This window comes from Necator americanus, chromosome II (assembly GCF_031761385.1).
Source record: "Necator americanus strain Aroian chromosome II, whole genome shotgun sequence".
In the NCBI taxonomy this organism is placed as follows: Eukaryota; Metazoa; Nematoda; class Chromadorea; order Rhabditida; family Ancylostomatidae; genus Necator; species Necator americanus.
Genome location: NC_087372.1, coordinates 21,351,147 through 21,849,193, shown reverse-complemented (window position 1 = coordinate 21,849,193; position 498,047 = coordinate 21,351,147). Strand labels below are relative to the sequence as shown.

The window sequence follows — 498,047 nt, the reverse complement described above, 5'->3', positions numbered from 1 at the left end:
AAGTCTTGTCACTTTTGTAATTTTCTTCCTCATTTTTTTCTCAGCATACAATTTTTCAATTAACATATGATCGCCTTTGTTAGTTACTACAGTGCACCACCTAATAAAGAGGTCATCGATTTCCTCGTCGCAGACGTGGATAGGATGGAAGTCGAAAATTATCAAATTGGATGAAAGCTTTCCTAGCCAAGTAAGCCAGTACGTAAGCGGGATAAGTAATGATCAGTTGAGGCTATGTCAGCAGAATAGAAGGAATGGGTACTGTGTGTGTCCCAGCCTAGCTCTTCGATATCTTGACGGTCTCCTTAGCTCGGGTTATTATGAAGGAGATGCAAAGAAGCCCGGCTGGGCCGCTTTTCTGAAATAGCTTTTGCGAATTTCTGCAACTGAGCAGCGTAAATAAAAGCGATGGCCTTGTTTCTTTGCAGAAGCAACTCGTAGTGCAGCATTCCCATGAAATCCCAGTAGGTGCAGAGTAGGACCTACCCCTTGGGGTGTATGTCCGATTTGGCTTGCGTGGACGGGTATTATCATCGTGGAAGCCACACCACAAGATGTGAATTGGAATCCTTGGATACCCAACTCCAATTTTCAGTAACCAGGTCTCCCACCTCCTTTCGATACTGGCGGAGAAGTAGAGACTAACAGACTAACTAACCGATAGACTAACTGCGGGGACGATTATTATCATCGTGGGAGCATGGAGGACTTCTGAGGATTGTTGGCAGGCTACACCTGACTCTCATCTCAGGACTGCTGGTGCAAATCCCTGCTAAACTCTTTTACAGCGTTGGAAATTGAGGAGTTTTCCAGTCTTCCACAGTGTGGGGACGTTCCGACCGCGGCTTGTCTTCGAACATCGTTTCTCTTATTGTGAAGTGAGCGAGCTAGCGATAGACAGTCCTGATGATAGTGATGTACTCTCCCAGTGCGCCGTTGCCGACTTCCGTCATCGCTGCACTGCCGTTACGCTATAGAAGATGATGGCCCGATCATGATCATGATATATCATGATTATAAACCAGTCTGAACGTCGGGCTAAAGAGGTACTTCAGACATTCTGTGGCGTTCGCTTCGGCCGCATTCACTGATCAATGAAAATTAATAGTAACGGCATTTGCTGTGAAATTAGATTGGTGTATTTCTAACAATACTTTCTTTTTCTGTATAAAGGGGCAAGATTTTATAGATTTCCTTCTAAATGTTCCACATTTGGAGATCATTCAAACGTCAGCTTTAAATACACCTATACCAACATAATACAGACACAAATTGAAAATATTACTCGAAGTATGGCTTTTCTTCCAATTTTCCCTAACCGTTATCACAGAATGATGTTTTAACATAAAACATAAACATCATCGTACTGATAAAGACAACGTTCCACGTCACATCAAGTAACCTGTTGTGCAGTATTTAAACAGCACATTTCTTTCATGTTTCCATTTTCTGAAGAAGGCGTGTTACCAAGTTGAGGCAAAGGTATAAGAAAATAGACACGCGGAGGAGCTATAGATGAGAAAAGCAATGAGCGCTGTGGTCAGGGCCATTAAACAGTTGCAACGTCTCATTCACCTTTTGCGACATGCAGAAGAAGTTATTGCGCACCAATCTTACGCCCCGGGATTCGACCACCCCATTTTATAGTTATCTCGTGCCGACGCACCAGACGGACACCGATGGACCCGTCGCACCCCATTTTATAGCTTAATGGTGTCGGCGCACCAAATCTACGCCATTAAACCCGTCGCACCCCATTTTTCAAACTCGAACACACATACATACATACATACACATATAACTTCAAGTAATATTTTCAGATTGTGTCTGTATCATGTTGGTATCCAAGGAGTGTTTGAAGGTGAAGTGAATGATCTCCAAATGTGGAACTGACGCATTTGAAAAGAAAACTATGAAATCTTGCACCTAATTTTATATAAAGAAGAAAGTTTTGTTAATATTGTTATAAAGGCACCAATCTAATTTCACAGCAAATACCTCTACAACTAATTTTCATTGAACAGTGAAGGCGGCCGAAGCGAAAGCCACAGAATGTCTGAAGTCCTTCTTTAACCCGACGTTCAGACTTACATATAATCATAATCATGATCATGATCATGATATATCATCATCATGATCTACTATATAATAACGGGCTTATTCTGTCACGTGTGTCTGTGTGTCTGTGTGTGTGTGTGTGTGTGTGTCAGTCACGAAATTCAAAATGAGGGGTGCGACGGGTCCACCGGCGTCGAGTTAATGCCTCGAAGCTAGGAAGCTATAAAATGAGGTGTGAAGGGGTCCATCGGCGTCGGATACCTATAGAAGGGGATGCGACGGGTCTATCGGCGGCAGATAGGGTTAGAAGGCGGTGCGACGGGTCCACGGCGTCGGATACCTATGGAAGGGGGTGCGACGGGTCCACCGGCGCCAGACACCTATGGAAGGGGGTGCGACGGGTCCACCGGCGCCAGACACCTATGGAAGGGGGTGCGACGGGTCCACCGGCGCCAAAAACCTATAGAAGGGGGTGCGACGGGTCCACCGGCGCCAGACACCTATGGAAGGGGGTGCGAGCCCCGCGAACTATAGAAGGGGGTGCGACGGGTCCACCGGCGCCAAATACCTATAGAAGGGGGTGCGACGGGTCCACCGGCGCCAGACACCTATGGAAGGGGGTGCGACGGGTCCACCGGCACCAGACACCTATAGAAGGGGGTGCGACGGGTCCACCGGCGCCAAATACCTATAGAAGGGGGTGCGACGGGTCCAGTCTACAGGGGTTACACTGGCGCGCCGGCGCCAGACACCTATGGAAGGAGGTGCGACGGGTCCACCGGCGTCGAAATAGTGCGCAATAACTTCGTGTGCATGACGCAAAAGATAGATGGTTGCAGCCGTTTCAAAGCCGTGGCCACGGGCGCTTTGCTTTACACCGTATATGACTCCTCCGTGTGTTCATTTCCTTTTTCGTTCGCCTCAAGTTGGTAGCATGCCGCTCTCAGAAAGTGGAAACACGCATGCAAACGGGTGCTTAAATAGTAGCAAGATGTTTATGTGGTCTGACGTGGAACGTTATCATTATTACTAGAATGATGTCTTTCACGTCATTTAATGTTAGAACATCATTCTGTGATAACTATTGGGGGAAATCAAGAGGAATACCCATACTTCGAGTAATGCTTTCAAATTGTATCTATATTATTCTGGCATCGAAAGAGTGTTTGCAGCTGATGGTCGAATATTCTCCAAATGTAGAATTGACGTGTTTAGAAGGAAAAGTCCGTAATCTTTCGCCTTAATTTATAATATAAAGAAGAGAAGGAAAGCGTTGTTAAAAAAAAACACAAATCTAATTTTACAGAAATCACCACTACTATTAACTTTCATTGATCAGTGAAAGGGAGTGAAGCTAAAACCACCGAAAGTCTGAAGTCCGGCTTTAGCCGGACATTCAGACTGGTATATAATAACGGGCTTATTCTGTCACGTGTGTGTGTGTGTCAGTCACGAAATCCAAAAAAGGGGTGCGACGGGTCCACCGGCGTCGAGTTGGTGCCTCGACGCTAGAAAGCTATAGAAGGGGGTGCGACGGGTACATCGGCACCAGATACCTATAGAAGGGGGTGCGACGGGTCCACCGGCGCCAGATACCTATGGAAGGGGTCCGACGGGTCCACCGGCGCCAGATACCAATAGATGGGGGTGCGACGGGTCCAGCGACGTCAGATTGGTGCGCCGGCGCCAGATTGCTATAATATGGGGTGCGACGGATCCAACGGCGTCGGTGAATCCGATTATTGTTGCGCAATAACTTAGTGTGCAAGACGCAAAAGATAGATGGTTACAACCGAATGAGCGCTTTGCTTTTCACCTTTATTACTCCTCCGCGTGTCTATTTCCTTCTTCTTTCGCCTCAAGTTGGTAGCATGCCGTTCTGAGAAAGTGGAAACACGCATGCAAACGGTTGCTTAAATACTAGCAAGATGTTTATGTGATCTGACGTGGAACGTTCTTTATCAGGAGGATGATGTCTTTCACGTAATTTTATGTTAAAACATCATTCTGTGATAAGCATGGGAGAAATTAGGAGGAAAACAAATATTTCGCGTAATACTTTTAAACTTTGTCTAGAATATATTGGTGTGGAGTGTTTGAAGCTGAAGTTCGAATGTTCTCCAAATGTAGAACTGACGCGTTGTGAAAGAAGACTATGAAATCTTTCGCTTTTAGTTATACTATAAAAAAGGAAGAAAGACAATTGGAGACACACAAGTCTAATTTCACAAAAAATGCCACTACTGTTAATTTTCATTGATTAGTGAAGGGGAGCGATGCGAACACCGAAAGTCTGAAGTCCGGCTTTAGCCGGACGTTCAGACTGGTCATGTATATAATAACAGGCTTATTCTGTCACGTGTGTGTGTCACGAAATTCAAAAAGGGGGGTGCGACGGGCCCACCGGCGCCAGATACCTATAGAAGGGGGTGTGACGGGTCCACGGGCGTCAGATAGCTATAGAAAGGAGTGCGACGGGTCCATCGGCACCAAATACCTATAGAAGGGGGTGCGACTGGTCCACCGGCGCCAGATAGCTATAGAAGGGGGTGCGACGGGTCCACCGGCGCCAGATACCTATGGAAGGGAGTGCGACGGGTCCACCGGCGCCAGATAGCTATAGAAGGGGGTGCGACGGGTCCACCGGCGCCAGATACCTATGGAAGGGAGTGCGACGGGTCCACCGGCGCCAGATACCTATGGAAGGGAGTGCGACGGGTCCACCGGCGCCAGATATCCATACCAGCGTCGGTGGACCCGTTCATTGGTGCGCAATAACTCAGGATGCATTACGTAAAAGATAAATGGTGCAGCCGTTTCAAAACCGTGACCACTGGGCGCTTTGCTCTTCACCTTCATGACTCCTCCGTGTGCATATTTCCTTCTTTGTTTGCGATTACGTGATCTGACGTGGAACGTTATCTTTATCAGTAGGATGATGTCTTTCACGTAATTTTATGTTAAAACATCATTCTATGATAACCATTGAGGGGAATCAGGAGGAATACTCATACTTCGAGTAATGCTTTCAAATAGTATCTACATTAATCTCGCATCGAAGGAGTGTTTGTAGCTGATGGTCGAATATTCTCCAAATGTAGAATTGACGCGTTTAGAAGGAAAGCTCCGTAATCTTTCGCCTCAATTTATAATATAAACAAGAGAAGGAAAGCGTGGTTTAAAAAAATCTAATTTTACAGAAAACACTACTACTATTAACTTTCTTTGATCAGTGAAGGGGAGCGAAGCTAAAACCACCGAAAGTCTGAAGTCCGGCTTTAGCCGGACATTCAGACTGGTATATAATAACGGGCTTATTCTGTCACGTGTGTGTGTGAGTCACGAAATTTGGAAAGGGGTATGCAAGGGGTCCACCGGCGTCGAGTTGCTTCCTCGACGCCAGAAAGCTATAGAAGGGGGTGCGACGGGTCCACCAGCATCGGATTAGTGCTCCGGCGCCGGAGTAGCCACAAAATGAGGTGAGATGGGTCCCATTGCATCGAAATGGTGCGCAATGACTTCGTGTGCATGTCACAAAATGTAAACGGAATGTTTCATAGCCGTCGGCACTGGACGCGTTGCTTTTCACCTTTATGACCCCTTCGCGTGTCTATTTCTTTCTCCGTTCGCCTCAGGTTGATAGCATGTCTTCCTCAGAAAGTGGAAATATGCATGCGAACGGCTGCTTAAATAGTAGTGAACAGTTTACATGATCTGACGTAGAGCGTTATCAGTAGGATAAAGTCCTTCACGTTATTTTGTGTTAAAACATCATTCATCGATAATTCTTGGAGGGAAACAGGAGGAAAGTCCAAATTTCGGGTAATATAATACTTTCAAATTGTGTATACATTATACTGGTATCGACAGAGTGTTTGAAGATGAAGTTTGAATATTCTCCATTTGTAGAACTGACACGGTTAGGAAGAAAACTATGAGATCTTTTCCTTTTTTATAATAAAAAAGATGAAGAAGTATTGCTAGGGATACACAATTCTAATTTCGCAGAAAAGAGTACTAATATTGATTTTCGTTGACCAATGAAGGGAAGTGAAACGAACACTACAGAAAGTCTGAAGTCCGGCTTTAGAAGGGCGTTCAGACTGGTGCTATATAATAACGCGCTCAGTCCGTCCGTGTGTTAGTCTGTGTGTAACGAAAATACTCTATAATGATCCCTCTCGCAGACCCTCCCAAAAACGACTCCCTCATCTCGTTCCTACTAGTATAGCTGACCACATAGCAATCAAAAACTGGGTATAATAAAAAGAAATTAAAAAACAAATAAACGCCTAATAAATGAATTAAAACAATATGATATAATCGTGCTATATAATAATGCGCTTAGTCCGTGTGTGTATGTGTGTATGTGTGTGTGTGTGTGTGTGTGTGTGTGTGTGTGTGTGTGTGTGTGTGTGTGTGTGTGTGTGTGTGTGTGTGTGTGTGTGTGTGTGTGTCACGAAAATACTCCATAATGATGCAAAACTCTGCACCGGTGGGATGCCGAACTATGGTCGTACACCTGATAGGGGAGAACTCTACCTTTCCACCATTGTCCAAAGGTGTAATTCTACAATGAGGAGGTGTGCAATGAGGTGAATATCATCATCATAGTGTTGAAGATGAAACTCTACGTCAGACCACGTGAACGTGTGTTGGCTTGTATTGTATTTAAGCAGCCGTTTGAAAGTGTGTTTCCACTTTGGGAAGAAAGGATGTCAGCATCAGGCAAATATGCTTGGAAATAGATACGCGAATGAGTCATAGAAGCCCATTCTGCCGTTGGGGCTCCGAGAAAGGCATACAGGTGAGCGTCTGTGGACACTGTTTTCGCGTTGTAAGCACGCAATCTGAGACAGTCTCCATGGCGAGTCGTACGTGTGCCGCCTTGGTCCAGAATCAGTGACGTCCTGAGCAACCTGAGATTTGATCCGCTCTCAGCGGTCGCCATGTGTTCCAACGTCCGAGACGGCAGGGCCCAGTGTGCAGGGTACTGAGGCAGTGAATATGCTGGAGTGGCAAAAAAACTTTTCCCCAAACTCGGCAGCCCTGCCACAGCAAGCTTAGCTTTCACCACACGTCGTCGCCCAACCTATGTGGATCAGGGAGCCACCTTGCGACATTTTGCCAAGACGGTGGTGAATCTTATCAGTGGTTTACGCTACGCTTCCGATTCCGAGAAGTCGGAATGATGTCGAACTCCTCAGCTTAGGAGACCCTGCCGGCGGACAAACTTGTGCATCGCAGTTCGACGCCCAGAGTCACCTCCACGCCACTATGAGGCGGTAAACCGTTGTAGGCCATTACCAGAATTATGAAGAATAAATTTTTCAAAAATCATTTTGTGGTTTGTGTACAATCTTTTTAGCTTAACTATTTATGCTACAATAGTCTTCTTCAACCGCAACCGCGAGTTTTCTTCATTCGTTTATTCAAATATTAAACAAATTTATTTTGATGCAGCATTGACGTTTTTTTGAATACGTTTCAGTTGTGAATGTCTTCTGATATGCGGTGAAATCATGCCATTCACTGCTGATCCTCCTTCAAGTTACTGCACCACGTTTGAAAAAAAGCAGTTTTCACTTCTATTTTTCTGCTGAATATTGCACCCTAAATTACGCTATTGTACGCCTTAATATGTGTTTATTTAAAGTCGACCACAACCTCTTCCTTTCCTCTTTGCTCCTTTCATTTTTTCCAATTTTCGGACCCCTACTTTAATTTTTTCTTAATTTGCCGACCCCTCTTACGACTCCTGTTGAGCATTCTCTACACACGCTTGACTCTGGCAGAATCATCGTCATGCACCTGATTGGCGAGCACTCAACCATTTCGCCATTGTCCAAGGCTATATCGCTATGTATGTTGGCTTTGATAAACAAGTTAGTTTCTCTCATATGTTAGTGACGGTAAATAAACTTCTATGTGAATGTATACTTCCAGATTTGCAAACTATCATGCTATATAATAACGAGGTTATTCTGTCACGTGTGAGTTTGTGTATGCGCGTGTATCAGTCAAGAAATTCCGAAAAGAGAGGGAGACGGACACCATGACGTCGGTTTGCTGCGCTGGAGCCTCAACGCTTTAAAATTATGTGAGACGGTCACTACGGCGTCGAATTTGTGCCTCGGAGCCTGATAGCTGTAAAACGCTGGGACGGGTCCCACAGGGTTGAAGTGGTGCGCCGGTGCCAAAAAGCTATAGAGTTGGGGGACGGGTTCCACTGCGTCGGATTGGTGCACGATCCCCAGCACAGTAGAATGGGTTTCTATGGTTCCTTCACATGTCTATTTCCCAGCATGTCTCTATGATGCTGCTAACATACTTTCTTCAAAAAGAGGAAATGCACGTGCGAACGTCTGCTTAAATACAATACATTGTAGCCAACAGTTTACGCGATTACGCGATATTCACGTCATTTCATGTTAGCACATCGTTTTTTGCTATTAGTTGAGATACTATAAACTCATACTTCGAATAATGTTTACAGATTGCGGAGGTTTGAGAGGAACATAGATATAAAATAAAGTTTGGTCGTTCTCCAAATATAGCACTGACGCGCTTAGGAAAAAACCATAAAATCTTACATCTATGCTTAAATCTTCGAGTAAAAAAGAATTGAAGAGAGCGTTGATAGAAAAAAGCAATTCTAATTTTACAATAAATGTCGTTACTGTTATTTTTATTGATCGGTGAAGGCGAGCGAAGCGAACACCAAAAAAAAAACCACAAGTCCGCCTTTAGCCAGACGATCAGGCTGGTAAATAAATAAATAAATATTTATATACCAGCCTGAACGTCCGGCTAAAGCCCCGTGGGACCCGTCCCACCCCATTTTACAGCTATCTGGCTCCGGAACACGAATTCGACCAGTAGTACCCGTCTCACCCAATTGTACCGCGTTGGGGCTCCAGCGCACCAAACCGACGCCATGGTATCCGTCTCCCTCTCTTTTCAGAATTTCTTGACTGATACACACGCATACACAAACTCACACGTGACGGAATAAGCTCGTTATTATATAGCATGACAGTTTGCAAATCTGGAAGTATACATTCACATAGAAGTTTATTTACCCTCACTAACATATGAGAGAAACTAACTTGTCTTATCAAAGACAACATAGATGGCTACATAACTTTGGACAGTGGATAAAAGGTAGAGTGCTCACCTATCAGGTGCATGGCGATGGAATAGCATCTCACCGGTGCAGTTTTGCATCATTATGATGTATTTTCGTGACACACAGACAAACACACATGAACTAAGCGCGTTATTATATAGCATGATAGCTGGTCGTGTTGGCCCTGTTTCAACTGAACATAATCAGGTGTTCGAGTGTATGCGTTGAAAACGTACGAGCCATATAAAGTACACTGTTGTATGGCAAAAGACTCCCATACATTACGAAAATGTGCTGTCATCCAGCACATCGCCAAAGACCATCACCTGAAAGGTCAACTTCCTGAAGGGAGCATGATATCTTTAGCAACAAGCAATCGTTTCTGCACGCTGAAATGCAGAATACTGTCGAGTGAACTTCAACAAACCGCCCTATCTTGGCTTCTCCGACATCTCTGTGTGTCCTTTGCTGCACTACAGGAAACACGCATGAGAGGTCGTCCCGTCATCAGCATCGATAATTACACCATATACTGCATCGACGCTGATGAGAACAAAGTAGGTGGCTGCGCGATCGCTGTGAGAAACGATTACAACATGGAGGAATTTGGCTAAACATCGTCTAGATGGGCCTTTGCACAACTGCAGAATCGCAGAGGACGAAAACTCCGGATCGTGAGTGCTCACGCACCTACAGAAACTGCTGAGGACAGCAGTATGGAAGCCTTCTATGATGAACTCAATGTGTTGATTCCTAAAATACCAAGAGAGCAGGTGGTCATTGTCGGAATAAAAAAAATGCGAACATGGGGCTTGAACTTCAATCCTATGTGCTAGGAAAATGGTATTATCCGGCAGAGCGCACATCGGACAACGGTGACAGTCTAGTCGACTTATGTGAACAGACGGACCCCATCATCGCCTCCACGTTTAAGAGGAATCATCGACGCCATCGGCTCACGTGGCAGGGGTAACCCTTCTAACGCCTTCAGAGCAGCGCAAGCGGAAGATGGGACTCTTAAACTTCAGCCCGACAACATTGTGAAGAAGAACTTTCCTCAGTCGGATACCCGAAAATTTAGAGCTGTTTGGAACGTTGCTTTCGACTCTGACCACCGTCCAGTTCTTCAAGATACGGTTCCACAAGAGCAATCGAGGAGTTCCTCCCCAACTGAAAACCAAGGTCGGAGGTCTGAAAGACGAAGAATGCAGAACGAATCACCGCCAACGTGTGTCTATTCATTTTGGAATACGAACCAGGAAGAAGCTTTGCGATGCAGATTCCTTCACAAAGTGCATTCAGGACGCTGCAAGGGAAACACTTTCGGTTCAAATGCCGCGGTAGAAGTTAGCCTTTGCATGGGGGAACGGTAAAGAGGGTCCCGGCCGATTCTTCGCGAATGCCTCCGAGACATTAAGTGTCCAGAGGATATGCCGGGAGATGCGCCAGCATGCCTCGACAAGGCCACGCCCTATGGAGACCGAGACGACCATCCTACTAGATGGTTTCTTTGCTATAGAAACACAGACAGCGACACAGTTGCAAGGAAAGAAGAAGATCTAATAAGAGACCCAGACAACTACGTAGTTGCAAGGAAATAGAACGAACAAAATTTGAAAATGAGGGTTATTGAAACTACTGAATCGAATAGAACATGACAGGATAGTAGAAAGTAGTTATGAAAAGCAGGGTTTTAGAAAGTGTAGAATGAAAAGGAGCATGAAAAACTAGGAATTATGCACCGTGTTTGTGCGAAAAATATGTTGTATTTGATTTAAGTATACTACATGCTTACACTACATAACTCGTTCATTATGCTCTGCTTGATTCAACGAACGAGAGTGAATGCAGCGAAGTATCATCAGCAGGAATGCATACATACATACATACATACATACATACATACATACATACATACATACATACATACATACATACATACATACATACATACATACATACATACATACATACATACATACATACATACATACATACATACATACATACATACATACATACATACATACATACATACATACATACATACATACATACATACATACATACATACATACATACATACATACATACATACATACATACATACATACATACATACATACATACATACATACATACATACATACATACATACATACATACATACATACATACATACATACATACATACATACATACATACATACATACATACATACATACATACATACATACATACATACATACATACATACATACATACATACATACATACATACATACATACATACATACATACATACATACATACATACATACATACATACATACATACATACATACATACATACATACATACATACATACATACATACATACATACATACATACATACATACATACATACATACATACATACATACATACATACATACATACATACATACATACATACATACATACATACATACATACATACATACATACATACATACATACATACATACATACATACATACAACATACATACATACATACATACATACATACATACATACATACATACATACATACATACATACATACATACATACATACATACATACATACATACATACATACATACATACATACATACATACATACATACATACATACATACATACATACATACATACATACATACATACATACATACATACATACATACACATACATACATACATACATACATACATACATACATACATACATACATACATACATACATACATACATACATACATACATACATACATACATACATACATACATACATACATACATACATACATACATACATACATACATACATACATACATACATACATACATACATACATACATACATACATACATACATACATACATACATACATACATACATACAACATACATACATACATACATACATGCCTTCTCCAAGTTAATGTCCTTGAATATCCGAGACTCTAATCGAAGAACTGCCTCCTAGTCATGAAAGAAAGTTTTGGGCGTAAGTGGTAAAATATCTGAGGACAATAGAGGTTGAAAGGACGTTCAATCGAGACGCAACTTTCCGTAGACAATGGAATGGGGAAGGATAGATAGAAGCAAGCTATGTGCAAGCTCTAGCTAAAGAACGAAGAAGATGGACATGGATCTGCTCATCGACGGCATACGATGGCGAAGAAGACGAAGGCGTGGAAATAACGAATCACGATGAAGTTTATCGACACGTTATTCTGGACGGGAAAGGAATAGAGGTGCCACCATAGTAGTATCCCATTAAAGAGTAGGAATTCCATGAAAGAGGCACAGTAAAACTTCTGAGAAAAAACTTCTTTTCTACTGCAACATCTAGTGAAACAGTTTATTGGCTTGATTTCGCGAGTGAGAAATTAGCTGAGCATTTTTTTAGAAGAGAACTTTATTAAAGTCATAGCGAATATTTGCGTAAACGCTTACCATTAAATTGGAGCTTTCAGGTGTTCATATCCACAAAGAATCGTCTAAGCCTCACCTCTCCTTAAAGGCATCACTCCACGAATCTGAGGTGGTATTCTTATAAGGGATAGTAGATTACGGGGAGGACGGTGATTCCGTCCATTTCTTCGTAATTGCCGTAAAAAAACGGCCCGGAAGATACGGCTTCAGGCGTTTTGGAGCCCTATTTTCTACAGGGAGTTCCACTGGAGCGCACCAGCCTTGTGCGGCGCCGCATCTTTCGGCCGTTTTTTACGGCATTTATGAAGAAATAGACGTAATCATACTCCTCTCCATAATTTACTATCCCTTATAAGAATACTCCAACTAGAATCTGCACCACCTCAGATTCGTGGGGTGATGCCTTTAACAAAAGCGAATTTTCTCGAGAAGCGTTGGCCTCGAAGTTTAAACATAAAGAGAGGATCTACGGTTTGAGACTGCTCCAGTGGAAGGACTGCATTTCGGTCAAAATATTACTTCCAGAAATAGGTTGCGAGCAGATGCAACTTTCGTGCAATTAAACACCGTTACTTTTCTCACCGAATCATCACGCTTGTGCAATAAGGTGGGCTTGCAGGACCACGCTTTGCAGGAAACACCATGTGCGTAAAACATGGCCTTCGATTTTATTTTATTTTATTTTATTTCGTTATTTATTCATTTTTTTACGTAGCCGAAATCCCACTTTAGAAATTCCCAGGAAGTATCTAGTCATTTTTGGTGCATATTCGTGTATGTGTGTATCGAATTAGGTTTTTTTTTTCGCCTGCAGTGAAAGATGAATTTGTTATGGTTAAAACACGGAATCGTAGAACTTCCGTCCAGTTTGAGTGGGACATCGTCGTAAATAATACAATCAGATGGCTTTCATACTTGCGGAAACACGTGGATACCGTTATACAGGATTATTGGATATAATCTTGTGGATATCTCACCTGCAGTTTTTCTACGACGCCTGCAGCGCAAACAACACTCGGTAACCGCCTTTCGTCCTATCCCGCCACACAGTCTGTATTTTAGAGATATTGCAAACCAGTATGAAGAGCCACTTTGGCGTTCACATTCAACTTGATATATGTCATTCTAGTTCACCACAAAATGTTTGTGATCTAATCTTCTCTAATTGTGAGTATTTTTCGTTTTTTCCGAAATGGGATCCTCATTTCTTCCAAACATGAGAGATTTTGAAGACTTGTCCGTGTGTCTGTTCTTTAAAAATAAATAAAACAGCAGCGCAAAATTTTCAGTTTATTGATAACTGAGCAATATTCACATCTTCACAGTATAAAAATTCAATTTACCGACTAGGGACTTTCCTTCTTTGGAAGCAACATGAAATCAAAATGGATCTTCAAACATTTGTTCTTGTTCCTTTGGTTCTTGCAGTCCTGTCGTATTCTCCATCTCGCTCTGTTTCTCCTAGGTAGCAATAGTGCATTGAAAGAACGAAGAGAGTGATAATTACAAATGGGACTGGAGTAGGTAGTTTGGAAAAATACCATTTCAAGAATCTTGATGAAGAGGCTGCAAATCTAGCAGGAAGAGACTTTGGGGACAACACGGCCTCGGCGTATCGGAAGAGAAATTTATTACACCCGTTAGATCGGACTTTTTTACCTACCTACAGTTCAGCGCTCTTATTTGAAGAGTCGCCTGGCCAGATAACCTGAATCTTTTGGATGCCCAAGACTTCTGATTCCTGCATGCTTGCGGTTTTTTTTTACTGCCATTCTTGAAAAGTACGCCTCCTACCGGTGCTCATTGTCGAGAACTTCCGCAACTACTACATGTTTGGACGGTTATGGCTAAGCATTTTCTTAAAACAGATAATACTGCTGCAGATTTTTTTGAGACTTCTATCGCTGTCGGAAAAATAACATCATAAATAATTTCCAGAAACATCGAAGACAGTTGCTTCGGAACGTCGTTCTTTGTTGTGTCCGACAATTTTTAATGGACTGAGCCTCGATCCGCTTAGCACGGTCATACAAAGAAAGAGTCAAATTACCATTACTGAGATGGGACAGAGGGATGAAAGGTTTCTAGAATAACGTAACTGTTATGCTTTAAACAGAAACAAGTCAAAACTATGAAACTCAACTTAAGATGAAGAAATTTATTGCTGACGAAAGTGTTGTTGTTCAAACTCGATACCTGTATCCGCTTTTTCATCCTCTCGCTTTGTTCGATGTGCTGATGAGGCGCGAGAGTTTTTTGACTCTGTGCGTTTCTTTGCTTAGTGCGCTCAAGCTCGAAGGAGTCCGTCATCTGAGCGGAGATTAAGTTGAAGAATCTGAAAACAACTCTATGTGTAAGTGAAGCGTTTTATTAATGACAGGGATTTTCATACACGTTCGGAGCAACTGCCCTGTCAAGGCTATAACTACCGAGTACGATTGGAATCAAAGAGAATCTTCAGATGTCCAACTTATTGATGCCAGCGTTACATAAATGATATATATTTTTTGAAAAAAAGGAGAGCTAGGAGTCGTCTTAGTGGTCCGGCCTCTTCAGGAGCCTATTCATTGACTTTACATGAATAGGAAGGAGACATTATCGACCCTCGACCGCTAGCACATGCGGCGCGATCCAACTCACATCGTAAGAATGAATGAGGTTTTTGGGGATATTTGGGAGAATTGGACGAAGCTAGTCTCGCATTTGTAATCTACACACCGATCTCTATATTTTCCATGTGATTTCCACACTGCGTCAATTTCGTGGTACGCTGCCTTTAAAGGCATCACCCCACGAATCTGAGGTGGTGCAGATTTCAGGTGGAGTACTCGTATACGGGATAGTAGATTATGGAAATGGGGGTGATTCCGTCCATTTCTTCCTAATTGCCGTAAAAAAACGTCTCGGAGATGCGGCGCGCACAAGGCTGGCGTGCTCCAGTCGAACTCCTTGTGGAAAATAGTGCGCCGCAACGCTTGAAGCCGTATCTTCCGGGCCGTTCTCTACGGCAATTAGGAAGAAATGAACGGAATCATCCTTCTCTCAATAAATCCGTACCACCCCAGATTCGTGGGGTGATGCCTTTAAAAAAACGTATTTTGACAACCATTGTGATGTTATCGAGTCTTTCGATGTTCACACACACATCACACGTGCAGGGGCGAGTGTGACGCAGTCGGTCAGAGTTTCTGCTGTCTGCACGATCGGGGGTTCGAATCCGCCCTAGTGCTAACCATCCCCTTCATCCCTCCGTTGTAAATTAGTACCAGACTTGCGGGAGGATGAAAACACTGACTTGATTACCGGCTGGGTCCTGCAAGCCATTTTATAGGACAACATGCGTTCCGGTATCTCAAACGATTCTGAACTGAAGTGTACGCGTTGACGCATCCCAAACGGATTGATACGCAGGTGACTTTACTTTTTTGCTATTATCACACATGCGCCAACCTCTCTATCATGGCTAAAACTGAAGCGCCGAGATCGCAACTATCCTTTTACCGTAGTTTAAATATGCTGACAGTCTTCCTGTGTGTCACGCCTAACGAGTCGGAGCATATTAAATCTGGCCGGAAAAGCTTAGAAGAAAACGGTTGCCTTTTTTCAGCGTACAACTGCCATCAGAAGAATACGAAACATCAAATCTACATACATATACAAATCGAAATGTCAGGAAGATCAGGATCACCAGATTAATCAGTTTGTTTGGCGGGCAACTCTTCACACCGATACAATGGCTGAAGTTTGGGTACCTCTATCTAATCATCAGTTCGGTTCTAAAAAGTTGCTTCGTCGGGAAAACCGACTATTAGAATGATCTGGTACGTGCAAACAACGTTTCGAATACTAGCTACCAATGCGTAGAACTCAGCTTCGCAATCTTTTGCAAAAACCACATTGAAATCCCAGAATTGTTGCGTCTGAGTTTAGTGACGTTAAATTAAAGTCATTTTAATTCCTTTCCTCATTCCATTATAGACATTGTTTCTCCGACTCAGTGTTTTGCTAGCCTCTTCTTAACTCCGCAGCTGTCTTAGCATGTCTCAATTTCAACGAAAGCCTGATTCCTTTCGCTAACGTTTCCTTATTTTCTTTCTCGTCTTAGTCTCCTTTCTCTATGACGTGCTGTGTTTGCCGAGAAAGGGAGTATAATATGGATGGGATTAATGAATATGCGAGCAAAATACAAGTGAAAAAATAGTCTTACCTTTTCCACACTTCTATGATTTGTGAAGGAGCATAACTTTGAGCAAATCGCACTTTCTTCTTCTCATTGGCATCGGGAGCCAATAACTCCTAAGAGATTGAAATCTGTGAAAGACATGTAGCAACTCTACCAGCAACGTTTTCTTCTCAGACTTGCAAAACTTCAAATTCTTAGTCCTGGTATTCGTTAGCAGCTTTTGGTTCAAAAATGATCCAACGGACCTGTTCTCCAGTAAGGAACGGAATGAAGCGATCGATAAATGTGTTCATGACAACCTCAAAATAGTTCTTCTCGAGCTGATTTTGGTTCTGCTCTAAGAATCTGGAACCATTCGTAACCATGCAGCCATAATCGAAACGCACTGAATCTTCATTCCTACCCTTGTTTAACGTGAATTCGTCCCGTTTTTCGGACCATTTGCCATGCGCCTAACAGATTCTCTGTGTACCCGAGCATGGACGTCGTCTAAAGCATTGCACTCATTGTCATATCTATTTGTAAAATCATTGTCACCATCGACGAATTGTGAATTGACGACTTCTTACAATGACGCATCAGACTGCCGCAAAACCCCTTCAATTTACTTTCTTGCGTCTCTAGAACACAGATTTTGGAAGAAATGCACATCAGTTCCTAGGTGGGTGGCTTATCGTAAGAATCAGGTCATCCACAATACCCTCACTTGATGAGAGATATGCAGTCTAGATAACCTCACCTGGTCTATGAGATCAGTGAAACGCGCTACGTGACCACCAAACTTCGGCATTTTTAACATTGCAGCTTTAGGTGCTCTTTCGACGCCAAAAACCTGCAACAAGAAAGGGAATCGAGAACTTCATATCTGTCGTTGCCGATCACTGGAAAATATTTTATTAATCGTTTTCGATTTTATGTGCATTTTTCACCTTGATAAAAACGCTTGCGACTTACATACTTCTGAACCCAATGAAAAGAGTATACGAAAAGAATCAAAGCGCTTCTCACCGCTACAATGGGTGGTCGCATATTATGCAACTAAGGGAATCAGAAATAAGAAGGGTTTCTCTTAAACGATTACTCTTAATCTCAGAAGTTCCAGCAGACTATCATTCAAAACGCTCTTCAAACCAGCAAACCGGCGACATCTACTAATGTCTAGTTGTGGATGAAAATTTTGTGTCTTGGTGACTATTGTCAATACATACGTACATAAAGTTAAAAAGGACGAAGTTTCTGGCGTTAATCATTCCGCTTGGTATGCGCCCCCACATTCACTTCAATTCAGAATCGTTTGAGGTTTACGAACGTGTAACTGGCCTATACAATGACTTGCGGTGGCTAGCCGATGTGTCAAGTCAGTGTTTCTATCCTCCCAGACAAGTCTGGTACCAATTTATCGATCCCGGAGGGATGAAAGGCTTGGTGAGCACTAGGGCAGATTCGAACGTCCGATCGATCGTGCAGGAAGCGGAACCTCTAGCCGCTACATTACACCCGCCCGATCACATACGTACATACCATACCTATTGGAACGCTTACGCAGATGGAATACAACTTTTGAACGTTTCAGTAAATGGGAAAGAATCTCAGTGATATTTCATTCATGTTAGAGATGCTTTATTATGCTCCATTTAGTTTAGATGGGATTGTTTAAATATGGGGATAAGTATTCGCCAACCTAATGAATGAATATGCAGCTGACCGTTAGACTCGACGGCGCGAATCGTACATTCAGACTGCCGGGATATTCACATCTGTTTTCTGCCCGGGACCTTATTTCTTCCTCGGTAATGATGTCGTACGTCTCACATATTTTTCCATGCTTTTATGCATGGTGAAGATTAGCTCATGGCTAATAGATTTGTAAGAATTATGTTGTTTTATGGCATCCTTGATAATTCATTGTAATCTTTGATACATACTGCTGGTGCTGTAATGCTGCAATTACTTGCGGACAGTTCGTCATTATTATTCGCTGGTAGTATAGACTTAGGTTCCTTCTTGTGCGAAATTTAAGTTATATTCTTATGATATTCTTGATATCATAAGAATAATATTCTATGATATTATTCTTATGATATTCTTATTATTTTTATTTTCTACATTATACTACACCAGTTTGAATGTCCGGCTAAAACCGGACATCAGACTTTTTTGTGGTGTTCTCTTCGCTCGCATTCACTAATCAATTAGTCGAAATTAATCAAAAATTAATGGTAGTGACATTTTCTGTAAAATCCGTATTCTGTTTCCCTAACAACATTTTCTTCCTAAATAAAAGCAAAAGATTTCATAGTTTTCTTTCTAAACGCGGCAGTTCTACACTTGGGGAATATTCAAACTTCAGCTCCAAACACTCCTTCGATTCCAATATAATATAGACACAAATCTAAACCATTACTCGAAATATGCGTTTTCTTCCTGTTTTTTTCCAGCAGCTATGAATGAATGATGTTTAACATAAAGTGACGTGAACGACACCATAGCACTGATAAACATAGCGTTCCTCGTCAGATCATGTAAACTGCTGGCTACTATTTAAGCCGGTTTCATTCGTGTTTCCACTTTCTGAGGAAGCACTTTCTGAGAATAATACCAACCTAAGGCAAACATGTAAAGAAAAAGGCGCGCAGAGGAGTAATAGGGATGAAAAGCAGCTCGTGTTGCGTAGCGGCTAGGAATAAGAAGATAAGATAATAATAGCATGGTCATGATATTATTATCTTATCTTCTTATTCCTATGATTTTATGACATTCTTATGATATTCTATGATATTCCTTGATAAAACTTTGTAAAAAGTACTGAGTCAGATATCGAGTTTGCAATGGAAAATGTAGCAAGAGATTGTTTCGTATATAAAATGAGATAGAAAGGGACTTGTGAGACATAGGCGGGTCAAAACCACATGAAGCTCGATGTAGTTGCATAAGCGGCCGGGCTGTGAGCGGTGCGGTGGAGCGTTGCCGTTAAAGGCATCACTTCACGAATCTGGGGTGGTGCGGGTTTCAGGTGGGTTATGCCTATACGGAGTCGTAGATTATGGAGAAAAGGGTGTTACCGTCTATTTCTTCCTAATTGCCATAAAAATGGCCCTGAAGATACGACTTCGAGCGTTCCGGCACGCTATTTTCTACAAGGAGTTCGATCGGAGCGCGCCAGCCTTGTGCACGCGCCGCATCTTCCGGGCCGTTTATTACAGCAATTTGGAAGAAATGGATGGGATCACCCTCCTCTCCATAATATACGACCCCGTATAGGAACTCTCCACCTGAAATCTGCACCACCCCAGATTTGTGGGGTGATGCCTTTAAGGTCGAGAGAGGACTTTTGCTAGTACCACTCACCGCTGCAAATTGCGATGGTCCTATCTCGATCCCAACTGCTAGCTTAACCGAGCCGCTTCGAGCACAGCCACTTATGCAACTGCACCAATCTTAATGTCGTTTTGATCAAACTACAAAGAGAAAAGATATCTTGCGGCCGAAGTGCTGCACTCACTGAATTAGCGCATTCGACACAAAGTACAGTTCTTTTTCATCTTTAGAGATAGGTGTCAAGCTATACTTCTAGCAGCATGGGATTGAAACGGCACTTAGTCTTCACAAGAAAAAAAGTATGATCAATAAAAATCACTTGAGTTATTCAAAATGTTGGAGTGGTGGTGAAGCGTTGTTGAGAAGTAGTTACCTTCTTAAGATCTGGTTCAACTTCGTTAACGATGTCGACAAATATAACTCCTACAATCTCCTTAGGATCATCCAAACGCTGAAAATAAACAAATGTCACAAACAAACAGATGTCAAGAGAGACAAAACAAAAATTGCTGTTAAGACTGAACAAAAATTATCGTTAAAGTTTGGAATTACGTTTTATTCAAATAAAGCATACTGTACGTCTACAACAAAACTCTATATGTAGACTTCGCCTTAATCATCTTTAGATTGCTTCGATAAGGGATTTTTGGCTTCTCACCTTTTTCTAACATCTCAAAGTATTAGGAGTTAGCCCTTTATGTTCTCCTTTCCTACCCTAAAATATTTAATACACAGGGAGGCAAACGAATTAGTAAGCTTGTCTTATGACGTTTTTCGCCTGTTGCTTTGCTCTCTGAGTCTTCCAAATCAAGAATTATTAATGTGCTTTAGAAACTGCTGCTGTTTAAGTTGCAACACTCAACACAAATAGTTCTTGCAGTCCTTTTTGAGTTTGTTGCTCATTAAGTATAAAAACTTAGAATTATTAAGCCTACGTAAAGGCTCATGGAATAGTTTTTGAAAACAAGGAGCTCTCGGTGAGCTGCTGGACGTTCGTTCGGTCTTTCTGATTTTTATCAGCAAGAAGTCATCGCAATACCTGGAAGGTTTCTCTCAGCAGAATTCGTTCTTTCTTAGTGAAGGCTGTTTCGAACGGGTTTTCCGAATCGTTGCCTACCCACGACGCACCAACTTGCTACAATAGCCATTAAAACAAGAGTAAAGGATGAATCTGGATCTTAACTTACCACTTTTTTTCGCTTAGGTCCGCAAAGTGCAGAACCCATCACACGAAAACCATCGTGATTACGTAGACTTCAATACCTATCTGGCAAACCTCAGGAGTTTTCGTATTAATGATAGTTTCGGTTGCGAATGGTTGGTGGTGTACAATTATGATTTAAGGAAATTTGCGATGGTAAAGTTGCTTTATATGTAAGTCGAATCTGTGTTCTAGATAGATGGATGGATATATGTGATAGATAGATATGATTGATAGATAGATCATTAATTTTTTCTCAAAGCTACCCATGTTTTTTAATTACAAAATTATGAAATAATCACTCTTCACAGCGTATTTTCCTTGTCTCGCCGTTGTCTGTGTGTTAGTGTGTGAGTCTGTCTGACTCTATAATTTGCTTCTTTTGGAGCTAGAGAGCCAATGTTTTCTGTTCTTCATGGATGGACGCAAGGACCATGACATCTACTTTTTTAGGCCCAAAAGAGAGGCTCACCAGGTCCGAACAAGGTGTCTTTTTCTTTCTTCATATCTTAACGAATTGTACTAAAGTTTCGCAGGGATCGAAGAATGGGTATACGGCTTATATAATGATTTGCTAGTGTTCTTTTCCTTCCAGACAGGCCGACTTTATCGACCACGGGTGGACGAGAGGCTTTGTTGACCTAGAACACTGCCGAGCGACCGATCGCACATACATGGAATCTCCATCCACTGCTAGCCACCAGCTTCGCTATTCACGAATAAATCTCTGGAATCTATTCCTGGTCGTTAAACATTCCAGAAAATTTATTAGCTGGCACTTCTTTTTATTCCTCACAAGACAGATATTTCGCAACATCTGAAATAACGCCACGCCAATTTATACTCCGTACTTAGCGAAGGATCTTAAAAAGTTGGGAAAAGCACAAAAATTTCCACCAGATTCGTTTATGATAGATGCTTTCTCAGTCTGCTTTACCCTGAAACACTTCCCTCTTATAAAACTCGACTTATAACTCTGAATGTGAAGTGTTTGAAGTGTAAAAGAACAGCCAATAATCTAATTTTGTGCTTTCGTGTCTTGCGAATGAGCTAAAGACAAGCAACTGTTGGATTTCTGGACCAGCGAGTGTGAGTACAAGTGGCTTTGATTTGCATAATTCTATTTGTGTTATTTTTGGTTATTGTTTGTTTTATTGTTTTTATTTAATGTTTAGGATCATAATTTATTTTGTTTATAATATGTATGTCGTTCATGATTTATGTCAAATCCTCTCTTCACCAAATTTGCGTGTTGGCTCAGCTCATTTCCTGTTGAAGTTATGACTAGTCCAAAACCAAAAATATTCCAAAACAAGATTTCCAATTTGAATGTCCTTACTATACTAAGTATGAGCGAGGAGTGAAATTTCATTGTGTCAGAGACCACGAGCAAGTTATTTCTTCAGTGTCGACCACACTAAACAACGAGTTGATCCGTATTTTTGGCGCAGATTTTTTTTCCTTCCGTTATTCTTCTATGACACCGGCTAATTGGAATTCCGCGTTTTAAGCTCTTTTTTTTACTTTTTTCTACAATTAGTCCTTACTCTCTCTCATTGATGGTTAGCCGTCTTGGGATAACAAAACTGGTAAACCCTTTCACTTAAGATCACTTCGCACGTTGTGCGTTAAGTCCGTCACCCAAACTGTGGTAACCGTTGTTCTACTACAATTTCTAGGGCTTGGAAAGGGATCTCTATGAGGATTTCCAACCTTCGGGAGAATGACATCTCGATCGGGTCACAATATGCTGAAAAGTGCCAAAGTCTGAAATTTAGGCGAAATTCTAGTGAACTTCGTTGTCTCCTGTTTCTGATTTTATTGAATTGATTTTCCTTGAAAACACCTATAGGTGTTTTCAAGGAAATAAATAGATTCCAGGAGGGTCGTTGTATGAAATCTTGGAAAAGTTGCATTAAAAAGTGAGTTGCTGTGGACACATCACGATTATCTGAGCAGAAACAAAAACAACTCACTCTGCAATGATCGCTACATCTTATGGTTGTTCCAGCAAGAAAGGTTGATTCCGATTCATTATTCACAATCGAATGGTCGCAGCAAACAAGGTTTTTATCGCTTAAAAAAAGCGGAAGACAAAAAAATGTTGTCAGGCAAACTCATCAACATGTCCACTGATCTATGATCTGATCCCGTTTACCCTCTTGCTATCTAGAGAAATCGGGACATTCGTTCGACCTGCATGTCCATACAAATTTTGAGCTTATCCCGTTAGTTAAAGCTGGGTCTTAAGGTGCCGTGTAGACAATTTTAGGTGTAGGACCAATCATTTTCAAGAATATAAGAAATCAATACTAATTAATTATTGACTTTTTATATTCCTGGTTGTGGCTTCTTATTTTGCTCTCTTAAATTCATAGCTGTGTTCTGGTCTTTCTTTGAATAATTCATGAATTTCCAAAGCTATGTCCACTAAGATATATAGCTATAACAAGTTTCTCAAAAGCATTCAAGATTTGGATACATCTACTATCCCATGTGTTTGCAGTAATTTTGAAATTATATAGACTCTCTCCATAACACATTATAACGGAAGATGTTAATATATCTGAAAACTATAAAGTCTACAACATACTTCCAGAAGCGCGAAACTTCGACCTTCCTTGAATCTTGACATAGAGATTGCAACTTGTCGATAGTTAAATTTAAGCAACAACCGAGATTGCTAACAAACTTTATTACGGCTAACGTTTCGGCGTTGTCGCCTTCGTCAGAGCCTGGAAAGTAAGAACATTTGCAATGTATCCTCTCAAATGCCTCATCCAGAACAAGTCATCATCCCCTAAGATCATCATCAGTCATTTATCCATTACACCCGGAAACAAAACCAAAACAGCCTAAATCATTGTGCCTACCTCAGCCGTGTTGCCGAGATGTTAGCGGATATCCGCGTGATGCAATCGCTCCGCTAATACTAATTAGGATACAATCCGCGTATGACCCCGTCACCCGCAAAGGTCTTGATACAGAGCCAGCTCGTTGGTCACGGTTAAGCACTCTTCCTTTCTATTCATTTTTTTGCATTTATCCAAAACACTTCTAAAGTTCTGCGAGCTATAATTTCGGGTTCGTGCGATAGGATCGTGGCAGCTATGCAGAAAGGAACATTTTCATGACATTGTCTGCAGTGAGCTCAGAGGGGAGTTGCTGCATTCGATTGTTTCATCCCATTTAGATGTTCTTTAATGCGAACACAAAGAAGTCGCTCTGTTTCGCCGATGTATTGGTCCCCACATGTTTTACACGATTTACGGGGTCATATGCGGATTGCATCCTAATTAGTATTAACGGGGCGATTGCACTACGCGGATATCCGCTAACATCTCGGCAATTCGACTACTGAGGTAGGCACAACGATTTAGGCTCTTCTGGTTTTGTTTCCGGCTGTAATATCCTGGGGGCTGATGATTTGTCCTGGATGAGGCATTTGAGACGATATACTGCAAATGTTCTTATTTTCCAGGCTCTGACGAAGGCGACAGCGTCGAAACGTTAGCCGTAACAAAGTTTGTTAACAATCTTGGCTGTTGCTTAAACTTGACTATCGGCGAGTTACAACATACTAAACCAAAGTACAAAATTCAGACTACCCATGAATGTCACTAATTTCCAGATATATCATCCAATGGAAAATGTCATAAAAACTGCAGCATCCAAAACTAAGAAAAAAGCTATAAATTGAATGATTACCATACTCATAACGTTTCCGACTTCTATAAGAACAATCTACATGCTACCTACCATACATTCTTTTCAAGACTATTTAAAAAGTATAAAGTTACTGATGTATCAATTAACTTAGGATGAGCAGACTCGTTTTACTGGAATTCGTAATCGTTGTTGTTTGGGAACGTGTGTTGGTCTATACAATGACTTGCGAGTGCCAGCCGAAAATCAAGCAGTGTTTTTGTCCTCCCTGACAAGTCAGGAACTAATTTATCGATCCAGGTAGGGCTTGGGTGACACCAAGGCGATTTCGAACAATCGACCGTGTGGCTACATCCCACTTCTAACCGACTGCGCTAAACCCGCCTTTTCAAGAGTATTAAGAAGGATTGGATTTCTTCGTACTATACAGAACTCAATCACATACAAAATATTTTATTTTATGCCCCTTAGATAAAGCTGGATCAATTACAGTATTACTTGCAAAGCATATTATCTTATTCCCAGTTTTAAAGAGATGGGTTTACTAAACAATGCCTCTAACATTTACTACAAAATAATAGATTTCCTTAATTATAATATCTACTAATAATATTAATATAATTTATGATATCCATAAAAAGTGGAGTCAAATTATTCTCTTATTATTAGGTATAAATTACTACTATCTACGTCGCTTACGTTCCAACATCAAGCTACAAAGAAGAAGAAGTCGAAGCTTTCTATACGGACCCGGAGAAGTTCTACTGAAAAGATCATGCCTTCTACAAAGTCACAATTGGCGATTTCAACGCCAAATTTGGCCCAAGAAGAACGCCTGAGCAGCTTCACATCGGGACCCACGGCCTACAGTGGAATGAACAGGGGGAGAAACCCTCCAAATTCATAATGAGGACTAAGACCATCCATGGGAACTCGCAATACCAGAAGCCCTCCTCTTAACTCTGGACGTGGGGGTCTCCCGATGGAGGGTATCATAATGAAATTGACCATATCATCGTCAGTAAAAGGTTTTGCCTGACGGATGTCGCTGTTGAGCCAAAGTTTTATACGGGATCGGACTATCGCCTTCTCCGGAAAAGATTTTTGTTTGCTCGGAGAGAAGAAAAAGCCGCGAAGTTCAGAGAACGAAGTCTCAGAACAGTCATTGACTGGGATCTACTCGCTACTCTACCCGGCTTTTAGGAAGATTCCGCAGTGGACAACATCGACGAGGAATATGCCCGCTCGTTGGACACCTTCACAACTGCACGAGGGAGCCCGAGAGCTTTAAAACCACGGAGAGACGTCTGATTCTTAAAACTCTTAAACTAATACGCCAGCGTGGGGCATCACTTGCCGCAGGTAACCAAGAACTCACGTACGAGCTCGCAAGGTTTTGCAGAGCGGCGATAAAAGAAGACCTTAAAGAGAGAAGAGCAGAAGTGCTGACTGAAGCTGCAGAGGCGGGAAAAAGCATCCGCTATGCCCGTCGAGACTTCGCCAGTCGCAAGACGAGGATGACTGCTCTCCGGAACCCAAAGGGAACAGCTATTGCATCGAGAAGGAGAAAATCATCTACCACTTCTACTCTGATCCTTTCAACAACCATGTCCACTTGCCTCCTCACCATCTGAGGGAAGACCGACATGTCATTGCAAAGGTTCTTCCGTCCGAAGTACGACATGCTATCATGTCGGTAGGAAATCGTACCGCACCCGATCCCGACAGAATAGGACCAGAACACCTGAATAGCCTTCCGCCAGTACTCATCAACACCCTGGCGAGGCTCTTTACATGTTACCTGTCGGAATGCAAGGTTTCTAAACAGTGGAAGACCAGCAAGACCGTGTTTTTGTATAAAAAGGGAGAGGCACATGACATCGGTAACTCGTCCAATCTGCTTACTGTCCGTCATCTACAAGCCCTTTACAAGAGTGACCCTTAATAGGATTGAAAAAGTCCTGGATGAAGGACAGCCATGAGAGCAAGCAGGCATTCGAAAAGCATTCAGTACGAGTTACTACATACGCACGGTTTCAAAACTCATAGAAGTATCTCGAGAGTACAATGTGCCGCTCTGTCTCACCTTCATCGACTTGAAGAAGGCCTTCGACTCAGTTGAGACGGAAGCGGTCGTGGAAGCCTTGGACAACCAAGGCGTCCCTACTCAGTACATAAAGGTACTTCGAGAATTGTACAGTAACTTCACGAGACGAATTTCACCAATCTACAAGAATATCATCATTGACGTGAACACAGGGGGCCCGAGAGGGTGATACAATCTCATCCAAATTTTCACAGCCACACTCGAGAAAGCAATGCGAAAGTTGGAATGGGACGACATGGGAGTGAAGGTTGATGGTCGGCAGCTACACCATTTGCGCTTTGCTGATGACATCGTACTGATAACAATTTGTATCAAACAAGCGGAACGAATGCTGACTGAATTCGACGAAGCATGCGGATGCATCGTTCTTCGGCTGAATCTGCAAAAGAACATGTTCATGCGGAACGGATGGGTCTCGGATGCCCCATTCACGCTCAACGGAACGAACATATGGGAGTGCACCAGCTACGTTTATCAGGGTCGGGGATTGAACATGATGAACGACCTGACCCCCGAGCTGGGCAGGAGGACACAAGCAGCTTGGAAAGCGTATAAGAGCATCGAGGATGTAGTGAAGAAGACCAGAAACATCCGACTCAGTGCTCACCTCTTCAACACCACCGTACTTCCTGCTTCGACCTATGCTTCGGAAGCCCCGGCAGAAAGAAATCGCGGTAAGCGTCATTGAACGCGCAGTTGAGAGAGTGATGCTAGGAGCATCCCGTTTCACGCAAGTGAGGGACGGGATTCGAAGTTCTTTCCTACATCAGCGATCGAAGATTAGAGAAGCCGCCGCGTTTGCCAAGGAAAGTAAAACAAGGTGGACCTTACACGTGATGGGCTTTAACGACAACTGTTGAACCAAAGCCGTGAGCGACTGGGTTCCCCGCGATATTAAGCGCACTACAGGAAGACCACTGGCCCGACGGTCAGATTTCTTCGAGAAGTCCTTCAAAGAAAATTATGAAGCTCTTTGTGTCCCACGCGAAAAGTGGAACCACTGGGTGACTTTGGCACGCGATCGGGACAAATGGAAAAATTATTGGCGCCCGCTCGACCAGTTCGAAGATCAGCAGGAGTCACGGTGATCAAGATGATCAAGATGATCTCTACTACAATTCATCCCAGACAATTGTTTTTGTAAATTAGGTGACAGATTATTTAATTAAATCGCAAACGCATGGAAATAATACCCGTACATTTTTTGCGGGCCTTTCTCTCTCATATTATGAGTACATTTATTTAACAATTAATATTAATAATATTAATCTAATATCTAATATAATATAATATAATGTAAGTCTATAATGACTTGTCTAATATTTATAAACCTAATTTTAATTTACATCCATTTAGATATGTGGATGAATTAGCTGTCATGCATATTACTAAAGAAGAAATTCTTACAAATATTCTAGACGAACCATTTGTACGCTAAACAATACAATAAAACAGACATTTAACTTTTCCGCTTCCAGGTTTTGTCACAGTAATTCCTTTATCTCTAGTGCTCTTGTTATATGTATTGAAACTCTTCGTATATCTAAGAACTGCAAATTTATTCTGACTTTGTGGACAGGTTAAACAATATACTCAAGGTTTTGACTTCATTAAACTACGACATTAGTGTCATCATTATTCAGGCTATTTTCTAATTCATAATTAGTAAAAAAACATTACTTATAAATCCTAAACCATATGAAATACGCAAATTTAAGAAATCCACTAATATACTAGTATCTAGTCTGTTGTTGTGATCTTCTTTACCTGTTTCTACAACACGTTCATGCACTGATCCCTTCTGGCACCCTAGATCGCTAAAAATAGCTGGCTTAAGATTGATTTCCTATTATATTCACTCCTGCTTACTGAAGAGTGCCGGGAACGGATAATTTTTTTACTATTATTATCATTTTCCATTTTTACTTATTCGTCCAGTCTGAATGTCCAGATAAAGCCGGACTTCAGACTTTCTGTGGTGTTCGCTCCCTTTCACTGATCGACGAAAATTAATATTAGTACCGTTTTCCATGAAATTAGAATTGTGTATCTATTACAATCTTCCTTCATCTTTTATATTATAAATAAAGCCAAAAGATTTCATGGTCCTCTTTTTAAACGCGTCAGCTCTACATTTGGAGAACATTCAAACTTTGGCTCCAAACACTCCTTGCCAATATATTATAGGCAAAATTTAAAAGCATCACTCGAAATATGGGGTTTCCTCCTGTTTCCATCCAACGGTTATCAAAGAACGATGTTTTGGCATAAAATAACGTGAAAGACATCGTCGTACTGATGAAGATAACGTTCTACGTCGGATCATGTAAACTGTTGGCTACTATTTAAGCATCGGCTTTCATTCGTGTTTCCACTTCCTGAGGAGGGCAAGTTACCAAGCTGAGGGAAGGGTGCAAGAAAATAGACACGCGGAGGAGTCATAGAGGTGATTCAATTCCATTCAATTTTATCGGCGTCGAATTGGTCCACCGCCGCACCAATTCGACGCCAGTGGACCCTTCGCACACACACACATACACACACACACAAACACACACACGTGACAGACTAAGCCCGTTGTTATATAGCATGATACTCCTACTTTGCCATCCGTCTAGGGGCAGAAGCGAAACAGAAGTCTATATTGTATCCAAGTCTAATGCTATTCAATTTTATCTGTTCTAATCTAATCTCTTCTATTATTTTATTCAAACTATGATTAATACAACCGCCAGAAGTGTCACATGTATGTATGTTATGATTTCTTATTATTCTCCGTAAGTGCAGTGGAAAAAAGTAGTCTATCATACAAGATGAAAAGATATTAGACTTGAGTGTACTGAAATGGAGTAAGCGGATAGAATAATAATACGAATAATACGAAATGTTGTGGAGTAGGATAATAAATGGAATAAAAGGACCCTTGGACTTTCGTAGCGAGTTATTTTCTCGTTTATTTTCTTGTTCTAAAAAGGACAGAATGCGTCCATTTTCTTCCTTTTTTTGTTGTCATCAGTACATGTGAATAGATAATACCGATGGGGCCTTTGTTCGGTGCTGAGTACCTCATGCCACCTGAAGCTGCCTCACGTAGCGCCGATCCGGGGACTGAACAAAAAATAAATAGATTAAAGATCGTGATTCAAAAAGCATAGAAAACATGTTATTTATATGTCCACTCTATTCTTATATATTTCTTCTTACAGTGGTAAATAATAATAATAATTCATAATTAGTAATAAATAATGTTGGAAATTTTGATGGTGTCAAAATTAGCCAACATTGCTTATAAGGTTTTTCTTTTTTCATTAGATGTCATACAACCTATATGAAAGCAAAACAAGCATTTCCATATGAATCGCCATTCTTCACCAGTATATTCGTTGTCTATATTTCTGTTTAGATCATCTACTTTGAATGAAGGCTATCACGCAGACGACTAAAAAAACGGGTTCATGAAAAAATTGTATTATGAACTGCCCTGAATAGGTATAACTTTCTCTCCCAATACGAATACGAGTAAGTACCGTGTCAAAAAATTCTTATTTATCATAATTTCAAATTCACAATGGTCAGCACTACAAGTAGTAAACCAAATAAAATTTTACGGTAAATTATTGGCTGCGTTGTGTTCTGTTTCTACACCCATTTTTTCCCTCCTAGAATGTGTCTGTAATTTCCTCACACATTGAGGCTGAAAACGAAAGTTTTTAATATTTTTGAACAATAAAACAGTGGTCTGGCAAGCTTTTTTTACCACCATTGTAGGACGGACGTGTAGTCGAAACGTTTACGAAATCTTGAGCTATTTAAATTCTATCTATTCTTTGGACCAGAGCAATGTTGTAGAGCAACTAGAAATTGTTTTCGACCCCATCTGCGACATCTGAGCAATCAAACAAACGAGGAAAGGATAAAACACAATGAATCTTTGTGTGAGCGTTGACTGTAACTTTAGACCCGAGTGTGGAGAAACAGTTACGTCTGTTGCAAGCGGATATGTGATACACACAGCACAAAATTAAAGAAAATCCATAAGCTGGTGCAGTTCACATTCAAGAGAAAATGGAGATGAACAGGTCAGATCTCCAATCCTCACTTTGCGTTGTTGAACAAGATAACATTGAGAGCACTAGTGATTTATGCGAATTTTGCTTCAAAAGATCGATATGTCCAACACTTCACAAATAGCACAGATGCGACTCCGTACACTACATTAATTGACACCACGTTCACAGCACTGTGACGAGGATGAAAAAAGAAAAAGAATAAATTGTTCAAGCTTTCGTGCTAATTTCGTGCTTGAGAAAATAAGAAAATCAATTGAGAAAAGGCACGTAGAGTCATGCATCGACATTAATTTCAACCTGTGCCGGAAATTTAATCTGCGAACAGCACAGGGCAGGCTTTCTACAGTCACTAAGCAGCACCAGGTAAATGCAATTAGGACAAATGTTTTGGTAAAAGAACTAGTGGAAAGAAACGAACAAGGATGATAATTTAAAAGCAAGTTTCGTCTTTGTCTGCCAGAACAACAACCAATGCAGAAAAAGTAAAAATTCCCGATTAACAGAACCAAGAACCTTGGCAAGAAAATTTGAGGTGTTATAACTGCTTGTCTTTTTGAAACAGGTAAACTATAGCACCTCGTCGTTACTGACATCTCTAGCGTAATAAACCTTGTTGAATGAAGGGATCAGCTGGGATTAATTAACGATCACACACCGCAGTGAGGAGAAATAATAGGATAGAATTTCACGCAGCGAATTCCTAAAGATAATAGCACATGATCATGCAGATGAGAAGAAAATGAAGTTGTATCAAACCTTAAATGCTGAAGTGTACAGAAGGTAATTTTTCGAACGATTTGAACAAGCTTTTGAATGACAACAGAAATTAATAAGAAATATTAAAACACTAATAGACTTTATTAAATGATGAATAGCATGCTAATTTTTGCTGTCAATGAGTGAAATGGTTACGACAGTGGTAGCGAAGAAAAGTTAAGTGGTGGGAGGTTGGCCGACATTCGTTTCGTGTGGTATATCTCTATGGAAACTTGGCAGCGCCGTAATTTCTAGCCATAAAACAATGCTTCTGCACAACCATTCAAAACAACAGGAAATAACAGGCGAGAATTAATTTCCGATTCTACATCAGAATGTCATAGTGCATTTTTCCACACTATATTTATTCATTGATTTATTTGCAATTTAGCAACAACAAGGGACTGTTGCATACATAGTTGAAGACAGTAGAAGCCTAACTCTACTCTACATTTGCTTGAGGTTTCCTTACCACGTTAATTTTGATATGCGCTGCCTCAAAGTCGGAGCTGCGAAGACCTGTTTGTTGTTGTTTGCGCCGGCTAAACTTCAGAAGACATCTCTCAAGGGCTCCGTAAGTAGCAAATAGCTTTCTTGACGCTGTGCTACGCAACGCACTCATGAGCGGCGGTGTCCACGTATCTCTGCGTTGCGTAACTGGGCGCTGGAAGACAGGTGGGCACGGAACTCTTGGCCCGCCAGTTGGTCCAGGAGCAAATGCTGCCCAGGCTGTTCTCATCCTTCTATTCACTTCTTCTTTTAAGTCGTTTTGCATAATCACAACACGTTCGAGGAACACGTATGACGAAGTTTCCACGATTTCAAGTTTTTCAGGTTGTATTCTTCCGTCCTCGCAGTGAAGATTTTAGCTGTAGCTCTATCTCTTCCGCAAAACAAAAGTTCGAGAGGAATATTCCGTCAACACGCATGTCACTTTCTTCCCAACCAAGTGTTTTCATTTTCCATTGTCGTGTAGACGTGGTCGTGATATAGTATCGACTTGTCGTACTCGTTTTCCAATCGATATGGATGGTGACGGGGCAGTGGAAAAGCTGTATCTTAGTAGTGCATCGATCGTAGTAATTGGCTAATGTCCTCACATACGACGCGTTCTCAGCTTGATCGGCCTGTGCTAACGTTGTTGGATTCGCTTCTACGCTTTCGAAGACTTTCTCATAGTCGACTAAGGTTAGAACAATGGGCAGCCGGTACTCCCGGGAAACCTTCGACACGATCTGGATGTGCTTCACGCTGCTCAACCCCATGACGAAATTCGGCTTGTTCTTCAAGCTGGGCTTCGTCCTGGATATGATCTTGGTGAACACTTTGAATAACACGCTCGGCAGGCACAGCGTGCGGTAGCTTCGAAGGTCCTCCCGGTCACCTTCATTAGGGATAAGAAGGGTTTGCGAGGCCATGCACTGGTCTGCGACTGGTGAGAATCGCTTTCTGAAGATATTACGTCATGTGCGCCGCAGGATTACATGAAGCGGGTAGCCACTGCCCCAAAGAAAGCCTGCTGCTATAAAATCAGGTCCGGAGGCTGTGCCAGGTTTCATGTTCTTGATAGCGACTCGTACTTTCGAAGGGAGAATTCGTGGTGGAGCTCCATCAGTGGAGATGATCGTACTCGACACAAAAGTTGAACGGGAAAGGCTCGAGTAGAACTTCTTCGTGATGATTTCCATTTCATGACGAAAAGAGGTGAGGATCCCGTCTTCGGTCAGCAAAGCTGTTATCGAAATATTATATTCGCGGTGATCATGTGGCACTTCTACAGACTTGTCCTTCTTTGTGGTGCTTCCAGAATTTTAATCTACAAGCATTTCAAAAGATCCTCCTCCAAAGTTTTTCTGCAGGCAGTGATTGCTACTAGCTGCTCATTGACCTTCTTCTTTGCAACAATTATTTGTTTATTTATTTGGTGATTTTCAAAGTTCGATCCAAGTTTGTCGTGGCCTCGAGGCTCGTTATCCTCTGAGGTGGTCGTATTCTACGTTTGGTTCCTCGTCGATGTGCCAGTCGCCTTGCGACAAGTAGTCAGGGTCAAGTGTGGTGTTGGGACAAGACACTCGGATAGGACCCCCCCCCCCCCCTCTTATTCTTCTAATTCAACGTTCCTTGCGGCAATTCTCGGTTTCTGCCAATTCAAAAAATTGGAAATTTCATACGTTTCGGAAAAGAAAAATCAAAAATTAACAAACAAGGAACAAGTGGGGAATGAGAAAATCGATAGCTGACGGAAACGAAGAAATTCCATTTAGTAGAAAAAGCAAATCTACTAAAAAATGTATTTAAATTTTGGAGTTGAAATATTTTCATTTTTATCCTAAAATCTATGAAATATCTTCAAATTCTGATTAAAGCTCATAACACGACCAAAAATTGAAGAATCAATTGTGCACATGTCGAATCACAGAAAAACGTTGAAAAAAGATCAACATTCTGTTCCTACAAGATGACAATGGGACACAGCAGGTTCGACACCCCGCTGAGTCATATTTTTTTTCAAAGAGATAGAAAAGACTTGAAACAACTTCTAAAATATGGAGAATTTAGCCTTATGTAGTATACAGCAGTTTAAAAGTGAACTTAATAAAATTTAATGAATAAAAAGGTTCGCATTCTGCGCAAATTGTTAGGTCTGGGAGGTCGCGAATAACTTCTTCATAAGGGGACCAAAAGAGAAAGTTCAGGATGTTTTTGAGAGAAGAAGATTTGCTTTAAGGAACAGTCACATCGCTTTTTTTCTGCTTGCTAGTTTTCTTTTTTTTGAAATTTTGATGGGACGAAATTTAAAATTTCCCGACTTTTTTTAGGATTTGTCCCATCTAAATTTTGAGAAAACAAAGCAGCAAAAGCCGGAAAGCAGAAATTTTTCACATGGAGGTTTTCTTAGACCTTATCTTCTCATCCTCACATCCTGTGCACATTGTTAGGTCTGGGAAATCGTGAATAACTTCGTGATAAGAGTATCCAAGGAGAAATTTCAGGCGGTTTTTCGGAGAAGAAGGTTTGCCACACAAAACCATCACATCGCTGCTTTTCTCTATCTTCTAGTCTTTTTAGAATTTTGATGGGACAAAAATGGAAAAAATGGCATTTTTCGTATCTTTGTCCCATCGAAATGTCAAACTCGCGCCATATCTCGAATGGTTCTTCCCTTCCGAATGTGAAATTTAAACCTTTCGCCTTCGTAATCGATCAGTCAGCGGTCCATGCTTGGCGTCTCCGATCTAAGGTGAGCATTCAGTGCAGTCGCTCGTCTCGTTCTGGCAGGTCGTACATATTTGGGTACCTGTAGGGGGGTTGTTCATCTTCTGACAGTGACAGAGGAAGCAGTGTTGGATGATGGTGCGTGCCATTTGGCGTAATTTTGGTATCCAGAATCGTTCCCTCACTTGGGACACTGTATAACTTATTCCACAATGTAGCGGAGAGTGCGTATATTCCACAAGTAGTCGGGCGAGGTCCGTTTTTGTAGCGAGTAGCCCTGGGTGGCGAGTGTTGTAGGAAGGTTGGAGCTTTCCAACAGTCCTTGACATCGAAGAATTCTTTGACTGTCTTCTTTGAGTTTTAGTTGCTTTAATTTTGAAGCTTCGTAGGAGGAAGATGAACTTTCATAACTTTAATAAGTCAGCTGTGGCGTCTCCAATCCTTAACGTCGCAGGGGGTTCTTTTGTCTCAATCTTCATGAGGTAGATCTGATCTTCGTTGATGTCCTTCGGAAGGTTAAATAGTCTGCACTCATTGGGCTAATTTTCTATAATAGTGACTCAGAAAGACAGGTCTTGTCCAACATAGATGAGAGTCGAACTCCGTTTTTGTCGGCCTTTTTGTTGCGCAGTCTGCAAGATTCAGGAGAGTGTTATTCTTTCTAGTATCCAAACGTACTGGTGGGTCGAATTGATCAACCACTTTCCGAATTTTGCGAACTCTGTTTTTCACCAAAACTCCAGCTGAAATCTGGGCAGACACTGCTGGTGTTTAGCTGAGAGCAATCTCAGAATCGAAAAAGATTGTCACTTCCTTCATGTTAGTGCGTTCTCTGGTGGCTTTGTAAATTGAGTGTGGTAGTCGTACTATCATTGTGAGCGCGTTGAGCTTCAGCCTGGGTATAGTTGAATTCTCCTTGATTGAGGGAAGTTTCAACTTTCCAGCGACCAGATTGGATCTAGAAGCTGAGGTGATATAGGCGCATGTTTCCATACCATCTGTGCTTGTATCTGAGAATATTACAAGATGAATTGGGTATCTATCTATCGATTTGATTTTCCTGTCAAGTTGCTGTTCGGAGCCGTCCACCTCACGAACGATGTTTTTCCATTGCTCTTGGTGTTCTTCTGACAGAACTGCATCCTAGTCGTAGTCTCCTTTCCAGAGCTGTTGGGGAAATGTCTTTCCATGTAACATTATGTGTGATAACCATCCCAATGGATCATGTACGGCTGAAATCTGTTCGCAGATACTTCTCTTGGTGATCTTGTTCTTTGGTGGATATCTACAGACCAGAAGAAGGGTGTCATCTGTCGAGTTCCACGGTATTCCCAACATTTTTTGGTTTGGACTCTCACTCAAGTATTTGTCAGCTAATTGTCGTCGCAAATGACCATCGTTTGATAGGAATTCTCTGAGATTCATCTTCATGTCTTTGAAAATATCTCCTTATAGAGCAGCACTGTGTCTTTCGTTGAATTCGACGTTAGAACGACATTGTTCACGTACCTGTTGTTTTCGACTTCTCGAGCGATGTGGTTGCTCTGTGCATGGTTCTCCAAGTGGTACTTGATTGTCGTTGCCAGGAGAAACGATGAGCATATAAGGTCAAACGTGGCGCGGCTGAATCGATATGTCACCCTGCTGCTTGGAATCACTGGTGAGTCCGGGCCTTCCAACCATAGCAATCGAGTAGCGTCCCTATCCTGCAAATGTAGCCGTACTTGCAGAAATGGCTTTTCCAACGTCGTTGGTGATCGCGATATTCCCGATTCTGAATCGTAGGAGAATGTCGCAAAGCTTAGGGAGCATTACAGGTCCTCAATGAACTTTGTTGAGCAGTCCTTCAGATGCGCGGCAGCGTCGAAAACGATTCGTAGTTTAGTTGGGCTTTTGTGTGGGGTTATGATAGCTCGATGAGCCAGGTACTGTACAACATCAGGTTCTTTGGATAGTGGTCCTTCGAATTCTTCTACTCCGTTTGCTTCAAGTGTGTAAAAATCTTCCCAAGGCTGTAGAGAGTCCTTGTTTGAAGTGTTGAGGGTGTTTACTATCGTTACGTTGATTTCGTTCGATTCCATGTCGATGTCACTTTCACCAACTGTGTGGCCTTGCTCGATCGACCCGCAACAAAGGAGCCCAGCTTCGAAGGGATGTGGCGTAGTCCCGAAGGAAGCATGTGTTGCGATGCGAATCCGTTGTTCATCAGCGAAAATAAATCTCTGCAACCGAGTAGAATTTGATCGATCGAGGCGAGATCGATTTAAGGTCGAATAACGTGTGAATGTGGACTGACGGAGAGCTGGATGTCGTTATCGCAAAGAAATCGTTTGTCCTCCAGGCAAAGGTTGTAACGTTGCAGCTTTTCCGTGATTTTTTCGATTTTGGTCACAGAAAAGGTATGAGAGCTCCGTTGCCGTCCCACATTTTCAGCACAGTGATTGCACACGTCTTCAGTATCGGCGTGTTCGGTCCGAAAGTGTTAATGGAGCGTTGCATTGAATCCACGCCTTCCAGCTGCAGTCGATCAGCCTGTTCGTTGCTGATGAACGATCTGTCAGCTCCTGTGTCAAGCATTACGTAGGCTGGTTCTAGGGCTGCGGTTGCCGGATTTAGGACCTGTGCTTGTCCTACTAGAACCAAGGATTCCACGTTGTCGTGGACGTGCAAGACTGTGTCCGACTTAGGATTCTCGACGTTCATTTGATCAAAAACTACGACAACAACAACAAGAATTTACTTTTGTATACGCTGTTGGATTGTGTGGTGCTGATTTCAATGGGGGCTCCTTTTTAACTGAACTGCTGGAGGTGTTGATGGTTTGGGAAGCTTTTTGCAGATGAAAGTGTGGTGTCACTTCGTTGCAAGCCTCCAGTGGATGACCTGGCTGTTGCAGTAGAAGCAAGGTGGAATTTTTATTGATCCGGACGTGCGTTTATTCGCCTCACTCTTCAATATCCGATCGGGTTCTTGTTTCTCCGTGTGTTGAATGATTTTTCTTTCGGGTCGAATACAGGTTCATGCTACTGACAAAATGTCCATTGTGCCCCACTCAATGTCTTGTGTAAGCTGTTGTTGACGCAAAATTTGACGTTGCACATCTATGGAGAATTTTCCAAGCAGCTGTCTTTGCAAAAAGACGTTGTTGATGTGCTGTCCTTTGAGCTCCAGTTGACTAACGAGTTGCTCTAGCAGTTTGTAATTTTCCTAGAAGTTGATCTAGCAGTGTCTGCTCATCTCCGTATTTCTCATTTAAGTAGGCGATGACCGAAGGATAGGTTGTCCTCGAAACTTCGTAGTGCTTAATGCTATTCTTTGCTTCTCCTTGCAGAGCGTATAAAAGGCAATTCATCTTGTGCAGATCATCCATGTTGCGTGAGTGCATCGAATGATTGAATGATCCCCAAAACGTCTCCCATTCCCAGATTTTTCCGTCTCATTTTGGGATGGGGGATGGATGTAATGATACGATCGCACTCTCGTCAACCTGTGAGTTACTCGGGCTCTCCTCTATGTTTTCGAGCTCGCACTCTTTTTCTAGTAACTGCATGAGCTTCACGCTGCTTCTCCATTGGTTTATTTAGAATGTCTGATAAAGATGGCAAGTCCGGACTAATATTGTCTGTGGATAATGATGTTGATGGATGTGATGTCTTCTCTTGCTCCTGTTTGCTTCCTAAAGCGTCCGCCAGAGATACTAGATTCTCTTGTTCTGACAGAGCTGCTGACAATCGGTTGCAGGCCTTCTTTAAAAGTCACTGGTGCATGGTTAGTGTCATTGCCATCTTCGTTTTTCTCGTTCCCCTTGCACTCCGACTCAGCTCACTCTCCGACTCACTCGGTAAACCAAATAGAAAAGTGAAGTGTAATCACTTACTGGGCTCCTTGGCGTCTGATTATTGCGGGTCTGTCTTTATCTTCTGGTTATCGTGGCTCAATCCTCTTCGTCTGATTGTCGTGGCTAGGTTCTTATCGATCGGCCAATGCACCATGTCACGGATTTGCTCTTTCAATATTCTGCCATCTGGGCCTTTACCAGGAATGCTGCGAGATACCGAGATAGGGTTTATTTAGACTTTATAGTTATTTACACAAACATATAGCATACAACGAAAACAAGGAACACGAAAACGAAACAAACACAATTAAGCGCGAAGGAAAAAAAAATGAACAATGAGGTAAATTGGCCTCGAATGCTTCATCGATTATAACAAGAAGCTATGAATGAATGTATCATTCATTCATTGCTTCTTGCTTCCTGCAATTGCTGCCTTTGTTTCCTCTCCGACAGTGATGGTGATAGAGATGTTTTCGCCATATGATCTTCTTATTACGTAGTTATTCGCAAACCTAACAATATGCAGAGAAGCTGAGGTCTTTGGTCATTAAACTCCATTTAATTCTTTTTTGAACTGCTGAAAATTACGTATGATTCAATTCTTTATTTTTCAGTGTTTGTTTCAAGTTTCTAACTCTTTTGGAAAAATTTGCCTCCGATGGGTGGCGAACCTGTGTCTTCCCATTGTTACATTGTGATTTTTTTTTTACATTTTCAAAACAAAAGGTTGGGACTTCCATATATGAATAAAATAGAATATATGCAACTACCTAATTCTACGTAATATTTTGTGCTGGTTATCATGCTATCCTTCATTCACTTCTGTATACCGCACACTTCTTTTACGACCCCTCGATGAGAAAATTCCGTCAGACAAGGAGCTCTCGGGTATACATTCATGGTATGACTTCTTTTCTCCTTCGTTACCGATAACAGATGTTTCTTTCCATTTTGTTGCTCAGTCGTATTTTCGGTCGAAGGAGACGGTAATGAGAACTACTGCAAAAGGATGGTAGTACCGAGAAGTCAAATAGACACCACTTTTGGCCGGTGAGTATGTAATCGATCTCCGCACGAGTCGTTCCATCTGGCGAATCTCCCCATGTTCACAGACGACGATCTTTGTAAGAAGAAAATTCCCATGAAGGAGGCGAGTGGCGAATAAGGGCCCGGCGAGACCATTGCCGTTTTCATTCCGGCCCCTTAGTCCTAATCTACCGATCCTGTATTCCTCTTATATTCCTTTTCTTACTTTTGCGTTGAAGTCCCCGACAACGAATTTGCAAAAGGACTTGTCCTTGCTTCTCGAGCTTCTTACAAAACGTGTCCAATTTGGATTCATCAGCTGTTAATCTTGATGGGTAGCAATTTATGATGCTTATGGATTTCTGAGCCAGAGAGCAGAAGCAAAGAATTGCAAGACAAGAGTCCATGAGAATCGGCAGGATGGACGACTAATGGGTAAAACCAACACGCGGCAACAATAACAAAACCAACGCCACCTGTATTTCTTGTAGGGACCTTTTCTCTAACAACGGCGAGTGTGCCATCATTCATCCGTCGTGCGTCGCTCCTTCTGTTCTTTCTCTTTTGTTGACCAATCACATGGAATTTGATACGTTCTGCACATCCGAGAATGGCATGTACGTCAGGGCCTGTGGATACTTTTATGAGAACAATGTCTAAGACAGCCTCCATGTGGAGTGAACGTTTCACCTTGATCCAGAGTCGGAAATATCCTGAGCAACACGAGATTTTATCGCCTCTCAGCGGCGGCCATACCATTCGACCCCTGAAAAGGCAGTTCCTAGTGTGCAGGGTGCTGCGACGGTGTGTATCCAGGAGTGTGAAGTACACTTTTCTCCATACTAGGCAGCCCTACCAACAAATCGTCGCCAACCTATATTTAACACGGAGTCAGCTGGTGACTTTTTTCTTAAAGATGGTAGTGAATGTCAGCGGGGAACGGTCAAGAGGTACCCGTATGATGTGCCGCCGCGTATCCCGGAGGCTAATAAGCGTCGTTAATTGCACCTCGCGTCTCCTGATACGTCATAATCGCTACAGTAGCCTGATTGCTCCTCCTGTGCTACGTCTTCAAGACGCCCCGCCCACTCCGCCCTCCCCTCCCATTTCGCTGCGTCTACCGCTATTACGGCGATTTTTTTTCCGCCGCGCTTACAGCTCTTATGATGCGCTTTTGAAATCGAACGGAAAGGAAAGTACCTGGTGTTAAATGTTGTTCGAAGGTCTACATAAAATGTGCTTGTTAGTTAATATAAAAGAAGGAAAGAATTTCATTCTTCATATAAAAGAAGGAAAGAATTTCATTTCAACGTTATGCTATCCTCTTTACTATTTTTCGCTTTCTATGGATTTCTTTTTGCTTATCTAGCTGGGTAAAACTGGCATCCAACGATTAAGGAGGCGCGAATAATGCCTCGCAGACATGCACTGTACCTAAAGGTATATCTCGAAGATACAAAGGTCTCTGTTCGCTACTAATACACCTAACCTTTCATATTGATGTAATGCAGAAAACAGATAGAAATGAAGTGATGAAACGCTGTTGAAAGAGGTTTGAAGAACCATACAAAGTTTTATTATATAAAACCGTATAAAACGTACAAGCAAGTATTGAAATATGTCAAATATTGGCATATTTCAATACTTGCTCTACATAAACATTATATCTATGTAAAATTTTGAAAAGGTAAAATGTAGAAAGGAATTAAAGAATGTATACAAAGTAATAAGCGCATAATGTTGCTGTTATTATAACTGCCGCAGTTGAAAGTTGAACACGAATTCATTGAATGGCATCGTGACAAACACATACTTATGCACTGCTAGTTTATATAGAAAACTTAGGACATGAAATGTGTTAAATTATGAGACGTTTGAAAATATATGCGTGTTATTCTTTTCCCTGGAGCATCTTTTTGAAATAATTTTTACTTATTCTTCTCCTTTATTCCCAATAATATGCGCTTAGTTTACTATATCCGTACATCAGAATTCGCCTCGGCAATTCGTTCTTCACACCCTCCTTCAAAATTCGCACTATCCACCGCTTCGTCGCGGCACGAAAGTCGCGCGCGGCGTTGATTAGAGAGCAATAGGTAGGCGGGGTGTAGGTGATCTCAGGCGGTCGTGGAGGATATCTAGCTGGTGGAGCGGCAGCCGTAATTACGCGGAGGCGCGCGGTGCCGAAGGGAGGACAGGAGCGGTCAGCCGGTTTTCACGGGTACCTCTTGTCCCGCACCCAATGTCAGCAGCTTCCGATTCCGAGAAGTTGGAATGTCACAGTCGTCGAACTTCATTTTAACTAGAAGTCCAACCTGCAAGAGGACGCACCTCAGCTGTGCAGCGTAGTTCGACGCCCAAAGTCATTTTCACGCCACTTTGAGGGTGTGAACCGTTGTGAAGATTCTGCGAAGTGAGGAATAAGAATCAATATTCTTAATAGCACTATAAAGAATGAATATGTAGGTGCTGTACAAATTGTAAATTTGTATAGATTGTATGGTCACTAATTAATTTGCACCTGTTCTTAATTTTATTATTTATGGATTTAATAACAGCATCCCATAATTGACGCACTTTGATCTTTGATCATTCTGATCATCTTTGTTCCCGTTGTTCGTCGATCTGCCCGAGCGAGCGCCGGCAATATATTTCCATTTGTCCCTGCCGCGTGCGAGGGTCTCCCAGTGGTTCCTTCTTCCGCGTAGCACCGGAGGAGCACAATGTTTCCTTTGAAAAATTTTGTAAAGAAGCCTGACTACCGTGTCGCTCGTCTTCTGCAGTTCGCTTAACATCGCTCGGAACCAAGTTGCTCTGGTTCAACGGTTCTCGTTGGAACGCATCATCTGTCCTGACAAACTTATTTTACTTTCCGCGACAAACGCGGTCCCTTCTCTAATCTTTGATCGCTGACGTAAGATAGAACTTCATATCTCATCTCTCACTTGTGTGAAGCAGGAAACTTCTAGATCACCCCTGCGATTGAGCGTTCAATGACGCTGACTGCATTGTCTTCCTGCTTCGGTTGTGTTCAGGTTTCTGAAGCATAAGTCAAGACAGAAAGTACGGTGGTGTAAAAGAGGAAGTGATCACGGAGGCGGAAGCCGTGAATATCTTATACATTAAAGCTCTAGACGGTGATATTTTTTAGAGTTGCAAAACTCCGGTCTCGAAGTTACTTTCTTTTGTACCGCTCTCGAAAAATCTTTATGTAAAGACGTCTTATTGTTTAAAGTTGTCTAAGGCTTCCATGACCGCTTCCCTCTTATCCACTGGTCTGTACGTCGGGCTAAAGCCAGAGTTCAGACTTGCTGTGGCGTTTTGCTCGCTTTCACTGATTAATAAAAACCAGTAGTAGTGGTATTTTAAGTTTCTAACAATGCTTTCTTAACATCAAACTAGGCGCAACATTTCATAGCTTTCTTTATAAACGCGTCAGTTCTTGGTTCTTGGAACGTTCGAACTTCAGCTTCAAACACTCCTTACCAATATATTATAGACAAAATTTAGAAGCATTACTCGAAATATGGGTTTTCCTCCTGTTTTCCCCCCGCAGTTACCAAAGAATTATGTTTTGGCAAAAAATGGCGTGAACGATATCATCGTACTGTTAAAGATAACTAATACATTAGATCATGTAAACTGTTGGCTACTATTTAAGCAGTCCTTTGCAAGCGTATTTCCCCCTTCTGAAGGAGGCATGGTACCAACTTGAAGCGAACGAAGAACGAATAACGAAGAAAGAAGAATAGACACGCGGAGCAGTCATAAAGGTGAAAGGCAGCGCGCGCAGTGGATCACGAAACGGCAGCAACATCTCATTTGCCTTTAGCATCAGTCACACGAAATTACTGCGCACCAATCCATCGCCGTGGGGCCCGTCGCAACCCCTTTTTCGAATTTCGTGATACAATACACACACACCGACTAAGGCTGCCCGCAGAGTTCACAGCCGCGCGTGCGGGTCTGCACTTGGTGGCTGGCACTTGACAGCCTAAGCTCGTTATTATAAACCAGTCTGAACGTCCGGCTAAAGCAGGACTTCGGGCTTTCTGTGGAGTTTCCTTCGCTCGCCATCACTGATCAATGAAAATTAATAATAGTGACATTTTTTTTGCAAAGTAGGAATTGTGCTTTTCTAACAATGCCTTTTTCTTTTTTTTTAAAAATTTAGAAGAAAGACTTCATAGTTTTCTTTCAATTCGCATCATTTCTACGTTTAAAGAACATTCAAACATTAGCTTCAAGCATTCCTTCGATACCAACGTAATTTAGACACAATTTGAAAGCATTACCCACAAAACTGTTCGAAAACATTACTCACACAAACTGTTCGCTGCTATATTTAAGCGGTTCATTCGTGTTTTCTTTTCTTCTTCTTTTCGTACTTTGTGATGAAGGGACTTTACCAACCTGTGGCAAACGTGCAAGGAAACAGAGACGTCAACAAGATCCGATCAAGAAGAAATAAAAGTAGTGACTTTTTTTTTGTAAAATTACAATTGTTTTTTCTCCTATGAACGATTTATTCAGTTTTTTTTCCTCAAAAATTTAACCATAGAAGGAAGATTTGATGGTTTTCTTCTTAAACGCGTCAGTTCCACATTTGGAGAACAATCAAACATGATTTTGCTTCTTTGATCATATGTTTCTCTGAAATCTCCACAATTTGGAAACATTATTCGAAGTATGAGCTTCCTCCGTTCTCAACAATTAGCACAGATTGATATGATGACATGAGATGACATGAATATTATCATCGTAGCTGTAAAGATAACGCTCTACGTAAACTGCTGGCTATATTGTATCTAGGGAGCCTTTTGTATGTGTGTTTCCACGTTTTGAAGGAAGGATTAACACCATCAGGGAAACATGCTAGGAAATAGATATCCGAAGGAGTCTTAGAAACCCATACAACCGCGTTGGGGCTTCCACGCTCCAGTCCGACGCAGCGGACCCATCTCACGCCATTATATATCTTTTCGACGCCGTGGGTCTCCCTCTCATTTTGGAATTTAGGTCGATTTCGATAAGCTGTACACGAGATTGTTAAATAAGTTTACTTGCTAACTTTCTAACTTTTCGGCAATATCGCCTTCTTCAGAGCCTGAAATGGGCGATTCAATCTACAATTTAAACGACCAACCTCTCCACAGAAAAACTGATAAACTCCACGCCTACTTTCAGTCACCAATTTAGTGATTACACTGAGTGCTCATCCTAGATCGTAGACGCCTAGCATGGACCGCTGTCTGATCGATCACGAGGGCGAATGGTTTGAATGTCACATTCAGATCGGAAGAACCATTCGAGATATGGCGCAAGTTCCCGCGTTATCGATACACATTCGCCTTTGCGGTTCATTTTAGGGTTTTTGGCTAGAATTCAAAAGGCCTCCAGTGATTCTCGAGCCAACGTTTTAGACTCGTGCGCCAAGATTTGGACCCTAACTTCAAAAACGGCTCCGTCGTGTTTTTGTGCTCTATGGGCACCTGAAGGTGTCCATTCTCGTAACTTATTCTTGCCGTTCATGTGCTCTTTGATGCGGACATACAGCGGTCGTGCCGTTTCACCGACATACTCGTCGCCACAGTTCGTGCAGCAGTTCGTCCATGACACAGTCTCTTGTTAGCTGTGTTGCGCGTTTATGGCCAAAATTGAACCTGTTCTGGAACTACGTCCTTTGTCCTACTCTCGGTACATTGATGATTGTTTTGTCATTTGCGCCACCCAAGCGGAGATGGACAAATGTTTTTACTTGTTGAACCGACATTTCGAACACATAAAACTTACTAGAGAGAAACCACAGGGCAATTGGCTTCCTTTTTTGAACATCCAGGTTGGCATCTCAAACGGTACGTACCAAACGAAATGGTATCGTAAGCTCAGTGACAAAAACGTCTTAGTTCATTCTCGTTCTGCTTATCTATCTCATATGAAGAAGGTTGTGTTTAACAACATGTTCCGAAGGCGAGAGCCGTTTGTAGTGGACCTGAGGAGAGAAGGGAATCGTTAACTTTGGCTCATGAAATTGCTGTTTCTAATGGTTATAAAACCCGAACGTCTGGAATGAGACGATACCGAAGTGAACGAGCGCTGCAATTGGAAAACTGCACCACATATAGGATACATCTCTGCTTTCCTTATATCTCATATCTTATCTTATATGAAATGAGCACTGCCATCAGGTGATGTCTGAGGAGTGCAGACTTGGATAGCTCCGTTTCGGTCGTTGAAATATCACCGAACAATTTGAAACGTCAGCTTTTTCGGAATCGTTCGTACGACACCATCTGTACAACACCGAACTGTATTATTTGTCCCACAGATAGACCAGACTGCTTGAGATCCGGGGTAATCTACCTAATTTCTTGCACGAACTGTTAGTACGACTATGTCGTTGAAATGACACGACCGCTGTATGTCCGCATGAAAGAGCACATGAACGGCAAGAATAGAAGAACACAAAAATACGAAGGAGCCGATTTTGAAATTAGGGTCCAAATCTTGGCGCACGAGTCTAAAACGTTGGCTCGAAAATCGCTGCAGGCTTTTTGAATTCTAGCCCCCAAAAACCCTAAAATGAACCACAAGGGCAAATGTGTGTCGATAACGCGGGAACTCGCGCCATTTCTCGAATGGTTCTTCCGATCTGAATGTGACATTCGAACCATTCGTCACCTTCGTGATCGATCAGTCAGCGGTCCACGCTAGGCGTCTCCAATCTAAGATGAGCACTCAGTGTAGTCGCTAAATTGGTGATTGAAAATAAGCGTGGAGTTTGTAAGTTTTGTTGTGGAAAGGTTGGTCGTTTAAATTGTAGATTGAATCGCCCATTTCAGGCCCTGAAGAAGGTGATATTGTCGAAACGTTAGCCAATAAATTTATTTAACAACCTCCAGCTTATCAAACTCGATACAACATCCAACTATGTCGAGGTTTATTGAAGGTCGGACTTTTCAACCATTTTGGAATTATGCGACTGACACATATACCCACACAGAGCACACATGTAGCAGAATAAGCCCGTTATTATATAGGATGATGGTTTGCAAATTTGGAAGAATACATTCACATAAAAGTTTTTTTCCTTACTATCATATGACAACTAAGTAGTCTTACGTAGTAGTAGATCAGAACAGCATCTCTATATTCTTTATATTTTAGGATTAGAACTGTTGTTGGATGGGAATTTCACCATATTGTATACGCCGCATACTTGTATGATCACCCTGTTGTTTTTAAGTGAACACATTCCGTTCTTCTCCCTTCTCTTCTCCGTGTTCGACTTCAGCAAAGCTTCTCTTCTTCGGTTGCGTCGACATCCACAACAACTGGGGATTAGCGGACTACAACGCGGAGAACGACCATTTTTGCTGAAGAACTCCAGCCCCGGCTCTAAGCCCGGTCGAACTGCTGGTCGAGTCGACTCCAGCCCCGGCTGCAAGGCCGGTCGAATTGCTAGTGAAGTCGATTTCTGGCACAAGGACTCTAGGTTTGCCTCCATGCGGGTGGAACCGAGGGTCAAGTTTCAAAATAGACCCGCCTTTTTTGCCTGGCCGAACTGCTGAGTGGACACTCACTCGCCCCAGGCTGCGAAACAGCTCGATTTGCTGTTACTGCGGTCGCGCCGCGCACTGAACATCAACTCCAGTATGGATGGTGAAATTCTGCGTACCATCTTGGAAGCCCAAACCAAGGCTCAGCAGCAAATGTTCACTAAGGTGATGAAGAGTATGGAAGAGATGACCTCCGCTTCACACCAAGCGATTCCAACAGCACCCGTCGCCACGGCCGAGTTCGTCACAAATTTTCTATCGACAGGCTTGCCTGAGTTCGCATACGATCCGGAAAATGGTTCTACATTTGAGGTCTGGTACAACCGCTGCGAGGATGTAATCTCAAAGGACGGTGCCACGTTAGACGATGTAGCAAAAGCTCGACTTATCGTCTCCAAACTCGACGCTGTCACATATGCCCGTTTCACGAACCATATTCTTCCTAAAAGAGCATGCGATGTTCCCTTAACGGACACCGTGGCTGTTGTGAAGGAATTGTTCGGACATAATACGTCAGTATTCGCGAGACGCTACGCTTACCTCAAAGCAAAGCGAAATGAGGAAAGTCGCCACGACTACACCGGATTGGTCAATCAGCGCCATGCCATGGCTGAGTTCAACGACGTCACACCTGAGCAGATGAAATGCCTATGGATATGTGGACTTTTCGTCCCGCAAGATGCCGATGTTCGTGCTCGTGTCCTTCGCAAGGTGGAGGGCAACCCTCAAACCACGCTAAAGGAGCTTGCTGCCGAAGTTCAGTACTTTCTCGACATTCGCCAGGATCCGCACTCCTCGAACGATCAAGTGTACCGCACGTCAACGTCGTGGATTCGCAAAAGAGTCGAAATCGTGAGCCGCCGTCATCTACTTTTCGGTGCGGAGCCAATCACTGGTCTAGAGACTGCACATTCGTAAACAAGAGATGCCACGACTGCAGACGATCTGGACATAAGCGAGGATTCTGCAAAAATTTTCCGGAGAGGAAGATGCGGAATCCGAAACAGAAACGGAAATCTTCCAACACCGTCACTATAGCTTCGACCCATACTGACATTACGCATGCGTCTTGATACTGGAGCAGACGTCACATTGCTGAGCACAGCAGACTGAACCGCCATGGGTCGACCGAAGTTGCAATCACCCCGTCTGACACTGAAGTCTGCCAACAACGAACCGATCAACGTTCGTGGATGCTACGAATGCATCTTCGTCATTGATGGTCATCGAGGACATGGTACTTGCCATGTAGCTGACACGCCGTCCCTGTTGGGGTTAGATTGGATCGCTCAACACGAGACACTGTTTCGTCGCTTGACAGCAGGCTCTATCTGCAACATCTCTTCAAGGACGCTCGGCACCTTGAATTCTTCTCTCGCAACGCACCTGAAGAAGAAGTTCCCAGCAGTCTTGGCTCCTGGACTGGGTTGTTGCACCAAGTCAAAGGCTAAACTCGCTCTGAAGCCTATGCATGTGCTGGAGCCCGTTGATCACTCAGAACGGGCAGCACCCATCGTCATCGTTCAGAAGAAAAATCCGCTTCTGTGCAGACTACTCAACCGGACTGAACGATGCACTGGAACAAAACCAGTATCCGCTTCCAACCCCAGAGGACACTTTCACGAAACTCAACGGAGGACGCTACTTTTCACAGCTCGATGTAGCCGAAGCATATCTCCAATTGGAAGTGGGCGACGTCTCAAAGCAGCTACTCACTATCAACACACACCGTGGACTGTATCGCTTCAACCGACTACCATTTGGAGTGAAACCAGCTCCTGGTATATTCCAACAATGTATGGATGCTCTTATCGCTGGATTAGATGGAACTGTTGCCTATCTCGACGACTTATTGGTTATTGTTAGAACCATCGGCGAACACAATACCCGACTAGAGGCCGTACTCAAGCGGATTCAAGACTACGGATTCCGCGTTCGACTCGGCTAATGTGCTTTCCTGCAGACGGCGATCACCTACCTTGGGTTCGTCATCAACGCAAAAGGACGAAGCCAGATCCTGAGAAGATCAGAGCTATCCAGAAGATGCCCGCTCCGAAGGACGTCAGTCAACTTCGCTCTTTTCTGGGACTCATCAATTTCTACGGAAACTTCATCAAGGATCTCCACAATCTACGCGCTCTTTTGGATACTCTTACGATAATGGATGTTGTCTACACATGGACACAGGAGTGCCAGTCTTCTTTGGACAAGATTAAAGTAATCCTAAGCTCGGATCTCCTGTTGACCCACTTTGACCTAAGTCTCCCGATCATCGTTGCCGTTGATGCTTCAAATTACGGAATGGGAGCAACCCTCTCACATCGCTTCGCAGTTGGATGCGAGAACATCATTTATTACGCAAGCTGTTGCCCGACACAACCACAGATGAACTACAGCTAGATAGAAAAGGAAGCACTCGCTCTTATTTTCGCCGTGCAGAAGTTCCATCGTTTCATCCATGGACGACATTTCACGCTGAGTACTGACCAAAAACCACTTTTGGCAATCTTCGGAAGCAAGAAAGGAATTCCGGTCTACAGTGCCAACCGTCTTCAATGATGGGCCACGATGCTGCTCAGCTACAGCTTCACTATCGAATACATCAATACAAAGGATTTCGGCCAAGTGGACGCTCTTTCACGCCTCGTCTCGTCACAATCATCGATACCGGAGGACTACGTGATCGCCTCAATTGATGCTGATGTCACTTCTGAGTTCTCAGAGGACTGCCGTCATTTCTCAGTATCCGCCGAATCCATTCGGACTGCTACGCAAGGCAACCGTCTTATCCAGCTTGTGATCAACTATACAAAATCCGGAAACTGGCCCGAGGTCAACTGCCATTCTCCTCTGTGGCACTACTACAACCGCGGAAATACCATGACGACAGTCAAAGGATATCTGGTCACTGCATCCCGCATAGTGATGCCGAAATCACTTCGACATCGTGTTCTTTCAGCACTACACAAAGCTCATCCAGGCCAAAGAAGGATGAAAATGCCTGCAGGAAGCTTTGTCTATTGGCCTACGATGGATTCGGACATCGAAACACTCGTCAAGACCTGCCCAAGATGTGCATCCGTGGCAAAGGATCCAATCAAAGCTGAACTACATTCATGGCCGGAACCACATTCGCCGTGGACTCGAGTTCATGCTGATTTCCCTGGACGGATGGAAGGACGATACTATCTGCTTATCATCAACGCCTATTCCAAGTGGCCGGAAATCGTCCAGATGTCCTCGATCTCCTCAGCGACTACCATCCAAGCAATGAAGAGCATCTTTGGAGTTTGGAAATCCAGAGACGCTCATTGCGGATAACGGAAAGCAGTTCACGTCGTCTCAGTTCACTTCATTCTTCCGTTCCCGAGAAACTTTGCACATTGCACGCCGCCGTTCCTTCCACAAAGCAACGGACAAGCAGAGCGTTTTGTGGACACCTTCAAAGGAGGACTTGCCAAGCTGAACGGGTAGGAACCAACAGTAGACGCACTACAAACGTTTCTGATGGCACATCCCTCCACTCCCTGACCGTCTGCACCTGACTAGCGTTCACCTGCCGAAGCCTTCCTGGGACGCCGACTGCGAACGGAACTCGATCTAATATTACCTTCTAGAGATCGCACAAACGGTACACGAGATCTCAAAATGGAATCTCAACTCAATCGTCGAGATGGAGCACGACGCCGCAACTTTGAGATCAACGACGCGATTTTTGCCAAGGAATATCGAGGCCAGAAACCTATTTCGACTCCCGGTTTCATCATACGCTGTGTTGGAAACACAACCTACACTGTTCGCTGTGGAAACGAAGTATGGACTCGGCACGTAAACCAGTTGCGATCCAGGGTGGGACTAACACTTTTTTGGATGTGTTCGATCTACCACTACTCGACTGCGCGAGCAAGGACGATGGTGCAACGCCGACTGCCGACTCATCTCAACGACTGCAACGCCCTCGACGACCCCGCCGCCGACTACAGGTGGACCCACGAAGAACTCGATACGAGATAACTTGAAAGGGGAGGTGTTGTAGGATGGGAATTTCACCATGTTATTCGCTTAGAGTAAACGCGTATTCCATAAGTCGCACACTTGTATGACCACACTGTTGTTTTTATGTGGACATGATCCGTTCTACTCTGTACTCTTCTCAGGGTTTGACTTTAATGAAGCTTCCCTTTTCGGCTGTGTCGGCGTCCACAACAAGGACTGTTAAGTGCATCCAGAATATCGAAACAGTGCTGGAAGTTACGGTGCTTGCAAGATCGAACTAGGATAAGTAATCAAAATATAGTGTGGTTACGGTACTGCGTAATAAAGAGGGAGACAACTAAACCCGCAAACTAACGGACCACCATCAGGATGTAACTGCATAATTAGTTCCCCGTTACCTTCTTTTTACCTTTCTAGCGCCTTCACCTCTTTTCTATTTCCTCTCTTGACAGGACTTCCTTTTTTTGGCAAGGCATCATCAACCAATAGTGTCTGGATAATGCAATAACGAACTGCAGAGGAATCATGAAGATTTAGATTCAATGCTGTGATTTCAAGAAAGGAAGTGAAAATTATATACACAAGTATCTATATGTGCAAGTAGAGAGATATCTGCATTATACTCATTAAAATACGTCATACGATGAAGACACGAAATAGGCAGACATCAAAACGGAGCCCTAAATGATTGGATGCATAAATCAAAAGAATAGAGGTAACGAGTGAGTACCTACAACCTGTACGATACCGAGGACTATTCTTGGAAGCCGAATCATCTGCAACATAACAAAATAACAAATACAGGGACGTGCGGTCTAAAAAGGTAGACCTTGACAGACAGCTTAACGTTCGTAGTGTTGTTGTTTAGGTAAGTTATTATCGGCTAGAATACAGAATTACATCACTAAAAAGACGAATTGGGGTACACATTCGAAAAACTCCACGAATTCAAATCAAGATATATAGATCAAATAACAGAGGAACATTCACGAACTTGGCGGTTGTTGATACTCTCATTGACCACATCCGTAGCAACATCATTGCGTGGTGACTGTATGCTTTTGTTAAAAATGAATTCATAGTTGGCGATATCTTCAAGATGAATAAAATACTGCTTTAAAGGTGGATCCTGATCGAATTCAGCCTTCCTCCAAAACTTCGATTCTCTTCCACGGCGCCAACCATGCTCACATAAGCAACATGGTACTAGTCTTTCATAATATAGAGCACTTATTACTGACAAGAAACCTTCACCTAACACTTAAACCTTCATAAACCACAATTACCAAGCTCTCCATCTGCTCCTCTTCCAGACTGTCATCGTTGCTCTCTGACACTAGGCTTGCCAATGGTGGCGACAACGTTTCCGGCGGACACAAAGTTTTCTCTATGTGTTCATCTATATAAGTAAACTACTCACCCTTCTCGCCATCTTTCGTACAAAACTCATGTAATAACGCGGTACAAGCGACGAGCTGCTTTGGGACACTACCAATAAATCGGAACGAAATGAATCACGACGCAGTTGCAAACGCGGTTGCGCCAAAACTGGCACTGCACCAAGTCACGTGATGCAGTTCCAAAGTTGTCTCTGTGACCGCACTTTTGCGACCGATTTATTGTGTCGTAAGATTCCCTAGAAAATCGACAAAAGTGCATCCAATATCCTACTTATCTATGTAGTTCAACTCAGTTTTTGATGCTGCCATCGCGGTGCGCGTGGACAAAGTACGCATCTATAGTACTTCGAATCACCCTACACTACAGTGCATATCATTTTTAAAGTGATGCAAAGCCTAACTTCTTGGAATCAGAGTCAGGCGTGTGATGAGATTCTCCCGTCGGGGGTCGAAAAGGGAGGATTGCAAGAGGAGGTTGTAAAGGAGTGTGCGGCGGCCAGTTGTGAATTGAGGATAGCATGATAAGCATGATAGATTTTATGATTCCAGCAAGTCACTATATTTCACGCAAGTAATTCTCTCGCAAGTAATTCTCTCGTTACGAAGAATTGTAGATCCATGACGTCTACAATTCTTCGCAACGAGCTGAGCATGGGTGACATTGCAATTAGACTGGAACTATACGATATTTCTGGCTATCGGTAGGTGTGCAAGATTACTTATTAAGAGCGTGTTTTGTTTTCTTTCAATTTTGCCACGCAGAATTTTTTTTTCTAGAGATTTTGCTATCTTTACTATTGATTTCACGAAACCTTCGCCCTTAACCGATCTTAGCGTTGGGTTTCAAAATCGCGACGTAAGAGTTTATATGAACACTCAGGTTTGAGTTCTTCTCCATTCCATCAAACAGTTCGTTAACAATATTATAATTATTCTTCAGTGTCTTCCAATCCAGTCGGAAAAATTCGTTCACTTATTTGCGCGGATAAAACCCGGCTGCGCAGAGATACTTTTGTCCAACTGATTATGACGTATTAGGTGTGCAGTGAGTTTCATGAACGTCTCATTATTTATGTGTTTCTATGTCCGGCGATCTTGTAGCTTGCACCTGTCAATTCATCACCTTTCATACATTTTTTAAAATAACTCTTTAAAATTTTTAAAATAACTATAAATAATAAAAATAATAAAATAAAATAGAATGATCAACGTGTATAACAACGCAGAGCAGCTGTGATATCTTATAGGAGTGAAGGAACATCAGTGAAACTGAACAGTGATGAAGAAATATTCGGAACAAGAACACAGGACATGGATAACATGTGTTTCCTCTTTCCGAGTTGGTTTCAATTCTTGCTTCACAGACAAAAACTCGTGGTATGCAACTTCACATTCAATATTCTTTTTTTTTGCATTTTTAGAATAGAACTTTGATAGATATTAGGGTATGGATATTGTGATTCAAAAGCTCTTGAATGTATGCGTTCAATTATAGTCGGATCGAAAAAATCTGAAGCCTTGTGCAACTGCAGAAGCAGCTGCTTTCGAAGCCGAGCGGTGCATCCAAAGGTTATAATCGAGGTGGTACCTTTGTTAGGTCTACTCGGACTGCCCGCAGAAATCTGTGAAGCTAGTGAGGGTACAAACTCGATCGCAACCGTTGGTTCCACCAAGCGACATCGAGTGCAATCGCATACGCAACTGCACAAGGTATCGGGTTGTTTTGACAAAACTATATATTGAATTAAATACGTTACGAGGTGGCAGTAGCGTGGTCATCAGATGAACACTGCTGGAGGTGGCCACAGAGGCATTATACGACTATAATACTGTTCTCTTCGGGTGGATCCTCGTTTCCTAAAGTTCCATTCTGTTTTTTTTTCATCCACCTAAATTTTCTTAAAGAAATAGTTAATCTCGCTAATCTGCAGGTGGAGGATCTTCACCAGCTACTGGTCTAGAAGGCAATGTTTTAATTTTAAAGGATATTAGAACCGGTGAATTCTTGGTGCTTTTGAAAGCCATTTACCTCCATTTCCAGCAATAGCGAATAAGCTTCCATTACTGCTCGCAGCTATGTTTGGATAAAATTTCCATTACAAGAGAAAATCTGCCACCTCTTCCTTCGATGTTTTTTTCATTTTGGTGTCGAGCACATACTATGGAAAGGTGAACGGTATCTGATGGCTGAAGAAGCGCAGCAATCGTTCGATGTATTTCAGAGTCTTCAATTCGCAACACTTTTCAATATGGCTGCTCTTCAGGTCTTATTCGGTTATTGATGCTTTATCGTTGTTAGATTTAGGAAATTCACGTCTTGTTTGCAGTCAGATTGTCTTTCCAAACTACTGACAGCTAATGATGTCCGCCAAATGTTAGATGATCCCAGAATAGAATGTGCCCCTAAACAAGTTCGATCAGTTTTATTAGAAGCATTGCTTCGGCGCTTCCGAACGGATTCAGCTACTCAACAGGGTCGTGGTATCCTGATTGTGACGACGCTTGGTATCAACAATTTTTAAATGAAATCAGGCAGCACGTTTAGGTAATGAGTCGGCAGTTGTCACCAAAGGTCAACGTTTGTAATTTGTTCAAATCGGATAGGGCCGCAAAAGAAACGATCGCTCCTCATTCTGCGGAAGTGAAGGTTTAGAGTTGAGCTGTTTCGAAAATTTTCTTGAGGATAAGGGGCTATCTTGGAAGCAGAAGTCGACTGACAATGTAGAGATTGCATCACTACGGGAAGAATTGAAGAAGTAGGAAGCGATGATAATGAACTTGCAGATGTCCTTAAAAGTTTGGTTGCACATTGTGCAATCAAACCTTTAAGGACATCTGCAAGACGCAATATCAAGATCAAAAACAAACATGTTATAAGTGATTTATTTCCTTTGGTTTGTTGTCAGCGTTATTAGTATGTATTACAACGCTATTATTTCCCTAGGATGGTAGATGATTTTTACTGATTTGATCGTAAACGTCCACATTTTTCCTTTTTTTTGAAATGAGACTGAATTATTTCTTTCCGAACTGAAGTACTTTATTACTCATCTATTGCTTTATTATTTTCACTGGAGAAATCAAAGAAATTGGAATCAACAGCTAAATAAAATGCTGAAATGAATCATCTGATGACCTCTTATTAATTAACAGGGAAAAGAACGGCGGATAATAAGACAACAATAAACAAATGCATTATTATTTCAGTGTGCGCATGACTTTATCAGAAGTACGGAAAGAAATGTGGCATCGAAAGCCACCACAAGTACGGAGCGTGAACTAGTACCTGGAGTGGATCTGCAGGAAAGCGTAGTTGGCACTCAACCTCTTATTTCTGGAAGTAAATAACTGGGTCGGTTGCACCTTAAAACCTAAGCATGATTCTTAGATGATCAATGACATGTAAGCTAAATTTAAGAGAAAAAAGGACGATAGAGCTGCCTGAAATACGAGCGGTGTTAAGTTCCTCCTTTTATACTATTCAGTGTAGGATCAGTGTGGCATGGTTTTAATGACAGAAGCAAGACCATAGGAAAGCTACACGATAATCATTATCTTCCTCAGGCTGAATCTTAACGCCTGGACACACCCATTGGAGATCAAGAACACCTATATCTCTCATGTACCATTCTTTTTTTCTCTTCTTATTTTTTGCCATGCTATGTAAGTTAGTCTTTCATTAAAGTCCTCCACTTTACATTGATTTCTCGCGTTTGGTGAGTCCTCTATCACGATAGTGGTGCCTAGGGATGAGAAAGACTGTTGTAGCATACCGAATAGATAAATATAGGGGTATGACCATAAGTGCTTATATCATGAACTGCTCCGTTGCCCCTATGTTGCGACCTACTTGTGTTGTGATCCCAACACCGTCTACTTCGTGACATGTTGTTTTTGTATTGGATCCCCAGGTCCTGGTTGAAGTTGACTGATATAAAGCGTTGTGCACTGGGACACAGATCTCGCTAGAGGACCTTTCGACCTGCTGTAAGAGGAGAACGACCTAATGTCCCACCACGAACTGCGATCATAACTGCTCGTTTCACTTCGAACAAAGGCGCCAAAACGGTTGCTTCAATTTTGAGCGTTCTTTATTTTTTTAGGCATCCTCGGTATATGCGGATGAAGGAATTATCCCACAACTCCGAAACACTCAGATCAGCATGGCGGTCTGAAACAAGATCTAATCAGACATGTAGGGTTACATGATAGCGGAAGTTTTCAAGTTTCCACCAAAACGTGGCATTGAGATCCCTAATCACTAATCACTAAATTATATTTTCACAGATGGCGTGTTATTAGCGCAATGCTGGATTTGCAAATTCTCACTGGCAAGTATTTGTTCGGCAATAGCCGCCAAACCTCTACCGTACTTCATTATCCTTGTAATGCATTGTTACAAATATATTGCCGTGACCCAATGTCGTAGTACGATTGTGTAAAAGGCAGTACATCAATTGTCCTCAGCGTATTCTTGTTGGCGCACTATATAAGAGGTAGCATACCAGCTGACCGAAGTAGTGTGCGTATTCGTGCTAGTGTCTGCTACTATTCCATTGTTATTCGGACCAAAGGTCCTATCACTGGTAAAGCATTCCACTGAACCACCTTCGACAAAAGGCACTGCAAAGTATTTTACACTTTTCCTCTCGGTAGCAACTCTTCTGCTCTCCATTTTTTTCAAATCTCAAAATCTCCAATGAGTTTATGATGAACGACAAAGTACGTATTGGAGGCAATTTTTTGCAACGTGCACTTTCCTTACCGAGATGTCATAGAGTGCGTCTGTCGTTTTCTCCTTGAAACCTCGAAACTGCTTAACAAGTCTATTGACTGCTTAGAAAGACTTTCTCTTGTGTTTTTGCAGCATATTCAAACCTTTGATATATTTGATATAAGAGATAGAACACTCAGGAATCATTTGAATAGTTTTTCTGCTTCGGGACTTTTTTAGCAGCATATCACACAAAACAGTAGGGTACTCAGTATTGTGTCGACATGTATGAGAAGAAGAATGAGAAGAACCTATTCAACACGCGGTGGCATCTGCACAATAGTTGCAAAAGATATAAAAAAAGAGATCTGTATGACCGTAGATCGCCGGTGAACTTCAGGCTGCATTCCTCCATTGTCGGCCTCTGGTTATTGTGGGTAGTAATCATGCGAACAAGGAATACCCTCGTTTAGCGAACGCGAAACCATATGGAGATGCTCTCTTAGCAAAGGCAAACTGACGGTATGGTGATCTAAAAGAAATTCGTAAGCTCATGACAACAGAAAATCCTAGTAGTTGCAATTGGCGACATTCATTTTCTCTTTCAAAAACTGTGAACATTTGAACGTTTTCAGGACTTCATTCTACGAATATACAGATAACATGGCTAGTTCCACTAAAGTGGGGCTGGTGACGGAAGTCCCACCGTGTCGCTTGTGGAACTACCCCAAAAGACAGGCTATTTTGACCTGATTGTGCGTATATATATATATATATATATATAAAAGTATGAAAAGCGCAGTGATATAAATAACAGCTGTTTCTGCCTCAAGGATCCAACGTAATTATGGGAACATAAGTGTTAGGGCACTCGACGAAAATTCGCCGTTGTTGGGTTCCTTCTCTTCAACACTTTAGCAGTCATATCATCCGAATATGACCTTTGCGTTTTTCGTTTCTTTAGAGATATATTTCCAAGCAGCATCAGGAATTGCATTGATATTTTCGACCATCCCGCTATGAAAAACGACGCAAGGTTTTTGACATTTTCCAAATATCAAACTCGTTGGAGGCGTCATCTGAGTCTTTTGGAGTCAAACTCGTTGGAGTCTTTTGCCATACTACATCATGAATCACGTTTTGTTAATGAAAAGGAAATGCAGTTGCCATGTTTGATGGGAGACCACAATTTCGATATTCTTTCGCTTAATTCGTCTCCTAAAATCACTTTTTTATTGTTTGATTGACCATTGGGTTTTCGCAACTCATAATTATCATAAGTAGGTCGTAAACTGAAAAGGGTATTTTTAGTGTAAAGCTGGATTTGAATTCATCACCCAACGAATCTGGGTTGGTGCAGGTTTCAGGAGGGTTATGCCTATACGGGGTCGTAGATTATGGGGAGGAGGGTGATTCCGTCCATTTATTCCTAATTGCCGTAAGAAATGGCCCGGAAGATGCGGCGCCGGCACAAGTCTGGCGCGCTCCAGCCGAATTCGTTGTAGAAAATAGCGCCTCGAAACGCTCGAAGCCGTATCTTCGTTTTTTACGGCAATTAGGAAGAAATGGACGGAGTCACCCTCCTCCGCATAATTTACGACTCCATATACGCAGAACCCACCTAAAACCTGCACCACCCCAGATTCGTGGGGTGATGCCTTTAAGGTGAATCTTGAGCAACAAACAATGTAATCTAGCTAATATTTCGTTGCTTTGAGGGGAACATTTATGATTCACTTATGCTGCAGTGGCTTTATTACCAGGCATAATTTACTCCCCATTTCGTTGAAAAACTGGGAAAACATTGGACGTTTTCTGGACTTCATTTGACGAATATGTGTGCAGATAACATTACATAATATACCATGCCTTATATTCACTCTGACGGCTATTTACTTAGCAGTAATTGTTACTGGATACTGCCTGCACAGGAGATCCTCAATCGGAAGCCAGAAAAGGAGGAGAGCGAACAAGAATTAGTGGTTAGACTCTTGACACTGAATTATTCAGCACTACTACCCACCTCTTAGCGAATGCGAATCGAGCTCGTTTCTCGACCTCTTCCTCATCATCGTCTTCGGACCTTTTGGCAAATGCGAATTGCCTATAGGGTGAGCGCTTAGCAAATGCAAACGATCTGACCCGCTTTTCCGCTGTCACATCGTCGACCACCTAGGAATACATGTTCTTGAGTGAAAGACATTTCTTGATGGGTCCTCACCTGCTGTGCAAGAAGCATCGTGGCTAGAGTGCAGACGAAGGCTAAGGTGAACATGGACTGCATTATGTATACCCACTGAAATTTATTTACCATACACATTCGTACTTTACGTTAAGGAATACCACGCCAAAGGACAGTGTTAAGACAGAGCATGGGGAAACACTCTGGACGTTTTCAGAGTGCGGAAGAAAAAAGAAAGCACACACTTAGATCAATGTTCTCGAATGAAACATGATCAATGGAAACCGTTAATTAGAGTTTAGCAGTAAGATTCAACAAAAATGCTACTATGAAATACTACGTTGATATAGTTGGAAACCAGTAACTCGAGGACACGTCACATAGATTTGATACTGGCTTTTCAACTGTGACAGTTTCAAAAAACCATCGTATACTTAAGAACTCCATGTAAGAATGTTTTTCAAATAATATTTCTTTCCAAATTAATACTCTCATGTCTCCGTGAGAATTCGAGAAGTTTTCAGCATCATGAGTGTTCCTTTGTTTAGTGTGGACAGGTCCAACGATGCTTGTATTGTGGTAGTGAAGAAAATGTGTTAACCTTCGAGGAGCAAGAGCGATGTTTTCTGGTTATATGCACTTTACTACTCTTTCAGGTCCTGGTTTTTCTGAAAAAAAAAACTTTTTCTGTGTATTTTTAAACGAAACAAATGGCTAAAAACCAGAAAGTAGTCAATCCACAGAGTTAGCGCTACTCGCTATTCATTTCATCTGAGAAAAACGAAATGTATAGATTCAGTGACAGATTACTGCTCGCCGTTTTCAGAGAAAGCTAATCAACAAATCTCCAGTTCTGAAGAAGAAGTTGAAAAACCGTGATTGAGGATGCAACACGGCTTCATAACTTCATCTTGAGTGCTCTCGAAATTCTTTCAGTCACTATGAAGGGACATGCCTACTGTCAACATCAGACGACCAAAGTAGCGAAAGTAATGTTTCTGTTTTCGTAATAGGGAATGGCGAGGCTGACTACTCATCCGTTTCATTAAATATGCCTTGAATGGCAGAAAAATAGAATTGCCGAAGATAGCTTAGAATTTCACTTTTATATTATGTTATTTACTAGGCACCCTTCAGATCGTTTGAAGTGAATCTGGAGCAGCTACGTGAAGCTGCGAAATTTTGAGTGTATACCGGCTATCATTGGTTTGTCGAGCGTTTTGTTTGCTCGCTTTTGCTTCACATGAAGAGTAAAAGTTCTATGTACCAGATTATCTCCCGTTTTTTTTTTCTGTCATAGAATTAGAGTCATTTGCGGGAAAATCATCAAAAGCAATTCTTGTCATTCTTTCCATAACTTGTTAACACAGAGCGGTCATCACCATCATTATGATGAAAAAACGTCCTACAGCAGATCGTGCAAAGAGCTTTTGACTAAGCAGTTGTGTGCATGTGCGCTACCATTTCTCAAAGCGGGATATGTAAACGTAGAGAGGATCGAGCATTTGAACGCGTACCTTAAAGTATGTTATCGCAACTTTTATAGCCATAAAGGATGAATGATAAAGTTTCTGGCGTTAATCAATCCGCTTAGGATGCGCTCCCACGTTCACTTCAATTCAGAATCGTTTGAGGTTTACGAACCTGTAACCGGTCTTTACAGTGACATGCGGTGGTTAGCCGATGTGTCAAGTCAGTGTTTTTTTTAAGTTGTCGACCACGGAGGGATGAAAGGCTTGGTGACTACTAAGGCTTCCGATCGATCGTACAAGAAGCGGAACCTCTAACCGCTACACTACACCCGCCCCGTTATAGCCATAAGGTTTCTAAAATGTTTCTGTTTCCAAAAGGTTCCATAAACTTCGTTTGCATTTCCTGTGATTCTATCGAAGCTACCGACATTTCAATCCCAATGATTTCCATCTGGTGCTGCCACCGGATGGCGCGGTTGCATCTGTCGTCGCATAATTCGACACAACGCCATAGCCCCTTCTTCACTTTTCTTCCGAGATCATTCTGACGCTGTTGGATCGGCCCTTCTCATCTCGTCTCTCTGCTCTGACGCTCGTATACTAGTTTAATTGCGTGGAAACTCGTGTGATTGTCCTCTGGTGTCGGAGCATCAATTCCGCCACGTAAACGACGTCTCATCTCTCTGCTTTCCAGGGTGGAATTGTCAATTTCACGTCAGGAAATGATCGTTTACCCACGAATCTAGTTCTATTTTTCTTCGATCTGAGGGTTTTTCATAATCTCACGAGTCCAAAGCCGAGGAAGAAATTCTGACTTTTCTCCTGCAACATCATCACCTCTTCCAGACTTCCTTCTTCTTCATCTTTTAATTACAAACCAGGGCCTCCGACTCTGATGTTGACTTCCCTTTGATCACATATATGAGCGGTTAGAACGCAGTAACAACCTCACTGCGAGTTTTAACGATAGTTGCAGCTGACGACTCAGCTTGCTTCTGAGGCACTTCTTTTCGAAACTTCTACTAATGTGGGCGATGCTTAAAAAACCACTCTTAAATTTTTTCCGCGCAAACGTAGAGCATTAGAAATAAATTTTTGATGCCAGCGAAATATTTCGCTGAGAGTTCGCCGTCATGAAGCATCTTCGCTACCTCCAACTTACCTCCAACTTTAGAGTTGTTTTTACTGAGGCACCGCTTGTATATCCCGTTGCCGACCTGGTCACACTTTAGTACATCTGCACATCCAAAAACCTTCAATTGTACCAGTCACGCACCGCAGTCAAACGAGTTTGAAAGCATCTACGTTTTTCTATGCTTCAAAAGCCCTATCATGCATTGTAATTGGAAAGCAGAAATTTGTTGGCCCCAATATTTGATGCCAGTTCAGCTCGACCGGGCCAGCTGAGGAAAACTCGCTCATCCCAATCACTTGCCGGATCTATCGTGGGCAGTGGGATCCAGCGCTAATGGCAAATATTCACCAATCTGGCGAACGGAAACCGCTCAGATTTCTAAAGTTTAATGTCGGTGAAGGCGTGCAGCATGTTCCACCCCATCTTTCTTTTCTTGGTCCTCGTGCAGCAAACTGACAGCGTCTGATTTCCAACGAGAATCAGGTCAGAGTTCTACCCGTTTCATTGCATAAAGTATTTTTATGACACCCTGGCGCAAAGATACAAATAAATGCATAATGGGCTAGTTCCTTTCTTATATAACGTTGTGATTGTATGATCTTATATCAAACATTAAAAAAATCAGCATCACTTCTGAGCAGCGAATTTCCCTACCGTGGTATGCGCAAAGGTTCCCAGCAACCTGAACACCATCTGAAACCACACTAGACCATTGCTGTCGTCGACCTCTGATTCCCAGCACTGTAATTCAAAACATGTTTTTCCGTAAAGATTTTCTGAAAAAGTACAGGTTTTCCAACTACTCCACGAAGCATTTTTGCCAGAAGCAAAGAGACATGATGCTATGGCTCATACAAGTTGGCAAACATAGTCACTTTGCTTGCGATCTTTCCCAATTACATGTTTCATCTCTTCGAACTCATATTAACATTTTTTAAATGTTTTTTCATGTTCTGTCAACTTTCTGCCTAACGTGGCCTGCTGTGCTGTGCAGGGGTTCCGATTAAATTTCGTAATGAATTAATATTGATATTGCAAAAAAGTGTTTCTACTTCTGAACTGCGAAGGGGTCTACAGCGTAGAATTTGCCGGCTGAACTAAAGAAGACGTTACCCCAACTGAGATCGCAGTGACCGAGATGAATGCGACAATGGTGACGACAGTGAGTACCCTTCCCATGCTTGTATACTAAACACATAGCTATAGTCAGCACCCACAATTTTAGGCAGCCTACGCAGCTCCCAGCCGCGCGGGCGTCCCGTGGCCTGCGCTTGATGGTTATTGAGCGTTCACAACCGTGCGCTCGATAACCACCAAACAGCAGACGGCGCGGACACAGCAGCCTTAGTGACACTATTAGTCACACTCTTTGTGCTACATCACCAGCAGAGTGGTTGCCGCCATAACGCGGCGGTCGTAAAAGCCTTGTACTGCAAAAATAGAAATGGAGAACCACAACGAGACCCTTGAGGTATCTCGCCTATCCGGTTGATTCACTTCACTCATCCCCAAAATCGCTGTTTTGTAAATGATGTTGGTGATTAAACGCTCCGTTCTTCATCCATGCTTGCGGACAATGCATGATCCAGGAGCAATGATCACAATGAATCACGAATGTGGGAATATGTTGAGTGGTCAAGCAAGGATTTCCTGCCATCCGCATCCGCATCACGTTTTGATACATTGGCTACAGTATACACTATTTCCATTGCTGGTCCCGCATTCACTGTTGCCTGCGTCGTTTATTGCATCGTTGGTCACGACTCCACTGTGTCGTAGCAGTCATACATAGTTGTGAGGGTTCCAGAGGAAGGACTTCGTCACGATATTACAGCACTGGACACGATATCCATTTTCCGTCTGTTTTACCTCTCCATTGTCAACACTGTAAACAAAAGGGTATTCTGAAGAATAGACAAACCGTGGAAGTCCCTTAGGCCTGCATCAGCTAGCTGCCATTCTTTATATATGGAAGATTTGCATCTGTGTTAACACGAAGATGGAATTTTAAGAAAATAAAAAGAAAGAAGAAAATAAACATGAACACAGTGCATGTTTATTGTGACGTCCGAAAGTTTAGCAACACTAAAAGAAAGTTAGACATCTCATTCCAAAGCGTTCGCGTCCCCGTGAAATGTGAGCACAACTTCTTTTGGTTTGTTGAGCACTTAGTGACATGGTAGTGCTGAAATGTTTGTGCATCTTCGAAAATAAGCGGCTGTAAGCGGCTACATGTAACATGCAAAGAACGTGCAGAGCTTGCTGTTGTGTTGAGTTTTGAAATGCATATGACAAAATTCAAGCGATGAAATGCCCTACAACAGAGTACAGGATCTACAACAGGGTACAGTTCCTGTACTGTGTTGTAGGGATTTTCAACGCTGAACCGAGTAATGTTGATTGAAACGAACCGGTCAAACTAAAGGTACAGTCAGCAGCTATACCACATCAGTATTGCATTTTGTGATCCAGTTGGATTTTAAAATATATTGATATGCCCCTACTTGAAACAAACCAAGCAAACATCCAACAAACAAAAACCGTTCCGTAAACAGTAAGGTATTCTATGGGTTATGCTCCTACTTCCGTGCGCTGAAAACCTGCAAAATCGTGAACAACGGATCGTGTTCATCGACACAGAGCAGTGGCGAATAATGCGAGAATGTTGGAGAAGCAGAATTAATCATATCCTTGCCAGTGGTTGGCCCCTCAGAGGACGTTTTCTTTTGCTTCCATACTTGTATTTGTACTACTTTTACACTTTCCACCTTGTAATACATAGTACTTTTATACTTGAGCGTAGTGCGCGCTAACTTGCAGGTGTTGCAAATATACGGTAGTGACAGGACACTTGACCGGTTACTTGCGAATGCATCTGATTGGGATGGTTGTCTAAAGATTGCCGTTTTTTCGAAACAATTCACCCTATCTTGGAAAGTAATCAGTTATTCCATGAGAATTCCGGGAAACTCTCCCATTCAGCGAGTAAGCATTTTACAATTTCATGATGGTGCTTAGTTAGCTTTTTACGCATTTAATGAGATTTTCTAAAAGTTTACTTTGGTAGATTATTTCCTCCTTTCGAGTGGTTTCTTTGAATCAAGGGCTTAGGAAACAGCTGGTGCACTGTTTAGAGGCCAGTCAAAATTGGAACAACCGTGTTGCACCACTTCCTTCTCCTAATCTTTTACAGAGAGTCACATAACCTATTTTAACTGCCGATTTGCTAATGGATGAAAATGGGCATTGGAGAAAGAAGTCTTGGATAAGAACATGGAAACATGAGAGGAATACGTGAAATGAAGACAAGAAACACATGTGGAATATCTTAGTTAAGGTGACAACTTAGGTACATCATTACAGGTGTTGTTCATTATGTGCGTACCACTGGAAAAATACCCTAGCAATAAGCGAATGGCACAGAGAAATGAATGTTGACGTTTAAAAATACGCTCTTCGGATGGTTTTACAAGTGAGACAGATTTGCTGCCCATAAGAAGAATACGTTGCCGTTTGGGTCGCATCCAGTCGGTCCCAAAGGGTGAGATTAGCAGCTATTTAATACTAGAACTCTGTTTACAAACTTCATTTTCAGCTGAACTAATCCCGCTCCTGGACACATTCCCTATTCTCTTGCAAATCTTCTTCAAGAAGAACAAAAATGAAAGTGAGATGTTGGTTGTCGTTATTAAAAGGGAATTTGAATGCTACCAGTTTCAGTGGAAAAGAATTGAAGATTCTAACGCCTTTCAATAGGTTTCTAGAGAAAAAGCGATTGTTAGTTTCAGTAGCTCATTAGCCCTCACTTATTAACACATATAACGATAGCAACCTACAAACATATGCTGGATATTGCAGTTGAGCTGAAATTTCCGACAAAAGAATTGCGACCCATCTTTAAAAAAGAAGGTATATCGCGAAAAAAATGAAGTAATTGCTGAGAAGAAATAGGACAAAGTGGGTGTTGAGAGAAAAATCGAAATGTTCGCTACTCTTGCAATGGAAGGAGGAGTCTTTCAAATATCGGATAGCGGCAGTGAGTTGATTTGGTAGAGAGTGGCAACATCTCATTTGACCTACCCGTCAAAGGCAAGTGTGTTCGAAGCGTTGTTATCGCGATATGTCGTTGATTGCGGGCTATTGTCAAGCAAAAACGGATGCACTGCAAGTGATTTTCCACCAGCTGGTTCTGTCAGAGTGGTTAAGAACAGCATAGGTGCGTGCAAAGATAGAGTATCAGATCCCTGTTGAACAAAAGGCATCCTCTATTTTATTATGATGTGACAACAAACCTAACCCAGATGTGAACGCAGAAGCAAAGCAGGATGTTGGGAGTCGTGGCCACATATCTGTGCTTCTTCAACTGAACAACATCACCACGAAGAGGGGGCGTGGTCTCAGTACATGGGACTCCCAGCTAAACGAAACGAGGAGCAACCTCCAGCAGAATATTAATTACTGATTCCACCTCAAGGCTTTTCTCGTCCTTGGCTCGCCGAGCAAGAGCAGCTGCCAAGTCTACTGTGATCAGTTAAAATGAAACATGAGCGGCACTTAGGAATAAGAGGCACTGTTTTAGTGAACGTTGGTGGACAACTGGGCTTCTTCGGGATCTAAAGAAGGACGGATGCGAAAAGGGAGATAAGAGGGTTTCATCACTTGATCACATCATTCGAATGAGTTTTGCATAAATTAGGAGAAACTCATCAGATTTTGAATAGAATGTGGCGCTGAGTATTAGAGAGTAACAGACCGAGTACTGCCATTATCTCCACCCTCAAATGCACCTTGAAGAATGCATTGTAGAAGAATAATTGCTTTGGTATTTCAAAAACTCTCTATTCCTCCCTTTACCCCCTCTACCTTTACTTGGATGGCACAGCGTTCCAAGGTATTATTCATTTGTACAAATATGAAATAACTTGTGGTCGTTCAGTGTCAAGAAAACGTCACAGAACTGAGCTGCCAACAAGGTCGTGACGATAAAAATTGGTCATCATACTGTCCGGCTGCAGTTACAAGTTTCCACTCGTCACAACACTACGAAACACCATTACATTTGCAGCAAACACTGAGGGAAAGTGCTAGTTGTAAGTATAGAGGGACTGTTGACTGGTTGAAATTCAAGATTTGCGGACCTGGATTACGCCTGATGTCACTGATTAAAAAAGTCTATGTAGACTACACTTTGCTTGAGTGAATTAAGAGGAGGAGAAGACCTTCATCTTCTATGTTAAACAAGCAAGTGTCAGGGCTCGTGTGTTTCCCGTACATCCAATAAAGTCCTACATGTTTTACGTTATTGCAGATAGATGCACTTGAAAATGCAGACATTTTCAGTTTAAGATCAGAGAAGAAATGCTCAAGTTCATGAAGCAGTTCTTTGGAAATTCATTGACTTTGGGGAAATATAACAGGAAAAATTATAGTTCGTTAAAGAATTTAACGAAGACATGCTTTTCAGTTGACTAGATAACCTTCCATTACCTCGTATTCCTCGGTGAACAGAAGAGACAAATTAGACAGAGCGATCTCCAAATGAATTGCGCACTATGCATTAGGAATTCTTCAGGAACACGACGTTCAAACCGTTTGCGACGCGGTTCACTCAATTATGTACAGAAAATGAGAAACTCCTTTTCCCAAAGCTGTGCGCTGATTTGGCGTCTTGCATGCGAAAGCGTCACAAAATCAAGTAAAAACCATGTACCTTAATGACTTGACCGAAAAAGAAAAAAATGGTTTGCGTTAGGAAACGTAGCGTGTAGCTCATTCATATCTGATTATGCATCTTTTGTGATGTGTAGAATGAAACTCATTCGACGCCACAAGGTTTCTGATTTTCTGTGACGTGACGAGAAAATTAGAAATATACCCAGGGCACTCAATAATTTTATACGAAATTTTGCAATATAACAAAAAAGTCGACCAATGGGAACACTTTACTCCTCCACTTCTAAATTAAAAAATTAAGAAGATAAACAAACTAATGACTGGTTACTGTAAAAAGCTGTCCGGAGTATTATATTTGGATGGCAAATTGATGCATTGTCGGACGAATAGCATCAACTAAATGAAGGTTGAAGAAGCCTTTTATATTCATTTTGGTGAGTGCACTATAAAATCAAACATTTTCTGAAGTGAAATAGGAGGAAGTGTTAGCATGTGCTTAGCTTTCTAGACTTGTTACTATTTTTACACATCAACATATGAACGTCAACAGATCGAATTGGTTTGCACACATAATGCGGGTACAAAGAAAAAAAGAAGCCAAAGAGACTCTCATATAAGCTAACGATTGTAATGTTAACACAGAAAGAGGAAATGAGAGAAAGAACTTCCGAACTTCCCAAGATTAAAAAACAACAAAACTGCGAAGGTAAGCCTTATATAGTGACGTAACTCAAATTTTTTTAAGCACTTGTCGCCTTAACCTTTTTTCTCCACTGCTGTCACATATGTTTTTTTCTCAATACGGGATATTTCGAATGACGCAACGAAATCTAATGGATGTTAAAGGCAGTGTTCCGTGAAATTTTCAATAATGTGGCCTCTCCAAGAGTGGATAGGGGTTTTTCACGAGTGCTAGCGTGATCGGGCGGAATCACCACAAATCCAGAAAAGACACCATACAAAAGTCCTGGTCTCTTTCATTTCTAACATATGCACCTTAATAAAGTACAAAGTAACATTCATTTCAACTGATCGTTAACACAGTTACGTTCAAAGCACGACAAAAAAGAAATAATAGAAGAAATAAGGAGAATCACAAGATAGAGGACCTATAAGTTCACGTATGAGCTGCCAAATTTTTCTACTAAAGAAAGAGTAATGTGATGTTTCGTGAAACTGGAGGATCTAAAGGGCAACACTTCAACAACGGCTGTTACATGATCGTAGAGTGTAACTTTTAATTCAGTGATGTTAAGAGTTTAAATAGCTCTAAGTGTATTCGAGACGTTCTTAAAAGAGTATCCAAAAGATAAAACTTTCCAAGTACTCGGTGTGGTTGTCTTACTTTGCGCTATTCTCAGCTTGATGAGGTGTCAGATATGTTAATAAGTTACCGCATCCCACTTGCGAACTCTTATTTGGCTGAGTTGTACTCCAGAATATCAAGACAAATGATGTTCGTGAATGAAGAGGAAATGAGGTGAATGTAAAAGAACATTTTAGGAGGTGCTAACAAAAACACAAAACTCTCTTTATCTAATCTGTTCACATATATTTTTTGTTTGGATGGATGCTGAACCGACGGCTTCGATCAGAAAAAAACAAAAAGAAACGACAGCAGCACTAATTAAAATGGAATTGCAACGACTGCATTTTATTGTGAGAGACATAATTACATGATCTCCCTCAAAAATAAATTTGAAAAACCGCAGTGAAGAAAAGGAAACAACGCAGTCCCCTCAGGAGAAAGTTGATCTAATCAACCTTTCATTATTCTACATGGAAATGGGGCCACAAAGAGAACATCAAGCAAAAATGGCGATGTTTGGGAACTACAACAACACAGAGAAAGAGGACTGCAACCGCGAAAACAGGACTCCCGGGTGAGCAAGAACAAGAAAGTGCAAGAACTCTCCACAATATGCAAGCAAAGGAGAGTACCAGGCGATATATGCATGTACAAGGAGAATTCGGCGACGTTAATGCATTTGTTTGATAAATTCTCAAGCAATAAGAACAAGTCATTTGAAGCACCAGGGATGCTTTTGGCGTTGCCACTTTTATGCTGCGGAGTATTCAGGCAATAGTCCGAGAGTGACGAGGGCCGCTTTTCCAATAAATGCCGCTGAGATCCAAAAGGTCGGGCATTACTACCATCTCTTCATTCAATTAAACTTCTATGTTTTTCCATACGCGAATAAAATTTCTCTCTTAGGATGAATGAGAGCCACGTAAATGTCGAACACTCGTTCCCACATAAAACAGAGTAGGAAGACAACATTGGCATCAAGGATTTATTTTGGGTTGGCACAAGTAAACTACAGGGAAGCCATAACGGCTAATCGAGCCAAAATCGGTAGCAATTCTATCACATAAGGCTGAGGGCACTCACAGGAGATGGCTGGATGACTGTAAGCTGGAGAATGGCGCCTTAAAATCTCTGTTGATGTGTTCAGAAACGTCTTTCTGAGAAATTCCAACTGAACCAGAGCTGCTGCTGCTGATCCGAACACTTGTGATAATCCTATTTGTTGCCATCGCTGCAAAACGCTGCTTTTGCGGGTGTTGCAGCTTGTCTGCTCTCCTTAGACAAGAGCAGCAAGAAGAGGGATACTCTGTCAAAACTTTCCTATTACCTGTTAATTGGACGGCTCTTCGAACACTTTGAGATGTTACAGAGGAAGAAAAGAACCACAGAAGAATTGGAACTGATGTGCTACATGTGACTTGATGCGAATTGTTTTCCAAGAGGTCTAGGTATAGCATAATGAGTCTAGAAACAGTATAACAGCTCTCAAAAGCAAGTACTGTCTGCAGGAAGCTATCGTGAAAAAGAAACCGAAGTCAAAACAAAATGAAATAACGACAATGGCATACGTAAACTCACCCGCAATTCCCCAGTTAACAAAACAACCACGTAGACAACAACTACTATGTGTCTGACAGCAGACCAGGCAAGATGACCTATACGCAAGTAAGTAAGGTTCACATCAGAAATCCTAACTCGTCACTCCCCTACGACGTAGTGGAAGCGTCGAAGTGGAATTTGTCTCGTAAAACTGTGTGTGCCCTATTTTTTCTATTCAGTAAAAAGTCATAATTTTGGGAAGCACGGTACGCGTTTTAGCGTCATGTTATCTTACTAAGAAATGTTTCGAATGAGAAATGTTTTGCGGCGCCCAAGCAGATTTCTCTTTATGTAGTCAACTTTTGTATATTCTTGGTCAAGAAAAAAAAATTAGCAAGCAGCGCAGAATTGTTGTTCAAACGAGTAGAAAATTATGCTATCAAGTGTAATCTCCTTTGAAGCCAAACTTATCGTAATGAAATTTTTCTAATTCACCGTTCTTGGAACGGTCGTTCCTTATGCTGTACGTAGATACAAAGAAGTAATCGAAGTGAATGTTAAAACAATGGTAACACAATTTAGACAATCACATCTAATGTTGAGTTTTCTGCAGCACACTTACCGAGAACAAAACCGAGATAGCGAAAAAAAACATCGAATTCCCAATTTTCCGACAATTATGAGTGTCCGAGTTCCTGTTCACGTCTGAAATCGATTTTCGGCTAAGATGGACTGTTAAGAAAAAAATAGCTAATAAAAGCCTCTAATGCAACATAGTCGTAAAAAAGAGCAGTAATTGCATATCCAGTCTTTTTGTAAGTTACGTAAATGTGAGGAGCCGAAAGTACATATGGATGCGAAAATGAAGATATAAAAGGCGAGGTTTGAACAAAAGTTAATCATCCATTCTTCTTTTTGAAATATGATAAAAGCATCTTTCTTGAAAAAAAGATTTCATTTAGATGGTACTATATACTACCTAAAAATGACAACAAGGAACTTACTACAACATCAAATTTGCGTAGAATATGGTGATAATATTGACAATGAATCAAATGTATTGGTGGGAAATTCCAAATTTTCAAAATGTGTAGTGTTTTCTGCATGGATCAGCATGAAGGGCTTCTTTTGCAAGAACTACTGGTCTAAGAACTTGAAAGAGTGAGTTCCAGATTTGAGAATGGACTGCATCATTTATGACTGAAACTGTAGGTAACCTTGCGAGATGTACATAATTATGTGCACACATATGTACCTCAGTTGTCAAGGCGAGCGAGCAGGTACATCTTGGCAAAGGGCCGGATGCTGTAAAGGCTCTACAAGAGCAAGTGTTTGGTAACGAGGAACAGTGGCAAGAAGAGTTCGTCTCAACTGAGGCTCCGTTTGTGCGGGATACGTCGCCTTTCGGCAGAGTTACCCACTTTCTCTCCCCAATAACTGTGCAAGATAATGCTAGAATGTGGAAGAAGTGGCGTGAATAATTCAGTAGCTGAGTGACATAAGTAAAAATCGCTTTTGAGCCTTCTTCGAAATGTAGCAGTGAAGGATCGACATCTCAACAGCGTCAAGCGATCTGTTCAACAATTCAGCCAGAAATTCTTGGAAAAATTTTGCATCACTCACACATCAACTGAAAGAGGAGAGCACCCCTCTCTGTTTGTCGCAGAACACTTGTGGCATATGTTGATATGGCAACTGGTAGGAGTGGTTCAACACTAAAATGTGATTCCTTCTTTATGTAGCGATAAGTGTGTTCGCGTGGGAACAGGGAAGGTGCATTACTTCTCCCACGATTAGACGAAACCGGCGCAAGGTAAAGTTAACGCTGGAATTTTTCACAACAGGGGGTCAAAAGAAGGGATGCGAGCAGAAGGGTCGTAAGGTATCACCTTGAGAGAGACTGGAGATCTAAGCAGCGAAAACAATTCAGCTGAGAGATATATGCGCCAAAATCATTTTAAAAAACTGAAAAAAAAAACTAAAAAAACTGTTGACTAGCTTTACTGAGACAAAAACTTGCCGTCTAGAGTTTTCTTCAATATATCTATCGAAAGATGACAGCGGATTTTTTTTTATCGCGCTACTATTTGGGCAATGAGAAATGTGCAGAAATTCGAATTTTTGGCTATGCCTCAAAATGTGTGGATGTCCAATTGCTCATCTTGTACCTTACAGAAACGTGCTCTATTTGAAACATGTTATGAAGGAGAATTTTTCCAACAATAGTCTTGTTCTACTCTTCACATTTTCTTTCGCTCTCTCGAAAGGTTGTTGAGAAAAACTTGAAATTTCTCATACTTCCAACTTTGTCTTAACTAACCTTCAAAATAAAACCGCTGCAAATTTAGCTTGTGCACTTCCCTTACAAACTGCACACTTAACTACATCTCTATGCTTCTCTTGTGCCAAATTATGTTTATTTCAACCCACCAAACTCCTCGCTGCTTCCTCACTGATACCCAATCAGTGTTCTTCACTAAAGTCACCCCCAAATCGCGCGTGAATGCCGCAGGTTTATGTCTATCTGTATCTTTCATCAATCTATTTATTCTTCATCTGTATTTATTTAAGCTACTGTTGAGTTATTTTGCTTTTATTTTTTATTTGTCGAGTTTTTAAAGTAACCTTTCACTGTTCTGTTTATTACATTTATTTTCTAATAGCTATATGAGCGGTTATACTGAAGGAAATGAGCGAAGTGAGGAGCAGGGGGAGGAGGAGGGTTGTCCCTGGGACTATTGTTTCAGTGTTACACGTTTGGTCCTGGACGGCAGGGAAACAGTTGGAATGTTTCTCTAATGATGATCATTACATAAACTCGCATATTTGCTTGAGTACATTCTTGTCGATGTTCAAGAATGTCACGCTAAAAACCTTCTCTCTATCCCTCGCAGCTGTCGTACCCGCCGGATCTGTTTCCTGCTGACTTTTTTTCTGTTTTGCAGAAAAAAAGATGGCAACGATGGTACTAATAGAGACTTTTTAGAGAGGCGACTACTGTTAAGATGGAGATTCTGCTAAAAATGTGACTAGGAGGAACATACAAACAGAAATAAGCAGAATAAACGATTTGGAAAACTCTTCAAGCGGAGTGGAGCCTGGGGCAAAATTCGACCGCAATATTTAAATCTGCGCAATTTATTTTGTAGTGAGATTTTGTGCCCTGTTCTGGACATTTACTGTTTGCATTCTGCACAAATTCAAGATGAAAAACGACCACGATTTATTTCTGTGTCTACAATTTGCACTTTTTCGGAAAAAAATTGTTTTCGTACTTATAACTAATTTTTTTCCGAAGAAATATAATATGCATCCAAACAAAGCGATGAAAAACTATTTCTCCTTTTATCTCAAATGGATCTGCCAGAATCAGTAAACTCTCGACTCGCACATGTACTGGTGCTGGATTGCGACTTCATAGAATCACAGGGCTATTTCAAAAAACTTGGCATATAAAAGGTAATCACTAAATCTCTCCTTCAAAATTTACTCCGGCAATTACTTCATTCACAAGAGTTTTTGCAAGTAATCCAGAAACTGTGGAGGTAATTGTTCGTAGTTCTGTACCATCAGAAAGACAATTTATAGCTTCGCAACTGCACCAAGGCTTCTTTTGAGCAATTCTTAACTAATTCCTTCTGTAGGGGAGCTCGCTGTTATAAGAGCAGTTATGCTACTGTATGCTATACTAACGGAGTGTGTAGCGCAGTTGGTAAGAGGTTACTCTGGGACTGCACGATCGACGTGGTGGTTCGAAACCGCACTGGTGCCAATAGAACCTTCCATATCCTTCCGAGATCTACAAACTGATACCAGACCTGTCTGGGAGGATAAAAAAACTGACTTGATACATAGGCTAGCCCTCGCCAGTCATTTTATGAGCTAGCCATGTGTTCGTAAACATTCTGAATTGAATTGAACGCGTGGGCGCATCCCAAGCGGATTGATTAACACCAAAAGCCTTGTCCTTTTTATCCTTAATGGTACCGTATATGTTAGTTCGAAAGCGGGCAGGCGTGCTGTTGCTCAACTGATGCAGGATGGATTGAATTATTGCTTATTAGCGCCGTACGCGATGTATTTTATCCCGAGGCAAAACACGCTCTCCGCTGCCTTGCTTGGACACACTAAGTGAGCAATACTTGCAAAACGAATTATCTTTTGAAAGCAGCATCTACAGGCCTACGAACAAGCTTTCCAATGTTAGCATTGGACTTGTACGAGGACGCTACTTCGATGAAAGCTTTTGTGTGCTGAAAATGCTCATTTCTGGAACTCTGAGGGCAGGTGCAGGTGAACAGCATGGAACGACAAATGCAAAACAAAAGAGACAGTGTGAAAAACTACGAATCATCTCAGTTAAAAAATATTTCAAAGGCATCACCCTACGAATCTGGTATGGTATGGGTTTTCGTTGGAGTCCACCTATATTGGGTCGTAGATTATAAATACAGAGGTGGTTCCGCCCATCTCTCCCTGCATCACTGTAAGACGACATCCTCTATTGCAACGTGCCACCATTGCGCCCCGCCCACGCCTGCGATTCGTCGGGTGGAATGAATGGGCTATAGGGGCATCCGAATGGATTTTCGAGGAATCGCAGGCAGGGGGGGGGGGGCGCAAGGGTGAGCGTTGCAATAGAGGACGTCGTAACGAACCGCATTCCAAAGCCGTCTGTTTACAGTGATGCAGGGAGAGATGAGCGGAACCATCCCTACATTCATAATCTACGATCCGATATAGGTGTACTCCAACGAAAATCCATACCACCCCAAATTCGTGGAGTGATGCCAGTAATTTACTTAAGCTTTTTTGTGAAACAGTTGCTATAGCAAGGTCCCTCTTCAACTAAGAATAATTTAAGAAATAGAACCTTCGTAAATGTTTGTTGAAAATTTCTATGTTCCATCATAAATTTCTTTCTAGAAGGACTGTCGAAATCCGAGAACCACAACTTAGGGTGAGAAAGCTCAAAAGATTTTTATAAGCTCGTGAGGGTTTTTGAGTGGTTAGCGCAGGCGTTCCGGAGCAACTGAAAAGGAGAACAGCATGTTTCGCAGTGGCCATATTCCAAATGAAACGTGAACTTAGCATAAAAAATTATTCGGAAAATCCTAGCACCGGTGAAGTTTTCAATAGTCGTACTATTATCGTCGCACTCACCACTTCATCACTTGAGTGTATGATAGGATTAGAATTTTTCCCATTTAACGGTCCATAAAATCTTGCACGAACTTGCATGTGAGATATGTAGAGCAGAATGGTGGTCTCTGCTATGTCATTTTAGTAACATCTAACATACAGCTGACCCTTGAGATGACGACAACTTATGACAACATTAAGTGTAAATGAAAAAAGACAGAGGTAAGAGGAATCCTTTTTGTAGAACACTGCTTGGAAAATGAAACTTACAAAAGCAGTAACATTTCAACATGTCTTTCCTCTAAAGGGCTCACGTTTCTTTTTCAGAAAGTAAAAACTGAAGAAAACGTAGCCAAAGAAAAAGTTCCCAAGCACGCAAAAAAAGTGTGGTTTTGTAGTCTTGTATACTTCGATAAACGTATTAGGAAAAATCTTTGCCCTTGCTTGCATTTAAAACTAAGCCATGTATGTTACATACTAACTTTTGTAGTTTGCAAGTTAGAAGATTACTTTTTTCAGCGCATTTTTTCCATCTCCTGTACACTCACAGTAAGGTGAAGTGAGAACATGTGTGTATGCAATAAATGAGGTTCAGACACCTTCCTTGACACGGGGCTTTGTACTCTACCAGAAAATGTTGCAGTGTTTCGAAAAAAACTACTAAAATCACGCTAACCTTCCCTTTTTCAGCGTTCAGTATGTATATTCAGTTAACGTAATAATTCCTTTTGTCTTGTGCTAAAAGTCACCGCGAGCTTTTTTCTTCGAACTTAATAATTTACATACACATAGAAAGTATTGGTTCTCTTTAGATAGAGAGCTAGATATATTTAGATACATCTTTAGATAGAGAACTTCTTACCCTGCTCAAAGCAACTGCAACTTTTTTCTTCGTTTTTCTGTTGCTTTTTTTGACTGTCTGACTGACTGACTTTTTCTGAGTGTTTTTTTTTTTCGACTATGATAGAATCCAGTTTGTGGAGTGTTAGGGAGGTTACATCAGATGTCTATTGCTTTGAATTCTCTGGAGTAGGCGATTATGCCGAAACGTTGGCCGGGAAGAAATGTTATATGTGCCATAATTCTGCGTTCCACTAAAAGCTAAATGAAAAGGATTTTGTTTTTTTTTTCAAATCGTTAAAATGAAGTGCCAATCGAAAAGCGAGCTACTTCCCACACCTGCTTTTTGCATTTAATCGAAGCCGTAAAACCATTGAAGCCGCCTATGAGATTTGTACGGTGTATAAGGAGCATCGAATGGGGCATGATGAACTTTAAAAGGAACAAAAAACTATTAAAGACATTAAGAAGCGTAAAAAGAAAATAAGACATACAAAACGAATGAGAGATATCGAAAAATATCGTAAACGATAGGAAGAAGTCGTTGTGAAGCACTTGGTTGGTTTCGCTTATTTTTTACTCTTTGATAGAATTGACGTTTAAAAGCTAGGACACGCTGTTTTTCCTGGGGGCTCACGTAACAGCAAAGTGATTCTAGAAGCTCCTGACCAAAGGTACATAACAGGGTCGCGTCTCTGTTGGGCCACCATTGTAATGCAAATGGACCGAGGACTGATCTTATTCTACGAGTGGAAGCAGCACAAAACTGCACGTTACATTGCCGCTAGCATCAAATAGGAACGGACATTACCCACGCTGCCGTCACTAACTGGTTCCGCTGCTTCGACGAAGGAAACATCCCTTTCGACAACTTGCACCACACGGGATATACGCCGGAATCGCGAAGAATGTTGTTGTGGGAGCTGCTGCCCGACAACCAGAGGGTCGATGTCAAAGTCTACAAATGGCAGCTCAGCGAGTTGCCCGTCCACAATCCAACTTCGTCGCTCCGACCATTTGCAGCCAAATTAAGGCAATAGGTTTGGAAACGGTCCTGAACCCACTCTATACCACAGTCCTCGATCCATCAGACTCCCAATTGTTCTAAGGTCTTAGAGGCATCACCCTACTAATCTGGGGTGGTGCGGGTTTCAGGTGGGTTGTGCCTATAGCGGGTCGTAGATTATGATGAGAAGGGTGATTCCATTCATTTCTTCCTAATTGCCGTAATAAACGACCCGGAAGATGCGGCGCGTGCACAAGGTTGGCGCGCTTCAATCGGACTCCTTGTAGAAAATAGCGCCCCGGAACGCTCGGAGCTCCATCTTTCGAGCCGTTTTTTACGGCAGTTAAGAAAAAATGGACGGAATCACCGTCCTCCCCGTAATCTACAACCTCGTATAGGCATAACCCACTTGAAACCCGCACCACCCCAGATTAGTAAGATGATGCCTTTAAGCATTTAATGAGGCAAAAACTGTTGAATTCTTTAACAGACCCCAAATCCGCTGTTGAGTGGTTCTTTGAGTTTCTGTTTCCCACTTTCTAGTCCATGGGAGTTCCAACCCTGAAGAAAGGAGGAGCACTGCGACAGACACTCATGATGAATAGTACATCGACGAATGATCATCAATGTGTGAACGAGAAACTACGACATTGTAAACTGTATGCGCGTGTATAAAATAAGTAGCCAACCTAATGCATGAATGAGAAGCAACAAGGGAAAGCGTGTTATGAACCAAGTTGTTCTTTTTTGTTTAAAAAAAAGTGAAGAAAAATATGAATTTCTTCACAGGTTAAGCCGGTTGGTGGACTCAAAAATCTTGTGGTTCAGTAGAGCGTAACAGCAATTGCCCCTTCGAGAACATTTCTGACGTTAAGTAGTTCTCTAGATAATTCGTAAAAGTCCGCAATTCGAATTGGTATGGAGTTGAAAATTATGCATTTAATGCTTAAATTCCCCTATCTTTTGACGTTATCTGCTCTAAAACTCACTAACTGCTGCAATGGTGCGTGCGGTCTAATTGCTCACCAAGACTGTTAACAGCCAAAACTTCTTTTAAACTCGAAACGTTGCAATACACTTCATTATCAGCTCGGTAGCTTCCCTACAGCTGAGATAAGGAGATTAGGTCCGCACAACATAGTTTTTGCTGATATTTTATGTCTACTGTCATCGTTTGTTCCTTGCGTTAAAGACATCACCTCACGAATGCCAGGTGGTACGGATTTCAGGTGGAGTATTCGTATACGGGATCGTAAATTATGGAGAGGTGGGTGATTTCGTCCGTTCCTTCCTAAAAAAAAATGTAGAAATTGCCGTAAAAAACGGCCCGGAAGATGCGGCGTGTGCACACGGCTGGCGTGCTCCAATCGAACTCATTGTAGAAAATAGCGCGCTGGAACGCTTGAAGCCGTACCTTCCGGACTGTTTTTTACGGCAATTAGGAAGAAATGGACGGAATTGCCTCCCTCTCCTTAATCTACGATCCCATATACGAATACTCCCCCTGAAATCCGATCCACCTCAGATTCGTAGGGTGATGCCTTTAAAGATGCGTTTCACTTAACTAAGGAAGGTCAGTGTTATGTATATTACAGGTACATGAGTACAGACTTCCAGACCTCATGTAGTGTTCGACTTCAATGATCAATAAAAGTTTTACTTGCTTATGCACTTAGATGGCCGGTCATCACTGGACGTGCTGGCCCCAGCATCTTTTCCACCCGCTTCGTTCCCTCACCATTGTCATCCAAAATGTTCCCAAGTTTCGTAAGTGACATGGACGAGATAATTGAGCCGTATCCAGCTGAGCTCTCAGCTGGTTCATCTGTGTAGCGAACGCATCGCTCCATCTCGCTGGCGGTCTCCGTCGTGGGCGTTAAGCATCTCTTAGGATCCACTCTAGCGTTCTTTTACTTCATCCGTCCTCAATTCTCTTCGTAATGTGACTGAACCATGCATCATTTGCTGTCAGTATATATTCCATTGGATCAGAAAGGTGTAACTTTTCTCCAGATTCAGAGGTACGAAGAGACGCAACGAGAAGTATTTCCTTAAATTCGTTACCGGAGACTTTAATGCAAAACTAGGAAAACCACAGAAGAGGAATACAGGATCGGAAGATTTGAGTTGGAGGGCCGAGATGCAAACGGCAATCGTCTCGCGAGGCTGTTGTCTGCCGCTCGCCTCTTCCATAAGAGTTTTCTTCTGGTGGAGAAAAATCATCGTCGATGAACATGGGAACCGCCCACTAAATGATTCGCGCGAAAATCGATCACATACTTACCAGAGGTGGTGGCTACTTGATGTCTCGGTAGTACCATTCTTGTGTAGTGGTTCGCATTACCGTTTCCTTTGACCGAAGGTACGACTCAGTAACAAAAAAAAAGAACTGTTATCTGTTATCGGTAATGAAGGAGGAAGGGGTTCGTATACGACGAATGGATACTGAAAAACTCCATGTCCCAAGATTATTCGCACATCGACGAGGAGCCAAACGTAGGTCCACGAGCTGCTCCTCAGACTATAACGAGCCTCGAAGCCGCGCATGACAAACTCAGATCGATATTCGGAAACCACCAAAGAATTGCTGGAAAGAAGAAGGACTCTGAGGAATGATCCGAATGCATCGCACAATGAACAGCAGGCAGCAAACAATAATTGCAGAAAAGCTTTGTAAGATCACGTTTCGAAATGTACATTAGAATTCTGGAACCAGCTCAAAGAAGGACAAGTCTGTATAAGTGCCGCAAGTTTTCCGCGAGTATAATATTTCGATAACAGCTTTGCTGACCGAAGACGGGATCTGCAACTCTTCTTGTTGTGAGATGGAAATCGTCAGAAAGAGTTCCTACTTGAAGTTTCTTCGTTGTGTGTGCTGTATCAAGGCCGATCATCTCCACTGGTGAAGTTCCACCATAGATTCTCTCTTCGGAAGTACGAGTCGCTATCAAGAGCATGAAACCTGGTCCAGAAGTTTTTTTGCTACTCCAGCATATTCACTGCCTCAGTACCCTGCACACTGGGCCCTGCTGTCTCAGACGTCGGAACGTATGGCGACCGGTGAGAGGCGATCAAATCTCAGGTTGTCCAGGACGTCTTTGATTCTGGACCAAGGCGACACATGCCCGATTCGCCCTGGAGGCTGTCTCAGACTGAGTACTTTACAACGTGAGAGCAGTGTCCACAGACACTGACCTGCATGCTCTTCTCGGAGCTGCAGAGCGTATCAAATTTCACGTGATTGCTCTGCAGGAAACCAAGTGCAGATGGAGTGACGTACGACAGATGAATGACGATACACTCGTCACTCGTGGATAGAAGGTTCCGTCGCGAAATGTAGGCGGTTTTGGTTTCCTATCGATAGCATGAAACCTAGCCCAGCCCGCGTACCTGATTTTATATCAGCAGACCTTCTTCGGGCTGGTGGCCATCCGCTTCATGTAATCTTCGCAGCGCACATAACATCCTACCTTCAGGAAAAAAGGATCCCAGACCAGCGGAAGACCTCGCAGACCCTTCTTATCCATAAGAAAAGTGACCGAGGGGACCTTAGAAACTACCGTCCGATATGCTCGCTGAGCGTGTTATACAAAGTATTCACTAAGATCATTCTCACACGCATATTTGAAGTCCAGCTTCAAGAAGAAGCTGAATTCTGTCAGCGGTTCAGTTACTTGCTTTACAACATCCAGACCGTGCCGAGGGTCATAGAAGTTTGCCGGGAATACCGCTTGCCTCTTGTCCTAACCTTCGTCGACTATGAGAAAGCATTCGACAGCGTAGAAACGAATGTAATACTGTCAGCGCTGGTCGATCAATGTGTGGAGGCGTCGTATGTGAGGACATTAGCCAATTGCTACGATCGATGCACCACTAAGATACAGCTTTTCCACAGCCCATAAAGGATAAAGGATAATGTTTCTGGCGTTAATCAATCCGCTTGGGATTCACGCGCCCCCACGTTCACTTCAATTCAGAATCGTTTAGGATTTTACTAACGTGTAACTGATCTATAAAATGACTTGCGGGGACTTACCTATGTGTCAAGTCAGTGTTTTTATCCTCCCAGAGACATCTGATGACGACCCCGGAGGGATGAAAGGCTTGGTGAGCACTAGGAGGGATTCGAACCTCCGATCGATCGTGCAGGAAGCCCTCTACTCCTACACTACGTCCGCCGCTCGACAGCCCATATGCACAGGAATTTGGGTACGACAGCGCGATACTTTATCGCCGAAGCTGTTCACGGTTGCATTGCAATGGATAATGAAATCACTCTCCTGGGAAGAAAGGGGCATATGTTTTGATGGAAGATTTCTCTCCAACCTTGTTGTGAACTCGTTTGTGGACGGCGTCGTTCTCTTTTCGAGAAGAACCAAAAAAGCAAGAACGATGTCCAAGGAATTGAACGAAGCAAGGAAGAGAATAGGACTGCGAATAAACAGAAGGAAGACACAATTCATCAAGAACGCCTGCTGCGAGGACGGAAAAGAATAACTTGCCCCACTGTTCATACTCCTGAAGTGTTACATAGCACCTACGGCGCAATACAGCTTTCCACTTTTTTTTTCAATTGTTTCGCTTTCTTTGTGTGTATCTTAGCTAGGCGCGCATTTGCTTTGGCAGTCACGCCTAGTCTCTGCCTTCTATCCTTACGGATGTGATCTCGGAGAGTGGTATTGTCTATCGCTGCACTTTCATTCTCATTACTTCGAGACAACGTTCCACTTCTTTAGGGTCGAATGACGTTATGATATGAACGATGACTATGAAGAGCAGCGTAGAGAGAGCCCTGATGCAGATCAAGGAAGATGAGGAGTTTTGCCGACGTTCCCGCAGCCGCCTGCACTCGATCGCATGAGTCAGCTTTGACAATTTTGACCGATCTGACTAACTGCTGTGGAACGGCATGTCTCCACAGAGCATTCCAAATAGTTTCATGCGAAGCACCTTCGAATGCTGCAAATCGATGAAGGAAGGATGCACCAGTTTTTACTTCTCTCGATGCTTGTCAATCAAGAGCCGTGTGGCGTGGATGACATCGGTGGTGCTGCAGTTGTTGACTACAATGTTTCGAATCTTGCGGTCGATGATGCCTTCAAAGATCTTCATACTGTAGGACACCAATGAAATCGTTACCCGCCGCCTATATAGCAAAAATAAAGTCACTTCCTACGACATATATTCGCAATTAAATATTCGCGCAGTTTTCATCGCAGTCCGCATATCCTAAGTATATCACATCCTGAGTTTGAAGCAATGTTTCGAATCAATCCATGCAACAACAAAAAAATTAATAATCAATTATTGGAAGATATCGTTTATGTTCCTCGCATATCTGTGGGCAGCATTGTTGGCTAACCCTAGCACCTAACATCTCTCCGATTCTGTAGAATACAAAAGAAAGAACCCAATCATTGCCCAAGACAATGTTCACGCTTTGTCTCGTTCCTCACCACCACTCACTGCAGCACAACTGAACATGCTGCTCTGTCCCTTCCTTCAAACTTTGTCTCGCATATTTTATCCCATACTCTAACTCAAAATCACGTTTGGTCAATCATGTTTGGTGGAAGGCTGATGCCGTCAGTGTCACCCATATCTCCCACATTTGACTCTTAACTCTTTTATTGAACAAAGATGAAGCTTCGCCAGAAACAACTCTAATCTACTTTATTTGTATTGTTTAACTACATGAATATGCTTCCTGTCGTTGTGACGATCCGTTGCAGTGGTAACATGTGTTGAGGTGAGGTGATTGTCTAGTGCATCTTCTTAGTAGCTGCAGAAACTTCTTCAAAGCATGAAGGGATTTTACTTATTGGTTTGCTTGCAGGAACGAATATTCCCCTGTAGCAGCAGTTATAGAGAAAAACTACCGAGAGTAGTCGCTACAGAGGAATTCAAAACGACCGGTCCCTCTAGACCGATGCTGACAAACTGCTAAGAGTTGCCCGCTATCGCATTGATTTGGTTTTTCTTTTTTCGCGGAGCCCAATTGAAAGAAATCAAGTCGACAGACAAAACAAATTTCTATAGAATAAAAAAATTAACGCCAAATTAATGTGCACCTCGCAAATGAATTGAGAAGACTTTTTTATTTAATGAAAATGGGAACTTTGGCTTAATGAAGCTGAAAAATAGTGGATTATGAAGTGATCTTTAACTACTGTGTGTTACGTCGTTTTACTGGCCTAACACAACCTGAGTTTCGTTTGAGAAGGTCACCACCAGATGCTCCTCATCGTTGTTCCCATCATAATGCGTTACGAGAATTAGGGCTTCAATTCATTTTCATCAGAATAGAAAATGCCACCATCTTCAGCGGTGTCTTCGACAGAAAAATCTTACAAACATGACCTTTAGCCAATTGAAAGGGTCATTCCACGACAGATCAAGAACTCACAGAATTTATGTAAGATTGCATTTTCAATGTACTAATCATATAAGTTCCTTCCATAAAGGAAGAGGAAGTCTCGCTAAAAAAAATTCCTACAAGAGGGACTACGTTATTTCCCGTTATTCTCTCATAGCTTTTTGACCCAAAACTTAGATTATTGGTTGATTTGATATCATCAAAGCTTCTAAGACTGTTCTGCTGTTCATTTTTATTGTCATCAGAGAATTAAAAACATTGAACTATTATTGGTCTGGATTTGAGGTAAACAAAAGGATTATGAGGATAAAGGATAAAAGTCGACTAAATATTGGACGTCAATCAATCCGCTTGGGATGGGCCAATGCGTTCATTTCAGCTAAGAAGCTAAGAAAAAGTTTAAATACAAAAGGACGACTAGACCATACGATGACAGCGGCAGTTAGCTGATGTACCAAGTCAGTAATTTTATCCTCCCAGACAAGTCTAGTGCCAATTTATCGACCCCGCAAGGCTTGGTTGGCACTAGGTCGGTTACGAATCATCTGTCGATCACAGCTGATTGCGCCATGCCAGCCCATTGATTTTAGAAGCAGGATGTTGAATTTCGAGTTCTTTTAGTATGGTGGCCGCATTATTGGTTACAAATAGCTTCTCAACGTGATTAATGACCATTTTGTTCATTCCATTCGGTCCATAGGCAGACTTCAGCCGTGAAGCCAATTCCACTCAAGGGCCAACGTTTTGTAGTGCCGCATCGTCAGTTCCTTGGAAGTGTCGTGCCCCTATCTTAATGAAGCCATCATAGCATTATTTCAAATTGTTCATCGTCATCTTTCTTCTTTACCTAAAATTTCAAGTTCGTAAAAGCCCAAACTTGGGTTATTAAACCTACTTTATGAGGATGTTGCCTGAAAACATTGCACTGTAACGCATCTTTGGCCAAAGACCACAGTTCATTCAACTTAAAACAAGAGTGGTGATCTGCAAATGTTAATGAGAAATTTTTCAGGAACGAAGTCAACTTAGAGTTTTTCTTTAATTTTGGTTCTGAAATCAATACTTCAGACAACAATTAATTACTTAGACCCTTTCATTGCTCTATGTTTTAATGAAGAAATTACAATCATCAGACGAGGAGACTGTCTTTCTCTACATTAAACGACTGCTTCAAAAGGGTCACATTGTTTGTTGTAGTTGAGATGTTTTCTCTGCCACAGCTTCGTCCTAGTTTCTAGCAATCGTAGAGAGCTTCGTTGCGTTCAGCCGCCATTTCAGTGGCGTGTATAGAGTTGTTTGTTTCATTTCATTCCACAGCATTTCATTGAGAATTTTGATTCGATTCCTTGCAATTGGACGTTAGGGAGAAAAACCAATCGTCTGATAGCGGGCAACGTTGAGCCATTCGTCAGCATTGTCCCGGAGGGATTGGACATCGTGACTTCCTCCACTTGTTCCAATATTCTCAGTTGTCCCTTTGCGTTCCTCTCCTTCGTAATACCAATGCAGAGAAATGTTTCTACCACCAAACAAATTGTTTCGGTGCTTTTTATGCTAGAAATGTTTCTTAAGCTTTCTTTTCTTAAGTTACCTTTCCTTAAAGCGTCTGCTACACCCTGTGGACATCGGTTTTTTGGAGAGCACTCAACATTTATGTAAAACCAAATCGATTTTCAATTTTTGTAGACTTGAAGTATGTCCCGGAAGAAGAATCGTGATTTGCGAGATTATTTGCTCCATTTCATTCCCCACCAGCTACATAACTAGCGATATCTACATCTATGCGGTACCATATTAAACTTGGACACATTATCTCCGAAATTTTTCGTATACATATCTCGAAAAGAAATCTGTTTCCTCCCGGTTCCCCAACGCCAGATCATTACAGAAGTTGCCTGTAACGTATCTATTCTACATAAAGTAACAGAGAAAGCACTTCCCTTTATGCCTTCGCTGGCCTCTTGAGCGGATAACACTACTTTTTTAAACACAAACTCCGATTGGGATGTCGCACGCTTTAAGAACTAGATACCAAATGACAAAGGAACTTGGTAGATTATCATAGAAAAGTTTCTTGACATGTGCAAAAATTGCAAATTGTGACCAGTGTGCGTAACAAGAAACTTCAGCTCCAAATACGTCCCAAACGAATTGATACGCCACACACTTATTCTTTAGCCTTCAATCCAGAAAATTCACAGAGAAGAAACTTCTAGAGAGTAACTGTAAAGCTAACCATTCCGAGTATTTACTTCTTAGCAATGTACTGACTTTTTCCATTAAGTTTAAAAGGCTACCGCAAAGCAAAACTGCACAAACAGATTTTGTTTAAAATTCTATCAAGAGATTCTAAAATTGGATTTTATGCCAACATCATCAAAGATTCGGAGTCAATAGCCAGTGTTTAGCGCTTATGCACAAAGAGAAATGAATTTTGCACTTAACTGTGTGTTAGATTTTTGATTTTTTCACACAATTATCCGTTGTTTCCCATCTAACATCTGAGCTGCGAACGTCTTCAGTTTCGTTTATTAGAAAAGTTTATTAGAAATTCATCTGTTTTTCGACACTAATTGGACAAATTGGATTTTATGCCAACATCATCAAAGATTCGGAGTCAATAGCCAGAGTTCAAAAGTAGACAAATACGCTTCGCAACAATGCCAAGAATGTCACAACAACCGGTAGGTTCAGTTGCAACCATGGAGTACGTAGTTATCGTTGTCGCGAGTTCATTAAGGGCTGCGTATCCCGAAATTGGCAATGTTGGGCTGTCTCATTGATAGTATAGGTTTGGTGGTGTAGCTTACGAGAATGAGCATGTGCATGTTTGATCCCCTAGTCGTTCTGAACTACGACCTGGAAAACCACTATGATACCTTATAATTAGCCATCCTCGTACATGTGCCCTGTCTGCGAGCTGTTTCCCACACCGTTTTTCAGCAATCTACACCTAGAACCGTATATTGTCGATGGGAGATCCCTACATCGTCAGTTTCGTGGTGAGGGAAAACCTAGAGATGGTGTTGTAGATCGCGGGTTGGTTCCGCTTACCTCTCCTCTCTTCTCCCTAGTTCTCTTCTATTCTTCCTAATTGTCGTCCAAAACCGCGTGTAAGACGCTGCTTTCTACAACGATTTCAGTTGCACGCACTACCTGCTCGCGCCGCCTGCGAAGTACTATTATAAGTATAAGTATTATTCAACTAGGCTGCTGAGAGGACAGGGTAATGTTCGCAGAGGACCGTTCTACCGTGCCTAGTATGAACTAAAACGATTCCCACGCCGTTTTTTTTTACGAAGATTAGGAACAGATGAGCGCAACCACCCCGGATCCAGCAATCTGCAATTCCAACTCTGGCTTATGCCGCGGATTCCCCTACCACCTCAGATTCGTAGTAGGCTGCCTTTGAAGATGTTTTCATATGATGCACCACGCACATATTTATGACTATTCAAGCTGTTAATGAGGTCTTTTGTGAATTATAATATAGTTTCCGCTTCTCTTTACCAAATGTGTTTCCAGAGAAAAAAGACAATGACAAGAAGACCACCAGAGGCGGCAAGAATATTTCGGACTCGCCAATACCAATGTGTGGATGTTGACCACAAATGCCACTCTTCCTCTTGCTTTTCCTTGATCTTTGGTCTAATCCTCAAACAGTAACAGAAATAGTTCTGCTCTGTTCTTGTCAAGAAATATTAGGAAGCAAGAATTGCTGAATGATTTCTCGTTGATGGAGAAACTGAAGACGCATCGTATCTTTCCGAAGAGCCCTACGAATGAATCTGATCAACGGGTTCTCCTTTTGTGCGTTTTCTATCGCCTGTAGCTCAATCGCTAACTGGTTTTGTCCAGCAGTTGTCGCCAGGACGCGTCACATATCCAGCAACCCCTATTTTACTTGCCAGCGTATTGATGGCCGGTGGTTGACGTAGCTCTCATAAAGGCAGTGTTTCACGAAATTCCCTTGAAACTTGATGGAAAATGTAGAGTTCATAGTGAAGTTTACGAATATGATCGTTCTCACTCTAAATTCCCTCTTAACGCCGCAAAAAATCGGGAAATGGCATTTGTTCCTACGAGGTACGCTAGAACGCGCCCCCCTGTTCACGCTCCGGCGCCCTCAGCAACGTAGTTATTGGTTTTACTTGAAAAGGCTGCTGAGGAGACTTCATTGATCTTCGACCGCTCGCTTATGAACGTGCGTGGAAAAGAGTGGACCATGTTCATGTACATTGTAGGAACAGACCACACACCGTTTTTCAGGAAGATTAGAGGAAGCGGAGCCCATATTCGTAATCCGCACCACAAAATCTATGTTTTCGATCAGGTTTACACATTACGCCAATTTCGTGATGCGCTGCTTCTAACCCATTCTTTTTCTTGCATGGAATGACACTTTTCTAGCAACATTCTAACGGCAGAATGTTCGAAGATGGGCAAGGAGTCCGGTGTTTTAGTCTTCTTCACTTCTGTGTGCTGCCCAAATCACTCGCTTTTCTCTTCTACTCGGAAGTCAAGTTTTTTCTTCATTTTCCTCCGAGGGACACAGAGTTCGACCAGTTCGATATGCTTCATTCTGCTGAGCATCAGTGGGAAACCAGAAACCCACCTTTCTTCAGGACCTTCATTGTTCTGTTCAACTCTGCGGCTATACTTCCAACGTTTCGTTTTATTCGGACAGCATTCGTCAGGCGTTGCTGGTGCTCAGCAATATGAGAACTACGACGTTAGTAAAACACACATAGTGTGAGCTATGGCGTCTTCCACGTTAACTGCGGTTTCCAATGTGACCTTGACCATCTAATTAACTTGATCTGTATCATGATATCCTGCCATTTATCAATTTGTGAACGCGAATTCTATCAACTGAAATCGACTGCAGCTCTCAAAATCTTCCTCTGAAAAACCCCTTGAAAAACGTATTTCTCGCTACACATTAACAGGACTGACTCGCATGTAACTGCACCCTAAGAACGTATGACCGCTGAGTGGATTTTTTTGTGAAGTAATATAGTGGGTACGTATTGTAATGTGCAGGTTACTGCAAACCGCCAGTACGATATTACTATTGTTAGATTATTAATTAGAATTGTCTTTTCTAATAAATTAGAATTGTCTTTTCTTTTCTAGAACTTCTGATGTGAAGTTGTTATACAACGCAGGATGAAAATTATTATATGAAAATTAGTCGCATTCTATTATAATGTACAGAAAGGAAACGCTTTGGTTTGAGGATTTCCCTGATCACATCCGTCTCAACCTAGTCAAACGTTTTCCATAGGTCGGCAAAAGTGAGAAACAGCAGCACTTGTACTAGGTAGTCCCTACACTCCCATAAGTTGATCATGTGCATTCGCTGTATCATCCTCCTTGAATTGAATCAGTGCCTGGGAGCATTTTCAGGATCACTCCAAAACTTCGTATTTCATTATGTGCGGACGTGCAGCTTCACCGACATGATGGCATTTCTGACCTGGAGGAGGATCTTTGGGGTGACATGTACTTTCTGACAAGTAGTGGGAAGGCAAGTAGACCTGGCTGCTGAAGAGATCATAGTAGAGATGACATACAAATTCCCCATTTTTCAAATTTGCTCTTCTTTTCAAATTCCAAATGCCGCCATGCCCGTCTTGTAAGTGCAGAAGCCCCGATGGACGTTCAAAATGTCCTTTCCTGCCTCTGCAGCTTCAAACGGAACTGCTGCTCGCTCCCTTTTTTTTTTTTGATCGCTTCACTCGGACAAAGTCTCGCATTGCTTACAAATAGTGCGGTAAAAGAGCACAAGAATTTCTGAGACGTTTTTGACGACGTATCCGCACAAAGTTCAGCTAAGAAAGAGGGCCTTTTGAGAAGAAGTGGTCCGAACCTATGTACGAGTCCTGAAAAGGTAAGAAAACATCTTTAAAACACAGTGACGTCCGGTATCAGTGTTCCTGACAGCCAAACAATGTCCTCAGTTTTGCTGTATTGGCATCATGCACAGTTCATTCCAACTTCAAATTCCTTAGTTTTCTTCAAACTAATCTTGCCATTGAGAAAACACTGGTCTGATAGAAGGCATAATCAAATTTATAGAACTTCTCTAGTCCATACAGAAAACTTCGACTTCTCCGTGGTTTGATACTTGAGCGTGAGTAGCAAGGATTGACGAATGCTATGTACATTGATACTCACATTTTTTCAGTGTTTGATATTCGCTTCAAGTTGTGAGCTGTTAGAAAGATTTGGTATTAATTTTTACTCATTCAGTCAGTCAGACGTATCAAATGTTCCTGATTTGCACCAACACACCTTCAGGAGTCATTTTCGACGCTGGCATACTCTTCTTGTATGCGCCGATCACCAACACAAGCTTCCTTCGTTTCTGCCTGGATAATGCGTGTATACCTCCCTAACTTACTGACAATGCGAGATCGGATGTATTTTTGGAGAGAGAAACTATTTTTACTCCAGAAAACCTACACACACCTTGTCAAGTCCTCCATAGAGTTGGAGCTGGGCAAGAGCAAAGCTCATTCGTCAGGAGCTGCTCAAAAAAGCTCCTTTATGCCTCCCATTATTTCCAGCTTTTAGATGATAATCTGTGTACACAAAAAACTTACACAAGGTAGTGCCCAGATTGGCATAGAAAATATTAGTCCATATGGCATGACAGAAACAAGAAGTATGTAGATCCTCTGAAAATGGTCTTCCGTGTCGTATGGCACAGCTCCGCAACCTTCTGAAATCCTCTTAATGAAAAGATCCGTAGAGCTGAACATTTTATAAAGATTGTCCGTATTTCGCCCCATATTTGTTAATATTTCTCTGAATCTCATGAGCTGCTCATGGATTTCTGTTCAACTAGCCAATTTGTCATTCTCCCTGTTTATCTGATCCCTCTATTGGCTTCATTGTCCTCATCGAATTTGCACATTTTCAATACCTTCTGCAATTCCATTATATTTTGCTTTCATGTATATTGTTCTTCAAAAACCATGTATAAATTCACGTTTCATGGGTGCCTGACCACTTCTGAAACGACACCACAGCACTATTCGGAAGGGAAGGGTCAAAATGATGGTGAGCAACATTTTTCACATTAAATTGCACCTTTTTTGTACAAGAGACCTTAATGCCGTTGCAGGGCAGCGGACGACTAACCACATTCGTCTCTACACTGCAGGGCCTCTACTTCTTCTCTGCGCTCTTTGTTCTCTCGGTTTCCGCTGTCATTCTCTGTGTGTGTGTTGTATGTTGCTCTCATTTCATGGACTGTATATCAGAAAAAAAGAAAAGGGAGGAATTTACAGAGATTCTTTGATAGAGAACTTTTTATCAACTAGCGATACATTGTAAACGTACAAGGCAAGGAGACTTCTACTCTATTGAGTTTGCTCAAACATAGAACTTAGGTCGTCTACCTCTCCGATATCTACCAATCTTATGACAGCAAATAGGACAAACATGTACGAAGTCAGCAAACGCTTCCATGAAACACGGCAGAGGGGAACATGGCCACAGAAATAGGAGCACGAATAGTACACACCATACGTAGGCAAAAAGTCCACATTCACGGTGTACGTCCGTTTCCACGAGGTTCTGGAAAAATGGTGCGAAAATTGGTTTTTTTTGCTCCATGTACATTATGTTCGATGAGAAGAGCCTAGCGCGAAAATCTCCTATAATAAGGAATAATGGCGGATACTTTGCTGAGAGAACACGGTAGAATCCATAGGAGGGTCGAAAGGTGGGTAGAGTGCACAAATGCTTTGGGGTGGCCCCATACATTCGGCTCAAGGACGTTGGAGACTTACGAACGCGTCTGCAGCATATACAAAATGACTCGAGTTGATTAACCGATATATGAAGTCAGTGTTTTTATCCTCCCAGACAAGGACATTTCAAACCATCGGTCTCGCAGTAGAAGAGTTCTTACCGTTCCACTACACTCGCCCCATAAGAAGTCCAACAATATGGGTTACCGAAGTTCATAAAAACAGTAAACCAACTAAATGAAACTGTTATCTGAAGCAGGTACTCACTCTACAGCGACTGCAAAACAGCGCAACGGAGTGTCGCCCAAAGTTGAGATCCGGCACAAACGGCGATGGATGAAGAAAAGATCTGTCTCCTATCTTCTGTTTCGATCGAGCCAACTCTCGTTTTCTTATATCCTAAATTATTGAATTATTTATTGACACTGTAGAATATGTACTGAAATCAACATTCTTTTAAAGGCACCCCACGAATCTGGCACCCTTGAGGCGCAAAGATGGCGAGTTCCAATAGAGGGCGTCATAAGGAACCGCATTCGGAAGCCGTCTGCTTACAGTAATACAGGGAAAAATGAGCGGAACTACCCCTGTATTCATAATCTATGACCCGATATAGGTATACTCCAACGAAACTCCATACCACGCCAGACTCGTGGGGTGATGCCTCTGGGGAGTACCTTCCTGTTAGCTGTCTACTTGTTTCTGAAGGAAGATATAACTTATTGGCGCTAAACTGCACCTACCAAAAAAATTGTGTAAAAGATAAAAAGTCTTTTCTCTCTAAAATTTCAAAACATTTTTGAGAATTGACCTCGTCTTTCTTAGCACTTTATACAAAAACTTTATATATTTGCACTCTTGTACAGAAAGTTTTATAATTAAACGAACGCTGGAAAATACCACCCTTCTGCGATCCAGACTCTACTGCGCCGTTTCAGGAGCGCGGCTCCACAACTCTGCACAAAACAGATTCAGAATGGTTATTTCGTCCATAAGACTATGCGAGAATCTCTTTACAGCACCGCTACTAACATCTGTCCAAAAATCCGTCGCCAACGGATTAATCCGTCCCAAACCGTCGGAATTCGTGGGAGGTGTTCATAGGATTTGCTCTGATTTCTCAAAATTAGACAAAATGCTTATTAGAAATCAGGTTATCAAGAGGTTTTGATGTCCCACATCATACATGGGTTCGAAATTTCGATTCTCTTTGAGAAAATGCTCCATTGGAAGTTAATGAAAGGGCTAACATTCCTAACTGTGGAAAACCTGCTCCGAAATTTTACAAGCAAACAATTTGTTCTTGACAATTGCTCAAATTCTAAGCATCTAGCTCTGAAAGTATCTAGTTTTTTCAATGCCAACCTTAGAACTTTGCTCTATTTCCTCATTTGTTCCGGTATTTGAACAACTTTCAATTTCTTAGAATGAGCGCTTAAGTCTCGCCAGGAGGTCGAGGCTTTTGAGTGACAAAATCGGAGAAAATTTCGGTTGTTCTCACAGAAACGAGATTTTTGCAGCCTCTGTGAATTATTTCTGTACCTAAAGAGGCAGCTCTCGCAAGGAGACGCTCTTTCGAATGATGTTAAATTCACTTCGATTTACAAACTTTTAATTTTCAACACGGACTTCGCTCATTTATATATTCCATAGCTGGAAAGGTGATCGCGGCCCAGGCATGGTCCGCCAGGCTACCTACACCTCCGCTATGCGATTCTGGCGATTACGCGACACAGAGACACCATCATATTTAAATATAAATGAATGGTGACGATAATTACGCACAACTCTCACTCATAAAAACATCAGTGATAATTTGATACCTATAGGAAGGAAAATGGACAACAAACGAAATTAAACCAAGAAATTAAAAATCAGAGAGGAGAAAAAGAAGAAGTAAATGTCAGCCGAATAAAACTGCAAAGCATGAAAAGTTCTATAATTTGAGAAGTTCCACTAATTTCGTCAATAAAACTCCTTCGTTGCCTTTTTGAATTTTTTCAGTATGATAAACTTGTTCTATTTATTTATATTTCTTTCCGAAAACTTGTGCAATTGGAGAGGCTGTATAGTTCTGATAAATAAGAACTGTGCGTAATTATCGTCACCATTCATTTATAGTTAAATATGGTGGTGTTTCTGTGTCGCCTAATCGCCAGAGTCGCATAGCGGAGGTGTGGGAAGCCTGGCGGACCATGCCTGGGCCGCGATCACCTTTCCAGCTATGGAATAAATAAGTGGGCGAAGTCCGTGATGAATATTAGAAGTTCGTAAATCGAAGTGAATTTAACATCATTCGAAAGAGCGTCTCCTTGCGGGAGCTGCCTCTTTAGGTACAGAAATAATTCACAGAGGCTGCAAAAATCTCGTTTCTGTGAGAACAACCGACATTTTCTCCGATTTTGTCACTCAAAAGCCTCGACCTCCTGGCGAGACTTAAGCGCTCATTCTGAGAAATTGAAAGTTGTTCAAATACCGGAACAAATGAGGAAATAGAGCAAAGTTCTAAGGTTGGCATTGAAAAAACTAAATACTTTCAGAGCTAGATGCTTAGAATTTGAGCAATTGTCAAGAACAAATTGTTCGCTTGTAAAATTTCCGAGCAGATTTTCCACAGTTAGGAATGTTAGCGCTTTCATTGACTTCCAATTCCAACGGAGCATTTTCTCGAAAAGAATCGAAATTTCGAACCCAAATATGATGTGGGACATCAAAACCTCTTGATAACCTGACTACCAGTATAATAAACATTTCGTCTGATTTTGAGAAATTAGCGCAAATTCTATGAACACCTCTTCCTTCCACGAAGATTTATCTGCAGGATTTGCCAGCGGCGGAGGTGTGAAAGTAATTAACGAAGGTTGGGAAAACTTTGCTTCTCAAGCAACACATTTGTCAAAAGTAAATTCTTGAAGTATATTTGAAATATTTTCAGAATTTGATTTTGCTTACTCCAAAGGTTCCGATGGTTTGTGACGGCTTAATCCGTCGGCGACTTTGGCGATTTTGGGACAGAAGTTACTAGCGGTATTGTGTCATGAACTTGCTGTATTTGTTTGTATTCGTCCTTGCCAAATCGTTTTTGGCACGCCATCGAGTGGAATAAATAAATAAACACTTAAACTTGATTAAATTTCCCTTACTAAAATAGCACTACTGAAACTTGTTCTAAAAGTGTTGTACAAAACTCTTCCCATTCTTTCCAAATAATGTGAATATAGAGTGGTACGGCAATCACCATCGGGGAACAAGGGTCTTTCATGAGATCTCGTCAATCGCTGCTATCATTCCCTACGACTCTATTTCATGCCATCGATAAATTAACCCCGACGACTGTACCATCTGGTGCCGCCACTGCTCTGGCGTTATCATTATTACATGTCATTACATTGCTGTTATAGATTTAGTTCCCTTTGAACATTGTTATAGTTTCTAGCCACAACATTTAGGCAAATAACAGCAAATGGCAACACCCATAATTTTTCTGTTCCTTCTCAAGCAAATATAAAGAAGAGGTGACATCTAATAAAATAAATCGCATTAACCTTCGTCAAAATTGAGGTAAAAAAGGCCCTCTGCTTTAAGGCAGCGTCAGGGAAAATTTTCAGAGTTTTATCTCTTCACCAGTACGTAGAGAGCAGAACGTAGTTCAGAAATGTTCAGGGTGAGATTCCGCAACTTCCCCAACTTCTACCAATTTCGATGCTTCAGAACACCAGAAATGCTCTTCGAAATCGGTCCGCATGAGGTCTGCAAAAACATGTCCGAGCAAATAACGTGCGACCCTCTCAGAATAAGGATGCGCATCGTATTAGCTGAATAGGATCTTTTGTTGGTAACTTTCTTGAAGGCACTTGTGAGAGTTTTCTTCATTTTGTGAGGGCGTAAAAGTCAAGCTGTCAAACCTGTTTTAAAAGATTTCAAGCAGACTTCATGCGGTTCTGAAAGCTCCTCTTGTCATGTCTCAGATTTCAAATTTACGAGTCACACGTTGTCACTGTTATACCTTACTCAATGTTCAGGCCACTATTTATCAGCAGATCTGAGCTCAAAAATTTGCACCCAAAATTTTTTCAGTACTAGTTAATACACATTCTCATCCTGTTTGTAAGTGAAAAAAGAACCTCAGTTCAAATCGGTGCACTTTATTTGTCTTTTGCTCGTAATCGTCATATGACTATTTGCCACTGAATATTATTAATAACAGAATTGCCTCCTCATCCATTTAACTTCATTCTTTTTCTTCATTCTTGCTAGAGAACAAGTATATGGAATGTTACCGTATTCATTCGTTTAAGAAATCCGAAGATTTTTACTAATTTTCATACTTACTGCTAGTGCTTCATTTTAGAGTGTTATTCTTTCATCCAGGATTTAAAAAAGGATAGACTCTTCGAAGATACAATCGAATTTTGCAATAATAGTCTATGTAGTTAAATACATCGTACAAGAGCACATCCACCTATAGGTCTGTGAATGTTTGACATATTTCTGCAACTTACAAAGAAAATAATGCTTTGTAAACTTGGTCGGGAAAAATTCATTATTCACCAAGGTAAGTTAGGAATTATTTGACCTGTAGCTGGAGTTTTAATGAAATAGTGGTAATTACCGTTGTGATTGCGCATGAAGAGTTTTTACTGATGAGAATTTACAGATCACATCCGGACTTTGACGATAAAAAAACGTTATGCGGAGAATTCACTTTTGCCAAAACCTTAAAGGCAGCGTATCACAAAATTTCCGTAGTTGGGAAAATACCGAGTTCGTGGTGCAAAATAAGGTCATGGTCGTGAGCTCGCTCAATTCTCCTAATAGTCCTGAGAAACTGCTAGGAAAACGGCGTTTGTTAATACGATTTACGTGGAAAAGCACCCTTGTGCACGCGCCGCGCCCCCGAGCATTGACAGCTCTAATTTAAGATCTTCTCCTTAGCATAGAATAGAATAGAGAGCATGAATAGGCTACTGTGGAAGTCTGAGCGTATAAATGGGACGGGGCACTTTCTGCTTTTCAGGACGGTTAGGGGGAAATGAGAGTGGGGCCATACCCGTGATCTGCACCCCAAGCTCCATATTTTCTCACAGGCTTCCCAGTTACGTTCGTTGCGATCTCTCGCTGATTTGAAGTCAACTATTGAGACAAAGGAGAAACTTAGAATTCTCGTTACAAAATGCTTTGTACAAATAAAAAAAAAGAGTCTGCAGAGACATGTTACGATTGTCAGCAGTAGTCACTGCCACGAGCAATCATACCAACAAAAACGCTCACCGTCGCTACTATTATGAACGAACGACTACTATCTAGAAACACTCACAGCGAGTGTACAGGGCTCCAGTCCTGCGAAACCTCTTCGAATAACGGGGCGAGACAGATCATACTGAGACCGTAGACGTCCCTGAGACATTATGGTGCGCCATTTCTGTAGATATCGAGCAGCAAGTGCTCTCTCACGCCTGAAGTTTCCCTTTGCGGATTGTCAAGAAAACCTTCGTGATAAATATGCATAGTGCTGTACACACCCTTTCCTGGCCTTCCTTCTTCCGTAGATCACTTCGATGGAGCTACACAACGCTCCAACGGCAACTCCACCAGTCACGAGGATGAACACGTCCTGGAACAAAATGAAAGAACATAAAAAAGACGAAGTGAAGGAATACGATATTTTGGGTACTTTATGAATTGTTTTGCCAGGAACCAACCCTCATGTTCCAAAGACTAAGCCTCGCTGGCGATTTGTGAGTTTCTGTTGTACATTTCGACTCTTTGTTGTCCACCCACTTCGCGTCCAGCTTCTCCATGGTCCCACCTTTAAAGGAAAATGCAGCTGTTTACTAATTTATGAAGGAAAAGGTATAAAACGGCAGAGTACTTTCGGCCATCCGCAATATAGCCGAAGTGATGTGTGGTGTCCAGGGACTGTTTTTCTGCAAACCGATTCCGTAAGCACTTCGACCAAATAAAGCACCTCTGAAATCGCCAATTCTTTGTTTCGTATTATTTTACTCTTCAGTGATCCACCTGGTGCGAAGGTCACAATGTCGAGCTGCTTCGAAATCTAGACGCATTGAATCCCAAATGAACGCATCGAGCGATCTGAAAGCTCCAGCAAACTTATCATTTCCAGTTCTAAATGGCGTGAGGCAGTACACACACAAAAATTCTGGAGATCACAACTCTTCAGGAAAATGCTAGACGCAGCAAAAGACCCAGAGTAATTGTTAGGAGCTACATTCTGTTGAAATCCTGTCACCTGTTTGAGGTTGACATTCTCCTCATTTTCTAGTTTCTCAGTGGTCAGTTCTGTTCTTTTTACAACAAAGGCATAGAGGTTTTGACAAGGAAATGACTGAGGGCTTTTAGCATTGACAGCGATGGTATAGTAGAGTCAAAGCCACATGAAGCACGGTGCAGTTGCGTAAGCTATTGTGCTCGAAGCGGTGCGGTGGAGCGTAGCGGTTAGACGAGGAGGGACCCTTGCTCCTACTGTTCACTGTTGCAATTGGCGATGGTCCCATATCAATTTCAACTGCGCCGCTTCAAGCGGAACCGCTTACGCCACTGCAGAGTGTTTCATGTCGTTTTGACAAGACTGTATAGTCGGGTCAAAGCGACATGAAGCGCGCTGTATTTGCGTACGCGCTCGAAACGACGCGATGGAGGCAGCAGTTGAACCGAGTTTGCGATGGCGGGACCATCGCAAAGTGCAGCGATGGGTGGTGCCAGGAAGGGTTCCAGCACGCTCCTAACTGCTACGCATCGAGAGAAGCACCGCAACACGCAATTGCACCGTGCTTCATTTCGTCATGAGCCTACTTTATGTAGACAAACCACATGTTCTAATTTAAAAAAAACTCACCCTCTTGAATACGACCCCCCTCCCGACCACCCCCTCTTCTTCTTCTCCTCCTCCAACAATATATTAGAAATTTCATGTGTTTCGGAAAGTCGAAAATTAGCCGGGGAATAAATGGGAAATGTGAAAATGGTAGCTGACAGAAGCGAAGAAATACCGTTTACTAGAAGACGCAAATTTGCTGAAATGCTGTTGAAATATTGGCATTGAAATATCTATTGAAATATCTTCATTTTTATTCTATTCTATTTCTACTCTAAAATCTATCAATTAGCTTTAAATCCTCATTAAAGCACATAACACGACCAAAAATAGGATACGCAGGTGCATAGGTCGAACCACAGAGGAATGAAGAAGAAAAAAGCGAAAAAAAAATCAACATTTTGTCCCTGCAATATGACAATGTGACCTCCCAGATTCGATTCCCAACTAAAACAAATTTTTGCAAAAAAAAAAAAGATAGAAACTTGAAACAACTTCTTAAAAAATGGAAAATTTAGTCTTCTGAAGTATATAACAGTTTAAAAGTGAATTTAATAAAACATAATAATCAAAAAGGCTCGGAATCTGCGCAAATTGTTAGGTCTGGGAGCTAGCGAATAACTTCTTCATAAGGGGACCAAAACGGAAAGTTCAGGAAGTTTTTGAGAGAAGAAGATTTGCTTTAAAAAACAGTCACATCGCTTTTTTTCCGCTCCCTAGTTTTTTTGGAAATTTTGATGGGACGGGATTTAAAATTTTCCGACTTTTATTGGATTTGTCCCATCTAAATTTTGAGAAAACAAGACGATTCGAAAAGCAGAAATTTTGCACATAGAGATTTTCTTAGACCCTCCATTTAAATGTACGGGTGCCATCATATTTTATATGAATATATATATATATATATATATATATATATATATATATATATATATGGAAAAAATCGCCAAAATCTCAATTTTCGCTCCTGCGCCGAAAAGTGTGTCTAAATAAACTTCAATAAGTCGGAGTAACTTAGAGCAAACCAACTCATCTTCAAGTATGTTATAGCCGAGAATGTTCTCTATCACATGCTGCATCAACCGATCTCCAGGGCCTCGCCTTTTTTGCAAATTTTCGATAGGACAAAGATGGTAAGACTGCCATTTTTCCATTTCTGTCCCATCAAATTACAAAGAGACAAGGAGGTGGAAAAAAAGCGATGTGACCTTTTTTAGGGCAAACCTTTCTTTCTTAAAAACTACCTGAACTTTTCTTTCAGTTCTCTTATGACGATGTTATTCGCCACCTCCCAGAACTAACAATGTGCACAGAATTTGAACTTTTTTGATCATTACATTTTGTTAAATTCAAATTTATACTGCCATAAACTATGCGAAGTTAAATTCTTCATTTTTTGGAAGTCGTTTCAAGTTTCCATCTTTTTTGCGAAAGTTTGCCTCAGTGGGGTGTCGAACCTGCGTGATCTCACTATTACATTTTCAGTACATTGGGCATTGTCAAAACGAAGTGTTGATGCTTCCATTTTATTGTCCTACGATTGAAACTAAATACAATATTTGTAATTTATGTAATCATTGCTATTATTTATTGTGATATTTTGTAATGTATGTAATTATTTTATTATTAGTCTGATTACTTTTGTGCTGGTTATCGTGCTATCCTCAATTCACAACTGACCACCGCACACTCCCTTACGACCCCCTTCCCCCTTCCCCGATGGGAAAATCCCATCACGCGCTTGACTCTGCGTATCATGTTTAACTCCTTAAAGGGACTTCTGGAGGACAAAGAAAGTGGCGAGCATCTAAAAAAAGGATGTTCTTACCCGTTTAAAAGAGCAGCTACAGCATCAGACACCTGCAAACAGAAGATTTTATCTTTATTTTTCTCTTCTTCTTCTCTTCTATCAAGCCACATAAATAATACGGTACCACGTTTCGTTAGGCATGTACCTTTTCCATATTGTGAGCTTCCATTTTGCGAAACATTGTTGATAGTTCCACATGCCTCTTGAAGTACTGGTAGACGTTCGAATTAAGCACCGTAGCGAAGGAAAAGTTAGCTGATGGATTGCGTAGCTGAAATGAGATAAGATGCATCGTTCCTTTGTGCCTTTGTATCAAACAGCCGAACCCGAGGATCAGTGATTCCAGTGAGTCCTTTCTCCGGTTGGTCCAACACGAGGAAGGCTGCTAAATTGGCGGTGTATGAGGCAACCATAATCATACAGAAGCCGCACCAAACAATGCCAAGTACACGAGCTGCACAGCTTCGAGGTGTTTCTAAACAAACTCTATTGTGAACGACGACTAATAAATAAATTAGTAGTAGATGATAAACAAATCAATAATGGGTGAATCTGATCAGTGTTGGTATTGATGGGGAAATTAAACCGAATCTGTACCTGCTGAAGAGGCTGTCGGTAAGAATGAGCAGAGACATCCTCAATCTGCGATATTATGCTGCGCTTATCCAAGTAAAGTCGTAAGTGGTGTTTCTAATTAAATAAAATGCTTATAGGAGAGTAAGGAAAACATAAAGCTGGGAAGGTAGCAAATGCTGAAAACTGGAATTTCGTGAAAAGTGAAGAAGAGATACCGTAGTCTTACTTGAAGTGTTATAGTATTAGAAAGTAGTTCGAAGATTACTCAGAAGATGAAAGAGTGCGTCGTTATCTTTTCACCTCATTATAAGTGTGAATCGCCATCTAAAGTGAGGGTTTCGCCGTATCCATTTTGCATTTTGAGGAAGTTTTGCTCAGTTTCCAAACGGGTAGTGAGGTGCGCCGTCCTTGAACATAACTCTGCCCAACCTTCTTGATCTTCTGCGACAGCTTGCACAGAATCAATCCATTCTGCGGAATCTTGCGTCTCGCCTGAACTGTCCATCCACACCGAGTGTCCTCAGGTCCTTTTTCATCACCTAAGTTCAGAGCTTCAGTTTTCGGCCAGATGACTTCTTCCATCTCGAACCCGACAAACTATTCAGAACTCGTTGAACAAGACGATCTGCTGGTCTCCTCAAAATATGACCAAAGATTTCTGACTATTTCTGTAGCAACTTTCGATGGCGGTGCAATATGTTGGTATCCACGTGTCATCCACCGATATACCGCATCAATTTCTACGTAAACGTCTTCTTTGCGCATACCTCAGACCGAAAAATAGCCAAGTGGCTGTCTGAGCAGCTTTCGTTCTGTGCATTCATACCTCTCCATCCTCGCAGATGGTACTGCCTAGGTCACCGATTCATCATCAGGATGGGGCGAATTGCGGATAGGTAGACTCGCAGCTTGACTTCATTAGCGATGAGGGTCGACCATAGCCATTTTGTTAGGGAGTTAAACGCAGAATTGGCCTTTTTTCTAAATATCCTTCTCGACTGCCGTTGTTCTTCAGCGTACAGCCCAGGTAACAGAACTCATCGACGAGTTCTATCGGTTGTCCGTCCAACCCTGATTCCCTTTCGAGGTCACGAAGGTTCGACACAAAGTTTTGTACTGCTTTCTGCGAATATAACAACATCGTCAGCGTACTCGAGATTGGTCAAAGGGCGTCTTGATGGTGCTAGAATGATATCGGCAGGAGAGTGATCTACTGTTCTTCGCATAATGTCGTCGACGAAATTGACGAGACGTCAACGAAATTGACGTTGACAAGTTTGAAGAGACTTGCCACTGCCCTTTGTCTTACTCCCGTTACCACCTCAAACGATGTTGTACATCCGGCAGGTGTTCGAACCGCAGTGGTTGCTCTTTGATACATGTCATCAAGCAACCGAACGAACTTTCCTGATACTCCATCGGCGCGGAGCGCGTTGAGAAGACGGCCTCGATGAGGAGAATCGAAAGCCGCTTCAAAGTCTAGAAACGCTAGTTGCGTTGGCATTGAATACCGCTGCCAGATTTCGATCACTCTCTTGACGATGAACACCTGGTCAATCGTAGATCGGCCAGGACGAAAGCCAGCTTGCTCGTCGCGCGTTGTTTCTTCGTTTAATGAGTCGGTCCAGGATAATGAGCTCCAGCACCTTCTACGTAACACGCAGCAAAGAGATTCCTCGATAATTCCTAGGGTCTGTGACGGATAACTTCTTGCGGAGGAAAATTATGATAGCTTGTCTCCACGAGTGAGGTATCCTTTCGTCTATAGATATTGAACGGATGATCTTTTTCATCTCTATCTCGATCCCAGACGGAGGAAGATGTTTCAGCATTTCTGCGCTAATTCCATCGTCTCCACCAGATTTTCCATTTTTCATACTACAGACCAGAATCTCTGAAACGGTCGGTGGCTCCTCGTTAATCGCACACACAACGTGCCCAAGTTCAGGAACAGACGACGCTTGCCGGTCCAGCAAGGTCTTGAAGTGGTCCCTCCAAACTGGAAGGGTTACTTCAACGACAGTCACTCCATTGGCAGTGTTAAAGACAGGAGAACATCTTTTCATTTTGCCGCTATACTGCACCCCTTTTCAAACTACGTCGCTCTTGACGTCCACTCGTTATCGCTGTCTTGTTGCAGTTGACGACGCAACTTTCTTCTAAGACGCTTTTCCTGGTTGAAGTCACCAGCGCTGTGCGCGATACATACAGAATTGCACGTGGATCTTGTCTCCGCAGTTGCAAAGGCAAACTTTTTCCGCGGCATTTGAACCAGACGAACCTTTTTTTGAACTTTTTTCTTTTGAACCTAACTTACAGAGTCCTGGATGCAGTTTGTGAAGGAATCCGCATCGCAAAGCTTCTTCCTGGTCCGCACTCCAACATGAATAGACACACGTTGGCGGAGTTTTGTTCTGCATTCTTCGTCTTTCAGATCTGCCATGTCAATTTTCGGATCAAGAGGAATTCCTCGGTTTCTCTTATGGAACCGTATCTTGAAGCTGAGAAGAACTGGACGGTGGTCAGAGTCGAACACGACGTCCCAAACAGCTCTAGATTTTCGGATATCTGACTGAGCAATGTTCCTCGCCAAAACGTAGTCGAGCTGAACTTTACGAGTCTTCATCTTGCGCTTACGCTGCTCTTCAGACGTTAGAAGGGTTGACACTTGCCACGTAAGTCGATGATTCCTCTTAACCGTGGAGGCGATGATGGGGTCCGTCTGTTCACATAAGTCGAGTAGACGGTCGCCATTGTCCGATGTGCGCTCTGCTGCATAATACCATTCTCCTTGTACATTGTTGTTCAAGTCTCATCTTCGCATTTGCGTCGATTCCGACAATGACCACCTGCTGGCTTGGTTTTTCAGACATCAACGCATTGAGTTCATCATAGAAGGCATCCTTAGTGTTGGTCTCAGGGGTTTCCGTTGGTGCACAGGCACTTACTATAAAGAGTTTTCGTCCTCTCCGATCACGCAGTTGTACAAAGGCCCATCTAGACGATGTTGAGAAAAATTCCTCCACCAGATTGTTGTAATCGTTTCTCACAGCTATCGCGGGGCCGTCTACTTCCTTCTCATCAGCATCGCCGCAGTATATGGTGTAGTTTTCGATGCTGATGACGGGACGATCTCTCATGCGTGTTTCCTGCAGTGCAGCAAAGGACACACAGAGATATCGTAGAAGCCTAAGCAGGGCGGTTTGTTGGAGTTCACTCGACAATGTTCTGCAGTTCAGCGTAACGAAACGATTGTTTATTGCCAAAGATTCCATGCTCCCTTCAGGAAGTTAACCTTTCAGGTTATGGGCTTTGGCGGTGTGCTGGACGACAGCACCTTTTTGCAATGTATGGGAAGCTTTCGCCATATAACAGTGCAGGTTATATAGCTCGTACGTTCCCAATGCGTACACTCGAACGCTTGATTGCGTTTAGTTAAAGCAGGGCCACCACGTGCAGGTAGCAATCAGACTCGTATACGCGGCCCCTGTAGCATTGCTAAAAAAAAATATAATAGTTAAAAATCATGGAATTCTTATGAATATCTGCAGGGCTAACAATAAAAGTTGTTGAATACCAAGCACTGATCAGTGACGAATAATATATATCTGTGAAAAGTGTGTAATTTGTTCCTGCAAAAAAGGTGAACGCTCTCAAACGGAGTGAAAACCGAACTTCATTTCGTTATAAGTGTTTGAAGCTGAAGTTTGAATATTCTCCAAGTGTAGAACTGACGCGTTTAGACAGAAAACTATGAAATTTTTCGCTTTTATTTATAATAGAAAAAAAGAGGAAGAAAGCGTTGTTAGATCAACACAAATCTAATTTCAGAGAATAATATGTACACTACTATGTTTCTACGTTCGGACTAGCGCGTTCGGACGCAATAACTTCGTGTGCATGCCGCGAAAGGTGGATGGTGTTACAACCGTTTCGTAGCGGTGGCCACTGCCCTTGCACATTCGCCTCAGTTTGGTGACATGCCTTCTTCAAAAAGTGGAAACACCTATGCAAACGGCTACTTAAATAGTAGCTAGCAGTTTACGTGATCTGAAGTGGAACGTTGTCTCTATCAGTACGATAATGTTGTTCACATGTCATTTTACGTTAAAACTTCATTCTGTGATAGCTGTTGGTGGAAATCAGGAGGAAAACCCATACTTGGAGAAATGCTCTCAATTCGTGTCTATATTATATTGGTATCGAAGGAGTGTTTGGAATTAAAGTTCAAATATTTTGCAAATGAATGGAAATGACACCTCTGAAAAGAAACCTACGAAATCTTTCGCCTTTATTTGTTATAAAAAGAGGGAGAAAGCGTTTTTGAATAACACAAACCTAATTTCACAGAAAATGCCACTACTATTAATTTTCATTTGTCAGTGAAAGGGAGCGAAGCGAATACCATTGAAAATCTGAAGTCCGACTTGTTCTGTTACAAAAGATGTAACCTACTCTCCGAAACTCCGCTGTTCAGTAGAACTCCCCAGACAAACCACATCGCCTCCCCAAAGTTGACGCGATCGTTAGCAACTTCCATGAGGAAAGGATCGTCCTCCGCCATTCGATTTTGCTCAGTCTGAAGTTTTATTGTCTTCTTTAGCTAGTACTGATTCAAAAAAGTGGAATTGATAAGATGAACTGGACCACCACATCTACAACAAGATTAGACTTTTTTTTCTAGATTACGCTTACTTCTACATACCTTATAGAAACGATCAAAGGGAGACTTGAGATCCAAGCAGAAAATCACGAGCCCAACCATGATCACCGAAATAAGCAACGATGTCCACAGAGCAGATTTCAACGGTTGTAAGAACGATTGCATAGGTGAGTCGCGAGGAATCTAAGTATGTAGTTAGTTCCGAGCTGGTGTTATTGGTTGAAAAACGTTGATCTAACCGATTTTTCGAGGATCCTTATTCCATGGTACAACCATGGCTCAGAAAAATCAATGAATCTGAAGAAAATCTGCGTTCACATGATGTATTAGGAAACCTTTCCAAGAAAATCGCTACTGCAGAACTAGTGGAAAGTAACATTACTTCTAAAATGAGGCATTACAGAAGGTCTTAGCAGTTATTGATTATCTGTGGTACACGTCACACCTTCTCTAGTAATTTATTTTCTAATGTGAACATGCGGTCTTCGCAGAAGAAAAAGAAGTAGTAATTCAGCAGCGGAAGTAACTAAGAACCACTAAGCATGAGAGTAAACTTGATTAAATTTTGTAACTTACTTTTCTCTTTCTGGATTGATGGTCATCCCTCCTATAGCGATGTCGGCTTGGTCGCTATCCAGCTCTCCCAAAGCTCCACTGAGGATGTAGCCCTACAATCAGAATCAATCCTGTTAAATAGGAATGTGAATAATATTCCATCCATATCCAATTAAACAAGTATCCTCACCATTTCCCCCAAAGTTACAGCTCCATAACTGTCGTTCAAATGCAAGGAGAATGTGAAACTTGTGTCGATTGTTGTACTAGGCTAAAATGTTCGGCATAGCTAATCTTTAACAACAAACGAGCGAACTAACCTCGGGCAGAGATAAATTGGAAAGTAGATCAATCGCATAACCAGCACAGCAGTAATGATGTGTGTAATTGAATCCATACCGTGGACAAGGATACCAAGGGCCTTTCTGCAATCAGAGAAAAAAACTAATTCCGACAGGCCAAGAAGTTGAAGCACTAACCACTTTAATAATATCTATAGGACTAAGCTCAACCGAAACTGTTCCCAAATTTCCGCACTCAGCAAGGGAAATAATAGGAGTAGTGTAGATAAAAGGAGGGTCGTTCACAGTAACGACACGAAGATGCTTTGGAAGGGTGATCTCCAGTGGTTTTTTGCCGCCAGCAATCCAGTGAATAGATTCTTCAGCCAAGCGCAGTTCGGAACCGTGCTGAAAACCAAACATAACCGTTTTCATGGAGACGAACACACAGTTGTATACAAAAAAAAACTGCTTGTTCGACTTAGACTTAAAGTGTTGCATATGCTCTGTGTACTTACTGGACACTGTATTTCCCTGGTGAGCATGTCCATGAGGAGTATACTGCTATACATACAAAGTGGCACGCGGGAACGGGAAATTTCGAATGTTGTAGTGGCAGCCCGTAGGTGTCGGTAGTCACGTGAGAGTGACATGCTTCAGAATGGAACTACTTGCACTTTAGTGATTATGGACCAGTGGATCGACTGTGCAGCGAAATCATTTTAGAGAATGGTGACTGCTGTTCAACGGAAATCCGTGTGATTTTTTTCTTATGGGACCACCTCATAAGCAGAGTGTACACTACACGCTCAACAGCAATCTTTGAGTTGACAACGAGGGTTCGGGAAGAAATCGCCGCATCTGACGAACACTTCTTTTAGAAGTTGGGTTTTTCTTGGTAGGACACTTAAAGGCATGCATGTTACGTTTTTTCAACAATAAAGGTTATAACTTCTCTTCTCTTGGTTTTGTGAGAGTGATTTGCCTGTGCCATCTTTTATTATGTTGGCGAACTCTGCTATGTAGTGTAGTGTTTATCTGAATACAAAGTAGAGGAGGGTAGGAGCCGTGTAACTATTTATATGGCGCCAGTTCCTGGTGATGAAGCGAACGCTGCAAAAGGTAGTGCAGCCCTTCACACTGACAAGGCAAAACCCATAAAACTGCAATTCAAATGCCCATAGGACCGTTGAATTCGTTTAAAAAACCACGTGTTTACTAACGCTACAGCCGGAAACGACAACCAGAACATTGTTTTGAAGGAATCTGGCCTTGTCTGCTTCCTAGTGTTTGCGTCAGTGTGTGACTTGTTCGTCGTGAAGGACTCAAACTCTAAATCACATTTGCCTATGCACCTGTAGAGTGCGTCGAAGATCACAACGAGGATACCTTTAGGAATGAACTGAACACTTTTATTCCCAAGATAAGCAGCCTTTCGTAGTGAGAGTCAACCCTCTCTAAGCCTGAACAGCTTCGTGAACTCAAAATGACTCTTTAAGTTGACTCTCTTCACTTGAAACTGCTTGTTCTGTCCTCACAAAAAAGATCCTTTTAACGAATCTTTGAAAACCTGAAGCTGTTACGAACTCCGCTTCGTTTCGATTACGACAACAGTGCTTAGTTCTTCTCAATTTAATGCAACTGTCCCAGCAAAAATGGCAAGGAATTCCACTTTAACTGAAATTCGGCCTGACAGGTCCCAAAAAAAGAAGACAGGAAGAAATTTTGCTCATTGCCTCCGCGGAGACTGGAATTCGAAGGAATTCGAAAAGGCACGTTTTCCGATCTTTGAATTAAAAGCACAGAGCAAGACAAGGCACTGTGGTGAAACCTTTTTCGTTGTACTTGGTTAAATAAGGCTACCACGACGTGCATTTGTCTCAAGCTGCATGATTCGTAAAAAGCAACGCGAAGCTCGTGTTGCGAAAGGACAACCAATAGAACTCATGACGGAGTTCTGTTATCTGAGCTACATGCTGAACGATAGCGGCACCTGCCTAAGAGAAGTTTATCATAGACGTATTATACAAAGATCAGTTTTCCATTCAGCTTCCTAGCAAGAGTGACTGCGATCGAGTTCTATCATCAACGAAGTCATGCTGCGCGAATATTTGTCCGCTGTTCATCCTACCATCGTGAATTGATCAAAAAGGGAAAGCTATTTTCGGCAAATGTGCTTATAACAAAGAAATCTACGCACAAAAAGTTTAGTGTGTCAGTACATGACGTACAGAAAACACTAACGTTCTGCCCTGCCGCAACAGTCGAGCCGTACGAAGGAAAAGATTTGTCGGAGTAGAATTTGTTTTCGTAAATTATTACTTTGTGCTGTTGTCGCTCGCGGCAGTATCATCGACCCCGATGATGTATAAGGGGCGTACCGTTCGCTGTTATGGTTATTCTAGCGCAGATACTACTTGTACCGTCAGACAGACAGACAACGCTCTGCCCACTCTTTCATCCAATCCTATTGCTGGCAACTGTTGCTCACCTATATTCATATAATAAACACATTCCACTGAACCACCGTTTTTGGTCTGTTCAATTAGGGTGATAAAATTCCCTAAGTCTCTAGTCACCCAGTCACACATAACCGATGTGTTGAGAAGGGTGCGGCAGGGTGATGTACTCTCACCTAAACTACTTAGTGCCACTTTCCAAATGCAATAGTGCGAACGTCGAAAATGGATATTATGGTAGTGGTGGTTTATAACCGGCATCTACTTCATCTCCGTGTGACTGAAGATCGTTTACATAACATCCTGCACCAGTCCAGCTGAACAAATGCGTTCTTTTCGTGACCACTTTCAAACAAGTAGTTTTACACATTCATAATATATTAGAGCAAGCTTTTTGAAACCGCATTCTTGGTGACAACTGAATAGCTCTAGTAGAGATCTGGAGGCGTTAACACAAAATATCCTGTTGACAATGGTACTGACGAGAAATGAAACTGGTGGGAAAAATACAGTTCATTCACTAATTAGATAGTGTTCGAATCCGCCTCAAAGCTCACCAAGCCTTTCATCCCTCCGAGGTCGATAAATTGGTGCCACCCTTGTATGAGAGGATAAAAGCACTGACGTGACGCATCGGTCAGTCCCCACAAATAATTGTATAGGACAGTTACACGTTCGTGAACCTCGAACGATTCTGAAATGAGGTGAACGTGGTGGCGGATCCCAAGCGGATTGACTAACGCCAAACACTTTACCCTTTTATCCTTTTATCCTTTATGAAGAACGAATAGGTGTCAGATGCCCCATTCACCCTCATCGAAGCAAACATAGCCAACCTAGCACCTCTTGCTTTCATCTTTGCTTCAGAAATCTGAGTGGTTCGGAAGCAGTGCGAGAATGCGGTTAGCGTCATTTAACACTCACTCAGAAAAATGTTGCTAGGAGTGTCCTCTTTGCACAAGTGAAAGATGGAATTCGAAATTCGGTTCTACGCCAGAGATCGAAAATGAGAGACGCCTTCGCATTTGACAAAGAAAATAAAATAGAGAGGACCGTACACATGATCTGTTTCAACTACAGCCGCTAAAGCAGTCGCAAGCGACTAAGTTCCACGAGATATAAAAGACATCGCAGTAAGAACACCGACCCGGTGGTCAGTTCTCCTGACATAATGATTCAAAGAAAGATATAATGATTTTCGTGTCTCTTGCATAATGAGAAGCACTTGGATAACTCTCGAACGTGATCGGAACAGCTGACGAAATTACTGCTGCCCATTCGATCAACTCGAAGAGCAACGGAAGTGAAGGTGATCACGGTAAGGCAGCGCAGAACGTTAGTGTTTTCTGTACGTCATGTACTGACACACTAAACTTTTTGTGCGTAGATTTCTTTGTTATAAGCACATTTGCCGAAAATAGCTTTCCCTTTTTGATCAATTCACGATGGTAGGATGAACAGCGGACAAATATTCGCGCAGCATGACTTCGTTGATGATAGAACTCGATCGCAGTCACTCTTGCTAGGAAGCTGAATGGAAAACTGATCTTTGTATAATACGTCTATGATAAACTTCTCTTAGGCAGGTGCCGCTATCGTTCAGCATGTAGCTCAGATAACAGAACTCCGTCATGAGTTCTATTGGTTGTCCTTTCGCAACACGAGCTTCGCGTTGCTTTTTACGAATCATGCAGCTTGAGACAAATGCACGTCGTGGTAGCCTTATTTAACCAAGTACAACGAAAAAGGTTTCACCACAGTGCCTTGTCTTGCTCTGTGCTTTTAATTCAAAGATCGGAAAACGTGCCTTTTCGAATTCCTTCGAATTCCAGTCTCCGCGGAGGCAATGAGCAAAATTTCTTCCTGTCTTCTTTTTTTGGGACCTGTCAGGCCGAATTTCAGTTAAAGTGGAATTCCTTGCCATTTTTGCTGGGACAGTTGCATTAAATTGAGAAGAACTAAGCACTGTTGTCGTAATCGAAACGAAGCGGAGTTCGTAACAGCTTCAGGTTTTCAAAGATTCGTTAAAAGGATCTTTTTTGTGAGGACAGAACAAGCAGTTTCAAGTGAAGAGAGTCAACTTAAAGAGTCATTTTGAGTTCACGAAGCTGTTCAGGCTTAGAGAGGGTTGACTCTCACTACGAAAGGCTGCTTATCTTGGGAATAAAAGTGTTCAGTTCATTCCTAAAGGTATCCTCGTTGTGATCTTCGACGCACTCTACAGGTGCATAGGCAAATGTGATTTAGAGTTTGAGTCCTTCACGACGAACAAGTCACACACTGACGCAAACACTAGGAAGCAGACAAGGCCAGATTCCTTCAAAACAATGTTCTGGTTGTCGTTTCCGGCTGTAGCGTTAGTAAACACGTGGTTTTTTAAACGAATTCAACGGTCCTATGGGCATTTGAATTGCAGTTTTATGGGTTTTGCCTTGTCAGTGTGAAGGGCTGCACTACCTTTTGCAGCGTTCGCTTCATCACCAGGAACTGGCGCCATATAAATAGTTACACGGCTCCTACCCTCCTCTACTTTGTATTCAGATAAACACTACACTACATAGCAGAGTTCGCCAACATAATAAAAGATGGCACAGACAAAGTCTGCATAACCATACAGACCAAACCAGTCATAACAAACGGATTTCCTTTAGTGCAATTGAACGCAGAAGATATTGAGTTCTTGAAAACAAACACTATCTGTCTAGCAAATTCAAAGCTTCGTGGTGAGCATCAAAATCCACACATTCTCGTTGGACTGGACTACTACTACGACGATTTAGTTACGGATCCAGCAAACGGAATCCGAACACCATCTGGCTTTCATGTAGCAAAAACGGTTTTTGGACCCACAATTTATGGTCGAGAATCAGCAAAGTAAGTGAAACTACTAACACAGTATGTCATAGCCTGACAGGAATTTTCGAAAACACGGAACAAGAACTCTTACAGAAAAGAGTTTGCTTGAATTGGACGACCTCGGTATCATGCCAGAAGAAACTCAGGGAGACGAAAAAGTTCAAAGATATTTCGAGGAATACTCGAAATTATTCTCATTTGAAAACAACATCATCACAGCTCCCTTTCCACTGAAAAAGAATGTAATCAGATTGGAGAATGTAATTGGAAAATAGCTACTCAGTAGCTATAAGAAGGCTAGAATCCTCACAAAACGTACTCTTATCTAATTCTGAACAAAAGCAGTGATACTGCGATCTTGTGAAGAAATATGTCAGTGAAGGGATCGTAGAGACCTTCGACATAGCAGACCGCTATGCGGCTGGAATCTATTACATATTACATATCTATTACATAGAGGTATGGAAACCACAGGAAAAGGTCCCTTTAAGGATAGCCTTTGACGCTTCGTCTAAACGAAGAGCCCACCTCAGCCTGAACGACGTCATTCGAAAAGGGGAATCCTTCGTTAACAGAATACACGACTTTCTTACCTCCTCAAGGTTCAAGAAGATCGTCTCAATGTGTGATATTGAATCTGCCTCCACACAAATTCGATTGATAGACGCACACGAGGATCTATGCAGATTCTTGTGGCTTCGGAATGTCAATCACCCACCAACAAAAGACAACGTCGTCGAATATAGATCTAGAGGGTTGCCTTTTGGCGTTACAGCTTGTCCGAGTATACTAAACATGACGATTCTGTCCTATTTGGAATAAAAAAACTCGGAACTATCCACAGAAATTGCCAAAAATTTGTACGCAGATAATATAGTTTTGCAAGCAGAATCGGTTTCTGAAGCTGTAAGAAAGTATAAGGAATCAAAGTATCTCTTAAGCAAGATAGGAATGAATCTACGCGAGTATATCTCAAATTCTGAAGAATTAATTTCGGAATTCCATATTCCGACAAGCTCCAATCTGGATCAATGAAAATACTAGGAGTTGATTACAATCTATAACAGAAAACTTAACTGTGAGAACAAAGTTTGTTCACAATAAAAAGTTGACTAAGAGAGATGTCGTGAGCCTAATTAATTCGATTTATGACTCAATAGGTCTCATAGGACCGCTCATGGTTAAACTGCAGTCCATGATGCGAGAAATCTTCGATTCAAAAGTGGACTGGAAAACTTCACTCGATCAAAAGATATGCGACGAATGGTACAAATTGTGCAAAGAAGTAGATCTGGCAACATTATCAATTCCTAGATACGTGCTATCACCAAAAGTAGGTGACCAGAAACGGCTGTTCGCTTTTATAGATGTTTTTGTTTTATAGATGCAAGCAGGATTGCAATTACAGCTTGTTCATGCTTATAATGTGTTCCCTCTGGCATAATTTCTGGCTTGATTTGTGGAAGGACGCGGTTGACCCCCCAAATTGCTCGGAATCCTTATAGCAGCTAGATTAGGATGCAGCATAATATCAGCTGTCCAAGCAAAAATCGAAGAAGTGAACAGTGAAATTGCCTTGTACTGGATCTTCGAAATAAGTTCTATTTTTGTAGCAGCGAGATCTCTACGTTCTGATCAGATCCCAATGGTTTTCGGACTGGATCATACCTGATGTAACTCCTATGATCAACGCCTTAGCCAAACATTGGAAAGTAACGGTTGCAGCATTAGCATCAACCATGATTCTTACAGCCCTAACCTACGTGGCGGGTCGGGTCCAGTGCACTACTATATCTAGCAAGATGTGCAGTTTACCCCTTCAAAATGTTGCTCGCAGTTAACCGACCCCTTTGCTGCGCTGCAAAGGAGCCAATCAATTGTCAACCGATCCCTCGATCAGCTGACAATCAGCCACGGTCAAAATTGAGTTGGTTCACCGGTCTAACAGCTGCCACTATAGCGCATCCTTTGGTCCTCTCGAGTCCCGCTTGTGGGCTACCAACCGGAGAAAATACCAGAGCGGGTTCAGATCGCGCAGAATTGATAGAAATTATCAAAAGTGCTGCAAATATATAGTGCAAACTTTCTATTTCACAGTGGCGTACACGCTACTGGCTTGATCTCGTGTTTCAATACGAGAAAATGTACAAAGTTAATATCAGCTCATTATCTGTTGTATACACATGTTATCAGTTATGATGTTCATACACGTATGCACAAAATCATAACATCTCGGTCGGCTCTCTCAAAGATATCATCGTCTTGGACAAAGTACTCCAATTAGAACGATGTACCTTCTCGGGTGCCCGTAGTCAATTACAACTTTTTTATTACGCACTCAGAAGCACTTTGGCGCACCATCAAGAGCAGTGAAACTTACATCTAGGTTATTCGTTGAAGGGGGGTTCAAGATCAAGATACAGACTATCTGAACACGTATAAATATTGGTGAAAAGCAAAAAAGCACCAAAGAAACAAAAAATCATGTCTTCTTCCGCTGATGCTAAGCTCTCCGCCCTGGACGATCTGGACAGATGCGCCACACTACTGCATCATCTGCTCCTCGACAGTCTTGAAAAGGCCTGCCAAACGCTTCTGGAAAGGACTGCTCCGAAGTCCAGCTGCCTATTTTGCAGTGTGGACGAGAATAGTGAAAATCACCATTCCTGGAGATGTCCACGGTTCACGGATCCAATCTCCAAAACAGCACAGGCCGCAAAGCTGAACCTGTGCTTCCTCTGCCTAAAAACGGCACACGAGAACGTATGTGGAGTGAATTGTGGAAGTTGTGGTCTTGGCCACAATTTCCTGCTTTGCTAGTCCAAAAGACCGCAGCCGCCCACGAAGCGGCCATACAAGAAGTACTATCTCAACGCCATCACCGTCCACAAGCCGTCATCAGTGCACCTGCACCAAGCCGAATTCTCAAGTCACCATCAGATTTTGTGCATACGTGTATGAACATCATAACTGATAACATGTGTATACAACAGATAATGAGCTGATATTAACTTTGTACATTTTCTCGTATTGAAACACGAGATCAAGCCAGTAGCGTGTACGCCACTGTGAAATAGAAAGTTTGCACTATATATTTGCAGCACTTTTGATAATTTCTATCAATTCTGCGCGATCTGAACCCGCTCTGGTATTTTCTCCGGTTGGTAGCGCACAAGCGGGACTCGAGAGGACCAAAGGATGCGCTATAGTGGCAGCTGTTAGACCGGTGAACCAACTCAATTTTGACCGTGGCTGATTGTCAGCTGATCGAGGGATCGGTTGACAATTGATTGGCTCCTTTGCAGCGCAGCAAAGGGGTCGGTTAACTGCGAGCAACATTTTGAAGGGGTAAACTGCACATCTTGCTAGATATAGTAGTGCACTGGACCCGACCCGCCACGTAGGTTAGGGCTGTAAGAATCATGGTTGATGCTAATGCTGCAACCGTTACTTTCCAATGTTTGGCTAAGGCGTTGATCATAGGAGTTACATCAGGTATGATCCAGTCCGAAAACCATTGGGATCTGATCAGAACGTAGAGATCTCGCTGCTACAAAAATAGAACTTATTTCGAAGATCCAGTACAAGGCAATTTCACTGTTCACTTCTTCGATTTTTGCTTGGACAGCTGATATTATGCTGCATCCTAATCTAGCTGCTATAAGGATTCCGAGCAATTTGTGGGGGTCAACCGCGTCCTTCCACAAATCAAGCCAGAAATTATGCCAGAGGGAACACATTATAAGCATGAACAAGCTGTAATTGCAATCCTGCTTGCATCTATAAAACAAAAACATCTATAAAAGCGAACAGCCGTTTCTGGTCACCTACTTTTGGTGATAGCACGTATCTAGGAATTGATAATGTTGCCAGATCTACTTCTTTGCACAATTTGTACCATTCGTCGCATATCTTTTGATCGAGTGAAGTTTTCCAGTCCACTTTTGAATCGAAGATTTCTCGCATCATGGACTGCAGTTTAACCATGAGCGGTCCTATGAGACCTATTGAGTCATAAATCGAATTAATTAGGCTCACGACATCTCTCTTAGTCAACTTTTTATTGTGAACAAACTTTGTTCTCACAGTTAAGTTTTCTGTTATAGATTGTAATCAACTCCTAGTATTTTCATTGATCCAGATTGGAGCTTGTCGGAATATGGAATTCCGAAATTAATTCTTCAGAATTTGAGATATACTCGCGTAGATTCATTCCTATCTTGCTTAAGAGATACTTTGATTCCTTATACTTTCTTACAGCTTCAGAAACCGATTCTGCTTGCAAAACTATATTATCTGCGTACAAATTTTTGGCAATTTCTGTGGATAGTTCCGAGTTTTTTTATTCCAAATAGGACAGAATCGTCATGTTTAGTATACTCGGACAAGCTGTAACGCCAAAAGGCAACCCTCTAGATCTATATTCGACGACGTTGTCTTTTGTTGGTGGGTGATTGACATTCCGAAGCCACAAGAATCTGCATAGATCCTCGTGTGCGTCTATCAATCGAATTTGTGTGGAGGCAGATTCAATATCACACATTGAGACGATCTTCTTGAACCTTGAGGAGGTAAGAAAGTCGTGTATTCTGTTAACGAAGGATTCCCCTTTTCGAATGACGTCGTTCAGGCTGAGGTGGGCTCTTCGTTTAGACGAAGCGTCAAAGGCTATCCTTAAAGGGACCTTTTCCTGTGGTTTCCATACCTCTATGTAATAGATATGTAATATGTAATAGATTCCAGCCGCATAGCGGTCTGCTATGTCGAAGGTCTCTACGATCCCTTCACTGACATATTTCTTCACAAGATCGCAGTATCACTGCTTTTGTTCAGAATTAGATAAGAGTACGTTTTGTGAGGATTCTAGCCTTCTTATAGCTACTGAGTAGCTATTTTCCAATTACATTCTCCAATCTGATTACATTCTTTTTCAGTGGAAAGGGAGCTGTGATGATGTTGTTTTCAAATGAGAATAATTTCGAGTATTCCTCGAAATATCTTTGAACTTTTTCGTCTCCCTGAGTTTCTTCTGGCATGATACCGAGGTCGTCCAATTCAAGCAAACTCTTTTCTGTAAGAGTTCTTGTTCCGTGTTTTCGAAAATTCCTGTCAGGCTATGACATACTGTGTTAGTAGTTTCACTTACTTTGCTGATTCTCGACCATAAATTGTGGGTCCAAAAACCGTTTTTGCTACATGAAAGCCAGATGGTGTTCGGATTCCGTTTGCTGGATCCGTAACTAAATCGTCGTAGTAGTAGTCCAGTCCAACGAGAATGTGTGGATTTTGATGCTCACCACGAAGCTTTGAATTTGCTAGACAGATAGTGTTTGTTTTCAAGAACTCAATATCTTCTGCGTTCAATTGCACTAAAGGAAATCCGTTTGTTATGACTGGTTTGGTCTGTATGGTTATGCAGACTTCTTCTCCGAAAGCAGTTCCTAGTTTTACCGGAACCTGATGACTTTCGAAGCACTCGATATGCCGCCAATTCAGGACATGGTGCAGATTTCGGTCGTGTTCTTTTGTAGACCAAGTTGTTCTGCAAGATTTTCCTCGATTACTGTTTTTTGTGCGCCAGAATCGAAGAAAAATAGCGCTTTTTCATAGGCCTGTTTTCTGGCGTTCCAAATATTGCCTTCAGCAATCATCAATATCACTTGTTTGCTAGTTTGACTGTGCTGAATGGAGTTTTCCTTGATCTGTGGGGATTCCACAGACACCTGAGTGTTTATTGGTTTGAACCTTTGTGGAATATTTTGATTGTTTTCTCCTCTACTTTGCCAGCTGTGTTGCTTTTGCTGGTTTTGGCCAGCACGAACAAATTTGGGTTTCGAGTTGTTGTTTTGGCTGAGTTGCTCTATCTTAAAGCAGAGGCTCATATGGTGTTTTGGCCCGCACTTCCGACAGTCTGACCTTTGGCAATCAAAACTGCCATAATTGGGGACTTCCAACAGCGATTTTGCTCCTTCAGTATCTTGCGGCGAATGCTTTGATTCGTGACCGTTCGGCACTGCATTGATACATGATTGTCCTTATGACAGAACAAGCAGTTACGATTAGTCCGCAAGTTGTCATGATTGGCCTTTGATGGGATGACCTTGTTGATATTTTTATGGCCAAGTCTGTTTTCGACATAGGCTCTTGCAGTGATCTCTGTTTTTAAGAGATTCATGAGGTCATCAACTGTTTGCCTTGTGATTGACTGGCCACTAATACAGATTTTATGATGTCTTCAGGGAATTTAGATAAGATTGTTTCACACCACATTGGGTCGCAGGTTTTCCCTACATGATATCCTGCAGAAATCATTTGGTTGGTCAGCATTCTTATTTGATCAAATGTTGCAGAGCAGATGTCTGCGGAATTGTTTGCCACACTCATACTGACCAATTTTTTTGACTATTTGTGATCTGTTAGTCTGGCGATTGGAGTAATTCTCCTGTAAAGTCTTGATCAACCAATTGTAGTTTTCAGGAATGAGTTTTATCCCTTTGATGACTGTTTGCGCTCTTCCCTTTAAACTTTCTTTGAGTAGGAGTATCTTTTCCATAGTGTCCAGTTCTTCACTGTTATGGACAAGGGCTTCAAAAATGGCCCAGTATTCTAGGAAAGTCGTCAGAGTTCCCGTAAAATTTTGGTAGTGTGGCTTGTGGAAGTTTTATTGACCTCAGCGTCCTTTTGACTGTGCCACTATTGCGTGTCGATGCTGAATTTGATGTGTCTTGCGAGCAAGATGGCATTGTGGTGTCTCGCACACAATTTTCGTTTGTGTTATCAATTTCGCCATCCCTTTCTTCGTTTTCTTCATTGCTGACGTTATCGTCTCTTTGGGGCTTTAGAGACATGTATCCCAGTTTGATTTCCATATTTTCGCGCATATTTTTTGTTTCATCAAGGTGCGCTGTTAGCATGAAACTTAGGTCGTTTGCTTCAGCTATCACAGATTGTAGCTGCGATTCTTCCTCTATTTGTTCCATTTCAATCATCAAATCCTTCCTTTCGGACTTGTTTTTGCAGTTTTTATATGCATCTCTAACCTCGTTATATAATTCTTGGAGGTTTTCTCTTGCCTCTTTTATTTGCCTCATGCTACTTTGTAGTAGTGCTGTGGCTGATCCGCATTTCTGATAAGTTTCCTCATCTATTGCTGAGTACTCAACCTGTTTAGTGTATTCCCTGTAATGGGATACTAAAGTTTTCAGTGTCGTTGCGCTAAAAACTATTGGTATTCTGTGGAAATGCAGTGCCATTTCTTTCTTTATGCACCTGCAAATGCGATAAACTTCGCTTGACCTACTGTAGCTTTTGACGGAGGTCCGATCCACTGTTTCTTGACAGTGATTTGCGTTCCAGTTACGTTTGTAAGGGAACGACTTTTTGCCCAATTACTGGGATGAATCTGATGCGATTCACGGTCTTTGGTTTGACCGTATAAGTTGCTCAATGAGCTAGTTTCTTTCTCCTGGTCTCAAAGATGTTACTCTTTGACGCGGAAGAGTAATGGCTTGTTTTAGCCGATGTACCAAACTGTGTGAGTAAGTGACTAGAGACTTAGGGAATTTCATCACCTTAATTAAACAGACCAAAAACGGTGGTTCAGTGGGATGTGTTTATTATATGAATATAGGTGAGCAACAGTTGCCAGCAATAGGATTGGATGAAAGAGTGGGCAGAGCGTTGTCTGCCGCACTCTTGGACGGTACAAGTAGTATCTGCGCTAGAATAACCATAACAGCGAACGGTACTTCATACCACGTCCTTTATACGTCATCGGGGTCGATGATAGGTTATGACATTCTTGTAGAAGATTGTCGTCGAACAATTCCATGACTTCTTCAGTCTCAAGTGAATCGAAGGCTTTCTTCAAATCGATAAAAGTGAGAAACAGTGGCGTTTTGTAGTTTTGCGACACCTCGATGAGTTTCGAAACAGTGTGAATGCGATCAAATGCGTGCTGAATCTTTCAAAAATCTTGTCTGCACGCATGGGTTTCCTTTCATGTTTTGTTTCTTGTTAAGGAGGAGGTTATAGATGTTGGACGGTAACCAGATATGTAACGTGGATCTGCTTTCTTACACAACAGCATGGTCTTGTTGATTTATCACTGCCTAGAGTCCTTCACTATGAACGTTAACTACTAAAGATCTTGACTGTTCAGATTTCATCCTGTAGGGACTGGACGTCATGTAATTCATTATCAACATGAAAACATTCCGTACTTTGCAAGGAGAAAATTTCTGGAATGATATATATATATATCCTCTTCTCGATGCAGTGGTTCTTCCGCCTAATTTAAGGAGTGCAGTCATATTTACCTTGTACTTGAGCGGCGAGACCTCGACGGACATTGCGAATGATAGTTGCGCGCCTCCGCTGCTTCAGGCAACAGCGCTGCTCTTCTCTTTTTGATGTCTTCTTGATCGTCTTCCTGCAGAGCCTCGTGAGCTCGAAAGTGAGTTCATGGTTGCCTACAAATCGTGAACCTCCACGCTGACGTATTAGCTCAGGATTTTTTGAAAGCAGGTGTCTCAAGGTGATCTTGGAATTGTTCGCTTTTCTCGTGCAGTCGTGAAGATGTTCTATGATCCAATCATATCTCTAATCGAACCCTCCATTGTGGTACCTTTCCAGGAGAAGGCTAACGAAGCGAAAGGATCACCCTTAATAATAGTTCTAAAATTTCGCTCTTTGAGCTTTGCGGCTTTATCTTCTCTCTACTTTCTCAGGAAAGATCTTTCAATTTTCACATCACATTATTAAGCATACGATTCGGGCTGTGAGTTCTTCGATAGTTACTTGATCGATGTTTATTGCCACACTCGTGCAGACTAGGACGTCCACAGACACCCTTATTGTTGCATGCTCTTAGGAACAGCTTCTCTCCAGAGACAGATACACATTTCAGTGGATGGCGTCATCTCATCACGGTTGGTTCAGTGACGTCGTCCTTGATCTTCTTGCACCACCAAGTTTTCGATAGCCACTTTCGATGCAAGCATATGTGCGCTGTTTGTACAGATTCCAGTCCTTTTCTGTTCTGACTCCTAGAACACCCTTATTGGCACTGCATAGCAGGCGTTCTTCTGGAATCAGAGAACTTCTTCCTGTTACTCTATCAGAGGTATAATTTGAGATTATGGGCGGGTTGCTGACTTATAGTACCATAAGCGTTCAAGATGACACCAATCCCTCTCGGAATTGAGAGATACAGCTTACTTGTTGGAACAACTTCTTTTCACCTTTCTTACACCACTCATTTAATCGATTATAGGCTTTGAGCCGAATCTACGTGTAGGATACATAGATGTTATGTGTAAATACTGGCATAATAGAAACAGGAAATCCATCTCACACACGCGCACAAAAATCACAGGCAAAAACACACAGCATACTCAAAAATCGCGCTTGGTCAACAGTTAGCCCTTAATTCACCAAATGCCGAGTAGCCCGCAATGATGCCTTTAGGGAGGAAGATTCATGGGCTCACAAAGTATTCAAGAAAATGCGTCACATTTTAGGGCATATTATGAGGAGGCTGTGAGATAGCCTTGTCTATTTTTCTTTGAGAATACAATGAGGTGACAGAGGTTGAAAGTGGGAGTCGGAAGTTGAGGTCTTGAGTGAAAAACATCTGAGGATACTTGGCTCACGCCAAGACAGTTCCTGTGGAAGATAGTACAGAAGCGGCTCACTGAAGTATCTAAGAAGACCGCACACTAAATCGAAGATGTAGATTGATTCGTAACACCTGCTCGCCGATTAAGTGCAAGTAGGTCACTACGGAGCTCTGCAGCTGATTCAGTCATGGAAATAAGTCATATAGTACTCTGTAATGCACTCCAGATACAAATCCATATCTATTGGCTATCCATTCAAGTATCCACGCCTCTTTCTGTGGACGAATATGCTAACATCAGTCATCGCAACTTGAGTGATGTCTTTCGCTGCTGAACAATAAAACACTTCAATGAAAATCAACTCACCAGAGTTCCGACTTCTTTGTATCCTTCGTTATAATTAAGGATGTCATAATCTACGTTAATCCGCTCGCATCGTTCATTGAAAACAATCTTGCTAGTTGACGTCGAACAGATAGATCTTAACAAGAAAATTCTGTCCAGATGAAGGAGCACTTCATTCGAAAACTTGCATTCACCCTTGATGAGGAGTGACTGCTATTATTTTGTCTTTTTTCGACAATGTACGATCTTTGACTTTTCATTAGTCCCCTGTGGACCCAGGCTATTCCAGAGCTGCATAGAACTATATCTTTACTGATAAAGTACTGCACAACTTGCACAATTGAGCACTAAGCAGCTTATTTTCCCCTTGAATTTTTCCAAACATTGCCACTCCTTTGTCTTTCTCGAAGTATTTCTCACAAGTGACAATACATTACTGTGTTTTGTCAACACAAACTGAATCAGTAATGAAAGGAAAGAGAAAAATGGACGGAAAAAGGCCATTGGTTAATTGTAACTTCAAACAATACGCTCGAACAAAAGCTTCTAAATATTGTATTTCCCGTCACGGTCAAGCGTAGTGATGAGACACGACCCTCTCGAATACGACTCCCTCCCCTTCCCTTCATCTTCTTCTTCTCCTCCAACGTTCCTGCGACAGTTCTCGATTGCTGCAAATTCAATATATTGGAAATTTCATGTAAATTTCATGTGCTTCGAAAAGTCGAAAATTGGCCGGGGAACAAATGGCAAATGTGAAAATTTGTAGCTGACAGAAGCGAAGAAATATCGTTTACTAGAAGACGCAAATATGCAGAAATGCTGTTGAAATACTAGTAAAAATATTTTCATTTTTATTCTTTTCTATTTTCACTCTAAAATCTATGAATTAGCTTCAAATCCTGATTAAAGCACATAACACGACCAAAAATAGGATACGCAGATGCATAGGTCGAACCACAGAGGAATGAAGAAGAAAAAAGCGAAAAAAAATCAACATTTTGTCCCTGCAATATGACAAGGTGACCTCCCAGATTCGATTCCCAACTAAAACAAATTTTTGCAAAAAAAAAAAGATAGAAACTTGAAACAACTTCTTAAAAAATGGAAAATTTAGTCTTCTGAAGTATATAGCAGTTTAAAAGTGAATTTAATAAAACATAATGATCAAAAAGGCTCGGAATCTGCGCAAATTGTTAGGTCTGGGAGCTAGCGAACTTCTTCATAAGGGGACCAAAACGGAAAGTTCAGGAAGTTTTTGAGAGAAGAAGATTTGCTTTAAAAAACAGTCGCATCGCTTTTTTTTCTGCTCCCTAGTTTTTTTGGAAATTTTGATGGGACGGGATTTAAAATTTTCCGACTTTTATTGGATTTGTCCCATCTAAATTTTGAGAAAACAAGACGATTCGAAAAGCAGAAATTTTGCACATAGAGGTTTTCTTAGACCCTCCGTTTAAATGTACGGGTGCCATCATATTTTTCGCAATGGAAAAAATCGCCAAAATCTCAATTTTCGCTCCTGCGCCGAAAAGTGTGTCTGAATAAACTTCAATAAGTCGGAGTAACTTAGAGCAAACCAACTCATCTTCAAGTATGTTATAGCCGAGAATGTTCTCTATCACATGCCGCATCAACCGATCTCCAGGGCCTCGCCTTTTTTGCAAATTTTCGATAGGACAAAGATGGTAAGACTGCCATTTTTCCATTTCTGTCCCATCAAATTACAAAGAGACAAGGAGGTGGAAAAAAAGCGATGTGACCTTTTTTAGGGCAAACCTTTCTTTCTTAAAAACTACCTGAACTTTTCTTTCAGTTCTCTTATGACGATGTTATTCGCCACCTCCCAGAACTAACAATGTGCACAGAATTTGAACTTTTTTGATCATTACATTTTGTTAAATTCAAATTTATACTGCCATAAACTATGCGAAGTTAAATTCTTCATTTTTTGGAAGTCGTTTCAAGTTTCCATCTTTTTTGCGAAAGTTTGCCTCAGTGGGGTGTCGAACCTGCGTGATCTCACTATTAAATTTTCAATACATTGGGCATTGTCAAAACGAAGTGTTGATGCTTCTATTTCATTCTCCAACTCTTGAAATTACATATAACATTTGTAATTTATGTAACCATATATACTATTTATTGTGATATTTTGTAATGTATATAATTATTTAATCACTAGTTTAATTACTTACTACTATTTTCAACTATTATATTTTTTAGCAATGCTACAGGGGCCGTGTATACGAGTCTGGCACCTGCAAGTAGTGACCCTGCTTTAACCAAACGCAATCAGGCGTTCGAGTGTACGCATTGGGAACGTACGAGCTATATAACCTGCACTGTTATATGGCGAAAGCTTCCCATACATTGCAAAAAGGTGCTGTCGTCCAGCACACCGCCAAAGCCCATAACCTGAAAGGTTAACTTCCTGAAGGGAGCATGGAATCTTTGGCAATAAACAATCATCTCGTCACGCTGAACTGCAAAGCACTGTCAAGTGAACTCCAACAAACCGCCCTGTTTTGGTTTCTGCGATATCTCTGTGTGCCTTTTGCTGCACTGCAGGGAACACGCATGAGAGATCGTCCCGTCATCAGCATCAAAATTTACACTATATACTGCAGCGATGCTGATGAGAACAAAGTAGGTGGCTGCGCGATAGCTGCGAGGAACGATTACAACAACCTGGTGCAGGAATTTGGCTCAACGTCGTCCAGATGCGCCTTTCTACGGCTGCAGATTCACAGAGGACGTAAACATTGGGTCGTAAGTGCTCACGCACCTATGGAAACCGCTGAGGACAACAGTAAGGACGCCTTCTATGAAGAACTCAGTGCTTTGATGTCTAAAAAACCAAGCCCGCAAGTGGTCATTGTCGGAATCGAAAATGCGAAGATAGGACTCGACCAGCAATACGATGTGCTAGGAAAATGGTGTTATACAGCGGAGCGCACATCGGACAACGGTGACCGTCTGATTGACTTATGCGAATAGACGGGCCTCATCATAGCTTCCACTCCTAGGCTTCTCTTGTGGAATCGTTTTTTAAAGCTGAGAAGAACTGGACGGTGGTCAGAGTCGAAAGCGACGTCCCAAACAGCTCTAGATTTTCGGATATCTGACTGAGGAATGTTCTTCGAAAAAACGTAGTCGAGCTGAAGTTTAAGAGTCGCAAAGTGCGTTTTAAGTGCGCAAGATATGGACTCTTAAACTTCAGCTCGACTACATTTTGGCGAGGAACATTGCTCAGTCAGATATCCGAAAATCTAGAGCTGTTTGGGACGTCGCGTTCAACTCTGACCACAAGAGAAACCGAGGAATTCCTCTTCATCCGAAAATTGACATGGCAAGTCTGAAAGACGAAGAATGCAGAACAAAAGTCTGCCAACGTGTGTCTATTCATGTTGGAGTGCGTACCGGGAAGAAGCTTTGCGATGCGAATTCCTTCACAAACTGCATCCAGGACTCTGTAAGTTAGACACTTCTGGTTCAAATGCCGCGGAAAAAGTTTGCCTTTGCAACTGCGGAGACAAGATCCACGTGCAATTCTGTATGTGTCGGGCGCAGCGCTGGTGAATTCAACCAGGAAAAGCGTCTTAGAAGAAAGTTGCGTCGTCAACTGCAACAAGACAGCGATAACGAGTGGACGTCAAGAGCGAAGTAGTTTGAAAAGGGGTGCAGTATAGCGGCAAAATGAAAAGATGTTCTCCTGTCCTTAACACTGCCAATGGAGTGACTGTCGTTGAAGTAATCCTTCCAGTTTGGAGGGACCACTTCAAGACCTTGCTGGACCGGCAACCGTCGTCTGTTCCTGAACTTGGGCACGTTGCGTGTGCGATTAACGAGTAGCCACCGACCGTATCAGAGATTCTGGTTTGTAGTATGAAAAGTGGAAAATCTGGTGGAGAAAATGGGATTAGCGCAGAAATGCTAAAACATCTTCCTCCGTCTGGGATCGAGATCACCTTGATCACCTTGACTCCCGTTGGTCTTCGAACCGGTCGAGCGGGCGCCAGTAATTCTTCCATTTGTCCCGGTCGCGTGCCAGAGTAGCCCAGTGGTTCCTCCTTTCGCGTGGGACACGAAGAGCATCGTAATTTTCTTTGAAGGACTTCGTGAAGAAATCTGACCATCGGGTCGGCGGTCTTCCTGTATTGCGCTTAATATCGCGGGGAATCCAGTCGCTCACGGCTCTGGTCCAACGGTTGTCGTTAAAGCGCATCACGTGTCCGGCCCACCTTATTTTACTTTCCTTGGCAAACGCGGCGGCGTCTCTGATCTTCGATCGCTGACGTAGGAGAGAACTTCGAATCCCGTCTCTCACTTGCTTGAAACGGGATACTCCTAGCATCACTCTCTCAATTGCGCGTTCAATGACGCTCACCGCGTTTTCTTCCTGCTTGCGAAGTGCCCAGGTTTCTGAGGCATAGGTCAAAGCAGGAAGTACGGTGGTGTTGAAGAGGTGAGCACGGAGCCGGGTGTTCTTGGTCTTCTTCACTACGTCCTCGATGCTCTTGTACGCTCCCCAAGCCGCTCTTCTCCTCCTGCCCAGCTCGGGGGCCAGGTCGTTCATCATGTTCAATTCCCGACCCAGATAGACGTAGCTGGTGCATTCGGATATGTTCGTTCCGTTGAGCGTGAATGGGGCATCCGAGATCCATCCGTTCCGCATGAACATCGTCTTTTGAAGATTCAGCTCAAGACCGATGCATCCACATGTTTCGGCGAATTCGGTCAGCATTCGTTCCGCTTGGCTGATGCTAGGTGTTATCAGTACGATGTCATCAGCAAAGCGCAAATGGTGTAGCTGCCGACCATCGATCTTCACTCCCATGTCGTCCCATTCCAACTTTCGCATTGCGTTCTCGAGGGTGGCTGTGAATATTTTGGGTGAGATTGTATCACCCTGTCGAACCCCCCTCTTCACGTCAATGATGATATTCTTGTAGAATGGCGAGATTCCGGTCGTGAAGTTACTGTACAACTCTCGAAGCACCTTTATGTACTGAGTGGGAACGCCTTGGTTGTCCAAGGCTTCCACGACCGCTTCCGTCTCAACTGAGTCAAAGGCCTTCTTCAAGTCGATGAAAGTGAGACAGAGCGGCATCTTGTACTCTCGTGATACCTCGATGAGTCTCGAAACAGTGTGAATATGGTCGATCGTGCTGAATCCTTTTCGAAACCCTGCTTGCTCGCATGGTTGTCCTTCATCCAAGACCTTTTCAATCCTATTAAGGATCACTCTTGTGAAGAGCTTGTAGATGACGGACAGTAAGCAGATTGGGCGATAGTTGCCGATGTCATGTGGATCTCCTTTTTATACAGCAACACGGTCTTGCTGGTCTTCCACTGTTTAGGGACCTTGCATTCCGACAGGTAACGTGTGAAGATCCTCGCCAGGGTGTTGATGAGTACTGGCGGAAGGTTCTTCAGGTGTTCTGGTTTTATTCTGTCGGGACCGGCTGCTGTACGATTTCTCACCGACATGATAGCATGTCGTATTTCGGACGGGAGAACCGCTGGAATGACATGTCCATCTTCCCTCAGATGGTGAGGAGGCAAGTGGGCACGGCTGTCGAAGAGATCAGAGTAGAAGTCGTAGATGATTTTCTCCATTCCCCTTCTCGATGCAATGGTTGTTCCCTTCGGGTTCCGGAGAGCTGTCATCCTTGTCTTGCGACTGGCGAAGTCTCGGCGGGCATAGCGGATGCTTTTTCCCGCCTCTGCTGCTTCAGCCAGCACTTCTGCTCTTCTCTCTTTAAGGTCTTTCTTTATCGCCTCTCTGCAAAGCCTTGCGAGCTCGGACGTAAGCTCTTGGTTCCCTGCGGCTCGTGCTGCTCCACGCTGGCGTATCAGCTCAAGAGTTTCAAGAGACAGGCGTCTCTTGGTTGTTTTAATACTCTCAGCCTTCTTCGCGCAGTCATGAAGGTGTTTGACAAGCCGGTCGTATTCCTCGTCGATGTTGTCCATTGCGGAATCTTCCCAAAAGCCGGCTAACGTAGCGAAGAGATCCCAGTTGATGGTAGTTCTGGGATTTCTCTTGCTGAACTTGGCGGCTTTCTCTGCTCTCCGCGTGAAAGAAAATCTTCCTCGGAGGAGGCGATGGTCCGATCCCGTATAGAACTTTGGTACAACAGCGACATCCGTCAGGCAGAACCTTTTATTGACGATGATGTGATCTATCTCATTACGGTACCCTCCACCGGGTGACTCCCACGTCCAGCGTAGAGAGGAGGGCTTCTGGAATTGCGAGTTCCCATGGATGGTCTTAGTCGTCATGATGAACTCGGAAAGCCTCTCCCCCTGGTCATTCCATTGTAGGCCGTGGGTGCCGATGTAAAGTTCCTCCGGCGTTCTTCTTGGGCCAACTTTGGCGTTGAAGTCGCCAATTATGACCTTGTAAAAGGCATGATCTTCTCGGTAGAACTTCTCCAGGTCCATATAGAAAGCTTCGACTTCTTCTTCTTCGTAGCTTGATGTTGGAGCGTAAGCGACGAAGATAGTCAAAGCCGGTGTGGGACCACATCTTCTCGTCCGCAGACGTCCGATTCGGGTCGTGAGTTGTTCGAAAGAGTCGATGTTCTGTGCCATACTCGTGTTGACGAGGACGCCAACTCCACCAACACCTCTACTGTCGCATGTTCCTAAGAACAGTTCTTCTCCAGTTTCAAATACAGCGTTGAGAGAGTGACGTCGTCTCGTCTCGGTCAGTCCGATGACGTCGTACTTGATCTTCTTGGCTTGCACCATCAGATCTTCGATGGCCGCTTCCGATGCAAGCGTGCGTGCGTTATAAGTACAGATCGTCATCCTAGTCCTTTTCCGTTTCGGTAGCCTACATGACTCCTGCAACCCCGTCCTACCTGGCGCTACCGTACCAGGCTTTCTACCGGAGTCAGGAGACTCTTTTCTATTACTGTTTTTTGCATGAAATTTAAAACCCACGGGCAGGTTGCAAGCCTCTAGTCCCATGGGTTTTGGGAGAACTTCCGTTCTCCCAGAGTGGACATGTGGAGCTTATTTGTTGGAGGCGACTCCAAACCGCCTCCCTTGCACCTCCCAGTCAATTGATTGCAGGCTTTTGGCCGGACCGACGTGCGGGATACAATGATTTTACGAGTCAGTCCTGGCACAGCAGAAGCAGGGAGTCCATCCCCTGAATCCACCTGCGTCTCTGGGCAAGCACAAGGTCGCTTTTGGTCCGCGGTTAGCCCCCTATCCGCCACCTGGGGACGCGCCACGTAGCCTCGCGACTAACCGGCTGTGATCCCTCTAGTGAGGGAGATCCGTCGGGGATCGAGATAGAGATGAAAAAGATCATCCGTTCAATATCTATGGACGAAAGGATACCTGATTCGTGGAGACACGCTATCATAATTCCCCTCCACAAGAAGTTATCCGTTATCGAAGGAATTATCGAGGAATCTCTTTGCTGCGTGTTATGTACAAGGTGCTGGAGCGCATTATCCTGGACCGATTCATTAAACGAAGAAACAACGCGCGACGAGCAAGCTGGCTTTCGTCCTGGCCGATCTACGATTGACCAGGTGTTCATCGTCAGGAGAGTGATCGAAATCTGGCAGCGTTATTCAAAGCCAACGCAACTAACGTTTCTGGACTTTGAAGCAGCTTTCGATTCTCCTCATCGAGGACGTCTTCTCAACGCGCTCCGCGTCGATGAGTACCAGGAAAGTTCGTTAGGTTGCTTGATGACATGTATCAACGAACAATTGCTGCAGTTCGAACACCTGCGGGATGTACAACACCGTTTGAGGTGGTAATGGGAGTAAGACAAGGGGCAGTGGCAGGACTCTTCCTGTTCAATTTCGTTGACGACTCGTCAATTTCATCGACGACATTGTGCGAAGAACAGTAGATCACTGTCCTGCCGATATCAATCTAGCACCATCAGGACGCCCTTTGATCGATCTCGAGTACGCTCACGATGTTGTTATATACGCGGAAAACAGTACGAAACTTCAACATGTTGTCAACCTTGTGTCGGATCTGGCTGCAGCCTATGCACAATGAAGACCTTTACGCGAAAATCGATGTGGTGTACCGACGGATGACACGTGGATACCAGCATATTGCACTGCCATCGAAGGTTGCTACAGAAAATTGTCTTCACTTCTTTTTTCATATATTGAGGAGACCAGCAGATCGCCTTGTTCAACGAGTTCTGAGGAATTTGTCGAGTTTGAGCTGGAAGAAGCCACCTGGCCGAAAACGGAAGTTTTGGACTGAGTTGCTAAAAGAGGACCTAAGGACACTCGGCGTGAATAGACAGTTCAGGCGAGACGTAAGGTTTCACAGGATATGGAATAGCGACGAATGGATTGATTCTCTGCAAGCTCTTGCAGAAGATCGAGAAAGTTGGGCAGAGCTATGTTCAAGGACAGCACGCCTTGGCGAAGATGCGGGTAATCGCGTCAGGCGATGACATCAGCCCGCCGATTAAGTCAAGATTAAGTCAATTCATCACTTGTGTGAAAATTGCTTAGTTGACAACGAATCTGTTCTTAAGGAAGCGTATGCATTTATTTCGTGAATAAGTGCTGCTTATCTTTGTAGGTCATTGCTAAAGTCGAGAGTCGAGAATATTTAAAATCAGCGAGAGAATTCTGCGAAATTCATGAAAAACTGAAAAATGAAAACTCACTCATGAAAAATGTAATCATTTAATTACTAGTTTTATTACTTTTGTGCTGGTTATCATGCCATCCTCAATTCACAACTGGCCAGCGCAAACTCCTTTACGACCCCCTTCCCTTGCAACCCCCTCCCTCCACGACCCTCCTATGGGAAAATCCCATCACACACTTGACCCTGCGTCCCATCATGATACAGAAACCTTAGTAATTCTGAAGGAGAAAACTGAAACCATCTTTTTTTTTTTTTTTTTTTTTTTTTTATTTTTTTTTTTTTTTTTTTTTAATATTAAATTTTATTTTTTTTTTTATTTTAATTTTTTTATTTTTTATATTTAAATTATTTAATATTTTATTTTTTTTTTTTTTTTTTTTTTTTTTTTTTTTTTTTTTTTTTTTTTTTTTTTTTTTTTTTTTTTTTTTTTTTTTTTTTTTTTTTTTTTTTTTTTTTTTTTTTTTAAATAAAAAAAAAAAAAAAAAAAAAAAAAAAATTTTTTTTTTTTTTTTTTTTTTTTTTTTTTTTTTTTTTAATTTTAAAATTTTAAAAAAAAAATTAAAAATAAAAAAAAAATTTTTTTTTTTTTTTTTTTTTTTTTTTTTTTTTTTTTTTTGTGGGTTTATTTTTTTTTTTTTTTTTTTGTTGTGTTGTATTTTTTTTTTTTTTTTTTTTTTTTTTTTTTTTTTTTTTTTTTTTTTTTTTTTTTTTTTTTTTTTATTTTTTATATATATATATTTTTTTTTTTTTTTTTATTTTTTTTTTTTTTTTTTTTTTTTTTTTTTTTTTTTTTTTATTTTTTTTTAAAATAAATTTTTTTTTTTTTTTTATTATATCTTTTTCTTTTATATAATAAAAATTAAATAAATTTATTTTTTTTTTTTTTTTTTTTTTTTTTTCTTTTTTTTTTTTTTTTTTTTTTTTTTTGTTTTGGGGGGGGTTTTTTTTTTAATTTTTTTTTTTTTTTTTTTTTTTTTTTTTTTTTTTTTTTTTTTTTATATTTAAAAAAGGGTTGTTGGGGTGTTTGTTTTTTTTTTTTTTTTTGTTCCCCCTTCCCCTGGGTCAGTGTTTCGATAATCGTTCAGGGTAGTGAAAACAGAAACCCATCTACATTGAAAATGGTCTTACGTTTTGCTCCACCGGATGTGGTGCGGCTAGTTGCACGCATTTGTCACTCAGTGTACCAGCGAATGATTATTACTGCGTGTAGATCACCAGCGACGATATAGATGATTTGATCTACACACAGAATATCAAGCAGTTATAGGTCACAGAGCGGTACAAGTGGTAAGAACTCATTCGTTATCGACAAGCATTCAATCCTGTTATTCATTGAAGGGTTTCTTTTAAGAATCCAAAACGCCTCCAACGGCTTCCTTGCCGATATTTCTGATTGGTGAACCATAACGCTCACGAAACAGAAATATCGGCAATATAACGCATTTCACATCGTAATCGTTTCCGTTGTGGGCCTCATGTTTGTGCTTTCCTAATGGTGTTATCAAACTTTTTTGTCGTTTTTCTGCCATGTGCTCATTAATTCTCACTCAAACATTCCTGCCGGTCTCCCCAACGTAAGTTGCATTGCATATCAAGCACTCAATCTCATATATTACCCCAATTTTTGCACATTCGCCTGTTTTTCCGAAAGGACAAATAACACATCTATCACAGATGCAATATCTATCATATAGTCTGTTTCTAACAGGCTGGCTTTTGATGTTTGCATTTGGGATATTTACCAAGATCACGTCATTTTGTAATTGTGCTTGGATAATGCTGCGCTGAACAGCGGCACTGACACTGTCAAAGATAAAAGGAAGACAAAGAGAAATTTTGTTTTCGCGTCGAACACTGTTATTTACAGTGCGGGTTCTTCGGTAATGCGGACGTACTGTATGGCCATTAGCACATGCAATTTTCAAGGCTAGTCTTCGTGATTCGTGTCGTTCTTGGTTGCCAGTGCATACTTCACTAGCGATTTTGAACATATTACGAATCACTGCGCGTTTTACTGCAGTCGGATGTGCAGATTTGGCGTGCATTATGATGTTCTTGCAACTTTCTTTGCGATACCACTTTGCTCTAATAATGCCGTTTGAAGTACTTATTTGTGTGTTGAGGTAAGGAAGCAATGCTTCTTTTGGGGTTTCTTGTGTGAGTCTTATTTATTGCGATTGTTGATTGAGAATTCGAAAACACTCATCCATTTTGGACTGTGTTGATGTTATGATGTAACAGTCGTCAATATATCTGCAATACATTATCGGTCTACGCGAAAGCACTGGTTCTTCGATTCCGCTCATGAAGCAGATCGCCAGTCTGGTGCTAATCGTTGACCCATTGCTAGCCCTCTCAGTTGCGCAAAATAGTTTCCCGACCACCTGAAGATTTTACAATTCAGGCATTCCTTGATAAGTGTTATTATGCGAAATTTACTTGGTCCATATGTTTCCAGGTTGTTACCATATAAATCTATCATCTCAGAGAGAGCTTGCAGGGCCTCACTGTTTTTTACATTCGTGTAGAGTGAGGTTACATCAAAGGACTCTATTACGCAGTTACCCTCAACTCCCGCGTTGCGTAATCGCTCAAGGAAATGGTGCGTGTTCGACAAATGAGATGGTATTTTAGGCAAAATTTGACCCACGATTTTATTAAGGAACCACGAAATTCGATCCGTTGGTCCTCCCACACAACTTATTATTGGTCGGATTTTGAATGTTGCCACTGATGTTGAGTTGATCTCATCGGGTTTCAGCTTATGCGTTTTGATGAGGCTATAGAACACAGGGCAGGTCGGTTTGTCAAGCTTTAGGTGGCTTACAAATCGTTCGTCAAGACCAGCAGATTTTCCCATAGACATCCATACATGATTTAAGCGTTTGCACTGCACAAGGAATTCTTTATCTGTTACGCGGCGATAGATCGTTTCATCTTGCAAGTGAAGATTTGTTATTTCCCGATCAAGAGCCTGTGACATGACTTCGAATTCCCCACCCTTATCGCTTACTGAAAGGCGTATGTTCCCTCTTGTAGTCATTTCGCGGTTTCCGTGAAACCTTGCCATTGCTCGCGCGTGAGATTGTTAAGGGTGAGTCGTCTATCATGATATATAATAACGAGTTCAGTCCGTGTGTGTGTGTGTGTGTGTGTGTGTGTGTGTGTGTGTGTGTGTGTGTGTGTGTGTGTGTGTGTGTGTGTGTGTGTGTGTGTGTGTGTGTATGTATGTGTGTGTGTATATCACAAAATTCGAAAAAGGAGGTGTGACCGGTCCACCCGGCGTCGGATTGGTGCGCCGGCGCCAGGTACCTATAGAAGGGGGTGCGACGGGTCCACCGGCGCCAGATAGCTATAATATGGGTGCGACGGGTCCACCGGCCGCAGATTGGTGCCTCAGCGCGAGGTACCTATAGAAGGGGGCGCGAAGGGTCCACTGGCGTCGGGTTGGTGCCTCAGCGCCAGATTCCTGTAGAAGGGGGTGCGAGGGGTCCACTGGCGTTGGGTTGGTGCCTCAGCGCCTGATACCTACAGAAGGGGGCTCGACAGGTCCACCGGCGTCGAAATAGCGCGCAATAACTTCGTGTGCATGACGCAAAAGATAGTTGGTTGCAACCGTTTCATAGCCGTGGCCACTGGGCGCTTTGCTCTACACCCTACATGACTCCTCCGCGTGTCCATTTCCTTCTTCGTTTGCCTCAAGTTGGTAGCATGCCGCTCTCAGATAGTGGAAACACGCATGCAAACTGGTGCTTAAATAGTAGAAAGATGTTTATGTGATCTGACGTGGAACGTTATCTTTATCAGTAGGATGATGTCTTTCACGTCATTTTATGCCGAAACATCATTCTTTGATAACTGTTTATAGAAAACAGGAGGAAAACCCATATTTCGCGTGATACTTTTATATTTTGTCTATAATATATTGATAAGGAGTGTTTGAAGCTGAAGTTCGAATGTTCTCGAAATGTAGAACTGACGCGTTTAGGAAGATGTCTATGAAATTTTTCGCCCTTAGTTATAATAGAAAAAAGGAAGAAAGATTGTTGGAGATGCACAATTCCAATTACGTAGAAAACGGCACTAATATTAACTTTCGTTAAGCAGTGAAGGCGAGCGAAGCAAACTCCACAGAAAGTCTGAAGTAAGGCTTTAGCCGGACGTTCAGACTGGCGATGGTTATAAGCGAACAACACCCCAGATAGTAGAATCCTAAATTTTGTATCTGTTTCGCGAGCTGGTTCGGGTTCTTTATAGAAGTTGCGCGGAAATAATGTTGGGGGTAACGCTCCTCTGCTCATAGGTGCAGCGTGCTGATGGTTACTTTCATTCCTTGCTCTGACTCGAAGCTGGTCCCGAAGCTTGTGGGGGAAAATGATGGTCCAAGGCTGAGAAAGTCAACAGCATTATCGGACAAATGAATGTTGCCGAGTACCGTTACTATTGCCCCTTGATTATTAACAGCATTTTGAGCTGTTGTGTTAGTTGCTCAGTGGAGTCTACGTGGACTACTTCCATTGTTCGGATGGTTTCCACTCTCCATACCCAAAAGTCTATCGTACTTTACGCGCAACGTCGAGCTGACGCTAAACCGAATAGAATCGCAGATCACTCTGGATCCACTCTCAATCCTCCTCCATACTTGTTCTGGTAGAAGACGACGACGGGCCTGTTCTTTTGAAATACATTTCAACAATGACGAGTACAATACATGCTGTTTTCCCTTAATTACAATTCCTAAGATGGATCGATAAATACTACAGATCTTATGATGATTCTCAGGAAGATTGCACATGGTACCTATTTTCTTATTTGAAATGAACTTAGGAATCAACCCATTCGTCTTGCATCGCTGGAGAAAAATAGTCATACAGTACGTCCGCATTACCGAAGAACCCTCACTGTAAATAGCAATGTTCCGCACAAAAACAAAATTTCTCTTTGTCTTCCTTTTATCTCTGACAGTGTCAGTGCCGCTGTTCAGCGCAGCATTATCCAAGCACTATTACAAAATGACGTGATCTTGGTAAATATCCCAAATGCAAACATCAAAAGCCAGCTTGTTAGAAACAGACTATATGATAGATACTGCATCTGTGAAAAATGTGTTATTTGTGCTTACGGAAAAACAGGCGACTGCGCCAAAATGGGGGTAATATATGAGACTGAGTGCTTGATATGCTTACATTGGGGAGACTGATAGGAATGGTTGGAGTGAGGATTAATGAACACATGGCAGGAAAACGACGAAAAAGTTTGATAACACCACTAGGAAGGCACAGACATTAGGCCCACAACGGAAAAGTTTACGATGTGAAATGCGTTGTACTGGCTCACCAATCAGAAATATCGGCAAGGAAGCCGTTGGAGGCGTTTTGGATTCTTAAAAGAAACCCTTCAATGAATAATAGGAATGAATGCTTGTCGATAACGAATGAGTTCTTGCCACTTGTACAGCTTTGTGATCTATAACTGCCTGATATTCTGTGTGTAGATCAAATCATCTATATCGTCGCTGGTGATCTACACGCAGTAATAATCATTCGCTGGTACACTGAGTGACAAGTGCGCTCAACCAGCCGCGCCACATCCGGTGGAGCAAAACGTAAGACCATTTTCAATGTAGATGGGTTTCTGTTTTCACTACCCTGAACGATTATCGAAACACTGACCCAGGCTAGTGTTGCACTTGACGGAATAAACGTAGCATTGCTCCAGTCATTGTCTATTTAGGCCTCTGAAGACGCGAAAATGCCGAAACGTCAGGCGAGTAAAGGTTCCATCTAAAAACCTCGCAGGCACACTACAACAAAACAACTGAACACTTACCGAATTAAGTAACGCAAGAACCCAACAATTCAAAAATGAAAAAGGGGAAAAATTTATGCATGAGGAAACGATTGCCAAAGATTAGTCACTTTGCAACAGCAACCCTGGTGATGTTTCACCATTTCGTTACATATATAAGTGTCCTAAATCTTAAAAACTTTTGTTACAAAAAAGCTCTGCTTTATGTAATGAGGTTAGTATGCTATAGGAGTAGTAAAGAATACCGGTCTTAATTACATCGCACTTCTCGAAGGATTTCTAGTTCAAAAAAAAAACGTAAAATTTGCAAACGTTTAAGCCTTCACGCATCCTTTTCTTTTCGTTTCGCTTTCTTTTGATACTTTCTTCTTCTGATTATTATTAGAAGGAAAGAGGTAACTGGAATACCAAAGAGTTGACCTAAAGAAGGGCTAATCGTCAACAAGGATAACTGTTTTTCGCTGCCTTACGCTATGCTGTCTCTAGGATAGGTCTGAAATTCGTGCTTCGGAGAAGTTTTGAGAACACTTCGACTACATCTCTAGTGTAATACAATTATAGAAGATTATTATTAGAAAGAAAGAGAAAATAATAAGAATGATGAAATAATAATGAGAAGAATATTTTGCGAAGGAAAGCTTTTGTACGGAAGAGCCAGGGAGGACGTGAGCGTCATATAGGCTGTCGAAACGGGAAAGAACCAGGATGACGACCTGCACTAACAACACGTACACTTGCATCGGAAGTACCTGTATAACCTATGCTCCCGTTGTTCATCGATTTGCTCGAGCGGGCACCACCAATACTTCCATTTGTCCCGATCGCGCTCAAGTGTTCCCCAGTGGCATCTCTTCTCGCGAGGGACCCGAAGAGAAGAAGCATTTTCCTTTGAAGGACTTCTTAAAGAGGTTTGACTATCGGAAGAAGAAGCATTTTCCTTTGAATCGGGTCGGCGGTCTTCCTGCGGTGCGTTTGATGTCGCGTCGTATCCAGTCGCTTACGGCTCTGGTCCAACCATTGTCGTTGAGAAGCACCACGTGTCCAGCACACTTAATTTTGCTTTCTTTGACATATGCGACAGCATTTTTGATCTTAGGAGTGAGCTTCGAATCCCTTCTTTCATTTGCCTAAGGCGGGTTACGCCTAGCATTACAATTCAAGTCCGCATTCAATGACGCTGATCGCATTTTCCTCCTGATTGCAAAACGCCCACGTTTCTGAAGCGTAGGTCAAAGCAGGAAGAACTATGGTGTTGAATAGGTGAGCACGGAGCCGGGTGTTCTTAGTCCTTCTCACTACATCTTAGATGCTCTTGAATGCTCCCAAAACTGTTCGTTTCCTTCTGCCCAGCTCAGAGGTCAGGTCGTCTATCATGTTGATTTACTGACCTAAATATAAATAGCCGGAGCATTCGGATATATTCGTTTTGCTGAATGGGGTATCAGAAACCCATTCGTTCCTCAGAGACATCGCTTTGTCTAGGTTCAGCTGGAGATAGATCTTTTCAAACGTTCCGACAACTTCGGCCAGCGTCCGTTCCGCGTGATTGATGTTTGATATTATAAGAAAAAAAAGAAAGAAAGAAAAAAAGATAACCAAAAACGAAGAACCAAAAACGAAAATGGTGCAAATACCAAATACCGTCAATTTTCACTTACGTGTTAACCCATTCTAATCCTCCCGACGCGTCTCGAGAATGGCACTGAATATTTTGGGTGAAATTGTGTCATCCTGACGAACCCTCTCTTCAAGTCGATTATCGTGAAGTTGCTATACAACTCACGAAATATCTCTATTTATGATTGGGGACGCCTTAGTTGTACAACGCCTCCATGACATCTTCGGTCTCAACTGTATCAAAGGCTTTCTTCGAATCGATTAAGGTGAGACACAGCGGCATCGTACTCTCGCGATACTACTATGATTTTTGAAATTGTGTGTATGCGGTCAATCGTGCTGAACCCTTTTCAGATGGCTTGCTCGCATGGCTGTCTTTCATCTAATGTTTTTTCCATCCTGTTTAGGATTACTCTTGTGAAGACCTTGTAGATGACAGAGAGTAAGCAGATTGGGCGATAGTTCTGATATTATGTGGCTCTCCCTTTTTATACAACAACACGGTCCTGCTGGTTTTCCATTGCTTAGGAACCTTGCATTCCGACAGATAACGAGTGAAGAGCCTCGTCAGTGAGTCGATGAGGACTGGCGGTAGGTACTTCAGATGTTCAAGCTTAATTCTGTAGGGACCCGGTGAAGTGCGATTCATCACCGACATGATGGCATGTCGGACTTCGACCTTTGGAATGACATTTCCATCTTCACTCAGATGCTGAGGAAGCAAGGGGACATGGCTGTCAAAGAAATCTGAATAGAAGTTGTGAATGACCTTTTCCATCCTCCTTCTTGATGCTCTAGTTGTTCCATTTGGGGTCCGAAGAGCAGTCATTATTGTTTTACGAGTGGCGAAGTCCCGACAGGCGTAGCGAATGCTCTGTCCCGCCTCTGCAGATTCCGCCAACATTTCTGCTCTTCTCTCTTTGAGATCTTGTTTTATCGCCTCTCTGCAAAGCCTTGAGAGCTCGGACGTAGGTTCTTAGTTGCCTGCAGCTTGTGCAGCTCCACGATGACGTATCAGCTTTAGAGTTTCTGCAGTCACGCGTCTCTTAATGGTTTTGAAACTATTCGCTTCCCTCGTACAGTCATGAAGGTGTTCTGCAAGCCGTTCATATTCTTAGTCGATATTGTCCATGACGGTATCCTCCCAAAAGTTGACTAAAGGGCTTTGTGAACTTCGCGGCTTTTTCAACTCCGTGTGAAAGAAAATCTTCCTGCAGAAGGGGATGTATCATGTATAGAACTTTGGTGCAACAGCGACATCACTCAAGCAAAGCCTTTTACTGGCGATGATGTGGTCAATTTCACTAAAATACCCTCCATCGGGAGACTCTCATGTCCAGCGTATAGAGGAGGGCGGGCTTCTGGAATTGTGACTTCTCATGAATAGTTTTAGTCGTCATGATGAGTTCTCCTCTCTCCCTGTTCATTACATTGAAGTCCGTTGATTCCGATGTGAAGTTCTTCAGACGTTCTTCTGGTGCCAATATTTGGCGTTGAAATTACCAATTATGACCTTGTGAAAGATATGATCTTCTCTGTAGAACTTCTCCAGGTCCATATAGGAAGCTTCGACTTCTTCCTCGTAGGTTGATGTTGGAGCATAAGCGACAAAGACTATCAAAATCTAGCGTTGGACCACATTTTCTCATCCGTAAAGGTCTGATTCGGATTGTAAGTTATTCGAAAGAGCCCATATTTATTGCCATATTCGTGTTGACGAGGACAAAAAACTCCACAAACTCCTTTACTGTTGCATGTTTCTAAGAACAGTTCTTCTCCAGTGTCATACACGGCGGTCAGTGGGTGCATTTATCACGTCTCGGTCAGTTCGATGACGTCGTACTTAAACTTCCTGGTTTGTATCATCAGATCTTCAATGGCCGCTTCAGTAGCAAGCGTACGTGTGTTATAAGTTAAGATCGTCATCCTAGTCCTTTTCCGTTTCGGTAGCCTACACGACTCCAAACGACCTCCTTTGCACCTCCCAGTCATTGATTGCAAGCTTTAGGCCGGATGTGCGGGATACAGTAGAACTATGAGCCGATCTTGGCACAGCAGAAACAGGGAGTCCGTCCCTCGAATCCAATAGAGCCTCAGGACAGGTGCAAGGTCGCTTTTGGTACACTATTAACCCTCTATCTACCACCTGAGGACGCGCCACGTAGTCTTACGACTAATGCTGTGATCCCTCTAATGAGGGAGATCCGGGGCATCGGAAGTGGCCACTGAAATCTAATGATGGATATCAGGATCATTAAGTTCGACATCAGCTGAACGACCGAGACGAGAACACACTACCCACTAAATGCCGTATATGAAACTGAGAAAGAACTGTTGTTGGGAAAGTGCGACACTAGAGCAGTTGGTGGAGTTGGTGTCCCCTTCAGCACAAGTGTGGCAGTGAACATCGACTCATTTGAACAACTAACGGTGGAAATCGGACATTTACCAATGAGAAGATGTGGGTCCAGCAACAAGCTGCGAAAAAGAGGAGGTCGAAGCACTCTATATAGACCTGGAAAGATCCTATAGAGAAGAGCATACCTTCTGCATGGTCATTGCTGGCGAATTCAACGCAAAATTTGGCCCAGAAGAACGCTTGAAGAACTTCACATCGGAATCAACGGACTTCAACGGAACAACAAAGGGAGAGGTTCCCCAAGTTCATTATGACGACTGAAGTCACTCATGGGAACTCGGACTGCCAGAAGTCCTCCTCTCTACGCTGGACGTGGAAGCCACACGGTGAAAGGTACCTTAATGAAATTGACCACATCATCGTCAGTAGCAAGTTTTACCTGACACATGTCGTTGTTGTGTTTATACAGGATCGAAAGCTGCGAAGTTCACAAAGCGAAATCCCAGAATCATGCTCGACTGAGACCTCTCCAAATGGCTAGTTGGCTTCTGGGAAGATACGCTTAGAACGTATAAAATCGACTATGAATGTGCTTTGTTTTTAGAACATTTTTACGGCTGTGAGAAAAGGGGAGAGCTTTAAAATCTCTTTCTGGAAGGTCTAACATGACCTCTCTCCGGAATCCAGCTGGAACCAGTACACCATCGAGAAAGTGGTTGGAGAAGGTCATTCATAGCCTGCTACTCAGACCACTACAGCCACGCCCACTTACCTCCTCACTATCTGAGGGAAGATGAGCATGTTGTTCCAGAGGTCTTCTTAACCTTCTGAACCTCTTTTTAACTACGACACGTCATCATGTCGGAGAAGAATCATACTTCACCCTCCCCCGATGGAATCAAGCCTGAACGTGGCGGAACTTATTGCCGGTCCTTATCAACAAACAGGCTATTCACTCGTTACCTGCCGAAATGCGAGGTTATTAAGCAGTGGAAAACCAGCACGTTCATGCTGTGCCATTCGGAAAGGGTTCAGCGCGATTGACCACGTACACACGGTTTCAAAACTCATAGACGTATCGCGAGAGTACAAGATGCCGTTATGTCTCACTTTTATCGACTGAAGAAAGTCTTCGATTTTTAAGACTGAAGACTTTTTAACACTGAGACTACTTCCACCTACGCCTCAGACATCTAGGCGTTTTGCAAGCAGGAAAAAAAATGCGATCAGCGTCATAGAATACTCAACTGAAATGGTGAAAGTGGTGATGCTAAGAGTATCACCCTTCACGTAAGTGAACAAAGAGATTGGAAATTCGGCCTTACGTCATCTATAAACCATCAAACCATCAAACTGAACTCTTTACAGAGTCCTACAAAGAAAGATATGATGCTCTTCCAATTTCTTGCAAGAAGACAAGACAGTGGGCAATCCTCGTGCGTGATCGGAACAGATGGAAGTACTACTGATTTCCGCTCGAGCAAATTTACCAATAGCGGGAGCACAATTGATACAATTTGCGAAGACGCATCTGAACTTTTCAAAAAAAAAAAAAGTTGAAAATGTTTGTTTTCCAGCCGTACCGTGTGGGTAAATCTATCGACATTACCAAATAAGAAAGGATATGAAAGGAAGACACTCGGTCTTAAAACGGATAATGAATAAAGTGTCTGGCGTTAATCAATCCGCTTGGGATGTGCCCCCACGTTCACCTCAATTCAGGATCGTTTGGGGTTTACAAACGTATAACTGGCCTGCACAATGATTTGCAGGGACTAACCGATGCGTCAAGTCAGTGCTTCTATCCTCCCAGACGAGTGTGGTACAAATTTATCGACCTAGGAGGGATGAGAGCTTGGTGAGCTTCGAGGCGGATTCGAACACTCTATCTTATGAGGGACTAATTAGTGAATGAAATGTATTTTTCCCACCACTTTTATTTCTCGTCAGTACCATTGTTAACAAGATATTTTGTGTTAACGTCGCCAGCTCTGAACTAGAGCTATTCAATTGTCACCTGGAATGCGGTTTCAAAAAGCTTGCTCTAATATACTATGAATGTGTAAAACTACTTGTTTGAAAGTGGTTACGAAAAGAACGTTTGCGAAAAGTTGTTGATCGTCTAAATCCCACGACTACACAATCGCTTCCTATAATATAATTATACTACACACAAGCTTCCTATAATATAATTATAGGAAGCGAGTGTGTAGTCAAAATGCTCTCGAAACTTTTCCTAAGCACGAAAACCAGCCCATTTCTTCCCTACTTAACCACATAAGGTTGGAGTTGGGGCGGCCTGCGGCAGTTAGCACTGGGCAAATGACCCATCTGTACATCTGTAGAATAGCTTTGATTTACTGATTTTTTAAGCAAAGAGGAAACATCCTATGTAAGAAGTCGTAAACACTTCATTCTAATTCGAAGCGAAGCAGAATCTTTCACCTGAGAAATTGCAGTCCGTGAACAGTGGACCATTTGGAGTGGACTGCGTCCTTCCCACATCCCAATGGTGGATTCACTGTTCCATCAAAAGAGCCCAAGAATTCAAGGCTGCTTTTGATAGAAGCAAAAGAACTCCGTAGAGCAGACAGTGGGGTTTGACTAAGACGGGTAGCGATCGCACCTCAAGAAGAAATATTACGAAATAAACTGGTTGAAAAGTTGCTGTCACATTCAAGTACCGTCCGGCACATTGCTCGCTTTGCTGGCATCTTCATTCACCACCCATACTTTACGCTTTTCCGCCAGATCTGCAGCAGCGAAGATCATGCTTGCATGTTGTTTACCGAAACAAATCAAGGATTAACTCTTGCCTCGCATTCATACATCCGAACAACATCTTCCATGAAATAGTGACTATTACTTTTCACTAGAATGAATCACCATGCAGCTTATCTTTTTCATGAAAACTGTATTAACAACTTGACTGCGACTATCCAAATGCACAGCACTACAAGAAACAAGTTGCTACTGAAGTCAGAGGATCAAGTTCAAATTAAATCTTAAATAACAGTATGAGCTTCGCAGAACATATATAACATAACATCAGATAATTCTTCTTGTGCAAAATCTACTACAGACGTTTTTACCTGAACAAGTACTAGTTTTTTTTTTAATGTTGAAGACGCTAGGTTGCAGAGGTGCTTCACCAATGTTACCTTCCTACGTCGGTTCTCGACTAGGCTGACCAAACATTGGATCCTCTCAGAATTCGCTATCCGCAGGTAAACTGGGGAGTACTCGCAAACCAAGTACAGAGTGCTCGACCTACTTGGTGTGAAGCGTGAAGGGTACAAAGGTGGTCATCTTAAAGTGGAGTAGTTGCGCAGCGTCAACATTGGTGAAGGGGAGGACCCACAGATTAATTTAAATATGAAAGCACCGATAAAAACAAGCAGTGATTAGTAAGTAGTAACGGTAGGCAGTAAGCAGTGTTTCCCGTTAATACGCCCGCTGAAAATCGCTCCACTCGCGAATTAAGAAAGAAACCGAAGCTGCCCAGAAACAAGCCAAATTCCAACAGGCAATAAATGGATAATCCGTAGGCAGAGTGGTGCATGACACAATGTTGGACTCTTTATCACTGGTTCTTTCAATTCCCAAGTCATCTCAAGAGATGAGGAACCTGTACACGCGATGCTCCTATCCAGAATGTAGCTCAGTTGCAAGCCCAGCTCCAGAGAAGAGGCTCATTTTGATTGCTGCCTCGCAGTCCATAAAGTTCTTTGAATACAATGAACCGTCAACAGCACGATCCACACCGCTAATCATGCGAACATGCTGAATTAGTTGCGCGTTTTGTCGTTGATGCTTCTTCAGCAACTGTTTAATCACTGAAGCCAAATCTTCTTCAGAGGCAGGGGCCGCACATCGACAAAACCCCTTATGTTTTTCGGCACAAATTCTCGTTATGTTATGAGTACTACTGAATCCTTCCAAGATGCTCGATTTCTGATTGAGAAGTACCGCAAGGTGGTCGTAAAATCCCTTTCTCACCTTGGAAAAAAGTAACAGAGTAATCTCTTATGGGCAACAATGGCTGCTGCTAGAATGAAGCAGGTTTTCAGCAGAAATACAGCAGGGTTGTTTAGTTGATAAATTGCACGAAACATCCCTTCAGAGGTGTTTCTACTACAAAAAGAGCGAGCACTGTTTTTAAAAACGGCCTCGGTCCCTTGAAACCGAGCGAACAAGGAGACAGCAGAAACGGCGCAGTCTCCACCAGTTGACCGACGTCACGGACTTCGGCATCCACTCCGACCAAGCGTGCAGTGGATGTACAAATCCAACCTGTAATGCTACCTCCGCCACCAAAAAGGAAGCATAATGAAGGAAAACAAAATTCGCCTCCAAGAAAATATGAAGCAAGTAAAAAATCCTGCAGATTTCAAGAGGCGAAAGAGAAATGATTGGAAAGAAAGCTTACGTTGCGTATAGCGCGACTATGTTTGAAGTGAACTCTTCAAAACTAGCTGCGAGTGAGCTGTTCAAAAAGCCATTGATTTCCAGTTCGATGTAACTTTGAACCTGAACGGAAAAGAACCTATAAAAGTGAAGCTCTGACAATTGGTTCTTAAGTTTTGTTTGTTTTGTTGAATTCTCACATGGATCTTGTACTTTTTCCGCTTCTTCTCGAAGAGCTCCACAAATTGTTCGCCATTTCTGTCCCCCTTCACATTAACGACGACGACCTCAACAAAAAACCGACGATGGTATAACAGAAGTAGTACTGCAGCAGAGAGAGTCTGTCATCACCTGTCGATAGTCCAAACGCCTCAATAGGTTAAGAAACACAAACGACTCATCAGCATAAGATGGCGTAGGTCGCACAAATGTCGGATATATTTTCTAGAAAGCTTTCGAACCACGCAGATGTGCGCACGTATGTACTCATTATATACCTTCTTACTGAATTCTGCTTCTCTGACCATAACTCCGATGGTGGGAATACTGTAGAATCCAACAGCGTACGCAGTGGAAGATACCCTTGACAAGTACTCAGATTGAGTTTCTCGATTCAGAGAAGGCGCATAGATAACCACAGCAATCGATCGATTGATCACTTGCTCACATACCACCTTGTCGGTCAGCTGGAAGCGATTCGCGCTCCTGAAACTGGGAACTAAGAGCCTCATTGGTCCTCTCGGCTCGAAATAGTTAAAAATTACGAAAGCGTTTGACTTACGGTTTATTTCTGAGATTTCCGCCATCAATATACTCTGCTACTACTGTGTAGTTTCCAATATAAGTAGATGTGGTCTCAAAAATTTCCAAATAAGCGGTCTAGAAGAGAGGAATTTTGATGTGACAAAATGATGCGTTCTAGGAGAGCACCTACCAACAACTAACGGCTATCAATTCAAAGGTTAATTAAGCACCAGCTGTCGACGTGTTCTTTAGTTTCTTTTTTTCTCACGGTGTGCAAATACTGACCTATCATTTTGACCTACTGTATTATGTGCATTATCAGAAGATTAGTGAGAATTTAATGACATCGAGCTTCATCGATTGTTATCTGATGTTAACTTGACCTTGAGAGCTAGAAGATGACATACAAGCGCATATGAATCTTTCTTACGTTTTTTTTTCAATATCGATCAATTTGCCCAACTCATCCCAACTAAATCGTTTGTAGATCCAAATTTGATCGCTATCACAGAATGTCTCATCATCTTTCTTGTGAAATTTCATTAGAAGTCAATCTTAATGTTTGCTCATTCTCTCGTTTTTCTAAACTTTCGCCTGCTCACTCATTTTCTTCTGAGATATGGAAATCCTCGCTTAAACACTTGATCTTTAATTACCTCGATCTTGTAAAAGTAGGGGAGAACCATGCAACGATCTTCACGTATAAAAGCACAGAAAAAAAGAATCTGAGACTTCTAGCTGCATCGCAGAACAAAAATGTTACATTTTCAAGATTACCACTGTGTATGTATGAAAGGGCAATTGAGAAGAAATGGGCAGCGGTGTAAATGTAAATGCATTTGCTAGATTAAGTCATGTTTGAGGAAATCTAGGACTCAAGAACTTTCGAAGACCTTCAAGGACCCACTAAATCTTACATTACAGACTCTGGCAGAAGCACAGAGCGAAGGCAAAACTGAATATTAATTCCGTTATTTCCATCCTCATACGGCAATGTAGTTTGCAGTCTTTTACTCAGTTCTTGTGGAAAGCAATCCATCCCGTATTCATCTTATGATCATAAAATCACCATAAATGCTTGTTATAGTCAGTAACTATAACAAGCAACTCAGAAACTTTTTTTCATGGATGGCCAAAGGGGAACGGCAGAAATCAGAAATTAGCTGACTTAATTCGACTGCAGATGCATGGAACAATAAGTCCGGAACGAAGATGGAGAAGATATCTTGAATTCTATCCGTTCGTCATTAGGACACTATATTTGCAGTTATTGATCAGCGGTGACTCTAGAAAGCTACACTATTAGGCGAGAAAATCATGTCGCAAATAAAATTGTCGTTTTTGTTCTCCTCAAAGCACATACAAGGCAGCATTATGATTTGAGTTGCTGTGAAGTTTTGAGCACTGAGCAGAAGATATTTTTGCAATTCGTTGAGGTTTGCTCGACTCTTGTCATCGTCTGTGCTCCTATATCCAAAAACACCCTCGGCTTGCAATTAAAGGAAACAAACGAAATTGATCAAGCTTTGTGAAAGAACTAGATGGCACATAAAACGACTCTTATCAAACTTCCAGAAAACAATCGTCGAAATAAATAGAGGCTGCTGGTTCACTTACCTTCACGGAATGAACGTGATCTTCAAAGCTATGTTCACCAAAAATGAGCACGGCTATTTTCAAAATTGAGTTAGAAGTGGTAGAGTGATCGAGTAAGAGTGCTGCTGTCAATAAGGTTCGAATGATCATAAATTTTGAAGGGAAGGAGGAAGCTCCGACTATGGAAGCAGATGATGATTGTTGGGAGTGAGCAGATGCAAAGGGACTACACGGAGAGAAGAAACCTAGAGCAGCTCGCCGCTAAACGAAATGACTAGTCTGCCTAGGTAATGGGGCTGAGACGAGCTAGCACTCATGCCAAGTGGACTGCTTCTCAGCTGACGATATTCAGGGTTAGCACACTCTATCGTTGATTTGCCACATTGTTGCAAGGAACGTTGCTTCTACAAATGCAGCATCACCGATTAGTATGGAATTTAAAGGATCTGTTTGCGTTAGCGCGAAATGAGAAGCAGTATTTCTGCTTTCTATTAAACTGAACGACAAATCCAACAGGAAAAGAGAATTATGTGGATAAGCTGCATGAACAGATAAAATTAGCACTTCTTCTGTCTCTCCTTACACGTAAACTAAATCTTTTGTTCCACGGAATAATGAGGAAACAACCAATGGTCAAGGCGAAAAATCAGGAAAACTCCTTTAGAAATATTTCACAAAATCTTATTCTTGAATGTCCCATTTGCCCTGTAATTCTCCTTGACATTTGTTCCCATCCAAATGAGCGTGGATCTTTAGACCTACCAAAAGTGTTTATACACGTAGCAGTTGATACATACATTTCTACTTTAAGGCAAAGGGCACGACGGAAACGAACATAGAAAAACAAAACCTGGGGATTGAAAACGTCTTGCTGAAGTTAAACATCCTATCATCTGGGCGCCACGACGACATGCGAAGATTTGTTTTGATAACTCGGAAGAGAACAGGAACATCGGTAAGTGACAAGGTCGGTATAAGAAGTGCAGAGTTATTGTTCATTGTTCCTTTTCATTAACAGTGACAACTTTTTCCAAACACTTCCGGTTCCGTCCACAATTCGCCGAAATGGCGAAACTCTTGCCAAAACTGTGCAGATGAATCAGTAGTTTTTGGATAGGTGTTTCAAAGTTCAATAAAGGCCAATGAGAAGGGGGAACACTGTTATGTGGTGTTCTTGCGACTCCTTAAGGGCAGTGAATTTTCGGAAGTTCGCAAGCTTAAGAACGACGGAATTTCTGATCATGTAAGGTGTAGTATATGCACTAGTATGAGTGTGTCCAATCTATCGAATGTGATGTTCTGGAATTCACCAATGAAGACATGTTTGAGTTTATTTAGCTAAAGCTCTTTTTCGAATGAGCGGAATATGAAGAAAATTTCTGTCCGCATAGTACTCTATTCGTATTTTGTTTAACTTATCTATACCGACTAACGCCGGACTTCAGACTTTTTGTGGTTCTCGCTTCATTCGCCTTCACTAATCAATGAAAATAAAAGTATTGGCCCTTTCTGTAAATTTCTGCTACAGAACTAATTCTTCTTTTCCTAACAGTTCCGTTCATTTTTTAACAAATTCAACCATTGATTAAAAATTCTTCAATGAAAAATTCAAAGTCAACCTTATGTATGTATATATTCCTTCGGTACCGCTATAGCTTGGAAACAATTTTTGAAGTTATATATTTTCTCGTCATTTTTTTCCAACAGTAGGATGATGTGCGAAAGTGAAGCGACGTGAACATCATCATCGCTGAAAACCCTGTCTCACTAATCTTTGTATTGCACTTTCCACCGCAGGCGCACAATGTCACGTTGTGGAATTCCTGCCACCGTGTCCTTGTGCCTTCTGGCGCTGGTGCATGACTTCAGCATCGTGAAACATCCCTCACTGCATTTTGACATCAACACGCTCATTTGACGTCGTGGGACCCATACTACGTCGGCCTCACTGTTTCGAGGCAAAAGCATTTTCTGGATCTCACCTTAAACACAACAAAAAAAAAGAAGTAGAAACGAAAGTTTGTTATAGCTTTAGATTAAAAAATTTCCTTTCACTACAACATGAAAAAACAGCTCGGGAAACTTTGCAATTCCTTACAAAACAAGGAATTCAAAGACACGAGGACCGATATAGCGAATATAATTCACATAGAAAAAACCACCAATAATAGAAAACAAGTCGTCATAAAAAAATACTCGCTAGAGAAGAATCATCAATCACAATTCTTTAGTTTTTCAGTTTCGCAAGAAAAAAAACATACTACACCTTCAAGAAACTTCAGAAGAAATATTTTGAAAGAGAATGCGACAAGTGTGTGATTTGTTAATGCACTAAACAGAAACTTTCAATCCATCTGTGTAATCAAAGAACTAGTCGCTTCTACTGCTTTTAACTAATTCTACAATCAAAGGGCTAACCACTTTTACTTATTTGCAAAATTTGAGGTTAACCTGCTCATGAAGCTCCCTCGATCATATAATTAAAATAACCTGTGCTATCACCTTTCCATATTACTTCGTACAACTTTAGACATGAGCTCAGTAGTTGAATGTTCCCCTGCCAGCCGAGTGGTCTGGTCCGATCCCTGTCAATGTAACATTTTTCACCTTTCTGGAGTATCTTCGTAACACACAGACAAACACATACACAAAACGACTAAGCACATTATTATCATTTAAAATTACTCAAAATGAGTGTTGTAAAGTATTTATATGTGTAGAGTACCAAGTGCCACTGAGTGACATCATTCTTTTCTCCCTATCCAGTTTAAGTCCCACAACCCTCGGTCGTCTTGGTATCTTGATTTCTAAAAACTTTGAACAACAACAACAACACAACTTTGCCCTGATTTACAATATATACTTTGAAATTATTTAGGCAAATCCGTGCAGGAAGTCTCCACCAGAGACAAAACTATGTTAGCGCAGAGCTGGGGATTACGTAAATTTGTATGACACCGGGATTAACGAGAGTGAGTACAACAATTTGAAACGTCCGACAAAATTTCTTTCATATTTTGCCGCTTGGAACAACGGGTACCATTTCTGCGCGATAACACATTTTTTTCATGCATGGATCCTTTTCCGCCTTTCTTCTTTGGTGTGGAGAGATTGTAATAGCAAGACTTGTCAGCATTTAATGAAAGTTGCACACTGTACCTCTTTGATCTCTTCTTAGAAAATACCTGTATGAGACTACAATTTGAGTCACATTTTCCACATTAATAGGACCAGACAAACTGTGTGGGTTTGTTAAGATTTGAAGTTAATACAACTTGGAATGAGGTTGGCTTTTGTTATTGGCGACAGTCGCTGAAGCTCTGCACAATGTGTCCTCGACTTTATAACTTTGACCTTAGCTGCTATTCGACTAATATGAATCAAGCGCAATTGTGTCGTTACAACTAGTTTACATCGCTTTTGAACTGCTGGAGAAACACTAACGTTAACAGATCAGGACTTGCGAAAAGAAATACTCGATACTTTTGAAACCTTTTGAAAAGCAGCCATTTTCATGACTGTTCCCATCCTTGAGAAGTTTACTTTGAACTGGTCCTTTTTGGATTTACATCTTGCCTCTTCTCGTGGGGAAAACAGCGGGAACAGCATCGTTGTTGCGCCGTAAATTGGCGACAAAAAACCGACTGATTTCTTACCCTGCTCACTGAGCGTGTTTTCTTTTCGTTCCTTCCATTTCTGTTTGCACAACTTCTCCCAAGTGACTTTTTTCATACAGTGTCAATGAAGAAAGCAAACAAAAAATCCTTTCATGCCCCATCCAAGGAATCTATCAACCTCCTGTTCACTAGGAGGTGCTATTTCTTGTGTGGAAGTGCAGCCATACACCTGACAACCGATCGATGGTGTCGACCCAATACGAACAAACACTTCACGAGAACATCGGCCGCACACATCGAATACTTGTTTTCGTTGCCAGAACAACTGCTCCAAATCTGTTTCGAGAATTTTCTTTATATTCATTCGTGTGTGTTGGTGGATGCTGACGGCCGATTGCTTTATTCATTTGTGAGTTTTCGGTTAGTAGACCCCTTTTCGCTAATTTTATCCAACCGATCGAGCATATTTCTTTGGGTTGGCGTCTGTTCCTCTCAGTTTGTTACACAATCACAATGTTACACAAAATTTTACGTTTTCTGCTCGCACTTTTTTCTTTCCATTTCCTTCAATGTAGGCATGATTTTAGTGTCACCAATTGATGGCTTCTACCCACTTCCCAATGTTTAATAGATGTGCAAACTCGTTCAGATGATGGAACTTTGATAATTGGAAGTGTTAGGCTTTACATCATTATGGCCGTCTCACTATCATTTGTACCCATCATGTTCTGTTTCATTTCTTCAAAATGTGAACTTCCTATTATGTTCCTTTAGGACCAGTGTGCCGATCACTAGTGCATCTCCATCAGTCTCTTTTCTCCTTGATTCATCCTAACTAAAAAGGATGGGACTGTTGTTAAGAACACTTGGGATCTCCTCTTTAATCCTATTTCGGTTTGTTGAAAGTCGAGATGACTTTTCCCTCAACAAATAATAATACAACAGAAAGTTCGGACTTTGCGATGTCGACAATGGAATTGAGAAGTGGTTAGTCTCTTAGTAGCATTACTGCAAATTGGCTTTAGTGAAATTTAGTTTTGAGAGTAGAGAACCCTCCAGTTTGAGTCCCATGGACAATTTATCTCTTCGTAGATATTCACCGTTATTCATATCATTTCTATTTTTTTAATCAATGTGGACATTTTGGGTAAAATGTTGTTGGGGGAAGGGGGAAGGGCACTTTGACGCAACAGAATCGAACTGATTTCCTATTGTATCTGTATCTAGTGTTATCATTCGTGCACTTCGAGATTGTGCCAGTATTGCAATACCTGCACTCAGAGCGTGAAAAAGGCCATGGAGAGCAAGTGAGTAGCTGAGTTAGTCGTGGCCCTAAAACATACGCATCATTCTTAGAGGATCTACGACGTGGAGGTTGAAACTACTAAGAAAAAAGGAAAACAGAGCTGGAACTTAACTTTACCAAATGTTCCAAACAAGGTGGAAAATGTAGTTGTTGGGCGCTCAATCGCACCCTTACTTCTGTACGATCTGTCTTAATTTTTTCTCTTAGTAACTCTAGCTTACATGTCATGGATCCTCTAAGACTAATGCTTAGGTTTTAGGGCCCCACTGATTTAGTTATCACTTTCAGAAATAAAGGCGTCAGTCAGTGGCCACCCCCAACTACGTTTTACCCCAAACAAGTTTACCAAAAATGAATAACAAAGTCATATCATGTATTATTTCTTTGAAAAAAAAGAACCGAAAATGGATTCTATAGCAATCCACGATTACTAAGCATGCATGCAACAAGTTTTATTCACACATATTCGATTTGTATTTGCAAGTATACGTATACGAGTCTGATTGCTACCTGCACGTGGTGGCCCTGCTTTAACTAAACGCAATCAGGCGTTCGAGTGTACGCATTGGGAACGTAGCTATATAACCTGCACTGTTATATGGCGAAAGCTTCCCATACATTGCAAAAAGGTGCCGTCGTCCAGCACACCACCAAAGCCCATAACCTGAAAGGTCAACTGCCTGAAGGGAGCATGGAATCTTTGGCAATAAACAATCGTTTCGTCACGCTGAACTGCCGAACACTATCGAGTGAACTCCAACAAGCCGCTCTATCCACACTTCTGCGATATCTCTGTGTGCCTTTTGCTGCACTGCAGGAAACACGCATGAGGGATCGGCCCGTCATCAGCATCGAAAATTACACCATATACTGCGGCGATGCTGATGAGAACAAAGTAGGTGGCTGCACCTGGTGGAGAAATTTGGCTCAACGTCGTCTAGATGCGCCTTTCTACAACTGCGGGATCGCAGAGGACGTAAACTCTGGATCGTAAGTGCTCACGCACCTACGGAAACCGCTGAGGACAACAGTAAGGACGCCTTCTATGAAGAACTCAGTGCGTTGATGTCTAAAAAACCAAGCCCGCAAGTGGTCATTGTCGGAATCGAAAATGCGAAGATAGGACTCGACCAGCAATCCGATGTGCTAGGAAAATGGTACTATGCAGCGGAGCGCACGTCGGACAACAGTGACCGTCTGGTAGACTTGTGCGAACAGGCGGGCCTCATCATCGCTTCCACGTTTAAGAGGAATCATCGACGGCATCAGCTCACGTGGCAGGGGTCAACCCTTTTATCGCCTGAAGAGCAGCGCAAGCGGAAGATGAGGGCTCTTAAACTTCAGCTCGACTACGTTCTGGCGAGGAACATTCCTCAGTCAGATATCCGAAAATCTAGAGCTGTTTGGGACGTCGCGTTCGACTCTGACCACCGTCCAGTTCTCCTCAGTTTCAAGATACGGTTCCACAAGAGAAACCGAGGAGTTTCTCTTCAACCGAAAATCGACATGACAGGTCTGAAAGATGATGAATGCAGAAGAAAATTCCGCCAACGTGTGTCTATTCATGTTGGAGTGCGGACCAGGAAGAAGCTTTGCGATGCGGATTCCTTCACAAACTGCATCCAGGACGCTGCAAGGGAAACGCTCCCGGTTCCATTGCCGTGGAAGAAGTTTGCCTTTGCATCTGCGGAAACAAAATCCACATACAATTCTGTATGTGTCGCGCGCTGCGCTGGTGACTTCAACCAGGAAAAGCGTCTTAGAAGTAAGCTGCGTCGTCAACTGCAACAAGATCGCCATAACGAGTGGACGTCAAAAGTGACGGAGTTTGAGAAGGCGTGGGAGGACAGGAACCCGCGGAAAGCCTACGCTCTACCAAAACAATATTGCGGCAAAATGAAAAAAATGTTCTCCTGTCCTCAACACTGCTAATGGGGTGGCTGTCGGTGAAGTAACTCTTCCAATTTGGAAGGAACACTTCAAGATCTTGCTGAACCGGCTAGCACCGTCAACTCCTGAACCCAAACACGTTCATAGACCGTCATACGCGGTTAACGAGGAGCCACCGACCGAGTCGGAGGTCCTGGTCTGTATTCAGAAAATGAAGAATGAAAATCTGGTGGAGACGATGGGATTAGCGCAGAAATGCTAAAATATCTTCCTCCGTCTGGGATCCGTGAGATGACAAAGATCATCCGTTCAATATGGATAAACGAAAGGATACCTGATTCGTGGAGACACGTTATCATAATTCCCCTCCACAAGAAGTTATCCGTCACGGACCCAAGGAATTATCGAGGAATCTCTTTGCTGCGTGTTATGTACAAGGTACTGGAGCGCATTATCCTGGACCGACTCATTAAACATTGCGAAGAAACAACGCGCGACGAGCAAGCTGGCTTTCGTCCTGGCCGATCTACGATTGACCAGGTGTTCATCGTCAGGAGAGTGATCGAAATCTGGCAGCGGTATTCGAAGCCAATGCAACTAGCGTTTCTGGACTTTTAAGCCGCGTTCGACTCTTCTCACCGAGGCCGTCTTTTCAACGCGCTTCGCGCCGATGGAGTACCAGGAAAGTTCGTTCGCTTGCTTGATGACATGAATCAACGAACAATTGCTGCACTTCGAACACCAGCCGGATGTACAACACCGTTTGAAGTGGTAAGTAGAGTAAGACAAGGGGAATTGGCAGGACCGTTCCTCTTCAATTTCGCCATCGACGACATTATGCGAAGAACAGTCGACAAGTGTCCTGCCGACATTGTCTTAGCACCATCAGGGTGCCCCTTGACTGACCTCGAGTACGCCGACGATGTTGTTATATTCGCGGAAAGCAGTACGAAACTTCAACATGTTGTCAACCTCGTATCGAAGCTGGCTGCAGCCTACGGACTACGCCTATGCCCTGATAAATGCAAGCAGATGTGGATCTCTTTTCGAGACCTGAAACGGAAATGAGGGTGGACGGACAACCGCTAGAACTCGTCGATGAGTTCTGTTACCTGGGCTGTATGCTGAAGAACAACGGCAGCTACGAGAGAGATGTTCGGCAAAGATGCGCTAAGGCCACTTCTGCATTTAACTCCTTAACGAAATGTCTGTGGTCGACCCCATCACCAACGAAGTCAAGCTGCGAGTCTACCTATCCGCAATTCGCCCCATCATGATGTACGGATCGGAGACTTAGGCAGTACCATCAACCAGTTATGGCTTGACTGCACGGAACGAAAGCTGCTTAGACGGCTACTTGGCTACTTTTGGCCTAGGGTATGCCACAATGAAGATCTTTACGCAGAAATTGATGTGGTTTACGGGCGGATGACACGTGGAAGATATCAATATCTTGCACCGCCTTCGAAAGCGGCTAAAGTAAATCGTCTTCGCTTCTTTGGTCATGGTTCGAGCTTGAAGAAGCCACCTGGCCGAAAACGGAAGTTCTGGACTGAGGTGGTAAAAGAGGACCTGAGGACACTCGGCGTGAATAGGCAGTTCAGGCGAGACGTAAGATTTCGCAGAACATGGAATAGCGACGAATGGATTGATTCTGTGCAAGCTCTCGCAGAAGATCGAGAAGGTTGGGCAGAGCTGTGTTCAAGGACGGCACACCTCGGCGAAAATGCGGGTAATCGCGTCAGACGATGACATCAGCCCGCCGATTAAGTCAGTGAGTCATTTGCAAGTTGGTGGCCCTAAAAAAGGCGTTGGGTTAGCATTTATGAAGGCTGTTCGCTATCACCTGCTTCGCGACTTTAACGGGACTTCCACAGCTGAATAGCTGGGATAGTCGCTTCTTCCACAGCAATCCACGATCAGCGACCCATTCGTCAAGTTCCTCCTTGGACTTCGATGCAAGCTCCGGCCAAGTTGTAATCAGAGTGAAGTCGCGAAGAGTCAGCAAGTTAGAGGCAGCCATTATATGTGATCACTAATCCGGTTAAAACCTCGATTATTTGCATGATTATCCTTCATCTAATGTTATTTCAGTCCTGTTCGGGATAGCTCTTGTAAAGACTTTCTAAACCAAGAGTGTTAAGAAGGCTACTGGGACGATAGCAACCGACATAATGGAGATCCCACTTCTCACACAACACGGTGGTCTACCATTTACAAGGAACATTACACTGTGATATGAAACGCATGAAGAGTCTTGACACAGTGATAATAAAGACTGGGAGTGGACTCTTCAGATGTTCAGACTACTCCTGCTGGAATTGAGTGTTTTGCGATTCTTCTCCGACATGATTGCGTGTTGGACTTCCAAACAACACCTGGAATGTTCATCCTTTCTCGGGTGGTGGGTAAGCGAACGCAGTTGTCTAGGATCAGAGTAAAAATCGTGGACAATTAATCCCATCTTTTCGATGAGATGGTTCGCCTTTTTTGTTTCCGAAAGCGTTCATCTTCGATTTACGATTACTAAAGTCCTGAATGGCTTAACGGATATCCTTGCCGATGTCTACAATTGTATTTCGTTTGTTTCTCGCTTGGAACTTATCCCAGCCCTCCCAACCTTACTCCTCTTTAATTTATTTTCTCTACTGGCGTTGAAGTCCTAAGAATGATGTTGTTTATTATATGACTTCTCCTGCAGAATTTCTGCATATCTACATACATCATGTTTTGCTTACTTATTTTCCAAGTGAAACATAAGGACTACATAAAAACATAAGGATCTTTCTCATGTCCGATTCGTTTTCGCTCAATTGTTCGAAAGAATCGATGTTCACGGCCACCCTAGTGCTGATGATGACACCACTTCATCTTTTGTTTTGACTAACAGCTCTTCTACGTCGTAGACGGTATGCACTACACCACTTCGTTTCGCCTGGGTCTGTCTGATGACGTTTTACTTAATTCATGAGTTTGCATAGATGTTAGTAAGAGCTGAGCTCGCTGCTGGTACGTCATCTTAGTCCTCACCTCACTTGATTGCATGTCTTTGGCCGGATCGACGTGCAGGATACAGATTTGTATACCCACAAGTGCATACACACATGAGTGCATTTTTATGTTATTTCTATGTTCACAGTGGAAGTATGAAGCAATCCTACTGAAAAGAAACAGAAAAGCCATGGACGTGGTCGCTTTCAGTCCGTATTTGGTCTGCCCTAATCTGCCATATTCACAATCTTAACATCATGATCGCCATTTTTAGTTATTAACTATCGCTTTGCTAAACATCATGTTTTGCTTACTTATTTTCCAAGTGAAACTTGTTTAAATTATCAAGTATCAAACATACTAGTACAAATTAGTTACTCAGCAGTTTTATGAGTATTAAATATTGGTTACGAAGTATTATGAATCACTTCTTGATGATGTATTATATATTTATTTCCGTGCTACCTTTAATCAGTCATAAGTCATATAGTGTTTCAACTACCAGCTTGAATCAAAACGCTCTGTAGCGAAAATGCGAAGGCAGTTGAGATCGCTGTGGGATCCTCGCTAGTTTCAGGGCAGCTGCAGAGCTGAGTAAGTTCCACATCATACTCGTGCAACAGCTTATTGCAGCAGATTCAGGTCGTTTTGACTTGACTGAAATGACCAGTAACACAAATATGCTCTGATATTGCATGAGTCACGTCACTTTCTTATCTCGTAGTTCGCTGAGATTAAATGTCTGTCTAGTCTTCTTATGATTCAGTGTCGTCTGGTCAACATCCATCGAATAAGTCTTTCTTCACGATTAGCTGCTCCTTTCTATTCGTAATTCACAATCCAGTCGTCATGGTCTTTTCGTGATTTATATGTCCGTAATTTTATTCCAGGGATGGCAGACGGTGTACGTGTGGCAGCTGTAGTGAAACTAATGGAGTCAATAGTCGTACTGCCAGACAAAAACTGCACCGAAAGGATGGACACTCCGTCGGCCAGAGAATTTCTCACAAGTTTGTCACAATATTTATATTCAGGCGTTCCACCACTCTTTTTATTCCAGTTTTTTTCAGGAAGAAAGGTTGAACTCTCACTGTTTACTTTTACTTTTCTTGTCTTGTATAATTCCTTAGTCTTCACTGACCATTCTTTCCACATAACCAGATACGATGTTTATTTAAAGGCAGCGTACCAAGAATCTGAGGTGGTGCTGATTTCAGGTGGAGTATCCGTCTACGGAGTCACGGGGTTGTAGATTATGGAGACCGGGGTGGTTCCGTTCATCTCTCCCTGAATCACTGCAAGCAGCCGGCCCCTGAAAGCTGTTTTGTACGACGCCTTCTATTGCAGCGCGCCACGCTTGCAAGCGTAGCGTACATTACACCCTATCGGGGCAATTCGAATTGATTTTCGACGAATCGCATGGAGGAGGCGGCGCAAGGGGTGGAGCGTTGCAATAGATGGCGTCGTACAAAACAGCATTCTGGAAGCGGCTGTTTGCAGTGATGCAGGGAGAGATGAGCGCACCTACCCCCGTCTCCATAATCTACGACCCCGTATACGGATACTCCACCTGAAATCGGCACCACCTCAGATTCGCGGTATGCTGCCTTTAAGCAGTGGCAGCAATGTATGGAAACCGTAAATGTTGCACCAGATTATAGTCGGGTCCAAACAACACGGTACAGTTGCGTAAGCGGTTGCGCTATAGTGGTGCGGTGGAGATACCAGTTGGAATCGAGGTTGGACCACCGCGAACTGCAACGATGAGCGGCGGTATTAAAGGCATCACCCCACGAATCTGAAGTGGTACGGATTTCAGGTGGAGTATTCGTATACGGGATCGTAGATTGCGGAGAGGGAGGTGATTCCGTCCATTTCTCTCTGTATCTGTGGAAACGGAGGACCCCGGAACGCTTTCTGTTTCTGTTTCTGGCGGCTTCTATTGCTATGCGCAACGTTTGCGCTCCGCCCAACCCCGCCACGCCTGCAATTTGCGAAAACCCATGCGGACGAATCGCAAGCGGGGGGCGGCGCAAGGATGGCGCACTGCAATTGAGGACGTCTTAAGAAACAGCGTTCCGGGGTTGTTCATTTCCACTGATACAGGGAAAAATGGTCGGAATCACCCGCTTCTCCATAATCAACGTCCCCGTATACGAATACTCCACTTGAAATCCATACCACCTCAGAGTCCTTTTGTGATGCCTTTAAGGGTCTTCACTCGGTCCTAACCGCTGCGCTCCTCCGTACCGCTTCTGCGCAACTGCGTAAGCAGTTGTGCTCGAAACGTTGTGGCGGAGTGTGCTTCTGTCGTTTTGACTATAATACATATCCTTCATTGCGATCCATTCTTTAACTTCTTTAACGAAAACAGTCCTTGATCTCTTGTATAACATCGCAAGGGTAAATATTCCAAAATGATTTGTAACCTTACTAGTTTTTCCCTGAAAATTCAAAAGCCTTTCAAATATCTCATCCCCGTTGTTTCAGATCTTGAGCCATTCCAAGTGGTCCTCTTAACGATTGCATCATCCTTCACACTTATTGTCTACATTCTCGCTCTCGTTCACTGGTATTATGTTTACTCGTTCGTTTCAATAGAGACAAGAAGAAATAAGCTCTACTGGCTTGTCACACTTTTCCCGGTGAGAATCACAATGGTACCCATTCACTAAAATGTCATATCAGATGTTCTATTACCTTCCGAACGTACTAGGAATTAGAATGACAGCGAAAACCGCCGAAAAGCATTCTTCGGTAATGTAAAAGATCGGATTTGTAGGAATTTAGTCTCGGTTTCGACGTGGACGGAGGCGGCATGGCGTTGCTCACCCCCATTGGCCATAAACAGAGTACGAGCCAAGTGCTTATGAAAAATGACATGAAGCGCGGTGCAGTAGCGTCAGCGGCTGTTCCTGAAGCGGTGCGGAAGGGTGTAGCGGTTAGGAACAAGTGAGAGTCCATGCTAGCAGCATTCTTCGCTGCATTTTGCCATGAGCCCACCTCGATTCCAACGCACCCATTCGTGTTCAGCTGCTTATGCAATTGCACCATGCTTCTTGACGTTTTGACCCCCATTGTAAATAGTGTAAATGCGATTTGCTGTAAATAGCGTAAACAATTGCACAAATGGGGTTTTCTGAGCACGTCTCAGTCACATTTACTGCCATTTATTGCTTGGTTAACATCCTTTCCTTCCAGGGCTCTAGGGACAATCCTTTTTTACGCTTGTCCCTGGTGGTATACATGATAATCATAGGTGCGATAGGGAGGAGCCGGACTCTCCTCAGGTGAAGGGGACCTGGCTCGTGGGGTGCAGCTCAAGTGATGAGGATCCCTTCGCCAACCTTCCAAAATTGAAATGGGTCCTTTCTCCAACCGTCCAAAAGTGAAGGCGGAGCACCGGTTTCGACTATTGTGTGTATGGTGATAATTCGTAAGATTTCCGTAAAGCATATTGCCGTTCCTATTTGCATATGAGTTTGTTTTAAAACTTTTGGTCTCAACTTTTAGATATTTCATTACAACTCTTTCAATAAAACAAGCTCTCAAGGGAGCACACTTCTTAACGTCTTTTGCATGAATAAATATGAGTTCCAGAGCTACCCTTTTTCCACTAATTTCTCGGCAAACGAGGCTTTCTTCGTTTTGGTGACTTTAGAGGAAAACTGCAGTTCTCATCACCTAGAGATTTCATCCATTCAAGAGCTTCCTAAGATTCTAGCAGATTTTGGGAATTGTTTCTGAGATTCCTGTTGATGTTTATTCTTCCAAAGATAGCGAGGCGCCAGTGTATTCGAAGTCCCTCGAAAATGTCTAGAATCCAATCGTTTGAAGATGATAAATCGCATTCGAAGTGAGCTTGCTAACTCTCTGCTCTTTTGTCACTAGTTAAGCTGAGCAACATAGCACGGGCCGCTGATGGTGAGTGTTCTTTGAGCGGAATATTGCATACTATTTGACTTACTTTTACTTAATCGGCGGGCAGGTGTTACTGCCTATCGCGGCCTATCCGCGTCTTCACCGGGGTATGTCGTCCTTAAAGATATCGGAGCCCATCCTGTTCGATTTTCGGCTAGAGTTCGCATAGAATCTACCCATCCGTCGTTACTGGACTAGCTGCGGCCTGTCAACGCCAAATGTCCTCAGATCTTCCTTCACCACCTCCATCCAGAACTTTCACTTACGACCGAGGGGCCTTTTCCAATTAGTATTTGGAAGCATCTTCAAGACAACTTGGACAAGACGATCAGACGGTCTCCTCATAACGTGACCAAAGAAGCGATGACGGTTCTCCGTGACTACATCAGAAGCACGGGCAAAAATATTGGCGTTTTTCACGTGTCATCGGCCGGTACGCCAAGTCCACTCCCGAGTAAAACTCTTCGTTATGGCACACCATCGATCAAAAATGGTTAACAGTCGTCTAAATAGGTTTCTCCTCATGCAGTCAGGCTTTTCATCACCGTCAACGGCGCTGCTCAAGTCTCCTATCCGTACATCATGATAGGGCAAATTGCGGATGGGTAGCAGCATGACTTCGTTGGCGAAGGGGGTAGACCACAGGCACCTCGTCAATGAGTGTAATGCCTAATTAGCTTTAGCGAATGCTGAATATCTCTCTCATAGCTGCTACCGTTTTTCAGCATGCAACCCAAATAACAGAACTCATCCACAAATTCGATAGGTTGCCCGTCCACCTTGACTCCCGTTGGGGGTCTCGAGGAAACCCACATCTGCTTGCACGCGTCAGAGCGGAGTCGCAGTCCGTAAGCTGCAGCTAATTTTGATACAAGGATAACAACATGTAACTTCGCGCTTTACTATTACTTTATTATTGCAATTACTACATTGTCGGCGTACTCGAGATCAACCAAGGGACGTGCAAAAGGTGTTAAAATGACATCGGCGGAACACTGCTCAGCTATCCTTCGCATTATGTCATCGACGACAAATTTGAACAGGAAGAGTCCCGCCACTGCCTCTCGTCTTACTCCGGTTTCCAATTCGAATGGTGTAGTACATTCAGCTGGCGTTCACACCGCAGCAGTTGTTCTTCTGTCCTTTCCTGGAACTCTATCGGTGCGAAGCGCATTGAAAAGACGGCCTCGGTGAGGAGAGTCGAAAGCGGCTTCGAAATTTAAAAAGCTAACTGTAGAAGTGCTAGCTTTGAAGTGCAGAAAGCTAAGGCTACCCGCAGAGTTCACAGCCGCGCTGGCAGCCTAACTGTAGAAGCTTCGAATACCGCTGCCAGACTTCAGTCACTCTCTTCATAATAAGCACCTGATCAATCGTCGGTCGACCACGGCGAAAGCCGGCTTGCCCGTCTGGTTTCTTTGCGATCTTGGATTAGTCGATCCAGAATGATCCGCTCCAAATCTTGTACATTTCACGCACCAATGATATTCTTCGGTAATTTCTTGGTTCCATAACGGACAGCTTCTTGTAAAGAGGAATTATAAAGGCGTGTCTGCAAGGGGCCAGGAATCCTTTCGTCAATTCATATTGAACGGATGATCTTCGTCACCTCACGGATCCTAGGAGGAGGAAGAGATTTCAACATTTTTGCATCTTCACTCCATTTCCATTCACCAAATCCATCGTCTCCTCCTAATTTTCCATTCTTCATTTTTTGGATACAGACCAGAACCTCCGACTCTGTCGGTGGCTCTTCGCTTCGGTGTATGTCTGTCTTTTAGCGTGCATGAGTTCAGGGAGTTACGGCGCTTGTCGATTCAGTGATGTGTTAAAATGCTCCGCCCAGATGGGCAGGGTTGGCTCCCCAACAGCGACTCCGTTGGCAGTGTTCAGGACAGGCGAACACCTCCTCATCTTGCCGCTACACTGTCTTAGTAGAGTATAGGATTTTCTCGGGTTCTTGTGCTTCCGCTCCTTCTCGAACTCCTTCGCTTGACGTCCATTCGTTCTCACGATCACGTTTCAGCTGACGCAACCTTCTCAGACGCCTCTCCTGGCTGAAATCACCAGTAGTGCGGGCAACACATACAGAATTGTACGTGCATATTGTCTCCGCAGATGGAAATGCGAACTTCTTTGTCGGTGCTAAAACCGGGAGCGTTCTCTTTGCAGGGTCTTGAATGCCGTTAGTGAAAGAGTCAGCGTCATCCACTTTTTTCCTGATCCGCAGTCCAACAGTGATTGACACTCGTTGGCGGGACTTCTTTCTACATTGCTCGTTTTTCAGACCTGCCTAGCCGAGCTTCGGTTGATGTTGAATTCCCCGATTCCTTTTCTGGAATCGTATCATAAGGCTGAAAAGAACTAGACAGTGGCCGTAATCGAATGCGACGTCCCAGACAGCTCTAGGTTTTTTGATATCTGACAAAGGAATGTTCTTCGTCAGAATGTAATCGAGCTAGAGCTTAAGAATTGGCATCTTCCTCTTTCGCTGCTCTTCTGGGGTTATTGGATTGTCCCTTGTCACGTAAGCTGATGGCGTCGATGATTCCTCTTAAACGTGGATGCAATGATGAGATTCGTCTGTTATCAAAGGTCTATCAAACGATTTCCGTTGTCCGATGTTTGCACCATTTTCCAAGCACATCGGATTGTTGTTCAAGTCCCACCTATGCATTCGCATTAATTCCGACAATTACCGTCTGCTGGCTTAGTATCTTGTATATCAACGCTTGGGTTCATCATAAAAAAACGTCCTTGTTGTGGTCCTCTGCGGTCTCCGTAGGTGCGCGAGCACTTACGATTCAAAGTTTGAGTCCTCTGCGATCCCGCATTCGTACAAAGATGCATCTTGACGTCGTTGATCCAAACTCCTCCACCAGGTTGTTATAATCGTTCCTCACAGCTATTGCGCAGCCTCCTACTTTCCTTTCATCAGCATCGCCGCAGTAGATGGTGTAATTGTCGATTCTGATGAGAGGACGATCCCTGATACGTGTTTCCTGCAATGCAGAAAACCATGCATGCAGATATCGCAGAAGTATGTATAGAGTGGCTTGTTGGAGTTCACTTGACAGCGGCCAGCAGTTCAATGTTACGAGACGGATGTTTGTTGCCAAAGATTCCCTCAGGCATTCGACCTTTCAGGGTATGAGATCTAACCTAGCGCTGGACGACATCACCTTTTTGCAATGTACGGGAACCTTTTGCCATGTAACAGAGCGGGTTATATTATTCGTACTTTCCTATTGTGTATACTGAAGTGCCAGGGGCACCACTTGCAGATAACAATCTGATTTGTATACGCCTTGGATACTATTAAATCATGTTATATGTGTATATGTCTCTTTGACAAAAACGGGCTAGAGGTTTAGTAGCTCCCAAAACTCTAAATACAAAAGTTGACCACGGCTCTACTTTGATCCAGTTTCCTTAAGGTATCAACGGGTTGCTGTTTGGTTGGAATGCTCGCTCCGAGGACTTCCTTGATCATGACTGCTGTTGGTATTCTTTACTATCTCATGTGTTTGTTCGTGATCGTATCTTTGTGCAGGTGAGCAGTTTTGTACAAAAAAAGTACAAGTTACGTTAATAGTGTAGGAATCCACTTCGTGACAATGTTGAGTTTTCTTGCGGGCACGACTTTCTGTGCAAAATAATTTTGCCGACTGAGCACCGGTCGAGTTAATAATTCTGTTGGATTTTGACTATCGATCTTCTTCTAATGCGAGATCCTTCGCATATCGCGGTCTTATTGTGTATACATTTTTGGGAATGAGCCATTAAGTATCCTGTGAATAACCCTGAGAAGTCGTCAACCTGTCTCGACAATGCCACGCTCAAATCGTTCATAGAGACCAAGACAACCACTCTAGATGGTGCTGAAACGGCTGGGTTTGAAGCAGCGCGGTGAACCCAGCAGGCTTCTCTCAAGGCGGGACCATCTTTAACTTCACGTTTTATCGAGCTGCAGAGCGAACGATGTTCCCACCTCGAAAAAAGCCGCTGGTTTCACCGCACCGCTTCCGACGCGTTCGCACTTCGCACATCTGAGCAAATGAGTCGGACTTTAGGTCATTTTAAGCCGACTATACACGGCTACAAAGAAATATGAAAAAGAACTTACCGCTAAGCAACTGGGGTAAAGTGTAGTTAGGGGGGAGAGAGAGGGGAGAGGCATTCAACCGCGCGCTTATTTTTGGAAGTAAATAAATAAATTAGTCGGAGCCCTAAAACATAAGCATTAGTTACACATGTTGGCTAAAGAGAAGAAAAAGGACCTCCAGAAATAAGAGCCTGGTTATTCGCCCTCTCACCCCCAACTACATTCTCCCCGCAACTGCATCAGGCTCCAAGACGTTTTGAGCAGACTATATCTGCCAGTTTAGGCACTTATTTGGCGGACGCTCCTCCTTTTCAAACAGCCTGCAGTTTGAATCTAGACCGATAGACTTCAGAAGCCCTCCACTCTGTTGCCTGATTCCTTTTCTTCCAACCGCGGAGTCTTCGGAGTATGTTTCTCGTTAGATTGTTTCAATCAATTTTTGTTTATCTCAGGTTAGTTCAATCAATCAAAGCAAGGTGCATCCCACGTAGCCGAAAAGAGTCACGTGCGTCCAATCCGACGTTTCTATTAGCAGCAGTAGCAATCACCAATCTCTGAAAGGGCCTACATAATTCCTCCAGGAAGCACGTGTGAATGGATGCATATATAACTCGTATTAAAGAATTTTTGCTCAGATCAGTAAACCCATTTTTTTCCAAAATTTCTCTATTATCTTAACTATTTCTGAGCGTCTGCGATTTTTTGTGGATATCGTTGCCTTCGGCATCACGTTTGGTTTGACTGCTTGCATTTCTCCCCATTTATTGATACTAACTTACAACATCAAGCAGTATTGATTTCATTCATGTTAGGAGAAACATTCGACGGTTGGAGTGGTTAGTTCTCCAGGCGCCTGTTGTCCGAGCAGTTATTATTGTGAGCGATATAATTGCTGTCGCTGAGATGAGGGAAGAAGCAAAAGCGTAAGTGAAGAGAGCTGTTCTTTCCAATCTTCAGCACCATCGATCTATATACTACGCACACGCTACTACTTATGTGTTCTTATCAATAGCTTTCTACCGATGCGATTAATTTGTTAATGCTATTAGCTTTCTATCGACAAAGAGAGATGTTGTCGTTGAGATGTTGTCGAGGCCCCATTCCTCAAATATACTCTTTCTTGATATTGAGCGCAAACTATGATATAGCTAACTTCTGGCATTTTTTGCAGTGGTTAGAATGCCTGTCTCGTTACATCTTCAGAATGATGGCAAAAAAAATATTCCTTTGAGTTTTTTTAAGTGACAATTTTGTGCTGCAATTATTTAGTTAGCGCCTGTAGAAATACTGCGTACACCTCCCTTATTCGTAATTTATCTGTTTCGGAAAGTTCTAATTGTTTGACCGAGTGGATTGGATGGTACTAGGAATGCTCAAACATTTCGGAGTTAGACGAATAGCAAAATTGGTGTAAGGCAAAATTCCTGTCGTTCTTGTTTTTCAGCTAATGTTTAGCCATTTCCTTTGTTACAGCTTAGAAGCCAGTTTCACAGTTGATTTATCCTCTCAAACATGCCAACACTAGAGTGGCTATTCGAGCAAATAGCCACTCTAAGGAAAAATATAACATTTTTTTTAAATGAGGGCCCTACCTAACTGCCTTCCCAAAATCTGCGAAGGTCCTGAAATAGTGTACGCTCGTTTGTGATTGCGGTATACTCGCTCATTTTGCTTACTTTTAGATTTCTGGCATATCTATCTAGAACTCTTCTCGGATTGTGCATTTCTGATTGAAAACAGTTTTCTACCGACTCGTTCAGATTCCTTCGATACTCAGACATATTCTCAGTTGGTTCCCTCATGCTGGCTATATTTGGTGTGCATACGTTGGCACGGGTTACGTCGGTGCGTCTACAGATTAGTTTTTTTTTTTGCTGCTTTTGGTATCGTATGTCCTTCTTATCTATTCTTATGTTTGTCTTTGTTTACATGAACCGTGAACTTCTCACTTATACCTACTAGAACCATTCACGCGCAACTACTAGCACGTCTTTCACTTTATCACTCAAAGTTTTGGTAACCTTAATCCATCTAGTTAAACCTAACTAGCTTTTTCCCCTACAAGAACTGCAGGATCTGAAGAGGGATATTAGAACTGTACGCTATGATGAAAAAAGTTCCATCTTTCTTAGTAAAGAGGAAACATTCAAGAGGTACCCGTACGATGTGCCGGCGCGTATCCAGGAAACTAATGAGCCTCCACAATTGCACCGCGCAACTACTTGCCCCCCATTTCGGCGGGTCTGCCGCTATTTCGATGCACTTTTTGAAAAAAGGAAAGTGCCTGGTGATGTAACATGTTTGAAACTACAGATAAAGTTAAAGTTGTTTAACAAAATCATAGAAGTGGTTTAGGAATGCGAGTGGCTGTACCGGCGTGCCGGGCACAAGGGATGTCTCTCCAGTTGTTGTAGCATGAGACGAAGATCATCCCGTTCCTGTTGGGCGCTTCGTAGTTCCGCACTGAGTCGTTGGCGCCGGCGCTCCCGTTCTCTGGCTGGATCCTCTTCCGGATGTGCGCGACCCTCTGCTTCTGCCCCGGGTTAGCGCCTCCTCTCGCTGGTTCCACCTGCGCTCGAGCCTGTTGTACTACCCGTTCCACCTGCTCTGCGGCCATGTCTTCTTCACTCTGTTCGTCCTGTTCATACTCGACTCCACTCTCGTCCTCGCCGACTTCATCCATAACTTCTAGGACATTCTCGTCATTCCTCTCTCCTTCCTCTTGTTCCTTTCTCTTTTTTGCCTCAATGTGGGGGGCTGGTTCTTGCTCAAGTGACGCTTGCCATTTTTGCTTTTCAGTGGTTCGTCTTGTTGGGTCTCGCTGTCTGTATCCTCTCCGGGTTCTTCGAAGGCCTTGGTGGGTTGCGTCTGCATCGTCGGTTCGATCTGTGTTGATTGGTCGCATCGCTCGGTTGGGAGAGTTTGGCATTTCGCGTCCCCGGCGGGGGTTTCTGTCTGAGTTTCCATGTCGATGCTCGGCATGGTCTGCCCCCTGCTCCTGTTCTGGATCGCTGTCCCGAGTGTTAAGATCAGTTGTTGTTTTGCTACTTCGATGTGGTCATGAAGGAGATGACTGTTGTCAATAATGATCTTCTTCGTATCATCGGCGTCTGAGTGGGACTGTATTATTACCTTCAAGGTTTGCGCTATCTGTTCTTCTAGGGATTCCTGTTCGAGCTTACCCATCATGGTCGTTTCGTGGATATAGTTCGCCACTCTATCGCGGTTCCGATCAAGCACTTGCAGTTCGTCTGCGATGCGCCTCTCCAGGAAGTCTTCATCCAGTTGCATGGTGTGTCCATTGGCGTTGTAAGCTGGCATTCGGATTAACTCGTTCCACCAATCCTGAGTCGTAGATCTGAAGGCTACAAGTATTGGTGGTATAGTAAGTAGTGTTCTCAGCTGCGTCCTGCTGAACTGTAGTTCCATCTTTATCTTATCGCCCCACAGGCCGGTAGTACCTCTTGCTCACGCGCTGGAACCTAGACAGGGTGTTCCTGTGGGTCAGAGATTGTACTTGCTCTACAAAGTTAGTCAAGGATGATGAGGCGACATCCAATTGTAATACAACCGTAATGATCTGATCACGTAGTTTGTCGGCGTTCGGTAGGAAGTGGAGAGCAGTCCGGAGTTGCTGCAGTTGATTCCACACATCCTCTTCGAACTCGGGATCATCCCGATACGAATCTGGCGACTCGATGCTGCGTTGGTCACTGTTATTATGGCTCGTCCTGTTGGGGGACTCGTCTTGGTGAGGTTCTTCCCTGAGGTGAGACATCGTTCTGAAACATGAAATTTTCAGCGTTACGAGTTTCTGCGACATGTGTGGGGCATTTTCTTTTCTGATGTCTAAGTGTACAAGTTCTACATGCTGTTAGCGTTTTGAGAGGAAATTTCACGTTCAAATTGTCAGTGTCGTGTGCAGAGTATTCACCGTGCGCCTTTTTCGTTAGAACTTTGGGTATGAGTTGGAGGGTATAATGACGTTGGCTCTGCGTTTGGCTCCGATATTCTATTCCTACATCGTGTTCCGCTCTCTGCGTCCAGTGCGTACCGCTAGATGTCTCGCATCGCGGTTGTCTCAGTTTCTTGCTTTTGTGCCCTTTTTGTGTCGCCGCATGGTCGTGTAACGTGATTTGTGGTGGTAATTTCAGCAGTAGTTGGTTCGACCGTGTCTCATACAGTTTGTATGATCTGTCCGTGCGCATTTCAAATATCTGTTTCATCGAGGTCTGAATGAGAATGCCGTTTTATATACACGTCATCTGACTCTGAGGCGTTTTTTGGCTGGTAATTTGGTGCGATCAAGGCCAGAAACATGAGGTGGAAAAGAAACCATCTTGTTAGAAGGGGTTTCGCGTTTCTTGTGGAGGTCGTCGCCACCGTTTTTTCTGTGTAGTTTAGTGGTCGGTGTGGACGGAGATTATATCTTGCCGTAGTTTCCTTCGCGGTTGTTTGATCGTCTTGTTCGTTCCCATCCTCGTTTCCCTCCCGCTCACTGGATCCGGGATCCGAGGAGTGGGCGGAGATTTCGAGTGGTGTTATTAAGTTTAATGGACGTCGGATCTTCCGATGTGTGGATGTCATAAGTTCCACTTCTCGTATGGCCTTATCTGAACCTCTCTGGGTGCCCGTTATTCTAGCCATTCTCCACTCATTTCTCGGCGTTGGGGCCTTTCGCATATCTTGGACAGATGGTGATGGTGTGATGGTGTTTCTGTCCATTGCAATTCCTGCATCCCTTGCTTATACATTCTGCGAGGAAGTGTCCTTCTCTCCCGCAATTCAAGCATCTGTTGTCGTTAAGCAGGAATGTTCGACGATCTGATGGACTTGACTTTTGATTACAATCAACTGATTTGTGTATGTTGGAGTTGCAAAACATGCAACACTGCTGTGATGTTGATGATGGAATCTTCTGACGACTTCTTTTATATTTGTCTGATTGATAAATGGGTGTTGCATCCTCTCGCTCATTTCTATCTACCATTTCGTTGATTTTTTCTTCGGTGGAAATAAGGTTGTCAAGGATTGACAATGTACGACTCATATTCCAATCGCTTTCTTGTGTATTCTGCGCGACGTACTCTTGTAATACTTGACGCTGCAGAGTGGTTGAGAACTTGGCAAGAATTTTCTGCGAGAGGTAGGATCCGTCGAGATTGACCCTTAGTTCTTGTAGCTGTATGATGATCGGAATGATCGTTTCTAGAAGGCGTCTCTGTGCTTTGATGTTCTTTGATTCAGCATTTGCCGTTTCTAGACGCGTTTGTAGATTCCCGATGAGAGCTGTCTCATTGCCGTATTTAGAGTGTAAAAGGTCAACTGCATGATCATAATTTGACTCAGTGATGGGATAACGGCGTATAAGCTCTCGGGCTTCTCCTCTCAGAGTGTTGACAAGATAGTTGAATTTCTGAAGCTTCGTCAAAGGTTGTTGATGTACATTGGCTTCGAACAGTGTCTAGAAATTTGAAAATTCCCAGATTTTTCCCGTAAACGTTGGTATAGGGATCGCTGGGAGTTTTGGAATTTGTGCTGCAGTTCTCATTTGTACTATTGTTGTTTCTTCCTGACTGGGTCCTAGTAGTCATCCCCTCTATAGTAATATCCCCTCTATGCTGATTATTCGTTCTTGTGCTCGCTCCAACACTGCGTGAGCTTTGTCTAAATACTGCGTCACTTGCTTATCGTTTTCTTCCGTGTGTGGTTCTTGAAGATCATCTAGTGCGGACGTGAAGTTATTTAAGGCATCTGTGACGAGCTGCATCGTTGCTGACAGTTCAAAGGAGGATCTGCGAAGTTTTTGTATTGATGTTTGGTCTATGCGAACTTCATCTGGCTGCGTTGGGGATTGCTCGTCAAGAAGCAGCGTTAAGCAATTGCAGTATCGAGTTAAAAGCCCTCTGTGTGAGCGTAGTGTAGCCGGGCCTGACATCTTTTCCCCTATGTCTACGATTAGTTGTGGGACGTGTTAGTATTCGTTAAGTTGTCTGAGTCTGTGTACCTCGTAGTATCGTATTGAAGGGGCAGAATAATCAGCGTTTGCAAACAAATAATCCGGTAGAGTTGCGTAAAATAAAAACGCAATCGGAAATCCGTGATACAAAAGGTCCAATGTACTCAAGATTATCAGTACACTGCGAAATTATCAAAAATCTTGAGCACTAATTGATCCAATTCCGAGCCTGCGGGTTCGGGCGTCGGGAACGTAGTGGGCCGATGCACCATGTTCGGAAAGGCTTTGCAGAGAAGCGATGAGAGAAAACTTCAGAGAGAGAGAGAGAGAGAGAGAGAGAGAGAGAGAGAGAGAGAGAGAGAGAGAGAGAGAGAGAGAGAAGCAGCATCGACAAGAGAGAGAATGCGCTGTGATCGTCGACTTCGCCTTTCTTTTACCTGTCATTATGTGAGCTGACATAACCCAGGTTAAACTACGGTTTATCAGAAATAAAGGAAAGATCCATGTTCGTTGTCATCTCAGTGAGCAATCAATCACAAAACTGGAGGCGCTGAGGAGCATCTTTTGGTTTTGATGCACAAACAACAGACACTCTGTAGGGATACATTTTTAGCTCCAGGTGAAGTATTCGTCCGCATGTTCGACGTGCCGGTTTGTTACGACAGGCGCCGGTTTGATTTCCTATGGGTCTGAAGTTTTTTCTGGTTAATTGCATCCACATTTTCTAGTTTGCGGACACGTTTTGGAATGTTTTGTGCCTTGTTCAAAACAGATCCTGTTTGACGCAATTTTGTGACTAATCATTGCATGGCACTCTTTTCTGGCACCTTAAGCACTTGTAAAACTTCTTTGGAATTCCCTCAGTGTGTATCTTCAAAAAAAAAAAAAATGAATTGCTGAGAATATACTCACGTTTCTCCAGCCTGACTCTTTGCTGTCTTTTATTCTTATGCTGTTTGTGTTGTTTTTGTCTATAAATTAGATGTAGTTGATCATATGATATAGTTGAACAGTTGATCACTCTTACAGTCATCTTTCATCGCAGCTTAGCTAAAATTTGGGTTCGATTCGATTCAGAGACAGATACACATTTAAAACATAATATTCTCAGAACAAGTTGTCGGAGTACTGCTTTCTCACGGTGTTCCGCTTCGTGGATGTGTCATTACTGTTCTTTTCTGCTCAACAACCCATGATCTTTCAAAACATACTTCTCCGTTTTGATCTCATTAAATGCGGTCCATTACTCACGGCTCAGGAAAATGCCACTTGTGAGTCTTTCCTATTATCTTTTGCGATCACAGCATGTTTTAGCTTACATTCCAGTTGTTTGCAATTTTGTGACCATTTGTGAGATGTTCGTCATGTGCTTGCTGGCTACGGTACTGCTTGCCCCGCGTCGCAACGCTATGTTCGATAGCCATCGCTTGCTCAAAACGCCTTCGTCCTTTCATGGCACTGAGGTGTCTGAGATTGGAGAACAGTGTTTAGGTGTCGAGTTTAGTTCGAATGAGCTAGACTGAGTTCAGTTTTTAATTGAGTCAAAAATACGTAGTCATTACCGTGCACTTTTTTTCGGGTCATTGCGTTCATTTTTGTTTGGAAAATTGCATTGTGAAATGTCCTTACATCTGAGTTATAGTGCTTTCTGATGTTAAATAAGTCGTCTGTGTTTTACTTTCTACGTGTAGCAGTTTTCATTGAAAATCTTTTTTTCAACTTCGATGACAATGTGGCTTTATTTGAAACTCTTTGCGTGCATTGAATGTTAACGCTTTGTCTTCATTCTTCTTTAAATGAGTATACAATGAATATACAGCAACTACTGTAGTCATAGGTGCCTGTTGAACTGGTCTACTGTGTTTGCCAGAAAACAGCACTTGGTGTGAGAAATAATTTGTTTAGCTGCAGGATTTGGCGAGCGCACCGATGGCATTTCAAAGTCGTCATAAAAAAGTGTATAACAGCTTATGAGTAGGATTAACTAGCCTCGGCCAAAACTTTTTCCATTAGTGTTATCATTCGTTTTGTTGTTAGGACACTCATAGGAACTTAGTTTGTGGGAATTGAATTTCTTGATTTCTTCGTGTAATTGTGTGTGGTTAATGTTTCTTGTAGTCGTAGTTGTATTAGAAGTCCCAAAAGCTGTCTTGGAACCCAACTAGGGAACCATAACGTAAAAATTGAAGCAGAAATCCTACAAATTCAAGTTTTCGGGGAGATGCGCTGGCATCAGAAGCAACTGTTACACAAGTGGAAAGGAGAATTCTTAGTATCACGAGATGAAGGGTGCTGATCATACGTAATTACACAAAGAATGGAACAAGGATCAGATTGCTACAAACGCCCTAGAGGCATTATAAGAGCGAAATTAACGGAAAGGAATTTTTTCAAGACTATTTAATCCTATTCACAAATTGTTGTAAGAAAAGGAAGCAGAAGTTATGTAAAACAAGAAGAAAAGAGGAGATTGTGGCGCTCGGTGGGGAGCGGTTCAATGTTCGCCTCCATGTAGGATGCGATGCGTCATTTCGATATAACACGTTTACGCTGTCTGTGCATTCGTTCACAATTCTCAATCACGACTGCTGGATGTTGCGTCCGTTACCTGAATCATCATCACGGGATGATACGTTCTTTTGTGCCTATCATCCATTGATGACAGAATGATAGGTGTCCAGACAGACGAACAGATGTCTAGGAAATGAAGAATGGAAAGTCTGGCGAATATGATTAAATTATCGCGGAAATGCTGGTCTTTCCTCACGTCTGGGATTCGTGAGGTTACGAAGGTCATCCGTTCAATATGGATTGGCGAAAGACTACTTGAGTCGTGGAGATACGCTATCATAATTGCTTTCCACAAGAAGGTATCCGTAGCGGATCTTAAGAATCACTCTGCGCTGCTTGTAATGCTAAAGGTACTGTAGCGGATCAACCTAGACCGGGTTAACAAACATCGCGGAGAACCGCCCGTGACGTGGAAGCCGGCTTTCCTAGTCGTTTTGCGATCGACCAGGTGTTAATTATCAGAAGAACGGTCGAAATGTGGCAGCGGTATTCCAAACCCCTGTAGTTAGCTTTTCTGGACTTCGAGGCAGTTTTTGACTCTCCTTAACAAGTCCGTCTTAACGCTTTTCGTGCTAATGTAGTTCCAAAAATTTTGTTTGCTTGATTAATGGCACGAATGAAACAAGAACAATTGCTGCAATTGGAACACCAGCCGGATGTAGTTCACCGTTCAAAATGGAAACAGGATTGAGATATAGTTGGATTCTCCTATAGTCATCGTATAATCATGGGAAGAACCGATGAGCAGTGTCCTTGATGTCGTTTCAGCAATACCAGCAGGTCAATTTGTCGATATCGAGTACGCCGACGATGTAGTGATGTTCGCATCTAGCAGCGCGAAATTGAAAAAGGTTGCTAACCTTGCATCGAAATTACCTGCTGCCTATAGGCTGCGACTTGCTTTGACAAAGTTAAGCTCCGAGTCTACTTTTTACGCAGTTCGCCCCATTATGTTTTGCAGATCCCGGCCTTGAACTAGTCACAGAAAACTGCCTTCGCTCCATCTTCATGTTATAGGAACACCGTCTGATCGCCTTGTCTAAGTTCTTTGAGGATGCTGCTAGACTCAAAATGGAGAAAGTCTCCGGGTTGTTAGAAGAGGTTTGAGAAACGAAGATCTGAAGATGTCACTAGGTGTCGATAGGCAGTTCAGGCGGGGCGTAACATTTTGCAGATTATGCGATAGCGAATGATAGATTTCGCGCGAGCTCTAGCTGAAGATGGAATAAAATGGGCTCGGATGTGTGTCAAGAACGAAAACCCCGACGAAGGTGCGTTAGATCGCAACATCCGCCTGTTCAAGTCAAGTAGGTCAAATTAAGTGTCATGTAGAGAAATTCGATTAAAAAGCCCGTTTTCCACATCTTTTTCAGGAAGTTCGGGAAAAATTGGGTGTCATTTCGCTCAAATTCGTGATCTGCGCCTATAACCCTATCTTTCCGCGATAGTTCACAGCATGTTCGCTTTTGTAGTATGCGGCCGGTATGTTCGACCTTCTTCCTTGTCATGTAGAAAAGCGGTCTTTTTTTTCTGTGTGCAGCCTGGGTGATCAATTGTTGATTGGACTGGTTGCTAAGTTACACATATCGTTCGCAGGTAATCTTAGATTTTCCTCAAGCACCGAAAGTGATATGGCTGCACGGGGACATTTGAAAAGAGAATTGGGGACACGACATGTGCCGAACATGTTCGGCCAACTGAGCTGCCGATCTATTAACTATTCGAAGTCTATAAATGATTCTAGAAAGTTTGGAAGTGTCTTGGTGATCAGTGCATGTGATTAAGAGACCTTGCCTGTCACATTTCCAAAAACCATACTCCAGCAACCATACTTAGGTCAAAAATTTCTGTAGTATCGGTAATTGCAGGGCGGGTGTAGTGTTGCGTTTAGATGTTCCGCTCCCTGCACAATCGATCGGAGGTTCGAATCCGCCCTAGTGCTCACCAAGCCTTTCATTTCTTCGGTGTCGATAAATTGGGACCAAACTTGTCTGGGAGGATAAAAACACTGACTTGACACATCGGCTAGCCACCGCAAGTCATTGTATAGGCCAGTTACACGTTCGTAAACTTCAAACGACTCTGATTTGAAGTGATCGTGGGGCGCATCCCAAGCGGATTGATTGACGCCACACACTTCATCCTTTTCTTGGTAATTGCCTGGACGCACTTTTTACGGCATAGTGATATTGTTGTAGTGTAGTTGTAGTTACAGCGGAAGACGAGTACCTTTATTGAAGGTGAATAAACAGAGAGAATGTCAACATAAAAACAAAAGGGTGGCAACACAAGAATACAACCTGTCCAGCGTGAGTTTGCACTGCGCGAATAATACGGTAGAAATCCCACCCTACAACTCTTCCCTTTTAGGCTAACTCGTATCGGGTTCTTGGTGGGTCCACCTGTAGTCGGCGGTGCGGTCGTCGAATGCGTTGCAGTCGTTGAGACGAGTCGGCACCATCGTCCTTGCTCGCACAGTCGAGTAGTGGTAGGTCGAACACATCGCAGAAAATATTAGTGTCGGTCCTGGATCGCAGCTGGTTTACGTATCGAGTCCTTACTTCGTTTCCACAGCGAGCAGTGTGGGCTGTGTTTCCATCGGCGTGTGATGAAATTGGGAGTCGAAGTAGAATTCTGTCCTCGATAGTTTTTGACGAAAATGCGTCGTATAAATGCTGCCCATGCTGGTCTCACCCTTCTATCCAGTTCTTTCTTCGAGTCGTTCCCCACATCCACAGAACGTACGAGGTGTACGTATGACAAAGCTTCTATGATTTGAGAGCTTTCAAGTTGTTCTCCTCCGTCCAGCAGGCGTTCTTGATGAATTGTGTCTTCCTTCTGTTTAGTCGCAGTCCTATTCTCTTCCCTGCTTCGTTCAGTTCCTTGGGAGCATCGTTCTTTCTTTATTAGTACTTCTCGAAAGGAGAACGATGTCGTCCACAAACGAAGGTTTTAGAGAAATCTTCCATCAACACGCATGCCCCTTTCTTCCCACGAGAGTGATTTCATTATCTACTGCAATTCAGCCGTGAAGAGCTTCGACAATATGGTATCGCCTTTTCGTACCCCCTTTCCAATGGGTAGGATGAGGGGGGAGAGGGAGAGGGAGGAGGAGGAGGAGGGGGGAGGGGTGGTGAGAAAGCTGCATCATGGTGGTGCATCGATCGTAGCAATTGGCTAATGTCCTCACATACGAGGCGTCCACACCTTGATCGACCAGCGCTGACAGTATTGACGCTGTCGAAGATTTTCTCGTAGTCGACGAAGGTTAGAACAAGGCGCAGGCGATATTCCCGGTAAACCTCATTGACCCTCGACACGATCTGGATGTGGTCCAAGCAGCTGAACCCTTGGCGGAATTCAGCTTGTTCCTAGATATGGGCGTGAGGATGATCTTAGTGAACACTTTGTACAACACGCTCAGCAAGCATGAAGAGACGGAACCAAGCTTGTTGATGCCTGGAGTGAAAAAGAGTGCAGGCATCAGTAAAAAAAATAATCAAAAGTTAGGTTTTTCAAAGGTGAGGACATGCGACCAAGGACGGAAACATAAACAATTTTAAGCATTTCGAAATAACGCATTTGTCTAATTATATGTTTTTTTTTTTGCTTCGGTTGAGAACCCCATAGCCTCATCGTATTTGTTTGAACAAAAACAGTAATGCTATCTCATTTTAAAGCGAAATTGTTCTCATACTATGCGACTTATGAACATCAACCCTTTCGAACTCATGCTACAAAAGAAATCATTGCTCATTACATAGATAATTGTCTTGACTAGCTAGACTTGACCTATCTGTGACTCACATCTCCATAGCATATAGCTCTAACCGCTTTTTAGCGCCAGAAATAGAATAAAATGTCTCATTTGTCGACACACTCGACATTCTTACTTCCCGGAATCGGAAACCTAGCTAAGAGTAAACCAGTGCTAAGATTCACCACTAGGTAAGGTGGCTCCCTGATCCAAATAGATTGGGTGAGGACCTTTGGTGAAAGCTAAGCTCGCTGTGGCAGGGCTGCCCAGTTTGGGAGAAGTTTTTTTTCGATCAAATCTCAAGTTGTTCAGGGCGTCTTTGATTCTGGACCAAAGCGACACCCGCTCGACTCGCCATGGAGGCCGGCACAGACTGTGTACCTACAACGCGAGAACAGTGTCCACAGACAGTGACCTGCATGCCCTTCTTGGAGCTGCAGAGCGTATCAAATTTCACGTGATTGCTCTACAGGAAACCAAGTGCAGAAGGAGCGACGTACGACAGATGAATGACGATACACTCGTCACTCGTGGATAGAAGGATCCGTCACGAAATGTAGGCGGTTTTGGTTTCCTATCAAGAGCATGAAACCTGGCCCAGCCCGCGTACCTGATTTTATATCAGCAGACTTTCTTCGGGCTGGTGGCCATCCACTTCATGTAATCTTAGCAGCGCACATAACATCCTACCTTCAGGAAGAAAGGATCCGATATGCTTGCTGAGCGTGTTATACAAAGTATTCACCAAGATCATCCTCACGCGCATATCTAGGACGCTGGAAGCCCAGCCTCAAGAAGAAGCTGAATTCCGCCAAGGGTTCAGCTGCTTGGACCACATCCAGATCGTGTCGAGGGTCAATGAGGTTTACCGGGAATATCGCCTGCGCCTTGTTCTAACCTTCGTCGACTACGAGAAAATCTTCGACAGCGTCAATACTGTCAGCGCTGGTCGATCAAGGTGTGGACGCCTCGTATGTGAGGACATTAGCCAATTGCTACGATCGATGCACCACCATGATGCAGCTTTCTCACCACCCCCTCCCCCCTCCTCCTCCTCCTCCTCCTCTCCCTCTCCCCCCTCATCCTACCCATTGGAAAGGGGGTACGAAAAGGCGATACCATATTGTCGAAGCTCTTCACGGCTGAATTGCAGTAGATAATGAAATCACTCTCGTGGGAAGAAAGGGGCATGCGTGTTGATGGAAGATTTCTCTAAAACCTTCGTTTGTGGACGACATCGTTCTCCTTTCGAGAAGTACTAATAAAGAAAGAACGATGCTCCCAAGGAACTGAACGAAGCAGGGAAGAGAATAGGACTGCGACTAAACAGAAGGAAGACACAATTCATCAAGAACGCCTGCTGGACGGAGGAGAACAACTTGAAAGCTCTCAAATCATAGAAGCTTTGTCATACGTACACCTCGTACGTTCTGTGGATGTGGGGAACGACTCGAAGAAAGAACTGAATAGAAGGATGAGACCAGCATGGGCAGCATTCGCACCCGTCAGGAAAGCTAAGGACCAACTGATGGACCAAGATCTCACCTATTCGACTCGACAGACCTTCCAGCGCTCTATTACGCAGCGACACATATGTAGACACCGCTGTCATGTCTAGGAAGCTACTTACTACCCATAGAGACCTTGAAGGATCTGAAGCAAGTCATTGACATCCTTCAAGGTCTCTGTGAGTCAGTCAGTTAGTGTGGGCCTCTTCAGTTCTCGGCAATAATGTTCCGTAGATAGTTCTCACACTTCTTCCAATGATTCCCACTCTATATCGCGGAAGAACGCGATTCAAATGTTTTGCCCACGTTCCCAAAACATCCTGCCGTTACTGAGGAGATAAAGCATATCAGAGAAATATCAACGCAGATGTTTTGGGAACCTCGCCCAGCACAGTATAAAAGAGAACGACAAATGCGCAAATGCGAATTACGACGCTGCGAAGATTTTATTTCTTTTTTCTTTTGCGATCGTTTTCTTATTGTATTCATTTTGTGAACAATCATTTAATATTTATTCTTATCGCTATAATTTCATTTATTATGTTTCACCTTATAATGTTATTTTGCCATGAAATTTTGCGATCGTTTTATTTTTCACTATTGTCATTTTTAGTTGCGAATGAAATTCATACTTTTGCGATTGATAAAAATATGTTATTTACTGCGAATGTTTGTTATTTTGGATGTTGCTCCCATTGTTGATTCCTAAAGTTTTAAATAAAAGTTTAATTACCCAAGTTTGAGATTACAAGCCCGCGTGGCACAAGTTCGGTTTCAGTTGCCAGTTGCAGTGCAGGGATAGCAAGCCCCTGCCATTTTATGGTGCATCGGCCGGGAAACGAACCCCGGCCGCCATTCTACCACTGAACCACCGATGCTCGGCCTAGGCCGGGAACGCACGACTCGGACTAGAGGTACGATTTTCGTCCTTTTTCTCTTGATTTGCGATATTTTCTTGCGGTATCGTCTCTCATCAGTTGGTTTTGGGACTGTTATCATGACGGGACCCATACAACTTAAGTCTCAGAAAGGCCCCTTAACAAGGTATCACAATATTTTAAATCAGTCAATTACGAAATATTCAGAAGTTTTTGATACCGAACTATCCCCTAGATTACTCGCGGAAATGTCGTATGAATTAAATGCGATATCAAAATTGGTAATTGAGGCACTGGATAATTTTACTAAGACGGTAGATCAAGTGGAAGAATTCCAGTCGGGGGATCAAGAAACTCAAATTCAAGATTACATTGATAAGACGCATACTGTATTAGAGAATGCCCAAACCTTGACTATCCAAATTGAGCGGAAAAAAGTGGGACTGCAACAACCTATGGCTGCTCAAGAACCTGCTATTACAGAACTTTCTTCTGCTAAGGTCGAGTTGCCAGCAATCCCCATTCCCATATTCAGTGGCAAAATTAGCGAATTTGAGAATTTTTGGGCACTTTTCAGTGCGAATGTTCATAACCAAAAACTTTCAAATTTGCAAAAATTCAACTATCTTTTGCGCGCTTTGAGGGGCGACGCAAGAGAGGTAATTAAGCGATACCAGGTAACAGAAGAAAACTATAATGCCGCGGTAGATGCCCTACATTCAAAATTCGGGGATAGATCAAAAGTCATCTATGAGCTTCAAGTGCGATTAGAAAGAGTTACTGCAAGAAGCCCATTAATTAGCGACCAACGAAAATTGTTGGAAAATTTACTTGCAACAACTACACAACTAGAACAAAAAAGAGTATACCTAAACGGTTCCTATATTGTCCAAAGAGTCCTATCTAAATTCCGTCAGGATCTCCAAAGGAGGGTCCTGAAAGATCAAATAGAGAGTGACTACTCGGAACAGGAATGGTCTATGAGTAAGCTTCTATTTGATCGAGACAGAATAATAAGTGCAGAAGAGAAAATAAATGAGATGTTACATGCTAATAAGGTTTTTCGAGGTAGGGAAAAACCTAACATAGGGCAAAAAGGCTTCGAAAATACTCCCACTCGCTTCACAGCATGCATCTACTGTGATTCACCCAATCATAATTCGCTAAAGTGCCTTAAAATTAGCTCTATTCAAGCGCGTACCGACTTTCTGATAAGAAACAGAAGATTTCTCAATTGTACAAAGTCTAATCATTTTTTGAAACAATGCCTCAGTAAAGGATGTAGCATGTGCGAAGACAAGAAGCATCACTTTTCTATTTGTTCAAAACGGATAAGCAAGGACAACGCTACCGCACAACAAAAACGAGATGGCCCAGTTGGAATCCCACCCACCATTAAACGTGGGAAGCAAGACAAAGGTAAAACTCCACAGCGGCAAAATTGCGCTGTGACTTCAGATACCCAAATTTTGCCTGAAACGGATGACCGCGAGATACCATTGTTGTGTGTATCAAATACAGAGCTCACTTCAAGGCAAAATAAAGGCCTCTTATTGACAGGACTTGCGAAAGTGCGAAATAAGAAGTCAGGAAACCTTCAAGATATTGGAATTCTTTTGGATACAGGAGTTGATAGGTCGTTTATTCAGGGGCAACTGGCGGATGATTTAGAGTTGCTAATAACGAACAAAGTGGATTTATCAGTCTACACATTCGGAGATAAATCTCCAAAAAGGCAAAAATATGACGTTACCCCTCTCCAAATTTGGGATGCCTTAGGAGATAGTCATACTTTCCACTTATGTAAAACCGATGTCATTACGGAAAAGGCTAAACAAGTTCAATTTACATCAGAAGACGTAGAGTACTTGCAGAAGAAAAACATTAAGTTGTCCAAAAAGGAACATACGTCTGTAAACCCTCAAGTATTACTAGGTTGCGATCAACTCTGGCCTCTATTGTCCACAACTAACCCTCAGCATATATTACCATCAGGTTTAATGGTGATCCCTTCTAAATTGGGGCATCTGCTGAGCGGACGACAAGAACGAAGCAGCGAAAAAAAGTACTCACTGTGAAAAAGCGGGAACTTTCATAGTGCGAGAATAAGTGCCCTCGATGCAGAAGAAGTAGAAGAGTGGGACCGGTGTTGGTCACTCGAATCTTCTGGCATTGAGGAGTATGCAGGAACAAAGTGTGAAGAAAAAGCGCAGGTCAACGCCGAGATCATGCAGTATTTTAACAACACGATAGAGAAGCGCCATGACGGATACCATGTCCGCCTCCCTTTCAAGAAAAATTGCGACACATTGCCTACAAACAAGACGTTAGCATATCGCCGCCTTATCAGTGTTTGGAATATGCTTAAATCAAATGAAGACCTCCATCTTTTTTCCAGGAGCAACTCGAAAAAGGTATCATTGAAGAGGTCCCTAATACAGGGGAAAACCCTTCTCGTCTGGTTCATTATTTACCCCATCAACCTGTGGTGACACCACAAAAGCAAACAACAAAGTTACGTGTTGTTTTTGATGCGACATCCCACCTTAAGGGTTCTCCTTCGCTGAATGATGCGTTGCATCAGGGTACCCTTATTCTGCCAGAACTATATGGAATACTATTGCGGTTTCATATGAAACCTTACGTAGTTATATCTGATGTTGAAAAGGCTTTTCTGCAGGTCCGGCTGCATGGACAGGACAGAGACGTAACAAGATGTTTTTGGATAAAAGATACGGCTCTCCCACCTGAAAAAGACAATATTATGACTTATCGGTTCACAAGAATTACATTAGGTTTAAACGTTTCTCCTTTTCTACTAGCGGTAACTATTCGATACCACCTAAATCATGAGATTAAGGACCAAAAACTAGCATGCGAAATCGGCGAAAACTTAGATGTGGATAACCTTATATTAACAGGCGACAGCGAAGAGGAAATTTTGGAGAAACCCCTAACAACCCGTAAGGTATTTTTTCAAATGAACATGAACTTGCGTGAGTTTCTTGCAAATGACAGCAGGGTGCAGGAAAAATTCCCACACGAAATCTGCGCAAGCAAAGCAACTCAGAAAGTTCTGGGAATCCCTTGCGATGCCAATAACGACACAATATCAATAGAGTGCAAGTTTATGGATACACCAAACATCACGAAAAGATCCATTGCTCGTCAAATTGCCTCCATATACGATCCTTTGGGGTGGTTAGTTCCATTGCTTATCCCGCATAAATGTTTCCAACAAAAGTTATGGCTAGAAGGCCATACGTGGGATCAAGAATTATCACCTCAGCTTTGCGAACAATGGAAAACGATGAGACAAAATGCCAATGACTTTCAAAAGACTTTGAAACGTGAGATATTAGTGCAGGCCCCTAGCGACATGGCGGTCTTTGCTGATGCAAGCGACCATGCCATGGCTACATGAGCTTACATTATCTCTGACCAACAATCCTCATTACTAATGGCTAAATCAAAATTGCCTTCGATTAACTCGAAAATGACAATACCCAAACTAGAAATGAACGCACTGACTATGGCAGTGCGGCTGGCTCGTTCACTCTGCGAAGCTCTGTGAAATTCCATGAAATCGCTCAAGAACATATTCATTTTTTCTGATTCTCAAATTGTTCTCAGTTGGATTGATAAATCTCCAGTCAAGGACGATGTAGGGGTTCTAATCCGCAATAGGATAAAAGAAATCCAAAAAATCATCCGATCGATAAACGAAGTCAGTATCAATGTTTTCTTTGGATACGTTCACACCAAAAACAACCCCGCAGATGCAGGAACTAGAGGTCTCTCAAAAGGTGAAATAGATAATCATGATTGGTGGACAGGGCCCAGTTTTCTTCGACAACCTACCTCTTCCTGGGAATCACCGTTATTCCGCATACTTGACCCCCTTGAACCCGTTCAGGAAACTGAAGAATCTTTCGCTTTCTCCACATTACACATGGAGGTTGAAAAAGATAATCAATTTCCATTATCCCGATACGCAACGCTCATTAAATCACAGCGGATAATTGCATGGGTTCTGCGTTTCATTAGTCGATGCATGAATGGCCTACCTTCAATGAGGATCGAAGCCGTAGCAAAGCGCGTCCCTGAACTGCGTCAAACAACGGATTATGGCCCTTTAACAGGACCAGAGATGCAATCTGCAAAACAAGCACTGATACGAAACCATCAATTATCAGTGCTCTCCGGCGACTATATTAAATCTATGAGCAAGACTCTGAAATTATTCCAAGACAACGATGGAATTTGGCGTGCCAGAGGACGGCTCGGCAAGTCATCATTAAGCGACAGTGCGAAATTTCCCATTTTTATTGGCCTAAAAAGCGAACTTGCCTCAAAAATTATCAACCATGCTCACGGAAAATACCATCGCGGAGTCGCACACATCATGTCCACAGTGCGGGAGACATTTTGGATCCCCAAGTTACGCCAGCAGGTTAGAACAGTTGTTATGTGCTGTATAAGATGCAGGCGTTTTAATGGGTTTCCATATACCTACCCTGAAATGTCAGACGTGCCGGCTCAAAGAATACAAAAAACACGCCCATTCGAAAACATCGGCCTTGACTTTTTTGACCTTCCACAAACAAGAGAAGGAGACTCCTTCAGAAAAGCTTATGGCTGTATCTTTACTTGCGCCGTTACACGAATGATTCATCTAGAAGTTTTGCGAAGTATGAGTGCAGAAGATTTCTTGAATGCGCTTAGGCGATTTTTTGCGCGTCGAGGCATTCCTAGCCTAATTATCTGCGACAATGCGCCTACATTTTCTCAAAGCGCCGAAATCTTGGGTAGTGTGATTAAAGATAGCTCACTAAACGACGTTCTAAGTAACAATACCATCGAGTGGAAGAACATAACTCCATACGCGCCGTGGCAAGGGGGTCTTTATGAACGGCTCATAAAGTCTATAAAACGCGCCTTGTACAAATGTATTGGAAGAGCGAAGCTGTCTTTATATAACCTCGCAACCATCATAACGGAGATCGAAGCCACACTCAATACAAGGCCGCTAACCTATCAGGAATCTGACTGTGACGTATTCACCTCCATAAGGCCGATAGACTTCATCCAAAAGAACATAGAGGTTACCTGCCCCTTTAAAAACATCGACAGCGACAATGTTGATCCGGAATACCATCCCTCCGCCGAGCTTGCAAGCTTAGAAACACGAAGGCAAACGGTGAAAGCGCTACAATCTTCCATCAAAATTAAGGAACGCTTCTGGAATATTTGGCGAGATCACTATCTGAATAGCCTTAGGGAACACCATCGAACGCGATTATCTCAGCATCGCACAAGTACTACAGTGCTGAGAAAAGGCGCGGTGGTTCTAATAAGCGACCCAGTTCTACCTCGTAATGACTGGAAAATGGCACGTATCACTGACACAAAACAAAGCTCAGATGGGGTCATAAGGGAAGTTGAATTAATCACTTCTACTAGAAGGAAGATCAGGCGACCAGTAAATCTCGTCATTCCACTTGAATTGGGTGACACATATAATGGTACCTACGAAGAGGGCAAAAATTTCGAAGTTTGCGAAGAGAATGCGAACCAAGATACCCGCTATGATTTTTGCCCACGAAAAAACATAAACTATAGCGAGAATTCGTTAGCCAATACAGCGTCTGCGACATCTCCTGGGTTCTTATTCTCACCCAAATTTTCTCTTCTGATATTGACTTTGCTTATGCTTTGTTTCCCATCACTATCTCACCCAATCCTCGAATCACTTAGTATGGAGTGTCATAAAAACGGCATACTGGTAAAAAATACTAACGCAGCAGATTTTGAAATTTGCATAGAAGATGAATGCAAGCTCTACACCAAACCATCTTTGTGAGAGTTAGTTCGGTTCTCTCCAGAACGAACTTTACATGAACACAGCGTTCTTCTCAAATGGGAAACGAATGAACATTATCTTCCATGGAAATGACCTGTCAACCAATAGATTTCTGCGAAAACATCCAATGCATTTTTTGCCTTTCACTCTTGCTGCATCCCGAATGTGGGCCACTGGGAGCACTACTAGGCTCTATCCTTTTGATTTACGTTGTTGCGGCATTGATATACATTTTGCTTTACGCACCAATCAAAATTGGGAAGCCCATACGAATAATGTTGCAAGCAAGTTGTTATATTTTCAGATCCTTCTTTCGTTTCATGCGATATTTGTTGCGATTTTCAAGTTGGACGCCCACTCAAAGGCAGCGATTAAGACGATTGGCAGAAGTTCTTGCGATAGTGGCGATATCAGTACAGGTAATTGCGAAGGGTCACACTTGCCAAGACGTGAATATTTTTGCTCTGAATTCGAACATCTGCAGCTCCTACTCATCATCCGCCGAAACATGCGAAGTCTCATTCTCCAATATTTTGAAATTAAACACATTCAAGCAAGACGCTTGCCTACGTTTTTCTGCGAACAAATCTCTTGTCTCCCATTTGAAAATTCGCTGGAAGGGACTAGCATTATATTGCACTCACGAAACTCTCAGTTACACGCGCGACATTCAGATTCATGTCCTTGATAGTAAACGTTGTCCTCATATGGGCTCATGTAACTGCGAAAAATGTGCGGCTATCAATCCCACTGATCTTGTTCCAGAACTACAAAAGGCTAATAGTTATCCAGGACGGACGGGGTGCCTAGAATCCTGTGGGGGGTTAGGCTGTGATTGCCTATACCCGAGCTCCGGATGTCTTTTTTATCGGGTCTATGCCGTTCCCCTAAGCGGAGACATTTTTGAGATATCTCGATGCATCCGATGGAAGCAGGAAGTAAAACTAGAAGTTACTATAGAAACCAATGGGAAAACACACCGTTATGTTTTAGCGGTTATCCCCAATGTGCCAATATTCATGCACAATTTCACGCTAACAATGACCTCTTTAGCAGTTCCTCCTCATCCCACTTTGAATCAGAAATTTATCATCAACGATAAGGAATATGCCGTATGGCAACTTGACACAAATCCACTTCTTTCCTGCAAATCACGTAGCGATGCAAAACACCTAAAGTGCGATTTCAGCGATGACTGCAGGTGTGGTCCTGCCGAATCTAAAGTGCGATGCGATTGTACTTACCCACAAGTGAGCAAAATTTTCAAGGCCCTCTCTCAAAAACTTCCACGACAACTAGGAAGTACATCGTTCTTCAAAAATAACGACTCCCAAATTGTGGCTCGGATACGAGATACTGCTTCCACAGAGTTTGTGATCACCTTCCAAGGAAAAGTCAATAGGACGCCACAGCAAGTAAATAAAGCAAGTGCTCAGTTGAGAATACAGTTTTGAAAGGTTGTTACCGCTGCAATAGAGGAGCAGAAGCGATTATCTCATGCTCATCTCCTCAACCGACTCTTGGAGAAATCACATGCGATCGTGACACATTCGTAGTGCCATGTACACCAGATGGTGCTCGAACACAATTACGACTTATGCGAAATTACGCTCGAAATCATCTCAATTGTTCGTTACACTGCGAAAACACGTCCTATTTTGTAATCTCTGGCCTTCTAAAATTCGTTGCACCTACAAAACTTCAGAGTAGCGATAGTATCAGCGAGAGCTCTGTTTTTTCTTTCCAATGGCCAGAGTTGCCAGATTTTTTTTTCATATAAGCGACATATTACTCTCTTAGCGAAAAAGTTTACTCATCTTAATTATAGTTTTGATAGTCGCAGTGGCGATCACATACTTTTATTTGCCAACGTTGGTAGCAATCCTCCTTCGCGCAGGAATGCGAGCTGCGATTTGCATTTTTATTTCTCTCCCAATGCGACTGCTACGTCTGTTGATCTTCTCATTTTGCAAACGACTCTGCGAGCTTGCAAGGAATTCACGAGAGCGAACTACCCGCGAAAAATACCTCTGAAGCTGTTACAAAATTTAATGTCCCATTTTTTAGAAATGGATGAGCTGCGACGTGTCAAGAGAGAGCTAAAACGCCTCAGGACCGCAATTCCACCGCTGCCCACACCGGATACGCTTTACGATGACATGGTCGACAACTGTCGCAATATCATGAGAACGATAGAATCGCTTGATGGACTCCGTAGTGATATCGAGTATTTCTATAATAGTAATTTGCGATATGGCGAATTGAAACGCGAGGCGCAAATACTGGAGCGCAAGGCAGAAATCTGCAAGCTTAAGTTCCAGTCTTTGCGCCAGCACTTACGTTTGTTGTTCTCGGTAGTTCCTATCCTAAAAGCGATGTCAGCACTAGCATGGAGAGCGAAAATGCAGGAGCCCCAAAGTTACGTAAGGCGAGATGGACAAGAAAAAGAACTGCTGACGAGCCAGAAAGAGATTGAGATTATTGTGAACGATCAGCTGCAAGGGATGAACGAATTTTTCACTGCGATTCGCGGAATCCGTTCCAGCTGTCTCAATATGGAGCGTGGCCAGAAGGAAAGCCTCAATGTTCGTATTCTGGAAACGGTGCAGTTCATCAGCGCCACCGTAACGGACATAAAGGAACAAATGGAGCGGGTCGGAGCAAACCAAGTCCACGATGAAGCGCAGCCGACAACTTCCAGTTCGACACTAGGGGACAACTTTTCGCAGACGGTGGAAAGTTGCCAGATGGCAACCAACGAGAAGGATCGTGGGGAAAGTTCAGAACAGGCGAAAATTGCGAGTAATGCCGAGTATATGGAAGCGGTGGAGATGGAATACGAAAAGGCGAGAGACGACCCGAAGGAAGCCGCAATTCGAGCAGAGATCAAATCGCTGGAAACAGAACTCACCAATGTCCAGAAGCGCCTTCGAGAACTTGCGAGGAAGCGAACCTGTAGGCAGCGAGAGTATGAGGCAGGAGTTTACCGCACTGAAGAAAGAAAGATGAGATGTGTTTTCTGCGGTGAGCAAGGATTGCACTACTCTGACTCCTGCAGTAAGATGCGAACCGGCGCGGAAAGAAGCTTCCTGAGAAAAGGTGGCAGATGTTTTAATTGTTTAGAGCTGCACTGCGTAGGTGGCTTTCAGTGCGTGAAGTACCGGTTACCCTGTTTCCATTGCAAAGAAAGAGGGCATCACTCGGCCACATGCGAACTACTGGAAACCTCAGTGCAGACGGGAGTGGAGAAGCTGCAGTGCGAGTTGGCGATTGACAACATTTTCAGAAGGCTCCGTCAGCTCCGCAAAAGGGATAGTGAGAAAAGTTAGAGGAATCGTACGAAAGGTGGCGAAGATACAAGAAGAACCCTGTGGGGTGTATCGCGGAAGAGCGCGATTCAAATGTTTTGCCCACGTTCCCAAAACATCCTGCCATTACTGAGGAGATAAAGCATATCAGAGAAATATCAACGCAGATGTTTTGGGAACCTCGCCCAGCACAGTGTAAAAGAGAACGACAAATGCGCAAATGCGAATTACGACGCTGCGAAGATTTTATTTCTTTTTTCTTTTGCGATCGTTTTCTTATTGTATTCATTTTGTGAACAATCATTTAATATTTATTCTTATCGCTATAATTTCATTTATTATGTTTCACCTTATAATGTTATTTTGCCATGAAATTTTGCGATCGTTTTATTTTTCACTATTATCATTTTTAGTTGCGAATGAAATTCATACTTGTGCGATTGATAAAAATATGTCATTTACTGCGAATGTTTGTGATTTTGGATGTTGCTCCCATTGTTGATTCCTAAAGTTTTAAATAAAGGTTTAATTACCCAAGTTTGAGATTACAAGCCGCGTGGCACAAGTTCGGTTTCGGTTGCCAGTTGCAGTGCAGGGGTGCAGGGGTAAGCCCCTGCCATTTTACTCTAATTGCTCCACTAGTGTTCAGAGTAGTGGTAGATAACACCTTCTGCACGCAACCTCCCCTTTCTGACTTTATTAGTCATTTGATCCACATTTTTCACATTAGTGTTGTTACTCTCCTACCTCACCTAAACATACTATTTGAGAGCAAGGAACACCAGACCAGTAATAGAGAATGGTCGAGAGCTTATTGTTAAATTGAACAGCCCCACAAAAATGATCCCCAACATCATAAAAGAAATCTTCACCTCAAATCTGAAACCTGTTCTTTAAGAATGCTTTCTCATGTACTCAGAAACGTTCTTCGTGTCTTAAGTACATGTCCTGACAGCAGATCTATCTATCATCGCATCGCTTCAGGAACGCAGGAGATGAGCTGCAGTAGTTGTCATCGCTGAAAGCATTGCCCCATTGTCCGTACTCCTGAAGTACTACATAGCAACAGCGCAACACAGCTTCCCATTTTTCTCAATTGTTTCGTTTTCTTTGTGTGTATCTTAGCTAGGTGCGCATTTCGCAGCTGTGGCAATCACGCCCAGTCTCTGCCTTCTATCCTTACGGATGTGATCTCGGAGAGTGCTTTTAATTGTCCATTGCTGCACTTTCATTCTCATTACTTCGAGACAACGTTCTACTTTAGTTGCAGGGTATCACTAGGTGCCGTAGACTACTGCAGGTCGAACGGTATGATATGAATGATGACTATAAAGAGCAGCGTAGAGAGAGCCCTGATGCAGATCGAGGAAGATGAGGAGTTTTGCCGACGTTCCCACAGCCGCCTGCACTCGATCTTATGAGTCAGCTTTGACAATTTTGATCGGTCTGACTAACTGCTGTGGAAAGGCATGTTTTCACAGAGCATTCCAGATAGTTTCATGCGGAACACCATCGAATGCTGCAAATCGATGAAAGAAGGATGCACTAGTTTTTACCTTTCACGATGCTTGTTAATCTGGAGCCGTGTGGCGTGGATGACATCGGTGGTGCTGCGAATCGAATATCGAATCTTGCGCTCGATGATACCTTCGAAGCTCGCGTCTAGGAAATTACTTACTACCCGCAGAGCTCTTGAGAGATGTCTTCTGAAGTTTAATCGCGCACACAACACCTAGTCCGTCTTCGCTGCTCCGACTTAAGAATAGTGTCTCGTCTTCGGAATATATATCGGAAACAATTCTCTTTATTTGTTTTCTTTATTATAGAATAGGAGCAAAGACGAGAATCCTATTAAGATAAGTACAGCAGCCGAACTACATGTAGATCACATTATGAGAATAATCGACGATAGATGGACTAAAGGAACGCTAGAGTGGATTCCAAGAGATGCTAAATGACTAAAAGAACGCGAGAGTGGATTCCAAGAGATGCTAAACGACTAAAAGAACGCTAGAGTGGATTCCAAGAGATGCTAAACGACTAAAAGAACGCTAGAGTGGATTCCAAGAGATGCTAAACGCCCTCGAGGAAGACCGCCAACGAGATGGGGTGACGTGTTCGCTACACTGAAGGACCAGCTGAGAGCTCAGCTGGATACGGCTCAAGGACCTCGTCAACGTCACTCACGAAACTTGAGAACACCTTGGATGACAATGGCTAGGGAAACGAGTGGAAGAGATGCCCGCACGTCTAGTGAAGACGGGCCATCTAAGTATCAAAGTATTTGTCGCCGAATCCACACTATGCTCTGTACAGATGTTTAGAGCATGAAAGAATTGTCTAACGTCCTTACAGGAATGAGAGTTTCGAAAACATATAACTTTTGCCCAATTCAATTTTAACTAAGACAAAAGAGGACGTCTCCTTAAACCACTTTTCTCTTTTATAAGCTGTGTTTGAAAGTTGACTCATATTCCATAGAAATCTTTAACACTGTGAGTGGATGCTTCCACTTCATCTCGCCAAAGTATAATGTATCAATGTACCTCTGATTTCTACTCCGGGTAGTTTGCGATGACTCTATTAGACGGATGCTCACACCACTTTTTTTATCATTTTCATTCATTTTCGTCTTTCCTCTGATTTCTAGAGCTTGGTCCTGCCAGCAACAGATGATGTAATAAGGCAGTGTCCGTGGTTCCAGGCACATATCACAAACGCCGTCCAGAAGTTTGATTTTTTTGCATATGTAATACGTTTTGTTTAGTTATACGAGTCTCTGCGCGAGCTCCTCGTAGAAGCTTAAAAGATTCATTTTACGCATACTCAAGCACCAACCTGTAAAACATTGTATATTATGGTTTTCTTAAAACGGCATGTATTTCTGCTTGCGGCTGAGATCAAACGAATGAACACCGTTCTCGCGCTTACAGTCACGTCGTTGCAATAGTTCTTCGTCACGGTACTGCTAGAGAAACAATGACACAGGTGTTTTAATTGCAGTCGAGGTCTCTTATGTTGCATTCGCTTCTTCTTAAAATGAACGCAGCCTTTGTTTGCTCTCATTAAACGCAGGAACTTAGAAAACAATGTCTAACAATACGATCGATTTGCTTCCAGAAAATTCCTATTTTCTGGAAGCAAATCGGTCGTATTGTTCTGACGTTTCACGTCAAATCGGTTTTCACAGTGGCTTCATCGAGAAGTTACTACGCCAAGATCACAGCGAACATGTGGAACAAGTCTTTGTACCTACGAAAATAAAGAAAGAAAGGAAATGTTTTCGCTTTCAATTGTTGTAATCGACGCCACAACACCCCTGCAGTTCATTTGGAGGTCAATCGAGACATTCCAACACTTCTCAATGAGCTTCTCACTGGCCGTCGTTTTGATTTTTCTACAAACTAGGATTATACTCGGACGTAAGTTGAAAATACTTAAACATTTTCCATTTAAAAATAACACTACCGATTTCCGTTGCATTTGTTCAAGAGTTGCAATACTCCAGAGTTTTACGGATCTCTCGGCGGTTACGCATGTTCACAGCAATCAATCTACGTCAGCTGCCAATGTCCAACATTTTGTTCGTAAGTTTTATTCATGCATTGTCGAGATATGCGTCCTTTTTGTCCGACAATCCTTAAGAAATGTAAAACTCGCTAAAATACTGTGAAACCACAACTGAATTTGATTCTATGGATTTAGAGTAGTTTTCCTTAATGATCTTGCAAAGCGCTCATCAATTCAGAAACTGCTGATGGTTTGTATATATTCTCAGTCCGAGCCATGTAGCTATAAGGTGTACCATGCCACTGCATATTGATAAGATCACTTTTGATTGTGCGGAAGTACCTTCGTTTGACGCTTTGATGAAATGAACCTCAGCTCTTACGAGGTGATGTCCTCGAACGGTGATATTCCAAAACCATCGATGCCTGAATTTTTGAAATGAAGCACGATTTGACATTCACAGATATTTCCATCATTACCTGAATTATTTGAACAGGATTCGATGTGAAGTAGTATAGGAAGTGGTCCTGCTGCACAGTGCTTCTTGTATAGTCCGATCAAAACGAGCTGGTTTTCAGTAGAACTGCCCCAGTGGCCGCGTTAGAACGGGAGCAATGGGACTAGCGGTTGAAAACCTTGCGAGGTCCTCGTTAGTTCCACCCTTCGCAGCAGTTCGAGTGAAGCTAGCGACGGTCTCCACTTCGATCCCAACTGCTAGTTCAACTATGTCGCTTCGAGCGGAGTTGCTGCAGCTCGAGCTTCAGGTCGTTTTGACCCGACAGTATCTTTGTAAAGTAATTGCGCCAAATCTTTGGACTTAAATAACACAGTGAACATTAAGTTACGAAATATTCAAGTTTAACAGTTAGCAAGTTGTAAATCAGTTCCTGCTGATGTAGTATAGTGATATAGATATAGTTTTCTCACTTTAGAGAACAAGAAATTACGAACTATGGTGTTAGGTTGAGTCATAAATAACTTCCGCTTCGTTTTCATACGCCTACTGCGATGATCATTTGTGATTGTGACGTAGTGAGTTCCTCTGCTAACTCTCGTTGTTTGATTTTGTTCCAATATTGACTTCAAAGTGTCGTCGAAATTTGAAGGGCGATCCCCCCTCGGTTCGTCTTTGTAGGTCACATCTTCAAAACGGGATTCGACAAACGGATTTCTAACTCTTCGATCGGTTATCACTTCATCATCATATACACTGTTTTCTTTTAGCAATGACCGCAGCAGTGCTACTTTGCTTAAATTTCCAAAGTATCACATAGTGCAAATGTATTCTTTGATTCTCTATTTTCAAAGTGAACAAAAAAATTAAACGTAACGTCCACAGCACTGGACTGCTGTCTAAAGACTAACCAAATTTGATATTAACACGTATGCGTATTGATAACAAAAAAAAACCTTTGTTTGAATAACACATTCTCTGCGTAACCAATAAGAATAAGCACTATGTACAAGGGTGGAAGTTGTTTATGACTCAGCCTAATAATTCAGTAGCAGTCCTTCTTAACCTGCCGTAATGTTCCAACGTCACACTTTCAGTGCTTATGATAATGCTCACGCTGGCTACAGGAGTTTCCCAGACTACAAAACTTGGTCCCGACGCCATCACCACAAAAGAAGACATCACAAAAAGAAGTTCCAAGTTTCGGAGCCGGATTCGGGTAAGATGGCACTAGGATTGTTGTGCTTCTTTATCTGTGCTCTAGCTGAGGCTCACTTTTTCTCATTGATGATTTCGTTTTTAATGAAAGTCTTAATTCCTAGTTCGGTCATCTGCCGTTGGTAGAGAATTATGCTAAAAACACTTCTGAACAATTCCGAAGAAAATCCACATAATTTCTTCGAGTCCTGACTTTGCTCACCAGTTTTCTCTCGTAGATTATTTCTTCTTTGACTGCTAGATACCTCAATCATTTTCATTGGTAACTAATTCAAACTTAAAATCTTAGCAAAAGAGAAGTTGCTCAGGGATGGGTATTGCCTTAATGTGGTTGTCCTCACATAATACGCAGTGCTGCAATAAAATTGTACTGGAACCAGTGTGAATGTCTGCTAACGGCGGACATGTGCACTGGTCACTTCCAAACGTAAAATCGCCGTGAAAAATGGCGTCTTTGTCTCCGCTCCGCGTTCCGCAATCTACTACCCGAGCTCTACGCATTTGATTTGGGTTCTACACCGCATCAAAATTATGAAAGACTGCCTTTAAGACAAGATAAACAATGCGACCTGATTGATGTCTCATAATATTACGATATCAAAGTAGTCCCATTGAGTGCTTGAGAAAACAGGAAGAAGTTGATTTCCACTGTTAGGCAGTTTCCACTGTCTTCTATTGGGACCCCATAACCATTTCTGCTTTCGAAGCTCGAAATCTAGGAGCAGGGTTTAGTCTATATTTGCTCCCTTCTCGATGTGCCAATCGCCCCGGGACAAAAAGCACTTGCATGTGCAATTATCGTATACGATTTCTTTCCTCAATCTTGTCGATAACAGATGTTCTTTTTCATCTTGTAGCGGAGTCATATTTTCGTCCGGAAGAGACGATAATTAGAACCACTGCAAAAGAATCCGATATGCAAAGTTGGCACCACCCCCGGTTGGTGAGTAGGTGACCAATCTCCACACGAGTTAGGCTAGCTCCCATTTAAATATACTCGAAGATTTTGATTTTTACTCATGGAAAGATAACTTTTATGAAAGAGGAATGTGGCGGACAGCAGCCCTGCTAGACGGCTGCCGTTCCATTTTGTCCCCTAATGTAAATGTTCCGATAGTGTAACCTTCTCTAACATCAATTTCAGTACCAAAGGGAGCTGAGGCATGACCACAAATATATTTGCACAATGTAACAATTATTAAGCGCTATTCATATAGAGCATTTGTAATAAATGAGAAATTTTGTTATAGAAGAGCTCCCTTTACAAGAGTCCTCAACGTCTGCTCCCAGAAGTTCGACGCATTCGTGGGAGAACGAGGTAAGCGGAATCAGCCAACTGAGTGTAGATGGCCGAGTACATTCTCAAACTTCTGAAAGGAATTCAATCTGTTTATAGAAACTAAAAGTGTGTATGGTTAGAAGTCGAGTTCTGTGCGCATCTTTCGTTTTACCGTAAACAGCATCTTAGGTCTAACTCCTTAAATGTGTACTTGTTAGCAAATGTTCCCAAGTGCTGGCCTACCACACAATTGATTTAGGATTTGTGGGAAAAGAAGTTCGTGAATTCGAACTCAAAGACCAAGACATCCGAAAGCGGCACAGAGGAGCTTCCGGAAATTGACAGTGCAGAGGTGAAACGTAGTTTATCGCAGTACCATATAACATTTACTTAACCGATGTTTATTTATTCGTAGTACCTGTAAACGATATGAAAGGCAGCTTCCACTGAGAATTTTGGCTTCACGGTCTTAAGCATCATATAAACGGTGAATTTCGTCAAATTAATAAAGATGGTGAAAATTAGGGGTAGCTGAGGTCGTCCCCAACTTCACTGTCAACAACAAGCGGCTGATCATAACCATTCGTTTGCTCGAACAATCTGATAATTCCGCATTAATCTTTACGAAATCCATCAAATTTTTGAGAGTCACTCAAACAATCAATCCGAGTGGAGTACTCGAAATACTATACACAAGATTAGATCTGTTCATCCCCATGTGGAAGTTGCATGGTAGAACTAACTCATATTCACGAAAAAAGTAACTGGGTAAGTTGACTGCACCACTGCCTTTTCTTAAAAAGAAGAGGAGGACCTTCTTTGGTTCTTTGCGCCCTCAATCTATTCTCATCTTGGTAAATGGCACACCCCGATGAAACAACAAATATTTCCTTTTTAGTATTTCTCGCGCACTGGAAGTTCTCCACGAATATGCACACTCCACCATCCAGTGATTACACGAAAAATCTCCATTCATATTTGTTACTTTCTCTCTTCATGTTTATGTATCTCTTTCACTTCCTTCTCGGAAATGCTCCATTTTTTTTTCATTTCTTGTTTGTATAGTGGGGCGAGAGTAGTGCAGTCAGTTAGAGATCCTCTGTAGCCACACAGTCTATAGTTCGTAAACGCCCTAGTGCAAACCAAGCCTTTTAGTCATCCGGGGGCGATAAATTGGTATCAAACTTGTCTGGAGGATAAAAACACTGACTTGATCATCAGTTGGCCACCGCAAGTCATTATATAGACCAAAACGCATTCCAAAACCTCAACGATTCCGATTTGCAGTGAAAACGGCACGACGCATCCCAAGCGGATTGACACGAATTATGTTATCCTTTTTTTAATGAATACAAAATGCATGACCTGAGTTATTACTTCTTTTGCTTCTGTAAACGTTCTTATTTACCCAGCCTTCATTATCACATTGTCCTCAGGTGTATCTTGATAGGGTTCAACAAAAACACAAGTCAAGTCACGTCCAGAGAGAACGAAGCTAAGATTGAATTGCTAGGATCATTGCAGACATCCTCTTCTGTAATGCTGAAGATTTGATCCTTCGGGCCAGTTTTTTTTTCGTGAAGATGTAGGAAAGGAGGGTCGTCGCTACCAGAAATGCTGCTGTAGGTCGCTTTAGGTTAAAGGCGTCACCCCACGAATCTGCAATGGTACGGTGGAGTATTCGTATACGGGGTTGTAGATTATGGGGAGGAAGATGATTCCGTCCATTTCTTCCTAATTGCCGTAAAAAACGGCCCGGAAGATACGGCTTCGAGCGTTTCGGCGCACTATTTTCTACAAGGAGTTCGATTGGAGCGCGTCAGCTCTGTGCCGCACCGCATCTTCCGGGCCACCTCAGATTCGTGGGGTGATGCCTTTAGACCTTCACGATTTGCAGCATCCTAAGCGTATTGGTCCTCCAGTGACTTTATCCTTTCCTTGTAAAGCTGCAGTTTTTTTTTAATTGCTTTTTAATTTTAATCACCACTTGGGGTCATTTTTATTTCCGAAAGTGAGTAGAGAGCTCCAAATCCGAAATATGCCACTGAGTGCACTGTGAGATCACACCATTGATATTACTTACAAATGGCAATCTTGGTCTGCGCTTTCAATATCTTGAGAAACCTGAATTGGTTCAGAATTTCTCTCTGCAAGAGGCGCTTCCTAACGAGAGTTCTCTTATCATGTTGTTTGAGGTCATTAATAGCAGTATTGCTGCGCTTTCTGCTCCGCAACACATCGTAGGACAGAAGAGTATTTAGTGACTTCTTTCTTTATATATCCACTAACCCCTACTATTCACCATTACTGTAGTAGTAAATCCTCTCATGAAAAGGACTTGCAAAAAGGGGTCTTCAAATCCGATTTCAGATTGCTGCTGCTCGAGCTCGCATGAGAGGTCATGTTGAAAAGGCGGAATCTTTACAAGCACCTGCTACCTTGCCAAATACAGGTGCTCGTCCTCCAATAGGTATGTATATAACAAAACTAAGACGCTCAGTACATGGAACATTTTCTTCGTTCCTTAATGTTTTGTGCTAGGAGGTGGAGGTGTTGGTATTGGCAGTGGTCTCGGAGTCGGCCCCATTGGTGTGAGCTCTGGTCTTGGCATAGGAGCCCCCGGAATAGGAGGATTGGGAGGTTGGTCTTCTTTGGTCTATTAATCATCATATGGTAAATTTGTTACCCTGCACTTGCAAGAGCATAACATCTTGTTTGAGAAAAGGAACTTATGTGGAAGAGTGTACAGTACATCGTTTCAGGCCAGGGCGGCATTTTTGGGATCTCGTCAGGCGTAGGCGTGGGAGTTCCTGGAGTCGGACCAATCGGTATCTCTTCGGGTCTCGGAATAGGACGATAGCTGTTATTTTTCCTGCTGCTGTCTTTATACTCATAATACCTCAAAGTCCAGTGAATTGTATGTATAGTTAGTTTGGAATGATTCGTCCAAATTATTTGTTAAGATGCAGACCTCTTGGAACCTCTGATTCTTAATGAACACTCAAATGTACTTATCAAAGCTACGTGAAACACTGACAACTAAGCTCGACATCACGTTTCAGTTGCGAGCAACCGAACTGTTACTTTTCTGTCAGTTGTTTTTCCGAACCTAACAACCTGTGTATGCTTTTGAAAATTTCTGAGAATTTGTGACATCCGAAGTGAAATAATGTCATTTACTCTGGCAATACATCGATAAAATATATTTAAAATGAAAAGTAGAAGGGTGTTCTATGAAGAATGAATTCTGCTCCAGAATTCGTATATAATATTATCATGTGACTTTCACTGTTAACTCCTTCAAGAGATAGCATAAAGCAGATTCTGAAATTGTGACCTAGGCATGGGCGGGAAAGTGGCATGTCATTTGGGTACTCTTCTCAAATCAGCGTGAAAAAAGTGCCTGAAAAACACAGTGCTGTTACGTCAATTTAGGCTCTTATGAGCTTACCTCTGACAGAGCGGTCCAAAATTCACGCACTTCATGTATTGTTTTTCCTACATGAAATCGTCGTTTCCAAATTCAATCTGCTCCTCGAAGGTAGGAATTGACGGAAAATAATAATCCTTTTCATGCCCGTTTCGTTTCAAGAGAGTTAATCAGTAAACGTTCTTCGCTCTAGAAAAGGATGCTTCGGACGAAAGCAAAACGACAATGTATCACCTCTACCGATGCAGCTGTCAACGCATTTTTGTTTTCCACTGAAACTCCGGGTCATTGTCTCAATCAGCGCAGGATTCTTCAGAGGGAGGCGGCTTCGCTTTCAGCCTACTCGCTACTTTCGCTTTGCTCCATTTGGTGTCCTAGCTAATGTAGTGGGCTTTTACAGTACCCCTGTTTTCAAATTTCAGGACTGTGATATTGATGGCACTGTTATTAGCAGCATTTTCTATACTCACTATAATTCAAAGAACTAGCAACTGTATCCCAACACGAACGACAACTACAGTAGGTGGGATGTGATCTTATAGATTGGCAAATACTAGTTCCTGCTAGATCACCTGCTCACTTTTTTCTCCCCAAATATCCAACTTTGGGTTCATGTCCGGAAAGGCTACATGTTTTTCATTAACTCATTAGTAAGTTTCTTTACACTCGTATTGTAAGTCGGTGCTCCACTCTTGAAATTAAGATATTGCAATATACTATCATATTTTAACAAGAGCGTTTCAGCTTAGTGTCTGCAACCCTTCATCTTCAGAAGTATTCCAGAATTAGATAGCACAATTTCATTAAGGAATAGATAAATTCATTTCATCATGGATAGTTGTTTTATTTCGGCAATTATTTCCAAACTAAACTTTTCCTTATGATGCGAAAGAAAGCTCAGATAATAATCTGAGAATTCCAGCAGATATCTCTACATATGGAATCAATATTGACTTGGATCTCACGTTAGATAATAGTGCAGTCGAGAAATGGAACCTCTTTTCTAGGCTAGTGATCTTGTGAAAATCTGATAGTGACTACATTTATTCGTTGCATCTTAATTATCTTCACAGATCGTAGTTTATCCACTGCTTTACAAGCACCTATAAAGTAGAATTTATTGTACAAAAAAATCCAAATTACAGAGACCAGTAGATTTGTGGGTAAACAATTTGACATGCAATTTATTCTGAAAACAGCACGCAATCTGCGTCACATTTTCAATTCTCAGTTCCAGCGTGCTGCCCTATGCTCTCACAAACTGCTTTGCCTCGTCGAGCACCATCCACCACCACTTTCCAGCAATGTTCGATTTTACGCAGAGTCAGCTCCAATTGTCCCTCAGATGGCTTCGTGTTTTGTGATGCTGCTCCCGAAACAAACGTCAGTTAGGTGCCGAAGCGAAAGATAGGTCTTTTAAGCATAACAAACTATGTTCTTTAAGCCAACCACGATGCAAATAGAGTTCTTCAATTCAACTGGAAACGTCGTGCGCACAGTACAAAAATCTGGAACAACACTAACTGTTCGAGTGAGTATCACTTATGGTTCAACATGCAGAAATTAGACGTTCTTTTTAGGTCTTCTGTAAAAACGGAATATGGTGGACAACGACAGCAACGAACACCACCACAAATGCTCCTATCAATTCGGTAAGCGTTGAGGTGTTACAAACATTGCAGTGATATCGCACTAGAAGGTCAATAGCATTACAAACAGCGTCGAACCCGTTATGTTAACGTGGCATCCTCGATGGATGGAGCGGAGGCGCATTTTGGTTTGTAATGATACCGCAATAATCTGTAAGGTTGGATCTCTCTACTTTTTTGTTGTTACAATCACTACTACTCATGCACATTTGTTTCGAAAAAAAATTGACAGAAACGTGGTCCCTACTAACTAATTTCTTCGAACTTTCTTAGCAGCAAAATTAACGATAGAGCTGTCGAAAAAAAAAGGTTTTTGCGGAGCTTCGTTCGTTCTACTCATGCAATATTACACGAGGATGGGCAAGAAACTATGGAAGAACAGGAAAAAAAGTGCGCCAAGCATCTTACTGATGTCATCGTCCTATCGATCAAGTGTCCAGTTGACCAAAGGAGATGGGTCAGTGTCCGTCTCGAACGAGTACGTTACGAGTCACGCCGGCGCAATGAGTTCGACACCAACTGTATGATTATTGCGGGTTTCTTCAGCGCACATTACTAGTTCATTGGTCTTTGACACGTTATTGGGGGCCTAGATTGAGTGCGCACTTGTCAAAACTGTCAATTAAGTTCATACAAATATCGCTAAGTTGGTTCAAATGTACGACCAAGTAAGCAAATTTTATTTGTTTGAATTTCCTTTGCGAAAAATTCAATCACTATTGACTTAATCGTCGAGCAACCCCACAAATTGTCACATTTGTCACATCATAGGCTGGATTTTTCCGGAATGTGAAGTGTTTTCAAATGAACGAACAACAAGCAAATCTCCGGGCATGCTGAGAGTATAGACAATATACGTAGTCATGCCATTTATAACTTGAGCTAAGACTGACGCGCTTACAGAAATTATACCATTTAATGCATTTATGGTAAAGGAAGTGACTTAAGAATCATCTGACATGCTATAACTACAGTGAGTGAAATGAAATCGCCAAACGTTTGTCGAATTGTCCGCAGAGTGGAATCGGATCGTTCTCTCACTGCTCAACCAGGTTTTGAGTTAAAGCCTAGAGACTCTATCACAAGTAGTTAATCACTGGTATGAAAAAGAAAAGATTTCATGCTTCAAGTGAATCAGTCCATTATGGGTGGATAATGATTCAGCATTATCACCGTGTAATTCAAATCAAAGTCGATCAGTAATGCTCACGAATACGATACATGCTCTCACAAAATAAGAGCATATATCGTCTTACAGGTCCTTGGAAAAAGTGCTGTGTCAGTACGCTTCACAGCGAGGTCCTGACATGTTGTAGAGCTTATGCTCGCTGTGGAACTTTCTCCAACTCCAGTCAGGTTGCGTGGTTAAATGAGGGATTCTTGGAAAAAGAGTTCATTTGACAAGATCTCTAGACTTTTTGGAGGTGATATCTAGATAAACTTCCTCCGCTTCACTTAGTAGAACACCACACAAAATGAGATTTATTTTTAACTTCTTTACATATTTCCTTATAACTGTGTAGTTTTTTGCGTCTCCATGGCTAGAAGAGCACCTAAGAGGTTTGTCTGCGTCTCCATGAACAACTGACACATGACTTCCTCGAGGAATGCTGGCGCATCCCCGGCGCATCCCCAGTACAGGGTTTCTGGTCCCCTCAGCAACCGATTGGTTTTATGTGAATAGGCTGGTGAGGGGACCTCATTAATACTCGACCGCTCGCACTCAGTTGCGGCGCGTGCAAAAGAGTGGCGCATTGCAACTGCCGTCTTTCACGTCGTTTTAACGACGATTAGGGAAATATGAGTGGAACCACATGTGCAGCCCAAACTCTACTTTGTCGCTGTGGGTTGCTCACCACGTCAAAGTCGTGATACGCCACCTTTAACCTCAACTATTACAGTCAAATATTGGGAAGAATAATTTGCGCAGATTTCGCAGTAGCACCATTTTTAAAAGTGAACATATGACTAAACATGAATAGTAGGATAAAGTTGAATACTAGTATGCGATTATACAAATAGACAAAGTCAACATAAAGCCTGGAAAGCATTAAGGACTTTACTTTTATTTACTGAAGAAAAAATGAGCAAAGTAGTGATGGACGTTCTTCTAATAGTTGGAAAGAATACGTTAATGAGAGATAAAAGAATCTCTTTTTCTAAATTTCGAGTGTAATTTTTAAACATTGTAAAAATTTTTAGAAGATGAGCAGAATAAATAAAGGAAACATCAACGAAAAAATACGCACTTTAACTCACACAGTTGTGAGTGATTTCAAAATACGAAACAAAGTGATTTGTTAGTAAACATTAGGAGATAAAATAAATATTTATCAATCGCAATTCGAAAATAAAAAAAAAATGGAAACTATGCAATACTCATACGAGACCATATTCATATTAAAAGGCCTATGAAGAAGACTTTGCAGAACACAAATGACCATTCTTTTATAATATAGCCATTGAATATACATAGTACATACTGCTTTAATATTATTTATGAACAGTTTTCCTATAATGCGGTTAATAACAGCAGCACTTATTTAATCCTTTACAAATGAAGTATTCATTTCAAGAAGGCAGTCAGGTTAGGTTCGAAAGTACTTTCATTATATCTGCAACTGTTAAAATTCGGGCAGTTTTAAGAAAAATCAAAACCATATTGATAGTGATTGCCAAAGTAACCGTTCAAAAATTATATAACTAGAAAAACTACCAGATGTCAACATGTATAAATTTAATTCATTGATTAATGCAACATAACGCGGCTAAATACATAAACCAGGAGAGAGAATCTGTCCATTAATCAGACGATAATATGAAACGAGATAAACGTATGCTTGTGATGCGATGCATATGTGTACATATGTATGCATATGTATATGATTGTATACATCTTAGAACGCCTCATAATTGTACATTTTAACACTTAGGCTAGTTGCCTAGAAGTTCAATGCATTTACAGCTTTTGAATTTTGATGTATTCAGTCGAAATTATTCGTACTTCTAGTTCATCCACTCGAAATATTCATCAAGCTACTGATTGTCACTGTTAGATGCCAATGTTAGCACCACCTTCTCTTCCCAATTTTCCGAAAAGCATATTGTAAATAATTTGCTGTGATTTCATATCTGGGCGTAAATCACATCGTCACAATCAGTGAAACGAACGGCGTTGCAACAGTAGGTTACGATGGTGTAATTATTTTCATAACATGCTTAAAAGCAGGATTCTTCATTAATCTTTTTCGCACTTTTATATCAATCTTATGTTACGTCGACAACACCCTGAAATTCACTTTTTTAGGTTTCCTGCTCACAGTCAGGATCGGCAGGTACGGACTACGGTTATGTGATTGGTACAGCAGTGGAGTAGTCACCTGAAATCGCCACAATTAGAACTTCAAGCGAATTTTTATGTCAAAATTACATTTATTTATTGAGGGAAATACAATTAACTTGAGAAAAGATAGTGAAAGAAATGAGTAGGAGTGGTCCGAAAGATGGTAGGAAGTCCATCGGAAATTCGTACCAAATAAAAAAGCGATAGTGCAAAAATGTTGACAAAGGATCTGGTAAATAGACCTGGAAGTCTCGGAATATTACGGCTTGACAGATTTAAAAGAAGAAATTAAGGAAAGTGAGGAAATAAAAACAGGGGAGCGACAAATGAATAATAATTCGCAACATTTTTGATTTATTGTATTTTTGCACGAATTTCCGATGGATTTCTTGACACGAATTCAACGGCATGCTCTGAATCTCCATGTTAAGACGTCAAAACGCTGTCAGATTTGTCTAACTTCCTCAAATGAATTTTTCTATTATTCGGTTTTTAGCAGTCTTTGGAAGCACATATGGCCTTCACACATCAGGACCTGTAGAAAATCCACTACAAGCGCGAAAGGCCGCTAATATATTTGTAAACTCAAGAATTGAAACAAACATGCTATATAAAAACGCGCTTTGTCCGTGTGTGTACATGTAGAGGGAGTATGTATGGGGACAGTCGGGTTCCACTGCGTCGGATTGGTGTGCGAGAGCTCCAAGGCGGTAGAATGGGTTTCTATGCTCTCTTCGCATATCTATTTCCCAGCATGTCTCCTGATGCTGCTAACATCCTTTCTTCAAAAAGAGGAAACAGGCGTGGGAACGCCTGATCACATGCGAATACAACACATAGTAGCCAACAGTATAAGCGATCTGACGTAGAACGTTATTTTTATCACCACGATAGTGATATTCACGTCTTGATGTTAGCACATCATTCTTTGCTTATAGCTGAGAAAAAAGAAAACTCATACTTCGAATAATGTTTCCAAATTGTGGAGGTTTGAGAGAAAAATAGATGTAAAATTAAGTTTGATTGTCCTGCAAATATAGAACTGCGTTGATAGAAAGAAAACAACTCTATTTTCACAAAAAAATGTTGCTACTATTATTTCTTATTTATCGGTGAAGGCGAGCGAAGCGAACACCCAAAAAAGCCTGAAGTCCGGCTTTAGCTGGACGTTCATGCTGGTATACATATGTACTTACTTAGATGGCCCGTCTTCACTGGACGTGCGGGTCCCAGCATCTTTTCCACTCGTTTCGTTCCCTCGCCATTGTCATCTAAGATGTTCTCAAGTTTCGTGAGTGATGTTGACGTGGTCCTTGAGCCGTATCCAGCTGAGCTCTCAGCTGGTCCATCCGTGTAGCGCACACGTCACCCCATCTCGTTGGGGGTCTCCCTCGAGGGCGTTTAGCATCTCTTGGGATCCACTCTAGCGTTTTTTTAGTCCATCTATCGTCGATTCTTCTCATGATTTGACCGGCCCATTTATGTTTTGTTTTCGGTAGATATTCCGCTGGGTCGCGAAGACGGGACATTCCTCTTAAGTCGGAGCTGCGAAGACCGGCAAGGTGTTGTGTGCGCCGGTTAAACTTCAGAAGACATCTCTCAAGGGTTCTGTAGGTAGTATGTAGCTTCCTAGACGTGGCAGCGGTGTCTGCGCACGTCCGCGCTGCGTAACAGAGCGCTGGAAGAACTGTTGAGTCAAACAGATGGGCACGAAGATCTTGGTCCGTCAGTTGGTCCGAGCTTCCCTAACGACTGCGAATGCTGCCCATGCTGCTCTCATTCTTCTATTCAGTTCTTCCTTCAAGTCGTTTTCCATGTTCATAGAACGCGTGAGGTATACGTATGACGAAGTTTCCACGATTTGGGAGCCTTCAAGTTGTACTCCTCCTTCCTCGCAGCAGGCGTTGTTCATGAACTGTGTCTTCTCTCTGTTTATTCGCAGTCCTGTTCTCTACCCTGCTTCGTTCAATTCGTTGAGCATCGTTTCTGCTTCGTTGGTACTGCTCGAAAAGAGAACGATGTCGAAACGAAGGTTCGAGAGAAATCTTCCATCAACACGTATGCCCCTTTCTTCCCAAGGAAGTAATTTCATTATCCATTGCAATGCAGCCACGAACAGTTTCGGCGATATAGTATCGCTTTGTCGTACCCCCTTTCCAATGGGTATGGTGAGAGGGCGGTGGAAAAGCTGTATCCTAGTCGTGCAACGATCGTAGCAATTGGCTAATGTCCTCACATACGACGCGACCACACCTTGATCGACCAGCGCTGACAGTATTGCATTCGTTTCTACGCTGTCTAAGGCTTTCTCATAGTCGACGAAGGTTAGAACAAGGGGCAGGCGGTATTCCCGGCAAACCTCTATGACCCTCGACACGGTCTGGATGTGGTCCAAGCAGCTGAACCCTTGGCGGAATTCAGCTTGTTCTTGAGGCTGGGCTTCCAGCGTCCTAGATATGCGCGTGAGGATGATCTTGGTGAATACTTTGTATAACACGCTCAGCAAGCATATCGGATCCTTTCTTCCTGAAGGTAGGATGTTATGTGCGCTGCTAAGATTACATGAAGTGGATGGCCACCAGCCCGAAGAAAGTCTGCTGATATAAAGTCGTGTCCGGGGACTGTGCCAGGTTTCATGCTCTTGATAACGACTCGTACTTCCGAAGGGAGAATCCGTGGTGGAGCTTCACCAGTAGGGATGATCGAGCTTGACACAGGAGCTGATGAACGGAAAAGGTTCGAGTAGAACCTCTCCGTAATGATTTCCATTTTACGACGAGAAGAAGTGCGAGTCCCGTCTTCGCTCAGCAGGGCTGCTAACGGAATATTATACTCGCGGAGATCCCTGCGGCACTTCTTAAGACTCGTTCTTCTTTGTGCTGCTTCCAGAATCTTCTTCTGCCTGTATTTCAAAAGATCCTCCTGCAACGCTTTTCTGCAGCTAGTGTTTGCTACTAACCACTCAACGTGCGATGCATTCGGATCAAGCCTCAAAGCCCTTCTTCTTTCCAACAATTCCTTGGTGGTCTTCGAAATTCGATCCATGTTTGTCGTGCGCGACTTCAATGCACGCTCAGCACAGGCTCGTAATCCTCTGAGAAGCATCTCGTAGTTCACGTTTGGGTCCTCCTCGATGTGCCAGTCACCGTTGGACAAGGAATCCTCGAGTACGCAATCGTCGTAGACGACTTCTTTTCTCCTTCGCTGCCGATAGCAGATGTTCTTTTCCATCGTGTGGCTAAATCGTATTTTCGCACGAAGGAGACGGTGATCAGAACCGCTACAAAAAGGAACAACTTGTTGATAGTCGAATTTAAGCAACAGCCAAGATTGTTAACAAAATTTATTACGGCGTTGTCGCCTTCGTCAGAGCCTGGAAAGCAAGAACATTTGCAATATATCCTCTCAAATGCCTCATCCAGAACAAGTCATCATCCCCTAGGATATTACACTCGGAAACAAAAACCAAAAAAGCCCAAAAATTTTGTTAACAATCCTGGCTGTTGCTTAAATTCGACTAGTTGTTTCAACAAGTTGCAATCTCCATGCCAAGATTCAAAGAAAGTCGAACTTTCGCACTTCTACAAAAAGGATGGTACTACTGAGACTTCAAGTAGACACCACCTCCGGTTGGTGAGTATGTGGTCGATCTCCGCACGAGTCGCGCCATTGGGCGATTCCCATATCCACCGACGATGATCTTTTTTTTTTATGAAAAGAGGCGAGCGGCGGACAACAGCCCGGCGAGACGATTGCCATTTTCATTCCGGTGCCCTAGCCCAAATCTTCCAATCCTGTATTCCTCTTCTGTGGCCTTTCCTAGTTTTGCGTTGAAGTCTCCGACAACGAATTTGTAGAAGGTCTTCTCATTGCGGATTACTTCCTCCAGCTCCTCGTAAAACGCGTCCAACTCGGGTTCATCGGCTGCTGATATTGATGAGTAGCATTTGATGATACTGATGGGTTTTTGGCGCAGAGGGCGGAGGAGAAGAATGGCCAGTCGAGGTGACAGGATCTCGTGAGAATCGACAAGATGGACGACAGATGGGTACACAACAAAACCAGCACATACAAAACATACAAAACACTTACACAACCTACACATACAAAACCTATACATATATGGTATATGATATATATATATATATATATATATATATATACGTATATATATTGATACAGTTTGAAAACAAGCATCGTAAATCTAGTGAAACACTTTACGTGTGAGATAATTTGCATGGTTTTACGAGAGATCAACTACACGTAGAGATGCAATTGGGACAAAACCTGGTCATATTCTCTTGGATGCGCTTGAGATGTAACGTTTACACAGCATTGGCCATGAAGTATCCACGAAAGAAAAACTTAGTTTGAAAGAGCCACTTGAATTCCTCAAGGAGTGCTTTGTCAGAGAAGTATAACTATCATGTTGGTTTGTTCATGAAGTGAGAACTACCTGTTTTCTAAAGGGGTGTTATATGTACTTACATTTTACTCACTAACATTTCCACAACACATGAATTTTACACTAACATTATAATTTTCCATGTGTTCAAATTATGGAGTGAAGGATCAGCGTGATCTCTAGGAAGCTCGATGAAATCTTTGCCATTTCTGAGAAACTGGACACGAAGTACCGCAGAGATCATCAGCCATGTAGTTCAAACCGTTAGACCACCCTAAACCATTGCTTATCATAAATGTCCAGATAAAATCCTTGAGTAAAGTGAAGTAGATGTTTGCGAAACAAAGCGAGGGCTGAGTTTTCGATAGCTCATGACGACAGACGACAGTTTGGAGCAAGGAAAGAGTCCAAGTGTATAGCAGCATAACGACGGTTTTGATATGGAGAGAAGAGGTGAAACGAGTGTTCGATGATCACCAATAGTTTTTTGCTTTCGTATCGTCATGACAACTGCACAACACAACTAACTATACAGCTATCATCTAGGGTGCGGTTAACACCCTAGATGATAGCTACTTCACTTGCTTGCATTGAGTGCCAAGCGTCGATCTATGACTGTCAAATACTCGCAAGAAAGCGAAACTTGAGAATGCCTCTGCGTGTTTCATTTGTGAATTATCGCCTGCTGATCTGTCGGTGAACTGCAAAAGCAATGGGTCAAAAACGCATGGTTAGAACAACCCTTCTATTTCTCCAGAGAGAACGCAAATGTCGAAAGCTAATTCTAAAAAGTACAAATTTTCAACTGCAACAACTTGTAGAAAAATCTAACTTATTCTTAGTGCTGAGCTGCCCTTCGGCAACTCTTTTCAAAATTAAATGCGTGAATCGGGAAATGTCTAGAGGGCACGAAGGTTTTCCGGTTTATTTTCTTCACCTGATTCGGGAGCATGAATTTAGCTAACATTTTGAAAAGTGATCTTAGTCCAGCAGAAAAAATCGTTCAGCAAAGCAAATCTTTTTTCATTTTTCATTCACTTATCCAAGTTCTTACACAAGTTAGTATTATTTCTAGCCATCAGCAAAAACAACTCTCCAAATTGTTGATTTCAACTATGATTATCCGCTGAAGTCATTATATTCGCATGTACATTACTTGAGTCTGTAAAGGACAATCTCTCTCGCTGTACATAGAGCAACGAAGTTAACACTCCAGAAAGCAGGAGATGGTTTGGCGGTCCTTAAATTGAATTTACACAAAGGAATATGAATGTAAAATCAAGTTCGAATATTCCTCAAATTTAGTACTGACACCTTCAGTAAGAAGTCCACTAGGAAAAACACTGGTGAAATGTTTTATCAATTCTTCTTTTTAAAAATTTTTAATGCAATTATTTCTTCTCCAGCACACTTTCTTCCGCTCTTTTCAAAAAAAGCGCAGGAAGCTGTGTTGAGAAAGAAATAATTATATATGTTAAGCAGGTATTCACGGGAAAACTGCCCAAAACTTCTATTTATCAGTAAAACGGGCGAAGCATCTGATGAAGTCTGAAGTCCGGCAGTAGCCGGACATTCAGGATAGTATAAAGGATAAATGATTGACACAGCATTGACCAATCCCCTTAGGGATGCGCCTACGCGTTCGACTTCAATTCAGACCTCGTTTGGGGTTAATATCGCGCGTACGGCCTTACAATGACTTGTGAGTGTTAACCGATGTGCCAAGTCAGTGTTTTTATCCCCTCAAACAAGTCTGTTGCCAATTTATCGACCCCGGACGGATGAAAAGTTTGGTTTGCACTAGGTCGGGTTCAGAATTCAAATTTGATGTAGGATGGTGTATATATAAATTAAGAATAAATGCAGTTGAGAACTTTGATCTGTAAGAGTTGAAATAAAGATGACCAAAAATGAGTAGAAGAAAGCATTTATTCTGCAAATTACGACCATTTTAATTAATTATTATGTAACTGTTTAGCTGAGTTGTTCTCGCATTGTCTTCGTTTGTTGTGCAATAAACTCCAGTTATACATATGTTGCCACAAAGCGACTTCCATTTAAAGCAATGGTTCGGAACGATTTCCTTCTATTAACATAGCCTTTTTGATTTATATTAACTTATTTATCACGAAATCATGTAAATTTCTCATGTAGAATTATTCACTGATCCTATAGGGAGATAGCAACCGATGTTGACATTTACACTCATTACTCGCATTTACTCGCAATGCTCCGCCATCACGATATATACCAAATCGCTGTGCCCATAGGGGGCTTCATCCCAACTACGAGAGAGAGACATCGACCAACTTAGTACTCTGGCTCCATCAGTCCTCATAAGCGCCTTGATCAAATAAATCGTTAGTATATCTGTCATCTATTTGTAAGTTGCAATAAATCTATTATTCTTCTATCCACGTAGCAGTTGCAGAGCAATTGAAGGGCGAGCAAAATTAATCCGCTCAACCTCCCACAACTTGGTGCACCAGCTTCAATTCTCAATGATCCAGGTCGATTTGCCGGGATTTTTTTCGTATACATTTTCGTATTTCACATGTGTGTTTTCAAGAGAACATTTCTCGATTGTTCCTGAATCGTGAGTACTTAGACTTACCTATATTTCATGAAGAGACGTACCTATGCAACCGACTTAGCACATTCTTTAACGCTAAGACAATGGAATATCCGTACTTACCTAAATCGCAGACAAAGAAACGATCCTCGAATCGGGCAAGAAGAGACTAGTGCAGATAGACATTTTAGTAGATTCAGGAACAGAAATATGCTTTATTGAAAATGCTCTGGCCGAGTGCTTCACCTACCAGTCATTGAAGAAAGGCAAATTCAGCTACACCTTTTCGGGTCAAAAAAATACATTCAAATAGCGTCGCTTCTTCAAAATCCATATCTTGTTTAGTGATGGCAAGCAGCACGTGCTGAAATTGCTCAATTACGAAGTACTAACTCAAGCTTTCAGACCGCAAAAGGTGTCCAGTGACGTCGAATTCCTACGATCTCTCAAGATGTAAACTTTAAAGCGTTCGGAGAATGATCTTGTCAAGCCGTCAATACACCTGGGATGTGACCAGCTATGGAATTTCACGGGAAAAGATACCCCCCTTATCCAGCTACTATCAGGACTGCATTTGATGCCAACCGGTCTCAGATATATCATCTCCCCCAAGCAGACTGAAAGAGAAAGCAACGTTCGGCAAAGATCTCAGTTCCACCTGAAGAAATTTCGCAATGGGACAACCTTTGCTCAATTACTCCGAGATTGCTCTTAGTTGGGTTCGATACAAGCCACACAAAGAATCGAGTATATGTGTTCAATCACTCATCTGAAATATCTCGTATCATAGAATGTCTCTCCTCCAAAAAATGTGTGATGTATTTCGGGCACTCTTCGTCCGAGGACAATCCAGACTGTGGCACAAGGGGTTCAACCGAAAGCGACCTGCAGCAGCATTTCTGGTGGCGACGACCCTCCTTCTTACTTACTTACTTACTTAGTTACTTAGATGGCCCGTCTTCACTCGACGTGCGGGCCCCAGCATCTCTTCCACTCGTTTCGTTCCCTCGCCATTGTCATCCAAGATGTTCTCAAGCTTCGTGAGTGACGTTGACGAGGTCCTTGAGCCGTATCCAGCTGAGCTCTCAGCTGGTCCATCCGTGCAGCGAACACGTCACTCCATCTCGTTGGCGGTCTCCCTCGGGGGCGTTTAGCGTCCCTTGGGATCCACTCTAGCGTTCTTTTAGTCCATCTATCGTCGATTCTTCTCATGATGTGACCGGCCCATCTATGTTTTGCTTTCGATACATATTCCGCTGGGTCGCGAAGACGGGACATTCCTCTTAAGTCGGAGCTACGAAGACCGGCAAGGTGTTGTGTGCGCCGGTTAAACTTCAGGAGACATCTCTCAAGGGCTCTGTGGGTAATAAGTAGCTTCCTAGACGTGGCCGCGGTGTCTGCCCACGTCTCCGCTGCGTAACAGAGCGCTGGAAGGACTGTCGAGTCGAACAGATGGGCACGAAGATCATGGTCCGTCAGTTGGTCCGTAGCTTCCCTGACGGCTGCGAATGCTGCCCATGCTGCTCTCATTCTTCTATTCAGTTCTTCCTTCAAGTCGTTTTCCATGTTCATAGAACGTCCGAGGTATACGTATGACGGAGTTTCCACGATTTGGGAGCCTTCAAGTTGTACTCCTCCGTCCTCGCAGTGCGCGTTCTTCATGAACTGTGTCTTCTTTCTGTTTATTCGTAGTCCTATTCTCTTCCCTGCTTCGTTCAATTCGTTGAGCATCGTTTCTGCTTCATTGGTGCTGCTCGAAAAGAGAACGATGTCGTCCGCGAAACGAAGGTTCGAAAGAAATCTTCCATCAACACGTATGCCCCTTTCTTCCCAGGATAGTGATTTCATTATCCATTGCAATGCAGCCGTGAACAGCTTCGGCGATATAGTATCGCCTTGTCGTACCCCCTTTCCAATGGGTATGGTGAGAGGGCGGTGGAAAAGCTGTATCCTAGTCGTGCATCGTTCATAGCAATTGGCTAATGTCCTCACATACGACGCGTCCACACCTTGATCGACCAGCGCTGACAGTATTGCATTCGTTTCTACGCTGTCAAAGGCTTTCTCATAGTCGACGAAGGTTAGAACAAGGGGCAGGCGGTATTCCCGGCAAACCTCTATGACCCTCGACACGGTCTGGATGTGGTCCAAGCAGCTGAACCCTTGGCGGAATCCAGCTTGTTCTTGAGGCTGGGCTTCATCCAGCGTCCTAGATATGCGTGTGAGGATGATCTTGGTGAATACTTTGTATAACACGCTCAGCAAGCATATCGGACGGTAGTTCCGAAGGTCCTCTCGGTCACCTTTCTTATGGATAAGAACGGTTCGCGAGGTCTTCCACTGGTCTGGGATCCTTTCTTTCTGAAGATAGGATGTCATGTGCGCTGCTAAGATTACATGAAGCGGATGGCCACCAGCCCGAAGAAAGTCTGCTGATATAAAATCAGGTCCGGGGGCTGTGCCAGGTTTCATGCTCTTGATAGCGACTCGTACTTCCGAAGGGAGAATCCGTGGTGGAGCATCGCCAGTGGGGATGATTGGGCTTGACACAGGAGTTGATGAACGGAAAAGGTTCGAGTAGAACCTCTCCGTAATGATTTCCATCTCACGACGAGAAGACGTGCGAGTCCCGTCTTCGCTCAGCAAGGTTGCTAGCGGAATATTATATTCGCGGAGGTCCCTGCGGCACTTCTTTAGACTCGTTCTTCTTTGTGCTGCTTCTAGAATCTTCTTCTGCCTGTACTTCGAAAGATCCTCCTGCAACGCTTTTCTGCAGCTAGTGTTTGCTACTAACCGCTCAATGTGCGATGCATTCGGATCAAGCCTCAAAGCCCTTCTTCTTCCTAACAATTCCTTGGTGGTCTTCGAAATTCGATCCAAGTTTGTCGTGCGCGACTTCGAGGCACGTTCAGCACAGGCTCGTAATCCTCTGAGCAGCATCTCGTAGTCCACGTTTGGGTCCTCCTCGATGTGCCAGTCACCTTGGGACAGGGAGTCCTCGAGTACGCAATCGTCGTAGACGACTTCTTTTCTCCTTCGTTGCCGATAGCAGATGTTCTTTTCCATCGTGTGGCTAAGTCGTATTTTCGCACGAAGGAGACGGTGATCAGAACCACTACAAAAGGATGGTACTACTGAGACGTCAAGTAGACACCACCTCCGGTTGGTGAGTATGTGGTCGATCTCCGCACGAGTCGCGCCATTGGGCGATTCCCATGTCCACCGACGATGATCTTTTTTCATGAAAAGAGAGTTCCCATGAAAGAGGCGAGCGGCGGACAACAGCCCGGCGAGACGATTGCCATTTTCATTCCGGTCCCCTAGTCCAAATCTTCCAATCCTGTATTCCTCTTCTGTGGCCTTTCCTAGTTTTGCGTTGAAGTCTCCGACAACGAATTTGTAAAAGGACTTCTCGTTGTGGACTACTTCCTCCAGCTCCTCGTAAAACGCGTCCAATTCGGAATCATCAGCTGCTGATGTTGGTGAATAGCAGTTGATGATACTGATGGATTTTTGGCGCAGAGGGCGGAGGCGAAGAATGGCCAGTCGAGGTGACAGGATCTCGTGAGAATCGACAAGATGGACGACAGATGGGTACACAACAAAACCAACACCGCCTACATTTCGCGACGGAACCTTCTCTCCACGAATGACGAGTGTACCGTCATTCATCTGTCGTACGTCGCTCCTTCTGCACTTGGTCTCCTGCAGAGCAATCACGTGAAATTTGATACGCTCTGCAGCTCCGAGAAGGGCATGCAGGTCGGCGTCTGTGGAAACTGTTCTCGCGTTGTAAGTACACAGTCTGAGACAGTCTCCATGGCGAGTCGTGCGTGTGTCGCCTTGGTCCAGAATCAATGACGTCCTGAGCAACCTGAGATTTGATCGCCTCTCACCGGTCGCCATACCGTCCGACGTCTGAGACGGCAGGGCCCAGTGTGCAGGGTACTGAGGCAGTGAATATGCTGGAGTGGCAAAGAGACTTTTCCCCAAACTAAGCAGCCATGCCACGGCGAGCTTAGCTTTCACCACAGGTCGTCGCCCAACCTATATGGATCAGGGAACCACCTTGCGACATTTCGCCAAGACGGTGGTGAATCTTAGCAGTGGTTTACTCTTAGCTAGGCTTCCGATTCCGAGAAGTCGGAATGTCGGATGTGTCGAACTCCTTCTCAGCTTGGGAGACCCTGCCGGAGGACGAACCTCCGCTGTGCACCACACCCGCCGCCTTGTACCGATTACAGTGGAGGAAACAAATCGACGATGTACAAGCAGAATTGAGCTCTCGCCATTAACATCAGTGAGATCAGCTCTTATATCCTATCTTTTGAGCTCTGCAGAGATTAACAATGCAGGAGAGATTCCTATACAAAATCACCAAGAAATCTACGTGAAAGCTCAAGTTCTGAAGTCCTTAGACCTCAATGTTCATAACGATACAGAAGGGATACTGAGATGCTGCGGCCGTCTCGACAATGTGGAGATACCTGAAGAGGCAAAGTATCCTATATTCATTTTGCAAAAGACAACTTTTGCAGTAATCACCATCCAGGATTTCCACCAGAAGCGTCATCCAGGGATAAGCCATACAGTGGCACTGGTTCATCAGCACATCTGCATACCACAGCTTCTCTCTAGTGACGCGAATTCTTCGTCAATGCTTCCTTTGCCAAAAATTCAACAACATCCCATATCAATATCCAATATCCCTTAAAAGTATTCTATGCAGAAGGATCTCCCGAAGACCAGAATCGTACGATCTCTCCGTTTGAACATGTCGGTTCGCACTACTTCGGACCATTAACAGTTAAACTGTCATCAGGAGATCACGAGAAATACTATGCATCATCACATGCATGTTACTTGACTCATCCTACCTGGAAAATTAGTAACGAGTGACAGTGCGCCTGGTTTCTCGTCAGCAGAAGCTATCCTCAAAGATCTTCACCAGGCAGCTGAAAAGGATGCAGCTACAGCTGAAGAGTTGAGCAAAAGAGAAGAGGAATGGAAGCGAATCACGCCATACATTACCTGGCAAGGAGGACTTTACAAGACGCTGATCAGACCCGTCAAACACTCTGTTGTGGATGCCGACACAGACGAAGGAGAGGAGATGTCGAAGTGATTTCGGCATCACTATGCGGGATGCAGTGAGCAGACATCCTTTGACTGTCGTCATGGTATTTCTGTGGTTGTAGTAGTGCCACAGAGGAGAATGGCAGTTGACTTCGGGCCAGTTTCCGGACTTCGTATAGTTGATCACAAGCTGGATAAGACGGTCGGCTTGCGTAGCAGTCCGAATGGATTCGGCGGATACTGGAAGATGACGGCAGTTCTCTGAGAACTCAGAAGTGACATCAGCATCAATTGAGGCGATCACGTAGTCTTCCGGTATCGATGATTGTGACGAGACGAGGCGTAAAAGAGCGTCCACTTGGCCAAAATCCTTTGTATATTGATGTATTCGATAGTGAAGCTGTAGTTGAGCAGCATCGTGGCCCATCATTGAAGACGGTTGGCACTGTAGACCGGAATTCCTTTCTTCCTTCCGAAGATTGCCAAAAGTGGTTTTTGGTCAGTGCTCAGTGTGAAATGTCGTCCATGGATGAAACGATGGAACTTCTGCGAAACGGCGAAAATAAGAGCGAGTGCTTCCTTTTCTATCTGGCTGTAGTTCTTCTGTGGTTGTGTCAGGCAACAGCTTGCGTAATTAATGATGTTCTCGCATCCATCTGCGAAGCGATGTGAAAGGGTTGCTCCCATTCTGTAATTTGAAGCATCAGCGGCAACGATGATCGGGAGACTTAGGTCAAAGTGGGTCAACAGGAGATCCGAGCTTAGGATTGCTTTAATCTTGTCGAAAGAAGACTGGCACTCCTGTATCCATGTGTAGACAACATCCATTATCGTAAGAGTATCCAAAAGAGCGCGTAGATTGTGGAGATCCTTGACGAAGTTTCCGTAGAAATTGATGAGTCCCAGAAAAGAGCGAAGTTGACTGACGTCCTTCGGAGCGGGCATCTTCTGGATAGCTTTGATCTTCTCAGGACCTGGCTTCGTCCTTGTGCGTTGATGACGAACCCAAGGTAGGTGATCGCCGTCTGCATGAAAGCACATTTGAATCCGCTTGAGTACGGCCTCTAGTCGGGCATTGTGTTCGCCGATGGTTCTACCAATAACCAATATGTCGTCGAGATAGGCAGCAGTTCCATCTAATCCAGCGATAAGAGCATCCATACATTGTTGGAATATACCAGGAGCTGGTTTCACTCCAAATGGTAGTCGGTTGAAGCGATACAGTCCACGGTGTGTGTGGATAGTGAGCAGCTGTTTTGAGACGTCGCCCACTTCCAATTGGAGATATGCTTCGGCTACGTCGAGCTGTGAAAAGTAGCGTCCTCCGTTGAGTTTCGTGAAAGTGTCCTCTGGGGTTGGAAGCGGATACTGGTTTTGTTCCAGTGCATCGCTCCGGTGGAGTAGTCTGCGCAGAGGCGGATCGATCCATTTTTCTTCTGAAAATGGGTGCTGCCCATTCTGAGTGATCAACGGGCTCCAGCATATGTACAGACACAAGTCCATCGATTTCTGTTGAAATCCTTGGCATAGCAGCATAGGGCACCGGGCGAGCCTTCAGAAAGAAAGACTTTGAGTCAGGCCTCAGAGCGAGTTTAGCCTTTGACTTTGTACAACATCCCAGTCCAGCAGCGAAGACTGCTGGGAACTTCTTCCTCATGTGCGTAGCGAGAAAAAAAAATCCAAGGTGCTGAGAAGAATTCTGCACAAAACTCTGGGTAAATTAATCTTATCTCTTGAGAAACTGTCAACAGTCATAATCGAGATCGAAGCATTGCTCAATACTCGAAGCTTGACCTACATCACCAAGAAGCTCGGAAACGATGCCATTCTTTGACCTACTGGTTTCTTGCAGAAGGATCTCCAAATTTCGTGCCCTTGAATGTGTAATACTGAAAACAGCCTTGACCCAGATTTTGTGGCACCACAAGAACGGGCAGCAATCCAAACGAAGTGTCAGGCAATGGATGCTTTTCAGTCTTCCTGTGCAACGGCAGAAAAGTTCTGGTAGATATGGCACAGCCAATATCTGACGTCACTTCGCGAGAAACACACCCACATAGTACTCATACAAGACGAGCTGCAACCACGGCGTCAATCTCTTCTCTCTCGAACTGGCAGGTCCGAAATCTCTCTCGAACTGGAAGGTCCGAAGAACGGAGAAACTGAAGAAGAAAATAACCAAGAAAACAGCATTAACCTACCAGAGGAGCAGGCAGTAAATACAGCAAAAGAAGAACCTCTAAGCGCTCTACCTACTTCCCGAATTCACCGGTACAACCTGCACCAGCAAAGGAGAATCAGCTACAAAGAAGATGACCTCCTAGAAGGAGAAAAGTCACCTCATCGCATGTAAATCACAAGCGTCAATACCTTGGCACTGATATCACTCTTAGTCGAAATCTTCTCGGCTGGTGATGCACATCCTACGGCAGACAAGAACTCGTCTACCTTGCTTTCAGTCCGCTGCATACAAGAAGGAGTTTTGTGCTACCATTTCGATCGCATTCGAGGCAATCACACCCTTCGATTCCTACCACAAGTGATCTTGCACATCCATCCGTGATAATTTGGCGATTGAGTAGCGGTATTTGAGGTACTGTGAGTGATGACAAAGTAAATGTGAAAATTCTCCATTTAAATGGTGCATTGGGGATTAATTGGATGGTGGTTGTGACTCTCTCCATCGATTACAATGAAAGATCTCATATACCTGATCATTGGTGAAACCACTGTGCGGAAATCTCTTACTGTTGATGATTTTGTAATTATCGTCACGAGTGAACAGTCGGTTTCTGACTCGCAAGTCAGTTGCTTTGGCCTCCATCGCAGACGTATTTCACGGATTGGCGTGTTATTCTGTGAAAGTCGAAGGCAAGCTTCGCGTTTGAAGAGATTGATATTGAACACTCCTGAAGTCGCACGTGACATGGTTGGGAAGCTTTGTCAAGGGTGAGTGGACAAATTGATTCGTTGGCAGGCGTACCCTTCTAGCATGCTGGATGATATGATGGCTGATATTGCCAGGACTTCCGCGAGTGTCCTCTTTTGTTGCCTTGATGTTATTGGGTGCTGGAACAATCGTCGCAGAAATAGTAATACGGATTGAAGGGCTGAGTACAGTAACGACGTTATTACTCGAAGTGGTCGTATTATGACAAGGGAACATATAAAAAGACGTAGCAACCAGCGACAACGAAAAAGATCAAACGCTGTGGCTATTGCTTCCTTTATCGGCCAACATTCCGAATTGAGAATTGTTTCCGAGCGAAACGTGCAATCGATGTGTTGACAAAACGGCGCGGATGGACAATTGATGTTTACGGTATTGATAGTTGATCCTTCTGCTATCTTTCATTGAATGGCAATCCTTGGCGGATTTCATAAGTTTTTCGTAAAGTCCTCCTTGCCAGGGAATATTCGGCGCGATTCGTTTCCATTCCACTTCGCTTTTGCTCAACTCTTTAGCTGTAGTTGTGTTCGTTTGAGCTGCCTAGTGAAGATCATTGAGGATAGTTTCTGCTGACGCGAAACCAGGCGCATTATAACTCGTTACTGATTTTTGAATTCCTTCACGTCCAAAGAATGGTCGAATCATCATTGAAAAGGCGTGCGTAGGTAGATCCGATGCTACATCCAAGTGGGATGAGTGGAGTAACTATGCATGTGATGATGCATTGTATTTCCCGTGATCTCCTGATGACGGTTTAACTGTTAACGGTCCGAAGTAGTCCAACCCGACATGTTCAAACGGAGAGATCGCACCATTCTGATCTTCGGGAGATCCTTCTGTATAGGATACTTTTAAGGGATATTGTCGAATTTTGTTGAAGGACACTTACTCGGAATTGGATTGGAACGGTGTTGTGAATAAAACAGATTTTCATGGTTTCTTTCACGATTCTATACTTCAAACACTGCATTCTGTTCCTCAGATGCACGCGGCTTGTATTATCTTCAGGCGCGTTTGCTCGCATCTTTGTCGAGGCGTACTGTCCCCTAACAGCTCTGGACCAATGTCCTCCTCCTGCTCACTCTTAAGCTTACCCTTTCGACCAGCTCGCCTTTTACGACCTTGATCCTACTGACTTCACAGAACATGCTGAACAAGGCAATATGCTGGTCTTCTTGTAATATAGACCAAGAAACAAAGACGGCGACTACCTTGCACAGGCATAATTTTGAGGCTTTCCGCGTGTTATCCACTGATACACTACATGTACTTTCGCATGATTTCGCACCACAGGCTAAGGTAGCCAAAAATTCGCTTAAACAGGCTCACATCGGTGCAGTTGAGTTCCAGTGGCATCAATCTGTATATCATAATAAGCAAAAAAAGAGGAAACGTCTAGGTTTCACTGTTTCTTGTTGAAGTCCTAGTTGCACGGTTCATTAGGAAGGCTATTTCGTTGTGTATCAGTGGGTCTCTCCTAGTACCTTCCGTCCAATTCAAAACTCATTCTCGCAACTTGTTTCCATGCTCTGCGTGTAATCTTAACATAAGCTTTAGCATGGATATAGTTTGATCTGTGGATCAGATACTAACCTATCAAAGTTCCCTGGTAAGACACTAAGTTGATGCGAATATAACTTCTATTTGATACCCAATCGCAAAATATTATATAAATGGAAGTTTCGCGCTTTGGCTGCCGCCTCCAGTGCCCTTGCTCCCTTCGTTAAGTAATTCTCCCAACCGAGAACGGATGAAAGCATAATTGGAACTCGTTAGAGAAAATCGAAGATTAGTGGGAGAACAGGTGATGCAGGTGCTCACCATTCTTGGACATTAAAGAACAAAAAGAACTATCTCGTTGGGAAGTCAGCACCTCCACAATCTCACAACTTTAGACACACCTTTGCAGATCAAGTTTCCCAGTGTCTTGGAGCTAGTACCCATCTCCCAATCATGGCTAAATTCTCCTTTAATGCTTTTTTGTGCAATGTCTGTGTAGATGGGTCCTTCCGAATTATCCGGACTCGGGTGGCGTAAAGAAAAGCACTTTCTTGCGCTCCTTTCCACTTGTAGCAGTTGTCCGAAGCCGACAAATCGTTTTGTTGAACGCAGCGTTATGCTTCATGTTCTCAGTGGGGAGGATTTTCTCGTGATTTACATTTTTCTGTTCTTATGTGTTTAGTCCCTCTTCTTAAGGTTTCGAATTCTTATTTGCTTTCCTTCAGTCCTCCCTATTCTTCAGTTTCTCTTGCGATATTCTAGATGCACGACGAATGGCGCACGCATCAGTCGTAGACGATCCGGAAAAACATTTTTTGGGAAATCTTCTCGAAGAGGACACCTCGCAGAATCCTTTACCATTAACAGCAGGTTGTTATTCCTAAATTATGCGAACTTTATTGTTTCTACACCTCGTAGGCATCACTTGTTACTGTCGGATAACTTGCTGTTTATTTCTTTCCAACCATCTCATTTCTGCGCGCTCAGGTTCTTCGCCATCTTTGGGAACTATTCCTCCTGTATCTGTTATAAGTGGCGTTGGACCTATCAGCAGTACAAACAGCCTTCTCCGCTCATACTGGCCGGAACCTCCGCCACCTTATTCCCCTCCCACTCAGGTAAAACCTTCAATTAAGTTCTTTTTTTAGTTATCTTGTAGTTCATGTAGAGTTGAATTTTCTATTGATGCTGTATGCACTTGCCTAAATTGTGGTTCAGAATCCGTTCCGAGTCCCTTGGTGCAGTAGTGAATCTAAGCCATTTTTGAGTACGACTTCATCGGACTTTTTGTTCCCTGGTGTGAGTTCTACCTCTTATTCTTTCTCAGTTGGTGTACCTATTTTTTTCTTACTACAATGCAGTTTTCCTCTTTAATTCCAGTTCATAAAAGGCAAATATCCTGTTGCAGCGGGATACAACTTTAAATTATATAAGCTGCAAAGATAAATGTTTCAGGGACAACCGACTTTCATAACTCAGCAGCAAATCCATCACCATCACCACAATCTTCACCATCACACACATACGCACAGTCTGGCACGTGATTATTCACATCTAGTACTTGACCAATAGTTTTTGACTTTTCCTTTTGATCTTTTCAACAACAATAACAATCTTTCTTCTCATCAAGTGGACTAGTTCCTTCAGGTCGAAAGTCACCATCACTATCCTATTACAACTATCACAGTACCTTCCCATAGCTACTGTCCCAACTTCTTGACAGAAGACCCACTGAACATTGGCAATGTTATACTAAATGACGAATGTCGTCGTTTCTCGTCCGATTCTTCTATGAAATATGCTACTCAAAAAATGGGAGAGGATGAACTTCCGCTACCCAGCACCACTTTGCTACCTAACAAACTGCCATTAAGGTTGGTTCACTTTTGCTAGGTAACACATTAGCTTCAGTTTTTTACTTCGTGCGCCGAGCACAGCCAGCACCTTTTCAAGTTATCGTGATGTAGCTGCAAGAAACGATCAAATTACCGGCAGTGATGGCAGTCCTCTTCCACAGGTGCACAACCTACCTTTTATAATAGTCGCTTCTGTTTTATAATTCATTATTTTATTGCGAATGGGATGGATTTTAATTTTTTGTAGGTCAAAAAGTTGCAGTCACATCCAGGTAGCGAAAACAGTTCAAACTTCCTGAAAGTTCAAGAAAATGTCGATGGTGAGAGCGCTACGATTGTAAAAACAAAAGGTACCTAACGTCAAGCCCAGGTGATGTCAAAATTAGAGGTAGTATTTTCAGGAAGTCGTAAGAGTAAGAGTGATCAACCAGTTGAGTTCCAGAAGATCACAAGGAAGAAAGTTGCTACGAAGAAAGATAAGGTTGTTTTTCTTTTATGTTCAATATGAGCCCAGTAGATGTGGAGACGATGTTTAAAGTGCTATAGTCGGATTGAAACGACCTGAAACTTGGTGCATTTCCGTGTGGATGCGCTGGAAGTGGGACTGCAGAAATGAATAACCGCTTACGCAATTGCGGCGATGTTCAGCTAATTTTGATACCACTATGTCTGCTGGACCTTATAGTACAACCTTCTTTTTTCTAAAACAAGGAAAGTTTTTGTGTCTCAATAAAAGGAGTTGTTGATTTAAGGACAACCTTCGGGTAAAATGTAGTTGGGAGGGGTAGAAGGGGTGGGACTCAGTGGTGCCTTTATTTCTAAAACTAAATAACTAGATCAGTCGGGGCCCTAAGAGCTAATCATTAGTCTTAGAGAATATATGACATGTAAACTAAAGTTACGAAGAGTAAGAGTAAGTTGGAGCGTCGATAAATAAGGGCGCCATTGAGTGCTCGCTCTAACTACTTTTTCCCACGACCTTCTTCTGGTCGATCACTCGCTACTGTACGTATTTCTCTACTATTTTAGAAATTAAAACATTATGGAATGTGCATCCGTCGTCAGAGACTACTTTTGTCCGCTGTAATAAAAAATGTTCAGTAGCACATGTATTCACCGTTTTCTTAGGCCTCCTTGCGTGCCTTCTCTTCTCTCCATGTTGTGGGTCAAACCGCCACTGTGGACGTTCCAACGAAATATGAGGTGCATTTCCTTCTCATCTCTTGAATCTTTTTGAACAAATGACGTCTTCTAGTGAGAAAAAAGGCTATTCGTTCAAAAAGTGGTTCTTGCTTCAGAATCAATCGAATATGAAAGATATATTCAGTAAATGTTCAAGACTCCTGTAGCACATTTATGTTTTTCGATCGATTTCTCGATTAAGTTTTCGCGTAATTGATGGTAGCTACCCAACAACAAATTAAATCTTTTGCGTGAACTTAAGAATTGTTTGTGGTTTTTGCCCGAATATTCAATTTCACAAACTCCCGAAAAAAAGTTGAACGGTGACAAATCGTGAACTTCGCTGGTCACTTCTCGGCGCCAAATCGGCTGAGAAAAACTCCCTTGATATGCCAAAAATCCAGTTTGATACCTTTTTGCTGGAAGTACATGTTTTCATTGGTCGTGTTGTGCTATTGAAGCGCCAAAAATTCCGTCATCGCGTGATGAACTAGGGAGTGGAGTAACGGGAGAAAAACGTTACACAAGGTTATGTTTTTTAATAAAACAAGTACTCTGTTTCCATCATGTTCTATGTGAACAAAGCCAAAACGGACAGGCAAAGAACAATCAGACTCTTACAGGTGGCTTGTACGTTCCATCATTACCGGTCGTAGCAGTTATAAATGAAATTGCTGCGTACAATTTAATTTGACAGCAATTGACATGATTTAGATTCGGCGTTCTTAATGAAATATTTTATATGTTTCTGCTTGTGAGATGAATATATTCCTTTAATGGGTTCTAAAATACGCTACGCGCTATTTCTGTTTCTGCAGTAAGGTCGACTGTTGCACTTCTGTTAATTTCAGATCCTTCAGAAACTTATTTTGAAGTCGAGCAAAGGGACTTTAAGTACTGGAGATGTGTTGATGTCCAGGCGTGAACAAGGTTAACTAACCTTGTCCTTCTTTTATGCTGTACTAAATCTAAGCTATTTAGAAAACATGCGACCAACTATGATGAATGGAAGACCGCGATCTAGCTCATTGTTCCCTGGTACTCCCGTCACGTCACTTAAAGGCATCGCCCCACGAATCTGAGGTGGTGCAGATTTCAGGTGGAGTATTCGTATATGGGATGGGAGACTACGGAGAGGGGGTGATTCCGTCCATTTCTTCCTAATTGCCGTAAAAAACGGCCCGGAAGATACGGCTTCATTCGTTTTGGCGCACCATTTTGTACAAGAGGTTCGATTGGAGCGCGCCAGTCTTATGCGGCGCCGCATCTTCCTGGCCGTTTTTTACGGCAATTAGCAAGAAATGAACGGAATCACCTCCCTCTCCGTAGTCTCCCATCCCGTATTCGAATACTCCACCTGAAATCTGCAGCACCTCAGATTCGTGGGGTGATGCCTTTAATGATAGCGTTCAGAGGAATTTTCGTGGTCCTGATCTCTCCACAAGTACGTAGACCGGAGAGTAGTTTACTCGAAGTAATATGATAAAAATGCTGGATATCCTCCACAAGTCCGAGAGCTTGAGATGTAAAGAGCATATAGAGGCCTCACTCCTGACGCTTACCCCATGCGCCTTTGAATACTTGTTGGATAGATTGATTTACTGCTCTCATAAAACCAACACATGTACCATGCTAGGATCATTCGAATCTTTTGCTAACTTTCTGGCAATTTACCTAATGGCATCTGCGCATGCAAAGAGAGGTTCACCGTGATACTTGTGGACTACATCCTTACCCTGGTCCTTACCGCTGGTGGAGAGACCACCACCTTGAAAATTCCTTCAAACGATTCTTTTAATGCTTTTTAAATGATGTACCCGGTTATAAACGGTTTATTGTTCGTCTTTTTGAAGATAACAATGGGGGGACTCTTGTTGACGTCCCCGTCCGGCTCAAACGTACTGTCGATATGACCGAGAAGAAGAAGCAAATATTGAACACATCGAACAATATGACTCAATCACAGCAAAGAGGCCGCAAACGCAGTGAGCGTGGTTGGATGGATAAGACAGGTATGGTCGGTCTAAACGACCTGAAACTCGGTGCAGTTGCGTAAGCAGCTGCGTTCGAAGCGGTGCGGTGGAGTGCAGCGTCTAGGATCATGCTCTTGCTAGCACCACTAATCGCTACGGTTCGTGATGGACTCACTTCTATTCCAACCAGTAGCTGCACCGCGCCACTTCGAGCGTAGCCACTTACGCAACTACAACGAGCTTCATGTCGTTTTGATCCCACTATAAATGGCTAACCAAATTGGTGACTACACTAACGCAATCATAGTTTCTTGGCTTTTCTAACGGTGTCGAATGGTAAGTAAAATTGGTTATGTCAACACTTTAATAGTTGTTGTTGTTGTGATGTTGTTCAATAGAACAGTATGCAAGTTTGCTTTTTTCATAGGTACGATAGGGAGGAGCTAGACCTTCAGGTAAAGGGGTGTAGCTCATGAGGTGCAGTGCAAGTGCAAGAGCAATTTTTTTTCTTTGAGAAGTTTTAGTCATCGTCATCGTTTTCCTTTTTGGATGGATTGAACTTGGATTTAAATGGATTCTCAATCTGGTTGTTGATGTGTGTCTTCAAATTTACGCTGTCACGTTCTTCAGGTTCCTTTTATTCCACTTCTTTATACTTGCAAGCAACAATTTAACATTATTTTTTTGGTAAGTTGCAGCATAATATATCTTTGGGGATCTGTACACTCTCATATTAGACGGTTCTTCATCATGACATCTAGTGCAGCTCTGTATGTTCTGCTTTTTTGAAGGTTATGGTTATGATAAGAGTGCTGTTTATTTGTCATATTAAAAGTGTTGTCTAGTTATTCCATCGCCTCGATTCGCCAAATAGACCTGCGACGCCTTCTACGCTTCCGTGAGCCTGAACCGCTGGTTTGGGGGTTAGAAGAGAATATTGTTCTGCCGACAACTGGTAAGAACTAGGATATGGAATTTCTGTCTACGGATTGTCACCCCACAGATTCGTGGAATATTCAAGGTGAAGAAGCATTGGAGCGATTTCTTTACTCTCCAAAGTGTCAAGACGCTTATGGGGTTCTTGGGCTTCAGGCATCGTGTACTGAAGAAGATGTTCGCCGTCATTACAAGAAACTCAGTACGCTATTGAATCCCGAAAGAGTGTGTCGCCCTCTTTAAAACTTGATCTTCTTCTGTCCTGTTTATTTCGTTTTCGCATTGTTACTGATGAACCTTTTCGTAGAACCCATTGGAAGGAGCTGAAGAGGCATACGAAATGGTCACAAAAGCGTACCAAGTTCTATCGACACCAGAGTCCCGTAAAGCGTACAACTTCTATCGCATTCGTCCATGCAAAAGCGATCTTGTCAGACTTAATTTTCTAGAAATATGTAGTGTAGAAATTTAGTTTTATTCTGTTATAGCACCATGAAATTGGAGAAATGTGGGACCGTGTTCGTGAAAGAATTAAGGACTCTCGTAGTTCTATGTACTGCGACTGTGGTCATAGGCATGCTAGAATTGCTCTCGACATCCCCCAGTGTGAAGCTCGGTATTGCCGTCGTTGCAAAACTCGTCATCCTGCTAGAGCCGTGAGTTGACATTTTATCATTTATTAGATTGATTGTAGAATTTCCATTTTTTTGAATGACCATCTATTACAAACATTTCAAAGACTAACAGATCTGGTCATCAGAGATATACGCCTTCCATATTCACCACTCCACGACGTTCAGACAACTTTTCAAAATTCCATCCTCCCAGGGCTATTGCTAGGACTTGAAGAAATCGCTGAGTACCTTCCTCACTTCATTCCCAGTTTTGAACCTTTTTTAAAACCCAAACTCGCTGTCCAGCCCAACGTAGGTGAAGTTTACAGATAAAGTCTTCTAGCTGTCCGCTTTCGATGAGTATCTTCAGCCTTTGCAGTCAAGGTAGATGTGTACATTATTATTTTGTTCTCTCTCAATACTCCGTCCTGGACTACCTAAAGAAGAGAGACACTTTTCTGGAGTTTGGATTGGGCTTTGGGCTCGGTTCGGGTGCCTCATTCTGATCCACCCACGATGGTGTGATCGAAGCGATGCTTATGTGCCGTATTAGCATATAAGCTCCAAACTGATGCATGGCAGTGATGTTAGTGAAAATAGAGTGTGTCCACTCCACGCTCCCTCTTATACTATCACTCTTGTGAGTGTATGCGGGAAATGAGCGGGGTTATCACAAACATTTGAAGAGTTTTATGCGACAACTCAAAAGTACGCCTGAGTCAGTGTTGGTAGAACTAGCCATCTTGTTATTTGAAATTAATAACTGATTTCTAAATGTGTTCACTGCACAGAAGACACATAAGAGCACTTGGAAAACGGCCGCCAATTCATTTGTAGGCTATTATTCGGCACCGTGTGAAGAGGTTCTTGTACATTTTCGAGCATGCCTCCGATTATACTTTGGCAGGCAATTAGCGACAGAACGTATATCAAGAAGGTTTATTGCCGGCACCGCCCAGGTAACTGGATCTCCTCACTCGCCCATCACTGATCATACACGGTATCACAAGCACTTTGAGAGAGATCCTGATGTTTATCAATAATAAAGGTATAAAGTATGCGACGACCCAGTTTACGAGTTAAGAGATGAAGATGAAGTTTATTATTATTCTATAGGTTATACATGTCTTTGCATGTCCTCACGTCATTTTCACCAACGATGTTGGAGGTTTTGAAATGAGTGGATAAACATGCGATGGAAAAAAAAATGGGAAACTGATAATATGGGTTGTAAAACTGCTTCAGAGAGATACCTTGTTTCCCTGATCCCTTCATTGAAATAGATTTCGAAACATTCTGGAGATGTTATCCATAAATTCGCTCTTCCTATTTTAGTGGATCGCCACATGTTTCACCGTGTAGAATATAGGGCGTTGCTAGAAACAACAAAAGGTATATCATGGCAAACAACTTTATCATGCATAAAAATGGTCATTCCCAAAAAAAAGTAAAGAAAAAAGGACCATGTGACCCATGAGTAGTTGGTCACGCTTGCTTCTGACTGAAAAATGGTTTTGGTCCTACACGCTGTTCACGTGAAGTTCGTGCAATCACCAATGAGTTAGGTATAGTGCTGTTCAAATGTCATGTGCAGGCTTATGTTATACCCGTATGCTGTACATGACTTGTAATTATCGTGGATTGTTCGTGCTCTTTAGATTAGATTCAGTAATTTGTGCCATCGTCATTTGTAATGCTTCATTTGATTAAGTAATTTCGATAAACCCCGCTATGTGTTTTCCTTTTTTATTTTTTTTTCTCCTTTTTTATTACTATATTCAAGTTCACTGCGTCCCTATAACCGGAGGAACATCTAGGACTGGGCGTTGTTTAAGTATGCGTTAAAAGAGAGTAGAATGAAGTGTGTGCTTGAGGCATATCGTGTCTTGTCGAGCATGTCCACTGAATTTTCCATCAGACGATAATATCAGCCCGCCGATGAGATCAAGTGAGTGAGCCCACTGAATATGTAATGTTTCAAAGATCCTTTGAGGAAAATCAACTGAAATTTAAATAATTTCCATCATTCCTCTCATTTTTCGATGTCCTTCTCACCTCCGACTATTCCCAGCCGGCGTTGATGCATTTACTTGAATGCGTAATTCATGAATACCTAGAATGACATATGGGTTGAAACTCGCTTGTGTGGTTTTCTGTGGGTGTATTTCACGTGTTGTGACGGCGTTATCTACGACATCACTGACTGGGCAACCTGCGAGGTATGTTGCTTCGAGCACCGCTTCATTTTGAAACTCCAGAAGGTAGAGTTACAGGCAAACTATCTCAAACATGTACGGCCGAACTCTCACGCCGTGCAGTACCGCTTGGTTTCACCATCTAGAAGACCTACCTGTGATGACCCATCTTCCCATTACCATCACAACGACAAAGTGCGCGAACTTGCTGACGTCGCTAATGAAATCCGCCCGGATTGGGGTATATATTATTTCTTTTTCTGCTGGATGCATAAAAATACAATTCTTTTATTCTTTTCTTAGTTCTCCTGTTATTTGCAAGATTGGTAGGACCTTGTTATACTCAAACAAAACAATTTTGATGGAGAGTCCGTAATGATGAGTAAAGAGCGTGCAATGTTCTTAGTAGAGAGGATATCCACTGCTGTGACTTTTCAATAGGGAGGAGCCTGAAAGTCAATAATCAGCTGGCCCATTGGAATGAAGAATGATCCGACGACTTATATAAAATTTTGGGAATTACCATTTATAGGTGTACAAAGGCGATATAACTCCTCAGTTAATCAAAATTCGCGAACAAAATCCTCGTCAAACTTTTCTACACATAGTGTAGCAAAACTATGAATACCTGAAATTCTATTCATAGTTTACTTTGTTTTCTGAATATGAATAAGCTATCTGATGGGGTCGATATTATTTCTTTCGTTTGTTAGTGCAGTTGCCGTATAACGTAGAAAAAACTTTATCTTTCGGATTCTCTCTATACAAAAATCTCTCTAATGATTTTAATTACATTGGTAGTTAGTATCCCAGTTCCGTCTGGTTCAAGTCAAGCTTAAGTTACTGTGCAACTTTACTTCGTTGTCCCAGAAGTCTCATTTGTTTAGGTCACTTGGCAACTAAATGTTAGTGCTGCATTGATCTTGTAGACTTGCTGCATCTTTAAAAGTTGCTGTACCAATTACTGTACTTGCTGTGTTTTAACTTGTTTTGAATTGATGTTGCAGAACAAGCTTGGTTTAAAATTTCAAATTCGATGTTGATTTGCCTGATAAAAAACCACTCTAGGCGAAATTTGAATTATTTTCTGCCGTAGTTTTTTGAGGATGCCTCGGGTCGTTGATGATCGACATCGACAAATGAATAAAAAAAAACTTTGTTCTCAATGACTAAAATTTGATTTTGATGAAGAAATAGGTAGAGGTAGGTAGAGGGAACGTTAGAGATGGTTTTGTGGACTCTAAGACTGCCTATATAACTTTTGTACAAAATAACGTATCTTTGTAACTACTTAATCCTTTTTTGCAACACTACTGTTTTCTGGTCCTCTTTCTTCGCATAAGCTTAAAATCTTTCGTTGTCCACTCCAATTACTTTGAAAGTTTTGAATTGGCCTTTTTCGTCGTCAGTAAGACCTCGGTTTCGCTCCATTTTTTACTTTTATTGTAGGGCGGTAAAATTAAGGAATAGTTCAGGAAGGGACATAAAAGCGAGGAAATTTGAAGATCCGTCATTGATTAAGGTATGGAATTTCAGTTGAGCTTATCTTCTTGTTATGCTTGGAAAAGATTTTTAAACTTTTGCTGTAAAATTGATGGTGGGGACAAACAGAAGTGGTAATCCTTTGTTTTTCTGAGGTGCTGAATTTGCTACTACAAGAACTGTCACCATTTGTGTAACAAAATCTTGCGCAATTGAGTTTCTAGAAATTTTCTTGGGAAGAAAATGTGTAGAAATGAGTAAGTCGGTAAAGACGATATTATTGCTGAAAAGTGAGAACAACACTCGAAATCAGCTTATTTTAAAGCTTCGATTGGTTTCTTTTTTTATATTGCGTGCAACAAAAAGAAAAGTGTTTATTGCAAATAAAATCAGTGTGATCGAGAACGAATTAATACCATGAGAAAATCTGCATGTAATTTGTGCCTTTTTCCGAAATTTCTGTAGACAAACTTTGTTCTAGATCGGCCCAACTGAGAACCTGCTAGAAACGAACAGCTGCACTAAAGAAAAGGAACGACTTCCTATCTTTAGCAAAATCCCCTTAAACAAAGCAGTAATTTGTCTTACCGTCTGATGCGACACCTCAAACCTCATTAAACCAATGTGGTCGATAAGATCGTCTCTGCGAGTACATGGAGACAGAAATATCGAGTTAGCATAGTGGAAATAGATCAATGAGCTGCAGAAAACAGAACCATCTATCTGGTACAATTAAGCTGAGGCAGGAAAAACGGAAGTAATGGCTGTTAGTGTTTTCCTTTACGACTCTCATGCAGAAACTGAGTCCACTCAAATGAGTACACTCTACACCTCCACTTAAATAGGTGTGTGTTCTTGAAGGGAGGGTGGGAGTCTCCCGGCAAGCACCGAGCACGCCAGTCTTTGTCCTCTCACAGCAAATCGAAACGAGGTGAAAGGAGTTACATGTGAAAGTGCACAAAATACACTCCTATTTTCTTATTTGCGAGAAGCAGTGTATGCATGTCTTTTTGGAGTGGACTTCATCACTCAAGAAAATGTATGAAGTAAATGATTTCAAAATATGTTGAGTTTTTAGCATATCTGAGTCGTCGACTCAGTCGAGTTTTTAAAGGTACCGAAATCCTCATACTGACGGATTTCGAAAACTCACTAGATTTGCAGAGTGACAATATTCATCGTTGTTTTCGCATTTCATTTGATAAATTGAGCACTGACCGTAAGAACTTTCTACATATGTGCCCTTAGTTAAGGACGTCCAGGACATGCCCAAATTTCATATCTCCCTCTTGAGCCGCGGGATGAAGATCGCTCCCGTCGTGCAGCTAACCGTCGCCAAAAGAAGTGGCGTTAATTCTTCGAAAACGCCAACTTCAAGGAGGTATCTGTTGTCTTTGAAAATGAAATTTAGGTAGATAAGTGTTTGCCTACTTATAGATTTGGCTTTACTTTCTACTTATACAATGAGATTGGTGCTTTAGTTCTCCGATGGTTGTACTTGAGGGTTTTTGTGTATTCCATTTTGTTTTTCATATTGGTTGGCTTTACCCTAGTGGTTCCTCATGCCTGTTTCCGTTTGTTGCTGTTTTCGTTCTTCCTTTACATTTAACAGGTTTGGTTCCTTTTGCAGCTTCGTCCTCTTCTTCATTTTCTCTAGGGGTTTTTTTTCACGTGCTTTGTGTGCGTTTACCTTTGGACAATTTAATTAGCTCAATCAACATCACTTCTTTTTATAGGTACTGCCTTAGGCCGTCGCTCTATTAAATTTGTATTATTGTTTATCTAGGGATAAGTCGATGGCACTTCTCAGAAGAGTGTCGAGTAGTGGCTGTCACTAGATGTGGAAGATGTGAACCGCTTAAAGTCCGGTTTCCTCAGCATAATCTTCAAGTATTAATGAGTTATCGAATTGCATTGTATTCTGCATTTCTAACTAGCTATTCTTGGAACGTTTTGCTTCAATGAATTGTGAAACAATCATTTCTACTGTTCAGGCTTGTAAGCGATTGTTTCGCAAAACGAAGGATTTTCATTACTTCAGTAGGATTGCTGTCGTATCCTAATAGGCTCAATATTTAGCGTGAACAAGTGAAGCACTCGAAAATTATTTAGTGTCCCTTGAAGTTGTATTGAACTTTTCTGACATTTCTTGTGGAAGGTTGTCTTGTTTTCATAAATATAGTGTGGCAGCTCAGTTCTTATTTGAAGGGGTCGTGAAAGCGACGATGTAGGGATCTTTTCACGAGGGGTATGAGTGTGGTTTGTCTTATTTCGGGATCGAACGCGGGTAATTTCTGTCGTCGACGAAATACGCATTTTCATGGTTTGTGTAACTCATTGCCAACAGGCTTCAACTTACGACGACGGAGAAAGCGCTGAGGACGCTTCACATTTTGTGATTGATGCGACAGCGCAAAATTTGGATTCGACGTAGACTGCCTAAAAAGTAGTTTACAGTTCACGTGATCCGACTTAGAACCTTATCTTTAGCAGAATGTGTAATGACAACGTTCACGACATTTCTTGTTTACTCATCATTCTGTGCTAATTGTTGTGGAAAAGAGAGAAACTCGTACTTTGAGTGCATTCAAATTGTGGCGGCATTGGAGGAATATAGGTGTAAAATCAAGTATTAACCTTCACCAAATATAGTACTAACTCCTTTAGGAAAAAAAAATAAGAGATCTTTCATCTGATGATGATGATTAAAACTTCATAGAAAATCGAAGAAAGCAGAGTGTGAGAAGATACATTTAAATTTACAGAAAGTACCACTACTTTTAAATTTTATCTATTAGTGAGGGTGAGCGAAGCCAGCATCAAAAGAAGTCTGAAGGGTTTACCAGGACGTTAAGACTGGTAAGTCAAATAAGCAGCAGAAGTTGGCTTAGCAACAGAACCGAGCAAAGTAATAGGTCAAAACGCGGCTCAAGCCCCGGTTAGAAAAATATTTTTACTTCTCTGAAGAGGATGTAAATATCGAGAGCTAATGCAAAAAAGAAAATCTCCGTTATCACAACTTGTAAAATACTTGATATTCTCAAGTTCTAAAATCGTTAATCAATACAAACACTTCTGGAGAAGGAGGTAAAGCATTGCGGCAGTAACAATCGTTCCTGAGTTTCCTCTACTTCAAATTTTGGGTAAAGTGTAGTTGGAGGGGTGGTAGCACTTAACGGTGCCCTTATTTGTCGATGTAAATAACTGAATCAATCGGGGCCCTAAGACATAAGCATTAGTTTTAAAGGATCCATAACATGTAAGCTAAAGTTACGAAGAGAAAAAGGTAAGTTGGAGCGTCGAGAAATAGAGGCGCCGGTGCCCCCGCCCATCCCAACTACATTTCCCCCAAATTTTTACTAATCTTAATCCATGTAGCTTGTGTTGCACGCCAACCACTCGGTCCAGTGTGTTATTGATAAACCAGCCTGAACGTCCGGCTAAAGCCGGACTTCGGCTTTTTTTTGGTGTTCGTTTTGCTCGCCTTTACCAATCAATAAAAAATAACAGCCACATTTTTGTAAAACTAGAGAAATTGTAAATTGTTTTCTTTCTATTAACGCTTTCTTCAATTTTTCAATTGCCCGAAAATTTAAGCATAGATGAAGGATTTTACGGTTTTTCTCTAATTAAAATTTCTCAGTTCTATATTTTGAGAGCAATCCAGCTTAATTTTACATCTATATTTCTCTCAAACCTCCACAACCTGGTAACATTATTCGAAATATGAGTCTCCTCCGTTCCCAACTTGCAAAGCCTATTTATCTTTGTTTTAGTACACTTATGTATGAGTGTTTTATTTTTGTAAACATCGTTAGAATGTGTCCGACCAATATATCCATCCCTCATCACTAGAGGGATGGCAAAGCCTACGTGGCTCGGGGGCTGAGACTGAACAAAAAAAAACAAAAGCGGATTTGAAATCAGTGAAAAAGTTGGACAGTTTTTGTTTCAGGAAAACGTTTCCTCTTTTAACGTGGTACGTTTGAAGGTGCCCCATTTTTGTATAAAACTCAGCTCCCTGTTTCTGCTGAGCCAGGACTGACTCATGATATCCTTGTATCCCGCACGTCGGTCCGGCCGAAAGCCTGCAATCAAGTGATTGGGAGATTCAAGGGAGGCGGTTTGGAGTCGCCTCCAACAAATAAGCTCCACATGTCCACTCCGGAAGAACGGGAGTTCTCCCAGAAACTCATGGGACTAGAGGCTTGCAACCTGCCCATGGGTTTTAAATTTTGTGCAAAATACAGTAATAGAGAAGAGTCTCCTGATTCCGGAGAGAAAGCCTGGTACTGTAGTGCCAGGTAGGACGGGGTTGCAGGAGTCATGTAGGCTACCGAAACGGAAAAGGACTAGGATGGCGATCTGTACTTATAACACACGTACGCTTGCATCGGAAGCGGCCATCGAAGATCTGATGATGCAAGCCAAGAAGATCAAGTACGACGTCATCGGACCGACCGAGACGAGACCACGTCACCCTCTCAACGCCGTATATGAAACTGGAGAAGAACTGTTCTTAGGAACATGCGACAGCAGAGGTGTTGGCGGAGTTGGCGTCCCCATCCATAATTTTGTTGATTCCTGTGATCTCAGTTTTCATACCAAAAGGTTAAATTTATTACCTACTCGTTGGAAAAGATGAGTAGATTCTGATGGTTTTTATTTCAATTAATAAAGTTCTGTTTAAGCTGAGTTATAGCAATTTGAAGCATGTGTTCCGTTTCCAAAATTAATTAAGCACCAACCCAATATATATATATATATATATATATACCAGTTCTCAACAAACACTCTATCAATATATTATGACAAATTTAAATTAAATATGGGTTTTCCTCTCTTTCTATAAACAGTTTAATACTTTATATTAGTATTTTTTTTTTTTTTGCGGTTGGGTTTGTGGCGCGTAATAATTTTTTTTTCTTTTTTTTTTTCCTTTTTCGTGGTGGTTTGTCTTTTTGTACCTTTTGGTGTTTTCTTTCGGGGTGCCCGTGGGGGATGTTTTTCCCTGGGGGGGGGGGTAGGGGGGGGAGGGCGGGGGGGTTTTCTTTTGGTTTTTTTTTGAGGGGGTTTGGGGGCGGGGGGGGGGGGGGGGGGGCCTGTTTACTTTTTTTTTTTGGGTAGCCGGGGGCCCGGTGGGCCCTCTTTTATGTGGTTTTGACGCTTTTGGCCCCCGGCCCCCTGCCCCGGTCCCTGTGGCCGCTGGCCGGGGCCCACCCCCCTTCTTTTCCTGTGGGGCCGGCGGGGCCCGCTATCTGCCTCCTGTGGCCCTGTGGCGTCGCGGCCCCCGGGTGTCCCCTTCTCTGTGGCCGGTGGCCCCGCCTCCCCCGCCTTCCTTTCCTCGTTGTCTGGGGCCGCCCCCCCCTGCCGCTTTCCCGCCCCTTTCCCCCCGTGGGTCGCTTTCTGGGGGGCCCCGTCCCCCCCTATTTTTTGTTGTCCCTTGTGGAGGTGTCCCTCGCCCCCTTTCTTTTGTGGCCCCCCCCTCGGGGGGCCCCCTCGCCCCCTTTGGCCCGCCGCCCCCCCTCCCCCGTTCCATTGGGCCCTGGGCCCCCTCCCCCCTCGTTCCCCTGGCCTCTGGCCCCCCGCCCCCCCTCCCCCCGGTCTACCCCCCCCCACCCCCCCTTTTGGGCCCCTCGCCCCCCTACCCCCCTTTTTGCCCTTCTACGCCTCTCTCCCCCTTATATATCTTTCCCGGTGGTCCCGCTCCTCCCTTTTATAAAATCTTCCCTCCCCCCAAACCCCCCCCCCCCCCCCCAACCCCATCCCCCCCCCACACCCCCCCCCCCCCCCCCCCCAAAACCACCCCCCCCCCCCCACAACCCCCCCCCCCCCCCCCACCCCCCCCCCCCCCCCCCAACACCCCCCCCCCCCCCCCCAAACCCCCCCCCCCCCCCCCCCCCCCACCCACCCCCCCACACACACCCCCCCCCCCCCCCCCCCCCACACCCCCCCACACCCACCCACCCCCACCCCCCCACCCCCCCCCCCCCCCCCACACCCACCCACACCCCCCCACAAAAAAACACACACACAAACAAACCCACACAAACCCACACAAACACCCACACACAAACACACACCCCCAAACACCCCCACACACACCCACCCACCAAAAACCCACACACCCACCCCCCCACAAAAACCCCCACAAAAAAAAACACACACACACCCACCCAAAAACCCCCCAAAAAACAACCCCCCCCACCCCCACACAACCCCCCACCCCCACACCCCCACCCCCACCCCCAAAAAAAAACACACACACACACACACACACACACACACACACACACACGTGACAGAATAAGCCCGTTATTATATAGTAGATATATATATATATATATATATATAATTAGAAAGAGTTACGATTGGACTAATATCACCACCTTCTCAGCTTCGTTTTTTCTCACTATTTTTCTTTTGGCATTTACTGCGGTGTTTCTGTATAGCCAATCACAATTTAGTTACAACGATGTTCTTCGGAATAGCGACGCAAATAGCAGAACGCTACGTAGTCCGAGCATCGGCAGCGAGTGAAGTTTTCATTCTAGGATTTGTTGAAGAGCATGGATCTTGAAGAAAGAGCTAAATGAACTACCTACGCTCATCTACTGCATAATTGGAAAAAGCAGGAGTAAGTTGTCTTGAAAGTGGGCATGATTTTTGCGACGTCTCTTTTTTTGCCTTTTTAAAAGAAAATGAAGGAAGCCGAGAAAATTGTAACATAACTCAAAAATAATAAATAGAAACAAAATACTTACCCATTTCAAAAAATCGTAGTCTCATTATTGGTATTAAATTATTATTTGTGGTGAATACGAAAGTTTGGCCATTAATGCATATCCACAAATCTGCGAAATCTATAGCTGAATCTATAACATCGTTTTACCATTTCGATACAGCTGTTGACTTTCTTGAATTTACTTGAAGGCATCACCACACGAATTTGACGTGGCATGGATTTCTGACGGCCAAAGACTATAATAAAAATGATTTTACGGCCAAAGACTATACGGGGGCTTAGATTGCAAAAACGGGTGGGATCTCGCTCACCTCTCCCTGCAACACCATACACAGACGGTTTCGGAATGTGGTTCCTCACGACATCCTCTATTGCAACGCGCCATACTTGCGCCCTGCCCCGTCTGTGATTCGTCGAAAATCCATTCGGACGCACCGAGAGGCAATTCATTTCATTCGAGCATACCACGAATCTGACGAGGTGAGGGAGTCCGCGGGAGAATTTAGAGTAAGTTTTGTAGCTCGCGGGATCAGAGGTGATTCCGCTCGTCTCTCCTGGTCGTCTCTGGTCATAAGACCCGACCTTGTACATGCGCCGCATCCAATTGCGATCGGTCGAAGAACGAAGGTGGTTCCCATGCCGTTTCTTATAATTGTCAAGGGGAGATGAGTAGAATCACTTTTCATCAATCTACAACCCCATCTCTAGTTTTCCCCGCCGCTGCCCTCACCACGTCAGATTCGTGGTATGCTGTTCTAAATGAGTACACGGAAAGAATGTTGCGAAAACTGCGGACAAAAAGTTTAAAATAGCAGATTCTGTTTCTAGGCAACCATAAGCAGAGTGTTTTTTTTTTTTAAGATAGAAAAGATAGAGTGGAAGAGACCACTTTACAATAGCTTTCGAAAGGTGTAAGCGAGAAGCAGCGAACTTTAATGCCGACTACGTAAGAATCGTGACTGACCGTAAAAGCTAGCGCTTCTTTGTCTCTTTGTAAGCTTGTTAACACTCTTTGATTTCAATTCTGCTAGCCAAAGCTGAGCTCGCTGTTTTGCTTCCCTGGAAACAAGAAACACAAGTCAGTGTATGCGTGTACATCAATTCCATAAGATATAAAAAAAGAAAAAGTTAAGCGAATGTCAAGCACAAACTTCATTTTCTTCTTGTTTCTGATTTTATCTTCATGATCGACCCGCATCTGCATTGAGGATAGCAGTGTGGTGACCTTAACGTCTAGGAACATGCTACTTCTTCACAAAAGATCTAAGTTACTATGAAATAAAAAATACTAAGCGCTAGTGCACTATATGACAACTTCTTGATGAAAGAAACCCTCCACCTTTATGAGTCGTCGTTGTTTTAAAACATCGAAAATGGAAGCGAAGAAAATAGCGGATGTTTTTCGATTTCCTCAATTTCCACGTCATTGCAGGAATCGAAGAATCCCTCCGCTTGAAAGTTGCGGAATTGGCAATACCCAATTTTCTACCATCAGTGCTCTCTATCTACCTTCATAAAACCTCCTCTTGAAAAGACACCAGCAACGTAAGTGAATGATAAATTCTGCGCTATTTTTGTGTGCTTGGGCGGGTGTAGCGCAATCGGTAAGAGACACCAGCAACGTGAGTTCCGCTCTGGCTACAATTGACCGGAGGTTCGAATCCACTTTAGTGCAAAGCAAGCCTCTTATCCATCCGGGGTCGATAAATTGGTAACAGACTTGTCTGGGAGGATAAAAACACTGATTTGACACACCGGTTAGCCCCTGCAAGTCATTGTGTAGGTCAGTTACACGTTCGTTAACCTCAAGCGATTCTCAATTGAAGTGAATGTGGTGGCGCATCCCAAGCGGATTGTTCAACGCCAGACACTTTATCCTTTATCTCTTATTTTTATGTGGTTACGAGGCCAAACACACCTGATCATCCAAAGACTCATTCCATTCAATTGAACGAAACATCAAAAGGATTATGATAGAAGCGAACAGTCCAAGGATCACAATCGTGTAGAGATCAGCGCCTGAGACGTGTGCCTAAATGATTTGGAGATATGATACAATGCATTTGTTTTGTTGGTATTAAAATTAATGGTACTTGAGACTATCAGCGGTTTTCTTCCAAACTAACTAACCAAATGAGGCGTGACGGATCCCACAGCGTCAGATTGGCACGCATGCGGTGGAGTGAGTTGGACTGGTCCAACGGGGACACAAAGTGATGAGACGAATGCAGTAGCGTCACATTAGTGGACCGCCTACGGAAAGCAGCGGATTGAGGTGAGAAGAGTCTATACAGATTGATGCACCTGCTCTAAAAGGTGTAGGGATGGGTCCAGTGTCTGGTGTCCTGTCCTGCCGGTAAGTCGGAGCCAGAAAGCACTGAGATCAGGTGAAGCGGATCCAGTGGTACCAGAAAAGCGGGGCAGGTTCGGTGGCATCAGGTTTGTGCGCTGACACCACATTTCAGGCATGATTAGTTTATTTCATTAGTTTATTTCCTATTTCATGAGATTGATGTGCCAGCGCAAGAACGGTAGCCAGTCAGGCAGGTTAATGGTACACCAATACTAAGCAATTCCAAATTAACTGAACTTTAACTCTTCGAAAAAGAGATGTTCTGAGAGATTCTGAACAATTTATTTATTTGTTTTAAAGATGAACGATGCTAAACTTATAGGAATTCAGACACATGAGATTGCATTTTTGGTATTTAGTTTAGCCCTATCTGAACAATTCAACAAGATCTAGGTCAATTTTTATAGAATTTTAGCAACCAACAGCGACTATTAACTATCAGCAGCAAAAACAAATGATAGCATACCTCAGATTTTCTGTACTCGGACCATAATTTATTGTTTATAGTTCGAGCAATTGTGAAAAAGAGATGGCAGCATATGACCGCAGAAGTATCTGTGCAGTTGTAAGCGTCCTTGAACGTGCTTGACTCATTCGAAGTAAGTTCTGCAGGTTCTGCCATGCTAGCGAAATTACTGAGTGGTTGGGCGTCACGCGTAAGCACTGAAAAAGTTGGAATGCAAGAACTGCGAAAAAAAAAACTTCATTAGGTCAGAACTTTGAGAGACTGCATCTATTCAACTGTAGTTTAACCCCTCTAGTTAGAAACAACTTTGAAAAGGTGCAATCCAGAACAGAAAGGTGATTCCTGCGTACGAAAGCGGATAAGTAAATGCTGGAGTAGCTATAACAATTCATCAGTAAATAATACCTGCAAACCACCCTAGAATAAGATTGGCGCGTTGTCAAGGTTTCGCGGTAACTACATCAATAGCTTGTTATGCATCCCTTCAGTGAAAAGTCTTAAAAGAAACAATACTCAATTACACTTTAGGTCTGGCTATTGTATATGTGCTCTACTTGTCAAAGCCAAACAAGGTGATTTCGGAAGCATATATATATATATATACATATATATATACGTATATATATATATATATCCGTGGATATATATATATATATATATCCACGGATCTCCCTCACTAGAGGGATCACAGCCGGTCAGTCGCGAGGCTACGTGGCGCGTCCCCGGGTGGCGGATGGGGGGCTAATCGCGGACCAAAAGCGACCTTGTGCTTGCCCAGAGACGCAAGTGGATTCAGGGGATGGACTCCCTGTTTCTGCTGAGCCAGGACTGACTCATGACCTCCTTGTATCCCGCACGTCGGTCCGGCCAAAAGCCTGCAATCAAGTGACTGGGAGGTGCAAGGGAGGCGGTTTGGAGTCGTCTCCAACAAATAAGCTCCACATGTCCACTTTGGGAGAAGTTTCTGGGAAATTCTCCCAGAAACTCCTCCCGGAGGTCTAGAGGCTTGCAACCTGCCCATGGGTTTTAAAATTTTACGCAAAACACAGTAATAGAAAAGAGTCTCCTGATTCCGGAGGAAAGCCTGGTACGGTAGCGCCAGGTGGGACGGGGTTGCAGGAGTCATGTAGGCTACCGAAACGGAAAAGGACTGGGATGGTGATCTGTACTTATAACACACGTACGCTTGCATCGGAAGCAGCCATCGAAGGTCTGATGATGCAAGCCAAAAAGATGAGACGAGAACGGCAAAGAACATCGACTCTTTCGAACAACTTACGACCCGAATCGGCGGACGTCTGCGGATGAGAAGATGTGGTCCAACACCAGCTTTGACTATCTTCGTCGCTTACGCTCCAACATCAAGCTACGAAGAAGAAGAAGTCGAAGCTTTCTATATGGACCTAGAGAAGTTCTACAGAGAAGATCATGCCTTTTACAAGGTCATAATTGGCGATTTCAGCGCCAAAGTTGGCCCAAGAAGAACGCCGGAGGAACTTTACATCGGCACCCACGGCCTACAATGGAATGACCAGGGGAGAGGCTCTCCGAGTTCATCATGACGACTAAGACCATCCATGGGAACTCGCACTTCCAGAAGCCTCCCTCTCTACGCTGGACGCGAGAGTCACCCGGTGGAGGGTACTGTAATGAAATAGAACGGATCATCGTCAATAAAAGGTTCTGCCTGACGGATGTCGCCGTTGTACCAAAGTTCTATACGGGATCGGACCATCGCCTCCTCCGAGGAAAATTTTCCTTCACAAGGAGAGCAGAGAAAGCCGCCAAGTTCAGAGAGAGAAATCCCAGGACTACCATCAACTGGGATCTCTTCGCTACGCTAGCCAGCTTTTGGGAAGATTCCGCAATGGACAACATCGACGAGGAATATGATCGGCTTCTTGAACACCTTCACGACTGCGCGAAGAAGGCTGAGAGTTTTAAAACCACCAAGAGACGCCTGTCTCTTGAAACTCTTGAGCTGATACGCCAGCGTGGAGCAGCATGAGCCGCAGGGAACCGAGAACTCACGTCCGATCTCGCAAGGCTTTGCAGAGAGGCGATAAAGGAAGACCTTAAAGAGAGAAGAGCAGAAGTGCTGGCTGAAGCTGCAGAGGCGGGGAAAAGCATCCGCTATGCCCGTCGAGACTTCGCCAGTCGCAAGACGAGGATGACTGCTCTCCGGAACCCAAAGGGAACAGCCATTGCATCGAGAAGGGAGATGGAGAAAAGCATCCACGACTTCTACTCTGATCTCTTCGACAGCCATGTCCACTTGCCTCCTCACCACCTGAGGGAAGATGGACAAGTCATTCCAGAGGTTCTCCCGTCCGAAATACGACATGCTATCATGTCGGTAAGAAATCGTGCGGCATCCGGTCCCGACAGAATAAGACCAGAACACCTGAAGAGCCTTCCGCCAGTACTCATCAACACCCTGGCGAGGCTCTTTACACGTTATCTGTCCGAATGCGAGGTTCCTAAACAGTGGAAGACTAGCAAGACCGTGTTGTTGTATAAAAAGGGAGATCCACATGAAATCGGCAACTATCGTCCAATCTGCCTATTTTCCGTCATCTACAAGCTCTTTACAAGAGTGATCCTTAATAGGATTGAAAAAGTCCTGGATGAAGGACAGCCATGCGAGCAAGCAGGGTCTCGAAAAGAATTAAGCACGATTGACCACATTCACACTGTTTCGAAACTCATCGAGGTATCACGAGAGTACAAGATGCCGCTCTGTCTCACCTTCATCGACTTGAAGAAGGCCTTCGACTCAGTTGAGACGGAAGCGGTCGTGGAAGCCGTGGACAACCAAGGCGTCCCTACTCAGTACATAAAGGTACTTCGAGAGTTGTACAGTAACTTCACGACCGGAATTTCGCCATTCTACAAGAACATCATCATTGACGTGAAGAGGGAGCTCCGACAGGGTGATACAATTTCACCCAAAATATTCACAGCCACCCTCGAGAACGCAGTGCGAAAGTTGGAATGGGACGACATGGGAGTGAAGGATGATGGTCGGCAGCTACACCATTTGCGCTTTGCTGATGACATCGTACTGATAACACCTAGCATCAGCCAAGCGGAACGAATGTTGACCGAATTCGACGAAACATGTGGATGCATCGGTCTTCAGCTGAATCTGCAAAAGAACATGTTCATGCGGAACGGATGGGTCTCGGATGCCCCATTCACGCTCAACGGAACGAACATATCCGAATGCACCAGTTACGTTTTTTTCTGGGTTGGGAACTGAACATGATGAACGACCTGACCCCCGAGCGGGGCAGGAGGAGACGAGCGGCTAGGGGAGCGTATAAGAGCACCGAAAATGTAGTGAAGAAGACCAGGAACACCCGGCTCCGTGCTCACCTCTTCAACACCACCGTACTTCCTGCTTTGACCTATGCTTCGGAAACCTGGGCATTGCGCAAGCAGGAAGAAAACGCGGTGAGCGTCATTGAACGCGCAACTGAGAGAGTATCCCGTTTCACGCAAGTGAGGGACAGGATTCGAAGTTCTCTCCTACGTCAGCGATCGAAGATTAGAGACGCCGCCGCGTTTGCCAAGGAAAGTAAATTAAGGTGAGCCGGACACGTAATGCGCTTTAATGACAACCGTTGGACCAGAGCCTTGAGCGACTGGGTTCCCCGCGATATTAAGCGCACTACAGGAAGACCGCCGACCCGATGGTCAGATTTCTTCACGAAGTCCTTCAAAGAAAAATATGATGCTCTTCGTGTCCCACTCGAAAGGAGGAACCACTGGGCTGCTCTGGCACGCGATCGGGACAAATGGAAGAATTACTGGCGCCCGCTCGACCATTTCGAAGATCAACGGGAGTCAAGGTGGTCAAGGTGACTTATTTATTGAAACACCTGCAGGTGTGCCATAAAACAGAAAAAAGAACAAGATGGAACAGAGTTCGCTAGAATTTCGCCTGAATTTTATACAACAAGGCTGGCCCTTTAAATCATGAGGAATAGTGGGTTGGCAGGTCATTCTCCTGCTACAGAAGGTGAGAAATCCTCACGCGAGATCCTTTTCCCAGACCCAGAACGCTACGGTAGATAACTGATACCAGGGTTTGGGTGACCAACTTAACCTCGAACGGAGGAATCCGTCAGGGACCCTGGGCGAATGGGTGAGAGGACCTCAATCGCAAGGGCTCACCAACTTTGCTATCCTTGAACGGCTTTCCACCACCAGGAGAGAATAAGGACCAACTGTGGGGACGAATTGAAAAGGAGCATATCAAGGCAGAATTCCAGTTAGCTAGTGTCATAACAAGAACAACAAGAAAAGAGGAGCCAAAACTGTGAGCTTAAAACAGATATCAATCCAGTGCTTATTGTGGTCGCTTGTTAGATGAAGGACTTGCTCCACGTCTCTGAAACAATGAGATTTTAGGCCTCCCTCATACCTAGAATAGGTAGAATATTTTATTTAGATAGTCTGTTTTTGAATATCTTCGAATTTGGACTAGACATAATTTCAACTGGAAGTAGATTAATCCAACGCGCAATTCTGCAGAAAAAAGGAGTTAAACATAGTTGAGAAGAGTTTTCGTCTGAGTTTAGAGTAGTGCAAATTGAAGCTTCCGGTTCTCCCGCTTGTTGGTCGGAAAATCCAATACTTGCTTGCCTTTAGGTTAACTTCCATTCGTAAGATCCGAAAACCTAAAACTAAATCGTTCACTACTCGCCTGTACTTCAAGCTCTTCAATTTCAGCGCGTTAAGTCGAATTTCATAGGAGGGAAGTGTGTCAGGGTAACCCGGATCTGGAAATAACCTATAATAAACCAGCCTAGTGGAAATTTGTTGTACTTTCTCCATCTTTTTGATGTTCTTTTTCAAGAATGGACTCCATACTGGCGTAGCCTATTCTAGATGTGGCAAAACGTATGTCTTGTAAAGAAATACTAGTAAATTAGGGTGCTTAACGTGCACTCTCCTCATTATTATAAAAATAGACGACAGCGCTTTTTTGGTGACAAGGTCAAAATGAGTGGAGAAGTCGAACGATTTATCAATTATTACCCCAAAGTCTCGAACTTGCTCTCGATATTGAATAGTTGTTGAATTGCAAAAGTAGGGAATCTGAGGAGCCTCTCCGAAATGCAAAGCTACTGTTTTGGTTTAAAGGTAGATCCCATTTTTTTTAACTTTATACCTTTTTTTTTATTTTTAAGGAAACCGTGTTGTGGGCGAAAGTTTGCTCATTAGGTCGATACGAAAAATATATTTTGATGTCGTCCGCGAACATTCGAACTTTCATGTCAGGATGGGTTTTCAAATAGCTGGGAAGGTCAGCAATGTACGCAAGGAAAAGGAGCGACCAGAGTGCACTGCCTTAAGGAACGCCGGTTTGCAATGTATAACGCTTGGAGTAACTGTGTATCGGCAGATACTTTGTAAAAAAAATTTTTTTTTTTTTTTTTTTTTTTTTATTTTTTTTTTTTTTATTATTATTTTTTTTTTTTTTTTTAAAATTTGTTTTTTTTTTTTTTTTTTTTTTTTTTTTTTCAACCCACCCCCAATATTTTTTTTTTTTTTTTTTTTTGGGGGGAAAAAATTTTACCGGGCGTAGATTGCAAAAACGAGTGGGATCTCGCTCATCTCTTCCTGCATCACTGGAAACAGACGGCTTCGGAATGCGGTTCCTTACGACGTCCTCTACTCACGCCCCCCTTCCCTCTTTTCTATATTTTTTATGATTTTCACTCATCCAGGGGGAGCGCAAAGATGGTGCGTTGCAATAGAGGAGAAGAGAGAAACAACGTTCCGGAGCCATCTGTTTACAGGGATACAGGGAGAAATAGGCGGATTTACCTCTTTATTCATTATCTACAACCCGATATAGGTATACTCCAACGAAAATTCATACCATCACAGATTTGTTTGGCGTTGCCTTTAATTAGAATAGGCTGTCGAGAAGACCTAATTGATTTGCAACCTCATGTTCGTGGATGTAGTGTGTGCACAAGGATGTTGCGGAAGTGCGAAAGTTCGACTTTCCTTGAATCTTGGCATAGAGATTGCAACTTGTTGATAATAATATAAAAAAATAATTTTTTATTTTTTTTTTTTTTTTTTTTTTATAATTCAAAAAAAAAAAAATTTTTTTAAATTTTTTTTTTTAATTTTTTAAATAAAAAATAATTCTTATTCCTTAAAAAATTAAAAAAAAAAAAAAAAAAAAAAAAATAATTTTTTTTTTTTTTTTTTTTTTTTGGTTTTTTTGTTTGTTTTTTGGGTTTTTTTGTGTGGTTTTATTTGTTTTTTTTTTTTAGGTGGGGTGTAAACTATATAAGAATAAAAAAAAAAAGGGAAGTTTTTGAAAAAAAAGTTGTTTGTTTTTTTTTATAAAAAATTTTTTTTTTTTTTTTTTTTTTTTTTTTTTTTTTTTTTTTAAAAATTTTTTTATTTTTTGGGTGGTATTTTTTTGGGTTTGTAAGAAAGATTTGGGAGGGGTTTGCAGAAAGGAACGTTTTAGCCCATTGTCTCGGGAAGTCGAAGGGGACTGCATTCGATGTCTCTTCTTTTTTTTTTTTTTTTTTTTTTTTTTATTATCACCCCAATAACCTAAACATCTTGTAGGTTGATCGCAGTCTATCTAATTTCGTGCAAAACATGTGGGGACCAATACATTGGCGAAACAGGGCGCCCCCTTTGTATTCGCATTAAAGAACATCTAAGGGGGATGAAACAATCGAATGCAGCAACTCCCCTCGGAGTTCACCGCAGACAATGTCATGAAAACGTTCCTTTCTGCATAGCTGTCACAATTCTATCGTACGAACCCGAAATTATAGCTCGCAGAACTTTAGAAGCGTTTTGGATAAATGCAAAAGGTCCAAAAATGAATAGAAAGGAAGAGTGCTTAGCCGTGACCAACGAGCTGGCTCTGTATCAAGACCTTTGCGGGTTTGATCTACGGGGTCATATGCGGGTCGCATCCTAATTAGTATCAGCTGAGCGATAGCACCACGCGAATATCCGCTAACATCACGGCAACGCGGCTACTAAGGTAGGCAAAACGATTTGGGCTTTTTTGGTTTTTGTTTCCGGGTGTAATATCCTAGGGGATGATGACTTGTTCTGGATGAGGCATTTGAGAGGATATATTGCAAATGTTCTTACTTTCCAGGCTCTGACGAAGGCGACAACGCCGAAACGTTAGCCGTAATAAATTTTGTTAACAATCTTGGCTGTTGCTTAAATTCGACTATCAACAAGGATGTTGCTTTTTCACTAACCTCGTAGGAAAAATACCACTTCCTACACCGTTTTCCAGAAGGGTGGAAGGGGCGGGTATGAGCGCACTACGCTCATACTCGTAATCTACATCACCAACTCTATATTTGCTCACAGGGACCCCAACATTGTCAGTTTCATGACGCACTGCTTTTAAGCATCCCAAACAAGCGCTCGCATGTCGCTCCGGCCACTCGTCGCCAACTTGGGGCCCTGCGCTGATTCTCCATCCACTCTATTCCATAAATCTCCCCCAATCAGACCACCACTTGTTAGGAACTGTTAAGCACTCTCTGAAACAAGTGCTGCTCAACTCTTTCACCCACTTCAAATCCGTTGTTGAGTTGCTCTTCGAGTCTCAGTCACCCAGCATCTGGTTTCAGATAGTTGTAATACTGGCAGTAAGATGGAGCATTGTTATGGACAGTCATGGTGGATACATTGATAGGTGATCATGAATGTGTAAATAAGAAGCTATGAAATCGCTAAGGATATGCGTGTTTAAAAAAACAAGCAATCAACCTAACATTATACTTTCCAACCAGTTCGTCTGGGATTGCTGTCTCGACGCTGGTGTAACCCTCTGGCGCTGACAGAACTGAAACGTGGTTTCTCATCAATGAAACCTTTGAGTCTTCTTCTATCGTCCTCCGCTCTGTTTGCACCATCGATCGGAGGTTCAAATCCTGCCTAGTATCAGCCAAGCCTTTTATCCCTCCGGGGTCGAAATTGGTGGAAGAATAAAACATTTACTTGAAGAGAAAGACCTGTTACAAAAGGTAAACCCGCCGCGAAGAAAATGATTCAAATTCTCCTGTCAAGAAGTTATGTGTGCGGAGGTTTTCTTTTGACTAGGAAATAATTAGTTTCCCTTTTCATGGTGGTGTATTGGCTTATGTAAATAAATCAATAAATCTGACGCCGGTGGATCTGTCTCATATCTCTTCCATCGTACTGTTTGGTGGCTGATTTTCGGCAGCTTTGCACCATTCTTACCGGCTTCTAGCAACGGCATACCATTTGTGTTGTATGTGTGCAAAACTCTTGGAATCTTGGCTATATGGTTCCCAGGAATAGCAGGTGGTTCAGTTGAATGTTTATTGCCACAGAGGTACCACACGTGAGCAAAGTAGCGAAGTTATATGCTGTTCATACCAAGCAAGAGCAACGACTACACGGACCCGCCCGTAAACAAAGTGAGTTGCAATGAGCTCACTATAAGCGACCTTCATCGCTAAGATGATGCTGCGACCCGAGGAGAGACAGGAAACAAATATACAAGTCAGCCTTGCACATACAAACAATTTAATTATCAATCATGTTTCATTGCTCTGGTTTGGGCTTTCGTCTTTTCTTTGGCTGGAGGGTTTGGTGGAGGTTCCCTTTGTAGTTGTTGATGACGTCGTTGACCGCGGCGCTGACTGGCGGCGGCATTGATTAGCGATGACGTTAATTGGTGATGACGTTGCCTGGCGGCGGGGTTGGTGGCTGGTTGTCGGCAGCTTTGAAGGGTGACGTTACTGTTGGTGCTGATTTCTGTGGGGACGCTTCGCAGGCTCCTGGACGCTCCTATTGGGGCGAAATAGGACATTGCGGCCGAGGCCACAATTCTCACCCTTTACCTCGCAGTCATCTCCGTGGACGAGGACCCAGTTTGGTGGCCTACGCCGCCCACGGGCCTGGATCGCGATATTTTCAGCATCAGTTTTTCGTACCATTTTTGCCGCTCGAAGCTGCTGTGTAGAGCTCGTTGTAAACATTCCAGCCGAGTAGTTTTTGTCCAACTCTGTCGTGTTTTCTTTGAGGGGGAATGGAGCTGTAGCTATATCAATGTCGAACAATATTCTTTGAGAATAATCTTCGAAATATTTGTGATTTTTTTCGGATTACCAGTTCTTCGAGTTCAAATATTTTTTCATAGGAGTTCCTTCTCTCTGTTATTGGAAATTGCTGTCGGTACTTTGTTAGCGGTCTCACTTGCTGTGCTGATTTCTCGACCATATATAGTAGAGCCAAAAACTGTTTCTGCTAAAGGTAAACCAGACACTGTTTGAATTGCGTTTGCTCGGCGATATTTTCTTCGATTACTGTTCTTTGTGCACCAGAATAAAAAAAGAAGAATGAAGAAAAATAGTGCTTTTTCAAATGCTTGTTTTCTCGGGTTCCAAATATTGCCTGCATTCATCAATATCAGTCGTTGATTAGTTGTAGTGTGCTGAACGTTGTTTTCTTTGATTTGTGAGGGTTCCACAGATACCTGAGAGCTTACTGGATTTTTTTTCCTGAATATTTCAACCGTTTTGTTCTCTATTTTGGTGGCCGTGCTGCTTCCGCTGATTTTGTCCAACACGAACGAATTTCGGTTTCGACTTGTTGTTTTGGCTGAGTTCCTCTGTAGTAAAATTTGGACTTATATGGTGTTTTTTGTCCGCCCTTTACACAGTCTGTTTTTAGGCAATCACAACAAGTATGATTGGAAGAGCAACGCTTCCAACAGCGATCTTGTCAAACAGTTACGAACGTTAGATTAGGTTGTAAACTGTCGTGTCTGCACTTCGATGGGATGACCCTGTTGATATGTTTGTAGCCAATTCTGCTTTCGACGTAGCCTTTTGCATCGATCTCTGCTTTTAAGATATTCATGAGGTCATTGTTTACCGGTCTTACGATTGACTAGCTACCAGATCTTATGATGTCTTCGGCGCATTTTTACACGATTGTTTCGTACGAGGGTTACATGACTTGGCTATATCATATCCTGTGAAGATCACTTGGTTGGTCAGCATCCTTACTTGATCAAATGTTGCAGAGCACTTGTCTGCAAAGTTGTTTGCCGGTCTCGCGCTGACCAATCTTTTGACTATTTGTGATCTATTAGACTACTGATTGGAGCAATTGTCCTGTAATGTCTTGATCAACCATTAATAATTTCCGAAGCGAGTTTTATGCCTTTGATGGGATTTGCGCCCTTTCTTTTTTGGTTTTTCTTGAGTAGGAGTAACTTATCCATAACGTCTAATTTTTCACTGTTATGGAAGAGGGCCTCGAAAGCAGAAGAGTACTTTAGAATGTTGTCAAAATTTCCATCAAATTTTGCTGGTGTGGCTTCTGGAGGTTTTATTGACTTGAGCTTTGTTATCACAGTGCAACTACGGAACGTGAATGTTGAATTTGATGGGTGTTATGAGTAGGATTGTATTCCAGTGTCTCGCACACAATTTCCGTTTGTGCAATCAATTTCGCCGTCACCTTCTTAATATTTCCCGTTGTTGACGTTATAGTCTTTTTGGAGCTTTAGTGATGTGTATCCTAGATTGGTTACCGTGTTCTCACGGATATTCTTTGTTTCATCAAGGAGGTATGTTAACATGAATGTCAAATCGTTGGCCCCAGCTATTGCTGATTGTAACAGTGACTCTTCCTTGATCTGCTCAATTTTAATCATCAGACCCTTCCTATCGGGTATTCTATTGGATAAATTGGACTGGCATTGTCTGCTTCAAACTAGAGTGAGTTGCAGGAGACTGACTTTGTGTTACTCTTCTTTTCCACATGAACAAAAAGAGATCGCAACTTTTTGATAGTCGAATTTATACAACAGCCAAGATTGGCTGTTGCTTAAATTTGACTATCAACAAGTTGCAATCTCTATGCCAAGATTCAAGGAAAGTCGAACTTTTGCACTTCTGAAAATACTTCGTGTCATGTATAGATAGGATTGCGAGGTTAGCTAATGCTTCACGGAATATCATTGGACGTAAGATCGCCGCCTAACGTTTGGTGACGATTGATCCCGTCCCAACCGTTTGGCAAAACAATCGATAGGACGATTTTCATAGTACAGGAGTTTGCTACGATTATGACTACCAAAGAGATGCGAGTGTTGCTTCTTTGAATAAAACAGTATTGTAAATACCGATCATATAAGCATTTGCGGTATGCTTTGTATGACACGATTCCGTGAATATAAAATGACAACAGGGGAGTTCTGTATTTGAATTCAAGTTGGGCTTTGGAGCAAGAGCAGCTTTATAAAAGATTTATTCGTGCTTCGATATAACAACATGGTACCCGTAATAACAGTCGGATCGCATTTCAACTTGAAGATGTGTTTTAACTCCAAACACTAAAATGTTTTGTATCCTTGACTACCTGGGTGAGATGTTGGTATTATACCGAAATCAAAAAGAGGTTGTTACCTTTCAACTACAAATTGATATGTAGGGAAGTAAAAAAAAGAAAGGTCACCAGCTACTAGAGTGCTTAATAAATGTGCCTCTGAATTTCACTTCACCTTAGTACTCCTCCCACTCAGCTATATCGCGTGGACGGAAAGGACAAGAAGGTTTCTATTTATGCAAATGATGTGTGAAACGACAAACCACCAGCTCACTACGTTCCTCCAGCCACCTTCTTGCAGTTTCCTGCGTGATTTACTTCTGCATACTCAAAATTATAGAATTGGAAGAGATCATGGTGATAAATGACGAAGACATTGGCAAAAGACTCCAACCTATCAAACGTTTTACATAGAATTATGCAGACATTTAGAAAATTGTTGATAGAGGAGAGCGAGCATGGCAAATGGAGGGAAGTTACTAGTCGAAAGAACTTACTAGAAAACTAACAAATTTGACACAAAATCGCGATATGGGGTTGACTGGATGTGCGGTTTTACGTATGGTTGCGACAAGATCTAATAAGTGCAGTATTTTCGCCAGTGAAGATGCTCGCGTCGTGAAGATCCTTCGCTGCTGTGTTTCACAGTTACGCGTTGCTGGAGGGTAATGAAGTTTTCAACCATCATCTCATATGAGTCGTCGGCGCACTTTCTGCGGGCAGCTGCTGGGCCATTCGATACGGTTGTGGAAGGCATGTGGCGGAGGGGCGTCCTTCTCAAAGTAAGGCACTATATATGACCACCATGACCTGAAAACGTCCTTTTTAGATGTTTCCAGATGACACACAATTCGAAGACTTTAGTCTTCTCACCAAGAGAGAATGTTCCTCTCCAGCGAGTGCTCGTGGTATGATAGCATGAGTGCATGGTACTCCATGAATACGCGAGTTGAAACTGTGTAGCTGTAATGTCTTCCCTGTACTCTGAGGAATGGTCCGTAAAACTATTTAGGTTTTTTTTAAATCAATTTAAACACTATGTGGAACACGAGGTTTTCATTGTTTCAGAGGATTGGATCTAATATTGTAAAGGAATCTACTTTACATGGTGGGAAGAAAGGGTGCGTGTAAAGAGGGTCCCGGGAAGAAAGGGTGCGTGTAAAGAGGGTCGGAATTTCGAGCATGCCCCGATCAGAGCAGTTAACGATGGTGCATGTCCTAAAGAGACGCACTTTCGTTGGCACCTAAGTAGCTGGCTCTGCGAACCTACCGCTAATCATACGCTGCTAGGATATAATTCACTATCTACTTAATTGTTCTGAAAAACTAGACACATTCACTGCAATTTTGTGACGTGAGATGATCTCAATTTTGTAATCGTACCAGAAGCAAGAGGAATCCTTACGTGAAATATGAGATAAGGATGTATCTAATAGCTTCAAATTACGTGCATAAAAATCTTCATTAAAACGGAACATTCCAGCTCTCAAAAGTAACGGTAATGAGAATTATCGTTATCTTGTAATTCCCAAGCTTTTTTGTAGCCTAATTTATTTCTGGACAGAGAGACCTTCTGTATCTCTTACTTCTTGGAACTCACTGAAGAAAAAGAGTTCAAATTTCGTAAGATTTTTAGACTTTCTAAAGGTGATATAAAGACAAACTCACTCCCTTTCTTTATTAGAACACCATACAAATTCCATGTACTTCTATCTAACACTATTATTCTTTGAGAACATTTCGACAGCTAATATCACTCTTCTTTGAATATTTCCTTGTAAATGCGCAGTTTTCTGCGTCTTTGTGGCCAGAAGAACATCTATGATGGTTGTCTGCGTCTTCATGAGCGACGGGAGCGTGACCTCGTCGAGGTGAGTTCGCGTATCTGCCGGCATATCCACTGGACACGTTATGTCTCGGAGGCATTCGCGGAAAATCCGCCGGGACCCTCTTCACTGTTCCTGTGGAAGAAACGGGGGAGTCGAAGCAAACCGGGGAACGGTAAAGAGGGTCCCGGCGGATTCTCCTCGAATGCCCCCGACATAACGTGCTCAGTAGATATGCCGGCGGACACGCGAACATACCTCGACGAGGTCACGCTCCAGTCGTTCATGAAGACGCAGACAACCGTCATAGATGTTCTTCTAGCCACAGAGACCGCAGAAAACTGTGCAGTTACAAGGAAATATTCAAAGAAGAGTGGTGTTAGCTGTCGAAATGTTCTCAAAGAATAATAGTGTTAGATAGAAGTACATGGGATTTGTATGGTGTTCTAATAAAGAAAGGGAGTGAGTTTGTCTTTATATCACCTCCAGAAAGTCTAAAAATCTTACGAAATTTGAACTCTTTTTTTTCCTGTAAGTTCCAAGAAGTCAGAGATACAGAAGGTTCCTCTGTCCAGAAATAAATTAGACAAAAAAGCTTGGGAGTTACAGGATAAGGATAATTCTCATTACTTTTGAGTTGCTCTTGAGAGCTGGAATGTTCCATTTTAACGAAAATTTTAATGCACGTAATTTGAAGCTATTAGATACATCCTTATCTCATATTTCACGTGAGGATTCCTCTTGCTTCTGGTACGATTACAAAATTGAGATCACCTCACGTCACAAAATTGCAGTGAATGTATCTGATTCTCCAAAACAATTTGGTGGATAGTGAATTATATCCTGGCCGGTGATGCAGTGTATGATTGTGGTGGTGGTGAGCAGAGTCAGCTATTTAGGTGCTAACGAAAGTGAATCTCTTTAGGACACGCACCATCGCTAATTGCTCTGGCGAGGCATGACCGCCATTCTGCCGGGACCCCCTTTACACGCACCTAAGCAAACCGCACTTCAAACTTATCTTGAAAAAGTCGTAATCTCCTGGATTCTGGAAGTGATACTCCAAGCGATGGTGCAAGTCTATCTTATAAACAATGGATATATACTTATGTAAACAGAAAATGCCTCGATCTCACTAAAATAAAACACCAGACCCTTACCCGAAATTTTGAGAGCCATAGCACTACACGAAGAACGTGGTGCTAATCCTCATCCAAAAAACGTAGAAAAGAACCACTTGCAGGAAAAACGAATTTATGAAAATGCTAGGTTCCTCTGTAATTCGTTACGGGCACAGAAGAAAGTTTTCTACACAATCTCGATGAGATACGCAAGCATTGATGTTCAAACTATTATTTCAATAAACGAATTCAACAAGATGGTAGGCGTGGCACAACTTTTTCCTGCTTGAGTTAGTTCCTTCGAGTACTTCTGTGAAAGGAATTTTGTAAATTAGTAAAGAAGGAGTTGTTTAACGCTTTTGAGGAAGACCGAAACAGAAAGTCGAATAGCGACATAATCTCATCTCATCGAAATCGACATCACATCTTTGTCTCTCTAGATACTGCATTCCCAGTCAAAAAATTTCCGTCACATAAATTGAGGGCGCCACTGTTGACAGGGAAATCTTCGATCTTTCTAAATAGTAGTTTATTTAGACCGTTCATGCCTAAAAAAGATACTATGATGTTTAAAAAAAATGGACTTTTTTGAAATCAAGTAAGTGGCGTAAATAACTATACTTTTGAACTTTGAAGCACTTTGAAGAACGTAGGCTCGACATTTATAGCGAGGATAAGAATAAAAAACACGGCTTTGATCAATCGATATGAGGATCCATTCCATTGATCAAAGCCGTCACATCAATTTAGAGTTGTTTAAGGTTTTATGAACATTGACAGCCTTACGTTGACTTGCGGCGCGAGACAATGTACCAAGTTTTTTGTCAGTGTTTTAGTTCCTCCAAGATAAATGTGATACCAATTTACTTGATGCTAGAGGTATGAAAGGCCTACCTGGTCCCGGAATGGTATCGAACCATAAATAGTGCAGTCACAGCTGAACCTCTTACCTACTGCGCTAATCAAACATGATGAATTAGAAAACTTCTCCATAAAAGTTGTGGCCATATTAGGTTGGGCTGTATTTTTTGAGTTTTTGAGTCTCAATGTCGTCTACTTCTTGATACCCTGCTTTTCACTGTAAAATCATTCATTACGCTCCTCTCTATTCCTTTGTTTATCCTTTTATTGATCACCGGTATTTAGTAGTGAGTTTCTTAAAGTACCTTTTAAATGGAATGGAACAACGGCTACTGCATTTTACAAAGGTTACATAGAGTTTCCGATTCTCGTCTGTGACCATCTGCCAGCGATTCGGAAGCAGCCGGACACCAACGTGTAAGCCACGCTGCATCCCATTTTCGAGTGCACTCTTGAGGTTGCTTTTGAACTCAGACTGGTCAGCGTGGAGACGTGATGACCCAGAAAGATTAAGGGTGTGTTCTTCCAAAAAGTTGCCATCCAGTGTCAAAATGCTCAGTACGTTTCGTTTTATAATAGATCTTTCCGCTCTTAATTACCACTGGTGCAGCCTAATATATTTATGTTTGATATTGGTCGCTCAGGCTACTTTCTTACATTACGTTGTACATTTTCTGCCGCTTCACTCGTATATGCTGCACCAGACCAAAAAAAAGTATTCCTAAAAGTGAACGAATTATGTATTAAAGACCCCTGTCACATATATGAGATTCACACAACCATCACATTGCCGGTTTCCAATATGATTATAAGGCAAACCGTATATCCTCGCTCCTTGATGACTGCTAGTCAAAATCATCCGAAGGATGAGAAAGTGCTTTGCTTACTAAACAGGTTGGCATTGCGTTGGCGGAAGTATTTTTTTGAAACAACAAACTATGGAAATGCATCGTTTAGAAACTGTGAACTCGTTTTTTATAATAGATTTGTTAGAAAAGGTCAGAAAATTGATTCGTTTTCATGGCAGTGCCTATCATTTTGAAAGTTCCCAGTGAATTACTACCAATACTTTCTAGAAATAGATAAAGTAGTATTGAGATCCTACAGAAGTGTTTTTTTTAAATTCTAATTGTTTTAGATAGAATGCTGCATGGTCATGTGGAGTCCTGTTCAAAATTTAGGCTGGTTCTCTCTACGTGACCTTTACTAAGAATTTTTCAGTTGTCTCAACATAAGAAACCAACCCTAGGACGACGTCTATGGTGTAGTGTTTTCTAGCAAAGAGGATTGCCACCACAGCCATGATAGCGAGCACGTTGAACATGTAGGATAAAGGCTGAAAAACGAGAAATTTAGTTTCTGCGGAACAGTTTTTGGCTCGTACATTCAGTGGGCACCGAAGAGGAGATGCTAACTTAGTAGCAATGTAATCAGTACAGAGTTACAAGCACACGTAAGCATACCTTCAACTTTTTGGGTGCATAGTGTTTGAACGCATAGAAAGAGGTGAAAATTGTGACGGTGTGGCCGGAAACTATCAGATCACCGCAGAGTTCTCGTGGACGCAGTTGCTGAGGAAAATGAATAGTAGGAAAAGTATTTTCTCTTTTCCAGAAATTACTGTTACAAACAACGTAAAGAAATTGAAGGCGATAATTGAGAAGTCAACATAACAACTAAGGCTGACATGTTCCCTGGAGTTCTGTGTAATTTAGCAATGATATTCATAAATTCGTTATATTTAGACATTTATTTGGTTTATTTATTGGATCATGAGTTTACTTGAAGGAAAAAACTTTGAGAATATGTGATATGTCAGTGGACAGAGAAACGAATTTGTTTACAACAGAAATTTATGCTACTGCTCTGAAGAGAAAGGTCTAGAACATTATTAGATTCATAGATTCGTCGGTGCCCGAAACACACTTCCATGCATCTTTAAACCTATCACACCGGTAAAGGTGCTTGGTGCTTTGCGAAAAAGTGTTCAATTGACGGTTTTATATTGATTACGCCTTTTAAGACTAGGGGGTTTCCACCCACAAGGGACCAGCACGGAGTCCTCTTTTCGTCTCATTTGATCCAAGAACAACCGCGTCTAAGATCCAATCGCAGGAACAGCAAAATCGTTTCATTCAGGTTTTTTTTAGATAAATTCAGGAACACTGCCCATTGAAAGCCTTACCTCGATTCCCGCGCTCCAAAACATTCTTGCGACTCGAGCTGAGACTATGTAGAAGGACCCATTGGTTTTTGGAGCACAGTAGGTGTGCACGGATGGCACAGGCACCTAAACAAGCCACTGTTATTGTATGTTTACTGAGCGAATGATCAAGGTAATCCCTCCGATGTTGCTATTTTTCCTTTCTTCTTTGTAACTCTTTGGTATGTGCGTCGCTAAGCGAGTAATTGGTGTTGTATTTCTCATCCAGTTCGCTTCTCTGCAACGTTGGTTTCTCTGCTTATCACATTTTAACCCGCGCTTGCTCGTAATGAAGCGAACTGCAACAGCACTTTGCTAAGCAGGCCACTAGTAATCAGGTGACGTTGTTCTTTGATGAACTAGCGTTTGCCGTGTCTATCGCACTTAGACCTCGTAGTCTGCTGAACTTTTGGAACGCTTGAGTTTCCTAAATTCGTCTACTGCAAAGTATTTGGGATCAGGATCAGGTGAATGGACCTGTCCCCCTACCCGCAAGAAATATTCGTCAAGAAACAGAAAAATAGAAACAAGAGTCAAGTTAGATCCAAAACAAGATTGGGACCTACTGATACAAGATTGGGGAATTTAAAAAAAAAAATCATAGAAATTTCAAAAGAAAGAAAGAAAAAGAAGTAATCGGAAGAATTGTATTTTTTTATAATCATTGCTTGTGAACTGTGGACTGTCAAATCATCTTCATCCGAGCACGAATGTAAATTTTATTGTTTTGGTTGTTTCGCTGATCTAATGGTAAGACTCGAATGCAACATTCTTTTTAGAATAATCTAGCAAATATTCTATTTGTGGTAATTTCGATGTAACTATGTTGTTTCAGTGTGACTTCTTGAATTACTACCTGTAAAATCTGAGCATAAAATTGCGCTATTCTCCTCATTCCAATGAGGTAGTGGAAATCGAATTTGAAAGAATGAAATAATGTCTACTGTAGGCGCAGTTTTCTTAACGAATCAGTCAAGGACTACGCAAGCGACGTGCATCCAGAATGTGTTTTTGACGATTGGAAAAACTTTAGACAATCAGAATAGCATCGGCTTAAATGGAATTCTTCTAATATGAAGTGTCAGGTCCAACTGGTAATTAATGATGTTCACATAATTTAAACTAGTTCGATAGTTCCCCTATCCATGTATTTACGTTCCGACTTCGACTTCGCTACACATTGCCACGTAAAGCTGTCGTCTCAGCGTTTCCATGGAAGTGGCTTTAAAAAATGCAGAGCAGTGGTGGAATATTTTGCTGTTCAAAGAACGCATACTCGACATGAAACGTGATACAAAAACAGAGGTCTCAGTACCAGAGATCAGTGTGAATTTACCTGGAATATGGTGATGCAAAGTGCACGGAAACAGTAGGACAAAGCGGCACAGAAAAACACTCGTCGAGATACGATCCATCTGAATTTGTTGTATCTTACAAACAGTTCAATTCTGGGTGAAGGCCCGGATTTTTCACGCTTCTGAGAGTTAAGGTACCTCTATACAGCAGCTGAACCCTGTAATGTGATCGAAATATTCTCGGAAACTCACCTGTGCTGATGGGTTACTATGATAACCAGGGTGTTCACGACAAGGATCAGCATGATGTACTCGGTAATCCGAATAGCACCTTTGACCTGAAATGGTCAAAAAAGCATGACTTCATGGAAGAATCAGTCATATTCTACGGAAGCCTCAACTTTCACATTTCCCTTTGCTAATGTTGCTTGCTTGAGTGTTGTTCAAGTGTTAATTACTGTGGGGCTTTTCTTACTAGAACTCTGGAACTGATCAGAAAACGAGCTCTGGATTGCGAACGCAACCTTTCTCCAAAATACAGGATATCTTAAACAACGTATTAAGTATTGGAGTGTAGCTTGCAAGAATGCATCGTCCCATAGGGGTTTTTTTTTATCCAATTTACATGCCGTTGAAATGTGGGTAGATAACTTGCAAATGTTTGTTATATGTGGATGTGTATTCCAAAATTTCGACTCATTTTTTTTTCGGATGACTTAGAGATTTTTTCGCCAGTTGTACTTGTAAGTGATACACTCATTGAAGAAAAAAGCGTAACCTTTCTGTCTCTTCTCTGGCTCGAGATGGATGGTTAGATGTGACACATAAGAAAAAGTGCCAGCATGATTCTAAGAAGTTGTATTACGCTGTTCAATTAGGGAACACACATAATCACAACGTCTATAGATATTCACAACAGTTTCGCTACGTTAAGAAGTTGCATCATTGCCAGAATTGTGTGCACCAGTCGTCCTTTGTAGTGAGTACTACTTTCTCGTTTGCAAATATTTTCTCACCACGTGACTGATACGGCTAAGATCCAAAACACGAGTTGATTCGAAATATTCTTTATTCTGTATACTCAGTGGTAGCATCATTGATTGCTCGGGAAACATTTGTGGTGCAGGATTCATCACAACACACAGAACTTTCGAGTAATATGAGGAGAGCAACAAGTAAGTGTGTTTAGGACGGAACACAAACCTCAGGGAACCACGAAAACCACAAATCAGGCAATGGAGTTGTATCCCGCGGAACCCTTTCGTGAATCCATGCCAGCGCAACTTCATTGAGCAACCAGCCAACTCCCTAAAACAGAGGACACATTTGCTCCCACAAATTACGTAGAACGCGATAAGCTCGCTTGCTGCTCGCACAAACCACCAATGCCAGAGAGACCAACGTGGGTAGTCGCCGTACGACGCAGAATTTCGTCACTGACGTGGGCAGAATTTCTCGTTTCTCTTTGTCCAACATTCTGCATTTGTAAACAGTGAACGAAAACACCTCGATTCAATTACGAACAGAAATGGTACGAAACCATCAAGTAATAATTTACAATTTACTTTACAATTTACAATTTAGTTTACAATACAATTTTTTTACAATTTACAATTTAATTTACAATACGTACCACGAATCTGACGCGGCGAGGGAGTCCGCGGGAAAAGCTAGAAGTAGGGTTGTAGACTGCCGGATCCTTGGTGGTTCCACTCATTTCTCCTTGATCGTCGTAAACGTAAACGGAGTGCGAATCACTGCCTATTACGAGGTACATTGGAATGCTCCTCTATGCACATACAAATTCCGGCCTCCTTAGCAGCCTATTCATTGGTTTTACTCAAACAGGCTGGTGAGAGGGCATCGCTGGTCTTCGACCGATCGCATTTGGATGCGGCGCGTGCGCGAGTGGGTGGAGAGTTGCAATTGAAATCGTCTTCCACGCCGTTTCCTACGAAGCGAGAGCTGAGAGGAATCACCCTTGATCTTCCTTCCTTCCTTATTCCTTCACCACGTCAGATTCGTGGTATCCTACCCTCCTATTAACTGTTTAATTTTAAGTCAAAGCTTCTCGGAGTGAGCATAAAAATCTTTTTTTATAAAGGTATGTCTCAAGGACCGGCTAAAAAAGTTGGTAAAAATATTCTTCATATCAATTTCTAGAAATAAGGCTGCGCTTCACACTTTGATGATCTTCGAAGTGTTAAAAATGCCAAAAATAACATAGCTGATACAAACTGGAGAAGAATGAAGGTAAAAAAAAAAAACTTTTTTCGGAATGTTTAATATCTTGAGAAGAGCGTATATGCTGATTCATTTCCTCGATACAACACAAATGATAATAATAACTTTATGTGGTAAGATACTATAATAATAATACTGATTGGCACATTGTAGTACCCTGACCTTCTCATTGATTTCCGATTCGATTAGGCCAGGGCCTCCTTATTTTGTTTCGATGCGAGAGTTGCTCTCTTTCCTCAACGTACAAGAAGAACATTATTTTTTCAAGAACGTCGCAAAAAAAACTGACGATTAATCGACAAACTTTCTGTATTGCACTTTCTAAAGTCACTCGCCTACGTTGTGTCATGATGTCAGGTTCACAGCAATTCAGGAAAAGCCCTGCGAAACAGCCTCGAGTGATCCTGTTCCCGAACGGTGCGATCTATTGCATCTGGGGTCGCACAACACTGTTCACATATCTCCCTTTGAATGACAAGGAGAATTGAAGGGCATCACGCACATATCCGTGAACTACCCACACTCGGTACCACTAGCAATTTGTGAAGAGCGTCGTCAACCTTGCGATACGCCGCTTTAAAACGCATCACGTGTTCGACGAGTTAATCTTATTTCCTTCCTTACATTTGCTGCCGTAGAATACAACTCTAGATGGACGTTTGATGACGTTGAGCGCATTCTCCTTCTGCTCACAAAGCGCTCATATTTCTGAGGCGGAACTAAAAATGGGAAGAAGAGCGGAGATAAAGAGATGAGCAGGAAGTTTGGTGTTCTTAGTTTCTTTCACAACATTTTCAATAAAAGCTGGGTATAAATAGTTCCTCCTTTCTTTGAGGGAATCACTACTATTAGGGAACGTGGAAAGGACTTCTTTTTCAAACATCTACTACGATGATAATTTGTGATTGTGACATAGGGAGTTCCTCTGCTCTGAGTTCATCACTCTTGTGTGCTGTTTGTTTCGTTTTTTGACACTGAAGTCAGGTCATTCATGACGTTGATTCCCCTTACCCCCCACTAGAGGTAGCTGAAGATCAGGTGTATTCTTTATTATTCTCTTTTGAGCGTAAGTGGAGAATCGCTTTTTTCGTGAATTATATCCTCCAAACCGAGGTGTTGGTTGCTCCACGTACATGCTCGGTCTAGAACGATCACTGCATCGAATATTAGTGCCTCCCAAGCGCTTTTTATTACAAGAACGAAGTCGTTAGCGAACGATGTCCATTCTACTTTTCCAGCGTTTTTTCCACATTCAGGAACGATTTGGCGCATACTATACGAAACAAAAAATTCCACAGCGATGGCAAACTTCGATGAAAACTTTAATAAAAGCTGGATATAAATAGTTTCTTCTTCCTTTGAGGTAGCCATTACGATTAGGGAACATCGTGGAAAGGAGTTTCTTTTTTCTTGCATCTACTGCTACGATAATTTGTGATTAAGGCGTAGTGAGTTCCTCCGTTAACTCTCGTTCTCTGACGTGGATTTTGTTCCAACATTGACTTCAAAATATCATCATCGAAATCTGAAGGGCGATTCCCTTGGTTTGTCATTCTAGGTCACATCTCGAAGACGGAATTTGGCGAATTAATTTTTAATAGTTCGAACGCTTATCACTTCCTCTCCATACACACTGCATATTTTTTGAGCCCTTACCGCAGCAGTGTTACCTTCACTGAATTCCCAAAGCATCATATGACGTAAGTGTACTTTTTGATTCTCCATTTTTAGGGCGAACAAAAAAAGTTCGACGTAACGTACAAAACACTAGATTATTATCGAAAGACTATCCGAAGTTTTGCCTTCGTAGCGATAACAAAAATCCCTTGTTTGGGTAACTCATTCTATTTTAAACAACAACAAGAAACACTATGTACATGGGCGGAAGTTAGTCATGACTCATCCTAATAATTGATTCTTTACTGATCAAGTATGATTCGCTGTACGAATGAAGCCGCAGAACTCTATCCGAAGAAATTTTTTTTCCAATTTTTTTTTCCAATTTTTTGCATGCGCATTTTCTAATGTAGGAATGGAAGTCCGGATATTCGGCGATTCATACATGATGCACAAAGAGAAAGGAGAAAGATAAAGCGCACGGCGCTGACTAACCCTTGATACTTGATCCTAACGGATGCGCCTTTGCAGTCGGGCTAAATTCAGAATAGGTTGGAGGTTAAAAAGACGCCTGCAGATCATACAATGATTGGAAGGGCTGGCCGATGTGTCATGTTACTGTTTCTACCCTTGATAAGACTAGACCAATCCATCGGGTCCTTAGGAATGAAATGATTGGTTGGCACTAGGGCGGTTTCAAACAATTGATCGTGCAGTCACAGCCGAACCTCTTGATAACTGCTTTACATCTGTCCGTGCTCCACAAAATTTGGAATTGAACAACCGCAGTCTGCGCCAGAGTTGATTTCCACCGACTGTTTTGTTTAGTTCGTCCTTATCAACCAGTGTAGATCGCCCTTCGCTTTTCTCACATAACAAGCCTTCAATCTCCCAACGACGATCAACGTTGCGACGGATGCCAGAGTTGATTTTGCTGATGACGCAGTCCCAAACTCATTGCCCGTGATGCGGTGAGATTCACTGCCAGTGTTCTCTCGTTGCAGTCGTAGAACAAGAAAATACTCACTAGAAAATTAAAACCATTTTTGAAACATTTTCTGCCATGAAATAATCCAAGTATTACAAGTAACATGTATGAGAACTCTTCCTAATGAGTGCACAGTCATATGAAGATCTACTAAAAAAGAATGTCAGTAGGCAAACAGAGCAGCAGTAACTAATAAAAACAATAGCAACTAAAGAATGAAAAAGATGTACTTTCAACTAAGCTCACTCACACTGTAAATGTCTTGAGTAAGATACAAATAATACAGAGAATTCATGCTATTGCTGGATTACAGACTGTGGCACAAGTATTTGTCGCTTGAAAAAGCATAGACACAGCAAGAAATAGAGATAAACAACATGAATTTCACCTGAGAAGATAGAAAACTGACACTTGAACCACATCTTATCGTTCAAATTCCACGCGACCGCCTCTGGCACGAGCACGCTGACGAAGACGACATGGAAAGACCTCCACAATGCGCCGGAGGTTTTTGTCGTCCAACTCACCCTAAGCTTTCAGAAAACAGAAGAAAACCTTCGCGACTCCATCATCGGCATAAATGGCCCTGCCGTCGTCGGCAGTGTGGTCGCGCTGAATTAGAATGATGAAATGTGATTCGGATACCTACGTTTTCTCGAGCGGTCAACACCGCACCATGTAGATCGAATTCCAAAAGGCACCGTTAAAACATCCAACTTGGTCTGTTTTCTTGTCTTTGCTGCGGTTTTGTATAGCAGCAGAGAGCAGTATTTTAAGGTAACTGTCATAATCGACAGACTGATCAGTTTCTCTTTTTCTCTTAATTTTCCGTACATCGAAAGTCAAAAGAGTGAGATCCAAAAGGAAGCATTTTCCACAACCGTGCTTTGTTTACCTTCAGTCTGAAGCGAGCGGGAGCGGCAACAGACGTGGCTGCTGCCATACTCCACTATCATTACTGACAGCGGAGTTCACGTTGTTAATATGTTAATATAATATATTAATTGTTAATATGTTAATTGTGGACGGGAAACTCGTAGAACTCAGCCCACAGACAATATCTATAATCACTTCTGGTCGTTCTCGCAAATGACGGAAGATTTGAGTAACAACCTATGGTGGGCAGCAAATATCATTTCAAAGGAAAAGGAACGGAAAAGTGGAAGTTTTTTTTGGTAGCGTACATGAAGAGACACGAATATGAAAAGCAACAGAAGGAAGTGTCAGACAACTGATCTTCGAAGGAAACTCATTGTAACATTTCTAAAGGATCGTCATGCCTTCTTAAAGTGACCCACTCCACAAAGTCGGCATAAAAAGGATGGATCTCCTAGGTTACGAGGGAAAACGACACTTTTCAGATTCGGAAAATGTAACGATTTGGTACTCTGCTAGCAGAGCTGTGGAACAGTGATTGACGTGAAACGCTGAAATGTGCAACTGATAAGAATGAAGAGTGCAGAGTAACCCTTCGGTTCCTCAGGAAGAGGAACAGCTTGAGATACGAGAACGGTAGGAGTGGAACTTACGAGTTCGCTATGATACAATACTATGCTGCTTCTCTCTTGAGAAATGACCAGACAGCAACCGTGCGAAACAAACACCAAACAACAATTTTCATAGTGATTCGCAAAGATTTGGCTGACCGCATGAAGGCAAATGGGATTTGATCAATATTGTTATTTTGTTCAAATTCACGCAATTCATCTTTAAGTTCCTTTAAAATTTGAAGCGCGGAACCCTGAAAATGTCTCATGAAATAAAGAGAAAAATAGTTCATAAAATCGCTTTCTTGCGGCTATAAAGAGACTCTGCTGCACTAATATGTTTGGCTATAATCGAATGAATCATGTGGATGATCAGGAAAGGAAAATGAAAAAGAAGCGATGAAAATAGTGAATATAATGAGAACAAAATAATGCGTGAAGGATGATTTCTTCTAGAAACTCAATCATTTCTGCAAAAGGTGGAAATCAGCACGCCTGATTTGGGAGAGATGCAATCACTACGACGGGTCGTTCGTTCGTGTTAAAAAGAATAGTTAGAAGTAAGAAGAGTTCCCAATTAATTATTCATCGCGGTAGAAATAGTTCATAGACAAAAGAACCTGATAGTTATTCGAGAAACCCAATTTCATCCTCAGAATCGGATGCAAGCGAAGTAAAGAACACTCAGAACTGTCAGGTGTCGAAGGGCCGATGGTGCTTTGTGCTCCGTCGATTAACATCACAAACAAAGGTGTTTGTAGGGGAAAAGTAACGTCGGCAAAAGCGCACAGAGACACCACCAAAGACCGTCCAAGAGCGTCCTCTGTCGTCCGAGTTCTCTTAGCAACTGCGAAAAAAACCGCAGCCTGCTATCAATTAATTCACGATCCGTACTGAACAAGCAGTGACCGAATGATGCTTACTTTCATATCGGAAGAAGGTCCTTATTTTATTCTTTTAACACGGCAAGCTTTCAGTTTTCCCTAGCTGTTGTCATGGGGAGAACAAACAATCCACGCCCAAATGTGTACGTACACTGAAGACTTTTCTGGACGGAAGACGCGGAAGACGTCCAGAAAAAAAGAGATGTCTTCGCCGCACTAACAAATCGGCGCGAGTGGTTGTAGCTGCCCAACAGGTTGTCGTTGAAGAAATACGTGGCTTTAGAATTTGCACACCCAATTAACTCTTTATGAGTAGGCGATTTTGACAAAGGAACCCACATGAACCTAATCTACCGTCCCCTTCGATGCTCTTCGCAACTCCTGTGCTGAAATCCACTTTCGAAACACATCAGAACATTTTTGAAATCAATTATCGTGTTTGGCATGTGTAAAATGTTAACATCTACTCCCACTGGGTTATGGAAAGCTTGCAAGCCATTCCACATAAAGTTTTTCGACACTTTTTCTTGTTTCTCCGTCTGTTTAGACAGTTGTGTATGTTGGTGAAAGGTTCACTAGTTCTTCGCGATTTGTATGCCATAATGAACCACGCTCACTTTTATTTTCTTTTCGTTCTGCTAAGAATTTGCTTCTCTTCATACTTTAAGTAAGGTCCTGATACTGCAGCTTTCCCGTGAACATAGCAGGAATACCGTCCGAGGCAATGAAATAGGAGACGTGTAAACAATTGCCAATATTAGTTTGTTGTAGCGATGTGGATGTGAAGATGCGGAAGTCCGAAGATGCAAAATCGCGCCCTTCGCTTGATTTAACCTTTGCGCGGGCAAGTACGAACTACATTAGTAGCGAGTAAACAGCGGCGTTCTTGCTTGCTCTTCTTTGCCAGAGTCCATGCTGCACGATGCTATCGATTATCTCCTGATCCCGTTGTGGCTCTCCACTGCCTCGACGACTTTTTCATCGGTTGTCGTTAGTGGAGAAGAGAGTACTTGATACTTTGTTGGTGTTAATGATGCATTTTTTTTAATAATAGTTTTCCGCTCCCTTCCTTCAAAGTTCCTTTTTCCGCAACGAAAAAATCAGTAGCCACTGGAAAAAAGCATTTACTACAACTCCCTTCAAATTTACGATGTTTAATTCATTCACGCGAATAGACCAGCGGACAGACAGCGACAAACTATCATTTCCACACATATCTCAATCCACAACTATCACTTCGTTTGCAATGCATCAAGTAAATACAATACAATGCAATACAACATCGATGCAATTCTATCCTATATCACAGCCTGCAGTTCCTCGAAAGTTTGCAGAAGAAAATAGAGGGGATAAAATTTTGGGTATTTTTACTGTTCACTATAAAGGGGGAAAATCGGCCAGAACTGCGAAAGTGCACATAAGAATTTCAAAAAAATATTCGCAAAATGTTACCAGTTGCATTCGAGGCCAGAGAAAAGCAAAAAAAGAGATAACATGAAAGATGGATGGAAACCTAAGAAGACGAGGTGAAAAATAGCACGATGTATTAAAAAACCTGAGAAAGTATGGGTTGAAGACATTGGGAACGAAAAAATGAACAATAGATATACTATCGACTAACTAGCAGTAGGCGTTGTTGTTTTATAAACCCAGCACCACCCCAGATCCGTGGAGTGATATCTTTAATAATCTGGAAAAGCAAGAGCAAATACAATTGAGAAGTACCAAAATTGTTTATATTTTTGTCAACATTTACTGCGACTACGAATTATTCCTTGACCCGTCATAGTTGCTCCTCTTAAATTGCCGTTGTCCTCTCAATATTCCGATGACGTTGAGAAATAAAATTAACGTGCTTAGTTAAAGCGAGGCGATAATTTGGCTACAGATCGAGCAGAGATTTTAGATTAATAGGTTGCTATGACAATGAGGACACTTTACTGATAACGTTAATATAATATTATTATCTTTAATACTGAGTATGCAAAAACTAAAAAGTTATCTCAATTCAAAATGTAATACATATTTTTGCCGACACAAAAACAGTTCTCTGACTGTGACATAGAAAATATAACTCGCATGCACAAAAAAACATTTTGCTGTTCTCAAAAGCCACCACCATCAGTCGAATGCACAACTCTTGTTCCGCGCTTTCATATAAACATAGAACTGAAATCTACGAGATCATAACACATGCTTTAACTTGCCGACAGAAACAAAGCGGATGAAAACTACTGACAAGTTCCCTCCACACCTCCATTTTGAAACCTTTGCATATCTGCATATCATTCCAGTGGTTGTCGTCCGTAATGGCATCACAGATCACGACTAATTGCAACAGATGCAAGCGTCATAGCCTTGAGCGCACCTTGTTGCAGGGTATTTTCTGCAGCAATGGTTACCTTGCCAATGTTATTCCGAAACCAATCTCGATTAAACCTTAGCTGTGGGAATTAGTGCGTCCGTACGTGCGCGCAGCAAATCAGAAAGTGCAGAAGAAAGACGTGGGAAACGACAGGGTCGGGTTGACAGAATGTACCTATTATTATCAATGAACTGCCGGCTTCGGGGCCCTCACGTTAGTAACAATGTTTTTCAAACACAGATAATAACGTGAAAAAGCAGTAACGATACCCGTAGTCAAATATCCGCGCTGGTTTCGTCGCGTTCGGCAAACCTTAAGTGGTAGGCTTGCAGTAAAAGCGCAAAAATTAATGAAATAGATCGTTGCTGAAAGATATGGTCCACGTAAAATCGATTTCCTATGGGGTTCGAAATCCTCCATGTATACGATAAAAGGGGAAACGCGATCATTGCCTAAGGCAATGTTCCACACCTTTCTTGCCTTCTCTAGCTCCTCATCACCACTCTCTACAGCACCCTTGAACGTGTTGCTCCGTCCTTCCTTGAAATGTTGTCTCGTAAGTTCTGCCACATTCTGGATGGAATTCACACTAACGTATTCACCAAACTGAAACAAAATTCGATCTGACCCTCAAAGAATTACAAGCCTGCGGTTTTAAGCCTAACATAATGTACATAGGTCGCATTTCAACAGTAATCTGGAGCTTACCGTTAAGGGACTTAGAAGCAAGTCCGAACACACCACTCTTCATGCTGCTAGTAGCAAATGCCAGTTTTAGAAAATACATGTGGAAAAATCTCTGGAAGTTCAACCCCATCCTATCGTATCGAGCGATTCTCCATCTTCCTATTTGTGATCTTCATTCACGAAAATAAAATCTCCGTAAAATAGTCAAACATTGGCGCGGTGAAACCGCTTTCTTCCTAGTTTTTCTAATCCAAATCTTTCTATCCTGTACTCCTTTTTGTATCAATTTCTGTTTGACATTAAAATCCCCGACAACGATCTTTTAGAAGAAATTCTCAAGAGAATGAATTCTTCAAAGTTCCCGTAAAAGTATTCTCTGCGCAATTGTTAGGAAGTTTCGGCATGAAATATGGAGGTTAACAATTATCCGATGAGATGTAGTGAGAGCAAGAAGGATTGCGTAGACGAAAGAACGACGCAAGCATCTTCTCAAGTATTAGAAAAGCATTTAAAAATATGTGTACATTATTGTTTGAATATGCAGTAAGTTCTGGCCATTGCAACAACTTAAGCAAAAAAAATGCATGTAAGCGATAAATGGTCTTTAGCTGGATCGGTCTTTTGAGCGCAGCTGCATAAATTGAACAGGAGTCCCTCCAATCAAAAACACACAACGCTCCTATGCCCAAACACAATTCCGCACAATTCTTCTCCCATAACATCAATGACACATATTTCACGCGTATTGGGTTATAGATTTTAGTAGTGATACGTACTTTAAATCTACCTACATACTTGTATAAATTCTACTTACCGTCGGTGTAAGTAGCATTGAAGTTGGAGGCACATCATATTTCTGCGGCTAATAATCACATTTCTGCCTACGTGTATCAATTTCACTACTTGCACGTAGCATTGCCTGCTTCAAAAACGACGAGTGAAAGGAAAGAAGGCTAAAAGGTCTCGTGCAAAAACGAACTTGAATAAAAACTCTTGAAACGTTTGTTTCAGAAAAGTAGAGAACAGTGTGTATAAGCACGGTGCACTCTTCTCCACGAAAGATGACGACGTACCACAAACCTGAAGAAAATTGATCCTCTTCGCATCCGTCATGGACGTTATGTGTAGTTTTATAATTTTCTTTTATATCCTAGTTCTTATGGTATTTCATTTTTATCCTCACAGTCGGGACAAATAAAGGATAAAATTAAGGATAAAGTTTCTGGCGTTAATCAATCCGCTTGGGATGCGCCCCCACGTTCACTTCGATTCAGAATCGTTTGAGGTTTACGAACGTGTATCTGGCCTATACAATGACTTGCGGTGGCTAGCCGATGTGTCAAGTCAGTGTTTTTATCCTCCCAGACAAGTCTGGTACCAATTTATCGACCCCGGAGGGATGAAAGGCTTGATGAGCACTATTAGCACCACAAATATTCTTAGATATTAGATCCCTTACAGGAAATAACGCTTGCGACGTAGTTTGTTAATATCATAATAAAAACCCGAAGCACTCACTCCAAATCCAGAAATCAGATGGATAGCTTGCAATAGGTTGATCAGTTTACTTGAACTCCACACCCGTGTACGAGCAGTGAAATTAAAGGCATCACCCCACGAATCTGGGTTGGTGCGGATTTCAGGTGGAGTACTCGTATACAGGATAGTATATTATGGAGAGAGGGGTGATTCCGCCCATTTCTTCCTAATTGCCGTAAAAAACGGCCCGGAAGATGCGGCGCGTGCACAAGGTTGGCGCGCTCCAATCGAACTCCTTGTAGAATGTAGCACGCCGGAATGTCCGAAGCCGTATCTTCGGGACCGTTTTTTGGCCGCGGCAGTTAGGAAGAACAGGACGGGATCACCTTTCCCTTCATATTCTACGATCCCGAATACGAATACTCTACCTGAAATCCGTACCACCTCAGATTCGTGGGGTGATGCCTTTAAAGCAGGTAGAGTCAATCAATACTGAAAGGCATTATCAGGCAACGCAACTTCACATCCGCGGAAGTAGTAAACATATTAGTCCTACTTCTAATACTTGCAAACAACGTCTTAAATCCCCAACATTTTAGCTAAGACTGTATCTAATTGGGCTATCTATTGGGCCTGCATTTAGTGGTGTTGATCTCTGCCTTGTCCTTTCCTTTCTCACCTTTTCATTACAGGGCTCTTTTGGTCAGTGGTTTATTCCCCAACCGATTAGTCACCATAACTGAGCGCAGTACAGGACATTAGTGCATCTATTATATATCGAATAATTATTTTCTGCAAGACCCTTCTATTACTGGTATGTACATGGTACATCAATTTGATAATGTCTCTGCATATTTCCGCATGACGGCTGGAACTGCTTTATTTGAGTTTTTTTTTTTTGGTTTTCAGCGCTCTTTTCAATACATTTCGGTCCCATTTTTGAAACTTTTTGCATCAGTTGAGGATAGGTGTATTTTTAAAGAACTAGCCTGAACGTCGCAAAAGCCGGACTTCAGGCTTTTTTGGTGTTCGCTTCGATCGCCTTCACCGATCATTAAGAAATAACAGTAGCGAGATTTTCTGTAAAGTTAGAATTGCTTTTTTCTATCAACGCTTTTTTCAATTTTTTTACCCAAAAATTCAACCATAGGTAAAAGATTTTATAGTTTTTCCCTAAACGCTCAGTCCTATATTTGGAGAACAATCAAACTTGATTTTACATCTATTTTTCTCTCAAACCTCCACAATCTGGAAACATTATTCGAAGTATGAGTTTTTTTCGTTCTCAACTAATAGCAAAGAATGATGTGCTAGCAGTGAAGACGTGAATATCACTATCGCGATCTGACGTAGAACGTTATCTTTATCTATTGATAAAGATAACGTTCTACGTCAGATCGCGTAAACTGTTGGCTATTATGTATTGTATTTAAACCGTTCGCATGTGTGTTTCCTCCTTTTGAAAAAAGATGTTAGCAGCGTTAGGGAGTGGGGCTCCTGCGCAACAATCCAACGCAGCGGAAACCGTCTCTTCACACTCTATAACTTTCTGGCACCGGCGCACCGTTCAGACCCCATGGGACCCGCGCACCCCATTTTACAGCTATCTGGCTCCGGGACACGAATTCGACGCCGTAGGACCCGTCTCATCGTATTTTACCGCGTTGGGGCTCTAGCGCGCCAAACCGACGCCACGGTATCCGTCTTCCTCTCTTTTTGGAGTTTCCTGACTGAGACACACACATACACAGACGCACATACGTAACAGAATACGCCCGTCATTATACAGCATGATAGTTTTCAAATTTGGGAGTATAAATTCACATAGAAGTTTATTTACCCTCACTAACATATAAGAGAAAGTAACCTGCCTTATCAAAGTCAACATACATGTATTCCTATCGTTGGACAATGGATAAAAGGTAGAGTGTTCGCCTATCAGGTGCATTGCGATGGTTCGGCACCTCACCAGCAAAGTATTTTGCATCATTGTGGAGTATTTTCGTGACACACAGACAAACACACACACTCGGACCAAGCGTCATTATATAGCTTGATGATGATAGCTCCTGTACTGGTTATTTAGCCGACCCTAGTTGTAGATCTAAAAGTACGCTCAATTGCAAGGTACCTTTTTCGATTGACATATATACTGCCTGCATCGAGAAATGGAGAAATGGATCATCTGAGCCAGTACGAAACCTTTCTATTGTCTCAAGCGATTAACTTAAGGAATTTAGAGTTCCCAAATAACTTTAAGAAGAAGTAAGTAAACTTTGCTATTACACCATCTTACAAACGAAATGACTTGAACGTAGAGTATCAATCAAACAAAAATCGAACTATATCTCTCTTTTACGTTTCCAGTTTGATTTTTCCGAGCGCAGTACAAATATACGGCGGCAGTGTTTGCCCCCCGAAATTCTTGCCTCACACGTTCTGCGCATGGCACAGATTAAGTGGAGGGAGAAAGACCAAGATACATATCTCTCATTCCACTGTGTACCTGCTGACAAAAAACATCACCTACGGAGGCGTAGAATTTATACTAAACACTACGTTTTCCAGCGGAAAGTTTTTATGAATGACACATACTTGAACCTGAGAGGTGCACAGGTTTCAAGTTCCGTTCGGCTTCATTGAAATAGACCAATTTCCATGGCAATCAATTAAGCACTTATTGAGAAATTGGGTAAGCCGTTCAAGTCGACGTTTGCTACTAGAAAATTATTCGGAGTCGAAAAGGAGACTTTCATTAACTTGGAGGGGATTACGAGAATAACATGAAGGACGGGCGAAAACAAGAAGAGCTTAACATATTTATACTCAATGGAGATACCTGTAAGCATGTTGGACAAGTTTTCCGATCCTACGAACTCTTCTTCTAATACTTAAGGAGGGGCTCTCAGTCCGTTTTTGTTGTGTTGAAAGAATTGGTCTCTACCTTCTCGACTCATATTTCTCAATGTGTAAATTTCTGATTTTTTTTTTAAATTCATTGCTAAGAGTGTACATACGTCTCATCATATTTGATTAGCCTATCGAGTTGTTTTCTTTTCATTGACGAATTTTAGCTTGTACAAGGAAATAAACATCCACTTTTAACGTGAGTATGTAAAATAGATTTACCATCTGTATTCTTTGGAAATAACTAGACTATTGGATGATGGAGAGATAGTTCTATTCACCTCAGGGAAATGAACTGGACTGAAAGACCAGCTGCGCGAAGCAAGAAAAAAACGACTGCACTTTTTTTTTAAATTCAGTACTTTTTTCTAGTGAGATTAAGTACAGGTGATGCTCGGATTTACTGGGAGAGAATCACACCTCACACGTCATGCTATTCTATACGTTAGCGCATTTATTCTTCACAAAATTCATCGTTTTCACCGCGATTCTGAGTTTTCGAAACCTATAATTTTGTCTAGGGATTCGCTGTGGAGTTAGGAAAAAGATAAAGTTATCAAATTAACAAGAAGCTGTTCGCATTGAACAAGTTCAAAATGTTCGTCTTTCTAAGTAGATGAAGAATTCATGGGAAGCGAAGTAGGAAAAAGAGGTTTTTTCTCTTGTAGCTGGCTGAAATAGTGCAAATGTAATATAACTATAGGAGACGCGATGTATGAAAACTCCTCCTAATAGGCTAATAAAAAAATGTAAGTGATTGAGAACAGAAACACAACAAATGACAAAATAAAGACTGGGCGTATTCCGAGACATATATATATATATATATAATATATATATATATATATATATATATATATATATGAACAAAATGTTCGTCTTTTCTTGCTTTTCGGCGAAGTCCAGCATGCGACGTCATTGGGGTATCAAATCACACTTACGAATAATAAAGGAAATCCGATTGGGATTGCGAATTCGTAAGCATTGCAGTCAACAAGTCATTGTTTAGAATAAGAAACTACTACCATCATTATACGAAATCGACAAAATGCTAGGGTCAGGACAAATTGCGAGAGAAAAACAGATGTCGGCAATGTGCGCTCAAGAAATGAGCTAACCACGAGACCGCTCAGTCGACTGTTTGACTTGTGGCAACAAACAGAGAGGAGGTGGTTCACGTTGTGACGAGGGGAATGGCATGAACCGTAAACCTGGACGATTAGGAATTTTTTTGAACGATTTGGTGGCAAATATTTGAGAAAGTTTGTGGAGCGGTCCAATCGAGGCACCGAACATAAACTTGCCTTTTAAAGGAATTAGAGCACTGGTTGACATCTGTAAAAGTATATTCTCGATTATGAACTTAACTGCGTGGCAGTGCTGCAGAAAATGAATACGGTAGAGGACATCAATTGTCTGACAAAACCTGCTCTAAGTCTAGCTAAAATTCTCGTCTAGAGATGCATATAGATATGAAATGATGGAATCCGAATTACGCAAGTCAAAATTATCGAATCTTATCGTCCTGCATGTCGAACAGTCATATGTTGGTAGTCTATTTATGAAAATCCATTAAATTTAAGAAGTAGATGTAGAAGCGATCAGACAAGATAAATTTTTTGTGCAGATAAGTTTAATTATTTGCACTGGAGATGGCTCTAGAAGAGAGGAAGATGATATCTTGAAACGAATATCCTCATAGAGTGCACTTAGTTATGTTTTAATTCGCCATTTTCACAAATTTTACAGGAATTTACAAGAAATAAGAATTCATCTAAGTAGGTAAACTGTCCATTAAAATTGAATGCCGAATTTTTAGAATTCTCAGTTTTTGGTCCCGTGTTCCTTTGGGAGACGTTTTGGCAACCGGCAATTGTCAGGCTATACTATAATTATAATGGGCATAGTGTATGTGTTTTTACGTCTAAGTTAATGAAATACTCTACGCAGTGAAACGACTTCAACTCCTGCCATCTTTGTCGAGAGATGCGTTCAACGTCGTCAGACAGATGTACACATTCCAAAAGAAAATGAAATGAATCCTATAGCAGCAGGTTACCGGAGAATAGACGCGTTTTCTGCGATTAGTGCGACAGCATCAGAAAGTTGCTTAAGAAGCTGCCTTATTTTCATGAGTATGACGATGACGTCCACGCCATTTTATTTTTCATCACCCTACGAATCTGGAGTGGTACGGATTTTCGGTGGAGTATTCGTATACGGGATCGTAGCTTATTGAGAGAAGGGTGATTCCGTTCATTTCTTCCTAATTGCTGTAGAAAACGACCCCGAAGATACTGCTTCGAGCGTTCCGGCGCAATATTTTCCACAAGGAGTTCGATTGGAGCGCGCCAGCCTTGTGCACGCGCGCACCTTGCGGCCGTTTTTTTACGGCAATTAGGAAGAAATGGTCACATCACACCCCTCTCCATAATTTACTATTCCGTGTACAAATACTCCACCTGAAATCCACACCACCCCAGATTCGTGGTATGCTGCCTTTAAGCTGACCATTCCGTGTTGAATGTCACAAAGAAAAGACGAGAAGAGCTTTGTCTAATACTTCGAATAAAATTTTTAACTTACCGAAAGAGTCCAGATTCATAATCACATCTGAATATTCTTTAGATATAGTACTGACTTTTAAAAAAGTCAACAAAACCTTTCATTAGTGATTTTCTAAATTTCTAAATTTCTAAAATTTTTACTTCTTAAATTTCTAAACAAAACAAGCGAACACAGTATTTTTACTACCAAAGGCAACTTTAGTTCTTAAGGTTAGGTTGGCAAAAATCTACAAAATCCCCCCATTTCAACTTTGCATTCATAACTGCACCGCGAAACGATAACGTCGGACTTGTGGCGAGCACCACAAGTCCGACGTTAACAGAACGCCCAAAACATGTGTGCATTTATGTTTATTCGAAGTTGTGATCCCCGAGCCACTGGGAGGGCTTTTCAAGTGCTACTGGTTGATGCGTAATTAACTTCGGAAACGGACCACATCGAATTGTAATAACTTAGATTAAACACATCTTTATTAAGTGAAATAGAAACCATCAGAATCTACACATCTTTCCCAACGAGTCGGTAATGAATCTAACCCATTAGTATGAAAACTGAGATCTCAGGAATCAACAAAATTCTGGAAAGCACTTCCAACATCGTCTGAATTAGTGGACTGCCGCTGGCGCAAATGTGAATCGAGAGCTCGAAAAAAGTGATAGTCTGCTGGGGAACGTTCTGGGGAATACGGTGGGTGAGAGAGAACTTCTGTACCCAAATGGGTCAATTTCTGCGGTTAAGTGGCTTTCCTCATGTTTATGTTAGGAAAAGCACGACCCCTGATGAGAGGAAGCATGAATTTGAGTTAAGAGAGCAAGCTCGTGAACTTAACCACGGTAAACAAGTCCGTGGATGGGTTGTTTACCGCGGCGAGCTTCGGCGTATTTCTGAACTTCCTTGTAGGTCGGAAGATCTGTAAGCCCGCATGGTATTTCTGGATTGTCCTGTTTTTTGTTTAATGCCCGTAGCCTCGCTAACAAACTTCATCATTTACAGTATTTTTAATTGTAAATAAACCTGATATTGTGTTTATCACCGAAAAAATCTTGGGGAGTCTACCTTATCATATCCTACGCTCTGACACACCTGTGCGTAAAGGTGGTGGTGTTTGCTGTATTATCAAAAGTACCTTTCTCGCCAATATTGTCCATCACAACATCCAAATAAGAGCTGAATTCCTATGTGTTGATATTCTGATTCCCTATAAAATCAACTATCTTCGCTTTATTGTAATTTATCGGCCTCCTAGTTCTTCTATTCCCGACGACGAAAAGTTTCTTGAGCTCGTGTCTGATTTTTGCTCAACTCAGAGCTCTACTGTAATTCTAGGTGATTCCAATTTACAAATTGACTGGCAACAATCCATTTCACTCAATAGCACTTCCGAAAAAATCTTCGAGTTTTTTGCAAATATTGGTCTAGTTCAATATGTCTTAGAACCTACCCTAGCTGACTCAGTTCCCGATCCCATACTCTCTTCTACACCCTCATGTTCTCATGTTCAGCCTCTTCCTCCTTTCTCCTCGTCCGACAACGAAATGGTTGGATTCAGGATTCTGGAGGAAGCCTTTAGCTTTATTGCATTACCACTGCCAGATTTTCACAAAGTCGATTATGTCGGTCTTAACAGTGATCTCGGCCGTGTCAATTGGTTCACTTTGTTTGATTAATACTACTCATCCACCCAACTATACCTCAGGTTCTGTCTTATGATGTATCAGGCTTTCTCTAAATTCGTTCCTTTGAAATTTCCTGTACTGTCTTGCTATCGTCGTCATCCTAAACATATACACTCCCTTATGGAACAAAAGAACCGATTATTTGTGAAATTTAGTGATCCCTTATCCAATGGTTATCACAAAAAGGTCTGCTCTGATCTCGACTACCACTTGAAGAAGCTCAGTGCAAACTATGAACGTCTACTGGCCAACAGAGCATCTTACGAACTCTTGTTTTCCTATGTAAATACCAAGTTCAAATCGAAAAATCAATGTTCCTGTATTATTGATCAATCTGACAAGAAACTTCTTCATGATTCTGACAAGGCTAATGCCCTTGGTGGGTATCTTGCAAGTGTCTTTTCTGCTGAATATGCCTCTGGTCTCGACGTTAATGTTTTGGATGATCCTCATGAGTCTCGTTTTCCTTGTGACAGCATTTATTTTCATCTAAATGATATTCTTGGCATACATAAATGCTTAAAAGCATCGACTACCTTACCCTGACTTACTTGACTTAATCGGCGGGCTGATGTCATCGCCTGACGCGATTACCCGCATCTTCGCTGAGGTGTGCCGTCCTTGAACACAGCTCTGCCCAACCTTCTCGATCTTCTGCGAGAGCTTGCACAGAATCAATCCATTCGTCGCTATTCCATGTTCTGCGAAACCTTACGTCTCGCCTGAACTGCCTATCCACGCCGAGCGTCTTCAGGTCCTCTTTTACCACCTCAGTCCAGAACTTCCGTTTTCGGCCAGATGGCTTCTTCAAGCTCGAACCCGACGAACTCTTCAGAACTCGTTGGACAAGGCGATCTGCCGATCTCCTTAATATATGACCAAAGAAGCGAAGACGATTTACTTTAGCCGCTTTCGAAAGCGGTGCAAGATGTTGATATCTTGCACGTGTCATCCGCTGGTAAACCACATCAATTTCTGCGTAAAGACCTTCATTGTGGCATACCCTAGGCCAAAATCAGCCGTCTAAGCAGCTTTCGTTCCGTGCAGTCAAGCCATAACCGTTGATGGTACTGCCCAAGTCTCCGATCCGTTCATCATGATGGGGCGAATTGCGGATAGGTAGACTCGCCGCTTGACTTCGTTGGTGATGGGGGTCGACCACATTCATTTCGTTAAGGAGTTAAATGCACAAGTGGCCTTAGCGCATCTTTGCTGAACATCTCTCTCGTAGCTGCCGTTGTTCTTCAGCATACAGCCCAGGTAACAGAACTCATCGACGAGTTCTATCGGTTGTCCGTCCACCCTGATTCCCGTTCGAGGTCTCGAAGAGATCCACATCTGCTTGCATTTATCAGGGCGTAGGCGTAGTCCGTAGGCTGTTGATTCATGTCATCAAGCAAGCGAACGAACTTTCCTGGTACTCCATCGGCGCGAAGCGCGTTGAGAAGACGGCCTCGGTGAGGAGAGTCGAACGCGCTTCAAAGTCCAGAAACGCTAGTTGCATTGGCTTCAAATACCGCTGCCAGATTTCGATCACTCTCCTGACGATGAACACCCGGTCAATCGTAGATCAGCCAGGACGAAAGCCAGCTTGCTCGTCGCGCGTTGTTTCTTCTTTTTAATGAGTCGGTTCAGGATAATGCGCTCCAGTACCTTGTACATAACACGCAACAAAGAGATTCCTCGATAATTCCTTGGGTCCGTGACGGATAACTTCTTGTGAAGGGGAATTGTGATAGCGTGTTTCCACGAATCAGGTATCCTTTCGTCTATCCATATTGAACGGATGATCTTTGTCATCTCACGAATCCCAGACGGAGGAAGAAATTTTAGCATTTCTGCGCTAATCCCATCGTTTCCACCAGATTTTCCATTCTTCATTTTCTGAATACAGACCAGGACCTCCGACTCGGTCGGTGGCTCCTCGTTAACCGCGTATGTCGGTCTATGAACGTGTTCGAGTCTAGGAGCTGACGGTGCCAGCCGGTTCAGCAAGATCTTGAAGTGTTCCTTCCAAATTAGAAGGTTTGCTTCACCGACAGCCACCCCATTAGCAGTGTTGAGGACATGGGAACATCTTTTCATTTTGCCGCTATACTGTTTTAGTAGAGCGTAGGCTTTCCGCGGGTTCCTATCCTCCCACGCCTTCTCAAACTCCATCGCTTTTGACGTCCACTCGTCATCGCGGTCTTGTTGCAGTTGACGACGCAGCTTCCTTCGAAGACGCTTTTCCTGGCTGAAGTCACCAGCGCTGCGCGCGACACATACAGAATTTTATGTGGATTTTGTTTCCGCAGATGCAAAGGCAAACTTTTTCCGCGGCAAAAGAACTGGGAGCGTTTTCCTTGCAGCGTCCTGGATGCACTTTGTGAAGGAATCCGCATCGCTAAGCTTCTTCCTGGTCCGTACTCCAACATGAATAGACACACGTTAATTTTCTTCTGCATTCATCGTCTTTCAGACCTACCATGTCGATTTTCGGTTGAAGATGAACTCCTCGGTTTCTCTTGTGGAACCGTATCTTGAAACTCAGAAGAACTGGACGGTGGTCAGAGTCGAACGCGACGTCCCAAACAGCTCTAGATTTTCGGATATCTGACTGAGGAATGTTTCTCGCCAGAACGTAGTCGAGCTGAAGTTTAAGAGTCCTCATCTTCCGCTTGCGCTGCTCTTCAGGCGTTAAAAGGGTTGACCCCTGCCACGTGAGCTGATGCCGTCGATGATTCCTCTTAAACGTGGACGTCACCAGACGGTCACCGTTGTCCGTCGTGCGCTCCGCTGCATAGTACCACTTTCCTAGCCCATTGGATTGCTGTTCGAGTCTCATCTTCGCATTTGCGTCGATTCCGACAATGACCACCTGCTGGCTTGGTATTTCAGATATCAACGCATTGAGTTCATCATAGAAGGCGTCCTTACTGTAGTCCTCAGCGGTTTCCGTAGGTGCGTGAGCACTTACGATCCAGAGTTCACATCCTCTGCGATCCCGCAGTCGTAGAAAGGCGCATCTAGACGACGTTGAGCCAAATTCCTCTACCAGGTTCTTGTAATCGTTCCTCACAGCTATCGCGCATCCATCTACTTTGTTCTCATCAGCATCGCCGCAGTATATGGTGTAATTTTCGATGCTGATGACAGGCCGATCCCTCATGCGTGTTTCCTGCAGTGCAGCAAAAGGCACACAGAGATATCGCAGAAGTCTGGATAGAGCGGCTTGTTGGAGTTCACTCGAAAGTGTTCGGCAGTTCAGCGTGACGAAACGAATGTTTGTTGCCAAAGATTCCATACTCCCTTCAGGCAGTTGACCTTTCAGGTTATGGGCTTTGGTGGTGTGCTGGACGACAGCACCTTTTTGCAATGTATGGGAAGCTTTCGCCATATAACAGTGCAGGTTATATAGCTCGTACGTTCCCAATGCGTACACCCGAACGCCTGATTGCCTTTAGTTAAGGCAGGGTCACCACGTGCAGGTAGCAATCAGACTCGTATACGCGGCCCCACCTTACCTGTGATGGTATACCACAAACAGTCTACAAAAAAATGCGCAAATACTTTATCTCAACTATTGGCTCACCTCTTCAATGTTCCCATGCTACTCGGTGAAGTTCCCGCACTCTGAAAGGAAGCTCTAGTTGCTGCCATTCCCAAAACGTCCTTCTCAGGTCTATTATCTGATTTTCGCCTAATTAGCATCTCTTTTACTCCTGTTAAAGTTATATTGAGGAAGAAATATTGAGGAACAAACTCTCATCTTGGGTCCTAAGAAATAATGTTATTCCTAACATGTGTTATTCCTAACCTAACATGGTTTTCTCCCCGGCGCCTCAACAACTTCTAACTTAATTGATTCCCTCCATGATTGGAGTACTGCTTTGTGCAATGGAAATTTTGTCGGTGTAATCTATATCGATTTATCGAAAGCCTTTGATAAAGTTTGTCACAACTTATTGTTAATGAAATTGGAAAGTATTGTTATCCGTAGCAATATGTTAGCCTGGATCAGGTCTTACCTAACTAATAGGATCATGACTGTTAAATTGGACATGCATATTCTGAAAAATTCCATTGTAAAAGCGGTGTACCTCAAGGTGGAGTACTTTCCCCCTTACTATTTCTTTTATACATATCTGATTTGCCAGCTTGTCTTAAAGCTCCTCTTAATATCACAGTACAATTGTATGCTGATGGTATTAAAATTTCTTTTATCTACAGCTCTGAAAACCGGTATGCAATATGCTCCCAGTTGCAATCTACCTTGGATAGTGTTGTTATCTGGGCTTCCAAATGGGGTCATTAAGCCTACCAAATGTTGCGTACTGCATCTTGGAAACGGCGACTCTGCAAACTATATGATAAACGAATACTGCTCTTAGATCTGGGGTACCTATGCCAAAAGATACATTGGTAAGATTAAGAAAGTCCAAAAAACCTTCACAAGGCTAGTTTTCACTAGAATTGGTTATGAGTACCAAAACATACCCAATTACGCTGATCGGCTGAATGCATTAGCATTAAAACCTTTGTTTTATAGAAGAATAGTCACAAAATTAGTATTTTCTCTTCGAATCCTCCGAAACGATACTAAACTGTCACCCAGTAAATACTGAGTGTTTAGACCTAGCAGTACCAGAATGAGGGGGTTTGGAATTTATAACAGAGAACTTGGCAGAAAATTTTCACACCTCTCTTACTCGTTCTTCGTTCGTACCGCCAAATGGCTCCGTCTTCTTCCCCTACACGTGCTTACGGCCGAAAGCACCAGGATTTTTAAACGAAGGTTGAGTCAAGTTGATTTAGTTCGACTTTTTAACCTCGAAATTTCCTAATTTCTCTCTTCTTTTTTCAGCTTCTTCTGATGGAGAGTTTATCTCCTCATCTTCCTCAGCCACAATGTCAGTTCGTATGGCATCCTATGCAAGACCGCCTGCTCCCTGCTTTCGATTTTCTAATCTTTCCTTCGATTTCGTCTTTATTTGACCTTTCGGTGCCTTTGTTTCGTCTTCGGTGCTGTATTTTGCTTTACTATTCATACAACTAGTAGCTTGATTGGTTCTTCTTTTCAACTTTACGTTGTTCTTCTATTTGCTTCTCCTTTCCTAGCAGGGATCAGTCTAATGCGTTCTAATGCCTAGTTCCTTTGATCTTTTGTTTGAACCTTCTCTGCATTGTTGTTATTCCCTTTTACTTCTTTATCTAGCCTAAAATATTAGTGCTTCCGTTTCCACTCACCGGTTGAGCGGGGTGAGCAAGTATACCCGCTTGCCGAACTGCCGGTGTTGTATCTATTAATTCTCTATGAGGGCATATTGCTGGATGATGTGATGGTAAACCACTAATTTTTATAGCCTACCTATACTTTCTTATTTTCCAAGAGTTTTAATTCCCACGCTGTCGAGTTTATGTCGTTTTTGAAATTACTAAATCGTCCCTTACTTTACTGTTCGCGTGACTTATCCCTGCTTATTCTCATTCTTCTCTTTTCTCTTTGTTGGATTTTCTATTGCTGATTTGTATTCATTCCTTGCCTCTTACTCTGGGCACGCCTTTGAGCGTAATAAATAAATAAATAAATAAATAAATTTCTGCCGGGTGATTTGTGTGGTACGTGGCCTTGCGTTGTCTTGCAATAGAATGGGCACTGCTCTATTCACCACTGCCAGCCACAACTTTTGCAACTTTTCATACATATGCTCTAAATCACAGCAGTAGGACTCTGATGTAACTGTCTGGCCTGGTTGCATGAAGGTGTAGTGCACTAAACCCTTACAGCACCACCAAACTGTAAGCATGACTTTTTTAGGGTGAAGATCGGGTTTAGGAAAAGTGTTTCGAGGGGCATCCTTATCTACCCACACAAATCCACGTTTCCTATCATCATAAAGAAGCCACTTTTCATCTACAGTTATACTATGACCAAAAAAGGAATTTTTAACCGAATCAAAAGGTTAGCACGCGTGCTGTAAGGTGCCAGACACTGCTATTCGGTCACTTTGACATCTTCTTCACCTTGCCAATTTCCGTCAAATGTGTAACTACTGCAGTGTACGCCCAGGTCTTCTGCAAACATCCGTGTCTTAGCTTCCGGATTTGCTTCCACGGCTCTCTCCAGATCTTCATATCAAGCGACGCGGTATTTCTTCGAGATCGAAATCGCTAGAAGCGAATTTTTTAAACCAGAGCTCCACTGTCCATTCGCAAGGACAGTCCGACCCAAAAGCCCTGCTAAGGTTACGAGATGCTTCTGCCGTGGAGGGTTCCCATTTAAATTCGTAAAGCATGATGACTCGATAGTCTCGTTGGTTCATGATTTTTCAGAAAAAGACCGACGAAACGATATGTGTCGTTTGCCTTGAGACGAAATAATAGGTTGATGCATAATTATGGAACGTTTTTTAAAAATATTTTTATTCAACAGAACAATAACAATATTTAATCAAAAAAGTTTTAATGATCATTCGAGAGCATAGTCACCATCCACTTCAAGAACTGCTCCCCATTTGCTTGGCAGTCGGTCGATTCCACGTGCGAAGAAGTCACGATTCTTGGAGGCAATCCACGCTTTGACATCAGCCACCGAGTCATCCAAGTCGTCGTAGACTTTGTTTGTTTGCCAGTTTTTCAAAGAGTGATTGACATGATAGTCCGTTGGTGCTTCTGTCGGTGAGTACGGCGGATGTGGGAGCAGATCCCATCCCTTATTGGCGATGGATTCGATTACACGGCGCTCAACATGTGGACGGGCGTTATCGTGATGGAACACGATGTCGAACGCGTTCAGCTTTGTTGTTGTCGGAGAGCTCATGGGGCACCCATCCAGCCAATTTTCATACCTTTCCAAGCTTCTTCAGGCGTCGAACGATCGTTGACTGATTGACATTAAAGTATTCAGCCAGCACTCGCGTTATCAGGCTTTCGTCCTCTTCCACGGCTGTCAGAAGTGCTTGATCATCAAAATCCGATGGCCGACCTCTTCCTTCTTTATCCTCCAAACTAGTGTCACCTGATTTAAAGCGAATAAACCACTTCCGTACTGCACTATCAGTAATTGTTCCTTTGCCAAAAAGTTCGTTGACATCGCGAAGTGACTGGGCTGCGGTCCATCCTTTCTCGTAGTGGTAGAGCATAATATGGCGAATATGAGTGTGATTTTCGAGACGCATTTTTTAAACTAAATATTGAGGATTATTTTCATGAAAATAAAATAAACAAAACGCCAATCTTTACTAAAGAAAAACGCGTTAATGAAAACGTTCCATAATTATGCATCAACCTAATAATATAGGGTAAAAAATTCTTTTACAATTTTTTACACATAACTCGAAACCGAAATTAATTTTGCACCAACCAACAGATAAATATCACAACGAAGACGCACAGCTTCTCCCACAAATCCAGAAAAAAGTTAAGCAGTGAAGTCTGCAGTAATATTTGAAGCAAAGTAAGACAAATCCACTCAAAACTGCGTGAAATTAGCGCGCGTTAGTTATTTTTCCTTCCTTTTTTGACAAGATTTCGATGATGTGATGGATCACCGTGAGGAACGATCACTCAGGAACTCACTCGTTAGTGATCTTTTTTTTTCTGGATTCGTGAAGTGAGTTTTATGTCTTCACAGTAATATTTGTGAATTTCCGTCCTTACTTGCTCGTAGAGAAATCCCTAACACAAGAATCTAGCCTCCTTTGACAATCAAATCGCAGAAAGCCAGTGGCCAAAGCCAAAACTTCTCGTCGCTTTGACGTGAAATTTCACTTCACCTAAAGCTCCTAAGATTGTCATCTAGAGCCTAGACCTTAACACTTTTATGAGTCGTAATGCTGAGCGTAACGTAATGCGCAATGGGGACGTATTGTATTACATCCAGTTACATATATTACATGGAATTGAGAGAGAAGATTAAAAAGCCGGTAAAGTCGACATTAAAAAAAGGCAAAGCTATTGGCGTATCAATCCACTTCGAATGCGCCAACGCGTTTTACTGCAATTCGTAATTTTGAGTTTTTTGGAACGCGTGTTGGCCTATATAATGACTTGCGAGGGCCAGTCGATGATCAACTCAGTGTTTTTGTTCTACCAGACAAATCTGGTTTATCGACCGCGGAGGGATAAAAGACTTGGTTTGTGCTAGGGCAGTTTCGAGCCCTCGACTGTGTGTCTACGACGGGCTTCTAACCCATTGCGCCACACCCCTAAATCCAGTATAAAACAAATCTGACGTGGTGAGAGAGTTGCAGATTGCAAGATTCCGCTCATCCCTTCCTAATTGTCACAAAAAAGCAGCGTGGGAACAGCTTTGTTTCCTACAAAGTATGCTAGAACGGCCCTCTATTTACACGTTCCGATCAACTCAGCAGTCATTGGTTTTACATGAATAGACAGACTAGTGAGAGGACATTACTGATCTTACGGATAACGGGTAGTGCCCGTTGCAAATGAAATTGTCGTGAAAAACGACGTCTTCCACGTCGTTTTCTTACGACGATTAAGAAGAAATGCGCGAAAGTTCGACCTTCCTTGAATGTTGGCAGAGAGATTGCAACTTGTCGATTGTCAAATTGAACCAAGGCCCAAGATTGTTAACAAACCTTATTACGGCTAACGTTTCGGCAGCGTCGCCGTCGTCCTGTAAAGTCGGATCATTTGTAATATAAGGATAAAGGATAAAGTTTCTGGCGTTAATCAATCCTTTTGGAATGCGCCCCCACGTTCACTTCAATTCAGAATCGTTTGAGATTTACGAACGTGTATCTGGCCGATACAATGACTTGCGGTGGCTGGCCGATGTGTCAAGTCAGTGTTTTTATCCTCCCAGACAAGTCTGGTACCAACTTATCGACCACGGAGGGATGAAAGGCTTGGTGAGCACTAGGGCGGATTCGAACCTCCGATCGATCGTGCAGGAAGCGGGACCTCTAACCGCTACACCACACACTTGGTCATCGAGACACACCTGAGCAGACTGCCACTTATCGCCTTACTGAGCACGTCGGTTGTGAAAGGTAAGCAAAAAATTGATCTTTTCCGAGTTATCCACTGTGGCATAATCTCGCTGCGCAGTAAAACCTGGCCTCCGCAGCACAGCAATGTAACGATTAGAAGCTGCGATCCGCTGCGCTAGGGGAACCGCATCGATCCGCTCATGTACATCAGATTTCTCCCTTACGGCTGTCCTAAACATGTTCAAAATGACTGATTTCTTGGTTTTCCAAGAATAAGCAGAAAGACAGTGGACTAATATGTTTCTACTACTAGGATTTCGAAGCCATCTCGTTTTCCACTCACCGTTGGACCACTGTATTTCCAAGCTAAAGAAGGACAGCCAATTTTCTTTGGGTTTTTGGATAGTGGGCAGTATGTACATGAGCGTCTGGGATTCACTGTGATCCCAGATGGGATGGGACATACGTTTGTCTCACTACGTACTTTTATTTGCAAATAACAATGAAATCGCTCACCGTGTCGCTAAGACTTTATTTTTGGAAAGCTTTTAAATTTTTGGAAATTCATCTTAGAGAGGAAAGTAGGTAAAGAAATCTTACCACTATGTCAAAGTTTATTGGAAATTCGATAGGCTAGGGTTACAGGTTTAGGGTTTTTCGTGTCGTGTGTTCGTGTGGTTTGATTCGTGTCATTTACAACTCACGGCTGGCAGAATCTTTGGTACTGAAGCATTATTTATGTACCTGAAAATTGCAATTGGCTTTATTTTGCACGCTGTTCTCATATGTCCACAGATTTCCCACATGTATATCTCTGCAGTTTAGAGGTTCTACTCCACCGTGCACTCGTTTTATTAAATTATTCTACTTTCCTTTGCTCTGAACTGCCAAGTGTTCCTTCAAATTTAATGTTTTTAATGATAGACTTATCGAAAGTGTGGTTTTTAAACGGCAACCTGTTTTACTGCAATAATGATTTGCAATCGTTTGAGGTGAGGATTTCCAGAAATTCATTGGAATTTAGTCTATTACAACGTTTCGTATACGTCCATCTACATCAACATTTTCCTTTCATTTCATCTTGCCTTAATTCTGCTTATATTTAATTTGGAGTTCATCAAAAGCTATCTATAACAAATCCTATGTAGTGCAATTGGTTTTTGTCATATTTAAAATTTTTCGAGTGAATTTTCCAATTTCGCTTTGAACACAGCTGTAGTTGTCAAACGTAGTAAGTAGATCCAGGGCACTTTATTCGCCTTTGTCACCGAGCTCTTATTCTGCCACTTTATCCAGCCGACTGTGTATGGCAAAGATCTCGCATTTCGCAAAGGCTGGTCCCGTGTGGAAAATGGATCACAAGTTGTCGTTATTTCACAATGCTGAAAAGGGTAACATTCGTATCTAGTTGTGTCTATATCACCATACGCTATGTCATCGTCCTCTCACGAACTATGGGACTGTCCTATCTGCGCCAAAATACTTCTAAGAAAAAATCTGTACTCTCATCTAAGAGTAACCCACAAATATTCTGAGCAGCACATAGCTCAGATTAAGCTGGAAGTGAAGAAGAAGGCTAGTTCATCAAAACCTATTCCCGAAGAACCCTGTATGTATTACCCCATTTGTGATGAGGGTTTTACCGACCACGAAAGTATGGCCTGTTACTGCGAAGACAATCATAGCGAAGACGGGGCTAACGGTAAACCCCAGGACTATACTGTTTTACTGCTTACATTTGATACGGTTGGAGAATTCGAGGTAGGTCATTGGAAGTATTCACTGAAATGCACTGAAAATAAATAGAGTGTACTTTCTTCAGTTCTAAGAAGTTTGCAATATTCCAGGAATGGTTGCATGAGCAGTGTGAAAGAAGTGGTACTAGTTTTTTCAAGCGATCAAGTTATGTCAAGGGCTCGTCGTACTCTTTAAGGTGCTTATAAAATGTAAATTTTGTATACAAAACATGACTTAATTCCTAAGATGCACATATGAGAAAGCAACCACTTCAAAGGCAACATCTAGTAAAAAGGATGTCATAAGCTGTTCATGTTTTATGAACGTTCACACTGCCGATGATGGTAAAGTCAACATAAAAGGATGTTTGGGGCATTTCGGTCACGATATAGAGCCTGCGCTGCTCCGTCTTCACAATACACAAGAACAACTTTTGAGAACTCTTCTCGAAGGTCTGAATTAAAATGATTGCTTGAAAAATGACAAATCTAGACCTATTTTCATGTACAGAACATTCAATGGACTATATTTTGCGACGGCTCAAAAGGGACTACTCAGCGAAAACTTCTAGGTTGTGGTTTGTCGATAGGTCAGATCTTTGGAATTTGACAACAAAATTTGAATTACGCCCTGGATATCGCCACAAGAATGACATGAATTCTTTGATGCACGAGAAGCAGAGGAGAACGCGGACGACGGAATCCGTATCCTAGAGGTTACTGATGACCCTAGTGGACGAGGATTTCGTTTAAGTGAGCTGCTTGACATAATACCTAGAATTTTGCAAACAAGCTCATTTCTTTAGTAATGATCACTCCGACACAGTTAGAATGGTTGAGAAAATTCTCGTCAGGTGGAATTGTAGTCGACGACACACATAACGTCACACGTTACAATCTAAAGCTAGCGACTGTTTCAGTAGCTGACAACAAGAACCGGGGTCTTCCGGCTGGTACAGTTTTACTCCTAATTGCTCACATTAATAGTTGATAACAATATTGATAAATGGTTTCGCATTAAAGCTTTTTTACTGAGCGGCACAATGACAATATTGGATGTGCAGAGGCTCTTTTTGGAGATCAAGAAGCTTCTGCCTGATTTCAACCCACAACAGATAGTTACTGATAAAGCTCCATGCTTTTACAACGGATTTCGAGCTGTTTTTCCGGAAGCGCGGACTACGCTGCACTACTGTAGATGGCACATCGACCAAACATTCAAAAGGAGCGCCACCAGATTAGTTGCGGTAAAAAAAATTCAGAAATCATTCCGCCTACTTTTGCGCTACCTACGGAGTAATTCTTCAGGCTCGCATTCGAGGACAAGTAAAGAAAGACCTCAGTGAACTTCTCCTCATTGCTGACCTCACTTTGTTTGAGTCACGCTTCGGACAAATTCTCGGTTTTCTCGAAACAGAAGGCCAAACTGGAATGGTTAATTATCTTAAGGATAATTATTTAAGCAAGTATAGAACCGTTTTGTCTTTACTTCCCTTTTCCCGAAAAGCTTTTTCAGGAAGGACTGCCAGTTGGGCATCACTTGCAAACAAAGGTGCCGTGATGGACACGACGATGATTAGTGAGAGGTGGCATCTGCGTCTAAAGAAGGACTTCCTCCACAGAAATGCCAACTCAAGAGCCGACTTTCTCGTAGAGCTGCTAATCAGAGCTGTGGAGGACCTGGCTGATTCAGCCGAAATTAGGGTAAAACGTTTTTGTAAACGTATGAAATATATTCTTAAGTGATGATTGTAGGATCGCCGTCGACTCGCAGCATCCTCTTTCCGTGTTCAGCAGTCCACTAAATGTCATAGATGGGCATTGAAACACTACGAGAACAGTCCTGAGAAGGTGAAGCGAGTGGCAGAAAAGAAATGGGAACTTCAAGGAAAAGGTGTGGCGGAAAAATACCAAGTGGTATACTTGGGTGGATGCGCATGCAGTGAATCCTTGAGTGAAAACGTTCACTGCCCACTCTGCGGTGTCTCTTGGCGCTGCAGCTGCTTGGATAATAGAGCTGGAATCAGTTGCCTTCACAGACATGCGGCAAAATTATATGGAGGAGGCGTTGTAGAGGAACATCCATCTACTTCACAAGTCCATGAAAGACCCCATACACAGCTAAGTGAGACGATGTATGAGGTCGACCAAGTACTTTCCACTCAAGATCTGGTCACGGCAGCTCAGGAGCGCAAACAACAACGAACTCAAATAAGGAGTAACATTGAAAGTGTAAGTGTTTCAACTGCCTCCAACCTTTCCAAATTATCAAATATCAGATGTTGATTATCAAATTTCAAACCAAACAAATATTTAGAAATATGCAGTCCTGCGCGCAAATGTAAACATTCTTGTAAACACTGACACAGAAGAAGCGGCGGAAACGCTCAAGAAGATTTATGATCTTGTTGATCAAGCATCAAAATTAAAAGTCAGTCAGCCCTCTACAGAAGGAGTGCATATCGCTGCTAGGCCAGAGCTGACTAAACCCGGAGCAAAACCTCAGCTCACTAAGGCAGAGCTTTACACAGTAAGTTACCCATGTTAATCAGAACTTACGTGAGTGCAATTTCTAACACAGCATTGCAGCGCTAACAATATCGAAGTAAAAAGAAGAAAGAAAAGAGCAAAGAGGGCAATTAATGCAGAGAAAGAATGGCATAAGAAACAGCTACATTTCATACATGTATATATGTATATACTAAGCACCGTGATATGTACAAGAAGTATTATGTATTACTTTTGCATATAAAATAAAGATTACAACTGCATAAACACAAAAACCTTTTTTTCTTGATTTATGATATGTACCATACTAAAAGAAATGAGTGAACAAAAGTTATACTAGATGAGCGATCACAGCATAGCAGAAACGAGAAGAAAAACTGAGATTTCTGTTAGACTGCGCCAGCTGTGGGTTGCTTGAGCAAGGAATCAAACTTAAGTTCTTCGCAAATACAACTCCTAGTTAGCACATGTCATTAAGCAAAGACCAGAAAAGCAATCACAGCATAGACTGCATATCTAGAAGTAACTTACCTCAGTTGATAGAATTTAGAAGGTAGACTAATGAATAAAGGTGTAACTTCACCTTTTACGGCGAGACGAGTGTAGAAACTAGCGCATGGAACCATTGGGGTCAGGTCAAATTAGCCGCAAGTGCCTGCTAACACCATAGGCCCTCACGTCTGCGAAGGGCCGCAGATATGGCAGAGCTGGCAGCGAGCCAGCGCGGCGCGACGCGACCTCCTGCGCAGCCGTTTGAGTAGATTTAGATAGCACCCCTTCTGCACAGTTCATCTTGTTCTTTTGTGTAATTATGCTAGATCTTCATCTTTTGTAGTCGGAAAACCCTTTTTCAAAACCCTTGGGAAAATGTAGGTGGGGGCACCTACTGGCGCCCTTCGTCCTGATGCTATAACTTACTTTTTCTCTTAGGAACTTTAGTTTACATGTCATAGATCCTCTGAGACTAATGCTTAAACTTTACTGCCCCGACTGATTTGATTATTTACTTAAGATATAAGGGCCCACTGAGTGCTCCCCTGACTACATTTTACCCCGACTCACTTGTTCCTTCTGATTCCAAGACATCTCTCCAGTCTCCATTTGTAGGAAATAGGTTTCTGTCCTTTTTTAAGCGAAACTGTGCATAGTTGGACTCCCTCTTGGATGGATTTTGGTTGGGATTTTATCTTCCGAACATAATGACTGCTAATTGGTTTACGTTTCACTTTTTTTTTCATCTTCTGCCCCCATCATCTAATGAGGTGCGAAACATGTTCCCGGTATTGCTTCTGTATTATGGAGTATCGATCAATTACGTATAGAGGTACATCGAACGATTGCACACGAAATACTACAAATAGAAATAAGGTTTTATTTGTGTGTGTATGTGTATGTATATGTGTATGTGTGTGTGTGTAAACTGCTGCATTTTCCTTTAAGGGTGGGATCATGGAGAAACTGGACCCGAAGTGGGTGGACAACAAAGAGTCGACGCATCGAATCCCAAATGAACGCATCGAGCGATCTGAAAGCTCCAGCAAACTTTTCATTTCCAGTTCTAAATGACGTGAGGCAATACACACACAAAACTTCTGGAGATCACAACTCTTTAGGAAAATGCTAGGCGCAGCAAAAGCCCCAGAGCAGTTGTTAGGAGCTACATTCTATTGAAATCCTGTCACCCGTTTGAGGTTGACATTTGCCTCAAAAGTGATCTTTCTAGTTTCTCAGTGGTCAGTTTTGTTCTTTTTACAATTAAGGCATGAAGGTTGACAAGGAAATGACTGAGGGCTGTTAGCAATGACAGCGATGGTATAGTAGAGTCAAAGCCACATGAAGCACGGTGCAGTTGCGTAAGCTATTGCGCTCGAAGCGGTGCGGTGGAGCGTAGCAGTTAGGTTCGAATGGGGACCTCTGTTATCACCGTTCAATGCTGCAGTTCGCGATGGTCCCATCTCGTTTCCATCCGCTACCGTCGTGCACGTGCACAAGGATGGCGCGATTGAAAGCAGAACGACTGGAATAGCCTTCCACGTCTTTTTTTTTTATAACGATTGGGGAAAGATGAGTGGAACCACGCTTCAATCCGCAATCTGCTATCCGATCTCTACTCTTTCGCTGCAGGTTCCATACCACATTAAAATCGTGATATGTTGGCTTTAAGGGAAGAAAACAATGTTATTCCAAGATTCAAGCTAAGGCTGCCCAGAGTTCGGAGCCGTGCGAGCGGCTCTGCTGTTTTGGTGGCAGTTGAGCGCACTGTTTTGAATAGTCGAACTCTGCGAGCAGCCTAACCTGAACCTTTGCACATCGGAAATCATTCTCTTCAACGAGAAATTCAACAGTATAGATCCCCACAGCGCTATACCTTCGTGCTGGGTTTATTTGTGATTTGCTTCTAAGAACTTCGAACAGTTCCCTTCAACAGCGTTACTTTCAGGCATGCCAAAACGACATGGTCAGAAATGCGTATCCTCTTAGTACACTTTGTTTCTTATGATCAAATCACACTATAATTTCTAAGTATTTATAAGTTATTTCTTCGAATAAGCGGCCATGCTATACACTCGTAGTGTATTGTACTCATCGAATATTTACCAAATAAGCACACATCTATATTAAAGTTCCGTGATATAACGTGAGTGTAAAATCAAAATACAAGCTATTGAGTTTCTCTCTAACATTTGGCTGATCAGTTCCGATGAGTTCGACTTGCGTGTTAGCGTTGAAGATGCAATTGAAGAACTGAATCGCTCTCAAGTATATCAATGAAACGGATATTCGAAATCACGTCTGCGCGATGTACGAGGGAGAAAATAGTGGTCGTGAGTGCCACCTGAGCAAGATAGACATTGGCTCGATTCAATTACGCAAGTTTCTGGGTACCCTTATGACTGCCCGAGTCATCAGAACAACACTAACTCGATAGCAGTACAACACAAAATGTTTTGGTCGTAATCAACATCAAGAAACGTTTTATTACAGATTCACCTGTACAAGGAAACTACATCAAACATACATTTTTAATGAGCAAATGGAAGCTACAGTTCTAACAAGGCTGACTAACAAAACTCTAAAAATAGCTAATTGGAAATTCGTTCGTCTGCCACCTTCGTGAAAGAACAAACGCACATAGTAGGCCATCTACGACTACATACGGAACAAGGGTTAGGATACTACAAGATACGACTGACGCGATTGACGCGCACAAGGATACCGATAGAATGCCTGCGTCTTTCACACATAAATAACTTGGCGAATCTAAAATGAAGGCCATGGTGAACCAATTAACGGGGTAGGATAATGGATAAAGTGAACACCCGAATCGCACAGCATGACGACGAAGCTGAACAACCGCAGAGCGGGGTGGGACCGCGGCACACTATCACAGCAGAGCGAAAGATATTGTTATATTCTACAATTAATCCCGTCCGCCAAAGCTCTCTAGCGACTTTCGAAGCAGAAAACGCATAGCAAAATACGCCAAGCGCGTTCATCACATAACCGTACCAGAAAAAAATGATATAAGATGAGTGAAACAAAATGTAATAAAAGAATATAGATAGTAGGAATAACTTCTATGAGAACATTAGAATACATAACGAAAACACAGTAGTTAGACCAGTTGACGTACAAGCAAGCGGACTTTTCTTTTTGAAAAGTTGCTCATGTGGTCACTGGGCGATCCATAGGTTCGATCTGAAAGAATATTACCGTCAGACAGCTTCAACCAAAACACAAACGTTCAATAAAAGCACAAATTCGCTCAACTCCCTGCGATAAAATTTTATGACTTAGATAAAGACTTTCTAAGAATCAAAAAATGGGCCACAGCTTACTATGAGGTGTACATAATTACTGTGAGAGCGTATACTTCCGCCCATCATGTCAACAGCACGGAATATCTGCTGTACTATCCACTATATATCAACTTTCAAAACAGAGAAAAGTCTGAAGAAGTTACTGCAAAAAAAAAATCACGTCTTTCACTGTAGCGGCGATAGCTACACATCAGCGTCTTAAAAAAACAAACGTATTAGAAAAAAACAAACCATTGAATTATGAACGTTATCTTCCGGATGAGCTAGTACCAAGCTAACATTCCTTTGATCTTGTATTGCATTGTTGTCGCTGAAAATAACATTCAGAACAGATGTGAGATGTGAGACGCACAAATTTTAAGAAAAAAAAAAAACCTTTAAAGGTGGCGTATCACGAAAACGACGTTGTTAAAGTGACTGTGGACAAACTTAGGGATGTAGATTACGAGTATGAGCGTGGTCCGTCTCATTTCTTCTTAACCGTCCAGAAAAACGGTGAGTGTTCCTACGAGGTACGGGTAGGACGTGCAAACTTTGAAAACTACTATTCATAATCTGTTGGGCTGCTGAGGAGACCCAGTTGATTCTCGACCGCTGACTCGTGGACGGGGCACAAAAGTGGGTCATTTTCACACAGCTCATACTAACAACAAATGCCGTTTTCCACACCATTTAAAGGACGATTAGGAGGAATTGAGCAGGGCCACGCTCATAATCGATATCCGGAACTCTATACTTGCCAACAGAGACCTCAACATCGTCAGTTTTATTATATTTACTGATATGCTTGTGATAAAAACTCACTTGAAAGGATCACGAAATGGATCATCCATATCAGGCTCAGTAGTGCGCCGATAAATCGGGTTGTCGAAATTCAGAGCAGTGAATGCACCGGGAGAGTGACGCTTGCGATAATACAGAACACCCTTGAAGGAAATACGAAAATAGAACTTTAGAAAATTACTATGAAGTCTAAAGCAGGAGTGAAAGGAAACCCACCATCACAGCAAATATCGACAACATTAAAAAGAATAACATTGTGCTAAGTGAAAACCCTCGTCCAGTGCCGCCAGACGCAATATCTACTGAAATATTTCAGAGGTAACTGAACTATCGCTTACAAGTATATTTATTTTTCTAGTATCGAAAGGAAGGCATAATACTTACTGGCACATTCTATAAGGTCAGTGGGAGTGTTACCCTCACACATACATGCGAATGGTCTGTCATGCCATACAGTTTCAAGAGCTCGTTCCTTCTTGCGGTACACAGCTCGAGGAAGACACATTTGATCACAACCCGAGTTTATGCACTATAACACAGCATACAACTATTAATCACAGAACTTGTACATGCATTGTACAGTTAGTGAAAATCCACATTTTGAAATAATAAACCTTGTTTGGCAGTGGTGGTTGTGCAAGTCTGTGGTAAATTCTAACGGTCATTGGTGTAGAAACTTTCTGCATAACAGTACGCATTTCACCTCCAGTGAACTTAAAAAAAAGAAACAATTAGATATAGTCGGGTCAAAACGACATGAAACATGGACATTTGCGCAAGCGGCTGCGCTCAAAGCGGAGCGGTGGAGCGTAGCGGTTGGGATCGTGTAAGGATCCACGCTACCGCCACACACCTCTGCTGTTCGCCATGGTCCCATCTCGATTCCAACCGCTGTCTCCACCGCACCGCTTCCGAGCGCGGCAGCTTGCGCAACGGTCCGTGTTTCATATCGTTTTGACCCAACTATAGATAAAGACGAGAAAAAAAGAACAGTAAGTAATCTTTCATTTCGCCGAAACAGTTCTAAAAAAATAACATAGGTATGATTCATAAGGAAAGTTGTATAATTGTGATTGACCTTATTAATAGTGATTACTCCATCATGCTCCCAGTCAGTGTAGTAAATCCTGTCCTCGAACACAGCAATAGAAAATGGATGTCGTAGGTATTGATGGGAATGGAGGATTATCTGGAAGTAAACTAAACTTTATTTCCATATAATGAACATATAACTACTTAATCAGTGAGCCAGTTCAAATAGTTACAAATGTATCTTGTTTGAACAAGTATGATCACTTGAATTTAACAAGTATATTATATTGATCAAAAACTGACCTTTATGTCACGTCCCCAGTAATCGCAGGAGAAAATAGACTTCACTTTTGCGTCTGCCCAGTACACTCGTTTGTCAATGTAGTCCAACGCAAGACCGTTGGGCCACTTGACTCGTTCACCTTTTACAATGACCTAGAACACATTCTGCTAACCACTGCTACAAACTCCAAGTAAATGTCAGCAGAAAGCAATTATCGTGCCTCACACATATTACTTACCGCGACAAGAAATAAAATAATAGCATACTTTCTTCAAAAACAAGCGAAAAATGCTGCTTTTAAGATTAACACATGCAAAAGATCTAAAATTACAAAGAAGACCTTCCTTTTTAACTATTCAAGAAAAAAATGAAGTGCTCATTATCCTACAAATTTTGAGAAAAACTGGTGAAGTACTCGCTACCCCTGAAATTTCTTTTTTTCATTCAGTTTGCAAGGAGATACTTCTTCAAATCGCATGGGAGTTCTGGTTTTGTATGTAATGTGATGTAATGTATCAAACATAGGATTTAGATGCTTCTTGTGATATAAGTAAGAAAAATACTACTGCGAACTTACGGTTCTGTGTTGTCCATCCATGCCAGCACGTTCAATGCGAGCCTCTTTTCCCCAGTCGGTCCAGAAAATTAGGCCCATTTCAGGATCCACAGCTATCGCACGTGGTTCTTCAAGACCGTCAGAAAACAAAGTACGTTTACGGCGTGTCGTCAAATCCATGACATTCACCTCAAACAGTGCGTCTGCAATAAGATCTAATGAAAATTTTCTAAAATTGATAAGCACCTGGTCAAGGCCGCCATCAGTCCAGAAAAGAAGATTATGAACCCAGTCTACAGCTAATCCATCTGGAGTATGCACGTCTGAATCAAGAAGAATGCTCTGCTCCCCATCAGCACACTAAAAAAGTGAATTTGGTTAATTTGTGTTTTTTTTTTCGAAAAGCGTTCCTGAGGAAACCTTTTCTCTGACTGCTAAATGGTGATGGACAGAGTCGTTGCCAATTTTACACATCAAAATTTTTTGCAGTGCAATATCAGACCAAACTAGTGTCTAAAACATACAAAGTTTAAATTTTGAGGACCGGCACTACATTAAAACAACAAACTCCGTTCTCTAGATGAAAATCCATAGCAACAGCAGATCCTGGACTCTGGATGAGAGGAATGTGCACATTTGTAACTAAATCGAACTGCCTTATGGTTGCCCTAAAAGTAATCAGAATAGTACTTCGATGTCCAACAATAACAACAGAACATCACACCTACCTATTGCTAAGAAGAAGAAGTGGATCGCCTCCAAGTGCTCTACATCTATTAGGAACGGTAGAGTTTTGACTTCTACTTAGTTTGTATCCGTGATGACATCTGCACACGTAACTGCCTGGAGTATTCTCGCAAATCTGATCGCATGTTCCCGGCTGCTCACACTCATTGATGTCTGCGAGGAAGGCTTTTAACGAAATTTTTAATTATGCAGTACAATACTGAGAGTGTAACAACTATAAGTTAAGTTAATAGGTAGCAGAACTTTGGACGGTTTTGAATACAGTTAAAGCTTGAATAAGTACTTCAATTGTATGAAATAATACAAGTGACGTCTCTTAATCAGATCGTTGAAAAAAATTAAGAGTGCGCCTATGCGACGATCAAGAAAAAATGCTTCGACAACAGGTAGTAGTTATCTCACTGGTAAATTGCGCTCACTGTGGAAGGGTTCTAGTAAGCAACAACTTCACCAGATTTAGCAGCTATTTGTTTGGATCACACTGATCAAATTGACTCCCATTGACCTTCGAACTGGCTGAGCGAGCGCCAGTAATCCAATCCAAATTTTCTTTGAAGGACTTCGTGAGAAGTCTGACCATTGTGCCGGCGATCCTTCTGTACTGTGCTTAATATCGCGTGGAAACCAGTCGCTCACGACTCTGGTTCAACGGTTGACGTTGAAGCGCATCACGTGTCCTGTCCATCTTATTTTATTTACGTTGGTAAACGCGGCGTCTCTAACCTTCGATCGCTGACGTAAGAGAAAACTTCGAATCTCATCTCTCACTTGGGCGAAGCAGAATACTCCTGGGTCATTCTTTCGATTGCGATTTCGATTTCTATTTCGATTCACTATATCCTCCAAACTTTTACAAGCTCCGCAAGTCGCTCGTTTCCTCCTGCCCCCAGCTCGGGGCTCACTTCGTTCCTTGTGCCCATATCCCGATAAACATAGTTGTAGCATTCAGATATGTTCCTTCCGTTAACTGAAGATAGGGCATCCATCCGAGACCCGTCCGTTTCTGATGAACATCATCTTTCTCAGATTCAGCTGAAGACCGATGCATTCACATGTTTCGTAGAGTTCAGTCAGCATTCAGACCGCCTTCCTGATGCTAGATGTTATCAGAACTACGTCATCAGCAAAGCGTAGATGGTGCAGCTGCCGACCGTCAAACTTCACTCACGTCGTCTCATTTCAGCTTTCGTCTTGCGTGCTGGAGTGTGGCTGTGAATATTTTAGATGAAAATGTGTCACCTTGTCAGACCCTTCTTCACTCGGGTTGATGATGATATTCTTGTAGAATAGAACTGTGCGCTTCATAGAACTAATATAAAGGAATGCTGAGGTGATGCACACAAAAGTCGGGAAGCTTCAGAAGCCTGGGCACTTCGGAATCGGGAGAAAAATGAGGTAAGAGTTATTGAACGCTCCATCAAAAAAAAGGTTGGAGCATCTCGCTCCACGGAAATGAGAGAAGTATCTGATGATCTCTTCTACGTCAACAACCAAGAACTAGAAGCGCTGTGGCATCTGTCAAAGAAACAAAAACAAGACGGTCCGAACACATGATTAAAAGACAAACGTTGCAGCAGAGCCGCCAGCGACTGGCTTCTGTGCGGTATTAAACGCACCACAGGAAACCACCGAGCCATTGGTCAGATTTCTTTACTGAGCCTTTTAAGAAAAATTTGATGCTCTTCGTGCTCCTCAAGACACTGTGCAACGTGATCAGAACGATAAAAGTATCACTGATGTTCTCACATGTTCATTTAGCTACAAGACTTTTGCTCCAAAAATGGGAACTATCATGTACTGGGAGTGCTTCACTCTCTTTCTAAAGCAACGACGACGTTGCCAACACAACCACCTAGAGCTATTTTGGGTAGAGACTCGTGCACCTACTCCTGAAACATTCTTGTCTAATCTGCAGGAAACAAAGTACCGTTGCAACGAAGGCGTTAAGCTCTTCTTTTCTGTTCCATAGTACGGATTTGGCTTTGAACTAGGAACCTATTAACCTCTTTTTACATCACTTTCACCTTGCTCGCGGACACTGTGACAAAGATCATCCCGCCAGAGTTTCATCAGACGTGGTGCACGTACTAAGCTGCATAGGAAGGGTGAATATGGTTATGAGAGATTCTCTGAATGTTTAGAATGAGGGTTAGTGTAGCTCGGTCAGCAAGAAGTACCGCTGTGACCGTACGACCAACGTTCGGTTCACGGTTCGAAGCCGCCCTAGTGCAGACCAAGCCTTTCACCTCTCCGAAATCGATGAATTATCAGCACCAGGTTTGCCTGGAAGTATAAAAACACTTACTTGACACATCGGCTAGCCCAAGTAAGCCATAGTAAAGCTGTATGCACGTTCATAAATCTCACAGTTCTGAATTAAAGTCGAAAGCAAAGCGCATCCCCATAGGGATTGATCAAAGCCATGCACTTTATCCTTAGCACTTTTCTGAATTATTCTGTTGGAATATTATGTACATTATTATTACATGCATGTACATTGTGTATGTTTGGTACCTAGTTATTTGTTGTTATGTTATCCCTTATTATCATAGTTACTTGTTAGGTCAGAGCGCCCAGGTCAGGGCGTATATAAGGAGGCGTCTGCGTATACTGAAGCTTTTGGTCTGAACATAACCAAGCGAAGAGAAGTGGTTCCTCTGAAATCTAGCGAAATCTCCAAAATAAGCCGGACAGCCTAAGATAGATGAGGAAAACCGAGTGCTCCTGAGCAGCGGAAATTGATTAGTCATCGACTAGCTGATGTTGCGGTGGAGGTCACGCGCAACATTTCGAAGGTAGCTAGCAGCTACCAGATTAGGATCTTCTAGTGGTGTCACAGGCAGGGAGGCCACATTTACCCCACGTCACCCATCGACAGGAGCCCTCACATTTATACTCGTGTTATCGTTGATCCTCATCTAATCTTAGTGCATTATACCATGGCCTCGTTAATCTCAGAAAGTTGCCATAAGATACTCAACGAGTTGTTGACCCTCACGAGTCATTATTTGTCACCGGTCATTTCGGATAAAGAATATATTATTTGACTGTGTTGTTTCTGAGAACAATGGTCTACACCGTGAACATTTTCCATCGTATACCTTATTCGTGTGATCGTGAAATACAACCGCCAACCATTTAGTTCTACTTTCAGGCTGCAGTAAGCACTCAGTTCTGTCGTGGAGTACTACATGTTGTATTTAAAGGCATCACCCCACGAATCTGGGGTAGTGCGGGATTCAGGTGGGTTATGCCTACACGAGGTCGTAAATTATGGGAAGGGGGCGATTCCGTTAATTTCTTCCAACTGCCGTAAAAACGGCCCCGAAGATGCGGCTTCGAGCGTTCCCAGGCGCTGTTGTCTACGATGAGTTCGATTGGAGCGCGCCAGCCTTGGCACGCGCCACATCTTGCGGGCCGTTTTTTACGGTAATTAGGAAGAAATGGACGGAATCACACCCCTCTCCATAATTTACGACCCGTATAGGAATAACCCACCCGAAACACTCCAGATTCGTGAGGTGATGTTTTTGAGGTGAGACTTGTTGGTCTGGAATTCCAGAGCATCGTGTATGCTAGAGGTATTTACAATTCGAAACTTCGACATGCACACTACATGGTTTTGTCGAGGCTTTTGTTCCCGCCTTAAGTTCTTCATTAGCTTTGAAACGTACGTCGTAGAAAATTTTGCAGCACTTCGAGCAAAAACCAAAGGCGTGCTTCGGATGCCTCAATTTCCAAGAACTTCAGTGCACTCTCCATTCTCCCCATTATCTGATGCTTCAACGAAGCAATGGTAATTTCCAAAATAGAGGACGTCGTCGTTCGAGGCAATTTTGTTGTTTGAAAAAAAACTTTGAAACAGATATGACCTGCGAATCGTTGGAGGTATTACGGGTCGCTGACATTGACATCGAGCAGCAAAACTCTTCTACTGTCTTTATTTTCTTCCTTTTGTGTTTTTGAAATCGTTTTCAACCCCACTGAATCTTAAGATATTCCTTTTTTTAAAGCACACACAATACTACAATACTTTCTTTTCGCAGAAGAAAACTTTCAATTACTGTTTTGAAAATCATGCACCACAAGATACATCCCATAGATGAAAGGCAACAAAATTAAGGGTGTTGGGATCTCTCCAGAAATTGATGGAGTTAAGGGCGTAGTTTACAAGTCTGAGCTGTCCAGCGGGATATGAGGGCGAAATCCAGTTGTGCAATACCATATGCAGACGTTTTCCGCATGGGATCCGTCCGTGACAATCGTAGTAGTCGCTTTGCGCAGTGCCTATTCTCGCTAGTTTCACCTCCTATGAGGTGTAATAACGCGTGTGCGACGGAGAGGAAAATCAATGTAATCCCTCTTCCTTGAACCTATTCGTTGAGAACAACCTTAGTCTCGCATTTTGCTGTTTTTTTTTAATAAAGAAGGAACACGTACCTTCACACTTCTCGTTAACAGCGCGAAAACCGGCTCTGCAATGGCATATGCGAACGTTCTTCGCATATGATTTGTGACAATCGCAATAGTCACTCTTCTCCGTACAAATTGCTGAAAGTAAGCATGGAAACTACTATTTTCCCAGTCAGCCGGAATGAATGAGCTTACACAGATTCTTAGCACATGTGATGTCATCACCACAATCATTATGGCCTCGCTCCAGACAAAGGTCCTTGTATTTAACACAGATGGGAGGGTCAGTAGGGCAAGAAAATTGTGTGTCTTTGTCGCAAGACTCAACTGAAATATATATTTTCAACCCCTAAAACAGCTGGAAACTTTTTTCTGAACAAAGTCGCAGATCCTTAATCAATGTTCAAAACTACAGAAGTTTTCATTGTAAATGATAAAATCGGCTCTACACAACTTAATCAAAGGCGAACCTGTGCCATTAGTAGGACAGTGCAACTCATCGGAACCGTCAGGACAATCTTCAACCCCATTGCACCTGAGGGTAGCTCACTTCTCAAAACTGCAGCTGAGAAATATCAAAACTGCAAGTAATGCCTACCACTGAGTCTCAGAAATGCAAAGGTTGCTAGAAGGACATCTTCGTTCTCCTTTGACACACTCTCTTGCTGAAGCACAATTTCGCTCATCGCTACCATCTGGGCAGTCTTCCTCTCCGTCACAGTACCACAATCTGTTAATGCAGTACCGCCCAGACGCACATGCGAATTCCTGAAATTGACAAAGATTTGGCTTTTGCGTAGGATATTTTGTATGAAGAGATTACGTGCCGTTTCTGGGTGAGCACATTCATGTGGTGTTTCCGTACAGTTTCGTTCGTCGGAGTGGTCGAAGCAATCAGCTTCACCGTCACAAACCCAATCTTTCGATATGCAACCATCACTCGTGAGGCACTGTAACAACCTTCACAACTCAAATATCACTTTTAACTTACTATAAGAAACAAAGAAACGCTTCTCGACCATTGTATGTATAACATGCTGCAGTAAACAGATGCCAACCATGTTGCGTAACAAGGAACGGCTCCTCAATCAAAACGCAACTCAAACTTCACGAGAAAAACTGCATAGCTAACTTTGAACATCCGTTTGGAATCACAGATCTGTTGCGGCGTTTGAGTGCAGTTCTTTTCATCAGACCTGTCCCCGCAATCATCTTCACCGTCACATTTCCAGTTCTTGAAGATACAAATCCCATTGGCGCACCTGAATAATAGGTACCTTTAAAACATAGCTCGCTACAGCAGAAACCACACCTGAATAATAATCAATAAATGAGCAAATAAATAAATAAATAAAGTAGACAGAAGAGGAAATGCTAGAAATAATGGTAAGAAAATCCTTTTCAGAGTATGCATGTGTTGTCAAAGAAACTACTCACTGTCATAACCTCTTTGCTATAGTAGCTGTAGCTTAGCTCAAATTGTAAGTTAATTTTGTTTGCTTCGTACCCTTTTGAAGATTGTGGCAATAAAACGAGAAACATACTGAAAATCAGTATCCTCGCATTTACGTTTTTCACAGTTCTCCTCATCAGCGCCTGACGCACAATCCTTCTAAACATAAGGACATCAGATTAATGCAGTGATGGTTATAGCAACAAAACAAATAATTAGCGATATTATATGTTCAAAAATAAACCAATCATCCTGCCGAAGGACTGGATGAATTTGATAATGGCTGCTTGATGTAGAATGTAAAAGACATTCCTAGGTAGAAATGGAAAATGATACAAAGGAAAACAAAGACGAACGATGTAATGAGTGATGGCATATCCGTTCCTATCGGCGAATCAAAAATTTTTGACCACACCCAATGTATTGATTAAATCCGTTGTTTAAAAAATAACAGTAGCTCTATTCAAACAAAAACTCTGACGAATAATGACAGTTCAACAAAAACGAACTTGTCCATCACACTGCCACGATTTTGGAATACAAAGCTTGAATTGTCCATCAAACTCAGAGCATGTGAACTGATTCTCGTTGCACTTCACGTCTACAAACAAATATTTCCTTGTTTAATGGCAAATCTATATTATTTGCAGCTGCAAAAAAGCCTGCAGTTTTTTTGGAAAAAAAAAACTTAGGCACGCAGCTGCGAAAGAAAAACTAGAATTTCGAAGGGAATTTTGAAAAGAAAAAAAATACCAGGGCAATCTCGCTCATCGCTCCTGTCTTCGCAGTCAAACTCGCCATCGCAAACCCACCGCGATGGTATACACATCTGGGCGGTTTTAAAGGCCGGGGCTGGTTGTTCCTTCGCGCAGTGAAATTCTTCTGGTCCGCATGTAGCTAGAAGTAAAAGTTAAGTGTAAAAAGTATAATACCTTTTTGTACTATTTGTCACAGTTCACTTTATTTCTTTCTTCCGAGATCTGAGATATCTGAAGTAACTATATCCTATCCACAGTCGTAAAACTTAGTCGTATCGGGGTGACCTGATGCGGCTTCGGTGGAGATGCGTAATATCGCTCCCCACTGAGCGCGGCTTCTTGTCTTATATTTCATGGTTTTCTCCTTTTTTCGTAGAACAGTGCAAAAATAGGACTACACAGTCTTAGGAAAGTCCATTTCCACTTATGATTTCCTGTGCTGTTAAGGCGCCTCAAAGATTGTAATTTCTAAGAACTGAATTCCTCCTACATATCTTTGTTCGACTGTATATGATCAGCGTTTTTTTTTAGTTGTATGCATAGTAAAATCCAAAAGCCCGTTATAGAAGAACACTAACTATGCACGTGGCAGAAATTGGATTCCCTCAAACGATAATCTTCGAGTATATGGCATCAGAAAAAAACTATCAAACTAACAAGAAAAAAAAAAAGAATTTCTTCAGTGTTACGATTACCTTCCATTCGTTTTATCATTTGTGTTGGTAAAATACAAATGGAAACCTAAAGTCTCCTTAGAAGCAAACCCCGCAACTAGTGGAAAACGTCTATTGCGTAATTCTACTCACTATTATCATCGCTGCTATTATGTGAAAGAAAAAAGTGAACAATTGAAATAAGAAAAAGCTCAGAGCAGCTTGTCATGCTTCGTAATGTGATGCCAAGGTACGCTTTCAGCGAGGACTCGACACTCCACTGCGATACAACATGTTTTCTATGAATGTATGGGTATCTTCCATCGAAATATCAAGTCACAAACTTACTTTTGTTTGCGGATGAGCCACATTACGTATGGGTAGTACTTAAACCATTCTAATTTCCTAATATCACTTCCGAACAAATTTGGAAATGCTTGTCTTAAAGCTCTTCGGCACAAAAGATGACCCAGATGAGGAAATGGTTATTCCCGTTAACTCATGGCAACCACATATGAACACAGTCAAATTTCTTCCTATCTAAAATTTAACAACTATTGCTACCATTTAAAGCGTATCTTCTAAATTTCAAACGCAATTGGTATTGAAGAATCTAGTATTGACTGTTGCAAGTGCAACCATGGCCCACTGTGTATTCACATGCGCTACGAAGCCAATTGGGCATAAAAGAACAAAGAAGTGTCAACAGTTATATCGTACTGATGTGGAACACAGGAAATTTGGCGTATTAACAAACAGTGCTACTTCATTTAAGATATGTGGATGTGGTCGTATCTCATAATATTCTCTCACAACTACTCATACCTCAGACACATGCGATTCAAAAGCGCTTTAATTCGATCCACAGGAACACTTTAACGTCTGGTCGTGATGTTTCTGTGAATACCGGTAACTAACAACTTTGTACAACAAAGATCGTCCTCTTGTTGCACACCAGTGTCAAAAACGACTAGTAATTGAAGTGATGTTGCTTAGATGTGTCCCCATCTGTTGTTCAGAAACACCAACCGCTTTTTTTGCACGAAAGCGGAAATCACCGTGCTTTTAATTATGAACCACCTGACTGTTGATAGGTGATTCGCCGCGTAGTAGATCACAGATCATTATTAAAGGCATCACTCTACGAATCTGAAGCGGTACGGATTTCAGGTGGAGTACTCGTATACGGGATAGTAGATTATGGAAAGTGGGTGATTCCGTCCATTTCTTCCTCATTGGGGTAAAAACGGCTCGGAAGATACGGTTTCGGGCGTTCTGGCGCACTATTTAATACAAGGAGTTCGACTGTAGCGCGCCAGCCTTGTGCACACGCCTCAGATTCGGGGGGTAATGCCTTTAAATTGTTAACGAAACTGCCAGTAATTTCTACTTGTTGTAACATATTGTTTGAGTAATGGACCGATAGAGTTGTCTTTCAAATTCAATCTTGGTGGTTAACTCCTTCGTAATCTCGGTTCGCACATGCATAAATGATTCTTGAAATGGTTCCCTTAGAAAACAGTGAAGAATGGCTAGCCTCAATAACTGGATTTGGCTCGACTACTGCTATTTCTGAAGACCAAACCCTAGACTAGTATTTGATCTTCAGTATTCTTTGAAGTATTCTTCGAAAAGAACTCGGATTTCTTTCCAGTTAGAATCTCTAGGCATTGGATAAGATTACAGATCACATCCTACGAAGAGATTTGTAGCTAGACATATCGTAACATATACAACCAGTTTCTGCCTGAGACGTAACGCATCAGGTCGAGACAATACGTTGGGCGGTGGACGAGGTGAAGTCTTACATCCATGGCCTTGTTTTCCACAACTGACAGTGGTTTATTTGCTACTGTCGAAAGCCCATTACTAACTCATGTTCTCGCTAGAAAAACGAACGACTCACTCGAGCAATTTTTCTCATCTTCTTCATTCTTGCAATCTACATCACCGTCACAACGCCACGACTTTGGAATGCACCGTCCGTCGTTACACGCAAAAGTTTCGTTCCCGACGCAAGCTGTAACAAAAGGATTTTAGGTCCATATTAGTAATGAGAAACATCCACCAATGATATGACAACTTTTCAACGTGTGTACAATGTGAAGGACGTTGTACTAGTTCCAACACAAAAATGCAAAGCACATGGCGGTTCACAATACAAATACGTGTTAGCAACACAAAAGTCAAGAACGAACGAAAATACTTGTGTAATCCATAAATCTTACTAACGAAGAATGATGAAGTGACCTCAAATTTAAAAACATTACAGCAGGTGCTTTCGGAAAAGGAGCAAGCATTTATTAACAATCGACCACAGATCTGCTTAGCTAGCAGCTTTTCAAGTGTAAGTGAAATTGAAAGCACCGTATCCCGAAGTAAACATAGTGTTGAAACCTGGTGGAAAGCATATACTTCGGGGTGTAGATTTGAATATGAGCGTGGCTCCTATCGATTCCGCTTAATCGCTCTAAACATCGCAGTAGGAACCGCCTCAGTCCCTACAAGGTATGTTGAAACGCACCACCCTTCCACACGCTCCGGTTCCCGCAGCAGCCTACTCATTGCTTTTACATGAATAGACTTCTGAGGAGACCCACTTCATTCTCAATCGCTTGTGAATGAGGCGAGTGCACGATTATGGCGCGTTCTATTTCATTCGTAGGGACGAACGCCGTTTCCCACGCCGTTCTTTAAGACCATTAGGGAAAGTTGAGCAGGGCCACGCCAATATCTACGCGCCGAAGTCTATATTTTCCGCAGGATTCCACTACGTCAATTTCGTGATACGTGAGCAACAAAAAGCCAATTATCAGGTCACACATGTAGAGAGTGGTATTCCTATAAATGAAGAGAAGAGATGCCCTCCAGAAGAGTTTTTAATCAAAGTCAATTAATTCTGCAGAAATCCGATCATTTGAAACGCTAAAGTTATGAAAGAAATGTCGGGATAAGAAATCACACCCAAATGCACGAAGTAATAAAGTCGAGCCAAAACGAGTTGACTTCTGATACAGTTACAGCAGGTGTGCTCGCAATGACACAATGAGACAGACTCTCGTTCAGTTTCGCAGGCAAATTCGAGCCAGTGGCCGCTTATGCAACTGCACCAGAAGCGAGACGAATTTCACTCGACCACATGAACAGTGAAATTAAGAGCAGCTTTAGGGAAAATTGAAGAGATGTTGATCCCCACTAATGGTAAGTAGGGTGTGTTTAGTAACGAAAGCACGAAAAATGAAGAACTTCCTCTGCAACTCTAGGAATCAGAAAACTCAAACGGACACAAAGTACTCAGACATGTGCGACAACCACGCCGACAGTGTTAACTACGTACAACATGTAGTTGTAGAACGCTGAGATTCTACACCCACACATAGTTGCGATAGGGAAGAGCCGACCCCCTCAGGTGAGGGGGTCTTTCTCATGGGGTGCAGCTCAACTGATGAACATCCCTTCGCCAACCGTCAAAAGTGAGAGGGGTCCCTTCGCCAACCGCCCAAAAATGAAGAAGGTAGAAGCACCGGGTCTGACTATCGCATGTATGAACCCACAGTTTTGGATATTGTTGGCGTCACTGAACGAATTGTCGAGTAAATGTCATCACGAGTCCCACAAGTTCCTAATATTTCATTGATCCTTGGATTTGCCTTCCTCTTCTGTTTTGCTTGTAACAAGGTGCATAACGACATCTACCTACCACTGGAAAGAACATCTACACAATTTTCCTAAACACTACTAAGAATTCGGGGGTTTCAAATCGTGTACATTCGATCTAATGTGACGATAATCACTTTATAATCCCTCAGCATCAACTGAAAACTATCTCAGCCCACACGATACTGAACTTTTTCCGAACTGACTCTAGAACAAAGGTAAATGAAAATGAAAACATAGTAACGAAATGCACAGAGCCTCTGCTATTGATCGAACTTTATTTAGAGAAGAGTGGAACAAAAAAAAAAAAAAAAAACAAATACCTAGGACGGACGGAATCACCCACCTCTCCATAATCTACGATCATCCATTTCTTCCTAATTGCCGTAAAAAACAGCCCGAAAGATGCGTTCGCGGACAAGGCTGGCGCGCTGCAATCGAACTCATTGTAGGAAATAGTGCGCCGGAACGCTCGAAGCCGTATCTTCGGGCCGTTTTGTACGGCATTTAGGAAGAAATGAACGCAATCACTCTTCTCTCAATAATCTACGATCCCGTATACGAATACTCCACCTGTAATTCGTACCACCTCAGATTCGTGGGGTGATGCCTTTAAGTTTAGACCTCGTACTTGAAATTTCTTGTTTCTGCAATACAAATAGTAGTTGGACCACACAGTCGTACGTAAAACATACATTATTATTTACGAAGAAATGTTTGCATGAAACACTTTTAGTTTGGCAAGTATAGGAATAACGAGAATTAGAAATGAAAAAAAAATGAAAATGGTGGCTGACAAAACTTTGTTTGCGAACCACTGAGAGCAAATAATGCGAAATATATCAATGTCGGTCAATACTCTGTTGATCACTCGAATTGTGCGCGGTGCATACAGGGAACAAAAACAAAACGAGAACTGCTTCCAATTTCGCTCAAGACCACCGCAACAACTTTTCGATCGCATCCATCTCCGACAGAGTATGAATGTGCCTGAGGAAAGCGTTAATGTGCTAGCCGATAAGTGGATTTTACATAAGAACAGTTCAGAACAAAGAAGTGCAAAATATGAAGTGGTGGTTATATCAACTGTCGCAGAGCAAAAAAAAAAAAAACCGAAGTCAGACAACATTCTCCTCAAAAACAAACCCAGGCTACGTCGGTGTGTACCAGACAACAAGCCGTTCACACCTCCATCGGCAGATCTCCAGTGACCAGCTAAAAGTTGAGCGTAATATGATTAAAAACAGAATTCACAAAACAAGCATTGTCGACACAGACACCCATCTTACGAGACATTTTGACTGACGCAAGACGTACTATTGGTATATGTCAGATAGCAAAAATACGTTTTGCGCCGTGCATTCGGAATGCACAAAGTTGGCAGTTAAAGGCATCACCCCACGAATCTGGAGTGGTACGGATTTCCGGTGGAGTATTCGTGTACAGGATCGTAGATTACCGAGAGAAGGGTGATTCCGCCCATTTCTTCCTGACTGCCGCAGAAAACAGCCTGGACGATACGGCTTCGAGCGTTCCGGCGCACTCTTTTCCACAAGGAGTTCGATTTGGGCGCACCAACCTTGTTCGCGCCGCATCTTCCGGGCCGTTTTTAACGGCAATTAGGAAGAGATTGACGGAATCACATCCCTCTCCATAATCTACTATACCGTATACAAATACTCCACCTGAAATCCGCACCACCTCAGAATCGTGGTATGCTGCCTTTAACTAGGGGCCTTAGAAACAGAATTCGAGGAATTTCGGATTCAGCTAGATGCAGTGGGTGCAGGAGAATTTAAATTCCTCAGTTTTTCCAGCTGGATGTCGCTGTGTCATCAAACAAGTTGTTGCAAGTAAATTAGTGTTGTGTTTTTGAGGATTTTCTAACTCTACAACTTGCTTTACACTTTTACTGCGGTTGGTACGAAGCAGATGCTGATTACTACTGACTACTGAGAAGAACTTGACCTACAGAACTCCAATGAACTCTACCTTAACTGAATTGTGAGGACACGCATTAAACTCAAGCATACACGTACTAGACGAGTGAAGATTGGAGCATTCTACACTGGCTTCGCTTCCACAAAAGAAGTCAAGACTGAATTCGAAAGAACGAACAGATCGACAGTCTCCTTCAGTATGCTGGCCTTCAACAGCGCTGCATACCATCATGTATTAGTCCATATTTGTATTACGCACCACCGGAAACAAAGACACGGGCTGTGCAGTTTGCAACGGAGCAACTGCATTCATAAGAGGGAAATATGTCAGAGCGTTTTAATGGTTTCTAAAGGCTAAGGATGTTCTAAAGACTTTTAACGAAGTTATACGAAAGCGTGAACTAAAACTAGAAGAACCAGAGCCAGATACATGATATTAAAAACTTATCCAGTCATTCAAAAGTCTACTGCAAAACGAATAAACCTCAACGATTGTCGTGCACCACAGCGCTTTTCTTCGGGAGCACCATAACGATTAGTTTACCTGATGAAGCAACTCTTTATAATCGCATGAGTGATATGATGAACCACGCATTTTCGTTCCTTTACCGTATTGAACTGTTCCCTGAACTTATGCCCTAGAGACCTTCGACGTTTCGCATATGTACTTGCAACCAGAATTTCTGCTAAAGCTGTCTTCAAGGCTGAAAGCCGACAGTGACTTCCATTAAGTAATCAAGTTGGCTTTCGTTTTCAATCTGTTAGCGCGCCATCTAGTGGTCACAGTCCAAACGTGTGTTTTTGCAAATGATATTAGACTTAGTGTGATCGGGAGACTCAGTAGATGATGCCCATCCGTGTAACCACTTATTCAAGAATATTCGAGCGTTCAAGAATAATCTTGAAATGACTCAAAAAAACTTACGGACATGCACAGTATCAAAGCGTTCGTCAACTTTCCTCAGTCTTTTTAAGCTTCCTTTTAATAAAGGAAAATGTTGGAGCTGTAAAATAGATGGCATAGAACAGACCACAAGTAGGAAAAGAACTTGATAGGATTCCTCTTCATTTCAAAAATATTCAGTTCTGGAACAAAACAATGAACAAAACGATCCAATTGGGTTGATTAAAAGCAGCATATTACAAAATTGACAGTGATGAGATCTCGCCATAGGTGTATAGGATTAGTGGGTGCAGTTTACGATACTAGTGTGATCACGTTCGATTCGTTCTGGCAATCCAGAAAAAGACGTGAGAAACAGCATTGGTTGCGCCGACCCCGATGTGACTAGCTACATGTAGTAAAATTGGTTCAGAGATGGTGATCCGCAACTCGTCGCGGAACGCCATCGTTTGCGACTGCGATTTTGCTGCTTCCGCTACTTATTTGAGTTACATTAGTCGGATTGTGCACGTCGGGCGAGGGAATTCCCCGCGTTCTCTCGCACATCGTAGGGTGGATAGGTGCCGCCACGACTACTTTTCCCGGACTTCTAGGTGGAACTGAGCATGGTTAGACTCAAATCCGTAAACTAGACCCTTACCCCGATCCAGTCGTGGAGAGGACCGACACCTTCAATTTTGTCTTTAACTGCCTTTAACAGCTATTTATTTTATTTATTTATCCACAAAAGCAAATTGAGATTCAAATGCAACAGCGTAGTAGTCAGTGATTTGGAGAATTACATAATCCAGGCTTTTTGCTCTCAATTGGTAACTGCCCGCTCATCGTACATATAAAGCAGAGCGGCTAGCGCAAAAATCATGTTTTCGCTGTTCGAGTACTTTCCTCTAAAACAACAACATTTCTACAAGTTCTCTCTCCACTATTTCTAGATAATTTCCTCTCTCTGTCACGTTCTTAGTTATTAGGACAACATTATCTCACCTTTTTACTGTCGTTTTTGTATCTCCTATATTCGTATACGCTCATTTGATATGCTAACGAAGAAATTTCTTCAATTATTATGTAGTTTTTACCCCCAGCACTAATCTACACTATGTACGGGAGGCAACAACACATAGAGGAAGTCATACTATTGATTCTAAGTCAATACGATTGAAGTGAAGTTCCGAATGCGATATCCTAAAGGTTGCCCGCAGGCGCTGGCTGTTTAGTGGTTATTGAGCGCACGATTGCGGACCAGTGCGGGTGGCGCCCTCCGCGCGGCTGTGAACTCTGCGGGCAGCCAAAGGATTTTTTGTCATTGTTACTAAACATTTCCAGCTTCCAAGGCCTTTCATAGGTTACACTCGAGCGCTATGAAATGGTAACGAAAGTGGGGGTAATGAAAATTATTGTGTCTAACTATTTTGGTTGTGGCTTCGAAAAAAGAAGGCAAGCTCGATCCATGAATGAGAATTCACAAGGCTTATGATAGCACAGCTGAATTAGCCTGCTAGACAGTAATTAATACGCATTCAGCCCAATAATGCACCTACATGAAACGTAAAACTACATCGATCGTGATTGACCTTCTTCACATTTCTTTTTTCTTCAGCCTTATAACTCCGAAAATTAATTTATACCTAGTATGCAACCAGTGAGCCTTCGTTCAAGCAGAACTTCAGGAAAAAAAATAGAGCACACTTCTCTCCAGGGATAACCAAGATAAGATTACAAAGGAAAAAACGACGCCTCATCTCTATCTGCACGATCACAGGGGGGACAAGCACAGCACAGCACTTATCTTCATTATCTAGAATTCTGTACTCCAAAAAAGGACAGTCGATACAAGAACAAATCAACACAAAGGAAACCACTTAGAGCAGAGAATAAAACAAACAGTTAATGAACAAAAAGGGAGGAACTCTGCATTACCGAACGAAAAGGGAGGAACTCTGCAATACCGAAAAAAAGGGAGAAACTCTGCAAACTTCACTATTATTTAATAAGAAAGTCTATATCAGGACGAAATGAATTGGACTCAAAGAAGGTAATCAACCTACATCGAAGAGCTGGTTTTGCATGAGACTTAAATTTACAGCGAAGACCGGAATTGAATCTGACTTTTTAATTTTTTCCATAGTATAACGGAACGGCAAGCAGTTCGAATGTTCTTTTGTCTTGAAACCTCGGCATATTCTGTCTGTGTTTTGCTATAGTGTGCCTACGAGGTTTTTAGATGGAACCTAAAAACCTCGTAGGCACACTATAGCAGAAATCAATCAGAGCTAGGAATGAAAGTAACCATCAGCACGCTGCACCTATAAGCAGAAGAGCGTTACCCCCAACACCATTTCCGCGCAACTTTTATAAAGAACCCGAACCAGCTCGCGAAACAGACACAAAATTTAGAATTCTATTATCTGGGGTGTTGTCCGCTTATAACCATCATAGACGACTCACCCTTAACAATCTTACGCGCGAGCAATGGCAGGGTTTGAAGGAAATCCGCGAAATGACTACAAGAAGGGACATACACCTTTCAGTAAGCGATAAGGGTGGGGAATTCGTAGTCATGTCACAGGCTCTTGATCGGGAAATAACAAATCTTCACTTGCAAGATGAAACGATCTATCGCCGCGTAACAGAGAAAGAATTCCTTGTGCAGTGCAAACGCTTGAATCATGTATGGATGACTATGGGAAAATCTGCTGGCCTTGACGAACGATTTGTTAGCCGCCTAAAGCTTGACAAACCGACCTGCCCTGTGTTCTACAGCCTCATCAAAACGCATAAGCTGAAACCCGATGAGGTCAACTCAACATCAGCGGCCACATTCAAAATCCGACCAATAATAAGTTGTGTGGGAGGACCAACGGATCGCATTTCGTGGTTTCTTAATAAAATCGTGAGTCAAATTTTGCCTAAAATACCATCTCACTTGTCGAACACGCACCATTTCCTTGAGCGATTACGCAGTGCGAGAGTTGAGGGCAACTGCGTAATAGAGTCTTTTGATTTAACCTCACTCTACACGAATGTAAAAAACAGTGAGGCGCTGCAAGCTCTCTCTGAGATGATAGATTTATATGGTAACAACTTGGAAACATATGGACTAAGTAAATCTCGCATAATAACGCTTATCAAGGAATGCCTGAATTGTAATATCTTCAGGTGGTCAGGAAATTATTTCGCGCAACTGAGAGGGCTAGCAATGGGTCAACGATTAGCACCAGTACTGACGATCTGCTTCATGAGCAGAATCGAAGAACCAGTACTTTCGCGTAGACCAATAATGTATTGCAGATATATTGACGACTGTTGCATCATAACATCAACACAGTCCGAAATGGACGAGTGTTTCCGAATACTCAACCAACAATCGCAATATATAAGACTCACACGAGAAACCCCAAAAGAAGGATGGCTTCCGTACCTCAGCACACAAATAAGTACTTCAAACGGCATTATTAGAGTAAAGTGGTATCGCAAAGAAAGTTGCAAGAACATCATATTGCACGCCAAATCTGCACATCCGACTGCAGTAAAACGCGCAGTGATTCGTAATATGTTCAAAACCGCTAGTGAAGTATGCACTGGCAACCAAGAACGACACGAATCACGAAGACTAGCCTTGAAAATCGCATGTGCCAATGGCCATACAGTACGTCTGCATTACCGAATAACCCGCACTGTAAATAGCAATATTCCGCGCGAAAACAAAATTTCTCTTTGTCTTCCTTTTATCTCTGACAGTGTCAGTGCCGCTGTTCAGCGCAGCATTATCCAAGCACAATTACGAAATGGGGGTAATATATGAGATTGAGTGCTTGATATGCAATGCAACTTACGTTGGGGAGACCGGTAGGAATCTTGGAGTGAGGATTAATGAACACATGGCCGGAAAACGACGAAAAAGTTTGATAACACCACTAGGAAGGCACAGACATGAGGCCCACAACGGGAACGATTACGATGTGAAATGCGTTATACTGGCTCACGAAACAAAAATATCGGCAAGGAAGACGTTGGAGGCGTTTTTTATTCTTAAAAGAAACCCTTCAATGAATAATAGGAATGAATGCTTGTCCATAACGAATGAGTTCTTGCCACTTGTACCGCTCTGTGACCTATAACCGCCTGATATTCTGTGTGTAGATCAAATAATCTATGTCGTCGCTGGTGATCTACACGCAGTAATACTCATTCGCTGGTACACTGAGTGACAAGTGCGTGCAACCAGCCGCGCCACATCCGGTGGAGCAAAACGTAAGACCATTTTCAATGTAGATAGGTTTTTGTTTTCACTACCCTGAACGATTATCGAAACACTGACCCAGGGTGGTGTGGCACTTGACGGGATAAACGTAGCATTGTTCCAGTCATCCTCTATTTAGGCCTCTGAAGACGGCGAAAAAGCCGAAACGTCAGGCAAATAAAGGTTCCATCTAAAAACCTCGTAGGCACACTATAGCAAAACACGGAACGGCTAGCAACCGCAGAATAACATAACTTGTAGAATTCTCTGTTATGACCACCATGTAAACCCTGATGTGTCTGAATTATGAATAAGACGTACAAAATGAGCGGCTCATAATGAAAAGAGATCAAATCTGGCTTTATATTCTGATTATATTTTGTACTGTAATCATTTTTACAACGTTCACCAAGGATTTTCTATGCTATAGGAAAGCCATTACATTTATTTGGTATGTTACCACAGCAAATAGCATCGCTGATGCAGGTCTTAAACAGAGGTCGGCATAAAGTATTATTACGACTATTACTTTAAGATTTCATCAGTATGCGCTGAATCTGCATTGAGAGCAGAACTATTCACAGTAGAATCAAATGTCCACTCGTCTATTAGAGTGACTTAATTCCTCCCAGAAAAAAGTCGTAGGTTGCTTTATACAACAAATACAAAGAGCATAGCCGTAAATTTTCTACAGCTGAAAACTGTAAAAATGGGTGTTTTTACTTTGAACTGTTTTGAAAGAGGGCATTGTTACTTGTCTTGAAAGTAGATCCTCGTTAAGCTTGAACTCACTTCTGACATTGGAATCTCTGAAGGAGAGTCGACGTCATATCAGAGTGGAAACTATTAAGGCAAGATAGATAGATAGATATAGATTCGATCAAAGGTTTCGCTTCCGAGATTTATTTCGCACTAGTTCGAACAACTCAGAAAAGTGCAAATAGATAACTAACGACCTTGTCTACTTCACTGTATCCCTGTCATGTCAGACCAGCCACTAACGATTAAAAAATAATTACAAAGAATATTAGTTTCAGCATGTTGAGCGTTCATATCATGAATTAATAGATGTGCAGGATCCTACACCCGAGACAATCCCATGGCGCAAACAACTCCATTTGATTACGTCTGCTGAGTATATATATATATATATATATATATATATATATATATATATATATATATATAGTGATGTGGATATGTATCGAATGCACTGATGTAGAGAGGTCAAAATGACCTCTCCATATCAGTACATTCGATAAAAAAAAGCTCGAGAACCTCTGAGAACCCCTTTTCACGGTATTTTCAATAATTTACAGTGTTCGAATATACCAGTGATGTCGTTGAGGTATAGTAATCCCAACTTTATAAAGCTTGTTCGTCTAAGTACGTCTATGTAACTCCATCAGGAACGAGTCGAACAGGTACGTGGGGAAGTTTTGTCTTCACTCTTCATAAAAGCTAGCACAACTTGATTTGAGGTTATAGTACCACAGCACACTTTTTCATGTCAATTTGTCAATATTCAAACTGTGCTCGCGCACCAACAAGCTCCAATCAATCACTTGTCGACTGACTCGTTTTTCAATTTATCGCTGCCTCAAGAAACAGGAAGATAGAAAACAACCTACTGAAATCGATTTTTCGCTAGTTAAAAGATTCAGATCTACAAACAACCCCAAAAGAGGTAACCCACCTCGCCGAGCCGAAGCAAATGCTAAAATAGCCATCAACGCCACCATCGTGTGTGTCAGAATTGGCGGAAGCCCCATCTCGTTGATCGACGACACAGTCCGCTATGTCGAAATGTTCTAAAATTACTTGAACAGTGAATGGACGTCCAAACCCTAGCCACACAAAGCACTACATATACCATTGCAATGAAAAGAAAATCAATATAACCACAAGTTTGCGAAATGAGTCATGATGAATATCGAAAGCACCAGAATACACCATAGAGAGAAGCCTATGCGGCTGAAACCTTCAGAACTGAATGTTTTCAAGCACCATGTGATGAAAATCAGCATTCAGGAAGGAACTAATAGTTCCTTCCACAAGTTTGGAATTTAAAAAATTGTAATGTGAGAGTTCCAAAAAACGAAGATTCCTTCAAAAAGTACAGCAATGAAAGCTATTCCGTATTAGAGAGCAATCTGCATTTACTCACCAATGCTCATTTGTTGCACAAAATTCGTCTAGAACATGAAACAGGACAGAAACTTTGAGGGAAGAATAGCCCAATGATTAAAGGTGAATGATTATAACGAGATCACCCCTGGAAATCACCATTCCTTGAATTTAAAAAAAAAAGAAATAAGCCCTGCAACCACGAAACCCCTCAATGGAGGCAAAGTTAGCTAATAAATGAATTTGCAAAGAATGATTTGCATTCTCTCACAGACAAAAAGCGTGAAATGCAAGACAAAGTGTGGGGAACTGTACACAAGGCCAGTATAAATACAAGTCTGTACACAGCCCCTGCTCTGGGAAAAGCATGCTGAGTCAGTCACCACAGCGGCCTGTGCTCGCAACCAACAACTCATCGCAACAATCGATAAAAAGCACTGTATCATCCACGGGACAGGTGAGTCACTAGATCACTCTTTAGCGTTTGGATTACTCGTTCCCGCTTTTTCAACGAAATGAGTGTAGCAACTCAACAGCACGGTCACTTTCTTAGCGTATTCAAATGAGATGAAAGAATGTGAGAAGTTATGCACGTAACGTGACCACAAGAACCAACCCTTCCTAAGAACATCCATCAAAGATCCATCAGGAAGTTGAGATCGAGTTATTGGCTTCGTACAGACTGGGTCGGTCACGCTGCGACCGCTAGAAGTCTAGAAGCTACGAATTGAGGATTCCAAAAGGACCGAATTAACGAAACTCATCAAGCACCACAAAAGACCAACAAGAATCCAGAGCTCACATAGAAACGCGCACTAAAGACCAATGGCACTTGAGTTCGTGCCATCCCTGAAAGTGATTCCACTCCAACACCTAGCTCAGGCACCTTCTATGCTACCCGACAGTGAGAGCAAACAACTCCGCACGCCCAGCATGATGAGCGAGTAGGCGGAGCAGCAAAGTCGTCGTAGGACAAAGCGTTTCTGCGCAAATGCGTCCTTGAACGTTCGCAGAATGGTGTGTCTTGATTCCGTTGCGCAATTCTGTTGGCAAGGAAGTATGGTATGTGAACAACCATCTGCGAAATCAGTGCTAAGGTAGTCGAATGGGCCAGGGGACCCGATTTTTGAGGTCGATGAGGCTCTTCTAGGATAACTTCAGATGCTGGACACGATTATAGCATTTAACATATTGGAAATTTTGAATGTGAACACAGTTTTTGCAAAACGGAACGGTCCTGTTCGTTTCTCATTTCGTCTTCGTAATTCGTTTCTTATTCTCTTGCGTTCATCAAAAGTGAGCTTTGGGTCAGCCAGCAAAAGTCTGTCTTTAGCGGCCGTGAGGAGTGCGGTTAGGTTAGGTACAACCTAAAAGAAAGTTGTCTGATTTGAATGTTCCCATCAACGGATATGATACATGCTGAAATCAACTGCTACAGTTCGTACAAAGATTCCGGATGTGATATTATCACTTCTACAAAACCTGGAGGAAGTACAATCCTAAGCATCCTCTTTGAAACCGTGTCATCGGCAAATCTTCTCTCTCGATTGAGACCCTCAAGTGAGTAAGAATTCGTCTGACTTTGATTGAAGAAATTGCGACGTGTTGCAGAGTGGCGGTGTCGCGGTTCTCGACTATTTCGACAATCATCAGTTTCGTTCCGTCCTGGATTTCACAATCTTTGCAATCGACTCGCACTCACTCGTACATATGACACACAATGTTGGTTCCGCTGGTCTTTATTGTTCGTTACGCCCAGCTGCACGACATCACATCATGAAAACATTTATTCAATAGCATCATCGTTTTTCCTGCACCTCGAGCAGCTGTTTCCAACACCGTTCCAAGGTCGTGAGCAGTGGGGTAACATGCCAATGTTTACGACGACTAGGGAGAGATTAGCGGAACTACTTCGGATCCCGCAATCTACCACTCTTTCTCTAGCTTTTCGCGCGGGTTTCCTCAGCACGTCAGATTCCTGGTATGGTGACTTTAATCGAACTTCTCGGCCCAAGAAGGCTATGTTCAAATTTCCACCTTCCATCTGAGCCGTTGGGACACATTTGGTCAGTTTCCCTCCTGTGACTTTCACACTTCGGAGATAGGCGATCCTACCACAGTAGTCTCCGTGCCTTTGAATCGCTATATCGCGACCAGAAGCCAGTGGTTTTCAGACTGGAGTACGCTTGATGTAATTTCTATGGTCAACGCTTTAGCAAAACATTGCAAACCTTTTTGGCAATAGCATCAACCGTGATGCTCACAGCGTTAACTTATGTCGTGAGTCCAGCCGCAATACTATACGTGGCGAAATAACCAATTTATCCTTTCAAAATATTGCTCGCTGCAAGTCGACTTTTTTGCTGCGCGGAGAAGCCAATCAACACGTCCGGTAGGCCAATTGTCGCCTCCTATTTCCTAGCCTACTAAGCCAATTGTGACCGTATCGAAATCAACGTGGAATCGTGCAGAGATAGCAGAATCACAGCGAAGCCGTACTTTTTGAAAGCTTTCGAGATCGAAATTTGTCCTCTTCTCCTCCCATATACGCTTATTTTCGCAACTATTAAAAACCGATCTTTGGAAACCATTTCCGAACAATTTCGGAAATGGTTTTCTTGTGACTCTTGGTTCCATTTTGAGCAATTTCGAAAATCATTGGAACCTTCTCAACGAAAACTGCATTCATAAACAAGCTTTACGACATACCGGTGTTCAGTAAACCGAATTCTTAAAGTTTTCATATTTGAGAAGGCATAGGTTAGCCACAAGAAGCAGTTTTAGTTTATTCAGATTTTGTTCCAAAAATCTTTCACCAATTTAATTCGTATGGTGTATGTATGCTGCATGTGTTCTTGGCGTATGAAATAACTATGGAAGTAGCCCCGGACTGCTTGAAAACTTGTAAAAAAAAAAGTCGAAAACGTCCACTACCTTTCTATCGCGAAATGACTACGGTCAGATTTTGATGAATTAGTTGCCCTCTGATAGTGGCACTGCAGTCACTGACATTTTGTTTATTCTTGATCGATCTCAGGGTTGTTAGTAAGTTTGGAGAGAACAGAAATGGATTTCACCTCTTTTTAAGAGGTTGATTACTGTGGTTGTGAAGGTTTGGACACACAATATCGCAGGAGGCAGGATGTCTTTAGTCGGTTTACTCTTCCTAGTTTCAGTCTAGAAGAAGGCGACAAGTTGAAAATCTCAGTTATTAGCTCTCACCCACTTCAGCAGTTGGTCTTTGCATATGTGAAGGAGGCGCCGCAGTTCTCAATGGTCAGGACCGGTGGCCACTTAAGTTTGCGTACAATCTTTCTAAGCATGGCACACAAATTTTGTTTCCTCTACCCACTCTTAATCGAACACGCATCCATACTAGTAACTGTGACTTGGACAGTATATTTCATAGTCGCCGTCGAACGTGTTGTGTCGACGCGTGATGACAGGCAATCCTCCTCATCACCGATCGACGGCGCATATGAATAGGTGAGTATGTTTATGTGTATGTGTGTGTGTGTCAATGTGTGCATGTGTGTCTCTATTTCTCACTCCTTTTACTCATCGGGCTTATATATTGTTGATATGGCTCGTTAGGATGTCGACAGAAGTTGGTACTTCGGAATCAGAAGACGGTAAAACAAGCCAATAGGGTGACGCACTGACGCAAAAAAGGGGAACCAAAGAAAAGAAGTTTGATGGCCAATGAAATCGTGAAGAAGAAGTATGACGTTAAAAAAAAACTACCTTAGTGAGGTTTTTTCCTATTATTAGTGTGAAGCAAGAGCCAAGATTGTTAACACTCCGTATCACGGCCAACGTTTCGTCGTCGTCGCCTCTGTTTAAGCCTGGAAAGGCTGGACATTTGTAACATATCTTCTCAGGGGGGCGGTCGTTAGGTACCCGCAGCCGCTGTGACAGCTGATCATTAGGGAAAACGACTGGCAACGGCGATTAATTGCGCTGCGCAGCGTCAGCAGAGGATGGGCGTGGCTTAGTGATCACAGGTAGCTCAACATATGCCCGCTCTGGCCTCCCGACAGCCTCTTCTGCAGGCACTTATCCGGCTTCAGATAATCGGCTGCGGGTACCTAACTATACGCACCCTATCTTCTCAAATGCCTCATCCATTGACAAGATATCGTCTTATAAGATATTACATCCGAAACGAAAAACCAAGGGACCGCATCAGAAGGGCTTTCCGCTCACTCCTTGAAAGTCAAGAAATCATTCATTGGAAATGTGTTTGGGGCAGCCGTAAGGATGACATCTGATGCCCAAGCGAATCAATGCAGTCAATGTAGCGCAACGATGGCAAATTCCAACGGTTACGTTGTTGATCTGGGACGTAGCTGTAGATTACTTGAAAAAGATCAGTTTCTGCTCGTCTTTCATAACGTATGACTTGAGTAGAGCGATACCGACTAGTTTGGTAAGGTGCAACCTCGAAGTGAAAGTTCTCCCACAAATCACAAGAAGCAATTAACTCGAGATAAAATGTGCGATCGCTTCTCCTCAAGTATTGACTGTGTAATATGCACATTTCGAAAGGAGGCCGGCAGCATGATCGATGGTCTATCGTGTCGTCTATCTAATTTCGGACAAAACAAGTGGCAAGCAAAGCATTGGCGAATACTTTGTGTTCGTGTTACAGAACATTGAAATAGGATGAAACCCTCGAACGCAAAGACCATTCTCGGAGCTCATCGGATACAATGTTATGGAGATGCAGGTTTCTCCTTTATGTGGGTCGCATCTTTATTAGTACCAGTGGAGCGATTCTACAACGCGGAGGCCCGCTAACATCACAGTGACGTGGTTACTTGGGTAGGCACAACATTGTGGGCTTTTTTGGTTTTTGTTTTTGTAACACCTTAGGAAACGATGACTTGTTCTGGATGAGGCATTTGAGAGGATATGTTACAAACGTTCTGACTTTCCTAAATACTTACTAAATATGGTTCTGACGAAGGTGACGACGCCGAAACTTCACTCATAATAGGGAATGTTAACAATCTTGGCTTTTGCTTCATATTTATAATCTACAAGTTGCACTTCATGCCGAGATTCAGAGAAGATCGAAATTTTATGCTCCTGAGAGTCTTTCCGTTCTGGTGTTAGTGATATGCTGTGAAACTCTTGCCATATTTAGTATGGAGGTGATACTAGCAAGTGAGTGTAGGTGCAAAATCAATTTTCTAAAAGCAGTGTGGTACTTCACCTTTAATGTACCCCACCACCGAGTCACAGACTGAAAAAGAACAAGAAGAAATCTAAGTTTGGAAAAACTGCAAATATCTGCGCCGTTCTTTGTTGACTTCAAGGATACTGATTAGCGGTACTTCACTGATAAATATTTGTTGCTTTCACTGTCTTCATCACCTCCAGAGCCGCTGAACTTCATGCAACCGAAATAAGTGAACTCGCTTCTCGTTGGCAAAAACATTTAGATTCTAATGTCTTTCATTTCGATTAATAACGTTTTCTCTGAGCCTTGATATACCGCTTTTAACTTACAGATCAAAATCGTGCATTATATTCCGAACCATCTAATATATTTCCAGAGCTTATTTTCCACTTTGCTTAAAGGCATCACCTCACGAATCTGAGGTGGTACGGATTTCAGGTGGAGTATTCGTAACGGGATAGCAGATTATGGAGAGGGGTGTGATTCCATCCATTTCTTTCTAGTTGCCGTAAAAAACAGCCCGGAAGATGCGGTGCGCGCACAAGGCTGCAGCCGAACTCGTTGTAGAAAATAGTGCGCCGGAATGCTTGAAGCTGTATCTTCCGGGCTGTTTTTACGGCAATTAAGAAGAAATGAACGCAATCACTCTTCTCTCAATAATCTACGATCCTGTATACGAATATTCCACCCGAAATCCCACGAATCTGGGGTGGTACAGATTTCTTTAAGTCCTCTCTAAAGAAACAGTGTTCTTTTAATGAATTTTTACCTGGATCGCCAATCTGAGGGGGGGGGGCAAACTAAGAGTAGACGGTATTTCAGCAATCGCTGAATAAAATCCCCCTTAAAATGCATAATCATCTTTTGTTAGCAGCTGTTAAAATAGTATACGCTCTCACTTCACTCGCATGCAATTTCTGAGGTGATATCCGCCTATAAAAAAAGATACAACACGTGAGAAATTCTGACCGTTGCTTTGGTAAGTTAACAAGTATTTACATTTCCGATATTAAACATATTTTTCCTGCCATAGAGACGCATCACTCAACATAGTTGGCGTTGGGCGTTATGTTAGTTTTTAGTTATCTATCTAATGAATGCCTTCAGTTCACACTGAGTCTCACAGAAGCACGGCTATGTATGTAACGTCTGACAGCAAAGACGACTGGAAATTTGTAACGAAACGGGACAGACTGATGCAGGAACAAAAGTAGTCTTAATTTTCCGATGAACCCAGGAGTCAGTCAGCAATTCTTGCTTCCTTTATTCTCATAATAGTTTTGATAGATTACGATCTCGAGCTTAATTTTACTCCTTTTTTTGCTCTTCTTTCCCGAGTTGTTATATTCTCGTGTTTTTTTTTCTTAAAATTTCTCGTATTTCGTCATCCCACGGCGGATATTTTTTTCAAATTTAGGCTCAAACCTATGCATGGGTCGAAGTGGATATTGCAGATGTTCTTCTTCCTGTATAATCTAAGAAAACATTGACGGAGGTCGTAGTGAGAAGACGCATAATTCATACATTATTTAAACTTCAATAACTCTAGCCCGAAAAATCTCCAACATCTCAAAATTTCAAACTTTTTCTCGCATTCTTTTTGGTGTACATTCGGCGTCTAACGGTTTCTCAAATTAAATAGTGCATGCTCACGTTTGAATTTTAGTGGATAGGAACTTCATAATCCAGTTCCCATCTTTTTTGGTTGCCTCGCAAGCCGTTTAGGTGGGAACAACTTTTTATGTGAACTGTTTTTTTTTATGTTGGTCCTTCCGACTCCTGAAGATCACTGGTTACGACTATTTAGGTAGTTTCTCACTTTTATACCTGGAAAATTTGATAGAACAATATGACCTATGATTTCTGGTTGTTTTTCGTGCCATCTTTTTTCAGTACCTAAAATGTGTATAGTTGGGTCAAACGACACGTAGCGCAGACACTCGCGTAAGCGGCAGCGTTCGAAGCGAGGCGGTGGAGCGTGGCGGTTGAGATCGTGCAAAGATCTTCTCTACCGCCACCCATTTTTGCAGTTTGCCATAGTCCCTCCTCAATTCCAACGGCTGTCTCTACCGCACCGCTCCGAGCGCAGATGCTTACGCAACTTTTCGTGCTTCAAGTCGTTTTACCCGGCTATACACATTCTTTTTTTAAAATCTGCATTGCATATAGTCGGGTCAAAACGACATGAATCTCGAGTGTGGTTGCGGTGCATTTGCGTACGCGCTCGAAACGGCGCGGTGGAGGCAGTAGTTGGAACCGAGGCGGGACCGCGAACTGCAGCGATGGGTGGTGCCAACAAGGGTTTCACCACGCTGCTAGCCACTACGCTCCACTGAAGCGTCTCGAAAGAAGCCGAGTACGTAATTTTGTGCGTGCATCATGTCGTTTTGACCTTACCATACACTTTGTCGATTTTCGCATTCTTAGTCAAGTTTACAGAGTAGTGTGCACTAAGAAAAGTTCCGAAGCGTTCGGAGTTGTAAAATCACTCTTAATAACCTTGTACATGTTTATTTAGTACAATCGTTCATTCTGCTGTCATCTCATGACATTACGTAAGTTTTTAATTTTCGATTTACCACCACATGCCCGTGTACTTCCATTTTTCGTTTTACATTCCGCCGTTCTGAAAGTGTTCATATAACTAAGCTCGAAAACTATCCTCACTGAGTATTAACCAGTTGATATCACGGACAGCAACTGTGGGAGCAGATCATACAACACTCTACATAAATTTTGGGCGGAAGACTAGGTCTTTAAAATAATACAGCAGAACAGCGATAATCTTTTCGATAATTTCTGGGATACCTCGCAGAAGAAATTAGACCTATGGTGTGCGTGTGAGATTGGCTCACGAAATATGGGATTTATACCCAAGAAAAATGCAGTGGTTCAGTGGTTGAATATTTATCAAAATACAGAAAGTCAAGAACACAGAAGAATGCCGGCCTGCTCCGGCTAGTACATGAACGAGATGCTCACAAACCCGCCGCCTCCTTGCCATATGGTCGGCAAGGAGGGGACAGTATCGCGTCGAACAATAAACTATCAAAGGTCGTGTTCCGAGGTCGGAACACTCCGGCGACACAGCAAAAAAGTATATATATATATATATATATATACATTGCATAATGAAATATATCGTAGTAGCATGTAGTTTTCCGAATCTTCTTTCCCGGAGAATGTCGAGTCCAATATTTTCTTGAGTTGACGAGTGGTGACCTTGCAGTTGGGTTGGACGGAGACGAGTAGAAAATGGTTGGAAGACCGCGGATGCTGATCAAAAGCATGATATGCGGTAAACCACAATGCACGCAGTTGATGCCGTAGTCTTTCGTATTACGAACTGTGTATTTGAAGTGCTGTGCAGCACCTACCTGCGCAGGCGCAAAGCAGTTTCAGTAGAAGAATTGTTATGGAAACAGCAGTTTTTAGCAGTGTAACGACAATTTTTATCAATAGTATAAGGTGGGCTGGTGGGCCCAGCACATAGGTGATCCCTATTGTTATTGCCATGGCACCTAGCGTTCCAAGGAACAAATTCCAGTGTTCTTTAAGAACTTTCAAGAGTGGCTGAAGATCAGGTAGATCAAATTTTCCAAAGTATTCGCTTGAGCTTTCTCTGCTATTTTCTTCGGAATAAACCTGGCTTCTCTTACTTCTGGGATGGTATACAAGTGTTCCATGTAGATCAAATGTGATTTCATGCCCATTGCAAGACGTATAACACTTTTGCTGTATCAGAGCGTTACTAAACTCCAGATATACTACATTAGTTTTGTTCGATGGTCCACATTCGATGGAGAACATTTGAGATTCGCACTGGACAGTTGCCCAGGCATTGATGCGAGTTATGCACGAGACTTTAACTTGTGCTCCTTCAAGGCAATTATAGCAGCCTTTTATTTCTTCAAATGTTACATCACAAGATTGTTCTATGATGTAATGCGCGCTGTTGAACATAAGGCTTGACTCAAGAACAATAGTGGTTTCGTGTTGATGAGTATAGGCGTTGATATTTCCTTCTTCTAACCTTATTTCTGTGAATGGGGTTTTAATGGGAAGTACATTTGTGATCTCTTCACGCAGGTTCCTAATAGAACCTAGTGGACACTTGCATCCTCTAGGAGCCTTTAGATTTTCACAAGTACAAACCATGTGATTTTCGTATTTTGAAAATTCTTCTTTCGCTTGGATATATAACTCGCATTCCACAGGGAGACTAAAATCGTTTGGCAACATTAGTGCCCCGTTTTCGGAAACCGAATCTTCTGTCCGTTAGAGGAAAATGTGGTTTTTGAATTGAAACTGCGGTAATCGATAGCTCAGTGTACTTGTGAGTGACATAGGATACGTCGTTATTTCAATGTCGACCTGCACTGTTGGCGTCCACTCCATGCAGCGCACTATTTCAAACACTGACTTACTTTTTGGTACTTGCGCCAGACGCAAGAATGAGCATGCTGGCATTTGGGAGAAGATATCCGCAGACAATACCGCCGCATGTTTCTTCACATGCAATGTATCCTGGATACTTTGAGGCCATATCTAAATCTGGTATAGTATTATTTGGATACATTCTATTACAAATATTTTGTGTGCAGGATCCCATCTGAGCGCATCTCGTGGTGCGAAAAAATTTGTGCATCGTGTCTCTTGTGAAGAAAAATGAAAGTTTGCTGCAATTGAGTTTTATGCCGTTATTTTCATTCTTATCATACCCACTGTAGTATTTAAGTGGTTGATTTGAATACAGATTTCTGAATGAATTCTGTTAAAGAGTATTTCTTGTCTCAATTCGAATAGACATTTGCCTCTTGACGTGCACACCATTTCTGCGGTGTGCCTTGTGTAACCATGTTGACAAGCGAATGTAGCACTTTTGAATGCTAAAGTGAACAAAGTGACTACTATTAAAGTGTTTGCAATTAGAGGAGATGGTTTGAACGTACTCAGTTCGCACTCAATTTGTACATTAGTACTTCTCCGCCTTTGTTTTCGGCATTTGCGTATGGACCACACCATACCAATCATTGCTACGGGAATAGAATACAAGATTATGGATACAGTAAGAATGGCGCCAAATGGCCAACAATGTGGATTTCCTAAGAGTGCTCTACTCAATATTGTTGAAGATGCTGCGCAAAATTCATGACGCTCACATTGTTATTACTTCGTTTCTCAAGTAGAAACGTAGTTTTACCGTTACAGGCTTGTCCAATGGTGAAACAGGAAGAGTATACCTAATTTCTTCCGTAACATTTTTGAATGACTTGCATTCATGATCAAATCACAATTCGAATTGTCCTCTAGGAGGTGTAATAAACGCGATACCTTCATTACAAGTAATACTGGTGTTTGGTTGCGCATTACCAGGGTTGATTAGAAACAAGGATAACATTGCCGTTATTAGGCAGGATACTGTTGATCGTGCAGATGTAGGTGTCATCGATCTGTCGAGGTCTGTTTCGAATTCTCGAATGACGTCTAAAGCGCGAGATTTGGAGGTTCTCGCTAGATGATTCCTAGATTGAGTTGTGGTTGGGATATGGATATCATTATCCATGATCTCAGAGTTTCGTTCAACAGATTGTTGGTTGTCAGGCACTGAACGAATTTCTAGAGGGTATATTTTATTAACTGGTCTCTGCAAAATTTTGCGGCTAGGCATTAGAATTTTTGCGGACCTTATCATGCCGTCTGCGCTTCGTACTAAATCTTCTATTTTACCGTATACCCATTGTGCTCTGGGCAGTAATTCCTGTTCAACCAAAACAATTTCGCCGACTTGTGGGATTTTACTCACATGACGTTTCTGATTCAATTGACATCTATGGCTGTCACGTAAAATAGTAAGATATTCAGTGTTCCATTTCTCCCAGAACTTTGTTGCAATGTTTTCTGAAGATACAAGCGCTTCGTAAGCTTGAGCAGCTGTCTGTATCAACTCTGGCTCAAATGTGAGATCGTTTCTGAGTTTTGACATTTCTGAGTTTGGAATTGAGAATTTGAAATTTCCTTGTAGAAAATCAATAGGTCTGAGTGAAATTTCAGAAAGATCAGTTGCTGAGAGTTTTGTGAGTGGACGTGTGTTTATAACTGCCTCTATACGAGTGACTACAGTAGTCATCTGTTCAAATGACAGTTTCTTTCTTCCAACTGACTCTTGGAAGCTTCTTTTCACAGATCCAACAAGCCTTTCCCATACACCACCCATCCATGGAGATGCTGGTGGGTTAAAAATCCATCTAATGCCTTCCGAGGCATAGTAATTCATTACTGAATTCCCTGTTGTTTCATCACTTTCGAACAACTTTTCAATTATTTTCTGACCAAGTTTGAAATTTGATCCACAGTCTGTTCTCATTAAAAGAGGTACACCTCTACGTGATACAAATCGAATAAAACTATTGAGAAACGCTCCTGTACTGAGGCTTTCTACCACTTCCAAATGGATTGCTCTGATTGCAAGACAGGCGTAGAGACATATATACATCCTTTCATTCCTGTTGGATAGAAATGGTCCCATAAAATCACATCCTACGTTTTGAAACGGTTTGCTTATTGTCACCCTATCTGATGGTAGTGGTGGCATCTCTGGAGCTCCAAAAGGCATACCTTGGCATCTCTTACAAATAGTACAATCTTTTATGTACTTCTTAATTGCTCTTGATGGCTGCGGAATCCAATATTTCTGTCTAGCCAGAGACAGTATGTGATCTTTGCCACAGTGAGCATTGTTGCAATGCAAGTCTATAATAATGAGTCTAACAAGGTCAGAGTCATTATCGATATAAATAGGCATTTTTGTATCTAAAGGTAGATTTGCATTTCGAATTCTTGATTTGTATCTTATGATTCCATTTTCATCTTTTACGATTATTTGGTTCGGAAACCGTTTTTGCAGTTTTCTCATGTTGACATTCTTATGAAATGATGCTATGATTAATTTCTCACTTAAGCGCATCTCTTCGCAGTCAATTAGCGATTCCGGGTCAAAGTGCGAGACTGTAGATATTGCAATTGATGTCAATCTAGTAGTATTACATCGATTGATCCATTTGTGCAGCACTTTCGCAACTTTAGATACAGTTCGTAACGCTGTCCTGAAGCGTGAAAATCTCGATAGATCTACGAACATTGAGTTCGCATTATCATTATTACTCTCAGACTCTTCAACATGGGGATTTTCAAATGTTTCCATTTCTTCCATAATTTCTTTTCCATTCAAAGTATCGATAGAGCGTAGTTTCCAGCTAGATGGCTCTAGAGCCAGCCATTGCGGTCCTCTCACCCAGTTGTGTGAGTCGAGTTGAGATGATGTAAGACCTCGCGTCCCTGCATCTGCTGGATTGGTGTGTGTTGGAACATGGAAAAAGTTCACGGAAATTCCTTTGCTCTCAACCTGAGATTTAATTTTTTCAATTCGGTCTTTCTGATTGATTATGAAAGTTGGAAGTTTTCGAGAGGAATTAATCCATTGTAGGGCAATTTCACTATCAGTGACAAGATTGAAGTGATCTATATTGTGATCAAGATTTTGTAAGATACTCTTTCCCAATCCCATTCCAGTAACTATTCCAAGCAATTCTAACCTTGGAGTTGTTTGCCGGCATTTTTTAGGAGTAAACTTTGACTTTCCGCAAATCAATTACGTGACCTCGTTAGTGTCATTATGCCGCAGGAAGGCGCAACTTGATATAGCAAGATTGCTTGCATCACAAAATATCCATAAATCTGTTTTTGAAGTGTGAAGGTTTCGCACTTCTGTGAGCTGATACTCGCACCATTAATCTCTTTGCAGATGGAGTTCCATCTACTAGTCACTGTTACTGTTACTTACTACTTAGTTACTGGATTAACATAGTCATTCCACTTAATTCCAGTGTCATAGATTTCTCGCATTAGCGACTTCAGCTTGATAAACAATGGCGCAGTTACACCTATAGCATCGTATACAGAATTTATTATACTAACCACATCTCGCTTAGTAAGTAATGTTTTCGACGGAATATTTACTTTCACGTTAAACAGATCAGTTTCTGTGTTATATTTAACACCTAGGAACTTGATATCACCAGAAGGTGATTTGGCTTTCTCATGGATTCCTTCATTTACTATCTGAGAATTTGACACATATTCTCGTAGGTTCATACCAATTTCCTTGAAAAGATTTTTTGATTCGACATACTTCTTCAAAGCTTCCTGCTCAGTTGCAGCTGTCAATAAAATATTATCAACATAAATGTTTCTTGCTATTTCATGTGAAAGTGGGGTATTCTCTGCATTTAAGTAAGCAAGAATTGCTATATTCAATATGCTCAGAGATGCAATAACGCCGAATGGCAAACGGTTAAATCTGTAAACAATTATGTTGTCCTTTGTCGGCATGCGACTGATGTCTTTGACCCACAGAAAGCGACAAAGGTCTTTGTGCTCGTTTACGATTCTGATCTGAGTGAATGCAGCTTCGATATCGCACGTTAATATAAACTTGCTAACTCGACTGCGAATAAGGATATCATGAATTTTATTAACGAAAGATTCACCGGTGTGAATTACATCATTTAATGATAGTTTACCTCTTTGTTCCGAGGATGCATCAAATACGATTCTGAGAGGTTTCGTTTTTGAAGGTTTCCACACTCCGGAGTGTGGCATATAATAGGTGCCAGCCGCGTTTTTGTCTGGTTCATGTACCTCTTCGATTATGGAATCTTTGAGGTAATCATTGAATATTTTGTTGTACCCCGACCTTCGCTCTTTGTTGGTGGCCAGCTGTCTCTGTAAGGACTCGAGCCTACGGTATGCCATCGCGTAATTATCGGATATATCGATTACGCTTTCCTTAAGGGGAAAGGGTGCAGTTACAACACTGTTCTTAAATGATATAGTTTTCGAGTACTTTTCAAAATACTCAAATGTTTTTTCATCATTTGAAAATTCATTGGTGGAAATTCCTATTCCATCCAATTCGAAAATCTTCTGAAGTATATCTGCTTCACTTGGCTTCTGAACGAGCGTAAGACTATGGGTAATCTCTTCGCTACTTACATTTACCGCACTTGTACTGCGACCATAAAGAGTTGGACCTACTAATGTTCTGGCAAGATATGGTCCCGACGGTAGTTTTGTTCTAGTGCTACTCATAACAAATTCGTAGTAGTAATCTAATCCAGTTAGAATTTGTGGATTTTGGTGTTCACCTCTCAATCTTGGATTGGACAAACAAATATCGTTATCCTGAATGAAGGAACTGCTTATCTTGTTCTAAAAGATATGCTGAACGAAAACCGTTAGTTATCACGGGTTTTGTTTGTACCGTTAGATGAATCTCTTTTCCAAAAACTGTAGAGATTTTCAATGGAACAAAGAACGTTTTAAATTTCTCAGTATGGCCACCAATGCCAGACATGGTGCATATTTCCGTTTTTTGCTTTGAGAGTCCAAATTCCTCTGCTGTACGTTCGTTTATTATAGTTCTCTGTGCACCAGTATCGAAAAACATAAGAACTCGCTCATATTGGCCTGTTTTGTTATTCCACATATTTGCTTCGGCAGTCATGAGCACTACTTGGTCTTTTGTGGTATTGTCGTTAGAATCGACTTTCACGAAAGAATCACTTTGAATTGGATTTTCAGTGTGTACATTCGAAGTTCGATCTCGTTGACGAACGTCATTTGAGGTGCGATTGCGCAATCCGGCATTATTCCCTCTTATTTCGCCAGTAGGGGGTCTTCTGTTGCTTGTTGCTGCATTGTTACCAAAACGCAATCGATTTTGCTGATTTGTAACATTCTCGGATGATCTTGTAAAACATAAGCTTTGACTATGCATCCTTCCACAGTGGGGACAGTTCGGTCTACTACACTGATTACTTTTGTGCTGGCCGCTGAAGCATTTCCAACAGCGATTGGAGTTAATCACAACGTTCCTCTTTTGTTGGATATCTGTTACGGTTCTGCAATTATGAGCAGAATGCTCAGAGCTGTCACAGAAAATACACTGCCTATCATTTTTTCTTGTCTCTGACCTATGCAGAGTTTGATTCCTTTTTATTTCTGTGTTTTCGGTCTTAAAACGACCTTTTAATCTTGATTCAACGAATTTTTTTTAGCGTTGATCTCTTTTTCGAGTTGCTCCATAACGTTTTCTACTTTTACGTCTTCCTTTTCTTGGATCGATATAAGGACATTTTTCACAATATTGTACGGAAACTTCTCCAGTATTCTTTCTGTCCACATGGCATCTTGTGTATTGGATATATCCTGGCCCGCCGATACCATTTGGTTAATCAACATTCTTATTTTGTCGAAAATATATGTGCAATTCTCGACATTATTCCTTTCACATGGAAGATCGATTAGTTTCTGCACGATCTTTGCTCTATTTATAGGTTTGTTACCATATTTTTTCTTTATAGTTTCAACCATCCATTTATAATTCTGCGGAATTAATTGTATCCCTTTGATGGTCATTTCCGCTCTTCCTCGAAGACTATCTTTGAGAAGAATCATTTTCTCAACTGTACTCAGTACTTTATTTTGGTGTACCAAAGTTTCATAAACTGCCCAGAAACCTGGAAATTCTTCTTCATCTCCCCAAAACCTAGGAAGTTTCATTTGACTTGGTTTGAGAGTTCTACATATGAACTCTTCTTCGATCGCAGCTCTGCTAGTATCAGAATGATCCTCTGACAGCCATAATGCGTCATCTGGATTGAAGGTTTCGTCATTACTTTGATCTCTTGCCGTTCTGGCACTTCCCGTTTGTGGCGATTGATTATTTGCATCTTCAAGGTGCGTTACTATTCGTTGGTTTCTATGCGATTTATTCCCAACTTCCTTGCAAATTTATCAGCTTGACTTGCTGCTTCTGTGGCTCTTGCTTCTAGCATGAATATCATTTCATTTGCTCTTGCCATGATATCAGTGAATTTTGTTTCACTTTCAATTTCCTCGATTTCTTTTTCGAGGTCCTTTTTGTTGCCTTTTGTTTTGGAATCATTGTATTCCATCTGCAGTTTGTCTATCAGTGACTAAAGACTGAGTTTCTACTCTGTTCGATAGTTTTTGTCGGCAAGGAGGGGACAGTATCGCGTCGAACAATAAACTATCAATGGTCGTGTTCCGAGGTCGGAACATATGGTTGCTTTATTTATTTGTGATTTCTGCATGCGCACAGAGCTCCTGGGATGGTCCCCGTGAAAAAAGCATTAGCAGGAGACACACTCGAGATGTCGCTTCCAGAACTTTAAAGTCGAACTGGTTTTACCTTCGTGTTGTCTTTATATGCCTCTAAGATGGAAATTCTTAAAGTACTCCAAAAAAAAAATTAAGAAGGAAAGTTCAAGGAGGTCGGAGATCTTATCAATAAACCTGATAAATAGAGATGGTGATAAAAATAGATAATAGTATTAAAATTTGTATAGGAGATAATTCAGCACATTTATCACAATTCTAGCTAATTCACACCGCAGGGGTGATAAAAGCCGAACTCTTAAGGAGTATTCACCCCTTCCAGTTACAGAAGTACAATGCAGAAATGGATGTGTGGGTACTCACTGGCTCGGTGGTAAGCTTAACCTTCTTTAATTCCAGCTTCCACGCAGACTTCGAGCTTCCTGCATTGGAATTTGATAATGGCTGTTTTCAGAGCAGTGAATCATCGCCGCACAGAAATTTTACAGACAGTTGTTTGACGTCATCCGACTCCTCCCTATCATTGTCCATATTTCTATTCATTTATGCTTGTGTTCCTTGACATGACTTGAAATCTTCCTCGAACTGACAAGGTCCATGGGTAGTTTTTGTAAGAGTGAATTTTAGCCGTGGCAAAACAATTAATTATGGATTATTTTTTTGTGGGGTAGTTTATTTGGAATAGATTTCAAATCTCTATGTCGCAATAGCAAGAAAGCCTGTTCTCTCTATTTTCGCGATTTTCTTTTTTATCGGCTACAACATTACAGTTTATGCGGATCAGAAAGGCATTTTATGCATATTTGAAAGAAACTAATAATATGCACTGGCGAATGAAACAGTTCAGCGAGTCATCTCAGTCTTTAAAGCATTTTGTTATTCGTATTGTCTACGTATATGAGCTCCCCATAATGTAGAGTCCGCATTTGATCAGAAATTAGTCGATGTCGTCTACTCAACTATCGAATTCAGCAGAAAGAACAACGAAGACTACTCTGTGTACATCCGAGAGCACAGAGTTATTTGGAGTTTCTGACTAAAGAGGCTTAGTTGGATTAGAACGTCCTGGAGCCCGGTGTCGTTTCGTAAGCAACTAAGGCGTACGTTTTGCGCGGTGTCTCAGCAGTTGCGACTGTTTGGTGGGACCAGGCTCATTCTGGCTGCATTGATGATTGAAACAACCTCACCTCGCAACCTGTGGCACCACCGCTGAGTTTCGAGCGCAGCCGCTTACGCAGGTACACCATAGTTCAGGTCGTTTTACTGTTCCGTAATAGAGCGACAGGGGAATAAGTGGAATAAAATTAAAGATGAGTGCTGTTTGAGTTTCAGGATAAGAAACGACTAGGAGAAATACAGGTTGGTTTGCATTGTTTCTTTAACTGCACATTTACTTCGATCTGACCACTCTTCGAAGTACAGAAGATGGCCTGGAGAGTGTTTTTTTCTCTGGAGAAAACATGTAATCCCTTACTCCAAAACATTCATGAGTTCACATCCCTAAACTTTATCTTGCTCTTCGAGAGGAAGTCGGAATACTTCCTGGTCGAATGAGCAATCACTTTGAAAGTCGCTGTATGTCGATGATTCCCTGAAATGGCAAATATGTGCATTCTTTAGGAATGGCGGTCACCATTTAAGATATTTTTCAAAACCTGGATGTTGGCCTACTGGTCATAGATAGTTCCTCTAGCGTCATCTCATCCTGCACGATTATTGCAGGAAGTGTTCCGTTGTAAGACGTTGCCCTCGTCGGCACTTTCAGAGAAAAAGAAGGGATCGACGTCGGTACGCTGCATACGGACGTCTCGCGCGGACGAACTGGAATACAGTGTCTTCTTTCCATGCACCGTTTCCGATTTCCTTTGATGGAGCTTCAATGTTCAACAACAAGAATAAACGTTGATAAATGATTACAAGTGATTTAATGATAACAATCACAAGTTTCTCAATCCAGCAGGAGAGATATTGGACTAAGCTCGGCCTTCGTTTTCTAGATACCACCCGGAAACACATTATAACGACGCATACATAATGAAACTCACCCACAATTTGATTTTTGCTTGGCGATAAAGTGAGAACCGGTTAGAAGATAGGACCGAAATTTTAGAGTCTTAGTGTAGGAGACTCAGTAGTTTCCGTGCTGTTTTTAACAACCTTCGAAAAATGACGTTGTTTCAAACTCAAGAATCGTTCCCTGCATTAATTATTTGTCATCTCACAATGGAGTGGATATCTGTCAATACTCCAGTGCATATTTCAATTAAGGCGATCCACGGATCTCTCTCATTACAGGGATCAGAGCCGGTTAGTACGTTAGGTTAGTACGTGGCGCGTACCCAGGTGGCGGATAGTGGCTAATCGCGGACCAAAAGCGACGTTGTACTTGCTTTAAGACGGAGGTGTATTCAGGGGTTGGACTCCCTCTTTCTGCCGTGCTAGGATCGGCTCATAATACAATTGTTTCTCGTACGTCGGTTCGCCTAAAACTCTGTAATCAAGTGACTGGGAGGTGCAAAGAAGACGGTTTGGAATCGTCTCCAGCAAATAATCTTCATTTGTCCACTATGGGAGGACGCAACGTGCTTCCAAAACTTATGGGACTAGCGTCCTGCAACCTGCCATGGGTTTTAAATTTATATGCAAGGCACTGTAATAGAAAAGAGTCCTGATTCCGGAGAAACCCTGGTACGGTAACGCCAGAAACGATGGGGTTGCAGAAGTTATGTGGGCTACCGAAACGGAAAAGGACAAGGGTGAGTATCTGTACTTGTAATCCCCGTTCGCTTGCATCGGGCGCAGCCATTGAAGGGCTGATGATGCAAGCTAGGAAGATTAAATACGACTAACGAGACGTGGTGACGCCACCCAATCAGCGCCGTGTATGGCGCTGGAGAAAAAGTGTTCTTAGGAGCATACGAAAGTAGAGGAGCTGGTGGAGTTGGTGTCCTCGTAAACACGAATATGGCAATGAACAGCGATTCTTTCGAACATCTTATAACCCGAATCAGATGTTTACGGATGAGAAAATGTGGTTCAACCGCAGCTTTGACAATCTTCGTCGCTTATGCTCCAACATCAAGCTACGAAGAAGAAGTGGAACATTTTTGTATGCACCTGGAAAAGTTCCGCATAGAAGATCATAATTAGTTATTTTAACGCCAAAATTGGCTCCAGAAGAGCGCCTGAAGAACTTCACAGCAGAACCCACGGCCTTCAATGGAATGAGCAGGGAGAGAGGCTTTCTGAGTTTATCATGACGACCAAGACCACACATGGGAACTAGCAATTCGAGAACACCTCCTCCCTACGCTGGACGTGGGAGTAACCCGATGGAGGGTGTCGTAATGTAACTTCATCATCGTCGGTAAAAGGCCTGACGGATATCTGTTGTACCAATTCTTTATTATTTTTTTTTCGCACGGAGAGGAGAAGAAGCTGCGAAGTTCTTAAAGCGAACAGGAACAACCATTGAATGGTGGCTCTTCGCTTCGTTTGTCGACTTTTGGGAAGATACCGTCGTGGACAACATCGACTAAGAATACGAACGGCTCGCAGAATATCTTCACGACTATACCGGGAAAGCGAAGAGTTTCAAAACCAGTAAGAGACGTTTGTCTCCGGAAACAGCAGAAGCTGACATATCAGCGCACGAGCTGCAGGCAACCAAGAAGTCACATCCGAGCTCGCAAGGCTTCGGGAGGCGATAAAAGTAGACGTCAAGGAGAGAAGAGCAAAAGTGTTGGCTAAAGGTGCAGAGGCGAGAAAGAGCATTTAATACGTCCTTCGGAATTTCGCCAATCGTAAAACAAAAATGACTGCTCTGCGGACATCAGATGGAACAACTACAGAGAAGGGGGATGGTGAAAGTCATCATTCCTCGGCAACCATGTCCACTTGGCGTCTCACCATCTGGGTGAAGGTGGACATGTCATTCCAAAGGTCCTCCCTTGCAAAGTGCGACATGCTATCATTTCGGTAAAAAATCGTACTTCACCCGGCATTGACGGAATCAACTCTGAACATCTGAAGTACAGAGGAATCTGCTGAGAAGTTACTAAAGCTGAGCCTTTTGTATTCTTGCAAATATGTCGTCTAGAACTGGATCACTATTGACAAATCTTTTGTTAGAGTCGGGTCAAAACGACTGAGGGTCGGTGCAAGTGCGCACAGTATGCGCGGTAATTTTTCGCTAGAAAACGGACGCGGACTCCCGTGTTGTTTCTCCTAACTTGATTAATATTGCTTTATATCATTAAACGCGAGCATTAATCGACTCGTCATGACATCATCTACCTATTTAGCCCATTTTGACCTTTGAAAAACGTCTATGGAAGCACTTATTTTCTAAATAACCAGCGGCTACAAATTACAGAACCAGACTCTGAAACAAATGCGCCTTGACGACATATTACATTTGGTGTAAATTAAATGCGAATTTATAAATTTATAGTTAAATATTCGTAAAATAGGCTTCAGAAATCTGAATATTTCGGTAAAAATCGTACTTTACCCGGCTCTGACGGAATCAGAACCCTGAACATCTGAAGTACCTACCGCCAGTCCTCAGCATCACACTGGCGTGGTTCTTCATTCGTTATCTGTCGGAACGCAAGGTTCCTAGGCAGTGAAAAACCAGCAAGACTGTGCTGTTGTATAAAAAGGGAGACCGACAAGACATCGGCAACTATCGGCCAATCTGCTTACTGTCTGTCATCTACAGACTCTTCGCAAGAGTGATCCTGAAGAAAATAGAAAGAACATTAGATAAAGGACAGCCAGGGTTTTGAAAGGAATTTAGGACGACTGACCACATACACGCCGTTTCAAAACTCATAGAAGTATAGCGAGTATAAGATGCCGCTGTGTCTCACTTTCATCGACCTGAAGAAAGCCTCCGATATGGTCGAGACCATTCATTGAGGCTTTGGAGCCCTGGGCAACTACTCTCTATTTCACTCATAAAAATATATTGTGAATTGTATCGCAACTTCACGACCAAAATTTCCTCATTCTGCAATGATGTCACGCGAAGAGAGATGTCCGTCATGGTGACACAATTTCACCCAAAATATTCAGTGCCACTCTCGAAGACGCGATGCGAGGATTGGAATGGGATAACATGGATAGGAAAGCTGACGACCGGCACTTGCACCATCTTCGTTTCGATGACATCGTTCTGATAACATCAAGCATCGATCACGAGAGACGGATGCTGGCCGAATTTGATGAAACGTGAAAAAAGATCAATCTTCAGCTGAACCTAGAAAAGACGACGAGGAACGGATGGGTTTCTGATGCCCTATTCACGTTCAGCGAAACGAATATACCCGAATGCTATGTCTATCGGGTGACGTGGTCTCGTTTCGGTCAGTCCGATGACGTCGTACTTGATCTTCTTGGCTTGCATCATCAGATCTTCGATGGCCGTTTCCGATGCAAGCGTACGTGCGTTATAAGTGCAGATCGCCATCCTAGTCCTTTTCCGTTTTGGTAACCTATATGACTCCTGCAACCCCGTCCTACCTGGCGCTACCGTACCAGGCTCTCCTGCGGAATCAGGAGACTCTTTTCTATTACTGTACTTTGCATAAAATTTAAAACCCGTGGGCAGGTTGCAGGACGCTAGTCCCATAAGATTTGGAAGAATGTTGCGTCCTCCCATAGTAGACATGTGGAGCTTATTTGTTGGAGGCGACTCCAAACCGCCTCCCTTGCACCTCCCAGTCACTTGATTGCAGGCTTTCGGCCGGACCGACGCGCAGGATACAAGCATGTCATGAGTCAGTCCTGGCTCAGCAGAGACAGAGAGTCCATCTCCTGAATCCATCTGCGTCTCTGGGCAAGCACAAGGTCGCTTTTGGTTTGCGATTAACCCCCTATCCGCCACCCGGGGACGCGTCACGTAGCCTCGCGACTTAAGGCATTTGTATGAAAAGTTGCAAAATTTGTGGCTGTCAGTGGTGAATTCACTAATTCAGACGATGTTGAAAGTACTTTCCACAATTTTGTTGATTCCTGTGATCTCAGTTTTCATAATAAAGGGTTAAATTTATTACCTACTCGTTGGAAAAAATGAGTAGATTCTGATGGTTTTTACTTCAATTAATAAAGTTCTGTTTAAGCTGAGTTATAGCAATTTGAAGCATGTGTTCCGTTTCCAAAATTAATTAAGCACCAACCCAATATATATATATATATATATATATATATATATATTAGAAAGAGTTACGATTGGACTAATATCACCACCTTCTCAGCTTCGTTTTTTCTCACTATTTTTCTTTTGGCATTTACTGCGGTGTTTCTGTATAGCCAATCACAATTTAGTTACAACGATGTTCTTCGGAATAGCGACGCAAATAGCAGAACGCTACGTAGTCCGAGCATCGGCAGCGAGTGAAGTTTTCATTCTAGGATTTGTTGAAGAGCATGGATCTTGAAGAAAGAGCTAAATGAACTACCTACGCTCATCTACTGCATAATTGGAAAAAGCAGGAGTAAGTTGTCTTGAAAGTGGGCATGATTTTTGCGACGTGTCTCTTTTTTTGCAAAAGAAAATGAAGGAAGTCCGAGAAAATTGTAACATAACTCAAAAATAATAAATAGAAACAAAATACTTACCCATTTCAAAAAATCGTAGTCTCATTATTGGTATTAAATTATTATTTGTGGTGAATACGAAAGTTTGGCCATTAATGCATATCCACAAATCTGCGAAATCTATAGCTGAATCTATAACATCGTTTTACCATTTCGATACAGCTGTTGACTTTCTTGAATTTACTTGAAGGCATCACCACACGAATTTGACGTGGCATGGATTTCTGACGGCCAAAGACTATACGGGGGCTTAGATTGCAAAAACGGGTGGGATCTCGCTCACCTCTCCCTGCATCACCATACACAGACGGTTTCGGAATGTGGTTCCTCACGACATCCTCTATTGCAACGCGCCATACTTGCGCCCTGCCCCGTCTGTGATTCGTCGAAAATCCATTCGGACGCACCGAGAGGCAATTCATTTCATTCGAGCATACCACGAATCTGACGAGGTGAGGGAGTCCGCGGGAGAATTTAGAGTAAGTTTTGTAGCTCGCGGGATCAGAGGTGATTCCGCTCGTCTCTCCTGGTCGTCTCTGGTCATAAGACCCGACCTTGTACATGCGCCGCATCCAATTGCGATCGGTCGAAGAACGAAGGTGGTTCCCATGCCGTTTCTTATAATTGTCAAGGGGAGATGAGTAGAATCACTTTTCATCAATCTACAACCCCATCTCTAGTTTTCCCCGCCGCTGCCCTCACCACGTCAGATTCGTGGTATGCTGTTCTAAATGAGTACACGGAAAGAATGTTGCGAAAACTGCGGACAAAAAGTTTAAAATAGCAGATTCTGTTTCTAGGCAACCATAAGCAGAGTGTTTTTTTTTAAGATAGAAAAGATAGAGTGGAAGAGACCACTTTACAATAGCTTTCGAAAGGTGTAAGCGAGAAGCAGCGAACTTTAATGCCGACTACGTAAGAATCGTGACTGACCGTAAAAGCTAGCGCTTCTTTGTCTCTTTGTAAGCTTGTTAACACTCTTTGATTTCAATTCTGCTAGCCAAAGCTGAGCTCGCTGTTTTGCTTCCCTGGAAACAAGAAACACAAGTCAGTGTATGCGTGTACATCAATTCCATAAGATATAAAAAAAGAAAAAGTTAAGCGAATGTCAAGCACAAACTTCATTTTCTTCTTGTTTCTGATTTTATCTTCATGATCGACCCGCATCTGCATTGAGGATAGCAGTGTGGTGACCTTAACGTCTAGGAACATGCTACTTCTTCACAAAAGATCTAAGTTACTATGAAATAAAAAATACTAAGCGCTAGTGCACTATATGACAACTTCTTGATGAAAGAAACCCTCCACCTTTATGAGTCGTCGTTGTTTTAAAACATCGAAAATGGAAGCGAAGAAAATAGCGGATGTTTTTCGATTTCCTCAATTTCCACGTCATTGCAGGAATCGAAGAATCCCTCCGCTTGAAAGTTGCGGAATTGGCAATACCCAATTTTCTACCATCAGTGCTCTCTATCTACCTTCATAAAACCTCCTCTTGAAAAGACACCAGCAACGTAAGTGAATGATAAATTCTGCGCTATTTTTGTGTGCTTGGGCGGGTGTAGCGCAATCGGTAAGAGACACCAGCAACGTGAGTTCCGCTCTGGCTACAATTGACCGGAGGTTCGAATCCACTTTAGTGCAAAGCAAGCCTCTTATCCATCCGGGGTCGATAAATTGGTAACAGACTTGTCTGGGAGGATAAAAACACTGATTTGACACACCGGTTAGCCCCTGCAAGTCATTGTGTAGGTCAGTTACACGTTCGTTAACCTCAAGCGATTCTCAATTGAAGTGAATGTGGTGGCGCATCCCAAGCGGATTGTTCAACGCCAGACACTTTATCCTTTATCTCTTATTTTTATGTGGTTACGAGGCCAAACACACCTGATCATCCAAAGACTCATTCCATTCAATTGAACGAAACATCAAAAGGATTATGATAGAAGCGAACAGTCCAAGGATCACAATCGTGTAGAGATCAGCGCCTGAGACGTGTGCCTAAATGATTTGGAGATATGATACAATGCATTTGTTTTGTTGGTATTAAAATTAATGGTACTTGAGACTATCAGCGGTTTTCTTCCAAACTAACTAACCAAATGAGGCGTGACGGATCCCACAGCGTCAGATTGGCACGCATGCGGTGGAGTGAGTTGGACTGGTCCAACGGGGACACAAAGTGATGAGACGAATGCAGTAGCGTCACATTAGTGGACCGCCTACGGAAAGCAGCGGATTGAGGTGAGAAGAGTCTATACAGATTGATGCACCTGCTCTAAAAGGTGTAGGGATGGGTCCAGTGTCTGGTGTCCTGTCCTGCCGGTAAGTCGGAGCCAGAAAGCACTGAGATCAGGTGAAGCGGATCCAGTGGTACCAGAAAAGCGGGGCAGGTTCGGTGGCATCAGGTTTGTGCGCTGACACCACATTTCAGGCATGATTAGTTTATTTCATTAGTTTATTTCCTATTTCATGAGATTGATGTGCCAGCGCAAGAACGGTAGCCAGTCAGGCAGGTTAATGGTACACCAATACTAAGCAATTCCAAATTAACTGAACTTTAACTCTTCGAAAAAGAGATGTTCTGAGAGATTCTGAACAATTTATTTATTTGTTTTAAAGATGAACGATGCTAAACTTATAGGAATTCAGACACATGAGATTGCATTTTTGGTATTTAGTTTAGCCCTATCTGAACAATTCAACAAGATCTAGGTCAATTTTTATAGAATTTTAGCAACCAACAGCGACTATTAACTATCAGCAGCAAAAACAAATGATAGCATACCTCAGATTTTCTGTACTCGGACCATAATTTATTGTTTATAGTTCGAGCAATTGTGAAAAAGAGATGGCAGCATATGACCGCAGAAGTATCTGTGCAGTTGTAAGCGTCCTTGAACGTGCTTGACTCATTCGAAGTAAGTTCTGCAGGTTCTGCCATGCTAGCGAAATTACTGAGTGGTTGGGCGTCACGCGTAAGCACTGAAAAAGTTGGAATGCAAGAACTGCGAAAAAAAAAACTTCATTAGGTCAAAACTTTGAGAGACTGCATCTATTCAACTGTAGTTTAACCCCTCTAATTAGAAACAACTTTGAAAAGGTGCAATCCAGAACAGAAAGGTAATTCCTACGTACGAAAGCGGATAAGTAAATGCTGGAGTAGCTATAATAATTCATCAGTAAATAATACCTGCAAACCACCCTAGAATAAGATTGGCGCGTTGTCAAGGTTTCGCGGTAACTACATCAATAGCTTGTTATGCATCCCTTCAGTGAAAAGTCTTAAAAGAAACAATACTCAATTACACTTTAGGTCTGGCTATTATATATGTGCTCTACTTGTCAAAGCCAAACAAGGTGATTTCGGAAGCATATATATATATGTATGTATGTATATATATATATATATATATATATATATATATATATATATATATCCACAGATCTCCCTCACTAGAGGGATCACAGCCGGTCAGTCGCGAGGCTACGTGGTGCGTCCCCGGGTGGCGGATGGGGGGCTAATCGCGGACCAAAAGCGACCTTGTGCTTGCCCAGAGACGCAAGTGGATTCAGGAGATGGACTCCCTGTTTCCGCTGAGCCAGGACTGACTCATGACCTCCTTGTATCCCGCACGTCGCTCCGACCAAAAGCCTGCAATCAAGTGACTGGGAGGTGCAAGGGAGACGGTTTGGAGTCGTCTCCAACAAATAAGCTCCACATGTCCACTTTGGGAGAAGTTTCAGGGAAATTCTCCCAGAAACTCCTCCCGAAGGTCTAGAGGCTTGCAACCTGCCCATGGGTTTTAAAATTTTGCGCAAAACACAGTAATAGAAAAGAGTCTCCTGATTCCGGAGGAAAGCCTGGTACGGTAGCGCCAGGTGGGACGGGGTTGCAGGAGTCATGTAGGCTACCGAAACGGAAAAGGACTGGGATGGTGATCTGTACTTATAACGCACGTACGCTTGCATCGGAAGCAGCCATCGAAGGTCTGATGATGCAAGCCAAGAAGATGAGACGAGAACGGCAAAGAACATCGACTCTTTCGAACATCTTATAACCCGAATCAGATGTTTACGGATGAGAAGATGTGGCCCTACACCAGCTTTGACTATCTTCGTCGCTTACGCTCCAACATCAAGCTACGAAGAAGAAGAAGTCGAAGCTTTCTATATGGACCTGGAGAAGTTCTACCGAGAAGATCATGCCTTCTACAAGGTCATAATTGGCGATTTCAACGCCAAAGTTGGCCCAAGAAGAACGCCGGAGGAACTTCACATCGGCACCCACGGCCTACAATGGAATGACCAGGGGAGAGGCTCTCCGAGTTCATCATGACGACTAGGACCATCCATGGGAACTCGCACTTCCAGAAGCCCTCCTCTCTACGCTGGACGTGAGAGTCACCTGGTGGAGGATACCGTAATGAAATAGACCAGATCATCGTCAATAAAAGGTTCTGCCTGACGGATGTCGCTGTTGTACCAAAGTTCTATACGGGATCGGACCATCGCCTCCTCCGAGGAAAATATTCCTTCACAAGGAGAGCAGAGATAGCCGCCAAGTTCAGAGAGAGAAATCCCAGGACTACCATCAACTGGGATCTCTTCGCTACGCTAGCCGGCTTTTGGGAAGATTCCGCAATAAACAACATCGACGAGGAATATGATCGGCTTCTTGAACACCTTCACGACTGCGCGAAGAAGGCTGAGAGTTTTAAAACCACCAAGAGACGCCTGTCTCTTGAAACTCTTGAGCTGATACGCCAGCGTGGAGCAGCATGAGCCGCAGGGAACCGAGAACTCACGTCCGATCTCGCAAGGCTTTGCAGAGAGGCGATAAAGGAAGACCTTAAAGAGAGAAGAGCAGAAGTGCTGGCTGAAGCTGCAGAGGCGGGGAAAAGCATCCGCTATGCCCGTCGAGACGTCGCCAGTCGCAAGACGAGGATGACTACTCTCCGGAACCCAAAGGGAACAGCAATTGCATCGAGAAGGGGGATGGGGAAAAGCATCTACGACTTCTACTCTGATCTCTACGACAGCCATGTCCACTTGCCTCCTCACCACCTGAGGGAAGATGGACAAGTCATTCCAGAGGTTCTCCCGTCCGAAATACGACATGCTATCATGTCGGTAAGAAATCGTACGGCATCCGGTCCCGACAGAATAAGACCAGAACACCTGAAGAGCCTTCCGCCAGTACTCATCAACACCCTGGCGAGGCTCTTTACACGTTATCTGTCGGAATGCAAGGTTCCTAAACAGTGGAAGACCAGCAAGACCGTGTTGTTGTATAAAAAGGGAGATCCACATGAAATCGGCAACTATCGTCCAATCTGCCTATTGTCCGTCATCTACAAGCTCTTTACAAGAGTGATCCTTAATAGGATTGAAAAAGTCCTGGATGAAGGACAGCCATGCGAGCAAGCAGGGTCTCGAAAAGAATTAAGCACGATTGACCACATTCACACTGTTTCGAAACTCATCGAGGTATCACGAGAGTACAAGATGCCGCTCTGTCTCACCTTCATCGACTTGAAGAAGGCCTTCGACTCAGTTGAGACGGAAGCGGTCGTGGAAGCCTTGGACAACCAAGGCGTCCCTACTCAGTGCATAAAGGTACTTCGAGAGTTGTACAGTAACTTCACGACCGGAATTTCGCCATTCTACAAGAACATCATCATTGACGTGAAGAGGGAGGTCCGACAGGGTGATACAATTTCACCCAAAATATTCACAGCCACCCTCGAGAACGCAGTGCGAAAGTTGGAATGGGACGACATGGGAGTGGAGGATGATGGTCGGCAGCTACACCATTTGCGCTTTGCTGATGACATCGTACTGATAACACCTAGCATCAGCCAAGCGGACCGAATTCGACGAAACATGTGGATGCATCAGTCTTCAGCTGAATCTGCAAAAGACCATGTTCATGCGGAACGGATGGGTCTCGGATGCCCCATTCACGCTCAACGGAACGAACATATCCGAATGCACCAGTTACGTTTTTTTTTCTGGGTCGGGAACTGAACATGATGAACGACCTGACCCCCGAGCGGGGCAGGAGGAGACGAGCGGCTAGGGGAGCGTATAAGAGCATCGAAAATGTAGTGAAGAAGACCAGGAACACCCGGCTCCGTGTTCACCTCTTCAACACCACCGTACTTCCTGCTTTGACCTACCCTGCTTCGGAAACCTGGGCACTTCGCAAGCAGGAAGAAAACGCGGTGAGCGTCATTGAATGCGTAACTGAGAGAGTATCCCGTTTCACGCAAGTGAGGGACGGGATTCAAAGCTCTCTCCTACGTCGGCGATCAAAGATTAGAGACGCCGCCGCGTTTGCCAAGGAAAGTAAAATAAGGTGGGCCGGACACGTGATGCGCTTTAATGACAACCGTTGGACCAGAGCCGTGAGCGACTGGGTTCCCCGCGATATTAAGCGCACTACAGGAAGACCGCCGACCCGATGGTCAGATTTCTTCACGAAGTCCTTCAAAGAAAAATATGATGCTCTTCGTGTCCCACGCGAAAGAAGGAACCACTGGGCTGCTCTGGCACGCGATCGGGACAAATGGAAGAATTACTGGCGCCCGCTCGACCAGTTCGAAGATCAACTGGAGTCAAGGTGATCAAGGTGATATATGTATATTCATATCATGCTGTATAATAACGCGCTTAGTCCGTGTGTGTATGCATGTGTGTTTGTAGGAACTTATAGGATATAGTTGTCTCGTGTAGGATATATGTGTCACGAAAATACCCCATAATGGTGCAAAACTCTCCGCCGGTGAGATGCCGAACCATTGCCATGACCTGATGGGTGAGCACTCTACCTTTTCACCATCTTATGTCTTATGTAGTAATGTAGTAACGTACTTCATTCACTGCGAACTATCATTAACTAAACATTTTTTAAAGTTATTAACTTTGCACCATTATGGGGTAAGTCCGCACAACACAAATGTCATCTGATTTAGATACCAGCTTTACAAATCTATGCTCAATAAATAAATAAAAATAAAACAATACAGTGTAGTAAATATTAACAAGTAATAATCTCAAACTGTATTTGACCGCACAATTTCTCTCTTGATAGTGATAACGGTCCAGAGTTCGATCCCGGACGGAATCATTGCTTTTGCCAGATGGAAAAGAAAGACTGAGAACGACAGGAACGCGTTTTAAAACCATTTTCACACTGTTTTCTGCTATTTACACACAATTTTACTTTTTGACACTGATAAGAAGACGGTCGAGAATTCGGTTCTCGTCCGAACATTTTCGTTCTCTATTTTTTCAAAATTGAAAAAACAGCTGAGAACGACAGAGACACATCTTAAAACCATTTCCTTACCACTTCTCAGTACACAATTTTACTCATTGACCATGAAAACGAGGGGTGTAGAGTTCAGTCCCCATCGGTGTCCTCCCAAATTTTGTTTTTCAAATTCCAAATCCAATTTTTGCAAAGTGGAAAAAACAATAAACCGAATTGGTTTTTGTAAACTAAGAGCTGAGTTACTGTAGTTTGTTCGAAGCCATACAGATTTTGACGCGGAGCCGAAAATCTGAAATTTCGCACATTAGATAGAGCATCAAAGAAAATCCTTGGCTAAGTTTTGATCTGTAGGTGTTCTGGTTCTCTCAAAAGCGAGTTGAGAAAAATTCAAAAATTTGAAGAAAAATTTAATATTTCTCTCAACCAGGTTTCAAGAAAAAATAGGGAAGTTAGAAACACCAACCTTTGCGTAAGTATAAAGAAAACAGTAAGCTAAAACAGTCTATTTCTATAACAATGTAAAATTCTACTGTGTGAAAATTACTTTGAGACCCGTTATTCAGACATTCGTGGAACCTGCTTTGCACTATTTTTCCCCTATTTCCAGCTGTAGATTTCTTTTTCCCGCTTGGTAACAGTACCTAGATTGTTTTTTTTTTTCGAGTGATAATAGGAAAATCCCTTATTGTTCGATAACTAATGTGCTCTTTAAACTCTCTAACGCTAAATGCAAAACGCAATGCAACGCTTTTTTGTGGTGCTTGCTTCGCTCGCCTTCACTGATCAATGAAAATAAATAGTGGTGACATTTTCTGTAGAACTAGAATTCTGTTTTTCTAACAGCGCTATCTTCTTTTTTAATTTAGGCAAATGATTTCATAGTTTTCTTTCTAAACGCGCCGGTTCAACACTTGAAGAGCATACACAATTCCGCTTCAAACACTCCTCTCATACCAATATAATATATATACAATTTAAAGGCATTACTCGAGGTATGGGTTTTCCTACTGTTTCCCCCAACAGTTATCAGAGAACGATGTTTAGCATAAAATGACGTAAACGACATTATCGTATTGATAGAAATAACGTTCCACGTCAGATTATATAAACTGTTGGCAACTATCTAAGCAGCCGTTTGCATGGGTGTTTCCACTTTTTGAAGGAGGCATGTTACCAAACTGAGGCAGACATGCAAGGAGATAGACACTTAGACTCATAGAGGTGTAACATGCAGCAGATGCACGACCACACGAAGGTATTGCGCGATTACTGCACTACTGTACACCAATTCCACGCCGTTGGACTCGTGTCACCCAATTTTATAGCCTTGTGGCGTCGGTGCATCAGTTCAACGCCGTGGAACCTCTCGCACTCCATTTTGAAGCTTTCTGGCGTCCGCGCACCAGTTCGACGCCGTGGGACCCGTCGTCTTTTTGGAGTTTCGTGACTGATACACACACACGTGATAGAATAGTAAATGGTCATGATCAATACAAAAATTTATAATGCTTAGAATTTTTATTTTGATGGCAGCTTAATTTTCTAGAATAGTTAAAATTTCTAATTATCCAAGTGCATTTGAAACAATCTGTTTTCGTTTCATAACATTCACAACTTTTACGTTATTTATTTACCAGTCTGAACGTCCGGCTAAAGCCGGACTTCAAAACCTTGTACATAACACGCGCCAAAGAGATTCCTCGATAATTCCTAGGGTCCGTGACGGATAACTTCTTGTGGAGGGGAATTATGTTAGTGTGTCTCCACGAGTAAGGCATCTTTCGTCTATTCATATTGTACCGAGGATTTCACGAATCTCTGACGGAGGAAGATATTTCAACATTTCTAATCCCGTTGTCTTTACCAGATTTCCCATCTTTAGGATGTGGTCCAGAACCTCCGACTTGGTCGGTGCTTTCATGTTAACCGCACATTTCGGTCTATCTACGTGCTCGAGTTCAGGAACTGACAGCACTTGCCGGTTCAGCAGGGTCTTGAAGTGGTAGTTCCAGATTGGAAGGGTTGGTTCACCGATAGTCACTCCGTTCAGTGTTGAGAACTCGAATAACATCTTTTCATTTTGCCGCTATACTGTTTTACAAAGCATAGGCTTTCCGCGGGTTTGTGTCCTTCCGCACCTTTTCAAACTCTTTCGCTCCTGACGTCCGTTCGTTTTCGCTGTCTTTTTGCAGCGACGCAACTTCGTTCTCAGACGCTTTTTCTGGCTGAAATCACTAGTGCCACGGGAGGCGCTTGAAGAGGCAATTATACGTGGGTTTTGTTTCCGCAAATCCAAAGGCAAAGTTCTTCCTCGGCAATAGACCCAGAAGCGTTTCCTTTGTAGCGTCCTGGATCTACCTTGTGAAGTAATCCCCATCGCTGAGTTTCAGTTTTTTCCCGGTCCGACCTCCAACATGAATAGACACACGTTGGCGGAACTTCGTTCTGCATCTTTTAGACCTGCCGTGTCAATTTTCGGTTGGAGAGGAACTCCTCGGTTTCTCTTGTGGAACCGTATCTTGAAGCTGAGAAGAACTGGGCAGTGGTTAGAGTCGTCCCAAGCAGCTCTAGATTTTCGTATGCCTGAGTGAGGAATGTTCCTTGTCAGAACGTAGTCGAGGTGAAGTTAAAGTGTCCTCATCTTCCGCTTGCGCTGCTCTTCAGGCGTTAAAAGGGCTGACCTCTGGATGAAACCATTTTCCTAGCACATCAGTTTGTTGTTCAAGCCCCATCTTCGCATTTGCGTCGATTCCGACAACGATGACCTGCTGGCTTGGTATTTTAGACATCAACACATCGATTTCATCATAGAAGACGTCCTTACTATTGTCCTCAGCGGTCTCAGCGGGTGCGTTTGCACCTACAATCCAGAGTTTACGTCCTCTGCGATCCCGCAGTCGCACGAAGGTGCATTTAGACGATCTTCAGCGACATTTCTCCACCAACTTGTGGTAAATGCTCCTTACCGCCATCGAGCAGCCACGTACTTTAATTTTATCAGCATCGCCGCAGTCTATGGTGTAGCAATCAGACTCGTATACGCGGCATTAGGCATACGCGGTTCAGGTACTCCATTTATGCTCAAAAGAGCCAGAGTTTGCGTTGCTCAAAAGAGCATAAATGGAGTATCAGAACCCATCCGTTCCTCATGACGAATATCGCTTTGTCCATGTTCACCTGAAGTCCGATCCTTCTAAGCATTTTGCCAAATTCGACCAGCATCTGTTTTTCTTCGTTGATGCTTTATCTTTTCAGAATGATGTTATTAGTGAAACGAAGACGTGTACTGCCGATCACCAATTCTCACTCCTATCTTTCATGTATTCAATGTAATTCCAATCTTAGCTTTATGTTCTTGAGAATGGCACTGAATATTTTATGAAGTTGGTTTCCAACTCACAAGAAATCTCTAAGTATAGTAGCAAGACCTTGGTTGTCCAAAGCTTCCATGATCTCAACTGAATGGACACATTATTTAACTGAAAAAAAAGTTAGACCCATAGGCATTTTGCAGTCTTGGGATATTTCTGTTAATTTTAAAACGGTATGCACGGGTCAATCGTGTTGAATCCACTTTGAAATCTTACTTACTCACATAGCTGTCATTCATGTAGTGCTTCTTCAATTCTTTTTAGAATTACTCTAATAAGGAGCTTGTAGATGACAGACAACAAATAGATTACGCAGTAGTTACCGACTTCGTGTGAATTCTTGATTTCTTAATGATTTTCTTAATGATTTCTTACGCAACAGGTCAGTGTTACTGGTCTCCCATTACATAAGAACATTGCTTGCTGACAGGTAAAGAGTGAAGAGCCTCGCCATGTGTGTTGATGAGAACTGGCGGTAGGTACTTCAGATGTTCAGGCTTCAGATGGCCTCATGCGGGGACAGGGTAAAGTGCGATTCTCGACCGAAATGGCTTATCGCTCTTCGTATTCGAAGAGAAGTTGGGACTCTCGAAGAGGCATGTTCCCTAAGTCTACCTTCCAAAGGGTTGCTGTGGGTGTAGCTCAGTCGGTAAGAGATACGTCTCAATCGGCGTGATCGACGGTTCGCGACCGCGCTAGCGCCAACCAAGCCTTTCCCCTCTCCGAGGTTCGATAAATTGGCAATAGACTTGTGTGGAAGGATAAAAATCTTGACGTGACACATTGACTCGCCCCGCTAGCCCAGACCTCGTACCTCATTGTATGGCTACCCATACGTTTGTAAACCCTGATTCTTAATTGAAGTCGAACGCGTTGGCGCATCCCCATGGGGACTGATTAACGCCAGACATATATCTCTTTCCATCATCCACAAGTTAGAGTGCAGCTCTGCGTTTCTTTTTTGCTGAGGCTTTCACTGAAGACTTGTGTGGAAGGATAAAATGAGACAAAAAGAATGGATGGGCGCCGTAGCTGATTATTCCATAGATGATCGTAAGCACGGACATATTACATCTGCGTACTAATCGACTACGGAATCGCTTAATTCAGAGTAGAGAAGGCCATCCAGGAATTAAATAAAAACAAATTAAAAAAAAATGAAATCATGCTATATAATAACGGCTTAGTTGCGCGCGCGCGCGCGTGTGTGTGTGTGTGTGTGTGTGTGTGTGTGTGTGTGTGTGTGTGTGTGTGTGTTGTGTGTTGTGTGTGTGTGTGTGTGTGTGTGTGTGTGTGTGTGTGTGTGTGTGTGTGTGTGTGTGTGTGTGTGTGTGTGTGTGTGTGTGTGTGTGTGTGTGTGTGTGTGTGTGTGTGTGTGTGTGTGTGTGTGTGTGTGTGTGTGTGTGTGTGTGTGTGTGTGTGTGTGTGTGTGTGTGTGTGTGTGTGTGTGTGTGTGTGTGTGTGTGTGTGTGTGTGTGTGTGTGTGTGTGTGTGTGTGTGTGTGTGTGTGTGTGTGTGTGTGTGTGTGTGTGTGTGTGTGTGTGTGTGTGTGTGTGTGTGTGTGTGTGTGTGTGTGTGTGTGTGTGTGTGTGTGTGTGTGTGTGTGTGTGTGTGTGTGTGTGTGTGTGTGTGTGTGTGTGTGTGTGTGTGTGTGTGTGTGTGTGTGTGTGTGTGTGTGTGTGTGTGTGTGTGTGTGTGTGTGTGTGTGTGTGTGTGTGTGTGTGTGTGTGTGTGTGTGTGTGTGTGTGTGTGTGTGTGTGTGTGTGTGTGTGTGTGTGTGTGTGTGTGTGTGTGTGTGTGTGTGTGTGTGTGTGTGTGTGTGTGTGTGTGTGTGTGTGTGTGTGTGTGTGTGTGTGTGTGTGTGTGTGTGTGTGTGTGTGTGTGTGTGTGTGTGTGTGTGTGTGTGTGTGTGTGTGTGTGTGTGTGTGTGTGTGTGTGTGTGTGTGTGTGTGTGTGTGTGTGTGTGTGTGTGTGTGTGTGTGTGTGTGTGTGTGTGTGTGTGTGTGTGTGTGTGTGTGTGTGTGTGTGTGTGTGTGTGTGTGTGTGTGTGTGTGTGTGTGTGTGTGTGTGTGTGTGTGTGTGTGTGTGTGTGTGTGTGTGTGTGTGTGTGTGTTAATACTGAAGTTTTACTTTTGTTGCACTATTCTAGATATTCAAAGCGGTGCGAATTTCAATAAATACAGCCATGTAATATACACTTCCCTAATCAACTGCCGAATATTTTCACTGTAACATATGGGCTCTTTATTTCAGAAATATGCGACAAAAAAATCAGGAAAACTCCGTTTATTTCTGGTAAAACTACTTATTAGTTAGTCACACAAAAATTGCGGATACAAAAGCCATTTTGAAAGAAGCTGTTCTTTGTTAAGCGTACATGTGTGGAACAGATTCTTAACAGTCGAATCAAGGTTCTTCTGGGCTAAGAAGCAGTCGAGTGGGTTCTGTTTCAGAACCTATAGAACATCTAGGAAGCGATGGCGAATGCTCGTTTTGTTCTTCCGTGAAATCGTACAAAAGTGACAAACACGGGGTCTTTGGCCTTTCACCCATTCCTTCTCCAACTGCTGTAACTACGACGCGTGGAATCTCCGAAATCGTCGAACTGAAAATTCAACATTTCATTTCTCACTACAGTGCAGTAATGCTATGAAGAAGCAATTTAACCCAAATAACTGCAGTTGTGTGCAACTATGAAAAAAGTGCGGAGAAGTTAAATGCTGAGGAAGTCGTCACACCTGACCGTCCCTCTCCGTTGTTGGATCAGGGCAGGACTGCTTCTCCATGCACGCATCTCACCTCCATTCGTTCGTAATAGCCATGCTGTCACCTGGAAGTTTCAATGCTATTGAGGACATCCGGAACTATTTTCACACTATGTACGCACAATTATGTACATCCGCTTATATAAGACTCAAGTCCGAGCGACTAAATTGACGTACCAGAATAAATCAGAATAAATGATTTGTTCAAGAAAAAGTCCTAGCTCATTCAAGTATGAGTATCTGAGCATTTGAAAGTAAGTTAGTTAGTAAAGCTGTCAATTAATTAGTTATTAGTAATTAATTAAACTATCGGATTTCATGAGAAAATATCATATCTTCTTCAGAAGATGGCTCGTGTTCGGATTTTGGAGAGTTGCTTTAAACTTCTTTATTTAAGCAAAAATAAGATACGAAGCAGAAGGAATCAAAAATGATCAATTAGAAATGAAATCAATTGTCATCATTTTGCTTATATTTTATATATTTTAGGAACCGTCGGCATCTAGGGCTAGTAAGATCATATTTTAGCACTGGCATTTTAAATAGTGTAGTAGGTAATGACTTAAGAGAGTAATGCATTAGAAAACATTCGACAATCAAATTACAGGAAAAACTCATCATTTGTTACAAAAAAGTAAAAATGTACATATAACATGTTCACATGTTATGTTGCTAACTTTACAGTTGAGGCGGTATAGCGCAGTCGGTAAGAGGTTCCGCTGTGACAGCCCTTTCATTCCTTCGGGGTCGATAAACTGGTACCAGGGACAGAGACACTGGGAGGACAGAAACACTGACTGGTACCATCGACAAACCCCCGCAGGTCGCTACGTTTGTAAACATCGAGCGATTTTGAATTGAAGTCGAACGCGTACACGCATCCGGTACTGATCAGCCCCTACACCTCTACCAACTTTAAATGCATCACTCCACGAATTTGAAGTGGTAATGGTTTCAGCCGGGTAATAGCTATACGGGGTCGTGAACTGTGGGAAGAGGGTGATTCCGTTCATTTCCCACTGTATCAGTACAAATGGACGACACCGAAACGCTGTTTCTTACGACGGCTTCTGTTGCATTGCGCAACCATTACGCCCTGCCTACGATTCGTCGAAAATTCTATTCGGACAAATCGCAGCCGGGGCGGGGAACAAACGCTGCCCATTGCAGCAGAAGCCATCGTAAGAAAACAGCGTTCGTTCTCTGGTCCGTTTACACAACGGTCGTCTGTTTACACTGATATAGGGTGAGATGAACAGAATCTCACTCTTTCCCACATGCGACCCCGTATAGGCATTACCCGCCTGGAACACCTACCACCTCTGATTCGTGGGGTGATGCCTTTAATTTTACCGTTTTAGAAAATATAAAACTCCGTAAGAATTGCACCGGAATCTGCAGTGTGTGCCCGGTATTGGTCAACCGAAAGGGACCAATCGTGCTCCACGATAACGCTCGGCCAAACATCTCACAATCGAGCCTGCAGAAGTTGAACGAATTGGGACGTGACTCCCCATTCACCATACTCTCGGACTTCTAGCCAATGGATTACCACTTTTTCAAGCATCTCACAAACCTTCTTCGCGAGGAACGCTTTAGGAACCGAGAGGATGCCGAAACGGCCTTTAACGACTTTGTTGCGTGTAGAACTCTAGAATTTTACTGTACTGGAATGAATACATTTGTTTCTCTTTGGCAAAAGCGTATTGATTATAATGGTTTTTATTTCGACTAACAATGTTCTGTTAAAGCAGAGATATGCTTCTTTTGGGACGGGTGTGGTGTAGCGGTTAGAAGTTCCGCTTCCTGCACGATCAATCGGAGGTTTGAATCCTAGTGCTCACCAAGCATTTCATCCGTCAGGGGTCGGTAAATTGGTACCAGACTTGTCTGGGAGGATAAAAACACTGACTTGGCACATCGGCTAGTCACCGCAAGAAACCTCAAACGATTCTGAATTGAAGAGAACGTGGGGCGCATCCCAAGCGGTATGCTTCTTTTAAATTGAAGATTAAAACTGCAAGAACTTTCTTGACAACCTTATAACTGCAACAATGATACGGTCTTCCATTTTTACTGGGGATTCTTACCAGAAGGCAGAAAACCAAACGTAGTACTTGTTGTCTTATATTACAGAACAATAATATGTAATAATAATTATTAATAATATGTTATAATAATATAATAGTTTTCGTGTTATTCAACTTAGCAATCTTTCAACCGCTACTTTAGTTTTCGCCTTCATGAGTCGTCGTCTTTGTCTTTCTTGCAGATCGAGCTCCTCACGAAAACGCATGGCATCAAGCAGAGCATCCATCTGGAAATATCCGTAGAAACAGCGCAAGGTATTCGTGACATGCAGAAATTTGTTTTTCAAAGGTCCTCGCTGATGCTTGTCAATTCCCTAAAATTCACTTGAATCGTAGATGAAGATCTTTTTATCGATCTTATCATCAGAAGAAGTATGAGTAGTGAGAACATGAGGAGAATAGAAATAGTGTACGCCACTCGTCCAAAGTCAGGATCATCGAGGATGTATCCTAACCGCGTTTGTGCTTCACGTCGAGATGTCGCCAACCTGTAATAAGACTAGAAGAGTGTAAACTGCATTACCCTATACATATACACTATGACTTGCTAACATAACATGTTAATTTTTTTTATATTGAATGGATTAGCTCATTGACAACGAATCAACAGGATGTTGTAGTAAATTTCAAACTAACGCCTTACTCAATTTCTGAGTTATGATGGAGAAACGATCAATGATTACTAAGAAGTCAAACTGCACATCCAGATTTCTAGCCTTCTCATGAGGTTGAAAATGAAATGGTCGTTCAAATGAAATTCTCTGATGCAATGAAATTTCCCCTACGGCTCGTCGCGATGTTACAAACAAGATTTGATTCCCATTTCGGAGAGGTTTCTGTTGGGCCATTTTGAACCTGTCGTTGATGATCCAAAGATGGTCTAACTTGTTATGATTAACGCAGAAAGTCTCTTCCTGTCTCGTTCACTTGCAGACCTCTTTCAAAGTTGGCTTTTGCAGCAAACCTCTAGTTCAGATCGTCATTTGTTTGAAATAATCGATCTTCACTTTTAAATTCGTGTTGACGACGATGTGCACTCAACCAACAGCCGCATATCTTTAGGAACAGATGTTCAATGGGGCGACTTCATCTTATTTCTATCAGTTTGACAACCCTGCATTTCATTGTTGATCTTGCATCATCAAATCTTCGATGGTCGCTCTTGATAAAAACGGATGTGCCTTTTATACAAGCATTTTGCAGCATTGTAGAACTTCCCTGTTTCGGATTCGCTTAGAAGGTTTCTTCAACTTCGTCTTCCCCGACGCTTATGTACAATGTCTTTCGGAGCAAGAAAGTCCTTCTCATTTTTCGAGTGAGATTAAACTCACAGATGGCCTTTTGTGCTCTACAGATAGTGTCAAGATGTGCGCACGCAAGGTTCGAAGTCGCATTTCGAAATTCATTCTCAGGTCAAACATAAGTCACTTTTGTTCAGTGCGTAGACCCGCTTGCAAAGTAGGCCTTGCTACGTGGGTTCGGATTACCTGCGGAGATCCTTCAAACGTCTGTAAAAGGTGAAATAGTGGTAAAACCAACGCCTTTTTTTCGGCCGGCACATTTTGCAGTAAAATTTTATCCGTTAACAGTTAAAAAACGTTTAGCTGGCCCATTTTCTGTTCATTTATTTCATTGTTTCTAAAAATGTGTACTTGGACGCTATTGTAACAGGGTGGCTACCACAAGAAATCTTTCCCTGAGGTGAATTAATGAGCATCAGCTACACTCACAAAGTATGTAATTAGTATCCAATTGGAATTGTTCTCGGAATACGCATCAAAACAAAAAAAAAATTGCGAGAAGCAAAATGGACTCACTGGAATCCGCAGTTGTCCTGAGCTTTCCGCATACAGTTGCACGCCTCTATGATGTCAAACGTCATGAACTGAAGCTTCACACCAGCGAGATTCTGGAGTCGGCCTCCTGCGTTTACTTTTCACTTCAACAAATACACCTGTTATTCTAAAGAGACCTCATGTATGGCTGTCTAGTGCGAGTAATTGATTTGAAAAGATCACGGGCATATGGAATATGCGATTCTCGTGAACCATAAAGATCTATTCAATTTTGAGATGTTTCCCGTCATTCCGATGACCAGAATTCTTCCAGCACCAAATTGATTTAATTGAATGGGATTATTTCGAAAAAGATGAAAATAGAGTCTTAAATCTTCTAAGAGCATTTCCGTTGTAACATCACACGGGTAAACGCCCAAGATAATGTTTGGTGTAATGTTAATGGTACAATGTTTCAACGTTAGCAGTAGAAGCTAAAGCAGGATGTATAGGAGTTTTAGCTCTTGCGTGTAAGCTTGAGTGCATATAAACAAATGCATGTGTACTTTTGGGCGTCTTGGATGTAGACATTCCTCGCGTCAGCGATGTGATCCAGTTCGTGTCACGGGATGCATCCGATCAACAATGTGAGGTAGTACTCATGTTTTGCCATGTCTAGCAAGATATAAAAAGTGCCGCCGGAAGCTGCTGTGACACAGCCAGCCGTAGTAGCAACAGCCAGCATAGCGGAAGAAAAGGGTAACGATGGAAAACTTTTTAAGACCATCATTTCGTTCGAGTAAAATGACTTTTAGCATATCTCCGAAAGGTTAATATGGAATTTTTCCAGGTATACGCCTTACACGCAACACTTTTCTATAAACAAATAGCGCTTAACTTACTTAGGAATGAAGCTGTGCATAGATAAGATGCGTTGAAGGCAGCGTATAACGAAATTGGCGTAATACGGTCCTTCAAGGAGAACGTAGAGTTCGGGAAAAGAATGCGGAAACGACGCGGCTTCTTTCATCCTCCGGTAATCGTCGTAAAGAAAACGGCGTAGTTCATTCGAAGAACGGACGCGCATCTCTGCACACGCTTCGGTTCCTTCAGCAGCCTACTTTTTGGTTCTACTTGAATTGGGGAGGCCTCTTTGGTTTTCACGCGCCATGTAGGCGCCGCGTTGCAACTGATTTCTTAGGAAAAGACGCAGTTTTCGCGTCCTTTTCTTACGGCAATTGATGAAGATGGGCTGGGCCGTGTTCATTTCCGTTCTCCCTGGGTTCTCGCGATACGTCAGTTTCGTGATGCGATACTTTTAGAACTCATTAATATCCTTATTAATACCAAGGAGATGAGCTGCACTGGACCATAAGAGGGTTGATAGACTGGAATTCCTAGCTCTCCAGCACGAATATACATACCGTTTAAAGTGGCAAAGAAAGCAGTATACGAAGGATATGAGGTAACGTGAGAAAAAAGACCATCTTTATGATAAACATTTCACATTTTTGTAACGAAGCAAATAAGCGGAGGATGTTTCTTTTCAGATTCTATATGTACTCTATATTCATGTCTATACACTATTTTGTTCAATACAATGCTGAAAGAAACAGCTGTACAGCAGTGGGATATCTCTACATGTACTCGTATTTAAAGAAAAGGAACGAAAGCAAGAAGTGAAGATAAAGAATTTCGCGGAAGAAAATACATTAGACCAAGTCTATCGAGATTTACTATGCTACTTATTCATTCACATATATTGACTCTATGCTTCATTCTTAGCTAAGAACACTGCTCCTTGTTTGTCATATACGCAACGAGACGAAGAGTATGAATAGGGCGACAGCGATCCACACTAAAGTCAATTTGTGTTGAAAATGATTTGTGCAAAGTGTTACTAGATTACCCTAACATATGCACGCAGCTCTGAAGCTCTAGTGGGAAAGTTAGAGGTATGTAGCTATGACCCATCGCTTCCATTTCGGTTTTTAGTCCAAAGTGATAAGATGACTAGAACGTGAAGGTGATACAGAAATATTTCTGGGTTTCCTACGAACAGTATTTTGGCACAGAAAGAGAATTGAGAGAAGTCCCTGCTCAAAACGAATAGTTTCTAAATGTAGCACCTAAGCAATAGTAAGATGTACGGCTGTTGCCTTGGTGATTTCAAGAATTGCTTAATCCTCCAGTGGGGATAGAAAGAAAAGCGACAGACGGAGAGCGTGAGCAAGCGCGGAGCAGTTTTCCCAATTCGAATAAAAGTAGAGAGGTCACAAATTTGCGCAATAGATCTGTCTGAAAATTCAGTATCATAAATCATGTCAATCATATCATATTGTAGCATAAAAATTGTAACAGTAGAAAATTGAAAATTGGGGTAAAATATGCAAGGAACAATTTAAACAGGAGTTTAGACTTTCTTAGATAGACTTTAGAGTGAATTCTTCTCAGATTTATTTATTGCTGGAGAACTAGAAAATCGCTTGTAACCGTAAACATAAAGATTAGGGCTTCGCTTGATGACGAACGAATTTTGCAGAGGTTCGAATGTGACCGTCAACGCTGAAGAGAGACTTGTCTCAAAGTAAAATTCTAAATTGTAGTTTGGACGAATTTCAATCAAATTGTGATATTGAGGTGTTAAACTTTCAGTGACATATGAATTCTCTTCGTTTGGTTCCCTCCTCGGAACTAATCACTGCAAAAAAGAAAATCAAAACTCCGCACTCACGGTATTTAGCTAGTCATGAAGTGAATTTTTTACTTGCGCTGGGACCTCCCTGCCGAAAAATCCTCTGCTTTTTATTGTTTTTATTTACTTTGTACCACTATGAACGTGCAGCTATTCCGGGCACCGGACTTCTTTTTGTGCACCCTTCGTCCCCCTTCACTAATTAATAGAAATCAAATGTAGTGGCATTTTCCGAAAAATTAAATTTGTATTTTTTCTAACGACGCTTCTTTCGTTTTAGAAACTTAATCATTCGCGAAATGATCATTAATTGAAGTGATGTTTTCATGGTCCTCTTTCTGAATGCGTCAGTACTACATTTGGAGACTATCAAAATTGATCTTACACGTACATATACACCTTCGATACCATAACAGTTTGGAAACATAGTTCGAAGCATGAGTTATCCTTCGTTTTCTCCTCATCAGTTAGAACATAGAAGAGTGTTAGAATAATGTGCTATCATGAAGTGACGTGACGTGTGAAATATAAAGAGCAAGAAGAGAGGACGTCCGTGGAGCTTCTGGCATGCTGTAGAGATGTCTCGGTCCCCGCGTTCAACCCGTTAATTATCTTGTTTTCATCATCAACAAGTATTCATCTGAAAGAAAAGTGCGTGGTTTCGGAGCAATTAACAGTCAACTATCAGAAGTTCAAAACGTTTGACAGCATTTAGTGTATTAGAGTGAACCGCCGTCGCATGCTGTGTGAAGTAGGGTCAAAAGGAGCTGAAGCTCAGTGCAGTTCGGCGCGGTTAAAGGCCTCACCCCACGAATCTGAGGTGGTACGGATTTCAGGTGGAGTATTCGTATACGGGACCGTAGATTATGGAGAGGAGGGTGTCCATTTGTCCATACCGTCCGTTTCTTCCTAACTGCCGTAAAAAACGGCCCGGAAGATACAGCGTCGGGCGTTCCGGCGCGCTACTTCCTACAAGGAGTTCGATTGGAGCGCGCCAGCCTTATGCACGTGCCGCAACTGCAGGGCCGTTTTTTACGGCAGTTAGGAAGAAACGGACGGTATGGACAAATGGACACCCTCCTCTCCATAATCTACGGTCTCGTATACGAATACTCCACCTGAAATCCGCAACCCCTCACATTCGTGATGTGATGCTTTTAAGCGGCTGAACTTGAAAGGGCGCCGTGGAACGAGCGTTGGCACCAATTTGGCTCTACCGCTTCATTCACTCAGAGAAGAACGAGGAGTAGAGCCATTGAGGATTTCATGTCGATTCCAATCGCCCGCTCAATCGCACGGATGTAGTTCCTTTTGAATCGAATAAATATAATCTTATATCTTGTGACCGTGGTCATAACTATTTTCCGATTTCATGGCGGGACAAAGGGTCTCTAGGTTGTTCTCGGTGAAATATGGACATGAACATGGTTTTATCGATTATTACACAAACTTATCCTTCATTGGTCATTCTCGCCGCCGAGGGAGAGCGCAAAATTTTCTTTTGGCGCGATAGCGGAGCGGAGCAGAGTTGATAGCAATGCTGCAACAAACAACTTGTTCACGAAAATTCAATTACTAAAGTTTGGAAAACACCCATTTCAAAGCAAAAGAGTTTGCTCAGACGAATAGGCGAATTACTGCTGTATGGTGTAGCACTTTTTTTGGGCTTTCAAAAAGTTTTTTAATCAAAAAGAATTTTTGGAAGGGTTGTTCTCATACTAGTTAATGGCGGAGATTATTTTTATGTGTGATATTGCTTTACAAAAATATCCAAAACAATGGGCTTGGTTCAACTTAGGTTTGTTCTATTGGTCCCAGATGAGCTCAACGGTGTCAGAGCGAGGGGCCTACACATGGAAGGAGAAAAAGGTTTTTCTGTTAGGCTTCCAGTAAAATTAAAAGCCAAGGGAGGTGGCATATTTTATAAAATACAAATTTAGCTATGGTAGCATAAATCTAGTCCTAGAACAGTCCTGATACAGCTTATGCTAGCCACCTATGCTTTCGACGGATGAACAGTACAGTACATAGACTTTTTCACGTTGGGATCCAGCTCAACACCACCCTCTTGCCGGAAACCAATTAGCAAGCACCAAGAATGAAATGAATTTTAGCAGCCTTTAGGGTTTACGACCTTTTGACACCTATCAGTTCTGAACTTTTAAAAATTGTCTACATGATGTTGTAACGAGAATCACGCATTTAAAGCGGAAACAGGTGGTTAGATAAGTAGATTTATTACAGTTGCAAGCCACCTGTTTAACATTTCTAGCATCCTCTCGAATTTTCGCGTCGTCTCTGTTCCAGTATAGATCCCCGGCTTTCATCGTCTAAGGGTTTCTTGAAGAGAATGACTTTATCGATTTTTAATCGGTTCGATTGTTTTAGAACTGCATTTCCCTTGTGGTTTATTTTCTTCTACAGTCCGGTTAAAGGCATCATCTCACGAATCTGAGGTGGTACGGATTTCAGGTGGAGAGTTCCTGTACGGGGTCGCAGATTATGGAGAGGAGGGTGATTCCGTCCATTTCTTCCTAATTGCTGTAAAAAACGGCCGTGAAGATGCGGCGCGTGCACAAGGCTGGCGCGTTCTAATCGAACTCGCTGTGGAAAATAGCGCGCCGGAACGCCCGAAGCCGTATCTTCCGGGCTTTTTTACGGAAATTAGGAAGAAGTGGACGGGATCACCCTTCTTTCTATAATCTACGACTCCGTATAGACATAACGCACTTGAAATCCGCACCATTCGTAAGGTAATGCCTTCAACAACGCGACATCCTCTATAGCAACACCCACAACATTACAGATCAGCTGTTGACTAGCTCTTTAATTGTTCCATTCAATCTAAGCCAGAGCGGCCATGCCGAACAAGCAGTGATTACATCCATTTTTTCTATCATTGATGTCAAACCTTTTCTCCAAACGGAACATTCGAAAGTAGCAAAATGTAGAAGATCCCACAGAAAATGCGATTGCCTTTTGGTGCAATTCCTTACATATAAAGCAAACCGGATGAGTTGAGTTCGCTTCACCTCGTCAGCGATTTATTGAGTTTAAGCCACTGCGGTTTTCGCTCAGCTAGTCGGAGACCTGGGAATGTAAACTACTGGAATTTGTCGTTGATGAATAGCAGTGCTCTTAGGCCTTTTTTCTTTGCTCTTATTTAAAGGCATCACCCCACGAATCTGAGGTGGTACGGATTTCAGGTGGAGTATTCATATATCGTTGATTGATTATTGTTGATTAAGCAGAGAGAGGTGATTCCGCTCATTTCTTCCTAATTGCCGTAAAAAACGGCCCGGAAGATAGGGCTTCGAGCGTTCCTGCGCGCTATTTTCTACAAGGAGTTCGATTGGAGCGCGCCAGCCTTGTGCACACGCCGCATCTTCCGGGCCGTTTTTTTTACGCCAATTAGCAAGAAATGGACGGAATCACCCACTCCATAATCTACGATCCCGTATACGAATATACCTGGAATCCGTACCACCTCAGATTCGTGGGGTCATGTCTTTAAGTCGAATAAGTCGCATCGTAAGGCTTGACACCACATATGAAAGAGCAAAAGTAAAAATGTGCTTTTCTTCGCTCGTCGATGTATTTATCTGGTGCGAAAAAAAGTGATTTTTCAAGAAACTTCATGCCACTATGGTGAGGGATAATACCAAACATGCCATCAAAAAGACCAGCTGCAAAACCACTTATTTCTGTTCAAATCTCTGGTAAACAAAGAATCAGCTACGAGTGTTTAATACTACAATTTGTATAATTACAAGTAGTTTTAGATTTTAAGTCGAAATGCAGCCTAATTTGTACTGTCTTTGGGTCTGAAGTTGCGAGACACAATTGCAAATAACAACGGATGTTTTTAACAACACATAATGGGAAATATTTGAGAAGCGCTTGAAAGTGTATGGATGAAGTGGTGAAGCGCGGGTGCTTAGCCCGACATATGTGTTCATATGAACACTAGGCAAACCTCTCAACTGTAAAGATGCTATCATTTGGTTGAGCGGCACTGAGTTCATAAAAAGGTGTTGATGATGAAAACGTAGGTGATTTGACGTTTCAAATGATTTCGAGTTCGATGACGCATGTTGAGTTATGTTTTTGTTGCCTCCCACCTGCAACAGCCGCTCGAATCCACTGTAAAGTAGCCGCTACCCCTGCTCTAGATGCAGACTAACGATTTCGAGGGCCAAGTTCATAGTAACCATTGCGGCTACTCACTTCATTATGTTCCCTCTTATTTTTGCATCTCCTCTCTTTGCACGTGCACGCCCTCGTTCATACTTTACCCAGAACGATTACTGCTGCGGTACCATTGCTTAGATTTTCACGTCTTCAAAAATGGACAGCGAACTTATGTTGTCAGAATGATCATCATTGCTACACTTGATACCCTTTTCACAATTTCGTGGGCTCAATTCTTTGCAAACACTGCTGTAACAAAGGCCTCTCCCCCGCAATATCGACTCCTTCCGTTATGCTTTGCCGAATTTATAGCACTTCTCCTGTGCGAATTACTGATCTTCCATTTGCTTCACGAGCTTCTCTACATCCGCTCCATTTGTAAATTAATGACGCCCTTTTTGAAACGATCAACGACACGAATCACATTCAAACGAGTTAGGCACGAATACTATTTACTACTTTCTAAATATTTGTTACTGCTGAATTATTTCTTACCTGTTGACGAGAATGACCCAAATGCAACATTTGTCAGTGCCATTTTTATCATTCCTCTGTGGTTTTAGATGGATTTGTCTATGAAAATAACCTGAATATTATTTTGATTCCAAATATTACTCCGCCTCTTCATTATTCTTCAGATGACTGATGGTTTTTGGTTATTCGAAGGCTTGGAGGAAGAGCCATATGGGCTTTTACCTCTCGTGAATCTATCAGGCAAAGGTGGACCCACAAGCACTAAATACGTAGACAGAATTGGAAGCTACCAATGGTATTTACCTGACGAAAGCCCAACAATTCTAGTGAGTTCTTAATAATCCAAAAAGATGTCAGCTACCTTCAAAGTACAGTCAACCTCGTAATTTATAGAGTACGTATATGATTCAGTACGTTCATTTTTAAATAATTACTTTCTCAAAACTGAAATATCCTGAAGCAGCAACCTGTTCCAATACCGTGAAAACCATGATTTATTAACAAGTAGGCAATAAGATTATCATTCTTGCGGCGAGAAGAACAAGACAGTTATCCAAACTCGAAAAGAAGGGTCCAAGTAGGGTATTGCATGGTCTAGACGTTTGAAGACACGGAAAAACTTGTGAAATTTGCTGACACCTAAATGCTTGATAAATGGCAATAAAATTTCCGCACAACTTTTTCCCGAGGAAAACCTCGCTATCAACCCTTGCTTTGCACATACGAATTATACGTCCATTTCGTCCTTAACCTTTTGATACACGCCGTGTTCGCCATTCACATATTATCTACTCTTCTTGTAGTTGAAAAACGAATATTTAGAACTGAAATTGACATATTGTGTATAGTTTACCCTTAGAACAAAATGAAGATAAGAAAACAAATAGAAATAATTAAATATACAGCTTAGAAGAGTATATAGGTTCGTTGAGCACTAGTGTGTTGTCCTTGCTTTGTTACTTTTCCGTGCTATAATCCATTTGTAAAACCATTTAAAATATTTCCATCGATATCCAACGATGTTCACATGTTCAATAATTATAGTCCAATTAGAACTATTTTAAAGATAATGATCTATGAATTAGATTCCATAGAAACTAATTTCCATAGCTGAAGGTAAATGGATTGTTATCAGTTGGATAAATGTAGGACTGATCAGTGCACTCTCGACCTTACGCGGCGTATATGTCAAAGCCTATGTCTGAATGAAAATCGCTTTTCAAATGAAAGATTTAAAGAAGCAATAGTTCTGCTTACACATGATAGTTTATGGGTTGAAAAATAACAGTAGAGTTCAATTCAAATAACTGTATCATTCATAGATGATCCAATATTATCTTTGCACGACGTTTTACTCAAGCTCGCTCATGCTGTCGCGTATGAGAATCTGTTTAGAAAATCCTTCTATCTCGCTTCCAATTAGAGTCCCAGACAGCGATGAGAGGAGCGACCGAAGCGGCCTGTGATAGTTGCCTTCACGATTATGGCTTCGTGAAGCCGAAAAATCACAACCTCCGATTTATGTGAACCTCGCACCCGCAAGCGCTTATCGCATGAGTTGCGCAGCAGAAACGTGACTCATCATTCGGGGTTATAATAGTACATCCGCGGCGGGTGTAGTGTAGCGGTTAGGGGTTCTGCTTCCTGCAGAATCGATTGGAGGTTCGAATCCGCCCTAGTGCTCACCAAGCCTTTCATCCCTCCGGGGTCGATAAATTGGTGCCAGACTTGTCTGGGAGGAGAAAGACACTGATTTGAAACATCAGCTACCGCAAGTCATTGCATAGGCCAGTTACACGTTCGTTAACCTCAAACGATTCTGGGTTGAAGTGAACTTGGGGGCGCATCCCAAGCGGATTGATTAGCGCCAGAAACTTTATCCTTTATCATTATCCTTTATCTTCTTCCTAGCGTTTGTCTCGCGTTGTTGCAGCGTCCGCCTTTCTGATTCTTGTCTTCCATTTGGTTCGATACATTGCATTAGTCATACACAAACGCGCATCTATCATAATCAGCTTCACATGTCCCAACCAGCGAATCCTTGGCCTGCCCGCGCAGCCTCACGCCTCAAACATAGACCTTCAGAGCGGTTTTGGCAACAGAATTTTCCTCTCGTCCGCCGAACGTGACCAAACCATCTCAGTCGCGCCTCCTACATCTTCTCAGTTATCAGAACGACACTGAAGATGGAGCGTACAGTGTCGTTGGACACTTTGTCTTCTAGCGTTACACCTATCATCCACCTCATCATCCGCATCTCCATAGCGTGCAACACTCTTTCCAAGGCCTTCATTGTCGGCCAGCACCGGCATCCGTAAAGAGCGACAGGATGCACAACCGTCCTGTAGACCTTCGACTTCAATCGAACAGGGACTTCCTTGTTGCACAGTACGCCTGTTGCCATTTTCCACTTCATCCGCATTAACATGACATAGACACGAATTGAACCATCCTCTATCCTTGATCCGCACTCCATGTACTCAGTTTTTGATAGATCGAGGCGCAATCCATGTTGCTGCAGCCGATCCTTCTAAGACTGAACTTGCTTTTGGAGATTATCTCGAGACTCCAACGCGAGCATGACATTGTCGGGAAAAAGTAGGGTCTACGGATGCTGCTTCTAGATTCCCTTCGTCATCGTGTTCATGCACAGTATGAACAGCAGTGGTGAGAGTGATGAACCCCGATGAACCCCTACTTGCCCAGAGAATGGCCTACTTGTTCCAGCACCACACCGTGCAACGCTGGTAGGCTTCGCATAAAGCAGCTTCGCCCACCACATTCTTCTGGTACTCTATACGACCTCATGGACACCCATAACTCGTGTAGGGCACGGTCCGAAAGGTTCCTCGAGATCGAGAAAAGCAAGATGCATGCTACGATTCTTCTCTCTATGTTTCTCCAGTAGGATACGGACAGAATGGACAGCATCTATAGTGCTGCAGTCCTTTATAAAGCCGCACTGGTTGACTGAAACGCTGACAATCTTCCTCAGACGAGCTTCCAGGACACGCTCGAAAACCTTTATCGTATGGCACAGCAGTCGTATAGGCCTGTACGAAGTGCAGTAAGCAATGTCCCCTTTCCCTTTCCGAATAGGCACGGTCACGGGAATTTGCCAAACGTCTGGAGTCCGTCCTTCTGCAACGATCTTGTTGAATAGAGCTGCGAGCCACACGGAACCTCGATCTCCTAGCAGCCTCCAGTCATCAGTAGGTATGTTATTAGGAACGGTTGCCTTGTTCGATTCCGTTTTGCAGCACTGACTTCGACTGCAATAGTTGGTAAAACAGGACCGCCGACGCTGGGAACAGTAGGGATGGGAAGATAGCAGAACTCTTCGTTACACAAGTGATTGTAGTACTCTCACCACCTCTCCAGGATCTGACCAGAGCAACTCAGAACGGTGCCATCAGCTCCCTTAACGATCTTGGTGTGCTCCATATCCAACGTTGAGCGGTGACGCGCTCTGACTACGATACACTGCCTGCTCGCCTTCTCTGGTATCTCTTCTCTGGTAGCATGTCGTACAAAACCTTGTAGCGGTCGGACTTCGCCTTGTAGACCGCCTTCTTAGCCTCCCTCCACGCCGCTAGGTATGCACCACAATCCACAGGCTGAGGTGTCCTCCACCAGAGGTTATATTTGGACTTCTTTTCACGAATTGCCGCCTGAACTTCCTCGTTCCAAAACCACGTAGCTCATTGCTTATGGGGCTTACCTAGAGTCGTTTTTTCCAGAGTGTTCTTCGCGATCAAGCGTATGCCGCTGGAAGTAGACGACCACATTTCCTCTACACTACGAGCAAAGTGAGAGAGTATAGACGGAGCCACGGACGTGGAGAATCCTTTCGATCTTTCAGATTCCACCATTCGATGCGCTGTGTTTCAGTCCTTAGATGTCTCTTCCTTGGTTTTCAAGTTCATGACGAGCAAATGGTGTTGGACGGCGACATGGTCTAAAGGGATGACTTTTGGATCCTGCAGAAGTCGGCGATCTCGTCGGCGTAGCATCCAGAAATCTATTTGTTCCACGACAACCCTTGATGTACGTGATCAAATGCGATTTTCTTTTCCGTACTGCATGTTAGTAATGATCAAGTCACTTGCAACAGCATGCTCCAGGATTCGCAACTCGTCGTCGTTACGAGCTCCACTGCTGTGACGCTGTTTCTAAACGTTTGTTCAACGCCAACGCACCAACGCCATTGCGATTTGATGTGCCGTGGTAGATAAACTTGTAGTCATAGCCTATTCCCCTTGACTTGGAGTCTTTCCGACGAATCTTCTGTACACAGCATATGTCATCACGGCATTTTCTGAGACTGTCTGTCAGTTCACGACTTCCAGTAAGTGATCCAACTTTAAGTGTTGCCGGGCGCACTGGATGTTGTTGGCGATGGCGGACTAACTTCTTTGGCCGGCTTCGTCCTCTATCCCGTAGCCCGTAGAAGACAATACGCGTCATTTCTGGGAGACACAATAGCTTCTGAAGAACACATAGTAGAGATTAGCCGTATGACCCGAAGGGGGTGTTGTCCTCGGCTTGTTGCACTAGCAAGCTAGCAGCGTGGCACTACAATCGTCGTACTACCTTTTCACTTAGATAGCTTGTAGCTTCAGCACCGGGACCGGACTACTAGCCGGACACCTTTGTGGCCTGCCGAGACGAAGTCTCGCCACCATAGCTGCCTGACGACCGAGGCCACCGCAACGCTGCTTTGAGAAGTGAGGTAGAATACGCAGCAGACTACTATAGCGTATCTGTGTGCGAAACACATTTCGCGCAGATAATTTTGTATCAGTCGAAGGCTTCACAACTTTGGACTCTACACCTCTGCAAAAAGCAGTTTCAGAACAACAGCCCCTCTTTCATCTCATTATATGAAATCTCAAGTCTTTTTGAACTCGCCAGAAGTCCAGAGAGTGAGACTGCAGCTCGTTAGGTGTCTATGATAGCAGTTTACGACCGATACACTGTAACATCGCTGCTAATTAAAGGTACAAGTTACACTTTTTTAGCTTGTGTCGAATAGTAAGCACACCATTCAGGGAATTCTCAAAGTTGCTTTCTTATCCTCTTATTTTTGCCAACTGATACTTCACTTATTTCAAGGAATAGAACAACTTAAAAGTATCGCTGCGAAGATTGCGTGTTAAAATGCTCAAACCTCCACTTTGGCTTGAACGCTTACTGACGAGATGAGACCCATATGGTAATTCAAAACTGTGCATGAGTCAGCACGCATGAAATTCTAATGGGCAGGTAACGATGAACAGGTTATTTTAAACAAGATAATAAGGTTGTCCCAATGACCTTCTCCAGAAGAGAAAGCGTAGCTGGCTAACCATTAGGATACGTGTTACGACTGTAGCTGTACACAAACTGAATGTGAACTAATACTAGGCATAAGAGGAAAGACGATTCAATACACGGATTTCCTGTTTTGAGTGAGTCAGCCATGATTCTCGATTTACTTTATGTGTAGATTGTTTGGATTGTTGTGATCGGCTCCACATTGAGTGCAAAGACGAAATGAACCAACCAAAACTACTTACATCGGAAGAACGTGGTGATATAAAGTAAGATGATCAACCAGGAATCTATTTTTGGGTGAAGGGCCTTCCAAAGATTTTCCTCAAGTCCCCTCTAAGAATGGCGTAAAAGGCATGTCATTGTAGAGCAGCTGGCATATCAGTATGGCTTAACAAAACTATGTGAAAAAATTAAAGAGTATTTATTCACAGGTATTTAAAAAATGTTGTCTAATGTCAGGATGTTCAATAGAGAGGTGGCAATGGATCGACCGTGAGCCTGCCCTGAGACTCAGAGGGGTCAGGAGGACGGACTTTCTAATTCTGTTGAGCCAGGATTGAGTTCTGTACGCTGAAGGAGGCTGTGTCTTCTAACAAAACTCATGAGAAGAGAGGCCTGCACCCTGCTAATGGGTGTTTGAAATCAAACGCATGACACAGTGATTTACTTGACTTAATCGGGGGCTGTTGTCATCACCTGATGCGATTACCCGATTACTTCGCCGATGTGTGCCTCCTTGAACACAGCTCAGCCCAACCTTCTCGATCTTCTGCAAGAGCTTGCACAGAATCAATCCATTTTTCGCTATGACACAGTAATAGGAAATAATCTTCAGACTCCAGAGATTTGCCTGGTACGGCATCATCAAGGACGGAAGTGGAAAAAAGGTCTGTGCAAACTTATTATTGCGGACAGTGGAGATCTGATTGTGCAGAGCAGGAGGATCAAGCATGTCGTAATTGGACTGACTAAGATGAGACCACTATATGACACTGAGGAAGAACTGTTCTTATCAGTAAACGACAGCAGAGAAGCTGGTGGATTTGTGTTCTCTCTAGCACTAGTGTGGCAATACACAGATTGTTTCACACAACTTTTGACCCGAATGGAACCTTTGCGGATTAGAGGATGTGGTTTAACACCGGTTCTGACTACGTTCACTCACTTTACGTCACTTACTCTCAATCATCAGATTATGATAAAGACGAAGTCGAACCCTTCTATATGGACCTCGAGAAAATTTATGCGGAATACCTTATCTTCTAAAAGGACATTATTGGTTATTTGAACGCCAACAATGATTTTGATTTTAACCCCTGAAAATGCTTGAAAGACTTCACATCGGGATCCACGACCCTGTAACACAAACTATAGGCAACCTAACATCCGAGTTCACGAGACTTTGCAGAGAAATTGCAGGAAGGGGGATGGAGATCATTCGCCACTTCCATTCATATCTCTTTCATCATCTAAAGAAAAATGGACGTGTCATCCAAAATGTCTTGCTTTTAGAAGGCCGACACGTCATCATGTCGGTGAAGAATAGTACTCTACCTGATTACGGCACAATCAAGTTTGAGCATCTGAAAATTATACTGTCGGTCCGTCCCATCTTTCCTCATCGCACTCTAGCGGGGCTCTTCACTCGTTATCTGTCGGAATGCAAAGCTTCCTATCAATGAAAAAGCACCAAGACTGTACTGTTGTATAAGAAGGGAGATACAAATGATATCGGCAATTATCATCAAATCTGCTTACCGTCGTTAATCTATAAGTTCTTCACAAGAGTAATCCTACACAAAATTGAAAGAACGATGGATGAAGGGCAGCCAAGCGAGAAGACAGAGTTTCAAAAAGGGTTTAGCGTGATTGAGCACATACACATCGTCTGAAATCTTGTAGAAGTACCGCAAAAGTACAAGAGACCGTTGTGTCTGCGAGGATTGGAATGTGACAAAATGGGGGTGAACGTTGATGAGCAACAGTGACGCCATCTCTGCTTCTCTGATGACATCGTCGCGATAATACCAAAAAACGGTGGATTTGATGAAACGTGTAAAAATATAGGCCTCCAGCTGAACCTAGACAAGACGGATGGGTTTTTGATGCTCTGTTCGCGCTCAATGGAACGAATTTATCTCCTGTCATGTATATTTAGGACAGGAAATCAACGTGATGAACGACCTGATTGTTCCTGTTTTGATTTAAGCTTCAGAAACCTGGAAGTTTAGCAAGCAGAAGGAAAATGTAGTCAATGTCGTTGAGCGCTCAATGGAAAGGGTGATGCTGGGTCTATCCCGCTCTTTGTAAGTGAAAGAGGGTATTCGGAGTATAGGGAAACACTCGGAATCAATTAATGGAGGTTGCAGTGCTTCAAGGATGGTCGCATTTGATGCACCTGGGTGCAGTTATTTGATCAGTAATGTTACAAAATCGTGAATCACACTATGAATTGTGGCCATATCTGCCACGTCTTCCTTCAAGAACTAACTATGAAAAACAGCTATCTACAAACTAATCCATCGCTTGACAGTTTAGATCCCTGGGATGCCTGTTGAGTCTTTCTTCTGGCCCGGAGGAAAATTGCCGCAAGATCATGGAATAGTGATTTATGACGTCAACCATCTCAAGGTAAAAGCAAAATGCTATTTCTTCTGAATATATTTTCTAGATTCACAGGAATTCAGGCAGTTCCACCAGGTTTTGCTCGTTACAAACCATGCTTACAAGTCATAAGTCGTTATGAACAACGAGCTATAATAGGGTCACAACGACATGAAGCACCTACGCAATTGCGTACGCCGCGTCTATCGAGGCGCTTCGGTGGAGCTTAGCGGCTAGGAGTGTGACAAACCCTTGTTGGCACCCTGCAGTTTGCGACGGTCCCAACTCAGTTCCAACTGCTGGCTCGAGAGCGTACGCAAACGCACCGCAACTACACTCGTGATTCATGTCGTTTTGACCCGACTATGGTTGCTTACTGCAGAGTTACACTTGGTTGTGCTGACATTTCAATTCTTAAGGTTCGAGACGGATCCTTGGATGCCGCAATAATCGCTGCTAAGCTTCTCTCGGAGAAAAAGAAGAAACCTATCAATTTTGGCCAGTTCGATTTTATTACAGATGCAGTCAATTTGCAAAAACTTTTCGCCTTCTGTCAGGTGAGGATGAGTCGCAGTTAGGTGGAAGAGCCACGACACAAGTCGCTCACTGATTGCTTATTATTATTATTACTATTATTATTATTATTACTATTATTATTATTATTATTATTATTATTATTATTATTACTATTATTATTAGTATTATTACTATTACTATTACTATTATTATTACTATTATTATTATTACTATTATTATTATTGCATATCACCTTACGAACATCTAGATCCCAACTTTATGAAATAGAAAACCAAAAGAGGCGTAAATATGAAGGAATCTCCCGAGATATCTGGGATAGAAGCAGTAGAAAGACACACAACTCTATCTTAACATTCAGTATGGATGGATGTGTTTCCGATGTGCGAAAAATTGAAGAGGGACCTCAGCTCAGGGGGCCATGGCTTTTTGTAGTGCTACATAAGGAGTAGAGTACAAGAAGAGTATTAATGAAGCTTTATGAGGATGCACTTGTGCGTTCAACTTCGAGACTTGTGAAGGCGTATGTAGCCTATACAGTGACTTGCGCGGCGCATATAATCTCTCAGGTCAGTGTTTTCATCTACTCATAGAAATCTCAGTACAAATCTTTTGCCCCGGAAGGATGGAAGCCTTGATTGGTCATCGAACCCTCGACCGTGCAGGTACTCTAATCGCGGCTTCTTATTTTGCATTGCCTTATCTATGATCAAGAATAATATCTCGACTCAGAAGAAGCATGGAAATTCTAGCTTTCGCTTCTCACACACTGTGAGGAATGGCCGTTCCTATATGGCAGTACTAGGTAATAACAAGCAATCGTGAGAGTAACGAAGAGCTGCATCCAAAACCATGCTCCTCATTGTCCTAACATCCGTTGCCACCACACACAAAGGTACGAGAAAGAGAACTGTTCAGCAAACAGTAGCGTGTGCAGCTGTTTAGAACTTCTCTCTGCCAAGTGCATTACGTCTTCGGCGAAAGCAGGCACTGGATCGCCTTCACAAAAAGATTCACGGACCTCTTCTGCTATGAAGAGATAAACCAATTCATTAGAAAAGATTCGGTAATAAAACTACAGAAACCATCCACCACTTGCTACGAAAATGTAGGAATGTTTGAAGGTCTTTTGACATTGTATATTATGTTGGTAATTTTACCGTTGGGATGTAGGGCAGCCGTTAAGAAGCCGCTGTGTCTGCACAATCGACCGGAGGTTCGAAAACCCCATAGTGCCAACCAACCCTTTCATCACTTCGGGGTCGAAAATAATCTCATCTTCGACTTCATCAACTTCTGCTTTCCGCCGCGAAAAGACCAAAACATGTAATAACTAGAAGGTTCGAGATCGAGATGCTCGAATTCCATCCAAAGACCGAAGGAAAAAGATTTGGAGGATGCGTTTTCACTCCTTTGGCGACTTCCCCTACATAAGAATGGCGCTTAATATCTTACTGCACCATTCGCTTTATTTTGAGACAAGCGATTTGAAGAGAAGCTCAAAATAGGCTTGTCAATCCTGCCTCACCCTCATGTTTTTACAATAACAATCGTTGTCTACGGGAAATGGGAGGCTGGAGAATCATGTCAATCAAGGCGGCAAGCAGCAGCAAAATTTATTTATTCACATACACCAATGGTGCACCAGAAAAGAAGATAAAGAAAACAAAAAAAAAAACAAATGGAACATCCTTTGTCTGAGTCAGAGATTCTTAGGAGTAAAAAGAAACTACAAACTCTACTGAAACCGGAACCCAATTTATTGCCAAAGAAGACTGGTGCTGTCTCTTCCTGCGGTAGATAACAAGTGCTAATGTCAACATGTCGTTCTCCTACTCCAGAAGGTGAAGAATCCTCTTGTGACATCTACTATCTCCTCCAGAGCGCTTATCATTGGTCACGTTGCCGAAACATCAACGTTCGGAAAGCCAAATTCGCCCAAGGCATAGGGAGCACGTTGAGCTAAAAGCGAGTCTGACAGGAGACCTTAAGCAGGAGGGTTCACCAACTTTTGTGATCCTCAAACGACTGACCACCACAATCTAGACAAGCGACAGCCAAGAGCAAACCTGCCAAAGGACGCGGTACTTAGCAAAGAAGGTTATTCCGAAGTAATTGAGAGAGGAGTTAGTATGACGCATGAAATTAAAGAGAGATATGACCAAAGGATATCAGTATCCTCGTTAGCGAAAGAGCTTCAGTGACCGGAAAAGACTTCATGTGTCGGAAGAAGGAAAAGAGTGGCCTCGCAGTAAGCTGAAAAAGGTAACTATAGGAGAGCCAGTACAAAAACAGAAGAAATGCAAAAGACAACTAAGAGGTATCATTGACGGGAATCCGTGGTCCAGTTCCATGCCCTGTGCAAAAGGCACCAGACATCAGAGAGTTGCTAGAATTAGAGGCATGCGGTTAGACATCAATATTCAGACACCGGCTTGTTTCAATTTTCTTCAAATTCGCCTTGAATATCCCACCATGTTCGGCTTTAACAATATCCCGCGGTAAGAGCTCCAACCATCTAGCTGTTCTATAGAAGAAGTTATTGAACATCAGGTCAAATTTTCTATGCTGTATTTTAGGGTAATGTAAATTGAAACCACCAGTTCTTTCACTAGTAGGTCTGAAGCACCAATACTTGCTTGGCGTTAATTTGGTTTCATTTCTGAGGATCCGAAAACACAAGATTAGATCGGCGTGTATACGTCTGTTCCTTAAACTGCTCATACCTAATTTTTTGAGACGATCCTTGTAGCTATTCACCGCTAAGTCTGTTGACATTCTTCTGCATAGCATACGCGTAAAAGTCTCTTGCACCTTTTCGAGCTTTGCTATATATTTTTTCTTTGAAGGGCTCCAAATTTGAGAGCCATATTCAAGATGAGGTAAGACGAACGATTTGTATAGACGAGTGAGAATAGTTGGATTAGAGGTGTGAACAATGCGGAATAGTCGAAAAAGGGCCGAGTATGCTTTCCTTACAATATGATCAATATGTTCTGTGAAGTTGAGGTTATAATCCACAAAAATCCCTAAGTCTCTTACAGATTTACAAATTTTAAGAGCTACTCCATTCATACTATACTCAGCCACATTCCCTTTACCTATATGCATAACCAGAGACTTGTCGTGGTTAATGCGCAGATCCCATTTGGAGGCCCAGTCGGACATTTTAGCTAGTGATATCTGAAGTGCATTGCGTACTTCGAGGTAGTTCTCGTCATCGTATATGCCGTAAATCTTAATGTCATCAGCGTACATTTGGACACTGACGTGAGAAGAGGTTCTGATAACATTAGGTAAGTCGATAGTGTAGATGAGAAACAAGAGAGGGGAGAGAACTCCTCCTTGTGGAACTCCACTTCTGCAAGGGAACTTGGCTGAGTATTTGTGGCCGACTTTGACTGTCATACTTCTCATATTAAGATACGAGATCATCCAATCTATAATATGGCTCGTTATTCCGAAGTACTTAAGCTTAGCAATTAATTTAGAGTGGCATACTTTATCGAAGGCTTTAGACAGGTCAACGTATATTATATCAATCGATTTACCTTGATTGCAAGCTAAGGACCAGTCAAAAATACTATCAGTTAGATTAGTAGATGTCGAAGCTCCACCGACAAACCCATGTTGTTGAGCGGGAATCAGATGAAACTTCTTTAGCCAAGACAACAGTTTATCCCTGATAATCTTTTCCATAATTTTGACTGGCGTTGGTAATAAGCTAATAGGACGATAGTTGCTCAGCAGATTAGTACCTGGGGACTTAGGAATTGCTGTAACTATGGCGCTTTTCCACACCTCCGGAACTTCACCTAATAGCATAGAGATGTTAAAGATATGGGCTAGAGGACAACATAAAGTAGCAGCACACTCCTTATATACAATTGGCGGGATTCCGTCATATGTTTCACTGACCGACGGTTTGAGAGACTTGAGATATTTGTAGATATCTGAAGGATGGAAAAATATGGCACGGCACTGCTGTTGGATAGGACCAATGCCAACAATTTCTGGAGTATTATTACTGGGAAAATGCAAGGCTAGGGCATTAGCTTTATCAGCATCTCTGATATAAGTAACTCCTGTTTGATCCGTAAGACCAGAAAGTTTTCCATTGCCTTTCATTTTATGCCTTAAGTACAAATAAAAGGGCTTCATGGATTTGCTGTGCACTAAGTGGCGCTCTCGATAACGAAGATATCTTTTCATGTGGAAGTCAATGTCAGAACATACTTTCTTGTACAGCGGGTTATGTAAAGGATGGTTTAGCTCCTCAAAAAGACGTTGTTTCTGAGAGATTAAGGCTTTCAGCTGAGGTGGAAGATTCGAACGAAAGGGGCGAGGAAATCGAAAAGGAACAAATTTTGCAAGACCCTCATAAACCTTCTTGCAGAATCTGCGATAAATGTCCGAACATGAAGAATATTGATTGAATAGAGTAAACCAGTCAACACCAGAAAAGTAATCGTTTAAGGAAAGGTAGTCAGCCGCGAAAAAGTTAGGAAACGGAATTCTTGGAGCTGACATAGATACAGGTGTTTCGAAATGGACAATTGCGTGGTCGGATGAGGCTAGCGGTGGAAGGAGCTCAACATCTAGAGTGTAGGCGCTAAGTGTAAGGAGGATGTCAAGAACCTTATCAGCGTGGGTAGGCAGATTCACATTTTGCACGAAATCAGCACTGGTGAAAAAATCTAAGAAAAGCGATGAAGATGATTTGAAAGCTACGGAGTTAATCCAATCTAATATGTAGATTGAAGTCCCCGAGAATAATAGTTTGATGATTCATAACCGCAAGATCGCTAAGTACGTCTACAAGTTTTTTATCATCAGCAGCAGAACTATTTGGAGGTCGGTATACGAGTATAAAACGAAGTTGCGTCAAATCATCAGCACACAAAATTTCAGCGGAGAGTAAGTCAGCTTTAAGATCGTTGTCACCAGTAACGATTTGAGCACTAATAAATGCCTTGACAAGAACGCACACCCCACCTCCTCTTCTCATGGATCGGTCCGAACGGTAGACATTATAGGGCAGGTTACCAACGAGCTCAGAGTCCAAAATTTTAGTGGTTAACCAAGTTTCAGTAATAAAAATTAGATCCGATTTGTACAAGCAGAGGAACATTTGTAAGTGATGAATTTTATTGACGAGACTGCGCGCATTAAATAAATATGATTTTAGTGTTGAAAAAGCGCCGTGCGGCTTTACGCGTTTCCCGATGTGTTTCGCTTAATGTCCGAGATGTGCCTTAGTTCGCCACGGTAAACCACCCACTCCTGCTGACTTTTTCCTCTGTTACGCTCGCGTGCTTCTTGTCTCAGTTCATACTCTCGTTTCCTTTCATCAGGTGTCATACTTCTGCGGATATAAACATTGGGAAAACCTGCACCGCGAAGAAGGCGCGCATTAGCAAGCGCTCGACGCCAGTAGAACTGAGAGGGAAAAACGACTTTTACTAGGCGTGGATGTGAAGCATTAGGTTTACCCATCCGGTATAGATCAACTGGACGACAGCTCACATTTAAAGCAAGCAAAATATCGTTGACTTTTTCCTCCAGGTTGTCCAGTCTGTCTGAAGACCCCGAGTCAGGGAGTCCACTGATTACTACGCTTCGCGAGCGCTTGTCCGCTTCAAACTGTTCGGCGAAATCCATCCTAACTTTTTCAGAAAGTGCTGCTAGCATCTTACTTATAACCGGGTCCTTGTTTCGTTCAGCGATAGCGCTGATCAATTCTGCTGCTGATAATTCGTTGTAGTTTGTTTCAATTGTTTGTGAACATTCTGCCGTGCTAGTCTCACCACGAGGATTAGACTGCGACGAAAGTGCAGCTTGTTTTTTTTGTGACGCGAGTGGATCTAACTGGCATGATTTAATCTATATTTGACCTACCAAGGAGTTATCGACAACCTAAACGCTCACAGCAGCAGGCAAAAAGAAAAGGATTAGTTAGATGGTTAAAATGCCAGAGAAAAATGATCAAAACGGCAAAGTATAGGGTTTAAGGTAACAGATGATAGAAATGTAGATTGAAGTGTTAAGGAAAAAGAAAAACGATGAAAAGATTAAAGGTAAATTAAATGATTAACACAGTTGTGTGAAAATAGTTAGAATGTTAAAAAAAAGAATGATGGTTATACAAAAAGAATCTAGGATTAAACCGAACGTGTTTAGGGGAGAAAAACAGGAGGAGAAACGTTAGAGAGATAAGTAGGAATAAATTAGAAATTGAAAATGCGAGAGCGTACAATTACGCAGCCACCTGACGCACGACGCATGCAATCAATGAAAAAATGAGAGCGGATTGTGGATCGTCTTCGTTGTTGCTAAGCAAATCGTGCTTTTTTTTATTCGGAAGGTACTTTCACCACTTCAGCAAAAGTGAACAGTAGATATTGTAAGGATTTATACTAAGAGACGCAAGTAGGGATTTAAAGGCATCACCCCACGAATCTGAGGTGGTGCAGATTCCAGGTGGAGTATTCTTATAAGGGATAGAAGATTATGGAGAGAAGGGTGATTCCGTCCATTTCTTCCTAATTGCCGTAAAAAACGGCGTGAAAGACGCGGCGCCGCACAAGGCTGGCGCGCTCCAGTCGAACTCCTTGTGGAAAAAAAGTGCGCCAGAACGCCTGAAGCCGTATCTTCTGGGCCGTTTTTTATGGCAGTTAGGAAGGAATGGACGGAATAACTCTCCTCCCCATAATCTGCTATGCCGTATACGAATACTCCACCTGAAATCCGTTCCACCTCAGATTCGTGCAGTGATGCCTTTAAACTAAGAGAACAGTCAAGAGATGCTCACGATAATTAGAGGCCGATAATTAGATAATTAGATTAATTAGAGGATAATTGGTCGTTGCCCTTTCTGCAGCATCGTACACTTCTGTAAACTACTTCTGCCACAAGATCAGCTTGGGACTGTCCACGCTTTGAAGCGCAGTAAAGATATAAAAAGGTTAGATATCCGTCAACTAAGAAGTCTTTTGAAAAAAAAACCAGAGAACGTCTACACACAGCAAAAGTGCTAATGTATTCCAAGAACGAGGTTTGCTTATTTGTCTCTCCTAAACGAATTTTCCGCACTATGAAATCTTGTCACAGCAGTAAAGTTCAATTAACATTGAAATATAACTTCGATATTTCCTCAAAAAAAAAGCTTAAATACTATCGCAATGTTCGAGTTTGAGAGAACTTCGTAATATTGAATTAAGCATTGAACACTGGATTATTGATGAGCTGTACAAGAGGTTTTTAATTGATTTGATTGGCTAACGACTCGGCAAACCTCCAGCTTCAGACCTTGAAACTCTAAGCTTCCTTTTTCATCTGCTAACGTAGCGACTACACTAATTGCTCGCTTCGGATTGGGAAGCCTAATAGTTATCACTGCTCAATCACGAGTGCGATTGATTGGAATGTCTCATTCAAATCAGGAGAGCCATCCGAGATATGGCGCGAGTTCTCGCTTCCCTTGCGATTTATCTTAGGGTCTCTGGCGTTGATCCAAAAACCTCCCAGCGATTTCCGCGCCAACGTCAGAGATTCGAGATTTCGAGATTTTTTCGCAATTGGCTCCGTCGTGCTTTTGTGTGCCATGGACAACGTGTCCATTCCCGTAACCTGATCCTTCCGTTTACGTGCTCTTCTGTGCGAATATATAGCGGTCGCGCTGCTTCGCCAACGTGTTCGTCCCCATATCTCGTACAACCCTCTTCTCCTGAAGAGATCCCAACATAGTCAACTTCGTGGTCTGCGGCCTTTAAATGTAGGATGCCGTGACAAAATCGAATTAATGCAACATTTTTACATCTCTTAGAAGCAGTGATGTACTTTTCAGACGCATCCTTAAAATGCATAACACTGAAGAATTAGGTGTAGAGAACCATCGAGAAAATAACTCCGTGTACGGATACAGCTCCACATACTCTTAGTTTTCTACTATATTCACGACGTTTCAGCGTTGATAGACTTACTATAACATGTATCAAGTGTGTTATTAAAAACAATGTAGAACAATAGTCGCTGCGTCGGTTTAAAGGGGCACAGTGCAAGGATGTCTTGGTGGAAGACACAACTCCGTGAGTAGTAAATGCGCTACCTGGAACTGCACAAGAATTCAAAGAACTGCTTCGAAGAACGTGAAATGTGAACATTGTACGAAGAACTCAATCGAACAATAATACGCTAGCTCCACTCCCGGAGGTGTCAGACTTAAATACTGACCTTTTTATCAGGTATATTTTTCTCGCAGCGGCACAGAAGAAACCAGGGGGCACTCCGCCTAGCTATAATATGAGATGCCAGGTGGACCAGCAGTCGAGTTCCATGTAGGAATTTTGAACTCAGCAAATTAACTTAAATTTGACGTTCGACACATCTTTTTCTCATAAGAAAAATCTACCTCAAAGCAAACAAAATTTACCTCAAACAGAATTGCTTTCTAGAAGCTGAAGAATGCTGAAATTTGCGAAATTTACTGCAATTTGTCCGCCTCGTTAGCCGCATTGTGAAAACTGAAATCAACCCTAAAGAAAGGAAGGGAGTTCTAGGCAAATAAGGTATCATGAAGAAAACACCTATTGTATTTGGTTGAAAACTGCTCTAACACAGATGTAATCAATGGGACAGAGAAGCAGTGTAAGTTTGAACTTGAATAAGCTAAGTCTTTCCCGATGTTGAAATACTGAACTGCTGTCGAGAGCCAACAGCTTCCTGACGAAATTTCAGAAAAGTCTTCTTGAGCTGCGCTGCTACCTATTAACATTTAGTGCGACCACTCCGTTAGGTTCTCAAAATAAAAGAACATGAGTAATCAAGCAAAATGATAGGGATCATTTCCAGACCCCGAATATCGGAAAGCTGTGTCCAATTCTGAGTGTGAAACCTTAGGTTTTTATGGTCCATTGTTGTCCTTTCGCAGCGAAACCGGGATATCCAAATGCAAGACAAAGAAGATGTGAAGCAAAATGATTACCGGCAGCGTTCTGAAATATCTCCGATGTTCAAGCTCCAAACATAAATTAATAACGTATTACCAAGTTTACTAATGTATAGTCGAGCTTCATTAACTAACGTTTTGATAATTAATGAACTCCTTCTGTGATTTAAGTGTTAAATGTTTAGATTACTTAGTACTTGCCTTAGTTTTTACTGCTACAATATAATGCTACCGATGCGACAGATCGGCTCTTTGCTTTGATTGCTATGAATGTTACGACTGAAACTAACGAATATTTCAATGAAAATAAAACATATCCTATTAAAAATGAAAATCTGACCTACGTTTGCAGATGTTTCTGGAAAATTGTATAAATTCTCTCCTGTGTTAAAGCAAGCATACCACGAATCTGAGGTGGTGCGGATTTCTGATGGAGTATACGTATACGGGGTCATAGATTATGCAGACGAGGGTAGTTCCGCTCATCTCTCCCTGCATCACCGCAAACAACCACCTCCAGAATGCTGTTTTGTACGACGCCATCTATTGCAACGATCCACCTTTTGCGCCGCCTCCGCCCTGCGATTCGAAGAAAATCAATTCGAACTGCCCCTACAGGCAGTAAGGGACGCTACGCGTGCAAGGGTGGCGCGCTGCAATAGAAGGGATCGTACAAAACAGCATTTAGGGGTCGGCTGTTTGCAGTGATTCAGAGAGAGATGAGCGGAATCAATCCGGTCTCCATAATCTACGACCCCGTATACGGATACTCCACCTGAAAACCGTACCATCCCAGATCCGTGGTATGCTGTCTTTAAGTGAGTGGGTGAGTGAAACTCTAGGAGCGTCTAGTGTTGCAATTTTCGTAAGTTCAAAAACTCAGAAGAACATAACTTCGAAGTTACATATTGATGAAGATTTGGAGATTTGATTTGTATTTTCAGGAAGCTGGAGAGGGTCTGTTCCGAATAGATTGTGAGCGAATTGGAAAGACTTGCATTCTTACAAGGTAGACAGCATATGAATTAGTGTAAATACCTTCTGCTCACTTTTAAAACAACACGGATTACGGACAAAAACGTCCGGTCTCTCACTGCAATCTTAGATAAGAAATAACTGGCGAAAAAATTTATTCCTCATTAATGTACAGATGACAGTTGTTATCCTATGTTTGAAATTGTCTGTTCTATCCTCTTAAGTTGGAATATTTGTTCGTAAGTGCCAGTAAAAATCAAACTCAAAAAATCGCACGAACATCTAAACTTTTTGGGTATCCAGAAGAATTGCATCCTGTTCGCTTCGATTTATCTACATGAGCTTACGTTTCGGTGGTCATTTCCAGAATGGAAGCATCAGATCTCATGGAAATTGGTCATGTTACATTTGACCAAAACTTGAAGCGGAAAATGACTCGCCCACGAGGAGCTCATTCCACGGGACCATTCTACCAGTTAACTGCTTACCAATTCGGATCGTTCAGAATCATGGTTCGGTAAGCGAGGTAGAGAACTGCTGGGTGCCGAAGTGCGTATTTTTACGGTCATTTTTTTAAGATTCGAAGTGGATTGCGCTGACTACGCAGCTGCGAAGTGTTCACCGTGAGTGTTTTAGCCTCGACATAAACAAGTAGGCTAACTTTTCCTCTATTGCTGCTGTTTTCTCCTTCTTCCAGTGTGGGTTTAAAATGTTATGAATCCCTATTTGAACTAAAAGAAATTTTGCGCTTGGTGCGTTTTCGATCTCTTGAATGCATCATCCCACGAATCTGGGGTGTATGCATTTCCGAAGTTGAAGGTGTATGCAAAAGGTTCTATTGGAGCGCACCACCCTGGTTCCAGCGCCGCATCTTCCGAGCCGTTTTTACGGCAGTTAGGAAGAGATGAGCGTTATCCCTCCCGTTTCTGCAATCTACGACCCCGTATAGTCATTACCCATCGGAAGTCCATTCCATCCTATACTCGTGGGTGATGCTTTTAAACTTGTTCGTACTTGCGACTACTTGTCTGCAGCACCGTAGGTATGGCAGTTCCAATTTAAATGTTTTATTAATATTCTTTTGATATTTGTAATGCTAGAATGTTTTCTTTCCCATGGCAGCTGATTTTGGTGACCACTTTCGTAATCCTTGCAACATCGGTGGGCTCGGTTTCAATAGTTTTTCCGTTATGACAACATTCTCCTTTGTTAGGCGTGGAATTTAATCATATCGTAAGTGGAATTGACACAAATGCATACTAGAAGTTCGGTGGAGTTGTATTTTGTGTTAACTAAAGGTATATAACATCCAATGGTGCAATATTTAGTGAACGTTTATTCTCACGTCATTTGCTCATCATCATTCGAACTATAATCACCTTAGTGGCTTGGATCACGACAGATTGCATCAGTATTTGACTAGTACATATATGGCCATTTCGTAACCTGACTACAGCTGTCCCCTCATCTTATTTTTGGTAGTGTGGAGACAGAATTTCTTCGTTATCTTTTCACACTTACGCAGGAAATAATTATGCAAAAGATTTTGGGCACGAAGTGTATGTTAAAAACCATAGATTAAGTTCAGCTAGAAAAAAACTATAAAATTTGGCTTCATTTTGGAATGAATTCGACAAGATAGCAGGTCGCTGCGGGCATTTTTAGCATATCTTGCTATTCGATTCTCAGAATGACAGCGAATAACATGGAACTATAGGTATCGTGGCTGCAATGGTAGAGGATTCAGACCAAAAGGTTCTAGCAGTTTACATTTCACACAAATTGTTCGAGTCAGCGCATTGTAAAGTTCCAGAATTTCCCAAAACCTCCCATGCGAAAGACACGTCTGTCTACAGCAATACGAGAAGATCCTCACCTCCATCCCCACTTTTGCAACGGAGAGTTGCACTAAGTACTTACTATCCTATCGTAGAGGTCAACTGCTCTTCCTTTACAAGATGAAAGGAACAGAGTCGCATTTTTAATCTTTGCAGATGCAGTACGATAGCGATTTCCTCCTGAGGTAGTTTTCAACCAATCTTTTCTTGAGAACCGGTGCAAAAAGCTCCTCGTAACTGTCGTAACCTCAATCCACAAATTAGAACACTCTGCTGCCGTTACCGATGATGACGACTAGTAATCGCCATTTCATATCGAATACATTTTTAAGGACCATCTGTGGGGATATTCACTACGACCATAGTTTTGCATTCGCCATATATACCTATCATAAGAGGTGCCAGAAAGTATTGCTGCCTTTCGTCAAATTAAAGCAAATCCAAATTGGCTGACTTGAAACTGGCAAACCACTTTAAAGGCACCACCTCACGAATCTGAGGTGGTGCAGATTTCAGGTGGAGTATTCTTATAAAGAATAGTAGATTATAGAGAGGAGGATGATTCCGTCCATTTCTTCCTAATTGCCGTAAAAAACGGCCCGGAAGATGTGGCGGCGCTCAATGCTGGCGCGCTCCAGTGGAACTCCTTGTAGAAAATAGTGCGCCAGAACGCCTGAAGCCGTATCTTCCGGGCCGTTTTTTACGGCAATTAGGAGGAAATGGACGGAATCACCCCCCTCTCCATAATCTACTATCCTGTATACAAATACTCCACCTGAAATCCGTACCACCTCAGATTCGTGGAATGATGCCTTTAAACAACATGGGCGTCTAATGCGTATGGATAAACATCACACATGTTTTTGTTTTTTACAGCCGCCTATCCAACACTGGATTAATTAAATACAGTTTCAGTTGGTATCAAGTAACAACAGCATAGTGTAGTGGAGCTTTTTCGATTTTGGACCTGATATTTCAAACCGGACTATAAAAGTGAGATCTGCAACAGTCATCAGTCAGTCTGCAACAAAAAAAAAGAAATTACGTTCGCATTCAAAAATATCTCGCACTACTTCGACGCACGAAAACACCTGAGTAGTATTCACAATTTGATAAACATAAATCCGCCATTACTCCCCAGTTCCCCTAATGAAAACCATCGCCAACTTTATCTGTCACCGTAAGGAACAGCGGAGAGTGGAAAAAGGCTTGGAGTTCTATAGTTTTCGTAAACAATAGTCAGTTTTGATTAATAAATTCAGAGTTGCTGTTGATGCATCTGAAGCCCTTCCAGAGAAGAAGAGTGCAGCTGAGAACGCAAATTTGCAGGTAAATTCTTCGTTCAGGGGATACAAATGCAAAGAACATTTCTTTTTATGCTCTCTTCGAAACAATGTTTTATTACTGTGAATGCGACTGGTAGTAACTTAATACTTCCAAAACCTAGAAGGAACCTCTCATGATAGAGCGTGTAATTAGAATCTTTCTTCACCGCATTCCTCATGAATAAGACCCATGAGCTTCTCGTATGTTTCTATCATGAGGTACCGCACTGCGTAGCGTTCCCGTGCTGTGTGTATCTGTGTACATAGAGATGACTGGCTGTTGCAAATGGCCATCGGTCTGTGTATTGCATTGGTAAGGTTGCGTGCGTATGTAATCAAGTGCTCCAAAAATGACCCATCAAGTATTTGGACTGACCTGCCGCCTCCATCTAAATCCGAATGAAGAGGAGGAATGATGATTTTGGGAAAATTTTTTGATGTTATGCATCCAAGCCCTGGAAACAAGTACCGCCAGCAAATCTAGAAGAACTGGGAAAGAATTGGTAAAAGTTCTATTCATGGGTAAAAAAAATCGCTGATCAGCGGTCGATGAGAAACAGCGGTGATAACAACAGGTACTACCCAGGATGCGCTGAATACTTCAAAAATTGATGTGTTACAGTTTCATGTAAGGTTCACTTCGTGTTTAAAGTTCCTTAGCGATCCAAGCTCTCTGCTTTACTCGACACTAAAGCCAAATTAAAGTGTCCAAGAATTACACCTCAGGTTGACATTTGCGTCACGCATCTCAACAGTGATAAATATTGTTTATTGTTATAGATACTTCTATAGTTAAATCAAAATTGTTAGCAGCAACAGAACTTTCCGCTGCACTGCAAAGAACCATCTAAGAAAAGGCAAACATATGTTCTTACTCATCTATGTAATATTCTGCTCCCGATGTAATTTAGGGTTCACACAATTTACCACGAAACGAAGTCAAATAGGTAATTGAACCAAGTTTTCACACAATTTGAACACATGATTAAAAAAGCTATTTCCTTCTTTATTTTGAAACGTTCCATGATATCAACTCCGAACAAACAAGATCAGACCTCTTTAGAAAACATTTTCAGATAGTAGAATATGGTCAGATGCCTCGAGATGTCCCGTTACAACTGATCACTACATATCCTCAAGGAGCAGGATTCCCCTTCTTCACGTGGGCGCAGCTTTTCTTCACTAATGCTGATCAGGCAGGGCATCAATATTCGTCCATATTCATTCTATATTCATACTTCTGTATTCATATGCAGTTTATTTGAAATTAATTGCCTGCTTTTCCTCTTAGGAAATCGTCGGGTGGTTCAAAGGAAACGGTGATTTCGGCAAACCGTCATTCTACTCGCAACAGGATATTTCAAAAATGATGAAGCCTCTACCTTACGTTACGCTTAGCAAAGGTTTGTATGCGGGTGAGACTGATCACTAGTGAAGTTGATAGTTCAATTCAGTTCACGATTGCCTTGACAAAATCCACAAATTCCTCACAAAGAACGACCCCGAATTCCGATGTGGTCTCATATGGAAAGGGAAAAATCACCTCGAAATCTTTGCTAAGGTTTGCTGACCATAGTCGCTCACTGTTGCTTCAAATTCATGAGAAGCGACATTCAATAGCACTAAAATTTCTGTGGGGAGCAATATTTCTGCAGAGGGCTTTTCGATGCGAATACCAGTTCACATTCTGCTCCAATTACATCTGCTCATCTAAAATTCTCATTTTAGGATCCTGCAGCCAACGGAGGCATTTCTAAAGGAGTTCGAGAATTTCTCTCCACTCAATGCAAGGATTCAGTAGAAGAAGGGAAAAAGGAGTGATCATTTCCCGAACCTTTCACACTCTAGTTATACTTCATGTCTCGCCTTCGTTCTTTGCACTGTTTTTTTTTCTCTGCACAAAATTCCGTTCCGTTGCATGAAGACGTGAACTAATGTTATACTATAAATGATTTCTTCTTTACGCTGTAAATTGAACTCTAGCCTTGTTGGTGGTGTTATGAAAAATTACGTGTTGATATCATAAATCATTCAGTAAATAAAGCTTTTCCTGTCCAGAAACACTTCAAGAAAGAAAGCAGCAGTGGAATATAACCAAACAACGACGGTCATTGCGTGTGACTCCATTGTTCTCCGCGCGAATGGAGAAGGAGTCGAACCCAGCGGCCTTTTCTGTAAACAAACTACTAATCATCTTTGCAGTATATAAGGAAGTGTAAGTCGTAGGTGACCTACTAACGTATTTTTTTACAACTACTGCTGTCATTGTTTTAAATGTTTTCTGGATCTAATATGAATATTGCGTTTGAGGAGTACTCCACCACAGTTTTTGCATCGCATCAACTTAGGTTCTCATTATTACTTTGCTGTTCTATCGTTATCGTCCTATCCATTACAAACGCGCATGTATTTCTTACAAATATTTTCATCGACGAACAGCATCAATACATCAGTCGCAACTAACTCTTATTCATACATACGATAATCACATACTTCTCCTAGGAGAAGCGTAGAGAGTGCGCAAAACGTCGCCACAAACGCAGCCGCACCTTGGTAGATATGCCAAATTGTCTGCTAATACTTAATCTACTTAAAGGATAAAGGATAAAGTCACTGGCGTATCAATCCACTTGGGATGCGCCAACGCGTTTTACTGGATTTCATGATCGTTAAGGTTTTAGAACGCGTGTTGGCCTATACAATGACCTGCGGGGGCCAGCCGATGATCAAGTCAGTGTTTTTATCCTCCCAGACAAGTCTGGTACCAATTTATCGACCCCGGAGGGATGAAAGGCTTGGTGAGCACTGGGGCGGATTCGAACCCTCGACCGTGTGGCTACAACGGACCTCTAACCGACTGCGCCACACCCGCCCCACTTAATCTACTTGTAGAATGCAAATGCACAAAAAATATATCAGTGGAACTTTGGGCTCTGACTCACATACGTAGTACATCGTTCTGATGTACCACGTGTGTACCATATTAAATAAGTCAGGGAAGAAATTGAATACGCTATTATAGACTACGTTCAGTCTTCACTGAAAACAAATATGAAGTGTGGGCCAAGGCTGCCCAAACACATTACTACATTTTGTCGTTGCCCAATGTGGATAAGAGTAGTGATCGCCGTTTTCGCTTTATTCTGCTCTACAGTACACGTTTGCGTGGTAAGAGATTATCGCTCGACTCCGTCCTCGGGCACGAGGTCAAACATTGACTGGGCAATAACGTTACGTTTGCAGCCAGATGCGAGGCGTGGCGTGATTGTACGTGGCCATTCTTGGTGTTGTAGTAGATAGTTCCCTACTTTCTGTGGGAAGACATCTCTAAAAAAAGTTGGAACCATTGGGTTTCATAGCCCAAGCCTTCAAATTTTAAGATGTCTGTGTGGGCACGATCACAAGAGATTATGGGAGACTACAGTCGTTGCACTGACAGCAAAAATGAGCTGGTCGTTTGAAATGTAGTCTACTTACTTAGAGGAGAGACGAAGGGAAAGTCTAGCGTACTTCTCAGGTTTATCGACGATTTCTGTCTATCTGAGAAAGACTTGTAGTAGGTCCCAGAACACACTGCTATGCATATCTTCTCTTTGCTCGTAAGTTGCAACACGAAAAGCGCTGTGTTATTGAGCGAGGTCTTCAAGATGCGTTTGTGTTTGTGCACAATGGCACAACACAACAACACGATCGTCGTTGCAACGCTCGATATAGTCATAATAACGATATATTCGCTGTGCATAAACAAAAACTGACTACGTTTTTCAGATTTTTTCGTAATATAAATCACAAATAGCAGGGCAAATCACGAAAAGTGTGGAAATCTCACACAATCACAAAGTTTTCAGGTGAAAAGTCATTTCAGTCAGTCAAAGTCTACACGACTGTTTTACGAAAAACAAACAATTAAAGAAGTCACCAAAGGCAGAGATGATCTGCTGGTTCAGTCTTCTCCTCCTGTATTTGAAGGTGATCAAATAAACATGGATACAGATCCACTCTACACCTATACTTCAGGGGGCGTTCACGATTCACGTCACTCATGTGAGTGAGTGTGGAAAAACACGTAGTTGTTGGTTATTGCCCAGTGGTTGTAAGGACTCCACGGATTGTACAGTAATGATCAACTGGAAGCACACGGGAAGGGCTCTGCTAGTCGAGATTGAGGTGTTTGTGGCTTTCAACTTCATGTAGCTATACTTCAAATCAGAAATACAGACATTTAGGCTGACTTGAAAGTCGAAGAAAATGGCTCTTGGTTAGCTCTTGGGATTTCAAAGGACGATATTATGGTGAGATGAGATCTGAGAACGTACTACACTCTTACTGACTAGTACAGTATTCCAGGGTAACGATACAGTCTTTGAATGTCACTTCTCAAAACGTGGTAAAAGTTCAGTGCACTTATCACATAATCTTAAAAACTCGAATCAACTACTACCTGAGGTACGCAGTGTACAAGTTCCTTAAAAAACCACACGTCATGTCATGGTAACTCATTTGCAGGCAACAGAGATGCTTTTGAAAGACTCCTACGCAGAGATTCATGATGGCAGAGCTTTGTGTGGAACGGAATGGATGCTTGACTTCACAGTTTTGGAACCGAACGAGAAGAAGCTGGTAAGAGGAATGCACATTGAAATTGGCTCTTAATGAAATGACACGAAAAAAGGGTTCTGTGGTTTGCTGTGGGTATTCTTTCGTAGAGATTTACGAGAAGGCAGTCATTATGTATAGTAGGGCCAAAACGACATGCAGCACGTACGCAGTTGCGTATTCGGCTTCTCTCGAGGCGCTCCTCCACCGGAGCGCAGTGAAACCCTTGCTGACACCACCCATCGCTATATTTTGAGACGATCCCAACTCGGTCCCCACTGCTGCCTCCACCGTGTCGTTTGGGGCGCGTACGCGAATGCACCGCAACTACACTCGTGATTCATGCCGTTTTCGCTCGACTATATCTTACGTAAACTACGAACAAGTTCTAAGCTAGCTTTATGACCATCTGAAACCCACACAACTCCCTCGAAACGGTCTGAGATCATTGGAAATTTAGATTCACCGGATCTCATCCGGCAAGTATCACCTTATGTTTGCTTTCGGCGGTCTCAGTGCAGGTATGTTGCTTTATTTTGACCTTCGCGAACTCATACTTTTTTAAACAAAAAGGTCTTCTTGAAAAGCCGAAGCAACGGAACGAATGTCCCCTTATTTTGATACGATTTCTTGCGCATGTTCAAAACACACTAAAAAAAGAGGTGGTAGATGAAGTGCTGAATTTTGCCATTTTGCCATTACAGAAAATGATTATCAGAGCTTACAACTGACAAAAAAGTATCTGCTTTGTCCTCTCGTTATTTGAGAGCGAAAAGAAATTGATGTTCAGCAATGCATCCTGTATTTTTGCGCGTTTTAGACTCGAAGAAGGAGGCTCACGAACTTGTTGGTGAAGGAGCACCTTGGAGATCAAACGATCAGACTCGGTTCTGCAGCCGCTGTCCAACCGAACTTCTCGACGTATAAGCAAAATACTTTCAATTACGGGTGCATAAACACTAGAAGTCTAACGTTCTTAATATATACCTTATATACCTGTCTGAACGTCCGGCTAAAGCCGGACTTTAGACTTTTTCTGATATTCGCTTCGCCTTCACTGAATAAAAATTAATAATAAAGGCATTTTCTGTAAAAATTAGAACTGTGTTTTCCTAATAGCGCTTTCTTTTCTTTTTTAAATAAGTTTAGGGGAAAGATTTCATAGTATACTGTCTAAAAGCGTCAGTTCTACACTTACGGATCATTCAACTTCAGTTTCAAACACTCCAATGTAATTTAGGCACAGTTTGAAAGTATTACTCGAAGTATGGAGTTTCTTCCTGATTTTCCTCAACAACAATCACAGAATGATATTTTAACATGAAGTAATGTGAAGGACATCATCGTACTGACAAAGATAAGGTCCCACGTCAGATCACGCAAACTGCTGGCTATTACTTAAGCAGCCAGTTTCATTCGTGTTTGCACTATCTGAGGAAGGCACGCTACCGACCTGAGCCAAACGTGCAAGGGAATGTATAGACAAAGGAGCCATAGAAGTGTAAAGGACGCGCGAAGTTGGTAATTATATGAATCAGTTCCAACGTCCCATTTATCTTTTGCGACATGCACACGAAGATATTTCTGCACCACGGCACATCAGTTCCATGCCGTTGGACCCGTCTCACCCAATTTTACACCTTCGTGGCGCCCGCGCACCAATCTGACGCAGGGGGACCCGCCACGCCCTCTTTTTGGAGTTTCGTGACATACAGACAAACTGACAATGATGACGTGACATACTAAGCGCTATTTTATATCATGATCATGATTGTGCTCGAAGGACGTGACATGGATGAGCACTTATTTATTGTGATATGCAATTATACAAGTTGAACACGGACACTTTCTGGGCAAACAAAGAATAGGAACAGAGTATTACATCAGTTGGATCTGAGATATGGAAAGACTTGTGCGGAATTGCGACACTATAAAGAACACCAACTGCCACATGTCAGCTATGATCAGAGCAAATTCACTGCAGCGTGACCATAGTATTGTCGAGCACTCCAGTCAAGTCGCTCTAACAGCTTTTGGACAAAAATTGTTCCATACCATTTTCAAAGAGACTGACATCAGTGACTTCCTAAAAAAGAATCCGAATTCGCTGAGGTCTATACTAGATCATAAGAGATAATGAATTCATCACAGAAGGATTAAAAATGGATGGAACTTGCGGTAATAACAAAGCTTGTGACCTCGGAAAAGCGCAACTATTGAAGCATCTTTTCAGAAAACGCTCTAAACGTTTGAACAAGTTATGTCTAGTTCACAAAATAAAATTTACATTTTCTCAGTGCGGTCTAGATGACACCGGGTTACAGCCGAATGTCTTGTGTCGGCGTGACTCGCTACGTCTTCAATGCTACGCCGGTCCAAATGACCGATAAATAAGAAGATGGTGCCAGCTTCTCGGAGCTCCTTTTTTTTTTGTTTTCTGAAATTTCTTCGCTCTTTTTTCGTGAATTATCAGACCCATGTAATCTGTTAAATCCTGTTAATCTTAGCATTTGTTTGCAGCTAAGAAATCTCTAAGATTTTAGCTTACGGGGATCGAACTTGTGCCTAGTTTTCCATGCAACTGCACATGATTACGTATTTTGCCACGACTATGACTATGAAACAACCCTAGCCAAACAAAAACGCAAATGGGACAAAAATTCAAACCCTACATACTAAAATCTCAAAGGAAACGCGTTGACAGCAGCCAAACAATAAAATCAATGAACTAGAATTCTGCAATTCGAGAACGATTGCAACGACAAAAAAAAACTGAGGGAAAACATAAAAAAAAGAGCTAAATGCTTATCGGTTTCATCGTCATATCGATCAATCACTCAGACTGGGCTAGCACACATCTTCGCCGAGGGCGTTTCTTTGGCGAGACACCTTAGCTACCGGAGCGTGGCAGTCGCCGGAAGAAATGCTCGTCCCTGCGATTTTTGTAATCATTTGCGCTCAAAATTAGGTTTGATACAATAGTGTTGATTATTATTGTCTGAAATTAGATAACATGATGAAATCTCATCCAAATACATCATCATTACTTCATACATAGTTAGCACGACCAGAAGCGATTATGCGAATATTTGATTATACTTTGAGAGTTTAACCTTCGTCCAACCTTTCTGATGCCAATAATACACCTTATAATAAATGGAACAAGGGTTAGAAGACATGCAACAACCAACAAGCATCCTCCTGAAACCAGATTATGTTGAATCGTTACGATCACAACCCATTATTCTCTGACTGCTCAACTGTCATATGGTAACTAAGCAAGAGTGAAAGGAGATCATGACATAAATAGACAAAGAAAGAACTCTCGTACAAGAGGTGAAGTACGATAAAACACTGCAATTAATAAAAATCCTTTGTACGTTGACCCCATATGCTTGTTATAGCTGGAGGAATAGTGGGCTTAGCGATGTAGTTGAAGACGGCTCCATTAACCTTAAAGATTAAAAAAAGTCAAACGATTTACTCAAATACATTATTTGTTAGTACCAGATCTATTAGTATTATTGTTAAAATTATTGCAAGTATTATTAGTAATACCAGGATGTAAAATTAACTGCTTTTTTTCTCTCAAATTTAGCAGTAGTAAAGTACGCAGAAGAGCTTGCAAAGCTTCTGAAACTCTCTCTACTATCTACAGCAAAGTCAGAAGAATTTTTAAATTCAAAACGGAAAAGCGGAAATTCAAAACATGAAAAGACGGTAGCGTTGAATTAAAAGCAGGTGATTCCAATAGCAGATAATCCCAAAGAAAAACAGGTGTCCATTGCGGCAAAGAGCATCTATCTCTCCAAATAAATCAAATATTTGTGCAAGAACACGGGGTCCTTAATGAAAACCCGACACCGTCACATGTACCATTTGTCTACCTGTTGACCTTCGATATTTTGAAAAAAAATGCTAGAAATACTTTCATCTCTCTGCGAATCACGAAAAGCTCCTGTCTCTGCTATGCGCTTTAAACTCGGTTACCTTGTACATTGTCTCTCTCTAACAGTTGTCATAAAATGCATCACCGCTACATCCAAAAATTCTTCCTCCTTTAGTAAATGTGTTAATGTTAATAGAACTTCCGATATAAGTATTGTGAGAGTCGAATGATCTTAGTCTTTTTCTCCGTAGTTCGATACTTTCAAGTGTTTCACAAGCCACTCGTTTACTCCTCCTCCAAACTAAGGAAATAGCCTTCAGCGTCCGCCAATACGACTGGCTCTGTTCCTCTTCTTCTGGTCACTTTTTGTCGCTTCCCTGGAAAGCACTGTGAACTCGGCCGTAGGTTCGAACTTGTCGTCACGCCAATATATCAGCTCGAAAGTTTCCGAAGAGAAATGTTACCCAGTGAATGAAAGGCTCCTCTCTTCCGAGACTTTGCTTTATGATTCTCTTAGTTTTCTCTGCTATATGCAAAAGGAAAAAACCTTTATGAACCGCATTGTCAGTTTTGCTATCCCGACCCTAAACCGTTACTGCGACTAACTGACTGACTCATGGCTGCGCACCGTGACACCGTAAATTTCGCTGACCGTAGCAAACTGTTAGACTCCAAAAGCATAGAATTATACGAAACTGAGGGCAACAAGCAACAGAGCAAGAATGCGCATCAAACATGTGGGTATGGCGTGGTGATAACTTACTTGATTTAGTCACCAGGACAGTGTTACGGCTTAACGCAGCTATCCGCATCTTCCCCAGTATGTGTCATCCTTAAGCATATCCGACCCATCCTATTCGATCCTCAGCCTGGGCTCGCACAGAATCTATTCCTCCGTCGCCATCCCATGAACGGCGAAATTTTGCGTTTCGACTGAACTCCCTGTCAACACCAAAGTGTCCACAGATCTCAATTAACCAAATCCAAAGTTTTCTTTTACGACCATGAGGCTGGTAGCACTATTACGACAACTTAGACAAGATGATCAGACGATCTTCTCATGACCCGAGAAAAGAAACGAAGTCGGCTTTCTGTGTTTGTTTCTGCTTTCTGTCTCTTCAGAAGGCCGTCCATGTTGTTGATGTTTTCCACTTGTCATCCTCTAACAGTCGTCGAAATAACTTTCTCTCCATGCAGTCAAGGTTCCCCATTACCGTCAGGTGCGCTACCCATTTCTCCGATCCGTATATTATAATAATGCGAATTTCGGATAGGTAGACTCGCAGTTTTATTTCTTTGACGATGGTGATCGACCAGAGGCATACGATCGATGAGTTGAATGCCGAATTGGCCTATCTTTGCTGAATATCTCTCATAGCTGCCATCGTCTTTCAGTACAGAGCCCTAATCCTGATTCTCATCGAGGGTTTCGAGGAGAACCATATCTGCTTACACCTATCAGAGCAGAGTCATAGTCCGTAGGCTACAGCTAATTTCATTACAAGATTAACAACATGTTGCAACTTCGTGCTGCTAGAAGCGAAAATTACGGGTGCGTGTAAAGAGGGTCCCGGCAGAATTTCGAGGATACCACGATCATGCCTCCTCAGAGCAATTAGCGATAGTGCGCGTCCTGAAGAGATTCACTTTCGTTGGCACCTAAATAGCTGACTCTACTTACTTACCGCTAATCATGCGCTGCATCACCGGCTAGGATATAATTCACTATCCACTAAATTGTTTTAGAGAACCAGACACATCCACTGAAATTTTGTGATGTGAGGTGAACTTGTAATCGCACCAGAAGCAATAGAAATTCTCACGTGAAATATGAGATAAGGAGGTATCTAATAGCTTCAAATTACGTGCATAAAAATTCCCGTTAAAACGGAACATTCCAGCTCTCAAAAGTAACGGTAATGAGGATTATCGCTATCCTGTAACTCCCAAGCTTTTTTGTAGCCTAATTTATTTCTGGACAGAGGAACATTCTGTATCTCTGACTTCTTAGAACTTACAGGAAAAAGAGTTCAAATTTGGCAAGCTTTCTAGACTTTCTAAAGGTGATATAAATACAAACTCACTCCCTTTCTTCATTAGAACACCATACAAAATCCCATGTACTTCTGTCTAACGCTATTATTGTTCGACTTATTCGTTAATTTCAACAGCTCATAGCACTCTTTTTTGCATATTCCCTTGTAAAAGCGCAGTTTTCTGCGTCTTTGTGGCTAGAAGGACATCTAAGACGGTTGTCTGCGTCTTTGTGAACGACTGGAGCGTGACCTCTTCGAGGTATGTTCGCGTATCCGCCCGCATATCCACTGGGCACGACATATCTCGGAGGCATTCGCAGAGAATCCACTGGGACCCTCTTTACCGTTCCCCGAAAATTACTACATCTGGCGTACTCGAGACTCACCAAAGGACGTGCAGACGTGCTAAAACGACATCAGCGGGACACTGTTCAACTGTTCTTCGGCAAAGTTGAGCAGAAAGGGTCCCGCCACTGCCCTTCCCTCACTCCAGTTTCCGCTTCGAACGGTGTAGTACATCCGGTTGGTGTTGGTACCGCAGCAGTTGTTCCTCAATACACGTCGTTAATTAGGCGTAAGAATTTTGAAGCTGGCTGGAGCTCTCTAGACGCAGAGCGCGTTGAGAAGGCGATCTCGATAAGGAGAGTCGAAAACGGCTTCGAAGTCCAGAAAAGCTAACCGCACTTCGATCATTACTGCTGCCACACTTCTATCACTCTCCTCACAATAAATACCCAGCCTATTGTTCATCGACCAGGGCGAAAGCCGGCTTTCCTGTCGCGGATAATTTCTTGTTTTATTATCCGATTCAAAATTATCCGCTCAAAAACCTTGTACATCACACGCAGTGATAATCTTTGGTAATTAATGGGTCTCATGAACGATAGCTTCCTGTGGAGAGGAACTATGCTATCTTGTCTTTACGAGTCAGGTATCTTCGTCATCTTACGAATCCCGAAAAGAGGACGAATTTTCTCAGCATTTTCTAACTCCATCCTAATTTCCATTTATTTTTTGGATATAGACCAGTACCTCCGACTCAGTCTTTGTTTCTTCGCCAACCGCGTTTTGTCGCGCGTGCGCGAGTTCAGGAACAGACTGCGGATGCCGGTTCAGAAAAGTGTTGAAATGTTCATTCCAGGTGGGTAGAGATGACTTACATCTTTTCATTTTGCCGCTATACTATTTTAGTAGAGCATAGATTTTCCGCGGGTTCTTGCCCTCCACCACCTTTTCAAACTCTTCCATCTTGACGTCCATTCGTTCTCGCAATCACGTTTCAGCTGAAAAACAACTTTCTCATTCGCTTCTTCCGGCTGAATTCACCGGACGTCAAGATGGAGAGTGCGAGCTACACACAGGCAGGATGTACGTGAATCTTGTCTCCGCGGATGCAAAGGCAAACTTCATCCCCGGTATCAAACCAGGAGCGTTTTCCCTGCAAAGCACTGGATGCATTTAGTAAAAGAGCCAGCGTCATCCACTTTCTTCTTGGTCCGTAATCACATATAGATAGAACCTCGTTGCCGGAACTCCTTTCTGCATTCCTCGTTTTTTCAGAAATGCTAAGCCGAGCTTCGGCTGATGTTGAACTCAACTACTCCTTTGGAAATGCACCATCAAGTTAAGAAGAACTAGGCAGTGGCTGGAATCGAATACGACGTTCCAGACAGCTCTAGCTTTTCGCATGTCTGACAAAAAAAATGTTCCTTCTCGTGACGTAATCGAGCTGAAGCATAAGAGTCGGCATCTTTCGCTATCGTTGCTCTTCTAGCGTTTAAAGGGCTGTCCTTGTTTCGCAAGCTAATGGCGCCGACGATTCCTCTTAAACGTGACTGACTCACTGACTGGACACACACTGACACACATACACGCACACATACACATACGCACACACACGTGACAGAATGAGTCCGTTATCATATTCCATGATTGTTTTATTTATTTTATGATTTCCAATTATAATTATAAATAAGCATTTTCTCTGCAATAATCTTTCCTACAATAATCTCTTTAAAACTTATTTGTCCGTCCAATCTTTAGAAATTAGCGTTTCTTTAGGCCATGAAAAAAGAAATGTTTGGTTTTTGAGCGCGTTCTTGAGCGTGAGCGATAATTAGCAAAAATTTTTGAATCCTCTGTTATTTTCACAAATATATTCGATTTTGTCACAATCATATTCTAAACCTGATGACAAACAGCATTGCAGATAAGAAGATGGTGTACGCAAGTTTGCCAACAAAGGTAATCCCGATGACAAAAGAAAATACGCAAAATTTTGTTTCGTAAGTACATAAAACGTTAAAACACAGTACATAAAACAGTACAAGAAGTGCCGGTGACAAAAAGAAAATAACGAAACCTCTGTTTCGCTCAGTCCATTCTTCAATGCTGCTAAACCAGAATCAGTAACGCACCCGAAGACGTTCAAAGCGTGCAGATGACCACACATCCTAAAAGCACATTCCTTTATTGTTTGTTAAACTAGAAAGTAAGGAAGAAAATAGGATAAGAATAAGGATAGATAAGAAAATAAGAAATAAGCTAAACACATGTATTGACGAAGTCATGTCCCAAATCTCATAGTGTAGTGTGTTCGAAATAGTACAGTATATCGCACAATCCTTTATAACATATAGCATAAATCTCGTGATATCAGTGTTTGTTACTCTACTACTACAAGTAGAGTGATATCTTGAACAACAGTGTCAAGCAGAAAGGTCACAAAGGCTACGTAGCAATTTGCGCGGTAGACGCATGGTAGAGGTCAAGTCTATTTGGCCCTACTACTACGTTTTCAGGCAAATCGGTTGGGCGAAAAAAGGTCCAGTCCGAGAAAAAGTACAGAGTGAGGTGAAGAGAATTTGTCACTGAAAAAACGGTGTGCAACCTCTGTTTTACTTGCGTGAAGCGGAATACACTCAGCATCACCCAGAAGTTGAACTGAGTTGACTGCATTCTCCTTGTACTTGCAAGACGCTAACGTTTCCGAACCGTTTCCGGTGGTGGTGAATAGGTGAGCACAGAGAATGTTCTTGGCATTCTTCACTATCTTCTATGCTCCACAAACGTTCGTTCCCTCCTGCCCAGCTCGGAAATCAGGTAGTTCATCAGGTTGATTTCCAAACCTAGATACATAGATGTGATAGGGAAGAGTCGGACCCCCCTCAAGTGAAGGGGGTCCAGCTCATTGGGTGCAGCTTAAATAATGAGGATTCCTTCGCCAATCAACCAAAAGTGTAGGGGGTTCCTTCGGCAACTATACAAAAGTGAAGGGGTCCTTCGCCAACCGTACAAAAATGAAAGGGGTCGAAGCACTGGGTCCGACTATCGCATGTATGCCTAGATATACTGGAACACTTGGATATATTCAATCCAGGGTCAAGCGAGGTGATGGGACACGACCTGTGGTGACCTCTCGAATACGAAAGAATGGCAAATGAGAAAATCGGTAGCTGACAAAAGCGAAGAATTAGTATTAGTATGATATCATGGATATTATCATGGATAATTAGTAATAATTAGTAATACATAGATGTGATACATAGTATGATATCCATTACTTATTATCCATGATGAAGAATTAGTAGAAACGAAATGCTGAAATGTTGTTGAAATAATGCTGCCGACAAAGGCCGCTTCCAAGCATAGATTTTCATCCATGCAAAAGAAGAAGCACCAGAAAATTCTAGTAAATATGTCTAATTTTCCAAAACAATTTATTAGCTCGTGTCCAGAAAAGTTCCGTGATAATATTGAAGATCAACATCTTCTTCAACATGCCGAAGGCCAAAGATACATCGTATGATGGGCAGAAGGTAGGCAGAGTCGGCTGTTTAGGCAACAACGGCGGTGAACCTCCTTAGGTCACCCTACATCACTAATTGTTCAGACAAGGTATAATTGAAGGCATGCTCAAAAATCTACGGGAGCCTCCTTATGCGCTAAAAAGATGCTACTGTCCGGAACAACACCGAAGTTTACAAACTGATGGATTAAATAAATGGAGGGAGCATGGAATCTTTGCCAACAGCTCCCCGTTTCGATATGCCAAATTCGCGAACATAACCAAGTTCGGGTTCTACATTTCATACGAGACATCAAATCTCGTAGATGTGGAACAGCGACGAATGGATTGATTTTGCACATTTGCTGGCAATCAAATGGGATGAGCTACGATATATCAAGAACGAAACGGCATCTCGGCAACACGTCCGATGAATGTCGGTTAAGCCAAAATTAAGTAAGATGCTGACCATGCATAGCAACTGGAACATATCTTTCTTGGATAATTCTCAGCACAAAACAGTGCTGATCGTTGTCTGTGCTGAGAGATTACAGTTTAAATTCATTCAATCTAGTAAAGTAGCTTGCTACTGCTCGTTGCCGCCCAACTATGCGAGCCTATTATAAAAGCACCGGAGTGTGCCCAGCGACAAAATTTTGGCGCTCCAATCTTCTGCTTTCGACGACTCAAAACATCCTTGAAGGCAAAGTATGACGCAGTAAGGAAAACCCACGGAACCTATAAAGTTTTGGTCGTAGAATACGGAACCCAGCGTAGCTCCGTTCAACTTTCCTTAACCGTTTTTGTGCGTCTATGCGAGCGGTCGAAGATCAATTATGCATATTCATCTATATTCTCTCTACACTCTATTCATGTAAAACCCATGAATAGACTGCTGAGAGGATCACAGTGTGTACAAGGGGACGTGTTCTGACATAACTCATAGGAACAAACACCGTTCACATGCGGTTTTTTTTACGACGATTAGAGGAGGTTGAGCAAAGCCACTCTGGGTTTCGTAATCTAGAACTCGAACTCTGCGGGTTCCTTGAGGTTTGCGTACTACGTCAGTTTCGTGATACGCTGCCTTTAAAAACAGAAATATTCGCCTACTCTGACAATATGGAATCGGAGAGCTCTTTGAAGCCACATCTGACCCATAAACCCATCTGCTGGACGCGTAATCGCCTCCACCATCCCAGTAATCTTCACGGCTGTCTTCTACAGCCTAGAGACCACCCCTTTCCAGTGATCCAGTTGACGCCGCGCCCCCTTCGCGTCGTGTCAAAGCAATGAAAACTGCGAATTTAAAAGGGAATAAAAATGAATGGTGAAAAGGGAATTGATGCAGCTTGTGATAAACGAAAAAGCAGACTCAACAGATATCATCTGAAATTAAGGAGATGAAATAGATCCTTCCATCCAACTCAAAGATACGTCATCAAGGGCATATCAAAGTGCGATGTGCTGCCATCGTGACTTACATTAAATTCATTTTCGAAAGCTTTATGCACTTGTTGCTACGTGTTAAAATTCTCATATCTTTCCAATAGTAACACAAGAGCGCTAACGATAATAAATTTTGTCGCCGATTGTCACGTTATGTAACTGAAAAGCTACTTAGATCAAGGCTTTGTCAAATCTTCCATGTGGATAGAATGTTTACGTAGAGTCAAATATTCCACTACTTGTTTTTACTTTCTACCCAATAAAACTATATAATTCTTTGAACTCCTGCAGCCTTTTATCGCTCCATTTCTATCCATAAATCAATACGGCCGTTTAGGTGTATGAGTAGTGAACAGACACCTCCGATGTTCTAAATACGCCCTTGGGTCCAATGCATGTCTGCGAGACATTACTCGCGCCGCGTCAGACATTGAATATCCGCTGCAAAAACAAATGCTTAGAAAGCGAAAAAAAAAACTAAAATGGATTACAACACCGATCAGAGCAAGATTTCTTTAGCTATCTCGTTTGTCCCTATGAACAAACGGGTGGTTTCCATCTAACAAATGACAACCGGAAAATATACACTTCCATCGAGTTTCTAAATTGCTTTCGCTTGCTATTTCTTTCTAACCGCCCTACTTTATGTGAAATTCCTATCAACTTCCGTCATCACCTTTTTTGTCCTATTCAAGAAGCACATCGTAAGAGGTGAGCGATGAAATGGGTAAGAGGAGCTACGATGCTGCTGCGACGACGACGCTATCAACAGCCGCGCTACGCAATTATCCCCTCCTCAATAAGGCTCGAAGAAAATGCAAGACGTGTTGAGGTTGGGGTGTTTCATTCCCATCTGAAAGTAATGGTAGAGAAATACCTTGTCTCTTTGCTCTCTTCACTATGCACAAGGTAGCCGCTAACATTTATCCTTAGTACACAAATACAATTAGAGGGTTAAAAGTATAAGTCGGCAATCACGCACAACCTCGCTTACTTGGCTGTTCGTTCGGGTGCCTTGCGTGATGTGGGGCTACCACTCCAAACGGTTCTGCAGCTCCGCCTTGTGTGCAGCTACTCCTGCACCAGTCGCTCTAATGCTATGCATGCTTTCTCAACCGCTTAGGCTTGGGCCCTCCCGCTGAGACCTTAAGAGAGTCCTGAACCCTGTTCATGACTTCTCGCTCTCACTATAGGTTAGGCTACAACCGTCCCCACTTCCAGGAAATACGCTCGGAGACTATCGTCTCCATCGCACTGTACCAGTGCCTTGGGCTTCGCCATCAAGTCGAGCGATTCTCCGCTACGAGGTGTCGCTCTGAACCAACGAACTGACTGACTATTGACTGTGAGCGAGCACCTTATTTAGCGAGCTTCCCGCGTGGTGTTACGTGGCTGCCCCGCCCGTGACTGACGCGCACGTGACTGCCCAGTACAACTCGAGCTTGAACCTACGAAATCGAAATTGCAATATTATGAAATGACTACCAACAGTAACATGCAACAAATACATAACATTCTATATACACCAGTACACGGCACTAACAGACGTAGCTAGTTTTTCTTCAGATTGACTTGGGTGCGTGTAAAGAGGGTCGTAAATAGCCGACTCTGCTTAATTACCGCTAATCGTACGCCTCATCACCGGCTACTATGTAACTCATGAGCTACTGGATTCTTCTCAAGAATCAGACACATCCACTGAAATTTTGTGATGTGAACTTTGTGATCTCAAATTTATAACCGTACCAGAAGTAAGTGAAATCCTTATCTGGAACATGAGAGAAAAATGCATCTAATATCTTCAAATTTCTTATATGAAATTTTTTTTGTTGAAAACGAAACAATCCAGCTTTCAAAAAAAAAAAGGATAAAACTTTACTGTTAGTATTACAGAAGACCACACAAAGTGACATCTGCACTTGACTACATTGTTTTTTGATTTATCCGGTAATTACGACAATTCACACCATTCTTCTTTACATATTTCCTTACAACTGTCTTTGCGTCCCTATGGTAAAAAGAGTATCTAAGACGGTTCATGAAAGACTGGAGCGTTACCTCGTCGAGGTTTGTTCGCGCATCACTGGACGCGTATTAATCGAAGGCTCGGAGAACCCTTTGGGACACTCTTTACCGTTCCCCGATTAGCTAGCTCGTCACAAAAAGTTAACCAAGTTGGTGATTCGGTCCTCGAATAAAGAAAATCGCAAACTAAAGGAACCATGCTTAACCTGATCGTATTTCATTCATTCATAGAATATAATGATGAATGTATAGATATGAAGTTCAAAATTGTACTGCAAAAACATCTGCTACCGCAAAATAGGTTTAAGGCAGTGGGTATGAAATTCGGCTGTGACTGCAATGCAGATGGTTCAAAACTGCCGTAGAGCCAACCAAGTCTTCCATCCTTTCCGGAGCCGATGAATTACTACCACACCTGTGTAGGTAAATAAGAACGCTGACGAGACACATTGGCCCACCTGCAAATCATTGTAGGGCTGCACACGCGTTCATAAACCTCAAACCATTTTGAATTAAGCGCATAAAGGCATTCCCAAGAGATTGAACAACGCCACGCACTCTATCTTTTTTTTTTTAATTACAAGAAATTATTTCGTACTACAGCATGACGTCATCAGGAATATGAGCAGTTAATTCCCAAAAAGTGAATGGAATCAATAAAGATAGAAATAAACTTACAAAAAGTTCATAGGCTGAATTCCATAGCATCTGTTCAGGGAGAGTGACTCAAGTTGATGCAGGGATATAATAAACTGCAGACCTCTCTCTGTTATGTTTACGTTATCTGACAGATCTAACTCCTTCAGATTCGGACAACATATCACAAGCCTTTCGACAGCTGAAACCAGATGTATTTCGTTTTCTTTATAAAAAGGTGTTCCATTAGAACAATTTAAACCAAAACAGTTTAGAAAGATGTCGCTTTAGGCCACAACACCTCACCATTTATTATTATCACTATTATTATTATTATTATTATTATCACCATTATTGTTATTATTATTATTATTATTATTATTATTATTATTATTATTATTATTATTATTATTGCCAGAATTACTGTCACTAATGCTGCTACCGCTTATTATAATTGTCATTATTTTCAGATCATTATTTAATTACTTTCAAATTTTCAGTCACGGATCTGTAGAATAGAGATCGTCTTTGACAAAGCAACGCTGAAATTGACGTGAGTACACTAATTTTTGGTACCCCTAACCTAACAGAGATAAGTACATGAAAAAGTTCCCTGCAAATAATTTGGAGCTTGATCAATTGGTTAAATAAAGAACACAAATAAGTATCTTAGATGATAAACTGGAAGATCACGAACCATCATCATCTAAAGATGACTTGTTCAGTGAACCAGCCATGTTTAACCTCGTTACACTTTCTGCGAGATTTGAACAGAACATAAGCACAGTATCCCGATCCAAACTACTCCAAGACAGATTTAGATGCTGAATACTGCAAATTCCACTTTAGTGAGAAAGAAGAAGAAAAATCATCAAATAAACTTACGCTGTACACCCCAAACATATTTCTTGTGCGGCAGATGCAGTAACACCTACGGTCATGGACAAGTCAAGATGAGTTAACGCATGATTTTTTCCTATTGAGATGCAAATTTCAACACCATCTTCACCCATATCCTGTCCCTCCATGGAAAGAGCCTGAAAAGTCAGTAAATAAATAGGAATAGGAAGGATGAGAACGAAAGACAGGTATATTATCTTTACGGGCGACTAGTACGGCCATTTCTGAGGGTGTGTTATAGCAATGCAGATGTTGGCGCAGTATAACTAATCCATCCCAAACAGTATTGGTTAGGCTAACCAAACAAAGTTAGTGTGCGCATAATTTTGAATCCGAAAAATACAACCAACTTTCTGTCGTTAGTTGCGAAAACAAGGCTATGGTGTACGTTCCCCAAACAACACAGCTAATAACCTTGCTAACAACAACACCAAACTTAAGATGTATGAGGGAACAATATAACTACAGAGGTTTGCGTGAAGTAATTAGTAGGGTGTCTGACTGCGACTGCACGGTCAACGGTTTGGAACTCCTAGAGCCAACGAAGCCTTTCATCCCCATTGATACATTGACACCACATTTGTCTGGGAGGATAAAGCATTGACTTGATACATCGGCTGACCCCGCTAGTTATTGTATAGCCAACGCGCGTTCATAAAACTCCAATGACTCCGACAAGCGCGTTACTATGCCCGGAGCGAATTGGAGCGCCAGAGACTTTATCCTTCTATTTTTTCAATCTATGCTGAGCTGCTTTTAGCTGTCCATTGTGTTAATCATAAATGCTTTGCCAAGAGCATATAAGTTTCCAGAGCCCCTGGGAACGGAATACTGTCTAAAGTTTGGACCTCCAGCATAATCCTGCATAATTACGATAAATACATAGGTATATAAAAAAAAACCTTATTTGGATAACAATACAACCGTAGTTTCTCATCAAATCTAAAGGAAGGTGTCGCTGCGTATATGTCATAAGCGATGCCCTTAACTTACTCTAGCAAGATTCTGTCAAATAATTCTCCGTTTTTGTAGAGTTGCAGAAGGCGGACAAGAGTCTAGCCTGAACCACTCGAGATTTTCATTTGAATGACTAACATATGTAGAGCGAAGCCAAATCCTTCCAAGATGAGTAACCTCTAAATTTCAGACATGTTCACGTGATTAATCATATGGCATATTAGTCTAGTCTAGTCTAGTCTAGTAATTTATTTCAGATGCTACAGAGCCATGGGTGTAGTGCGAAATGTAGAGACCAAAACACGTTCTACATTGGAGAAGTCCTCTTTTCTGCTCCAGAAACACTTTTCTCGGACAGCTTTGCTGACAGAAAAGTATTTGCTCAAAAAGTCTATTCAAAAATCCTATACAAAGCAACTTGCTTCGCCTGTCAAAATGCGGTTTTCCCTAGTGGGAGATGCACGATGTTATCCTCCTAGATGCTCTCTCATCATTTTTCTGACTTTCTGTTATGAGAAACCATGGTTGTTCATGCTCCACACCCCAATAGATGCGATAGTAGGAGCCGCTGCTCCGACCCCCTTCAATTCTCGCTGGTTCGCGAAAGGGCCCTCTTCACCTTTGAACCGCTGGCGAAGTGGACCTCATCATCTGAGCCACCCCATGAGCTAAACCCTCTTCACCTGAGGAGCGTCCGGCTCCTCCCAGTCGGAGCAATGCATACCCCTTCATCTACACTAACAAGACGTTCCCTAATAGTATTTTCTGATACATCTCACCATTCTTTCAACAGGCAGTATTTATCGATAGGATTCCAACAGTCAAGAGAAGGAAAAACGTGTAAATTCCGACGTCTTCATCAACCTCTTCCGGTCCAATTCTTCCACGTTGGACCACAAAGAATGAAAACAGTTTTAGTGAACTTTAGTAGCGAATTTCCGTCTGCTTCTCAAATATCTTTTCTTGCCTCCCTTTCCTATAATAAAGTTCTGGTGTTTAAAGTGGCAGTAATCATATTTTCATGCCCAACATTCTTAGAGGAACAAAACTTCGTGGAAACTGCTTCACCTGTTATTAATTGTTCACATCGCGGTGCGTTCCCAGATATCCTTTATTCGTTGACAAATTTATCTCTCAACAAAAATATTTGTTGATTACTTTAGCGGATCTTTGCAAGAAGCAGAAATGTGCTTTAAATGCATGTCCGCCCTATTCTTTACGGACCATTGCTCAGGATTACCTTCTCTATCTTTTTGATTTCTATTCGCCTTCACTTCTAAGTAAAAAGAGGGGAAGGACGGTCACTTCGCAAACTCTCCAAAGTGAAGAAAATCAGATCGCCTACTCCGACTATCGAACCCATGATAACTGAGCGGAGTCGAAATCCCCTCCACCCAAAAATCAACTTCAAAAACATCCGATCCTCACTTTTCCGAATGAATAAACGTTTACTGAGTCGAATTTTTGAACAAATCCAACACAAAATCCTACAGAATACCATAATGTCAAAAAAACGTATGATACGTTAAGACTGGGAAATCATTACTTAACAGGAAAAACTATTCCACGACTAGAGAATTTACGTCATACCTTGAGAACGTTAAAAGAGCTTGAAGAACGACATTTTGGAGATCTTTCGAGACAAATAGCATTTAGCAGAAATTTCGGGAGCGTCGCTGTCTACATACAAAAAGGGATGCTACTTATCTGCTATCTTCCGAGATAAACCCGAGTTTCAACAACGCAGTCAAGCGTAGGTGGAGATTTTCACAATATCGGAAAATCCCAATTGTAAGAGGCAAAAGTAAAAAAAAAGGTTATACCGTGGGGGGAAGACAGGAAGGAAGGAAGAAGGAAAGGGAGAAGAGAGATGAAAAGGGAAATGAGAGAAAAGAGGAAGGCGAAGAGTAAGAAAGAAAAATGCTGCAGAAATGCTGAGCACGAGAGAAGAATCCTCATGAATAAAGAAGATAAAGTCACTGGCGTATCAATCTACTTGGGATGCGCCAACGCGTTTTACCGTAATTCGTTATCGTTGAGGTTTTGGAACACGTGTTGGCTCTTACAATGACTTGCGAGGACCAACCAATGTATCAAGTCAGTGTTTTATCCTCCCAGACAAGTCTGGTACCAATTTATCGACCCCGAAGGGATGAAAGGTTTGGTTGACCCTAGGACGATAAAAACTCTGATAAGAACTATAAGGATAATGAAATGAGGGCAAAAATCCCTCAAAATGCTGTGCAACAATTAAAAAAGAAGGATTTCTTCAAACAAATCGGTTTTTATTTTTGTATTGATTTTTGATGAGCCCTTGATAGTTTTTCTTTTGCATGATTGCCGTTCCAGCAAACTCAATATATGAAGAATCCGAAAACTCGAAAATCCGTTCAAAAAGAGATGACAGACATTTGGAAGCTAACATGAGTACATTTGTATACTTAGGTGATACTACGACATCGATAAAATATGGAGTATTACTTATCAAAGTGACTAATGAAAACTTGCACAACAAGGTTTGTAAGTCCACATATAACGCATCGCCAAGACCAGACCAGACCCGAAGCCAGAATCGACCGCGATCTCCGGCAGAAGAGAGCTCTTTGCATACAGTGTTAAAGTTAAATGGAGACCTTTCTCGTCGAACAATGGTGAGTTTTCAGATTATCACTCAAAAAAAAAAAACCTCCACCTCCACGATATTATAAACAAAAAAGCTCTTAGTTTTTTTTTTGCTACCTAGCTACTAATTCTATTTTCTGAATTTTTCCCAACTACCCTCAGAGGGAGTCAAATCAGGGGAACGGTAAAGAGGGTCCCGGCGGATTCTCCGCAAATGCCTCCGAGACATAGCGTACCCAGTGGATATGCCGGCGGATACGCGAGCATACCTCAAAGAGGTCACGCTCCAGTTGTTCATGAAGACGCAGACAACCGTATTAGATGTTCTTCTAGCCACAGAGACGCAGAAAACTGCGCAGTTACAAGGAAGTATGCAAAGGAGAGTGGTGTGAGCTGTCGAAATTACCGAATAAGTCGAACAATAATAGTGTTAGATAGAAGTATATGGGATTTGTATGGTGTTCTAATGAAGAAAGGGAATGAGTTTGCCTTTATCTCCTTCAGAAAGTCTAGAAATCTTACCAAATTTGAACTCTTTTTTCTTGTAAGTTCCAAGAAGTCAGAGATGCAGAAGTTCAGGAATAAATTAAGCTAAAAAAACTTGGGAGTTACAGGATAACGATAATTCTCATTACCCTTACTTTTAAGAGCTGGAATATTACGTTTCAAAGAAAATCTTTATGCACGTAATTTGAAGCTATCAGATACATCCTTATCTCATATTTCACGTGAGGATTTCTCTTGCTTCTGGTACGATTACAAAATTGAGATCACCTCACGTCACAAAATTGCAGTGAATGTGTCTGATTCTCAAAGACAATTTAGTATATAGTGAATTATATCCTAGCCGTTGATGCAGCGTATGATTAGCGGTAGATGAGCAGAGTCAGTCATTTAGGTGCCAACGAAAGTGAATCTCTTTAGGACACGCACCATCGCTAATTGCTCTGACGAGGCATGACCGGGGCATGCTGAAAATCCCGCCGGGACCCTCTTCACACGCACCCGTCAAATCACTTACAGAGATCAAAATTTGGAAGTGTTCTTTAATGCCTTATGAAAATATCACGGCTGATATTTTAATCACTCTACACTAGTGGCGCAGAGAATAAGTATGATGAAACGATTTCAAGCTGAATGTCAAAATGTGTGATGCTTCGAACAAAATCCAGTTACTATGTTCAAACTTCATAAAAACTTATTATATCTCGAACATTCTGCAGGGATGGTTTTTTTTTTCTTCCATAACCGTGCTTTGGTCGCTGTTCACCTGAAACCGTCAGTAAATGAAGTAAATTCATTTCCACTAATTTGTATTCACTAACTTTACCTAATAATTGCGACATAATTTCACCTATGATTTACCCGTCAATTTTTTCAAATTTAGTTTTAAGTACTTATTTACTCGCATATATCTAATTTTTAATTGCTACGTGAGCGATTGTAGCAGAGAATGAGAGTGGACAGGGTCGTTTCGGGAGGATCTTCTTTCAACTACATGCTTGACCTTTGAAACGAAATTATCTGGTTCTGTTTATTGCAAAATCCACATAGTATGTTGGTAGTTGAATAGACAAGGAAAGACAAGTAATTGGGCAGTACCCACATTAAACACCCGAATAATTTGAGAAATTGAAAAAATGCTCTTGAAAAAAGGTAGCAATATGCCCGAATACATTACCATACTTTAGAAAAAGGCTTTTTGAAGGTCAGCAACTCTTCATAACAGCGCATCGAGTCTCGACCTGAGATGCTTCGCAGAGGATGCAGTGTGCCAGACACCGATCATGAGTGTTGAAAAGTCACACACAAAGCCGCTAGGGCTTTGGAACTGTCTAGAAACTGTATCTGTTTATACTAACCTTGAGACTGAACGTGTTTTGAAATGTTGCCACTTTTTCGGCTAAAAATTCTCATTTGCTATTAGTGCTAAACGAGATATCTCAGATCTCATGTTCGGTTACGGACGGTGAAAGCAGCACAGGAAAAGACGTGTCCATACACAAATATCTCAGCTTGGAGAATGATGCATAAATTTAGATGCTTCTTAGTATTAATAGTTAACTCGGACCTAGTACCTTACAATCAAGGGTATTGCAACCCTTTAAAAACGATAACATATGTTGTGAGTTGATTATATGTTCAATTCCGCTTATGACGGAAGGGATCGGACCTAACTAGAGCCCAGACACTGCAAGATGGAAAACCTGAGAGTTCATAGCACGTTAATACTTTGTTCTCGGAATTTGCACTAGCTTTGTTATCCGACAGTCCCATGCATAAATCAAGGATGCGATCCCGATACTTTTGCAAAATTAAAAAGAGCTGGGGTGGCGCAAAGTATGTGATTCATGAAGTAATATGTCGTTTTCGACTACTCACAGGTGATTTTTATCATCGTTAACGACGATGATCAGCCAGGAGCGCTCAACTAATGCGAACTTTGCTTTTTAGAAATAAACTTATGATGTAACATGGCGCTTCAAAGAATAGTTTCAAACGTTTTTCTCAAAACTTATTTTCTACAACACAATGGTTTCCCAGAATTCGACGAGATGTGCACAATCGCGACCGATTGCATTGATTTTCCGAAGACTGCCACAAGATGCGGGAAACAAAAGTGTCAGGCAATAATATTAGCCCACCAATTAAATAAGGCATATTAGTTATACATTTTTGAAATAAGCTCATAGAATACTTATATAAACCATTGAAGAAAATGTTAAATCTCCTTGATATGAATCACTAGAGAAGATGACGATACAGTAAAGAGAAGATACTGTATCAGAAAAAATTTACTCTTCATGTAGCTCAGATCGTAGATCATTAGCAGCAAACGACCTTTGAGCCGAGTTCATTTTTTTCCGAAATTTACTTTCTTATTAAATAACGCGTAAATGTAGAATAGGTTTTTCTAACAAAACATTCTCAAGAACTGCGGTGGAGGAGTGCTCACCCAAGATTCAGCCTTACGGAATGGTCCCGTGGTCGCCATTCTAACACCTTTAAATTCCCCGGTCGCGTCTCTGAACTATATTGTAAGCAGAGGTTCTTCAGATGCATTCTTTTGCGTTTTCATTTATTTTGTCCAATTCTATCCACCTCTGCAATGGGGGGATGGAGCTGGATAAGAACAAGAATTTTATGTAATATTGAGTTTCAAAAACCAACATTCCGGTCCGCTGTCAATGTCGCTAGTAAGCAGCAGCTCATGATGATGGGATGGGCACGTTTATTAGATGTGACTCTTCCCCGATTAGAGTGTTGGGGGGACGGAGACGTATTCGAGGGACGTCCTGTCCCATCAAATCACACTTGACCTTGGATTAAATAGTGGTTAGCAGCTAACGTAATCTGATGTAAGACTTATCCCTATCAGTATGGTATGGTAACCATATCACCTTATGGTACCATAAATCGGTGAAGGAACTTGCTACTTTGTATGTTTCCAAACTGTAGTGAACTTAAGAGAATACCTATATCGATTCACGTCCGACTGACAATTGAATCGTTTTTTTTTTCAAAATACAGCGACATACAAAACTAACCTGCAGACGTGTGCACCCTCTAATTATCCTAAGCAAGAGACTCCGATCAGAAAACACTGCTCGACTAAGATCCAGATGAGTTAGAATTAATGGGTATTCCAAAGAAACACCGGAAATCGAGGAACGAAAGGGCCAGTCTTCCACCTGAAAACGAAACTTTGAGCCTTTCTTGAGAATAAGCAAACATAAAGCTGCAGAACTGACGAAAAACAAACATTGGTATCAGCCATACGGATGACTTTGAGTCGCCTATTAAGAAAGCAAATAAGGGAGTGATTGAAAACAGTGCGGTTGAACAAATCCACGTGCTCCCAGGTTCGACAACGTGCTCTGAAATCAAAATACAGCTTTTCCTATTGTTTCCTTGAGAAAGTCGTACAGTTACACTTTACCCTTTGGTGAATTTTCATAATGATTAGTATAAAACCTGTCCTCAATTACAGTTTCACAAGGCACGTAACACAAATACTGTAACGCGCTTCAAGCACATCGCTTCTCACTAATTAAGCAGTCTTAACAACTTAGTGCAGTAATTTCTTGTTGATGTCTCCACCTTCCACCGATTATTTTGTAAATGAACCTTGTCGGCGTTGTTAATGGTGAGTGTCATTTGCCCCTCCATCCTAATAGAGTAATAATATGTTCCTAATAAAGTATCTTAGCTGACAACGCACGACCTATTTTCGCGCTTGCCACTATTAGAAGTGGCGTATCAAGAAATTGAAGAATCGATAAGAGTTGGAGGTAGTTCACGAGTTTACTGGGATCAGGCTCAATTTCTCCTAGTAATCCAAAAAAGGTGCGAAAGTGGTGGAAGTTTAAATTTTATTGGTTGGAGAGAAACGGGTGTAGCCCGCCGTTTGAATATTCGACTTGTGACTGCAGTATCGATGACGATCGATGGCTTGAAACCGTCCTACAGCCAATCAATTCTTTCCTCCCTCTGAGGTCGATAAACTGCCACTACACTTCTATGGGTAGTTGAAAACACTGACTAGACACATCGGTCCGCCTTGCTAGTCATTGTAAGGCTGCAGAAGCGTTCATAAACCTCGAATATCTAGAATTTAAGTCGAACGCGTAGGCACTTACCCGAAGGCATTTATCAACGTCCACTACGTTATCTTATCTTTTGTTAGCTGGATTACGGACGTTACACATCGATGGAAGTGTAGCGCTCCCTACCCCTATCTATTCATGGGGGACATCTATATCATTGATTTCGTGATACATTGTCTTTAAGTTGCGACTCCCTTGATGAGTGGTCTGATGTATCACAAGAGTATTATATATTGTGTATATATAATCTATTATATATTGTGTATATATAATCTATTATATATTGTATTTAACACATAGGTATGAAAGCGCAGTAGAGAAGCTGACATTAAATTTCAGTCTGATAAGAATGCTATGCACTTTCTCGTGATAACGTCAAGGTGAACTAGAGTCGAATCGGTCACGATTCGCAGATCATACCGTTGTGAGGGCTGCTCGATAACAATAGCACTGACAATCCTAAAGTCCTCAAGTTAACTCTGCCCTTCGGAGATGCGATGCGAGAGAAACGTACGTGTCAAAGTCTCACTTCTCCTGGACATTAAGTCATGGCCAACCTTACTATTCTAAAGAATCATAATTTCTCATGTCTGATTCATCAGTAAAAGATGTGGATTCCACTGTTTCTACAAAGCAAAAGGAAAATGTCAGATGAGTAATTTATAGAATGTAACATTTAAGACAATCACCACAATATTTATGGAGCAATTTACTTCTAACACATATAAGTTATAAGTTTTCCTATCGTTAAACCGTGCCCAAGACTGGTTAGAGCGGGGTTCTTGTTCGTGGTGCAGCACTAGTCAAGTCTGGAGAATTTCAAAAAAAAAAAAAAAAAAAAAAAAAAGATTATTATACTACATTGGAGGGGAAATAAATTTGTTTCATTCGTTTTGTTTCCAATTATAAGTCAAATTTTCACAAGCAGTTAATTTAACAATTAACTGTAGGAAAAAGAGAAAAGCAGATTTTAGAAGCCGAGAACAACGATTCGAAAAGACTGATTCGCTTTCTAAGTTCTGTAATTTTCTAAGATTAGGTCGCAGTTTCAGGAGAAAAAAGTTGGAGCAAAGTAAGCGTATGTAGAAAGCGAGACTCCACCAATAAAATATCGATGTTCCATCGAAATTTACAAGATTTCCATGTAAACTGGGGACACTGCCGGTAATGGAAAAGCATGGAAAAATCTTGAGTTTTTGGCAAGCCTCTGCTCAATTCGTGTAGGTTTAAGGAAGCGTGGTGCTGCGTGAGCACTTAGTGAACTGGTGAGCACTTAGTGGACCAAGACGTTTTTGCTACTAGGTCTTCGCTACCACTCAGTCTTCCCATCCCATTCCGCAAGTAAATTTGCACGGTCAAAAAAGCCATTCAGTTGTCTAGCGACGCAACAATCATCTATGTAACGACAATACAGCAGTGTTTTGCGATCCGGTATAGGCTTTTGGATTTCTCTTTGCGAAATTTAGGTGCTCTTTATCAGCGTCATGGTCTGCCTAATGCTCGATTCGTGTAGGTTTAAGGAAGCCTGGTGCTGCGTGAGCACTTAGTGAACACTTTGCATCCCAACATCGTTTGAAACGTTCGTATAGAGTCAAAGGACTCAGTGACACATTCGGGCTCGAACGACGTACTAAGAAGTTGCTTGAGGAGGCTGTTTGAACTGCTAAGGTGTGCAGGGAAATATCTGAGCAGCTGTCTCAGGACTATGTCAAGCAGGCAGGAAATTCTATCTGTGGAGCCCCAATACGAGTTACGATAGGTCTCACTTTAAAGTCACGTGGATTATTTGAAGCGAGACAACGAGTTCAGAGTGTTTGCGACATTTGTATATTGCGTTCTGGAGATTTTTTCAAGAAAAAACACGTAGATTCCAAGCTCTCTATTACGAGCCTACGAGAAAATCACAATCTTCGTACACCTGGAAAGATCAAGGTCTTCATTAGTAATAAAAGAGAGGAATGTGTTGTCTTGTCAAAACCAGACATAATGATAACAAGGCAACATCTTCAGGATGACACTCTATATGTTTCATCCCCTGCAAATGAATTTAGAAAGCAATATCTCCCTCATGGTACGAGTTGAAGTTGAAAAAGCGGAAATAGTAGGGCTAACAAAGAACCTTTTTACACATCTCAAGATTGAGTTACCTGTGTGTCCGCTTCTATTACTTTTGATAAAAACTCATAACTTCTCTGAAAATGGTCTCGCTTCAAATAATCCACGTGACTTTAAAGTGAGACCTATCGTAACTCGTATTGGGGCTCCACAGATAGAATTTCCTGCCTGCTTGACATAGTCCTGAGACAGCTGCTCAGATATTTCCCTGCACACCTTAGCAGTTCAAACAGCCTCCTCAAGCAACTTCTTAGTACGTCGTTCGAGCCCGAATGTGTCACTGAGTCCTTTGACTCTATACGAACGTTTCAAACGATGTTGGGATGCAAAGTGTTCACTAAGTACTCACGCAGCACCAGGCTTCCTTAAACCTACACGAATCGAGCATTAGGCAGACCATGACGCTGATAAAGAGCACCTAAATTTCGCAAAAGAGAAATCCAAAAGCCTATACCGGATCGCAAAACACTGCTGTATTGTCGTTACATAGATGATTGTTGCGTCGCTAGACAACTGAATGGCTTTCTTGACCGTGCAAATTTACTTGCGGAATGGGATGGGAAGACTGAGTGGTAGCGAAGACCTAGTAGCAAAAACGTCTTAGTCCACTACCTTTCAACGCATCCCAGCAAAATGAAAAACTCCACTATAGGTAACATATCCAGGACGGGGGCAAGAGTTGCATCGAACAACCAGGAAAACAAACATGGTCTGTAAACCTGGCCCACAATTTGGGTATCTGCAGTGGGTACCCGACTGTAGATTGACACTCCACATACACGGCTCCCCTACCAAAAACCCAACGTCGTGGACCACCGAGAAAAGATTCCGTCCTGCCTGCTTTACATATCTGTTGATATGAACTGAGCGGTACGGAACGGTCTATGCAAAGCGAGTTTACAGAACGACGTAAGGGTTGTAGAGATACCATCAGCGAAGCTCAAGTGTCAGTTGGTACGTAGTCGTGCATATTACCTGTTCTGCACAACCATACATGCGATAGTTGGAGACAGTGCTTCGACCCCTTCACTTCTGGACAGTCGGCGAAAGGAACCCCTTCGCTTTTAGACGTTAGCGAAAGGACCCTTTCAATTTCGGACAGCTGGTGAAGGGATCTTCATCACTTGAACTACACCCCATAAGCTAGGTCGTATTCACCCGGAGGAGGTCCGGGTCCTCCCTATCGCACCTATATGCACAGTCCTAGTTGCGCGGATTCCCCATATGGAAGATAGTGATTGCGTGGTATCAAGGGTGGTGTATCACACATGCAGGTCGTATAGTGACGATTATATAGGGAAAACGGGAAGCTCTGTGTATTCGGGCCAAGGAGCGTCTAGATGGACTATTCTTCGAGCTTAAAATCATAGTGCACATACTACTAGAGGCATTTTGGATAACCGCCAGAAGTTAAAAAATGAACAGAAAGGATGACTGTATTGCGATCACAAACGAACTAGCCCCAAATCAACCTCTGTGCAGGTTTTCATATACGGAGCGTGCCGTCAGGTCCCTATAAAAAAAACCCTGTGATTCATAGTTGTGGTAGTGGACTGTACGTTAACAAGTTTCAGCAGTCAAGCAGCGAACATGGGCACTATCGTCAGTTTTGTTGTATACTGCCTTTAAAATGTTAGCAATTCACTCGTCGAACCTTACCTTTAAGGGTGGCATTAGCAGACGTAGTCTGCAAATATCGCAAAGAAAAAACGAAGCGCCGTCAAGAAATCCAGAAATAAAATTAATCACGGGAGCTAAACTGAACAAGTCATGAGAAACACTCGAGATACGAAATAAAATCAAATAACGTCAGTTAGTGGCATAATTAGTCGTAGAATCAACTCATTTACCTGCGTCAGTGACTGAGCCAACTTTACGCCCCATCAGTACACCGCTCCTATGAGTGTAGACATAGTTACGATTGGGAGGAACCGGACTTTCCTAAGATGAAAGGGTCTGGCTATCGGAGAGCAGATCAAGTGATGAGAATCCTTTCGCCAATCGTCCAAAAGTGAAGGAGTTCCTTTTGTTAACCCTCAAAAGTGAAAGTGTCCCCTCGCTAACCGACCAAAAGTGAAAGGAGTCGGAGCACCGTCTCCGACTATCACATGTTTGATTGCACAGAGTTGCTTCGTTTGGTATTGCTTCTGCGACATGCTCCTGATTCATCTAATTCTTGTATTCTTCGGTAACATTTCACGTTTTTGCTGTGGCTGTTACATACTATGTCCCGAATTCTACATACAGAGAAACAAATATCAGGAACCTCCCTATACAGTGCATATAGGTAATGTTAGCGTGACATGGTCAACCGATACGCCTGAAATGGTCAGGGTGGCCAGCGCAACTACGTTCCGCATATCGTAGTGATGTAGATACTAAGATTTCAGGCGTATCGGTTAATCGCCATTCGGTCGACTAAGTGGCATCCCACAATTCTGAGGGCGTGAACACAACAACAGCGGATAAAGAAGAAGAAAAGCATAGAAGTAAAGCAACTTCGAAGAAATTTTGAACGTACCCAGAAGAGTAAAGGAGTTTGCACGTCGCCATAGCATTGCACAAGTCTCTTTTGTTGAGGTAGGAGAGTATTTCAACAACAATGTTCTCCGGAAGAGGCGACCCACGATTACTTGCGTGGAAATAGTCTGAAATTTCAACATCTCTACGAATATTCAATGTGCATGCTACAAGGAATTTTCGCGATTTTGTTACGATAACTGATGAAGGTAATGCATCTGGTAAGAAGTTGGCTGCACAGTCGACAGTTCGAGACCGCTCTGCATCAACCAATCCTTTCATCTCTCCGGAGCCCACACACTGGTATCAGATACACTGACTTGATATATCTGGTGACCTTCGCAGCCCACTGTACAGGCCAGATGTACGGTCATAAAATTTCTAATTCTGGATTGAAGCTGAACGCTCTGATGCGCCCTTATTGGATCGACACTACAACAAGCACCTCATTCTTTCATTCGATGAAGCGCTATATTTCACGCAGCACATGCAAAAACCACTGAGACTACTCGTAAAAGCTAAGGAAAGGTGAATTCTCACCAACTGAAGGACTGTTGCTGATACGTCGACAGAACTTGAACGCCCCAGGTGTGCGGTAAAATGTGAGGATATCAGGTTTCATCCTGATCCTTAACGAAAGACCAGAACTTGTGTTCATTCCAAAGACTGGGTGAATAATAAGCTATTTGAAAGAAAAAGAACTTGCTGATCCCTGGATCGTACATGTCCACTGCTTCTGTGGCATCTCGAAGTCGCTTTCTGTCATTCAGTAGAGCGAATTCGCTTTCGTCTATAACGCTGTGATCTGAAAAGGAAGGTGAAAAGTCCGAAAATCACTGAAGGAAGAAAAAACAAGAGTTGTGTATTAACAGTTCTCCCAATGGAATATAAGAACTACGGCAATTAATAACGAAGATTTCGAACAGCCTACATAAACTATTAGGACAAAACGAAACGAAAGACAGTCACCTGGAACTTGTTGACTAGGATCCGGAGTGAGGTCAAAGTCAGGCAGGAAGATAACCTCTGGAAAGTCAGCCCTCTGAGACCGATGTCGAAGTGACCTTATTCCCAGAGCTGAAAGATATACTTTAAGAAATCCTTGTACCACTGATTTCTGTCCCAAGCTAAATCTTTGAGGCAAAAGCCAGCGGCACCAAAACTTGCAGACAAAGAAGTTTACGAGTAGATGAACCTTCCGATGGGGACGACGTAGACATGATTGCTTCATCGGTGCCGTAAGTCATGCAGGGATAGGAGGTTCGTACCCTATAAATGAACCCTGAGTCAAGTTGTAAGAGAAATCTGCCGTGACAATTCAAACAACAATCGTAAGGAAGCTAAAGGAACCCAACGAAATTATGAATCAGAACATAGGTATTGTGGTAATGGGTTGGGTTTGAAATAACCACTTCGCGCGCTGCGTACCATAGGCTAGATGGAGCGTAGCAGCTTCCTCGAAAATGTAACATCGTGCTATTCTTTCATCATCTCGTCATATTTCCGGTTGTTCCTCGTATTCGTCACAATTCCAAAGATCAACATTGTGAACTCCTGACCCCTTCCATCCACCCATACACTGATGACAATACTAGCATCAGATGTTTCGTTCATTCCCTTAATTCCTCGCAACATTCTTTCACTTTTTCGCTGAAGATGGACCTTCAGTCGATCCATTAGAATGAATGGAAGGAAGTAATTGGTTGCCAACTTCTTCGCAGATTTAGGACGTAGTACTTGGAGGGAAGAAATCTACGAGACAAGGAGCAGAAAGCATCTCATCTCTTCTTCGCATTTGGTGTTTTCGGGATGTGTTGTTCTCGAACATATCGAAAGCGTGTTCGATCTTCAGCAAGAGGTCGCATAGAAGCAGTCCATTCATTGTTGTGACATATACTGCTAATGTCCTGCCTTAACTGCTTATCGACGAGTCTCTCAAGCTTTCCTACCGCTTCTGATCAGAACTCCCTTCTAGAATCAGGCAACCCCTTCCAGTTTGAGCCATAGGAAGCTTTTGTAAGTCGCCCTTAGCAACGCGATCTGAAGATTTTAGAGAAATATGACCGAAAACACAGGGATGTTTTTTCGTGAACGCTTTAGAGGGTAGGGTGAGGGATTCCCTCGTGGCATTTTTTTTTCAGCATACAGTCTCATCAACAGAACATATCCACAAGGTCAACTAGCTCAGTTTTTGTATTTCTTGGCCAAGGCCGCAAGGAGATCTACTGCATTTACAAATCCAAAGGTTGCGGTTAGTTCCGATAAAAGATTAACAAATTGCAGTTTCGTGCTGTGTCAAGCCAATAATAGCACCTCGTAGGCCAACACCAAGTCAGCTATGCTGGTGCAGCTATATCATTGGGATTCTTCTCAGCTGTTCTTCTCATGACGTCATTGACATCAAAGTTGAGTAGGAAGAGTCCGGCCTCTCGTCTCTTTTAGTTTCCACTTCGAACAACGAAGTATATCCAACCGGTGTTCGAAGCGCAGTAGTGATTTGATTTGTCAGTTTATATCGTCATTTAGAGGAAAGGGCTTCTCTTAGATCCCATCTAGGCGGCGAGGTGCCGAAAAACTACTCAAATAGGCTTCGAACAGCGTGGATCGACCAGAACTGATGTTGACCTGCTCATAGCGAGTGGTTTTTTTTATATTTGATGATTGATTTGAGACAACCTGCTCCAAGAGCTTATACATCACTCGCATCAGTGAAATTATGGATAGTTCTTGAGTTAGTTGTATTCAAGTGGAAGGGAATTACGACAGCGTTTCTCAGATTCGGGTTTCTCAGGTACCGTTCCTTGTATTCAAATTACGAATGCTAGATGAAGGAAGTCTTCCGTCGTAATTTCATCGACTTCGCAAGACTTTCCATTGTTCGTTCTCAAAAGAAATAAGAACTTCCTAGTCGCTGATGGTTTATCTCATTGGAGGTGCACGAGTTCAGCAGAAGGTGGCGCTGGGTGGTTCATCGAGTTGTTCGAATACTCGTTTTAAGGCAGCATATCGTGAATTCAACCGACGATTTAGGGGTCTTTGTGGGATAACACAAAGTTGAGGAAGTAGATTACAGTTGTCGAAGAAAGAACATTGGAAACATTTGGAGTATTTTCAGATAGCGAGCTTCCTCCAAATCCCGGATGTTCAAAAAGTAAAGAAAGAGGCATTTCCATCTGTTATCCGTCCCCTGAATTTTTTCTTTAGTTTTTTTTTCTGGTTTTCTTAACCAAGCGGAACGCCGTACTTAGTATTCGTTTGCGAGTGGAGTGCAAATGCGCTTGAGCGACCTTGTGAGTCTCTCAGCTTCTCCAACGGCAGCCATAGCTACACAGACGCAAGTCAACCAGGCTCGTGCAGATATAGTCGTGTCAGTACCATCTGAAGCTCAATACAGTTGCGTGAGAAGCACGTTTAAAGCGGTGCTGTTATGCTGGCCGTAGCGAAGGACACGGATCGCAGCGATGTGAGGCTGACGAGAGCCCTAATTTGATTTCAAGCGTTCGCTCCGCCGCGCCGCTCTTGCCATAGCTCCGAGCTTGAGGCCCCACTATAGGAATAATGCATCCAACCATACGCCCTGCAGGCGTATGGTTGGGGAGTTCCTTCCATTGTCATGTTCCTTCCATTGTTATGTCGCGAAAATTCTCTATGAATGACAAAATTTTTGTCGTTCAGCACACAACCAGAACCTATAAGTGTGCAGCAAATGGTACACTTGCCTAAATCTGGAATTCGCCAGCCATTATTAGGAGCGTTCCTGCAAACTTACATGAAGGCGATTTCCATACTACAGGGGCGTGGCCAGAGTCACTCCATCTTCAAATGCTGCTTGTAACCTAAACGACAAAGGAAACCCACCAGCAACTGCACTGAAGTTGGTCTTTCTTCTTTGATATGATTGATCGCTTAAGTAGATTGATGAGAAGTGTAGAAAGACAGAAAGAAAAAAATGTCTTGCGTCAACAAAGCGCTTGCAGCCACCTGCGAGTTTACAGTATAGATCAAAACGTTTCGATGTTGAAGAAGTTCTGTAGAACTACCCTACCTCTGTACAATAGTGACCAGAACTTGTCTATCCCAATCCGTATAAGTGATATTATAGTGAATTCTGCCTTCAAAGTTACAATAAGGTCAAAAGTTGCAGTTGCATGCAGTTGCGTAAACTTCTGTGCTCAAAGCGACGCAGTGGAGATAGCGGTTGGAATCGAAGTCTGATCATCCGGAACTACAGCGAGGAATGGTGTCAGCAAGGGTCCCACCTGGAATCTAACTCGTACGCTTCGCCGCGCCGCTTTGAGCGCAACAGCTTGCGCAACTGCACCGTGCCTCATGTTGTCTTGACCCGAATATGCCTCGGAGTTCTTATGGGTCTTATTTCGAGGTTAGTGCCTATACTAGAGTCGAGAAATGGTTTGGCCTTCGAGCGGCGCGTTTAGACGAACTTGTCTCGTGCAGTCTAGAAATTACATGTTAGACATGTTCAAACCTATGGTAGGTTCTTAGTCGTTTTTTTTTCGCTCACCTGACGAGTTGCTCGGGAATCGCTGACTTAGCTGTTTCAGGTTGGGTTTTCATATTGGACTTCTCTTTCGATATTTTAGCAATAGATTGTTGGGGAAAAATGTAGTGGGGGTCATACAATGCGGCCGTTATTTCTGGAAGCTCTTTCTTATTTTTTTCTCTTAGTAACTTTACCCTATATGTCATAGATCCTCTAAGATTGATGTTTAGCTCTTATTGATTTGCTTGAGCTGTGGCCAAGATTGGTACTGATATTTATCAAAAGCTGACGTTTTGACGCTTGGCCTTCGACTGATGCTTAGGTCTTAGTGTCCTGATTTACTCACTTATTTACTTTCGGAAATGAGAACACCAGTGGGTATCCTCTCCTCCTCTTTCCCACCACCAACTACATTTTACCCGATTGTTCTTATCTAGTTATCAAAGTCATTTTTTCGCAGTATGTCAGTAATCTTCTCTCTACTTTTTACTTGAGTTCTTCGATTTCAGTTGCTGAGATGACGAAAATCAAGGTCCGCGATCTCCGTGGTAAGAAGAAGGAAGAGCTCATGAAACTAACACAAGATCAGAAGTCGGAGTTAGCGTCACTGAGAGTTCGTTCTTGGTTTTAGACCTTCTTATGTCATGCAAGTACGAGCTGATGTCTTCTCGAGTCTCTAGTAACCCTACTTTTTGAGCAAATACTAATGCGGAAAAGCAATGCGTGCTTAGAAAACATTTAAGCACTAACTCACAGAAGAAGCTCGCTGATTATCTTATAGGGTTCCAAAGCCTTTCGGCATATGTAGGAATTGTGGTCCATATCCGCAACTGCACCGTGCTTCATTTCGTTTTCACTCTACTATAGGTCGAAGACAGCATGCATGAATGAGAGAATCCGGGGGAAAAGCCAGAACTGGTAATCTGTAGGATCTGGGGTTCACTCATATCCACTCATCTCTCCCTGATCGTCGCAAAAAATGAGTGGAAAACTACTTTCCACGTCGATTTCAGTTGCAACGCCCTCGTGCACGTGCCGCACCGGAGTGTGAGCGGTCGAGGATTAATAGGGTCTCCTCATCAGCCTCTTTAAGTGAAACTAGTGAATAGGCTGCTGAGAAGATCGCGGCGAGTACATGGAAGTGCGTTTTAACGTACCTCCTAATAACTAAAGTGGGTCCCACCCTGTTGTTACGATTGGACAGAGATGAGCGGAGCCACTCAGGATCCAGTTTCCAGCGGATTCCCTCACCACGTCAGATTCGTTGTATGCTGCCTTTAACATGCTAGAGGAATATCATTATGATCATGATCTACTATATAATAACGGGCTTATTCTGTCACGTGTGTGTGTGTGTGTGTGTGTGTGTGTGTGTGTGTGTGTGTGTGTGTGTGTGTGTGTGTGTGTGTGTGTGTGTGTGTGTGTGTGTGTGTGTGTGTGTGTGTGTGTGTGTGTGTGTGTGTGTGTGTGTGTGGTGTGTGTGTGTCTGTCTGTGTGTGTGTGTGTCGTCTGTCTGTCGTCTGTCAGTCTGTCTGTCTGTCTGTCGTCTGTCGTCTGTCAGTCTGTCAGTCGTCGTCGTCAGTCAGTCTGTCTGTCAGTCTGTCGTCTGTCTGTCTGTTGTGTGTCTGTCAGTCTGTGGTCGGTCGTCTGTCTGTCGTCTGTCGTGTGTCTGTCTGTCGTCTGTCAGTCAGTCTGTGTGTCTGTCAGTAGTCAGTCAGTCAGTCAGTCAGTCAGTCGTCAGTCAGTCAGTCAGTCAGTCAGTCAGTCAGTCAGTCAGTCAGTCAGTCAGTCGTAGCAGTCGTCAGTCAGTCAGTCAGTCAGTCAGCAGTCAGAGTCAGTCGGTCAGTCAGTCAGTCGCAGTCAGTCAGTCAGTCAGCTCGTCATCGTCAGTCAGTCGCAGTCAGTCAGTCAGTCGTAGTCAGTCGGTCAGTCAGTCAGTCAGTCAGTCAGTCCAGTCAGTCAGTCAGTGTGTGGTCAGTCGTGTGTGTCAGTGTGTCGTGTGATGTAGTCGTCGTGTCGGTCAGTCAGTGTCGTGGTCAGTGTGGTCAGTCAGTCAGTCAGTCAGTGTCAGTCAGTCAGTCAGTCGTGTCGTCGTCAGTAGTGTCGTCAGTCAGTCAGTCGTCGTCAGTCAGTCGTCAGTCAGTCAGTCGGTCAGTCAGTCAGTCAGTCAGTCAGTCAGTCAGTCAGTCAGTCAGTGTGTGTGTGTGTGTGTGTGTGTGTGTGTGTGTGTGTGTGTGTGTGTGTGTGTGTGTGTGTGTGTGTGTGTGTGTGTGTGTGTGTGTGTCAGTCACGAAATTCAAAATGAGGGGTGCGACGGGTCCACCGGCGTCGAGTTAATGCCTCGAAGCTAGGAAGCTATAAAATGAGGTGTGAAGGGGTCCACCGGCGTCGGATACCTATAGAAGGGGATGCGACGGGTCTATCGGCGCCAGATAGCCTTAGAAGGGGGTGCGACGGGTCCATCGGCGCCAGATACCTATAGAAGGGGATGCGACGGGTCCCACGACGTCGGATACCTATAGAGGTGAGATCGGCGCCAGATAGCCTTAGAAGGGGGTGCGACGGGTCCATCGGCGCCAGATACCTATAGAAGGGGATGCGACGGGTCTATCGGCGCCAGATAGCGTTAGAAGGCGGTGCGACGGGTCCACGGCGTCGGATACCTATAGAAGGGGGTGCGACGGGTCCCACGACGTCGGATACCTATAGAAGGGGGTGCGACGGGTCCATCGGCGCCAGATAGCCTTAGAAGGGGATGCGACGGGTCTATCGGCGCCAGATAGCGTTAGAAGGGGGTGCGACGGGTCCATCGGCGCCAGATAGCCTTAGAAGGGGATGCGACGGGTCTATCGGCGCCAGATAGCGTTAGAAGGGGATGCGACGGGTCCATCGGCGCCAGATAGCCTTAGAAGGGGGTGCGACGGGTCCATCGGCGCCAGATAGCCTTAGAAGGGGGTGCGACGGGTCCACCGGCGTCGGATACCTATAGAAGTTGGTGCGACGGGTCCACCGGCGTCAGATCTAGTGCGACGGGTCCACCGGCGCCAGATGTCCAGAAAAGAAGGGGTCGACGGGTCCACCGGCGTCAGATTCTGCGCCGGCGCCAGATGTCAAAAAAGTCGACGGGTCCACCGGCGACAGATACCAATAGAAGGGGGTGCGACGGGTCCACCGGCGACAGATACCTATAGAAGCAGGTGCGACGGGTCCACCGGCGCCAGATACCAATAGAAGGGGGTGCGACGGGTCCACCGGCGACAGATTCCTATAGAAGGGGGTGCGACGGGTCCACAGGTGTCAGATCCCTATAGAAGGGGGTGCGACAGGTCCACCTGGCGTCGAAATAGTGCGCAATAACTTCGTGTGCATGACGCAAAATATAGATGGTTGCAGCCATTTCATAGCCGTGGCCACTGTATCGCTTTGCTTTACACCCTATATGACTCCTCCGCGTGTCCATCTCCTTCTTCGTTCGCCTCAAGTTGGTAGCATGCCGCTCTCAGAAAGTGGAAACCCGCATGCAAACGGGTGCTTAAATAGTGGCAAGATGTTTATGTGATCTGACGTGGAACGTTATCTTTATCAGTAGGATGATGTCTTTCACGTAATTTTATCCCGAAACGTCATTCTTTGATAACTGTTTATAGAACAGAGGAGGAAAACCCATATTTCGCGTGATACTTTTAAATTTTGTCTATAATATATTGATAAGGAGTGTTTGAAGCTGAAGTTCGAATGTTCTCAAAATGTAGAACTGACGCGTTTAGGAAGATGTCTATGAAATGTTTCGCCCTTAGTTATAATATAAAAAAGGAAGAAAGATTGTTGGAGATGCACAAGTCCAATTTCGTAGAAAACGGCACTAATATTAATTTTCGTTCATCAGTGAAGGCGAGCGAAGCAAACTCCACAGAAAGTCTGAAGTCCGGCTTTAGCCGGACGTTCAGACTGGTATATAATAACGAGCTTAGTCCGTGTGTCTGTCTGTCTGTCTGTCCGTGTGTCTGTGTGTCTGTGTGTCTGTGTCTGTGTGTCTGTGTGTCTGTGTGTCACGAAATTCGAAAAAGGGGGTGCGACGGGTCCACCGGCGCCAGATACCTATAGAAGGGGGTGCGACGGGTCCACCGGCGCCAGATACCTATAGAAGGGGGTGCGACGGGTCCACCGGCGCCAGATACCTATGGAAGGGGGTGCGACGGGTCCACCGGCGCCAGATACCTATGGAAGGGGGTGCGACGGGTCCACCGGCGCCAGATACCTATGGAAGGGGGTGCGACGGGTCCACCGGCGCCAGATACCTATGGAAGGGGGTGCGACGGGTCCACCGGCGCCAGATACCTATGGAAGGGGGTGCGACGGGTCCACCGCGTCAGATACCTGTAGAAGGGGGTGCGACGGGTCCACCGGCGCCAGATAGCCATAATATGGGGTGCGATGGGTCCACCGGCGCCAGATACCCATAGAAGGGGTGCGACGGGCCCACCGGCGTCGAAATAATGCGCAATAACTTCGTGTGAATGACGCAAAAGATAGATGGTTGCAGCCGTTTCAAAGCCGTGGCCACGGGCGCTTTGCTTTGCACCCTATATGACTGCTCCGTGTGTTCATTTCCTTCTTCGTTCGCCTCAAGTTGGTAGCATGCCGCTCTCAGAAAATGGAAACACGCATGCAAACGGGTGCTTAAATAGTAGCAAGATGTTTATGTGATCTGACGTGGAACGTTATCTTTATCAATAGGATGCTGTCTTTCACATAATTTTATGCCAAAACATCATTCTCTGATAACTGTTTATAGAAAACAGGAAGAAAACCCATACTTGATACTTTTGAATTTTGTCTATAATATATTGGAAAGGAGTGTTTGAAGCTGAAGTTCGAATGTTCTCCAAACATAGAACTGACGCGTTTAGAAAGAAGACTATGAAATATTTCGCTTATAGTTGTTATATAAAAAAGGAAGAAAGATTGCTGGAGTCCAATTTCATAGAACTAATAACACTAATATTAATTTTCGTTGATTAGTGAAGACGAACGAAGCAAACAACGCAGAAAGTCTGAAGTACGCACCAATTCGACGCCGACGGACGCTCGCCCACCGGCGTCGGATTGGTCCACCGGCGTCAGATACCTGTAGAAGGAATTGGGACGGGTCCACCGGCGTCGCATTAGCGCGCCGGTGCCAGATACCTATAGAAGGGGGTGGGACGGGTCCACCGGCGCCAGATACCTATGGAAGAGCGTGCGACGGGTCCAACGGCGCCAGATTGCTATAATATGGGGTGCGACGGATCCACCGGCGTCGGTGAACCCGGTCATTGGAACGCAATAAATTAGTGTGCATGACGCAAAAGGTAAATGGTTGCAACCGTTTCATAGCCGTAACCACTTGGCGCTTTGCTCTTCACCTTTATGACTACTCCCGTGTGCCTATTTCCTTCTTCTTTCGCCTCAAGTTTGTAGCATGCCGTTCTCAGAAACTGGCTGCTTAAATAGTAGCAAAATGTTTATGTGATTTGACGTGGAACGTTATCTTTATCAGTAGGATGATGTCTTTCACGTTATTTTATGTCAAAACATCATTCTGTGATAACTATTGGGGAAAAACTGGAGGAACACCCATATTTCGAGTAATGCTTTCAAATTGTTTCTATATTATTTTGGCATCGAAGGAGTGTTTGTAGCTGATGATCGAATATTATCGAATAATTATTAATATTATAATATCGATCCAAATGTAGAACTGACGCGTTTGGAAGGAAAACTCCGTAATCTTTCGCCTTAATTTATAATATAAAGAAGAGAAGGAAAGCGTTGTTAAAAAACCACAAATCTAATTTAACAGAAAACACCACTACTATTAACTTTCATTGATCAGTGAAGGGGAGCGAAGCTAAAATCACCGAAAGTCTGAGGTCTGGCTTTAGCCGGACGTTCAGACTGGTGCTATATAATATACCAGTCCTAATGTCCAGCTAATGCGGGACTTCAGATTTTCTTTGGTGTTCGGTTCGCTCCCCTCCACTGTTCAATGAAAATTTATAGTAGTGGCATTTTCTGTAAAATTAGATTTGTACTTTTCCTACAACGCTTTCTTTCTCTTTTTTTTTGCTATAAATTAAGGCGAAAGATTACAGAGTTTTCCCTCTAAACGTGCCAGTTCTACATTTGAATAATATTCAATCATCAGCTTCAAACACTCCTTCGATACCAATATAATATAGGTACAATTTGAAAGTATTACTCGAAGTAGGTGTTCAGTAGGTTTTCTAGAAGTAGTCAGGGTGTTCCTCCTGATTTCCCCCAACAGCTATCGTAGAATGAATAACGTTCAACGTCAGATCATGTAAACTGTTTACTACTATTTAAGCAGTCGTTTTCATGCATGTTTCCACTTCCTGAAGAAGGCATGCTACCATGTTGAGGCAAACGTGTAAGGAGAGAGATACGCGGAGGAGTCATGGAGGTGCAATGCAACACGTGCAGTGGCCACGTCACACAAAGTTATTACGCCCCATTTCGATGCCGCGAGACCCCCCCCCCTCCATAGGTATTCGGCGCCGGCGCGCCAATCCGACGCCGGTGGACCCGTCGCCCCCCCCCCCCCCCCTTCCCCCTTTTTCGAATTTCGTGACTGACACGCACATGACAGAATAAGCCTAAGAATTATATATCATGATAGTTTGGTAATTTGGAAGTAAAAATGGGGGTGGAGGGAGCGCGGTCGTTAGATACCCGCAGCCGATTAAGTGCCTACAGGAGAGGTTGTCGGTTGTCGGAGCAGGGATATCTTCGTCCACTATGATCATTAAGACACGCCCATCCATCACCACGTCACTGAGGTCATGTGCTGTGTTTGTATTGTGATAGAGGTGACTGCCAGGAACGTTCAAAGAACGAAGAGATACCAACGTAGCAAGTGAAAAACACGTAGAAAATGAAAATACTAAAAATGAAAGAAGTTAGAAGATTTGTACAAGAAAAAAAAAACATCAGGAAACATAAATGAAGCTGAAAATTGAAAACGTTCCAAAATAAAAGTTAAAAGGTGCAGAACCGAGAACCTGGTTTTTTTAAAGATATAGATTTGTGATTGAAAAAACTATATAGAAAATATAGTTGTATATTTGTATTTATACAGACTATTAAATCCATGTAAGATTCGATTTCGTTTTTTTTTTGTTCTACACAAATAAAACACTATTATTTTCTATTTCTGGTGTGCAATCGTTCGATGTATCTCTCTCTATACATGTCCTCCCTTTATCCTCTATCTCTATACGTAAGCGATCGGTACTCCGTACAGAAGCAATACCCGAGATAACGTGCTCCTGCGAGGCATGCTTCGCCATGCTTCGCACCTCATTAGACGATGAAGGCCGAAGATGGACGATGTGATGGGCGGAGCGTAAGGCGAACGCAGCGCAATGCTCTGCTGACGCTATTAGCTGCTGCGCAGAGCAGTTAACGATAGCCGTTGCCAGTCCTTTCCCCTAAGGATAGGTTGTTGCGGAGGCTGCGGGTACTTAACGATACGCACCCAAAACTTTATTCACCCTCACTAACGTATGACAGAAATTAACTTGGCCTATCAAATCCAACATGGATAGGAACATACCCGTTTACAATGGTGAAAGGGAAGAGTGCTCGCCTATCACGTCCATGGCGATGGTTCGGCACCTCATCGGTGCAGATTTTCGCATCAATATGGAGTATTTTCGTGACACACACATACATACACGGACTAAGTGCGTTATTATATAGCATGATTCTTCAGAAAGCGATAAAATGGCTTAAACGGGTCCCACGGCGTCGAATTGGTGCGCTAGTGCCAGAAAAGAACAAAATGATTCAAACCGGTCCCAAAATGCCGCGGTGCGGTAGTACCGTGCAATAACTCTGAGTGAATTTATTAGGAAGTAAACAATACGTTGAGAACCATTTTACGGCCGGGAAAGCTGCTGTGTAGCCTTTCACCCTTATGTACTCCACCGCACGTATGAATCATTAGGTTGGCGAAATTGTTTCTTCAGAAATTGGAAGCACGAATGCAAAAGGCTGCTTAATTAGTAACCAACAGTCTATGTGATCTGATGTGGAACCTTATCTTTATCAGAACGATGACGACGATTATGTCATTTCATGTTAGTACATTTTTCTGTGCTAATTGCTGTGAAAGAAGAAAAGAAAAGCTCATGCTTTGAATTATGTTTCCAAATTTTCCGAAGAAATATATGTAGATGTAAAATCAAGTTCGAATATTCTCCGAATGTATTACTGACATTTTTAAGAAAAAAAAAACATGCAATTATCACTTCATTTCATAATCATTTCACGAATGCTTGAATTTTTTTAAAGGAAAATAAAATAAGCGCCGTTAGAAAGAATACGAATTTAATTTTTCCAAAATGAAATTACATTTAATTTCTACCAGCAAAGGTGAACAAAGCGTGCTCTGCAGGAAGTCTGATGTCCGGATTTAGCCGGACATTCAGGCTATTACTAATAATAAAAGGAACATAGAGAAGACTTCGCAAGTGCTCCGCAGTTGGATTTAGGTAATGCTAAACGTCCTCAAGATTCGCTTTGAAACTTCTGGTTTTACGCTATTCTTGTGAGGCGTGCAGTGTATATAGATGCATAAGAAACTTTCGGTTAACGAATTGTCGATCTTAACCAATTCCCTGGAGGTTAAAATTCTCGAATGTTCCAACGTCCAAGATTTCTATCAAACGCGATTTTACGGGACCTTGACGACTTCAGTGTTTGAACGATTTCAATTCCCCAGTGATAAGAATTTGACAATTTTTCGAGCACTCGGAACTTTGAACGCACGAGAAGATATTCCTGCTTCAGTCGATTTTTTTTTCCGTTTTTTAATAGGCAAAAAGAAAAGGGTTTGAATAAGGAACGGTCTTTGATAACGAACGAGCAGCTGGAAGGTTTGTGTCATTGCTCGTTATTATTGTCCTCTAACATGTTGATTTCCTAGTACTAAACTCGTAATTAAACATAACCTAGATAGTGGGTTGTGGTTGGATCTAGCATATAGGAAAAATTGCGACTCCTGAATGCTGCATGCTGCAGTTTCAACAGCTTCAACCTACCTGAATTGTTTGTTAATTTTTTTTTTTTTGCAGGTGGTCAAGGTTACAGGTGGCGCTCCAGCGAAATTGAGCAAAATTAGGATTGTCACAAAAAATGTAGCTCGCATTCAAACTGTGATTCGTCAAACTCAGAAACAAGAACTCCGGAAGCTCTACGCAGTGCGTACTCGTCAGTTTGGTTTGGCATCATGATCTAGTTTTCTAGTGCTGTTGAAAGCAATAAGTACTTGGAGCTGCACTAAACTCTTACAGAAATCGAAGCGTAAACCTCTTGATCTTCGTAAGAGGAAGACTCGTGCTATCCGTCGCTTTCTAACGGCTCATGAGAAGTGCCAGAAGAGTGCGAAACAGAAGGCCAAAGAACATGCATTTCCTATGCGTTTGTTCGCTGTCAAGGCATGATGTAACAGCTGTCATTGAGTTCTGTTTTCATTAAATGATGTTACTACTAGTTTGATTTGGTAACTGTCCTCGTATTAATCAATTGTCTAAGGGCACACCGAAGAGCATTTTACAACAGGAACCAATAATGCCAAGATAATCGTAGGTTTTTTTTTTTGGATTAAGATAATTGACACAGGTTGGTGTATTACAAAAATGAGCCGCATTTCTGTGAATTTTATTGGGAACCTGGAAATACATTTCTGTTGTCCATGAACTGTGAGGTAGCTCTTCGGGCTGAACACTGACGCTTTTTTCCAGTGCGACACTCGGTTCCTGATCCTGTCACTTCTTTCAACTGCAGTTCTTTCAAAGCTTAAAAAAACTACCTTATCCCAGTTTGTGCTGCTTATCCCATTGCAGACCAACCTAGAAGAAGCAGAATTTTTGGATGTTAATGCTATATCACATATATTACATACTAGCATTTCGAATTTCATGGATTTCAACCCATTTATTTTGGAGATTTTGGGGTCATATTTGGTTTATTACAGTTTCGACATGAGTTATGTTCACTATAGCAGCACTAGTTACAGTTTCCGGCACAACCGCACACGAAAGAGAAAGTGGTTCATTAACAATAAGCAACTGCTTGGGACAGTACATATTGTGAGCGTGGGGTGTGATGGCTCACAATAATTTGGGATTTTATACCCTAGAAAGGAAGCAGTGGTTCAGTGGTAGTGTTTATCAAATAGAAGCAATGAAACTAAGAGCACAGATAAACTGCCGGCCTGCTCTGGCTAATGCAAAAGCAACATTACATTCAAGCGCGCCGCCTCCTTTCCACATGGTCGGCAAGGAGGGGACAGTATGGCAGCAAATTATTATGTTCCGAGATAGGAACACATATGTTCAAAATCTATGTGAATAGTTCAGAAATCGTGATATCGTCACATAATTCCAACCTGAGCGGTGGAAAATATATGCTCTCTAAAAGTTACGTGTAGACTAACAGTTACACAATTGACGTGAAGCGTGTTGATGCGACGCGTCATCGGTGAAGGAATGGTAATAAATGGATTGTCTTTAAAAAGTTCTCTTCCATTAGCTCTATCGAGATAAGAGAAACTGGAGGGTTATTTCACGTGCTGAAAACGAATATGATAGACATTCAGCATATAAGTCAAATAGATGAACGTTTTCGAAAAAAAAAAAAACACTAAGCAGCCAAAAATTGTTTTGACATGGTTGACCTAAGTCTTCTTAAATAGGATAACCGTAAAAATTCGGATTACAAAACACTGACTTGTCGTAAAACTTAAATCTGAACTCTTAGTAAAAAAAAGAGATCTCGAAAAGATTTCGAAATTGTCCGGAATTGAGTCATGAGTCAAACGGAGAGCATCCTTGGAATTGTTCGGGATTAACTTCTGGAACGTGCCGGTAAATCGATTTTGAATAGTTTCGGGAACAAGTGTATACAGGAGAAGCATAAGGCAAATTTCGTACTTGAAAGTTCTTCAGAAAAATTCCAAGATCTTAACTGCGACTTCTGCTGCGAATCTGCTTTCTCTGCTTCCATTCAACACCGATTTCGGCATGGCCCCAGTTGAGTGTAGGAGTTCGACAAATGAGTTGTCGAAGGAGAACTGCTGTTGCAAGATCTGTGAAAATCCCAGGAAGGTATCTAGACAGGTATGTTACAGGCGCGGTGGTGAAAGATGGAAATTTGAATGCAAACGTCGTTCGTGCCAGTAACCTGTAAACATCAGAAAAAACTGTTCCCATTTCTCGAGTCCTTGCATGGTGATCGGAAAATGTTTTGAGCGAGTTGTCTGTTCGCTTACGATCTTGAAACGATCATGGAAATGGCTCGTATCCTCGAGGTGGAGTATGGGACTACCGTGCAATGTTTGACGGAATCAATTGCGCGACGCCGTTACTCTGAAGGAATTATTCAGAAGGGAGGTCCTGGAGCAATTTTCCGAGCAACTATCCCGATGGGAAATGGAGTGGTTAACAACCTCGCCAGTCTCAACTGTATCCACGAGACAGCAAACTATTTAAAAAAAAAACGCACCGCCAACTTCGTTGATCCAGCCACGAAAGTTCACACTCACTTGAGGGCACTGCTCTCATTTGAAACAGAAGATTTGCAGTTAACACGGTGGTTTTGATGGTTTCAAAGGCGATCTTACGGAAAATCGCTTCTTCGAACTTTTGTGGGATTGGCAACACAACAGCATGAATCTTATGTACTAACTATGACAGCTGATTTCGGTCAAGTATCCTATCCGCTGATAGCGACAATCAAACCCAATAGCCTTGATTAAAATTACACCTAATCCAATGGCTCTCCTTAGGACACAAAAAAGCAGGATCAGGAGTGACCTAAAGCTCACTCATTCTGATCACTCGGACTCTTTTATGAATTTGCTTCACGAAAACTCATTTCAGATTTAAATTTTACAATGTGATAGTACTGTAATAGTGCCCCACAATGTTTGAAACTATCCAGGAAGAGGCCTCATCGACCTCAATATGTTGTCTTGACCAGTGGTACCCTCCAGCTACCCTGGAATCATATTATAGTTTCTTCTGCTCCTAAGGGACCTCCAAAATCCTAACTTTCTAGGGAATCAATTTCTGTTTCGTTTTTGTTGAAGCCGGAGTAAAATCCCAAAATTTTATTTAGAAGAGTGTTAACTACGCACAAATGTATCCTGGGAGAAAATCGTGCTGCCTAATGAATGGATGCTACTACTACCTTTAGTCTTCCTACACTTTGATAACTCCTCAGCTCTTAATACCTAACATCCTGAGTTTTGGATTGACTATACGTTCGAAAACTAAATCATTTTCGTGGTGGAATCGTACATAGGACAAAACCCTGCTCATTGTATTCTTTTTCCTGCTTTTTTACTACTACATTTACTGTATTTCCTGTACTCGTATTCATCGTTGCCACGTCCGTTTGGCACGCCATTGAGCATACTAAATAAATAAATAAATAAATAAATAATAATAATAATAATAATAATAATAATAATAATAATAATAATAATAATAATAATAATAATAGTAATAATAATAATAGCAAAAATGAAAGGATGGTGCCAATCTTTGATTTGTCTTTGAGGAAATGATGAAATCGCTGATGTCTTTGAGAAGATGCTCTGGAATAAGGGGAGAGTATTGAACCGGCGAAAAACGGCCTTCTCACTACCATTACGAAAAATGCCATTCGTCATTGTACGAAAAATACAATAGAAATGAAGCCCTTACAAACTGGTATCTTATAAGCGCGATAGAATCAAAACAAACGATAAAATTTATGGGTAATGAATTCGCCAAGACTACGTAATCCAACTCATGAATTATTGCATGAGAAACAACGAGAAAGAATGAAAAACAGGAAGAACAAAGTCTGTTGTTGGAGCTTAGTGCATGCCTTCATCGTTGCAGCGCATTGCAACAATTTTTATGCCGACTGTAGACGAAAGCTGACAGGTCCGCGAAGGAAAATTTCGCTGGTTGCAAAGTAGCACTGTGGCGCCTGTGCACCACGCACGAGGAGTTTTGTTGCTACCGTTAGCAGATACCAGCTATTGCACTGATTTTGTTTTTCTGATCTCATCTTATGATTGTTACTCGGTCTATATTTGAAACCTTAGAATGATGAAGAAAAGACTAGACATATGGATTTTAAGAAATTTTACAAATTGGGGCAAACATCTGCACATTTTTTTAGAACACATGATCTTGTGATTGTACTTACTTTTTATTTCGTGACAGACAACGCTTTTCAAAACACAACGTGAAACCATTCTTCTGAATTTCAGTGATCGGGTAATTCTGGTATTCGAGATGTAGCCACCTGTTCCACCTGTTCTGTTTTGGATCATTTCTTTATGTGGCTGTCACTCTCACCGCTTTCTGATTTTATTTCTGCGTGACGTTTGGTTCGCGGATCGCCCTGAAAGCAGTTCTGGGACATTATTCGTGTATGTTTATTTTACATGTTGCATTCCTACAAATAACCTTCCCAAAATCTGGAATTAGGAGCTCGGGATGCTGGGCAGCACCGCTTGTTTCTTCACTGCGTTTCTTTTCAAGTTTGATTGGAGAAGTTATCTCTTCGAAAGAAGCGATGTCAGATCCTGGACTGCTTATTCTGAAAGCTTCAGTAGTCTGCAGTGTTATCTGTTGCAAGTGAAAATAATTCCATCCAATCATTCCATAATAGTATTATATTAATAATAATAAACATGAAAAATACTTAAATATTAATAATCAAACTGGTTGTGAATAGGGCTTTTTAAAATTCCCAGAGATAGTGTTCAGAACGCAAAGAAAACTCAAAGAGCTCACCCAGCGCGTCGCCCTCTGGTAAATCTGGTGGTGTGGTTGGTATAACAGTCTTGTATCAACTCTAACTGAGTTTTTTCTCTCATTGACTTCTGAAAGCGATGCTTTAGCTATGTCCTGCAAAATTCCGACATTGGAGATTTTCAGAATTTTCACCGCACGGTATTTGAGTAGACTTCGAATTTTGTAGCGATTAAACGTCCTTTCGTCTCGTTTAGCCATGTAGACGACAATCGAGAAGAGAGCCGCAAATTCAGTAAGTAGAAATGAGCTCTGCGCCAATTTCACGTCAGGAGGGTTTAATTGGTTCGATAACAGTGCTTGTTTTTACCTTCAACGAAATGAACGAGAATCCATATTCGAAGTGAAAAAGAGGGTCATCCATTTCACTAGCAGGATGAATTTTGTTCCCAACTTCTTTGGATACTGCCGACATAAAAACAATGATGCAAAGGAATTTCGCTATCCCTGAAAAATATTGTATTTGCACGAAGGAATACTCAGCAATGGCATGTTAACTCGCAGAGATAATCCTGCTCACTTTTTCTAGATTTGATAGTATGAAGTTTCTGTTACCTAGAAAACGAAATTCTCGTACAACTCGTCAAGGTGAAATAAACAGAATAACAACAACACAGGTTTTCTGTCAGCTGCACAGGGTGCTTGTGGCTGCAGTGAATCACTCATCGATTTAAGTGCAAATACTATTTTTATTTGCATATTTGCGAATTTGATTGCTGTGTCCTCACAGCCAATGCTTCCGTGAGAAAGTGGTCTGCGATTACCGAATTTCTAAAAAAGTCAGCGCAGAAAGTTTGCTTCGAATCGGTCCATCCGTCGAGGTTTGTATGTGAAACGTACACACACAAATCCCTACTTACATACTCGTAGGCCAATGTGAATGTTTTATATGTTTTTTTTTTTTACTTCACACATCTTAACGCCTTTCTATTCCCTTCTGGTACTCGCTCACCACTCTGGCGCAGTAGAATTCGTCTAACTTTATCTTTATGCTTTATAGGGCTGGTACACAAATCTTACAACCTTGAAGTCACCTCTGGCAAACTTTACCAATCCAGAGTTGTGTCCGCTTCTGGTGCTATCGTACTATTCTGGGCTCGTTTCACCGCAGAAAGCATTTGTGTCACGCAGAGACCCACGCCCAGGCTCACAGCCAGAAATACTAACATATATAGATTACCAGTCTTTGAACGTTCCTGGCAGTCATCTCTATCACAATACAAACACAGCACATGACCTTAGTGACGTGGTGATGGATGGGCGTGGCTTAGTGATCATAGTGGACGAAGATATCCCTGCTCCGACAACCGACAACCTCTCCTGTAGGCACTTAATCGGCTGCGGGTATCTAACGACCGCGCTCCCTCCACCCCCATTTTTACTTCCAAATTACCAAACTATCATGATATATAATTCTTAGGCTTATTCTGTCACGTGTGTGTCAGTCACGAAATTCGAAAAAGGGGGAAGGGGGGGGGGGGGGGGGGGGGGCGACGGGTCCACCGGCGTCGGATTGGCGCGCCGGCGCCGAATACCTATAGAGGGGGGGGGGGGGGGTCTCGCGGCATCGAAATGGGGCGTAATAACTTTGTGTGACGTGGCCACTGCACGTGTTGCATTGCACCTCCATGACTCCTCCGCGTATCTATCTCCTTACACGTTTGCCTCAACATGGTAGCATGCCTTCTTCAGGAAGTGGAAACATGCATGAAAACGACTGCTTAAATAGTAGCAAACAGTTTACATGATATGACGTTGAACGTTATTCATTCTACGATAGCTGTTGGGGGAAATCAGGAGGAACACCCTGACTACTTCTAGAAAACCTACTGAACACCTACTTCGAGTAATACTTTCAAATTGTACCTATATTATATTGGTATCGAAGGAGTGTTTGAAGCTGATGATTGAATATTATTCAAATGTAGAACTGACACGTTTAGAGGGAAAACTCTGTAATCTTTCGCCTTAATTTATAGCAAAAAAAAAGAGAAAGAAAGCGTTGTAGGAAAAGTACAAATCTAATTTTGCAGAAAATGCCACTACTATAAATTTTCATTGAACAGTGGAGGGGAGCGAACCGAACACCAAAGAAAATCTGAAGTCCGGCTTTAGCTGGACATTAGGACTGGTATATTATATAGCACCAGTCTGAACGTCCGGCTAAAGCCGGACGTCAGACTCTGTGGTGTTCGCTTCGCTCCTCTTCATTGATCAACGAAAATCAATATTAGTGCTATTATTTCAGACTCGGTGGTGTCCGCTTCGCTCCCCTTCATTAATCAACGAAAATCAATATTAGTGCTATTATTTCAGACTTTGTGGTGTCCGCTTCGCTCCTCTTCATTGATCAACGAAAATCAATATTAGTGCCCTTTCCTGTGAAAGTAGACTTGTGTAATTGACTCTAACAATCTTTCTTTATCTTTTTTATTATAAACAAAGGCGAAAGATTTCATAGTTTTCTTTCTAAACGCGTCGGTTCTACATTTCGAGAATATTCAATATTCAAACTTCAGCTTCAAACACTCTGCCAATACCAACATAATGTAGACGCAATTTGAAAGTATTACTCGAAATTTGGGTTTTCCTGCTATTTCTACCCAAGGGATATCAAAGAGTGATGTTTTAACACAAAATGACGTGAAAGATCATCCTACTGATGAAAATAACGTTCTATGTCAGATCATGTAAACTGTTCGCTACTATTTAAGCAGTCGTTTGCTTGCGTATTTCCACTTTCTGAGGAAGCAATGTTACCAACTTGTGGCAATCGTGCAAGGACACACGGGCGAAGGGGTCATAAAGATGAAAAGCAACGCACCCAGTGGGCACGGCTATGAAACGTCTCATTTACCTTTTTCGACATGCACACCAAGTTATTGCGCAACCATTTCGATGCCGTGGGACCCGTCGCACCCCATGTTATAGCTATCTGGCGCCGGCGCACCAATCCGACGCCTGTGGACCTGTCGCACCCCATTTTGTAGCTTTCTGGTGCCAGCACACCGATCCGACGCCGGTGGACCCGTCGCACCCCCTTTTTCGAATTTCGTGACACACAGACAAACACACAAACAAACGAACAAACAAACAAACAAACACACAAACACGCACACAAACACACACACACACACACGGACTAAGCTCGTTATTATATACCAGTATGAAAGTCCGGCTAAAGCCGGACCTCAGACTTTCGGTGATTTTAGCTTCGCTCCCCTTCACTGATCAATGAAAGTTAATAGTAGTGGTGTTTTCTGTTAAATTAGATTTGTGTTTTTTTAAAAACGCTTTCCTTCTCTTCTTTATATTATAAATTAAGGCGAAAGATTACGGAGTTTTCCTTCCAAACGCGTCAGTTCTACATTTGGAGAATATTCGATCATCAGCTACAAACACTCCTTCGATGCCAGAATAATATAGATACAATTTGAAAGCATTACTCGAAGTACGGGTGTTCCTCCTGTTTTTCCCCAATAGTTATCACAGAATGATGTTTTGACATAAAATAACGTGAAAGACATCATCCTACTGATAAAAATAACGTTCCACGTCAAATCACATAAACATTTTGCTACTATTTAAGCAGCCAGTTTCTGAGAACGGCATGCTACAAACTTGAGGCGAAAGAAGAAGGAAATAGGCACACGGGAGTAGTCATAAAGGTGAAGAGCAAAGCGCCAAGTGGTTACGGCTATGAAACGGCTGCAACCATTTACCTTTTGCGTCATGCACACTAATTTATTGCGTTCCAATGACCGAGTCCACCGACGCCGGTGGATCCGTCGCACCCCATATTATAGCAATCTGGCGCCGTTGGACCCGTCGCACGCTCTTCCATAGGTATCTGGCGCCGGTGGACCCGTCCCACCCCCTTCTATAGGTATCTGGCACCGGCGCGCTAATGCGACGCCGGTGGACCCGTCCCAATTCCTTCTACAGGTATCTGACGCCGGTGGACCAATCCGACGCCGGTGGGCGAGCGTCCGTCGGCGTCGAATTGGTGCGTACTTCAGACTTTCTGCGTTGTTTGCTTCGTTCGTCTTCACTAATCAACGAAAATTAATATTAGTGTTATTAGTTCTATGAAATTGGACTCCAGCAATCTTTCTTCCTTTTTTATATAACAACTATAAGCGAAATATTTCATAGTCTTCTTTCTAAACGCGTCAGTTCTATGTTTGGAGAACATTCGAACTTCAGCTTCAAACACTCCTTTCCAATATATTATAGACAAAATTCAAAAGTATCAAGTATGGGTTTTCTTCCTGTTTTCTATAAACAGTTATCAGAGAATGATGTTTTGGCATAAAATTATGTGAAAGACAGCATCCTATTGATAAAGATAACGTTCCACGTCAGATCACATAAACATCTTGCTACTATTTAAGCAGCCGTTTGCATGCGTGTTTCCACTTTCTGAGAACGGCATGCTACGAGCTTGGAGCGACATGCACAAGAAGTTATTGTGCAGCAATCCGACGCCGTGGGACCCGTATTACCCATATTGTCGCAACCCATATTATAGCTATCTTGTGCCGGCGCGCCAGCCTGATGCCGGTGGATCCGTCGCAAAGCCCTCTATACGTATCTGGCACCGGAACACCAATCCGACGCCGGTGGACCCGTCGCAAACCCTTCTATACGTATCTGGCGCCGGCCCACCAATCCGACGCCGCGGGACTCGTCGCACCCCTTCTATAGGTGTCTGGCGCCGGTGGGCCCGTTGCACCCCCTTCTATAGGTGTCTGGCGCCGGTGAAGCGGAGCGCACGTCGGACAACGGTGACCGTCTGGTCGACTTGTGCGAGCAGACGGGCCTCATCATCGTTTCCACGTTTGAGAGGAATCATCGACGCTATCAGCTCACATCAGGCCTGAAGAGCAGCGCAAGCGGAAGATGAGGGCTCTTAAGCTTCCGCTCGAATACGTTCTGGCGAAGAACATTCCTAAGTCAAATATCCGAAAAACTAGAGCTGTTTAGGACGTCGCGACTCTGACCACCGTCCAGTTCTTCCCAGCTTCAAGACACGGTTCCACAAGAGAAACCGAGGAGTTCCTCTTCAACCGAAAATCGACTTGGCAGGTTTGAAAGACGATGAATGCAGAACAAAATTCCGCCAACGTGTGTCTATTTGTGTTGGAGTACGGACCAGGAAGAAGCTTAGCGATGCGGATTCCTTCATAAAGTGCATCAAGGACGCTGCAAGGGAAACGCTCCCGGTTCTATTGCCGCGAAAGAAGTTTGTCTTTGCAGAAACAGAATCCACGTACGATTTTGTATGTGTCGCGCGCAGCGCTGGTGACTTCAACCAGGAAAAGCGTCTTAGAAGGAGGCTGCGTCGTCAACTGCAACAAGACCGCGAAAACGAGTGGACGTCAAGAGCGATGGAGTTTGAGAAGGCGTGGGAGGACAGCAACCCGCGGAAAGCCTATGCTCTATTAAAACAATATTGCGGCAAAATGAAAAGATGTTCTCCTGTCCTCAACACTGTCAATGGAGTTGCTGTCGGTGAAGCAACAATTCCAATTTGGAGAGAACACTTCAAGACCTTGCTGAACCGATTAGCATCGTCAGCTCTTGAACTCAAGCACGTTCATACATCGACATATGCGGTTAACGAGGAACCGCCGACCGAGTCGGAGGTTCTAGTCTGTATTTAAAAAAATGAAGAATGGAAAATATGGTGGAGACGACGGGTTCAACGCAGAAATGCTAAAATATCTTCCTCCGTCTGGGATTCGTGAGATGACGAAGATCATCCGTTCAATATGGATAGACGAAAGGATACCTGATTCGTGGAAACACGCTATCATAATTCCCGTCCATAAGAAGTTATCCGTCAGGGACCCTAGGAATTATCTAGAAATCTCTTTGCTGCATGTTATGTACAAGGTATTGGAGCGCATTATCTTGGACCGACTCATTAATCATCGCGAAGAAACAACGCGTGACGAGCAAGCTGGCTTTCGTCCGATCTACGACTGACTATGTGTTCATCGTCAGGAGAATGATCGAAATCTGGCAGCGGTATTCGAAGCCAATGCAACTAGCGTTTCTGGACTTTGAAGCCGCGTTCGGCTCTCCTCACCGAGGCCGTCTTCTCAACGCGCTCTACCCCGATGGAGTACCAGGAAAGTTCGTTCGCTTGCTTGATGACATGAATCAGTGAACAACTGCTGCAGTTCGAACACCAGCCATATGTACAACACCGTTTGAAGTGGTAACTGGAGTAAGACAAGGGGCAATGGCAGGACCCTTCCTGTTCAATTTCGCCATCGACGACATTATGCAAAGAACAGTCGACCAGTGTCCTGCTGACATTGTCTTAGCACCATCAGGGTGCCTCTTGACTGATTTCGAATTCGCCGACGATGTTATTATATTCGCGGAAAGCAGTACGAAACTTCAACATGTTGTCAACCTTTTATCGAAGCTGGCTGCAGCCTATGGACTACGTCTAGGCCCTGATAAATGCAAGCAGATGTAGATCTCTTCGAGACCTCGAACGGGAATCAGGGTGGACGGACAACTGATAGAACTCGTCGATGAGTTCCGTTACCTGGGCTGTACGCTGAAGAACAATGGCAGCTACGAGAGAGATGTTCAGCAAAGATGCGCTAAGGCCACTTCTGCATTTAACTCCTTAACGAAATGAATGTGGTCGATCCCCATCACCAACGAAGTCAAGCGGCGAGTTTACCTATCCGCAATTCGCCGCATTATGATGTACGGATAGGAGACTCGAGCAGCACCATCAACGGCTATGGAGAGGCTTGATTGCACGAAATGAAAGCTACTTAGACGGCTACTTGGCTACTTTTGGCCTAGGGTATGCCAAAATGAAGATCTTTATGCAGAAATTGATGTGGTATACCGGCGGATGACACGTGGAAGATATTCACATCTCGCACCGCTATCGAAATTGACTAAAGTAAATCGTCTTCGCTTCTTTGGTAATATATTAAGGAGACCGGCAGATCGCCTTGTTCAACGGTTCTGAGGAGTTTGTCGGGTTCGAGCTGGAAGAAGCCACCTGGCCGAAAACGAAAATTCTGGACTGAGGTGGTGAAAAAGGACCTGAGGACACTTGGCGTGGATAGGCAGTTCAGGCGAGACGTAAGGTTAAGTTAAGGTATGGAATAGCGACGAATGGATTGATTAAACTGTTGGCTGCTATGTATTGTATTTGATCAGCCGTTGAACGCGTGTTTCCTTTTTTTTTGAAGAAAGGATGTTAGCAGCATGAGGAGACATGCTGGGAAATATATGCAAAGGAACCACAGAAACCCATTTCACCGCGTTGAGGCTCCAGCGCACCAAACTGACGCCATAGTATGCGTCTCCCTCTCTTTTCGGAATTTCTTGACTGAGACACACACATACACAGACGCGTGACAGAATATATTATTATTATACAGCCCGTTATTATACAGCATGATATTTTTCAAATTTGGAAGTATACATTAACATAAAAGTTTATTTACCCTCACTAACATATGTGAGAAAATAACTTGCTTAATCAAAGCCAACATACATATATGTATATAAAAATGGGCAATGGTGAAAAGGTAGAGTGGTCGCCTATCAGGTGCATGGCGATGGTTCGGCACCTCATCGGTGCAGAGTTTTGCATCATTATGGAGTATTTTTGTGACACACAGACAAACACACACATATACACATACACAGACTAAGCGCGTTATTATATAACATGATCATATGATGATACAAATCATTAAGTAGTGGCAAATTTGTAAATTTCTACTGCGAAATTAGGGTTATTACTTAAGCTACTTTTGACTTAATCGGCGGCGGGTGTTACGGCCTAACGCGGCTATCCGCATCTTCGCCGGAGTACGTCGTCCTTGAACATATCCGAACCTATCCTGTAAGATCTTCAGCTAGAGTTTGCATAGAATCTACCCATCTGTCGCTATTCCACAAACGGTGGGATTTCACGTCTCGACTGAACTGCCTGTTAACGCCAAGAGTCCTTTGACCTTCCTTCACCACCTCCGTCAAGAACTTTTTATACGACCAGGTCTTTTCCAATTAGGATGTGGAGGCATCTTCAGGTCTACATGGACAAGACGATCTTCTCTTAACGTTACCAAAGAAGCGAAGACGGTTTTCCATGACTACTTCAGAGCAAGATGTTGACGTTTTCCACGTGTCATCCGCCGGTGCACCATGTCTACTTCCAGATAAAGTTCTTCGTTATGGCATGCCAACGGCCAAAAGTAGCCTAGCAGTCGCCTAAATAGCTTTTTCTCCACGCAGTCAAGCTTTTCCATCATCGTCGCTGCCCAAATCTCCGAACCGTGCATCACGGTAGGGCAAAATGCGGATAGGTAGACTCGCAGCTTGGCTTTGTTGGCGATGGGGGTCGACCACAGGCACTTGGTCAATCAGTTGAATGCAGAGTTAGCTTTGCGCTTCTTTGCTGAATATCTCTCTCGTAGCTGCCATCGTTTTTCAGCATACAGCCCAAATGACGAAACTCATCCACGAGTTCGATAGGTTGTTCATCCATCCTGATTCCCGTTGACGGTCTCGAGGAGACCCACATCTGCATGCATTTACCAGGGCGTAGGCTGCAGCTAACTTCGATACAACTTCGCGCTACTAGTAACGAATATTACTACATCGTCGGCGTACTCAAGATCCACCAATGGACGTGCAGAAGGTGCCAAAATGACATCGGCGGGACACTGCATTATGTCATCGACGGCAAAGTTGAACAGGAAGCGTCCCGCCTCGGCCCCTCGTCTCAATCCAGTTTCCACTTCGAAGAGATCCAACTGGTGTTCGGACCGCAGAAGTTGTTCTTCTATCCATTTCGTTTATTAGGCGTATGAATTTTCCTGGAACTCCATTGACACCAAGCGCATTGAGAAGACGGCCCTCGGTGAGAAGAGTCGAAAGCGGCTTCGAAGTCTAAAAATTCTAACTGTAGAGGCTTCGAATACTGCTGCCACACTTCAATCACTCTTCTCACAATAAACACCTGATCAATCGTCGATTGACCAGTTCGAAAGCCGGCTTGGTCGTCACGGGTGGTTTCTTCGCGATGTCAGATTAGTGGATCCAGGATGATCTGCTTCACATCCTTGTACATTACACGCAGCAAAGATATTCCTCGGTAATTACTGGGTTCCGTAACGGATAGCTTCCTGTGGAGAAGAATTATAATAGCGTGTCTCCACGAGTTAGGAATCCTTTCGTCAATCAAGGAATGATCTTCATCATCTCACGAATCCCAGTAGTAGGGTTAGACTTCAGCATCTCTGTTTCTATTCCATCGTTCTTCAATTTCATCGTCTCCTGCTGATTTTCCATTCTTCATTTTTTGAATACAGACTAAAACCTCCGACTCCGTCGGTGGCTATTCGCAACCGTGGCGTATGTCTGTCTTTGGGCGTGTACGAGTTCAAGGACTGACGGCGCTTCTCGGTTCAGCAAAGTGTTAAAATACTCCCTTCAGATGGGCAGGGTTGTCTCCCTAACAGTGACTCTGTTGGCTGTGTTCAGGTCAGCCGAACACCTCATCATCTTGCCGCTATACTGCCTTAGAAGACTATACGCTTTTCTCGGGTTCTCATTCTCCCATGCCTTCTCAAACTCCTCCGCTTGACGTCCATTCGTTCCCACTATCATATTTCAGCTGACGATGCAACATTCTCAGGCACTTCTCCTGGTTGTAGTCACCAGTACCACCAGGGCAACACATACAGAATTGTACGTAGATATTGTCTCCGCAGATGCAAAGGCGAACTTCTTCCTCGGTACTAAAACCGGGAGCGTTTTCTTTGCAGCGTCCTGAATGCATTTAGTGAAAGAGTCGGCGTCATCCACTCTCTTCCTGGTCCGTGATCCCATATTGATCGGCACTCGTTGGCGGAACTTCTTTCTGCATTCCTCGTTTTTCAAACCTGCCAAGCCAAGCTTCGGCTGATGTTGGGCTCCCCGATACCTATTCTGGAACCGTACCATAAAGGTGAGAAGAACTTGTCAGTGGTCGGCATCGAATGTGACGTTCCAGACAGCTCTATATTTTCGAATATCTGACAAATATATGTTCTTCGTAATCGTAATCGGGCTGAAGCTTAAGAGTCGGCGTCTTCCGCTTTCGCTGCCCTTCTGGCGTTAATAGGGTTGTCGCTTGTCACGTAAGCTGATGGGGTCGATGATTCCTCTTAAACGTAGATGCTATGATGACATTCGTCTGCTCGCAAAGGTCTATCAGACGATTTCCATTCTCCGATGTTTGCTCCATGAGATACTACCATTTTCCAGGCACATCGGATTGTCGCCTAGGTCCCATCTTTGCATGAGCATCAATTACTGCCAACAATTACTGCTTGCTGGCTTGGTATCTTGGATATCAACATATTGAGGTCATCATAAAACGCATCCCTGCTGTAGTCCTCTGCGGTTTCTGTAGGTGCGTGAGCACTTACGACCCAGAGTTTGAGTCCTCTGCGATACCACAATCGTATGAAGGCCCATCTCGACGACGTTGATCTAAACTCCTCCACCAGGTTGTTATAATCGTTCCTCACAGCTATTGCGCAGCCTCATTCCTTCCTTTCATCAGCACCGCCGCAGTTGATGGTGTAATTGTCGATACTGATATTTCCTGCAATGCATGTAGATATCGCAGAAGTCTGAATGGAGCGGCTTGTTGGAGTTCACTTGACAGCGACCGGCAGTTCAGTGTAACGAGATGGATGTTCGTCGCCAAAGATTCCATGTTTCCGCCAACATTCGACCTGTCAGAGTATGGGCTTTGGCATGGTGCTGGACGACAGCAACTTCTTGCAATGTACAGGAAGTTTTTGCCATATAACAGCGCAGGTTATATAGCTCGTCCTCCACAACGGTTTGCCGCCTCATAGTGGCGTGGAGGTGATACTGGGCGTCGAACTGCGATGCACAGCGGAGGTTCGTCCTCCGGTAGGGTCTCCCAAGCTGAGAAGGAGTTCGACACATCCGACATTCCGTCTTCTCGGAATCGGAAGCCTAGCTAAGAGTAAACCACTGCTAAGATTCACCACCGTCTTGGCAAAATGTCGCAAGGTGGTTCCCTGATCCATATAGGTTGGGCGACGACCTGTGGTGAAAGCTAAGCTCGCCGTGGCATGGCTGCTTAGTTTGGGGAAAAGTCTTCTTGCCACTCCAGCATATTCACTGCCTCAGTACCCTGCACACTGGGTCCTGCCGTCTCAGACTTCGGACGGTATGGCGACCGGTGAGAGGCGATCAAATCTCAGGTTGCTCAGGACGTCATTGATTCTGGACAAAGGCGACACGCGCACGACTCGCCATGGAGACTGTCTCAGACTGTGTACTTACAACGCGAGAACAGTTTCCACAGACGCTGACCTGCATGCCTTTCTCGGAGCTGCAGAGCGTATCAAATTTCACGTGATTGCTCTGCAGGAGACCAAGTGCAGAAGGAGCGACGTACGACAGATGAATGACAGTACACTCGTCATTCGTGGAGAGAAGGTTCCGTCGCGAAATGTAGGCGGTGTTGGTTTTGTTGTGCACCCATCTGTCGTCCATCTCGTCGATTCTCACGAGATCCTGTCACCTCGTCTGGCCATTCTTCGCCTCCGCCCTCTGCGCCAAAAATCCATCAGTATCATCAACTGCTACTCACCAACATCAGCAGCTGATGAATCCGAATTGGAAGCGTTTTACGAGGAGCTGGAGGAAGTAGTCCGCAACGAGAAGTCCTTCTACAAATTCGTTGTCGGAGACTTCAACGCAAAACTAGGAAAGGCCACAGAAGAGGAATACAGGATTGGAAGATTTGGACTAGGAGATCGGAATGAAAATGGCAATAGTCCCGCTGGGCTGTTGTCCGCCGCTCGCCTCTTTCAGGGGAACTCTCTTTCCACGAAAAAAGATCATCGTCGGTGGACATGGGAGTCGCCCAATGGCGCGACTCGTGCGGAGATCGACCACATTCTCACCAACCGGAGGTGGTGTCTACTTGACGTCTCAGTAGTACCATCCTTTTGTAGTGGTTCTGATCACCGTCTCCTTCGTGCGAAAATACGTCTTAGCCACACGATGGAAAAGAACATCTGCTATCGGCAACGAAGGAGAAAAGAAGTCGTCTACGAGGAGTCGAGGATTACGAGCCTGTGCTGAACGCGCCTCGAAGCCCCGCACGACAAACTTGGATCGAATTTCGAAGACCACTAAGGAATTGTTGGAAAGAAGAAGGGCTTTGAGGCTTGATCCGAATGCGTCGCACATTGAGCGGTTAGTAGTAGCAAACACTAGCTGCAGAAAAGCGTTGCAGGAGGATCTTATGAAGTACAGGCAGAAGAAGATTCTGGAAGCAGCACAAAGAAGAACAAGTCTAAAGAAGTGCCGCAGGGATCTCCGCGAATATAATATTCCGCTAGCAACCTTGCTGAGCGAAGACGGGTCTTCTCGTCGTGAGATGGAAATCATAAAGGAGAGGTTCTACTCGAACCTTTTCCGTTCATCAACTCCTATGTCAAGCCCGATCATCCCCACTGGCGAAGCTCCACCACGGATTCTCCCTTCGGAAGTACGAGTCGCTATCAAGGGCATGAAACCTGGCACAGCCCCCGGACCTGATTTTATATCAGCAGACTTTCTTCGGGCTGGTGGCCATCCGCTTCATGTAATCTTAGCAGCGCACATGACATCCTACCTTCAGAAAGAAAGATCCCAGACCAGTGGAAGACCCCGTTCTTGTCCATAAGAAAGGTGACCGAGAGGACCTTCGGAACTACCGTCCGATATGCTTGCTGAGCGTGTTATACAAAGTATTCACCAAGATCATCCTCACCCGCATATCTAGGACGCTGGATGAAGCCCAGCCTCAAGAACAAGCTGGATTCCGCCAGGGGTTGAGCTGCTTGGACCACATCCAGACCGTGTCGAGGGTCATAGAGGTTTGCCGGGAATACCGCCTGCCCCTTGTTCTAACCTTCGTCGACTATGAGAAAGCCTTTGACAGCGTAGAAACGAATGCAATACTGTCAGCGCTGGTCGACCAAGGTGTGGACGCGTCGTATGTGAGGACATTAGCCAATTGCTACGATCGATGCACGACTAGGATACAGCTTTTCCACCGCCCTCTCACCATACCCATTGGAAAGGGGGTACGACAAGGCGATACTATATCGCCGAAGCTGTTCACGGCTGCATTGCAATGGATAATGAAATCACTATCCTGGGAAGAAAGGGGCATACGTGTTGATGGAAGATTTCTCTCGAACCTTCGTTTCGCGGACGACATCGTTCTCTTTTCGAGCACTACCAACGAAGCAGAAACGATGCTCAACGAATTGAACGAAGCAGGGAAGAGAATAGGACTGCGAATAAACAGAAAGAAGACACAGTTCATGAAGAACGCCTACTGCGAGGGCGGAGGAGTACAACTTGAAGGCTCCCAAATCGTGGAAACTCCGTCATACGTATAACTTGGACGTTCAATGAACATGGAAAACGACTTGAAGGAAGAACTAAATAGAAGAATGAGAGCAGCATGGGTAGCATTCGCAGCCGTCAGGGAAGCCACGGACCAGCTGACGGAAGAAGATCTTCGTGCCCATCTGTTCGACTCGACAGTTCTTCCAGCGCTCTGTTACGCAGCGGAGACGTGGGTAGACACCGCGGCCACGGCTAGGAAGCTACTTACCACCCACAGAGCCCTTGAGAGATGTCTCCTGAAGTTTAACCGGCGCACACAACACCTAGCCGGTCTTCGTAGCTCCGACTTAAGAGGAATGTCCCGTCTTCGCGACCCAGCGGAATATGTATCGAAAGCAGAACATAGATGGGCCGGTCACATCATGAGAAGAATCGACGATAGATGGACTAAAAGAGCGCTAGAGTGGATCCCAAGGGACGCTAAACGCCCCCGAGGGAGACCGCCAACGAGATGGGGTGACGTGTTCGTTACACGGATGGACCAGCTGAGAGCTCAGTTGGATACGGCTCAAGGACCTCGTCAACGTCACTCACGAAGCTTGAGAACATCTTGGATGACAATGGCGAGGGAACGAAACGAGTGGAAGAGATGCTGGGGATCGCACGTCCAGTGAAGACGGGCCATCTAAGTATCTAAGTAAGTATATAGCTTGTACGTTTCCAATGCGTACACTCGAACACCTGATCGCGTTTAGTTAAAGTAGGGCCATCACGAGCAGGCAGCAATCAGACGTGTATACGGGCTGTTACTAATAACAATTTTTTCCGTTTTGTTAAGGAGTGTAAACACATTGTTGAGAAATTTCGCAGTCCCCGTTCACATTTGGTACCAAAAATTTCAGCAGTACATTTCGAAAAAACTGAAGTAAATTTGCATCTCTATTCCTTGCGTATCATTACAATTTGCATAAATGATTCCAAACATTTGACAAAATCCACTTCTTAAGTTCAGCATTCAACCTAAAATGATATGCTAACACAGAATGACGTGAACATCATTTAATTGACAAAGATAAGATGATACATCAGATTAAGTAAGCTGTTACTTACATTTAAACAGCTGTTTGCACGGGTATGTCTGATTTCTAGAAAATGGTTTTGGAATGATGAAAATAACGTAATAGGCATACATTAGGAGGAAAAGCTACGCAGGCACCGACCACAACCAGTAACTACTCATAACATCTCATTTATTTCTTGTCAAATGTGCTTCGAATTACATCTCCTTTCTACTACATTCTGACGTCGACACACCACATCGACATCGTGCGACTTGTTTCTCCACATGTTTCTACTCTTTCTTTCTGGCACACAAATTCGAAGCTGCGAGGTCCGGTAACAACATGTCACTGTTTTCTGGCACCAGCAAGTCAACCTCCCACCGAAGGCGCGCATGGTGTTCTTAGTTGGATGAGATAATAAAACTTGAGGAAGTAAAGCAATAAAACAGGTGCTTTCTGGTTGAGCTTCAGACTTGCTCCCATGATTACTTTTTTGGTGGTGCTGACTGAATAACTTCTATTCGCGAAGTAAAAGTTGGCACGAATTTCAAACTAGATTTTACCCCCATGTGCTGTTCGAAGTTGACAACATTCAAACCCTGTATTCAGACACACTGACATTTGTGCTCTAACTGTAATTTGAGTTCAATATTCGATATGTAGGGGCGGGTGTAGTGTAGCGGTTAGAGGTTCCGCTTCCTGCACAATCGATCGGAGGTTCGAATCCGCCCTAGCCTCATCAAGCCTTTCATCCCTCCGGGGTCGATAAATTGGTACCAGACTTGTCTGGGAGGATAAAAGCACTGACTTGACACATCGGCTAGCCACCGCAAGTCATTGTATAGGCCAGATACACGTTCGTAAACCTCAAACGATTCTGAATTGAAGTGAACGTGGGGGCGCATCCCAAGCGGATTGATTAACGCCAGAAACTTTATCCTTTATTCTATTCGATATGTCAATATGTCATGTCAATACGAAATGGGATTAGCTGCAATTGCGAAAGCTTCTGTAATCGAAGCGGCACAGTGGAGCCAGCGGTTGAGATAGACTGTGACCGCCGTGAACAGCAGCGATGAGTGGTGCTGGCAAGGGTTCCCTTTTGATGCTAATCGCACTGCATCCAACGTAGTTGCCTACCCAGCTATACCATCTATACCGTTTTCACCCGACAACACTTGACTGCTGCAATTTGAAGGAGATTGAATTCGAATATATAGTCATGTCAAAACGAAATGAGGTTAAGCGCAATTGCAAAAGTCGGAATTTTTGACCATTCGACCATTTTCAAGTCCGCATATATCAGGAAACAACGAATTCCTGAATTTATACATATATTCAAAAAATCCTTTAGTATTTTATACATCTGCTCGGACATCTGACTTTTGCATGTTTGTTCTAGTACTGGCATTTGACTCTACCTCGATATTCCTGTGGGAATTTCCCACAATTTCGTTAAACAAACAGCATATTTTACATCCGTAACTGATTTTTTTCAAAATCCTGCACTCTTTTTCAGTGCCACTTATGTACGTTTTGTAACTGCTCTCGCAAAATAGTAATTATAACTCGGTGTGAGGGGGGTCACCGCGAGCAGGTAGAAATCGGACTGCGCATGCAGTCGCCGACTGCTCGGCTACTTTTATCAAGTTGTAGATGCCACTATGGTACACATATGCCATAGCAAACAAACTTACAAAAAAAGATGTGGTATACTGACAAATGACACGTGAAAATCATCAACATCTTGCACCTTTTGAAGTAGTTATAGGAACCCTCATCTCTTCTCTCTTTTAATGATTTTGGAGGTGTACATGGGCACTCTTACCTGCGTTTATGTGGACAACGGTGGACGCAAATAAGGAAGCATACGGCCTTGGTAGGAAACAGCACGTAGTAGAGATAAAAAGACCGAGGACGTCCAATATCCCCCCAAACATCATGAATATGAACGCTCGTCGTATCGACTCTGAAAAAAAACACTCTTTAAAATCTTTCGGACTGAAGAATGATCATTTTGATCTAATTTTCTGAACGACTGCAGAATTTGAATTTGGACATCCTCAATGCCAGAAATAGATAAACCCAATCTTGTATCCTGAAAATAACGGAATTAGAGACTCTTCTTATTTGAACTAGAATAACTTTTAAATGAATCAGAAACCATGGTGTCGTTACACCCGTTGGTATCATTGTTTCGAATTCTTGGAGTTGCTAGAAACTCTCAACTCGTGGGATTTCTAGAGGCTTTGCGTCGAATTTCTGAAAACTGAAAGTACTTTGAGCGCGTTGGCATAGTACGGCAGAAAGTGCAGATGCAGTACTACAGAAATGTGCAATCGAGACCCTACACCAATTCAACATCAAGGTAACTAAATTTTTTAATTTGGAGTTCCCTGGAGTCATTAAGAAGTTAAATCATCAAACAGCCTGAGAGATGGCTGGAGATCACCAATACAAATGGGAAATATATGATTGACTAAAAACTTGTTTTAGTCAATAAAAACTCGCTCCAAGTCTTCTCTTCTTGAAACCTCAGCATTAGGAAGTATATTTATGTTTTCTTGTTATGCCAACGAGGTTTAGGTGAAACTTTATTATTGCCCTGACGTTTCGACAAACTCGTATTTATAAACCGCCTGGAAATGGTTCGAGGTTTTCGATTTCATGCATATCCCATCAAACTCCTCCTATCTCCTTTTCTAGCCTCGATATTGTTCTAAGCGAGTGCAGCACGCAAGACCTCCAAAAGGAAAGCAAACTGACCAGTCTCACTGGGCCAGAGAACCATCGCGGTGTTCTTAAAGATTGTCACCAGGGCGAATGAGATCTACGCACTGTGCAGTATCCTCAAGTTCTAATGTCTGGATTACGTTAAGGAATTGCATGTAGGACAATCTTATAGCTCACAGAGTGTTACGAACGGCATGGTAATTGGTAACTGAAAACACTCGTTTTTGTTATTTATGGCTGGATTCCTAACGGAAATCCAGAATGCTTCCAATGCCTTCCGAGCAAATATTTCGTTTTTGTGCGCTGTTATCGTACACTTCATTTCAAACTCGTTTCCATCATGCTTCTCATTTTTGTGGCGCCCTAACGGTGTCATCGAACTTCCACGCCTTATACTAGCCAAACGTTCCTTAAAACGCAGGTTCAACATTCTTTCATTTTCTCCTATATAAATGGCGTTGTACGTTAGGCAATCTATTTAGTAATTTGTATAACTCCGATTTTCGTGCAATCACCAGTCTTAGTAAATGGACAAACAATGCAATACTCTGACACACATTGCCTATCGTAGAATGTATTGCGAACTAACTGTCGTTTGATGCTGTTGTTCGGGATGTTCACCAATACAACATAATCTTGCAACTGTGCTCGCAAAAGAGTCCGGGGTATAGCGGCAGTTAAGGAGTCAGAAAAGAAGGGTATGCACAGAGGAATTTTACCTTTACGTGGGATCCGCATTGCCTTGTTTGTAGTTCGAGATTGGGTGTTAGATTTCGATCTCGTGTAACCGTTTGAAATACCTATGCTTATGGCTAGTTCTAGTGATTCCTCATGTCCTCTATCACCTGTGCACATTACCGTTGCTGTTTTGACCATATTTCGGACAATTGTTTTTTTCATGCCAATTGGATGAGCTGACGTTGCCTTTATCAGTATGTTTTTCGATACCATACCATTTCACACCTGCAATGTCATTGTGCAGTTTTATCTGAGCATTTAAATAAGGCAGCCAACCATATTTCGGTTGTTCTCGAGTGAGATTTATGTACTTCATTCATTCATTCAAAATTCTAAAACATAAATTTTCAATTTGCCAGTAAAAGGTTGTGCATGACGGATATCGCTTTTGTGCCAAAGTTGCATACGAGATCAGAACATCGTCTTCTCCTTCAAGGATTTTCTTCACACAAAGAGAGGGGAAGCCGCAAAGTTGGAGAATTATCAATAACCGGGGTCTCTTCATTACGCTAGCCGGCTTTCATGAAGATCGTGTGGCTTTTCTGAGTTTTTTTTTTGAAGCAATGGACAATATCGCCAAGGAACACAATAGGCTCGTTGAACGACACTTTACGACTACACGAGGGAGACGGAGAGTCTCAAAACCACAATGAAAACACTGTCTCTAGAAGTTTTTGAGCTTATACACCGGATAAAAGTAGACCTTTAAGAGAGAAGAGTAACACTGTCACTTGAAGCTGTAGGAGCGGGAAAGCTCGTCGAGACTTCGTCAATCGTAAGACAAACATGACTGCTCTCTGGAACCCGAATGGAACGACGACTGGATCGAGAAGGTAATGGAGAAAATCGTCCACGACTTCTACTCTACGGCAAAAAGAGGCAAGAGAAAAAATTCTACGGCACCCGGTCAAAAAAGATGAGATCTGAACATCCGAAGAAGTTATTATCAGCACTCTTTTGAGTTTCTTTACACGCTACCTGTCGGAATGTGAGGTTCCTAACAGTGGACGATCAGCAAGACCGTGTTGTTGTAGAAGAAGCGGTATCCACATGATATTGGCAACTATTGCCTAATCTGCTTATTATTGCGAGCAAGCAGGATTTCGAAAAGGGTTCAGTACGACTTACCATATTCTCACAGTTTCGGAACTCATCGAGATATCGCGTGAGTATAAAATGCCGCCATGTCTCAGCTTTATCGACTTAAGAATGGTGTTCGACTCATTTTGAGACGGTCATGCTCAACCAAGGTGTTGCTAATCAGTGTATTAAGTAAGGGTACTTGGAGAGGTGTCCAATAACTTCACCGCCGGAGTTGTGCCATTCTACAAGAATATCATCATAGACTTGAGGAAAGGGGTCCACTGCTGGGTACACAATATCACCTAAAACATTCACGGTCACTCTCGAGTCGCAATACCAAAGCTGGGATGGGACGACATGAGAGTGAAGATTGATGGTTGACAACTTAACCATCTTCGCTTTGCTGATGATATTGTTCTGATAACATCTAGCATCAAGCAAGGAAGCAATCCTTGCCCAATTTGATGAAGCACGTGTATGCATCGGTCTTCAGCTGAGTCTGAAAAGAAAAAAACGATGTGCACGCGTAACGGAAGGGTCTCGAATACCCTATTTACATTTAACGGAACGAACATTGAAAAAGTGATGCTAGAAGCATCCAGCTTCACAGGAGTGAGGAATGGGACTTGGAGTTCCATCCTGTGATAGCGACAGGATATTAGAAACGTCGCTGCATTTGCTAAGGCAAGTAGGAGTGAGTGTAAGGTAGGCTGTACAAGTTAATCGTTTCAACGAGAACCGTTAGAATAAAGCCGTGAGCGACTGAGTCGCACGTGATATTCAGCGCACTACAGGAAGATCGCAGAGCCGATGGTCAAACTTTTTTTTTACAGATTCTTCGAATGAAAATTTGATGCTCTTCGTGTCCCCAAGCGAAATGAGAAACCACTGGGCAGCTCTCGCAAGTGAACGAGATAAACGGAGGTATAACAGGCCCGCGCAAGTTGACGAACAACGTTAACGTGATGAAGGTGAGGTATGCAGACCTATTCTTCTACGCGCTTCATCAAAGTCGACCAGCGTTTGTTCCGCTTGACTGATGCTTAACACTATTAGAATGATATCATCAGCGAGACGAAGATGGTGTAACTGCTGGGATGTTAGCTTTCACTCCCGTGCTACCGCATTTCAATCTTCGCATAGCGTTCTCAAGAGTGGCGCTGAGTATTTTGGGTCCCTTCACGTCGAGTGTGACATTATTTTAGAATTAGGACATATTGGTGGTGAAGATACTTACAATTTACGAAATATCTTTATGTATGAAGTGGGGACGCCTTAGTTGTGTAAGGATTCCATGACCGAATTTTATGACTCAACTGAGTCGAGGGCATTTATGTAACTGAAAGTGAGACACAGTGGTATCTTGTACTCTAGCGATACTTCCATGAGTTTTGAGAAGGTTTGTACATGCTCGCATGGATACAGTTCATCTAATGTTCTATCAATCGTGTTTAGGATTACTTTTGTGAAGAACTTGTAGATGAGAGACAGAAGAAAGCTTTTTTTCTTCCTTTCTTGGGAACCTCCGACAGATAACGAGTGGAAAGATTCGCCAGTGTGTTGATAAGGAATGGTGATGGGTTCTTCAGATGTTCAGAACCGATGCTTCTGGGACCAGGTGAAATACTATTTCTTTCTTCTTTTTCTTACGATTTTTTCATTTCAGGCATTTCAAGGTGATCAAAACCAAAGTAATTTAAATGAGATGACGAGAGCTCAGAAGCTGAAGTGCTGTGTATGAAGAATGAGCAACGCTCAAAAACACCGCATACCGTTGGTCTGTTAGCTGTAAACAAGGGAATTTCGACTTCGAAGACATCCCGGTTGACCACTTATCGTAGGTCGAAAAGAAATTCACCTTTTCCATCTTTTTGGAACAAAAAGTCTGTAACAAGTTAATTAATAATTAATTAACATTAACTTTTATTTTTATTTCTCTCATTGTTTCTAATGACAGTACCGTTGTTCAATAAGTTTTTAGATCGTTCACATTGAAGCTTCCGTGCTTGCTTTTTTCATCTTTTAAAGTGTTCTATACTGTCTTTTCTTTTTTATGCTGGACTGATCTCACTGACTGCTTCTGCAAACTTATCACTTTGGTCAAGTTCAAAAAGTAGGTATTGGAACTGTTCCGCTTTGTTCGCTTGGTGCTACAATTTAATGTACTAAAATAATAAGAATTAGCGAAATCAAAGAATCAAAACACAACTATCTTCCAAAGCGAGAAAATCCTTATTGAATTATTGCATATTGACATCACTTTTTATTTCCATGTTCATCTTCAGGAAGAATGTACCTACGACTAATTCCTGCATCCAGATCGTATAACAGGCTACCGTTTCTCCTTAGAGAACTTAAACAGGCGCATATCCTACCGGAGCTCTTAAGCTCGTCACAGGATCATTTCCATGAAAGGTAATCACTTAAAACTGTATAGTACTGACGTTGAACTGAAGTGGTAACGTCACTGGGATCGTCGTCGACGAGGTATTGGACATGGCTGCAGTGGAAATCTGTCATTGCTGAAATGTACACGAACTAGAGTTGTGCGGTGTAAGAATTTTTCCGAACTCAAACATATTTCTACCCCTCTTTGCCGTCAATCAGATTCTTGACTATTACGATAACCCCTTTTTATAGAATAAGTTTCTCATTTTTATTGAATATATATCAAACATCACGTAAGCTCGTTCGAAAAATATGTCATCGGAAGTTGTGGAACATTATGCAGGGTATTAGTCCTTTTGGATTGTGCCAACACGTTTCAGTGACTTCGGTTCACGAATGTGAAGGTTAACGAACGAGTACGAAGTCTATACAATAACCTGCGGCGGTCAGTCGCTGCTTCAAATGAGAATCAGAATCTCTCGGACAGCTCTGCTCCATCGGTCCCGAGATGATAAGGCTTATTCGGTTTTAAGCAGTGTCCACTATCGGCTACAGAAGTAGTGGGGAGCTCATAGTACTAGACAGAGACATAACATTAAAGGGTAATCTTTAAAGTGAGAAATATTTGCCCTTTAGAAACTATCCTTTGATATATTTCTCAAAAGTATTATTTAGGAATCACACTTTAAACATCTACATCCCTCTGACAACCGGTCTCTCCGAATGTAAAACGACTGCTAAGTAATCTACAGTGAACCTTTGAGGGAGATGTGTACGCTGCATCCAATTGTCAGTGGTCGAAGGTCAGCGTCTTCTTACCAGCCTTTCACGTGTAACCAATGAATGGGCTGCTAAAAAGACTAGAACGTGTACATAGAGGTGTGGTCTCGTAGGAACTAAAGCGGTTTCCACGAGGTTTTCACGACAATCAGACAGTGATGATCGGAAATACTCCTGATCCCCGCAATCTGCAAGCTCATATCTAGCTTTTCCCGCTGGTTCCCTCACCACGTCAAGTACTGCTTTGAACACTGGAAGAGAACGATGTCAGAAAGAAGGAGACGTTTCAGCTGTGCTTCCTATGTAGTCCTAGTCATAGCCTTGAAGAGAATTTTGAAGGATACTGTCTGAAGATTTGATTTCCTTGACATGGAAGAAGGGAAGGAAACAGCAGTTGCTCGAAGTTTTTCGTTGAAAAAAAAAATGTAGCGTAACTCACGATCTAGCCAGCAGAACTGCCACGGTCCGAACGAAGCGTTTTTGAAGAAAACCGGTTGGTTAATTTGTGTGTCATCGTAGCTCTGTGTGTTATTTGGAAGCACGTAGTACTTGAGTACTTCTGACGTATACAACCAACTGTTTGTTGAGCTACCTAAAAAGTGTTGCGCTTGGCATTTGTCATCAATCAAATCGTAAAATTAAAAGCGTGAAAATACCATGAATCTGACGTGGTGAAGGAATCCGCGGGAGAATCTAGAGTTGGGGTTGTGTACTGCGGGATCAGGGGTGGTTCCGCTCATCTCTTCCCAGTATTCGTAGGAGACGGCGTGGAAGACGACGTTTTTAAGACCGTTTTAAGTTGCAGCGCCCTACTCTTTAGCATCCATGTACGATCGGTAGAGGATCAGTGATGTGTTCTCACTTGCTTATTCAAGTAGCACGAATGAACAGTTTGTTAAGGGGACCGGAGCGTGTGCATATAGGGCCTTTCTAAAGTACCTCGTAATAATCAATGTGGTTCCCACGCGTTTCTCGTGACGATCAGGGAGAGATGAGCGGAACCACCCTGATTTCGCAATCTAAATCCCATCTCCTGCTTTTACCGCGGGCTCCCTCGCCAGATCAGATTCGTGGTATGCTGCCCTTAAAATTCCTGAGAAAGAGTCAGTGGGAAATGACTAAATGGAGTTTTTGGTGTGGGTAATTTTCATTAAAATCTAGTTTTGTCTGTAAACGAGTTTCTTCTTTATTCTCCTGAAATAGGACTATTCGTTTCCTTGTAAACCATGTCACCTCATATTTTTCAAATCCTAGTTTGTGCTCCTAGTACCTCATTCAGGGATTTTGATTGAATGAAATGCTGCCTCTTTTAGAATTATACATCGCTCGATGAAGAGCGGTGTAGCACAGTCTCTAAAAGGTTTTGCTGCCCGCTCCTTGATCGGAAGTTCGAATCCGCCTTAGTACAAACCAAACCTTTATCGCTCCGGGCTATCAGACTTGTCTGGGAAGATAGAAACACTGACTTGATTCTTTCGGCTGACCTCGCAATTCGCTGCATAGGACACGTTCGTTAACCTCTAACGAATCTGAATTGAAGTGAACATGGTGATACATCTCAAACAGATTGATTAACGCCAGATACTTTATAATTTGTCCTTTCTTTATTTGTGTCGATGATATAGCAGAAGGTTCAATCTGTGTTTAGATAATATGATTTTGATTTGGTGCAAGAGTTTCTCTGTAGCCTCTCGTTTCGTAAGGAACTTAAAGAACATCAAATCTTCTTGAAGGAATGAAGAACTCTGACCAACGAGTTGAAGTTTCCCGTAGCGTTGTGTCGAATATTGCGTGAGTGTTGTGGATATATTACCATTGTGTGGAACTCACTCGCCTACAGGCCTAGTCCATGGTCACATGAAACACATCACGCATTCGGCCCATCTTATTCTCTTTTCGTTGGCAAATGCGGCAGCATCTCTCTTCAATCATTGACGTAGAACAAAACATCGAATTAAAAAACATTCGAAAAACAAGAATTAAATCTTTCTTTTGTTTGCAGATACTCGTAGCATAATTCTTTTGATTAAGCGTTCAGTGGTGCTGATTGTGGTTTCCTGCTCCCTAGTTCGGAGGTCAGCATGAATGTGCATCAAAACCTCTCACGTTCTCATGAACATCTTTTTTTTTGCAGTTTCAGCTGCTGATAACCGATCCTGCTACACGTTCCGTCGAATCCAGCCAACTTCTCTTCTGTTCTGTTAATGCTAGATGTTAGATATTGATGTCATGGGTGAAACGAAAATGTGGTTGGTGGCCGCTAATTTTCAGTCTCATTCCAAGTTTCTCGAGAATGCCAATATTTTGAGAGATGAACTGTGTCTTTCTGTCAGATCCCTCTCATCTCAACAATCATGTTTAAAATAATTTTAAAATTGCAGTTGTTAAAGTGCTGTATAAAGCTCGAGTATCTACATGTACATAGTAGGATGCCTTGGTTGTCCATGGCTAATCTGACCGTTTCCACAAACGTTGAAAGATGAAACAACCATCTTGAATTTATTCTTTCTATGACATGGAATTTGCGGTCGACCCTACACTCAGGTCGACAAGTATTGTGAACAGTTCAATCTTACACACAAGCTGCGTTGCGAAATCCTTTATAACACTGCCCCACCACATGTTGCAAAACTAACCCGATAAAGTTGAGAGATCCTCACTGGATGGTATTTCCTCCGCCACACAGTCTGGACATTGCGCCTCCCGATTACCACCTATAGTTGGGTCAAAACGACATGAAGCACGGACCGTTGCGTAAGCGGCCGCGCTCGGAAGCGGTGCGGTGGAGACAGTGGAATCGAGGTGCGACCATGGCGAACTGCAGAGGTGGTTGACGGCAGCGAGGATCCTACACGATCCCAACCGCTACGCTCCATCGCTATGCTTCAAGCGCAGCCGCTTGCGCAAATGTCAGTGCTTCATGTCGTTTTGACTCGACTATACTCTGGTCATTGGCTCATCACTTTCAGGGGCAACACTTCATGGTCTGTGCACTTATTTTGATATTATAAATTTAGTTTATCAAATGGCCATAAGAGACAACTGGAGAGTCCCAACTTTATTTGAACAAGTAAACTGGAAATTAAAGGCAGCATACCACGAATCTGAAGTGGTGCGGATTTCAGATGGAGTATACGTATACGGGGTCGTAAATTATGCAGACGAGGGTAGTTCTGCTCATCTCTCCCTGCATCACCGCAAACAACCACCTCCAGAATGCTGTTTTGTACGACGCCATCTATTGCAACGATCCACCTTTTGCGCCGCTTCCGCCCTGCGATTCGCCGAAAATCAATTCGAACTGCCCCGACAGGCAGTGAGGGGCGCTACGCGTGCAAGGGTGGCGCGCTGCAATAGAAGGGATCGTACAAAACAGCATTCAGGGGTCGGCTGCTTGCAGTGATTCAGGGAGAGATGAGCGGAATCAATCCGGTCTCCATAATCTACGACCCCGTATACGGATACTCCACCTGAAAACCGTACCATCCCAGATTCGTAGTATGCTGTCTTTAAGACAAAATATTTGAGAACTGGGCGGGTGTAGCGCAGCCGGTTAGAGGTTCCGCTGCCTGTGCAATCGATCGAAGGTTCGAATCCGAACTTATGATCACCAAGCCCTTCATCCCTCCGGGGTCGATAAATTGGTAAAAGATTTGTCTGGGAAGATAAAAACACTGACTTGACACTTCGGCTAGCCCCAACAAGTCATTGCATAGGCCAGTTACACGTTCGTTAACCTCAAACGATTTTGGAGTGAAGTGAACATGGTGGCACATCCCAAGCGGGTTGATTAACGCCAGACGCTTTATCCTTTATTTGAGAACTCCTCCTCCGCCTTCTGCAACAATAGAAATATCTCTATTCTATCTCTGAAAACATCGATTCAGAACTAGACTCTAGCACGCTGTTCATACGTTCTCTCACTAACGCTATTTTGCCTGGTAGCACTCTTCAATCCACTTAGTGGTTTTATAGAGTAGTTTTATAGGCCTAATGTAGAACTTGTTCTTAAATATCCCCAAAGAAAATAATCGCTGATATTCAGATCTGGGGAACAAAGTGCCAATCGAAACCACGGCTGCTGGCGATAGGGGAGCATAAATGTAATCTTTCGTCGAAGTCTTTTTCCAGATGGTCGAATCAAGCTGAAGACACATCGAGGAATCATCGAGGTCTCGGCACTTGAATATCGCACTAATTTCACTCAAATATCAACAAGCGTTGCAGCTAGCGGCCGTTAATCTTTGAAAATATTAAAAGGGAACATTCTTCTGTAATGAGGCCAACCTCGAAATCGCACTACAAACTTTCTCCGATCGAATGTGTTCCAGATTCTATCTTGAAGGCATCCACTAGCTAACTGCACGTTGACAATCGTTGCTCTTCTGCTGATTGGGAACCTTGCATCTCAACAGTAACGCGCAAAGTTTTGCCAAGGTACTACTGCGATCTGGCAGGTGTCTGGACTTTGTGGTGTTAATAACAAACATAATAGTATGTCATACTAAATAAGTTATGTACTTCGCTTAGATGGTGAGGAGGCGAATGGACAAGTCCGTTGAAAAGATTGGAGTGGAACTGGTAGATGACTCTCTCCATACTCTTTTCCGTCACAGTGGTTGTTCCATTTCAGTGCCGGAAGTTCATCGTTGTCTCGTTGTTGTCGGAGTACCGATGTTCATGTCCATATTTCTACATGTCTGTGCAGCTTCTGCTAAAACTGATGCTCTTCTTTCTTTAAGGTGTTTTTCATCGCTCCACTGCAGTGCTTAGCGAGCTCTGACGTGAGTTTTCGGTTGTGCGCAGCTAGAGCGGCCCCAAGCTAACGCATTAGCTCAGAAAATTTCGAAATCACGCGTTCCCTGATGGCTTCAAAACTCACATTTCCTAAGGTAATCTGACACGAAGATGTTCCATGAGCCGAATATTTCCTGTCGATGTTGTCCGTTGCACTATCTTCTCAAAAGCCAGCTAACTTCCATTGCACAGAGAAATTATAAATGCGAAATGACAGATGTTCTTTTTCTGCGCTCGAACGTTAGGCTATCAGCAAATCTTTACGCGCTGGAATAATGGTCAGCATCTTCACATCTTCTTTTGATTGTGATCATTGAACGTAGCGCTCTCTGCTGCTGATGGGAGATTTTTTGGAATTGCTCTTGTCCAAATATCCACATGATGCTCTTGAGACAGACAAGGCTCTACTCGCTGTGAAAAAAAAGTCAAATCCAAAACGATGCCAGACTTGTGTGATCTTTCCCATCGGGTTATATCTGTAATCTTTCTACAGTACGAAACAGATCAAAACAGAACAGATTCTAAGATTGTAATTAACTTCAAAACAGATCAAAACGGAACAGAGATTGTAAGTAACTTAGATGCTCAGAAGCATTGCTAAGCTGTCCTTTTGGAAATTTGTGGAACCACTATAGTCAGCGGCATAAACATGAGCTTTCACCATCAATCATAGTCATAGTGCGCATAAGTCACAGTACAATCACCTTTTAAGGTATGTAAGTTTTTGCGATATCTTAAGCAATGTCTCTGCGAAGTTTCGTCGATATAACAACCTTGTTACATCACAAAGGAAGCTTTATGATAAATCAGCCGATTTACTGCAATTCTTTGGGTTTTCAGAAGAATCTCTGAATTCCTGGATACAAACAAACACATCGATTTTCTATACTTATTCCTAAACTACAATATGATTTCTAAAATGTTTTCGAGGAGTTTTCTTTGAAATACAAAATGAACTCTAGAATTTTTATGAATGAGAAGCTTATCATAGTGATCTTATTTATATGGCTGATCCCTCCGGCGCAGAGTTCAAGGTACTGTCAGTGAAGAAAATCACGACTAGGTAGAATCTTATGGGATAATCCGAAACGTTCTAAAGCACATGATTGCCATTCGTATACTTTGTGAACTAATTTTGAAACTATATTGCTGATTTATACTATTCTGCTACTGTTTTGTCGATTTCGACTTACACAGCGTCATTAAAACTTACTGATAATGTTGCTGATGCAAGCTCCCAACGAACAGTAGAAGGCGAGTCTCGTGAGTTTATCTCTGTTGATCCTTCTGATTTTTATCAGTTTATGCTGGCTCACCGGTATTACCATCATTGTTTTCCTGAAGGAATAGAAACTTCATAATAAAAGAAATATCCTTGGGATAAACTAGGATTGCACGCTAAAGACGAGTTCAACAACGTTATTTCGAAGTCTCAGCGAAACTGTTATTCATGAAGTGAACATATACTTTTAGAAACTGCCTTTCGTCCTGCGCAAATCGTTGGGGTTTTTTTTGCATGACTGTTTCAAAAAGGACTCTATCCTTAGCGACATTTGTTGAATAGAACCGCTATTGGTCGATTGCTTCCTTTTAACAATTTTTAACAAAATTGATAAATTGGTCAATAGCAAAAAAAACATTGATTCTGATTGGTTATTCGGATTCTCAGGTTCAAAACAATGGAGTCAGACAATTTCGCCGGCCTGCGTCTCCTATTTTTTGGCGTATCGCTGTGTCAACAACTTTTATGATCACTGCTGCTTGATTTAACTGTTATTCCACGAATTCCAGCCCTTTATTCTCAAAGGAAGGTACATTTCCTTTGTTAAATATCTCGGCAAAAATAAGAGTTGAGTTTGTGGTGGGAGGCCGCAGTTCTGTGAAGAGCTATTATCCACGTTTATTTACGTTTTTGAGAATGAGAGTAGACTGCAAACATGTGACTAAGAAACATGATTGATAAGTTTAAATATTCGTAGATTACGTCTCTTTTCTACTGTGGAGCGATAAAATGTTGTGCAATCCAAGTGAAATTCCTCTCTCACTCAGAAGGCCTTCTCCTGACTCTTTTCTTTGACACATTGTTGGAAGTAATCAGGCACCTTTGCTCGAAAACCATCAAATTTTAAATTTAAAGGCATCACCCACGAATCTGAAGTGGTGCAAATTTCAGGTGGAGTATTCATATAGGGGATGGGAGACTATGGAGAGGGGAGTGATTCCGTCCATTTCTTCCTAATTGCCGTTTCCTTCAGGCGTTCTGGCGCACTATTTTCTACAAGGAGTTCGACTGGAGCGCGCCAGCTTTGTGCGGCGCCGCATCTTCCGGACCGTTTTTTACGGTAATTAGGAAGAAATGGACGGAATCACCCCCCCCCCTTTTCATAATTTGCCATCGCGCATACGAATACTCCACATGAAATCCGTTCCACCTCAGATTCGTGGAGTGATGCCTTTAATATATAACATATAATACTCGAGAAATGCTACAGTGATAGTATAATAATAGTATAATATAGTATAATATATAATATATAGTATATAGTATAATAATATACAATACTCGAGAAATGCTAGAGTGGGTTATTATGGAGTCGAAAAGAGTTTGGCAGTTATCATTCTGCTGGAATTTTTACAGGGTTACTGCTCAGAATGTTTTGCTCCAGAGGCCTCGATTCGATTGACGACTTGCGTTGTTTTTTTTTTCATACTGCTGGCTAACATAAACATTCCGAAAAGTGCAAAAAGAAAATGTATGAACGTCTACATACGGTCTACTGATAAAATATACGAGTCCGGACAACAAGCTCTACCTTGAATGTCAACAATTCGCTTCAGCAGATTTAAGCAGATTGCAAAGGAACGGTATTTCAACTGTAAAATTGGCATGATTTTCTTTTCTCCATCCTTAATCTATTGTCTCCGAAAAGCTCAACAGTCTATTAGATCATCTCTGAATCTAGCTAATGATTGATGCTAATAAGCAAATAATGATCAAAAACTTTTCTCGATACCTCCTTTATGAAGAAGTTAATTCAAAATTAGTCAGAATTAGCTGCTCCGCATACTTCCAAAAATTGTATAAGATGGCCGTCCGGCGAAGGATCTCAGCACAGTCAAATCCGACTAATAGAAATCCATTTTTTGTGACCTCATGTGCTGCTGATCCAAAATTATTCAGTCACCACTACGGTCGAATACTTCTATGTCTATGTCTTCCTTCTTGCATTTTATTTTTTGCCTAATATTTCATTTTTCTCGACATACTCTTACATAACTTTTTAGCCACTGGTGTTATTCGTAGAGGTAGCAGATATGGCCCTTAATCCTGGGAATTATTTATGTATTTATGTGTTAACGTAGATTCATGGGGATTACATCTTGGGTTCAATGTTAAGAATGTTTTTTATTTGAAAATTGCTGGAATTCAAACGCAGGACATCTTTCATGGAAGGCTTTGAGACAAAAAATTTAGTTTTGTTTGGACAATGCTTTTGTTCAAAGTGAAAACAATTATCAAAAGAGGTTTTAGTTAAGTAGTATCGCTAGCAGCCATAGTAGAGTATTACGAGTTTGTGATCAGCGTAATAAATACTTGAGAATGATGAGACGATGTTATTGCGCGTATATATCGAGAAGGCGTGAATGACTGCTAAAGAAAGTGAAGGTGCTTCTTTTAACTTCACAGCGTATCTGGGAAATTGAAGTTGAAGGCTCGAAACATGAATCACTGACAAACAACGACATCACTAGAAAGAGAAAATAGAAACCTCTCGCAGATTCTCGCATTCAAAAAGGGTGCAAGAATAATGTTGCTGCAATAGGTTCTGAAGAGTGTGGTAAGCAGTTGTTCTCCGAAAATTCAATTTGTGAGAGCGCTGACTGCTAAGTGACTTATTTCCATGTTTGATTGCTCTATTCATACAAGCGAACTACATAGACCTTCCCCAGATATCGCGGACCTTAAAGGTGCCTCCATCTATTTCTCTCTGACAACTCCGAGATTGAGCATGCAGGAATGCAACCATAGATAAAAACGGAACGTGTTTTTCAAGAGCTTCTGGCTAGCTTGGGAATCTAAAAGAACCAGCTTAGTGTATGTATGTATCTATGTAATTCATTTTTGGAGGATGAAGTTGAAATATGTTTGCGGTCGGTTGACATTTTGGACTTCTGCTACCAATATTTTTCCGCTTTAAGTGAAGTGCACACAAACATATCGCTTTCTTCGAAGCGTGTAGCCTACATATTACATAGTTTACATATTAGATAATACCTATTCTAAAACTCTCCGTAACCACATTTCATGACCACTAACTTATCCACCATGAATTGAAGTATTGAAACCCTTAATATTACTTACTATCAGATGTTGATAATTCAGTTCTAAAATTGTACAAAAATTTGGGAACGGCTTCGAGCTTCAAACGTCATCGCCTGACGCGATTACCTTCATCTTGTGTGAGGTGTGCCGTCCTTGAACACAGCTCCGCCCAACCTTCTCGATCTTCTGCGAGAGCTTGCACAGAATCAATCCATTCGTCGCTATTCCATATTCTGCGAAACCTTACGTCTCGCCTGAACTGCCTATCCACGCCAAGTGTCCTCAGGTCCTTTTTCACCACCTCAGTCCAGAATTTTCGTTTTCGGCCAGGTGGCTTCTTCCAGCTCGAACCCGACAAACTCCTCAGAACCGTTGAACAAGGCGATCTGCCGGTCTCCTTAATATATTACCAAAGAAGCGAAGACGATTTACTTTAGTCAATTTCGATAGCGGTGCGAGATGTGAATATCTTCCACGTGTCATCCGCCGGTATACCACATCAATTTCTGCATAAAGATCTTCATTTTGGCATACCCTAGGCCAAAAGTAGCCAAGTAGCCGTCTAAGTAGCTTTCATTTCGTGCAATCAAGCCTCTCCATAGCCGTTGATGGTGCTGCTCGAGTCTCCTATCCGTACATCATAATGCGGCGAATTGCGGATAGGTAAACTCGCCGCTTGACTTCGTTGGTGATGGGGATCGACCACATTCATTTCGTTAAGGAGTTAAATGCAGAAGTGGCCTTAGCGCATCTTTGCTGAACATCTCTCTCGTAGCTGCCATTGTTCTTCAGCGTACAGCCCAGGTAACGGAACTCATCGACGAGTTCTATCAGTTGTCCGTCCACCCTGATTCCCGTTCGAGGTCTCGAAGAGATCTACATCTGCTTGCATTTATCAGGGCCTAGACGTAGTCCATAGGCTGCAGCCAGCTTCGATAAAAGGTTGACAACATGTTGAAGTTTCGTACTGCTTTCCGCGAATATAATAACATCGTCGGCGAATTCGAAATCAGTCAAGAGGCACCCTGATGGTGCTAAGACAATGTCAGCAGGACACTGGTCGACTGTTCTTTGCATAATGTCGTCGATGGCGAAATTGAACAGGAAGGGTCCTGCCATTGCCCCTTGTCTTACTCCAGTTACCACTTCAAACGGTGTTGTACATATGGCTGGTGTTCGAACTGCAGCAGTTGTTCACTGATTCATGTCATCAAGCAAGCGAACGAACTTTCCTGGTACTCCATCGGGGTAGAGCGCGTTGAGAAGACGGCCTCGGTGAGGAGAGCCGAACGCGGCTTCAAAGTCCAGAAACGCTAGTTGCATTGGCTTCGAATACCGCTGCCAGATTTCGATCATTCTCCTGACGATGAACACATAGTCAGTCGTAGATCGGACGAAAGCCAGCTTGCTCGTCACGCGTTGTTTCTTCGCGATGATTAATGAGTCGGTCCAAGATAATGCGCTCCAATACCTTGTACATAACATGCAGCAAAGAGATTTCTAGATAATTCCTAGGGTCCCTGACGGATAACTTCTTATGGACGGGAATTATGATAGCGTGTTTCCACGAATCAGGTATCCTTTCGTCTATCCATATTGAACGGATGATCTTCGTCATCTCACGAATCCCAGACGGAGGAAGATATTTTAGCATTTCTGCGTTGAACCCGTCGTCTCCACCATATTTTCCATTCTTCATTTTTTTAAATACAGACTAGAACCTCCGACTCGGTCGGCGGTTCCTCGTTAACCGCATATGTCGATGTATGAACGTGCTTGAGTTCAAGAGCTGACGATGCTAATCGGTTCAGCAAGGTCTTGAAGTGTTCTCTCCAAATTGGAATTGTTGCTTCACCGACAGCAACTCCATTGACAGTGTTGAGGACAGGAGAACATCTTTTCATTTTGCCGCAATATTGTTTTAATAGAGCATAGGCTTTCCGCGGGTTGCTGTCCTCCCACGCCTTCTCAAACTCCATCGCTCTTGACGTCCACTCGTTTTCGCGGTCTTGTTGCAGTTGACGACGCAGCCTCCTTCTAAGACGCTTTTCCTGGTTGAAGTCACCAGCGCTGCGCGCGACACATACAAAATCGTACGTGGATTCTGTTTCTGCAAAGACAAACTTCTTTCGCGGCAATAGAACCGGGAGCGTTTCCCTTGCAGCGTCCTTGATGCACTTTATGAAGGAATCCGCATCGCTAAGCTTCTTCCTGGTCCGTACTCCAACACAAATAGACACACGTTGGCGGAATTTTGTTCTGCATTCATCGTCTTTCAAACCTGCCAAGTCGATTTTCGGTTGAAGAGGAACTCCTCGGTTTCTCTTGTGGAACCGTGTCTTGAAGCTGGGAAGAACTGGACGGTGGTCAGAGTCGCGACGTCCTAAACAGCTCTAGTTTTTCGGATATTTGACTTAGGAATGTTCTTCGCCAGAACGTATTCGAGCGGAAGCTTAAGAGCCCTCATCTTCCGCTTGCGCTGCTCTTCAGGCCTGATGTGAGCTGATAGCGTCGATGATTCCTCTCAAACGTGGAAACGATGATGAGGCCCGTCTGTTCGCACAAGTCGACCAGACGGTCACCGTTGTCCGACGTGCGCTCCGCTGGATAATACCATTTTCCTAGCACATCGGATTGTTGTTCGAGTCCCATCTTCACATTCCAACAATGAACACCTGCTAGCTTGGTATTTTAGATATCAACGCATTGAGTTCATCATAGAAGGCGTCCTTACTGTTATCCTCAGCGGTTTCCGTAGGTGCGTGAGCACTTACGATCCAAAGTTTACGTCCTACTGCGATCCCGCAGTCGTAGAAAGGCGTATCTAGACGAAGTTGAGCCAAATTCCTCCACCAGGTTCTTGTAATCGTTCCTCACAGCTATCACGCAGCCACCTACTTTGTTCTCATCAGCATCGCCGCAGTATATGGTGTAATTTTCGATGCTGATGACGGGCCGATCTCTCATGGGTGTTTCCTGCAGTACAGCAAAAGGCACACAGAGATATCGCAGAAGTCTGGATAGAGTGGCTTGTTGGAATTCACTCGATAGTGTTCGGCAGTTCAGCGTGACGAAACGATGGTTGTTGCCAAAGATTCCACGCTCCCTCAGACGGTTGACCTTTCAGGTTATGGGCTTTGGCGATGAGCTGGACGACAGCACCTTTTTGCAATGTATGGGAATCTTTCGCCATATAACAGTGCAGATTATATAGCTCGTGCGTTCCCAGTGCGTACACTCGAACGCCTGATTGTGTTAAGTTGAAGCAGGTAGCAATCAGACTCATATATGGCCCCTGGAAGATACATTATGTATATGATGTATCCTTCGCCTTTGCCGACTTCCGTCTATCAATCGCACATTTGGAATTCTCGCTCTTAAGATTGCATCAGTATATCTAAAATTGCAAAACTATGTGTGTTGGTTAAATCTACTCTCAATATTAATTATCATGGAATGGAATGCAGTTCCCATAGCCCATAAGCTCCTGCAATGGGAGGTCAATTTTCAGAAATAAGTTGATAGAATATTGCTGTAGTTTGTATTTCTATCGAATGAAAATCATTGCCTTCAGCAGGAGGAATGCATCTAGAAGTGCTGTGTTGAAGACGTTTTGGAGCAACCTAGCAATTCGCTGTAGAAACTGGGCCCAGTTTCGTATAGCTATCGAGCGGCCGCTGTAGTCCAAAAGTATGCAAGCGGATTATTGAGGTCTTCTATCAAAATTACATGAGAGAAGCGGTTTTCGTAGAAATAATCACCGGTTTTTCACAAAACACATTTAAAACGTATTTGACGGTTTTCTCCAAACTACATCATAATTACGTATATCAGAAAAAAAAGAAGTTTCGGGACTGACTCTCTCATATAGAAAAAATGAACATTCTTAATATTGAATTATAATGTCATCCTATCCACCTATCCATCGAATTGCCAACGGTTTCCGCATAATCCACAAATATCCGCACTCTAGTCGTTAATGTCCCCATATCCAGGGCTAGATGTTGACACAGTGAATTCCGCAACAACAAATGGATATCTGGGAAATTTTGCTATGACATATTTACGGAAATCATCAGTCAAAGTCATTGACCCTTGAGCATACAGTTGATGGTTGAGAGAGAATAAACACTACAATTCTCAGGAGCCTCGTCGCCACGGCGAACTGGTTGTTTGAAAACAAGAAGTATCTGCGAAATAGGACAAAAAGGGCTTTCTTGTCCTATTTTTCTTGTATAATCGACTCCTAAATTATTCTGATCGCATTTTATTTGTTCGTTGGAAAGACAAAAATAAAGAGCTATAATTAGAGATGACTCGAACAAACAAGAACACTTTATTCAGAGATCCCATCGCAAAGAGAAAATGTGGAATTGTATTACCGGAAACAGACGCAGAGTTGTAATTTTGAATTCTGTTTGTAATTTTGAAGAAGGTATTAACAGAAGCAGGGAGAACTTTCGAAAAAAAAATCAAAGCGTCACAAAATCCCTTCTCTGAGATCGTGAAACCATTATTAGATGTGCGCTGACATTGACAGATGGGTGTAGGTGAAGTTATTGCTGATCGACACTGATCAGCCAAACCGTACAAAGGTTTGTGCTCTTTTACCAAATCTCACAAAGGTTTGAGCTCGTTTTCCGAATCGCACGAACGTTTGCGCCCTCTTCTCGATTGGTGGTTCGTCTGAAAAGTATCACATTCGCAGGAAAACTATTCAAATGACCAACAATAACTAAAATTCTCATGTCCCAAGTATCAACGAACTGTTTCGAACTCGAGTAAGTTCCGTTTCACGTACATAGCAGGAATTATAAAAGTAAGAAGGAAGAGCTTGATAAGCGCAGCACAATGACAATGCCAACGTAGGGGACATTAAACAGCTGTATATAATAGAAAAGTGAAGATGTGGCTTTGAATTTGCACATTTTATCTGTAATGACTTTTTGTAGCGTTAGGAAATGTTGTATCAACAGACCACTTTCTAAACAAATGAAGATTTTTTCCTTGCGCCAGAAACGTAAAAACGAAGAGTTCCAAAAATCATATTATAATGTGTGTATGGTGTGTGTATCTATATGTGCGTGCGTGCGTGCGTGCGTGCGTGCGTGCGTGCGTGCGTGCGTGCGTGCGTGCGTGCGTGCGTGCGTGCGTGCGTGCGTGTATGTATGTATGTATGTATGTATGTATGTATGTATGTATGTATGTATGTATGTATGTATGTATGTGAAACAAAATTCCAGAATGAGGATAGACTGATCCATCGGCGTCGAAGTGGCACATATGCACCGCAAGGGGGTAAAATGGAGTGAGACGTGTCTAACGACGTCAAATTGGTGCACCATTGTCGCGCAATAGCTCCAATCGGGTTCATCAAAAAGTAAATAAGACGTCCCGAACAGTTTCATGACCGTGACAGTGTATGTTTGTTTTGTTTCATCCTACGCACTCCTCTGCGTATCTATTTCCTAACACATTCGCCTAAGGTTGGTAACATCCTTTCTTCAGAAATTGGAAACATCCAAGCATGCAGATTGTCGCTTAAATAGTGGCTAACAGTTTACGTGGTCTGACGTGGAAGACTATCTTTATGATTACGATAAGGAATATTCACGTCATTTCATCTCAGTACATCATTCCAAACGTCCGGAAAAAGAGGAGAAGAACTCATACTTCGAATAATGTTTTAGGTTGTGCAGGCACCGCAGGGATGAGGGTGTAGCGCTTCAATTTCTAGAAGAAAAGGCAAGAAGAAAGCGCTTTTGGAAAAATCTAGATTTAATTCGAGAAAAGATGCCACTACTTCAAATTTTCAACAATCACTGAAACCAGACGTAACGAGCACCACAATTCCGGGTTCAAGCGAACGTTCAGCCTGGTATTTAAGATTTCATATGTTAGTTCTTGTAAATGACGAAAAAACTGTCTCAAGACATAGCCACTGATCACGTCTACTTCTAGTTCATGTTTTAGCCAATAACACCTAACGTTCTGAGATCAGTAACGAAGCGTGGTCCACACTTCATAATCGAGGGAATGTCCTTTGTGTTCTCGGATCTCCGAGGCTCAAAAAGAATGAGGTGTAGAGGAAGCGCAGAAGGCAATATTAGCAATTCCTGTTTTTGATCCTTCAAGGTAGCGACAATAACTGTCTTCCTGTGGAGGTGGCCTTCTCAATTCTTGTTTATTTCATAATTTTTGGGCTGGTAGGAAGTGGCAACATGTTCCACTGCATTACCGCTTGTCGAAGGTTGAACACTGCATGGTCCAGATCTTCCAAGTAATGTATGATATGATATGGAATTTGGTTAGATGGTTCGTGTGGTCTCACAAGTTATTGTAGGGGCCGCCAACGCTTTTATAAACGTCTACGGTTTGAATTTAAATCGACGAATCGGTCAATCGCACAACAACTGATCATCTTCAACCTTTAACCATATCATTTATCTTGAAGGTCTTATCATTTACCATCACTCTGGGGTGGTACGGGTTTCAGGTGAGTTATGGCTATGCGGGTTCGTAGATTCTGGGGAAGAGGGTGATTCCATCCATTTCTCCCTGTATCAGTGGAAACGGACGATCCCGGAATGCAGTTTCTTATGACGGCTTCTTTTGCAATGCGCAACTTTTGCGCCTCCACCTGCGGTTCCTCCGAATGGGTTTTCGACGAGTCGTAGGCGGGCCGCAATCGTCCGTTTCCACTGATACAGGGAAAGATGAACGGAATCACCCTCTTTCCCACAATATACGACCCTTTCTGGGCATAACCTATCTGAGACCCGTACCACTCCATATTTGTAGGGTGATGACTTTAATTGCTCGTAACTCAGAAATCATTGTAGTAGTCTTATCTAGACAACTGCAGCACAGTGGAAATAAAAGCAACTTACATGATTCGGCTAGTGCTTGTCGGAGGCTCTGATAGAGTTCTCGTTCTCGCTCAGTGTCATCTGGACCGCCCTCATACAACCCTAGAAGTATTACATTACACTTTCATTTTGCTGGTTCTAAAGTAATTATTTTAATGAGTGATAACCACGCATACTGAGGACCACGAACTGCTATTTTTCATGCTTCTCTTTATACTTCATCTTGACAGCGATGGTGTTGTAAGCTTCGCGATCTGGGGTGACTCGGCCTGTCTCTCCCTAATCGTTGTAGAAAAACGGCGTGGGGACTGCAATAGTTGCTACGAGGTGCGTGAAAACACTTCTCTATGCACATATTCCGGTCCCCTCAACAGCTCGTTCATTGGTTTTACGTGAGTAAGCTTGTGAAAAGGCATAATTCGAGCGCTCGCACTTAGCTCCGGTACGCGCACAAGGAAGGCTTGTTCTAACTGAAATCGTCGTGAAAAACACGATTTCACGATAAATTAGGGAGAAATGAGCGAAACTCCCCGGATTCCGCAGTCTAGAACTCCATCTCTAGCTTTTCCCTCCGATTCCCTCACCCCGTCAGATTCGTGGCATGCCGGATTTAAACGGCTGGTAAGTACTTAAGAATGAGATTTTGAGAGAGAACAAACTTTGTCACAGTACTCTCGTACTGTAGCAAGGCAGAAGATTGCTCGGCAAAGATGGGCCTGGTCGCTGTTATAGCAGCTGTGTTTGTGCTCATTTGTCGTACCAGCATGGAGAGAGCAACCGAGGACACAACATATAGACAGATGAATTCCCGAGTTTCTTTTTCCATTCGGTTATTTTTCAATTGCGGCCGTGTACATGCACGGGCTTGTCATCATGATAAATAGGAACCTGGCACAACTAGAACAGCAAAGCGTTCTCCTGGATCCGCCCACTTGAGCGCAGCGCAAGATACTGTCACCAAGCTGTTCTGCAACAATTTTTCTTAATCGCTTCTAGTACAGTACATGCAAAGTCACGTCTGTTTTCAATCTCAGACCTTGGATAGTAACTTTCCCCAGTGCGTACGTGGCCATTGTTTCAATTTGACTGTGACTTTAATGTGTGTAAATGTAGATGAAATAAACACAAAAGTGTGAAAACCGTTGATTTAAAGCGTAAAAGAGATGGAGTGATCGAACTGTTTCTAAAATTACATACTGCTGAGGAATGTAACCTATCAAAATGAGCATTTTCTGGTTTTTACAGTTTCAGATGAAAACTGCGCAGTCACAGTGATTGACTAAAGAACGCAGACTTGCAACGTAATCATAACCGCTGAAGAAGCAAAATCCGAAAACAGGATCAGCAACACTAGTTACATTGCAGCATCCACAAATTGAAGGGTTCTACTGATCCATCCCTAACCCTTTATTGCCAAAAATTTGACTCACTTTGGTCGCTAGTTGGTGAAGAGTGGGCGAGAGGGAAGAGCACAGTAGTGCAAGCAACAAGAAGAACCAGTTCGACACTGCTCATATTGTACCTCAAGCAAATACATATGTTTTTTCATAGGTGTTATGAACAGAATAGAGTGTCGCTTCAAGCATATGTATGCTCTCAGTGACGTAACTTTTGCATATTATATCAAATATCCAAGAAAATAAAGGAGCAGCATCCAAGGAGGTGTTATTGAATCGAGGAATAAGTGGTGAGCACTTTTTCAAACTTAAAACATAAATAAATGAAGTACGAATAAAACCAAACATAGGAATAATGAGAAGTACTGGAAGAATGTTATCTATACTCTGGTAGAGAATTTCTCGCTCTACATGATAGTAATGACCTGATTTTTTTTTCTCAAAATTACTGACTCTTCCTTTTCGTATCGTTAAAAAAAAGCGTCCAGTGGGCAAAGTGAGCCAAAAGTTTTTCCACACCACTTGTTTTTTTTGCATTTCAAGACATCACCCCACGAATCTGGGGTTTCAGGTGGCTTATGCCTATACGGAGTCGTAGATTGTGGGGAAGACGGTAATTCCGTCCATTTCTCCTTGCATCCGTGAAACTGACGACCCCGGATTGCTGTTGCTTCTGACGTCCTCGAAAACTCATTTGGACGAACCACAGGTGGGGCGGGGCGCAATGGTTGCGCATTGCTATCGTAGAAACAGCATTCCGGGATCGTCCGTTTCCACTTGTACGGGAGAAATGGACGAAATCACCCTCTTCCCCACCCTCGGCCGCTTAAGCCTTGGCAAGCTAAGGTTCCTGCTGTATGCATATGAGGAGTAGCTAAGTACCATCCACTACTTGCTTTCGTACTTCAAAGATGGGAATTTTGATCTCAAAAGTGGATCACGTATCCGGCCGATCGATAGGGGTAAGCAAAAGTTTCATTTTCTCAACGTCTTCAAAACAAAGATACTACTGCTGAATAATTAGTAGTAACACGTTTGCTCTAACCATCGTTTTCAGACACCTCTTACTGGATTTTCCTGTTTCTTTTTCGATTTTTCATCTTTCTTCAAGTCTTCTTGTCATATATCAAGTTCTTCATATTTTAATCGATGTTCTCCTTGTTCAGCACAAAACTCACGGGCAGCTTTACCGAAATAAGGGGCTTGATCAAATGCAAAAAAAAAAACACTTGTTGAAAAGATTCGATTTCGTCCAATCGACGCTCCATTTCGATCGTATGGGAAAAAAACAAGACTGAATAAAATTAAAAAATCGAACCACAACTAACATGTAGAACGCGATGGATTCTCTATCAAGCAAAATGCGTAATAAATTGTCAAAACATTTGTTTCTATGCGCGTTTTTAAATTTAAAAGAACGCTCATAATTCATTCCTCAATCAGACAGTAGAAATGATTGGATTAGAACAAAAATAGAGAAAATGAACACATAAAATGTAGTAAATTACTGACGATAAGTCGGAGTGAAAACAACAATTGAAAATGGTCCGTACAAGAATGCAGAGAATAGTAGGTTGTTTGTTCGAGGGCAATTTATTCAAATAGAAGAGAGTGGCAGCATAATACCTGCACCGTTACATAGCTATCCTTTTATTGGTACAAAATTATTGTCGGTTTCTGATTTTCAACTTTCAGTTATTATATCTTGACTAGAATTAAATTCATCAATTAAAGGGTAGATCACCAAAATCAATACTTTTTTACTAACGAGAAACAAGTTTCTTTGTTTCAGTAGAACCAAAGTTTGAGACATCGAAATCAGGTGAGTTCCTCGAAGGCTTTTGTGAAATTCTGGTGAACGTAAAACAGCAAGGAGTTGTCGAGACGATCAAAAAAGTGCTACTCAGTTGGTAGGGGAAAGCCGATGAGTGTGGCACATAAACCAGAGTTCCTTAAACGAATTTGTTTAGTTCTGGATAGCTTTATGTGGAAAGTGAAACGCTTCGTGAAAAAAGAGTGGACCTCCATTCGTGACTACTAGTCGTACTAACTACCAAATCCCATTTCGGTAATTTCTTGGCAGCGGTTATTTGCTTTATTGATTTCGCTACTTTTCAAGAGGTTAGTGGGCGACTCTGTACACAGACCAGCAAAAATTCAACTTCTCATGAAAATTCGAACTAAAAAAGCTCTCTAAGCATCGCGTCAATCGGACCACTATGCTCCTTACCTACGATCATTGCAAAGGATCCGCCTTCGCCACGTGATACATTACTATTCGATCCAGTAAACGACGGTTTTTATTGCGCATGACAAATAATGACATTCTCAACGATCTCTCTTGTTGTTGTTTAATTCGTGCAACACTCCTGTATCAAGCTCTTTCACTTTTCCAAGTTGTTCCGTTCGACCCATAACCGAATGATGTGGGCCGAGTTCTTTCGCAACCTCTCGTCTAGCCGTCGACCACCTTCGAAAATACTTCCCAGATGTGTTGTCATCTCGGTAGAACCTCTTTTATCTCTAAGACTGAAATCACCACAACGGAATTTTATGTTCCAAACCTGTGCTGTGCTTTCTTTGGTGTTGAAGGCGTCAGCCCACGAATCTGAGGTGCTACGGATTTCAAGGGGAGTACTAGTATACGGCATAGTAGATTATGGAGAGGGGGGTGATTCCATCCGTTTCTTCCTAATTGCCATAAAAAACTGCAAGGAAGATGCGGAGCATGCACAAGGCTGGCGCGCCCCAATCGAAATCGTTGTAGAAAATAGCGCGCCGGAACGCTCGAAGCCGTATCCTCCGGGCATATTTTTACGGCAATTAGGGAGAAATGGACGAAATCACCCCTCTCACCCCGTGTACGAATACTCCACCTGAAATCCGTACCACCTCAGATTCGTGGAGTGATGCCTTTAAATTTAAAATTTGATGGTTTTCGAGCAAAGGTGCCTGATTACTTCCAACAATGTGTCAAAGAAAAGAGTTAGGAAGACGGAAGCGGACTTCAACCACAGAAGGAGGATAATGTGTGTTTCAAACATATGCGAGCAACTTATGCGAATCTCCTGCATGTCTAGGATGCTTTTTTGTGGCCGAAGAGTGGAATTATTAATTTTGCAACAAATTAATAACAAAAACTAGGATACCTGGAAACCAAAGGTTATGCAACACACCTAAAACGAATAACACAGAAATTGCTAAGGTGTAGCAAGTAACTTGAACTTGTATGCTATTTTTTTTGACTTAAAGGCAGCATGCCAATCTGAGGTGGTGCGAATTCCAGGTGGAGTATACCTTTATGGGGTCGTGGATTATGGAATCGGGGTTAGTTCCGCTCATCTCTCCCTGCGTCACTGCAAACAACCGCCTCCACAATGCTGTTTTGTATGACGCCATCTATTGCAATGCTCCACCCCTTGCGCCGCCTACGCCCTACGTTTCGTCGAAAATCAATTCGGACTGCCCCGATAGGCAGTGAGGGACGCTACGCGTGCAAGGGTGGCGCGCTGCAATAGAAGGCATCGTACAAAACAGCATTCAGGGGCCGGCTGTTTGCAGTGATTCAGGGAGAGATGAGCGGAACCACTCCGGTCTCCTTAATTTACGACCCCGTATACGGATGCTCCACCTGAAATCACCACCCCAGATTCGTGATATGCTGCCTTTAGTCGGCTGTTGGTATTGTCGCATAACGCAGTTGCCCGCATCTTCGCTGGGGTGTGTCGTCCTTGAACACAGCTTTGCCTAACTTTCTTGATCTACAGCAAGAGCTCGCACAGAATCCAGTGTTGAAAACGGCCAAATACTGCTACGGCCAAATACTTCTAAATACTGCCCCTCCCTTTGTTCAGGACGGGATACTACGGCCAAATACTTCCAAATACTGCCCCTCCCTTTGTTCAGGACTAGAATACTTATTGAGGAGAGTGTGGGTTTTTTTTTGCTGTTTTTTGTAAGTCGCTTCGCCATGCTGTGAAAGAAAAGTGCGATAGAGTTCTTCCACAAATCGCATACCCTTCGGTCCATTCCAGACGGATTCTCTCGTCATTTTACGAATCCCAAAGGAGGAAAAGATTCTGCTACGCCGCTACGTCAATTCCAGCATGTAAGTATCTACTTTTCGTCTTTTTGATCCAGAGCAGAATATCCGTCGCGCCCGGTAGCTTCTTGCTGACAGCGCAAATCACTCATTCGACCCGTTCGAAATGCCAGGCTTTCCCTATTTTTGAATTTGCGACAGAGGGATACTAATTACTTCCACAACGGTCTACCGCCTCAAAGTGGCGTGGAGCTGACGCCGGGCGTCGAACTGCGATGCACAGCGGAGGTTCGTTCTTCGACAGGGTCTCCCAGAATGAGAAGGAGTTCAAAACATCCGACATTCCGACTTTTCGGAATCTGAAGCCTAGCTTTGAGTAAAACACCGCTAAGATTCACCACTGTCTTGGCAAAATGTCGCAAGGTGGCTCGCTGATCTAGATAGGTCGGACGACCACCTGTGATGAAAGCCAAGCTCGCAACGGCAGGACGACTGCTTAGATTGAGGAAAAGTCTTTTTGCCACTCCAACACGTACACTGCCTCAGTACCTTGCATGCTAGGACCCCACCATCTCGCCAACCAACATCAGCAGCTCATGAATCCGAATCGAACGCGTTTTACGAGAAGCTGGAAGAAGTGATCAGCAACGAGAACTCCTTCTACAAATTCGTTGTCGGAAACTTTAACGAAAATGGAAATCGTATCGCCGTGCTGTTATCCGCCGCTCTCCTCTTTCATAGGAACTCTCTTTTCTTAAAGAAAGATCATCGTCGGTGGACATGAGAATCGCCCAGTGGCGCGACTCGTGCGGAGATCGACCACATACTCACCAACCAGAGGTGGTGTCTACTTGATGTCTCAGTAGTATCATCTTTTGTAGTGATTCTGATCACCGTCTCGTTCGTGCAAAAATTCGACTTAGCCACACGATGGAAAAGAACATCTGTTATCGGCAACGAAGGAGAAAATCGAATACCACAATTGTATACTCGAGGACTTCTTGTCCCAATTTGATGAGGACATCGAGGAAGACCCAAACGTGGACTACGAGATGCTGCTCAGAGGATTACGAGTCTGTGCTAAGTGTGCCTCGAAGCCGAGCACGACAAACTTGTATCGAACTTCGAAGACCACCAAGGAATTTTGAAGATCTTTGAGGCTTGATCCGGATGCATCGCACATTGAGCGGTTAGCACCAAACACTAGCTGCAGAAAAGCGTTGCAGGAGGATCTTTCGAAATACAGGCAGAAGAAGTTTCTGGAAGCAGCACAAAAAGGAACGGATCTATAGAAGTGTCAAAGGGATCTCCGAAGAAAGAAAGGAACCCAGACCAGTGGAAGACCTCGCGAACCGTTCTTATCCATAGGAAAGGTGACCGAGAGGACCTTCGGAACTACCGTCCGATATGCTTGCTGAGCGTATTGTACAAAGTAATCACCAAGATCATCCTCACGGGCATATCTAGGACGCTGGATGAAGCCCAGCCTCAAGAACAAGTTGGATTCTATCAGGGGTTCAGCTGCTTGGACAACATCCAGACTGTGTCGAGGGTCATAAAGGTTTGCCCTGAATACCGCCTACCCTTTGTTCGAACTTTCGTCGGCTATGAAAAAGCTTTCGACAGCGCAGAAACGAATGCAATACTGTCAGCGCTTGCCGATCAAAGTGTAGACGCGTCGTATGTGAGGAAATTAACCAATTGCTACGATCGATGCACCACTAAGATACTCCTTTTCAACCGCCTCCTCACCATACCCATTGGAAAGGGGTACGACAAGGCGACTCACTGCTGCATTGCAATGGATAATGAAATCACTTTCCTGGGAAAAAAGGGATATAGGTGTTGATGGAAGATTTCTCTCGAACTTTCATTTTGCAGACGACATCGTTCTCTTTTCGAGCAGTACCAGTGAAGCATAAACGATGCTCAACGAATTGAACGAAGCAGGGAACAGAGTAGGACTGCGAATAAACAGAAAGAAGACACAGTTCATAAAGAATGCCTACTACTAGGACGGAGGAGTACAACTTGAAGGCTTCTAAATCGTGGAAGCTTCGCCGTACGTATATCTCGGACGTTTTATGAACATGGAAAGGACTTAAAGGAAGAACTGAATAGAAGAATGAGAGAAGCATGGACAGCATTCACACCCGTCAGGGAAGCTACGGACCGACTGACGCACAAAGATCTTCGTGCCCATCTGTTCGACTCGACAGTTCTTCCAGCGCTCTGATACGCAGCAGAGACCCGGGCAGACACCGCTGCCACGTCTAGGAAGCTAATTACTACCAACAGAGCCCTTGAGAGATGTCTTCTGAAGTTTATCCGGAACGAACGCTAGACTGGATTGCAAGAGATGTTAAACGCCTTCGAAGGAGACCGGGTGGGGTGTTCGCTCTACGGATGGACCAGCTGAGAGCTCAGCTGGATACGGCTCAAGGACCTCGTTTACGTCACTCAAGAAACTTGAGAACTTCTTGGATGGCAATGGCAAGGGAACGAAGCGAGTGGAAGAGATGCTGGGGTCCGCACGTCCAGTCAAGACGGGCCATCTCAGCATTTAAGTAAGTAGGTTGAGCAGAAGAAGAACTTACAATCTGCATACTCTACCAAACTGTTCTAAGCGCGGCTGGTGTACGGATACTACCGGATACTATGTGTCGCATCATCAGAATCGCATCAGTTCCAGTAAATTTGCCGGCTATGATCTTTTAGTAACCAACGTGCTCAATTCATCATAGGTGTCAGTGTAGTCACTTCATTTTTGTAGGTGTTGCCGCGTGAACACTCGTGCTCCGTAGTATGAATCCTTCGGTACACCACACTCGCATATATTCACAAGAAGTTAGGCAGAATTAATCAAGTTGTTATAGTCATTTCCCACAAATTCCTGTTTTCTTCTCATCAGCATCGCAGCCATAAGAGATATTGCTTTCGACGTTGTCGATTCGATCTTTAATGTGCGCTTCTTCCCGCGCTGTAAACAGTGCATGTAGATGTCACCGTAGACTGGACGTTACTGAAATTCGAAGTAATTGAGAATTCAGCGTGAAAAAACAGGTGCTTGCGGCTAAGGATCGTACGCTCCCTCAAACGCTTCATCTTTCAGTTTATGAGCTCTTGTTCTGGACAACAACTCAAAATATTGCAAAATTTGAAAGCAACAGGTTCCCATGTTTTCGATCGTAGCCGACTACAAAAAAAACGCATTAGCTTCCTTTAAAGAGGTTTGTACTAAAATAGCTTTTTTTTACTGAAATACCCAAAATTTTAAAAAAGAGTCAATTAAACCTATGCACTTCATATCAATAATAACGGTAGCATTTTAACTCAACCGAGTACAGCGTTGTACTCCAATGTACCTGTATTTTCTTCTTGACACACACTCCCTTATTTCTGCTGCTGCCGTACCATGTTCAAACTACAGTGTTTACGCAGCAACAACTACAACAAAGAAGAGATTTCGCTAAGAACACCTTCTATGATGAATAGAACGCATTGGCAACAAATCATCTTAAGGGCAAATGTACTGAAATCGATGCAAATAATAAGATGGGATCCGTACAACAGCTGCATTCAGAACAATTCGGTATACTACGTTGATTGACTTTCCAACTCGTGCTCGACTACACCCTGGCGGATGTTTAAAAATAGGGGGAGGTTTGGGTCATCGCACTGTACTCCGGCTACAGCACAGTTCTTTCTTTATTAAAGAAATGATTCCAATTAGGAAGCGTAAATGTTTTTCTTGAACGGAATCCGAAATGGTAGGTCTGAATGATAAGGAAAACTGCAAGGAATTCTGTAGTCGATTTAAATAGAAAAAAAAACCAAAGCGAAGCTTCAGGACGCATAATCGTCCTCTAAGTGTACCTTCCAAGAAGGTGTCTGCGATTCTACTGTCGACAAAGAAGTTCGCTTTGCCTCTTCCTCGTTAGGATCTGTGACCAATTTTAATTTCTCTCGCAACTTCGCCTGCTGGAGGTTCCATAGAGGAAGAGCGCCTAAGAATCAAATTGCTACAACGTAATCGGGAGACCGAAGGAAAGCAAAGGAGAAGAGCGAAGGACTCTGAAAAGACCTGGAAAATAAAGCACCAGGGTAGATTAAATGCTCTACTAAAATAGTACTGTGGCAGGACGAAGGGATGTTCACTTGTCCTCAGCTCTGCCAACGGAGCAGCTGCCGGTGAGTCATGCGCACGAGGTTCCTAAACTTGAGCACGTCCAATAACTGACATACTCAGGGACCACCGGACTTAATCGGAGATTCCGCTTTTCATCCCGAAAACGAAAAGGATAAAGGATAAAGTGTCTGGCGTGTCATTCGCCCCCACGTTCACTTCAATTCAGAATCGTTTGAGGTTTACGAACGTGGAACTGGCCTATACAATGACTTACAAGTTTAAGTTTTCATCCTCCCAGACAAGTCTGGTACCAATTCATCGACCCCGGAGGTATGAAAGGCTTGATGAGCTCTAGAGCGGATTCGAACCTCCGATCGATCGTGCAGGAAGCGGAACCTCTAATCGCTACACTACACCCGCCCCGGAAAGCGAAAAATGGAGACTTAAATAGTGGAACTGATTTAGCAGTGTTGTAATCTCTTGCACCCCACCTGAAGTCCGTAAAATGGAGAAGAAATTCTTCTAGAAATTATCAGAAGCTACACGATTTGCGGAAGAATGCCATCACATTTCTCCTACACAAGATGGTGGAGCCACTTACAAAACACAGCAAAAAAAAAAAAAAAAAAAAACCCACTCCCTCCTTTATAAGTAGTCCAGCTAGGCTTTCCAGAGCAACTTCTGGTTGACCAGAATTTCACTTTGAGAAGAATGATCGAAGGAAGAGACGATATTTGTGATGTACGGCTGTTTCGAACTTTTACCCCTTCCCACTTATCTCGCCTTCTCAGCTCTGCTTTGAAACCCTAAAGAACCTCGAAAACTACATTCGCTAAGAGACAAATGGAGTCGCTGATTAACTGCTGCAGTTGCACCATTATCTGAAATGAAAGGTGGAGAAGGATCTCGAGAGAATCGGCGATGAAGAAATATTCATTTTGCGAAGTTGTAACATTCTGTTAACCTTGTATGGCTTAAGGAGTATGCTTCCCAAACGAAAGCAGATGGGACCTTGCTCGATACTTCCTATCGTAATAAGGACGGGTAGGTTGACAAAAGATCGAACTCGTGAATGTGCTCCTCTAACTGGCCTACACGATGCAAAACAGCAGCAGCTGTGAAATGGATATAAGACAAAGATAACCCAAATCCATTTCGGCCTTCAACTCATTAAAAGGAGTAACCTCAGATACACTCACAGTTTGACTTCACTGGCGATAAAAGTAGGAGCCGTGTCTTCTACTTTTAACGCCAGTGAAGTTAAGCTGTGAGTCTATCTGCCCTCTATTTAAACTTTCGTGAGGAGTTGACTAGAGATATGACCGTTGACGGTTACGATGAAATTCGGTTTACATGAAGGAGAAGCCTACATCGATTTTCAGTGGCTTTGGGCCCAAAAATAATATAATTGAGAACTTTAAGCAAAAACGGATCGGCCAATTAATAAGGAGATCATCAGGTTGTGCTGTCCAAATTGCTTTGAGAATATTCTCATACCAAAGCTAGACAAGACTACCCAGTCGAAAACATGAATTCTGAACAAAATTGAGGAAGAAATATCCGTGGACTCTCACCATTGGTGGACAGGTTGGGCTAGACGTGATGTTGAAAGGATACTGAACAACCGAGAGTAGATCAATTTTATGAGATCTTTTGTTGGAAATTGAACAGGACTGGCTTAGTATTGTTAAAGAACGACCCAATCAGACGAGGATGAAAGGCCAGACACGCAAACCTTTCTCAGCTCAAATAGTCCCGGTGAAAAGCATTGGTTACAGAAGCTAGCCTAGCCTGATCTTGTGCTCGAAATTTACCAAAGGCGCCCATACATAGAAATTTTAAACTAACTTTACAAAGATTTTGTACTTACTGCTTTACAAAGAGCAAAGTGGGCATTACAAAATGTCCTACAGTCAACCGTTAGTCGATGTTGAGATTGGTTGTATACATACACATATGCTGTCGGAGTTTCTTGTGTGTGTGTGTTTGATTGCCACTAAGATATTTTATGCAGTTAAACGGGTTCAACATTGGCTTAATGCTTTGTCTACTTTGAGTTCCATGGTGTCAAATTGGTACATCAGGACAAGAAAATGGGAACTGACAATTATTCCAAAACGAATTTGCTGAGAATTAAAAGGAAGTTCAAAGACCGTTTGTGGTTGCAACGAGTGCACACATAATGTTTCACTCTGTGCTCCTCCGCTTGTCCATTACCCTGTACGTTACTGCCACCATGCTTGCCAAATCCTTCCTTGAGAAATTAAATATCATGCGCATGCAGAAAGCTGCATAAATACAGTAACAAACAGACTTTGGTGTGTTCTGTGGACTTGTCCTTATCAGTGTGATGAACACTTTCATGTTATTTTATTCAAGCGTATCCTTCTATGTTCATTGCGAAAAAAAAAGACTAGGGAAATTGCCCAAAACCTCGGGTAAAGTTTGAAAATTGTAGCCTTATCGAAGGAATGAAAACTCAATATCAAATTTAAATACTCACTCAATGCACTATCAACACTTCTGGCAAGAAATTCTTAAATCATACATCAGTGTTTATATATGCTTCTAAAAAGCGAGAAAAGCGTGGTTAGTGACAAAAACAAATTTAATTCCTTAGCAGAAATTCGCATTAATTGCTCCCTCTTTAAGATTTTATTGAACACCGAAGGTGAGCGAAGCTAGCACAAAAAGAAGTCTGGAAGCGCATCATTAGCCGGGCTTGTTTGTTTGCTGTCGTTGAGAACGGAACTTGGAGACAAAATTACTGTTAGTTGAAAGGTTCATCAACAAGAGCTATAGGAAATCGTGAATGAAAAAGTATCACCTTCAATTTTCTTGGTCAGTGCCGCCGAAATTCTTTCCCTTCTACTCCATTCAGCATAAAATTATTTACAAAACCTCTTCCCACTGCAAAATTTTGGAGCAACAAATCGCGCAGTAACAATGTCGGTGACGCGATCATTTATACCAGTCCGTGTGACGACATTTCAGCAGGTACTTCAGAAACTATGTGCAGGAACAAAGCAAGGTTACTGTTCATTGAGATCAAAAAAGCATGATGATTCCTACATTTATCAAAGGAACTGAAAAAGATTCGTCGTGTTTGGGACGACTTGACCAGGTTTTCTCATTGTACGAAGGTAAACATTTGTGAAATAGGGCAAGCGCTGTAGGGTAACGAGTCAGAAGATCATGTGCAGAAACTCATGTCGTATCGTCATCTGAAAAAATTGTAAAGAGTTCTAATTCCTGAACAAAGAAGAAAAAAGAAAGGAAATTCTTATACCCTCACTGTGTAAAGGGAGCGCAAAAGTGTTTACGCGATCGATATAAAATTCAGCGCTTAAGAAGGACTTGAAAATTGAGAGGATGAATTGCTGAGCCGCCGCAGAGACCGTAATTCCTAGCTCCGGGCTAGCTGCGACTAAGTGACGAAGGCCTGTGATTGAAGGGAGACGCTAAATTTGTGGGGCTAGAAAATTTAGATCGAATCCTCATCGCCTTTTTGTTTTCTTGTTTTGAATTTTGTTTGAATGTTTTTTTAAGTTTCTCTTTTGAAACAAACTGCTCCAAATCTCAAGTAAACATGGGTTCGGTTCTAATACAAAATGGAGCAAACGAGATCAAAGTAGAACTGCAAAGCAAACAAGATTAAAGTATTCTGTGTCTGGAAATAAATTCCGTTTATACGGATAGGAAAGACCGCAGCAATTCTAAAGAGGCATTCCGTGAACACCATTATGACGATGGTGGTGTTTTCCCAAAACCCTTCCGACTAATCGTCTTGCGAAGTGACTATCGTTTCGTAACTGCTAATTGGTAGGAAACGGCCTGAAAACAAAGTCCAGCACTGGGCTTGATCACACCCTTATTGGTGTGTTGGAATTGTATTTTGCCAACATAGGTGACGAAGAATTGGTTTAAAACAAAAATGTTGCACCTTTTGTCTTCCCTACCTGCATTTCTCTCATTTATTAAGATTTAAAAAATGTGTGCAAGCCTTACCTCACACCGTTATTCTTTCTCGCAACATCTGATTTTCACAAGAAGGAAGAACCAGAACGGTGCAAACATCCATGTCACAGTTACTTGGAACGGGATACTATTTTTTACCGTAGAAGAAAGAAAAGCACAGAAAGCTTTGGTTTTTGTCCGCAAAGTTTTCGTCCTCTCAATAAGCCGGCTGTCACGCACGGTGCACTTGCATAAGCGGCTGCTCTCGAACCGGTCCTAAGGAGTGCAGCGGCTGGGACTGAAGGAGGACCTTTGCTAGCACCATTCCTCGCTACAGTTTGCGATGGTCCTGTCTCGATGCGAGCACCGCGACGCTTTGACCGCAGCCGCTACGCAACTACACTGTGCTTCGTGTCGTTCTGACCGTACTCTACATATCTTGAGCTTGCCATTGTTAAAATTGTCGTCGAATTATCAGTGTCGCTGTTTAGAAAAATATTATGATACAGGCAGTGTTCCAGTGTTGAAGATAGAACAAAATCTGCTAAGTATGTCCCCAAATGTGTCGTTTCTGTAGTTTTCCCACTTTCTTAAAATAATTCACGTCGATTTTATGTGGTCAGTTCTCGGTTTCCCATTAGTGGAGTGGTAGAAACACAAGACTAAAAGAAGAGGCCTGCTGAGGCAGAAAGCCTAAATCGAATCTAAATCTTCTCTTTTTCTACTTTGCTCACTTTTTGAGTACTTGCTTATCCCTCTTGAGGAATCTAGTTCAAATCTCAAATGAAAATTTCATAAGTGAAAAGATTGCGTCTGCACGGATATTTCTGGTATCCGACTGGAGAATACAAAGTCAAAAACCACAAATTGCGCAACTAAATGAAAAAAATCATAAAAAAAGAGAGAAGCTAGAACTGGAGAGTGAAACTTCAACACAACATTTCAGTGAAACATCTTAATGTGAACGAGGTTGCACCTGAGAACCAATGCTTTTGCTAATAAACAAAGATGTATTTATGTTCCGAGTTTCACATAAATTTAATATTCACACAAGGATTCCGGAAAATTTTTGAGTGTTCTCGGTTCTCTTTTGTGTAATGAAGAAATGTCTCTACAACGTGTGAGTAGATTCTTCTAGTGAAATTTCCCAGGTGATAAAATCGAAGGATCCTTTTTCAGACTTTTTTAAATATATTGGGAGACTAAAAGCTGTACATCAAAGCCACCGTTAAGATAAGAAAGAAGATTGACATAGTTAACGCCTCCATTACTGAGAAACTGAGCGAACGTCATTAAAATGAAAGTGGCAGTGTGTCAAAAAGAATGGAACCAGTGCAAGGAAGCGAAAGGATCGAGCGACTACCTGAGAATTTCAGAAGTGCGCCTTCGGCTGAGTACTGGAGTCAGCAGCACACCCTTCCTTAGTCCTCGAATCACACCGCATCTTACTTGCGCTTGACAGCACTTGAATGACGTAGCAGCGAGACTTGTTCACAAATTTCTTTCAAAAGCGAAGAAACGGCAAAACAGCGGCAAAGCATTAGGGATCTCCTAAACAGAAGTAGAGCTCTTAAGAGATTAATGCCCGAAGAGAAGAGATGTATTCATTTATCTTTAACTTGTTGTCGCCTCTTTAATCATTAAATTGCGCAAAAAGACTGGTCCTATATCAACTATAAATTCGGTAGTGCGTTAAAAAAACAGACGAAAAGGAGGCTACTGCTGAGACGTGTGTTCCGGAGCGAAGAATTTCCATGTGGAGTCAGCGAGGCATCTTCAATGCATAAGTGATTTAGTTCTGCTGCGTCCGGTTGTCGGTCAGAATGCCATTTGGGTATACGGGAGATGAGGACCTTGACGACAAGCAATACGATATTTCTTGAGAGGTCGGCTAAGTGATTTTAACCGAACAATGAAGAACTTAACAAAGAGTACCTCCAGCTGAGTGCAACTGCAACTACGTCTCACCGTAAAACTGCCATTTTTTAAGAGACTATTTCGCAGTTTTAACCAGTTTATAAGCGAAACAGTGGTCACAGTTTCGACGTTCTTTACATCTTCTCGAGAGCATATTTTCCTTTTACAATGTCAATACAAGCTAAGTAAAGTATACTAAAAATCAAACAGCATATCGAAAATTGCTCTCAAATGATCTATCCTTCCATATGATATGCTTAAGCACTTTTGCTCGTAAAATAGATGCTTACTACTTCTTTCATGTCTAGATCTCCCCATGTTTGTCGTGGCGTGATACAACCATTGCTCTAAAATCGAGGAGAAAATGGAATGAAAAAAGAACCTTCAATTTCTGTCTTCCATTTGTCTTGCAACAGCATTCCTGCAAAGTAGGCCTTGCGAGACTTCTATGAGTTGTGAGTCATATTCGTTTGTGTTCATTTGTGCTGGATCCTTTTCGAACCTTCCGTTTCCTAGCTTACTTAAGGCAGCATACCACGAATCTGTTTCACAATGGTTAGGGAGAGATGAGATGAACCACCGCGGATCGCGCAATCTACAACCCTTCTCTAGGTTTTCCCGCGAATTCCCTCACCACGACAGATTCGTGGTAGGCAGGCTTTAATCTTCCTTTTGTGTTTTCAGTATCGCATGGAGAGCTTGTAGATGACAGGCGGGGTCGAAATCATAACAATGACACTTCTCGACATGATCTTCAGCCTTACAATGGCATTAGATATTGTATGAGAAAATTGATTTTATTTTTTCCCCCCAGGAGACGCTCCTTTCTGACAGCGTTATTTACTCACATCATCTTCGCCTCAAAAATGTGTCGTTCTCTTTATTACAAACGAGTGAATTTTTAAATTTGCTGGGGAATGTAGGATAAGAGAGAATGTGATGAACCTCGAAACTGATAAGGTTCCAGTTGCTAAGTTTAGCTCTGCTTTTGCAGTCTCTGTTGATTCGTCGCATATTCTCTAACGTTAACCACGTGGCTGCAGGCAACTTCTAGGATAGTGTCGTTCTTCTAATTGCTTATGAATTATCAAGAAATATTTGACCGAATAAAATGCGCTCCACTGCTTCTTGCAAAATAATGTCATGAGCCACTGACGGAAGAGTAATAATGGACACGTACAGGCTGTGTTGTTGAAACTATGCCTCCATTCGTTCTACAGAAGGAAAAGGTCAGAAGGAGAAAAATTTTCCCATTTTCTATTTCCTATTTAGTTCTTTCTGATAGCAACGGACTCTTCCGCTGAGATGAGCTGGAAGTCCAAACCTGTACAACAATCAAATGAGAGAAGCTACAAGAAAGAGAACTATCTTTCTATCTAAACGTCTTTACTCCAGTTACTCCGGCACGAAGATGTTATTCTAGGGTTCATTATCACGCAGCATATTTCAAAAAAGCTACGTATACACATTAAGCACATTAAGCTACACGCTGCAAACAGTCATGAGGACTTCAACTAGAAATGTGCCTATTTTGTTATTTTCGTGATTTTTAAATATCTTGGTGAGCCTACATCTCTGAGCTGCTAGCTGAACGTTCCTAGGAACTCATAGGTATCTAGAAGATTCCTGGGCATCGGACAAAAAATGCGCCATGGAAACGACTAGCATTGGTTCTATTCTCTCAGAAAACTAAGAGCTAGCGTTGACCCACCTGAAAGGTATAAAGAGCTCACGGAACCTAGTGGAAGCAGTTTCGCCTCCGGAAAGAAGCCTTAGCTTTTGCGCAAACTATAACTGGTGCTTAATGCAGTAGGATCGCCAATTCTTCGACAGAAGACGAAAAAGACGCGGATTCGCGTCTTTTTCGACTTTTTTTCCATAGCTCGCCTCAATTTGATCTTTGTTATAAGATCTGTATATCAGTGGATTCGTTAACGCGAGATCCATCGAATGGATGTAATTAGAACCTTCAAGACCTGTCAGAGAAACAGTTTTTGAAAAAAAAAATTACCTGCGGGTACAAATTAACAAGACTGAGTCCGAGATAATTGCGTCTCGAGGACATATGGATTTTGACGTGAACAAATTTTTCGAAAAGTGAAATGATGGTTACATATTCGTAATCCACATAACATTGCGAACAATTTGATATCTCTTACAGCTATATTTCCATGACAACGAAGACTTTGCAAATTTGACTAAATTGAGGTGTTTCAACTCCAGGAACGACCGACATTATCAGGTTAAGAATTATTTTCCTAAAAAATCTGCAAGAAAACTATTTGTTGTAGGATGACCTTGTTTCTTGATTTTCCAGCTCAACAGGATTTTGTGTTTTTTTTTTGCAGCTAAAGTTACAACTTCAGTATTTTGCATTTCTTACTCTGAATTTTGGCAGTTCGTAAATCGCTAACAAATTAGATTTGCCATCTGTCGGCACAACACAATAGAAAGCAGTCTTTGTCCTATGATTTGCTCCGATTTTTTCTCTAATATGTCTCAGCTGCGGTCAGTTTTGAACCTGCAAAGATATAAAACTTTCCATGTATTTTTACAGAAGGAGTATTTACACTTTACAGAAAATTTATTTTTTGCGACTTATTGGAAGTTTCTTCAAATATGAAGTGGATATGTTTTTTTTTTTTCAGGAGGACGAGATCTGTTGAATGGTGTCGATTTCAAAAAATTCTGTATCTTTCAAATTTTCTACGAACTAACTACTTCAGCCTCTATCAAAGGTTATTTTCATCCAGGCACGCCAACCCGCCAGATACCTTAGGACAAACATCGAGCTGCGGCTGTGTTGCCGCATTGGTTACTACATTTGAAAAGAATAGAATGACTACAGAAAAGAATCTTGTCCTTGAAAAGTCTTGTTATGTGCACCTGCAGGTAATTTTTTCAAAAACTGTTTCTCTGACAGGTCTTGAAAGTTCTAATTACATCCATCCGGTAGATCTCGCGCTAACGAATCTATTGATATACAGTTCTTATAATAAAGAATTCAAATTGAGGCGCGTTACGAAAAAAACGGCGAATCCGCGTCTTTTTCGTCTTCTATGGAAGAATTAGCGATCCTAATGTAGTTGCCTTCATTTAGAAGTTACCTGCACCAAAAACATTCACACATTTTTATATTATACATTTATTTTATTATTACACGCCAGTCTGAATGTGCGGCTAAAGTCGGACTTCGGACTTTTTTGTGGTGTTCTCTTCACTCGCATTCACTGATGAATTAATCAAAATTAATCAAAAATTAATGGTAGTGACATTTTCTGTAATTGTAGAATTCTTTTTTTCTAACAACATTTTCTTCATTCTTCTTTACTATAAATAAAAGCGAAAAATTCCATAGTTCTCTTTCTAAACGCGGCAGTTCAACATTTGGAGAATGTTCAAACTTCAGCTTCAAACATTCCTTCGATACCAACATAATTTAAACGCAATTTGAAAGCATTACCCTACGTATGCGTACCCCTTCCTGTTTTCTCCCCAACAGCTATCACAGAAGATGTTTAACATAAAATGACGTGAACAACATCATTGAAGTGATAAAGATAACGTTCCACGTCAAATCACGCACACTGTTTGCAACTATTTAAACGGCCAGTCTCATTCGTGTCTTCACTTTTTGAGCAAGGCATGGTACCACTTTGAGATAAACGTGCAAGGAAATAGAGACTCAGGGGAGTCATAGAAGGGAAGTGCAGCAGTGGCAGCGGCACCGGCTATGAAACGGTTGCAACGAATCAAACCCTTTCGTGACATGCACACGAAATTACTGTTAGTGCAGTATGACGCAGCAATCCCACGTCGGACCCGCGTCACCCCATTTTACCGCGTTGTGGTGCCGGTGCACCAACTCGGCGCCGGTCGACCCGTCGTACCCGATTTTATAGCTATCTGGCGTCTGCGCACAAATCCGACACTGCGGGATACGTGGCAACACATTTTATAGCTTTTATAGCTACCGTTGGAAATGCCGTTGGAAGTACTTACTTGGGTGTTGAGGTAAGGAGAAATTATTGGAGTAAAGTGGTATCGCAAAGAAAGTTGCAAGAACATCATATTGCACGCCAAATCTGCACATCCGAATGCAGTAAAATGCGCAGTGATTCGTAATATGTTCAAAACCGCTAGTGAAGTATGCACTGGCAGCCAAGAACGACACGAATCACGAAGACTAGCTCTGAAAATTGCATGTGCTAATGGCCATACAGTACGTTCGAATTACCGAAGAACCCGCACTGTAAATAGCAATGTTCCGCGCGAAAAAAAAAATTTCTCTTTGTCTTCTTTTTATCTCTGACAGTGTCAGTGCCGCTGTTCAGCACTGTATTATCCAAGCACAATTACAAAATGACGTGATGTTGGTAAATATCCCAAATGCAAACATCAAAAGCCAGCTTGTTAGAAACAGACTATATGATAGATACTGCATCTGTGAAAGATGTGTTATTTGTCCTTACGGAGAAACAGGCGACTGCGCAAAAATGGGGGTAATATAAGAGATTGAGTGCTTAATGTGCAATGCAACTTACATTGAGGAGACCGGTAGGAATATTGGATTGAGAATTAATGAGCACATGGCAGGAAAACGACGAAAAAGTTTGATAACACCACTAAGAAGGCATAGAGACAAGACCCACAACCTAAAAGTTTACGATGTAAAATGCGTTATTCTGGCTCACCAAACAGAAATATCGGCAAGGAAGCCGTTGGAGACGTTTTGGATTCTTAAAAGAAACCCTTCAATGAATAATAGGAATGAATGCTTATCGATAACGAATGAGTTCTTGCCACTTGTACCGCTCTGTGACCTATAACCGCCTGATATTCCGTATGTAGATCAAATCATCTATATCGTCGTTGGTGATCTACACGCAGTAATACTCATTCGCTGGTACACTGAGTGACAAGTGCGTGCAACCAGCCGCGCCACATCCGGTGGAGCAAAACGTAAGACCATTTTCAATGTAGAGGGGTTTCTGTTTTCACTACCCTGAACGATTATCGAAGCACTGACCGAGGGTAGTGTGGCACTTGACGGGATAAACGTAGCATTGCTCCAGTCATCCTCTATTTGGGCCTCTGAGGACGGCGAAAAAGCCGAAACGTCATTCAAATAAAGGTTCCATCTAAAAACTTCGCAGGTGTACTAATATTCATTTTCGTTGATCAGAGAAAGGGAGTAAAACGAACGCTACAGAAGTTCTAAAGTCCGGCTTTAGCCGGACGTTTAAATTGATGGTTTTATATAATACAGTCGCCGCAAAGCGTATTATGACTAGTCGTTCCACCCCCACTGCTCAGTGACAGCCCCAATAAGCTCATTGGAGCACTTCTCTTTTCCTTTTTTTCCTCTTTGATAGTTGTTCGCTCATTTTGTACACGTGTTTGTGATAAAAATTACTCCGTAGTAATTTTAGGTTGTTGTTTTTTCTTATTTCTCTTACAAAAAGCTAAAGAATGCCTTAAGGTCAGCAATTACTCGAAGCTAAATCTCTACAGGTGGACTGTTGTCTGCATCATGATATCTTCTTCAGGACTGCACATCCCATTTTGTTATATTCGCGTATTGTTCATTCCATACCGCTTTGCACTCTCTATTTCTCGGCGCTGAAAGAATTGAAGATGAGCAAATGGGAAGAAGCTTCTATGCTTATCATCCTCGCAAATACGTAACGTGCTAATGAAAGGACTCTATTTCGTAGAACTGCGCGCCCCCATTACATTATATACACCACATTCTCTGTCAGACCATTACTGAGAAATTAGATAAAAACTGTGTGCACTTGCAAGTAAATCCTTTGATAAGAATGGGGGCGGTGAATGGCATATGTTATTTACGTAACTGAGGGAGTTTTTCTTCAGGTAAGAGTGGAAGCAAAAAGCTTGTGTGTTGTAACGAACTATGAGGGAATGGTTTTTTTTTAATGGAAAGTAGGCGAAACGGGAAAAGGTCTGAGTGGTACATACTCTCATACACGGTACCTCTCTCCGTACATGAGATTATTTCCTACTCATGTTGCTTTTGGACGCATCCTCGTTAATTTGCTTGTTGACAATCTTATGCAGCTTATTCAGTATTTCGAATCTGGGAAATTGAGAGCTGTCGGGATCGTGTCTGTCGTACAATAAAGTCGCAAAAGTCTACGTTTTGCCTCTACAAAACAATCTTTTTGTGCCAGGCAACCAGAATATCTATGATCTATGAGGAAAATATATGATCGAGGGGAGGAATTTTCAGAACTACGGAAACCATGACAAACTCATTTTCATTCTTTTTCATTTTGAACTGTCGAGCACCTCTGAAATGTCTTCTATGGGAAAACACCATGGAAGGATTGTGCGAATGTTTGCTCCTTTCTCGTCTTCGACAAATTCTCCA

General features: G+C 42.5%; 108 protein-coding genes across 146 annotated transcripts; 54 read left to right on the top strand and 54 right to left on the bottom strand.

Moving 5' to 3' along the window:
• Positions 1 to 9,675: 9,675 nt before the first annotated feature.
• RB195_018978 (uncharacterized protein) lies at positions 9,676 to 10,788 on the top strand (the record flags this gene model as incomplete). The annotated part of the gene is made up of 4 exons (XM_064186622.1): positions 9,676 to 9,744; positions 9,835 to 9,960; positions 10,075 to 10,369; positions 10,613 to 10,788. The coding sequence occupies 4 exons, from the start codon at positions 9,676 to 9,678 to the stop codon at positions 10,786 to 10,788; spliced, it is 666 nt and encodes a 221-aa protein (XP_064042503.1).
• Positions 10,789 to 14,035: 3,247 nt separating this feature from the next.
• On the bottom strand, positions 14,036 to 21,382 carry RB195_018977 (uncharacterized protein; the record flags this gene model as incomplete). The annotated part of the gene is made up of 9 exons (XM_013440706.2): positions 14,036 to 14,116; positions 14,852 to 14,990; positions 16,863 to 16,951; positions 17,084 to 17,183; positions 17,242 to 17,327; positions 17,578 to 17,670; positions 20,530 to 20,607; positions 21,196 to 21,291; positions 21,344 to 21,382. The coding sequence occupies 9 exons, from the start codon at positions 21,380 to 21,382 to the stop codon at positions 14,036 to 14,038; spliced, it is 801 nt and encodes a 266-aa protein (XP_013296160.2).
• Positions 21,383 to 25,948: 4,566 nt separating this feature from the next.
• Positions 25,949 to 27,818, top strand: RB195_018975 (uncharacterized protein; the record flags this gene model as incomplete). The annotated part of the gene is made up of 5 exons (XM_064186620.1): positions 25,949 to 26,051; positions 26,227 to 26,416; positions 26,485 to 26,906; positions 27,073 to 27,222; positions 27,325 to 27,818. The coding sequence occupies 5 exons, from the start codon at positions 25,949 to 25,951 to the stop codon at positions 27,816 to 27,818; spliced, it is 1,359 nt and encodes a 452-aa protein (XP_064042500.1).
• Positions 26,504 to 26,938, bottom strand: RB195_018976 (uncharacterized protein; the record flags this gene model as incomplete). Its single annotated transcript, XM_064186621.1, has 1 exon — positions 26,504 to 26,938. The coding sequence occupies one exon, from the start codon at positions 26,936 to 26,938 to the stop codon at positions 26,504 to 26,506; it is 435 nt and encodes a 144-aa protein (XP_064042502.1).
• Positions 27,342 to 27,818, top strand: RB195_018974 (uncharacterized protein; the record flags this gene model as incomplete). The annotated part of the gene is made up of 1 exon (XM_064186619.1): positions 27,342 to 27,818. The coding sequence occupies one exon, from the start codon at positions 27,342 to 27,344 to the stop codon at positions 27,816 to 27,818; it is 477 nt and encodes a 158-aa protein (XP_064042501.1).
• Positions 27,819 to 32,398: 4,580 nt separating this feature from the next.
• On the bottom strand, positions 32,399 to 32,731 carry RB195_018973 (uncharacterized protein; the record flags this gene model as incomplete). Its single annotated transcript, XM_064186618.1, has 1 exon — positions 32,399 to 32,731. One exon carries the CDS (start codon positions 32,729 to 32,731, stop codon positions 32,399 to 32,401), a length of 333 nt encoding a protein of 110 aa, XP_064042499.1.
• Positions 32,732 to 32,786: 55 nt separating this feature from the next.
• RB195_018972 (uncharacterized protein) lies at positions 32,787 to 33,374 on the bottom strand (the record flags this gene model as incomplete). Its single annotated transcript, XM_064186617.1, has 1 exon — positions 32,787 to 33,374. The coding sequence occupies one exon, from the start codon at positions 33,372 to 33,374 to the stop codon at positions 32,787 to 32,789; it is 588 nt and encodes a 195-aa protein (XP_064042498.1).
• Positions 33,375 to 36,983: 3,609 nt separating this feature from the next.
• Positions 36,984 to 37,253, bottom strand: RB195_018971 (uncharacterized protein; the record flags this gene model as incomplete). The annotated part of the gene is made up of 1 exon (XM_064186616.1): positions 36,984 to 37,253. The coding sequence occupies one exon, from the start codon at positions 37,251 to 37,253 to the stop codon at positions 36,984 to 36,986; it is 270 nt and encodes an 89-aa protein (XP_064042497.1).
• Positions 37,254 to 37,560: 307 nt separating this feature from the next.
• Positions 37,561 to 37,875, bottom strand: RB195_018970 (uncharacterized protein; the record flags this gene model as incomplete). The annotated part of the gene is made up of 1 exon (XM_064186615.1): positions 37,561 to 37,875. One exon carries the CDS (start codon positions 37,873 to 37,875, stop codon positions 37,561 to 37,563), a length of 315 nt encoding a protein of 104 aa, XP_064042496.1.
• Positions 37,876 to 40,351: 2,476 nt separating this feature from the next.
• RB195_018969 (uncharacterized protein) lies at positions 40,352 to 40,795 on the bottom strand (the record flags this gene model as incomplete). Its single annotated transcript, XM_064186614.1, has 1 exon — positions 40,352 to 40,795. The coding sequence occupies one exon, from the start codon at positions 40,793 to 40,795 to the stop codon at positions 40,352 to 40,354; it is 444 nt and encodes a 147-aa protein (XP_064042495.1).
• A 6,464-nt stretch (positions 40,796 to 47,259) lies between these two features.
• Positions 47,260 to 47,607, top strand: RB195_018968 (uncharacterized protein; the record flags this gene model as incomplete). Its single annotated transcript, XM_064186613.1, has 1 exon — positions 47,260 to 47,607. One exon carries the CDS (start codon positions 47,260 to 47,262, stop codon positions 47,605 to 47,607), a length of 348 nt encoding a protein of 115 aa, XP_064042494.1.
• An 84-nt stretch (positions 47,608 to 47,691) lies between these two features.
• Positions 47,692 to 48,513, top strand: RB195_018967 (uncharacterized protein; the record flags this gene model as incomplete). Its single annotated transcript, XM_064186612.1, has 1 exon — positions 47,692 to 48,513. One exon carries the CDS (start codon positions 47,692 to 47,694, stop codon positions 48,511 to 48,513), a length of 822 nt encoding a protein of 273 aa, XP_064042493.1.
• A 201-nt stretch (positions 48,514 to 48,714) lies between these two features.
• Positions 48,715 to 49,543, top strand: RB195_018966 (uncharacterized protein; the record flags this gene model as incomplete). The annotated part of the gene is made up of 2 exons (XM_064186611.1): positions 48,715 to 49,021; positions 49,146 to 49,543. The coding sequence occupies 2 exons, from the start codon at positions 48,715 to 48,717 to the stop codon at positions 49,541 to 49,543; spliced, it is 705 nt and encodes a 234-aa protein (XP_064042491.1).
• RB195_018965 (uncharacterized protein) lies at positions 49,067 to 49,543 on the top strand (the record flags this gene model as incomplete). The annotated part of the gene is made up of 1 exon (XM_064186610.1): positions 49,067 to 49,543. The coding sequence occupies one exon, from the start codon at positions 49,067 to 49,069 to the stop codon at positions 49,541 to 49,543; it is 477 nt and encodes a 158-aa protein (XP_064042492.1).
• A 95-nt stretch (positions 49,544 to 49,638) lies between these two features.
• On the top strand, positions 49,639 to 49,995 carry RB195_018964 (uncharacterized protein; the record flags this gene model as incomplete). The annotated part of the gene is made up of 1 exon (XM_064186609.1): positions 49,639 to 49,995. One exon carries the CDS (start codon positions 49,639 to 49,641, stop codon positions 49,993 to 49,995), a length of 357 nt encoding a protein of 118 aa, XP_064042490.1.
• A 168-nt stretch (positions 49,996 to 50,163) lies between these two features.
• Positions 50,164 to 50,916, top strand: RB195_018963 (uncharacterized protein; the record flags this gene model as incomplete). The annotated part of the gene is made up of 1 exon (XM_064186608.1): positions 50,164 to 50,916. One exon carries the CDS (start codon positions 50,164 to 50,166, stop codon positions 50,914 to 50,916), a length of 753 nt encoding a protein of 250 aa, XP_064042489.1.
• Positions 50,917 to 51,243: 327 nt separating this feature from the next.
• On the top strand, positions 51,244 to 51,609 carry RB195_018962 (uncharacterized protein; the record flags this gene model as incomplete). The annotated part of the gene is made up of 1 exon (XM_064186607.1): positions 51,244 to 51,609. One exon carries the CDS (start codon positions 51,244 to 51,246, stop codon positions 51,607 to 51,609), a length of 366 nt encoding a protein of 121 aa, XP_064042488.1.
• Positions 51,610 to 53,609: 2,000 nt separating this feature from the next.
• RB195_018961 (uncharacterized protein) lies at positions 53,610 to 56,339 on the top strand (the record flags this gene model as incomplete). Its single annotated transcript, XM_064186606.1, has 3 exons — positions 53,610 to 53,692; positions 53,769 to 53,871; positions 56,199 to 56,339. 3 exons carry the CDS (start codon positions 53,610 to 53,612, stop codon positions 56,337 to 56,339), a joined length of 327 nt encoding a protein of 108 aa, XP_064042487.1.
• A 1,810-nt stretch (positions 56,340 to 58,149) lies between these two features.
• RB195_018960 (uncharacterized protein) lies at positions 58,150 to 59,980 on the bottom strand (the record flags this gene model as incomplete). Its single annotated transcript, XM_013440705.2, has 3 exons — positions 58,150 to 58,237; positions 59,729 to 59,877; positions 59,927 to 59,980. 3 exons carry the CDS (start codon positions 59,978 to 59,980, stop codon positions 58,150 to 58,152), a joined length of 291 nt encoding a protein of 96 aa, XP_013296159.2.
• A 5,087-nt stretch (positions 59,981 to 65,067) lies between these two features.
• Positions 65,068 to 66,250, top strand: RB195_018959 (uncharacterized protein; the record flags this gene model as incomplete). Its single annotated transcript, XM_064186605.1, has 3 exons — positions 65,068 to 65,194; positions 65,976 to 66,035; positions 66,090 to 66,250. The coding sequence occupies 3 exons, from the start codon at positions 65,068 to 65,070 to the stop codon at positions 66,248 to 66,250; spliced, it is 348 nt and encodes a 115-aa protein (XP_064042486.1).
• Positions 66,251 to 81,368: 15,118 nt separating this feature from the next.
• Positions 81,369 to 81,905, top strand: RB195_018958 (uncharacterized protein; the record flags this gene model as incomplete). The annotated part of the gene is made up of 1 exon (XM_064186604.1): positions 81,369 to 81,905. The coding sequence occupies one exon, from the start codon at positions 81,369 to 81,371 to the stop codon at positions 81,903 to 81,905; it is 537 nt and encodes a 178-aa protein (XP_064042485.1).
• A 9,857-nt stretch (positions 81,906 to 91,762) lies between these two features.
• Positions 91,763 to 101,871, bottom strand: RB195_018957 (uncharacterized protein; the record flags this gene model as incomplete). 2 transcript variants are annotated; one of them, XM_064186603.1, is made up of 13 exons in its annotated part: positions 91,763 to 91,966; positions 92,410 to 92,541; positions 97,460 to 97,598; positions 97,665 to 97,756; positions 97,845 to 97,951; positions 98,015 to 98,112; positions 98,164 to 98,238; positions 99,002 to 99,051; positions 99,140 to 99,179; positions 100,809 to 100,840; positions 100,936 to 101,061; positions 101,117 to 101,265; positions 101,796 to 101,871. In XM_064186603.1, 13 exons carry the CDS (start codon positions 101,869 to 101,871, stop codon positions 91,763 to 91,765), a joined length of 1,320 nt encoding a protein of 439 aa, XP_064042483.1. The 2 variants fall into 2 exon arrangements, with proteins under 2 accessions (XP_064042483.1, XP_064042484.1); XM_064186602.1 differs by lacking the exons at positions 99,002 to 99,051; positions 99,140 to 99,179.
• Positions 101,872 to 102,576: 705 nt separating this feature from the next.
• RB195_018956 (uncharacterized protein) lies at positions 102,577 to 102,870 on the bottom strand (the record flags this gene model as incomplete). The annotated part of the gene is made up of 1 exon (XM_064186601.1): positions 102,577 to 102,870. One exon carries the CDS (start codon positions 102,868 to 102,870, stop codon positions 102,577 to 102,579), a length of 294 nt encoding a protein of 97 aa, XP_064042482.1.
• Positions 102,871 to 103,015: 145 nt separating this feature from the next.
• Positions 103,016 to 103,432, bottom strand: RB195_018955 (uncharacterized protein; the record flags this gene model as incomplete). Its single annotated transcript, XM_064186600.1, has 1 exon — positions 103,016 to 103,432. One exon carries the CDS (start codon positions 103,430 to 103,432, stop codon positions 103,016 to 103,018), a length of 417 nt encoding a protein of 138 aa, XP_064042481.1.
• A 242-nt stretch (positions 103,433 to 103,674) lies between these two features.
• On the bottom strand, positions 103,675 to 103,992 carry RB195_018954 (uncharacterized protein; the record flags this gene model as incomplete). Its single annotated transcript, XM_064186599.1, has 1 exon — positions 103,675 to 103,992. The coding sequence occupies one exon, from the start codon at positions 103,990 to 103,992 to the stop codon at positions 103,675 to 103,677; it is 318 nt and encodes a 105-aa protein (XP_064042480.1).
• A 100-nt stretch (positions 103,993 to 104,092) lies between these two features.
• Positions 104,093 to 104,641, bottom strand: RB195_018953 (uncharacterized protein; the record flags this gene model as incomplete). The annotated part of the gene is made up of 1 exon (XM_064186598.1): positions 104,093 to 104,641. One exon carries the CDS (start codon positions 104,639 to 104,641, stop codon positions 104,093 to 104,095), a length of 549 nt encoding a protein of 182 aa, XP_064042479.1.
• Positions 104,093 to 123,851, bottom strand: RB195_018950 (uncharacterized protein; the record flags this gene model as incomplete). 2 transcript variants are annotated; one of them, XM_064186594.1, is made up of 10 exons in its annotated part: positions 104,093 to 104,646; positions 105,822 to 105,945; positions 106,072 to 106,212; positions 106,269 to 106,326; positions 106,606 to 106,697; positions 106,775 to 106,855; positions 106,905 to 107,009; positions 107,064 to 107,273; positions 122,167 to 122,281; positions 123,727 to 123,851. In XM_064186594.1, the coding sequence occupies 10 exons, from the start codon at positions 123,849 to 123,851 to the stop codon at positions 104,093 to 104,095; spliced, it is 1,605 nt and encodes a 534-aa protein (XP_064042475.1). The 2 variants fall into 2 exon arrangements, with proteins under 2 accessions (XP_064042475.1, XP_064042476.1); XM_064186595.1 differs by lacking the exon at positions 104,093 to 104,646 and having other exon boundaries at positions 105,802 to 105,945.
• RB195_018952 (uncharacterized protein) lies at positions 114,853 to 115,185 on the top strand (the record flags this gene model as incomplete). The annotated part of the gene is made up of 1 exon (XM_064186597.1): positions 114,853 to 115,185. One exon carries the CDS (start codon positions 114,853 to 114,855, stop codon positions 115,183 to 115,185), a length of 333 nt encoding a protein of 110 aa, XP_064042478.1.
• RB195_018951 (uncharacterized protein) lies at positions 118,768 to 120,531 on the bottom strand (the record flags this gene model as incomplete). The annotated part of the gene is made up of 3 exons (XM_064186596.1): positions 118,768 to 119,359; positions 119,911 to 120,137; positions 120,499 to 120,531. 3 exons carry the CDS (start codon positions 120,529 to 120,531, stop codon positions 118,768 to 118,770), a joined length of 852 nt encoding a protein of 283 aa, XP_064042477.1.
• Positions 123,852 to 124,587: 736 nt separating the features above from the next.
• Positions 124,588 to 125,142, top strand: RB195_018949 (uncharacterized protein; the record flags this gene model as incomplete). The annotated part of the gene is made up of 1 exon (XM_064186593.1): positions 124,588 to 125,142. The coding sequence occupies one exon, from the start codon at positions 124,588 to 124,590 to the stop codon at positions 125,140 to 125,142; it is 555 nt and encodes a 184-aa protein (XP_064042474.1).
• A 976-nt stretch (positions 125,143 to 126,118) lies between these two features.
• RB195_018948 (uncharacterized protein) lies at positions 126,119 to 127,255 on the bottom strand (the record flags this gene model as incomplete). Its single annotated transcript, XM_064186592.1, has 1 exon — positions 126,119 to 127,255. The coding sequence occupies one exon, from the start codon at positions 127,253 to 127,255 to the stop codon at positions 126,119 to 126,121; it is 1,137 nt and encodes a 378-aa protein (XP_064042473.1).
• Positions 127,256 to 127,386: 131 nt separating this feature from the next.
• On the bottom strand, positions 127,387 to 128,958 carry RB195_018947 (uncharacterized protein; the record flags this gene model as incomplete). Its single annotated transcript, XM_064186591.1, has 1 exon — positions 127,387 to 128,958. One exon carries the CDS (start codon positions 128,956 to 128,958, stop codon positions 127,387 to 127,389), a length of 1,572 nt encoding a protein of 523 aa, XP_064042472.1.
• Positions 128,959 to 129,455: 497 nt separating this feature from the next.
• Positions 129,456 to 129,929, top strand: RB195_018946 (uncharacterized protein; the record flags this gene model as incomplete). Its single annotated transcript, XM_064186590.1, has 1 exon — positions 129,456 to 129,929. The coding sequence occupies one exon, from the start codon at positions 129,456 to 129,458 to the stop codon at positions 129,927 to 129,929; it is 474 nt and encodes a 157-aa protein (XP_064042471.1).
• Positions 129,930 to 130,168: 239 nt separating this feature from the next.
• Positions 130,169 to 130,591, top strand: RB195_018945 (uncharacterized protein; the record flags this gene model as incomplete). The annotated part of the gene is made up of 1 exon (XM_064186589.1): positions 130,169 to 130,591. The coding sequence occupies one exon, from the start codon at positions 130,169 to 130,171 to the stop codon at positions 130,589 to 130,591; it is 423 nt and encodes a 140-aa protein (XP_064042470.1).
• A 2,505-nt stretch (positions 130,592 to 133,096) lies between these two features.
• On the bottom strand, positions 133,097 to 133,864 carry RB195_018944 (uncharacterized protein; the record flags this gene model as incomplete). Of its 2 annotated transcripts, none has more annotated exons than XM_064186587.1 (1): positions 133,097 to 133,864. In XM_064186587.1, one exon carries the CDS (start codon positions 133,862 to 133,864, stop codon positions 133,097 to 133,099), a length of 768 nt encoding a protein of 255 aa, XP_064042468.1. The 2 variants fall into 2 exon arrangements, with proteins under 2 accessions (XP_064042468.1, XP_064042469.1); XM_064186588.1 differs by having other exon boundaries at positions 133,097 to 133,837.
• A 4,764-nt stretch (positions 133,865 to 138,628) lies between these two features.
• RB195_018943 (uncharacterized protein) lies at positions 138,629 to 139,123 on the bottom strand (the record flags this gene model as incomplete). The annotated part of the gene is made up of 1 exon (XM_064186586.1): positions 138,629 to 139,123. The coding sequence occupies one exon, from the start codon at positions 139,121 to 139,123 to the stop codon at positions 138,629 to 138,631; it is 495 nt and encodes a 164-aa protein (XP_064042467.1).
• Positions 138,629 to 149,293, bottom strand: RB195_018942 (uncharacterized protein; the record flags this gene model as incomplete). Of its 3 annotated transcripts, XM_064186584.1 has the most annotated exons (10): positions 138,629 to 139,163; positions 143,024 to 143,204; positions 143,263 to 143,331; positions 144,322 to 144,506; positions 145,008 to 145,108; positions 145,186 to 145,272; positions 145,337 to 145,429; positions 145,483 to 145,690; positions 145,767 to 145,864; positions 147,347 to 147,475. In XM_064186584.1, 10 exons carry the CDS (start codon positions 147,473 to 147,475, stop codon positions 138,629 to 138,631), a joined length of 1,686 nt encoding a protein of 561 aa, XP_064042466.1. The 3 variants fall into 3 exon arrangements, with proteins under 3 accessions (XP_064042466.1, XP_013293773.2, XP_064042465.1); XM_064186585.1 differs by lacking the exons at positions 138,629 to 139,163; positions 143,024 to 143,204; positions 143,263 to 143,331; positions 144,322 to 144,506; positions 147,347 to 147,475 and adding exons at positions 148,176 to 148,196; positions 149,129 to 149,293 and having other exon boundaries at positions 145,004 to 145,108; XM_013438319.2 differs by lacking the exons at positions 138,629 to 139,163; positions 144,322 to 144,506; positions 145,008 to 145,108; ... (3 more) ...; positions 145,767 to 145,864; positions 147,347 to 147,475 and having other exon boundaries at positions 143,020 to 143,204; positions 143,263 to 143,350.
• A 3,553-nt stretch (positions 149,294 to 152,846) lies between these two features.
• Positions 152,847 to 153,242, top strand: RB195_018941 (uncharacterized protein; the record flags this gene model as incomplete). The annotated part of the gene is made up of 1 exon (XM_064186583.1): positions 152,847 to 153,242. One exon carries the CDS (start codon positions 152,847 to 152,849, stop codon positions 153,240 to 153,242), a length of 396 nt encoding a protein of 131 aa, XP_064042464.1.
• A 71-nt stretch (positions 153,243 to 153,313) lies between these two features.
• On the top strand, positions 153,314 to 154,180 carry RB195_018940 (uncharacterized protein; the record flags this gene model as incomplete). The annotated part of the gene is made up of 1 exon (XM_064186582.1): positions 153,314 to 154,180. One exon carries the CDS (start codon positions 153,314 to 153,316, stop codon positions 154,178 to 154,180), a length of 867 nt encoding a protein of 288 aa, XP_064042463.1.
• Positions 154,181 to 154,393: 213 nt separating this feature from the next.
• On the top strand, positions 154,394 to 154,756 carry RB195_018939 (uncharacterized protein; the record flags this gene model as incomplete). Its single annotated transcript, XM_064186581.1, has 1 exon — positions 154,394 to 154,756. One exon carries the CDS (start codon positions 154,394 to 154,396, stop codon positions 154,754 to 154,756), a length of 363 nt encoding a protein of 120 aa, XP_064042462.1.
• Positions 154,757 to 154,846: 90 nt separating this feature from the next.
• Positions 154,847 to 155,206, top strand: RB195_018938 (uncharacterized protein; the record flags this gene model as incomplete). The annotated part of the gene is made up of 1 exon (XM_064186580.1): positions 154,847 to 155,206. One exon carries the CDS (start codon positions 154,847 to 154,849, stop codon positions 155,204 to 155,206), a length of 360 nt encoding a protein of 119 aa, XP_064042461.1.
• Positions 155,207 to 155,566: 360 nt separating this feature from the next.
• Positions 155,567 to 155,890, top strand: RB195_018937 (uncharacterized protein; the record flags this gene model as incomplete). The annotated part of the gene is made up of 1 exon (XM_064186579.1): positions 155,567 to 155,890. The coding sequence occupies one exon, from the start codon at positions 155,567 to 155,569 to the stop codon at positions 155,888 to 155,890; it is 324 nt and encodes a 107-aa protein (XP_064042460.1).
• Positions 155,891 to 155,954: 64 nt separating this feature from the next.
• Positions 155,955 to 156,161, bottom strand: RB195_018936 (uncharacterized protein; the record flags this gene model as incomplete). Its single annotated transcript, XM_064186578.1, has 1 exon — positions 155,955 to 156,161. The coding sequence occupies one exon, from the start codon at positions 156,159 to 156,161 to the stop codon at positions 155,955 to 155,957; it is 207 nt and encodes a 68-aa protein (XP_064042459.1).
• Positions 156,162 to 158,021: 1,860 nt separating this feature from the next.
• On the top strand, positions 158,022 to 198,317 carry RB195_018929 (uncharacterized protein; the record flags this gene model as incomplete). 3 transcript variants are annotated; one of them, XM_064186570.1, is made up of 24 exons in its annotated part: positions 158,022 to 158,139; positions 159,620 to 159,774; positions 164,485 to 164,600; positions 165,436 to 165,558; positions 165,965 to 166,075; positions 166,913 to 166,997; positions 172,223 to 172,382; positions 172,438 to 172,602; positions 174,451 to 174,592; positions 176,053 to 176,170; positions 177,752 to 177,849; positions 178,212 to 178,397; positions 178,742 to 178,943; positions 179,835 to 179,861; positions 185,993 to 186,107; positions 187,756 to 188,712; positions 191,052 to 191,276; positions 192,505 to 192,583; positions 194,058 to 194,179; positions 195,429 to 195,496; positions 195,717 to 195,809; positions 197,828 to 197,927; positions 197,999 to 198,097; positions 198,220 to 198,317. In XM_064186570.1, 24 exons carry the CDS (start codon positions 158,022 to 158,024, stop codon positions 198,315 to 198,317), a joined length of 3,762 nt encoding a protein of 1,253 aa, XP_064042450.1. The 3 variants fall into 3 exon arrangements, with proteins under 3 accessions (XP_064042450.1, XP_064042457.1, XP_013293778.2); XM_064186569.1 differs by lacking the exons at positions 174,451 to 174,592; positions 176,053 to 176,170; positions 177,752 to 177,849; ... (11 more) ...; positions 197,999 to 198,097; positions 198,220 to 198,317 and having other exon boundaries at positions 172,438 to 172,634; XM_013438324.2 differs by lacking the exons at positions 158,022 to 158,139; positions 159,620 to 159,774; positions 164,485 to 164,600; ... (12 more) ...; positions 187,756 to 188,712; positions 191,052 to 191,276 and adding an exon at positions 192,361 to 192,418.
• Positions 167,491 to 168,081, bottom strand: RB195_018935 (uncharacterized protein; the record flags this gene model as incomplete). Its single annotated transcript, XM_064186577.1, has 1 exon — positions 167,491 to 168,081. One exon carries the CDS (start codon positions 168,079 to 168,081, stop codon positions 167,491 to 167,493), a length of 591 nt encoding a protein of 196 aa, XP_064042458.1.
• On the top strand, positions 180,074 to 181,903 carry RB195_018934 (uncharacterized protein; the record flags this gene model as incomplete). The annotated part of the gene is made up of 1 exon (XM_064186576.1): positions 180,074 to 181,903. One exon carries the CDS (start codon positions 180,074 to 180,076, stop codon positions 181,901 to 181,903), a length of 1,830 nt encoding a protein of 609 aa, XP_064042456.1.
• RB195_018933 (uncharacterized protein) lies at positions 182,458 to 183,249 on the top strand (the record flags this gene model as incomplete). 2 transcript variants are annotated; one of them, XM_064186574.1, is made up of 1 exon in its annotated part: positions 182,458 to 183,249. In XM_064186574.1, the coding sequence occupies one exon, from the start codon at positions 182,458 to 182,460 to the stop codon at positions 183,247 to 183,249; it is 792 nt and encodes a 263-aa protein (XP_064042454.1). The 2 variants fall into 2 exon arrangements, with proteins under 2 accessions (XP_064042454.1, XP_064042455.1); XM_064186575.1 differs by having other exon boundaries at positions 182,806 to 183,249.
• RB195_018932 (uncharacterized protein) lies at positions 183,880 to 185,688 on the top strand (the record flags this gene model as incomplete). The annotated part of the gene is made up of 1 exon (XM_064186573.1): positions 183,880 to 185,688. One exon carries the CDS (start codon positions 183,880 to 183,882, stop codon positions 185,686 to 185,688), a length of 1,809 nt encoding a protein of 602 aa, XP_064042453.1.
• On the top strand, positions 186,009 to 187,142 carry RB195_018931 (uncharacterized protein; the record flags this gene model as incomplete). Its single annotated transcript, XM_064186572.1, has 1 exon — positions 186,009 to 187,142. The coding sequence occupies one exon, from the start codon at positions 186,009 to 186,011 to the stop codon at positions 187,140 to 187,142; it is 1,134 nt and encodes a 377-aa protein (XP_064042452.1).
• On the top strand, positions 187,758 to 189,017 carry RB195_018930 (uncharacterized protein; the record flags this gene model as incomplete). Its single annotated transcript, XM_064186571.1, has 1 exon — positions 187,758 to 189,017. The coding sequence occupies one exon, from the start codon at positions 187,758 to 187,760 to the stop codon at positions 189,015 to 189,017; it is 1,260 nt and encodes a 419-aa protein (XP_064042451.1).
• Positions 198,318 to 200,135: 1,818 nt separating the features above from the next.
• On the top strand, positions 200,136 to 203,912 carry RB195_018928 (uncharacterized protein; the record flags this gene model as incomplete). The annotated part of the gene is made up of 4 exons (XM_013438325.2): positions 200,136 to 200,270; positions 200,332 to 200,418; positions 200,468 to 200,539; positions 203,844 to 203,912. The coding sequence occupies 4 exons, from the start codon at positions 200,136 to 200,138 to the stop codon at positions 203,910 to 203,912; spliced, it is 363 nt and encodes a 120-aa protein (XP_013293779.2).
• A 1,238-nt stretch (positions 203,913 to 205,150) lies between these two features.
• RB195_018927 (uncharacterized protein) lies at positions 205,151 to 207,110 on the bottom strand (the record flags this gene model as incomplete). 2 transcript variants are annotated; one of them, XM_064186568.1, is made up of 3 exons in its annotated part: positions 205,151 to 205,487; positions 205,835 to 206,405; positions 206,459 to 207,110. In XM_064186568.1, the coding sequence occupies 3 exons, from the start codon at positions 207,108 to 207,110 to the stop codon at positions 205,151 to 205,153; spliced, it is 1,560 nt and encodes a 519-aa protein (XP_064042448.1). The 2 variants fall into 2 exon arrangements, with proteins under 2 accessions (XP_064042448.1, XP_064042449.1); XM_064186567.1 differs by lacking the exon at positions 205,151 to 205,487 and having other exon boundaries at positions 206,379 to 207,110.
• A 478-nt stretch (positions 207,111 to 207,588) lies between these two features.
• RB195_018926 (uncharacterized protein) lies at positions 207,589 to 207,984 on the bottom strand (the record flags this gene model as incomplete). The annotated part of the gene is made up of 1 exon (XM_064186566.1): positions 207,589 to 207,984. One exon carries the CDS (start codon positions 207,982 to 207,984, stop codon positions 207,589 to 207,591), a length of 396 nt encoding a protein of 131 aa, XP_064042447.1.
• A 3,832-nt stretch (positions 207,985 to 211,816) lies between these two features.
• Positions 211,817 to 214,762, bottom strand: RB195_018925 (uncharacterized protein; the record flags this gene model as incomplete). The annotated part of the gene is made up of 1 exon (XM_064186565.1): positions 211,817 to 214,762. One exon carries the CDS (start codon positions 214,760 to 214,762, stop codon positions 211,817 to 211,819), a length of 2,946 nt encoding a protein of 981 aa, XP_064042446.1.
• Positions 214,763 to 214,907: 145 nt separating this feature from the next.
• Positions 214,908 to 215,570, top strand: RB195_018924 (uncharacterized protein; the record flags this gene model as incomplete). Its single annotated transcript, XM_064186564.1, has 1 exon — positions 214,908 to 215,570. One exon carries the CDS (start codon positions 214,908 to 214,910, stop codon positions 215,568 to 215,570), a length of 663 nt encoding a protein of 220 aa, XP_064042445.1.
• A 9-nt stretch (positions 215,571 to 215,579) lies between these two features.
• On the top strand, positions 215,580 to 215,981 carry RB195_018923 (uncharacterized protein; the record flags this gene model as incomplete). The annotated part of the gene is made up of 2 exons (XM_064186563.1): positions 215,580 to 215,632; positions 215,759 to 215,981. 2 exons carry the CDS (start codon positions 215,580 to 215,582, stop codon positions 215,979 to 215,981), a joined length of 276 nt encoding a protein of 91 aa, XP_064042444.1.
• RB195_018921 (uncharacterized protein) lies at positions 215,775 to 218,860 on the bottom strand (the record flags this gene model as incomplete). Its single annotated transcript, XM_064186560.1, has 3 exons — positions 215,775 to 216,332; positions 216,386 to 217,484; positions 218,643 to 218,860. 3 exons carry the CDS (start codon positions 218,858 to 218,860, stop codon positions 215,775 to 215,777), a joined length of 1,875 nt encoding a protein of 624 aa, XP_064042441.1.
• RB195_018922 (uncharacterized protein) lies at positions 216,359 to 217,468 on the bottom strand (the record flags this gene model as incomplete). Of its 2 annotated transcripts, none has more annotated exons than XM_064186561.1 (1): positions 216,359 to 217,468. In XM_064186561.1, one exon carries the CDS (start codon positions 217,466 to 217,468, stop codon positions 216,359 to 216,361), a length of 1,110 nt encoding a protein of 369 aa, XP_064042442.1. The 2 variants fall into 2 exon arrangements, with proteins under 2 accessions (XP_064042442.1, XP_064042443.1); XM_064186562.1 differs by having other exon boundaries at positions 216,359 to 217,435.
• Positions 218,625 to 232,683, top strand: RB195_018920 (uncharacterized protein; the record flags this gene model as incomplete). 3 transcript variants are annotated; one of them, XM_064186559.1, is made up of 27 exons in its annotated part: positions 218,625 to 218,881; positions 221,125 to 221,252; positions 221,370 to 221,500; positions 221,601 to 221,681; positions 221,838 to 221,918; positions 222,030 to 222,256; positions 222,336 to 222,399; positions 222,486 to 222,588; positions 222,640 to 222,719; positions 223,367 to 223,441; positions 224,272 to 224,350; positions 224,402 to 224,458; positions 225,274 to 225,432; positions 225,918 to 226,023; positions 226,092 to 226,163; positions 226,239 to 226,348; positions 226,415 to 226,554; positions 226,637 to 226,759; positions 226,818 to 226,985; positions 229,061 to 229,162; positions 229,217 to 229,379; positions 231,874 to 231,964; positions 231,999 to 232,001; positions 232,058 to 232,111; positions 232,174 to 232,232; positions 232,407 to 232,483; positions 232,615 to 232,683. In XM_064186559.1, the coding sequence occupies 27 exons, from the start codon at positions 218,625 to 218,627 to the stop codon at positions 232,681 to 232,683; spliced, it is 2,859 nt and encodes a 952-aa protein (XP_064042438.1). The 3 variants fall into 3 exon arrangements, with proteins under 3 accessions (XP_064042438.1, XP_064042440.1, XP_064042439.1); XM_064186558.1 differs by lacking the exons at positions 229,061 to 229,162; positions 229,217 to 229,379; positions 231,874 to 231,964; ... (3 more) ...; positions 232,407 to 232,483; positions 232,615 to 232,683 and adding an exon at positions 227,069 to 227,176; XM_064186557.1 differs by lacking the exons at positions 218,625 to 218,881; positions 221,125 to 221,252; positions 221,370 to 221,500; ... (16 more) ...; positions 232,407 to 232,483; positions 232,615 to 232,683 and having other exon boundaries at positions 229,062 to 229,162; positions 231,874 to 232,001; positions 232,058 to 232,229.
• Positions 232,684 to 234,977: 2,294 nt separating this feature from the next.
• RB195_018919 (uncharacterized protein) lies at positions 234,978 to 238,895 on the top strand (the record flags this gene model as incomplete). Its single annotated transcript, XM_064186556.1, has 3 exons — positions 234,978 to 235,231; positions 237,187 to 237,257; positions 238,798 to 238,895. 3 exons carry the CDS (start codon positions 234,978 to 234,980, stop codon positions 238,893 to 238,895), a joined length of 423 nt encoding a protein of 140 aa, XP_064042437.1.
• Positions 238,896 to 240,869: 1,974 nt separating this feature from the next.
• Positions 240,870 to 241,442, bottom strand: RB195_018918 (uncharacterized protein; the record flags this gene model as incomplete). The annotated part of the gene is made up of 1 exon (XM_064186555.1): positions 240,870 to 241,442. The coding sequence occupies one exon, from the start codon at positions 241,440 to 241,442 to the stop codon at positions 240,870 to 240,872; it is 573 nt and encodes a 190-aa protein (XP_064042436.1).
• A 300-nt stretch (positions 241,443 to 241,742) lies between these two features.
• Positions 241,743 to 242,192, top strand: RB195_018917 (uncharacterized protein; the record flags this gene model as incomplete). Its single annotated transcript, XM_064186554.1, has 1 exon — positions 241,743 to 242,192. One exon carries the CDS (start codon positions 241,743 to 241,745, stop codon positions 242,190 to 242,192), a length of 450 nt encoding a protein of 149 aa, XP_064042435.1.
• Positions 242,193 to 242,354: 162 nt separating this feature from the next.
• Positions 242,355 to 243,446, top strand: RB195_018916 (uncharacterized protein; the record flags this gene model as incomplete). The annotated part of the gene is made up of 1 exon (XM_064186553.1): positions 242,355 to 243,446. The coding sequence occupies one exon, from the start codon at positions 242,355 to 242,357 to the stop codon at positions 243,444 to 243,446; it is 1,092 nt and encodes a 363-aa protein (XP_064042434.1).
• A 5,460-nt stretch (positions 243,447 to 248,906) lies between these two features.
• RB195_018915 (uncharacterized protein) lies at positions 248,907 to 249,191 on the top strand (the record flags this gene model as incomplete). The annotated part of the gene is made up of 1 exon (XM_064186552.1): positions 248,907 to 249,191. The coding sequence occupies one exon, from the start codon at positions 248,907 to 248,909 to the stop codon at positions 249,189 to 249,191; it is 285 nt and encodes a 94-aa protein (XP_064042433.1).
• A 3,064-nt stretch (positions 249,192 to 252,255) lies between these two features.
• RB195_018913 (uncharacterized protein) lies at positions 252,256 to 271,678 on the bottom strand (the record flags this gene model as incomplete). Of its 4 annotated transcripts, XM_064186547.1 has the most annotated exons (15): positions 252,256 to 252,376; positions 252,440 to 252,529; positions 256,619 to 256,710; positions 256,838 to 256,945; positions 257,560 to 257,664; positions 258,914 to 258,992; positions 259,125 to 259,210; positions 260,076 to 260,180; positions 260,253 to 260,349; positions 265,368 to 265,462; positions 268,929 to 269,030; positions 269,086 to 269,209; positions 269,959 to 270,066; positions 270,124 to 270,224; positions 271,613 to 271,678. In XM_064186547.1, the coding sequence occupies 15 exons, from the start codon at positions 271,676 to 271,678 to the stop codon at positions 252,256 to 252,258; spliced, it is 1,479 nt and encodes a 492-aa protein (XP_064042428.1). The 4 variants fall into 4 exon arrangements, with proteins under 4 accessions (XP_064042428.1, XP_064042429.1, XP_064042431.1 ...); XM_064186549.1 differs by lacking the exons at positions 265,368 to 265,462; positions 269,086 to 269,209 and adding an exon at positions 263,229 to 263,269 and having other exon boundaries at positions 268,929 to 269,063; positions 270,030 to 270,066; XM_064186548.1 differs by lacking the exons at positions 252,256 to 252,376; positions 252,440 to 252,529; positions 265,368 to 265,462; positions 269,086 to 269,209 and adding exons at positions 254,934 to 255,030; positions 263,229 to 263,269 and having other exon boundaries at positions 268,929 to 269,063; positions 270,030 to 270,066.
• Positions 253,348 to 253,800, top strand: RB195_018914 (uncharacterized protein; the record flags this gene model as incomplete). Its single annotated transcript, XM_064186551.1, has 1 exon — positions 253,348 to 253,800. One exon carries the CDS (start codon positions 253,348 to 253,350, stop codon positions 253,798 to 253,800), a length of 453 nt encoding a protein of 150 aa, XP_064042432.1.
• A 6,216-nt stretch (positions 271,679 to 277,894) lies between the features above and the next one.
• On the top strand, positions 277,895 to 278,320 carry RB195_018912 (uncharacterized protein; the record flags this gene model as incomplete). Its single annotated transcript, XM_064186546.1, has 1 exon — positions 277,895 to 278,320. The coding sequence occupies one exon, from the start codon at positions 277,895 to 277,897 to the stop codon at positions 278,318 to 278,320; it is 426 nt and encodes a 141-aa protein (XP_064042427.1).
• A 28-nt stretch (positions 278,321 to 278,348) lies between these two features.
• RB195_018911 (uncharacterized protein) lies at positions 278,349 to 278,726 on the bottom strand (the record flags this gene model as incomplete). Its single annotated transcript, XM_064186545.1, has 1 exon — positions 278,349 to 278,726. One exon carries the CDS (start codon positions 278,724 to 278,726, stop codon positions 278,349 to 278,351), a length of 378 nt encoding a protein of 125 aa, XP_064042426.1.
• Positions 278,349 to 281,153, bottom strand: RB195_018910 (uncharacterized protein; the record flags this gene model as incomplete). Of its 3 annotated transcripts, XM_064186544.1 has the most annotated exons (4): positions 278,349 to 278,778; positions 279,077 to 279,250; positions 279,330 to 280,006; positions 280,242 to 281,153. In XM_064186544.1, 4 exons carry the CDS (start codon positions 281,151 to 281,153, stop codon positions 278,349 to 278,351), a joined length of 2,193 nt encoding a protein of 730 aa, XP_064042423.1. The 3 variants fall into 3 exon arrangements, with proteins under 3 accessions (XP_064042423.1, XP_064042425.1, XP_064042424.1); XM_064186543.1 differs by lacking the exons at positions 278,349 to 278,778; positions 279,077 to 279,250; positions 280,242 to 281,153 and having other exon boundaries at positions 279,308 to 279,934; XM_064186542.1 differs by lacking the exons at positions 278,349 to 278,778; positions 279,077 to 279,250; positions 279,330 to 280,006 and having other exon boundaries at positions 280,161 to 281,153.
• Positions 281,154 to 284,225: 3,072 nt separating this feature from the next.
• RB195_018909 (uncharacterized protein) lies at positions 284,226 to 284,934 on the bottom strand (the record flags this gene model as incomplete). Of its 3 annotated transcripts, XM_064186539.1 has the most annotated exons (2): positions 284,226 to 284,498; positions 284,605 to 284,934. In XM_064186539.1, the coding sequence occupies 2 exons, from the start codon at positions 284,932 to 284,934 to the stop codon at positions 284,226 to 284,228; spliced, it is 603 nt and encodes a 200-aa protein (XP_064042420.1). The 3 variants fall into 3 exon arrangements, with proteins under 3 accessions (XP_064042420.1, XP_064042422.1, XP_064042421.1); XM_064186541.1 differs by lacking the exon at positions 284,605 to 284,934 and having other exon boundaries at positions 284,226 to 284,576; XM_064186540.1 differs by lacking the exon at positions 284,226 to 284,498 and having other exon boundaries at positions 284,599 to 284,934.
• Positions 284,935 to 288,369: 3,435 nt separating this feature from the next.
• RB195_018908 (uncharacterized protein) lies at positions 288,370 to 290,997 on the top strand (the record flags this gene model as incomplete). Of its 2 annotated transcripts, none has more annotated exons than XM_064186538.1 (6): positions 288,370 to 288,474; positions 289,514 to 289,696; positions 289,758 to 289,851; positions 289,966 to 290,153; positions 290,205 to 290,681; positions 290,767 to 290,997. In XM_064186538.1, 6 exons carry the CDS (start codon positions 288,370 to 288,372, stop codon positions 290,995 to 290,997), a joined length of 1,278 nt encoding a protein of 425 aa, XP_064042418.1. The 2 variants fall into 2 exon arrangements, with proteins under 2 accessions (XP_064042418.1, XP_064042419.1); XM_064186537.1 differs by lacking the exons at positions 289,514 to 289,696; positions 289,758 to 289,851 and adding exons at positions 288,561 to 288,646; positions 288,697 to 288,902.
• Positions 290,998 to 294,623: 3,626 nt separating this feature from the next.
• On the bottom strand, positions 294,624 to 319,171 carry RB195_018907 (uncharacterized protein; the record flags this gene model as incomplete). Of its 3 annotated transcripts, XM_064186536.1 has the most annotated exons (28): positions 294,624 to 294,656; positions 295,010 to 295,088; positions 295,583 to 295,704; positions 295,778 to 295,863; positions 295,946 to 296,090; positions 296,176 to 296,274; positions 296,640 to 296,750; positions 296,897 to 297,028; positions 297,454 to 297,621; positions 297,679 to 297,792; positions 297,853 to 297,945; positions 298,001 to 298,100; positions 298,161 to 298,332; positions 302,620 to 302,730; positions 302,788 to 302,919; positions 303,063 to 303,127; positions 303,191 to 303,360; positions 303,420 to 303,542; positions 303,725 to 303,854; positions 304,137 to 304,204; positions 304,555 to 304,646; positions 304,799 to 304,942; positions 307,363 to 307,476; positions 310,260 to 310,328; positions 311,153 to 311,271; positions 317,894 to 318,008; positions 318,941 to 319,037; positions 319,127 to 319,171. In XM_064186536.1, the coding sequence occupies 28 exons, from the start codon at positions 319,169 to 319,171 to the stop codon at positions 294,624 to 294,626; spliced, it is 3,048 nt and encodes a 1,015-aa protein (XP_064042415.1). The 3 variants fall into 3 exon arrangements, with proteins under 3 accessions (XP_064042415.1, XP_064042416.1, XP_064042417.1); XM_064186535.1 differs by lacking the exons at positions 310,260 to 310,328; positions 311,153 to 311,271 and having other exon boundaries at positions 307,363 to 307,398; positions 307,472 to 307,476; XM_064186534.1 differs by lacking the exons at positions 311,153 to 311,271; positions 318,941 to 319,037; positions 319,127 to 319,171 and having other exon boundaries at positions 317,894 to 317,969.
• Positions 319,172 to 319,213: 42 nt separating this feature from the next.
• Positions 319,214 to 328,055, bottom strand: RB195_018906 (uncharacterized protein; the record flags this gene model as incomplete). Its single annotated transcript, XM_064186533.1, has 3 exons — positions 319,214 to 319,488; positions 326,887 to 327,731; positions 327,937 to 328,055. 3 exons carry the CDS (start codon positions 328,053 to 328,055, stop codon positions 319,214 to 319,216), a joined length of 1,239 nt encoding a protein of 412 aa, XP_064042414.1.
• A 744-nt stretch (positions 328,056 to 328,799) lies between these two features.
• Positions 328,800 to 331,076, bottom strand: RB195_018905 (uncharacterized protein; the record flags this gene model as incomplete). The annotated part of the gene is made up of 1 exon (XM_064186532.1): positions 328,800 to 331,076. The coding sequence occupies one exon, from the start codon at positions 331,074 to 331,076 to the stop codon at positions 328,800 to 328,802; it is 2,277 nt and encodes a 758-aa protein (XP_064042413.1).
• A 275-nt stretch (positions 331,077 to 331,351) lies between these two features.
• On the bottom strand, positions 331,352 to 333,347 carry RB195_018904 (uncharacterized protein; the record flags this gene model as incomplete). Of its 2 annotated transcripts, XM_064186530.1 has the most annotated exons (2): positions 331,352 to 332,752; positions 332,832 to 333,347. In XM_064186530.1, the coding sequence occupies 2 exons, from the start codon at positions 333,345 to 333,347 to the stop codon at positions 331,352 to 331,354; spliced, it is 1,917 nt and encodes a 638-aa protein (XP_064042411.1). The 2 variants fall into 2 exon arrangements, with proteins under 2 accessions (XP_064042411.1, XP_064042412.1); XM_064186531.1 differs by lacking the exon at positions 332,832 to 333,347 and having other exon boundaries at positions 331,352 to 332,323.
• Positions 333,348 to 333,598: 251 nt separating this feature from the next.
• RB195_018903 (uncharacterized protein) lies at positions 333,599 to 334,527 on the bottom strand (the record flags this gene model as incomplete). Its single annotated transcript, XM_064186529.1, has 2 exons — positions 333,599 to 334,302; positions 334,377 to 334,527. The coding sequence occupies 2 exons, from the start codon at positions 334,525 to 334,527 to the stop codon at positions 333,599 to 333,601; spliced, it is 855 nt and encodes a 284-aa protein (XP_064042410.1).
• A 3,998-nt stretch (positions 334,528 to 338,525) lies between these two features.
• RB195_018902 (uncharacterized protein) lies at positions 338,526 to 339,950 on the top strand (the record flags this gene model as incomplete). Its single annotated transcript, XM_064186528.1, has 2 exons — positions 338,526 to 338,653; positions 339,791 to 339,950. 2 exons carry the CDS (start codon positions 338,526 to 338,528, stop codon positions 339,948 to 339,950), a joined length of 288 nt encoding a protein of 95 aa, XP_064042409.1.
• Positions 339,951 to 340,013: 63 nt separating this feature from the next.
• Positions 340,014 to 340,541, bottom strand: RB195_018901 (uncharacterized protein; the record flags this gene model as incomplete). Its single annotated transcript, XM_064186527.1, has 1 exon — positions 340,014 to 340,541. One exon carries the CDS (start codon positions 340,539 to 340,541, stop codon positions 340,014 to 340,016), a length of 528 nt encoding a protein of 175 aa, XP_064042408.1.
• A 4,238-nt stretch (positions 340,542 to 344,779) lies between these two features.
• On the bottom strand, positions 344,780 to 345,352 carry RB195_018900 (uncharacterized protein; the record flags this gene model as incomplete). The annotated part of the gene is made up of 1 exon (XM_064186526.1): positions 344,780 to 345,352. One exon carries the CDS (start codon positions 345,350 to 345,352, stop codon positions 344,780 to 344,782), a length of 573 nt encoding a protein of 190 aa, XP_064042407.1.
• A 43-nt stretch (positions 345,353 to 345,395) lies between these two features.
• RB195_018898 (uncharacterized protein) lies at positions 345,396 to 347,943 on the top strand (the record flags this gene model as incomplete). 2 transcript variants are annotated; one of them, XM_064186524.1, is made up of 3 exons in its annotated part: positions 345,396 to 345,642; positions 346,107 to 347,313; positions 347,379 to 347,943. In XM_064186524.1, the coding sequence occupies 3 exons, from the start codon at positions 345,396 to 345,398 to the stop codon at positions 347,941 to 347,943; spliced, it is 2,019 nt and encodes a 672-aa protein (XP_064042403.1). The 2 variants fall into 2 exon arrangements, with proteins under 2 accessions (XP_064042403.1, XP_064042406.1); XM_064186523.1 differs by lacking the exons at positions 346,107 to 347,313; positions 347,379 to 347,943 and having other exon boundaries at positions 345,396 to 345,653.
• RB195_018899 (uncharacterized protein) lies at positions 346,262 to 347,344 on the top strand (the record flags this gene model as incomplete). The annotated part of the gene is made up of 1 exon (XM_064186525.1): positions 346,262 to 347,344. One exon carries the CDS (start codon positions 346,262 to 346,264, stop codon positions 347,342 to 347,344), a length of 1,083 nt encoding a protein of 360 aa, XP_064042405.1.
• RB195_018897 (uncharacterized protein) lies at positions 347,347 to 347,943 on the top strand (the record flags this gene model as incomplete). Its single annotated transcript, XM_064186522.1, has 1 exon — positions 347,347 to 347,943. The coding sequence occupies one exon, from the start codon at positions 347,347 to 347,349 to the stop codon at positions 347,941 to 347,943; it is 597 nt and encodes a 198-aa protein (XP_064042404.1).
• A 2,439-nt stretch (positions 347,944 to 350,382) lies between these two features.
• RB195_018896 (uncharacterized protein) lies at positions 350,383 to 358,701 on the bottom strand (the record flags this gene model as incomplete). The annotated part of the gene is made up of 8 exons (XM_064186521.1): positions 350,383 to 350,679; positions 350,732 to 350,818; positions 351,275 to 351,453; positions 354,421 to 354,569; positions 354,703 to 354,794; positions 356,957 to 357,046; positions 357,145 to 357,307; positions 358,637 to 358,701. 8 exons carry the CDS (start codon positions 358,699 to 358,701, stop codon positions 350,383 to 350,385), a joined length of 1,122 nt encoding a protein of 373 aa, XP_064042402.1.
• Positions 358,702 to 366,118: 7,417 nt separating this feature from the next.
• Positions 366,119 to 389,314, top strand: RB195_018889 (uncharacterized protein; the record flags this gene model as incomplete). Of its 3 annotated transcripts, XM_064186513.1 has the most annotated exons (11): positions 366,119 to 366,280; positions 373,809 to 373,901; positions 374,294 to 374,431; positions 384,300 to 384,364; positions 384,698 to 384,847; positions 384,909 to 384,953; positions 387,431 to 387,497; positions 388,570 to 388,689; positions 388,785 to 388,896; positions 388,948 to 389,054; positions 389,222 to 389,314. In XM_064186513.1, the coding sequence occupies 11 exons, from the start codon at positions 366,119 to 366,121 to the stop codon at positions 389,312 to 389,314; spliced, it is 1,152 nt and encodes a 383-aa protein (XP_064042392.1). The 3 variants fall into 3 exon arrangements, with proteins under 3 accessions (XP_064042392.1, XP_064042398.1, XP_064042393.1); XM_064186511.1 differs by lacking the exons at positions 366,119 to 366,280; positions 373,809 to 373,901; positions 374,294 to 374,431 and adding an exon at positions 384,161 to 384,220; XM_064186512.1 differs by lacking the exons at positions 366,119 to 366,280; positions 384,300 to 384,364; positions 384,698 to 384,847; ... (4 more) ...; positions 388,948 to 389,054; positions 389,222 to 389,314 and adding exons at positions 372,800 to 372,871; positions 376,250 to 376,357.
• On the bottom strand, positions 368,107 to 368,430 carry RB195_018895 (uncharacterized protein; the record flags this gene model as incomplete). Its single annotated transcript, XM_064186520.1, has 1 exon — positions 368,107 to 368,430. The coding sequence occupies one exon, from the start codon at positions 368,428 to 368,430 to the stop codon at positions 368,107 to 368,109; it is 324 nt and encodes a 107-aa protein (XP_064042401.1).
• RB195_018894 (uncharacterized protein) lies at positions 368,749 to 369,398 on the bottom strand (the record flags this gene model as incomplete). The annotated part of the gene is made up of 2 exons (XM_064186519.1): positions 368,749 to 369,226; positions 369,325 to 369,398. The coding sequence occupies 2 exons, from the start codon at positions 369,396 to 369,398 to the stop codon at positions 368,749 to 368,751; spliced, it is 552 nt and encodes a 183-aa protein (XP_064042400.1).
• RB195_018893 (uncharacterized protein) lies at positions 370,098 to 370,421 on the bottom strand (the record flags this gene model as incomplete). The annotated part of the gene is made up of 1 exon (XM_064186518.1): positions 370,098 to 370,421. The coding sequence occupies one exon, from the start codon at positions 370,419 to 370,421 to the stop codon at positions 370,098 to 370,100; it is 324 nt and encodes a 107-aa protein (XP_064042399.1).
• RB195_018892 (uncharacterized protein) lies at positions 376,306 to 378,536 on the bottom strand (the record flags this gene model as incomplete). 2 transcript variants are annotated; one of them, XM_064186517.1, is made up of 2 exons in its annotated part: positions 376,306 to 376,394; positions 377,135 to 378,536. In XM_064186517.1, the coding sequence occupies 2 exons, from the start codon at positions 378,534 to 378,536 to the stop codon at positions 376,306 to 376,308; spliced, it is 1,491 nt and encodes a 496-aa protein (XP_064042396.1). The 2 variants fall into 2 exon arrangements, with proteins under 2 accessions (XP_064042396.1, XP_064042397.1); XM_064186516.1 differs by lacking the exon at positions 376,306 to 376,394 and having other exon boundaries at positions 376,818 to 378,536.
• Positions 379,144 to 379,539, bottom strand: RB195_018891 (uncharacterized protein; the record flags this gene model as incomplete). Its single annotated transcript, XM_064186515.1, has 1 exon — positions 379,144 to 379,539. The coding sequence occupies one exon, from the start codon at positions 379,537 to 379,539 to the stop codon at positions 379,144 to 379,146; it is 396 nt and encodes a 131-aa protein (XP_064042395.1).
• On the bottom strand, positions 379,620 to 380,069 carry RB195_018890 (uncharacterized protein; the record flags this gene model as incomplete). Its single annotated transcript, XM_064186514.1, has 1 exon — positions 379,620 to 380,069. One exon carries the CDS (start codon positions 380,067 to 380,069, stop codon positions 379,620 to 379,622), a length of 450 nt encoding a protein of 149 aa, XP_064042394.1.
• Positions 389,315 to 391,612: 2,298 nt separating the features above from the next.
• Positions 391,613 to 393,016, top strand: RB195_018888 (uncharacterized protein; the record flags this gene model as incomplete). The annotated part of the gene is made up of 6 exons (XM_064186510.1): positions 391,613 to 391,660; positions 391,720 to 391,785; positions 391,841 to 391,939; positions 392,000 to 392,113; positions 392,550 to 392,610; positions 392,910 to 393,016. 6 exons carry the CDS (start codon positions 391,613 to 391,615, stop codon positions 393,014 to 393,016), a joined length of 495 nt encoding a protein of 164 aa, XP_064042391.1.
• Positions 393,017 to 395,257: 2,241 nt separating this feature from the next.
• On the bottom strand, positions 395,258 to 424,207 carry RB195_018887 (uncharacterized protein; the record flags this gene model as incomplete). 3 transcript variants are annotated; one of them, XM_064186509.1, is made up of 15 exons in its annotated part: positions 395,258 to 395,290; positions 395,421 to 395,443; positions 395,476 to 395,542; positions 400,377 to 400,467; positions 405,954 to 406,113; positions 406,609 to 406,742; positions 406,797 to 406,948; positions 413,939 to 414,082; positions 414,154 to 414,268; positions 419,634 to 419,760; positions 420,173 to 420,261; positions 420,335 to 420,437; positions 420,602 to 420,709; positions 420,828 to 420,901; positions 423,402 to 423,418. In XM_064186509.1, 15 exons carry the CDS (start codon positions 423,416 to 423,418, stop codon positions 395,258 to 395,260), a joined length of 1,437 nt encoding a protein of 478 aa, XP_064042389.1. The 3 variants fall into 3 exon arrangements, with proteins under 3 accessions (XP_064042389.1, XP_064042390.1, XP_013305587.2); XM_064186508.1 differs by having other exon boundaries at positions 420,356 to 420,437; XM_013450133.2 differs by lacking the exons at positions 395,258 to 395,290; positions 395,421 to 395,443; positions 423,402 to 423,418 and adding an exon at positions 424,155 to 424,207 and having other exon boundaries at positions 395,450 to 395,542.
• Positions 423,981 to 433,639, top strand: RB195_018886 (uncharacterized protein; the record flags this gene model as incomplete). Of its 2 annotated transcripts, XM_064186507.1 has the most annotated exons (5): positions 423,981 to 424,013; positions 424,128 to 424,194; positions 424,643 to 424,746; positions 433,271 to 433,396; positions 433,490 to 433,639. In XM_064186507.1, the coding sequence occupies 5 exons, from the start codon at positions 423,981 to 423,983 to the stop codon at positions 433,637 to 433,639; spliced, it is 480 nt and encodes a 159-aa protein (XP_064042388.1). The 2 variants fall into 2 exon arrangements, with proteins under 2 accessions (XP_064042388.1, XP_013305586.2); XM_013450132.2 differs by lacking the exons at positions 423,981 to 424,013; positions 424,128 to 424,194 and having other exon boundaries at positions 424,651 to 424,746.
• A 78-nt stretch (positions 433,640 to 433,717) lies between these two features.
• Positions 433,718 to 439,179, bottom strand: RB195_018885 (uncharacterized protein; the record flags this gene model as incomplete). 4 transcript variants are annotated; one of them, XM_064186505.1, is made up of 9 exons in its annotated part: positions 433,718 to 433,954; positions 434,008 to 434,047; positions 437,400 to 437,452; positions 437,508 to 437,512; positions 437,552 to 437,597; positions 437,663 to 437,795; positions 437,993 to 438,081; positions 438,146 to 438,262; positions 438,321 to 438,425. In XM_064186505.1, the coding sequence occupies 9 exons, from the start codon at positions 438,423 to 438,425 to the stop codon at positions 433,718 to 433,720; spliced, it is 825 nt and encodes a 274-aa protein (XP_064042385.1). The 4 variants fall into 4 exon arrangements, with proteins under 4 accessions (XP_064042385.1, XP_064042387.1, XP_064042386.1 ...); XM_064186506.1 differs by lacking the exons at positions 433,718 to 433,954; positions 434,008 to 434,047; positions 437,400 to 437,452; positions 437,508 to 437,512 and adding exons at positions 435,161 to 435,308; positions 435,381 to 435,471; XM_064186503.1 differs by lacking the exons at positions 433,718 to 433,954; positions 434,008 to 434,047; positions 437,400 to 437,452; positions 437,508 to 437,512 and adding an exon at positions 439,098 to 439,179 and having other exon boundaries at positions 437,523 to 437,597; positions 438,321 to 438,457.
• Positions 439,180 to 439,262: 83 nt separating this feature from the next.
• RB195_018884 (uncharacterized protein) lies at positions 439,263 to 443,676 on the top strand (the record flags this gene model as incomplete). The annotated part of the gene is made up of 2 exons (XM_064186502.1): positions 441,768 to 441,789; positions 442,997 to 443,676. 2 exons carry the CDS (start codon positions 441,768 to 441,770, stop codon positions 443,674 to 443,676), a joined length of 702 nt encoding a protein of 233 aa, XP_064042383.1.
• A 218-nt stretch (positions 443,677 to 443,894) lies between these two features.
• Positions 443,895 to 444,185, top strand: RB195_018883 (uncharacterized protein; the record flags this gene model as incomplete). Its single annotated transcript, XM_064186501.1, has 1 exon — positions 443,895 to 444,185. One exon carries the CDS (start codon positions 443,895 to 443,897, stop codon positions 444,183 to 444,185), a length of 291 nt encoding a protein of 96 aa, XP_064042382.1.
• Positions 444,186 to 444,260: 75 nt separating this feature from the next.
• RB195_018882 (uncharacterized protein) lies at positions 444,261 to 444,503 on the top strand (the record flags this gene model as incomplete). Its single annotated transcript, XM_064186500.1, has 1 exon — positions 444,261 to 444,503. One exon carries the CDS (start codon positions 444,261 to 444,263, stop codon positions 444,501 to 444,503), a length of 243 nt encoding a protein of 80 aa, XP_064042381.1.
• A 1,917-nt stretch (positions 444,504 to 446,420) lies between these two features.
• On the bottom strand, positions 446,421 to 447,845 carry RB195_018881 (uncharacterized protein; the record flags this gene model as incomplete). Its single annotated transcript, XM_064186499.1, has 3 exons — positions 446,421 to 446,610; positions 446,675 to 446,846; positions 447,668 to 447,845. 3 exons carry the CDS (start codon positions 447,843 to 447,845, stop codon positions 446,421 to 446,423), a joined length of 540 nt encoding a protein of 179 aa, XP_064042380.1.
• A 125-nt stretch (positions 447,846 to 447,970) lies between these two features.
• RB195_018880 (uncharacterized protein) lies at positions 447,971 to 451,488 on the top strand (the record flags this gene model as incomplete). Of its 2 annotated transcripts, XM_064186498.1 has the most annotated exons (4): positions 447,971 to 448,033; positions 449,117 to 449,972; positions 450,049 to 450,683; positions 450,766 to 451,488. In XM_064186498.1, 4 exons carry the CDS (start codon positions 447,971 to 447,973, stop codon positions 451,486 to 451,488), a joined length of 2,277 nt encoding a protein of 758 aa, XP_064042378.1. The 2 variants fall into 2 exon arrangements, with proteins under 2 accessions (XP_064042378.1, XP_064042379.1); XM_064186497.1 differs by lacking the exons at positions 447,971 to 448,033; positions 450,766 to 451,488 and adding an exon at positions 448,743 to 448,841 and having other exon boundaries at positions 449,117 to 449,936; positions 450,049 to 450,764.
• A 12-nt stretch (positions 451,489 to 451,500) lies between these two features.
• RB195_018879 (uncharacterized protein) lies at positions 451,501 to 452,112 on the top strand (the record flags this gene model as incomplete). Its single annotated transcript, XM_064186496.1, has 1 exon — positions 451,501 to 452,112. The coding sequence occupies one exon, from the start codon at positions 451,501 to 451,503 to the stop codon at positions 452,110 to 452,112; it is 612 nt and encodes a 203-aa protein (XP_064042377.1).
• Positions 452,113 to 452,394: 282 nt separating this feature from the next.
• On the bottom strand, positions 452,395 to 457,536 carry RB195_018878 (uncharacterized protein; the record flags this gene model as incomplete). Its single annotated transcript, XM_064186495.1, has 5 exons — positions 452,395 to 452,458; positions 454,328 to 454,468; positions 456,949 to 457,040; positions 457,099 to 457,172; positions 457,356 to 457,536. 5 exons carry the CDS (start codon positions 457,534 to 457,536, stop codon positions 452,395 to 452,397), a joined length of 552 nt encoding a protein of 183 aa, XP_064042376.1.
• Positions 457,537 to 458,655: 1,119 nt separating this feature from the next.
• RB195_018877 (uncharacterized protein) lies at positions 458,656 to 459,381 on the top strand (the record flags this gene model as incomplete). 2 transcript variants are annotated; one of them, XM_064186494.1, is made up of 5 exons in its annotated part: positions 458,656 to 458,671; positions 458,730 to 458,781; positions 458,840 to 458,890; positions 459,035 to 459,166; positions 459,339 to 459,381. In XM_064186494.1, 5 exons carry the CDS (start codon positions 458,656 to 458,658, stop codon positions 459,379 to 459,381), a joined length of 294 nt encoding a protein of 97 aa, XP_064042374.1. The 2 variants fall into 2 exon arrangements, with proteins under 2 accessions (XP_064042374.1, XP_064042375.1); XM_064186493.1 differs by lacking the exons at positions 458,656 to 458,671; positions 458,730 to 458,781 and having other exon boundaries at positions 458,791 to 458,894.
• Positions 459,382 to 459,461: 80 nt separating this feature from the next.
• RB195_018876 (uncharacterized protein) lies at positions 459,462 to 464,564 on the top strand (the record flags this gene model as incomplete). 2 transcript variants are annotated; one of them, XM_064186491.1, is made up of 7 exons in its annotated part: positions 459,462 to 459,468; positions 461,870 to 461,919; positions 461,985 to 462,012; positions 462,253 to 462,296; positions 462,362 to 462,434; positions 464,353 to 464,393; positions 464,553 to 464,564. In XM_064186491.1, the coding sequence occupies 7 exons, from the start codon at positions 459,462 to 459,464 to the stop codon at positions 464,562 to 464,564; spliced, it is 255 nt and encodes an 84-aa protein (XP_064042372.1). The 2 variants fall into 2 exon arrangements, with proteins under 2 accessions (XP_064042372.1, XP_064042373.1); XM_064186492.1 differs by having other exon boundaries at positions 462,356 to 462,434.
• Positions 464,565 to 470,218: 5,654 nt separating this feature from the next.
• Positions 470,219 to 470,461, bottom strand: RB195_018875 (uncharacterized protein; the record flags this gene model as incomplete). Its single annotated transcript, XM_064186490.1, has 1 exon — positions 470,219 to 470,461. One exon carries the CDS (start codon positions 470,459 to 470,461, stop codon positions 470,219 to 470,221), a length of 243 nt encoding a protein of 80 aa, XP_064042371.1.
• A 75-nt stretch (positions 470,462 to 470,536) lies between these two features.
• Positions 470,537 to 470,827, bottom strand: RB195_018874 (uncharacterized protein; the record flags this gene model as incomplete). The annotated part of the gene is made up of 1 exon (XM_064186489.1): positions 470,537 to 470,827. The coding sequence occupies one exon, from the start codon at positions 470,825 to 470,827 to the stop codon at positions 470,537 to 470,539; it is 291 nt and encodes a 96-aa protein (XP_064042370.1).
• Positions 470,828 to 471,045: 218 nt separating this feature from the next.
• RB195_018872 (uncharacterized protein) lies at positions 471,046 to 488,822 on the bottom strand (the record flags this gene model as incomplete). 3 transcript variants are annotated; one of them, XM_064186487.1, is made up of 7 exons in its annotated part: positions 471,046 to 471,725; positions 471,925 to 472,017; positions 472,077 to 472,166; positions 472,237 to 472,358; positions 473,929 to 474,028; positions 476,233 to 476,313; positions 477,642 to 477,726. In XM_064186487.1, the coding sequence occupies 7 exons, from the start codon at positions 477,724 to 477,726 to the stop codon at positions 471,046 to 471,048; spliced, it is 1,251 nt and encodes a 416-aa protein (XP_064042368.1). The 3 variants fall into 3 exon arrangements, with proteins under 3 accessions (XP_064042368.1, XP_064042369.1, XP_064042366.1); XM_064186485.1 differs by lacking the exons at positions 471,046 to 471,725; positions 471,925 to 472,017; positions 472,077 to 472,166; positions 472,237 to 472,358 and adding exons at positions 482,763 to 482,857; positions 482,984 to 483,121; positions 488,751 to 488,822 and having other exon boundaries at positions 473,919 to 474,028; positions 477,642 to 477,733; XM_064186486.1 differs by lacking the exons at positions 471,925 to 472,017; positions 473,929 to 474,028; positions 476,233 to 476,313; positions 477,642 to 477,726 and having other exon boundaries at positions 472,237 to 472,309.
• RB195_018873 (uncharacterized protein) lies at positions 482,431 to 483,886 on the top strand (the record flags this gene model as incomplete). Its single annotated transcript, XM_064186488.1, has 4 exons — positions 482,431 to 482,490; positions 482,574 to 482,723; positions 482,897 to 483,420; positions 483,688 to 483,886. The coding sequence occupies 4 exons, from the start codon at positions 482,431 to 482,433 to the stop codon at positions 483,884 to 483,886; spliced, it is 933 nt and encodes a 310-aa protein (XP_064042367.1).
• A 2,359-nt stretch (positions 488,823 to 491,181) lies between the features above and the next one.
• RB195_018871 (uncharacterized protein) lies at positions 491,182 to 496,732 on the bottom strand (the record flags this gene model as incomplete). Its single annotated transcript, XM_064186484.1, has 3 exons — positions 491,182 to 491,287; positions 496,198 to 496,308; positions 496,683 to 496,732. 3 exons carry the CDS (start codon positions 496,730 to 496,732, stop codon positions 491,182 to 491,184), a joined length of 267 nt encoding a protein of 88 aa, XP_064042365.1.
• Between the last annotated feature and the right edge of the window lie 1,315 nt (positions 496,733 to 498,047).